The sequence below is a fragment of the Triturus cristatus genome, chromosome 9 (genome assembly GCF_964204655.1).
Source record: "Triturus cristatus chromosome 9, aTriCri1.1, whole genome shotgun sequence".
NCBI classification, from domain to species: domain Eukaryota; kingdom Metazoa; phylum Chordata; class Amphibia; order Caudata; family Salamandridae; genus Triturus; species Triturus cristatus.
This window is the reverse complement of record NC_140592.1, coordinates 860,894,001-861,470,716: the sequence shown is the minus strand read 5'-3', so window position 1 is coordinate 861,470,716 and position 576,716 is coordinate 860,894,001. Positions and strand designations below refer to the sequence as shown.

At 48.2% G+C, this 576,716-nt stretch overlaps 1 protein-coding gene across 4 annotated transcripts; it reads right to left on the bottom strand.

The window, feature by feature from the left end:
• Positions 1–157,433: 157,433 nt before the first annotated feature.
• LOC146798974 (uncharacterized) lies at positions 157,434–541,986 on the bottom strand. 4 transcript variants are annotated; one of them, XM_085628024.1, is made up of 7 exons: positions 541,847–541,986; positions 541,560–541,624; positions 395,799–395,882; positions 390,084–390,137; positions 283,668–283,727; positions 235,941–236,510; positions 157,434–157,564 (listed from the first exon to the last, which is right to left on the bottom strand). In XM_085628024.1, exons 1-7 carry the CDS (start codon positions 541,914–541,916, stop codon positions 157,562–157,564), a joined length of 906 nt encoding a protein of 301 aa, XP_085484150.1. In that variant the 5' UTR covers positions 541,917–541,986; the 3' UTR covers positions 157,434–157,561. The 4 variants fall into 4 exon arrangements, with proteins under 4 accessions (XP_085484150.1, XP_085484151.1, XP_085484152.1 ...); XM_085628025.1 differs by lacking the exon at positions 541,847–541,986 and adding an exon at positions 541,765–541,801; XM_085628026.1 differs by lacking the exon at positions 395,799–395,882.
• Between the last annotated feature and the right edge of the window lie 34,730 nt (positions 541,987–576,716).

Sequence of the window (576,716 nt, the reverse complement as noted above, 5' to 3'; positions counted from 1 at the left end):
GCCCCTGGTAGGCCTAGGGTACACCTATGCCCTGGGTACCTAGGGTACACTGTACAGGGGCCAATAAGGTGATCCTATCCAAATGGGTTATGCACCTAAAGTACATAGTATTAATTTAGAGAGAGAACAGCAGGGCTGTGGGTCTGATTAGCAGGCCCACAGCCACATCTAAGTCGAAAACCAGTAAAGCAAAAGCAAAAAGTGGGGGTGAACATAGAAAGCAGACCCTACTCTCCTACAGTAACCCCCCCACTTTTTGCCTGATATCTGATGCACTTTGACTGTGCACTGGGTCCCTGCCAATCGGGGTCCCAGTGCCTGTGTTCTTCTCCAAAACTGTACCTTTGTTTCCACAATTGCACAACTCTAGCTCCCATGTAAGTCCCTTGTGAAAGGTACCAGTGGTACCAAAGGCCTTGTGACCAGAGAGGGTCTCTAGGGGCTGTAGCATGTATTGTGCCACCCTCAGAGGCCCCTCAGCAAACACATACACACTGCCATTGCAGGCTGTGTTCTGCTGCAGACAAAACCTAACAGAAACCATGGCACACATCTCTGTGTGCCAAACGCACCAACCACTGCCAGTGGCATAGGTAAGAAACCCCTCTAACAGGCCTTACAGCCCCAAGGCAGGGTGCACTATACCACAGGTGAGGGCACAGCTGCATGAGAAATGTGCCCCTACAGTGTCTGTACCATTCACAGGAATTGTAAGTGCAGTGGAGCCAAACTAAGTCCATGAGCTGGGGAGTTTGTCATTATGAACTCCAACACTCCATGATGGCTTTACCGAATGCTAAGTAGTGTGGTATCAAACTTCTCTGCATAATAAACCCACACTGATGCCAGTGTTGCATTTATTACAGAATGCACTCAGAGGGCATTTTAGAAAGGGCCCCTGAAAAACGAACAACTCCCTCATGTCCAGCTGACTGGTCTGTACCAGCCTGCCACACAGACCTGTTTCTGACCCCCTGAGGTGGAAACCCCGGCAAGGGCGAAGGCCGGGCCAAGAGCATTATGAAGAGGCTGGGTGGGCCACCCCCTTTGGCTCTTCCCTTAATGAGCAGTTTTGAGGTTATCGGCTATGCTGTGACACTCTACCCAGAATGAGGTCAAGATCAAGGTATTGCCATATTGATGTCCCTGCTTGGCTTAGTTCTTTTGCTACCCAGTTGGTGAAGTGGGCCAAATGATGTTGAAAGGTGTTGCAACAATGGGCAGAAAGTAATCCCCCTCCCCCCACCATCACCAAACCTCTGTCCACCGCTACCTGTGTGTCCGTCCATAGGTTTTCTTCAATCGGGCTTGGGGACCATGTCCAAGGAAATAGAACTTGAGAGGAGGCACTCAATGGACCGGGGAACCCCATATGCCCCCTTCCCTTGGGCCCCCCACCTGTAGTAGTTTGGTGGCGCCTCCCCAGGATAGGGGCCCTTGGGGGGGGGGAATCATGAGAAAGATCACAGGGGATTCACCCCAGGAACAGACAGACTTATAACCCTGACAACACCAGTCATCGGTCCAAGGCGCAAAGGGAAGGCCTGTGCATCTACCCTGCACCCTGTAGAGTCTTTGCCGGCGGCCCCTCTTATTCCTAATTCATATGGAGAGGAGACTGGCTCTCTACACAGGAATGTTTCAATTAGGGAACTCGAGGGGGACGCTAGAGGGCGCACGGCAAGATGGCTCACATTAGTGCAGCTCTGCCGGCCGATCCACAATCCTGAGAAACGAGGCGAATAACAGCCACATATAGCGAGGCATCATTACAGTAAGGGGCCCCGTACCCGAATAAAGTAGCTTGCGGTCCTGCAAAGGCTGTGACGCGCCGAGCATTGCTATGCAGCGGAGCGGCCTTAGAAAAAAACAACATGGTGGCTGCGGCTCAGGACTGCGTTCATTCCCGCTCGCTGTTGTAGCCTCGGCGCGGCTGAGCGGGCCGAGTGAACAGCAAAGAAGCTAACCGCCCGAAATACGTGGTCTGTGGTGGTGAAAAGCTGTGAGCAACTGGCGGTGGTGGCCCCCGGCAATACCACCTGCTGTGTTGGAGGGCTGTTGGGCCTAGACTCCCAACATTACACCGGAGGTGAGGCGAGCTGGTGGGGTGCCGCTGGGATTATGGACTGCACTTGTGGCGCCTCGGCTCCCGATAGACTGATATCTGACTTTGCGGGCCCAGCAGCACGCGATTGAGCGTGGGCGCTTCAGGTTAACACTTTCCTGCCAGGTACAAAGGGATTGTGGTGGTGTATGTCTCGTCCCATATTTGGGCGTGCTGACTGCTGCGGAGGCCGGTGGGGCCGGACAGTCGCTACTGGGCCAGTGGTGGTGTCCACATCGGAAGATAATGGATATTAGCGAAGCACATTTAACAACTTAGCGCCCCAAAGGTGTGCTGCACACTGTGGAGGCCTGACTGGGTTGTGGCGAGCGGGCGCTGCCTGTGCCACAGGGGTGCCAGCCACAGTGGGCAAAACTAATAAAACGCAGCCCAGCCTCACATTCGAGATGCGCGAGCCGGGAGGATCACAATCTAAGCACGCTTCGGGCTCTGAGGCAAACGCCCCATCAGAACCTGCCCCTATTCTGGACACCACGCTCCTGGCGATGCAGCATAGCCTTCAGTCGATCGACGAAAAGATTGACCCTTTAAATCTACAAATGGATGATATGGCAAACAGGGCACCAGGCTGGGTGAGGTTGAGCAAAGGGTCTCTACGGCTGAAGATGATCTGCATACTGTCTCCAATAAAACCCTGAATATGAAAAAAGTGCTGGCGGTTATTCAGGCGAAGAACGAGGATTTGGAGGCGAGATCTGATAGAGACATCTAGCCGCAGATTCCTTAACTTAAAATATCCCCAGGCGCGAGACTGGATCCGGAAAACCTTCTGAAGCAGCACCTCTGTCGCCGGGGGCGGCGCCGCACGGCTCCACCCTGACGTCGTCCACAGATGTGACGTCAGCAGAGCCATGTATGCCCCTCCCGGCACGCTGACGTTGGTTTTCTTCTTTTCCAAAGAGGATCCTGGGAAACCAGCGGTTCCTTGGCCTGTTTTTCAGGCATTTTAGATGTTGCGGGACAGTGTTCGATGCCTTTGGGCTTCAAGGCGTGTGAGACCTGCAAAACAGCAAATGTCTGTCACGGATCCGCACGCGATATGTATGTGGTGCCTGGAGGTGCACCACGACTCTGAAGAATGCGACGCCTGTTAACAGATGAAAGCAAAGTCCCTCTACGAGCGTCGTAGGAATCTGCTGGCCGCACGGATGTCTGGTCCTGCACCTTCATGCCGCCGCTCTCCCTCTCGGGATCGGGCCCGCTCACGGGGTCGTTCCCACGGATGTCGTTCGGTGACAGGTAAGCACCAGCGGAAGTCACGTAGGTCGTCCTCCTGTGAACGTGCCGCTTGGGCCTGCTGCTCTCTGTCTTTGCCGAGCACAGGCGCCTAGTCTTCCCTGGTGTCGGTGCTACTAGAACCCAAATGGAGGCCTATTCAAAGGATCTCCAGGCTTTCTTTGGGTCACCCCCTCTCCCTGGTACACCTTCGGGGCCCACGGAGGAGGAAGGCACTCATGTCGGATCATCGCCGGCAGATTGGTCCTCTGTGCCGGCTGCGTGCTTCGACTCCGGTTCTGGAGTTGATATGACATTGACGGGACACTTCCCGGAGGGGCATCCCAGTCCGTCCAGTCAAAGCATAGCCCGGTGCAGCTTCCTGTGCTGACGTTTGCTGCGGTGCAGAGTTCGACGCCCTGTCGATTTCCTTCCTCCCCGCAGGTGGAGGTCGAGTCGCCATCCATCTGCGCCCGGATCAACTCCCCTCTGCAGGTCGATGCCGGTCCCGGGTGCCTGCGGCTCCTCTGTTACAGGAGGATGAGCCCCTCTGGGCTCACCGTGCTCAGGGTCGTTTCAGAGCCCCTTGGTGCAGGTGCCTAGTGTTACTTGGCCTTTGGATCAACCCCAGGATGCTCCACCTTTATTCTCTAGTGAACGAGTTAGCCTCCAATCGTCCCCTACCAACTGTATGTTGTCGCCTCCCACAATGGTGACAGAGGCTAGCGTGGCCTTCGTGAGGGCTATTTGCAGGGCTGCGGGTATTCTCCGCTTGCAGCCCCCTGGGGTTTACCTTCCCGCTGATCGTTTGCTAGATCTCCTCCACATGGAGCCTGTGGATGTGGAGCCTTTGCTGCCCCTTGGTGGGTTGGAGCCTTTGCTGCCCCTTGGTGGGTCTTAGTTTGATATCATGCTTGGTACCTGGCACGGCCTTCCTCTGGTGACCCTGTTGATCGAGCCATTGCTCGCCGGCATCGCCCGGCCCAAGGCGATCCAGTCTGCTTGTCCCTTCACCCTTGAGCTCAGGGTCTGGTTCCCTCCCACTAGGGAGTCTCGGTGGCTGGCAACATGTGGGCGCCACATTTTTGCCTCTGCCAGTGCGGACATCCGTGCCTTAAACACATGATTCCTCTGCCCTTTCGGACTTGGTTTAGCTCCTTCTTCCTTCTTTCCCAGAAAGGCCCGAGCTGACTTGCATCGTCTTATTCTTGATGGCCGGGGACTGGCGCAATTTTCCATTCGATCGGCTCTGGACGCTACCGACTTTGTTGGTAGAGCAATGGCTCGGTCAGTTGCTTTGCGCTGCCATGCATGGCTGCGAGATTGTCGTTTTTTCGACAACGTTCGGGTCGCTCTTCAAGATCTGTCATTCAATGGTGTGGACCTTTTTGACTGTCACGCTGTTTCAGCGGTCTCCTGCATCATGTCTGGTCACCCTTGATTTGCTGGCTCTTACGGTCTGGCTTTTTCGCTCTTGTGGCCTGTCTTTGTCACATGTTGTGTGACTTTATGTTGTGTGACTTTATGTTGCTTTTACTTGATAGGCAGAGTTGCCTTCTTTATTTGGACCCTGGGTTCATGACGTAATTCCCAGATGGTCTGGGCGGTGCTCCGCCATGTTTGCCTTTGGTCGGTACAGCTGATCAGCTGGTTCTGCCTTCTTTTCAGCCCCCTGTCTGTGAGCCTGGCTCCAGAGGAAGCTCCCTTGCCGGTTTTAAGACTTACCCTATGTGGGGTATTTGCTAGCTGTTGTGTAGCTACTTCCTCCAAGGAAGGCTTGGTACGCTCCTGTGCAGTATTCCTAACAGAGGTTTGTGAGAAGTTGGCCTGATGTATGATGTCACTAGTTCTAGTGTACACCTTATATCAGTCCAAACAACCCTTATGGTGATTGGTTGTAAAGTCAACCTTATAGACCAGCTATCCTAGTGGTAGCATGGACAAGAGCAGTCTTAGGCTAAACTCTGAATGGCATGTGAAGCCAGCTGTTATACCATATATAATCCCTTGAATACCAAATGAAAGGACACCACAACAGATATATATATAAAATAGTGTATTTATTCTAGTCAAACCCTCAGCACTCTTTATGAGATTCGAGGTAAGTACAACACAGTCTTATTCAAGCATACATTCAGTCACACAGGTAAGTAATACAGTTAGGCCCTAGGGGACACGCAAACCATATACTAAAGAAGTGGTATAAGGACCACTGTCATGGAAATAGAATAGGCCTAGGCTAAGGGAATCGCTGGGGCTACACTACCCTACCAACAGTTCGGAAGTGGGAGGCCCACGGGATTCAGGTGCAGTGTGGAAACACTCACGCGTAATGCGTAAAAGTCGATAGAATCACTAGCAGTTAGAAATAAGCAGTTTTAGTACACTTCTGGTATAGCTAGAAAGTCGAGACTCGGAAATTAGACCCTAGGATAGTCAGTACCCTTGTGAGCACCGAAGTACCCAAGTTACCTAGCCCACGGGTTGCGGGTGCATAGGTGTGAACTTGCGTCGGGTTTCGTCGTGGACTTCTATGGATGCCTGAAGGTAAGTTGCTGACAGGCAGTCAGTGAAGAGTGTCCGGTGGATCCCAAGGCCGGGATCAAGAAGGAAGGATACCTGCAAGCAGAAGGGACAGAGTCTGGGTCACTAGCCAGCGACCACGTGGAACCAGGAAGGAACCAGGCGATGTCGTGAGGAGGTGAAGCTTGTCGCAGCAGCCACGGGTACTAGGAGACGTCGAGGACGACCAGGACCAGGAGGCGAGCTGTCCCACGAAGGCTCTTGCTGTCGGCAGCGTCGAAGTCGAACTAGGACTCACCAAGCCTTGGCAAGAGGAACCCACGAAGAATGGAGGACTTGCTTCTGGTGCAGACCAGGAAGGTCTGGGGTGGTTCTCTTTTGCAGAGGAGCAGGAGCCAGTCTGGAGGAGCCAAACCAGCAGTGGAAATTCAAAGGTGTGTCGTCGCAAAGGCCGCTAGCCAACGGGCAAGCAACCGGACAGACGCGGCAAGCAGGAAAATGCAGAAGGGCCCCACGCAGGACTCGTGGAGTGTGGGGGGCTGATCTTCGGTGCAGATGGTGCTTGGGGTTGGGGCTTCTCAATCCCCGGTGCACAACTTCGAGGGTGCCTCAGAAGCTGCGCTGGAAGATACTCGCCACTTTCCCCAGGTAGCCGGTCCCACGTCTCTCGTCGCCTCCACGGATCTCAGCTCGGCTGTGGATGTGGATCAGGGTCGGAGAAGTCTGGAAGTCAAGGCTCTGGTCGGGCGCTGCAGTCGGTCCCTCGTAGAACTTCAGCACAGCAAAGGGTAAGTCTCTTGATGGTGCCTGTTTGCACAGGGTAGCCACTCCTTGGCCACAAGGGAGATTCTTCAGTCTTCTTCTTTCGTCGAATGTCGAAGGTCCAGAGTTTCTGTTCAAGTTGCAGGTTCAGGATAATCTAATCTCCTGGGGCCCAGCTACCACACTTACACTAATCTGGGGGGCTGGGTTGCCTGCTAGGTCACGCCTTATGGGTGGGACCTGGGAGGGGGGTGGTTACACCCCCTTCCCTTTGTCCAGTTTCGCGCCAGGACTGGGGCTGGAGTGCCCCAGCACCGGTTTGAACTGGACTATGCATGGGACACCGTGTGTGCCCCAGGCAGTGTCTCGTTTCTTTCATCCCTCCCTGCCCCAATACACTAAGGCCTGTCTGGGGTGGTGCTCGCACCTCCCAAGGCAGGAAACCTATTGTCCAAGCCTCCTGTGCCGGGATCACTCCCAGCAGCAGGAGGTCAGACTTTTTGTCGTGGCAGCAGCATCCATTTTGTGATGCTGGGGCTCTGGTTAACTTAAACCGGGTAAGTCTGTTTCAACATGTCTTCTCCCTCTAGAAGGGAGGGATAATATCCTCATGTCCAGAAATGGCATGGGGGGGTATTATTCCACAGTGTTAGACACCTTACACGACATGTTTTGATAAAGCCAAACCATAGTTACCATAACCGTCTAAGATTTTAAGGCACTTTAAGAGTATATGGTAGGCTATATCATAGAACAGCTATAAGGACATGGTTCCGAAAGCTGCAGCCAGGCTCAGCTCATGCTAGAGCACTATCTCGCATGTTACCAAGCACTCTGCCTCCAGGATTGTTAAGGCCTGCTATAGGAGTGGCTGATAGGTACACATGTGTCTATATATAAGGTAGGTATAGGAATACTACACCTAAGCAAGGGGTGATTACACGACCTTGCCCCAGCTGAGTGATCAGCCAGTTGTGTCATAATGGAAGGCCAGGCCAGGGGTGGCATAATACATGCTGCAGCCCCTGGTAGGCCTAGGGTACACCTATGCCGTGGGTACCTAAGGTACACTATACAGGGGCCAATAAGGTGATGCTATCCAAATGGGTTATGCACCTAAAGTACATAGTATTAATTTAGAGAGAGAACAGCAGGGCTGTGGGTCTGATTAGCAGGCCCACAGCCACATCTAAGTCGAAAACCAGTAAAGCAAAAGCAAAAAGTGGGGGTGAACATAGAAAGCAGACCCTACTCTCCTACACAACCCCCCCCCCCCCCCCCCAAACTTAGGGACATTAAATTAACCTTGACCAGTTGAGTCTTCATGTTCTAAGTGGAAATATCTGGAGAGTCCATCTGCATTGGCATGGTCAGTCCCAGGTCTATGTACCACTGTGAAGTCCATCCCCTGTAGGGAAATGGACCACCTAAGAAGTTTGGGATTTTCACCCTTCATCTGATTTAGCCACAAGAGGGGCTTATGGTCTGTCTGAATCTTGAAGTGAGTGCCAAACAAGTATGGCCTCAGCTTCTTCAGGGCCCAAACCACAGCAAAGGCCTCCCTCTCAATAACTGACCAACGTTTCTCTCTAGGGGTCAGCCTTCTACTTATAAAAGCAATGGGCTGGTCTTGACCATCTATATTAAGTTGTGAAAGAACAGCTCCCACACCCAACTCAGAAGCATCTGTCTGGACAATAAACTCTTTGGAGTAGTCTGGACTTTTCAGAATAGGTGCACTGCACATGGGCTGCTTCAGGTCATCAAATGCTTTTTGACAGCTTACTGTCCACTGAACTTTCTTTGGCATCTTCTTGGAGGTCAAGTCATTAAGTGGTGTCACTATGGACCCATAGTTCTTAACAAACTTTCTGTAGTACCCAGTCAGGCCCAAGAAAGCTCTGACCTGAGTCTGGGTAGTTGGAGGAGTCCAGTCCTTTATGGTCTGGATCTTGCTCTCCAATGGTTGAACCTGACCCCCACCAACTAGGTGGCCCAGGTATACAACCTTGCTCTGCCCTATCTGGCACTTAGTGGCCTTGATAGTGAGGCCTGCCTTTTGCAGGGCCTCTAAAACATTCCTCAGGTGGACCAGGTGATCCTCCCAGGTGGAGCTAAAGACAGCAATATCATCAAGATGAGCTGCACAGTAGTCATCCAACCCAGTAAGGACTTGATTCACCAACCTTTGGAAAGTGGCAGGTGCATTCTTCAAAACAAAGGGCATTACCACAAATTGATAATGTCCTCCTGTGGTCGAGAAAGCAGTTTTGGCCTTTGCATTCTCAGCTAGTCTGATTTGCCAGTAGCCTGCTGTCAGGTCAAATGTGCTCAAAAACTTAGCAGCTGCCAGTCTGTCAATGAGCTCATCTGCCCTAGGTATTGGGTGGGCATCTGTCCCAGTGACAGCATTGAGACCTCTGTAGTCCACGCAAAACCTCATCTCTCTCTTACCATCTTGGGTGTGAGGTTTTGGCACAAGAACTACAGGACTAGCCCAAGGGCTCTCTGAAGGTTCAATGACTCCCAGCTCCAACATCTTTTGTACCTCAACTTTTATGCAGTCCCTGACATGGTCAGGTTGCCTGTAGATTTTACTCTTCACAGGCAGACTGTCACCAGTGTCCACCTCATGGGTGCACCAGTTTGTCTGACTTGGGGTCAGAGAGAACATATGTCTGCAGGATTGCAGAACTTGCCTGCAGTCCTGTTGCTGATGGACAGTGAGGCTGTCAGAAAAGACCACACCATCAACTGAGCCATCATCAGGGTTCCGAGTCAACCGGTCTGGGAGAGGGTCACTCTCTTCCTCCTGCCCCTCATCTGTAGCCATGAGTAAGCCCATGTCTGCCCTGTCAACATATGCCTTCAATCTGTTGACATGAAGCACCCTGTGGGGGCTTCTGGGAGTCCCAAGGTCCACCAAGTAGGTGACTTCTCCCTTTTTCTCAACAATAGTGTGGGGTCCAGACCATTTGTCTTGGAGTGCTGCTGGGGCCACTGGCTCCAACACCCACACTTTCTGCCCTGGCTGGTAAACAGTCAGCACAGCCTTTTGGTCATGCCAAGCTTTTTGGAGTTCTTGGCTTGCCTCAAGGTTTTTAGAAGCCTTCTTCATATACTCTGCCATCCTGGAGCGGAGACCAAGTACATAGTCCACTATATCAAGTTTGGGTTGTCTGAGAGGTCTCTCCCATCCTTCCCTTACTAAACATAGGGGTCCTCTTACAGGATGCCCAAACAAAAGCTTAAAAGGGCTGTAGCCAACCCCCTTTTGTGGGACCTCTCTGTAAGCAAACAGAAGGCAGGGTAAAAGGATGTCCCATCTTCGCCTAAGCTTGTCTGGTAACCCTTTTATCATTCCCTTTAGGGTCTTGTTGAATCTCTCAACAAGCCCATTGCACTGTGGGTGATAGGGTGTGGTGAACTTGTAGTTCACACCACACTCCTTCCACATTGCAGTCAAATATCCTGACATGAAGTTGGCACCTCTGTCGGAAATGACCTCCTTTGGAAAGCCCACTCTGGAGAATACTCCAAGTAGGGCCCTTGCCACAACAGGAGCTGTTGTGGTCCTCAGGGGAATAGCTTCTGGATACCTGGTGGCATGGTCCACTATCACCAGTATGAATCTGTGCCCAGATGCTGTTTGTGGGTCCATTGGTCCTACAATATCTATGCCCACTCTTTCAAAGGGAACCCCCACCACAGGTAGTGGTATGAGGGGGGCCTTTGTGGTGCCACCTGATTTGCCACTGGCATGGCAGGTGACACAGGAGCGACAAAACTCCTTGGTATCTTCTGACATATGAGGCCAGTGAAAGTGAGGGACAAGCCTGTCCCAAGTCTTGTTCTGGCCTAAGTGTCCTACAAGGGAATATCATGGGCCAAGGTAAGAAGAAAGCCTCTGAACTTCAGTGGTATGACCAACCTCCTGGATGCACCAGGCTTGGGGTCTCTAGCCTCTGAAAACAGCAGCCCTTCATCCCAATACACTCTATGGGTACCTTGAGCATTCCCTGCAGCCTCAGCAGCAGCCTGCTGTCTGAGGGGTTCAAGAGAGGGGCAGTCTAATTGTGCCTGCCTCAGATCTGCCTTGGAAGGTCCCCCTGTCCCAAGAAACTCAACCTGATCAGGTTCAAGTTCTTCTAGGACAGTTCCTCCAGGGCTCTCAGAATCATCCTCCAGTGAGGGCTGATCCAGTGCCTGAGGCAGGGGGGAAGGCACAGCCTTTACCCTACTGCTCTTTCTCTTGGTTTGTGACTGGTCCATAGTTCCAGGATCCAGCACTTGTTCAGTGGTGCACTTTTTGGCCTGTGACCTGGTCACAGCAAGGACATGTGCATCGATCCCCAGCATTTCTGCATGGGTCCTATACTCCACTTCAGACCAAACTGAAGTTTCAAGATCATTGCCCAGTCTGAACTAACAACAACTTTCTTGAGGCCAGTTACCCCTCCCCAGGAGAAGTTAACAATTGCCACACTATGGGAGGTAGTGGCATTGCTAGCGTTGGTCACTAGGTAGTTCTCACCTAGTATGATCTGTCCAGGGTCCACAAAGGCAGGTGTCACCATTGTGACACTAGTCCCTGTAGGCCTGAGCCATCCTATCATTGATAAAAGGAGTCTGTCTGTACTTGCCCAGGTTACTGGGGCTTACAGTAGAGGACAAGGCTATGTCCCCATCACAGATCAGAACAGCCTGAGTAGGTATCCTGACTAGGCCAGAATCCTCCTCAGTTCCCAGGGTTAACCCTACTACACCCTTTTGCTGGGAACCACCACTTACAGCTGAACTAGGGGGTACAGTTGCCTTAGGGGCAATGGTGGCTGGGGGCTTATCCTTTTTGGTGCACTCACTAAACCAATGTGAGTTGGACTTACAATAGTTGCACCATGGTTTCTTTTGGCCATCTTTCTTTTTATCCAGTCAGTCAAAAAGTCTTTATTCGGTTTAAGTGCAAACCATAAAAGCATACTACTATAAAAACACTTAAAAGGATACAAATTTCAATTTAAATAATTACTAAGGCTAAAAACACATTAAATCCAAAAAAGAAAAGCAATAATTCCATTTAAAAAGCATTTAAAAGAGGATACAGTTCATTTCCTCAAAAATCTAATTACAGCAGATAAAAAATTAGCAATGTTGTAGGTTTCCCAAACATCATTTAACATTTGAAGGTAAAGAAGAGCAGGTCTCACCTGCACAAAGCCTTTGTTTTTTAATATAGGGAGTAAAAAGCGTTTCCTGATATCAATAAAGTGCTCACAGAAGAAAAGAAAGTGTGTCATGTCCTGTAATGAAAAATTATCACAAGAACAAGGGCCAAGATCCTCAACCCTTTTCCAACCTTTCTTTTCTCCAAACAGTAGGTGTAATTGATTTAATCTGAATCTAGTCAATAAGAAACGGTGATTTACATTTGTGACGTATCCTAGGTATAATTCCATGGATGGTGTTTTACATAGCTGGTGAGCCCTAACTGTGCCCTTTACCAGCTCATTCCCTTCCCTATCCATGGTAACTATATGCATAAAGGTTTCTTTACACCATTTTAAATCTCCCTTTACTAGTGCTTCTGGTGACTGATATAATTCAGGTCTACCAAGCTTTATTGCCAGGTTCTGAATATATTTCAGCCAGGGTATGCGTGACCCATAATCCAGTGATGTACAATCTTTCATGATCGTGCGATTGAGCTGTAAGTCCGGGTTTAACCAAATGCTGATCCACTTCAGTAATGGGGCCAGGGCAATGGAGTCCTCTACAAAGCCAATACCAAGCTCCTGATGGACATTATAATTGGCAGTCGAGATCGGGACTGAAAGGAGGTTTTTTAAAAACCTATCCTCAACAATCTGTATGCTTTTGACATTTTTAATACCCCATACCTCAGCTCCATACATTGCCAAAGAGAAGCACTTGGCTCTATAGACTTGAATAAGGGCCTTCATTGGCCTGGCACCTAACTTTCTAGCAAAACCTAGAACAGCCACAGTCGCTCTAGATAAAACAATCTCTTTTGCTGTTATTTGGGTTACCCAAGAACCTTGATCATCAAAAAGAACGCCCAAGTAAGGGAATGATGATACCCTGGATAATGGGTGGCCCCCACATTTAAAAGTTTTAATCTTTGTAGATTTCGGACCAATAGCCATAACATGCGATTTTGCAAAATTAACAGTTAAATCCAACGCCTTCATAAAACCCGCAAATGAATCTAGCAGTAACTGAAGTCCCACTCCCGTTCTTGCGAGTAGGGCGGCATCATCGGCGTATAAGAGTGCGGGAATTAAACATTTCCCTGCACGGGGGATGTCATTACAAGAGGTGATTAAAGCATTATCTAATTCATTTATATAAAGCGTAAAGAGCAGGGGAGCCAAAATGCACCCCTGTCTAACTCCATTGGATATGGGTATGTCTTTTGTACAATTGCCCAATTGGTCATACCGTACCGTAGCCGTTAAATCCCTGTGTAGGTCGGCTAAGAAGTAGACTATGTTATTGTCTACTCCATGGGATATAAGCAAGGACCACAATTTTGACCTATTTACACGGTCAAACGCCGATGACAGGTCCATAAAGGCTACCAGTAAGACTCCTTTCTTGGCCACCGTATATTTGCCTATTAATAGTTGTAAATTTAGGCATTGATCTATGGTGCCCATCCCTTTTCTGAATCCGTACTGGGCCTTAGAGAGTGTTCCTGTCTCCTCTAACCAACCAGTCAGTTGTGCAAGGACCACCCTCCCCAGTACTTTCACAGAGGAATCTATTAAAGATATTGGGCGATAACAGCTCGGATCACCTCTATCGCCTTTTTTATATATAGGTATTATGACAGATTTCGCCCAGGTCGGGGGCAGACCCAGTTGACATGCATTAACAAAAACGTTGAATAAAATTTTAGACCAAGTTTTAATGTCTGATTTAAAAAGGTCTGCCGGGACTCAATCAGGTCCCGGAGCCTTATTACTAGTCATTTGCATGATGGCATGTGTGACCTCTAATTCAGTAAAAGACAGGGTATAATTCTCCAGATTTAATGTGGGTGCCACCCTGGGACCGTCTCCATCATAGACCTGTTTAAAGTGACTAAACCATTTTTCTTCTTGAATACCGCAGTCAAGCTCATTATTACTTTTACCATTAAAAAAGGGCTTGTTTACCACGGACCAGAATTTAGCACTATTTTTAATGACATCTATAGATAAAAGTTCATTCCAAGCTTCTTCCCTAATTTCATTTTTACGCTTACTCTGGGCCTTTTTATATGCTTTCCTGAGTACAGCGATTTCAGCTTTGTCAGGGGGGACAACTTTCAAAGCTCTCATTAACTTCCGTTGGGCTAATGAGCAACTGTGATCAAACCATTTCTCCCCATCCATGGGTTTGGCCTTATATGCTGTTTTAAGGTCACTATTGACCTGTGAACAAATTTTGCTATAAGCTGTCAGGACCACTTCACCAATGATTCCATCTTGCAAACACGTAAACATTTCATCCCCAACCTTTCCCAACAAGTTATCATTAAAGTCCTTTGGTACTACTCGGCACCATTTCAAACGACGTGTTTGGTCAGTTGGCCTTATATCCAGAGTTCCAACAGTAGGATTACCTGAATCTCTTTTCCTTAAGTCGTCAGACAAGGTCAACTGGACAGAGTTATGGTCACCATGAATAGACCAGTTGACCTTGTACTGACTTACATTATCTACTAGGGTTGTGCTTACAAAAATATAATCAATGGTGGAGCCCAGGCCACTTCCTTTATAAGTTGGAGTATCATCCAAATAGTTAATGGGATGAACCAAAGCGTTTCCAGCGAGGAGCTCATCTAGGAGCGTACCCTGCGGCGTATGTTCAAAGTGAATATTTCCTTGGTTTGAAGGACCTAGACTGTCCAATACAAAACAGTTGCTTGAACAACGATGAACATTAAAATCACCAAGCACTATAACCGAATAAGGATTCATATTATTATCATCATACATTTGCAAGAAATCATATAGACTGACTAAATGTTCGTTTGGCGTACTCTTAGTAAAAGAATTATAAACATTGACAATAAGCCATTTCCCGTTTAAATTGGTTTGGATTTCCACTGCAAGGCAATAAGGCGAACCAGTCTCCACTTTACTATAAAAACCCTCGATTGTCAATGAAATGAGGGTTAAAAGTCCACCTTTTGCCCTCCCCCTGCAGGAGACCACCGCGGGTGACCAGAAAGCAGAATACCCATCCAGCAAAAAGGTACTTTCCGTAACCCAGGTCTCTTGTAGCCCAATGATTTCACAGCCTAATAAACAATCCCTCCACAAGGGATCGTGCACTTTACTGTTAAGGCCGGCTATGTTCCAGCTAAGGACCCTTGTACCTGCAAGCTGGAGTGGGACATTAGCTGGGTTATCCACATTTCCATCTTTAACATTCCTCTTTATCGTCGTATCGTTAGGGATGGCCTCCACCCCCTTGTTTAACTGAATTTCTGCTATCCCCTGATCCTCCTCCATGGTCGATGTAGAGACTTCCCTGATGGATATAGGAGGAACACAATCACGATGAAGTCAATCATTTAAGTCTAAATCACTCAAAGGTTGGAAGCGGTTAGATGTGACAACACCGTGAATAAACTGTCCTTCATGGCTAAGTGCTCTACTCTTCAACAGGTCACTATTGGATTGATTTGTGTGATACCTATAGAAATATCCCAGTGGGCGGAGAGTGATACCCTGATCATTATGAGGGAGCAGAGTGGCTTTTAACAGGGCATTATTAACTAGAGAAGGATTACTAAAATGTATTATAACGCAGTCCCCCTTTGTGTTCTTACGAGAATGCCCTATCCACGAAACTCTTCTAGTAGTTATCTGGTGTGATAAATGCACAGGAAACCCACACTGTTTATTTAACCACGAAACAGATTTATTTTTAACAGATTCGTGGGATTCTGATTTATTAATCTGATCACCATCCATCAGGGGTGGAACATTTGTCAACACTGCCACAAAAGGGGCACATTCAGGGGGTAAGTCTGGTCGTGCTCCTGCTGTACGTGTGATCCTGGTTTCCCTCTTGCTCTTTGGACAACTGTCTGGGAATGTGGTTTTATTCACTGCTATCATAGATGCAGCATCTGAGGGTTCAACAGGATTTAAAACTTCCTTAGGGGACTTATGTGGCTCAACAAGTCCGCGTGAACCCCCAGCTACAATACTAGCTTTCACAGGTGGGTTACTACGAGGGCCTAAAAGGTTTCGTAAGCTTGCAATTTCCGCCGATAGTCCACCAATTTTAGTTACTAACGGTTCAACTATCTTTAAAATTTTAGCCTCCAAAATGCCTACCAGACAATCTAATTGATCAGAATCTATCTTTGTCTTTAGGTTGTTAGATGGGTCTTCCCTCAGGGTGTCCCCAGTTAAAGGCACAGAACCTGTTTTTTTATTACTACTACGAGCACCTCCCCGTTTGAATTGGGTATGTTTACGAGGTCTTAAGACTCTGTGTTACCGGATCTGGAGACTCCTCTGTTGGAGCCTCATTTATATCTTTTAAGACGTCCCTATTAATTTCAACCAATTCTATGTCAGAAGAAATAGGGACTAGATCACCCGAAGTTACCAGATCCTGGTTTTCAAAACTACAATTCACACCATGAGTAGGCGGAGATAACAAGGTGGGTGTACTAATCAATAGGGGGGAGATGGTGGTCGGGGTAGAGCCTTGACCTAGTGATTTGCGTCTTTCACTATTAATTTTAGTAACGACTTTTACTAAATAGTTGTCTAGTGTTGTAGCAGTGGTAGGTTTAGTTCCTGACGTTTTCGACATTTTCGTGGATACCTCGGGATTGATTAAGATTTAAATTAAACAGTTGCGGGCTGTAAAAAGAAGATAAAACGCCTACGCAAATATAAGAGTTTAGCCAAACTGAATTAATTATAACACATGAGACACTTTCTTAGCCTACACACTAGCGCCTCTTAGTTCATGGAGTTAAACAAGTCACCAAGTCCAGTTAATATCAGATATGTACCTGGCAGCCAAATAACATGGCCCGTCCCGGCCTCATTCGGTCCTCTGAGGGCCACAGAGGGCCCGCCCTTTGCCCGGGCTTCGCCCGGCGCGTCCCACGCAGCGGGCCTCCGCGATGTTTGTAGGCGCCACCTGGCGCGTTCACCGCGTCACCTCAACGCGCCGCCGCTGGGGCTGCCGGGAGTTTGAGTCCCGGGGCGGCGACGCGGTAGATTGCACCCGCTGCTGCTGTGGACAGTTTTGGCCCCCTTGTGACTCCTGGCGGTGGCGGCAGTATAGATATCGGCGTGGACCAGAGAAGGTAAGTTTTTGCTGCTTTCTTTTTATCCTTTTTGGGACCACCCTCCCCCTGAGCCTTTTTGAGGCCTGGTGAAGACTTCTGGTCTTTTGTTTCTGATCATTACCCTTCTGGTCTGCCTTTTTCTGATCACCGCCGTGGTTCTGGTTTTTCTGCTTAACTCTAGTCCTGACCCATCTATCTGCCTTCTTTCCCAATTCTTGGGGAGAAGTCAGATCAGAATCAATCAAGTGTTGATGCAGCAGCTGGTTTTGACAGTTGTTAAGGATTTATTCTCTCATGATCAAATTATACAATCCTGTATAGTCCTTAACCTTACTTCCCACTAGTCAGCCTTCCAGAGCCTTAGTGGCACAATCTACAAAGTCAGTCCAGTCCTGAGTCTGTGTCTTCTGGGTATCCCTGAACCTGTATTGTTCAGTGGTTAGGCCAAACCCATCAATTAGAGCACTCTTGAGGACAGTGTAATTGTCAGCATCCTCATCACTAACTGTGAGGAGCTTGTCTCTACCTTTCTCAGAGAAGGAGAGCCACAAGATAGCTGCCCACTGACTTTGGGGTACCTGCTGTACTTTGCAAGCCCTCTCCAAAGCAGTTTTCCATTTGTGGATGTCATCCCCACACTTGTAGGGAGGGACAATCTTGCTCAGGTTTCTATTATCATAGGCCCTGTCTCTATCCTTAGGGATATTGCTGCCACTAGTGGGTTCTAACCCACTTAACTTTTGCTCTCTAGCCAGAGCAAGCTTCTCCTTGGCAAGGGCAAGTTCTTCCCTCTCAATCCTTAGATTAGCTTCCCTCATTCTGGCTTCATGCTCTTTTCTCTGGGGGGGAAGTCATTCCCCTGTGAGAAGAGGCATTAGAGATGCTAGAGACATGGGAGTGGATGGATTCCCTTGAAGGGGACCTGTCTCTCCTGCTTCTCTGGTTAAGCCCACTTGGGGGTCTGTATGGGGGAAGCCCATGCAGACTCCCATGTAAGCTTAAGTTTGCCTGGCTAAGTCTTCCTACTTGGCCCTGGCTGTCTACCGCCTCATCTGAAGTCCCATCTGACTCATCTGTAGTGGGTAGACCCTCCCCTGTACCTAGGGTACCAGCTTGGGAGGCCCTAAGAGCATCCTATTCCTCTAGGATCTCTACTTGCTGAAGGAGGGTAGGGTTTGCACCCTGTTTTAACTTTCTGGAGGTACACAATTGTCTCATCTCCTGAAAAGTTAGGGTATCATATCTAGAGGGGATCTTTCTCAAACCTACCCCTCCTGAGAGAGAATCTCCTTGATCTCCTCCCAGAGACATGATCTAGTGAGGGTGTGTTAGGTCCTTCAACCTACAACAACAAAGTCCAGTAGGACTTAAGTATTATAATCTATGTTATATGTATCTATGTTATATGTACCTAAACAATATCTGTGTGATCTTTCAATTTAGTATCTCAAGATTACAATGGTATTACAACAGCAAGCTCAGATCCCAACCGCTGCTCACCAATGTGAGAAGTTGGCCTGATGTATGATGTCACTAGTTCTAGTGTACACCTTATATCAGTCCAAACAACCCTTATGGTGATTGGTTGTAAAGTCAACCTTATAGACCAGCTATCCTAGTGGTAGCATGGACAAGAGCAGTCTTAGGCTAAACTCTGAATGGCATGTGAAGCCAGCTGTTATACCATATATAATCCCTTGAATACCAAATGAAAGGACACCACAACAGATATATATATAAAATAGTGTATTTATTCTAGTCAAACCCTCAGCACTCTTTATGAGATTCGAGGTAAGTACAACACAGTCTTATTCAAGCATACATTAAGTCACACAGGTAAGTAATACAGTTAGGCCCTAGGGGCCACGCAAACCATATACTAAAGAAGTGGTATAAGGACCACTGTCACGGAAATAGAATAGGCCTAGGCCTAGGGAATCGTTGGGGCTACAATACCCTACCAACAGTTAGGAAGTGGGAGGCCCACGGGATTCAGGTGCAGAGTGGAAACACTCACGCGTAATGGGTAAAAGTCGATAGAATCACTAGCAGTTAAAAATAAGCAGTTTTAGGACACTTCTGGTATAGCTAGAAAGTCGAGACTCGGAAACTAGACCCTAGGATAGTCAGTACCCTTGTGAGCACCGAAGTACCCAAGTTACCTAGCCCACGGGCTGCGGGTGCATAGGTGTGAACTTGCGTCTGGTTTCGTCGTGTACTTCTATGGATGCCTGAAGGAAAGTTGCTGACAGGCAGTCAGTGAAGAGTGTCCGGTGGATCCCAAGGCCGGGATCAAGAAGGAAGGGTACCTGCAAGCAGAAGGGACAGAGTCTGGGTCACTAGCCAGTGACCACGTGGAACCAGGAAGGAACCAGGCGATGTCGTGAAGATGCAGGTGAAGAGGTGAAGCTTGTCGCAGCAGCCACGGGTACCAGGAGACGTCGAGGACGACCAGGACCAGGAGGCGAGCTGTCCCACGAAGGCTCTTGCTGTCGGCGGCGTCGAAGTCGAACTAGGACTCACCAAGCCTTGGCAAGCGGAACCCACGAAGAATGGAGGACTTGCTTCTGGTGCAGACCAGGAAGGTCTGGGGTGCTTCTCTTTTGCAGAGGAGCAGGAGCAAGTCTGGAGGAGCCAAACCAGCAGTGGAAATTCAAAGGTGTGTCGTCGCAAAGGCCGCTAGCCAACGGGCAAGCAACCGGACAGACGCGGCAAGCAGGAAAATGCAGAAGGGCCCCACGCAGGACTCGTGGAGTGTGGGGGGCTGATCTTCGGTGCAGATGGTGCTTGGGGTTGGGGCTTCTCAATCCCCGGTGCACAACTTCGAGGGTGCCTCAGAAGCTGCGCTGGAAGATACTCACCACTTTTCCCACGTCTCTCGTCGCCTCCACGGATTTCAGCTCGGCTGTGGATGTGGATCAGGGTCGGAGAAGTCTGGAAGTCAAGGCTCTGGTCGGGCTCTGCAGTCGGTCCCTCGTAGAACTTAAGCAAAGCAAAGGGTAAGTCTCTTGATGGTGCCTGTTTGCACAGGGTAGCCACTCCTTGACCACAAGGGAGATTCTTCAGTCTTCTTCTTTCGTCGAATGTCGAAGGTCCAGAGTTTCTGTTCAAGTTGCAGGTTCAGGATAATCTAATTTAGCAGGGCCCAACTAGCTACTAATATACTGGGCTAGTGGGCTGGGCTACCTGCAAGGTCCCTCCTATGGGTGGGACCAGGAAGGGGAGTGGCTACACCCCCTTTCCTTTGTCCAGTTTCGCGTCAGAGCTGGGGCTGGAGTGCCCCAGCACCGGTTTGAACTGGACTATGCATGGAGCACCTTGTGTGCCCCAGGCATGTTTCATTCCTTTCAGCCCTCCCTGCCCCAATACACTAAAGTCTGTCTGGGGAGGTGCTAGCACCTCCCCAAGCAGGAAACCTATTGTCCGGGCCTCCCTGGCTGGGAGGGCTCCCAGCAGCAGGAGGTCAGACTTGTGTCTGTGGCAGCAGCATCCATTTTGTGATGCTGAGGCTTTGGTTAGAGTTAAACAGCAAAGTAGGATTTTAACATGTCTCTCCCTCTAGAAGGGAGGAATAATATCCTCGTCACCAGAAATGGTATGGGGGTATTATTCCAAAGTGTTAGACACCTTACACGACATGTTTTGATAAAGCAAACCATAGTTACCATAACCGTTTAAGATTATAAGGCACTTTAAGAGTATATGGTAGGCTATATCATAGAACAGCTATAAGGACATGGTTCCGAAAGCTGCAGACAGGCTCAGCTCATGCTAGAGCACCATCTCACATGTTACCAAGCACTCTGCCTCCAGGATTGTTAAGGCCTGCCATAGGAGTGACTGATAGGTACACATGTGTCTATATATAAGGGTAGATATAGGTATACAACATGCTGCAGCCCCTGGGAGGCCTAGGGTACACCTATGCCCTGGGTACCTAGGGTACACTGTACAGGGTCCAATAAGGTGATCCTTACCAATTGGGTATGTACCTAGGGTACATGGAGTCAATTTTAAAGAGAGAGCAGACGGCCTGAGACCCTGAATGGCAGGATCTCAGGCCAACTAAGTCGAAAAACCAGCTAGACACTAGGCAAAAAGTTGGGGGTAACCATAGTCAGATATTCACCTTCCTACACAACCCCCCCCCCCCTCCCCAATGAAAGGAGATAAGGCTGGCCTTGACAAGGTAAGCCTATATTGCCTAAGTGGCCATATAAGGAAGAACCAGCACTGGCATGGTTACCCCCTGTCTCATGGTCCACTAAGCAATCCCTCACCCTAAAGGTGTCATAGGGTCTCCACCATAGGGAATCTCTACCTTTGGTGTGTCTTTGCAAAGTAAAAGGCTGGGGTTGAGATGGAGTACTGAAGTGAGTGTCCTCAAAGTGAGGCCTCAGCTTCCTCCAATCATCCTCCACCATGGATGCCTTTCTTTCTTTAACTGAGTTGCACTGTGCTCTCAGGGGCAGCCTCTGGCTACCTAAAGCTGGAGGCTGGGTCCCTTTTGTGGGCTTACTGGAGGGACAGGTCAGGTTTGGGGCCCTAAAGTCCCATGTTTGCCTGTGCCCAACAGAATCCCTCTGGGGGAGGTCCCTAACTACCTGTAAAGGAGATCCCTCAGGAATGTTTTTAACCATCACCTGGCTAGGGCTACTAGCCAGGCAATCCTCATTCTTTTGATGGGGGGGTTCTTATGGACAGGGGCCCTCTTGGGGTCCACTGGCCTCCCTGACCTCTGCAGCCCTGGGCTGACTGAGGCAGGGTAGAGAGAGGCAGGCTACCTGCACCAGACTGGGTCCCACCTTGGAAGGGGCCACTGACATCAGAGGCTCTGCCAGGCCAGGCCTGGCGACCTCTGGGGCAGTTCTTTCACAAGGGGTGAGGTCAGATCCCTGAGGAGGCTGACCTTTTCCTAATGTCTGGGGAGAGGGAGACTTTTCTTCCTCCCCACTACTCTGTTTGTGTGGAGTGATCCATAGTTTCAGGCTTCACTACACCTATGTCAGTCTGAGTATGGACTGAGACCATTACAGTCCTGCCAACCTTTTCAGGGAGGCACTCAGTTTGGGTTTGAGCTGTGACTGTCACAGCTCTGCCAATCTCTACAGGGAAGTCTGTCTCTGCCTGGGCTGTGGCTACCACTGCCCTTCCAACCTTTTCAGGGAGGAAATCTACTTGTACAGGGGATCTGAAAGAAACACGTTAGTTAGATTCCTCACCTTAGAATATCCCCAGGCGTCAGACTGGATCCGGAAGATTTTTCGTCAGCAATACCCCTTGCGCGTCGCTAGGCGTCGTCTGCGGCTCCGCGTCCGTCGTCGGCGTCGTGCGCCGGGATGACGTCGTCGGAGTACTTAGACGCCGCCCTCGCGCGCTGACGTCAGTTCTTCTTTTTTCCGCGCCAGTAAGCGCAGATCCGGGAGAGCTACCCCTTTTAGTCTTTTTTGACTAACTCTTTTTGATCATTTTTGATCCCTGTCTGTCGACATCTGGTGCCGGTAGGATGCCTGGGTTCAAGGCTTGTGAAGACTGTCATCGACTGATGTCGGTGACCGATCACCACCGCCGGTGCCTCTATTGCTTAGGCCTCGACCACGACGCGGAGTCGTGCAACGACTGCCAGGCCCTGACTTCGAAGGCTAGGCGGGAGCGGTCCCGCAAGCTTCTCGAGCTTCGCCACTCGGCTCCGCGTCGTGCGCGATCCCGGTCCAGGAGGAGGTCCAAGGATCGCTCGCGGAGCCCTAGCCGACGCCACCATCGATCGTCGGGCTCCAAGTCGTCGGGTAAGTCCAAGCACTCAAAGAAGTCCAAGAGGCGACATCGCTCTTCGGACTCCCCTCGCCGGTCGCGCGACTCGGCCGAGGGTCCAAGTGGTTCCACCCCCGCGGCTCCGGCGGAGCCGCAGGTGCCGCGTCCGCCCCCATACCTTCCGGTCCCTGGGGCTGACGCGGCGCCGGCGGAGATCAGCGCCTTCCTCTCGGCCATGAGGAGCCTGGCCCCGCCGTCGACGCCCGCTGGCGCGCCTTCGGGCCCCGCGGGCTCGACTGGGCGACCTCGCGTGCCGGCGGCTCCGGCCCCGGCGCCGTCGACGACTCCGGTCTCGACGCCGCAGGTCCCCGCGGGGCCCATGCCTGGGCCCCAGTCGACGCCGGTTGACCTTGTCACTCCTCCACCGGCGCCGACGCCTGAACCACCGACGCCGTCACCGGCGCCGCCGACGCCGACGCCTGTGACGCCGACGCCCCAGTTTAGCCCTCATCCGGACCCGACGCCGGCACGGCGTCCGCCGACGCCGCATCCGACGCCGCTAGAGACCTACCATCTCTACAGTCCGGTTCCGATCATTCCTCCTGTTTATCAGGAATCGGAAGAAGGGGGCGACTGGGAGGGGTTCGAGGACCCTCTGGCTGTTCAGTCACAGCTTTCTCAGGACTGGGCAGATGAACTGGGGGAGGCCAGCGGGCTGGACACCTCGCCAGACGCTGGATTCACTTCTCCTCCGACCGTGGCTTCGGAGGAGGGTGCAGCATTTTCTGTGGTGCTGCGCAAGGCGGCTGAGGCCCTTGGGCTCGAGTTGCCTGCCGTGGCTGTGAGGACCAACATCCTCACTGAGGTGCTTCAAACCTCAGCAAGCTCCACTGAGCCTCTGCTGCCGTTTAACGAGGCCCTCACTGACGTTCTGCAGGGCACCTGGTCCAAGCCCTCCACAGTTCCTCCTGTGGATAGGAACGTTGCCAGGCGCCACCGCCCTGCTCCGGGCGACCCCAGCTTCCTGTCCCAACACCCCACCCCCGAGAGTCTGGTTATCCAGGCCTCTACTTCCCAATCCTCCTTCCCGACCGCTCCGCCGGACCGGGATTCCAAGAGACTCGAGCAGTTTGGCAAGAAACTGTTCTCGTCCCTTAGTTTGGGCCTGCGGTCCTTAAATACCGCCTGTCTCTTGGACCGTTATTCCCATTCCCTGTGGGATACGGTGGAGGACGTGCTGCCCCTGTGTCCGGAGGAGGTCCGGCCACGTCTTTCCCAGGCTCTGGCCGATGGGAGGGATGCAGCACGGCACGCCATAAGATGTGGGCTTGACACCACGGACTCGCTAGGTCGGGCGATTTCCACCACGGTGGCGCTCCGCCGCCACGCCTGGATGCGGTCCACGTCATTTTCCGGGGATGTCCAGAACACCCTCATGGACATGCCCTTTGATGGCACTCGCCTGTTTGGTGAGAAGGCGGACAGTGCGCTGAACCGCTTTAAGGACTCCCGGGCTACGGCCAAGTCCTTGGGCCTCTCGGCTCCGCGGGCGCACACCTCCGCTTTTCGCCCCTTTCGTGGCCAAGGAAGGGGCGCCTCCTCACGTCCGCAGAGCCACCAGCCGCAGAACCAACCTGCGCGCGGTCGCGGACGTGGCTTCCGCCGTGGCGGAAATGGAGGCCGACGTGGTCAGCCCACATCCACCCCGGCAGCATCCGCCTCAAAGCCTTCCTAGTCCGAGCTTTCAGGCCCATACCACGCCAGTGGGCGGCAGAGTTCGCCATCACCTGCTCCACTGGCGGTCCATAACATCGGACAGGTGGGTGCTGCAAATCGTCCGAAGGGGCTACTCCCTCCCCTTCGAGACGACCCCTCCAGCCATGCCACCACAGCACCACCGTATCTCGGGGGATCATTTGGATCTTCTCCGCGAGGAAGTTTCGGCTCTCTTGGCCAAGGGGGCCGTCGAGCGCGTTCCGAGTCCAGAAGTAGGTCGTGGTTGTTATTCCCACTACTTTCTGGTTCCCAAGAAGGGCAAGGGGGGCCTGCGCCCTATCTTGGACCTCCGGAACGTCAATGCCTTCCTCCGAAAGGAAAGGTTCAAGATGCTAACGTTGGCTCAGGTTTTAGCTGCCCTAGACCCTGGAGACTGGATGGTAGCGTTGGACTTGCAGGACGCATATTTCCATATCCCCGTCCTGCCGGCCCACCGGCGTTACCTGCGGTTCACGGTGGGCCAAGAGCACTTTCAGTTTACCGTGCTCCCCTTCGGCCTCACCAGTGCCCCTCGGGTGTTCACGAAAGTGATGGCGGTGGTCGCAGCTCATCTGCGCAGATCAGGGGTCCCAGTCTTCCCCTATCTCGACGACTGGTTGTTGAAGGCGGGCTCGCCCCAGGCAGTCGTCTCCCACCTCCAGACTACGGCGGATCTCCTGCATTTGCTGGGGTTTTCCATCAACGTGCCGAAGTCACACTTGAGTCCCTCTCAGAAGCTCCTCTTCATCGGAGCGGTTCTCGATTCGGCGCAGTTCCGGGTCCATCCACCGGAACAGCGGGTCCGGGATATACAGGCCCTGATTCCCATCTTTCGGCCTCTATCCCGGGTTTCGGTCAGGCTAGTGTTGCGGCTTCTGGGGCTGATGGCCTCCTGCATCCTACTAGTGCATCACGCCAGGCGGCGCATGCGGGCTCTGCAGTGGGACCTGAAGTTTCAGTGGGCCCAGCATCACGGCAACCTGTCCGACCATGTCTTGATCTCGGAGGGCACTGCACAGCAGTTGCAGTGGTGGCTCACGGACCGCGAGTGGGTCAAGGGCAAGAGCCTCTCCCTTCCCCAACCGGAGCATGTCGTAGTGACGGATGCGTCCCTCCTGGGTTGGGGTGGCCATATGGGAGAGGCGGAGATCAGAGGCCTCTGGTCTCCGGCGGAGTCTCGTCTCCACATCAACCTGTTGGAGTTGAGAGCGATCCGGCTTGCACTGAAAGCCTTCCTTCCCTCTGTCAGGGGAAGTGTCGTGCAGGTGTTCACGGACAACACCACCGCCATGTGGTACTGCAACAAACAGGGCGGGGTGGGGTCGTGGACCCTTTGTCAGGAGGCTCTGCGCCTCTGGACATGGCTGGAACACCAGGGCGTCACCCTGGTGGTTCAACATCTGGCGGGCTCTCTGAACGCCAGAGCAGACGAACTCAGCCGCCGGTGCATGATGGATCACGAATGGCGTCTGAACTCCGAAGTGGTGCAAGGCCTCTTTCAGCAGTGGGGAGAGCCTTGGTTAGATCTATTCGCCACCGACGAGAACGCGCAATGTCAGCAGTTCTGCGCGTTGGAATTTCCAAGGCGGCACTCGCTCGGCGACGCTTTTCGTCACGAGTGGAGTTGCGGTCTGTTGTACGCCTTTCCGCCTATACCACTTCTGCCCAGAGTGCTGAAGAAGATCAGGCGCGACCGGGCCCAAGTCATCTTGGTGGCTCCGGATTGGGCACGAAGATACTGGTATCCCGAGCTACTCAGTCTGTTGACCGATCCCCCGATACGTCTGCCCCTTCGGGAGGATCTTCTGTCGCAGCAGCAGGGGACGGTCCTCCACCCGAACCTGTCCAGCCTCCACCTCCATGCGTGGAGATTGAGCGGCGGCAGTTGATGCCATTTGACTTGCCTCCTGAAGTCTGTGATATCATTCTGGCAGCCAGGCGTCCCTCCACAAAGTCGGTATACGCCTGCCGGTGGAACAAATTTGTGGCATGGTGCACAGCAAAGGCTGTGGATCCCCTTTCCGCCCCTCTTTCTGAGGTTCTCCTCTTCCTTCTTTCTCTGGCCCGGCAGGGCTCTGCCCTGGGCACCCTGAAAGGTTATCTTGCTGCCATCTCCGCCTTCTTGCGGCTTCCTGATCAGCCTTCTCTTTTCAAGTCCCCTGTGGTTACACGCTTTCTCAAAGGCATTACACACACGTTCCCTCCTGTCCCTTTTGTAATGCCTCAGTGGGACTTGAATCTGGTTTTGACATTCCTGATGTGCGCTCCCTTCGAGCCTCTTCACAATTGCCCTCTTCGTCTTCTAACTCTAAAGACTGCTTTTCTGGTAGCCATCACCTCGGCTAGACGGGTGAGTGAGCTCCAGGCTTTATCTTCAAAGCCTCCTTTTCTGTCTGTTCATCCGGACAAGGTTGTCCTTCGGCCTCGTCCCTCTTTTCTTCCTAAAGTGGTGACTCCATTTCACCTTGGGCAGTCTGTCACCTTGCCCACCTTCTTTCCGCCTCCGCATCCTTCCAAAGAGGAAGAGAGGCTCCACCGTCTGGACCCAAAACGTGCGCTCTCCTTCTATCTGGACCGCACAAAACAGTTCCGGGTGGACGACCAGCTTTTTGTTGGGTACGTGGGCGCTAAGAAGGGGAAAGCTGTGCACAAACGAACCATCTCTCGGTGGGTCGTTTTGTGTATAAAAATCTGCTATTCCTTGGCTAAAAAGGACCCTCCTGTTGGGCTGCGCGCCCATTCTACTCGGGCCACGGCGGCTACTACTGCCTTGGGACGGGGAGTCCCTTTGCAGGACATCTGTCAGGCGGCGACGTGGGCTTCTCTACACACGTTTGCCAGGCATTATTGCCTTGACAGCCAAGTCCGGAGGGATGGCTTCTTTGGCCGTTCTGTCCTCCAGGACTTTCTGGTGTGATCTTGGTTCGCAGACCCACCACCGGGGATGGTATTGCTTGGGTATCTATTCTAAGGTGAGGAATCTAACTAACGTGTTTCTTTCAGATGAACAAGTTACTAACCTTCGGTAACGATGTATCTGTAAGAAACATTAGTTAGTTAGATTCCTCACCGACCCTCCCATCCTCCCCGTTCTGCGAACTGACATCTAGGGTTAAGGTTGTCCTTTCAGGCCCCTAGATTTTATTTTTGGCACCAGTGTCGGTCTTTGCATGGCTCTGCGTTCCTGGCGCGGAAGGCTATGTACAAGAACTGACGTCAGCGCGCGAGGGCGGCGTCTAAGTACTCCGACGACGTCATCCCGGCGCACGACGCCGACGACGGACGCGGAGCCGCAGACGACGCCTAGCGACGCGCAAGGGGTATTGCTGACGAAAAATCTTCCGGATCCAGTCTGACGCCTGGGGATATTCTAAGGTGAGGAATCTAACTAACTAATGTTTCTTACAGATACATCGTTACCGAAGGTTAGTAACTTGTTCTTGTGGCTGGCACAACCCCACTACCCTTTTGTGAAAGGCCTACCATTTTAGAATGGGTGTCTTGTTCAACTCCAGCCCAAGCTGAGAGTTCTAAGTCATTCCCCAGTAAGCAGTCTACAGGCAAGGTTGGGGACACTGCCACCCTTTTAGGGCCAGTGACACCTCCCCAGCTGAGACATACCTCTGCCATGGGATGACTGTTCTGTTTGCCATCAATGTTAGTTACCTGGTATGAGAAACCAGGCAAAAGCTGCTCAGAGGGAACTAGCTTATGGGCCACCATAGTGATGCTAGCTCCAGTGTCTCTGTAGGCCTCAGCTTTTCTACCATTGATGTAGGGCTCCTGTCTGTACCTACCCAAAGTGTTGGGACATGCAGTGAAGTTGGCAAACCCCATGCCACTATCACAGACTAGAGTAGCTGCTGTAGGGGAATTGGCTAAGCCAGGGTCCCCCTGTGTTCCCCAAGAAAACCCGACCAAATTTTTGGGGGCACTCCCACCACCTGGGGGATTACTGCTGACAGTAATAGGTGGTGTTACAGGAGTAATTGGAGGACAAGTTTTGTTTTTAGCCTTTGGGCAACTGCTGTCAGTTTTCCAATGCCCAGGAGTTTTACACTCATGGCAGTAAGGCTTTTTAACTGTGGTAGAGGAGGGAGCTTGGGACCCACCACCCTGTGTGGAGTTTTGGGGCCCTGAGGAAGTTTTCTCTTTTGTTTTATCCCCACCCTTCTCTTGAGGCTTGGTGGTATCTTTCTTTTGGTCACCACCCTGATTTTTAGGCCTAATCCTGGTCCTGACCCATTTATCTGCCCTCTTTCCCAATTCTTGGGGAGAGGTCAAATCTGAGTCTACCAGGTGTTGATGGAGAAGCTGGTTTTGACAATTATTAAGGATCTGCTCCCTCATAATCAAGTTGTACAATCCTGTATAGTCCTGCACCTTGCTGCCAGTCAACCAACCTTCCAAAGCCTTAGTGGCACAATTCACAATATCATACCAGTCCTGTGTCTGTGTCTTCTGGGTGTCTCTGAACAACAACCTATATTGCTCAGTGGTTAAGCCAAACCCATCTATCAGAGCACTCTTCAGGACTTTGTAGTTGTCAGCATCCTCATCACTAACTGTGAGGAGCTTTGTCAGAAAAGGAGAGCCACAAGATAGCTGCCCACTGACTCTGGGGTACCTGCTGTACTTTGCAGGCCCTCTCCAAAGCAGTCATCCACTTGTGGATGTCATCCCCATTCTTGTATGGGGGGGGACTATCTTGCTTAGGTTTCTATGGTCGTAAGACCTATCCCTATCTCTAGGAATGTTGCTGCCACCAGTGGGTTCTGACCCACACAATTTTTGCTCTCTGGCCAGAGCAAGCTTCTCTTTGGCAAGGGCAAGTTCTTCCCTTTCAATCCTCAGATTGGCTTCCCTCATTCTGGCCTGATGCTCTCTCCTCTGGGGGGAAGTCATCCCCCTGTGGGATGAAGCATTGGAGCTTCTTGAGTGATAGGAGTGGAGAGAGTCCCCTGAGGGAGATCTACCCCTTCTATCTCTCTTTTTAAGATTACTTGGGGGCCTGTAAGGGAAGCTCCCATGCAAGCTCCCATGCAAGCTTAAGTTAGCCTGACTAAGTCTTCTGACTGGGGTCTTGCTACCTCCCTCTTCCTCTGAGGTCTCTTCTAACTCATCTGTATCAGTTAAGTCAGGGGTCTCTTCTGTGGAGGGGAGGCCCTTATCTACAGCTATGGCACCATACTTGGCAGCTCTTTCAGCATCATAGGCCTCCAGAAGCTCCACTAGCTGTCTAAGGGTAGGGTTGGAACCCTGTTTTAATCTCCTGGAGGTACACAGTTGTCTCATCTCCTGGAAAGTGAATGCATCATATCTAGAGGGAATCTGTCTAGGATTCGCCTCTCCTGAGGGAGTATCAGTGTGATCTCCATTCAGGGACATGATTCTAGTGAGGGTGTGGTGTGTGCACCTACCTACACTAGTTGTATCTACTAAACCTCTCTAGTAGTTGTAGTCAGGGTGTGCTAGGCCCTTCAGCCTACAACAACTAAGTCCAGTAGGACTTAAGTATTTATAATCCATGTTATATGTACCTAAACAATATCTTATGTGATCCTTCAATTTAGTATCTCAAGATTACAATGGTATTACAACAGCAAGCTCAGATCCCAACCGCTGCTCAGCAATGTGAGAAGTTGGCCTGATGTATGATGTCACTAGTTCTAGTGTACACCTTATATCAGTCCAAACAACCCTTATGGTGATTGGTTGTAAAGTCAACCTTATAGACCAGCTATCCTAGTGGTAGCATGGACAAGAGCAGTCTTAGGCTAAACTCTGAATGGCATGTAAAGCCAGCTGTTATACCATATATAATCCCTTGAATACCAAATGAAAGGACACCACAACAGATATATATATAAAATAAAGTGTATTTATTCTAGTCAAACCCTCAGCACTCTTTATGAGATTCGAGGTAAGTACAACACAGTCTTATTCAAGCATACATTAAGTCACACAGGTAAGTAATACAGTTAGGCCCTAGGGGCCACGCAAACCATATACTAAAGAAGTGGTATAAGGACCACTGTCACGGAAATAGAATAGGCCCAGGCCTAGGGAATCGCTGGGGCTACACTACCCTACCAACAGTTAGGAAGTGGGAGGCCCACGGGATTCAGGTGCAGAGTGGAAACACTCACGCGTAATGCGTAAAAGTCGATAGAATCTCTAGCAGTTAAAAATAAGCAGTTTTAGGACACTTCTGGTATAGCTAGAAAGTCGAGACTCGGAAACTAGACCCTAGGATAGTCAGTACCCTTGTGAGCACCGAAGTACCCAAGTTACCTAGCCCACGGGCTGCGGGTGCATAGGTGTGAACTTGCGTCGGGTTTCGTCGTGGACTTCTATGGATGCCTGAAGGAAAGTTGCTGACAGGCAGTCAGTGAAGAGTGTCCGGGGGATCCCAAGGCCGGGATCAAGAAGGAAGGATACCTGCAAGCAGAAGGGACAGAGTCTGGGTCACTAGCAAGTGACCACGTGGATCCAGGAAGGAACCAGGCGATGTCGTGAAGATGCAGGTGAAGAGGTGAAGCTTGTCGCAGCAGCCACGGGTACCAGGAGACGTCGAGGACGACCAGGACCAGGAGGCGAGCTGTCCCACGAAGGCTCTTGCTGTCGGCGGCGTCGAAGTCGAACTAGGACTCACCAAGCCTTGGCAAGCGGAACTCACGAAGAATGGAGGACTTGCTTCTGGTGCAGACCAGGAAGGTCTGGAGTGCTTCTCTTTTGCAGAGGAGCAGGAGCCAGTCTGGAGGAGCCAAACCAGCAGTGGAAAGTCAAAGGTGTGTTGTCGCAAAGGCCGCTAGCCAACGGGCAAGCAACCGGACAGACGCGGCAAGCAGGAAAATGCAGAAGGGCCCCACGCAGAACTCGTGGAGTGTGGGGGGCTGATCTTCGGTGCAGATGGTGCTTGGGGTTGGGGCTTCTCAATCCCCGGTGCACAACTTCGAGGGTGCCTCAGAAGCTGCGCTGGAAGATACTCGCCACTTTTCCCAGGTAGCCGGTCCCACGTCTCTCGTCGCCTCCACGGATCTCAGCTCGGCTGTGGATGTGGATCAGGGTCGGAGAAGTCTGGAAGTCAAGGCTCTGGTCGGGCTCTGTAGTCGGTCCCTCGTAGAACTTCAGCAAAGCAAAGGGTAAGTCTCTTGATGGTGCCTGTTTGCACAGGGTAGCCACTCCTTGGCCACAAGGGAGATTCTTCAGTCTTCTTCTTTCGTCGAAGATCCAGAGTTTCAGTTCAAGTTGCAGGTTCAGGATAATCTAATTTAGCAGGGCCCAACTAGCTACTAATATACTGGGCTAGTGGGCTGGGCTACCTGCAAGGTCCCTCCTATGGGTGGGACCAGGAAGGGGAGTGGCTACACCCCCTTTCCTTTGTCAAGTTTCGTGCCAGAGCTGGGGCTGGAGTGCCCCAGCACCGGTTTGAACTGGACTATGCATGGAGCACCTTGTGTGCCCCAGGCATGTCTCATTCCTTTCAGCCCTCCCTGCCCCAATACACTAAAGTCTGTCTGGGGAGGTGCTAGCACCTCCCCAAGCAGGAAACCTATTGTCCGGGCCTCCCTAGCTGGGAGGGCTCCCAGCAGCAGGAGGTCAGACTAGTGTCTGTGGCAGCAGCATCCATTTTGTGATGCTGAGGCTTTGGTGAGAGTTAAACAGCAAAGTAGGATTTTAACATGTCTCTCCCTCTAGAAGGGAGGAATAATATCCTCATCACCAGAAATGGTATGGGGGTATTATTCCAAAGTGTTAGACACCTTACACGACATGTTTTGATAAAGCCAAACCATAGTTACCATAACAGTTTAAGATTATAAGGCACTTTAAGAGTATATGGTAGGCTATATCATAGAACAGCTATAAGGACATGGTTCCGAAAGCTGCAGACAGGCTCAGCTCATGCTAGAGCACCATCTCACATGTTACCAAGCACTCTGCCTCCATGATTGTTAAGGCCTGCCATAGGAGTGACTGATAGGTACACATGTGTCTATATATAAGGGTAGATATAGGTATACTATATCTAAGCAAGGGGTGATTACACGACCTTGCCCCAGCTGAGTGATCAGCCAGTTGTGTCTGATTGGAAGGCCAGACCAGGGGTGGCATAATACATGCTGCAGCCCCTGGGAGGCCTAGGGTACACCTATGCCCTGGGTACCTAGGGTACACTGTACATGGTCCAATAAGGTGATCCTTACCAATTGGGTATGTACCTAGGGTACATGGAGTCCATTTTAAAGAGAGCGCAGACAGCCTGAGACCCTGAATGGCAGGATCTCAGGCCAACTGAGTCGAAAAACCAGCTAGACACTAGGCAAAAAGTTGGGGGTAACCATAGTCCGATATTAACCTTCCTACAGCCACTGTCCCTTGGGCCCCTTGTTCTGTTCCGTTCAGGCACAGTTCTTCCATGGCTGACGCCCTGCCATCTTATAGTGCCAGGGCACAGCCGCTGTGCGGCATGCTTCTTTAGTGTTTGCGCGTACCTGTAGTGCACCCTGGTTGTTTCACTATCATAGGGTGTTTGAGTTCTTTTTCCTGCTTCTGCAGTGCTAGTTCTACCCTCCCCTCTTCAGGATGGGTAATGATTTTCATAATTCAGCCCTGTCTGAACTTGTCTTTAGGCGGTGGCGTCTTCGCAATGTAAGTCTATGCTGTGCATTGCCTGGTGCCCTCGATTTCTGGGCACTTTTTCCAACAGGAGTTTATTCCTCTTTCCCTGCTGCTACCGCTCAGGTTTGTCTACTCTTCTGTATTGGGTTCCTGCTGTAATACTTTCAGGAGGAGTGTTCTCTAAGGATACTCGCTCCTTGGGTCCCTAGACTATTAGGTTGGTCCGGCCTGTTTCCATTTTCGTGTCAACCGTGGGTCCTCCCGGGCGGGTGGCTGATGTCGCTTACGGAGCTGGACATTGTACTGTCCGATCCTACTTTAACATGACGGTTGGTGCTTCTGGCGTACCCTAGTCTTGTATTATGCAACACATAATTTCTAGATGTTTCTTTCTTTATATATATATATATATATATATATATATATATATATATATATCGATCTGCTCTGTGCTCTTCCCACAGAGGGGTCGCGCAGGCAACGTTCCTTCCTGCGCTGTCCATGGTCTTCGCCCCGGTCTGCTCATGGTACTAGTTCTTGTGTATGTGTCTGGCTTGCCGGATACCCTTTTTTTACCGGTTGCCTACCTGGTGATGCGTCCTTCACATCTGGGCTGCTCACGCTACCCTACATGGGGATTTCCCTATACTTAGTGTAGTTTTGTCGTCCACACTGTGGGCTTGTGTATTCCTGTCTTCCACATAATTGACATTCTTACTGTGGTCCTGTTCTGGGTGCTTCTACTTTTTGCCGTCCACCCTCTCACATGTCTTCTGAAGGGGCAACTGCGTGCTGCAGTGTCTTGTGTTTCTGGTAATGCCGGAACTTTCTGGCCATGCGTCGGTATCCTGCCACTGCTGCAACACGTATCTTAGCTGGTGCAGGTTCAACAGTGCTTTTTCCACTGTTGGGCATACTTGATCGGTATGCGCTGACTTTCATACCGTTTTGTCCTCTCTCTGGGTCTTGTTTCCGGTCGACACATCAGATCCTGCGGATCCATCGGACCCTAGGCTCAGTTCCTCTTCCTTTGCGAAGCCATAAACCCTCACATCTGATAGACTACTAGCTGCAGATTCTTTAACGTAGAATTATCCCCAGGTGTGAGATTGGACCCGGAAAACTTTCTTGCCCAGCATCTCTGCGCGCCGGGGGGCGGTACCAAGTGACTCCGCCCAACGTCCCCCGGGAGCGTGACGTCCGCGAGGTCACATTAAGCCCCACCCTGGTGCGCTGATGTCAGTTTTCTTCTTTTCCGCGTAAAACGCGGATCCGGATCGTGTTCCTGGCCTGTTTTGGGCCTTCTTTTTCCGCTTTTGAGCGTTTTTCTTGGGAACAGTGTGCGAATGCCTTTGGGCTTCAAGACGTGCTAGTCTTACGCGCGCCGAATGTCGGCAACGGATCCTCACCCCATCTGCATCTTCTGTTTCGGGGAGCACCACGACTCCACAGACTGTGAGGCGTGTCAGCAAATGAAGCCGAAGTCCCGGCGGGAGCGCCGGATGAAACTCCTTTCGGCACGCATGTCCAGGTCGGCGTCATCGCAGTGTCCGTCCCCCGCGGATGGCTTCAAGAACCTCCGTCTCCGACATCGTCCTTCTCCCAGGCCGCAAGGGCGTCGCTCACCTGTTGGTAAGTGTTGCCGGTTGTCCCCGAGGCCCGGTCCCCGGCTTGTTATGGGTGTGGGTTCTCTGCGGGTGGTGCGGCCCCATGCATCGCCACCCTATCCGCCGTTCCCCGGCGCGGGGGTGACCAGGGCCCAGATGGAGGCCTATGCGGCGGCCTTACAGGCCTCGTTGGCTCTTCCTTCTCCTCCTTCTCTTCCTGGGACGTCTATGGATCCCTTGCCGCGTGCGGGGACTTCTGTGGTGTCGCCGACGGCTCCGGCAGGTTCGGATCCAGGTTCCGAGGATGTGGTGTCGTCGGGGTTCCCTCCTTCGGACCACGGCGCCTCTGCCTCCCCTGTGGTCGGGAGGTTGCAGAGGCTCGGGGCGTGTCCTCGAGTCCCACTCGGTCCTCGGGGCAGGTGGCGCCTTTGTCCGAGGCCAAGGTGACGCCGCTCAGGCGCTGGTGGCCCTGGTGGCGCCGCAGGGGCTGGCTAGGGGTAGGGGCGTGTCCCGGGCCCCCCTCGTCCCTCAACGCAGGCAGCTGCCTCGTCGGAGGTCGAGTCGACGCCTTTTCGGCGCCGTTCCTTAGCCGCCCCGGCTCCGAACCAGCCTCTGTCTCCTGCGCCGCGCGTTGTGGCGGAGGTTGTTTCGGCGTCTCCTTCGGCGCCGGTCGACCTTGACCTGATGCCGGTCGCGGACTCTACGGCGCCAGGCCGGCATCAGGTCGTTGATTCGTCTTCAGACGCCCCCTCTTCTCCAGCGGTTCGGCAGTTGTTGGTATCTGAAAGAAACACGTTAGTTAGATTCCTTACCTTAGAATATCCCCAGGCGTTAGGCTGGTTCCGGAAAGATTTTTCGTCAGCAATACCCCTTGCGCGTCGCTAGGTGTCGTCTGTGGCTCCACGTCCGTCGTCTGCGTCGTGATCGCCGGGATGACATCGTCTGAGAACTTAGACGCCGCCCTCACGCGCTGATGTCAGTTGTTCTTTTGTCCACGCCAGCAAGCGCAGATTTGGGAAGAGCGTACCATTAGTCATTTTTTGACTAACTTTTTGGACATATTGTCTATCTTTTCCGAGTCGACTTCGACTCCTGGTGCCGGTAGGGATGCTCGGGTTCCAGACGTGTGACGTCTGTCACCGACTGATGTCGGCTACCGACCCCCACCATCGGTGTCTCTACTGTCTTGGGGCCGACCATGATGACAAGTCGTGCTCCGTGCCGCTCGAGGTCCCGGTCGAGGAGGAAGTCGAGGGGCTGGTCGCGGAGCCGCACTCATCACCGCTCGTCGGGATCCAAGTCCTCGCACACAGGTAGGTCGCGGCATGGCAAATAGAAGTCGAAGAAGCGACATCGCTCTTCTGACTCCCCTCGCCGGGCGTGCGACTCGGCCGAGGGTTCGGGGAGCCTCATCTGGCCCCACACCCTCCAGTCCCTGGGCTTCATGCAACTCCGGGCGAGATTTGAGACTTCCTCGTGGCCATGAGGACTCTCTTCCTGCCGTCGAGGCCTGCCGGCACGCCTCTGGGCCCCGCAGGTCCGACTGGGGGTCCTAGCGAGCTGGCGGCTTCGGCACCGTCATGGATCCCGGTCAACGCCAGTTGACCTCACAACTCCTCCGCTGGCGCCGACCCCCATGGTGTCGATCCCAGCGCCGTCCTCGGACGACGCCGTCCCTGGTTTGAGTCCGGGTCCGGCACCGTCTCCGGCGTCGATGGGCGAGCCTTTCGCCTATGACCCGGCTCCGTCATTTCTGCCTGATTCCCAGGACACGGATGAAGGGGAGGACTGGGAGGGGTCTGAGGACCCTCTGGTACTGCAGTGCCAGTTAAGTCAGGACTGGGCAGATGAGCTGGGGGAGGCCAGTGGTCTAGACACTTCGCCTGACACTGGTTTCATCTCTCCTCCTCCTGTGGCTACGGTGGAGGGTCCTACTTATGCTGTGGTGCTGCGCAAGGCGGCCAAGGCCTTGCGCCTGTGGCTCCCTGCAGCGGCCGTGAGGCCTAAACTCCTTACTGAGGTGCTTCAACCACCAGTAAGCTCTTTGGAGCCTCTGCTGCAGTTTAATGAGGCCCTCACCGACGTTCTGATGGGCACTTGGTCCAAGCCCTCCACAGTCTCTCCTGTGGATCGGAACGTGGCCCGGCGCCACCTCCCAGCTCCAGGCGACCCCTGCTTTCTGTCCGTACACCCCACCCCTGAGAGTCTGGTTATCCAGGCCTCCACGTCCCAAACCGCCTTCCCGTCCACACCTTCCGGACCGGGAATCCAAAAGGATGGAATAGTTTGGCAAGAAACTGTTTTCCTCACTCAGTCTTGGGTTGCGGTCCATTAATACTGCATGCCTTTTGGACCGTAACACCCACTCTCTGTGGGATACGGTGATGGACGTGCTGCCCCAGTGTCCAGAGGAGGTCAGGACACAGCTCGCCTAGGCTCTTGCTGAGGGGCGTGATGTAGCACGGTATTCCATTAGATGTGGACTTGACACCACGGACTTGCTGGGCAGAGCGATTGCAACAACGGTGGCGATTCGTCGTCACGCCTGGCTGAGGTCCACGAACTTTTCAGGGGATGTCCAGAACACACTCATGGACATGCCCTTTGATGGCCGTCGCCTTTTTGGCGACAAAGCAGATAGCGCACTGGATCGCTTTAAGGACTCCAGGGCTACGGCCAAGTCCTTGGGTCTGTCGGCCCAGCGCCAGCAAACTTCTGCTTTTCGCCCCTTTCGTGGCCAAGGAAGGGGCGCCCCTGCACGTTCGTCCAGCCACTGGCCACAGAAACAGCCTCAACGCGGTCGCGGACATGGATTCCGCTGTGGCGGAGCAGGGGGACAGAGCTGGTCAGTCCACATCTGCTCCCGCAGCATCTGCCTCAAAGCCTTCCTAGTCCGAGCTTTTCAGGCCCATTCCACGCCAGTGGGAGGCAGAGTTCACCATCCCCTGCTCCACTGGCGTACCATCACTTCGGACAGGTGGGTGCTGCAAATCGTCCGAAGGGGCTACTCCCTCCCCTTCGAGGCAACCCCTCAAGCCATGCCACCGCAGTACCACCGCATGTCGGGGGATCACTTGCAACTTCTGCAGGAAGAAGTTACGGCCCTCTTGGCCACGAGGGCCATCAAGCACGTTCCTGGCCCAGAAGTAGGACGGGGTTGTTACTCCCACTACTTTTTGGTTCCCAAGAAGGACAAAGGGGGCCTACGCCCAATCTTGGACCTCAGGAGCGTCAACGCTTTCCTCCGGAAGGAGAAGTTCAAGATGCTGACATTAGCTCAGGTTCTGGCTGCCCTAGGCCCTGGAGACTGGATGGTAGCGTTGGACTTGCAGGATGCTTATTTTCACATCCCCGTCCTGCCGGCCCACCGACGTTACCTGCGGTTAACGGTAGGCCATGAGCACTTTCAGTATACCGTACTCCCCTTCGGCCTCACCAGTGCCCCTCGGGTGTTCACGAAAGTGATGGCGGTGGTCGCAGCTCATCTGCGCAGATTAGGGGTTCCAGTCTTCCCCTATCTCGACGACTGGTTGTTGAAGGTGGGCTCGCCCCGAACAGTCGTCTCCCACCTCCAGACTAAGGCCGACCTCCTGCATTCGCTGGGGTTCTCCATCAACGTGCCAAAGTCACATCTGAGTCCCTCCCAGAAGCTTCTCTTCATTGGAGCTGCTCTGGGCTCTATCCTTCCGAACAGCGGGTTCGGGATATTCAGGCTCTGATTCGGATCTTTCAGCCTTTATCCCGAGTTTCGGTCAGGATGGCCCTACGGCTGCTGGGTCTGATGGCCTCCTGCATCCTGCTGGTACATCTCGCCAGGTGGTGGATGCGGGCTCTGCAGTGGGATCTGAAGTTCCAGCCGGCTCAACATCAGGGCAACCTGTCCGACCACTTTCTGCTCTCGGAGGGCACTGCAAGACAGTTGCAGTGGTGGCTCACGGACCGCGATTGGGTCAGTGGCAGATCCCTCTCCCTACCCCAACCGGAGCACGTAGTGGTGACTGCTGCGTCACTCCTGGGATGGGGGGGCCACATGGTTGAGGCGGAGATCAGAGGCCTCTGGTCTCCGGCGGAGTCCCGGCTCCATACTAAACCTATTGAAGCTGCGGGCGATCCGGCTTGCACTGAAGGCATTCCTTCCGTCTGTTCAGGGAAGTGTAGTGCAGGTGTTCATGGACAACACCACGCCATGTGGTATTGCAACAAACAGGGTGGGGTGGGGTCGTGGACCCTTTGTCAGGAGGCTCTGTGCCTCTGGACATGGCTGGAACATCAGGGCATAACCCTGGTGGTTCAACACCTGGCGGGCTCTCTGAACGCCAGGGCAGACAAACTCGGCCACCTGTGCATGATGGATCGCAAGGTCTGTTTCGGCAGTGGGGGAGCCTTGGTTAGATCTATTCGCCACCGAAGAGAACGCGCAATGTCATCAGTTCTGCGCGTTGGAATTTCCAAGGCAGCACTCGCGTGGAGTGGAGTTGCGGTCTGTTATACGCCTTTCCGCCTATACCACTTCCGCCCAGAGTGCTGAAGAAGATTAGGCGCGACCGGGCCAAAGTCATCCTTGTAGCTCCGGATTAGGCACGAAGATAGTGGTATCTCGAGCTACTCAGTTTGTCAATCGATCCCCCGATTCGATTGCGTCTTCAGGAGGACCTTCTGCCGCAGCAGCAGGGGACGGTCCTCCACCAGAACCTGTCCAGCCTCCACCTCCATGCGTGGAGATTGAGCGGCGGCAGTTGATGCCATTTGACTTGCCTCCTGAAGTCTGTGATGTCATTTTGGCAGCCAGGCGTCCCTCCACTAAAACGTTATACGCCTGCAGGTGGAACAAATTTGTGGCATGGTGCAAAGCAGAGGCTGTGGATCCCCTTTCCGCCCCTCTTTCTGAGGTTCTCCTCGTTCTTCTTTCCCTGGCCGAGCAGGGCTCTGCTCTGGGCACCATCAAGGGATATATTTCAGCTGTTTCAGCCTTCTTGAGGCTTCCTGATCAGCCTTCTCTTTTCAAGTCCCCTGTTGTCAATAGATTCTTGAAAGGCATTACTCACATGTTTCCTCCTGTTCCCTTTGTAATGCCTCAGTGGGACTTAAATCAGGTGTTAACTTACCTGATGTGCGCTCCCTTTGAGCCAGTTCATAACTGTCCTCTTCATCTTCTAACTCTCAAGACTGCTTTCCTGGTTGCCATCACCTCTGCCAGAAGAGTGAGTGAGCTCCAGGCTCTTTCTTATAAACCTCCTTTCCTCTCTGTCCATCAGGACAAGGTTGTTCTGAGGACTCGCCCTTCTTTTCTTCCCAAGGTGGCTACTGCCTTTCACATCGGGCAGTCCATTACCGTACCCACCTTCTTTCTGCCTCCGCATGCCTCGAAAGACGAAGAGGGGCTCCACCGTCTGGACCCAAAACGTGCGCTCTCCTTTTATCTGGATCGCACAAAACAGTTCAGGGTGGACGACCAACTCTTCGTTGGCTACGTGGGCGCTAACAAGGGGCGGGCAGTGCACAAGCGAACCATCTCTCGGTGGGTCGTTTTGTGCATGGTCAGTTATTTCTTGGCAAAGAAGGATCCTCCTGTGGGGTTGAGGGCCCATTCCACTCGGGCCACAGCGACTACTATTGCCTTGGGACGGGGAGTACCTCTGTAGGACATTTGTCAGGCAGCTACGTGGGCCTCGCTTCACACGTTTGCCAAGCATTACTGCCTTGACAGCCAAGTTTGGAGAGACGGCTTCTTTGGCCGTTCCGTTCTCCAGTACTTCCTGGTGTGATCTTGGTTCGCAGACCCACCACCGGGGTTGGTATTGCTGGGGTATCTATTCTAAGGTAAGGAATCTAACTAACGTGTTTCTTTCAGATGCACAAGTTACTTGCCTTCGGTAACGATATATCTCTAAGAAACATTAGTTAGTTAGATTCCTTACCGCCCCACCCATCCTGCGAACCGATATCTAGAGTTAAGGTCATCCCTTTCAGGGCCTTGTTTCATGGCACCAGTGTCGGTTTCTTGCATGGCTCTGCGTTCCTGGCACGGAAAGCTATGTACAGAACTGATGAGGGCGGAGTCTAAATACCGGCGATCACGACGCAGGACGCGGAGCCGCAGGCGACGCCTACCGACGCGCAGGGGTACTGCTGACGAAAAATATTCCCGGATCCAGCCTGACGCCTGGGGATATTCTAAGGTAAGGAATCTAACTAACTAATGTTTTTTACAGATGTATCGTTACCGAAGGTAAGTAACTTGTGCTTCATCTTCTCCGGAGACGGGTCGCCGCTGTGAGAAGTTGGCCTGATATATGATGTCACTAGTTCTAGTGTACACCTTGTATCAGTCCAAACAACCCTTATGGTGATTGTGAGAAGTTGGACCGATATATGATGTCACTAGTTCTAGTGTACACCTTGTATCAGTCCATTTATCTGCCCTCTTTCCCAATGCTTGGGGAGAGGTCAAATCCGAGTCTACCAGGTGTTGATGGAGAAGCTGGTTTTGACAATTATTAAGGATCTGCTCCCTCATAATCAAGTTGTACAATCCTGTATAGTCCTGCACCTTGCTGCCAGTCAACCAACCTTCCAAAGCCTTAGTGGCACAATCCACAATATCATACCAGTCCTGTGTCTGTGTCTTCTGGGTGTCTCTGAACAACAACCTATATTGCTCAGTGGTTAAGCCAAACCCATCTATCAGAGCACTCTTCAGGACTTTGTAGTTGTCAGCATCCTCATCACTAACTGTGAGGAGCTTGTCTCTACCTTTGTCAGAAAAGGAGAGCCACAAGATAGCTGCCCACTGACTCTGGGGTACCTGCTGTACTTTGCAGGCCCTCTCCAAAGCAGTCATCCACTTGTGGATGTCATCCCCATTCTTGTATGGGGGGGACTATCTTGCTTAGGTTTCTATGGTCATAAGACCTATCCCTATCTCTAGGAATGTTGCTGCCACCAGTGGGTTCTGACCCACACAATTTTTGCTCTCTGGCCAGAGCAAGCTTCTCTTTGGCAAGGGCAAGTTCTTCCCTTTCAATCCTCAGATTGGCTTCCCTCATTCTGGCCTGATGCTCTCTCCTCTGGGGGGAAGTCATCCCCCTGTGGGATGAAGCATTGGAGCTTCTTGAGTGATAGGAGTGGAGAGAGTCCCCTGAGGGAGATCTACCCCTTCTATCTCTCTTTTTAAGATTACTTGGGGGCCTGTAAGGGAAGCTCCCATGCAAGCTCCCATGCAAGCTTAAGTTAGCCTGACTAAGTCTTCTGACTGGGGTCTTGCTACCTCCCTCTTCCTCTGAGGTCTCTTCTAACTCATCTGTATCAGTTAAGTCAGGGGTCTCTTCTGTGGAGGGGAGGCCCTTATCTACAGCTATGGCACCATACTTGGCAGCTCTTTCAGCATCATAGGCCTCCAGAAGCTCCACTAGCTGTCTAAGGGTAGGGTTGGAACCCTGTTTTAATCTCCTGGAGGTACACAGTTGTCTCATCTCCTGGAAAGTGAATGCATCATATCTAGAGGGAATCTGTCTAGGATTCGCCTCTCCTGAGGGAGTATCAGTGTGATCTCCATTCAGGGACATGATTCTAGTGAGTGTGTGGTGTGTGCACCTACCTACACTAGTTGTATCTACTAAACCTCTCTAGTAGTTGTAGTCAGGGTGTGCTAGGCCCTTCAACCTACAAGAACTAAGTCCAGTAGGACTTAAGTATTTATAATCCATGTTATATGTACCTAAACAATATCTTATGTGATCCTTCAATTTAGTATCTCAAGATTACAATGGTATTACAACAGCAAGCTCAGATCCCAACCGCTGCTCAGCAATGTGAGAAGTTGGCCTGATGTATGATGTCACTAGTTCTAGTGTACACCTTATATCAGTCCAAACAACCCTTATGGTGATTGGTTGTAAAGTCAACCTTATAGACCAGCTATCCTAGTGGTAGCATGGACAAGAGCAGTCTTAGGCTAAACTCTGAATGGCATGTGAAGCCAGCTGTTATACCATATGTAATCCCTTGAATACCAAATGAAAGGACACCACAACAGATATATATAAAAATAGAATGTATTTATTCTGGTCAAACCCTCAGCACTCTTTATGAGATTCGAGGTAAGTACAACACAGTCTTATTTAAGCATACATTAAGTCACACAGGTAAGTAATACAGTTAGGCCCTAGGGGCCACGCAAACCATATACTAAGTAAGTGGTATAAGGACCACTGTCACGAACACAGGATAGGCCTAGGCCTAGGGAATCGCTGGGGCTACACTATACTACCAACAGTTAGGAAGTGGGAGGCCCACGGGATTCAGGTGCAGAGTGGAAACACTCACGCATAATGTGTAAAAGTCGATAGAATTACTAGTAGTTAGAAATTAAGAGTTTTAGGACACTTCTGGAGTAACTAGGAGGTCGAGACTTGGAAACTAGACCCTAGGATAGTCAATACCCTTGTGAGCACCAGAGTACTCAAGTTACCTAGCCCACGGGCTGCGGGTGCATAGGTGTGTACTTGCGTCGGGTTTCGTCGTGGACTTCTATGGATGCCTGAAGGAAAGTTGCTGACAGGCAGTCAGTGAAGAGTGTCCGGTGGATCCCAAGGATGGAATCAAGAAGGAAGGTACCTGCAAGCAGAAGGGACAGAGTCTAGGTCACCAGCCAGGAGCCAGGAAGGAACCAGGAAGGAACCAGGCGATGTTGTGAAGAGGTGAAGCTTGTCGCAGCAGCCACGGGTACCAGGAGGCGTCGAGGACGACCAGGACCAGGAGATGAGCTGTCCCACGAAGGCTCTTGCTGTCGGCGGCGGCGATGCCGAGCTAGGACCCAACAAGCCTTGGCAAGCTGAACCCACGCAGAATGGAGGACTTGCTTCTGGTGCAGACCAGGAAGGTCTGGGGTGCTTCTCTTTCACAGAGGAGCGAGTGCCAGTCTGGAGGAGCCGGACCAGCAAGATAAAGTCAAAGGTTCGTCGTCGCAGAGGTCACTAGCCAACGGGCCAGCAACCGGACAACACGTCGAACAACTCAAGTGCAGAAGGGCCCCACGCAGAACACGTGAAGTGTGGGGAGCTGATCTTCTTTGCAGATGGTGCTCGGGATTGGGGCTTCTCAATTCCCCAAGCACAGCCTCGAGGAAGCCTCAGAAGTCGCGCTAGTCAGTTACTAGCCACTTTTCCCAAGTCGCCGGTCCCACGTCCCTCGTCGCCTCCACGGATCTCAGCTTTGCTGTCGATGTGGATCTGGTTCAGAGGTGTCTGGAAGTCACGGCGCTGGTCAGTCTCTGCAGTCGTCCCTCGTAGGATCAGTCGCAAAGCAAGCAGCGGTCGCTGGATGGTGCCTGGTTGCCCAGGGTGGTCACTCCTTAGCCACAAGGGAGATTCTTCAGTCTTCTTCCTGAGGTCGAATGTCGAAGGTCCAGAGTTTCTGTTCAAGTTGCAGATTCAGGATAATCTAATTCTGCAGGGCTCAGCTACCTACTGATATACTGGGCTAGTGGGCTGGGCTACCTGCAAGGATCCTCCTATGGGTGGGACCAGGAAGGGGAGTGGTTACACCCCCTTTCCTTTGTCCAGTTTCGCGCCAGAGCTGGGGCTGGAGTGCCCCAGCGCCGGTTTGAACTGGACTATGCATGGGACACCTTGTGTGCCCCAGGCAGTGTCTAGTTTCTTTCATCCCTCCCTGCCCCAATACACTAAGGCCTGTCTGGGGTGGTGTTAGCACCTCCCAAGGCAGGAAACCTATTGTCCAAGCCTCCCTCGCTGGAAGGACTCCCAGCAGCAGGAGGTCAGACTTGTGTCTGTGGCAGCAGCATCCATTTTGTGATGCTGGGGCTCTGGTTAACTTTAACCGGGTAAGTAGGTTTCAACATGTCTTCTCCCTCTAGAAGGGAGGGATAGTATCCTCATCACCAGAAATGGGATGGGGGGATTATTCCAAAGTGTTAGACACCTTACACGCCATGTTTTGATAAAGCCAAACCATAGTTACCATAACCGTTTAAGATTATAAGGTACTTTAAGAGTATATGGTAGGCTAGATCATAGAACAGCTATAAGGACATGGTTCCGAAAGCTGCAGACAGGCTCAACTCACGCTAGAGCACCATCTCACATGTTACCAAGCACTCTACCTCCAGGATTGTTAAGGCCTGCCATAGGAGTGGCTGATAGGTACACATGTGTCTATATATAAGGTAGGTATAGGAATACTACACCTAAGCAAGGGGTGATTACACGACCTTGCCCCAGCTGAGGGATCAGCCAGTTGTGTCATAATGGAAGGCCAGGGGTGGCATAATACATGCTGCAGCCCCTGGTAGGCCTAGGGTACACCTATGCCCTGGGTACCTAGGGTACACTATACAGGGGCCAACAAGGTGACCCTTACCAATTGGGTTATGCACCTAAAGTACATAGTAGGAATTTAGAGAGAGAACAGCTGGGCTGTGGGTCTGATTAGCAGGCCCACAGCCACCTCGAAGTCGAAAACCAGTGAAGCAAAAGCAAAAAGTGGGGGTGAACATATAAAGCAGACCCTACTCTCCTACAGCCGCGTCGTGGCTTTTTCCCCGGCGTCTTGTAAGGACGGCTCTTCGCCGTCGCTGCGCCCGCAGTTTTCACCGGCAGCGCCTCAGGTTCCCCATTCCTCGGTCCCCATTCCCCCATTCCAGGCTTGGCCTTTCCTTCCTCCAGTTGGACTGGGGGACGGCTGCCTTAGCTTGCAGCCATCGCCCATAGAGGAACTGCTTTCCCCGCCACGGGGCCCTACAGAGGCGAGTGCTGCCTTCGCTCGGGCTGTTTCCACAGCTGCGGGAATCTTGCGCATTGGCTATCCAGCTGCCCATTTCCCCACGGATCATCTTCTGGAGGTCCTCCATCAGGGTTCTGGTGGTCGGGAGCTGCTTCTTCCCTTCGAGGCTTCGCTCCACACTTCTCTTTTGGGGGCGGCCCGCCACGAGGGACCCGGTGCCCCAGCAACTTCTGCACAGCCACCATCCTGCTAGGCATTGATCCTGTCTGTCTTTTCCTCCACCCCTCTACCAGGGGCCCTCATTTACAGACTGCCTTTACCTCCCTGCCATCGGTGTTGTCTCCCCCATCGCGGGAGGCCCGCTGGTTATATTCATGGGGGCCCAATATCTTCGCCTCCACCAATGCAGCTTTGCGGGCCCATAACACTCTTTGTGTTTTGGCTAGGGCCACTTCTTGCTTGTGGGATTCGGCGGAGTCCCTTATGTCTGCCGCTTCTCAGGAGGGTGCCTCTGTTGATCTGATGCACCATGTCTTGGATGGCCGGGAGCTGGCGGCATTTATTCTTCACTCGGCTCTGGATATTTCAGAGGTGCTTGGTCGTACCATGGCTTCTTCGGTGGCCCTTCGTCGACATGCCTGGCTACGGGATAGTGTGTTCCCGGAGAACGTTTGGGAAAGGCTGGTGGGTCTTCCCTTTGATGGCATTCCTTTGTTCCACGCCCCTGCGGATTCTGCCATTCAGAGGTTTCTTGCGGGGCTTCGTCTTCCCCCCTCCTCCTCCTCCTCAGTGACCTGTAAGTCGGTCTGTGTTTTGTGAGGTGTTCTTCCGTTGTTTTCCTCGGGTCTTGTAGCGAGTAGCCCCGGTTGTGTGTTCTGTGTGGTTGTGCCTTCAGGTCCTTTTGTTAGGACTTTGCTGCTGCTGGTCCAGCCCTTTTTTGACTTGTGGTTTTGGCTGTTGGTAAGCTGTGTAGGCCCTGAGATTAGGCCTTCTGTGTATTCTTTATTGGCTGATTGGCAAGCCGTCTGTGGTTTTCTCCGCAGGTCTTTCTGTTGTCCTCTGCTGCGGAAACTTTTTCCTAAGATGGTTCACATGCCCTATTTGGGGTAATGGTAGCTATTATATGGCTTTATCATGTGCTGGAGAGATGTGGTCGTCCTTCGGGCTTCTGCTCTCCGAGGTGTCCCAGTATGTCGCTGGTGTGGTCTTCTTGCTGATGGTTTTGGAGTGGCTTGCGTTGTGCCCCAGTCCGTCCTTCTCCTGGATTGCTGCGTCGCTGGCCTAGTCCGGCCTGCTGTCTGCGGCATTGCGTTGTAGCGGTTTTGCGCTTCTGTCCACCTTGGTCCTGTGTCTGGTTTCCCCGGTTTTTGTGTTCGGCTGGACGGCTTGGTCCGTTCCCGTCTTTCTTTCTTTTTTCTGCCTGGTTCCTCTTCATTCGTTGGTCAGTGTGTGCTGGCCCCTCCCTTGGGGCTTGTCCGGGCTCTTCTTAGCCCTTCTTGGCCTCTGCCTTCGGCCGGCGTCTAGCTTGTCCTGGGTGCACCGTTCTGTGGTGTTGTCTGCTGCTGGCTGTGCATGTCAGTGCGGGCCTGTTTGTTCTGCTACGCCGTTGTGGCTGTTGCTGTGTACTCTTGTGCCTTTCTTCTTCCGTCTGCACTTTTGGCGGTGCAGCTGTCCCTGCCTTGTCCGCTGTTTGCGGCTGGGGGTGTGTGCTGCTCTTCTGTCACTGTGTATGTGTTTCTTCAGGTGGGCCCTGCCTCCTGTTCCTTGAGGCTTTCGGGTGCAGTCTGCCCCTATGGGGTGTTGGGTAGTTCTCCCTTGGTTCGGCTTAGGTTTTCCTGGCCTGTCCCTTCTTGTCCCTGTGACCTGTCCCCTGCTGGGGCCCTGTGTCTCTCCTGGTGGGGAAGCTCTCTTGCAGGCCCTCCTCCCTTCTGGGTATGGCTAGGGTATCTATTCTATGTTAAGGAATCTGCGGCTAGTAGTCTCTATCAGATGTACAAGTTACTTACCTTCGGTAACGATGTATCTGGTAGAGACGATTCTAGCTGCAGATTCCTTCACGCCCCGCCCTTCCTCTCCTGTTCTGCGAGGACCCTTGCTTTGGTCTTCGGTACTCGCCTCCCGGTGGGGGGCTGTGTCTCCTGTGAGTGCCTTCCTTGTTCTTGACGGGTGGCTCCGTTTGGGGGCGGTTCATTCCTCCCTTGGTTCTTTGGAGGATGGGGTTTGTGCACTGGTGCCCTGCTGCTCTGGCTACTCCAGGTTTGGGGGTGGATTGCTTCTATCCTTGCCCTCCCTTCCTTCCATTGCTGTCCTCTGGTTTGAGGGTCCTCTGGCCATGTCTTGCCCTTGTCCTTGTGGGTGGTTGCCCTCTAGGTTGGGGTGGCTTTGTGGTTTGTTGTCCCTCTCTGTCTTGGGACTGGTCCCCCTTCCTTGCTCAGGATGAGGGGGGTGGGCTTCCTACGTGTGCCATGTTTTTTATGCCTGTTCTTCCCTTCGGGGCACAGGGGTGGGAAGTTGTCTATGTACAGGCAGGATGGCTGCGCAGGTTTCTGCTTGTTCTTCTACTTTCTTCTTTCCCTGCCCTTGGGGTCTGCGGTGTTGGCACTACCCTGGTGATGTTGTTAGTCACCGTTTCTTTCCAATTTTTCTGCTCTAAGGACACTGTTCCCATGCTCCCAGTTTTTTATCTGGTGGTTCTGCTTTGTGGTGCAGAAAAGTTTTCCGAAGAAAACTGATGTGGGCACGCCGGGACGGGTCTTATGTGACCTCGCTGAAGTCACGTACGCGGACGACGCCTAGGCAGAGTCGAGTGATGTCGTCCCGCCCCTGGCACGCAGAGATGCTGTGGCAAAAAGTTTCCGGATCCAGTCTCACGCCTGGGGATAATTCTACGTGAAGGAATCTGAGGCTAGAATAGTCTCTACCACATACATCGCTACCGAAGGTAAGTAACTCGTACTTCGATGGCGCTCTTTTGTTTCACGCCCCTGCGGATTCTGCCATTCAGCGGTTCCTTGCGGGGCTTCGTCCTCCTCCTCCTCCTCCTCCTCCTCAGTGAACCTGGTTATAGGTCCTCTGCTGTGTTATGGGAGGTGTTCTCCCATTGTTCTCTGGGGTCTAGTGTTCAGTAACCCCGGTTGTGTGTTCTGTGTGGTTGGTGTGCCTTCAGGGTCCTTCGGTTGGCCCTTCGGTGCTGTTGGCTGCTGGTTCAGTCCTTTTTTTTTTTTTTGCCTTGTGGTTTGGGCTGTTGGTAAGCCCGTGTAGGTCCTGGTATTGGACCTTTTGTGTATTCTTTATTGGCTATTTGGCAAGCCGTCTGCGGTTTTACCGGCAGGCCTTTCTGTTTGTCCTCTGCTGTGGAATTTTTCCTAAGAGGTGTTCCCATGTTTTTCTTGGGACGTAGCATACCCTATGTGGGGTACTTGTTGCTTTTACATAGCTCTGTCATGTGCTGGGGGGGTGTGGTCACCCTTTTCAGGTTCCTTGCTCTCCTTGGCGTCACGGTATATCGCTGGTGCGGTCTCTTTGCAATGGTCTTGGCGCAGCTTGCGTTGCGTCCAGGTCTGTCCTTCTCCAGGTTCGCTACGTCGCTTGACCAGTCTGGCCTGCTGTCTGCGGCTTGGTGTTGTGGCGAATCTGCCCTTCTGTCCAGCGATTCAGCCTGGTTCTCTAGCTGGTGTTCCAGAGGGACTGGATTTCTTTGGCTTTCTGTGATCTGGTTGACGGTCTGGGGCCGTCCTCCGTCTCTCTCTCTCTCTCTCTCTCTTTCCTTTTCTTCTGCCTGGTCCCACTTCTATCGTGGGTCAGTGTGTGTTTCGGGACCGGCCCCTCCCTTAGGGTGTGTCCTGGCCCTCCCTGACCTCTGTCTTCGGCTTGCACCTGGCTTGTTCTGGTGTGCTGCTCCGTGGTGTTGCCTGCTGCTGGCTGCGCATGCCTGCGCCTGCCTGCTTGTTCTGGTCCATCGTCGTGGCCCTTCATGTGTTCCCTTGTGCACCTGCCTCTGGTTCCGCTGGGGCTTTGTGCATCTGATAGAGACTACTAGCTGCAGATTCCTTGACGTAGAATTATCCCCAGGCGTGAGACTGGACCCGGAAAACTTTCTTGTCCAGCATCCCTGCGCGCCAGGGGGACGACATCACGCGACTCAGCCCAGGCGTCGTGCACACGTGACGTCAGCGAGGTCACATAAGTCCCACCCCGGCGCGCCTACGTCAGTTTTTTCCTTTTCCGCGTGCAACGCAGATCCGGTTTGTGCTCTGGGCCTGTTAAGGCCTTTCCCTTACGCTATTGCTGCGTGTGTAGGAACAGTGTGCGAATGCCTTCGGGCTTTAAAACTTGCACGTCGTGTAGCCGCCTCAAGTCGGCGACGGATCCTCACCCCATCTGTATGTGGTGTTTGGGGGAACACCACGACTCACTGATTGTGAGGCGTGCCAGCAGATGAAGCCGAAGTCCCGGCGGGAGCGCCGGATGAAACTTCTTTCTGCTCGTGTGTCCAGGTTGGCGTCGGCACCTCGTCCGGCCCCTGCGGAGGGTTCTCGTGGCCACGGCTTCCCTCGCCAACTTCGATCCTAGAGGACGCAAGAGCTCCGCTCACCTATCGATAAGTGTCGCAGTTTGTCCCCGAGGGTCGGGTTCCGGCCTGTCAGGGGCGTGGGCTCTCCGTGGGTGGTGCAGCCCTGCGTGTCGTCCCCTTATCCACCGTTTCCCGGCGTCCAGAGCCCAGATGGAGACATATGCGGCGGCTTTACAGGCCTTGCTGGCTTCTCCTCCTTCTCCTTCCTCACCCTGGGATGTCAGCGGATCCCTTGCAGTGTGCGGGGCCATCTGCGGCATCGCCGGTGGCTCCGGCCTTGGCGCCGAATGGTTCAGATCCAGGCTCGGCGGATGTGGTGCCGTTGAGGTGCGGCCCTTCGGGGTTCCTCCTTCGGACCACGGCACCTCTGCTTCGCCGCAAACTCCTGTGCGAGTCCCTGTGGTGGTGCGGGAGGTCGCCGGGTCTCGAGTCTCACACCCGAGCCCCTCTCGGTACTCGGGACAGGCGGCGTCCTTGTCCAAGGCCGAGGTGATGCCACTGCGGCGCCGGCGGCTACTGGCCATGGGGGAGGCGGAGGGCCCATCTTGCCCTGTCAAGAGTGGCAGCTGGCGGGGGACTCCTCGTCCTTCCCCGGGGCCTTCTCGTCCCTCCACGCAGGCGGCTGCCTTGTCGGAGGTCGAACGACGCCGCCCCTTCGCCACCCCGGCTTCGGCCCAGCTCCGTTCTCCTGCCCCATGTGCTGTGTCAGAGGTCGCCTCGGCATCTCCTCCGGCGCCGTTTGCAGACGGTGGCCTGCCTCAGGATGCGGACTCTACGGCGCCAGGCCAACTTCGGGTCGTTGACTCGTCTTCGGACGCCTCCTCTTCTCCAAAGGTTCGGCGGTTGCTGGTGTCATCCTCGCCGGAGACGGGCCGCCGTGTTGTGGCTTTCTCTCCGACGTCATCAAAAGGTGGCTCTTCGCTGTCTCCACGACTGCGGTCTTCGGTTGCTCTTCGTTGCTATGCCTGGCTTCGAGACAGTGTGTTCCCGGAGAATGTTTGAGAACGGCTGGTGGACCTTCCCTTTGATGGTGCTCTTTTGTTCCATGCCCCTGCGGACTCAGCCATCCAGAGGTTCTTGGCGGGGCTTCGTCCTCTTCCTCCTCCTCCTCCTCCTCCTCCTCCCCCTCCTTCTTCTCCTCCTGAGTGACCTGCGTGTTGCTCTGGTTCTTGGAGCTGTTCTTCCGTTGGAGCGAGTCGCCCCGGTTGTCTGGCTGAGGTTGTGGTTATGTTGGCTGCTGGCCAGCCCTTTTTGACTGTGTTTTTCCTTTGGGTTTTTCACACCATGCTGGGCCTGAGATTGGGCCTTCTGCGTTCCTCTCAGGCTGCTTGATAGGTCTCCTGCGGGGTTATCTTGCAGCGGGTCTTTTTGTTGTCCTCTGCTGCGGAAGTTTCTTCCTAAGAGGTTCCCAGGTCTTGGGATGTGACATGCCCCATGTGGGGCAGGGTTGGCTGTTATATAGCCCTGGTATGTGCTGGGGAGTTGTGGTCGCCTGTGGGCTTCTGCTCTTCGTGGCGTTATGGTATGTTGCGGCTGCAACCTTCTTCGCCTTTTTGCTTGAGTATTGGTTCTGGGGTGTTCCTTGTAGGAGAGTAGGGTCTGCTTCCTATGGTCACCCCCACTTTTTGCTTTTGCTTCACTGGTTTTCGACTTAGATGTGGCTGTGGGCCTGCTAATCAGACCCACAGCCCAGCTGTTCTCTCTCTAAATTCATACTATGTACTTTAGGTGCATAACCCAATTGGTAAGGATCACCTTATAGGGCCCTGTACAGTGTACCTTAGGTACCCAGGGCATAGGTGTACCCTAGGCCTACCAGGGGCTGCAGCATGTATTATGCCACCCCTGGCTGGCCTCCCATCATGACACAACTGGCTGATCACTCAGCTGGGGCAAGGTCGTGTAATCACCCCTTGCTTAGGTGTAGTATTCCTATACCTACCTTATATATAGACACATGGGTAACCTTTCAGTCACTCCTATGGCAGGCCTTAACAATCCTGGAGACAGAGTGCTTGGTAACATGTGAGATGGTGCTCTAGCATGAGCTGAGCCTGACTGCAGCTTTCGGAACAATGTCCTTATAGCTGTTCTATGATATCGCCTACCATATACTCTTAAATAGCCTTATAATCCTCGCGGTTATGGTAACTATGGTTTGGCTTTATCAAAACATGTTGTGTAAGGTGTCTAACACTTTGGAATACTACCCCCACACCATTTCTGGCGATGAGGATAGTATTCCCCCTTCTAGAGGGAGAAGACATGTTGAAGACTTACTACCCGGTTAAAGTTAACCAGAGCCCCAGCATCACAAAATGGATGCTGCTGCCACAGACACAAATCTGACCTCCTGCTGCTGGGAGTCATTCCAGGGAGGGAGGCTTGGACAATAGGTTTCCTGCCTTGGGAGGTGCTAGCACCACCCTATGAAGAACCAGAACCTTTTGGGCCTGGCGGCGCAGGGTACGCCCAATGTCTCCGGAGTTCACCTGCTTCGCTACACAGAGACACGGGACACTCTGTCGGTGTTAGAAGTTCAGATTTATTTAGCTGCAGCTAGTACAGTTATCCTAGAAGTACACAAAGTAGGTTCTCAGGAGACTGCCACTTCACTCTGTGGCGCATCAAGTTAAATACCAAACAATTTATGAAATGTGAAAATGGCAATAAAAATAAGTTAAAAAAAAAAAAAGTGCTAAAAAAAAAAAAAGTTAAATACCAAACAATGATACAATTATTAATAAAAATGCCCTCCCAGAGCATACAAGAAAGAACCAATAAGGAAAGTTGGAAAACAAGGTGGAACCAATAAGAAAGGTTCGAAAACAGAAGTGTCAGATAACTCGAAGAGACCTCTCCTCCAACTGTGTTTGTCATCCCACCCTCGAGCTAATATATTAACAGATTCATAACTAACTTGCAGGTGGCGAGATACGTTTTGTGTGTTGGAGGACAGTTGTGAAACAAGAGAATGCTAGCAGGAGACAGTGAAGGCCAGTCGATAAGATAAGGTCAGGAAAGAATAGTGTGAGCCAACAGATAGTTGATGTAGGGTCTGCTTTCTATGTTCACCCCCACTTTTTGCTTTTGCTTTACTGGTTTTCGACTTGGATGTGGCTGTGGGCCTGCTAATCAGACCCACAGCCCTGCTGTTCTCTCTCTAAATTAATACTATGTACTTTAGGTGCATAACCCATTTGGATAGGATCACCTTATTGGCCCCTGTACAGTGTACCCTAGGTACCCAGGGCATAGGTGTACCCTAGGCCTACCAGGGGCTGCAGCATGTATTATGCCACCCCTGGCCTGGCCTTCCATTTTGACAGAACTGGCTGATCACTCAGCTGGGGCAAGGTCGTGTAATCACCCCTTGCTTAGGTGTAGTATTCCTATACCTAAGTTACATATAGACACATGTGTACCTATCAGTCACTCCTATGGCAGGCCTTAACAATCCTGGAGGCAGAGTGCTTGGTAACATGTGAGATGGTGCTCTAGCATGAGCTGAGCCTGTCTGCAGCTTTCGGAACCATGTCCTTATAGCTGTTCTATGATATAGCCTACCATATACTCTTAAAGTGCCTTATAATCTTAGACGGTTATGGTAACTATGGTTTGGCTTTATCGAAACATGTCGTGTAAGGTGTCTAACACTGTGGAATAATACCCCCCCATGCCATTTCTGGACATGAGGATATTATTCCCCCCTTCTAGAGGGAAAGACATGTTAAAATCATACTTCACTGTTAGCCTCTGACCAAAGCCTCAGCATCACAAAATGGATGCTGCTGCCACGACACAAGTCTGACCTCCTGCAGCTGGGAGTGATCCCAGCCAGGGAGGCCTGGACAATAGGTTTCCTGCTTGGGGAGGTGCTAGAACCTCCCCAGACAGCCTTTAGTGTATTGGGGCAGGGTGGGCTGAAAGGAATGAGACATGCCTGGGGCACACAAGGTGTTCCTTGCATAGTCCAGTTCAAACCGGCGCTGGGGCACTCCAGCCCCAGCTCTGGCGCGAAACTGGACAAAGGGAAGTGGGTGTAACCACCCCTCCCAGGTCCCACCCATAAGGCGTGACCTAGCAGGTATCCCAGCCCCCCAGATTAGTATAAGAGTGGTAGCTGGGCCCCAGGAGATTAGATTATCCTGAACCTGCAACTGGAACAGAAACTCTGGACCTTCGACATTCGACGAAAGAAGAAGACTGAAGAATCTCCCTTGTGGCCAAGGAGTGGCTACCCTGTGCAAACAGGCACCATCAAGAGACTACCCTTTGCTTTGCCCACGTTCTACGAGGAACCGACTGCAGAGCCCGACCAGAGCCTTGACTTCCAGACTTCTCCGACCCTGATCCACATCCACAGCAGAGCTGAGATCCGTGGAGGCGACGTGGGACCGGCTGCCTGGGAAAAGTGGCTAGTAACTTCAAGCGCAGCTTCTGAGGCACCCTCGAAGTTGTGCACCGGGGATTGAGAAGCCCCAACCCCAAGCATCATCTGCACCGAAGATCAGCCCCCCACACTCCACGAGTCCTGCGTGGGGCCCTTCTGCATTTTCCTGCTTTCCGCGTCTGTCCGGTTGCTTGCCCGCTGGCTAGTGGCCTTTGTGACGACGCATCCTGAAATCTTCTGCGCTGGTTTGGCTCCTCCAGGCTGGCTCCCGCTTCTCTGCAAAGAAGAAGCACCCCAGACCTTCCTGGTCTGCACCAGAAGCAAGTCCTCCGTTCTTCGTGGGTTCCGCTTGCCAAGGCTTGGTGAGTCCTAGTCCAACTTCGACGCCGCCGACAGCAAGAGCCTTCGTGGGACAGCTCGCCTCCTGGTCCTGGTCGTCCTCGACGCTTCCTGGTCCTCCTGGCTGCAGCGACAAGCTTCACCTTCACCTGCAATCTTCACGACATCGCCTGGTTCCTTCCTGGTTCCACGTGGTCACTGGCTAGTGACCTTGACTCTGTCCCTTCTGCTTGCAGGTCTCCTCTCTTCTTGATCCCAGCCTTGGGATCCACCGGACACTCTTCACTGACTGCCTGTCAGCATCTTTCTTCAGGCATCCATAGGAGTCGACGACGAAAACCGACGCAACTTCACCCCTATGCACCCGCAGCCTGTGGGCTAGGTAACTTGGGTACTCCGGTGCTCATCAGGATAGTGACTATCCTAGTGTCTAGTTTTCCAGTCTCGACTTCCTAGCTACTCCGGAAGTGTCCTAAATCTATCGTTTTCTAAACTGTACTATTGGTAGTGACTTTTACGCATTACGCGTGAGTGTTTCCACTCTGCACACGAATCCCGTGGGCCTCCCACTTCCTAACTAAAGCTAGTGTAGTGTAGCCCCAGCGATTCCCTAGGCCTAGGCCTATTCTATTTCCGTGACAGTGGTCCTTATACCACTTACTTAGTATATGGTTTGCGTGGCCCCTAGGACCTAACTGTATTACTTACCTGTGTGACTTAATGTATGCTTAAATAAGACTGTGTTGTACTCACCTCTAATCTCATAAAGAGTGCTGAGGGTTTGACTAGAATAAATACACTTTATTTTATATATATATCTGTTGTGGTGTCCTTTCATTTGGTATTCAAGGGATTATATATGGTATCACAGCTGGCTTCACATGCCATTCAGAGTTTAGCCTAAGACTGCTCTTGTCCATGCTACCACTAGGATAGCTGGTCTATAAGGTTGACTTTACAACCAATCACCATAAGGGTATTTGGACTGATATAAGGTGTACACTAGAACTAGTGACATCATACATCAGGCCAACTTCTCACAGTTGAGACGTGGATTAGAAAAGCCAGACAGGGATTAGTGTACTCGGCTAGTTCTAACACCAGCTTGCAAATAGAGGCCGAGGGCGTATTTCGACACCAGGCTACAGAAAAAGCAGAATAGACTTTGTTCGCCGTGCTGCCTGAGTGATGGCAACACAAAATGGCGGCGGGCCACAAAATGGCGGGTCAATACGATCGTGATCGAAAATCGAAGTTCCTCACCTAGACAGGGCTTAGTGTATTGGGGCAGGGAGGGATGAAAGAAACGAGACACTGCCTGGGGCACACAAGGTGTCCCATGCATAGTCCGGTTCAAACCGGTGCTGGGGCACTCCAGCCCCAGTCCTGGCGCGAAACTGGACAAAGGGAAGGGGGTGTAAGCACCCCCCTCCCTGGTCCCACCCATAGGAGGGACCTAGCAGGTCTCCCAGCCCCCCAGATTAGTATAAGAGTGGGAGCTGAGTCCCTAGGACTTTGGATTATCCTGAATTGAAACTAGACACACAAAACTCTGGACCTTCGACATTCGACAAGAAGACTAAAGGCTCTCAGGGAAGGAAGGGCCGCGTAATAGAGGCTGTCACCCCAAATAAACAAGGGCCTTTAAATGCAACCCCACAGCGTTCCCCCAAACAGATTGAGCTGGAAATGGAGGATCGCATTATTTTTAAAATAGAAGAAAAATTATTATCCATGCTTAATCCAATTCTTTCTAAACTAGGGGATTTAGATTGCAGATTGAGTAAAATGGAGAATCAATTATCTCTGTACCAACGCGTCCCAGTGGGGGGAGGGATAGAAGGACCCACTGACCGGCCCAGGGAAGCAGTCATGGCACAAAACATTCCTATCAAACGTGCCTCCTTTGTCACAAGGCACGGAGGAACACTGGACGTCCCTCAGAAATAAAGCCCTTCATCACCTAGACAATCTTACTGGGCTTGGCAGTTGTTTGTTTAGAGATTTTAAAATGACACGGAGAATACCGTGGATTGGTGATTCAGAGAAACAGAGCAATGGGGATTGCGTGGTATTAAATTTTGCCTCACCACATCTTGTTAATCTCATTCTTGAGAGAGCAGGGACAAGGAATCTAAGGGGTGTAGGCATTAATATCTTACCTCTAGGGTTCTTTTATCGAAATACTGCCCCAATAGAAAGACACAGGAAACAGTTGAATGGCAGAACTTCAATCCAGGGCCCAAATGAGTTCATTGTCCCTACATATAACCGATTTGAGACACTGAGCAACCTTGGGGAAATAGATTCACTGGGCTCCACTATATCTACAAAGGTAAATTTGGCTAATGGGTTACCCATTAACAACAAGCTCTCAGTAACAAGCACCCAGACAAGGAAGAATCATGTGGGGACAAGGATACTCTGTTGGAATATTGCGGGATTAAATAACAAGTCAGATGATGTTAAGTGGAAGGACTCCCTAAGGGAGTGTGATATTATCGGGCTGCAGGAAACCTGGGACACCAAAAACGTGTTTCATCTGGACGGCTATACAGCTTATTGGTCCCCAGCAATTCCCTCTCCTATGGGGCGGGCTAAGGGCGGGTTATTGACCCTGATCTCTTTAAAAATCGAGGGCACTCACACTAAAGTGGAGACCGGTACACCATATTGTCTGGCTGTCCAAATTCCAACTAGGGATGCAGGTGTTTGGCTTATTGTTAATTTTTATAATTCTTTTGAAAAATCCTTCACAAATGAACACTTAGTTAGCCTGCATGATTTTTTGGTGTCATATAGCAGAGAAAACCGAAATAGTTATTCTGTCCTTGTGCTAGGTGACTTCAATGTCCATTGTTGTAAAGAGAATTGCTACGTTTGGGATAGCCTGGGACCAATGAGTCCAGAGAACACACACTTTGAGCATTCTCTTCAAGGTCTTTATCTTGAGGAATTGGTGGTAGATCATGATTTGATTTACCCAGCGGGAGAATTGTCAGTCCCTACATTTAAAGGTAAGGGAACAGGATCTACGATCGATTTTATTTTTATTCGTGCTGTATTGGCTAACAGGGTAAGTGGGTATTGTGTTTCCTGGTCCATTTTTAGTGACCATAATCCCATCACACTTACTATGGTAGATGACTTAAAGAAAACGGATAAATCTAACAGAACAGTGGGTAACATAGAGATATGCCCCACGAACCAAGCTCGCCGCCTGAAATGGTGCCGGGTAGTACCAAGGGAGTTTTACGCTAACTTATGGGCCGAGGTTGGAGATGAACTGGCCATTTGTCTGGGAGAGGGCACTGTGGACAAGAAAGTCATGGGGCATTCTCCAAAATGTGTGCCCAAGTTGATAGGGATCTCAAACGACCATGTCAAGGTCAGGGTCAACATAGGGCAGGGGAAAGGTGGTTCGATCATAACTGCTCTGTAGCACATCGGAACCTGTTGGCCGCTTTGAAATCCACTCCATCAGATAAAATAGCCATAGCTGGATTAAGGAAAACATATAAATTGGCGTTGAAGAATCGAAAAAAGGAGATTAGGGAGGATGCCTGGGATGAGCTCCTCTCCGTTGATGTAGTTAATAATAGCGCAAAATTTTGGGCAGTAGTGAACAAGTCCTTTTTTCAGGAATCCAGTAATAGGGAACTTGACTGTGGTATCCAGGAACAGGCGTGGCTAAATCACTTTAAATCAGTCTATGAAAGGGTAGTCACTAGCATTAACCCTGACTTTAATGTGGAGAAATACGCCCTGTCTTTTACTGAGTCCGAGGTGGCTGTAGCAATAACTCAGATGACGAGCAACAAGGCCCCCAGGCCGGACGGCGTCCCGGCAGACCTGTTTAAAGCAGACATTAAGATCTGGTCAAAAATATTATATAATGTTTTTGTTAATGCCTTTCAGCTAGGTCTGCCAAGTACATGGTCGGAGTCCGTAATAATACCCATCTTCAAAAAGGGTAATAGAGGGGATCCTAGTTGTTATCGCCCGATATCCCTTATCGACTCTGCAGTTAAGGTGCTCGGTAGGGTCGTGTTAGGACAACTCACGGGATGGCTTGAGGAAACAGATACCCTTTCAGCCCTACAGTATGGCTTTAGAAAGGGTATGGGTACGATAGTTCAATGTTTAAATTTACATCTTTTGATCGGAAAATATACTACTGCCAAGAAGGGTGCACTTTACTTAGCATTCATGGACCTATCATCGGCCTTTGACCGAGTGAATAGGTCCAAACTCTGGACCATGCTCTTAAATCTAGGAGTTGATAAAAATATTGTATACTTCCTTGCAGATCTACATAGGGACTTATCAGCCACCGTGAGGTACGACCAGATGGGCAACTGTACTAAAGGCATTAACATTACCAATGGCGTTAGGTAGGGGTGCATTTTGGCCCCCCTACTTTTCACGCTCTATATCAACAACCTTGATTCCGCCTTAATTGCAGGTTGTAAAGATATTCCTCGAGCCGGGAAATGTTTAATCCCGGCACTTCTTTATGCGGATGACGCTGCCCTGCTAGCCAGAACTGCTGTTGGCCTTCAGTCACTCTTAAACCTGTTTGCAGCCTTCATGAGATCTTTGGACCTTACTGTAAATTTTTCAAAATCTCATGTAATGGTAACTGGCTGTAAGACTTCGAGGGTTAAAACCTTTTATTGTGAAGGGAACATAATAACTAGGGATTCCACGTTCCCGTATTTAGGAGTGTTATTCGATGACCAGGGCTCGTGGGGAACTCAAATTTTTGCTAAAAGGAATGTCTTAACTAGAGCCACATTGGCGGTCTTAGGCTTCGCACGCAAACTAGGAGCTAGACCCATGAAGGCCCTCCTAAAAATTTATAGAGCAAAATGTATCTCCCTTGCAATGTACGGGGCTGACCTGTGGGGCATTAGGAATGTGAAGGCAATCCAGGTGGTTGAAGATAAGTTCCTCAGGAACATATTATCTGTTCCGCAATCGACAGCCAGTTACATTGTTCATCAAGAATGTGGGGTTGGTTATGTCGAAGATTTAATTGCTATGGCCCCCCTGTTAAAATGGATTGTAACCTGGCTAAACCCTGATTTAGGGCTAAATCGCGCAATTCTGAAAGATTGCCTGGCCCTTGATTATGGGTCCCGTATTCCCTGGCTCAAATATGTCTATAATATGTCAATGAGATTGGGCAGACCCGACTTATACAACTTCCCCGAAAAATTGGTGAGGGGAGATGTTAAGTGGGTTAAAGAAACATGTTTGCGAATAGCCACTATGGCCAGAGAAGAGAGAGAGCTGGTAAAACCGACTGTAAGGGCAAATCAATTGCTGAAGACCACAGTGACCATGGAACCATACTTGGATTTGGCCACGAACCCAAACCACCGATTCCTACTGGTTAGATTTAGATTAAATCAATTCCACTTTTTTTGTGGAAAATCGCCAGGCTGGAAGAGAGTGGAAGACCTAGGCGCCTGCACATGTGATGATTTTTCAGGTCAGGATACCATGCACTTTATTTTCTTCTGCAAACACCTTACTGGTATCAGGAAGCGTTTTATCTTGCCAATCTTAGTTAATAAGGGCTTTGTGCAAGCCAAGCCAGCACTCCTGTACCTGCAGCTATTGTCGAATATGTGGGAAATTTTTAATGTTTCTAGTTTTCTCTCTGCGGCTGTAAAAATCTTAAGGAAAATTAGCAACACCTGAATTGCCTAAATGTTTTAGGAAAAATATATTTAATTGATTTTGTTGCTGTGGCTTTTGCTATGCTTTTAATGTTTTTATATGTTAATCAAGGTTTTAAATTTTTATTGGCATACATGTCTTTTTTTAGTATGCTTTTATGGTTTGTTTATAAACCGAAAAAAGTAAATTTGATGATGATGATGACTGAAGAATCTCCCTTGTGGCCAAGGAGTGGCCACCCTGTGAAAACAGGCACCAACAAGCGACCTGCCGTTTGATTTGCCTAAGTTCTACGAGGATCCGACTGCAGAGCCCGACCAGCGCCTTGACCTCCAGACTTCTCTGACCCTGATCCACATCCACAGCCAAGCTGAGATCCGTGGAGGCGACGAGAGACGTGGGACCGGCTACCTGGGAAAATTGGCGAGTAGCTTCCAGTGCAGCATCTGAGGCATTCTCGAAGTTGTGCTCTGGGGATTGAGAAGCTCCAACCCAGAGCACCATCTGCACCGAAGATCAGCCCTCCACACTCCACGAGTTCTGCGTGGGGCTCTTCTGCATTTTCCTGCTCGACGCGTCTGTCTGGTTGCTTGCCCGTTGGCTAGTAGCCTCAGTGACGACGAACCCTTAACTTTTCACCGCTGGTTTGGCTCCTCCAGACTGGCCCTTGCTTCCCTGTGAAAGAGAAGTGCCTCAGACCTTCCTGGTCTGCACCTGAAGCGAATTTCCATTTCCGCGTGGGTTGCCTTTGCCAAGGCTTGTTGACTCCAATCGGGACGTCGACTCCGCCAGCAGCAGGATCCTTCGTGGGACAGCTCGTACCCTGGTTCTGGTCGTCCTCGACACCTCCTGGTCCACGCAGCTGCAGAGACAAGCTTCAAGACATCACCTGTGTTCTGCACGACATCGCCTGGTTCCTTCCTGGTTCCACACGGTCACTGGCTAGTGACCCAGACTTTGTCCCCTCTGCTTGCAGGTGTTCTTCCTTCAAGATCCACCCTTGGATCCACCGGACATCTTCCTCCTGGCCGCCTGCCAGCATCTGTTCTTCAGGCATCCATAGGATCCAGCGACGACACCCGACACATCTTCACACCTATGCACCCGTCTCCTGTGGGTGAGGTAACGCGAGTACTCCGGTGCTCCAGTGGATATTGACTATCCAAGTGTCTAAGTCTTTAGTTGCTTCCTCCTAGTTACTTAGGAAGTGTCCTTATTCTTCCTATTTCTAATTGCTACATTCCCATTGACTTTAATGTAACCCGTGTGTGTGTTTCCACACTGCACACGCTTCCCGTGGGCCTCCCACTTCCTAACAATTGGTAGGGTAGTGTAGCCCCAGCGATTCCCTAGGCCGACTCCCTGTTCGTGACGTGGTACTTATACCACTTTCTTAGTATATGGTTTGCGTGGCCCCTGGGCCTAACTGTATTTTTCCTGTGTAATTTAACGTATGCTACTTAAGAAATTGTTGTGTTTAGACCTCTGAACTCATAAAGAGTGCTGAGGGTATATGTTAGAATAAATACATTCTAATTTTATATATATATCTGGTGTGGTGTCCTTTCATTTGGTATTCAAGGGATTATAATGGTATAACAGCTGGCTTCACATGCCATACAGAGTTTAGCCTAAGACTGCTCTTGTCCATGCTACCACTAGGATAGCTGGTCTATAATGTTGACTTTACAACCAATCACCATAAGGGTTGTTTGGCCTGATACAAGGTGTACACTAGAACTAGTGACATCATATATCAGGCCAACTTCTCACACAGAGTCCCTCAGCCGAACAGTGGCTCAGAGATCTAACGTATTGTAGAGATAATTTAGTTCTCTATGCAGAGGAGCTACCGACTACGTCCAAACCAAATGACATATGGGAGCCCCTCCTGCTATACTTAAGGTCCACTGTACAGTCGGATACCCATGACAATGCTTCAGTGTAAAACATTAATGCTATGCTTACCAGTAACGTGGACATGTGCAGATGTTTTTCCACTGTGATTGGAATCTATTCCTTCTAAGCATACATTGTAGCCACGAGTTGGTTGTTCTCCTTTGTTTTTTCCACTTCCGACTGCTGTACTCATGAATGTCATATCTATGCACTGTATGAGCCTTTATGAAAACTAATAATAATAAAAAAAGTATACTTTCCTGACTAATGTTTAAACAGCAAGAGTAAAACAGATTCAACTCTTTCATGTATTACACACACTCATTGGTACTGCTACTCAGTACTTTCCTACCTTGTGCAGTCCATCCCTAATCTTTCTTTTCCTTGGACTCGGTATTCCTCAGCCGAGGACGTAGGTCTTACCTTGCAGTTCCAGGCACTGGGTGATCCCTGAACAGAGGCTCCGGGATAGCTCGTATTATTGGGGGGGTAGCCTAATTTAAAACATTGTCTTTCTCTTTGTCGGTTTGTGTGAGAAAGTGCCATCTTTCTTGCATGGTATGCCCCCACTTTTTGCTGAATTGCTGAATGTACTTTGACTGAGTGTGCCCTGGACTCCTGCCAATCAGGTGCCCAGGGCCTCTGTTCCTTCCCTAAAAACCACAAACCCAAATTGGCAAACCCTGGCCACATGTCAGCCCCTAGTAAATTGTACCCTAGGTACCCAGGGCCTTGTGACCAGGGAAGGCCTCAAAGGGCTGCAGCAGTCATTGTGCCGACCTTAGAGGCCCTGTACCCTAACACACACACACTGCCCTTGCAGGCTGAGTGTCTGGGTGCAAGACAAAACAAAGAGTCGACATGGCACACATCCTTGTGTGCCATGCCCTCCACCTACACTGCCCTGGCATACATCAGCAATCCCTCTAGCTGGGTGCCCTATGCCAGTGGTGTGGGCACAGGAGCATGAGCCCTGTGCCACTACAGTACCCAGGTCCATTCCTGGGCACTGTAAGTGCAGTGCTGCCATTTAAGAGTACATGGTGCTGAGAGCTAGTCAAACACGAACTCCACAGCACCATAATGGCAACACTGAAGACTGAGACGTTTGGTATCAAACTTCTCAGCACATTAAACCCGCACTGATGCCAGTGTCGGATTTAATGTACCAAGCACCCCAGAGGGCATCTTAGAGATGCCCCCTGAAACCTAACCTACAATCCACGTCTGGTCTGGGAGGCTGCCTAGGCTGCCACACAGCAGACATGTTGCTGGACCCATGGGTTGAAGCTTCAAAGGCATGCCGCCTCTGTGAGCTTCCCCAGGCCACTTGCTGCCCCCACTCTGGCCGGAAACCCCAAATAAGGACAGGGGATGTGTCAGCCTGCCAACCCCACCCCTCAGGTGGGAGAGGCGAGGTGAAGCACATCTTCGGGCGCTCGCCATCTTGAAGATGGGAGGCCCTGTCCAATCAGGACTAGGCTACTGCCCCCCTCCCACAGGAGAGTGGCAGAATAGGGGGTGTACCTACCTGTAACGCCCCTAAATCTAGTATTTAGGGGCACCCTGAACCTTCCTTCCTTAGATTCCAGATTCCAAAAAACAAAGAAGCAAGAAGACCTGCTGTGCAGCTGCTAAGAAGAGGAAGACACCAACTGCTTTGGTCCCAGCCCTACCGGCCCGTCGACCCTTGAACCTGCTCCTGCTACATCCCGGCACCTCTTGTGGCCAGCAACCTCACAAACCCCGGAGGACCTGGCTACCTTTTGGCTCTAAGCACCTGGGACTCCCATGAGCAGAGGCTCTGCTCAAAACCAGCTTTTAACCCCTGGCATCAGCCCGGAACCGCGAACCCTGCACACTCTGCACCCGCCAAGCCTGGCCTGTGCCGGAGTGAACAAAGACCCCGAGGACGTCCCCCCGGCGACTGGGAACCCGAATCCGGCACCCAAGGACTCACCTCGACGCTCCTGACGACGCCTGCAGCCTCAGAACCAGGTACCCCTCCCAACCGCGATCAACAGAGGGTAAGATTTCCCGACACCAAAAGGCACCCCTGCACCCGGCGCCCTGCGGCCCCCTGTGCCCAACTCCTGGGTACCTACCTATCCTCCAACTACCCAACTTACCTCTCGAAGTGGTGGTGGCACCTGAAGAATCTTCGTCCCCGAGCTTGCAGCCTTTGTTCAACCAGGAGCTTTCCCATTGAAATCCATTGTGCGCCCGAAGGCTCAAAAGCACCCTGCACCCAGCCGCCCGAGTTGCCCTGGCAGTGCAACCTCTACACCTATCTACTTCCCCATTTGCCCTGAGTAAGTGACCAGGAGCCCAGCTCCCACAGGCGCATGGCCTGCTAGTCAGCAGCCACCAACCAAGGCCCCCCTGCCTCCCATAGGATAACATTGGGCCTAACTCTCTCTGCACCCGGCTGCCCCTGTGCCGCTGAGGGTGTAACAACTGTACATACCGGACCCTGGGAGACCCCTGAGTCTGTGCCCAGAACCTTAACTCTGCCAGTCAAGTACTTACCCAAAAGCCGATAACTCAATTTTCCTCCATAGGGTAACATTGACTGAGTTTGGAGTTTCTAAAACTTAAAATATTCCCCAAAAATTCAACCGAGTAACGAAAATGAAAATACTCACCTGCTATTAGGAGAGATCCCAGTGCTGGATCTTAGTGCCCAGCACTGACCCTGAAAAATATTCACAACCGTACTTACCATTAACCCAATTTTCTTCCATTGGAAATCATTGACTGTTTTTCTGTGAAATTTCTTCTAAGTGTCGATTTTTGCAAACTACAAATATTCTTTAAAAATAGTACCAACTGTGAAAACGTAATTACTTACCTGTTTTAGATAGAGGTCCCAGTACTGAGTCTAGGAACCCAGTACTGGATTACAAGAGTAACGAGAACATACTATACCTGCAACTTAAATTTTCTCCCATAGGGAATCATTGACTGTTTTCTATGAAATTTCTTCTGTCAACTTTTAAAATAGCAAAATATTGCCTAAAAATCATAACAGTAACTAAGTCGACTTTTATCACTTGTTTCTAAGAACTGTCCCAGGACTGAATCTAGGATCCAGGACTGGAGTTACAAAAGTAATCCTGAAAGTAATCTATTGCAAATAACTTAAAACTTCCATTGAGCTCGATGCATTATTGTGTTTGAAATTGTGTTGCCTATTGCAACAACCTGTAACTATCTACAAAAGTCAATTGCATATTGCAAAAGTATTTAATTAAAGCATCTCATTCTGAGAAAGTATATTTTAATACCTATTGTTGGTTCTAAAATAAAACAAACATATATTTTTTATATAAACCATTGGCCTAGAGTTCAGTTATTGAGTTTGTGAGACCATTTGCTGCCTGAGTGTGTACAACAAATGCTTTACACTGTCCTCTGATACTGCCTTACTGCTCGACCAAGCTACCACTTTAGAGAGAAAGGTTATATCTAACTTTAACCTCTACCAAACCTCTGGGGACTGTGGACTCTGTACACACTGTACCTATTTGGGAACAGTATATACAGAGCCACTTTCTCACATTTTGCATTCAAACCAGCTTTGCATCACTAAAGGGGACGAATATGGGCACCTGTTCACATTCAACGTCTCCTATGGCCTCCTTGACCCACTGATTGTAAGGCAACGGCAAAAGTATTCTTTTGCAGTGGGTCGCGTGGACCCAATTCTTTCGACCAGCAACCTTTACAGCCGTCTGTGTAGCCAGAAGAACTTGCTCAGGACCTTTCCATCTGGGCTCCAGACAATTCTTTCTCTGAAAATTCTTGATCAAGATAAACTCCCCAGGTTGGATGATGTGGCCATCTCGCACCTGTTGGTGAATAGAACGCAAACTTTCTGTCAGATAATCAAGCAATACAGGATATTCAATTTCCAAATATTTTTTCATCCTCTGGACACCCCAGACATTTGCTGGGTGGCTGAAAACTACTTCGTAGGGTGATAAGCCAGTTCTAGAACGTCCTGTAGTCCTGCTTGACAAAAGAGCCAACGGAAGAGCATCTGGCCATCTCAACCCTGTCATCTCTTGAATTTTTGGTAATTTCAGTTTTAATGTTCCATTGTACTTTTCGACAAGACACTCTGACTGTGGGTGCTTGGCGGCATGGAACTTCTGCTTAATATGCAAGCCTTCACATATTAGCCTAATCACTTTCCCAAATAATAGGAGATCCGTTATCACTCCAGTTAACTCTAGGCATTCCGAATTGTGGAAAGTACTCTTTAATTAGCACCTTCGCAGTTGTGGTGGCTGTATTGTCTTTAGTGGGGTAAGCCTCAACCCATTTACTGAACGTGCATATACCCACTAGGGCATACTTGAGATTGTTACAACTCAATTAAGCTCAATGAAATCCATTTGAGGGACTTCAAAAGGGAATGTAGGTGGTGCAAAGTTTCCAGATGGTGTGTGGATGCCCTTTTGTGGATTATGCATCAAACAAATCATACATTTTTTCACTAAGTGTGTAGCAATCTCGGAAATATCATTACACCACACTGGGGCCAATAATTTACAAATACCTTTTGCAGTGATATGAGCCGGACCATGAGCCATAATTACTACAGGGAGTACGTATGTATCGGGTAACATCCATTTCTGCTTTCCGGACGAATCAATCCAACACCCTTCTTCATCTAAACATGCTGTACTCTCTTGCCACACAGCTAATTCTTCAATTGTAGCCTCGCTTTGTATCTCTTTTGAACTCTCAACTGTGAGAAGTTGGCCTGATATATGAGGTCACTAATTCTAGTGTACACCTTGTATCAGTCCAAACAACCCTTATGGTGATTGGTTGTAAAGTCAACCTTATAGACCAGCTATCCTAGTGGTAGCATGGACAAGAGCAGTCTTAGGCTAAACTCTGAATGGCATGTGAAGCCAGCTGTTATACCATATGTAACCCCTTGAATACCAAATGAAAGGACACCACAACAGATATATATATATATATATATATATATATTTTTTTTTTTTTTTTTTTTTACCGTCTTTAGGAAGCTAAAGAATTTGGTTTTGGATATATATATATATATATATATATATATATATATATATATATATATATATATATATAATAAAGTGCATTTATTCTAGTCAAACCCTCAGCACTCTTTATGAGATTCGAGGTAAGTACAACACAGTCTTATTCAAGCATACATTAAGTCACACAGGTAAGTAATACAGTTAGGCCCTAGGGGCCACGCAAACCATATACTAAGTAAGTGGTATAAGAACCACTGTCACGGAAATAAGATAGGCCTAGGCCTAGGGAATCGCTGGGGCTACACTATACTACCCAAGGTTAGGAAGTGGGAGGCCCACGGGATTCAGGTGCAGAGTGGAAACACTCACGCGTAATGCGTATAATCGATAGAAATAGTACAGTTCAGAAATAAGCAGTTTTAGGACACTTCTGGTATAGCTAGAAAGTCGAGACTCGGAAACTAGACCCTAGGATAGTCAATACCCTTGTGAGCACCGAAGTACTCAAGTTACCTAGCCCACGGGCTGCGGGTGCATAGGTGTGAACTTGCGTCGGGTTTCGTCGTGGACTTCTATGGATGCCTGAAGGAAAGTTGCTGACAGGCAGTCAGTGAAGAGTGTCCGGTGGATCCCAAGGCCGGGATCAAGAAGGAAGGATACCTGCAAGCAGAAGGGACAGAGCCTGGGTCACTAGCCAGTGACCACGTGGAACCAGGAAGGAACCAGGCGATGTCGGGAGATTGCAGGTGAAGAGGTGAAGCTTGTCGCAGCAGCCACGGGTACCAGGAGACGTCGAGGACGACCAGGACCAGGAGGCGAGCTGTCCCACGAAGCCTCGTGCTGTCGGCGACGTCGAAGTCGAACTAGGACTCACCAAGCCGTGGCAAGCGGAACCCACGAAGAATGGAGGACTTGCTTCTGGTGCAGACCAGGAAGGTCTGGGGTGCTTCTCTTTTACAGAGGAGCAGGAGCAGTCTGGAGGAGCCAAACCAGCAGTGGAAAATCGAAGGTGTGTCGTCGCAAAGGTTACTAGCCAACGGGCAAGCAACCGGACAGACGCGGCAAGCAGGAAAATGCAGAAGGGGCCCCACGCAGGACTCTTGGAGTGTGGGGGGCTGATCTTCGGTGCAGAGGGTGCTTGGGGTTGGGGCTTCTCAATCCCCGGTGCACAACTTCGAGGGTGCCTCGCCACTTTTCTCAGGTAGCCGGTCCCACGTCTCTCGTCGCCACCACGGATCTCAGCTCGGCTGTGGATGTGGATCAGGGTCGGAGAAGTCTGGAAGTCAAGGCTCTGGTCAGGCTCTGCAGTCGGTCCCTCGTAGAACTTCAGCAAAGCCAAGGGTTAGTCTCTTGATGGTGCCTGTTCGCACAGGGTGACCACTCCTTGGCCACAAGGGAGATTCTTCAGTCTTCTTCTTTCGTCGAATGTCGAAGGTCCAGAGTTTCTGTTCAAGTTGCAGGTTCAGGATAATCTAATTTCCTGGGGCCTAGCTACCACACTTATACTAATCTGGGGGCCTGGGTTGCCTGCTAGGTCACGCCTTATGGGTGGGACCTGGGAGGGGGGTGGTTACACCCCCTTCCCTTTGTCCAGTTTCGCGCCAGGACTGGGGCTGGAGTGCCCCAGCACCGGTTTGAACTGGACTATGCATGGGACACCTTGTGAGCCCCAGGCAGTGTCTCGTTTCTTTCATCCCTCCCTGCCCCAATACACTAAGGCCTGTCTGGGGTGGTGCTCGCACCTCCCAAGGCAGGAAACCTATTGTCCAAGCCTCCTGTGCCGGGATCACTCCCAGCAGCAGGTCAGACTTGTGTCGTGGCAGCAGCATCCATTTTGTGATGCTGGGGCTCTGGTTAACTTTAACCGGGTAAGTAGGTTTCAACATGTCTTCTCCCTCTAGAAGGAAGGGATAATATCCTCATCCCTAGAAATGGGATGGGGGTATTATTCCAAAGTGTTAGACACCTTACACGACATGTTTTGATAAAGCCAAACCATAGTTACCATAACCGTTTAAGATTATAAGGTACTTTAAGAGTATATGGTAGGCTATATCATAGAACAGCTATGAGGACATGGTTCCGAAAGCTGCAGACAGGCTCAGCTGATGCTAGAGCACTATCTCACATGTTACCAAGCACTCTGCCTCCAGGATTGTTAAGGCCTCCCGTAGGAGTGGCTGATAGGTACACATGTGTCTATATATAAGGTATGTATAGGAATACTACACCTAAGCAAGGGGTGATTACACAACCTTGCTCCAGCTGAGTGATCAGCCAGTTGTGTCATACTGGAAGGCCAGGCCAGGGGTGGCATAATACATGCTGCAGCCCCTGGTAGGCCTAGGGTACACCTATGCCCTGGGTACCTAAGGAACACTGTACAGGGGCCAATAAGGTGATCCTATCCAATTGGGTTATGCACCTAAAGTACATAGTATTAATTTAGAGAGAGAACAGCAGGGCTGTGGGTCTGATTAGCAGGCCCACAGCCACATCTAAGTCGAAAACCAGTAAAGCAAAAGCAAAAAGTGGGGGTGAACATAGAAAGCAGACCCTACACTCCTACATCAACCGTCTTTTCGAGCATAGCATTCACGGGAACCCATCTAGCTGGACCTGCAACCAACATTCTCATCCTCTTGCTCTGAGCCATCTCTTTGGCTGTCTGATCAGCAAACATATTCCCCCTACCCACATCATCTGTCACTTTCTTATTGGCACTCCACTTCACAACTGCTACTTTCTAAGGAAGTGTTAGTGCAGACAATAATTGTACAATCAACTGTCATTACTGTATCTTAGTACCATGCGATGTAAGAAATTCTCTCTCTGCCCAGAGGCGCCCAAAATTATGAGCAACCCAAAATGCGTACTGACTGTAAATATTAACAGCTAACCCTTCACTTAATTCACAAGCTCGTATAAGGTCAACAAGAACTGCTGCCTGGGCGGATTGGTAGGGGACCCTTGATGTCTCTACCACTGTACGCAATATAGTGATAGCATAAGCTGCGGTGTGGTGCCATCTGGTCATTTAATACAGGAAACATCGACATATAGTTCTCCTTGGGAATCCGATAAGGGAACATCAGTCAAGTCTAGCCGTCCTTTCGTCTCTTCCTCTGTTCGGAAAATGCAATCACGTTTGTCAACTGCATCACTCTCGGAGGGGAGGGGTAGTAACGTGGCTGGGTTCAGAGTGGCACATCTTTTAATTGTAATATGTTTGGCAAACAATGTCAATTCATAGCCAGTAAGACGTGCACTGATGAGGTGCTGTATCCTTGTCTTATTCAAAAGTGTGTCCACAGCATGGGGTACCATGACTGTGAGGTCAGTATCGAGTGCGAGTCCAGACGATTATCTGATCGAAGTGACCACGGCCGTGACCGCTCGCAGACAACTCTGGAGGGCCTTTGCTTCAGGTTCAAGCAAAGCAGAAAAATAAGCACAAGTTCGCTGACTATCGCCAAATTTTTGTGTTAGAACAGATAAAGCACAGCCAGACATCTCGTGGACATATAGCACAAAAGGCTTATTATAATCGGGTGTGCCTAATACTAGAGCAGAGCAAAGCGCAGTTTTTAATTCTTCTCAGGATATCTGACAATCAGGCATCTAAGGCAAAGGCGAATGGACCTCTTTGGTTGTTAATGCAAACAGGGGCTTGATTAGTAAGGAATAGTTTGGAATCCACTGGCGGCAGTAGGAAGTGATGCTTATAAAAGCACGCACGTCCTTTTGAGTCTCCAGACGGGGCATTTTATTAATGGTACTGATGCATTCTGGCGTCAACTTTATACCCTCCTTCAACAGGAGGAGACCTAAATTGGTGACCTCCTGTTGACAATACTGAAACTTCGAAAGAGAAACTTTGTGATCATGACGTACCAGATGCAACAATAATTTTACTGTACTATCTCTTCAACCTTTTTAGTATCCGAGGCAATTAACAAATCGTTGACATACTGTACCAATGCATTGCCTGGAGAAATTAAGAGTGAATCCAACTGACCCTTTAATGCTTGACTATAAATGCTAGGACTTTCAGTATACCCTTGAGGAGCTCTCCAGAATCGGAAGCTTTTGCCAGCCAGTGAAAATCCAAACAAATACCTACTGTCTGGGTGTATGGGAATGCTATAAAACGCATTTTTCAGATCAATGACAGAGAAAAACTTAGCAGGAGATGGAATCATTGTTACGAGTGTGGTGATATCAGGAACCACTGGGAATTGCGGGACCACTATTTTATGAACCTCGCGTAAATCAATCACAAAATGATATACATCATCAGCACTGGTGGAGGAATCTGGGCTTGCCCTCTTTAGGACCAGAACAATAGGACTATTACATATATTTCCAGTGGTCTCTTCGACAACTCCCGAACGTATAAGGTCCTGAACAATGTTTAGGAGAGCTTGTTCTCCTGCCTCCTGTATTTTATACTGGGGAGTGCGTGGAAATGTAACATTATCCTTCACTCGTATAGAAACTGGGGGTATGTGCAATAAGCCTATATCGCCAGTGGCCCATAATGTGGGTGGTACTTGATCTAATTCAGGTAGAAGGAGAGCATCTTTGGATAGACATTTTCTTGTACTCACGTCAGGACTCATGGTAAGATAAACACAATCTGGCGAACAATATATGGTAGCATACAGCTTCTTTAGTAAGTCCAGGCTCATTAAGTTTTCACCACAATCAGATGTTAAAAGGAATGGGGAATCCACAGTAAAAGGACCAACCGTAAGAGCAAGCGGACGCAAGATGGGGCTTACAACCGCTACTCCTGAAAAACCCACAGAAACATTGTTATGGCCAGACAGGGCCACCCCAGGGGCCAGATGTCGGGAAACAGAGCTTTTTGTGACACCTGTATCAACCAAAAAGTCATTATTAGACCCTTGCAGATCCACTCTGACATAAGGGTCATGCTGATCTACAAGTATGTGAACTGGTCCCCTACCCTGTCCCTGGCTGTCCTAGCTGAAAGACATCCCTGTCGCATCATCAACGTCATTATCGTCGTTATAATACTGTCCTTCCTTGGTGTCATCAAAATAAGTGTCGGGACGGCCTACAGTGGCAGTAGTGTGTTGTCTATTGGGCCCATGGCCTCTGGTACCAGGACCCTTTCCTCTAGTGGATGAAGCATTGTACAAAAGTACAGGGTACTGGCTACGCCAGTGACCTTCCTCCTTGCTGTAATCACACTAATTCTGTCCCAAAGGTGTCATAAGTGGCTGCCTCCTTGCAGCCCGCACGTTGATGCTTAGCCGGATCCTCGCAAGCTCCTCAGGTGAGACACACTCGCTCGTTTCCTTCCCCTTCCCTTAGATTACTCGCCCATCCTTACTCTATTCCCTCCCTCCACCCCACAGGTTTATCGCGGTTCCATATGGGTTGCAACGGAACTATCGGCTATCTTCCATGCTTTCATTATCTGGGCTCCCGCCCCACGGTGAGTTTAATTCCTCGTGTCCCGCTACCATCACCCCACCCCCCACCCCCTCCTTGCTCACTATCCCTCCCTTCTCCCCACAGGCTGTAATTTTCCGAACGCTTCTACACGCACGGTCCGGCTACCTCGGTACTCCCATCGTAATCAAGCATAGACCTGGCTCGCATCTGACGGACCAATTTTACTTCTCCCATTGGTCCACCGTTACCTTGGTAAGCCTTAGCCCGCCGATTTCCCCTTTTACTATGCATTAAGGCACTTCCTTACCTCCTCCTCACCCTCCCTTTCCCCTGCAGGCTCACTTCTCCGCCCACACGGATTTTCAACATCCTTCGAGTCCCGGTCTGAAACATTTTCTGACGGGCCAGTTTTTCTATTCAAGTGTCTCACCGCAATTCTGGTAAGCCTCAGCCCGACTTACTTCCACTTGCACCTTGTGCTCTCGCACTCCTCGAACAAACCAACCCCCCCCCCCCTTGACTCTCCCTCTCTCCTACAGGCTCAATTTCCCGCCTACACGTAATTCTACGAATTCCGGACTTCAACACTAACATTCTCTAGTGTTGGTTGAGACGCACTTGCGCATCACACACCACCAATTGTGGATCATCCTCTTCCCGTTCCGGGCACTGTAAGTCCCCTCCACCTTGATGAATTAATTCTCTGCACCACCCTTTTGACACTCCTCTCTTCCCGCATATTACTAATTTTAATCCACTCTCCCTTCGCCTTCTTTTACTCTTCCTAACCTCCCTTCCTAACTTTGCATATTGTTATTTTTCTCCCCCTCCCTACTAGGCTACCTCCCAGGCAATTAATTGTCATTCTCTTGTCCTGAAGAGATCCCACCACTCGTTAAGGGATCGAAACGTCGTCGACAACCATTTCTAAACTCCATTGTATTGCAAATTGAAATGTCGGATAATGAAATGTTTTACTGACTTTTTGTTAACAATTACCTTTGAGCACCAAAAAGTCACTTCTTAAATCACTTGCCTGGGTACCGGAAATCGGCTGATTTCCTATTACCCTGCCACCAACTCACTCACTGTTTTACTTTTCTCATTATTTACTGTAATTTACTAGTTATTTCTGCATTGTCTTCCAACATAAAACCCAATTTTTCATTGTACTAATTGTGGCACCTTAATTTACTAGAATTGAATGGGACCACTGTTCCTTTATAATAATGCCTCCTTACAGTAAGCACACTAATTCTGTCCCAAAGGTGTCATAAATGGGTGTGTAGTGCGTATGTGTTGTTGCTGGGGTCCCTGTCCTCTAGAGTTACCTCGATATACCTTTTGCAATAATACTTTTGACTTCAAATGCACAAGTTACTTACCTTCGGTAACTAAATATCTGTAAGAAACATTAGTTCGTTAGATTCCTTACCTTAGAATATCCCCAGGCGTCAGGCTGGATCCGGATCGATTTTTTTTTCGTCAGCAGTACCCTTGCGCATCGGTAGGCGTCATCTGCGCGTCCGGCGTCCTGATCGCCGGGATGATGTCGTCTGAGTACTTAGACGCCGCCCTCGCGCGCTGACATCAGTTCTGTACATAGCTTTCCGCGCCAGGAATGCAGAGCCATGTAGGAAACGGACACTGGTGCCATGAAACTAGGACCCTGAAGGGGATGACCTTAACCCTAGATATCGGTTCGCAGAACAGGGAGGATGGGTGGGGCGGTAAGGAATCTAACTAACTAATGTTGCTTACAGATATATCGTTACCGAAGTTAAGTAACTTGTGCATCTGAAAGAAACACGTTAGTTAGATTCCATACCTTAGAATAGATACCCCAGCAATACCAACCACGGTGGTGGGTCTGCGAACCAAGATCACACCAGGAAGTCCTGGAGAACGGAACGGCCAAAGAAGCCGTCTCCGGACTTCGCTGTCCAGGCCTGACAAATGTCCTGCAGAGGGACTCCCCATCCCAAGGCAGTAGTAGCCGCTGTGGCCCAAGTGGAATGGGCCCTCAGCCCCACAGGAGGATCCTTTTTAGCCAAGGAATAACAGACCTTAATGCACAAAACGACCCACTGAGAGATGGTTCGCTTGTGCACTGCCTGCCCCTTCTTAGCGCCCACGTAGCCAACGAAGAGTAGGTCGTCCACCTGGAGCTGTTTTGTGCGATCCAGATAGAAGGAGAGCGCACGTTTTGCGTCCAGATGGTGGAGCCTCTCTTCCTCTTTCGAGGGATGTGGAGGCGGAAAGAAGGTGGTTAAGGTAACGGACTGCCCGATGTGAAAGGCAGTAACCACCTTAGGAAGAAAAGAAGGGCGAGTCCTCCGAACAACCTTGTCCTGATGGACAGAGTGGAAAGGAGGCTTAGAAGAAAGAGCCTGTAGCTCACTCACTCTTCTGGCAGAGGTGATGGCAACCAGGAAAGCAGTCTTGAGAGTCAGAAGACGAAGAGGACAGTTATGAAGTGGCTCAAAGGGAGCGCACATCAGATAGGTTAACACCAGATTCAAGTCCCACTGAGGCATTACAAAGGGGACAGGAGGAAACATGTGAGTAATGCCTTTTAAGAATCTATTCACAACAGGGGACTTGAAAAGAGAAGGCTGATCAGGAAGCCTTAAGAAGGCTGAAACAGCTGAAATATATCCCTTGATGGTGCCCAGAGCAGAGCCCTGCTCGGCCAGGGAAAGAAGAACGAGGAGAACCTCAGAAAGAGGGGCGGAAAGGGGATCCACAGCCTCTGCTTTGCACCATGCCACAAATTTGTTCCACCTGCAGGCGTATAACGTTTTAGTGGAGGGACGCCTGGCTGCCAAAATGACATCACAGACTTCAGGAGGCAAGTCAAATGGCATCAACTGCCGCCGCTCAATCTCCACGCATGGAGGTGGAGGCTGGACAGGTTCTGGTGGAGGACCGTCCCCTGCTGCTGCGACAGAAGGTCCTCCTGAAGAGGCAGTCGAATCTGGGGATCGATTGGCAGACTGAGTAGCTCGGGATACCAGTATCTTCGTGCCCAATCCAGAGCCACAAGGATGACTTGGGCCCGGTCGCGCCTGATCTTCTTCAGCACTCTGGGCAGAAGTGGTATAGGCGGCAAGGTGTATAACAGACCGCAACTCCACTCGCGACGAAAAGCGTCTCCGAGCGAGTGCCGTCTTGGAAATTCCAACGTGCAGAACTGATGACATTGCGTGTTCTCTTCGGTGGCGAATAGATCTAACCAAGGCTCTCCCTACTGCCGAAAGAGGCCTTGCGCCACGTCCGAGTTCAGACGCCATTCGTGATCCATCATGCACCGGCGGCTGAGTTCATCCGCCCTGGCGTTCAGAGAGCCCGCCAGGTGTTGAACCACCAGGGTGATGCCCTGATGTTCCAGCCATGTCCAGCGGCATAGAGCCTCTTGACAAAGGGTCCAGGACCCCACTCCGCCCTGTTTGTTGCAATACCACATGGCGGTGGTGTTGTCTGTGAACACCTGCACTACATTTCCACGAACAGAGGGAAGGAACGCCTTTAGTGCAAGCCGGATCGCCCTCAGCTCCAATAGGTTGATTTGGAGCCGGGACTCCGCCGGAGACCAGAGTCCTCTGATCTCCGCCTCTCCCAAGTGGCCACCCCATCCCAGAAGGGACGCATCTGTCACCACCACGTGCTCTGGTTGGGGTAGGGAGAGGGATCTGCCACTGACCCAATCGCGGTCCGTGAGCCACCATTGCAACTGTCTTGCAGTGCCCTCCGAGATCAGGACGTGGTCGGACAGGTTGCCCTGATGTTGAGGCCACTGGAACTTCAGGTCCCACTGCAGAGCCCGCATCCGCCACCTGGCGTGATGTACCAGCAGGATGCAGGAGGCCATCAGACCCAGCAGCCATAGGGCCATCCTGAGCGAAACTCGGGATAAAGGCTGAAAGATCGGAATCAGAGCCTGAATATCCCGAACCCGCTGTTCGGGAGGATAGACCCGAAACTGCGCCAAGTCCAGCACCGCTCCGATGAAGAGGAGCTTCTGGGAGGGACTCAGATGTGACTTCGGCATGTTGATGGAGAACCGTAGTCGGCCGTAGTCTGGAGGTGAGAGACGACTGTTCGGGGCGAGCCCACCTTCAACAACCAGTCGTCGAGATGGGGGAAAACTGGAACCCCTAATATGCGCAGATGAGCTGCGACCACCGCCATCACTTTCGTGAACACCCAAGGGGCACCAGTGAGGCCGAAGGGGAGCACGGTAAACTGAAAGTGCTCGTGGCCTACCGTGAACCACAGGTAACGCCGGTGGGCCGGCAGGACAGGGAGGTGGAAATAAGCGTCCTGCAAGTCCAACGCTACCATCCAGTCTCCAGGGTCTAGGGCAGCCAGAACCTGAGCTAAAGTCAGCATCTTGAACTTCTCCTTCCGGAGAAAGGCATTGACGCTCCTGAGGTCCAAGATAGGGCGTAGGCCCCCTTTGCCCTACTTGGGAACCAGAAAGTAGTGGGAGTAACAACCCCGTCCTACTTCTGGGCCAGGAACTTCGCTCGATGGCCCCCTTGGCCAAGAGGGCCGTAACTTCCTCCTGCAGAAGTTGCAAGTGATCCCCCGACATGCGGTGGTACTGTGGCGGCATGGCTGGAGGGGTCGCCTCGAAGGGGAGGGAGTAGCCCCTTCGGACGATTTGCAGCACCCACCTGTCCGAAGTGATGGTACGCCAGTGGAGCAGGTGATGGCGAACTCTGCCTCCCACTGGCGTGGAATGGGCCTGAACGCTCAGACTAGGAAGGCTTTGAGGCAGATGCTGCGGGAGCAGATGTGGACTGACTGGCTCTCTGTCCCACTGCTCCGCCACGCGGAAACCACGTCCGCGACCGCGTTGAGGCTGGTTCTGTGGCCTGTGGCTGGACGAACGTGCGGGTGCGCCCCTTCCTTGGCCACGAAATGGGCAAAAAGCAGAAGTTTGCTGGCGCTGGACCGAGAGGCCCAAGGACTTGGCCGTAGCCCTGGAGTCCTTAAAGCTCTCCAGCGCGCTTTCCGCTTTGTCGCCAAAAAGGCGACGGCCATCAAAGGGCATGTCCATGAGGGTGCTCTGGACATCCCCAGAAAAGTTTGTGGACCTCAGGCAGGCGTGACGACGATTTGCCACTGTTGTTGCAATCACTCTACCCAGCGAGTCTGTGATGTCAAGTCCACATCGGATGGAATACCGTGCTGCATCACGCCCCTCAGCAAGAGCTTGGGCGAGCCGTGTCCTGGCCTCCTCTGGACACTGGGGAAGCACGTCCGCCACCGTATCCCACAAAGAGTGGGTGTAACGGTCCAAAAGGCACGCAGTATTAATGGACCGCAACCCCAGACTGAGGGAGGAAAACAGTTTCTTGCCAAACTGCTCCAACATTTTGGATTCCCGATCCGGAGGTGTGGACGGGAAGGCGGTTTGGGACGTCGAGGCCTGGATAACCAGACTCTCAGGGGTGGGGTGTACGGACAGAAAACTGGGGTCGCCCGGAGCTGCGCGGTGGCACCGGGCCACGTTTAGATCCACAGGAGAGACTGTGGAGGGCTTGGACCAAGTGTCCAGAACATCGGTGAGGGCCTCATTAAACTGCAGCAGAGGCTCCGAAGAGCTTACTGGTGGTTGAAGCACCTCAGTGAGGAGGTTAGTCCACACGGCCGCTGCAGGGAGCTCCAGGTGTAAGGCCTGGGCCACCCTGAGCAGCACCACAGAATAAGTCGCACCCTCCTCCGTAGCCACGGAAGGAGGAGAGATGAAACCAGTGTCAGGCGAAGTGTCGACCACTGGGAATCCCCCAGCTAGTCTGCCCAGTCCTGACTTAACTCGCACTGCTGTGCCAGAGGGTCCTCAGACCCCTCCCAGTCCTCCCGTCCATCTGTCTCCTGGTAAAAAGGCAAAAAGGACGGAGCCGGGTCATAGATGAAATGCTCACCCATCGATGCCGGAGACGGTGCCCAGCGGCGCCGCTCCGACGCCGGACCGGGGCTGAAACTAGGGACGACGTCGTCTGAGGACGGCGCCGGGAGCGACACCATGGGGGTCGCCGCCAGCGGAGGAGTCGTGAGGTCAACTGGCGTCGACCGGGTTCTAGGCCTGGATCCCACGGGGACCTGCGGCGTCGGGACCGAAGTTGACGACGGGGCCGAAGCCGCCGGCTCGCTAGGACCCCCAGTCGGACCTGCGGTGCCCGAAGGTGCGCCAGCAGGCCTCAACAGCGGAAAGAGACTCCTCATGGCCACGAGAAAGTCTTGAATCTTGCCCAGAGTCGCAGGGACCGGAGGGTGTGGGGCCGGATGCGACTCCTACGGAGCCGCGCGGGTGGTGCCAACCGAACCCTCGGCCGAGTCGCACGACCGGGGAGGGCAGTCAGAAGAGCGACCTCAACTTACCTGAGTGCGAGGACTTGGATCTCGAGAAGCGGAGCTGACTGCCAGATCTCGAGGAGCTTGCGGGACCGCTCCCGCCTAGCCTTTGAGGTCGAGGCCCGGCAGTCGGGGCACGACTCGGCATCATGTTCGGCCCCAAGGCAGTAGAGACAACGACGGTGGTGATCCGTAACCGACATTAGTCGGTGACAGATGTCACACGGCTTAAACCTGGGCATCCCTACCGGCACCAGGAGTCTAACTCGACTCGAAAAAGATAGACAAAAAATATCAAAAAAATGACTAAGGGTACGCTCTTCCCGGATCTGCGCTTGCTGGCACGGAAAAAAGAAGAACTGACGTCAGTGCGCGAGGGCGGCGTCTAAGTACTCCAAAGTCATCCTGGCGATCACGATGCCGACGACGGACGCGGAGTCGCAGACGACGCCTACTGACGTGCATGGGTACTGCTGACGAAAAAAAAGTATTTACGGATCCAGCCTGACGCCTGGGGATATTCTAAGGTAAGGAATCTAACTAACGTGTTTCTTTCAGATCTTTATTTCTTTGATCTGTTTTGTCTTTCTCTTCATTATCCCTATGCTTGTAATATTAGGCCATATTTAAAATCACAGAAGGGGAAGACGTAGACCAGGTACTTTCAGCTGCTTGAAGTCTAGCCATTATTTAGGGAAGGAGATTAGTGACAAACCTGTCAACAAATAAACAGAATCCCCCTTCTGTAGACATGTCCTTCCCACTATATTCCAAAAACGTCTCTTCAAAACTAGTGAAAAAAATCTAAAACACTTTCGTCTTTCTTCTGCCGGGAGGCAGTCAGTCTGTTCCAACTAACCTTCTTGGGAGGCATGAGTGCCTGCATGTATGTTGTTATGCGACCGGGCAAGGCAAGTAATTCAGCATTTGGCTTTTCACCTGGCTTCCTTTCCAGGTCCAAACCTTTGATCGCATCCCATGTGCCGCTCAATTCAGCAACATGGTCTTGGGTATGTACCTATTGCCAAACATCAACCGGAACTAATAAACCAAAAAACATTTCAATATCTGCAAGTGTCATTACTCAAGAAGAGGCTGCTTCCCGTAAATTCTTTATAGTAAGCGGCAGGATTTTTTTTAGGATCGGGCAATGTAGCCTTCAGGGCCGGAGCTTTGCTTCTTTTCCATGGAGTATACACCAACTGTTCCTGAAAGCGGGCTGCTACACCCGGTCTGATAACCACCCCACGTTGATTTGTCACTTCAGGGATTTCCCGATGGTAAATAGGGTGAGCTTCTCGCATTGGGAACTGTGTTATTTGAGTGGGACTTTTATCATGTAGTCCCCCCCTATAAGTAATTAGAGTCGAAATGTTCCTGAACACTTGGGCCGGCTCCATGTTATTTGCATAAGCGCCTTCACTAATATCAAATAGTATTTGGGGTGCTTTCCGTCTTGATGTGTGTGCGCCAGAGGTCAATTAGTGCAGTGGACATATGTTTGAGGGCATGTTATAGTATGAAAGGGTCGAGGTCTCGCATTAGTATCCATATGTCCTCAACACTGTAAATTGGGTTACGGGCCCACCGTACTGCCTGTCCCCCTATTACCTTTTTCTCTTCCTCCCCCACATCGGACCGCATTGATGGACCTATCCGCTCCATGAATCTCATCAAATCTCTATCGTCCGGACTGCGCACTGGTGTGTCAGTAACTAGTGTTGATGAAGGATAGGTGACTGTAATTAGGGTAGTTGCCGTAGTCGTATGCTGTGACGGAGGGGAAGGAGTAGGGGTACGTTAACTGGGGCGGTAGGTGTAACATCCTCAGAGACTGATGCACCTGGTGTGGGTTGGTTGTTGCTGACAGGGAGCAACAGGATATATCCGTTCTGGGGCATAGGGTGGCAGAGGTCGGGCATATAATAATTTCTCCATAAAAGGATCACCATCTTCCTGAACCATATAAGACGGATCAATTTGCAACCCAAATCTTCTATCTTCACATTCTATTCCTTTCTCCTGCTTGTCCCTATCGTAAGCAACAGCCTTTTGTGTAATTGTCTGCATATTTATTTTTCTAGCATCCATCACCATTTTTAATCTCCTCTGTTTGGCCTCCTCCTGCCAGGTACGAAGAGAGTCAAATCTTGGCTGCCTACTGCGTCTTTTGAATAACTGTTCCTGAAGAAACCCTATCTTTTGTTCATCAGAGGAGCCTGTCAAAAGGCCACTGTAACTCTGCATTGTCCCATGTATGTTTGTGCCACAAAGAACTAAACTTATTAGTCCAAGGCCATGCTTTACGTACATATCAAAATTAGGACTGCCCTCAGGAAGGTGCGGGCTGGGACTCTTCCAACCGTGCATCTTTAGAACAACGGCAGCACAAACTCCAGATCTTACTGAAACCAGGCATTGCAAGAAAAGAGAGAACAAAGCCCTTATTTTACCTGGCAAAGTATTTGCATACACTTTTTTATCAAAACAGTCCTTATACTGAAACAAAACCCATTGACAGCGGTACCACTACAAACTGAAACAGACTCACCTGATGTCAGGCGCATCAATATATCAGTTCTCCACTGCCGACTCTTCAGACCAAACAGTCAGATCACGGGTTTCGCCGTTCAGGACCCCAGTCGGGATCACTACTGGACGAGGCCACCCTCCGGTGGGACAGAGGCAGCAGCTGCGAGAAACAAATCTCCTCGTGCAGGGATCCCTGAGCTGTCAGTCCGACCTGATGATGTCCCTGTCCTCCCCTCCTTCTATGGAAAAGGGATGGGTCACTATCCCGATGGAGTCCCTGTTCAGGCACCAACTGAAGGAAGTGACCCACTTAGGGCCACCCGGATCACCTGAGCCCACCTCACAGCCTTCCATACTAAATGAAGAGCCGGAGAGACAGTGGAGAATATACACCAATATTTATGTATGATATGTGAGCAGTGAGCATAAAGAAATATGCATTGCATGGTTAAATAGTACGCACCCACAGTAGAATGTTCCCAACAGATGTGGGTGAAGAACGTAGAGACGGAACAAGCATTTGCAATGCAATAGGTCTCGCATTTACGCAAATTTGACCTATTGGGATTGTAAATGACAATGGCTTTTATTTATGTTTCAAAAACCAAAACATAAATAAAAGGCAATGTCATTTACAATAAAAATAGCTCAAACTCTCGCAAATGCGAGACCTATTGCATTGTAAATCTTTTTTCCATGTGGTTTTCCTTCATTAGAGCTAAATTGTGAAAGACTGGCTCTCCCCAGCTGCCGCCCGTCCTTCCTCTTTCCTCCCAGCGCTGACCCTGTCAAGACCGCTGACCACACTCCCTTCGGCTGGACCCGTGCCCGTGACAGGCCTGCAGAATCCAGGGCCTGCGCCGCTGCGGCCTGTCAATCCCGCAGCACAAGTTACCGCCCAGAGAGGAGGGGACTTAAGAGGAGCTCTGCCTATGGCTGAAATAAACAGGAACTGTGGCTCTGGGGGTGGGGGCTCTGCCTGTGGCTGAAATAAAGAGGAACTGTGGCTGAAGGGGCGGGTGCTCTGTATGTGACTGAGGGGGCAGGAGGTCTGCCTGTGGCTGAAATAAACAGGAACTATGGCTGAGGGGATAGGAGCTCTTGCCTGTGGCTGAGGGGCAGGCTAGCAGCCTGCTGCTGCGGGAGCGGGAGCTCTGCCTGTGGCTGAATGAAACAGGAACTGTGGCTGAAGGGGCGGGCGCTCTGCCTGTGGCTGATGGGCAGCTTCTCTGCCTGTGGCTGGAGGGGCGGGAGCTCTGCCTGTGGATGAAGGGGCTCAAGCTCTGCCTGTGGATGAAGGGGCTCAAGCTCTGCCTGTGGCTGAGGGGGCAGAAACTCTGCCTGCGAGTGAGGGGGCATGAACTGTGCTTGTGGCTGAAGGGCTGCGAGCTGTGGCTGAGGGGGCAGAAACTCTGCCTGCGATTGAGGGGGTGGGAACCCTGCCTGTGGTTGAAGTGGTGGGAGCTCTATCTTGAGAGGAAGAGGTAGCACTGCTGTCTATGTGCATTATGGGCAGGAGCGCTATGTATGACATGAAAGGGTCAGATGACGTTAACTCCGAACATTCCCCCCCCCCCCCCCCCCCCCCACCGGCTTTCTGGGTGCAGTTGTACTCACCGTTAACTGTATGTGGTGCACTGGTGCAGTCCGCCGCCACTGCAGAGGAAAGAGAAACCAGGGAGAGCAACTGCGGGGACGAGGTGCGGAGAGGTGGGCATCGGGAGGCGCAGGGAAATCCGGGGCGATCCTGGGAAGCTGGCGGCTAGACTGACGCAGAACGAATCGTAAGTTGTGTTGCGCGCACACCACAGAGGAGCGGGGGAAGGGAGCGCGGCAGCGAGGCGAACGGGCGCTGCTGCGCGTGCTGGCCACTGGTGGGAATGGGCGGACCAAAGGCGGGACATGCGCCCGCCTTTGCCCAATCGTGTGCCGTGTTAAAAAAAAAAAAGCATGCGAAAGCCAATGGAAGACGGGGAAAGCAAACCCACACACACGAGCGTGTGGGTAGTTTCTGACGCCCGTACAAGAGGTCTCGCGCTGCGCGAGCAGTGCTGCGCACTGCAACGCTAGGCGCGAGACCTAAAAACGCCCCCACTCTCGTATCTTGCACAGCTCAGAAAATGTTCAAGGCCGTTCCACCCTGGGCTGCGATCACACTACCAGACAGGTGGGAGAGACTCTCTAACGAGGAGAAAGCTATGCACTGGCACAAACAGTTCTTAATTACAGAAACAAAACTTAAGAAAGGGCATTTCTCAGAAGCAGATGGGATTAGTTTCGAACAGTATACAAAAGGGCACCTAAAAGAGAAAATGGGGTTGCAAATGCTAACTTATACATGGCATAAAAGAGAGCATCTACAAGTATGACCTAACAGTTTTACTCAGACACTCGTGCTTACTTTCTCTCAGAAAATACACAGGATGGAGATTAGGACATTTCAATAAGTATTTGTTGGTCCAGCGACAGCCTAGTGTAAAACATATGTGCTGCGACAATCGGGAGACATAAGCATACAAAAGAGATTGCTAGTACCAATATAGTAAATAGTAGATACATTTCTACCATAGTGCTAGTAAGCTGAACATAAGCAGTTCAGATAAAAACAGTTGCACTTGCATATTCCTAAATGCGCGCCCCAAGTAATTCACCTAAGTGTACCTAGCCTAACCTGGATGTGTAGGTGTATATGCGTATAGTTATGTGTATCTGTAGCTAAGAAAAGCCTAGGGATGAACCAGCCCCCTCACCTGATGGTTGGGAATGAAGCACCCCATCTCTGGTTCGAGGATAACAGCCCGCAAGGGATGTCAGACGCTGTGTGCCGAAGATTCAGCATGCAGGACCCGTCTCAGCTTGGAAGGAATTCTCCTCTAATTTGTAGGGGGGAGTGAGGGTCTTTTATCCTAAAGTGGTCACTCCAGGGTTTTTTCTAGAATCAATATGTTTTGAAAACAATCATGGATATTTTGAAAACAGTCAAATGTTCTGAAAACAATCAAGAATGCTTTTCTTTTCTGACAAAAAAAAAAGAATGCTTTTCTAAACAAGTGCGATCATGCACAGCTGGCAGTTGGACAAGGATGAAAAAAAGACAGACTAATTCTGCCATGCCGGAGGACATGTTTATGTACGTCAGGTACAGGGATTATGATAGAGTACCGAGAGCCTGGTGTCCAAGAGACAGGAGCAAGCTACTAGGTAAAAGGTCAGGAGACCACCATCCTAAGGGACATGACACCCACTCCTCATCAAAAGGTCAACAAGGTCAGCTTGGTAATGATAAAGCTAACCCTATTGAAAAATCATAAAAATAATTTACAATAAAATGCACTAAAAGCACTTTAAAATCCTGATAAAGTTTTCATAAAAGTAAAGTCACTCTTTTCCTAAAAAGAGTTCAAAAAGGTCCTCTAAACTTGTATAGGTTGGTAATATTACATTGAGCACCTTCAAAGCCGTTATGATCAGTTCGAGCAGAGAAGATAAAATAAAACAAAGTCACTTTTGACCTTCAATTTAGTAAATGTGTAAAAAGTTGTCAAGCAGTTCCCAGCACAGGAGAGGCCAAATTGTTTCAAGAATCCTGCGCTGACCGGTTGCTACATTGCTGATTACTGGAGACAATCGGGAGGCAAGAACTTTTGAGTATATTTTAGAGTCCCCATTATTCAAAGTAATCGGTCTATAGGACCCGAGTTCAATTGCTATTTTTTGTTTTTTTAAGGAAAACCACAATCTTTGCTTGCGACCACGAGGGTGGGAGGTGGTTTCCGTTAAAAATATGTATTAATCGACTGGTTAGGCAGTCCCTCAATTCAGGCTCAAATACCCTGTAGAATTCTGCCAGGATACATTGACCCCAGCAGCCAGAGAGAAGATAGCGGTTGAGATCTCTTCCCATAAGGGACTCCCCTCTAGACCCTGCTGCTCTTCTTCACCAAATTTTGGGAGTTGTAGCTGAAAGAAACACGTTAGTTATAGATTCCTTAGCTTAGAATTACCCCCAGGCGTCAGACTGGATCCGGAAAGTTTTTTCGTCAGCAGTACCTCTGCGTGTAGGAAGGTGGCATCCGTCAGCTCCGCGTCTGTCGTCGGCATCGTGATCGCCGGAATGATGTCGCAGCAGCTACTTAGATACCGCCCTAACACGCTGACGTCAGTTCTTTCATTTTCCGCACCAGCAAGCGCAGATCCGGGAAGAGCAGTACCTCCAGTCATTTTTTATGTTTAAAAACGTTTTTATTGAAACAAAACAAACCATGGGGGAGGGGGGTAGGAGGTTAGGGTACATTTAATACAATCAAAGAAAAAAGGTGCCACTCAAGAGGGTTGGCGATGGATAGCTCGATGGGCCAGGGGAAAAGCACAGTAAATGAAAGGCTAGAAATGCAAACTGTGGAATCCCTGCGTGCATATCCAACACCCCAAATCTGAGCAATGAAAACCAGCAGCAACTCGACAAAGCACAATCCACCCCCCCCCCCATCCCCCATCCCCCCAGTAAAGAAAGGAAGGAAGAAAAAACAATACCCCACCCCCCCCGTCCTATGGTCCCGCGTCAGATTAGTCCTCACCAAGAAGCCCCCCCCCCCCCGAGGCCTCTATCTCACATGTGATCTAGTCCGCCGGGATCACCGGCGGCGTCAGCCTGAGAAGCCTAAGATACCTCGGACAGGTGAGCTCCCGGAATTCGGTGGACAGCAGCGCTAGAAAGGGTTGCCACAGCTCTTCAAATTGGTCTATTTCCCCCGCCACCGTGAGCGACAACTTCTCCATTCCCAGCACATGCCAAAGCCTATGCAACCAACCCGTGATGGAGGGGACAGTGTTGGTGCGCCAGTGGATAAGGATGTTCTGGACCGCAGACCCCAGCGCAATCGCGATCTGCCTGCCCCTGCGGGACTTCAGTGGGTACATTAGGTCATTGGGGAGGCCCAGCAGGACATACGCCGGGAAGCGCGGCAGCTCTATCTCAAAGTGCTTATCCACCTCGTCCAAAACTTCCTTCCAGTAAGCGGTCAGCACGGGGCAATCCCAAAGAATGTGTGAGAGGGTACCCTCCTGCCCGCAGCCCCGCCAGCACCCCTTGTCAGTGTATTTATGCATTTCATACAGTCGCTCCGGGGTGTAATACCAATAAGTGGACACCTTAGTGAAGGTCTCCGTAAGGCCCGTGTGATATGCAGAGTGCCGCGCCCGATACGCAATTTTGTCCCATTCCTTGTGGCTGAGTGTCCTACCCAATTCCCTGTGCCAGCGCTCCCTCCCCGGGTTGTAATAGTGAAACGGCGGGGGTTGTAGGTACTTGTACAGATCGGTAATTAGCTTAGCGTCGGAGGTCCGGGTAGCCAGCCACCTCTCATACGGTGTAATTTGACGAGCAGCGGTGTCACGCACCTGGGGCTGGAGGGCCCAATGCCGAACCTGCATGTAGCGCAATCTGTCCAGCTCCGTCAGGCCGAACTCCTGGCGGAGTTGCTGAAACGGAATCACTCCCTCCGGGCCATAGATCTGGAAGAGCGCCCTGCAGCCCGCCTGCACCCAGTGGGAGAAAACTCCCGGCTCCATCCCTGGGGAGAAGTCCGGGTTGCCCGCTATGGGTGTGAACGGCGAAGGGAAGGTGGTGAGGCCCCGAGCCTCACAGACTGCGTCCCACACCCGCAGGGGGACCCGCGTAATAAAAGAAGCGTAAAGGTTAGGGGGGCGGTGCGCGCGGCGCAAGAATGGAACCTCTTGTAAAGTGCGGCCCGCCACTGCCTGGTCTTGAAAGAGCCAGTGTTTGTCGGACTCCCACCTGCTCCACTCCACCAAATATCGCAGCTGTGCCGCCTGAAAGTACTTACGGAGATCCGGAATACCGAGGCCCCCCGCCTCCGGAGCAAGCGTGGAGAGGACCCTCTTCATTCGTGGCTTGCGGCCCTGCCAGACAAAGCGGGAGATGTCAGCCTGCATTTGTCGTATCCAGCCCACCGGGGGCTGGAGAGGGAGGGCCCGGAAAAGATACAGTATCTGGGGCAACACCGTCATCTTAACCGCCGCGATTCACCCCAGCCAGGACAGTAGGCCTTTGCTCCAGCGACCAAGCTCCTCCTTGATCTTCCTGCTGAGGGAGGCATAGTTAGCCGTGACCATCTCCGGTAATGTGGGCGCCAGCAGAATCCCCAGGTATGGCACCGTGGAGGAGGACCACTGCATGGGGAAGAGTCGCTGAAGGTCCCTCCTGGTGTCCGCAGCCAGGGACACGTCTAACGCCACCGACTTGCTCATATTCATTTTGAAGCCGGCCACACAGGCAAAGGCGTCTAGTTCCTGGAGGCAAGCAGGCAGCGACCTCCTAGGGTCATCCAAGGTCAGCAGGACATCGTCCGCGTAGAGACTGACCGTGTGGACATACTGGCCCATCCGGACCCCAACCGCCTCCGGGTTATCGCGAATCCTCTGAGCAAACGGCTCCATGTAGAGGGCAAACAAGAGCGGCGAGAGGGGGCAGCCCTGCCTTGTGCCGCGTTCGATGGCAAATCCACCGGAGCTACATCCGTTGACCCGCACCGACGCTGAAGGATGCTTATAACAGTTGAATACCATGGTGCGGAACTTATCCCCGATTCCCAATTTCTTGAGAACCAGCTCGAGATACGGCCAGTGAACTCTGTCGAAGGCCTTCTCCGCGTCGACGGACAGCAACATCCGCTCCCCCGGGATCCGCGAGGCCTTCTCCAGAACATGCGCCACCCGCTTGGTATTGTCAACCGTCTGTCTGCCGGGTACAAAGCCAGCCTGGTCCGCCTCCACCAATCCGGGGAGGTGTGGACCCAGCCTGGACGCTAGAATCCCTGTATACAACTTGAGGTCGACATTTAAGAGCGAGATGGGTCGATACGAACCGCAGAGGGCCCGGTCCTTCCCAGATTTCGGAATTACCGCGACCGTCGCCCTCAGGAGATCCGGTGGGATGGCTCCCGGTTCGGAAAAGGAATTAAATAGCCGAGTAAGGACAGGGGCCACAGCCGTGCAAAAAGTCTTGTAAAACAAAGACGTGTACCCGTCCGGGCCCGGGGCCTTACCATGCTTCAGCCGCGCGATAGCGGAAATCACCTCCTCAACGTGGATATCCCGCTCCAGGTGGACCGCCCAAGCCGGATCCAGCACCGGAAGGGTCACCGACTCCAAATAGCCTTCGGCGTCCTGTGGCGAGGAGGGTTCCTCCGCATACAGCACCTCGTAGAAGCCGCGGAAAGATTCCGCTACCTCTGCGTCCCCGGAGACGACCACCCCGTCCGTGCCCACCAGTTCCCTCACGACGCCACGCTGCTGCGTGACCCGGAGCCAGTGTGCTAGGAGCTTGCCACATTTGACCCCCCCAGTGTAGAAGGCGTGTTTCAAGCGCAAGGCGGCATACTCCGCCCTATCAAGATCCAATGCCGACAGGAGCTTCCTCGCAGCCTTCAACTGCCTCCACACCCTTGGCGCCCCCGTACGGCGGTGGACCTGCTCAAGCTCCCAGACCTGAACGGTCAGCTCGTCCCTCTTCCGTTGCCGCTCCCTATTTTCGGCTGCGGAGATAGAGATAAATTCCCCCCGGAGGACTGCCTTCAATGCCGCCCACTGTGTCGCCTGCGAAGTGTCGGTGTTGCTAATGTGATTTAGGTAGTCCTGTATGACCTCCCCAATGCGCTGCACTACAGACTTTTTGTGTAGAAGGGTATCCCGGAGGCGCCACACCCCCCGAGAGGGGGAGGCCGCCGGCCACTGGAAAACGCCGGTGACTGGTGAATGGTCAGACAAGGTCAGGACCACGATGTCCGCCGCCGTGGCAGCGGCATGCATCGGTCCACTCACCAGAAGGTAGTCCAGCCGTGAGTAGGTTCGATGTGCATGTGAAAAGTAAGAGTAGTCCCTATCCGTGGGGTGCATGGAGCGCCAAAGGTCGTGTAAGTCCATTTCCGCAATCCGGGCCTTCACAGCCTGGGACAGTTCCCCCGTCTGCGGGAAGCGCTGCGCCGATCTGTCCATCACAGAATCAAAGACAATATTAAGGTCTCCCCCCAGAATGACGTGGCGGTCGGGGGAAGCAGTGACATCCACCAACACGGAGTCTAGGAAACGCTCTTGGTGGTCGTTTGGGCTATAAACGGAGCCAACCGTAAACGCTATGCCTCCTAAGCGCATGCGATACGCAAGAAGCCTCCCCTTCTGTTCAGCACACTTATACAAAACCTCCCCCCTAAAGGAGCTCACTAGAAGAATGGCTACCCCCGCCGTCTTGTTCGCTGCCGAGGAGAAGAACTGGGTAGGGAACTTAGCAGAGCGCAGCCTATGGCAATCCCGGGACAATAAGTGGGTCTCCTGTAAAAGGCAAATGTCCGCCTGCGTCCCCTCCAGCAAAGATAAGATCGCTCTGCGCTTCACGGGGTTGTTCAGACCCTGAACATTAAGGGTCACTACCTTTAGGGCCGACATTCCTCTCGGGGATCGGGAGCGCCGTGCAATGGGCAGGGGATCAGCGGGTGGGGCGCGCGGGGCAGCCGCGCAGGACAAGCCATAACAGACCAAGCGTGGGCATGGACAACGGCGGACGGGACCTTCCCAACCCCAGAACAACCCCTATACCCACCCAAAACACAACCCTGGCAACTAGCCAAACGCAAACTCAAACACCCCATTGTCCCAGTCAAGCCCCAAAACGGGCAAGTCCGTAGAAAGGAACGAAGTGGACGTCCAGCCACTCACCTCCAGCCGCTCCCCCCCGACCCCCCCGCCCCGAACCCAGCAGTTAAAGAAGCTAAAGGCATCTCCCCCCGGAGTGAGTGTTAGGCCGTCAAGGCCACGCCGGTGGAGCCGGCCGAGTCCCTGGCCGCCGCCCTCAAAGCGTCGGCCATGTCCGCCCTGATGGTAGGGGAATCAGGACGCCCTGCGCTGGCCGCTGATCGTCGCCTCGCCGACCTCCGCCGGCTCCGTCTCTCCGAGGCCCTCCACGACGGTGTAGCTCCTTCCTCCTCCGCCGCCGTAAGCCCCAGGACTCCGCAACTGTCCTGCAAGGAGCGTAGCTGGTGTAGCACCCCGTTCCAACGGAAGATCAGGCGGAAGGGATGACCCCAAGAGTACGGCGTCTCGTGCTCGCGCAAAAAGTCAGTGGCAATCCTGAAGGACCTGCGTTTCTGCAGCGTGATGGCGGAGAGGTCCTGGTAAAGCGCCACCGGCCGCTCCCGGAAAGTCAGGGGCTGTTTCCTGCGGGCCTCAGTCATGATGCGTTCCTTCAGCGGGAAATCGGGCAGGAAGGCCAGAATGTCCGGTGGAGGTGCCGATGATTGGCGCTGCCTGCCAACCCTATGTGCCCTATCAATGCTAATGGGGAAGTCTGCAGATTCCCCCAGGATCTCTCGGAACAGGTCCCGCAGGTAGCTCCCCAGATCGGACCCCTCATCTGCAGTCGGCACACCACGCACTCGAATGTTGTTCCTCCGTGATCTGTTCTCAAGGTCCTCAGAGTGGGCCTGGAGCTCAACACACTGCTCCCGGAGGCGGAGAACGTCCTGTTGAAGATGGCCTATCTCCTCCTCCCGGCGTTGGGCCTCCGTCTCCACCGTTTCAACGCGCTCGCCAAGGCCCTCCACTTCCATGCGCACTTCCCGGACCTCGCTGGCCACCTCCCGCTTCAGTGTCTGGAAGTCCTCCCTGAGGGAGCTAAACAGTTCCTCCATAAAGGTCCTCGTGACGGGTGGCTCCCCCCCAGTCACGTCCGCCGAGGCCCGGGAGGTCCCCGGCGAAGGCTGTGTTCTGTCCCTCAGTTGCTGGGCCCTGCCAAGCATGTCCGGCAGGGTGCGGTCCCCCTTCTTCGAGCCTCCTCTTCCAGACATCGCAAGCACTGCGGTCGGGCCCTGGTCCAGCCGCCCCAGGGATGCCCAGCTGCTGGCAAGCACTCGACGTGGGTGTCCCCCCACAAGCAGGGTCGCTGCGTCACAGGTGACAAGATGGCGGTCCAGTCCGGTCACCGCCAGCCGCGGGTGCCCATCCGAGACAGGAATGGAAGCTACAGTGAGGGGCTCCTCGTCAGCACATCCCCCAAAAAGTCAGCCCGGCAGCCGCGGCGGTCACATACATCCACCAGCAAGGGCTCCGGTGAAGGCCAACACCACTGATCCCACGGGGACAAGATGGCGGCAGGGCGAGGCAGGGCAGAGCGACCAGGCCCGGCGACACCACCGGGGCCCCCAAAACGCACAGCAATCAAATAGGTTCCACCGCCGGTGTCAGTCTGTCACACGCAGGGGCCCAGATGGTCCGACCCCAACAGAGAGTCCGCCGTACTTCGGCCAAGGGACAGGGGCCTACACAGTGCGAAGTGTCGCCGACACAGGTCTGAGTGCCAAAGCACCCGTCCGAAGTCTTCCGCACCGTCGGGTCCCCTCCCGCAGGGCTCCTTCACCCTCCGTCGAGCGACGGGCCAGATTCCTTCCAGATCGCAACTTTCAGCACCAGGCCCAGCCGAGGCGCCCGGACAGCACTCCGATGCGCTCCGCCTCTCAGGCCCTCCTTCGCTCCTCGAGCTCGATCGGACTTTTTGGGGGCTTCCCCCGAGGCGATCAGAACCAAAACGGCAACAACGTGCGCACCAGGTGCTCCGCCACGCTCCTCTTCCACGCTGAGCCTCAGCGGGGGGAGAAAAGCATAAGAAAAGGGCTCAAGCTTGGCCGGGCCGGAGGAGCTACGGGAGGAAGCGTCCGCTCACCCCGCCATCTTGGCCACGCCCCCTCCAGTCATTTTTTGACTGACTTTTTCTCGATTTTTGTCGACTTCTTTTTCGAGTCTTCGACTCAAAAAGGTGCACAAGGGATGCCCAGTTTCAAGGCCAGCGGTTCCTGTCATCGCATGATGTCAGTGACGGATCCGCACCGCGTGTGTCTTTTTTGCGTGGAGTGCGACCACAACCCCAAGTCTTGCGGGAGCGGTCCCAAAAGCTGCTTGAGCACCGGCAGTCAGCTCTGTACCGTTCAAGGTCCCGGTCGTGAGGGAGGTCGAGGGACCGGTCGTGGAGCCACCACCATTCCAGTTCCAAATCTTCGAAGTCTTCACACTCGGGGTCGGGTAAGTCGAAGCATAAGAAGAAGCCATAGAAGCATCGTCACTCTCACTTCTCCTCGTCGGTCGGCCGACCCGACGAGGCACGCGGGTGGTGCCCTACACACGGCTCCGCACGCGGAGCCCAGAGAGTCGACTCCAAATTTCCCTCACTTTGCGGGACCCGGAGCGACTGCTGCCCCGCTTCGTACGTTCTACGAGGTGATGCATGCCATCTTTGGGCGGACCGACCCCGCCGGCGCGCCTTCGGGCCCAGCGGACTCGGTTGGGGGGCCTAGCTCTTCACTGCCGGCGGCTCCGGTACTGGCGCCGCAGGCCCCCCTTGGATCCAGGCCTGGATCCGGATCGGCGGCGAGAGGGGTTTTAGTGCCCCTGTTCACTCCTGGAGCCTCTTTTCAACCTGAGTGGCAGCCAGACAATGAGGAGGACTGGGAGGGGTCAGGTGACCCTTTAACTGATCAGCTAGGTTCTGACCAGGACTAGAGAGAGGAACTGGGGAATGCCAGTGGTCTTGACACTTCCCCTGCCCTTGGCATGTTGTCTCCTCCTACCGTGGCTATGGAGGAGGGAGCGTCATACGCAGTGTTGTTGTGTAGGGCAACCGAGGCTCTCAACCTCGAGCGTCTTACGGTGGCGGTCAGGATTAACCTCCTGACAGAGGTGCTTCAACCGACTGCGACCTCTTCGGAGCCCCTGCTGCCGTTTAATGAGGCCCTCACCGACTTCCTTTTGGGCACGTGGTCCAGGCCCAACATGGGGGCTCCTGTGGACAGGATGATTGCCCGACGCCACCGCCCGGGCTCCGGGCAACCCCACTTTCCTCTCCCAACACCCTATCCCAGAGAGCTTGGTAGTCCAAACCTCCACTTCGAAAAGCGCCTTCCCTACCGCTACACAGGAAAGGGAATCCAATAAGCTGGACAACCTTGGTAAGAAATTTTCTCTTCCGACAGCTCAGGTCTGCGGTCCGTAAACACCGCATGTCTCTTGGGCCGTTATTCCCACTTGGTGTGGGATACGGTGGCGCAGGTGCTGCCTCAGTGCCGGAGGAGGCCCGAGCAATGCTCTCCCAGGCTGTTGCCGCCGGGAGGGATGCAGCAAAGTTTACAATACGTTTTGGACTGGACACCGCCGGCTCTCTGGGAAGAACTATTTCCACGTCGGTAGCGCTTTGTTGCTATGCTCGGATGAAGTCCACTGGCTTTTCAGGGGATATCCAGAACACCTTGATGGACATGCCCTTTGATGGCCGTCGCCTTTTTGGCGACAAAGCAGACAACGCTCTAGAGTGTTTCAAGGACTCACGGGCTACGGCCAAGCCCTTGGGCCTCTCCACTCGCCCTGCGCAGTCTGCTTTTCTCCCCTTTCGTGGCTACGGAAGGGGTGCCCGGCTACGTCCCGCCCAGAGCCACAGGCCGCAGCAAGTTACCCAGCCTTCGTGGGGACGTGGGAACAACCGTTGTGGTTCCGGGGGCCAGCGGGCAGGCCAGTCCACTAACCCCCGCTCTGAAGCATCCTCCAAACCCTCCTAGTCTGATCTTTCAGGCCCATCAAACGCCAGTGGGCGGCAGATTTTGCCATCACCTCCCCCACTGGCGCACCATCATGTCTGACAGGTGGGTTTTGCAAATAGTCCGAAGGGACTACTTCCTCCCCTTCGAGACCACCCCTCCAGCCATGCCACCGAGATACCACCGCATGTCGGAGGATCATCTAGCCCTTCTCCAAAAGGAAGTTACAGCTCTCTTGGCCAAGGGAGCCATCGAGCGCGTTCCTGTCCCAGAAGTAGGCCTTGGTTGTTACTCCCACTACTTTCTGGTCCCCAAAAAGGACAAGGGCCTGCGTCCTATCTTGGACCTCCGGGACGTCAATCGCTTCCTCCGGAAGGAGAAATTCAAGATGTTGACGCTTGCTCAGGTCTTGTCTGCCCTCGACCCGGAAGACTGGATTGCAGCGTTATTTTCACATCCCCGTCCTGCCGGCTCACCGGCGTTACCTACGGTTCACGGTAGGCCACGAGCATTTTCAATTTACCGTGCTGCCCTTTGACCTTACCAGCGCCCCTCGGGTGTTCATGAAAGTGATGGCGGTGGTCGCAGCTCATCTGCGCAGATCAGGGGTTTCAGTCTTCCCTATCTCAACGACAGGCAGTCGTCTCCCACCTCCAGACTACGGCCGGCCGACCTGCATTCGCTGGGGTTCTCTATCAACATGCCAAAGGTGCACCTGACTCCCTCTCAGAAGCTCCTCTTCATCAGAGCGGTTCTGGACATGACACGGTTTCGGGTCTATCCTCCCGAACGACAAGTTTGGGATATTCAGGCTATGATTCCGATCTTTCAGCCTTTATCCCGGGTTTCGGTCAGAATGACTTTGAGGCTGCTGGGCCTCATGGCATCCTGCTGGTCGATCATGCCAGGTGGCATATGCAGGCTCTGCAGTGGGACCTGAAGTTCCAGTGGGCTCAGCATAAGGGGAATCTGTCTGATTGCGTCCAGATCTTGGAGGGCACTGCACGACAACTGCAGTGGTGGCTCACAAACAGGATTGGGTCAATGGCAGATCCCTCTCCCTTCCCCAACCAGACCACACTGTGGTGACAGACGCATCCCTTCTGGGATGGGGCGGCCCCATGAGAGATGCGGAGATCAGAGGCCTCTGCTCTCCGGCGGAGTCCGGGCTTCACATCAACCTTCTGGAGCTCCGGGCGATTCGTCTTGCACTGAAAGCATTCCTTCCCTCTGTCCATGGAAGAGTAGTGCAGGTGTTCACGGACAACACCACTGCCATGTGGTACTGCAACCAACAGGGCGGGGTGGGGTCGTGGACCCTATGTCAAGAGGCCCTTCGCCTCTGGACATGGCTGGAACATCAGGGCATATCCCTGGTGGTTCGACACCTGGCAGGTTCCCTGAATGCCAGGGCGGATGAACTCAGCCGTAGCTGCATGATGGATCAAGAATGGCGTCTTCACTCGGAGGTGGTGCAAGGTCTCTTTCAGCAGTGGGGATAGCCTTGGTTAGATGTATTCGCCACCGAAGAGAACGAGCAATGTCATCAGTTCGGCGCGTTGGAATTTCCAAGGCGGCACTCGCTCGGCGACGCTTTTCGTCGCGAGTGGAGTTGCGGTCTGTTGTACGCCTTTCCGCCTATACCACTTCTGCCCAGAGTGCTGAAGAAGATCAGGCGCGACCGGGCACAAGTCATCCTTGTGGCCCCGGAATGGGCTTGAAGAGTATGGTATCCCGAGTTACTCAGTATGAGCATCAATCCCCCGATCCAACTGCCTCTTCGGGAGGATCTTCTGTCACATCAGCAGGGGACGGTCCTCCACCCGAACCTGTACAGCCTCCACCTCTTTGCGAGGAGATTGAGCGGCGGCAGTTGATTTCTTTCGACTTGCCTCCTGAAGTTTGTGATGTCATTCTGGCAGCCAGGCGTCCCTCCACTAAAGTGGTATACGCCTGCAGGTGGAACAAGTTTGTGGCATGGTGCACAGCAAAGGCTGTGGATCCTCTTTCTGCCCCTCTTTGAGGTCCTTTTGTTCCTTCTTTCTTTGGCCCGGCAGGGCTCTGCTCTGGGCACTATCAAAGGTTATCTTTCTGCCATATTGACCTTTCTCAGGCTCCCTGATCAGCCCTCTCTTTTCAAGTCCCCGCTTGTAAATAGATTTCTCAAAGGCATTACATACCTTTTCCCTCCTATTCCATTTGTGATACCACAGTGGGACTTGAATCTGGTTCTTACTTATCTTATGTGTGCTCCTTTCGAGCCCCTTCACAACTGTTCTCTTCGTCTCTTGACCTTGAAGACTGCCTTCCTGGTTGCCATCACCTCCGCTAGGCGAGTGAGTGAGCTCAAGGCTCTTTCTTGTAAACCTCCTTTTCTGTCGGTCCATCTGGACAAGATTGTGCTCAGGCCCCGCCCTTCCTTTTGCCAAAAGTTGTTCCGGCCTTTCACATTGGGCAGACCATTACCTTGCCCACCTTCTTTCCGCCTCCTTCCAGAGAGGATGAGAGGCTCCACCATTTGGACCTGAAACGTGCGCTCTCATTTTACCTCAACCGCACACAACAGTTCCGGGTGGATGAACAACTCTTTGCTGGCTACGTTGGCACCAAGAAAGGTCAAGCGGTACACAAGAGGACTATCTCCTACTGGGTCGTCATGTGTATCAAAGCCTGTTACTCTTTGGCTAAAAAAGAGCCTCCGGTGGGGCTGCGTTCTAATTCCACTAGAGCGGCTGCAGCCACTACTGCATTGGGACGTGGTGTCCCCCTGCAAGACATCTGTCAGGCAGCCACGTGGGCCTCGATGCACACGTTTACTAAGCATTATTGCCTGGAAAGCCAAGTCAGGAGAGACGGCTTCTTTGGCTGTTCTGTTCTCTGGGACTTCCTGGTGTGATCTTGGTTCGCAGACCCACCACCGGGATTGGTATTGCTGGGGTATCTATTCTAAGGTAAGGAATCTATCACTATGTGTTTCTTTTAGATGAACAAGTTACTTACCTTCGGTAACGATATATCTGTAAGAAACATTAGTAGTAATAGATTCCTTACCACCCCACCCATCCTCCCCGTTCTGCAAACTGATTTCTAGGGTTAAGGTCATCCCTTTCTGATGGATACATTTGCCTGTGGATTCCTCACCTTATGAATATCCCCTGCGCCAGCATTCTGCGGAAATCTTTTGTAGCTCTCCACGCCGACGAGGTTGTCACAATACTATGGCTCCGCATGCTGCTCTGCATGTCGTCACTGGAGCCATAAGAGGGCCACGTCAGCGTGATGACGTCAGTTCCCTTTTTTCTGCGCTGTCGACGCTAACGGTTTTTCTGGGACTCTTCATACTTTCTGCTAGATACTTTGTATTTTGGCTTATTTCCTTCTGTGGTTTTGCCATGTCTGCTCCAAGGAAGTAGGGTTTCAAGCCCTGTAAAGAGTGCGGGGGTCATATGTCGATCACTGACCCCCATGAGGACTGTCTGTGGTGTCTATCATCAGATCACAAACAACAAAAGATCTCAACCGGTCTCATTCAGAGGCAATTATATATGCATGTCTATAACATTGCAAGCAAAGAAAAGGAAGACTCTCAAGCTGTAAAAGTTGTTTTAGCAAAAAACATCATGTATTAAATACGATTCATACAAAAAGAGAGGGTTAAGGATTTTAACCAATCATCAAAGGAAGAAAGTTACAGTTATATCAGCACTGCAAGCAGGATCAATTAGCATAAAACAACCCGAAATTGTACTTGGTGCTGGGAAGTGTACGTGACACAAAAAGACAGCGACACAAGTGACAAAGTGAAGTCAGCAAGGGGACGGCGCAATGTGAAGTGAAGGTGAATATATACAATATAATACACTCAAACCATTCATACTACTAACCCAACCCCCTTGGACCCTCTTACAATACCGATCTTTAATCTTTCAAACCATATTCTCACCCATGATGAAACCCGGATTCTCAGCAGAGGACTCAGTTTTGTCCCCACGGAACGTACTAATTTTCTAGATCTACAATCTAGCCTACTAGCCTACTAACCTTTTTTCGACGGATTAGACTCAAACAGTTCTTCTCCAAGAAACCATCCGACTTTACCTCTTCTCCACCTCGTTTCCATCCCCCCTCTAACTTCAACCCTCCATCTTCTTCCATGCCAGCGGAAGTACTAGCTTTTGAACATTTAGTTCTACAAGAAATAACTGACTTAGGCACACGTTTTGAGTATGTTCCATATAACATATCTCTATCAGTAAAACAAGCTTTGACAAATCTGGCCAATAACCTTGACCTTACCATAAAACCAGCGGATAAAGGTGGGGGTATAGTATTGATGGATAACGAGAAATATGATCAGGAGATAAAAAGACAGTTATCCAATAAGACTCACTATCAACTTCTTACCAAGGACCCCTACCTTCTCTTAGAGACAAAATACTAATGACGACAGGGAAAGCAAAAACCCTTAACATAATTTCTTCCAAAGAATTCAACTTTCTCAATAACAAATTTCCCCGAACACTTGTCATTTACACACTTCTGAAAATTCATAAAGATTGTTACAACCCTCCTGGGCGTCCAATCGTATCAGGTTGTGGCTCTATATTGGAACCTCTTGGTAAATATATAGATGCCATTCTCAAAGAATTTGTACCCATGACTGACACCTATATTAAGGATACTATGGATCTTATTTTGACCATTGAGGATAGACCTTTTGATAATAACTCCGAGCTTATGGCTGGGTTGGACATTGAGTCCCTTTATACGAACATCCCTCATTCAGAGGGCCTTCAAGTTATTAGAGATCTACTTGACACCAGACCACGCCCCGCCCTGATCCCCACAGATTTTGTTATGGATCTTCTTCAAATAGCTTTGGAGAATAATTATTTTATTATCCTTCTATTTACAAATTAAAGGCGTTTCTATGGGCGCGTGTTTTGCTCCAAATTTTGCCATTCTCTATGTTTATAACTTGGAGAAAACCCATATTCTCACTAACAACAATCCATTTCTAAATTGTATCTCCCTTTGGCGTCGCTATATTGACGATATTTTGGTCTTTTGGAAAGGCACAACAGAGAACCTCGACCAATTCATGTTGTGGTTAAATCAATCTCAACAACATCTTAATTTTACCTGCGAGGTAAAAAACAATGACCTCCCCTTTTTGGATGTTACTATTCATGCTGAGGATGGCAAGATTGGGACCCGCCTTTACCGTAAGCCCACCAAACGCAACACTCTTCTTCAATATTCTAGTTATCCTCCCCGTGCACTCCGTGATGGTCTTCCATACGGACAGTTCTTACGCATTCGCAGGAACTGTAAGTGGCGTAAGGATTATTTCTTCGAATCGGATGTCTTAATAAAAAAACTCATAGATAGAGGATATCCCAAACGCCTATTGAATAGAGCTCGAAAAAGAGCTTGGTATTGTCCACGTGAAACACTACTCACTCCACATCCCACCAAAACGATGTCCAGAATTCCATTTGTCTCTAAGTTTAGTCCATGTAGCCACTTGGTTTCTAAAATCATCAAACGAAATTGGTCCTTACTCAGACATCTAGACATTATTAAGGAACCACCCATGTTCTCATATCAGCGGGGCAAGAATTTGGCCACACACTTGGTACACGCCATTACTTGGCCTACCAAAATGAATGTGACCAATACCCTCACTGCATCGTGGGGTCTTCCCCCGACCATTGGACACTACAAATGCCAAAATTGTTCAGTTTGTGATCTGACACAAAATACCAAGGAGTTTAAAAGTATTAACAAAACTTATACACTCAAAACCTTTACCAACTGTAGGTCCCAGAATGTGATCTATGCAATTAAGTGTCCATGTAACCTCATATACATTGGCCAAACGACTCAGATGATCAAACAAAGGATTATTCAAGATAAGAGTCGTATACATTGCAAAACACAGACTGCTCCCCTCGTAACTCATTTTCTTGAAAAAGACCACAGCGCGACTGACTTTGTTTGGCAAGTGATAGATCAGCCTACACTTCCCCGTCGTGGTGGCAATATCAGAACACTATTAAACAAAAGTGAATGCAAGTGGATGACCATTTGAAACTCGGTTTACTCAGGACTAAATACAATCGATGAATGGAATAGTACCATCTTACTTTAATCCATTTGCAAGTGTGTTTGAAAAACTTAAATCCTGCTCTGAATATGTCCTACACCTTCTGCCCCTTTTGATGATAATTTAATGGGTTTTTTCAATAATGTCCCTTTATCCATTTTTATTCCCCTTTAATTTTTGTACATGAAAATGTCAGTGTCCATTCAAATGGTCATTTATGTACTACTGTGCCCAATGTTCTGCATCACTTCACAGTGACTTTTACTACTCATATGATTGTTTAGTGTTTTGAACTATGATGACCTATGTTAACTTTATCATTTATTAACTGGCTGTCAGGTCAATTTGTTGCTTATCGTGACTGTAATTATTCTGTCTGTAATACATCCCCTTCTACCCCCTTTTTCTCCCCTCCCACTCATGTCATTCCATTCCTTCCTTCCTCTTCCCGCTCTTTTGGCCATACTTATATTTGATTTCATGCATTTGTGCCCTTTAAAATGTATATGCTCTTATTACACCTCTTTTTCACGAATGTAACCTAATGATGTGGGTTCACATGGTGTCATTGTGGCCTATTGCTATTGTTATTACTTTTTTCCTCCTTTTTATACAATTTGTATGGCGATGAGCCGTTTCCATGGATTGTTCTTTTTGTAACTCCAAGTTCAATACTAAGAACACTGTTCGATTGTTTATAGCGTAATGTGGTATATTGAATTCTCCTCTTTCCTTTTCCTATGGTTCTTTCCTTGTCCCTTTTCAGTGTTTCCTATCCCTTGCCTGCATGCGCACGCCCCCTCACGTCATTACCTAGCCCCTTGCTCGTCTCCCTCACTCCTTCAGACTCCGGCTGATTCAGACGCCCTTTCGATTCAATAGGTAGGTCCTTTGCAATTTCATTCCCTCTACCCCCCTCCCTTATGCTGACCTTGGATTCGAGTGGTCCCCTTAACCCCCCCTTCGTTTTCTTCATTTTAGAATTTCCAAAGTTCTGCGTTTCGCTCGCACTTGGAACACGCATTGATTCAGGTAGACCTCAGTTATATTGTCTCCTTTTTTCCCTCCTTGCCTTGTACATCCTTGCTTACCCCCCCTCCATTTCCTTTAGAATTCCCCCCGTCTGGATTCATTCCTGCAATTACGCTTCCAGGAGCTCATTTATACCGGTTAATTTCCTTCAGGTAAATATCAGCCTAGTGCATATCCCGCCCTCTCCTCTCAAACATGCACCAACTGTGTTCCTCTGACACCGGGTGTTGACACTTTCTCTGATCTGCCTAAATTCAATTTATCACTTATCCCTAAGCAGCCTCCTCCTTCTCACTCCCCTTGGCTCAATCATTCTGGTTTATGCCTGTCCCATTGCTTTCCCTTTCTGTATCTTAACCTCCCCCTCCCGGTTCTTTTTATACAGCACCACCTGAATTTCACAACCCGGTCCTGATGATGATCCTAAATCACGTGGATCGAAACGCCGTCGACTTGTCAGCTTAATTGATGGCACTACCTTGTCATATGGTTCTATGAAAAATGAAACATATTCAACTTCATGGTTTAAACTGAGACTAGAACCATTGAGTGTATTATATTGTATATATTCACCTTCACTTCACCTTGCGCCGTCCCCTTGCTGACTTCACTGTGTCGCTATCTTTTTGTGTCACGTACACTTCCCAGCACCAAGTACAATTTTGGGTTGTTTTATGCTAATTGATCCTGCTTGCAGTGCTGATATAACTGTAACTTTCTTCCTTTGATGATTGGTTCAAATCCTTAACCCTCTCTTTTTGTATGAATCGTATTTAATACATGATGTTTTTTGCTAAAACAACTTTTACAGCTTGAGAGTCTTCCTTTTCTTTGCTTGCAATGTTATAGACATGCATATATAATTGCCTCTGAATGAGACCGGTTGAGATCTTTTGTTGTTTTTTACTCACTTACCCTAATCTCAACAAGGTTTATTGGTTTACGCTCCTGTTGTTTGTTACAATATCATCAGATCACGACGTCGAGGGCTCTTCTTGATGCAGAAAGATGAACCCGGAAGCCTTGAAGGAACGGGAAGCCAAACTGTACATGGTTAAAGTGAGAAAAGAAAAGAGGGGTCAAAAACGTTTGAAGTCGAGGTGAGGTCTTCGACTTCACATGACTCGAAGAGGAAGCACAAGAAGAAGAAGAGGCATGGATCTCGGCGCCGTTCTCTGAAGCCTGTGGTTTCGAGGTCACCTTCTCTGGCTCCTCGACGTCGTGTTAAGGACTCTGTCACTCCTTCACCATAAGTGTCTCCTCAAGTGACTCCAACCCATTCTCCTTCGTACAAGCGAACTCCGGCTTAGTCACTGACGCCGAGATTTTTTCCGTCTCGGATCCGGCTGATGCTGAGGCTCCTTCAGCTCCTGTGGCTCCGCCTGTGGCCCCGGCGGTTCCGACTCCGGAGGTGCCTCGATTGGATCTCGAACCGGCTAAGTATCCTCAATTTTCAGCACTGGGTTCGGATCCCTTGCATTTTTTAAGTGCGATGTATGGTGTGCTTACCAGGGCCTCATACCCTTCTGGTGCACCTTCGTGTCCCGTGGATCCTCTGGCATTTAATTTGGGTGTGCCTCACCATTATCGTCAGGCCCCCTTCGTGCCATTCATGCCATCGACGCCGTCCTGGAATTTTCCAGCTCTGAGGATGTCAACGCCGTATGTGCAGTCCTCTGCTCCATCCGGCGAACCTTCTTCTCTGATTCGTTCGGCGCCTGTTGCTGCTGCGGATCCTCCTTCGACGCCACTCCCGGAGCCATCGACGCTACGGGTGGTGCCGCCGATGCCGCAACCGAAGATGAGCTCGAGGAGAGAAGCGCAGAGGTTGTTAGAAGAGGAACAGTACCAGGCTAAAGAAATGGAGGAAGGTGAAATTTATGAGTCTGAGGATATGTTCGAGGGTCTGTGTGAGGCAAGTGGACTTGACACCTCTCCGGAGTGGGACTTTGCTTCTCAGAAATCTTCCCCCTCGAAGGAAGTTGCACCTTATCATACTGTGATAAGGACGGCTGCGGAGCTCTTGGATCTGCAGCTCCCTATGGCTGAGTATAAGCCTAATCTGCTCACAGAGGTGCTTCATTCTCCGTCCTCTGTGGTTGAGCCACTTTTGCCGTTCAATGATGCCTTGACAGAGCCAATCCTTGAGGTGTGGCCCAATCCTCTTTCTGCTCCTGCAGTTTCAAGGTTGGTGTCCAGAAGGTACAGGCCTGCTCAAGGGGATCCTGTGTTCCTTTCGTCTCATCCTTCGCCTGGGAGTTTGTTGGTGCAGGCTTCATGTTCAAAGCAGTCCACGGGCGCCTTTTCTGCAGGTTCCTGCTTACAGGGATTCCAAGAAACTTGAGCAATCTGCAAAGAAGGTATTCTCTTCAGCGAGTATGGCTTTGAAGTCCACCAACGCTACCTGTTTGTTGGCTAGATACATTCATGCCCTTATGGACTCTGCCAAACGGCTTCTTTCAAAATTATCTGAGGAAGATCAGGGAAATTTCAGTGAGGTTCTGGCAGACTCACAGGCTGCGGCTTGCCAAGTCATCCAGTCTGGCCTGGACACGGCCGATTCGGCTGCCAGGGTGATGGGCTCATCCATTGCTACGAGAAGGCAGGCATGGCTAAGGTCTTCTGGGTTCTCTCCTGATGTACAAGCTGCCCTTCTCGATCTTCCTTTTGACGGATTTAGGCTTTTTGGAGAAAAAGCGGACTCTGCTTTGCAAAGGTTCAAAGACAGTAAGGCCACAGCGTAATCCTTGGGTTTACAGTCTCAGGCAAAGGGTTATGGCTATAGAAAATACTGCGACTTTGGGAAGTCTTCCTTTCGTGGTTCCCGTCAGCCACAGCAACAGCAACAAAACCCCTTGTACAAGTCCTACAGGGGTAAGGGCAGAGGTCGCCTTCGTGAAGCGGGTCGTCAGCCCTCTTCTTCCTCCTCCTCTACCTCCCCAGCCCCTCCTGGTAATGCAGGAAAGCAGCCCTAGATCTGCCATCCTGGATCATGCAGGTCCTGTGGGGGGCCGGCTTACCCATTTTCTACAGGATTGGAAATTGGTCATTTCGGACCTTTGGGTTTTAGATCTGGTAGAAAATGGGTACGCCCTTCCCTTCAGGGAATTCCCTCCTCCTTACCCTCCTTGCCAAGGATTTTGCACAGAGGATCATTTACCACTTCTTTAGAAGGAGGTGCTTGTCCCGTTACAAAAAGGTGCGATAAAGGTGGTTCCGGAGCAGGAGAGGGGTGCTACTCCCAGTATTTCCTGATTCCCAAGAAGGATGGCAGGTTATGACCCATCCTGGATCTCAGAATCTTGAATCTGTTTCTCAAGCAGAAGAGGTTCAAGATGCTCACCCTAGTGCAGGTTCTTCAAGCACTGCAACAAGAAGACTGGATGGTGTCCATCGACTTACAGGATGCGTATTTTCACATCCCAATCCTGAAGTCGCACAGTAAGTATCTCCGGTTTACGGTTGGTTAGCCACATTACCAGTTTACGGTCCTTCCGTTTGGTCTTACTACTGCACCGCAAATCTTCACCAAGGTGATGGCGGTGGTGGCTGCCCATCTCAGGAGGTTGGGGATTCCGGCTTTCCCCTACCTGGACGACTGACTTCTGAAGGCAGAGTCGCCAGAGATGGTGCGCCGTCATCTGCAGGCTCAGATTGGGTTTTTTGATAAATGTGCCCAAATCTCACCTGGTGCCCTCTCAGCGCAACCTGTTCATAGGGGCAGTACTGGATACCACTGTGTGTCGAGCTTTTCCTCCTCCGCAAAGGATTCTCAACATTCAGGAAATTATCCCTTTGTTTCACAATGGAGTGGTTGTTCCAGTTCTTAAGGTCCTACACCTGCTCGGTCTGTTCGCCTCCTGCATTCTGTTGGTCAACCATGCATGCTGGCACATGAGGGCTTTCCAGTGGTGTCTCCGCAGGCAGTGGTATCAGCACAACGGGGATCTCAGGGAGTCAGTCAGGATCTCCAGAGAAGCTGCAGCAGATCTGTCTTGGTTGAGCGTGGAGGGCAATCTGTCTCAAGGAAAGCTCTTTCATCTTCCTCCATCTGTGGCCACAGTGATAACAGATGCCTCTACCCTAGTGTGGGGTGCTTATCTGGGGGATCTGGAGATCAAAGGTCTTTGGTCTCCAGAGGAAAGATTGCTTCATATCAATCTTCTGGAATTGCGGGAAATAAGTTTGGCGCTCAATGCCTTTCTCCCTTCCCTTTGCGGTTGGTTCAAGTACTGACAGACAACACTGCCGCGATGTGGTACGTCAACAAGCAGGGAGGAGTAGGGTCGTACCGTCTCTGTAGGGAGGCGTTGTGGCCTTGGTCCTGGGCTTGGGACCATCAGATTTGTTTGATGGCAAATCATCTGGCCGGGGTGCTGAACGTGCGTGTGGACAGTCTCAGTCGGCAGTTCTCCGCCGATCACGAGTGGAGGCTTCATCCGGATGTAATTCGACACATCTTCCGTACGTGGGGTGACTCCTCGGTGGATCTGTTTGCCACTCTCGAGAACGCGCACTGCCCGTCATTCTGCAGTCTCCAGTTTCCGATGCAGGGGGCGTTGGGGGACGCGTTTCAGTTGAGTTGGAGCTCACAACTCCTTTATGCGTTTCCTCCCATACCCTTGATTCCTCAGGTTCTGAGGAAGATTTGCCAAGACCGGGCCCAAGTTAATTTGATCGCCCCGGATTGGCCAAGAAGGGTGTGGTACACGGACCTTCTTCACCTCTCGTTGCACCCTCCGTTCCGTCTCCCTCTTAGGGTAGACCTCCTCTCGCAGTCAAAGGGGCTGGTTCTACACCTCCACCTCCAGAGCGTGCACCTTCATGCCTGGAGATTGAACAGGGCAACCTGAACTCTTTCTCTCTTCCGCCTGACGTGGTGGATGTTATTTTATCAGCCAGGTGACACTCCACCATGTCCATTTACTCCTACATGTAGTCAATATTTGTTAAATGGTGTAGAGTGAGGTCTATTGATCCCTTAAAAGCCCATCTTTCTGATGTTCTTTGTTTTTCGCTGCATTTGGCCCAGCAGGGTTGTGCTGTGGCTACTGTTAAAGGTTATTTGTCGGCTTTATCGGCATTTCTTTGTTTGCCTGATCAGCCGTCTCTTTTTAAATCTCCGATTGTTTTAAGGTTTATTAAGGGCCTTCCTAATATGTTCCCGCCTACTTCCTTCATTATGCCCCAGTGGGATTTATATCTAGTTTTAACTTTCTTAATGGGTTCTCTATTTGAACCTATGCATAGTTGTCCTTTAAGACTGCTGTCATTCAAAACGGTCTTCCTTGTGGCTATCACCTCAGGCAGGAGGGTAAGTGAGCTTCAGGCTTTGAGTTCTAAGCCTCCGTTTCTGACTATTCATGCTGAAAGGATGGTTCTCAGGACCAGGACTGTTTTTCTGCCTAAGGTGGTAACTCCCTTCCATCTAGGGCAGTTCATTACCCTCCCTACTTTCTATTAACCCCCCTCACCCTTCCAAGGAGGAAGAGAGGCTTCACCGCTTGGATCCTAAGAGGGCGGTTAGTTTCTATCTGGATAGATTGAAGGACCTGCGATTGGACAATCAGCTCTTTGTGGGCTACGTTGGACGCATGAAGGGCAAGGCGGTGCACAAGTGCACTCCATCCAGGTGGATCATCTTGTGCATCAAGATCTGCTACGCTCTGGCTGGTAAGGAGCCTCCTGAAGGCATTAGAGCTCATTCCACCAGGGCTAAATCATCTACTTCTGCCTTGTCCAGAGGTGTTCCTGTGTTGGACATCTGTAAGGACGCAACTTGGGCCTCCCTCCACACTTTCGCGAAGCATTACTGCTTAGATTCCGAGGTGAGCAGGGACGGCCATTTTGCGCGCTCTGTTTTGCAGGACTTTTTGGTATAGAAGGGTGGACACCCTCCTCCGGGGGTTGGACTGCTGTGGGATTCTATTCATAAGGTGAGGAATCCACAGGCAGATGTATCCATCAGAAGAACAAGTTACTTACCTTCGGTAACGCTTTTTCTGGTGGATACAGTATCTGCCTGTGGATTCCTCACTGACCCAGCCTCCCCGTTGTCCACCCTTTTATACCATAAAAGAGGTATTGGTTAATATGGTCGGTCCCCCCCATTCGCCTCGGAGGCACGTAAAAAATGGGTGGAACTGACGTCATCACGCCGACGTGGCCCTCTTATGGCTCCAGTGACGTCATGCGGAGCCGTGTGCGGAGCCATAGTATTGTGACAACCTCGTCGGCGTGGAGAGCTAGGAAAAATTTCCGCAGAATACTGGCGCAGAGGATATTCATAAGGTGTGGAATCCACAGGCAGATACTGTATCCACCAGTAAAAGCGTTACCAAAGTCAAGTAACCTGTTCTTCAGGGCCCTAGTTTCAATGCACCAGTGGTCAGTATCTTGCATGGCTCTGCGTTCCTGGCGCGGAAAGTCGTGTACAGAACTGACGTCACCACACGTGGGCGGAGTCTAAAGTTGCAACCGCGACGTCATCTTGGCGACCACAATGCCAACGACAGACGCGGAGCTGCACGACGCCACCTACCGACGTGCAGGGGTACTGCCGACGCAAACTTTCCAGATCCAGTCTGACGCCTTGGGGTCATTCTAAGGTAAGGAATCTATCAGTACTACTGTTTCTTGCAGATAGATCGTTACCGAAGGTAAGTAAGTTTTTCATTAATCTTTACTACACACCTAGTAGGATTATTAAATGGGGGGGCTGTAAAGGCTCACAATGCCACAAATGTCAACGAAGGGGGGCTGATATTGTACATATTTTTGCTACCTGTCTGGCCGTTCACATCTATTAAAATCCAGATTGCAAAATCTTTTAACACAAAATTAAATATTCAAGTATCCCTGACCCCTGCTGTGATACTTTTAGGAGTATCAGATGGAGAAAGGTTGTCAAAGGCAGGGAATTGGTTTTTATCGCCATGACCATTTTACGACTATGTATAGCTTCGGCATGGCTAGATAATAACCCATCAGTTCTTCAACAATGGTTAACCCGGGTGCTGGCAACATGTAATCTGGGAAAAGCAATCTTTTCAAGGACGGGGATCTGTTGTAAAAGGAAGGGTCTTAGGAGGTGGGGTCTGCTAACTGATTGGATAGAATCAAGGAGTTGAGAAAGTTATGCTCAATGCACTTTAGATAAGTCTTTATTTATGTATATCGGTCCTGAGGTTTTTATTCTCCCCCTTGTGTGTAATCAAATAAGAAAGATGATCTGTACTACTGTTATGAAATTACTTTGCTTAAATGTGTAGCAGGGGGTGGGTGGGGATTATTTTTTTTAACATTGGGGTAAAATGATGGTCTTTTCTCCTTGTATTATGAATTATGGAAATGATATTGTCAATAAAATATATATTTTTTTAAAAAGAATCCTGCGCTAAAGACTCATCTCTGAACATCATATCAGCAGGTGCAGTCCCTCCAGAACTTCCAGTGTCATGTCACAAGCATCCCGTGGAGGCTCCAAGAATGCCGTCATCAATATGGGAATACGCTGGGGACAACTGCACTCGTGGGCCTGCAAAGGCACCAGTAGCGCTTCTATGTACGGCGGCACAACCAATGGAAGTGTCAGACACAGGTCCAACACGCAGCCAAATACATAGAAGAGGCAACGGAACACAGGGAGAACACAATCTAGCCAGACCGGTCTTAAAGACAGGAACCAGTGCTCACTCAGCTCTTGAAGCCAAGGCGCCCTCAGGTAGAACACCATGCGCTCACGACAACGTCTTTCCAGCAGTGTTCTCTCCATTTCTTGAGGGATTGCGACATCCATTGTGAAGCAAGGGTATTAAAATCAGGATGCCCACTACCAAAAGCAGGACCAAAGGAAGCCCTCCAAAAACGCTTCCAAGTACGGAGTGTATGAAGGCTGGAATTAGTCCGAAGATGGTCTGAAAGGTGGTTAAGAGACCTGATTCAAGTCATTTAAATAAGTGTATAATCCCACTCGTATCAGACATGTTAAAGATACGATGAACCATTTCTCCGAAATGGATCGGGAAGTTCGTACAGACCAGGGCCTGCATCTCTGCTGAAGACCTTGCAATCTAGAGATCAAAAGTCTCTTGGGCTGATGTTAAGGCCACATTTTGTTGAAACAACATGGCTTTTGGTCGGCTCAGCAAATCAAACCTTATACTGGAAACATGCAATGAAGGCCACAGTGGTGCCTCCCTAACTGTGCGAGCTGGGGAAAACAATACTTGCTTACAGCAAACAACCCTGAAGTTTACTGTGACTATATATGCGATGCCTGGCGCCATTCCACAACAGCCTTGATCATTCAGCACTAAATAACTTCTATTTGGAAGTAATTAAAAAAACGGATGAATCATGGCAGCTAGGGGAGCCCATCAAGTAGCAAGATAAGTACGCTTTTGACACATCACACATTCCATGAAGCGACAGTTCTTTGCACACTAAAGACCCACTTAAAGCCTTCCCGCAGTCAGTACCACTTAAGAAACCTTCAGTGTTCTTATTTCTGCACCTATATCTATACGGTAATCCCAGATTTCCTGTATGTACCCTTCACCTAATGCTTCATACCTGCCCACTTAGATGTATCTAGGGCAGTATTGGAACTGAAATGTCGTGATTAGCAGTGTGATATAGCCATGATATAGTCATGAATTAGCCATTCAGTAGACAGTGACTCAGCTACTGTGAAAGGTAACTTCTCTAATTCAATGAGCAGCATGGTTTACTTGGAGTCTCTGCATGCCATAGTCAACTGTCTGTCGGTCAGATTGTAAACCGAGAACAAACTTGTGCTGTTAATGTATCGCCATGGTACGTGGCCTGAACGCAATGATTGTAGCGTCCAGCTTAAAAGCATAATGGAGCGCAATTGAGATTGCCCATGTTGTAGAACAGACAAATCGTGTTCCATATGTCGATTGCCAAGGACACAATGTTGCCCAGTGAATAAATACGTGAAGAAAGTGTAGTCATACTATTGTCTACCACAACGGGGGCCTTTTCTAGGTTAATCTTATCGATTTTGTGTTATCTGTCAGCAGCATCCTGTTGGGAGACTTTCCACAGTTCATTGTAGATGGCATTCAAGAAGCGTTTCTTACGCGGTTTCTTGGGACCTAACGAGAAATCCCTAAGATCCAGGTTGTCAGAAGGGACAAGTGCTGTTTCACCTGTTGTAGTGTTGAGGTTTTTAGCCATTCTAGGCACAACTTCCCAACACTATAGGAAATCACTACCCTTGGGTCGTCTGTGTGTACATAGCGTGGGTCAGGCCTGTGGATACTAAACCCTCTGGTGGTACCCTTGAATCTTGCGTGATACCTATTTGTGTCGTAGCTCAAACCAACCATCCCTTCCAATCGGGAGCTGATGAATTGTATATACCATTCTGTATCATTATACCCAGTACCTCCTCACTAATCAGTGTGTCATTTGATATACCTACAATAGGTATGGGTAAAGGGATGTATGGTGTTTTCAGGTCTTTAATTTTTGTAAACCCGTACCAGGTATTTTGTTGCACTGTTCTGTTCAGGAAAAACATCTGTAATGGTATGAGACAAGCTCTAAATAAAGACTCTGTTCCCTGAACCTGCCAATTTTTCATCCCCCAGATGGATTTTGTATCTATCGTGTCCCTTCAATAGTCGAAACCTTGTACAGACAGTTGGGAGATAAAAGGTGCGAGCTTGGTGTTTGTCAGCATCATTTTCTTCGCAGTTGCATTAGTCTGAACTAGTTTATAGTAATATGACATTGGGTCTACCTTTCGGTGGTGTCGGGCAATGTTCCCATTGATGGTAAGTATTTACAGTGTGCAGAACACTAGCTCTGTACAAAAAGTGATGACAATAGTGCTGGTAACAATACATTCTGTCGAAGTTAGGTATATCTTCATACAATTCCCTGTAAGAAAATGCAGCAGATTGTTCTAAATCTAAGAGCATAGTATTTACAGTCTCAATGTCCCAATCATCAGAGAGTGTACTCGGGGTAATGAAATCATTTATTAAAATGTTAAATACGTGTGGAATTTCAAAATGTTCAGTAGGACCAAAATACATCAAATGAAACCCTATCCCAAACTATACTATCCGGTACTGGAACTGCTGAAATGTTCACTAGGCACAAGTCTCTTTGTTCTCGGTGTGATGATATATGTGGTTTCAGGACCAAGTTCACAGGTTGCACTGCAGAGCGTTGTGGGAGGTAATGTCCATTTAGTAGTAGGAAAAAGACTTACTATCCCAATCCAAATTAACAGGAACATGATCCCTAATGCAAGACAAAGATGTAGCCAAGGGGGCACAAAGTAAGTCTTTTTCAGACAGAAATAGAATTGTCAAAATTGTTGTTTCTTGGAAATGGGTGGTGTTTGCTCAGGTTCACTTGGATCTAAAGAAAAGTCATTGAAGTTGATGAAGTAGCCAGATGCAGTTCGATCTATCTTGAGGAGCTTAGAAGTGTTTGTAGAACTGGCAGTTGCTTCTTGTGAAGACACATTGATTTAAAGTTCATTTTTGGGCCGAATTGCAATTCGCGTTTCATTTGGATATTGTTCAATTTCAACAGGTGTAATTTGTACTCCGTTATAGGCTACTCCGGCATCTTGTGCAGAGAAGTCTTGGAACGTTAGTCTTTCCATCTCAACTTCCTGTATAGTAGCGAGAGGAGATCGACAGCGACTCAGGACTCCATGCGGTCTGCTGTTGAGAATCAGCCACATAGTGTGGTTTGATCAGATCAATGGAGACCATCTTTTTTCTTTTTTACCAGCAGGAGAAGTACTGTTCTTGTTCCTTGAACCACCAGGACAGGTACAGGTGTTCTATAGGATGGCCCAAACTCCTTCTTGTCCACAAACTTTCTCTGACCAGGTCCCAAACCTTTGGGACCCAGACAGGTCTTGCCGGAAACATTTTCACTTCACCAGTGGCCGTGCGTTTTACTTGGACGTTGCTTTGTAATGCCCGGAATTCATTGAGTTCTTGTAAAACAGCCAAACGATCATTCAATTCAAATGGTTTTGTATCCGCCACTGTGCTGGCACAATCGAGGTCAGGTACCCACATTCTTGTCCCAAACAGAATCTCATAGGGGGTATGTCCTCCCAAGGATTGTTTTAGCATATTAATCAGTGCCTTCTGGACCCCGTATAGGTGATTGACCCAAGTACCACCTGCACCTAATACCCTTGCTGTTAAGGATTACTTCAGGCCTCTCCACCACCAAATTTCCCTCTGCATGGTAGGGGGAGGAGTACCGCAAGGCCATGCCCATACTTGCCATGATGAATACAGGCCCCAGCTAGGCCCGCAGAGTACAAGGGTTCGCTCTCCTGTAACAAGAAGCTAGAAGGAAGTTGGCACGGAAACTGCAAAGTACAAAGACAGAGTTTATTAATCCTTAAGGGTGGTCCTACAACCTATACAACACTCTTCAGTATTGCATAGAGTAGCACACAGAACTTGCATACACAGTCCCCTTTTATACACAACAGAGGGGCTCATAAGTGGGTGGATACAGCATGAAGCAGAGTTCATTACCTTTAATGGTCATTTTCGATACAGAACCAATATGTGGGCAGAGTTAACACACTCCTTAAGCCCGCGAAAACATGGTCAAGCAAGGACTAACTGATAACAGATGTGGTCAAGTCTGGGCATGCGCCAGACGGACAAAGGAGCTATTTATAGACTGTTACTAGGCAAATAAAGAGCAACTAGCGAAAAGGTAGGACTCTTCTCGTGCTGAGCACGTGGAGACACAACAATACAAAATGGAGTCCGGATATTAGTCAACATAAGACAAGAAACATGTTTTAACTGGAAAGAATTCATGTCTTTAGTGAATGCTTAATCATATCGCTGTTTTAGTTTTCAACAGACGACCCTTTCAGCATTTACTGAAGACATTCAGCTTATTAGGATAATCATCATATATGTCAATTTTCATCATCTCTTCTACCTCTTTAGTTAAATGTTTCTGATAGGTGACATTGGCAATAGCTTTCTTATCAGGAATACAGAATGACACACATAGGGAACAAAGTAAAGGACCACATTGGACACAAATGCAACAAGAAAACAGAATTGCTACAATAATACAAAGACCAGTCAAAACCTTCCACCCCCATGTGGTGATCATTGCCCAAAACCATCCAGACAACGTCCAAGTGCCATTTTCTGTATGGATTTCAGCTGCAATTTTATGTAGTTTATTGATAGCATTATAAACTGATGGCGTATGGTCAGGAATAAACACACAACAACTACTTCCGATAATTTTACATGCTCCACCTCGGTCAGCTAACATAACATCTAATACCATACGATTCTGTAATGCAACAATTCTGGTAATTTGTAATTCTTCCGTAAGATTCCCAAGAGCAGCAGCGGTTGGATTTGTCACAGCCTCTACAACTCTTGTTAATCTTCGAACTTTCCTACTATTTAGGGCAGCTTCAACAAAGAAAAACAATCCTAAATTAAAATCAATATACTGCTGCAAACTAGTATCAGTTTGGTCAACATCATCAATAGATAGAGTACGTTTATACCTATTTACAGTCACATTGTTCAACAACTTCAAATCTTTATGATAAGATGCAGGTGCCAAAAATACAGGAGGTAATAGGAATGCTACATAGCATACTCCGGACCAACCGGCTGGCAAACGATAATAACCCTTATTCCCACATACGAAGTATGCGTTATGGGAAGCTAAGAAAGTACTATTATTCAACCCGTCAATGTTCAGGATAATGATACAGTCACTAACACCAACAGGAATATAACCCACACTCTGGACACACAGGTCCGCTTGAGCTTGTGCCACTTGAATCACAAACCGTTCTCTCCCTACAGTGTCTCTAGTGTTTGTAAAAATGTAGGGGATCGATTCATTGTCTGGTCGATATTCCTCCCATTCCCATATTGTCCCATTCGCTTGTGGATAACCATCTTTTTCTTGATGACATTCCTTATTAAGTCTAAAGAGTAATCGTCCCACTGTAGGCTTCCGTGTGGCAAAAAGCAAAGTGTACCATGCTCTACAAGAGCCATTATGAGAAAAGGGAAGAGGTATGAATGGCGTTCCTCCTTTCTTCTGATGAGCTGGCATCATACCACATATCCAACAGTTCGTAGCATTAGTAGCAACATGGGTGTGATGCAACATCTGGATGAAAGTGTTATTCAAATAAGACTGACGATGCTTCAATTCTTGATACGGAAGGGTATAAAAGTAGTGTTCCTCAGGCACTGGGGTGGTCAAAACAAGCAACTCACGGGCAGGAGTCACATCCTCAACAAACCATGTGGTTATACCAACAATAGCCACAATGATAATAAAGCTTGTCGCACAAAGAATCTTCTTCTTCTCCATCTTGTAGTAAGAAGTCAATATCTTCCTGAAACTAAAAAGGTTGTCAGAACTCTTCCCCTTAGGCAGCCGTTGATTTCTTCACCAGCGGGCCAAGACGGGTGTCGCTACACTAATGCAGGGCTGATCCCCCCCCTTGCCACATTGGCTCTCCGTTTCACTAACCTAAGGGCCGTTCTGACAACTTTGGATACAGCAATCACTTTCTTGGTCGGAGGTGATATCTTCCTCCTCCAGAAATCGTTTGGTTCGGGAAGAGCTCCTCAGTGTCGCTCGGTTCCACAGCACGGCCTTTCTCCGCAGTCAGGATTTCTCGATGGTCGGTCAACACAGCAGGCTCCACCAATCCAGGCGGCACTTTACGACAGTGCAAGGAGTGGATCCAGTTCTTCCGATTAGAAACCCGCACAGCTGTCCTCGTTGCGAGCAAGACTTGCTCAGGACCAACCCATCTCGGCTCCAGACTGTTCGTCCTTTCGAAAACCTTCAGCATCACCTGGTCCCCAGGTCGGAGATTATGACCCTCACCTGTGGACCGATCAGGGAGCGCTTCTCGAACCTGTTGATGAATAGAAACCAAATTATCCGTTAACTGTGCCAGATAATCATTCATCATTACACAAGGTACATCATGCAGTGACTTAGGTTTTGGTGGACCCCAAATATTCATTGGGCGTCCAAAGACGATCTCATAAGGTGTGAGACCGGTCCGAGAATGCGGTATCGATCTAATTGACAATAATGCCAGCGGTAAAGCGTCTGGCCAAGTCAAAGAAGTCGAAGCTTGGATCTTAGCGATCTTAAGCTTCAGAGTACCGTTATACTTCTCTACCAATCCCGCAGACTGAGGGTGAAATACTGCATGGAACTTCTGGGTAATGCCTAGACCCTTCAGGATATACTTTATAACGTCTGCTATAAAATGAGGTCCGTTATCACTCCATAACAATCTGCAAACACCGTATCGAGGGAAGAACTCCTTCAATAGCATCTTGGCTGTAGTCATTGCAGTATTGTCTTTCGTAGGGTATGCCTCAACCCATTTGCTGAAGGCACAAACCACTACTAGAACATACTTCAGATTGTTACAGCGCTCAAGCTGAATGTAATCCATCTGCAAAACCTCAAAGGGTGCAGTAGGTGTTGCAAATCCTCCTGCTGGAGTTCGTGTACCCTTTCCTGGGTTATACCTCAGGCAAATCATGCAAGTCTGCACTACCCTCTTTGCCGTACTAGCGATCTCCGGATGCTCCCAAACTCGTGTGAGTAATTTAACAATTGCGGAAGCTCCGACATGCGCTAGTCCATGTGCCATCTGAACCATAGGTTGTACGAAGGCTGTGGGTAACTTCCATTTATCCATCTGCTTATTTCTCCAACACCCTTCGTCATCTAATTTTCCATCATTGGACCATTGCTCCCGTTCTTTATCAGAAGCGGTCCTCTGTATTTCCAACACTTCTCTCCTAGCATCGTGCCATCTTTCTGCCTGTGACTTCACAACATACATTGCAGTAGCACCAGGCTGCATCGCAGTCTCTCGTGCCACCCGGTCTGCCAGAGCATTCCCTTCTCCAACTTTATCAACCACTTTCTTATGGGCACTACATTTAATTATAGCAATCTTCTTTGGATATGTTAATGCAGTCAAAAGGTTGTGAACTAACTCCCCATACATTATCTGTGCTCCATGGGACGTTAGAAAGCCTCTCTCCTTCCAGAGTAGGCCGAAATCGTGCGCTACTCCGAAGGCATAGCGGCTATCTGTATAAACATTCACACACAATCCTGTACTGAGCTCACATGCTCGTGTTAATGCTATCAGTTCCGCTGCTTGAGCTGATTTCTGCGGTATGCGTGCAGTCTCCACTATTGTTTGTAATGTGGTAATTGTATACGCTGCTGAAGTCGTACCATCTGGTAGCTTCAGGCATGATCCGTCCACCCACAGTTCTCCATCTACATCTGTAAAGGGCGTATCCTGGAGATCAATACGACCCTTTGTCTGTTCCTCTGTCACAAGAATACAATCATGTGCTTTTCGTGCTTCAGACTGAGTTTCCGGGAACGGCAACAATGTGGCTGGATTTAACGTTGCACACCTCTTTAACGTAATATGAGGAGCCAAAAGCGTCAACTCATATCCCGTTAAACGGGCACTGGTCAAATGCTGCGTCTTTGTCTGATTAAGCAGGGCATCAACAGCATGGGGAACTAATACCAACAGCTTATGGGATAACACAATTCCCTCGCTTTGGCGTATTGACACAGCTGTCGCCGCAACCGAGCGAAAACAACCAGGCAATGCTCGGGCAACAGGATCAAGTACGGCCGAAAAATATGCACAAAGGCGCTGCTTGTCGCCGTGCATCTGTACTAAAACTGATAATGCACATCCATCATTCTCATGCACATACAGTGAAAAGAGCTTCGTATAATCAGGGGTCCCTAACACTGGTGCTGAACAAAGGGCTTGTCGTAATTGCTGAAAGGCAATTTCACACTCATTTGACCAGGGAAGAGGAATTGGTGTGTCTTTTGTCAAAAGTGCTAACAATGGCTTAGCTTTGTGTGAAAACCCCAATATCCATTGCCTACAAAAAGAAGCAAGACCCAAAAATGCACGCACGTCCTTCTGTGTGGAAGGCACTGGCGTGTCCAAAATTGCTTCAATACGATCTGGTGTGAGTGCACGCCCCTCCTTAGACAAAAGGTGACCCAAATAAGTCACCTTTGGTCTACAGAATTGCAATTTCTTCTTTGACACTTTGTGATTGTGAGATGCCAAAAAGGAAAGCAAGGATAAAGTACTCTTCTCACACTGCTCAGGAGTGTCAGCCGCCAACAAGATGTCATCGACATATTGTATAAGGGCGACACCCTCGGGCAGAACAAAGGAATCCAATTGCCGTTTCAATGCTTGACTGTAAATGCTAGGGCTTTCCGTATAGCCCTGGGGGACTCTACAAAATCTATAAGACCTATTATTCAGAGTAAAACCGAAAAGGTATCGGCTATCAGGGTGAATAGGGATCGAAAAGAAGGCATTTTTCAAATCAATAACTGAAAACGTGGTCGCCGTTGGCGGGACCAAAGTGAGTAACGTCGTGATGTCAGAAACCACTGGATACTGAGGTATCACAATCTTGTTCACTTCCCTTAAATCAATGATAAACCGATAAACCCTAGTATCCGTATCTTTCTTCAAAATGGGTAAGATAGGGCTGTTGCAAACATTATAGGGAACTTCTTCCACTACTCCCACCTTAATCAAATCCTGCACAATCTGTATGAGTGCCTCCTCCCCCTCCTGGGAAATACGATACTGAGGGAGGCGTGGTAACACCGCACCCTCCTGGACACTAATGTGGACAGGCGGAATCACCATCTGTCCCACATCAGTATCCGAAGTGGCCCACAAAGAACGAGGGAGGGAAGCTAATGCAGTATCCTCCGCAACCACACACATCCGGTCTGTCATCGGGTGATTATCGTTTAAAATCACCCGTACTCCAGCGGGGGAACAGCGGATCGTAGCTCTGAAATGCTTGAGCATATCAAGACCCATAATGTTGTCAGGCGTGTTCGGGGCAAGCAGAAATGGACCGGGTGCAGAAAAGGGAGCAACATGGAATGCAAGGGGTCGGGAAAGAGGGCTTAGAGAGAGTGTACCATCAAACCCTACCGATGTAACCATTAAGCCAGATGGGGGAGCCCTCGGAACCAATTGCTTGGACAGCGCACTGCGGGTAGCTCCTGTATCAACTAGGAACCGATCAGTAGAATCCAAAACATTTGCTGAAACATAAGGACGCTTTTGATCAACCGGCACTTCAACTGATTCTAACCCCCATCCAACGCAATCCTATGCATGCTGTGAGTCATGATACCCAGAACGGTCGTTCCCAGACATTTGATACTGATGTTGCCTATCAAACACATTAGGCCTATCCCGTTGCTGTACGCTAGGCTCAAATCGAGTACGATCATTAGAGTTCCCTCTATAATTCGAAAAGCCCCCTCTACCTCTCGGTGGTCCCTGACCACGTCCCGGACGAGATGCATACAACACCGGACAATCTCTGGCCCAATCACCCGACTGTTTACAATACGCACATTGATTTCTATTTACATCTGACCGACCCGAAGGGGGACCATAGAATCCTCCCCTACCTCTATCGACACCCCGACGAGGCGGACCATACACTTGCGCTAACATCACCTTTGTTTTCAAATCTTTCGATTTCTTCTCCTCCTGCCCCTTCGCTTCTTGCTCCTGACGCTCATAATACTGAACCATAGTCAGGAGGGATGCCGGAGACGAAGTGGACCAAGAACTTTCACTCGCTTTTAAACGAGCTGCTATTCCCGGTAATAAGTTCGCCACATATTTATCCACAAAAAGATGGCGACCCGTATCATCCGTAAGTGACTGACGACTGAAATCATGAAATGTCTCCTCAAAGCACGTAAAGAAATCTGAGACTGATTCATCAACCTTCTGTTTACACGATGCTAACATATTCCAGTCAATCTTTTTAGGGGGAATAATCGTTTTCAGCTTAGTCAAAATAGCAGCAGGAAGATCTAAAATAATCCGCGGTGGTTTTTGCGCGGGTTTTCTCTCCTTATCCTCATCCTCAATCTCGGACCACCTAGCCTTAAAAGCGGGAACATCATCCACCTTCCGCACAGATCTCCACATATCCGGTGGTAATATGAGCCCAAAAAACAAGTCTATATCTGCTAAAGTCATGGTACAAGAATTCAAGGCCCCCTCGACCTCTTCATAAAAGGCCGCTGGATTCTTGCGGGGGTCAGGCAATGCATTCTTTAATGCCATAACATCAGCCCTATGCCAGGGAGTATAGACCCAATTATACACAAAATATCCCTTGGCATCGGCGGAAGTAGTATCTGAACTAGTTCCCGCTCCTTTAGGAGGAACATACAAAGGTGCCGCCTCTCGCATCGGTTTAGCATGCACTAGTTCGCTCTTATCTGAGTGGGAGGTAGATGGTTGGTCATCGCTGATACGTGGATCCGACTGCTCCTGCTCCCCTGCCTTTAGGCGCGCTCTCTCTTTAAGGTCACTCGCCGCGTCCCGCAATGCAAACAGTCGCCGGACCGCATCAGATGCCTTAGAGGGAGAAAAAACACCGTTACGCAATGCTTTAGCATCTAATACTACATCCTCAGGCTCAAAAACTTCTGAATATTTCCGAAAGGCAGTAATCACTTCATCAGAAAAGGTTTCAAGAAAATACAACTTCTCTCTATCCCGCCACTTTTCCAAAGAGTCCAACAATTCAGCAAGGGATAACTTGCCCTTAAGTGCACGAAGAGAAATTTTCCGAAGCTCACTCATACACTCGACTGACAACATAGACCGCGTGTCTACCTTATCCGAAACCAATCCAGACTCCTGTGATCTCGGGACGGAAGCGCCAACATAAGGGGGCGGAGAACGATCTAATAAATAAAAATCATCTTCAAGATTAGTAAGGACAGGATAAAGTGGCTGGCGGACAGCATATTGACCCGAGACTTGCAACCTACGCTCTTTCTCTTGTCTCTCCGCCAGTTCTCTTCCCTCCCGACGCTTCGCTTCCTGTGCTCGCACATGATCATTTTTCCGTTGCTCTTTATCAAACAGCGCTTTCTCACGTTTCTCTCGCTCACGCACTTCCTTCACCCATAACCGTACACATTCAAACATGTCTTGCCGAGCACGCCGTTTACACATACACTGTTCCACATACTCAATCTTACGCATATCAAATGATCCATACAAAGGCCATCGTAACTCAGGATCCTTTTTGGTGTATTTCCTCCACACTGTGCTGTACATTATAGAGGAAAGACCATGCTTCACATACATATCCCTATTAGGAGTCCCCTCTGGGGGGGCTGGAGCAGATTCCTCAAGATTTAACCGGTTTCCAAAGCAGCAGCACCACTTACGGAGTGCGCTAAAAGCAGGCATGCTCAAAAATAATGCAAAATATGCAGTATTATCAAAAAAATGGCACTTAAACTTTGCGCCGTTCAGATTTATACAAATCCGGAGAAATATCTCCACATTACCTGCCTATATGTGTTGCAACGCATATATTCTCACAGTAATCAATACAAAATATGACCGGTCATCACAAATCAAACTCAAATAGCCAACCCAGGCATCAAAACTCGGAGCAAGTACCGTACAACGGTTCTTACCAATCAAGAGTGTCCAGGTTCCAACTGCCACGTTCCAAAATTTGCCCAAACGGCTGTCACGGCAAACCGACAGAAGAGGTCTCAGTCGAGGACCGGCGCCACCCAGAAGGTCAGCTCGGAAGGGAAGGAAGAAAACCTCGGGATGCCAGGACTAAAACGCCACTGGCAGTGATCACATCCCCGGTAAAATTCCTCACCTTCGTCACGACCAGTCCTTCGAGCATCCGAGTCGCCGATGAGCCCCACGTGACGGGCGCCAATTGATGAATACAGGCCCCAGCTAGGCCCGCAGAGTACAAGGGTTCGCTCTCCTGTAACAAGAAGCTAGAAGGAAGTTGGCACGGAAACTGCAAAGTACAAAGACAGAGTTTATTAACCCTTAAGGGTGGTCCTACAACCTATACAACACTCTTCAGTATTGCATAGAGTAGCACACAGAACTTGCATACACAGTCCCCTTTTATACACAACAGAGGGGCTCATAAGTGGGTGGATACAGCATGAAGCAGAGTTCATTACCTTTTATGGTCATTTTCGATACAGAACCAATATGTGGGCGGAGTTAACACACTCCTTAAGCCCGCGAAAACATGGTCAAGCAAGGACTAACTGATAACAGATGTGGTCAAGTCTGGGCATGCGCCAGACGGACAAAGGAGCTATTTATAGACTGTTACTAGGCAAATAAAGAGCAACTAGCGAAAAGGTAGGACTCTTCTCGTGCTGAGCACGTGGAGACACAACAATACAAAATGGAGTCCGGACATTAGTCAACATAAGACAAGAAACATGTTTTAACTGGAAAGAATTCATGTCTTTAGTGAATGCTTAATCATATCGCTGTTTTAGTTTTCAACAGCCATGGCTTCCTTGTAAGCCAGAGAGCTAAACGTAGGACCACGGTCGGAATGTAACGTGCCAATTGCGTATGTCCCGATGAAGACTCACAAATCCTTTAGAACAGTTCGAGCGTCAGCCGAGCACTAAGCCCAAACCCATAGAAATCTAGAGCATGAATCCACTGCCCCCAAAATGTACTTGTAATCTCCGTCTGAATTTAAGGGGCCGCAGTGAGCTAAATAGACACATGCAAGAGGTCGGTCTGAAATGAGTAGTGGTGCTTGTGGTGGCCGTGCTACGGTGGAACCTTTCATCTTCTGACAGAAGTCACACTTTAAGACATAAGCCTTTGTTTGCTTAGACAAACTTGGTCACCAGAATCGCTGCTTCACTAATGAAACTGTAGCACTGACTCCTGGGTGTGCAGAGCCCAGACCCTCGTCTGCAGCTAATATTAAACCTACCTATAACTCTATCCCCCACTCCTGGAATTTGAGCATACGGTGTGTTTTGCGCATCTAATTTATAGGAATATTTGAGTCCCGTTCTTTGAGGCGTTGACAGCTATCGGTATGTCTCCGTATAGCCTTGTGCTAGAATGAGTGATTGCAGCAGCGGCAGCAGTTCGCACTGTCGCCTTGGCGGCTTCATCAGCCAGTTAATTCCCTTCAGTGTATGCCAACACCTTGATGACTCAATGAGTGAATAACTTGGGCCAGTGGCAGGCATGCTTTCAGTTTTGCCACTTGTTCCCATAACAATTTATGTTTAATTGTGAAATCCTTGGAATCTCTAAACCCATTCTGGCTCCAGTAATTAAGATATTCAATGAAGATAGCCAAGAGATAGGCTTTTTTAGGGCTGGGGATGAAGGGTTACACAGTAAAATGAATCGCACACTATCAGTGTGGGGAATTCCTGATCCGTATACAGTAGTACTAGTATCAGGGCTTTTAGCTCTCCTAATTGTGCTGTCCAATCTCCTAGCGATTGCATAATCATATTGCTGGGATGGAACTTACCGTCCCACATACGTCCCTTCAATATCACACATGCTGCGCTATATTACTGTTTACTTCCTACGGCAGGCTGAGCAGATCAATAAGTGTAAATGATGTCATCATATTTTTCTAGAGGCAAGATTTAATCCGGGAGAGGGTACTCTTGTTCATACTGCAGGAATACCTGCGTTTGTAATGTAGAATCATATCTGTAATCTACATCTGTTGCAGTGACAGAATTAGCCTATTGTATCCAACGCGGATGTGGTGGTTTCGCATTTGAAATGCTTGTTTTGGTAACAGCTTCTAAAGTTGGTTCCGGGGTAACAACGATTATGCTTTTCCCCTGTGCTAGTGCTCTTTCTCTCACTACAGCAGTCTGTACCGAGGTCAATATATTTTCTGTTGCCGCACGTCGCATTTCAGCATTTGTGTATAAATGTGATTTGTATGCAATTGGAACTGTCTCACCTTCATTGAAAGTGAGGTAAGTATATCCTGATAATCTGGGGACGACCCGGATCACCAAGCTAGTGGTATTTACACATGTGTGCAAATGTTTAGATGCGATCATGTCATCCTGAACTGAACAGAGAGTATCTGTGTGTTGCTGTGTCCACTGACGTGCTGTGAAATCAGGTCTGATTAAATCGGATCCCAAAAATAGGACATTGAGATGGACAATTTTAGATTTCTTAAAATTAAATTTGTAGCCCAAATTTGGCGAATTCTACAATTATGTTGTTCACCCTGCTCAAGTGTTCAAGTAACTCACTGTCAGTCAGATAGATATTATCTACATAGGACACTGCCTCCTCAACACATTTGTAATATTTCTGACACTCTTGGAGAGAATAGCCCCTCAAATATCGGCTGTCTGGAACTATATTTTGTCAGAAGAATCCATTTGAGATATCTAATGTAGTTTTGTATTTCTTCCGCACAATGTTATTCATTTATGCTGCACAGTGTGCGCTTTGAACTGCAAATGTTCGTGTGCTTAAATGTAAGTAATCTAAAACTAGACAATATGTGTTGTCAGGTTTCCTGGAAACAAAGGATTATTCATCAGAGAGGTGCAAGTCTCAATTACACCCTGGTATTCAAGTTGGTCTAGAATTTCTTTCACCTGTCTTTTTGCATCGTTTTTTATAGGGTACTGTCTCTGTGGATTTAGAGTAGATTTTAATGGGATTTTGTGGTGGGTAGATTCCACATCCCACCCTTCTGGAATTAGTGCTAGACCACACTCCTACACGTATGAATGTTTTGAAGATTCTGGAATGAGGTCGGAGAAAGCAGGCAAAATGACACTTTCCCCCTTTTGGGCAATGTTCTTCTGCTAGCAGTATGTCATATCCAAATGTCAAATTCTCCCAAAAGAGACCTTTAACATTTCTTGGGATGTCCCCTCTATTTGAAGTGTAATTTCATACAGTCTATGTGGGACACTAACTCTGGTATTAGGTGTTTCCACCGTGATGTGTTCATTCAATACTGCTGTCACCAAAAAATCCTTCAGGTTCTGGCGAGCTATTGTTACTTCTGCCACACTGTCTGGCAACGCCAGAGCCCATTCCCTGTTCAGAAGTTGAGTCCTCAGTAACCTGGAAATGTCTCATTTGTTAAAGCCAGCTACTTTCTTCTTTTTGAATTGAGGTTTTGTTTTAGGTTGCTCTTTCTGTTTGATAATGTAATCTGAAGTGCGTTGTGTTTCCCTTTTTGTCTTTGGTCGATCTTCCTGCTGTGGTTCTGATCGCCCGCCCCTCTTTGAGTTTTTTTGTTGAACCCTGCAAGGAACGAAAAGGAACATGTATCAGTATCCTGATACCTATCAGGTGTCCTAATGCTCCTAAGGTTGTACCTCTTTTCAGAGGACTCCCGTTGGAGAGACCCAACCCTACATTGTGAATACTTTTCTGAATGATTAATTTTTAGAATTTTTGTTTTCCAATTAATTTTTTTAGAAGAAGTGGGTGCTTGCTTCGAGTTGTCCTTGTCGGGAGTACCCGCGATCTGTGGTTTTCCTGCTTTTGTTCCCAAATTATCTCTACCGAATGCAGCATAGGTTTATTCAATAATTTTTGGTAATTCTCGCTCCCTATTGATTGGAGTTGTTTCCCTTAGGCGGCTGTGTGTGGCCTCTGCTGCTGCCTCCCCCTTTATGTTGCTCAGCATTATTGCTGAGACTTTGGCAAAATTACCCATCAGATTGATTCCCAAGACCAGGGCAGGTCCTGCCCCGTACTCGTTCTGTATTTGTTTCAATACATCTGGAACAACTGCTAAGGACGGGGTACCATGTACTTTGACGTAAACCGCAGCAAAGATTGTTCCGCAAGTGGTACAATCCTCAATCGAGGGAACCATCCCCACTGGCAAGCTAATGTTTAGCATTCTATGTTTTTCCTGCAGACCCTTATGGGGAAATACTGCTTCCAGCTGTGCAATATTTTGTGCTATCCAGAACGGAATTTGCTCCCGTTTGGAAGGAATTTCTCGCAGGTTGAATTGTTAATGTTCACATGACGAACTGGACAATGTGTCTGTATAGCCTGACTATGTCTTTGTATATTGCACGGATTTCATCCACTGATAGTGTACCTATCTGTGGATGTGGAGTATATGTCACTAAGACCGGCCAGGTCACTCCTTTTATGCTGAGCGGACCAAGTCTCACGACAGATGTGTGTAGGAGGGTACCTTTAAACCAGTTTCTGTGTTGCTGGCATGTGAACGGGACTTCAATGTCTTCGTATAGAATGTATTCTTCCGGTGGTTCAGCTATAATGTATGTGTGGAACAATTTAGTCACTGGATCTGCAGGTGGGAACTGAATCCAAGATTAGAATACCTCTGATCCCAACACCTTGTGTGCCTCAATCACGAAGGTAACACAGCCACCTGTTAAGGGTACGTCGTGTTCTAATAATTTCCTAGTTACTGCATTTCTCTGTGATGGTGAGAGCGTTAGCCAATTCTTCTTCCCCCGAGCTACTCGCGTGGTCAGTCATTTTTGGAAGAGAAGTTAAGAGGTAGGGTTTTGCACAATGTGGGGAGCTATTTATCCTTACAAGCTTGCTAAACCTTCAGCCAATACACAGACATCTGCTCAGCTGAGGCGGAGTCCCCTTCCCACTTCAGACATCTCTGAAAAGGTGTGAGTAGGGCTTTCCTGAGAAAGCACGACTGACCTACTCAGATTTTCACTGTTAATATAAGAACCAAACCAACGTTGGTGGCGCCATGTAGTGTAGTTCCCAGGAGTCCCCCAGGACCTGCACATTTTGGATGATCTAAACTGAGGGCTTGGTGTCACAACCGCTTCCGGACACCCCCACAGTATATGTCACCCGTTAGAACAGCTAGCTCTACAGTGCCTCTACCATCCCCCTGTATTCTACAGTGGCGTAGGTAGTTTCTGGCAACCACAGAACATGACAACCCTGATTCCACAGGGATCGTGGAAAACAGTACAGTAAGTTTCGCTTAGACACTCGTGCTTACTTTCTCTCAGAAAATACACAGGATGGCGATTAGGACGTTTCAATAAGTATTTATTGGTCCAGGGACAGCCTTGTGTAAAACATATGTGCTGTGACAATCAGCAGACAGAAGCATAACAAAGATATTGCTAGAACCAATATAGTAAATACATTTCTACCATAGTGCTAATAAGATTAACATAAGCAGTTCAGATAAAAACCGTAGCACATGCATATTCCTAAATGCACACCCTAGGTAATTCGCTTAAATATACCTAGCCTAACCTGGGTGAGTAGGTGTATATGCGTATTGCTATGTATATCTGTAGCCAAGAAACCCCTAGGGATGAACCAGCCCCCTACCTGAAGGTTGGGAATGGAATACCCCATCTCTGCTTCGAGGATGACAGCCCGCAAGGGATGTCAGACCGCTGCGTGTTGACGATTCAACATGCCCTGTCTCAGCTTGGAAGGCATTCTCCTCTACTTTGTAGGGGGAGTGAGGGTCTTGTATACTAAAGTGGTCACTACAGGGTTTTTTCTAGAATCAATATGTTTTTAAAACAATCATGGATGTTTTGAAAACAATCATAAATGTTTTGAAAACAATCACCAATTTTTTTCTAAACAAGTGCGATAATGCACAGCTGGCTGTAGGCCAAGGATTACAAAAAGTGGTGACCCATATACAGAATAATTCTGCTGTGCTGGAGGACATGTTTATGTGCATCAGGTACAGGGATTATGATAGAGTACCGAGAGCCTGGTGTCAAAGAGTCAGGAGCAAGCTATTGGGTAAAAGGTCACCTGTTTAGAATCGGTATTGTATGTAAAATGGGGTATACAGGACCATCCTAAAGGACATGACAGTACACTGCCTTTTTAATTTTTCTGCACGACACAGGGAGTGTACTCTGCATTCTGAAATTGTTCTCTTATGGCCAATCAGATCACTTGGATCTGTGGTTTTAACCCTGGAACTGCAGTTCCGAAAGGGACAGTAGAAGAAAACGCTCCCTTGTCCAATGGATTCCATTAATCTTGGATTTTTTGGTTTCACAGAGGATTCGAGGATCAAGATATCCAAAAGTGTTAACCCCTTAAAGCCTGCTCAGCAACTTTTTGAAATGCTTACATCGCAAACATTAATAAGCCAATTTACAATAAACCACAAAAGAATTCTTTCTGAGTAAAGTTCTGCTTTCATGCCAGGTGTGGTGTAAATCCGTTAAGTAATTTAGGCTGTAAATGCAACCAAATTTTCCTATGGAACATGATATTAGTAAAAACATCATCACTTAGCCTTAACTTTTGTTCCACTGTGTGATTGTGATAGTATGTATATATTGAATATATATTCAGTATTTTAATCACCTGTGTATAACTTTGCTCAAGCTAAAAAAACACTCTACATGCCAACGATATTCTGCTAATTGTCACCAAACCCAAGACTACCATACCTACGATCCTTAAGACCTTTGAGTCCTTCGGGACTCATTCAGTCAGCCATATCAATTGTAATAAGTTGGAGCTCTGCCATTCCTCCACCCCTTTGCACCTCACCGGTCTTTCTCTGGTGCTAGAGGTAGCGACCAAGGGTTTTCAATAACTGGGCATATATGTGACGCCACACCTGGAACAATGTTTTGCCAGGAACTTTGGTGGAGTGATTTGCGCTTTCCAGGACATTGAGCGGTGGCACACTCTCCCCCTCATATTGTTGGGAAGACCTTCCATTTTTAAAATGATTACGCTCCCGAAACTACTATATGCCATGCAAAATATCTACTACCCGTTCCCGGGGGCAGTCTTTGTTGAATTGGAGAGTGAACTACGCTCCCTGCTCTGATGTGGTAAGCACCCTAGAAGAGTCCTTTCCACACTCCAATGTAACCCCTACAATGGGGGTATCGCACTCCCGGATGTCAGGGCTTACTACTGGGTAGTGCACCTTGTGGCAGTGAACGACTGGGCGTTTGCCTCTCAGGAACATTCCACTTATAGGCTGGAGCTCAACCAATCCACTAGCCGCTCCTACCTCCATTTCCTGTACAGAGAAGCAGGCCTTCGCTCATTGCTACCGGCCACCCTTAGGGCAATAGAGGCCTGGTGGAGGCCACCAGCTATATGGGTTAGGCAGTTAAGTTGACATGTGAGGCGCCGCTCCAGGAGGATGCGTGGTTGAAAGAGATCAGAAAACTGAGGGGGTTTGGGGCTTGGGATCTCATGAGTAGGGGATCTTCTTTAGGGTGGTGAGCTGATGTCATCTGCAAACTCCTGCAAGAGTTTGCTTTGCACAGTAATCAGACTTATCTGAATTCATCCAACTGGAGGGTCGGCTGCTGGAAGAAGAACTATCTTCCAACGTTATATCCCTCACATATAAAACAATCAACAATAATATGCCGGATAGGCTGACCAGATTGAGGGAATGGTGGTACCGAGGGAAGTGGCAATAAAATCTCACCTACAACCACTACAACTAAAAATACTTCACCAGGTTTATTGTGATAGGGACCCGCTACGCCAAAAGGGAAGGGTGGAGTCCCCGAACTGTCTTTGATGTGGGGATGAGCGGAGTTCCTACATACATAAGCTCTGGAGCTGCTATTCAGACATACTGGACATGCGTGAGGAGAGAACTGAGCAGGGTGGTGGGTGAAAACTATCCCTCTTGACCCAGAGTATATCCTACTAGGAATACCGGGAGATGTGGACATCCCAAGGGTACAACTCTTTTTTTTAAATGTAGGATTGGTAGTCGCCAAGCGTGATATGGCACGGCACGGGGGGCGCCTGCAGCCCCGACATTGCTGGAATGGAAGAGAGGAATGGACTTGTATATGGCGGCTGAAAAGGGTCACATACAAAAGCAGGGGTATCAGTGCAAATTTCACTAAGTGTGTGGAGGGAGGTTGAAACACTACAATCTTTTACCTGGAGTGGAGCATCTTTTGACATAATCGCACAATCGTGTTTTGTGTGGGTGCGCCGCTGTACTCCTCATTATGACTTTACTTTTTCTGTATATGGAAATGTCATGCAATTGCCCCTTGTGCGGGTGGGTGTGGATGTGCACGTGCCTCCTTTATTTTTCAGTATTTGTTTGGTGCACGTTCTGCCCACTAAAGCAAAGATTGCGGTTTCTTTTTATGAAACACTGAGAAAAAAAATAAAGATTTTTGGAAAAAACAAAAAACCCTTGCTCGAGTTCTGTGACCAGAAAGAGCACCTTTTAACTGGTTTGAAAAGTCAAACCTTTGGATATCAGCTTAATATTATTCCAAAACCTAAAGCCAAAAATTAAAAACTTGAAAACAAATCCTTTTTAATATAATTAGCCCATTTGGTTCTCCAGTCCTCTTATTGTACTAAGGGGGTGTCAAAGAGAACTGTCAACCCAAGACAAACCAGAACACATTGTACACATCTTTCTTTGGACTAAGTGAGGGAAAGAATCATCCTGATTGCAAGCATCAAAAGCAAATGATCAACCCCAGGCTGCTCAGCTAATCAAACCTCTTCTGCCTTCCTTCTGTATAAGCTGTATACTTAAAGGTATTGTTAAAATCTAAGTTTAAATGCAGAAAAATAGCTGTCTTGATTTAATCCATATAGCACAGTTGCCAGACATGCAAGATTAATCAATGGTGCCACACATTATTTGTCTAGTCTTTGTCTACTCTAGCTGTCTTGTCAGACTATTGTTTTACAAAACAATCATACATAATCTACATACATAGATGGGAAGAAGGAACTATCCATTGGTCTGTTGAATTGTTATTTACATTTTGCCTACTCCCACTATAGCATACAGTTTGGGGTAATTGGTTATCCGACTGTACCACTGGCTCCCTTTACTTTGAGTGACAGCACAAAGCATATGCACATTATTCACATCTGATAGTTCCCTTTTCTTCATTAACAAAACTATTGACATTTTATAAACTTTATTTTTGGGTTACTGTCTTTTGAAAAAGGGCTATTTATTTTGATTGCAATTTAGGTTCCCAGTTAGATTATGTTTTTATTTCTGGTCTCCTTTTTTAGAGCGTTACCAGACAACGCAGCTGCTCGGAATTTGAATGCTTTATTGGGTGATGATTTCTTCTTCTTACCTTCATACAAGGTAAGGTATAATGCATGGCACAACTGAAAGGCTTGTTGTTTAAATAAAAAAGAAATTACTAGCAAAACAGCCACTCAATGAAGTTTCTTATTATTTAACATTCTTAATGTATTTATGTGGTGTTCCATTTTCTTTTCTATGGCATATGCTTTCATTAGGAAATGTAAAATAATAAAAGGCCAAACCTGATGGCTTTGCCAATGCTTGTTTTAGTTTTGTCAGGGTATACTCTTTGCGGAGGACCTTTAGGTACCTGCTCTCTAATTTGAAATGTCATTTGAGCGAGAAAGTCTTGCAGGGTTTTCTATTTTCTCCTCTTTATTTTAACAACCTCCAATTGCACAGAGCCTCAGAATACTGGGCACAGGACCACATTCTACCCTGCTTATTACTGTACCACATGGAAGTGGTGATGGATGCCAGGAATTCCTTTAGAGCCAGATGGATGGTCCACTACTCCAGCAGACAGATATGAAGCTTGCTCTGCACTTGAGACCAGAGCACTCTATTCTCCACTCCTCCAGCTGCCCTCCCTCGGCCAGCAGGGTTGGTTCTGTCACCACCATCAGCTCTGGGTGGGGAAAGGGAGAGGGGCCAGATGTTGGATCAATTGCATTTGAGCAGTCACCACTGCAGATCTTGAGCCATCTCCGAGAACTAGGTGGCATCAATCAAATTACCTTTGTGATGAGCCCATTGGAATTTTAAATTCCACTGCAGAACCCACATGTCCCACCTGTCATATCAGATGAGGAGAATGCAGGAGGCAAAGAGACTACTCTCACCATGATCCAGTATCGAACCCTGAAACATCAGGATCATAGCTATCTCCTGGGCTTGTTGTGGTGGAGGGAAAATCCTAAATTCAACTGTAACCAGAATTGCTCCAATCAATGGAACTCTGTTTGAAGGCGTAGGGTGCGACTTGGCATGCCATAATCCAGAGGTTGTCCTTGACTGATTCCGGCAAGCCCACTTTAATACCCATTATCGATGTAGGGTAAAATTGGTACCACCACCATCAACTTTGTGTATACCCGAGTGACGCTGGTAAGGCCGAAAATGCTCCTGGCCTACCTTGAACAGCAGTTCACGTCTGTACGTCTGCAGGACGGGTACATGAAAACATGCGTCGTACAGGTCCAAGGACATGACTCAGTTGTCCGAACACAGCAGACAGAATCTGGGCCAGTATGAGCATTTTGAAATTGTTCTTTCGCAGAAAGGCATTCAAAAGTCAGAGATCCAAAATAGGCCTGAGGCCCCAGTCTTTATTTGAAACGAAGTACTATCAACCTCCTCTTTTTTCGACGTCTGGAAACCTCTCGGTGGCATTTTTGGAGAGCAATAACCACACCTTCTGGAACAGACTGGATTGGTTCTCCTCTGAGACTCACTTTAATGTGGGAGTTATATGGGCGGAGCAGAAAAAGAGGCAGGGCACAGACATTTTGAACAATTTGTAAGGCCTACTTCCCAGGCGTGATGGATCTCAAACCTGGAAGGAAATTTTAATCCTACTCGCACCTGTTGGACAAACTAAAGTGGTTGGTGGCTTTTGTAGCAGGGGACGAGGAGTTGGAAGATTAATGCTCCTGCTGTCTCGCATACAGCAAGATTCATTGCCTTGAAAGGACAGGGGTGACAACCCCTTAGAATAACCTTTAATCTTTCTCAACTGATGTGGAAACTGCTTGGCAGGTGTCAACAGCCTCAAAGAGTGTTCCGTAGCTCTACTATCCTTAAAGGAGCTCTATCGCAGCATTAGTCCTCTCACCAAAAATGCAAGACCCATCAAAGTGTATAGCCATGAGGGAAGACTATACATCTCCAGAAAATCCTGTGGAATGCAGCCACGCATGTTGACCAAGTACAACATTAGAACCAATTGCCCCCCGCAGGCTCTACAAAGTATCCAGACCTCCGCACATTACCTATTTGGCCACGTCCTGTTCACCATGAATTGTCCGGGCCAAAGAGGCCCCGCGATCCTATAGGACTGCCGGCAAGATCTTACTGGCTATGTGTAGTAATCTGTATTGTGATTCCCTCAATTAATGGTTTACTTAGTATCATTATATCTTTCTATATATTTGTTAGTCTGTTGTTGTAATGTTTTAGTTTCTTTTAGAATGTTCTCCTTCTGCTTAGTAACATTAGAATGTAAGACTGCTTTGGAACATGGACGCCTTAGATTGTTGCTGGCCACCCTACCTATTTTGTTAATATTTTATGACAATTCATTTCAGACAAGTATTGTACATCAACAATCATCTGTGCCATTGAAATTTTTCATTTTCCTAAGTGGAATACAATTGAATCTACATATACTTAACTTTGAGCCCTGAAGATGTCTCGATAGAGACGAAACGCGTTGGCTAAAAGATTCACTTTTATGGTCTTTGGATTTTAAGCATTTGAATACATTTGAATAAAAAACACTTATTTTTTACTACAAGCAAATTTTGGACCTGCGTCTTCTATTGGTCGCTATGGATGTTCCATGTCCTAACTAATTGCAATTAGACTTTTTTCAAATGATGGATGCTAACTCCGTTTTCTGTCTTTGATTCTATTTGGGTTTACCCAATAGGAAGTGGAAAGGGTGAACTTCCTGGTTTTTTTAAGCACCATCACAATATTATTAGACCACTATTAGTAATAGGTGCAGGATCTTTGCCTCAACCCTTTGTGTGTTTTGTTAAACATTAGAATGTATGTGATGTACTCTTGAGTTGGTTTCTGTTGGAGCTGGCTGCTTCCACGCTAGCTCCTCTTCCATGTAACCTTACAATAAATCTACTCAAGACAACTCATCTTTCCTGCTCCATTACTACATTTGATTGGCGACGAGGATGGGACTGTGTAATGACAAACTTATTCCTCCACATGTTTTCAGGAAAGAGATTATTGTTAGAGCTCATGAAGGACATTTAGGTTCCTCCTTTACTAAGTGTTGCATTTGAGATTGATGAGTTTGTTATGGATTGTTGTTTTTGCAGATCATCAGACAAAACCCTTAAAGTTTCTGTTCCCCCTCTTATACCTGTTGAGTGTCCAGACCGTCCTTGGGTAAAACTGGGTGTGGAAGTCATGGGACCTTATAATATGCTTTGTGGTAGTTCGAGATTTATTTTGGTTCTCGTTGACTATGCCTCTAAGTGGCCTGAGTATAAGCTTGTCAAGGAGGCGGACACTAAAAGTGTTATGGATTTTTGGAGCGATGCCTGATCTAGGGAAGGGTTTCCAGAAATTCTTGTTTCAGATAATGGAAAACAGTTCGTCAGTAAAGATTTTGAATCTTTCTCGTCTGTTTCTGGTGTAAGACATGTAAAAAGTTCCCTTTATCATCCTCAAGGGAATGGACTTGTGGAAAGGATGAATCGAGTGGTCAGAGACTGCGTAAAATGGGCTAAAGCCAGCAACCATGATATCGTTAAAGCTCTTAACAGCATGATATGGTTTTATAGAACCACCCGGCTATCATCCACCAAAGTGTCTCCTTTTGAATTGATGAGGGGAAGAAAGCCTAATACATCGCTTCGTCCAGGGTGGATGTCCAAGTGGATTAATGCAGAGTCAGATTTCTTGAAATTGATGTCTATTGTGAAAGGAAATGTTTCTTCCACTCAAGCTAAGCAAAAAGCTTGTTTTGACTCTAAGAGAGGCTCTAAGACTACAATCCTCAAGGTTGGGGATACTGTTAAAATCAAGAAGTCTTTTCATGTCAACCAAGGTGAAAGTAAATTTGGTCCACCGGTTAAGGTGATTAAGATGGTGGGTAATGCTGTTCAAGTTGAAGGGGGGTTTTGGTGGAACCTCAGCAAGGTTGCCAAAGTTCAATGTTCTGTTCCTCATTTATCCTCCATGCAAGACAGTTACTTTTCTGTCAAGACAGAATCAGTCCCAGGGAATGCGAGGGGGAGTTCCTGTGTCATTGTTAAACCTGCAAGGTATAGGATTTAATTTTTATTTTTCACTCTTGTTTTTAAAAAAATGTTTGTTAGAAGAAGGGAAGGTAATGTAGTAATCTATATTGTGATTCCCTCAATTAATGGTTTACTTAGTATCATTATATCTTTCTATATATTTGTTTTTGACATTTTATTTTTTATATAACTCTTTTTATTAACAACCATCTGCAAATTATACCATACAGAGGATCAGGTAAGTCAGCTGTCTCAATACACATGGGTGGAAGGGTATGGATACATTACAATAGAGCGGAATATTACGGGGAGACAAGGTCTTCTTGGTCATTGCTACAAGGCGGTGTACAGATCTCTCCCCTGTAGCTATTCCACGGGCCCCAGATGCGCGACCACTTCTTGGGGCACCCCCTTGCCAGATATACCGTTTTTTCTCTGAACATGCACCAATCGAGATTCCTTTCCCAGGCCTCCAGGGTGGGCAAAAGTACCGCTCTCCATTGTTGAGCGATATTTCTTTTAGCTAACATGAACCCCAAAGTGGCCCATTGAGTCTGCGAGGCGTTCAAATCCGTTGGTTCCCATATATTTAGAAGGCATCTCCTTGCCTCCGGACGGAGAGTGATGTGTAACACCCTGCTGATTAGGTCGTGTATTTGAAGCCAATAAGAGCTAATATGTGGACATTCCCAGATAATGTGTATGTATGTACCGGTAAGGCCACATTGCCTTTTACATACTCCCGTGTCGGCCCACCCCATGCTCACTAATCGGGGCCCCGTTATGTAAATTCTGTGAAGGATTTTCAATTGAACCAGCCTCAAACGTGCTGGGATAGTCACCACTCTGGGAGAGGACACCGCCAACTACCAGTCTTCGTCATCCAATCCTAACCCGTCTTGCACCCACTTGTCTCTCAGTAATTGAAGAGGGTCTGCCATGTGGTTGATCAACTTTTTATATATTAGTGAGATCGTTTTCTCAGGAAGGTAACCATCCAAAACCCTGTCCTCCAGCGGGGACGCCTCCGGGGGATCAGTCCCTTTGGTCAATGCGGACTGGAGCGAATGCCGAACCTGCATGTAGCAGAAATATTCCGCGTCTGCAAGCTCGTATTCAATTTGAAGCTCCTCGAAGGTCTTGACCTCTCCCTTCCCCCACATATCCTTGATCGCTGAAATTCCAATAAGATCCCACCTGTCGAAGCCCTTTGTTTTCCTGAGATCGCCCAGCTTCTCCGAGTCCCAAAGAGGGGTGGCTAAAGTTAGTTTGTTTCTCCATCCCAGGGAGCTAGTGGCATCATGCCATATTTGGACTGAGTGTTTTGTGGGGCCCGATAATGAAAATCGCTTGGGTCGGGAATAAAGAGCTCGATTGTAGTTCCCACCCGGTAGGAGCCACCTATCCATGGCGTAGCCCGGGTCGTCTGCACGACCGAACGTGCCATGGTTGATTGCCGCTAATTGGGAGGCCCAGTAGTACTTCCTGATATCTGGGAGACTAATGCCGCCATCGTACCAGTTTAACGTTAGCTTGTTTAATGCGATACGCGGCCTGCCATCCCATAATAGGTCTCTTTGTAGGTCCTCAAATTCCCTGAAGTAGGACGCTGGAACTATATCTAACGTATTTTGCAAGACATAAAGGAATCTTGAAAGGGACATCATTTTGAAGAGGGTGGCTCTGCCCAGGAGTGAGATGGGGAGCCTTCTCCAAGTGGCAATGTCACTTTTGAATTTTTGAAGGGGGGGAAGAAGGTTCTGAGTATACCTAACTGAAGGGTTGAGGGAAATAAAGATCCCCAAATACTTAAAACCAACGTTGTTAATTTGTATTTGACAGTTTCGGGGAAGAATTGGAGGGTTCCCACTCAGGACAAACAGCAGGGATTTCCCCCATTTAATGGAGAGGCCCGAGAACCTCCCAAAGATTGCCAAAATATCAAGAACAACAATAAGGGATTTTCGGGGGGAAGCCATATAAAATAAAATATCATCGGCGTACAAAGATATACGGTCCTCCCACCCGGGGGACCACTTCAGTCCTCGTATCATTGGATCCCGACGAATCCACACGGCAAGAGGTTCCAATGCCAGGGAAAAGAGAAGGGGGGATTGCGGGCAGCCTTGACGCGTTCCTCGACTAAGTGGGAATGAAGCTGACACTTTATTGTTTACCACCACTCGTGCCAGAGGTGCCGAATATAGCAGGCGTACCCACTGGATGAACTCTGGACCCAACACAAACTTGGCCAGGACTGCCCACAAATAGCGCCACTCCACCGTGTCAAAGGCCATAGTCGCGTCCAATGACACAATCACAGCTGGTTCTCAAAGAGTGTGGACTCTATCTATCACCCCATTTACTCTGCGTAGGTTGAGAGCTGTGTTTCTATGGGGCATAAAGCCAGATTGATCGGGATGTATTAGGTTGGCAATCACTTTTACCAATCGGTTAGCCAGTAGTTTAGCCAATATTTTGGGCTCTGCGTTCAAAAGAGAGATGGGCCTATACGAGGTACAATCCATCTTGACCTTTCCCTCTTTGTGTATGGTGACAATGGTAGCTATCCTCTGCTCCTGGGGCAACAACCCTGCCTCCCTAGACTCCTCAAACATTGATTTCAAGTAAGGGGCAAGTTTATCTGGCCTAAGCTTGTAGAGCTCAATGGGGAGCCCGTTTGGGCCCAGTGCTTTCCCTGATTTTAGTGAGCAAATTGCTCGGGTGATCTAGTCTGTTGTGAGGGGACTATCCACATACTTTCGGTCATCAGGGGAGAGACTAGGGAGGTTGATATCACGGAGCAGTTCCTGCGAATCTGCCTCCGAGTGGGGAGATATTGACGTGTAGACTGCTTGAAAGTGCTCGGCAAATCTGTCCACTATCTCTTGTGGCTCTGTGATTGGGACGTCTCCCTCTGTTCTAAGTTCCGGCACAAGGCGGCTCGCCCATTCCTTTCTGTCCAACCATGCGATAAGCTTCCCGGCTTTATCTCCCAGTTCATAAAGCCTATCCTGTTGCTCCCTACTAAGGGCCTTGGCCCTATCAGCGACCAGCGTTTTGTAGTCATGTTGCTTTAGATTTAGTAGATGAAGCTTATCTGGCGTCACCGCCAGCTCCAGGTCGCCCTCCAGCTTATAGATTTCTGCCTCAAGTTCAACAACTTCTTTCTGCTTATCTTTCTTAGAGCCAGATATTAGCAACAAAGCCTGTCCCCGGATTACCGTCTTAAACGCTTCCCACAGAGGCTGGGAGGAGGCCACTGATCCCACGTTATTAGCGAAATATTTGTCTATAGTCTTAAGAAGATCTTTACGGATCTTAGGGTTCCGCAGGTGCCAGGGGTTTATTGGGGCCAGTCTCCCCGTCGTTCCTGGGCCCAGAAGGAGTTGGATCAAAAGTGGAGAGTGATCAGAGATACCTCTGGCTAAGTGTTTAATGTTATTTATGTAGGTGGCTTGTGCCGCAGGTACAAGGCATAGTCTAGCCTGGAGAGACTGTGGTGAGCTCCAGAGTGAAAAGTGTATTGCATCTGATCTGGATGGTAGAGCCTCCAGCTGTCGACCAGGCCCATAGTTTCTAAGAAATTAGATAACCAACAGGCAGCCCGCCCCACCTCCCGGGGCGGAAACCTATCTAAGGTACCGGAGACAACTGCGTTAAAGTCGCCCCCGAGCATCAGAAGTCCCTCAGGAACCGTGAGTAGGACCACAACCAGATCGGCAAAGGTGGTACCCTGTAGGCCTGGGGGAACATAGATGGACACAAAAGTGATTAAGCGGCCCTCCCACATACCAGTGACTCCAGCATCATCCATCCATGTGGAACTCACTGCTAGAGTGAACATGCTTTTCATCATAATGCCCACGTCCCTGGACCCCGATGTGAATCCCGCATGTGCAATCATTTTATATCCCCCCCTGTGCATTGCCTTGCACATATTTCCAACTAAATGCGTCTCTTGCAATAGGACCACTTCCGGAGAGTGTCTTTTAATATGCTGGAGGACTATACTTCTTTTAATTTTGTCCCCTAACCCGTTAACATTCCAGCTCAGAACTTTAACATCCTTATCCCCCATCACTATTGATATAAAAATGGACATGCCAACAACCCTCCGCTTTCATGTTTCCAATAGTTCTGCTACAGATATAATTATATACTGTGCCGACTCTCCCCATAACTCCTCTGCAGGTGTACTCAGATATTGCACCGATGAAACAAACGTAACAATTAACAAATAAGCGAAATTCCCCAACCCAACAACCCTCCACCCCGCTGCCCTGTACTCTGGGCTTGGAACTGCCCATTGAAAAACTGCAGAGTGCCTGTCGCCCTAAAGAGAAGTTCAAAAAAAGAAAAGAAGGGGGAATAGTGTGCTCCGTGCCCCCGCCCCTGACCATGCAAAATGTGACACCCCATAGCTAAAATGACTTAAGGCATATGTAGCATCACTAGCTCCCTCAGTGTAGCGTAGATACCCCCCCACCCCGGCCCCCCCACATCAAAGACCCCATTACTCAGTTCAAGGCTGTCATCCCACGAGTTCTATTTCAATCAGGTCGGGGGTCCGCTTGTACTCCGGTACCTCGATCCGCCTGGTTCTTTGCTCCATGATATTCAATCTACTCTGCCACTGCTTCAGGCTGGTCAAAGAACCATGCTTTTCCATCCGCTTCTACCCGAAGACGTGCCGGGAACAACATTGAGTATTTCAGGCCCTTCTCTCTCAAGTCACGCTTCACAGATAGGAAGGACCTCCTTTGTTTCTGCACCCTCTGTGTGAAGTCCGGAAAGAAGGATATGTCAGCATTTTCATAGCAAAGAGGGGGCCCCGCTCTGGAGTTCTGGAGTATAACATCCCTGTCCCGATAGTTCAAGACCCGAGCCAGCATGGGCCGCGGGGGAGCGCCCGGCTTGGGACGGCCGCCCGGGACCCTATGGGCACGTTCGATCACAAAAAATTTGCTAAGGCATTTGGGCTGCAGGTGGTTAAGAGTTAAATCCTGAACGAACAGGTCCGGAGATTGCCCTTCCGATTTCTCCGGAACTCCTAGGATGCGGAGATTATTGCGCCGAAGCCGGCCTTCATAGTCATCCAGCTTGAGGTCCATGTACTTACGGGAGTCCTGGAGCTCATGCACATCCCTCTGCAGTTGCGTGACATCTCCAACAAGACTGGAGGTCGTGATTTCCACTTGTTTGACTTTTTCGTTGAGTTTTCCTAGGTTGGTCCTAATGAGGTTGATGTCGATCGCCATGGTATCCATTTTGTGTTCCAGTGAAGTTTTGACACCTGTGATAGCCTCCATTACATCCTTGAGTGATGGCTCCTGTTCCTCTTCCTCTGAGTTCCCCTGTGCTGCATCTTCGGACAGTCGGTTCCGCTGAGCGTCCTTAGTAACTGTGTACCGGTCCAGTTTGTTAGTCTTGACCAGCTTCGCCCCACGCGACCCGAGGCCCTTGGCGCGATCCATCCTGCTACCCGAAGTATACTTCCGATTGAACTGGGGTATTCGCGGCAGGCAAGCACCAACCCCGCCATGCCCACCAGAGAGGTCAGCCAGTCAGGCTACAGATAGCCAGGGTGCGGGCTCGTGAGGGCTAAGCTTAAGTCTTTATTTCCCCCGGGGGGGGGGGGGTCCCCTCAGTCAGTGTTGAGCAGCGAACGCCCTCAGGGCCCCACTTGTAGGTTTGACGCTGGCCCAAAAAGGGATTGTCTATCTTCTACTCAAGAGCTGATCCTCTTAGAAGACCTGCCGCAGCCCCCTCCGGGCATATGCCAGTATTTGCACTGACGAGGTGGGCAGCATCCCTCCATCTCACCGGACTCCAGGTTTGGGGGAGCTTCAACACCTCTGCAGCCGCGAGTCACCACAGCCTCTCCATTGTACCGCTATGTGCAAAATCTGTATCACCAAGAAACCGGGTCTCAATGTGCATTACCGGTGATTCCGACAGCGCCCTCCCCCGATGTCTCTCTCTCTCTCTCTCTCTCTCTCTCGAGGGGGGGGGGGGGCGGATGCGCCAATGGCCTTAGTTGTGGGGAAATGCGTGGCAGACAGCAACCCTCCGGGCTTCCCACTTACAGCCGCACCGAAGGAACAGGCAACCAGGAGGCTCTCACCATTAGGAGCGCACCACCGCCATTAACCAGCTCCTGGCGGGCGCGCTCCACGTCGTTACTGCTGATTCAGGCACATTAAATGGTCTCCGCAGCCGCCGCGGGACTTGAAAGTCTCCCCACAGTTCCGCCTTCAGTTAGGGCGGCAGCGCCTCCAAAGCACGGCGCCACCGCTCAACACCGTCGGACCCTTCGGAGCTCCGCCCCGGCACCTTTTACCACCATGGGTCCCGGCTCCCTTGCTTTCCACAGGCCCCGACACTCCGGGGCCGAGATCTCGCCCTTCTGAGCCGCGCAGCAGACCGGGGTAAGCGGGTAAGGAACCGCTACCGCTCCTGTGCCGGGAGCCTTAGATGGGTGTCACGGATGTAGCCACAGGATAGACGTGGGGCAGGGACAGTCACTGGAGCAAGTACACTACGCGGCCATTTTCGATCCGCGCTTGACCACGCCCCCTTTCTATATATTCATTAGTCTGTTATTGTAATGTTTTAGTTTCTTTTAGAATGTTCCACTGCTGCTTAGTAACATTAGAATGTATGTGATTTACTCTTGAGTTGGTTTCTGTTGGAGCTGGCTGCTTCCAAGCTAGCTCCATTTCCATGTAACCTTACAATAAATCTACTCAAGACAACTCCTGTTTCCTGCTCCATTACTACACTATGTTCCACATGGCCCGTGTGTAACAACCCAGCAAACAAACAGCTTTTATGGAGGGCAGTGCCAGACTGGCAGAAGAAAACACACGCTTGCCAAAAGCCTCAAATCTCATGGATTTTCAATACAGAGATGTAGTGGAAATGATATAGGATTCACCTTACTGGTCAAAGCCAGTATGATAAGGCTCTCTGGAGTAGGGTGCTTGAAGAAAAATCGGAGTCTCCAGGCACTAGCTTGTGCCACTTAGCCACCTGCCTATTCACAGACAGGCAAGAACAAGGCTTTGATCACTTGGCCAGTAAAATATCAGTGAGGGCACTGTTGGGAAGGAAAAGACATCTACACAGAAATATACGAGCACCCCTCTCCTGAGTGCCCAATTGTACTGATGTCTGGGCCATAATGCTAATTTTTGCTGTCATAGGCAAAGTAAGATCAGGCAATTGCGCTATGACACAGGCCTGTCTCATGTATTGCAGTATTGTTGGACCCGGAGGGGTGCCCAAAGCACTTCCCTCATAGTAGTGGAAGGCTAAATAATAATAATGATTGATTTGTAGAGCACCTGGTTACATCCCTCTGCAGTTGCGTGACATCTCCAACAAGACTGGAGGTCGTGATTTCCACTTGTTTGACTTTTTCGTTGAGTTTTCCTAGGTTGGTCCTAATGAGGTTGATGTCGATCGCCATGGTATCCATTTTGTGTTCCAGTGAAGTTTTGACACCTGTGATAGCCTCCATTACATCCTTGAGTGATGGCTCCTGTTCCTCTTCCTCTGAGTTCCCCTGTGCTGCATCTTCGGACAGTCGGTTCCGCTGAGCGTCCTTAGTAACTGTGTACCGGTCCAGTTTGTTAGTCTTGACCAGCTTCGCCCCACGCGACCCGAGGCCCTTGGCGCGATCCATCCTGCTACCCGAAGTATACTTCCGATTGAACTGGGGTATTCGCGGCAGGCAAGCACCAACCCCGCCATGCCCACCAGAGAGGTCAGCCAGTCAGGCTACAGATAGCCAGGGTGCGGGCTCGTGAGGGCTAAGCTTAAGTCTTTATTTCCCCCGGGGGGGGGGGGGTCCCCTCAGTCAGTGTTGAGCAGCGAACGCCCTCAGGGCCCCACTTGTAGGTTTGACGCTGGCCCAAAAAGGGATTGTCTATCTTCTACTCAAGAGCTGATCCTCTTAGAAGACCTGCCGCAGCCCCCTCCGGGCATATGCCAGTATTTGCACTGACGAGGTGGGCAGCATCCCTCCATCTCACCGGACTCCAGGTTTGGGGGAGCTTCAACACCTCTGCAGCCGCGAGTCACCACAGCCTCTCCATTGTACCGCTATGTGCAAAATCTGTATCACCAAGAAACCGGGTCTCAATGTGCATTACCGGTGATTCCGACAGCGCCCTCCCCCGATGTCTCTCTCTCTCTCTCTCTCTCTCTCTCGAGGGGGGGGGGGGGCGGATGCGCCAATGGCCTTAGTTGTGGGGAAATGCGTGGCAGACAGCAACCCTCCGGGCTTCCCACTTACAGCCGCACCGAAGGAACAGGCAACCAGGAGGCTCTCACCATTAGGAGCGCACCACCGCCATTAACCAGCTCCTGGCGGGCGCGCTCCACGTCGTTACTGCTGATTCAGGCACATTAAATGGTCTCCGCAGCCGCCGCGGGACTTGAAAGTCTCCCCACAGTTCCGCCTTCAGTTAGGGCGGCAGCGCCTCCAAAGCACGGCGCCACCGCTCAACACCGTCGGACCCTTCGGAGCTCCGCCCCGGCACCTTTTACCACCATGGGTCCCGGCTCCCTTGCTTTCCACAGGCCCCGACACTCCGGGGCCGAGATCTCGCCCTTCTGAGCCGCGCAGCAGACCGGGGTAAGCGGGTAAGGAACCGCTACCGCTCCTGTGCCGGGAGCCTTAGATGGGTGTCACGGATGTAGCCACAGGATAGACGTGGGGCAGGGACAGTCACTGGAGCAAGTACACTACGCGGCCATTTTCGATCCGCGCTTGACCACGCCCCCTTTCTATATATTCATTAGTCTGTTATTGTAATGTTTTAGTTTCTTTTAGAATGTTCCACTGCTGCTTAGTAACATTAGAATGTATGTGATTTACTCTTGAGTTGGTTTCTGTTGGAGCTGGCTGCTTCCAAGCTAGCTCCATTTCCATGTAACCTTACAATAAATCTACTCAAGACAACTCCTGTTTCCTGCTCCATTACTACACTATGTTCCACATGGCCCGTGTGTAACAACCCAGCAAACAAACAGCTTTTATGGAGGGCAGTGCCAGACTGGCAGAAGAAAACACACGCTTGCCAAAAGCCTCAAATCTCATGGATTTTCAATACAGAGATGTAGTGGAAATGATATAGGATTCACCTTACTGGTCAAAGCCAGTATGATAAGGCTCTCTGGAGTAGGGTGCTTGAAGAAAAATCGGAGTCTCCAGGCACTAGCTTGTGCCACTTAGCCACCTGCCTATTCACAGACAGGCAAGAACAAGGCTTTGATCACTTGGCCAGTAAAATATCAGTGAGGGCACTGTTGGGAAGGAAAAGACATCTACACAGAAATATACGAGCACCCCTCTCCTGAGTGCCCAATTGTACTGATGTCTGGGCCATAATGCTAATTTTTGCTGTCATAGGCAAAGTAAGATCAGGCAATTGCGCTATGACACAGGCCTGTCTCATGTATTGCAGTATTGTTGGACCCGGAGGGGTGCCCAAAGCACTTCCCTCATAGTAGTGGAAGGCTAAATAATAATAATGATTGATTTGTAGAGCACCTGGTTACACCATACGGTGTGTCCCTGTGCTGAGACCATGACCAATCTAAGCTACTGAAATAAAAGAATCTAGATTTAAAATAATAGCAAAGTCAGATACTAAGAGGAGCTAAACAACCAGGTTTTAAGTTCATTCCTAAACTTTGTTTAGGAAGATTCTGCGTTCAACTGTGCTCTTTGCGGAGGACCTTTAGGTACCTGCTCTCTGTTAGCGAATTCCAAGCTGAAGCGGGCATTAAAGGAGAAAGAGCAAGCGCCTAATCTGGCTGTAAAGACCCAGGGGACTAGTGCTAAATTGGCCTATGACGATCTCAGAGTGCGCGACGGTGAGTAAGGCTGTATCATAGTGTGCATATATTTGGGGCAATTCTGGGAGAGGAGTTGTGGCCGAATCGCATGGCTTTAAAACTGATAAGTTTCTCCAGTGGGAACCAGTGAAGGGTCGCAAGGGAAGCCGATGCCCTTCTGGGGAGAATAATGACCAGGCAGGCTGCAGCGTTTTGGACTCTTTGAAGGCTACAGCCTTCACCGGGAGCTAAGCAATAGAAATGTGGCAGTGGCAGCATACTGTGTAGCAATCAGTAGGAGTGAACAGGTCCTTTTTAAACTGTGTCACTGGACTAAGGCCTATGGACTCACTCACTTTTTTGTTTTTTTTTGAAAACCTTTATTAAAGAAAACTTCAACATACAAAAACGTCCAATACAATATGCAAATTAAATACGCAATAATAAGACGATTGACAACTCAATATAAATTATAAAAGTGCATAATACAACAAGGGGACAATATAAAATAGGGGGGAAGGGTGGGGGAGGCCTCCTGAAGGTTGTAGCATCCGCCGCAGCACATTTTTTATTATCCAGCTAAGGGTCATATATCTAACGACAGGTGTATTATGAAGATGCACAAATAGGATGGCTCTATCTAGGGCTGCTCCGTGTTTAGAGACTAGGGGTTGTCAGTCCCGTCCCCCTCCCGCTGTTCTTGCCCCACCTGGGATAATGTTTGGGAAGTGAGCTGGGTTTGCAGTAGATATGTGCGAAAGGCACACCATATGTCCTTTGGCCTAGAGGTTGGGGGCTGTAATATAGCATATCTGATAGAGACTACTAGCCACAGATTCCTCAACGTAGAATTATCCCCAGGCGTGAGACTGGACCCGGAAAACTTTCTTGCCCAGCATCTCTGCGTGCCGGGGGGTGGTACCTCGCGACTCCGCCTCAGCGTCGTCCGCGGGCGTGACATCAGCGAGGTCACATAAGCCCCACCCCGGCGCGCTGACGTCAGTTTTCTTCTTTTCCGCATGCAACGCGGACCCGGATCGTGTTCCTGGCCTGTTTCAGGCCTTCTTTTTACGCTTAGCATTTTCTTGGGTACAGTGTGCGAATGACTTCGGGCTTCAAGACGTGCTAGTCTTGCGCACGCCAGATGTCGGCGACGGATCCTCACCCCATCTGTTTGTGGTGATTGGGGAGCACCACGACTCAACGGACTGCGAGGTGTGTCAGCAAATGAAGCCAAAGTCCCAGCAGGAGCACCGGATGAAACTCCTTTCGGCACACGTCAAGGTCGGCGTCATCTCCGCGTCCGTCCCCCGCGGATGGCTTCAAGAACCGCCGCTTCCGTCTCCAACATCATCCTTCTCCCAGGCCGCAAGGGCGTCGCTCACCTGTTGGTAAGTGTTGCAGTTTGTCCCCGAGGCCCGGTCCCTGGCCTGTTGGGGGAGTGATCTCCACGGGTGGTGAAGCCCCGCGTGTCGCCACCCTATCTGCCGTTCCTCGGCACGGGGCAACCAGAGCCCAGATGGAGGCCTATGCGGCGGCCTTGCAGGCCTCTTTGGCTCTTCCTTCTTCTCCTCCTCTTTCTGGGATGTCTGCAGAGCCCTTGCCACGTGCGGGGACTCCTGCGGTGTCGCCGGCGGCTCCGGCCCCAGCGCCGACAGGTTCGGATCCAGGTTAGGAGGATGTGGTGCCGTCGGGGTGTGGCCCATCGGGGTTCCCTCCTTCGGACCACTGCGCCTCTGACTCACCGCGAACCCCCGTGGGGGTCCCTGTGGTGTCGCGGGAGGTTGCCGGGGCTCGACCATGTCCTCGAGTCCCCCTCTGTCCTCTGGGCGGGCGGCGGCCTTGTCCGAGGCTGAGGTGTCGCCCTTCAGGCGCCGGCAGCTGCTGGGCCTGGCAGCACCGCAGGATCCGGCTAGGGGTCTGGGCGTATCCCCAGGCCCCCCTCGTCCCTCCACACAGGCGGCTGCCTTGTCAGAGGATGAGTCGCTGCCTTTTTCCTTAGCCGCCCCGGCTCCGACTCAGCCCCGGTCTTCCGTGCCGCGCATTGTGGCAGAGGTCGTTCCGGCATCCCCTTCGGCACCGGTCGACCTTGTCCTGACACCAGTTGCGGACTCTATGGCGCCGGGCCGACGTCTGGTCGTTGTTTTGTCTTCGGACGCCCCCTCTTCTCTGGAGGTTCAGCAGCTGTTTGTTTCGTCTTCTTCTCCAGGGTTGCACTCTCTATCTCTCTCTCTTTCTCTTACAGCGCTTTCCACTGCTTGTGCCTCCAGCCTGGCTCTCGCCTTGGCTTGCACGGTGGTTCCGCAGAGGGGTGCTTTACACTTTCCCTGCTGTGGCTTTACTGATGTGGCCTTCTGGTACTTTTGTGCTGCCTGGTGCTGCCACCTGGTTTGCACAGTTGTTCCTCAGAGGTGGTCTGCTCTCTTCCTGCTTTGGCTTTCCTGTTATAGCCTCCTGGCGACTCAGTGCCACCTGGTGCTGTTCCTCACCTTTTGTCTCTCTCTTTTTGTTTCTCTGGTTTTTTCGCACACTGTTCCCATGCTCTCCTCAGTTTTGTTGTGATGGCTCTGCGTTGTGGCGCGAAAAAGTTCTCCGAAGCAAACTGACGTCAGCGCGCCGGCGTGGGGCTTATGTGACCTCGCCGACGTCACGCCCACAGAGGACGTCGGGGCGGTGTCGCAAGGTACCGCCCCCGGCGCGCAGAGATGCTGGGCAAGAAAGCTTTCCGGGTCCAGTCTCACACCTGGGGATAATTCTACGTTAAGGAATCTGTGGCTATAATCATCTCTACCAGATACATCGTTACCGAAGGTAAGTAACTTGTACATATGTCCGTCTGCAGGTTACAGTGAGACATGCTACGCATCCATTCTACCGTAGTGGGGCAATGCTTAGCCCTCCCAGTGAATCGCTACCTCTCTCTTCGCCAGCATCAGTGCTACGGCAGCATGGTTTATTATGATTGACTAGACCCAGCAGGCCCATTCGTGGTGAGGACTTGAGAGGCCGGCAATTATTTTGGCTATTGTTTGGAATACAGCTACCCAGTAGGTCATGAGATGAGGACATGTCCAGGTCATGTGGGCAAAATCGGCATCTATTGCTCTGCATTTAGGGCAGCTTGATGATTTGGAAGGGTCAAATTTGGCTAATTGGCGCGGTGTAATGTAGATTCTATGGATACATTTAAAATTAAGACGTTTGTGCCTGTATTCGGAGAATTTGTTTTAGTTTGGTAAAGGCAAAACACCCATTGTTTGTCTGTCAGTGGGTGTCCCAGATCTTCCTCCCAGTGTTGCTTGATCCTCGTATCTCGGAGTTGCCTGAGTGCCAAACAAGCCTTATAAAGCTTGGTAACCAGGTGCGTTCCTTCCTTGTCGGATATGAGCAGAGTAAGTGAGGTGAAGTCAGGTGGCAGGGATGGGAAAGAGGAGATCGTTGAACGTAGTGTGCCCGGCAGTCTGGTGACTTTGAACTTGTCCATATATGTCACCTCGGGGTACGTAGATAGTTCTGTAAGTGTGTGTGCTTGTCCGTCCGGGAATAGAGGTCCAAGGGTGTCCAGGCCTAATTTAGTAAGGGTATTTTGCACCACCTTTTTGGAGGCAAGAGGAAGGAAAGGGTTATTGGGTAGGGGAATAGCAGGTGATTAAAGGGGGGCCATCACCCAGCTTGTTATCAAGTTTACGCCATGCCCAACAGGTGGTTGATAATGGCTGTATATCATGGGAGTCCAGAGGAATCCCTTTTGGAAGTAGGGCCTCCAGTGGGGTAGGTGCTGCCAATTTGCGTTCCGGTTTTGAATACGGTATGCGTGCATCTGGGTGAAACCAGTGGTGCACAAATTGTGCCTGGGGGGTGAGAAAATATAGTTGTGGATCGGGGACAGCGAAACCACCCCGGTTGTTTGGGAGCGTCAGTGTATCCCATGAGACTCTAGGTCAGCAGCCCGCCCATATCAGCCGAATAAGTATTCCTTGTAGCTGACGGAAGAAGGCGTTGGTAAGTGGGATGGGATCGTGCTAAATAAATATAAGAACCTGGGCAGCACTTTCATTTTGATAAGGGTGATGCGACCTGCCATGGACAAAGGCAGCTGGGTCCAGCTTTCAACCTGTGCAGTAATCTGGACAATTGCCAGACCGTAATTTAAACGGATGACCTGCTCTTTATCCATGTGTAGGTGGACACCAAGATACTTGGTGGTGTCGCCAGCCTTACGCAAGGGAAGCTCGGTCTCATCCGCCAGAGCTGCAGCCATAATGGGAAAGAGTACAGACTTATCCCAATTTATCTTCAGTCCGGACACGGATCCATATCGTGACGACCCCACGGCAACTGTGACCCCGAGTCCGGCACCCAAGGACTTCCCTTGACGCTCCTGACAACGCCCGCAGCCTCAGAACCAGGTACCCCCCCAACCGCAATCAACAGAGGGTAAGATTTCCCGACACCAAAAGGCACCCCTGCACCCGGCGCCCTACGGCCCCCTGTGCCCAACTCTGGGGTACCTATCTATCCTCCAACTACCCAACTTACCTCTCGAAGTGGTGGTGGCATCTGAAGAATCTTCGTCCCCGAGCTTGCAGTCTTTTTCTAAACCGGAGCTTTCCCATTGAAACCAATTGAGCGCCCAAAGGCTCAAAAGCACCCTGCACCCACCCGCCCGAGTGGCCCTGGCAGTGTAACCTTTGCACCTATCTACTTCCCCATTTGCCCTGAGCAAGTGACCAGGAGCCCAGCTCCCACAGCCGCGTGACCTGCTAGTCAGCAGCCACCAACCAAGGCCCCCCTGCCTCCCATAGGATAACATTGGGCCTAACTCTCTCTGCACCCGGCTGCCCCTGTGCCGCTGAGGGTGTAACTACTGTACCTACCTGACCCTGGGAGGCCCCTGAGTATGTGACCAGTACCTTAACTTTGCCAGTCGAGTACTTACCTTAAAGTCGATAACTCAATTTTCTCCATAGGGTAACATTGACTGGTTTCTTCTGAAATTTCTTCTAAGTGTGGAGTTTTCAAAACTTAAAATATTCACCAAAAATCAGCCGAGTAACGAAAACGAAAATACTCACCTGCTATTAGGTGAGCTCCCAGTGCTGGATCTTGGTGCCCAGCACTGACCCTGACAAATATTCATAACCGTACTTACCAGTAACCCAATTTTCTTCCATGGGAAATCATTGACTGTTTTTCTGTGAAATTTCTTGTCGATTTTTGCAAACTTTAAATATTTCTTAAAAATCGTATATATTTGTAAAAACGTAATTACTTAACTGTTTTGGATAAAGGCTTCAGTACTGAGTCCAGACACCCAGTACTGGATTACAAAAGTAACGAGAACATACTATACCTGCACCTTGCATTTTCTTCCATATGGAATCATTGACTGTTTTCTATGAAATATTTTCTAAGTGTCAACTTTTAAAATAGCAAAATATTGTCTAAAATTCATAGCAGCAACTAAGTCGACTTTTATCACTTGTTTCTGAGAACTGACCCAGGACTCAATCTAGGATCCAGTCCTGGAATTACAAAAGTAATCCTGAGAGTAATCTATTGCAAATAACCTGAAATATCCATTGAGCTCAATGCATTATTGTGTTTAAACTGTGTTGCCTATTGCAACAACTTGTAAATGTCTACAAAAGCCAATTGCATATTGCAAAAGTATTTACCTAAAGCATCTCATTCTGAGAAAGTATATTTTAATACCTGTTGTTGGTTCTAAAATAAAACAAGCATATATTTTTTTTATATATAAACCATTGGCCTAGAGTTCAGTTATTGAGTGTGTGACTGAGTGTGTACAACAAAATGCTTTACACTGTCCTCTGATACTGCCTTACTGCTCGACCAAGCTACCACTTTAGAGAGTAAGGTTATATCTAACTTTAGCCTCTGCCAAACCTCTGGGGACTGGGGACTCTGTACACCCTATACCTATTTGGGAACAATATATACAGAGCCACTTTCTCACATGTCCCACATGTGATTGAGATGGGACAGGATAAAGAGCCATTTATCCGAAGCCGGGCATGTGGGGACGAGTACAAAACGCGATCAGGGCAATGAAATTACCCAGGATGCCTAATTTATGCAACGTAGCGATGAGGAAGGGCCACTCGAGAGAATCGAAGGCATTCTCTGCGTCCAATAGTGCTACTGCTGCCTGAGTGGTTGGTTTGATGCGATATATGACTGAAAAAACTGTCCTTCGGTTTAGAGCCGTAGATCTATGCGGTATGAAGCCAGATTATACTGGAGAAATTATCTGTCTCATTAACAGAGATAGCCGGGAGGACAGCAATTTAGCCAAGATTTTATTGTCAAAATTGATCAAGGATATCGGGCGAGCAAGAAGGAACACACGTTTGATACAAGAACTCTACTGACTTGTGGTGAAAACGTATTAAGGCTTGTGGTTGAAAACTTATCAAGGTTTTAAATCATTGGGAGTGTGCCTTCCGGTCAATTCACGGGAGAATCCACGTCTACCCGATTGGTGGGTTCGGTCCTAAGGGTGTCTTACAAATAAAGGAATCGTGTTCGATAAGGAGTTGGAAGACTTGCACGCTTGTTAGTGCTTATTCCCTAAACATTAGCACAACGAAGGGAAGCCTATCAGCAACCTTCGGTTTGGTGCACAACATTGGAGCTGTAACTGCTTTATCACAACAGATGGGGTCTATGTACAGAACATATTTCAAGCTGTAATAGATACGCTGGCCATAAAGACATAGGAATCCCTGGATAGAGGAATACACTTTACGGATGGAACTGTGGAAGAATTACCAACAGCAATACCCTGATGTTTCCTGAACTCGCACCAGAGTTTCTTCAAATCTCCTTTTGGATATCTAATGGTTCTGATAACTAACAGGACAGTGCCGCACGGAATTTTACTCCGGAATACATCGTTAATATGCTACATTTATCGCCTTGAAAAAGTCTATGATAGACGAAACACGTGTTGGCTGATTTCTTGCTGGGAGAACTTTATAAGAATAAAGCCAACTAACTGAATCTTTGGACGTCTTGGGAATTTTTGTATACTTTGTGGACAGTGTTATTGGTTTTCCCTGTTAATTCTGCTTTAATAATTTAGTTATAACATACAACCATAGGTTGATGACATTATCCAGTACATTTTGGAGTAGTAGAATTACAAAGGGGAGTGCTGAATATAGCTCTATGTTTGTTTTCGGGGACGAGCACAATAACCCGATCAGGGCAATGAAGTTACACGGGATGCCTAATTTACGCAACGTAGCGATGAAGAAGGGCCACTAGAGAGAATTGAAGGCCTTCTCTGCGTCCAATACTGCTACTGCTGCCCGAGTAGTTGGTTTGATGTGATTTATTACCGAAAAAACTGTCCTTAGGTTTAGAGCCGTAGATCTATGCGGTACGAAGCCAGATTGTACTGGAGAAATTATCTGTTCCATTAACAGCGATAGCCAGGATGACAGCTTCTTAGCCAAGATGTTATTGTCAAAATTGATAAAGGATATTGGGCGATAGGAGGCACAATTAGTTGGTTCCTTGCCCGGTTTTAATAACAAGGAGATGGGCGCCTCTATCACGGTGGGGGGCAAGTGTCCCCTTCTCTAGTGCCTCCGCATAAACCTCTAAAAGCTGTGGTGCTAGGCCGTCTTTGAATGCCTTATAGAACAGCCCCGAAAGCCCATCAAGCCCTGGGGCATTAGAGCCGGTCAGTGCCGAGTGGGGTATGGGTACGTGTCTGATTACCGGCGCGTGATCCGATAAGGTATGTGGCAATGTATCCACACCCCTGGTCCATTGGCATCCCAGTGTGTCCGTCAGCAGGTAGTCTATGCGTCTGTGTGTGTGGTGCAGAGTGTAACTTGTAACCAGGGGGTCGTGGGATGGTGTACTCGCCAGAGGTCTCGTAAGCAGAGGGAGTGTATAATGTCCTTCATCATTTTAAGGGAATGTGGTTTGGTAGTAACCAGAGGGCTGGAAGAATCTTGTGTATGATCAATCCAGAGATTCAGGTTCCCCCCCAACAAAGATAGTGTTGTAGTCGTACCGGTGCAGTAAAACGTGAATGTTTTCAAATAACTCGGGGTCATCTGTGTTAGGTGCGGTTGATGTTGAGCACCGTCTTGCCTAATAAAGTGCCCAGTACCAGCAGGACTCACCCCTGAGCATCTGCCACAGTCTCTTTGTGTGTAAACGGAAGTGTGTGGTGGATTAAAAGGCAGACTCCTCGAGAGTAGGTACTATAACTTGCAAACAAATCTCTGGGGGCCCCAGGAGGATGTGAACGGGGGAGTGCCCTGCACAGGGAGGTGTGTCTCCTGGGACTCACTCACTTTTAAAGTTCAACTCCTATTTGCTTTATTCACCCATGGCCTACACAGATTTGGTGTGAAGTGCTGCCCAGCACAGAGGAGGTGTATCCGCAACTGTATACCTGAAAAGTGTACAATACAGGGATAATGCAGTACTTTGAAGTGCATGCATTGTGAATGCATGTGCTGAATGTATTTGTGCCAGTGAACGGTGCAATACCTGAAGCTTTTAGTGCTGTGCAGTGCCTGCAGATTAAATGAATGTGCTGGTTGTATGTGTGCCTGTGAGTGGTACAATACAAGAAGGGTGCAGTGGTTGCATGTTAAATAAATGTGCTGGATGTATATGTGCCTATGAGTGGTACAGTACAAGGAGGATACAGTACTGTGCAGTGCATGTGTGCTGTATATATGCACTAGGTGTATGTGTGACTCTGGATGGTACAATACATGGAGGGCCTTGAGTTCAATTTTGGGAGACCCAGGCCTGCATGGTGAAATATGGAGGAGGAAGAGAGATCATTCTAAGGCTTGGGGGAGCCAAGTAGATGAATGACAGGATGACTTCCCTTGAACAATGTGGGACTACAGGGATCGCCCTCCCCTGTTGCCTTATTGAGCTAAAATAATCAACGCAGAGTATAATACAGAGGAAAAAGTCTGCAATAGTCTGTATTAGTGTGCATGCTTCATATTTGTATGTGTGATATGTCACACCATCAAGGTAATTGGTAATACCAAGTGATATATTGTAGGGATAAGATTCACATAGGTCCTGAAGAAAGCCCTTCGATGCATATAAAGAGAGCATGAAACATGTCGACTCACAGATGTTTTGGGCTACTATGCCCAGTTAATTTACTCTGTTTTTAACCTTGCCAAGGGACCTCAGATTAAAAGACGAGAGGATCCAGAAGTCAATTTTAATTTTACCATTAACTTGATCCCTTCCTCTTAGAAAAGTGCTCCACTAACCAATTGCATTGAGCCCACCCATGCACACTAGGTGCAGTGGGTGAGGATCCGATGATGAAGCATGCCACAGGGGGTACCTTTGGGTGAGGATCCTACTAAAATATCTAAGATACGCCAGGATCCCACTAACCATCTTTTGTAGCAGAGGGATCATAAAAGATATGGTTAACGCTCCTTGATTGTGTAGATGCAACTTTATTGATGCCTTTCTGTCTTGCTGTAATGTTCTATATTGAGGTTGCTTTATAAGTAGGAGCACCTGCCTACACTCTTTGCTCCTTTTTTTTGTAAAACTGCCAGCGGTCAGTTTCATTATCTCCTCACTTGTGAGTTTTTTAGGTCTCGCTGAGTCAGCGCATGCACTGCTCTTCGAGAAATGTAGTGTGTGAGTTTTCAAAGTGCTGCCACAGGCTTTTGGTGGCCTAGCACTTGCATTCACGCGAGCATGCACGCGCGCAGCCGCCATGTGGGTTTCCGTCAAGGCTCATTAAGCCATGCGTGCCTCAATGAGCTTTCACTTTCGTTCTTGTTTTCCATCTAATTGTTTTGGATTTGATTAAATTCAAGTCCTAGAGCTGCGATTAAACTCTTTGTTGCCTTTTCCCCTGTCCGTCTCTGTCAACAGCGGCGCTGATTATTGAAGGCTGCTCAAATAATGTAATTTACACCTTTATAATCAGTTTACGCTTCACAGGCTCAGAACGATGTCGCTTTTTGATTAGTGAAAGATGCGGCCCCATTCCTCATAACCACTTCAAAAGCCAATGCATTTGTAAATAGCCATTTGTTCGTGATTGCAACCTGCAAACTTGTCTTTTTTCCATTAATCCAGCCGCGTCGTTAAGTCAGGGATGCGGGCTGAATCCGGTATCGGGGAGCGAATGTTGGTGTCCTTCTAAATAATTCCGTGCAACGGCAGGGCACGCGCTGGGATGTAAATCCTGCAGCTGTCTCTCTGTCAACAGCGGCGCTGATTGTTGAAGGCTGCTGATTGTTCTGGACAATTGAGGTAGGACGTGATAAATGCACTCTTTTTAAAACCCAAAGTCGCCTTCCTGCTTCATCTTGCATCGACGATGTCTCTCGTGTTCCATTTTCCAAGACTCCAGCCAGCTGTTTACGTAAACATCCAAGCATCATTGCTGCACTACACATCAATAGCCAGTAACCAACCAAATGTTTTTGTTTGCCAACTCCTGTGCTTGACATCGCGTGCCACATCATGGCTAGTGTTCATGTGTCTCTATCTGTGTTAGTGCAGCCAAATACATCACACAACACCAAACCCATGCTTCAAATAAAGCCATACCGATTGGCTTTACGAATGCTTGGTAACACTGATTTTTTTCAACATTAAATCAGTAAGTAATCTCTTCCATTCTTCCTTTCACATTACTTTCCTCTAGTCTACAATCTCTCTGTTACGCCCTTTCCGTCACACATCTCATTCTAAGTCCCTCAACTGCATGCCTCACACGTCATTTCCTTCCTCTCCTGCGCTGCTGTTTCACTTTCTCCTTCTGCATGTGCATTCCTTTCATCTCCTACACTTCTCCATGCCCTCTCACTATCTCTTACACACACACACACACACACACACACACACACACACACACACACACACACGCACACGCACACACACACACACACACTCGTGCGCTGCATTGTATTTTCTAAGGTGCTGTCAATATTTCAACAGTTGTGTACCACCTTCATTCACTTCTTCATAGAATGCAATTGACGCATATGTGGCCATACCCCTGTGCGCTCTGCAGAGAGGCCAAAGATTGGATGAGCATATAGTTTTAACACTTCTATTACACAGTAACAGACACTGTGGGAAATCAACTGTCTTTAGCCTTGGCAGCTGAGTCCACAATCATGTCCTGTCATGAACGTTTGTTCAAACCATATACACACCAAGACACCTAGATGTGACTCAGTTTGCTGTACCGTCCATTGTAAGCTCACCTGCTACATGAAAACAAGCATTGGCATAGCCAATAGGTCTCGCTTTTGGGACCTTATAAGTATTTAGTTATGCAGCACCATATCCTTGGTGCAACAACATCAACTGTTGCAGGGCTAAACACTTATAAGGTCTCAAAGGCGAGACCTATTGGCTATGCCAATGCTTGTTATTCCAGTCTGGGCTGTCCTGCGGAAGACAGAAGCCTCATCTGCAGGAGACTCCAAGCCTTATGGAATCCAGATGCAGAGTAATTAGCCAGTCTTCTAGCCAGGGCAGTGCCATGCTCTCACAGAGCCTCCTTCCTGTTTGGAAGGATGAGGGTGGACATGAAAACCAGATTGGGGAACACAGGCTGAACGCAGTCTGGAGCCTCAGTAATTTAGGATTAAATATAGTGAACGTCATGCCCTTATGCACAAGAAAGTCTTTACATGCTTCAAATGAGCCAGTAGTATGTGTACAGCGGGAGGGGTCAGGGCTTAGAATAATATAGGCGGAGGACAAAGTGTGGGTGGGCTTGGTAGCTTCATATGTAGCAGGTTCCGTACAATAGAAAACAATGTGAAAATCAGTATACAATTTCAGAAAAGTAAAGAATTATATAGTTAGTGTACTTGTTACTGAGGAAAAATACCAAATGGATAGATCCCTTGCAATTTGTTTTACAAATCAGTGCTTTCAGAAATGTTTGTTCAATTGGATCAACTGACATTGATTCAAGACTACCTCTTCCAGGTTGTTACACAAAACGAGGAGCTGGAACACTGCATCCTAAATCAGATAGAATAATCTGGTAAACTTACTTCCAGGTTTGGACTCTTTGCACAGCCGAGTTCAGGGTTTTCTAGTTTATTCCTCTTTTGTATGTCGGTTCCACAGTAAATGGATCCCTTTTCATTCTGATATTTGTAGTTGTGTTCCTTTTCTTTGTAAAGGCAGGGCTTTGAATACCAGAATGAGCACGTAAAGGATTACTGAATGACTCCAATAACATGAGGCATGTCAAGAGCTTGGTTTTATCCAGGCATCCATCTTTCCATGCAATGCATGATTAGCTCTTCCAAGGAAGGATTATAGATGTCGCCTACCAGATAGCACACACGCTGTCTGTTGCAAGACCTGTTGTTAGTTTGCAGTGGGCTTAGATCCTACTTACTGCTTACCATTGGTTGGCTCTATTGTCACTCATTTGCTTGCTTCTTATTAGACAACGTGTGTCTTTGTCCCATCAAGGAATATGGATGCATTACTGACTCCTTACACTGCTTGCCTTTTCAGACGCTTTTTTCTTTTTGTTTAAGCACTTATTAAGACTGCATGTTTTCGAGCCGAGTGAGCTTCTCATCCCCTTTCCGTGCCATCTGTTGCCACAGCTCTGTGTTACGCTCAGCTCTCTCGCCCGTTTGCTTTTCCCTCCCACCCTCTGCGCTCTACTGTACTCTCCTTTTTGTCGTTTTCTCAACCCCCCCCCCCACACTCCATGTTGCTTCCCCCCTCCACTCCCTCCCTGTTGCTTTTGGTCCCTCCGTTTGACTTCCACTCCCCATCACGCATGTTGATTCCCCCACCCAATTAGAAAAAAAAAATTGACCATTTTTTTTGCCAATGGCTTCGATTGGCGAATATAACCAATTTGTTTTCAAGTGAGTCATTTTATAAGCACGAGCAGGCATGGTGCACGTGCCTATGCAATGACACAATATGCATTTTTTTGGTCTTATTTTGACATACTGCACAGCATCAGGGATGCATGGGTAAAAAATATTGCAAAGCCAATAGGAGAGATCTATTGGCTTTCCCAATGTTTGTTGTTTTAATCTATGTAGGCAGTTAAAGAGCACAAGTAATCATCGTTATCCATACCTCAGAGTAACAAGCTCTCCATTAATTGCAGCAACCCATTTCATTCATGAATGTCAAATCAGAATGCACTTTAATTCATTCAATGTGTGGCAGTGGTTCATTGACCTTGTTTTACAGTGATCCACCATTCAATCAGTGAAGAGTCCTGAATCTCATGGTTCCAACAAGTAATGAGTATCCGTCACTGCAGAAAAACATTAAGAAAAATACATATTGCCATTTTGTAAAATCTTAAAACAATCATTACCAAAACTCTAATCCTGCTTTGTTTATTTTTATTGGGGAATTTTATATAGACACACAGTGTAGCAGAATATGGTATTAGAGACTGATGCCAAAACGATTTTAAATACAAAGATAAAGATTGTACAGAGCTAAGTAATAAGTAAAATGATTTTAAGAATAATGCACCAGAAGCACTAAAGGGTAAGGGGGATGCCAATAAAGACAGATGTTGTATGCGGCAATCACGTTAATGACAACAAAATTCAAGAAAGTTCGGGAAAAGGGGTAGAAAGAACAGATAAGGCAAACAAGGGCTGTGGGAGTTGAGGGGAGGAAGAGGCTATTCATGAGAATGTGCCCATAAATCTAGGTATTAGTGATGATCTGCCCATAAAGCTTTTGCCATATTAACCATGTAACTCAGTAATCCAACACATATATCTCCATTATCTACAATGTGCCATTTCCAGACCCAATAAAAGCCATCTAACTAGTCAGAGGGCTTCTTGGTCGGCTTCCTTAGTGCTAAAAAATCTCCAATTTAGTGCACCTGACATAAATCCAAACCAATATTTTAAATAGAACATATTATATTAAAGCATGAATCAATTTTAAAATCCCGCCCACTGGTTAACCAAACATTTTGGCACATCTTCCTCCACAATTTTCAGACTCAGGCAAAAAGAGTTAGAGTCCAGACATTCTTACCGCAGTTTCAAACTGGAATGTGATTTTTCAATTCAACTTTGAGAATATTTCTATGTCAAAACAAGTCTTGTAAGACATTCTCCATCGACACAATTTGTACACATTTAGAATATCTTAAGTTATTACTAATATTTTATTTATCTTCAGCTCAAAACATATTACATTTCAAGGGTCTGACTAAAACAATCATGTTTTTACTTTGGAGGCTGCTTTGTCCAGTTAATAATTATTATTTTGTTAATTACGACTTCTGTTCTAGTGTCCTTATGTTTTTATTTGTATAGGTCGGTCCATTCTATACATAATAAGGTACCTCATTGTTAGGTTACAGAGTGCTTAGTTCACCTGGAGTAACCAACCACTGTGTAGATAGTGTAGTATTATTCTTGGTCCTGAAAAATCACCATATGATTTCCTACACTTATGGCGAGAAACATGTCGACCATTCATATTTAGCCTCTGACCATTATATCAGTGGTGACACCTCAGATGATTTTAATTGAGACCAGTGGGCTCGCAGATTGAGTTCATTTTGGAGTACCACTGTGCCTCATTTTATCTCACTACTTCACCACACACTATATCCACATCTACACTACGAAGCCCCCGCACCCGTACTTCATATAACAGCTTGGGAAAAAGAACTCTGTCAAAGAGCCCCTCATAGGGTGCTCGTCAGGCATTGCAGTGCTGGCCTGATGAGGAGCAAGCCCTATGATGAAGCATGACCCCCAACCGGGTGTGTGCGGGCCCCACTTCCCAAATTGGGAGACACACCATCTCCACCTTAGGGTAGGGCTGATGACCGACCCAGTCTCCTTTTCCCTCCTCAACAGGAACTGTATACCTCCTCTTCACATGTTAATGAAACAATCACAATAATTGATAATAAACCACTGTCTATTTTGTAATATTGGCCGAGCCTGAACTTGTTAGAAAGGTCCCATAATTACTCGACTGGGGTCAAAATACCCATGAGTGAAGTAATTCAGAATGTGTTGATAAGCCCAGTTGTTTTTTGTGGAAGACAATCATCCCTTTCATTATCACTGGTTATACCATAAAGATAAATATTCTGTTCTGCATGCTATTCATCCCCTTTTTCTCAGGAAGTTGAAATTTGGTTTGCATTTCCCCAAAAAGTTCAAACCCTCCAAGGACTAATGTTCACATAAAATAAAGAGCTTGGGTGACGATTAAGCATCCATTACTTAAGCCTATTTGCAAGCTTGAAATATGAATTACCATAAATCAGAATATTTTCATGCCAATCTAGCATACTGAACAGACAGAAGAAGTTTCTCACAGGTGGGAGGCACCTTAATTAAAACACTAGATACATATTTTTCACCATCTCTCTCTCTGGTTCTAATCAGAAGGGCGTATCTTTAATTCTTACGAGTACCAATTTAACAGTCTACCATAAATCGTTAATCTCATTATATAGTTTTAGTTTGGAAGACTGAACTCACAAGAGTAGCAGGCATGAATAGCATACTCAGAAAGTGTAAATGTTTTTATCTTTACCCTCAGATTTTTTAAAAAAAAGCTGTTTAATCTGTTTCCAATATGAATATGCATCAACAAAGGGATGAACTTAGTGTCTGTGTGGTTAAAGCGGGTGATTAGTAATTCCAGGGCCAGGACATACCATAGGCAAAGGAACCATGCCGAGATTGGGGGAGGCGAGGGCTTTTTCCTGTATAGGGCTAAAGATCGTCTTGCTGCCCCCAGCATCTGTGTGACGAGGCGCCAGTCTGAACGAGTCATGGCTACCAACTGAGAGGGTCTAATGCCTTATAGAGTCACCGTAGGAGAGCTTGATATGGGGAATCCCACTGTGTCCTTAATATGACTGATTAATTCTTTCCAGAAGAGCGTCAAGCTGGGACAGGACCACCAGATGTGGATAAAGTCACCAATCCCCCCATGACACCTCCAACATGTCGGCGAGAAGCTTGGCACCATCCTCTGATGGCAAGCAGGAGTAAAGTACCACCGTGTCATCAGTTTGTAGGCCAATTCATGTAGGGGAATGCTTTGATCGATTTTGGGCATATCATGCCAGAGCCTATCCCAACTTTCTGGAGAGACCTCCTTGCCAACATTTATGTTCCATTGTCTTTGATATGTGTGGGGCTGGAGCTGACACGAGCATTGTAAAACTTTATATGTGCGAGAGATTGGACCCCGTGAACCCTCAAAGGCCTGGACAAGGGTTTCAAAAGGGGTAAGTGACCTGCTCGCTCCTTGTACATAAGCGGGGGAGAGCAACCAGTGGCGAAGTTGATTGTATTGCATCCTTGAAGTGTCCGCAACGTGAAATGATTTTTTACATTGTTCAAAAGTTATGAATGTGTCCCCATGAAATATGTCCTGAATTTTGCGACACTCTCCGTCCAGGATACGAAGGCGTGCGGATGCAATGCAGGTGGGAAGATGGGATTGTGTGCTATAGGGTTGTTGGGAGTTGGGAATGAGTTCAGGCCCCCAGATACCGCGAGTTTGTCCCATATGTCAAGGACCGTTTCGTGGGAGTGGCCGTATATGCACTACAGGGACAGGCCGCTCTGGGGAGCCAAGCTAGGTCCCATAGAGGCCTAAATGAAACAGCTCGGTCCATATGGAACCAATGTTTTTTGTTCTCGCGAACAACCCATTCCGAGATATAATAACGAAGATGGCGAGACTAGTAGTACTCAAGAAGGTTAGGATATGCCAGTCCTCCCCGATCGCGGGGTAGCATCGGAAGTTTGTTTGAAAAGCGTGGGCGACTCTTGCCCCATATGAAGGTGTTAGAACTCGTTTGAGGGCTTGCATATCCGATTGGGGTGGGAGGGTTTGAAATAGATAGTGCACTTTTGGAAGGAGGGACATTTTAATTGCGTTGATTCGCCCCAACCAAGAGAGGGAGATTCTTCCACCGGCGTATGTCTTCCTTTATGGCACGTCTATAAATCGGCTAGTTAGCCAGGGCCCAGGAGGGGGTCAGATCCAGTCCTAGATATCTTATCGATCTCTCAGTCCAGAGGGAGCAGGGGCTGTAGTCCCTGAATCACCAAGGGTGAGAGAGTAAGGTTTAGGGCGTGGGACTTGATTAAGTTAATTCTAAAGCCCGAGGCCTCTTCGAAGGGGTGGAGAAGCGAGGCCAAAGCCGGGAGCGAGTAGGTCGGAGCAGTAAGACAGAGAAGAAGATCATCTGCGAATAGAGATATCTTGTGCTTATAACCTCCAAAGGGGATACCCAAAATGGTGGGCGATTGGCGTATTGCAATTGCCAGAGGCTGCACTACAAAAGCAAACCGGAGCGGAGAGAGCGGGCAGCCTTGCCTGGTTCCCCTGTGAATGGAAAAAAGGGAAGTGAGGCAGCCATTGACAAGGATACACGTGCACGGTCGAGTGTAAGGGGCCATCAGTCTTGAGATCATGGCCGGGCCCAGTCTAATTTGATGCAGGACCTCGCGAAGAAAGCGCCAGTCCACTCGATCGAATGCCTTCTCCGCGTCCAGTGACACCAGCCAGGCGGGGATATTTCTATGCTGTACCTTTTCAATGAGATGAGCTATGCTATGCGGTGAATGTTATCTGCCCCTTGATGGTGGTGCATAAATCAAACATGGGCCGGCTCGATAATGCCGGGTAAATAGGGCTCAAGGCGGTTTGCAAGGATCTTTATAAAGATCTTCGCATCAGTGTTCAGAAGGGCAATGGATCGGTATGATGTGCAGAGTTACAGCTACCACTAGGATAGCTTTCTTTAAAAGGTTGTCTTAAACCTATCTACCATAAGAGTCGAATTGGACTGGTGCAAGGTGGCCACTATAACTAGTGACCAGCATATGCCAGGTCAACTTCTCACATTGGTGGGCAGCGTGTGGGATTCCAGCTTGCCATTGTTTTACCAGAAAATCTCTATTTGAATTACCAACTGAAAACCACTAAAGGTACTCAAGGTACATATAAAAGTCAAGCTTAGTATCAATAAGTTCTACTGAACTTAGAGCTGTTTGTGAAGGGATAGCACACCCTTGCTACAGCTCAAGCTAGGATCAGTAGGCCACAAACTAGTGTAGGTAGTACAAAACTGCACAACACTAGAATGTCCTCAAAGGGTGGAGCCAGTGGGTCCACTCAGCCTCAGTATAAGGACATGCCCGTCTTTGAAGCTAGGACAGAGTCCCTCCACACTAGGCCTGATAGATCTGCTAACAGATGATCTGAGGTTGGCTCTAGGAGCTAACAGATCTGAATCAGGGAGTGGGTCAATTACAGTGTCTGGGTCAGATGATGAAAATCATGATGACCAGGACTCTGAGGGCCAGAACCAGAAGGATCTGAACAGGACAGATGAATTCTCCCTAAGAGAACTGACAGAGTAGAAGAGAGGGTTAGGTCCCCTTCAAGGGAATCTGACCACTCATATCACTCTGGAAGAGAATCTGTTCATCAGAGGAGCTCATACTTTAATAGAAGAGAGACCTTCACTGAAAGAATGTACAAACTGCTACAGTATGAGGAAGCAAGATTTGCCCTTAAGGCCAAGCAGTTGGCATTAGATAAAGAAGCATTTGAGCTCCTAGAAATGCTTCTAGAAATGAGGGGTTAGAACCCCCTGGTGGCAGCAACAGTGTCCCTAGAATCAGAGATTATATCCCAGACCATAGGAACCTGTCCAAGGTTGTTCCTCCCTACCAGAGTGGGGATGATATCTACAAGTGGATAACTGCTATGGAGAGGGCCTGTAAAGTACAACAGGTCTCCCAGAAACAGTGGGCAGCATTCTTGTGGCTCTCCTTTTCAGATAAAGGTAGAGACAAGCTCCTCGCTGTTAGAGAAGTGGATGCTGATGATTATGATGTCCTGAAAAGTGCATTAATAGATGGGTTTGGCTTAACCACTGAACAGTACAGGTTTGAGTTCAGAGATACCCAGAAAGCACAGAATCAGGACTGGACTGACTTTGTTGATTGTGCAACCAAGGCTCTGGAGGGTTGGTTGGCTGGTTGGTAGTAGAGTTACTGATTTTAAGGGATTGTATAATCTTATGATGAGAGAACAGATCCTTAATAATTGCCAAAACCAGTTGTTGCATCAATACTTGGTGGACTCTGATCTGACCTCTCCCCAAGAATTGGGAAAGAAGGCAGACAAATGGGTCAGAACCAGGGTGAGGCAGAAAACCCAGACCCAAGGGGGTGACACTAAAGCAGGATCCTAAAGGCTCTGAGAAAGGTGGGGATAAGTCAAAAAACCAGAAGTCTTCACAAGGGCCCCAAAAATCTGCATCTGGTGGGGATTCACAGCCTACAAAGGAAAAAGGGCAAAAGAAGCCCTGGTACAAATTCGGTAAACAGAAAGGGCACTGGACTTCTGATTGTACTAAGTCCAAAGACCAAACCACCACCACTCCTGCCCCTAAGGCAACTGTTCCCCCTAGTGCAGCTACTGCTGGAGGTGGTAATCAGAATAAGGGTGTAGTAGGGTTGGCCCTGGGTTCTGAAGTGAACTCTGGCCTAGTCAGAGTAACCACTCAGGCATTGCTGGTTTGTGAGGGAGACATTGATATGTCCTTCCTAGTGAGCCCCAGTAATCTGGGCAAATACAAACAGCAGCCTGTAATAAATGGCAAAAAGGCTTTGGCATTCAGGGACACAGGGGCTAGTTTCACCATGGTGGCAGAGGATCTGGTGGACCCTGAGCAGATCATCCTGGGTGAAATGTACCAGGTTACCAATGCAAGCAATGTCAGGACCAACCATAGTCTGGCAGTTGTGAATTTCTCCTGGGGAGGGGTAACTGGCCTCAAGAAGGTAGTAGTCAGTGCAGACCTCCCTGTCGAAGGTCTATTGGGCAAAGATCTAGAGACTTCAGCCTTGTCTGAAGTAGAGTTATGGATTCATGCTGAGATGTTGGGCATACCTGCAGAGGTATTTGCTGTGACCAGGTCACAGGCCAAAATGCATAAAGCTGAACCAGCTCTGGATCCTGAAACTATGGACCAGATGCTACCCAAGAGGAGGAGCAGTAGGGTTAAGGCAGTGCCTTCCCCTCTGTCTCAGATTCCCCTCTTGAGGGAGGAAAAGCAGATCCTGATGAAGGAACTGCCCCAGAGGGACTTGAGCCTGATCAGGTTGAGTTCTTGGGGGCAGGGGGACCTTCCAGGGAAGATCTGAGTAAGGAGCAACAGTGCTGCCCCTCTCTTGAACCCCTCAGACAGCAGGCTGCTGCTGAGGCTGCTGGGAGTGCTAGTGGGTCCCATAAAGCTTATTGGGATGAGGGACTACTATATTCGGAGGCTAGAGATCCTACCCCTGGAGCCACCAGGAGGTTGGTAATACCTCAGAAGTTTAGGGGGTTCCTCTTGACCCTAGCACATGATATCCCATTGGCAGGACACTTGGGCCAAAACAAGACCTGGGATAGGCTTGTTCCACATTTTCATTTGCCACACATGTCAGAGGGCACAAAGGAGTTTTGTCGCTCCTGTGTCACTTGCCAAGCCAGTGGCAAGTCAGGTGGCACAACAAAGCCCCCCTGATACCATGATACCACTACCTGTGGTGGGGGTTCCCTTTGAAAGGGTAGGGATTGACATTGTTGGTCCCCTTGACCCTCCAACACCATCTGGGCACAGGTTTATCCTGGTGGTAGTGGTTCATGCCACCAGGTACCCAGAAGCAATTCCCCCTCAGGACCACCACAGCCCCTGTGGTGGCAAGAGCCCTCATTGGAGTTTTCTCCAGAGTGGGTTTCCCTAAGGAGGTTATATCTGACAGAGGTACCAACTTCATGTCAGGGTATCTAAAAGCAATGTGGAAGGAGTGTGGTGTAAACTACAAGTTCACTACTCCCTATCACCCACAATGCAATGGGTTAGTTGAAAGGTTCAACAAAACCCTAAAGGGAATGATTAAACGCCTCCCAGAAAAGCTTAGTCAAAAATGGGACCTTTTACTTCCCTGCCTTCTGTTTGCATACAGGGAGGTCCCACAGAAGGGGGTTGGCTACAGCCCTTTTGAACTTCTGTTTGGGCACCCTGTACGAGGTCCATTGTGTTTGGTGAAGGAGGGCTGGGAGTTACCTCTCAAACCTCCCAAACAGGATGTGATGGACTATGTACTTGGTCTCCACTCCCGTATGGCTGAATACATGAAGAAGGCAACCAAAAACCTGGAGGCTAGCCAAGAACTACAAAAAGCTTGGCATGACCAAAAGGCTGTACTGACTGTCTATCAGCCAGGATAGAAAGTGTGGGTGTTGGAGCCTGTGGCCCCAGCAGCTCTCCAAGACAAGTGGAGTGGCCCCCATACAATTGTTGAGAAAAAGGGAGAAGTCAACTACTTGGTGAATCTTGGAACTCCCAGGAGCCCCCTTAGGGTGCTCCATGTCAACAGATTAAAGCCATATGTTGACAACGCTGACATGGGCTTGCTCATGGCAACTGATGAGGAACAGGAGGAGGAGAGTGACCCTCTCCCTGGCCTGCTCTCACAGAACCCTGATGATGGGTCAGTAGATGGTGTTGCTTTGGCAAGCAGCCTCACTGACCATCAGCAAACTGAATGCAGACAAGTTCTGCAGCAGTTCAGACATATGTTTAGCCTGACCCCTAGTCAGACTTCCTGGTGCCCCCATGAGGTGGACACTGGAGACCGTCTGCCTGTCAAGAGTAAAATCTACAGGCAACCTGACCATGGCAGGGACTGTATCAGGACTGAAGTCCAGAAAATGTTGGAACTAGGTGTGATTGAGCCTTCAGATAGCCCTTGGGCTAGTCCAGTAGTCCTTGTGCCAAAACCTCATACCCAGGGTGGTAAGAAAGAAATGAGGTTTTGTGTAGACTACAGAGGCCTCAATGCAGTCACCAGGACTGATGCCTATCCAATTCCCAGGGCAGATGAGCTCATTGATACTTTGGCCTCAGCCAAATATCTGAGTACATTTGACCTAACAGCTGGCAAATCAAGTTAGCTGATGATGCCAAGGCGAAAACCACATTTTCAACCCCTGGTGGGCACTACCACTTTATGGTGATGCCCTTTGGTTTGAAAAATGCACCTGCCACTTTTCAGAGGTTGGTGAACAAAGTTCTGACAGGTATGGAAACTTATTGCTCAGTTTTTCTAGATGATATTGCTGTCTTTAGTTCCACCTGGTAGGATCACCTGGTCCACCTCAGAAATGTTTTGGAGGCCCTGCAAAAAAAGGCCTCACTATCAAGGCCACTAAGTGCCAGATAGGGCAGAGTCAGGTTGTGTACCTGGGCCACCTTGTAGGTGGAGGCCAGGTTCAACCATTGCAGAGCAAAATCCAAACCATAATGGAATGGGTAGCTCCAACCACCCAGACACGGGTGAGAGCCTTTTTTAAGCCTGACTGGGTACTATAGGAGGTTTGTTAAGGGATATGATTAAATGATCTTACCTCAAAGAAAATGCCAAAAAAGGTTCAGTGGACAGCTAGCTGACAAAAGGCATTTGATGACCTAAAGCAGGCCATGTGCACTGCCCCCATCTTACAGAGTTCAGACTACACAAAAAAGTTCATTGTCCAAACAGATGCTTCTGAGCTGGGTGTGGGAGCTGTACTGTCTCAACTGAATGATGAAGCTCAAGACCAGCCAGTAGCTTTTATAAGCAGAAGGCTGACCCCTAGAGAGAAACGTTGGTCAGCTATAGAGAGGGAGGACTTTGCTGTGGTGTGGGCCCTGAAGAAGCTGAGGCCATACTTGTTTGGCACTTACTTCATAGTTCAGACTGACCACAAGCCCCTCCTATGGCTCAAACAGATGAAAGGTGAAAATCCTAACCTGCTAAGGTGGTCCATTTCCCTACAGGGGATGGACTATACAGTGGAACATAGACCTGGGACCCAACATGCCAAAGCAGATGGGCTCTCAAGGTATTTCCACTTAGAACACGAAGACTCAACTGGTCAAGGCTAGTTTAGTGTCCCTGCGTTTGGGGGGGGGGGGTTGTGTAGGAGAGTAGGATCTGCACTTATGTTGCCCCCACTTTTTTCCTGATGTTAACACTGGTTTCTGGCTATAGTCTGGCTGGGTCCCTGCTAATCAGGGCCCCAGTCTCTCTGTTCTCTCTAAACAACTTGGAGTGCATATTAGATGCACTAGTGATTGGATACTGTGGTACCTTATGAGCCCCTAGTATATGGTACCTTAGGTACCAAGGGCATAGGTACTTCACAGGCCTACCAGGGGCTGCAGCATGTATTATGCCACCCCTGGGAAGCAGACTAAATCTGACACCACAGGCCTGCTACTGCAGCCTGAGTGAGGTAGTGTTAGCACTCCTCACTGAGGTATAGGTTTCCTATATCTCACCATACACACACATATAAACCTATCAGTCACCCCTAAGGCAGGCCCTATCAATCCTGAGGGCAGAGTGCTTGGTTTACAATGTGAAGGGGTGCCTCTGCATGAGCAGGGCCCCTCTGCAGCTGGCAGAGTCTATTCTCTGTGGCGGTTTGTGGATGCGGTTAAACCATATACTCTTAAGTGCATTATAATTCACCGGTAAATGCTAACTTTGGAATGACTGCATCAAAACATGTCGTGTTTGGTGTCAAACAACTTGGAATCATACCCCCACACCAGTAACTGGTGTGGGAGTATGATCCCACCCTTCTAGAGGGGCCGACATGTACCCACTGTGGAAACACGGTAGAAATCTGAAAGAGCCCGGGCATCACAGAATGGATGCCACCAGCAAGAGGCCCAACAATAGGCATCCTGTCACAGGGAGGTGTCACCACCTTCCAGACAGGATTTAGTGTATTGGGGCTGGGTGGGTGCACTGCTAGAGTGCTTTGAAGTCCTGCACTGGGGGATCAGTAGGCTCCTCTGTGCATGTGCCAGCTCAAACCGGTTCAGGGGCTACCTGTCCCTGCTCTGGCACGAAACTGGACAAAGGGAAGTGGGTGTAACCACCCCCTACCCTGACCCTCCCAGAGGAGTGGTCATAAAGCTAGTCCCTCCCTTTCTTTTAGTATAAGATAGGGAACCCTTGCCATTGCAAACTAGATATCCCTGGACGACGCTTTACAAGAAGAATCCTGGCCCTTTGACGTTCCACTACCTTTGGAAGACAGAAGAATCTCCCTTGGAGTCAAGGAGTGACTCCCCTGCTTGGCAGGCACCAAAAACTCTAATCAACGGTCGCAAACGTTCCCGCTCCCGCCGGAGTACGAAGTCCCTGCAGCCTCGGAAGTGGATTTCCTGACTTCTCGACGGCCATTGTGAGTCCCCAGCAGAGCTGAGGTGAGTGCACCCCACGAGTGACGAGGAACAGCAATACCCGGGTACCGTGCACTATTGTCCAGTGCAACCCCTTCACGATGTTCTACGAACTTGTGCATTCGACCACGTGTGGCCCAAGCCTCCAGCAGGATTTCCCTTGAAAATCAGAGGCCTACCTCGTCCCGAGTGACCGTGGGTTCCTGTGAAGTGAATCCTCACGAGGCGTCCTCGCGATCCCTTGCCTGTTGGCTGGTGGGTCCCCTGAAGACTTTCTCATCAAACCAAAGGGCTCCCCTGGTTGCTCTAGGCCTGCCCTCACTTACCCTCACTGGGTGAGTCCCTCAGACCTTGCTGGTCTGCACCGCTGACTTTCTTCAATTTCCACGAGACTTGCTGTTGCCAAGGCTTGTTGGCTCCAATCCGGTTGCCGACACCTCACTAAGCTGCAGACTTTGTGGGACACGCCAAATCCAGCTCCTGGTTGTCCTCGATGCCTCCTGGACCTCGTGGCTGAAGAGTCAAAACACCCTTGATCACCTGAAATCACCCGACTTCCGAGGGCATCCATCTTCCTAGCCCCGGGTCACTGGCAAGTGACTGTGAACACTGTCCCTTCTGCTTTCAGGTCTTCTTCATCTTGAATCCAGCCTTGGATTCCACCGGACACTTCTTCAGTCTTCACAAGCAGCAAAACTTCTTCGGCTTCCATTGAAAACGACGACGCGACCCGACACCAAAAGACACCTATGCACCCGGCTTCCCTGGGTGAGGTAACTCGTGCACTCTGGTGCTCCAGTGGGTGTTGGCCCTTGAACTACTTACCTTGTAAGTGACTTGCTTGTAGACTTCCTAGAAGTACCCTTAAACTTTAAAAATCCAACCGCGACTTGCTCCATTAAAATCAATAGGGAACCCGCGGCTGTGTTCTCACACTGCACGCGTCTCCCGTGGGTCTTTTACTTACCTGCCTTGGGTGGATTAGTGAAGCCCCAGTGATTCTACAGCCCCTAGGCCTTGTCCCCTTGCAAGTAGACATTCCTAAACCTCTTTTTTAGTATATGGTCTGGTACGCCCCTAGGGCCCCAGCCATATTTGTGCTTAACTTATTGTGAAACGTTGATATTTGCATATGTTCCTGACTTCTAATCTCATAAAGAGATTAGTAGAGTGTGTCTAGTAATAAATACATATATATTTGATATATATACCTGTTTGGTGTCCTTTCCTTTGGTAATTCAAGAGATTATAAGTTAAAACAAGCTGCTTTACTTTCCTCTGAGACTTAGCCTGAAGGCTGCTCTCCACATCTACCACTAGGATAGCTTTCCTTAAAAGGTTGTCTTAAACCTATCTACCATAAGAGTCGAATTGGACTGGTGCAAGGTGGCCACTATAACTAGTGACCAGCATATGCCAGGCCAACTTCTCACAAAAAGTGAAAAGCTTCTATTATCCAGTAGGCTCGTGAACCTTTTAAATCTAGGTAATTAATACCGTCGGGCCCCACCATTGATGGCAAACGTTGAGACACTGTGTTTATATGCATAAATACATAGATAATATATCTTACCCCTTAGTAGGTAGGGTAAGATCCCATGAGATCAGTGAGGGTCACTTGAGAGCTGTAATAAAAGAGAAAACAGAAAACCACATGTGACATTTTGGAGGGCTTCCTAAGGCTCTAAGGTATAACACACAGCTGATTTTTCAAATAAAGGGAGGGGATGCAGCCATGTGCAGGATCTGTCCTGGACCGATCTTACATCTTAGTTACTCATGGTTCTCTCGGTGCATCGGGCTGTATCACCTGTGTGCCTCTCGCTGTCTCCGCCAGTGGAGAAGTGAAAGCCTGGTCTCCTTTTATAGGAGTAGCCTGCTTCCGGGTGGGGCGTTAATTGTTTAATTACTGGATTGATTGGCAAGTTTTTGTTGTTACTATGGGTGCCATCTCAAAGTGGTAAACTCTAAATTAAGCTCGTATGAGGAATTATTTACCTAAATTTAAAAGGTTCACGAGCCTACTGGAAAATAGAACCTTTTCACTTTTGAATTGTGATTTTACAAATAAAAATACTGATACAGAGAACAACCCTGACAATTCTCTCAGCACTAATCATTGATCTTATGTGTCTGTCTGTCTGTCTGTCACTTAGCTATAACTTCCCTTTTAATAATTTCTAGAATGATCACAGCACCTTTAGCTCACATATATATAACGCGACCGTTAGCAGTAATGATCACGCTACAAACTACAAGCACCTGGCTCTCCAATGGAGAACCAAGACCTTAGCAAAACTTCCATTGGTATAGATACCCTAATGGTAAACTGTTTCTTTGTTTCTTGACTCTTGTCGTTTCAGAAGTTCTACTCCCTTCATTTATCCAGGGGCACCGAAATGTTCGGGCCACTGTAGATACAACTTTCACACTCGGTCCTGACGAAGCACGCTGGATCTCCCGCTGAGACCATTAAAGCGCGAAACATGTTGACCAGAACATATGCTCACTAGGGACATACAGTTACCCAACTACCAAGGGACATAATACCCCTTAAAACAGCACCATACACTTTGTTTTAATAATGACTGAGGGATCACCTTAATAAAAATTAATCACTCTCCCGCCAGCCATTTTTTAATACACCTACTAGGACTTCACTGCCACTTGCACCCACACACCCATACAGCTTCATCAAAAGATCTCTGAAAAAGAGACCCTTCGGGGGACCCGTAGGGCATTGCAGCCCCAGCCCGACGAGGAGCAAAAGCCCAATGATGAAGCATGACATCCTTCGGGGTGTGAGAGGGCATCAAGATGAGGCACACTGCCCCCCACAATTAGAGTAGCACACGACAAGAGTACCTCTTACTTCCCTTCTTTTTTTCTCTCTCTACTTAGGAACGGTGACTCCTTTTTGGTATAAGTTTAACCCCCTGACACGTTGACAGTCCTTTAGCCACCACATGCGCAGTGAACGCCCCGTCACCAGTTCACCTGCACAGCCTCCTCCCATTGCTCAGACAATACCTGAATGTACAAGATGGACAGCTACTGGCGACAGGCTTTCTTGATGACTTTAGGATCCCTTATGTAGGCCCGCTGGTAAGCAGAGAGGTTGACAATCTCAGGACGGTAAAAGAGCTACCAGTGGTGGTACAGGCCAAAGTAGCGAAAGAATTGGCAGAAGGGAGAGTGGCTGGGCCTTTCCCCTACCCGCCGCTCGACAACTTTGTTGTTTCCCCATTGGGGTTGGTCCAGAAGAAGGAGCCTGGAAGCTTTAGGCTGATCCACCACCTGTCGTACCCAGAGGGAAACTCAGTGAATCATGGGCTGGAGGAGGCAACTTTTTCTGTGTCTTCTTACAATTTTGACATAGCAGTGGACCTGGTCAGGAGGGCGGGTAAAGGGGCCTGGTTAGCAAAAGCGGATATTGAATCGGCCTTCTGTCTGTTGCCAGTCCACCCGGAGAGCCAACATCTGCTGGGTTTCAAGCTGGATGGCCATTACTACTATGATAGATGCATGCCTATGGGTTGCGCAGTCTCCAGTGCCTTCTTTGAGGCATTCAGTTGCTTCGTGCAATGTCATTACAAGTGACTTATGGCATAAAGGGGGTGACTCACTACCTCGATGATTTCCTGTTCATTGGGGAGGAGGGAACGCAGGATTGAGAGGTGGCACTCTAGAATTTTGAAAGGTTAGCGGACCATGTAGGGAGGGCCCAGTGCAGGTCCTGACATTCTTAGGTATTGAGCTGGACACAGTGGAGGTAGTTTCCAGACTACCAGCGGGCAAGGTACAGGCCCTGATTCAGGACATTCAGGAGACCCTGGCAAAAGAAAAGGCTACCTTAGGCATACTTCAAAGCCTCCTGGGTAAATTCAATTTTTGCGGCTAAAGGTATTCCAGCGCTGAGGGTCTTTGCTAGATGGTTGGCCCGGGTGACGGCCAGTGTAAGGAATAAACATCACCTGGTGAGATTGAGCAAGATAATGAAGTAGGACCTCAGGATGTGGGCTGATTTCTTGGCCAACTTCAATGGCTCTCTTATCTGGAGAGCACCCTGGGCAGGCATCCCGAGCTGTGCCTGTTCACGGATGCATCGGGTAGGGAAGGCTTTGGAGCAATCATGGCGGAGCGAGTGGTGTGCAGGGAGATGGCCAAATGCATAGCATAAGAGGAAGATCACGCCAGCGTCACCGTTCTGGAGTTATTCCCAATAGTGCAGCCCTCCATCTTTGGCCAGAAGCTCTGGCATCCAGAAGGGTTCTTTTCTGGTCAGACAATATGGCAGTGGTCCAGGCCATAAATTCACCAACAGCAAATTGTCCTTTGGTTCTTTGCTTACTGAGGGAATTGGTGCAGGCTTGCTTACTCAGCAACGTGGAGTCTAGGGCTAGGCACATACAAGGGGTAAAGAACGTAGAAGGTGACGCTCTCTCTTGTTTTCAGTGGCTCTGTTTCCGGGAGGCATGGCCGAGAGCGAGACAGAAGATGATGACCCCTTTCCCACCCCACCTCTGGCTCCTGCTACAGTGGAACAACGATTAAGGGAACTAGGTGAGCTTTTCCAGGCACCAGGGACCAGGAGGCGGTACAAGGCCTGCGTAACTAATTTCTGCAAAGTGGTAGCGGCTTGTGGAGATGACATTGAAACATAAGGTCCAAATCTTTCTCCTGTGGGCCATGGACCAGGGCAAGGGCCACTCCTGGATCATGGGGCACTTAGCTGCTGTGAGCCATAGCACTAATATCAGTGGCCAACAGGACCCTACGAGGGCTTTCCCCATCAGGGCAGCGCTGAAGGGATGGGCGAGAGAGGAAACACAGGCTCCTGATTCTAGGTCACCCATCGAATTACGAACATTGCAGGGCCACTCATTCACACTATTAAGCCACCCTCTTCATGGCGGCTTTCAGCTTGGCATTTTTTGGGGCCTTTAGAATAAGTGAATTGGTGGCTAGGTCATAGAAAGACGGGTCCAGGGACGCCATAGGGAGACAGGAAACACAGCTCAAAGGAGAATCCCAAGAGTGCAGATAAAGAGATCTAAAACGGCCCAGGTTGGACTGGGGAAGGTAATCTGACTACAACCTCTGGGGGATAAAAGGTATTGCCCGGTTTTCTTGGTCTCTGATTATTTAGCCCTCCGCCCAGTCATGGGAGTCTACTTGCTAATACACGCTGACTGTACGCCCCTCACCAAGTTTCAGGTGCAGCAAGTAATGAAGTCATGCCTCGACTTGTCAGGAAACTCTGGGCCTGGAAAGTGTTTTTGCAGCCATTCCCTTAGGATAGGAGTGGCTACTTCAGCATTTAAGGTTGGCCTACCGTCGGAGCACACCAAACAGGTGGGGCGGTGGGAGTTTCAGTACTACAAGTGCTACATCTGCCCTTAAAGGTTCAGAAGAAAGTAGGTGCGCATTTGGGCACCAATATGGCTATAGATGTGTTTGAGTTTGCGGTGTTCATTTTATAGCATATTGTTTCAGTTGTGCGTGTTCATTGAGTTTTCAATCGTGTATTGTGTGGATAATTAAATGGTATTTCCAACCTTGCATTTCTTTATTTTGCCAGGGTCAAAGGTGTGGGTGATCAGCCATTCAGGCATCGCTAGGGTGGCGCTATGGGCAGAAAGTAGGAGTTGAAGGCATGGGTTTTCCCTTACTGAGATTGGGTGGGATTCCCAAGCATATGATGGCACAGCTTGCTCAACAAGCTGCGGCACAGGAGGCGGACCTCCCCACGAAATTTTGGTCATCCACCTTGGGGACAATGACTTGACATTCATGGGTAGAAAGGCGCTTCTACAGGCTATGAAAGCAACGACGGTGGAGATAAGTGATCAGATGGGGCAATGTGAGTTATGGTGGTCCAAGATCACTCAATGGAAGGTATGGCACGGGTCCAGGTCAGGAGAGGCTATTGAAATTTCCCCTAGAAGGGTAAACAGCGCAATGCACAAGTTCACGGATCAGAGGGGTCTTGGCTTTATCAGACATGGACTTTTACATGCCAAAGCCACTGGGTATTTGGACGAGGACGGGGTTCAACTGTCTAGGGTGGGCATGGATCTGTTCCTGTTGGTCCTGGGCGACACCCTAGAGCCAGTGAGTTGTAAGAAAGTAAGTTGCCTGCCCTGGTGTGGGGCCTTGGATGTGACAGCTGCCACGTCCAGAGCTATAGCGAAGTTACTGGGCAATCCAGAGGCTGAATGGTACCTAGGGGTATCCTCTCCAGGAGCACAAGAAGGGTGTAAATGCCAAACAACCCCAGGAGTCTTTACGGCAGTACCTTAGTGGAAACAACGGCGCCCTGCTAGTCCTTCAGGCAGTTGTAAGCCTGAGAAACTGGGGGCTTGCCTGGACACACTCCGCCCGTAAAAGGGCATGAGTAAAGGGGTGGACTGGTGGTCCACGGTATTAAAGGGGGAGATTCCCCAAAAAGGGTAGCACCGATTGGGTTGGCCACAGTGCAGTTGGTTCATCAGGTGGGCAGGGCAGCTTAGGTGAGTCACCGCTGCCTGCCCTTAGATCGCCCGTAAGTTGACCCACCACATTGGCATATTTCTTGTATAAAATAAACCTGCAGCAATATTTTCTCCAGCAAAATGAGTCTTGTATGTTTTTTTATTATGGGGATGTTATGGTTTGTCGGTTGGGTGAGTTGCCAATATTGGCACTATGAGGCTGCCCGCAGTGCCCGCAGGGGGCCCACTTAGAAGGGCAGCCACCTTAGTGACACATTAGGCACCCCAAACTGTTCTAGTAGTTGGAACCCTCAGTGGGCCACCGAGGTTCGGCGCAATGCATGTCACGGCGCACTGAGTAGGGCAGGGGAGAAGGTACTTATACCTGCCCCGCCCATCCGGCGTTCCTTTTGCACCAACGTTTCAACCGTCACCCTGCCTACCGCATACCCAGCGTGCAGCTAGGGGGGAATGACATTAACTTGTAATTTGTGTTGCAGGCGGAGCTACAGGGCGCACCAGAGTCTGAATGGTACCTAAGGGTATCCTCTTCGGGAGCACAAGAAGGGTGCAAATGCCAAACAACTCCAGGAGTCTTTACAGCATGACCCTGGAGGAAACAGTGGCGCCCGCTAGTCCTTCGGGCGGTTGTATGCCTGAGCAACCTGGGGCTTGCCTGGACATGCTCTACTCCTAAACGGACGTGATTAAAGGGGTGGACTGGTGGTCCACAGTATTGAAGTGGGAGATTCCCTAAAAAGGGTAGCACAGATTGGGTTGGCCACGGTGCAGTTGGCTCATCAGGTGGGCAGGGCAGCTTAGGTGAGTCACCGCTGCCTGCCCTTGGATCGCCCATAAGTTGACCCACCACGTTGGCATATTTCTTGTATGAAATAAACCTGCAGCAATATTTTCTCCAACAAAGAGAGTCTTGAGTGTTTATTTATTATGGGGATGTTATGGTTTGCAGGTTGGGTGAGTTGCCGATATTGCCACTATGGTGACTGCAGCTGCCTGGGAGACCCTGTTTCAATTTTAGACAAAATACCAAAGGACGACGATGGGGTTCAAACCCTGTGTGCACTGGAGAGTCTATCATCGGAACAATTATGAATGTGTACGCTCAACTCCTTGTGGCTCACCGTCAAAGCCACAATAACAAACAAAAATGTCAATATTCCAGAAGGCGCGTCCCATATATATTTAAATTTAACAATCAAATACTAGAGTCCCAAAGAAAATTGAAGAAGATCCTTAAAATGATTGCTTCATGTTCTGATCTTTATTTTGGATAGGAATTGTGCCATCAAAAATCATCCAACTTCACAAACATTAGTATTTTTACAGCCAACGCGTTTCGTCCTCCTTTAGGACAACATCAGGGCTCTGATTATTGAAATCCTTATATCATCATCCTATTCTTTGGTTAGACAACCAGTCTTTTAAAAAAAACTTATCTGCCCAAGTCAACTCAATTTGAAATAACAGTTTCCTCCAAATATAATCCTCTGTCCTTAGCCGTTGTGATCTTAGGAGAGTTGTACACAACACAGATGTCTTCCCAATATGCTCAGGCATCCACAGTCCGGTCCGATAAATCCGAGCCCTGATGATGTCCTTAAGGAGGACGAAACGCATTGGCTGTTTCCATTTTACCTTGAATAATAAATACTACTTTACTTACATGTTAAGAGCATGGTGAAAGTCTTCTTTCATGATCGCTCTCCGTCGTCGCTATCAAGGCCAGTCCACTACACTATTTTAAACAGGTGAAAGCCAAGATGTATCCCATTCTTACCTCCTTCTCAAGGCTGCCATCACACCTAAGAGATGAACAGATCTTTCCCCTCTTACATTGGTTCTGCTCGTTAGTGCCTAATACTCGTTCTATTCTTTTCTAACCTTCTCAAGTGCTACATTTCTATTCTTCGTAACTCTCCTAAATTGGTTGTTTACATTTCTCTGCAGTTAGTGCCATGCCACACTTATGCCACTGACAATTTTCTGCACCAGTCACATTTGGCTCCCCATACAACTTTTACACAATTTGACCATTTAGTCATTGCGTGCACCCCCTCTCTCCCCTAAGACCGGCACTCTTTCACATTGCAGCGTTCACCAAGGTAAGGCTGCACTTAGAATGCCCATCTTCCTTGACTATCTTCCTGTCACTCATTACGAGGTTTGAAAACAGTCACCATGGTAACTGTTCAAAAGAACAGTTAGGATGTTCACAGCAGATGTCTTAATGAGTTCAATGAAAAAACGCTGAAGAATTAAGAAACTGCAAAAAAGGAAGGGAGGTGGGTGAGTAAAAATAGAATTTCTCTGAAGAAATTAACATCTACTGAAAGCCCAAAATGCTCTTGGATCTATCAGGACCGTAGGGGCTGTTTCTCTGTTTGACTTTTGTCAGATACATGAAAGCATAACATTGATAATCGCCATTATAGCGTTCTAATTGATCATCGCCATCCCCTGCCTTCTGAAATGCAGATCCCGACTCATGATTAGAATATGTATTGAATGAACTTGCATGCTACACATACTGTTTATTTTCCAATCACAGTGGTTCACGTTGCAACTACATTGGTTTAAATATGAAACCTATTAGGTTCCTATTTGTGTTTACTGCACTGGTCCACACAACTTTTGTTTGTTTGCATGTCCTATACCGGTTGGTATATACTAACAATGGTTTGCAGGATCAATATGTAGGTTAATGCAAAGGTAAACATTTTGAACACAAATAAAATAAACTGGTTTACGTGAGAAAGCATACAGGTTAAAAGTGTGTAGTTTTTAAACACAACCTATTGGTTTATATTTCAGTATACTAGTTTATATCAACAGGATATTGCTGTCTCTGTTAACTGGATTATGTAGAGTAAATGCTGGCTTTTCTATACCACAGTTGTGTGCTTGCATAATGTACATAATGTATTGGTTTGTAGGTATACCCTATTAGTAGGCTCTCATTAAAGAATTGGTTCTTATGCATAATGGTGTGGTTTGCATGCACACCTTACTCCTGTGCATGCATAACACAACCGTCAAGATATATAACATTTTGGTTGAGCTGCATAATTTATTGGTTTGCCCTTATAATGTACTGATTGTATGCAAAGCACACTGATTCACATGCATATAATTCTGCTTTATTAGAGAAATTCATGGGTTCATATGTTTAACATACTGATTCATATACATATTATATTGGCTCACTCTTGAAACATACTGGTATGTGTGCAATAAATTGGTGGAAATGTGCAACCTATAGGTTTGAGTATATTCCTATGTGCATCCATAATGTACTGGTAGAAATGCATCATTGCCTTGTTTGGATACATAATGTGTTTGATTCACTCTTGTAATGTACTGGTTTGGATGTGTAATATATTGGTTGTAACATCCAGTCTATTGGTATGAAAGCATTACATGCTGCTTTGCATGTTTGATACACAGGTTCACATGCATACCCTAATCGTTTGCCAGAATACCACACTCATTTGTATGCATACTGTACTGGTTAAAATACATAATTGTATGTTTCAAGAACATGTAGAATGGCTTCATTTTTATAATGTACTTGTCTGTATATGTATTGGTTTAACTGTACGACCCATTGGCTTGAAAGCATTATTTGCTGATTTGAATACAACATGTACTGGTTCACACTCATCATCGCCTGCGGCCGGGTTTGCACAAACTGATCTACATACAAAATATACTGGTAAAAATGATCAATTGTATGATCCCATGAAAAACAATGGTTTACACAGACACAATATGTGTTTGTATGTAAACATTTGGTTTTGTAAACATCAATTACTGATTTGTGTGCATGATATAGAGCAGTGGCGGGGTGAACAGGCAGTTATAGTGTCAAATTAATATACAGAAATCAAATTGCATGAAACTGTCCCTGACTGTCTGAAAAGGCCTGGGTAACACACATCAATGTTAGTTTGATTTTAGAAAAAAAGCAACTATTTACAGTTCACCTGCGGCTATATTACATAAAGTCCCCTGGGAGAAGCAGACGTGGGTCAGCTTGTCGCAACGTGGGGGCGCTCTGCTATTACAGAAGGGGGCGCAGGTGGTTTCCGGGTCCATTCTGTTAAACAGATTGTGCAGGCATTAAACACATGTCAACACAATCTCAACTGTGCATTCCCTCATTTGCATGGGGTGTGGTTTTTGGCAGACAGGGAAATCCGTCGCCATTCCACCAGACCCAGCTCATATTGCATTTCTGGCTCAGCGGCTAAGTGGACCCTGGGAAGCGGGCACTAAAGTCGCAGAGATCATCCCTGGATGCCCGTTTGAAATGCAGGCCAGGTTGTCGTCTTCTGTAAAGATCCTGACAAATGGCTTCAAATATCTGGTCTGCATTTCACTAATGCGCAGTTCCCAGTTCTGGCGCAAGTTCATGCATACATTGTAAACAAGCCTTTGTTGTATTCTGACACAGTCCAAATCTGCTGCTGTCACACATACTTACAGGTGTGTAGAGTCTTGGGTGACAGGGCCTGGTGGACACTGATTGCACACGGGCACACAGGTATATCGTTAGTAGTCCGCCACAAAACTGCCACGCCCAGCGCTCTGGGCCTTTTATTCTTTTACATCACGTGGTCTCGACCTCCGTCGAGCCCACTGTGTTATTCGCGATCGAGGGGGTGGCTTATCTAAGTTGCCTCCCCTGATATCGTTAGAGTTGTGGACTGTTCCACCGTCTCTCGCGATATTACATTCCTCCTATGCCAGGAGATGAAAACAGAATGAAACACAAACTTAAACATAAATATACACTGTCAGTCCTGGCCGTTGGCTGCTGGCCACAATACAACAAAATGAAACAGTCTTACTTGGGAGCTTGTGGCGCCTGCTCACCCTGGCTGAGACCCGATCGCCGATTAGCCACTGGTCACAAAGTCTTTATACTTCTGGGACGGCTTGGGGCAGGGTCGGAGGTGATACCTCCCGTGGCTGTTCCGCATATGCGAGTCCGGAGACTGGTCCACCGAATCGAAGGTGTGTGTTGGGCCTTGGTTTCCACCGGATTCTTGACCTGGTGGCGGTGGAGACTGTCGGTTGGTGGGGCAGTCCAGGGAGCCTGAACGTCCTCGTCCTGTAAGCCTGCTGCTAGGATCTGCAGGTCTACTCCGGGGCATCTCATCCTGTTCGGGAGATTCGGGGCCGTCGCTTCCATCAGCGGGTGGGACTCTCTTCAAGAACGACACGTAGCGGGTGACTGTGAGAAGTTGGCCTGATGTATGATGTCACTAGTTCTAGTGTACACCTTATATCAGTCCAAATACCCTTATGGTGATTGGTTGTAAAGTCAACCTTATAGACCAGCTATCCTAGTGGTAGCATGGACAAGAGCAGTCTTAGGCTAAACTCTGAATGGCATGTGAAGCCAGCTGTGATACCATATATAATCCCTTGAATACCAAATGAAAGGACACCACAACAGATATATATATAAAATAAAGTGTATTTATTCTAGCCAAACCCTCAGCACTCTTTATGAGATTAGAGGTAAGTACAACACAGTCTTATTTAAGCATACATTAAGTCATACAAGTAAGTAATACAGTTAGGCCCTAGGGGCCACGCAAACCATATACTAAAGAAGTGGTATAAGGACCACTGTCACGGAAATAGGATAGGCCTAGGCCTAGGGAATCGCTGGGGCTACACTACACTACCAACAGTTAGGAAGTGGGAGGCCCACGGGATTCAGGTGCAGAGTGGAAACACTCACGCGTAATGTGTATAGTCGATAGAAATAGTACAGTTTTGAAATAAGCAGTTTAAGGACACTTCTGAAGCAACTAGAGAGTCGAGACTCGGAAACTAGACCCTAGGATAGTCACTACCCTTGTGAGCACCGAAGTACCCAAGTTACCTAGCCCACGAGCTGTGGGTGCATAGGTGTGAACTTGCGTCGGGTTTCGTCGTGGACTTCTATGGATGCCTGAAGGAAAGTTGCTGACAGGCAGTCAGTGCAGAGTGTCCGGTGGATCCCAAGGCCGGGATCAAGAAGGAAGGGTACCTGCAAGCAGAAGGGACAGAGTCAAGGTCACTAGCCAGTGACCACGTGGAACCAGGAAGGAACCAGGCGATGTCGTGAAGATTGCAGGTGAAGGGTGAAGCTTGTCGCTGCAGCCACGGGTACCAGGAGACGTCGAGGACGACCAGGACCAGGAGGCGAGCTGTCCTACGAAGGCTCTTGCTGTCGGCGGCGTCAAAGTCGAACTAGGACTCACCAAGCCTTGGCAAGCGGAACCCATGAAGAACGGAGGACTTGCTTCTGGTGCAGACCAGGAAGGTCTGGGGTGCTTCTCTTTTGCAAAGAAGTGGGAGCCAGTCTGGAGGAGCCAAACCAGCGGTGAAGATTTCAAGGTGTGTCGTCACAAAGGCCGCTAGCCAACGGGCAAGCAACCGGACAGACGCGGCAAGCAGGAAAATGAAGAAGGGCCCCACGCAGGACTCGTGGAGTGTGGGGGGCTGATCTTCGGTGCAGATGGTGCTTGGGGTTGGGGCTTCTCAATCCCCGGTGCACAACTTCGAGGGTACCTCAGAAGCTGCGCTGGAAGATACTCGCCACTTATCCCAGGTAGCCGGTCCCACGTCTCTCGTCGCCTCCACGGATCTCAGCTCGGCTGTGGATGTGGATCAGGGTCGGAGAAGTCTGGAAGTCAAGGCTCTGGTCGGGCTCTGCAGTCGGTCCCTCGTAGAACTTCAGCAAAGCAAAGGGTAGTCTCTTGATGGTGCCTGTTTGCACAGGGTAGCCACTCCTTGGCCACAAGGGAGATTCTTCAGTCTTCTTCTTTCGTCGAATGTCGAAGGTCCAGAGTTTCTGTTCCAGTTGCAGGTTCAGGATAATCTAATCTCCTGGGGCCCAGCTACCACTCTTATACTAATCTGGGGGGCTGGGTTGCCTGCTAGGTCACGCCTTATGGGTGGGACCTGGGAGGGGGGTGGTTACACCCCCTTCCCTTTGTCCAGTTTCGCGCCAGGACTGGGGCTGGTGTGCCCCAGCACCGGTTTGAACTGGACTATGCATGGGACACCTTGTGTGCCCCAGGCTGTGTCTCGTTTCATTCATCCCTCCCTGCCCCAATACACTAAGGCCTGTCTGGGGTGGTGCTCGCACCTCCCAAGGCAGGAAACCTATTGTCCAAGCCTCCCTTGCCGGCATCACTCCCAGCAGCAGGAGGTCAGACTTGTGTCGTGGCAGCAGCATCCATTTTGTGATGCTGGGGCTCTGGTTAACTTTAACCGGGTAAGTAGGTTACAACATGTCTTCTCCCTCTAGAAGGGAGGGATAATATCCTCATCCCCAGAAATGGGATGGGGGTATTATTCCAAAGTGTTAGACACCTTACACGACATGGTTTGATAAAGCCAAACCATAACCATAACCGTTTAAGATTATAAGGCACTTTAAGAGTATATGGTAGGCTATATCATAGAACAGCTATAAGGACATGGTTACGAAAGCTGCAGACAGGCTCAGCTCATGCTAGAGCACCATCTCACATGTTACCAAGCACTCTGCCTCCAGGATTGTTAAGGCCTGCCATAGGAGTGGCTGATAGGTACACATGTGTCTATATATGTTAGGTATAGGAATACTACACCTAAGCAAGGGGTGATTACACGACATTGCCCCAGCTGAGTGATCAGCCAGTTGTGTCATAATGGAAGGCCAGGCCAGGGGTGGCATAATACATGCTGCAGCCCCTGGTAGGCCTAGGGTACACCTATGCCCTGGGTACCTAAGGTACACTGTACAGGGGTCAATAAGGTGATCCTATCCAAATGGGTTATGCACCTAAAGTACATAGTATCAATTTAGAGAGAGAACAGCAGGGCTGTGGGTCTGATTAGCAGGCCCACAGCCACATCTAAGTCGAAAACCAGTAAAGCAAAAGCAAAAAGTGGGGGTGAACATAGAAAGCAGACCCTACTCTCCTACAGTGACTGTCTCGGATCCTCGCTTGGCAGTAACCATGGTGCCTTTTATGGTGGTGACAATCCAGGGGTGCAGCTCGAAGGGTGTAGGGAACTTCCCTCCTGGGTGTCGATCTTGCACGAGCACTCGGTCACCAACGGCGATAGGTCTTTCTTTGGCATGTCTTTTCTGGGAGGCTGTTTCGTTGGTTCTTTGTCGCCTGAGGTCTGATAGATTCGGGGGACTAGCTGCTTCCACCCAAGTGGAGTGATGGGGGATGGTGTCTGTAATCGCTCGGCCAAAACACAGTCGGCTCGGAGATATGCCAGTGGTGCAATAGGGGGTGAGCCAGTATTCTCAGAGAAATTGGTACACAGCTCGCTCTAAGTTGAATCCTTCTGCCAGCGCAATCTGGATAGTCTTATTCAGAGTTCGCATCAACCTCTCAACTTCACCATTGACCTGGGGCCACCATGGCGTTATCTTCCGGTGCTTTATCCGGTGGGAGGCCAGGTACTCGGTTACTTCAGCGCTGGTGAATGGTGGCCCGTTGTCAGTCCGGAGCTCACCAAAGAGCCCATGAGTGGCTATTACTTTTTCTAGCTTGGGAATGACTTCGGTTGCCGAGACCAGCTCTACTTCCGGGTACCTGGAAAAGTCATCAACAATCACTAACATGTATCTTCCTTCTGGGAGGCTGCCGAAATCAGCACTGACTCTGTCCCATGGGCCACGAGGGCCCGCTTCGGTGATTATGGGTGCTGGTTTACATGGTAGGCTTGTGGCGAGGCACACAGGGCAGTGTTGTATAACGGATTCCACTTGGTGGTCCAGGCCGGGAAACCAGACCTTACTCCGAAGCCGGTTCTTGGACTTGACGATTCCTTGATGTGCTCCATGGGCAAGGAGAGCGGCTTGTCTGGTAAGGCTTGCCTGGTAAGGCTTGCCGTAAGACCAGGTGCGGGCCACGCAGAAGACAACCGTCTGCTGACACTGACAGCTCTTGGCAGACGTGGTACAGTGATTTCAGCGTTGCTTGGGCCGCCCCAGTTCGCAGAGGTGATGGATTTTGTAGGGGCCGCCAGTCTCCGGAAGAAACTGCTTGTATTGCCATTTGGAGGCAATCGTCGTCTTGAGTGGCAGCAATGACCTCTTGCAGCGATATCGGGAGGGGTCGGGACCGCTCGACTATCATCCGCACGTAATCCTCCGTAGCGGCCGCCTCTGCCGCTTCGGGAGGGGTGGCTGGCCGAGCATGCCGTGACAAGAAGTCGGCCGGGTTCCGGGTGCCTGGTCTATTCTCCACTAGCAGCTAGAACTCTTGTAGCTGCAGTATCCACTTCTCGATCCGTGGGGGAGGGCGAGACGAGGAGCCTTGGAAAAGTGGAATTAGTGGTTTGTGGTCAGTTATAACAGTGAATGGATGGCCGTATAGATAGATGTGGAAATGTCGGCATCCCCAGAGGATGGGTATGGCCTCACGCTCGATTTGCGAGTAACTCTGTTCAGTAGGCGTAAGTGTTCTGCTCGCATAGGCAACGGGTGCCCACACTCCACAGCTCTGACGCTGTGCTAGGACGGCACCGAGACCGGTGGGGCTGGCGTCTACCACTAGTTGGGAGTCGTGGCGCGGATCGAAGTATACGAGGGTAGTATCCGCCGACAGGGCCGCCTTCGTCTGCTGGAACGCCTGTTCTTGTGCTGGGCCCCAGGTCCAGTGGGCAGTGGTTTTCGTGAGCTTCCGCAGTGGGCCTGTCAGTTCCGACAGGTTTTTGATGAATCGGCCGCAATATGTAACCATTCCCAAGGAACTGCGGACTCCAGTTACCGACGTAGGGGCTGGCGCCTCCTGGACGTCTTTCACTTTGGAGGGGGTCGGGCCCGATGCCTCTGTCCGAGAAACGATACCCAAAAAAACTGATGTCTCGGCGTAGGAATTCGCATTTCTCTCTGTGGAGAGTCAAACCGCAGTCTTTGAGGCGTGTGAACACTGTGTTGAGACGGAGGATGTGTTCCCCTAGAGAGGGGGCATGAACTAAAATGTCATCGCTCACGTTGAGCACGCCTTCTAACCTCTGCAAGACGGTCTTGATGATATTTTGGAACACCTCTGCTGCGCTGGAGATTCCAAAGTTGAGGCGCTTGTACCGCCAGAGACCTGCATGTGTGGAGAAGGTCGTGATCAGGCGGGAATCCGGGTGTAGAGGGATTTGATGGTACCCTTAGTGGAGGTCCATTTTTGAAAACCACTTTGACCCTGCGAGCTCGCCTATGATGTCATCAACGGTGGGTGTCAGGTGGCGCTCCCGTTTGATGGCGAGGTTCGGGATCCGCATGTCGATGCATATGCGGACGGCGTCTGGCTGCTTCGGCTTCTTCGCTACGACGATGGGAGACACCCACGGGGTGGGACCTGTTTCTCGTTCAATGATGCCGGCCGCTTCCAGCATGCGGAGCTCAGTCTCCACTTTTGGGCGGAGGTGGAAGGCAATCCTCCTGTGCCTGAGGGCCACGGGGGCTACCGACTTGTCAATGTGTAGCCGGACGGCCGGGCCCTTAAGGCAACCGATCCCATCAAAGAGAGGTGCGAACTCCGATATTAAACGGTCCAGATCGTGTGCTCCTACTGCAAAGGCAAAGTGGATGAGGCGTAGTCCCTGTGCGGTGCGGCAGCCGAGTAGGAACCCGGATCCTTCACGGGAGACATAGACTTTGGCCGACTGACAGACATCGTTGTGCGAGATTTCCGCTTGAAACACCCTGCACATTTGGGGCGGGGTGTGAGTCCCAAAGGCGAACACCTGAACGTTGGTGCTGCGGAGCGCAGGTGGATTGGGTAGCCGCCTGTAAGCAACGACGGCCATGAGGTTGATTGTTGCTCCTGTGTTGATAAGCGTCGCCACCGGATGGCCTTGCACGTTGACGGTGCACATGGGAGCCGCTTGCGGGGACGCGGACAGGGCGTGTAGCATGTGCACCACGTGCACCGTAGCGGCTTCATCTTCGTCCATGTCGCCACTCGAGGAGTCACCTGGGACAGGCTCAAGGGCCCTCACTTGACGAGTTGGGCCTTGTGATTGCCGTGACGATCTTGAGCGACAGACTTTCGAGAAGTGATTAACTTTCCCGCATGCGCTGCACGTTTTCCCTTGGGCTGGGCATGCGCCGTCGTGAGGGAGCGGGCCGCCACACCACCCGCCGAGGCGGACCTTGGGGGTTTGTCCAGAGTCTTGGGCTGAGGGTCTTTGCCGCGGGCCTCACGAGGTGGGGCGAATAGCGCAGACCGGCTCTTCTTTGATAGCTGTCGTAGCTTTGAGCTCCATATGGGCCGCCCTGGCCTTGAACAATTCTTTGGATCGCCCTAAGGTTAATATGTCTTTCATTGCCATGTTGTGTTCCTCGAGAACACGCTCGTGGAGCTCTGAGGAAGCGCACCCTTGAATGAATTGTGCTCGCACCTCATCATCTTCATTGGGTAAGGTGCACGTGCTTGCTAGTTCTTTGAGGCGAGCGTAGAACACGTCGACAGATTCCTCCGGGAGTTGTTTCGCCTGGCAGAGGAGAAACTGTTCGTAGTCTGGGTTAGCATATGGCTCGAAATGCGCAGTGATGGTGTCGTGCAGCATGGCATAGGTCTTCGGGGGCCCAGCTTCATGGACCGTTTTTGCGATTTTGTGGATGTCGGCACCGCCTAGGTGGATGAGCATAGACCGTTGTCGTGGGTCTGCGATTTCAGCCGCTTCGAAGAACGTCTCCAGCCGCTCTACCCACTCCTTCCACCGTGCGGCTTGGGAAGGTGGCGGACCGGTCACAGCGAAGGGTTCCAAGGGCGGGACGGTGGTCATGATGGCACTGCGCCGGGCGAAAAATTGGGGCACCTGACGGCTATTCCGCTGCGTGGACGGGGTGTTGGAGCGCTGACAGCAGGAGGCGTTAGTGTTGTGGGGCTGCGTGGTGGCGCGTCGACTGGTAGCAGAAACGCAGGAGGGGGCTGCTGGGGGGCCCGGATGAGGCATGCGTACGACCGTCACAGGGAACCCTTCCACAGCCGGGGGTCACACAGTTATGGCTCAGTGCGGGGAGTGACACCCTGACGTGATGTAGCAGGGCGCTGTGGGGGACTGTGTATGCAGTTGCTTGCTCCTTTGTTTTTTTTTTTTCTGAGGGGCAGGTTCACCTGGTTCTGCAGTTATTTACCCCTTTCATACACTGTCCTGCGTTCCAGTGCACTCTCACTTCAGGCTGGTGGGTTGAGGCATGCAGGATGATGGCACTGGCCCTGCAGCGGCAGCGTGCAGCTCCGGGGGCTGGATCATGCACTGATAGACATGCAGGTGCGGTTGCTTCGAGCGGCCAGAGGGGGCAGCAGAGAGTCCGCGAGCGCTTACAGCATCGATGCGCTCCCAGCGGTGAACCAGCCCACGCGCTCCAGCGCTCATGTGCTCAACGTGCTCCCGACGAGCACCGACGCCTGGCAGATCGCCAGCAGGGACACAGACGATGCCCGCGCCGAGCGAGGCACAACGGCGGGGAAGGCAGTGCAGCTGCAGGCGAGTGCACAATGACGGCGGGCACCAGCACGGCGGGTCTCAGGTAGGACAGCGGCTTGCTGACACCACCTCGTCGCCAGTGTAGTCTTGGGTGACTGGGCCTGGTGGACACTGATTGCACACGGGCACACAGGTATATCGTTAGTGGTCAGCCACAAAACTGCCACGCCCAGCGCTCTGGGCCTTTTATTCTTTTACATCACGTGGTCTCGACCTCCGTCGAGCCCACTGTGTTATTCGTCGATCGAGGGGGTGGCTTATCTAAGTTGCCTCCCCTGATATCGTGAGAGACGTGGTCTGTTCCACCATCTCTCGCGATATTACAGGGTGCACCACGGTGCAGAGTGGGACAATGCGACACTGCAGTAATATGGCCACTTGTTTCCTTAGGACATGTGCTGGGCAATATCACCTGTCATATCTTGAAAACCCAGAAACAGAAAATGCTAATGCGCTTTTCATATGTATTACTCTGCCACACACCTCATCAATGCCTTTCAATTTGTGAATTAAACTATGTTTCACTTTCACATCCAAAATAACCCTTTTCAACATTTCAATACTGAGATATTCATGTTTTAAAAATACATTACACTTTTTTTATGTGTTCTGACTACATTGTTCACTTTATAAATCAACTTTCTCTTCCTTTTCTGTTTTCAAATGCCAGAAGCTCAGATTTTCTATTCCATTGCGGCACAAAAGGCTGCATCAAACTTTTGTGTTTAAAATATATTTTGTGTTAAATGCCCTTGTTAATATACTTAAAGGAGGCACTAAGGTGGCAGAACCGTGCAAACACCCACAGGCGTTGATACAAAGCAAGATCATTTAAACTAGCAATGGCAGAGAAGCGTCGCGCCACTGGCTCAGAGCCAGCGTGTGCAGGAAGGAGCGGACCGGGCCGTGGGAGGGGGAGGAAGAGTGGTAGGTGCACTTTTAAGAGCACATGTCAGTTTGGACGGCCGTCTTAGGCGCAGCCGGATTGAGCAACAGCACAGACCCTGTGCCTGAGCTAAGGATACGCCAGCTAGCTCAGGCCAATCCCCACACTGCTCTCATGCTTGAGAGTAGTGCGGGGATTGGATGGGGAGTCCGTGATGCCAGAAACTGGAAGCAGAGGAGCGCAAGGTGACCAGCAGCACCAGGTAAGTCTTTTATTATTATTTTTTTTTATTATTAACACCCCCACATGCTACCCTCGCGCACACTCACCCCGCCCTTTATCTGCTACCACTGACCTTACCTAGCTTTCTGTCAAATCCTGGAGCCAAGTAAAATTAAGCACACTCAAGGAGGCCACCGGAATTATAACAAGCAATAACATGATTTATGTTATATTTATGTGAAATCAGAGATCGTACACGACAAAATATTCACATCCTCAGCACTACCTTTCAAGTTCAGAGCATGTCGATGTCTTGTCTTCCCACTAATAGGAGAAAAATCCCCTGGTGCTTTTATCAGAGGTATTTGCTTTCATAGCCTAAGCTCAGGCTGCTAAATAATTATCAGAGTGTATCGCAGGAAAAACATCGTACAAAATGTCTCTTATTCTGGAAAATTCACCTTCTATTGTGTTTTTACAAGACACATGGTCCTTGACGAGGTTTTCCCAAAAAGATTACTTTGTGTTTGTTAAAGTAGCAGAGGCCGCAAGACGAGGACACTCAAAAGGAGGCCTAGCAATCCTCCTAAGAGAAGAATTAGACTGGGACCCGGAAGAAATTGAGCTATCTGATCCAAACGTGCAATGCATTAGTATCAGGTGTCAGAAAGATAGAATGGAGCCGTCCACAAACCTGCTACTTTTTAACATTTATCTTCCACCAGGAACTTCAAAAGATCATCTCTTGACAAAAGCATTTAAGAAAATTGAACTAATGCTAGAAGCAAGGGGATATCCCACGATCATAATGGCTGGGGATTTTAATGGAATAATTTCCAATGCCCTAGTCAACAATAGGGGGAAATCTCCTCAAGAAGTAGCATGTTCAATACAAACTCCTGTTTTTCCTGAAAAGATAAAAGCAGACAAAAGAGGGAAAATGCTGCTGTCATCTATCGAAGCAATCAATGGCGATCTCGACATCTCCTCTGACCCGGGGTTTGCCTCTCCCCCTCCTACCATAGAGGAGGGCGCCTCTTATACAATGGTGCTCTGTCGGGCAGCTGAGGTCCTCAACCTTCATCTCCCTACGGTGGCCCTCAAAACTAATCTCCTCACTGACGTCTTGCTGGGCACTTGGTCGCGGCCAGCCACAGGGGCCCCTGTGGATAAGAATGTCGCCAGGCGTCACCGCCCGGCACCTGGGACCCCGCTTTTCTGACCACCACATCACAGAGTGCCTTTCCCACGGCTCCGCCGGATAAGGACTCTAAGAAGCTGGAGCAGTTCGGTAAGCGGTTGCTCTCTTCGGCCAGCTTGGGGCTGCGGTCGGTGAACACCGCATGCCTATTGGGTCGCTATTCCCACGCGGTGTGGGATACGGTTACACAGTTGTTGACTCAGTGTCCTGAAGAGACCCAGGCTGTGCTGTCCCAAGCTGTTGCAAAGGGCAAGGATGCGGCTAAGTTCACCATTCGGTGTGGTTTGGACACCGCGGACTCACTGGGTAGGGAGATTTTTACAACTGTGGCACTTCGTTGCCACGCCTGGTTGAGATCTACCGGGTTCTCGCCAGATGACCAAAAGCTCACTCATGGACATGCCCTTTGATGGCACTCGCGTGTTTGGCTATAAGGCCGACAGTGCACTGGAGCGTTTTAAGGACTCGCGGGCCATGGCCAAGTCCTTGGGTCTTTCCGCAAACAGCCCAGCCACTCCTGGTTTTAGTTTCTTTCGTGGCCATGGCAGAGGCGTCCAGGCCCGTTCCTTCAGCAAGCCTGTGCAGAACCAGCCTCAGCGTTGCCACGGACGCGGCTTCCGCAGGGGCGGGGAAGGGAATCAGTGTGGGGGTCAGTCCACCTGTGCCCCTGCTGTTTCTACCTCCAAACCTTCCTAATCTGAGCTTTGTGGAGCACCCCACACCAGTGGGTGGCAGGATCCGCCATCACCTCCCCCACTGGCACGCTATTACATCGGGCAAGTGGGTGTTGCAGATCCTCCGCAAGGGTTACTCCCTTCCCTTTTAGTCCACCCCTCCAGTCATGCCACCTCGGTACCACCGCATGTCAGGGGACCACTTGGCAACTCTCCAGCAGGAGGTTACGGCCCTCTTAGCCACAGGGGCCATCGAGTGCGTTCCTGGGCCGGAAGTCGGGAGTGGTTGTTATTCCCACTACTTTCTGGTCCCCAAGAAGGACAAAGGGGGTCTGCGTCCCATCTTGGATCTCCGGAGCATCAACCGCTTCCTCCAGAAGGAGAAGTTCAAAATACTGACTCTAGCTCAGGTCTTGGCTGCCCTCGACCCTGGAGACTGGATGGGTGCGTTGGACTTGCAGGACGCATATATTCACATCCCCCTCCTGCCGGCCCACCAGCGTTACCTGCGGTTTACGGTAGGCCAGGAGCATTTTCAGTTTGCCGTGCTCCCTTTCGACCTTACCAGCGCCCCTCGGGTGTTCACGAAGGTGATGGCGGTGGTCGCAGCTCACCTGCGCAGGTCGGGGGGTATCAGTCTTGGCAGATCCCTCTCCCTTCCCCAACCGGAGCACTCAGTGGTGATGGATGCGTCCCTCCTGGGATGGGGTGGCCACATGGGAGAGGCGGAGATCAGAGGCCTCTGGTCTCCGGCGGAGTCCCGACTCCATATCAACCTTTTGGAGCTTTGGGCGATCCGTCTTCCACTGAAGGCATTCCTTCCCTCTGTCCGGGGAAGTGTAGTGCAGGTGTTCACGGACAACACCACCGCCATGTGGTATTGCAACAAACAAGGTGGGGTGGGGTCCTGGACCCTATGTCAGGAGGCTCTGCGCCTCTGGACATGGCTGAGACATCAAGGCATTACCTTGGTGGTTCAACACCTGGCAGGATCTCTGAACGCCAGGGCGGACAAACTCAGCCGCAAGTGCTCGATGGCTCACGAATGGCGTCTGAACTCGGACGTGGCGCAAGGTCTCTTTCAGTAGTAGGGAGAGCCTTGGTTAGATCTATTCGCCACCAAAGGGAATGCGCAATGTCATCAGTTCTGCGCATTGGCATTTCCAAGGCGGTGCTCGCTCGGCTACGCTTTTCGTCATGAATGGAGTTGCGGTCTATTATACGCCTTTCCACCTATACCACTTCTGCCCAGAGTGCTGAAGAAGATTCGGCGCGACCGGGCCCAAGTCATCCTTGTGGTTCCGGATTGGGCACGAAGATACTGGTATCCCGAGCTACTCAGCATGGCGATTGATCCCCTGATCCAACTGCCTCTTCGGGAGGATCTTCTGTCGCAGCAGCAGGGGACGGTCCTCCACCTGAACCTGTCCAGCCTCCACCTCCATGCGTGGAGATTGAGCGGCGACAGTTGACAGCTTTTGATCTTCCTCCCGAAGTCTGTGATGTCATTCTGGCAGCTAGGCGTCCCTCCACTAAAACAGTATACGCCTGCAGATGGAACACGTTTGTGGCATGGTGCACAGCTAAGGTTGTGGATCCCCTTTCTGACCCTCTTTCCGAAGTCCTTCTGTTCCTTCTTTCTTTGGCCCAGCAGGGCTCTGCTCTGGGCACTATTAAAGGTTATCTTTTGGCCATCTCCGCCTGTTTACGGCTTTCAGGTCAGCCTTCTCTTTAAGTTCCCGGCTGTTACCCATTTCCTAAAAGGCATTACGTACACGTTTCCTCCCGTGCCGTTCATAATGCCTCAATGGGACTTAAACCTTGTCTTGACATATCTGATGTGCGCTCCCTTCGAGCCCCTTCATAATGTCCTTTGCGTCTTCTCACTCTCAAGACGGCTTTCCTGGTAGCCATAACCTCTGCCAGAAGAGTGAGTGAGCTCCAGGCTCTTTCTTCCAAACCTCCTTTCCTTTCTGTTCATCCGGACAAGGTGGTGTTGAGGACTCATCCTTCTTTCTTGCCAAAGGTTGTCACGCCCTTCCACATCGGGCAGACCATCACTTTGTCCACCTTCTTTCCGCCTCCGCACCCTTGAAAAGAGGAAGAGAGGCCCCACGGTCTGGACCCAAAATGTGCGCTCTCGTTCTACCTGAAGCACACACGACAGTTACGGGTGGATGACCAGCTCTTTGTTGGCTACGTGGGCGCCAAAAAAAGTCAGGCTGTGCACAAACGGACCATCTCTCGGTGGGTCGTTCTCTGCATCAAGGTCTGTCTCACGTTGGCTAAGAAGGAGCCTTCTGTGAGGCTGCATGCCCATTCTACCAGGGCAAGGGCAGCCACTACTGCCTTGGGATGCGGCGTCCCCTTGCAGGACATTTGTCAGGCAGCTACGTGGGCCTGGCTGCACACATTTACCAAGCATTACTGCCTTGACAGTCCGGTCCGGAGAGACGGCTTCTTTGGCTGTTCTGTTCTCTGTGACATTCTGGTGTAATCTATTCGCAGACCCACCACCGGTGTTGGTATTGCTGGGGTATCTATTCTAAGGTAAGGAATCGATCACGAACGTGTCTCTTTCAGAGGCACAAGTTACTACTTGTGTAATGATATATCTGTAAGAGACATTAGTTAGTGATAGATTCCTTACCGCCCCACCCATCCTCCTCGTTCTGCGAACTGATTTCTAGGGTTAAGGTCATCCCCCTTTCAGGGCCCTAGTTTCATGGCACCAGTGGTCAGTTTCTTGCATGGCTCTGCTTTCCTGGCTTGGAAAGTCGTGAACAGAACTGGCGTCAGCACGCATGGGTGGCGCCTAAGTAGTCTCCGTGACATCATCTCGGCGCATACGATGCCAGCGACAGACGCTGCGCTGCACGACGCCACCTACTGATGCGCAGAGGTACTGCTAGCAAAACTTTCCAGATCCAGTCTGACGCCTGGGGATATTCTAAGGTAAGGAATCTATAACTAACTAATGTCTCTTACAGATATATCGTTACACAAGTAGTAACTTGTGCAACAGGAAGGATACACTGGAACTCTAAAGAAATTAGTAAATTAAATCACACAATATCCCAAGTATTGTCCTCATCTGCAAATAGAGAAGGCAATCCTATAAACAGATATGAAGCTATCATACAGTCTGTAGTTGCCTCTCTTCAAGTGAATCCAACAAGGCGAGAGAACATTAAAAAGCTCCAAAAAGTAAAACAAGCAGATAATAACTCTCGACAACTAAACAAATCGATTATAACTCAATTTCGTTCCTTTTGTGTCGTAAGACAAGAATAAATAAAGCTGAAAAAAATCCGTCAATGGAAAAAAGAGAGGGGCAAGCTTTAAGAGACCATGTTTGAGTCGCTATCCAACTGGCAGTAAAATACAGAAATAATAAATCTTTTTGGAACATAATTTCTGCACAAATGGGAATACGAAAATCCATTCAAGCCACACCAGTCTCGTCATCTGACTGGGAAAAACACATCCTTGGGCTCTGTAAACCTAAGCATCAAAATCAGAACCTTCCTAGACAGTATTATGGGCAGAAGAGTGAATGCGAGCAGGAATCAATGAAAATTTTAGCGGCACAAATATCAGCTTTTATAACCTCGGCCAGAGCATCAGCGGCGATGGGCCCGGATAGAATTCTAATTAAAGTCATACCAAAAAAAGCCAATGATCGGAATACATTTTTTGGGGGAAATACCAGAATCATGGCGTGGAAGTGTAGTGGTTCCTCTCCTGAAAAAATGCTCAAGAATGAATCCAGTCAACTATAGACAAATAGCCCTACTTGATGTCACCGGCAAAATTTTTGCAGCTTGTGTCTTGGAACATTTAAAAGACTGGGCTTTCTCGAATAAAGTGATTCCTATGTTCCAGGCTGGGTTTCGATCAAAGCACTCTACACTGGATAACATTGCTGTGTTTCAAACAGTCCTTGACAAATATGTTACGTCAAATGCTCATATTTATCGATTTTTCAACTGCTTTTGACAGTGTAGATAGACTGATTTTATGCAGAAAATTTGAGAATTTGGGGATTCCTACAGATCTCTTAATTATAATCTCCCTTCATACGGCAACATGGTGTAGAGTCCAAATGGGGGGTGAAAAGGGTCTAAGTGAATCATTCCCCATGAAGAATGGGTTGAAACAGGGATGCTTACTAGCTCCCTTATTATTCTCTATCTACATAAGTGATCTACCAGGGCGTTTCTCCCGAATCAAAAACTACCCTCCGAAATTGGCCCAAGTTTACTTACATTGTTTAATGTATGCCGATGATATAGTTATATTTGATCATACCCCAATAGGACTGCAAAGAAACCTGAATTAACTAAATCAATATGCAACTGAAAATGTTCTGTGGCCAAATATTACTAAAACAAAAGCTCTTCCTTTCAGTGGTAGAAGGAAACCCTTATCTTTTATATGGTCATTAGGAGGTAAACCAATTGAGACAGTAAAAGAGTATGTGTATCTGGGCCGTATTTTCACAAATAACCTACAAGATACAGCCCACCTTCAACATTTAAGTTATAAGGCAGAATCTCATGTAGGGGCTTTACAGAGACTGTATCGCACTACGGGTAACACACTTTAAAGCTATGTTGGAGGTTTATAGTATGAAAATCCCACCGATTCTATCATATGCTATGGAATTCTCACAAATTAAAACATGGCAATCTATAAAGGTAAAGGAGGGAATCATACTTCGAAAATTAGTAAAGGTGTCTCAGTCGGTACCGGTTCAAGCTCTTCATCTGGAATTATCTCTAACAGGAATCTTTGCTCGAATAATTTCTATCATCATAAGGTGGGCGTATAATCTATTACATGCAGCACCAGACACATTGAGGTATCTCTTAAAATTGGAGACTTTCAGAGAGGAAGCATCTCGGTATACTTTTAATAGGAATTTGTCAAAGGCTGTTGAGGTTTCTCAATGCACTGTAGCACTTTTACAGGAGTGGTCCCCAGTGCATTTGAAGCTCTTTTTAAAACGTCTGACTCCTAGAATCAGTTACGAAAATGACAAAGAATATTGCATTCAGCTAAAGCAGTATAAAGCTTTCGCTGAAGGCATAGATTTTAAAACCCATGCGCCCTATTTACAATTTCAATTAGAACACGGGGTAAGACGTTGTATTCTTCTTTTACGTATGAGAACACTCCCATTAGCAACATACCTAGCCAGTTGGGACGGTATAAATAACAATAAAGGCATATGTGAATTGTGTAAAGGGGGACGACAAGATTTAGTTCATGTTTTACTAATTTGTCCAAACCCGAGAACGGTAGAGGCTCGACGACGATATATAAAACCTATCCAATTAAAGCATAAAGCGACTCTAGTTCATGACCTAATTATGCTGTGTAACTCTCCAGCCAATTAATTAGTTTGTCATAACTTGTTTAAATTTAAAGTTTTTTTTAATTGTTTTAAAGTAGAGCACATAATCGTAACATTTTGTTGCACAGGTGGATTTTTAAAGCATTTATATTGATCTATTTTATAAGAATTTTAAAAGTTTTGTGATTGTATTTTAATAAGGATGAGTTCATGTGTATGTATTTGTTGATCTCAGTAGAGATCTGAATCGAATAAAATATTGTATTGTTGTATTGCATAGCACACTGATGCCAACAATGTACAAAATGAAAGTAAAGAGCAGTCTAGTGCCTTTTGCTTTTGCTGGGATCAGGGCTTGGGGTTGCAGCACTCATCACAACGGGACAGTATCGTTGGATACATTCACATTTTACATCTCCCTAGTGGACCTTGCTCGTAAAGCAAAAAGCAGGGCAGTGCCTGAGCAGGAATCAACCCACAGGCCACCAGGATAGCATCAAAGGAGGTGGAAGAGGCCCCCCTCAGGCACAGCTAAATTGCTTTACCCCCCCACCCCCCTCCCCATTGAGTGACAGTACACTCTCTCTTCTGGAGGGCAACTGGGGGAATTTACATCCAAACTGGCTTACCCAGTGTGGGGAGTGGGGATAGAAAGCTCAATAGATGCCAGGGTCCTTCAATAAAAAGAATGGGGTGGTGTTCGCCATCACATAGGGCAGCATCTCCCACCCCAGTACCCAGACAGACTTTCTGACCCCTGTGGACTAGATTGTGGGATATGCCCCCAATCTGCCCTCTCAAGGGGGTAGAAAGCCCACTAGAAACCATGGATAGATTTACTTTTAGAGAAAAGAAAAGGGTGGAGGCTGTCCCACAACTGCATTGGGCCACGCCACCACCTCTAAAGCCCAACAGTCTGTCTGTATCTGACTGGGGAGGGCAGGAGGGAAGAAGATAAGAAGATTTATCCCCAATCTGAACTCCAAGGCTGTAGAAAGCACATATAAAGAAAAAGGGGTGTGTGGATGGTTTACCTGCCTTGACATTTGGCCTCACTCCCCATTCCTAGACGACAACTGTCATGTCTCTATGGGGTAGGCAGATTGGGTAATTTACCCCCAATTAGTCTTTTGGGGTGGAGGGGGGAGAGGCATATTACAGAAAGTGCCACAGGGGGAGCAATGGGAGTTGTGCCCACTCTTTACACCCTTGGGGCACTCTGCATTTGCATACACTCTATATTAAAGATGTGGGCCCAGGGCAAATAATCTGTTAGGAGGCACTCTCACTTATGCCATGCATAGGTGGTTCACAGTCTGGGCTTTCCCGAGGGTTCCTCTTGGGAAGGGGGCATGAGGGTCCTAGGGCCCCCATGCATCTCCCCTCTTCTCAGAGAGGCCGGTCTACTTCCAGTGAAAGATGGAGCCCCAATTTCAAATTGAGGCCCAGTCTTTCATTACTTTAAAAAATGCAGCCTTGCAGTTGTCAACACATAACATGATTAAAAGATCCATGTAATTTCCCTCACCAGCATGTGCTTCTCAACTTCACAGGAAGAGGCTTCACAAGTACTTAAGAAAACTGGGACTTCAGCTCCCAGCGACCTTACAACCCCGGTTATTATCCTTGTCCCTTCAAATCTGCTAAATCAAACCATTGTATAGTACCCGAGAACCAATATATGAAGCATAGGCTTCAGTGTAAACCCCATTCAAATCAAGGTATTTACTGATCATTTAGCAGTGCGATGGGGAAACACCAAACCGGGCATATGGAAATTATGTACTTGTATATTGTTCACACAAATCTGTGATGTAGAAAACTGAATATTTTAAATACAAACACATGTAGTGTTGTTGCAAACCAAAGTGTTATTCATGAGATTCATACAATTGTGCATGCCTAACAGTACTTTATGCATGCACATCAGTATGGTAAACATGCAAACCAGAAGGTTATGCATGAGAACCAGTACAACGATTTGTCCCGTAGCCCAACAATCTGAAAACCCATGGAGAAGAAACCGTGGTCTGGGAGGTCGGCACCGCCTCTCAGTTTGATGTAAAGTCAGTGAGCTTACGCAGGGGAATTGGGGTGTAGGCAAGTGCCTCTCGTGGCCACCGCGGGTGGAGACCCCGCCCGCGCTCTGAAGCTCTGCGCCCTGGTACATCACCTGCACCCCGCAATGATCCATTTCTTTAAGCCGCTGAAACATGGCCTTCCTAAAGACATGTCCGGCGGCGCCCTGCCGAACTTGGGCTTCCACAGCCCCATCCAGGGACGTGTCCTCACCGACCTAGTGGCAAGGCGCCACGGCAGAGTTATTGCTCCACTCCGTTTGTTTATCTGCCGAGATACTGTACATCCGTCTACAAGGAGGGATCCTCCACATAACCCACCCGAGTGTTTTAGTTTGGTTCCTATTTTGCTGCAGTTGGGACGACAAATGCTTCTGTTCTCGAAGTATAGGGCGGGGGAAGGGGGTAGGGAAAGGGGTTGGGACCGTTGTCCCATAGTTGACGTTATTTTGATGTATTGCTTCACCAGCCTTATTGACACACACTACGATATTCCCACGTACCACCTGCAAAGCGCAGTCATACGTGTTATCTCGCGCATTCCTTGAATCAAGGAGCCGTCACCCGACACGAGGCCAGAACGCTCGTAGCACAGCAACTAAAGAACTGCCTAAAACAAGCAAAGGCATAGCCAATAGGTCTTGCCTTTGGGACCTTATAAGTGTTTAGCCATGCAACACTTGATGTTGCACCAAGGATATTGTGCTGGATAACTAAACACTTATAAGGTCCCAAAGGCGAGACCTATTGGCTATGCCAATGCTTGTTTCTGTGATATTATTTATTCATATCGCAAGAAATATTCCAATGGATATTCACAGTATCAATCAATTATTTGGGTGGACGTTGCCCAATGCATTTCGGTCCATCACAGACCTTCATCAAGGGGCATAATCTAGAACAAATGTAAAGCAATAAATCAGGGAGGAACCAGGACAACACAAAATGTTCAGACAATTATAAGTCTTTTAAATGACAAATGAATCCAAGATAGGAAGACGTACGGAAGAAAAGTGGGTGCCTTGAAGTTACATGCGTATGTAAATCACACATCGTGACTGTATAAGTGTATCCGGTATATCTGACCTTGAAGGCGATCAAAAGCGATGGGTGCCAAGAGCCAAGAAAACTGTGCTTAAAGAAAAAAGTGACGTAGTGATGCCATAAACGGGGACTCATGCAAATGGAAATCAAGAGCCTTAAAACAGACGACAGTAATTGAAAACATAAACGCGGATAGAATGAAATGATGGATGCCATCAGTCATATAAAATATGCCCTCGGTGAGAAAGTGGCTTCATGCCGTAACAAATAAATTAGCCGACTTGCGTGCATATCAAGATAGTGACTATCAAGTGAGCGTGATCTAGTGATTGAGCATACGTTGGAGGGTGGAAAAAGTGTCCACAATTGCACTGTACTCACATGCAGAAAACACGCAGCTCATTACCGAGTTCACCAGATTTCCGAACGGTGACGGAAAACGCCTTCATTTAGATGAAGTGTCATTGTCAATGAAAGAGGACAAGGTAAAACAGAGACGGCGAGCGACATTTTGAGCTGGTGTGTGTAAACGGGGCAATCATGTGAGAACAGTGTGATATATCCAGGTTTACCTCAGTATACAGACACGTTTAGATGCTATTGTGGAACAGAGTAACCGAAGAAGAACACAAGAGTAAAAATACCAATATGAGGTAGTTGCATGGACGATAAAGAACAGATGAATCATTGGAGGTGAGGTTAATATATAGGTGACTTTGAAGTGTAAAAGTTAAACAAGCATTGGCCGCGCGGCCGTAAAAGTAACGCGCGCGGCCGTGAAAGCGAAAGTAATCGCGATCACAGCGAAAGCGGTCGCGAGGACGGGACGCGCTGTGTGTCAAGCATGCGAGTGGTGCGCGCGCAGCCGGCAATCACTGCTGCGCGCGCACCACTCGCATGCTCGCGTGAACGCAAGCGCTAGGCCAACGAGGTCTGGCAGGTAGCACTTTGGAAACCCGTATACTAAATGTCGAGCAACAGCGCATGCGCTGTTCTAGGCTCGACCTAAAAAGGGCTAAAAAACGGACACATAACGTATGGACTGAGGAATATTACTTTAAGAAGCTCTTTGCTCAATTGAATTAAAAAGATCTATATATCTTCCATAACCCTGTCCTAGACGTATCAGGATTGTTGGTTGGCAGATTGATTGGCCAGTTTATGAACACGGCCCTTGGAAGTGACTTCCGTCCTTTGACACGACCGTGCAAGGGTCTCTACCTGCTATATATCTGGATGTGTTCCGCATCACCAATACAGATTGAAAATACGTTATATGGGAGATGTTAACTCTTGTCCTGAGGAAGGTGGTCTTTAATTATTGATATCCACCGAAACGCGTCGACGCAAGACTAAGAAGGAAGACTGTAGATTATGGGGACATTTGTTATCCTAACAAATCAAGTACTTAGAATAACAACTCTATGGAGAACGTATGATCTGGATCTAATGTCCCTTTGTCTTCATTGTTGATAAGAAAGTATCTTTCTTGCAGGTTCTCCCCAGCATGTAATTTGTGTATAAAATGTTTGTTTGTTTTTAACTTTCTGATTAATGTTTTTATCTTTTGAAAAATTATGAGATCATTTACTGTAGTTGATGAATTGTGATGGAAATCTTTTTTAACTAAAATAAATATCTTTTCCTGTGAACACTTGGCCTAGTGAAGGTGTTGGTGTCTTGCTCTGGTGATTGACTGGTTTTGATGTGAGTTATTGTGTGGTACTAAATATTCGCCCAAAGGGGGAATCCTTCTTTTTGACTATTATCTTGCGCATGCGCCAGACCCCATGCGTACCCACTGCTATCAAAGGTGCGGCGGACCATCACTCCAGCCAGCGGCCACCATGACCGACACAACCATTCTGGGAGCTGCCCTCCGCACACTGTCCTGGAATGTTAATGGGCTCCTAGATAGAGTCAAACGAACGGCTGTCCTGCGCTATGCCCAACGCCTGTGTGTTGACGTACTCCTGCTCAAGGAGACTCACCTGGTGGGGAACCACTGCCCCTTCCTGTCATGCTACGGGTACAATAGAGTATGGCATTCAGGGTTTGCCCGGGGCTCCCAGGGGGTGGCCATCCTTCTGAGGCGTACTCTTCCCTTTGTGCCCACACAGGCCACTCATGACCCCCAGGGAGGATACGTGGCTCTCTGCGGAATGTTGGGCGAAAATCCCTGCAACCTTGTGTCCATCTGCTCACCCCCATCGATACTCACAATGACCTTAGAGCGCACAACCGACCTCCTCACCTCCCTGCCCCTGGGCGCCTCAATAGTCGGGGGGAGATTTTAAAGCAGTTCCTAACCCACACCTCGACAATACAGGCCCACCATCTGCCTCTAGAATTGCTCACGCCAAACAATTAACGAACTGGGCTGACTCCCTGGGCCTGTGTGATGCGTAGAGAGTTTAGCACCCTCAAACCAGACAGTTTACTCACACATCCGCGGGACACCACACTCAGGCGCGCATAGACACTATATTCGTCCCCTCCACTGACTGCCAGACTATCCAAGACATCTGTATACTTCCTAGAGGTATCTCCGACCACTCACCACTGCTTCTCAGTGTCAGGGCCCCTCCCCCCTCGCCGCGCCCACCTGGAGGATGAACACCTGGTTCCTCCAAGAGAAAGAATTTAGAAAGGCGGTGGGGATAGAACTCCAACAGTACTTCCTTGCAAACACCAGCTCTGTTCCTTCCCCAGGTTCCCTCTGGGAAGCAGGAAAAGCCACCATCCGAGGCTTCGCCAAGGGCCAACTCAAACATTGAGAACAAGCCCAGGCACACCAGATTACCCTGTGAGAGGCGCAAGCGCTGCTCCTTGAGCAATCCCCTTCCGATGACTGCGATGCCACCCAAGAGAGACAACTTGCACGCCTTCGGGCCGAAATCAAGCAACTCTCCCTGGATGCTGCCAAGCTCCTCTGGAGATCATCCATGGCTAGGGTGTATGGATGGGGCAACAAGTATGGGAAGATCCTCCATAGATTAGCTACATACCCAAGGGTCAACCGAATTATCCTAGAAATTGTGGACCTGGATGGTCTAGCGCACCGATCCCCTTTGGCAGTGGCCCGAACCTTTGTCTCCTATCGCACGCTCTACTCGGTTCCTTACTGACCTGCTGGGCACTGGCCGTACCCACGTCCCTTGCCAAGAATCTGCCGAGTCAGCTGACTTGGACCTCCCCATCTCCTGTGAGGAAATTAATAAAGCGATAGCACATACCTTGTCGAGCAAAACCCCAGGCCCGGATGGACTTCCGCAAGAATACTACGCAGCATACCGGGAGACTCTTGTCCCGCACCTCGCAGATCTCTTCGACGAGGCCCTAGAGTAGGGTTCCTTTCTACATGGCCACCATTGTTGTTCTCCTAAAACACAACCCCCGTTTCCCCGCTGCGCGGACTATTGCCCAATTTCTCTCATAAATACGGAGGTTAAAATATTCGCTACAATTCTAGCCCAACGGCTGAGGCCCCACCTCACCAAGCTAGTTCACCCGGACTAGTGTGGGTTTATGCCCATGCGAGGGACTAGACATTGCCTCCATCTGGCCTTGGCACACCGCCACTTGCTCACCCCCTACTTGGCACTTCTTGTTGATTTTGAGATGGCCTTTGATTCTGTGGTCTGGCAATACACGGGCGACATGCTGGACGAGATGGGTTTCGGACCACGCTTTTGCAACCTGGTGAAAGTTCTTTATTGCCCAGCCCCAGGAACGGGTGCAAGTCAACGGGGCACTATCAGAGGCCTTCCCCATCCGTAGAGGGCCCTCTCTTCCCTCCTCTTCGCCTTGGCGAAGGAGCCCCTGGCGAGCCTGATTCGGTCAGTACCCCGCATCCAGGGATGGGAGTGGCCCAACTCAGAGGTCGACAAAATTGCCCTTTATACAGACAATTTCTTAAATTTCCATGCGGAACCAGCTCTGTCCAGCCCTCATTGTCTCTGGTTCTTACACTCCTTCGGGCAGGCCTCCGGCCTATGACATAACCCCAGTAAGTCAGTCCTGTTCCCCCTACAAATGGCGAGGGACTGCTACAATTGGCAATCCACAATACCACTCAGGCGGCAATCATTCAAATACTTAGGGATCTGGGTCGCCCTGCTCCCTGACCTTGCCTCGTCCCTCAACATCACCCCGCTGGTGAAAAAGGCAAAGAAAGACCTCCAAAAGTGGCAGATGCTCCCCCTAAATCCCCTGGGGAGGGTCGCTCTGTTTAAAATGATGATTCTCCCCAGATTCCTCTATGTCCTCCAAAACCCCCTTCTGCTTCCCGTGGGCTTGGCTTCGGGAACTAGACAGTACAGCTAACAAATTCCTCTGGGGGGGTCGGAGGCCCTGTATAGCTCTGACCCACTGCCGAATCCCGCCCTTGGACGGGGGCATGGGGATGACCAACTTGCACTTATATTACTTGACGACCCGCCTCCTCACAATACACGAGTGGTTCAATGGGGGATGGTCCGATCCGGCCTACAGGCTCAAGCTGAGCGAGCTGGGCTTGCCTAGAATTCAATCAATGATGTATGGAGCGTCCATACCGAACACCTTGCCAGAAGTGACACGTACCGTACTTTTGGCCTGGCGGGCATCCCTGCGTCACACCCAATGTGCACATAAACTAACTCAATATACGCCTCTCTGGCCTGGTACTTGGCTCCGGGAGATTAGTGGGCTGAGGGGATTTCGATCTTGAGACCTCATAGGGATCTCCCAACTCGGGGATGTGTGGGCTAGCGGCCACATGAGCTCCTTCCAAGACCTTCAGTCCAGGTATTCCCTACACCCATTACAATTTTACAAGTACCTGCAGCTGCGTCACGCCCTCCATTCGCATATACCAGACGGCACAGCGGTTCCAGAATACAACCCTCCCGAGGCACAGATTAAGATGGGCAATTTGGGGAAGGGGGCATCTCCCGCATCTACCGTACACTAATCAACAACACCCCAACTACACTATACCGGCTCAGAAGCCAGTCGGAGGAATGGGTGGGTCCACTGGAGGAGGAGGACTGGAGGGATGCACTCATGGCGCCTAAGATGGTCACGGCATCGGCTAGACACCGCCTGATCCAACGGTACTACTTGCATGCCATCTACTTAACCCCCGCATGCCTTCATAGGGCCTGCTTGTACCCAACTGCCTCCTGTACACGCAGCGGCCAGGACCAGGCGGATTTCTTCCATATGGCCTGGGCTTGTCCCCAACTGGCACGATTCTGAGGGGCATTGAGGAGGAACTCACAGAAGTCTTGGGGTGGGAAGTTCCCCATGACCCACGACACATGCTCCTGGGGATCACGGATGGGCTGGATGGGTCCAGAAACGAGAAGCTGTTTTAGAACGCGGCTATGATTGTAGCAAAGCAAGACATAGCTGCCAACCTAAAACGTCCCGCTCCACCTAGTCTCAAGAAATGGCAGGAGGGGGTGGACTGGTGTGCTACCCAAGAAAAACCTATGTATGAAGCACGGGGATGCCCGAAGAAATACCACAGGGTGTGGGGCAAATGGCTGGGTATTATGGCTTAATTCTGGGTCGCCTGCTAAATGCCTGTATCATGTTGGATTTCATGGGGTCTTGCGGTACAAGATTCATCATCCAACTGATTGAGAATTGTCGTTCCTACTGTAATGTGCTGAACTGCTGGTTTTTGTTCTCATGTCCAAAATCAATAAAATTGTTTATAAAAAAAAAGAACCAGTACAACATGCATGAAAATCAGTTAGGAAGACTTTCAAACCAATGGGTTGTACATTTATACCAATATCTTACATGCACAAACCATTACATTAGAAGAATGAAGCACTATTTAGGTGTAAAAACCACATAGTTGTGCATGGCAACCAGAACAGTATGCATGTAAATCAATGTGGTATACATGCAAACATATAGGATATGCATGTGAATCAGTGAATCATGCATGTAAACCAGTGTGTAATGCTTTTAATCCAATAGGTTCCACAATACAAAGCAGTATATTACACATGTGAACAGTAGGAAGCTGGCTCTCTATATAGTGCACTAAAAAGAAGTACACTGTGTAGATAGTCTAGTGGGTCCCTGATTGGTTTACAGAGGCTAAAGTATATAATACGAACACTCTCTTTTGTGGTAGAGTGGGCGAGCAGTTGGGCTAATCCAAGGGTTGTGCTGAGCATTTGTTGTACTAACAGAGGCAATAAATGATACACACACTCAAAGAATAAATCTGAGATCAAATTAGAAAAATAACAATTCTTTTTATATAGGTTTCCAAACCAAGAACTTTAATTCAAAGGTAAGTACTGTTTTTGTTAATAATTTTCACAGGTAAGTAAAACGTTCAAACCGGTGCATTATTACACACATGGCAATCCTATGGGAGGAAAAGTCTGAGATGCATAAAGGTAGTACAGTCGGTTTCAAGGGTACACCTACAGGGTTCAGAGTTGTAGTGGCCCATGGTTTGAAGTACTACCAGCAGTTGTTCAGGAACAGCCCATGTTTCATTGGGAGCACAGTGCTGGCGAGGTTGTATCTGGGTGTGCTATGGTGTAAGAGGGGGCAACTAGAAACAAGCTGCACAAGGGGGCTTTGGGTCAAGTCCGAGAGCTCCCAAACAGGGGCTTAGGTTGCAAGGGGTCTTGGAGCAAGATGGTACTGTTGGTTCTTCGGTACCCGGGACAGGCAGCTCGGGTGCAGGGTGGTTAGGGCGGTTGGACTGATGCACAAAGATGCACATTGCAGTTCGAGGCAAACTGCTGGCAGGTCCAAAATCAGAACAGCTGGGCCACTCACGAAGTGAGTCTCAGTGATGCTGATGTCCCTCGACAGCTGCTCGGTCGTGGTGCAGAGGGAATCAGGGCTGGACTCTCACGGTTGGCGTTTGGTGTAGGGCGTCTGTTATTCGCGGGGTTGGTGATGCACGGCTCCGATTGATCCTGGTGTCTTAACACTTGGCGGGGAGACGCATCTGACCTTCCAGGGCATTAGTACATTCTCCTTCTCGTCGTCGGTCGGGCCAGGGAGCTGCATGGTGGTGGTCTGGACTCTGCTTGTTGATGCCCGTGGACTGCAGGGGAGTAGCTCCCTCACTCCAAGGGAGACTGTAGGCGATTTTCAAAGTTCTTGCAGGATGATTCACTCTGTTGCGAGAATTGAAAGCAGGCAGGGTTTCACGCCAATCGTTCTCAGCTCTTCTGCTGTACTCACCAGGCAGTGACTCTTCTTCATTCTTCTTCTCTTGATCCATCAAATCTGAGATCTTGGGTTCAGGGGTGCCACCTAAATACTCAATTTTGGGGCGTTTAAGGGGAATGACAGACAGTAGCCAACGGGCTGCCTACCTTTAGGGTGTCTACACCCTATATATGACCCCTTCCTGTGGGAAGTGGGCATAACCCTGACACTAGAATGCTAATTCTATCTAAAACAAGTTAGAGCATTCTGAAAAGTGGGGTCCACATTAGCTAGTCCACGTTAGAGGTAGGTGCTGGCTTGATGTGGGCACACCTCCTAATCTTACTAATTTTTCTGCTTATCTTGCCTCCAAAAAGTGGGGCCAGGAGAGGGGGATGGCCATCTCCACTATCTAGAGAAACCTGGGTACAATAAAGGCAGCGAGACCTTTGAGGCTGCCCATCTTGGAACACACATCCTGCGTTGAGGAGGTGTAAACACCTCTGCCAATTGCAGGCTTTGTTCCTTGCCTTCGAGTGTGTAGGCTCTTACCTCAGGTGGTCAGAAACTGGTCTCGGGTGGCTGGCTGGTTGAGACCAGTCAGTCAACACACTAGCAGTCGTTAGGTTTTCAGAGGGCATCTCTAAGGTGCCTGCTGTGTGCAATATTTAATGAATCCAACACTGGCCTTAGTGTGGGGTTATTAAGATGATATGTTTGGTACCCAACATCTGTGGGTACAGTGCAGCCATCAATGAGCTGGGGAACTCGTAATCACGTGCGTCCAGCCCTTGCACTCATCATGGCGTCCCTGTGCACTTGTGGTATCTAAGAATTGACTTAGATATCACAGGGACATATCTACTCACACAGTTATGCCCACACATACAGTGTTGTGCACCCTGCCTAAGGGCTGTAAGGCCTGCTGTAAAGGTGACTTAACTATACCTCATGCAGTACTGGTTAGGCATGGTACACAGGAATGTATGCCATGTCGACTCCTCGTTTTTCTCTACACCAAGACATGCAGACTGCAGCCCTAGAAACCCTTTTTAGTTCCAATGCCCTAGGTACTAGGGGTACCACTTACTAGTGACTTACATGAAGCCTAAAGGGGTGCCAATTGTGGAACAATGGTACAGTTTTAGGGAAAGAACACTTGTGCTGGGGACCTACACACTTTCGATCGAAGTTGCATTAGATAACAGGCAAAAAGTGTGTGGGGGGGGTAACCATATCAAATGGGACACTTTCCTACACAAACCAATGTATTACAGGACTGAACCAGCACATGATGTATCCAAACCGAATAACTATTATTGCCAATTAGTACATTGTGAATGCAAAAAGGCATGGGGGTGTGGCTAGCCAGCCAAGATGGCAGACGCACTCTAAAGAGGCTCCATCTCATGGCCCGATAATTTATCAATTATCCTGCGCAAAACGATGCCATCGGAACGCCGAAGCCGACCTGCTGAGATGCAGTTATCAGCATGAGCAGGCACAGCGAGTTTGGAGGCACTGAACGGCGCTCCGACCGAGAAGCAGCCATCCACGTAGCAGCGGCAAAGGAGGGGAGAGCCGATGCCATGCAGCAGCGCAGAGACCGTCCGCTGAGGCGAGACCCTCATCACCGCGATCACGCATTGTCACGTACTGCGGAGGCGCGGTGACTCACCACAGTGCGGAACGGCCTGATGACTCTGCTGCTGTGACTGACGCGAACCGAAGCAACGAGACGGAAAGCGCCGCCTACCCAAGTAAAGAACGGCGCGTGCAATAAGCTGAACGCAGGGCAGCCCCGGGTCTATTTTGCGCGCCACTGCAGGAGATGCCTAGACAAGACCGACGAGGGGCCTGCAGTCAGCCACGTAAATTAGAGGAAAGAGACTGGACCGCTCTCCCCAAGGCCGGGGGTACGCTGCAGCCACCTACTACCCATTGACGTGGTCTGGGAGCCCAAAACCCAGCCCCAGCTGCCGCCGGCCGTGAACCGGAGCAGTAGGGGATATCGCAGCCCAACTCTAGGGCCGCTCCGCATCGGAGCTTTAAGCGCTGCCGGAAAAGTGACACTCTGTCGCGAGGCCCACGAAGGCATGAACAGCCGCCAACGCAGCCCGAGGGGAGCCCGTAGGGAAAGACTCGGTAAGCGAGCATGGCGCACACGCAGGAATAGCAAGGCCTGTGAAGAAGGCCTGCGGCCCAAAGAAGGTGACAGGCACAATTGTGACTCGAGCAGGGCCTAGGATCACAAGCGGGAGACCCCGCTGGACACAGATTGCGAAAATCCTGGAACACACTAGCAGGTCCCCGAAGTGAAAATCAGTAAGGAGTGAAACAAAGATGAAGGCAATCCAGCACGGTGACTTACGCCAGTGACAGGGGAGAGACTGCTGGAGCGGAGAGGCACGGAAACATTCAAAGATGCGCCATTAGTGAACGACAGGTATCTATAAGAGATCGGACCGGAACCCAAACCACCCGCACCCTGCGAACAGACCGCAGAGGCCCCAGTCTCAGACAACAATCCAAGACTTGGTGCACAAACTCTTACTGGGCCGCACGTGAGGAGCCTCTTTGAAGCGCTAGCAAGAACTGAGAGGCGCTGCAAATCACCCCACCACTAAACATGACAGCTAAACCACCTAAACGAGATATGCAGGCAGCACGCAGGCAAAGGCGCAACGGCCACACAACCAGCACTAGGCCCAACACAGTCGGACCAAGAACCTGAAGCGTCAGGCGCCTCCAGAACTTTCACTTTGTAGACAAAAATAGACTTTGTGCTTCAAGCAGTGACACAAATAAGCGAAACATCGTCGCAGACCTGTGCGTCTCTTGAAGGCCGTATAAAGTCACATCTGACTTTACGCTCCTGCATGCAGACCACGGAAAACTCGCTGGGAGGGTCAACGACCTAGCAGCAGAAGTTGAAGAGGTCGCCCCAGCAGCTAAACAATGACCGCGGAAATAAGGGATCTCACATCCAGGCTGAACTTGCTGGAGCGCAGAGTGGACGATGCTGAAGGCCAGTCCCGCAGGAACAATATCAGTGTGGTGGGACTACTGGAAGGCACAGAAGGCAGAAAGGCAGTATCGTACACCGAGACCTGGTTGCGGTCCCTAATGCCAGCAGGCACGCTTTCCACATTCTTTGCAGTGGAACGGGCACACAGGGTGCCATCGGGCCGAACACCACCAGGCGCTGGACCCCGACCCTACCTGTTCCGACTCTTAAATTTCAAAGACAGGGATGCAATACTCTGCGAAGCCAGAACAATGAAAACTAGACTACGCCCTGGGGGTGCAGAGACAGCGGAGTATGTTCCTCACAGTCAAGAGGCGAATGCAGGACCTGAACATGAAATACTCCCTCATATTCCCGGCTCGTCTGCATGTGGTCGCAGATTGGTCTACACACTTCTTCAACAAAGCGGTTGATGCGTGGGACTGGCTCAAAGCCACGGGCCATTACACCTCGCTAAGCCAGAAATGCAGCAACACAGATTCGAACACAGGAGCCCGAAGGGGCCACCGCAGAAGAAACAGACTGCGAGCCATGGAATCACCGAGACAATCACAGGCTGTCCCCTGCTTAGAACAAGTACTGCAGGAGAGACGGGACGCCCTGTATGCGGTGGCGGATCTGAGAAAATGACAGCAAAGCAGGGACACAGATGCCTCATCAGAACGATCGCTGAGCGAGGACAGTTCGCTAGCCGTGTGGCCCGTCAACGAGGACTCGCAGTCACTCCCAGTTGTAACAACCCAGACTGCAGATGACTTAATGTAGCGGATCACCACAGTCCGTGGACAAGCAAGTATACACTCATAGAAGTGCATACGTGGGGTTTTGCAAGATCTGTGCGCACTCCACACGAGACGTCATAAGGCAGCAGGCAGAGCATGCTCATTGAGGCCAACACCAATTCTCTCACCCCAGACAATAGGCTGGTGGCGGGCTGCACAGGCTATGGTACAGTGTGCACATACACACACGTAAAGCGGGCCCAAACAAAGCCAACTCGCCCACTGCAAGCTTTACCCCACCCCCTAACAGGACCGACACAGCGAACGTAGTCGTAAGTTGCCACATGGCAGTGTTCTCTGTTTGGGCAGACACATGTTGTCCCTCTGCTCTATCCCAGTTAAACCCCGCATGGTTCCCTTCCTCTGCAGCTGCCCAAGATGGCATGACCATGCACCTGAAGGTACCACAGAAGCACTCCATACCCACTGGGCGCTCGCCATATCGTCACCCAACCTTCAGCGCACCGAGCCACGCACAACACTAACCTATGACCCTGTCACGTGCTGCCAACAAACAAGGTCACCTGAAATGTTAAGGGGATCCACACGCCAGCCCGTATATACAAAATATATGCACCTTAAGCGGCATGTGGCCCATGTGGCACTCCTACAAGAAACGCACATAGCGCAACTAGAGATTCGCAGATTGCAGCAGAAGTGGAAAGGTCAAATACTAGCCACAGGCTACTCGTCCTATGCCAGGGGGCCTCAATTTGGATCAGGCCAGAGACCCTGTTCACGCCAGAGGAGACTGAAATAAATGTACATGGCAGATATGTACTAGTAAAAGGCCGCCTCAATGGCAAACTAATAGTGTTAGGGTCCATCTACAATCCAAACACGGACCAGAATACATTCTGGCATACACTAACAGGCCTACTCTCACACTGGTGCGACATTTCCTGGTTGTTGGGAGGGGACTTTAATTCGGTCCTCGACACCACACTTGACAGACCTTTCCCTCCACTGCCACAAACAGTTGCAACATCTAACGCCAGGGGTCTGGGAGAGTGGCTGCACCACTGGGACTTGACAGATGTATGGAGAGCCCTCAACCCGCAGGCGGGCTTGTACTCTCATTACTCACATCCACATGGTTTACATGTTCACATTGACCAATTTGTCGCAAGCCCGTCGATACTAGTGCAATGCCCTAGCAAATCCTACCTCGGCAGAACACACTCAGACCCCAACCCCAACATCATGAGGCTGTAGGGGAATGATGGGGGACACACCACCCACCTATGGAGGCTACAGCCCCTACCATTAGAAGACCCTCCATTCAGAGATGCAGTAGGCGTAGCAATAGAGGCGTACTTTGAACGGAACACAGGATCAGTCACTGATGCAGGCATGTTGTGGGATGCAAGCAAAGCAGTGGTCAGAGGGCAATGCATGGGATTGAGCAAGAAACAGCTGGACCGTGAAGTAAAACATATCGAAGATACTCTGACCAAATTGGAAGCCGAGCTGGTGCAGGGCAGTGCCACGCAGCAAGCCTTAGACACACAAACACAAAAGCCCACAGAGGTGCTGGAGAGGTTGCGCTGCTTAAATTATGCGTCGCACGTAGCGCGCACGCAAGCGGAAGCGGACAGAGCGGGTAGACAGCTTGCGAGAATAATTCGACAAGAACATGCACAGATGCTTGTACTGTGGCTACAATCTGTTACTGGGCAAGTAGTCACTAAACAGCATGATATCAACTGTGAGTTTACTACACACTACACCAAAAAATTTAAGTCATTGACCCATACAGAATCAACGGAGCTAGAATCCTTTTTCTCTCCCCTAACCTTGCAACAAGTCACAGTGGAACAGAGAGATGAGTTAAGTGAGCTAATAACACTGCTGGAGGTACAAGACGCAATACGGTTACTAGCCACGGGTAAAGTGCCAGGGCCAGACTGGTTCCCAGCTGAATATTATAAAGCCTACCAGCAGGCCTTAGAGCCGCAGCTCCTCTCAATGTACCTGAGTGTGCAGGGATCAGGGATACTGCCAAGCACACTTTGCAAGTCCTTATTAGTGTCCTTGCCCAAGCCAAACGGGAATGCAGAACTGCTAGGCTCATATCGCCCGCTAGCACTCCTCAATACAGACAAAAAAGTGCTAGCCAAAATATTGGCTTGCAGATTGGCCCTGCTAGCACCGCAACTAATACACGCAGACCAAAATGGGTTTGTGCCTGCTCGCAGCACGTCGTTAAACTTAAGACGCTTCTTCTGGGTGACGCACTACTCCAGGGACAACTGGGCACATGCTGGGTGCCTGGTTTTAGACCTGGAAAAAGCGTTTGACACCCTGGAATGGAGATTTTTATTTGCCACACTGCGTAAATATGGCCTAGGAGCCGAATTTCTAGGCCTCGTTAAACTACACTACACACTGCCAATGGCCAGGATCAAGACAGGTCCATATATATCGCAGCAGGTCCCAATTGAGCGAGGCAGGGCTGCCCGCTCTCCCAGATACTATTCGCGCTAGCCATCGAGCCACTAGCTGAGGAACTGCGCAGAACAGAGGACGAATGGGAAATCCCCTCATGTAACGGTATACACGCAGTCTCATTATATGCAGATGATCTGTTAATATACCTCAGGGACGCCAGGCTACCCTGCGAGGCAATAGAAAAAATACTGCTTGAATTTGCCTCCGTGTCAGGGCTCCGAGTGAACTGGGAGAAATCATGTCTGTATCCCTTCGTGGAGTCCACTCCAGACCCGCAATTAGTCATCAATGACAGACCAGTAAACTGGCAACTAACAGCGTTCCGATGCCTCGGGATACTTATATACAGGGACCCAGCAGACCTACTTGAGGGCAAACTGGGCAGGCCATCACAGCAGTGAGGGCGTAAATGACCTTCTGGAGCACCTGCCCCTAACAGTTATGGGTCGTACCGCATTGCTAAAGATGGTGGTAATCCCGCGCCGCCTCTATAACTTCACAAACTTACCACTACACCTTAGGCCGCCATTATTTTGTCATGTAGTTCCTATAAAAACGTATACAGGATCTGCACTCGGACAACATACACTGTAGGACTGCTGTCATACTGATTCTAAACACCCCCACTGGGAATGTTGGCCTATTCTGTATTAGCTAGCTCACAGTGCCACTAGAATCTCCTCTTACCAAGGAGAGAATAGTTCATGGCATCCTTCGAACATGACATCCCCGATCCCTCAGGACCGTGGAAACAGTGTACTACTTTTCGCTCAGTTACTCGTGCTTACTTAGTCTCAGAGAGATACACAGAATAAACGGTCTGGATGTTTTTCAGAAGGTGTATATCGAACAGTCGTTATTCTAGTGTAAAATAGATGAGCTGCAACAACCACTAGACAGTAACAGACATAAATGATTAGAAGCACTATGAAAGTAAAAGGATGATAGAGTTCTACCATCTTGCAAGAAACATGAATACATACGAGTATATAAAATACATGACAAAAAAAATGCTTACTACTACGATGCCTCCCTAACTATATGTACCTAAGTGTACCTAACATGTGTGTAGGTGTTAAGCCAAGAATCCCTCTAGGATAAAGTCAACCCCTATTACCTGGATTGAGAGACTGTGGGACCCTGTCCTGGTCTCAGGTTGGACACCCCGCAAGGGATGTTACACCACTGCGAGCTGGAATATGTGCATGCAGGAACCTCAGCGTCTATGGTCAGTGTGTCGGCTGGGAAGTCCGTTCTCCTCTGCCTCTCTCAGCAAGATGTGATGTATATATACCCATAAGTCTCCCCAGGGGTTCTACCTCACTGTATTACTTTGTCTGACTTAGGATGACGCCAGGAATTAACTTTGTACATAGATATTATACAGGAGATGGTAGTCCTGCTGTGCTTCCAAGAATCCTCATGCATAATGTATGAGGGTCTTACCAGGGAATATCCTGTGTTCTGTGCGCAGTGTTGCATCTAGGTGAAAAGGTCAGTCCCTAAGAATCATTATGTATGTAATGTAGGGGAGAATATAGGTGAAAGGTTACGACGTAACCTGAGCCTATATTTGGGTACCTATATGGAATAAAACAAAGGTCTTGAATAGGATCTGCGGCAATTTATCTTGCATGGGTCGTGAAGCAGAGTAGCACTGGCCAGAATGTATCCCCATACTGCCCAAGGGGGCCTCTCCCTGCCCAATAAGGAACAATATTATTTAGAGGTGCAGCTCCAATGGGTGGTGAGGTGGCTAAGCGCGCATAAATTAGAGGACACCACAATGCAGGCGCCAGGACTCACTCACTCCCAGATAGTGGCGCTGTTCCACCCAAGCAGAAAGGGCAATGCACCTACCCAGTTGCTGGTAAAGGTGGTGTACCACTGTTTCCGCCACAGCCTACGCATTACACATCGGGTAACCCCGTATACACCATCTCTCCCCATACTCGGTACACCCCAGCAACATCAGGCAATCACTAACACAGAATTTTCCCAATGGGAGGAAGTGGGCATACAAACACCAGGGGACCTATACAATGATCAATCAATCAATCAGGTGTTTGTTAAGCACGACTACTCACCCGTGAGGGTCTCAAGGTGCTGGGGGAGGGGGGGGGGGTTCGCAGGTTCCAGTCCATCAAGGAGGGAGTGTCTGTTGAAGAGCCAGGTTTTGAGGTTTCTTGTGAAGATAGGAAGAGATGTTGTCTGTCTGAGGTGGCGAGGGAGGGCGTTCCAGGCTCTGGCCGTGAGGAAGGAGAAGGAACGGCTGCCTGATCTGGTCTTTCTGGTGCAGGGAACCACAGAGTAGGAGAGCTGGGCTGATCGTAGGGTCCTTTGGGCTGCGTGGCTGTTCAGGTATGCTGGTCCGGTGTCGTGGAGGGCCTTGTGAGCGTGGGTGAGCATCTTGAAGGTGACTAGCTTCGATGGGGAGCCAGTGGAGTGTGCGCAGGTGCTGAGAGATGTGGCAATGTCTTGGCAGGTTGAGGACCAGTCTTGCGGCGGCGTTTTGGATGTTCTGTCGCTTGCGGGTGAGGTTTTTGTTTATTCTGGCATAGAGTGCATTGCTGTAGTTGAGCCTGCTGGTGACCAGGGCGTGAGTGACGGTCTTTCTGTGTTCAAATGGATCCCCCTTGAAGGTTTTACGTAGGAGGCAGAGGGTGTGGAAGCAGGAGGACGAGACGGAGTTGATCTGACGGTCCGTTTTGAGCTCTGAGTCCAGGATGATTCCCAGGTTGCTTGCGTGATCCGTGGGGGTGGGCGGGCTTCTGAGGGTGGGGGGCCACCAGGTGTCGTTCCAGGCGTCCGGGTTTGGGCCCATGATGAGTACTTCCGTTTTGTTGGTGTTTAGTTGTAGGCAGCTGTTTTTCATCCATTTGGCGATGGCTTCCATGCCTTCTCAAAATTTGTGTCTGGCGGAGTTGGGTTCGTTGGATAGGGAGAGGATGAGTTTGGTGTCGTCTGCGTATGACACAAAGTTGAGTCTGTAGGTTCTGGCGATGGGGGCGAGTGGAGCCATGTAGACGTTGAAGAGCGTAGGGCTGAGGGAGGACCCCTGGGGGACTCCGCAGGTGGTAAGTATAGGGTCCGAGAGGAAAGGGGGGAGTCTGACCCGCTGCGTTCTGCCACAGAGGAAGGAGTGGATCCAATTGAGGGCCTTGTCTTGGATCCCTGCGTCCTGGAGTCTGCGTATTAGGGTGCGGTGAGAGACTGTCAAAGACCGCTGAGAGGTCGAGGAGGATGAGAGCTGCTGTTTCTCCTTTGTCCAGTAAGGTGCGGATGTCGTCTGTTGCGGGGAGGAGGGCGGTTTCCGTACTGTGTTTTTTTTTTAAGCCGGTTTGGGAGGAGTCGAGGGTGTTGTGCTCTTCGATGAATGTGGCGAGTTGGCTGTTGATGGCTTTCTCAATGACTTTAGCTGGGAACAGGAGCAGGGAGATGGGTCTGTAGTTTTTGACGTCGGTGGGGTCCGCCAAGGGTTTCCTCAGGAGGGGGTTGATCTCAGCGTGTTTCCAGTGGTCGGGGAACGAGGCGGTTGCAGGGAGCGGTTAATGGTGTGGCAGAGCATGGGTGCGATGAGGTCAGCGGCTCTGTTGAAAATGTGACGGGGCGAGGGTCCGTGGGAGCCCCGGAGTGGATTGACTTCCTCGTCTTCATTGTGTTTTCGGTGGCGAGGGCTGTCCAGTTGTCAATCGCTGGCTTCAGGGTATCGGGGGTGGTTGGTGAGGGTTCAGTGTGTTGGTTGTCTTGGTCGAAGTTGTCGTAGATGCTCTCCATTTTGTGGTGGTTTGAAAAGGTGCTGAGTTTGTCGCAGAGGTCTTGTGAGGGAGGGATGTCGGTGGACTCGCTGGTGGGTTGGGCGAACTCCTTGATGATGGTGAAGAGTTCTTTGCTGTTGTGTGCATGAGTGGAGATTCTGTCTTCAATCGCTTTTTTCCTCGTTTTTCTGATGAGTTGGTGGTGGGCGTTGGTGGCAGCTCTGAAGTTGTTGTGGGCTTCTGTGGATTTGGTGTTTCTCCAGGCCTTTTCGAGGCGGCGGCAAGTGCATCTGGACTCTCGAAGTTCGGTGGTGAACCAACTAGCTTTCTTGGTGTGGGTGTTGTTTTTCATGAGGGGAGCTATGGTGTTGGCGCTGTCGGAGATCCATCTGTGTAGCGTTTGGGCTGCGGTGTTGGGTCGTCGTTTTCCGCGATGGTTGGGGTGGAGTTGCTGACTGATGAGGTTAGCTGGTCGTCGGTGATTCTGGTCCAGTTTCTTCGTGGGAGCAGGTGCTGGTGTCTGTGGATGGTGGGTGTTCTGAAGGTGAAGTGGACGAATCGATGGTCAGTCCATAGGAGTTCGGTGGTGTGGCTGAAGGTGATGGAGTTTCCTGTTGTGAAGAGAAGGTCGAGGGTGTGTCCTGCTGAGTGCGTGGGTTCGGTCACGATCTGGCGTAGTCCAATGTTGTGGAGGTTGTCCAGGAGGGATGTGGTGCTGGGGTCCAGTTGGTTGTCATGGTGGAAGTTGAGGTCTCCCAGTAGGGTGTAGTTGGTGGACGCGATGGCATGCGGGGAGAAGATGTCCGTGATGGAGTTGGTGAAAAGTCTGCGGGGTCCAGGGGGTCGGTAGAGGAGGGTTCCTCGGAGGGTGGAGGTAGGGTTGGCCAGTATTTTGTGAAGGTGTTCCATCAGGTCTGTGGGATCGTCGGGGAGTGTGGATTTGTGAACGATAGCGATTCCTCCTCCTGTGCGGGTGGGGCGGTCCATCCTGGAGATCTTGTATCATTGGGGAATGGCGATGTCCAGTCCCGAGGTGGTGTTGGTCCAGGTTTCGGTAAAGAATGCTATGTCCGGGGTGCTGCTGTCGAGGAGGTCCTAGATTTCTGTGGCGTGTTTGTGGAGGGATCTGACGTTGAGGAGGTTGCATTGCAGTCTCTTCGGTTTGGTTGTGTTCTTGTGGGCGGGTTGCGCTGGGTCCGTGGTCTTCGCGGTGCTGCAGGTGTGCTGGCAGCGGTAACAGCTGAAGGGTCCGTGGGTGTCGGCTGGTGATGCTAGCTTGCAGTTGTTGTTGCGGCTTGGGTTGAGAGCATGGAGTGCCGCTGGGTCGTAGCATTGGCGGTGCGGATATCCAGGGTTCCTGGCGCTGGTTGCAGTCGGGTTCTGGACGGGCGCAGACCGGCTTGCCTTTGGCGTGCCATTAAGTAGGGTCAGTGAGGGCTGGACAGTTGGGAGGCTGTGTGTGGAAGGGAGCTGGTTGGGCCGGTCGCACTGGTTTGTGCTGGGGGAGAGGGGCTGCGGGGGCAGCAGCGGTGGGGAAAAACGGGCTGAAAAAGGCAAAAAGAGAGATAAAAGTGCAAAGAAGGCAGCAAAAGTGCAAGAGTGGAGGAAAGACACAGAGGACTCAGAAGGAGAGTGAAAGGGGGAGATTGAGATTAGGGTACAAAACAAGTGAAAAACGGAGGAAAGACCCAAAAGGAGAGTGAAGGGGGGAGCATGAAATGAGGGGAAAATGAAAGAAAACGGAGCAAAGACCCAGAAGGAGAGTGAAGGGGGGAGATAGAAGTGAGGGGAAAAAACGAGTGAAAAAGGAGAGAAAAAGCGGAGCGAGAGAATGGAGACAAAGGTCCACTGGACCACCAGGGATGAGGCGCAGGTGAAACCTGCGTGTGGAGGAGGGCCTCGAACACCAACACTCGAGAGTGCAGGGGCTCATAGGAAGGCCTCACTTACTGGTGAAGCTGCGAGGGAGGGAGAGCAATTTCACCGACGATGAGTCAGTGGTCTTGCTCCTGGGCAACTCATTCCGTTTGAGGAACTTGCAGAAGACTCGGGCTTGCCACAGGGCCAGTTTCTGCTTTATGCCGCGGTGACACACACACTGCGCCCGACATGGGGAAACATGACACAAGAACCTACCACCCATTTAACTATACAGTACCTACATGAGTTGGGCATGGGCTGCCATCTCACCAGATGGTTTGCGTGCTCCCTCAGAGTGCACACAGCACCACAATTTCTCACCCTTCGCGCCCACTGGGATGTGGACCTGCAGAGACCTAGCACGGAGCAGGAATGGGAAGACATACTAGGAAGCCCTACACATATCCCCCACAATGTCAGATTATGACTTATCCAATACTATATAATGCATAGAGCCTATCTGACGCCAGCCAAAATAAACCAATATTTTGATCGCAATGACGCCAAATGTCCAAGGTGCGATGCGTTTGGCGGAGATTTACTACACATGTTGTGGTCCGGCACAGCTATCCAGTCATACTGGGGAATGGTCATCAGATGTCTAACCCTGTGTACAGAACGTGCCCTGGACTGGACATGGTAGACATGCATATTGGGACTGTACCAAAGACCCAAATAAAACAAGGTGACGTCCCGCTACATAGACTTGGGACTTACAGTGGCCAAGCGATTGTTCACTTGATGCTGGAAATCCCCTCACCCCCCAGCAGCGAAGGCCTGGTTTCAATCACTTCTATGCTGTGCACAGGCAGAAAGTATAGCGCACAAGAAACAGGGCGAGGTAAGTGATACCCTTCGGGCGACGCACGTACAGTGTTGTAGGCGAGGCACACCCCCTGACAATCAACCGGGATTGAAATTCATTGATTAAGCAATATGGGCACTGGCAGAAACACGCATTTAGGTTCACTTACAATAATGTGATGTGGGTGGGAGCGGCTGTACGGCGATGCACAACAATAATATGCATGATGGCTGAAGTGGTGCACTAATATAATGATCTAGACCTGAGAGGAAGGGTAAATGTACTGATTTCGTTTTCCCCCCTGTTATACCAATGTTAGGCTGAAACGTTTTTTAGATTTGACCACAACGACATCGCACCTGATGTTAACGCACTGGACACGACTCTGACACGAACAGTTGAGAGATATTATGCAGCAAATGTACTCAGAACAGTTTTAATGTATACACTGCACTGTGCTGCAGTTGTACAAACTGCTGTGGAAATAAATCATTTTCTTTTTAATTTAATAAAACAAATGTAAACAAAAAAATGAATGCAAAAAGGTATATAATGATTCCAAACTAATAGGTTGCACATTTCAACCAATATATTACACACAACACAGTACATTACAAGAGTGAGCCAACATAGCATGCATATTAATCAGTACATCAAATATCAGGACCAATGGGTTACTCTTGCAGAGCAGGCATGTGGATTAGTCTTCTATGCATACAACCTGTACATTATGAGGGCAAACCAATACATTACATATCTAAAAATAACTTACACAAATGGACCAGTGTGTTATGCATGCACAGCAGTAGGCTATGCATGCAAACCACAACGTTATGCATAAACCAATTCTTTAGGAGGATAAACCTATGGAATACGACTACAAATCAATACATTCTGAAAGCACACCAGTGTTTTACACACAGCAGTATTTAATTTGCACAGCAGTAATCTGTTGATACAAACCAGTATATTGGGAACAAAAAAAGATTTATTTTGTTTAAAAACTACTTTGAATCGTACACTTTATATGCTTTATTGTTGCTCCAACAGTTTACCTTTACATTAACCAACATTTTGATCCCTCGAAGCAACCCGAAATTGAGTTTAGGAAAGGTCTATTAACTCCATACGAAAGTGTTCTTGGGATGGCGTATGTGAAACTGTATTATTGGGCTACTTAAGTAGTACCCATCAACTACTGGCTATTTGCTGATCGTGGCAACTTATGTATCTGCTCCGAATTAACAGTGTATAGATGCCCACGGCATGCTTAACCTGCTACATAACCCAGCTAAATGTCAGGACCTTCCTCCCGCACAAAAACAGCACTATCTTGCTGGTGCTCTGCCCTTAGATGAATTAACTGGGGAGGGGTCCTAACAGCTGAATCCCTGTTATGGTATGGTACCAGACTTAAGTATACTGTGGGATTGCAGGGATTGTATCACTGGGATCTAATTGGGATATCCAAATTAGGAGATTGGAGGAAGACCACATTCAATCATTTGCATACCCGACAAACACATACAGCATGCATACGACACAATCTTATCATTATTTGCAACTGTGTCACACCCTTGAAGCTCACGCACCTTATCTTGCCGACCTACCCAAATGTAACCCATTAGAATACAAGATTATAGTAGCATATCCGGGTGGACAGGGCATCTCCAAACTATATTGTACATTGGTAAATAACACCCCAGATACGTTCTCACAATTCTGAAATATATGGGCAGAAGAGGTCAGTCCACTAGACAATGCCAGTTGGATCATAGGAAAGATAGCCCTTTAGGGTCCTTGCAGCTTCCTCATGGTTAAGACTTGCTCAATTGAAATGTATGCACTGGGTACACTACTACTCAACCTGGCTGAGTAGAAGAATGAAGGTATGGATCCCCACTGTTTGAGATGTGGCGTGAAACTGGGCACACTTTTATCTTGTTGCAGGGATTTTGCTCATGCACAGAACTATGGTCAGGAAACCAGGACCTCAGTGAATTGTGGTGTACCAAAAAACTCACTTCAGTACCCAGAACTCCTATCCGACTAGCATCAGTGTCTCATTCGTTCTCCGTATCATCTCGAAGCTACCAATGATTAGACAACCCAGAACAAGCGACTTGGAGTACTCTCAGGAATGGTGGGAATTAGAAACACCTTTTCATTATTATTCTCATATCAGTCCACAACAAGAGTAATCAGAGACACAATATAGTTTAAAATGTTTATTTTTAACTAAGTGCCCTAAGATGCAGTATTTTGGCTAACCTAAGCAGACAAATGATTAAAAATAAAACCATCAGCATTGTTACAATACCATATAAAATGAAGGGAGAAATCATGTTATAAATGATAGTGTATTATAGTCACCCTCCCTTCATAAGAAAGCTAGTATTATTAAACTATTAGAAGGTCTCTAGGTTTGAATGGGGAACCCCATACCGTAAAGATCAGCTTAGGTGAATCACATCACAGGATCAGCTCTGCTCTGTGTCTGGAAAAGGTCTTCTCCAAAGTGTCTGAATCCTGTATGCAAAATGCAATATTAAAGGCTCTCGAGTTTCAGATATTTGCAGCTGTGTGCATGTTATGGCTAGAGCGTAGGCCGATCAACATGAATTCAAAAGCATACATTGTTATTTGGCCCCGACTGCTTCTGCACACAGTGTTCAGACTAGGCCTGGGCGGTAAATGCGTGTTCGCGAGATATTTCTCCCCGAGCACGCAAACAGCAGTTGTGGACAGGAAAAAGCATCGCGAACAAGCAATTCCGCGTGTTTGCGGAATTTCTGCGTGTTCGCGGAGATTTTTTACCGTTTCGCGGAGATTTGCGTAACGCAATTACGCAAATTCCGCCCACCCCTAGTTCAGACCATGGTCGCGGTGCACGTCTAGGGATGTGAACAACAGACCGTTCTCATGTGAAGAAAAAGCAAGCAAGCAGTTTTTTTTATAATAACAGCTACCTGCAGTGTCGTGTGCAAAAGCAGCAAAAGTGGCAAGATGACGTTTTAATTCTAAGATGCTTATGCTAACATAGCAATGTGTGTACCTGGAGCTCCGTCTCCACGACACCCTCCCTTGATCGGACCACGAACAAATAGGGATGCAAATTATGAATGCAGAGTTCAAGTTCGACAGAGACAGAACCAAGTTCATTTATGGTCCATCCATATAATTGGTAGTGAAAGTTCGAAAAACCCGCTTGAAAATGGAAAAAATAAAATATATAACATCTCGCAAAGGCTCGACAGAGCCTAGATGTGGAGTTAAAAAAATTTGAAAAAACTCAAAAATTTGTGGTATGACTACTGGAAGATGGACAACCTCCAAGTTAATCCATCAACGTGTAAGCACAATAAGTAGCAACAGCCTCCAAAAGGAAGTCATTATAATGTTCTGTAAAAAATTCCGCCATCCAGTCTAACAAAGTAAATGAACACACATGTTCGTTGATAACTGGAGCCTCTAGCACAATCAGAGGACTACTTGCGTTTTCTTCAAGATAACTTCTTGCCAAGAAGTCATACGCTGCCGTATAGATATCCCAATTCCCTAGGACTCCATGTGCCGCTCTACAGGCCATAATCCCGATACCAGAACAGTCCAACTCATGAGCCACTAAGGGACTCATCAGTCGATCATAATCCGGGGCAGGAGACACAGAGTTTGACAGGCACAAATCCAGAGCCCATTCGAAAAGGACAATCTAGGCAATGAAAAACAGGTTGCACGCAAGTAAAGTAGGAAAACCGGAAGGACAATCCATAGGCTACGCTTAAAGTGGCCAGTGGTAATGTTCCATAATATTCAAGCATCCGGTTACGAAGTTGGAGCAGCCGGGGTAGGCTGTCTTGTGATACAAATTGTGCAGCCATTGCGCAGCAAGCAGACCAACAGGAGCACACCAGCCGTGAGGGCGAGAATCAACGGGAGCCCACCAAAGACGCTGGAAAAATAGAATGAAAAAAATGCCGGTATCACACCAAAGATTGTCTGGAAGGAGGTCACGAGGCCGGAGCCTACAACTTTGAAAAAATGCGCTAAACCAGTTGTTGACGAGTCATTGAACATAGTATGAATCAGAGCACCAAAATGAAGGGATCAGTATTTAAAAGCGCATGCACCTCGGTGCGGGTGTTAGCTACGTGAGGGACAAATGTTTCATGGGAGGAAGTCAGTGCGACTTCTTTTTGAGACAATAGAGCCCTTATTCTGCTCATCTTGTTGAACTCTGCTTTCAAGGTTGGGATGGAAGGCCAGATGGATACATCCAGTCTCCCATGCAGGGGCGGAAAAAGGACATTTTTACAGCATTCTACGAATTGTGAGACAGTTACAATGTACGGGATTCCCATTAGCATCCAGCAGCATGCCTCATTATTTAAAACCAAATAACTACCATTAGCTAATAATGTAAAAGTGGGCGTAATCGCTGGCACAGGATTACCCTTTAGAATGCAAGCTAAATTCGGTGCCTGAACGTTGCATGCGCCATGCAATTGGATATGCCTACAGACTACTGAGTGATCAGGTGTGAAAGTGCATTCCTCTCCTTTCAAATAAACTTCTTTGCCCTCTCTCATGAATCTGTATGTAAATGAGAGTGACCAAACTTCATGCAGGAAAGCAGTACCCAATGGTTCATATCTGCCTAGGGCATAATGTTTCATACACAAACTGAACTTAAACAATGGAAACGGCAAGGTGATCAAACCGTGGATAAGCCACACAGCTGAGTTCGATTCGGCCACAGAGAAAGGTACTTCTCAATATGCAGTAATGAGTATGTTGCATCTTTCATGGACATGAATTGTTGTTTTGTAGTTAGATTAAACGGCAGGAATAAAGAAGATGTATTCATGTAATCCCAAGGAACTTTCCCAGCCTTCAATGTTTGCAAAGTCCATGCAAACTGCATAACAGAACACAATTGATTTTGACCATGGTATAAAACAGACATATCATCTTGTACAATATCCACAACAGATGAAACAATACTATCTAATGTATAAATTCTAGAAGAAAGGGTGTTAATGCTATTATCAATTACAGCTAGCACTTTCTACAGACTTGCCTTATCAATAGCTCTTAATCTGGAAGCAGCCTCAATTTGAGATAATTTCCACACTTCGTTATAAATAGCATACACGCATCTTTTGGACCTGCCACCCACAGGACCCTTAACAAAATCATTCAAATCGATATTGTCATCCAATTTTGATAAATGAATTTTAACAGATGCTAAAGTGGAATGTTGCAGCCAATTCTGACATAACTTCCCGACAGAATAGGTAGTAACAGAATGAGGAGAAGCAAACCTGGGGTCAACCCTAACCTGTGTATAGCCAGGATATAGACCCAGAAAACGACGCTGACAGGAATCTGAGCTCGTCTGCCATATCAACCATCCTTCAGGATCTAAGTTGGAAATGTTGAAGGATGTATTAGAAATAAAGGACTGCAACGCATCGATGGACAGATCTGTGTGATTATTCCATTGTGGATAAGCACCCAGATCAGGAACAGAGGGTGAATTCAACTTTTTAGAAGTAGCCAATCCAAAGCAGGTGGTTTGAAAAATGGTAGAATTCAAAAACAAAATGTGGTTTGGTATAAGGCAAGCACGATGCAGAGCCTCGGTACCTTGTACCTGCCACCTTTTAGAACCCCAAAGTGATTTAAGATCAATGGTATCTTTCCACAGCTCATAGCCCCCTATGGCCAAATCATCCATAAAGGATTTGGAATATAATAATATAGTGTGGGTCAGCCTAACCTTAGAAGCTGGCTCCGCAGCCATTTTAAAAAAAAATGCTTCAGGTTCAGATACACTGAAATCCGTAAAATATGTAAATTTGTTCACTAAAGTTTTAGAGCTGCCTTCAATGGGTGCAGGGTAATGCTCCCATTGTGTGTAATTAACAACATTTCTAAATGTATTCACCTTATGCAGGAAATGATTGCCATAGTGTTGGTAGCAAAACTCCTTCCCATAGTTAGCCGTGTCTAAATACAAATATTCAGCATCAAAAGCATAATATTTCAAATCAGAAAAAAGTGCCTCTATGGCCTGGACTTCCCAATCATCAGAGCGGATGTTTTGTTTCACAACATCCCCCATAGAAACACAAAGTACATTGGGGACATTAATCACCTCTGTGGGACCATGAATTTGAAATTTAACAGCATCCCACACAATCCCATCCAACACAGGCCAGGCAGTAATATTCACAAAAGTCTGGTCCCTTTTCATGATGTGCGAGGAGGAGTGGGGGGCCAAGGTTTCATCAATTAATCTAATTGCAAATCTTTCGGTGAGATAGTGTCCATTTACCAGACGAAAAAATACCACCATGAATCCAATGGACATAAACAAGAAAATACTTATGAGCAGCAGCCAAATGCAAGTCCAGGAGGGGGGATTAAACATTTTTTTTTAAACCAAGCAGCAAAAAGAGAAATTTTCGATGGGGGATTGGAAGTCATAGAGTTAGTGTCAAATGAAAAATGTGACTGGTCAACTACAGTTGATTGTAAACCAGGCAACGACACATCTGTGGGATAAGTATACTCAGTATCTTCAGGTGGACCACCAGCCGGTGGTGGCAACAAAGGATTAGTAACTGTATGCATCTCGATGGCAATGTCAGGCCCGGTGGTAGACGCCAGAACCAAAAGAGAATTTCTCAGCATCGCTGGACAAGAGACCACTAGAGTCATACTAAGAAGAATCGGCCACTCGCTGTAGTTTGACATTGTCAATGGAGATGTACCTGTTATCCTTGCGACCAGGAAGTGGAGGTCAAATGACTCTTCTTGTACCCTGCACGCCAAGCACTGGTACTGGTGCACAATAAGAGGGGCCGAACTCCTTGTTCTCCACCTTCTCACGGACCAGGTCACCAACTCGAGGTAGCCAGCAGACTACCGGAATCTGAAGCGCAGCATCAGACGTGGAGGGCAAGTGTTACTTTGCAAGACCGTCTCTGGTCTCTTGTAGATTCTGTAATACAGCACAGTGATCATCTACGTCAAAGGGTGCGGCTGCCGCCGCCATGTCTAGACCATCAAGGTCCGGAACAAACATCTTTATGCCAAAGAGCATTTCGTATGGGGTCCGCCCACCCAGAGACCTTCTAGGGAGATTATTAAGTGCACGTTGAACGTTATACAGATGGGCTAACCAGTTCCTGCCAGTGCCTAAAACCCTAGCTGTCAGGGACTGCTTTAAGTCACGGTTCATTCGCTCCACAACACTACTGCCCTCAGACCGGTATGGAGACTTAAATTTGACTTGGAACCCCAAAGATCTCATGGCTTCTTTGTACGCCTTTGAGGCGAACGCAGGACCTTGGTCAGAATGAAGGGTACCACATGCGAAAACTCCCACAAAAACACGCAAGTCCCTGATGACAGTTCGAGCATCAGCACTCCGTTGTGGCCATACCCAAAGAAAACGTGTGCACGAATCCACTGCAACTAAGATGTATTTGTACGCAGTATCAGAGGAGAAAGGACCGTAGTGATCTAAATAAACACACCCAAGTGGTTTATTAGATATGTACAACTGTGTTTTCTGGTGGGCGCGCAGCAGTCGAAGGTTTAATCTGCTGGCATATGTCACAATTAAGAACATAAGCTCTAGTCTGTTTATACAACCCGCGCCACCAGTAACGTTGTTGTAAGAGAGTAACAGTTGCTGAAACGCCGGCATGCGCAGAAGCCATGCCTTCGTGAGCCGCTATTATCAAGGAAAGTCTGCAGTCCGCGTTGGGAATCAATCTGTCACCAACGTCGTTAATTCTCACATAAGGAACTTTATCAGGCCTTGTATGATAAGAGTATTTAGAAGGGAAACCTCTCGGGTAATTACTTCCCTTCTCGGTTGCAGCAATAGCTGCCAAGATGTCATCATCAATCTTACTTTTGGATCTCGTAACTGCTGCTACCAAATATGTTACCACTGCTGTTTTCACTGCCTCGTCAGCTAAGCTGTTTCCGACAGCGTGGACACCAACTCGCTGGTGCCCAAGAGTATGAATTACACTCACGAGAGGCAGATTCTGTTTAAGTTCTGCTACTCGATCCCAAAGCATTTTATGCTTGATTGTGCTACCCTTGGAATCACGATATTCATTTTGAGACCAAAAGAATAAATTGTTGTTAAAAGACTGAACACAGTAAAATGAGTCACTCACTATAAGAGTTGTAACTCGAGGATCAGCAAACTCTAGTGCGAGCACCAGAGCACGTAGCTCTGCCAACTGGGTAGTACAATCACCCAATGACTGCGTATGCAAGACATCAGACTTGAATTCACCATTCACGAAAGTATCAGCCACAATTGCACAGGCCGCTGAATATGCATGCTTTGATCCCGTCGCCGGTTGCGCTGAACCGTCGGTGTAAATGACACAATGGTAATCCTCAAGCGGGCGCAAAGACAGAGAGGCTGGATGAACAAATTCATACTGCAAATACTCCTGAGTCTGCAATGAGGCATCAAAGATGTAGGTGACATCCGGCGATGTCAAGGAAGTGGCCCATTGTATCCAACGTGGATGCAAAGCTTTAGAATTAGGTACACTGGCTTTCGTCACTGCCTCTAGAGCAGGATACGGTGTGACAACCAACATGCGTTTCCCTTGCGACAGCACTCTCTCTTTCAGAATCGCCATCTGCACTGCGGTCAAAACTTTCTCGACAGTGGAAAAGCGCATTTCAGCCGAAGTGTACAAGTGAGATTTGTAAGCAATGGGGACTGTGTCGCCCACCTTGAACGTTAAGTACATGAAACCTACTGCACCAGGCACAATTCTTATCACCAAGTTAGTGTGGTTATCACGTGTAAGTAAGTACTTTGAAGCAAGAAGATCAGCCTGCAAAGATTGCAAGATACCCGAATGCTCTGGCAGCCAGCTCGATTTGGAAAAAGTAGGTTGTACCAAGGCATATAGCGGCTTGATACCCTGGGTATAATCGGGAATGTAAGTACGCCCGAAATTTAGAAAACCCAGCAAAGATTGTAGTTTTTTAAGTGTTGTCGGAGCACGCAAACATGCGCACTTCTCCAGGAAGTGAGGGGCTAATCCTCGGCCTTCGTTGTTGAGTTCATAGCCCAAAAACAACACTGTATACTCTGCAATGTGTGACTTTGCAAAGTTGAATTTGTAACCGAAGTCCGCAAACATGACAATGATGCGGTCAACGCGACACAGATGCGGCCATAATTTGTCTGTGAGATAGATAACATCAACATACGAGTACGCATCAGGGTCAATGCTTTCTAACAGAGACTACGTGTGCGGCAAAGACGCCTGGACTGTTTTTATAGCCCATGGCTAATCTTTTAAACTGTTTCTGTTTGCCGCCTGAAGTAAAGGCTGTCCATTGACTACTGATAGAGGACAGATTATGGCATAAAAGCCATTGGATATGTCAAGTGTGGTCTTAAACCTCTTTCTCACGAGACTGTCCACGAGGCAAGTACTGTGGGTATTCTGTACAGCACAGGTACGACAATGAGAGTTCAAATGCCGATAATCCAAAACCAGGTGATGCGACCCATCAGGTTTAGTTACAGTGAATAGAGGATTATTCATCGGTGACACACGTTTCAATAACACCTTGATATTCCAATTGTTCAAAGATGTCTGCGACGTGAGATCTAGCTTTATGGCGCATGGGATATTGGGGTTGCGGCTGGGGCATAGACCGTAAAGGGATCTCGTGGCTTGGTGACAAATTATCCCACCCAACCTGAGTGCGGTACAAAGCCGGAGCAAGCACCTGAGCCCATTCTTCTGCCAAGTTCTGAGCCTGATCCTTCAGCACTGTGTGCGCGAAGGATGGGAGGATTACCTCCTCCCCTCTAGGAGCGGCCAAAACGAAAGCTGGGGGCCAGTCTGCCTCTGCCAATAGAATGTCATATGTAGAGGTCAGATTCTCCCAAAGAATCCCGCTTATGGTACGTTGTATGTCACCTTCTATTAAAAGGACTATTTCATATAGTCTGTCAGGGGGAGCCACTCTAGTATCCGCAGTTTCTACAGTAATGAACGTGTCAATTGCTGTCGCCTCCAGATATGGACGCAGTGCTTGCCGCACTACTGTAACCTCCGCTGCGCTGTCGAGCAGCGTAAGTGCCCATGTCAGGTTCCAAAGCTGCGTTCTCACTATCTGTGGCATACCTCGCTATTAGTGCAGCAACTTTCTTCTTCTGAAACGGGGGACGTTGACGTGCAAACTCGTCCTGCTTGCCTTTACCGTCAGGCTGACGGGGTTGCTCACATCCTTGTTGGGCACCCCGACCTTTGCCACGTTCTCCTCCACCGAACTGTGAGACCGATGTTTCTTGTGAAGAACGAGGATAACGTTGTTCAGTAACCTGAAATCTATCAGGAGACCTAATCCTAGTGCGATCGCGCAAGTCATATGTGCGCTCACCAGTCGGCAGTACAGGCGACGCTGGACGAGACCCCTGTTTCTGTTGCTGCTTACCTTGTTTCTTAGCTCTCCAATTTTGTTTAGGAAAAGCTGGACGATCGTCTTTGAAAGACAAACCCATCTTAGTTTGCTGTTGAACAACTGTGGTCTGAACAGAAGGCTTAACCCCTAAACTACTGCGGCCTATGGTCCTATACGCCTCCGCAATAATTTTGGGCAACTCTCGGGGTTTATCGACGTCGTCTACCAGGGCTAAACCATTAGACACTTGAAAGTGAACCGCATCTCCCTTGAGGTTACCAAGGATAAGAGTGGCAACCACGTCAAACACATGACAAGCCTCATTCCCAACTCGACCGCCGCCTCCGGACCGTGTTGATCTTGAACACGATTGATCACGGAGGGCAGTACGGCCATAGACGGGGTGCCAAAGCACTTCTAGTAGCCTTCGGCTGCAAAAACCTTACCCCAGTTCTCACAATCGGCCACTTCTGGGACTAAGTCTTTTTGCAAACTGATGGTGAGTATCCTGTGCTTCTCCACAGGAGTAGAGTTCGGAAATACTGCTTCCAGCTGGTCAAATTTCTCAGCAAGCAAATAAGGCAAATCGTCCTTATTCTGGGGGTGCTTGCCTATTACCGAATTAACCATGACGGGACTAATAATAATCCTGGCCAGGCCAGCTGGTTGCCCCGCAACCACAGGTGCCCCTGCCTGCAAATTGCCTGAAACATATTGTACCAAAGCCCGATGAACAGTAATCAGGGCTGTATGGAGTTGACGTAACTCATCCACCGTGGTACGTAAATAACGAGGATGAGGTGTAAATCCGGCCAACACCAGCCAAGTGGCCCCTGGAATGGACAAAAGGCCCATTCGAACCGGTGTAACTGTGTGGGGGAGTGCGCCATTAAACCAAATACGATGCTGCCAAGCTGAAACAGGAATCTCCTGCATCCGATATGGAGTATAATCCGCTAGGACTGCTGTAGGAGTGTAAGAGTGAAACGTATTATCGTCCGCACTCACCGCCGGCAAAGTAACCCAAGAGTAAAACAACTCATAGGGATATGATGCATCGGCACTCACTACAAATATAATAGACATCCCGTCGTCAGGCACCCCGAACTGCGTCAAATGACGCCGGAGAGGTGCGCAGCTATGCGCCACAATAGCGACCTCAGTCATAAGGACACAGGGAAGAAAGACAATCTATATATACAGTAGCACAAAAAGGAGATAAAGTAAAAACCTTTTTAATTGACAAGCTTGATAGAACCTATATATGCACTATTAGGTAGGTTAAAAGCCGTCACTCCTGTTATCCGGAAACAAGAGAGAGGGCGTTGTGGACCTGATGAAAGCATTACTAAGGCGTCTCGAATCATAAGACCGAACGTTAGGTGCGCCATGTTTCAGGGATTCTGCTCATACACAGAACTATGCGCAGGAAACCAGGACCTCAGTGAATTGTGGTGTACCAAAAAACTCACTTCAGTACCCAGAACCCCTATCCGACTAGCATCAGTGTCTCATTCGTTCTCCGTATCATCTCGAAGCTACCAATGATTAGACAACCCAGAACAAGCGACTTACAGTACTCTCAGGAATGGGGGGAATTAGAAACACCTTTTCATTATTATTCTCATATCAGTCCACAACAAGAGTAATCAGAGACACCATATAGTTTAAAATGTTTATTTTTAACTACGTGCACTAAGATGCAGTATTTTGGCTAACATGAGCAGACAAATGATTACAAATAAAACCATCAGCATTGTTACAATACCATATAAAATGAAGGGAGAAATCATGTTATAAATGATAGTGTATTATTGTCACTCTCCCTTCATAAGAAAGCTAGTATTATTAAACTATTAGAAGGTCTCTAGGTTTGAATGGGGAGCCCCATACCGTAAAGATCAGCTTAGGTGAATCACATCACAGGTTCAGCTCTGCCCTGTGTCTGGAAAAGGTCTTCTCCAAAGTGTCTGAATCATGTATGCAAAATGCAATATTAAAGGCACTCGAGTTTCATATATTTGCAGCTGTGTGCGTGTTATGGCTAGAGTGTGGTCCGATCAACATGAATTCAAAAGCATACATTGTTATTTGGCCCCGACTGTTTCTGCACACAGTGTTCAGACCAAGGTCACGGTGCACGTCTAGGGATGTGAACAACAGACCGGTCTCATGTGAAGAAAAAGCGAGCAAGCAGTTTTTCTCATAATAACAGCTACCTGCAGTGTTGTGTGCAAAAGCAACAAAAGTGGCAAGATGGGGTTTTAAATCTTAAGATGCTTATGCTAACATAGCAATGTGTGTACCTGGAGCTTCGTCTCCACTACAATCTTATGGTTTGAGACTGCTCAGTTGTATAATGATGCTGGTTCCTGCATACATGACAGACTGACTCAGATCGCAGGTAAGCATGGTGTACCTGATTCCAGGATGGTGCTCTTAGGCTTGGTGGATTATTGGGGAGGCTGCCGAGCCACAAGACTGGGACTTGGGACTGCTAGTAGCTAAATGAGATGTAGGCCTCCCCACTGGCGGCTGAAACATGGCCCCATCCATCAAGGTATGGACCCAAGGTATGGACTATTGTGCTAAATAGAAAGAATATGTGAATAAATCAAGGTGTGTTTCCAGGAGTACCATAATGTGTGGGGCAAATAGTGGGATTGTTTCCAATGATTGACATAAACGTAATTGATCATTTATTGGCAAACACAATGTGATTTCATTTGATTTGAATCGGGCACCTGACCTGTTGTAACTGCTACACACACTTTCAAATTGTTAAAATAAAACACTTTGAGGGAACAAAACATTTTGATCCCTCAAACCAATGTTACTTTATACCAACTGTTGGTACTGAAAAGACCTCTGCATGGTAAAATATATGTACCCCTGCCCTGAATGCCCAACTGTATACTGTTGTCTGGATCCATAATGCTGATTTTTGTTGTCACGGTCAAACATTGAGTATGCATGTGTTCCATGGCATAATCCTATCTCACGGACTGAAATCTTGTTGGACCAGGATGGGGTTCCACAGATCTACCCTCTAAGTGGTGGAAGGCTACTGCTTTCACCAAGAGTTAAGCAGCACGAGTGCGGGGGTAGCAGCATACCGTGTAGTGATCAGTAGAAGGGAACAGGCCCTTTTTACCCTGTGTCACTGGAGTGTAGGCTAAAGGCTCACTCACCTTTTAAAGGTTCCACTGCTGTATGCTTAACTCACCCTCGTCCTACATCAGGTAGATGTAGAGTGCTGTGTGGCAAATGAGTGATGACTCCACGCTGGATGTATGTGTGCCTGGGAAGTGTACAATACAGGCATAGAGCAGTGCTGTGCAGTAAATTCATGGTTAGTGCATGTACTGAGTTTATGTATGCCTGCGAAGAATACAGTACATGAGAGATGTAGTGCTGTGCAGTGCATGCGCGATGAAAGCAGGTAGTGGGTGTATGTGTGCTTGCGAGAAGTACCATACATGAAGGCTAAAGTGTTGATCAGCGCGGCCATGGCGAGTGTGTGTACTGGCAATGTGTAGGTTTGCAAATAGCACACCATGGCACAGTACAGAAAGGATACTGTACAGAGCAGGGAGCACAGAGTGATTGTGTGTGCTGAATGTATGTGCGTTTGGGACGGCACAATGCATAGATGTGAGAATACAGGACAGTATGTGTGCTGTGTATGTACACTGAGTGCAAGTGTGCCTGCAATGATACATTACATGAAGGGCCTTTGGTTCCATTTTTGGTAACCCAGGCCTGCCTGGTGAAGACCTGAGGAGGCACACGGAAGGAAGGAAGGAAAGAAGGAGAGAGCGGGAAAGAGAGAGCGAGAAAGAGAGAGAGTGAAAGAGAGCGAGCGAGAAAGAGAAAGAGAGAGAGTGAGAGAGAGAGAAAGAAAGAGAGAGAGAGTAAGAGAGAGAGTGAGAGTGAGCGAGTGAGAGAGAGAAAGAAAGAGAGAGAGAGAGAGAGTAAGAGAGAATAAGAGAGAATAAGAGAGAGTAAGAGAGAGAGAGAGTGAGAGTGAGAGTGAATAAGAGAGTGAGAGTGAGTGAGTGAGTGAGAGAGAGAGTGTGAGTGAGTGAGTGTGAGAGATAAAGAGATATATATATATATATATATATATATATATATATCCATCCTGTATACTTTAAAAAGGTGCTCTTTGATTCAGTGATAGGTCGCAAAGGAAGGGGCCAGGAAACATCTAAGGAAGGAGATTGAGCCGATAAGGGAGTCGTAAAGAGTAGGGCTGGGAGCACGGGATTTACCTTTTGATGCACACATCACTGTGGCAGACATCCCAGTGTGAAGGTTAGTCACGCCCATGGCCTGTGTTGTGGGACTATCAGTTTCGGAGACTCTACCACTGTGATAGCATTTCAAGAGGAAGAAGAGAGAGACAAAAGTATAAACTTCAAAAGAAGCAGAACCCTAACATGAAACTTCAAAGATCCAGACTCTAAATCACATTTGATGTCAGGGAATGGACTATAAAAAGGGGAGACTGAGACCCCAAAGTCCGTCATCTGCCAATCAACTAGACGGGCTGTGTGAGAAATGGAAGCTCTGCAAGACTTCTGCCTGTGAGAGTGGAGGCCAATGCCTGCCAGTCTCCCTGCTGGGTGAGGGCTACATCACCCAGGGAAACCAAGACCACCTGCCCTGGATTCTGGAGCACCAGCACCTGCCTGCTAGCCAAGAATAGTGTGCCCTGTGAGGAAGAAAAGAGTGGTGGAGTGAGCAAGGTCCAGTTGGGAGCTGTATCGAGAGAACGGCTGTGCTCTAATTTGGTTGCTGCCCATGTGAAAGAGTAATTCACTAAGTCCTGTATGCCAGGAGAGGGTCCCCGTGGACTGAGCCATTCAGGGAAGTACCAAGCCCAGAACCGCCTGTTTGCAGTGACCCTGTATGCCAGAGGGGACCATCTTAAAAGTGACTGTGGCGACAAAATGGCAACAATTGTGTGAGCCTTAATGGCGACCGCATAGGTCAGAAAGGGCCGTCGTGGTATCTGTGATTGCACAGGAGAAGTCTACACCTTGCCAGCAGGTACTGCAGCAACCCATATGCCAGGCTGCCGGTTCTGGGTTTTACCCAACTCATGGATTCCAAGGGATGCAGAGAGGACTGCGCTCCGTTGCTGGGAACCGGACTGGAGCACAAAGATAAACACCTTAGCCTCATGTGGGGAAAAACTTAACTTACCGTGCCAAAAGAAGCTGGCAGCACCTCCAATTGCCATTTGGGCTGGCAGCGCCGCACTGGAGAGAGCCTGTGAGTGCCACGAGCAGCTGGACTCCTATGAATAGAACCAGAGCTGACAAGTGCCTGTGGTCAGAGCAACCGCAGAAATGCTGAACACTGGAACAGGTTAGACTTGACATGGATCTGAAGGGCCCAGGGGGACTCGCTGCTGAAGATTCTGTGGCACCATAGACACTTATTTCCTAACATTCAAAGTGGACTATTGAGTAAGGCCTACAACTGCGAGTTCTCTTGATGTGGTGACCTGTAAATAGGGAATAACCCAGACGACATTGCAAGGAGGAGTTTGGGACAGGGATTTGCCAGATAAGTACTAGAACCCCGACCTCAAGGGGATTGTGTTGTTGCTTATAAATGTTATTTCTTTGAATGAGTAGAGTTAGAAACAAAATTCTTATTTTTCATATAAAAGCAAGTAAGTATTTGACTGGACAATGATTTATTAACATGAAGCAGTGCACTTTAAGTTCTAAGTCCTGTTCACTGATCAGTGTCTACTCTCCAAGAGGGAGCCTTTCACTGCTTGCCCACAGCTGCCACTGAGAGTCAAGTGCAGAAGGGGTACTTGTCACAATTGCTCAGGATCCATAGTAGATGCAGCCCAAGGGCATCAGGAGTAAATGGCCTCAACCACCACAGTTGGGGTATGCTGGGGCTACTGGGGCCCGTGTCCCTCTGAAAGGAATTCTGACACCAACACTTACAATTCATGCAAACCGATTAAACTTGTGCAAACCAGCACAGTACATAGACACATCCAAAATGTTTGCATATTTAAACCAATGAAGTTGCTATGTGAACCACTATGATTGATATAACCTAATATTTGTCACATCTGAAGTAACTGAATTTGACCAGTTTAGGTCTTCAAAGTAAAGCCAGGGGCTTTCCCACAAACCTTTGGCCGTGTTTTACCTTTTAACGACCAAATGCCTCAATGCCGTTTTCAGAGTGCTGAGTCAGCCTCAATTTACATATTCATTGGATATCAGCTTAATTTGCTTTAATAGGATCCATTTCTGCAAAATGCATGAGCATTTGGGATGCTCAGTGTTTTATAGGTGAACCAAATATCAACAGCAAATATACACAACGTAACATGTAAAACATAAAACGAAGCACACAGAAGACAAGAATTTACATTCAAATACCAAAATTAACACCATCTTAAGCCCAAATCATTTCACAAAAAATGAGAAACATCCAAATTATATACTCCAAAAAAATACATCTTGAAACTAACGTGTACCTTCATTTCTGCAACTCGTTGCTTTTTTCTTTTTATTTTTTCTCCTGCACACTCCAGAGCAGTGAATCCTTGCTTTCTTTTCTCTGTAGGTGGCTTGGACACTCTACTTTCACAGCTGCTTCCAGATGTCAGGTGAGGCTGATGCAAAGCTGCCTTCACTATACCTCCAAGGAGGTCGGTGGATCTTTCAGGATGTATTCCTATCAACACAAACTGTCCTGAAGGAAAGCGGGCCGCATCACTGATGACCCCTGAGTCCATGGACTGTTCAGAGGGTTGGACAACCCCAGTTGAGCAGCTCCAAACTTCCTCACTTGGGTTTGCTAAAGGCATTTCTAAATCCAGAGGCTGCATAAACACATCATTAGCTACAAGTACTGTGGACACAGTGTGACTGAGACAGCATTGTGGATGTTCCATGGAAGAGAGTTCTGCTAATGCAGAGCACATCTGTGTTTTGTAAGCCCAAGAACGAACCTCACTGTATGTTTGTTGTGGCTTTATACCATTCAAACTACAATCTGAGTGTGTTGACGTTTCCTCCGAGTCTCCATCATAGGGATCTAGAAACTGAGAAAACAAATCTGTGAAAAGTACTGCTGCATTGGATGCATTGTCTAAGAACCACAAACCACACCACAGAAAAATACATTTCATTAAACGCAACCATCAAACTGCAAAACATCCACAATGGTGCTTTGGTAAGAGTGATGTGAACGTTCATAACAAAATGTGCATCCACCTATCAATAAAGTTAGTTTTAAAGAAAATAATCCCATCATCACTAGAACCACAAGGAAAACGAGTTTGAATCAAACAAAAAAATAGAATATTAAAGTAAGAAAGCGGGGTGTCTTTGAAAGGTGGTACTAGACATGCTGCCTCAGGTGGAAATGGGGCAAATCAACACTTGTCACAGTCCTAAACAAAAAATGATCAGCACCCACTATTTTCTGATTATCTCCAATAATACATCAGGATTGAGGCAGATTAATTTAATATTGATTTTTATAAAAGTAAATGGTGTCTCAAAAGGTTTTCAAATCCACATTAGGTAAATCTCTATCAAATATATAGAGACGCTTTAGTTGATTATGAAATCCTCTATTCTTGTTACTACAAAAATTGATCCTCCAAAAGTAGCTAACACGTTTCGCCCCGTCTTGGGACTTCTTCAGGGCTTCAAGACACAGATAATATATACATATTTAAAAACAATATATTTACAAAACACCATTAAAATACACAAACAAATGTGCAAACATCTAAGTGCATAACTAAGCATGTGCAAAAAATCAGAACGTCAGGGGTACAATCCTTTTTCAAATCCGCTGAAACAATTATACTGTCTCAATCTCTTTAAATAACAATTGATTGATTAATGCCATGCTCTTTTACTAAGCAAAAAATAAATCATATAAGTTATTTACTTATACACACATCGTATTTACTAAAGAGAGAAAGATCATGTAGATTTGTATCCGTACACACTTAGGACAACATTTTTAAATGAGGCCCCCTTCCTCTTCCGACATTCTCTAATCAGTGAAAGAGTTTGTGAAGGAAGTAGGAATGAAAGAAGAGGGAATAACAGAAGAATTTATATAAGACATCACATTAGGCGAGAATGTGATCTCTAATACGGTTTGTCATTTTCTTGCTAAAGAGAGGGACAAGCAAAGTAAATCGCGTTTTCCAAGTATTTGTATTACTATGGGGATACTGAGAACACGTTATATCACAGGTATCAGAGTATTGTTTACCTTAACTCTAGTTTACTAGTTTTCTCATTTCAGACACATATTTTTCTAGGGTTCTAATAATAGATGTTGATCTGTAATAAAAGGGCCATATCTAATCAGTTTATTGAGACTGTTCCAAGGATACCCCTAAATGACTAAGTATATTCAAACATACCTTTATAATTTAAATGTTAATCACCGGTCCTGGGTTGCAATCAAGTTAATCAGAAGTAGGTTCTGGCCCATGTCGGCCACCGCATCTAGTTAGCCATAACCAAACGGTGAATATATCTTCTTTTACAATTATATATTTTTTTAAACAATGTATAAGTTTGTCTGATTAAGCCTACTTAGTTGTATATGGAACGCATATATTGTTTCCAAAACAGTCCTTACTAGGGCACAATAGTTATGCCTGAGACATGATGGAAACAGTCTTATTTTAAAAAAACGACACAAGGTGTATATATATATATATATATATATATATATATATATATATATATTCACTGAAAAAACCATAGGTTTCACACATGTTATAGTTAGCGGAAATTTTACTGATAAAAAACCAGTGAAATTCCCCCGTTATAGTTAGTGCAGGCAACTATAATTCACGCGACCGCAATCCTCTGCTGATGCTAATACTGTATTTAGACACTTATTTGCCCATGTCTTCTTCCATACATTTTTAGCTATACATATATTACAAATATTTTTTTTTCATAAAGACACATATGTCATCAGCAGAAGATTGCGGTCGCGTGAGTTATAGTTGCCTGCACTAACTATAACGGGGGAATTTCACTGGTTTTTTATCAGTAAAATTTCCGCTAACTATAACATGTGTGAAACCTATGGTTTTTTCAGTGAATTTGCAAGGTTTTTTAAATGCTAATTCCTAACTATAACGTGTGTGAAACCTATGGTTTTTTCAGTGAATTTGTACGGTTTTTTAAATGCTAAGTTACTTTACGCCATTCGTGGCGTGCGCGCCCACTTAACGCAGTTCGTTCCGTGCGCGCACGGTGCGCTTCGCGCACCGTGCGCGCACAGTAAGCACGCGGTGCGCTTCGCGCACCGCGCGCCCACTTTACGCAGTTTTTAGAGCTCCCTAATATCTAAACTCTTAAATCTGCTTTTCATTTATTTATTTTTATTTTTTTACCGTACGCTTACCGTAAGCTTACCGTACGCGTACCCCGTGATTTTTTAAAAAATCAATAAATGTTTTTTTTGTACTTTTCTGTCCTTCTTTGACCCCCTTACAAATGTTAGGGGGTCTGTAACTCTCCTCATTGCCCCCTTTTCTTGTTTTCACTCTTTTTTTTTAGAGTGAAATACACAAAATGGCGGCCGCCGCTTCCTGGTTTCGGCCGATTCGAATGTTTACTAAGATCTAAGAGCCAATCAGAATCGCGCTCGCGCACGCCACCGTACGCTTACGGTAAGCGTACGGTAAGCGTACGGTAAGCGGGCTCAGATATATATATTGATTTAAAGGCTATTTTCTCAGAATCTACTGAACAGATTTACACCAAACCTACAAAAGGCACTTCCTTGACCTAGGGACTACCTCTCTGCCAAATTTCGAGTAATTCTGTTCAGCCGTTCGGGCTGTAGCTCGTTCTAAAGGTCCTATGGAAAAATGCATGGGAAAAACGCGTTTTGGGACCCCCCTTTTATCTCAGCCCCCGCTTGACGGATCCCCCCGAGACTTTCAGGGAAGGAGCGGAGCGTAGCGCCCCACCTATTTTGAGAAATTCGCGAGGATTCATCGACCGGCGCCAAAGTTATTCAAAATAGAATGTTGAGGTTTTCCTATGGAAAAGGGGTCCTAACTATAACTACCTACTGGCGACCGCCAGTAGGTAATATATCCGAGAGAAGCCTATTAGGAGACATGAGCAATGTTTTTATTTATTATTTGATACAATCCGAAAACGGACCGAATAAGCTCGAATAAGCTTTAAACGGCACAGAGAACTTATAGAGTGAAGTGCTGGGTGGGAATTTAGGTGAGCCAATGGGAGGAAGGGGAAAGGAACACATGGACCATGTAATTAGCATGCATGTGCTTGAGAGAGACAGCAATATTTAGAGGCGGCGAAATGGGAGTATACCGCCGTTCTTCCACCTCCCACATACATGCAATTTGGATCAGGGTGTTAAATAAGAAAAGTATCAATTCAAGCATTTCCTTACATTCAGCTTGTCTGTGACTATTTGGAGAAGCAAAGTGTGTCCGTGTCTTTACTTCTGCAGACAGTTATTGCATCAGGATACTGGGCTTCCAGAAAACAATATCAAAATGCAAGACGAACAGACAGAATAAATGTCAGGTTGTCAATAATAAAAAGAAAGGCATTTTCCAGGACAACCTAAACAAATGGCTAGCTATAGCAGAAACCTCACTGCATTGACCACTTTACCATGTTTTGGAAAGAGGGGAACTCCTACAATAGACATGCAAACTTGCAAGCTGTAGGGAAAGTTACATTGGGGGGGAATAACCGTGCTAGATACAAGTTATTTAGTGTTTATCGGTTATAAATATCAGGCTACACAGCAGTAATAGTACATCAAACAAAGTGCATTAGAACAAATCTACACATATGACCAGGTTGTTGTATTATATAGGGTTATCAAAACCTCTTTATTCAAAAGTTCTAAAATGCTTTGGTCTGATTCACATTATATATTTTTGTTGTTTCATACACTTTCTTATTAAATGTTAATACATAAAACAGACTGCAACACGGTCACATATCCATGAAAATCATGTATACAAACATAGAAAATACAGAAACTACACAGACATGATAAAATGGCTTCATATGTTAAACATTCAAATGTGAAAAAGAGGTCCATGAACTTTGAACAATTCGAAGGCTGGCGGTAGATGGAACTACACGTGTTTCGGCTATGGAGCTTTTATCAGGGAAACTGTCTCAACTTTCTCTATTTATATATATATTGAATGTAGATATGGGTATTAAGATCGAGATAGACGGTTTCTTGTAGTTCTAAACCATCCGGAAGAACCTGTCCGAAAGATAGGAGGAATGTGCTTGCCGATAGATATGCTTTATTTATTGTCTGCTTCTTTCTGGATGTCCACTAGTGGCCACAGGGTGGACACCAACATCAATATGATGACCAATGATGTTCTGGGGATCCTTAGATGGACTACTTCAGTGTTGGTTCTATGTGACGTTATTGGACAGATTTTGTTATTTGGTGGGTGCTCCTGCCCAAGTAAGATTCGAGATCCCAGCTTGAGGGATTTATTCAGTAGGTATCTTGCTTTCACACACAGTAAATAACTTGTATCTAGCACTGCTTATCCCCCCAATGTAAACTGACCACTGTACCAACAACTGAATACAAATATGTTAATAATATGGCGATGCACCTCCAAAAGAATTTTCTAAAATGAACAAAAATAACAAACAAATCTCACCCTCCAACTGCTTATCCTGTCAGAGTGAACATTCCTCGTAAGCAGCATGAACTAAACAACTTCTCAAATCTAAGAGCTCTAGTCCACACAAAGTCAATTCATTCAACAAATACACTCACACCCCGCTAGAGCAATACCATTTACTATTTGCACAAACAACCTGATCACTATCCTCACCATAATTGCCCCATTTTGGATAGACTACATCAACGTCATTCAACATCCTTCATTTCGATTACAAATTAAAAATGCCAGCTACCGACTACATCAGAAGGAGGAGCATTCAGAAACCTGAAATCAATCTGACTTGGGATATTTGTTCCAAAATGTGTCCAAAGAGAAGAAACCCTTTTCCCTAACAAATACAACAGACAGGCAGAACCCCAGTCATCAAGCAACTCGTCAGACATGGAGAAAAAAGAACCTTGGAAAACAACATTGAATAAACTGAAGAAAAACTATGGCAGTTTAAAAAATTATATCTAAAACTTAGGTACATGGAAAATGAGAGAAAAAAAAGTTATTTGCCTGTGTTAACAATATTGCTGGTGGAGACAGATCTTCCCACAGATTCCTCACCTGATGAATCATCCTTTCAGACTTCACACTGGTCCAGTAAACGTTTCAGCAGCAATAGATCTCCAGCACTGCCAGGTGGCACAATGTGGCTCCAATTGTGACTCCACCTCCAGGCATAACAAGTTATGCTCCAACCAGGACAATGGCATCTGCATATAAACTTTATTCATACCCCACCAAAGCATGGGAAGAGGAACCAAAAGTGCAAAGATAGAGACAAATGCAGCATATAACATATCTGCATAGCTTGAGATCTTATTTGCCTGGCCTAGCAGTTCGGGCTGGACTGTTCCAATTGGGCACAGGGTCAAGACTGTTTTGCAAATGGCTGGGTTCAAACTGGAATGGCATGGTGAGCAAACAAATGATGGATTTAGGCCCAGATCTCTGTACTGTGGTGAATGTATGACATTGTTCTGCAAACTGTCCATCAATTGTTGTTTTAGCTTTTGTCACCCGAGTGGGAAGGGTATGCCCAGACGTGGGTACCGTGCTCTCCATGCCACTGGAGTCAAGCTATCCTGGCTGATGAGGGGTGAAACCCTGAAACCGGCCCTAGGATGCTTGTTTCCAGTCCAGGGAGGACCTGGCCTGGCAGCTCGGGCTGGACTGTTCCCATTGGGCACAGGGTCAAGACTGATTTGCATATGGCTGGGTTCAAACTGGAATGGCATGGTGAGCAACAAAACAATGGATTTAGGCCCAGATCTCTGTACTGGGGTGAATGTATGACATTGTTCTGCATTCTGTCCATCAATTGTTTTTGCATTTGAGATCTTGTTAGTCATGGCACTAACTACTCAGGAAGGGATGGAGGGCAGCGAGGAATGTGCTGGAAGATTATGTATTAACCAGAAATATTGTTACCAACGGTAACTAACTTCTTCTTCTGTTGATACACCTTCCTGCAGATTCCTCACCTTATGAATGAGCTCCAAGGCAACACCACCCTTTGAGGTGGGATAGAGTACTGCTTGTCAACCAAGATTCTTGCAACATTCATAAGGAAAAGTACCTGTACTCTGTACACCTAAGTTGCGAGGCAGTAGTGCCTGGTATAAGCATGCAAAGTTGACCTCCCAGCATCCAGGTTCAGTATAAGGAGGCAGCCTGGATGCCTCTGGAGAAAGGTATTGCGGCAGCTATGAATGCCCTTTGGAGGGTCTTTCTTGGCCAAGGAGCAGCAGATCTTGATACAGAGAATGACCAAGTGCAAAATGGAGCACTTGTTCAACGAATTGTACTTCTTAGTTCCCGCAAAGCCCACAAAGAGCTGCTTATCCACTCACTGTAGGACTGGCCTTTTAGATAGTCGGGCATTGCCAGATGGGGCAGCTTGAAAGGGCCATAGTATGGATTTTTTTTTTAATCCCATCAGGCCACACACTGACCCATCTGGCAGTGCCACGTTTCCAGACTGCCTGAAAGGCCAGTCCAACATTGTATCAATTATGTCCTGATAGGTGTGATTGATCTAGCAAGATACCAAACATATGGAGTCCAGTCTACACAGTCGCTCCTTGTCCTTGATTGAGTGTGGAGGAGGAAGGAAGGAAGTGTAATAGACTGTGCCGTACAAAATACAGAGACCACCATGGGTAAAAAGGATGGGCAGATGCGAAGAACTAACTTATCCAGGTAGAAAATAGTGAATGATTAACAAAGTGATAGGGTTTGAAGTTCGCTGACCCTATGAGCTGAAGTTATTAACACAAAATTGCATTCTGGGTTGAAGTCACAATGGACAACTGTAAATCAGCTCAAAGGGGGTGCCATCAAGATTAAAATCTCATTAGGAAACAACAAAGTGGGAGGAAACAAGTAAAGCAAGCCTCACCACTAAACCGTGATGGTTAATCACGCAGACACAAAGACAGACCAAGCCGACAGCCATCAAATGTAGCAACCATCATACCCTATTATGTGAGGTACTAGGACAGACTGTTCGCTGTTCTCTGGAAAGTTCTGATGGAGCGCAGAAACCCTGGTAACGGGGAAAGCAAACCCGTACCGGTATCCTCCCTTCGTCACAGACCCGACGTCACACTAACTCATTCACTCATGCAGTCATTGGTGGGGTCCATAACACCAACAATCACACTGACCATTCATTGGTCTGCACACAGTTGGAGGGATGAGCGGTTCAAGCGCTCGACATGTGAGGGGAGTACCTTATAACCTATAGGGAAAGAAAAGTTAATTTACCAAATATACATCAATATCCCTTCCACCTACAGATCTCAATCCTAAACATCAAGGCACTCTTCCCACGTGGTCAATGGACCAAATAGTTGGATTGGTTGATGGTGATCTAGAATCAGCTAAAACACATTTTAAGATTTAGATCTTACCCTTCTCAATAAACCACAAACTCATTCTTTGCTAATCAATATCTGTTTATCTAAAATTTCTTTGAAGAGTTACATTTCCATTTGGAAAGTTTATATCAAATTTCAAGTAAATCGCAGAACATTATATTTACCTAATCTGGCTATCTGAAGTCCTCTAAATCATTGGGTCTGCATATTCAAATCTGTTGTCATTCGTCTAAAAGTTCGAGGTTCTTTGCTCAGCACGCTACAGTCTCGAAAGATCGGTAAAGACCAGAGAATTAGGAAACGTTCGCAGTCATCAGGTAATTGGGCAGCATCCGGACCATTTAGGATTCAGGAACGCAGCAGTCACCCTAAGTAGTAGAGTTCGCGTAGCGTCACCGTCGTCGTCATCGGAAAGAGTGATTGAGACCCTCTCTATTCTACCGTGTATTTTTATAATAAAATCAAAAGTAAGAAGATACATTTTGTTATTTTACTACGGTCGTGATTAGTTGGTTGAGATCGTTCGATTGAGCCTTTTTGGGATTTTGCTACAGTTCAAGGGGTGATGTCACAAGTCGGTCCATTCTGGTTTTCTGTGATAGTCTATTGTCTTTCGTCTTGGCCGTCATCCCACGGTGTCCTTGTTCTAGTACACAGAGATCAGGGTTCACGACGAGGTCTGGAAGACTTTGTCGCTTTTTAGAATTTAGGCCCAAACGCCAACTTAAGCGAAACAAACACAAAAGAGTAATTTTTTTTTTTTTTTTTTTAAAACCTTTATTACAATTTCGAAAAGATACAAGTATGGGCCTACAACCAACAGGCCGGCCGCTAAACGCAGTGTAAACCTAGGCACGACTTAACATGCACATCAATGAAGCAGCAAAAGAGTTACTAAAGTGCTAAATATCGCAGTCAGCCACAGCCGCAGTCCCTAAACAAACAGGAAAGGTTTCATATTTTTGAAAAACATAAAACATCAAACTCACAAGGCAGAGGAGGTTAATGGCAGAAACATGTGCTCCTCGTATCGAGGGAGTAAACCAACCCGGGTAGACAGAGGGGGGCAAGGCAGAAGCGACAAAGTCGCATGTCGCAGGAGCATACAGGAATGCGGGGGCTAGGGAGACAGAGCGGCGTCCATCTCACGCGTCTGGGGCGGGCGCAAATACCTCCACGATAGGAGTTCCAGGGACCCCACACCTTAATCCACTTCCCAGGCTTGCCTCTCGCCACATACACCGTTTTCTCTCTAAACATACACCAGTCCATGTGTTCCTTCCACTCGGAGACCGTTGGCGGCCTCTGGGAGCCCCACAATTGTGCGATGTCACGCTTCGCTATCATATAGCCTAGAGTCACCCATTGCGTCTGCGTCACATTGTAATCAGTCGGCTCCCAGACATTCAGCAAGCATCTACGTGCCTCCGGCAACAAGGCAACATGCGTGACTTCTTCTAACACCGCATGCACTCTGCACCAAAACCGAGTCACCTCCGGACACTCCCACAAGATACGGAGAAAAGTCCCCAGTAGCCCACAGCCTCGCTTACACAAACCATCCACCGAATACCCCATACGCAGCAGGCCAGGCCCCGTGATGTACACTCTATGCAGTATCTTAAGCTGGACGAACCGCAATCGGGCCGGGATAGCCACCTCTTTCGGGGAGGCCACCGCTGACACCCAATCCTCGTCGTCCAGTTCTATACCGTCTGCAATCCATGTCTCCCGCAATGAGGCCAGCAAACCCATTCGATCATGGATAAGCTTTTTATAAATCAACGAAATGGTGCTATCCGGTACATAGCCATCCAATACTCTGTCTTCCAACGGGGAATGCTCCGGAATAGCCGCCACGTCTGAAAACACGGAACACAAGGCATGATGAACTTGAACATACCGATAGTATTCCCGATCATTCAACTGGTATTCCGTTTTCAGCATGTCGAACGTCTTATATTTCCCTTTGGTCCAGAGATCCCCTACCGTGCTGATACCAATCGTATCCCACTTCTCGAAGCCTTTCGTAGTATACAGACAACCCAAACGCTGGGACGCGTACAATGGCGTAGCCCGAGTCAAGCGATCCCTCCACCCCATCGCCGCATTTGCTGCATGCCACACCTGCACCGCGACCCGCGTCGGGCCCGTCAACCGCGCATCAAGGGACCCCGAGTATAGTGCTCGATTATAGTCTCCGCCTGGCAGTAGCAATTTGTCCATCTCAAAAGCCGGGTTCAAAGCAGGGCCATACATCCCGTGATTGACGGCAGCCAACTGGGAGGCCCAGTAATATCGCTTAATGTCAGGGAGGGCGACCCCCCCGTCATACCACGGTAGGGTCAGTTTAGCAAGAGCAATCCGCGGCCGCCCATCCCAAAACAATCGACGCTGGAGACACTCCACCTCCCGAAAATAACGGGCCGGCACTACGTCCATAGTATTCTGCAGGGCGTACAAAAAGCGTGGTAGCGACATCATTTTGAACAATGCTGCCCGGCCGAGCGGCGAGAGCGGCAGCCGCCGCCAACCCGCCACATCCGCCCTTAGGCGCTGAAGGGGGGGGAGAAGATTCCGTTCATACCGGGCCACCGGATCCAGGGTTATAAAGATACCCAAATACGTGAACCCCGACTCCGCAATCTGGATAGGGCACCCCCGCGGAAGGGGGGGGGCCTCCCCGGAGAGAACGTATACACAAGACTTAGCCCAGTTAATTACCAATCCGGAGTTGCGACCAAAGGAGCTCAACACATCCACCAATACAATGAGCGATTTACGCGGAGATGCAAGATACAAGACGATATCGTCCGCATATAGGGAAACACGATCCTCGTATTCCGGCGTCCATCTAAGGCCACGTATCGAGGGGTGCCACCGCAACCATTCCGCAAGGGGCGCAAAGAGAAGAGGCGACAGTGGACATCCCTGTCGGGTGCCCCTACCCAAAACAAAGGGAGCCGACACCCGTCCGTTGACCACTACCTGTGCCAGTGGGTTGTCATAAAGCAATTTCACCCAACCGATAAACCCCGGGCCAAACCCAAACTTCGCCAACGCCGCCCAGATGTATGGCCATTCCAAGGTGTCGAACGCCATGGTAGCGTCCAAGGACGCCAAGATGGCCGGCTCACGAATGAATGGGGCGCGAGCAAGGACGCCATGCAGTCGCCGCAGGTTCAAAGCGGTATTGCGATGGGGTATAAAACCGGATTGATCCTGATGAATCAGGTCGCCCACAACCTGGATCAGACGATTGGCCAGTACCTTGGCGAGGATTTTGGGCTCCGCGTTTAACAAAGAGATAGGCCTGTAAGAAGTACACCGATCCCGCGGCTTCCCTTCCTTATGGATAACAACAATAGTAGCAAGACGTTGGTCAGAAGGGAGGGAGCCCGCCGCCTGAGCCTCAAGGAACATGTCCCGGAGATACGGGGCAATCGCATCTGGGCGCAGCTTATACAATTCGATGGGAAGTCCATTAGGACCCATGGCCTTACCCGAGGCAATGGAGCGAATGGCCAAAGCAATCTCATCTGGCGATAGGGCCGCATCCATCAATACTTTATCCTCATCAGATAGGGAAGGCAGAGTAATATCTCGAAGCAGCAGTCGAGAGTCTTCCTCCGATCGCTCTGAGACCGGAGAGTAGACCCCGTGAAAATACTCCGCAAAGCAATCAACAATGTCACCGGGGTCCGTCACACGCACACCATCCACCCTCTCAATCTCCGGCACCACTCGGCTCTCTCCTTCTTATCCAACCAGGCAATCAACTTCCCTGCCTTATCACCCATATCGTACAATCGCCCCTGTTGCTCCCTGCCCATACTCCTAGCAGATTCAGTAACCAGCGCCTTATAGTCGGCCTGCTTAAGCTCCAGCACATGCAATCTGTCATCCGTAACACCTTGCTCCAAATCACTCTCCAACTCGGTGATCTCATTTTCTAGCCGAACAACCTCCTGCGCCTCGCATTTTTTGGTGTGGGAAATGAGAGATAGGGCCTGGCCCCGGAGCACCGTCTTAAAGGCCACCCAAAGGAGACGGCGGAAGACACCGACCCCACGTTATCATTAAAATAGTGTTCCAAAGACTTAACCAGGTCTGCACGGATCGTGGGGTTTCGTAGGTACCAGGGGTTGATCGGCGCCACCCTCCCCTCCGCCCCCAAGGCGATATCTAGGTGTAGCAAAAGAGGGGAGTGATCAGATATACCGCGTGCCAAGTGTCGCACTTCCCCGATCATCCCAGCTTGGGCCGCAGGCACTAGCATATAGTCAAGCCTTGAAAGACTACCGTGGGCCCCAGAGTGGAAGGTATATTGCGCCTGTCCAGGGTGTTTCAACCGCCAGCAGTCTATCAATCCCAGGGTATCCAGAAAGCCCCCCAGCCAGTTCTGGGCCCGAGGGAGGTCCCTAGGGGGGTGTCGATCTTCAACTCCGGAAACCACTGCGTTAAAATCCCCCCCAAAGACCAAACCCCCCCCCGGAAGCCCAAGTAGCAGGCGCCCCAAATCAGCAAAGGTGGCCGTCTGCAGGCCCGGCTGCACGTAGACCGTGACCAGCGAAATCAATCTACCCTCCCACCTCCCCACCAGCGCAGTGTAGCGCCCTCTGTCGTCGTGGAGCACCTCATCCACCACCAGCTGGAGAGAGGTCCTGACTAAGATGCCCACTCCCCTCGAGCCAGAGGTGAAACCAGAATGGGCCAGGAGGCGATATCCTCGTCTGTTCATGGCATGAAAAGAGTTCCCTATGAGGTGCGTTTCCTGCAAGAACACAATGTCAGGCGAAATACGTTTCAAGAACTGCAGGACTACCCCCCGCTTTATCCTGTACCCCAGCCCATTCACATTCCAGGAAAGAAGTCTCAGTCCCCTACCCCCCATCCCTCCCAGCACAAAATATCCCCCTCCCGGGGAGCACAATCATAATAGCACAGCAAAAAATATTACCCCGCCTTGTGAAACAAACAAACAAACCCCAACCCCCCCCCATCAACCCCCAACAAAACTCCTGCACCCCTGCGTGAGCCCGAACAGCCCCCCCAACATGCAGTGTGCCTGTCGCCCCAATATGAAGAAAGGACAAGAAAAAACCCCAGAAGGAGGAAAGGGCCCCAGCAAGCCCCCCGCAACCTCCAAATACCACGGGGCAAATCGTTACAAACTGGAGTCCAGTGCAGCCACAGGTGCAAAACGTTACCAATACAGTCCATCACCAGGATCACAGTTCCATTCCTACTCCGTCAAATCCTCTCCGCCATCCGACCCTCCGGATCCCGACTCTTGGGCAGGGCATCCAGCCACTCTCCCACCGCCTCCGGCCGGTCGAAGAAGTGGGAGCGACCATCCAACTCGACCCGCAGCCTAGCCGGGAACAGCATCGCATACTTGAACTCCATGTCTCTCAAGCGCCGTTTGATGGCCGAGAATCCCATCCGTTGCTTTTGAACCGCTTGTGTAAAGTCTGGGTAAAAGCTAACATTAGAGTTCTCAAATCGTAATGGCCCAGCCACCCTCGACGCCTGCAGGATAGCGTCTCTATCCCGAAAATTAAAAAGCCGGGCAATGATAGGCCGCGGGGGGGGCACCCACCTTGGGCGCACCCCCCGGGATCCTGTGGGCCCGTTCCACAGCGAAGAACTTGCTCAGCCCTTTGGGTGCTAGATGAGTCACCACTAGATCCTCCACAAAAAGATCCACAGCAGACTCCTCCGACCGTTCGGGCACGCCGATAATGCGGACGTTGTTCCGTCTGGCCCTGCCTTCGGAGTCCTCAAGGCGACGCTCGGTCAGGTCACTGGCGAGCTGCAACCTCCGCACCGTCGTCTGCAAGGCGGCCACGTCTACCGTTAGGCTCGACGCTGCTTGGGTCAATGAGTCGACCCGGTCATTGGTTTTCGACAGGTCCGCTCTGACCAAGGTGACATCAATCAGCACCGAGTCCAATTTGTTAGCCAGAGTATCCAATTGCTGGTTCACAGTCACCTTCATCTCCTCAATGGCCCCCATGACATCCAACAGGGTCAATTCGGATGATGCGCCCGAGGCCTCCTTGGGCGGCTCAGGCGATTTACGCGATCCACTAGGGGATCCCTTTGGCTGTGCATAGCGGTCCATATTGCTGGCCTGGGAATAAGCTCCCCTCCGGGTAGATTTGGGTTTCAGTTTGTCGCCGTCCACTCTCGTCGTCATCGTCAGCGATCAGCAAGGTCAGCACCCTCCAGCACCCGGAGGAAGGCCAGGAGATCCGAGCCGCCAACTGAAAGAGGCCTGTTTACCGTTCAAGACTAGGCCTTGCACTCCGTACTCTGCGCAGCTCTCCCAATGTCCCACGCATCAGTCTCGGTAGCTCAACTCGAAACCGAAAGTGAAAGCACGGGGTCCGGGGCAGGCCCAGCCTGGCATGCCGCTGTTGTTCAATTCGCAGCCGGGCACCTCACCAACCCGAGTTCGGCACCAAGGCCGGAGAAGGCCGCAAACTTCAGATCACCAAAAAACACGTTCCCGGAGTCCAATTTCGATTTGGAAAACGAGTGGCACCTTAGCGCAAGATCATAAACAAAAGCCCATCGAAAAAATCAGGATTATAACAGGATAGATGTGGGAGGTTGCGGAGGCCCCCGGGAGCCACAAGCCTATGCGGCCATCTTGGTTGCGCGCTAGGCTCCTCCTCCCACAAAAGAGTAATTAATGCATAGAAATAATAAATCTGATGTTAACCCCTTACTAATCCCTCCATGTGCTTGTATTTATCTAGCGTATAGCAACATTTAAAGCATTTATATTCACCCTTTTGGTCCTCCTCTCGAGCAACATTACAGAGACATCACAAAAGTAACATGTATCATGCAGTATTCTATTTATTGCATATACTACTGTTAATATGCATACAGATTTTAGTTATAAAGGTTATTTAGCCATGCAAAATGCAAATCCCACGTATATTTTGTATATTAATAATGTTGATTAAAAAAACATGCAAACTCATTTAGTAAAATATTATAATTAATAGATTATTCAATTAGTGATCTCATGCAGAATAGGGGGGGGGGTATACAAAATTTTGTACTACCCACTCCATCAGTACAAAGCAAATCAAGGTCCTCGGAAAGGCGAGATTTAACAGTGTTGATGTCTTCCAACTCACTCCACTGAATAAGTCCAGCAACCTGAGTATATGGATTTGGTCTCTTGACTATCAAAATGACACTGACAAGCTCATCACGGGGGCAGAGGTACTCTAATTAGCACCTCTCAAACTCAACCTGAGCAGCCACAGCATTTAAAGATTGGCGGGGAGGACCTGCGCATCCTCCTGTAACACCAGCTGTGCTTTGCACAAGAGAGGATGGTGTGGTTGAGCTTTAGATGTCAACAGATTGGTGTATCAGATCCCCAACACCCAAGTCTGGGTGATCAGAATCATCTGTGTCGATGCCCTTAAACAGCACTTTTTACAGATGCAGATTTGGCAGATATGTTTATAGCATGTCCAGTTAAACCAGAAGGTATTTGCTAAGGAACCACTGAGATGTAACTATATGACACAAAACTGAGGACACTTCCGTTTCCGGGCCAAGATGAAGAGCTCCACAGATGGAAACACCAATGTGGAGATGACCACACCAATGTAAACTTGGAGGTGTAGCTTCCAGTCATGATCCTCTAATGAGAGGAGACTGAGCGTCCGCCTTCAAAACGAGGAAGCCTGCTGGGTGAGCCACTAACAAAGCACCCCCAGCCCCACACCGTCACTGCTCCTATTTCTAAGGGGAAATCGGCTCCCAACATAGGGTCTATGACCACACAGTGTGCAGTCTGTTAATATAATAGATGATGGTAGTATTGCCCGGCAAATACCTGAATGTTGCTTCCAGAGATGGAATTTGTCAGCCTCTCATAATGCTTGAGTATCTGGGACCTTAGACTCCACTGAAGAGCCATCACCTTCATCTGGCGGGTGGCACCAACAGGATGAGTCTTCTTGGCCTCCTATTCTTATGCAAGACCTGCAGAACCAGCATCTTAGCTAGCATCGAAAACCTTGAAATCATCTGAAAATCAACGGTTCTCTGAAGAGAAAGAAAGATCTTCATGTAGGTTGTGTCCAGAACCTCCCCTATGAAGATCAACCTGTGAGTAGGATCTCGGTGGGAATATGAATGTTGATGCTAAAGCCAAAATCATGGAGAAAAGTAAACAAATGCAGGAACTCCACTTTCATAAGCCAGTCTTCCAAGTATCGAAATACATGGATTTCAGACAACTGTAATGAAGCCTCCACCACTGCCAGCACTTTTGTAAAGACACGTGGAAAAGTTGGGTCTAATGTTAGAACTGGAAACTGATACCATCATGAAACTCAAGTAATGTCTTTGGGCAGAAGGAATTGGAAGATGGAAATAAGCATTTGGAAGATCCAGAAATGTCAATCAGACTCCTTCATTCATGGCAAGTAAGACTTGGCTCAGGAACAGCATTGTGACCTTGTCTTGCCAAATGAATAAATTCAGAAGACCAAACTCATGGATGGTCTCAGCCCTCCGTCCTTCTTCGAAACTTAAAAGTTAAGAGAAAAGAAACCTGTCCCTGTTCTTTCCTATGGTATCTCATCTATGACCTCTTTATACAGCAGAGCTAGGACTTCCACTGCCGCCAAAATAGAGGGATTTGGTGGAGAGCACCTCCTGTTGGAAGGAAAATGAGCTAGAGGAATAAACCGAATGGGACATGGCGTAGACTTTACAGATTAGCTGGATGTCTCAGAGATCCATCAAGATTACCTGTCAATTGGTAAATAAACATGAACCCCACCACCCTATGTTAGTCAGAGAGGTGTAGTGGCACAGAGCTGGAGTGAATGGCAGGACTGTATCTGCAGCTGTTGGTGTTGCTCCCTAGGTCTATCCCAGACTTAAAAGGAGGTAAAAAGGGGTGCTTTAGCTACTGAGGTGTCTGGACAAGCTAGGAAGTTTGTCTCTGCTGGTACCGTCCTCCCCTTGAGTAGTCACGTAACTTTCTATACTGTTAGTGGAACTGTTGCACTGGGAAGGCTAGTCCAAACATGCAAGCTATAGCCCTACTGTTTTTGAAGCACTCAAAAAATTGTCTGATTTTTCCCTGTGCAGCCACTTACCATCAATGGGCATGTCCATGAGCATCGCTTGGACAACTCCAAAGAAGCCAGTGATCGAGACACAGTGTCCACAGAGTCCAGTCTGCACTTCAAGATCTGTTTAGCTTATCCATACAGTTATTGAACAGGTACATAAATGTTTTTTCATGTAGTTTGGCAAGCTGATCACTGTAAGTGTCCAATTCTCACAAGGCATTAACATATCCACTAAGGAGGCAGGTGACATCAGCAGTACTGATCACCTTGTGGAGAAGTGTAGCTCACTGGTTAGAGGAGGCATACCCTGAAGCAGAGGTCAGACCCGGGACCAGGGTTCGATTCCCGACGCGGCAGGGTCTGGAACCCAATTGTCCACGGACTCGATAATTCTCGCTTCGGTGCCTACTCTAAGCACGAGTTCACACTATGCAGCTCTGGGCAACAAGCTTGCTTAATCTCCACTTCGGCCCCCCGCGGCGGGATGCCTGGCTTTCACCTTGGGGATGCCCAGTACGGCTTATCTCACAGGGAAAAACCAGGACGGGTTCCCAATGCAAGCGCCGAGATGCCCAAGGGTAATTTGAGCGCTATATAAGACTGCACATACATACATACATACATACATACAGACATACATCACCAGGCTGCCAGAACCATGCACTTTTTAGCCCACAGAGTCTGCCTATATCAGGAGATGAAAGAGGGAAGGCATTTGGGTTCCAGACTTTCAACTGACAAGTGATAGGACAAATACACAAGCAGCTCAAACTTCAATTTGAACCCAACCGGGGCTATCCCTAGGCCCCACTGGGTTCAAATTGAAGTTAGAGCTGCTTATGGTCCCTTTTTCCCCATAGAATCTGCAGAGGACAGTAGCAGCAGCGATAGGAGGGCCACTAATGGGAGATTTATAACCGCAGGAAACCCACAAGCCTCCAGGCCTCACGCAGAAGTGATCATCAAGAGCCAGAGGTCACCGAGGACGGAGACGAGCGGCCCAAAGTGGCCTGAAGCCGGCTAGTGTAGGCATAGAGAGTGTAACCCAGCCATCGAGACCTGGTTAAGTTGAGCAGGAGGAGTAGAATGACTGGGTGGGAAGTGTTGTGACCTGACGCAGCCCGCGAGCCGCTGACAGACGAGATGAGAGTCGAATGGCCTGCAAAGTCTCAGCGCCCAAAGGCTGTGGGGAGCTAAGCCCAGCCCTGCCTGAGCTGCAAGGCGGAGGAGCAAGCGGACAGCTAGAGCTCCGGGCCTCAAGGCTGGGAGCGGCTGGTGTCAGCTAAGCCGTGCCGCTGCCAGTAACGCGGGTGCCTGGAGTGCTCTGTGGCGCGTGGGAAGCACCCTCTTGTATCAGTGTTGAGTTTTGCTGAAGCAGATCGGTTGGTAGGAGGTGCAAGAAGGTGTCAGAGGTGCTTCCATCTTCAGCAGCTGCTCTGACCAAGCTCTGCAAGGGATTGCCCGATTAGAGAGCTGCGGCTTAGCGTCCATAGCGTTTTACGGTCTCTTGTATCCACTGAAGTGGCCATGCTAGGGCTGGGTGCGGCTTGCGGTGCCGGTATGCCAGCACACTCCCAGTTCATTTAGATTTTTTTCTCTCGTGGAAGTTTTGCAGTGGGCGCCAGCGGCTCTTTGCAGTCCTCAGCCCCGATTGTTTGCTTGGATTGGTTTCCTCCCTCTGTTGCATTGGGCGTCTTCGCCTCCAGTGCATCAGAGTTACTGTGCTGAGAGTTGTCCGCATCCGTGTGAACATTTAGCATTTGACAGCCGCAGGGGTGGTGGGCCTTGGAGTCCTCCAGTGGGGATGACACTTAAGAAGTTATGCTCTGGATGTGTAATCTCCTCTAATTTAACTCTAAAAAAAAGGATAACCACCAGCAGAAACAGAGGGTCTCAGCAGCAAATTTTTAAATCTCATTCATCTAGTTCCATTTCTATTTTAGAAAAATAGATATAGTTACGTCCACTAAGCAGTGGTGGTTTCTAGCTCTTTTTTTGGTTGCATTTTCCTTGTCTTTGGCTCAATTAAGTACAAATGATTGTAAACATATGTTTTCCTCTTCATCTGTAAACGAGTTTCTAGGACTAGCTAAAAGGAGTGAAGAAGATTATTAAACCCCTTGTCTATCGATGGAGGCTGGCGTACCCGAGGGCCTGGACAACAAGCCTTTGGAGGAGATGTCTACGTCTGCTCCTTCAATTCAGTCATCTGGGGATCAAATCTCTGATAAGGGGAATGGAGATTGTTTTATTTCATCCCCCATCACGTCAGGAGGGGGGTTTACTTGTAGATTGGGAAGTCATCCCCGTAAGAGCTGATTGTGTTAAGGACGAGGAGTAGGTCCTTTTGTGGAGGATTTTACCCTGCCAGACATTGAGCTTGACTTTCAAGTGGGGGCAGGGAGCTGTGACTTCTGCATGCTGCTCCCCAGTGAATGCTCAAGGGGTAATCTAATATAAATCATCTACCCGCCCTTCTCACCAGTCTCTACCGACACCATATTGCAGTTCGTCAACCCTAGGGGTGTTGTCCCCCACCGAACCAGAACACATTCCTTTTTTCCTAATACCAAGAACACAGTGGAATATAAACCAATCCAATAATGGAGGTGCAGGCGGATGTGGCATTTCATCATATATTTTGTTTTGAAAATATTTTATATTCTATATTGTACTTAATACAGAAATCTGTGTCAAGTTCTGAGCATGTATTGGACACACCGTCATTAATTTTGCTAGAGGTACAGAATATTACTAAGTGTGCTTTTATTAATACTAATGCAAATTTTATTAATGATAATGTAAAGTCTTTGTCCAAGTCATCAACAGCTGAGCGACCTGGAGGGGTTAGGAACACTTTTGCCCAAGTAGGTAAACCAATGCCGTGCCCCTAAAAAATTGTTGTACACATGTTGAAGAGGACCTTGATGAGGGCCTTTGCTTAAGTTTGTTGTTTGGGGACCATAGTCAAAAATTCCCCTGTATGTATCTATGGGTGACATTTTCTCCATGTTTATAAAAGGTTCCAAAAAAGGCGGCAAGAAATCCGGTGAGGAGAATGGGTGAGTGTCACAGATAGGTGCGGGGGCTAATGTTCCTGTTACAAGTTGTTCAAAGAGGGAGTCCAAAACAGAGCCCTTTTCGATGGTTCAGATGGGCACTATAAAGCAACGTAAAAATGAAAAGACTAGGATAATTACAAAACGTAAAAATAAAAAATTGAGTTTCCCCAGCTGTCCTGAAATGAAGGACTCTGATGAGGTGATGTTAATGACCCCGGGGGGGTAGTGCTTTGTCTCTTCCTCTAATTAATACTCATTCGGACCATTGCAATCCCAAAATGGAAGAGAGTTGGGGAAAATGTAGTCAAACCTCACATCCTTCCCATGGTGTTCCCACGACATCAGTGTGTTCCAAATATCATACTGAGTTCGTCATACGATCAGTCAGGGTGGCAGGGGGTAACAAAGTACAGCCCCTCCACTCTTGATGATGAGGAGCTGAAGTATACTGTGGCCCATACTAATTCTGTTGAATTGCATAAAGAGATTGTACTCTAGTAGTAAAGGGAAACCCGGGTAGCCATGTTAATCAACAATTGAGTATCCGAAATGAAGTACAAGGAACCATAACAGCTCCTGATAATAAATTCCGGCTTGTGCTCATTCATAGTGTAAGAGGTTTTGTTCCGTGGACCATGGAGCCTGTAATGGCCTGTAATGGAGAGCATGGTTGGTTACTCTCAAGGGAAGTCACTGGAGCAGAACTTCGAGTCAACCTACAGAGATAGTTTTCTCTTATTTTTTGATGAGTCTCTTACTGTGAATAGAAGTTCTGTTCTAAATTCATGTTCAGAGATAGAAGCACTAAGGTTGGTAAAAAGTAGTAACAGGAAAAATGTGTTTATTCACTCAACTGTGCTGACTCCAAACTCTAAAATCACTTTTGGTTCATTGGTTATTGCAAATCTGGTCTTGCATAAATAATTATTTTCTAGAAAGGGGGATTGATGTTGTGCCTAGAGACTGCGATACAACAAAAGAATACATTAAAAGTAAAAAAATCAATAGTGGCAGCTGCAGTGGAGCCTGATATACAACAGGATAATCATAAGGATAAAGAGTCTCACTTTGGCAATCTATGTCTTTCTTTGAAATTGGTATTCCAAGATGTGAAAGGCTGTGCTTTTTTTTCCTTTTTAGTAAATATGTATATTTCTCCAGGGAAATCTTCTGACAACTTGTTGAGTTAATTTTTAGCTTTTTTCCACGATATTAGTAGGGCTGAAGAATGTTCCTTGGTAAAAATCATGGGCGATATAAAATCAAAGGTTCTTAATCCTGCTTCCTCAATCTTTGCTAATGTTATAAAAGAAGAAGTGTGGTCTGTTGGAGATTTCTTTACCGGAAAACATTTGAACAGATAAGCGCGGATTTCTTTTGTTGGAAACCCTTAGGAAGTATGATTTGGTCATTTTGAATGGAACCATCCATTCAACTTCCACGCGGAGCTTACTTGATTATGTGATAGTATCCTTTCAAATGTTTGAGGCATGTGAGAAATTGACTGTGTCTGCAACTAAGATGAGTGATCACAGCTTAGTAGGTACAACTGTGGCCTTTATCCTCCAGGAATTTGTACCTGGGAATCTATCAATTGGCAAGGTCAGCTTTAATAAGTCGAATGGGTATACCACATGGACAGCTAGGAATACTGAGTTCTTAAGTTGCAAAATCAATGGTGTTTGTATCAGTTCTAATGAGTCTTCGTGGAACAGCCCTCTATCCCTTTATGAATCCCACATGGATGAGTTTCGTAAACTAGGTTCTATGTATGAAGGTCCTCGGCAGCCAGAAAAAGTATCATCCAAAGCTGAAGGTGTTAAACCAGGAAATAAACTACCTGATAAGGAGATAGAGTTAGAAATGGGATTTCTGGTTGGCTAAGACTTGCGCCAAAGCTAGGCAGAAACCACCACTCTAGTCAGGGCAAGGAAGTTACATGCTGAAGATAACCCCTGCTCACCCCCTTGGTAGCTTGGCACGAGCAGTCAGGCTTATCCCAGAGGCAATGTGTTAAGTGTTTGCGCAACACACACACACAGCAGCAACACACTAAGTACACCACAAAAGAAACTCCACACAATGTTATACATAAAAATAGCCTTTGTATTATCCAAAACACATGAGAATAGTAATCACACAATATACACTGTGCCAACTGGCACTAGGCAATATTTACAGGGGATTATATACACATGACAGGGCCAATTGGGCCACTGTCAGAACCATCACAAAGCACAAATAGTAAATGTAGAACACAACCAGTAATTACTGGCAAAATACTGTACTCAGCATTATATTCTGCAACATAAATCATATTATGCAATCAGCATCACATTAGGCGTAAAACACATTACGCGTCAATCTCATAAGTATAAACCACATTAGGCAATAAGCATCGCCAGCATAAACACAGTATGCAATAACCTCATAAGCATAAACCTCAGATTAGTGAATAACCTCCTAAACATAAACATCAGAGGCATAAATCATGGTGCATAATTCACATTTATCCTAGGCACCACATAAATCACACTAGGGCCTGGCGCCCTACCAACCTAACACTGACCCCCTGGCCAACTGGCCTTCTCTCTGGGGCTCAAATGCCTTATGTCCAAATTGTCAGGGCTGGCTGCCAATGAAGCACCATCAAAGTGCGCAATTGCGCTGGGGCAGGGCAGGAGTGTATCTACCTCCTTCCTCAGCAAAGGAATCAAAAATGCCCCCAAAGAAATAATGGCGCTGGCACTGCTGTGCCTCTTGGGTCCCCACTGGGACTTTTCACAAATGATCTGGCCTAAACGTTGCAGCTACCGCTAACTGCGGTGCAGCTGTGAAACAAAAGAGGCACTGGCACTTCTGTGCCCTCTGGACCCCCACTGGGGCCCTACAAACAATGTGCCCCCAAACGTTGCAGCTGCACACTGTCAGCTGGGGCAGCTGTGACAATAAGCACCAACAATGTTCCTCGATTGGCACCACCAATGCGCCATCGCAACGCCCCACTCACTGGAGCTCTCGGGGACCCTGCTCCTCTCTGTGCCGGTCGCGGCAGCCAGAGGAGCCCGCGAGGCTCCCACTTCACTGGCCATCACCCGGTCCCTCTCTTGGGACATGGGACTTCGGATGGGAGCCCGCGAGGTTCCGGACAGCTTCTGCGGCGGGCGGGACTTCCTCTCCCTGCTCCTCCAGCGGCTCCTGAGCCCTGCCCACAGTCAGGCGAACTCTGCCTGGCTTCCGGGTCGGCGGCTTTTCTTGATCGGCCGCAATGCGGGGTGGGCACCTGCTAGGAAACAAATGCGGGGTGGGCACCTACATTAAAAATATGCATAAAGCAGGGTAGGCTTCCGCTGATTAGATCCACAGAAACGCGAGGTAGGCACCCGCTTCTCCAAAGATGCAAAAACGCAGGGTGGGCACCCACGGCAATAAAGCAAAAATTTGGGGTGGGCTCCCGCTCCACAAGCTGTGTGGTGGAATCTCCAGGTCGCAGCCCAGTGCTGCAAATAACACAGAAGCGCTCCACAAGGCGCTAGGTCCTTGGAAGTCCTTAGAGGTTAAGGGAGCAAAGCTGGGCCCAGGCAGGCCAGCACACAGGGCCCTCCAGCAGGGAGACAGTCCCTCTAATGGCGGTTCCTCCTGTGGCCCAGCAGTAGCAAGCCCCCCAAGCACAGGAACAACAACACATTCATGGGGTCACAGCCCCTATAGTTATATGGCATCTTGGCTTTGTCTGCCCTGGCACAGGGCTTGGGGGAACCACCCAAAACTGGTTCAGGGGGGAATTGGAGCACTTGGTTTACAAGGCTCCTCTTCCCCTTTGTCAGGTGGGGGCTCGTCAACAGACACACCACGGGGGGTGGAGCCAGCATTGTACAGGCTAGGCACAGACCTATTCAGGGACCAGGGACTTCTCCTCCCACTACCCCAAATGCAGATGTCCCATTCAGCCTAGTGCTGACACACCCTGCCCCTCCTGGAGCTACACACACCTCACCAGCCCCTGTCACTCAAAAGCCAGACATGCAATTCACATCAGGCAGGCAGACTCATAGCACACAGAAATGCCAACTTCTAAAAGTGGCATTTCTAAAATAGTTATAATAAATCTGTGCACACCATTGCACAGCATTTATTATTACCATTCCTAATATACTAAACTTGACCACACTGCTCCTCTCATATCAGGAATTACCACTGAAACACTTATCAGGGAATCCCCAGTGCATTCCTATGGGAGGGCAGCCTCACAGTAGTGAGAGAACAAATGGCTGTTTGTCACTACCAGGACATGTCACACACTTAAGGTACATGTCCCACCTTTTACCTACAATGCACCCTGCCCATAGGGCTAGGTAGGGCCTACCTTAGGGGTGACTGACATGCAGTAAAAGGCGGGTCACAGACATGGCACACACTTTAGGTGCCACGTCACAGTGGCAGTAAAACTGCACGCACAGGCCCTGCAATGGCAGAGACCTGCAATAGGTTTGAAAGGCTACTTTGGTGGGTGGTGCAATCTGCGCTGCAAGCCCACCAGTAGCATTTAAGTTACCAGTCCTAGGTATATGAGATACCGCTTTACAAGGGACTGTCAGGTAAATTAAATAGGCCAAACAGGTGTAGACCAATCTTACCATATGTAACACAGAGAGCTCACGCACTTTACACTGGACAGCAGTGCTAAAGTGCCCAGAGTCCTGGAATCACCACACCATGTCAGAAAAAAGGCTAGGAGAAAGGCAAAAAAGTTTAGGGTTGACCCTGCAAAAAGGGCCAAGTCCAACAGATAGCATATAAGTTGTTTTCAAGACCACATGAAATTATTGTCTCAAATGTATCAGATCTAGATTAAAAATCCAAGAGCGTAGGAGGGAAAGTGATGCCGAGTTGATTAATCTAAGGGAGGGCATGAACTCTAGGGACTCTAGGAAATATTGGCGTTTGGTTGCTGAATATTAGGAAATATTGGCATTTGGCTGCTGAATATTGTGATTCAAAGGTGACAGCGCTATCAATTCCTACCCCTGAAAATGTCTGGGTGGATAATAGTTCTAAACTGTATTTTAGCAGTGCTGAAGAAACTGATCCTGTTGCACTCAGTAATGATGAAGATATGTTTGTAGCGTATGGTGCTCCTTTCGTAAGCAAGATTGTCGGTTTTATAAAAAATGCAAGAACATCTGGAGCTATGGAGTCCGGTGTGATTACTTTTGCAGCAAGTAAAAAGGAGGCAGAAGCTTGGGGTACCTTTCTCAGACCGCTTTTTGAATATTGTTAGCAAACTGGAAAAATCCCTTCATCTTGGAAGGGTAGTGTCATCGTACCACTGTATAAAAGGGCCAAAAATCCCCTCCTGCAAGTTTTAAACAGATAGCACTGCTGGAGGCAACTGGCAAACTCTTAGCTAGGAGTCTACTTTCCCACTTACAACAATGGGCTCAAGTACATAACATTCCCCCCAAACAGGCTGGTTTTAAGAGGAATCATAGTACTATCGATAACACTGCTGTCGTCCAAGCAATTTCTTTCCGGGGTATGCCAGTGTATAAGGCCTTCATTAACTTCTCCGCTTGTGCACTGCATTTGATAGACTAGATCGTCAAAAGCTGTGGAGAAGGTTTCTTTGTTTGAATGTGCCTCACCTTCTTCTAATACTCATTACTGAATTTTACTCCGATACCAGTTGTCAAATTCTTATGGGAGGGACGCAGGGTCTATCCCGAAATGTTACAACTCAAAATGACTTAAAACAAGGCTGCTTGTTGGCTCCCCTGTTGTTTTCTCTCTCTCTATATGATCCAGCTATCCTAAGTCAGGTGCAGGGAGCCCTTTAATAATTGGTAATATGACTATTAACACCCTGATGACATCGCTATAATGGATATAACCCCATTGGTTTATAACGTTGCCTCACTGAACTGATGAAGTATACAGAAGCCCACTTTCTGAAAATAAACATCTCTAAAAGTGAAATTTCGACTTTCCATAAGAAAGGTACAAGAAAAAGGGGGAAGTTCAATTGGTATCTAGGGGAAGATAAAATAGAAAAAGCGGACTTGTATCTTTATCTGGGTAAGATTTCCTCCACTAGTGGATAATGAATCATGTAAATCTTTGTTCTGATAGGGCTCTTTCTCAGGCAAATACCCTTAACAGTTTATATAAAATGCGTGGGAGACGTCATTTTGGTCAAGATGTGTCAGTCTACAGGGTTAGAATACCTCTATCACTATGTTATGCCTGTGCAGTGTGGGACATGAGTCTTTGGCACTACTTTGAGGGAATAGAAGGACGGATTTTCTGCCAGATTTGTGTTTTAAATACTTTAGCAGCCCCTAATGTTCTTTGGCTGGAAATTGGTTTATTGTCATCTTTCACCTTTGATTTGGCCGCTGTTTTCAGATGGGAAAACTTGCTTTTGGGCAGAGAGGAGAGAACACTTCGTGGAGCTCTGAAGTGTGGCATTTTTCTCCTTCAAAAAGATACGAGTGCCTTTTACAGGTCTTTTGAGTTGGCTAAAGAAACTTTTGGACTTGACCTCACGTAGGCTCTTTTATGCCTAAATCCCTTCTAAAGAGTCATATAAAAAATACTCTCTATAAAATAAGTCAAGATATAGACCTTGTTTTGTGCCAGTTAAATCAGGTGGCACAGGAGAACAATCATGGGAATAAAACTCAGCCTTATTTAACCTGGAATCTTCGTCATGGGATATGAACGTTGATCCTATTGATGAGAAAGAATTTGCTCCCCCTATGCGTTATCACTGCATTTGGGATAAAGTCCCCCAAAAGGCGAGAATCTGAGAGGTATGCCAGTTGCATATTAAAGATCTTAATCATATAATATTTGCATGTCCTGTTGTACAATGCATGTCGACACTTTCTAGGGCTACTGTTCTTTAAATATAATATCCATTCTGTATCGAAGGCCCGCAAGTGCTTAATGTTTCCACCTAATAAAATAGCTTGTGATAAGATTTTTCAATTTTTTAAAAATTATATTAACGAATCAGGTTTCTCATACATACAAAATACATACAAAATGTCAATCATACAACAGCTGCTGTATATTATTTATTTAAAGTTTTCATTCTATTGATGAGTTGTATCTAATTATGTTGTACATTATAATGTGTTTAGTATTGTTGCATTTTGTATTTTTGATAATGCATTATGTGAACCTCCATTGCGGTTCCATATCATAATAAAAATGTAATTGACACTGAACGCTGGGAACACAGTGTCAAACAGGCAGATCCAAACGATAACAAAAGCGCTGCTCCATCAACTGCACAACAGCGCCAATAGTCCCCCTACCATTCCCATATCAAGGCCAACTGGGGTGGGCACAAGCAGAACTGGAGTGCACAGTTCAAAGTTAATGTGCAAACCCTGTTGTTTCAGTTCAGGGGAGGTACGGCGCTTAGTCCATCCTGGGCATGCAGTCTACAATTGAGGAAGGCAGGTAGTCACACCTGCCCCTGGTGGACGCATTGACCCTCAGAGCCCAAGGGGAGGACACATGGCCCCAACGAGTCCTCCCGCGACCTCAACCGTGAGAGCTAGTACAACAGAGGGCCTCATGACTGAGGAACTGTCTGAGTGAGCATCGGCACACCACACAATGTAGTCATCAGGTGCAGGGCTCATGGCAGCCAAGCCAAAAAGAATCAGCTCGAGGGAGGGGAGGGGGGTAAGAGTGTAGCCCCCAAAAGCATCTTCCTTTCCCAGGGCTGGAGCAGTGATCCCATCTCCAGGCTGCCTCGCCTGGCGTGGAGACCCAATCTGCTGCTGTGCCAGCAGCAGTCCCCACAATCTCTGAGGTTCCAGTCCCCAGACCACGGTCACCCAGGCCACCAGCACAACCGTCCAAAGGTCTGGCTCACGAGCCGATTTAGGCCCCGCGGGCACAATGCTGATCCAGCTGTGATGACTGGCAATACAGTTTCAGCAGCATCCTGGGTTCAAAAGGTCCAGTGCCCCATATCATCCAATGGGGGAGGGGCAATCATTACAATTTTGGTATGATGAGACATACTAGAGCAGAGGATTCTGGCGGCAGATGCCCTCCAAAACGTGAGCCTCACAAAGGTGCAGGCATGTCGGTAGCCAGACCTTTAGCACCCCCCTTGCAAATTGAATTCTTAATGCTTCTTGCACTAACATCTCCTTAGCTTATGTCTCTTTGGAAAGTGAAATAGCATTTGACAGAATTCGTCATTTTTATTTAAACATTTATTTGGTTTTGTTTTGGACATAAATTCCTTAACTAGTTACCATCTTATGTTCTACCTGAAATTTTAGTGTTTTTACTAATAGTCCTTGCTACCTTTATTTAATTTACAGCTTATAAATTAGAAGTTATACAATTGCATTTGATATGCTCAATAAAATATCATTACCAGAACATCCTGACTCCAGACTCCCAACTCTCCACCTTCATGGAGGGGTTACAGCTTTATTCTAATTTCTCTAAATACAAGTTAATTTCTAATACAATTGTGGTATTACCCCCAATGCCCCATGTATGAAACACGTTTGAAGATCAGATTTTCAAAAGACTTTCAATAGAGCTCAAGAAACAAATATATATTTAGGTATATGATTTTCCGAAAATATGAACAGTTAATCTTCAACTAATATCTATCTCTATCACAGTGAGGAAGACTCTAGGTGATCAACATAAAACATCTGAAATTAGCTTTATTTTAGAGTGTCACACTTCAAAATTCCTAAATATGCGTTCAAACACGATAGAGAGTATTTGAATTACTTTTTGTGGAATAAAAAATGCCCTTAGTTAGTTTTATCCAATTTAAAGAGACATGAGTTGTCGGAGGGCTAATATTTTAGATTTAATTTAATTATTTTGGAATATATTATTATAATTTCTCTTTTAGACACAGTTGTTCCCTCTTAAGGAATTACAAATGAAATATTCCTTCTAGACAGGTAGGCATGCAAAATCTCATTCAAAAATTTCTTTCAAAGATGTGTTATATGTGTACAGTTGGTATGCTCTCAAAATTCTAATTAATTTGATGCTCAAAACATGCTAAACAAAGTACTAATTTGCAAGTAATACCCTATTGATCTTTCTTATTTTTCAGTTACTTGGTTTAATAATTATATTATAATTATTATAATTAATTCTAGTTAACAAAGGTTTGCAAAAATAATCTATCTTTGGAACGAAGGTCATGAGAAATAAAACATTTGGATTGCTAAATCAATGAATGATTCCGTTATAGACTTTAATACATTAGTGATTACATACAAATTACCAACGAGTTTGTCTTAAGGAAATTACAAGGTAAATCCATAGTTCAGGAGCCCTAAAATGGAATAACGGCCCTTCAATACTAGCTCTGTTTATTCCCAAATCGTGTAAAAGAGATTGTTCAGAGGATCACAGGGATCAGTGTGGACAATAGTGCTTCAGATGCTTACCTATGTTATGAGGGTTAAAGTGTAAAAACATTTGTGAGTCACGCACAGGGTTTTAAAACTAGTCCTGTTCCATAGACAACCAATGAAGATTCCTAGAAGATAACATCTCACAACATAGTTTTGAATGTGATGTAGCCTATCTGTTTAGCCTGCCGGAACTGATGGGTTGCCATGGTAGGAAGGTAGCATACTGTTGTCCAGCGATGCTTCTCCCTTTCCAGTAACAGCTTCGTATTTTATCAGCATTATGCTTTAATTATGGGCGGCCCATCCGTTGATGGAAGGCATCCACAAAATCACGCAAATTGGAAGCAGAACCCAGCAAGCTCTTATAGGGGCAACTGGAGCACAATCTGTGTATCATTAAAATGAGCAGATGAGGTTCAGCAAGGGCTGAACATATAGGTTAAACAACACCAGGGACAAGGGGAAACACTGAGGCACCCTGCAATCACTAGGACAGTTATCACCCAAAAAGCTGTTTATCTAAATGCCTGAGCGAGCTTTTTCAAAATGAAATGGAACTAGTTCCACATCATACTATTAAACACCAAGTCCGCAGGCAAAGAACCTGAGGCAAGAAGCAGAGATGTTTTGATATTCTGCACAGACGACCACGTAACAGCCGAACAGATGCTAGCAAATGAGACTCAGTCATGGTCCCAGTAAAGTGAGCACCAATGCCCTACAGAGGATCTTTTTTCGACAGGGCATAGCAGATCATGATATAGAGGATGGTCCACTGCGAACTGGCACAAATGGTAACTGCATTGCCCTTTTTAGCTTAAGCAAAATGCACAAAGAGCTGGTCATCAACTTTCTCCTGTTTTGTGTGATCTATGATGTACCAGAGAGCCCACCTGGGCACCAGTTTGTGCAGATATTCCTCCTCCTTTGTTGGAGGCACAGGGAGAAAGAAAGACTTACCCGTATGGGATGAAGAAACTACCTTAGGTAAAATGGGATAGACCAGTGCAAAGGAACAATTTAACCTGCCAAAAATATGAAGGGTATTTGAACTGAAAGGGTTCTAGTAGGCACAACTCAATCTTCATTTGTCCAGTAGCAGTCTTGGAAATGGGGTGGAAGCCCTGACCATCCTGCTGCAAGACCAAGTCTGATGTGTGGGAAGGGAAGAGATGGCTGAATGCAGAGTGTGAACAGATCAGAGTATCAGGTCCTTCACACTCCATTTAGAACGATCAAAACCACCTACGTCTGATCCTCCCACAATTTGAGTACATTGGACAGAACAGTTATTGGCAGGAACATGTATAGTAGACCCAAGACCAGTTGAACCTGTAGGCATGTGTGTACCAAAAGTGAGGACACGTACTGTTCCAAGTCATGGGAAAGAGATTAACTAAAATGAAACCTTGATTGTACAAATGATCACCTGCATTACTGTGTAGGTCCCACTTATGGTCTTCCAGTAAGAAATGACTAAGGCCATACGCTTTCAGAGTTAGGTAGCCTGCAAGTGGGCCATTGATAGCAGCCCCTCCCTCGCCGTTGCTGTGCCCATGTCCACAGGAGAATCATCTTCCAATATAGGGGCTGTGACTCCAACTGCCCCGTTTGTCAAATATAATGGACTGTAGTGGTGTTGTGTGACAGAATCTGGATGTTCCCCCATGCCAAGGAAGGAAGAAAGGCCTTTCGAGCAAGACGAATCACCCACCATTTATTTGCAGGTGCTGTTCCAACCCAGACCAAAGACCCCACAGCATCAAGTTCCCCAGAGGAACACCAAGAACATATCCACCATCATAGTAGCCTGATCCTGCAGGGGGAGAATAAGCCACGTTTGTAATTGTTGGACGGGTCCATCCACCAGTGCATATTCCGGTGCTTCAGCCAGAAGATCTGCACTCAAGCAGAGAGCCTGCACCTGTGTTGCAGCCAACTCCTCCTCATACCGCTTTGGAAGGCTCTCACCCAGCACCTGGGATAAAGCACCAGTGGGATGCATAGGCTTTATTTAGCAGTTGCAAAAACTGCAGGTCCTGGATCCAAGCTTGAATAAGACATCAGAATCATCCCGAGGAAATCCCCAATCCCCTGAGAAGTAAAAATGCTTTCATAAGGACTGTGTTGAGCACCGCCCCAATAAAATCTCTGTTCTCAAGGGAGGAGAGACTCCTTCACAATTATAGTAAAGCCCAGAATCATCGTATGCTGGAGATGTTCCAGCACCAGTCTATGGCACTCCATCTCAACCAGTGAGTCATCCAAGCACAATAAGTGTACTCTCAACCACTGCAGCGAGGCTGCCAATACTGCCTCCACCCTTCCTCCAGACTCTTGAGACTATCATCAGATCTGAAAGCGAGGGCCACCAACTGACAGTTTTTGGCCCCCATCTTGAACCTCAATTAGGGCCTGTTGGTGAGAAAAATCGGAAGTTAAATGTAGGAGTCCTGGAGGTTCAGGGATGCTAACTGATTTCCCAGAAACAAAAGGACCTGGCTCAGGAACAGCATCTAGAATTTGTCCTGCCAGATGACTAGGTTTAGAAGGCAGAGATCTGAGCTAGGGATTCTAGGGGACCACAAAGTAAAAGGAGTAAAATCCAGATATACCCCCTCCACGACACCCTTGTCCAGCAAGGCAAAGACTCCTGCCTCTAGGGTCGGGGTGTGAGTCTATGAGCAGGGACGGCATGGTCTCGAAAGGAGAATAGGAATGGAAGGGCATAGCCCTGGCCAATCTGCTGAGCAACCAAGCAGTCAGCTGCGATTTCCTCCCAAATAGTGTCAAAATGGGAGACCCTTCCTCCCATCAGAAGGTGATGTAGCAGGGTCAAAAGTCAGATGGGTTTGAAGTGGCAGAGCCTGCACAGGATAGTAGGGACTGGATCTGCTGCTATTGCTCGGCAACACACATACATCCAACCATGCCATGAAAAGAGCTATACAGTGGTGTTTGAAGGGGTTAAGATGGCTGCCTTTGTGAAGGCTGCACAACCTGAGAATAACCACATAACGTCCACTACTGCTGGTGGAATTGCCATGCATGGGAGACCAGAGTTCTAGCGTGACCCACAACCCTACTATTCTTAAAGCATTCCAAGGAGTAATCAGCCTTCTGAATAGCTGTTCTCCGTCATGTCGCTAATAATCACCCGAACACCTCGCAATAATCTAGTGGAATGCATCCAGGCATGCAAATGCAGCAAGACACCCATAGACCGAGCAACAATGTCTGCAGAATCAACGCCATGCTTTAGGATCAGTTTAGATGCAGGTCATCATTCACCAAGTCAGAACATGTTTTGTTCCTGTAGTCTGGCAAGTTGATAACTAAAGGATGCCAGTTCTCATAAAGATTAAGGTATTGTAGGAAGCTGGCCCTTTATGTAGTGTACCAAAAAGGGGTTCACTATGTAGAAAGTCCAGCCGACCCTTATTGACTTACAGGGTTTAAGGTAATAATCCCAAATACTCTCTTTTGTGGAAATGTGGGCTTGCGGTTTAGGCTTATCAGAGGGTAATGTTAAGCAATTGTTGGACACAGAGTCAATAAATGAGACACACACTCGAGAAGAAACTTGAAACCAATTAAGGGTATTTTTTTTTTTTTAAAATAAAAAATGTATTGAAGGTTTTAGCGCCCCTCGCATAAATTCATATGCATAAATGAAACAAGTCTCGATACTAGTATGACATAATCAAACAAAACAAGCACAGACATGACACTACCCCTCAGAACCCTTACTGTGACTTCCCACCACAACAGGACTAATCACCAAACGGTGTATTCTCCGTTGGACACAGGAAGGGGTCTCTACAGTTGGGGCTTTGTTCGTAAATGGCGACCTGATGGACTATGAGAATTTCGCTAGGGAACAAGGAGTTCCGTGCTACCCTTTTATGTTACACGCAGCTATCATCCGCTACGTAAAGAAGCACTGGTCGCCAAATGGCATAGAGCCCCCTACACACGAGCTCACACACGCTGTGTGTCTGATGGGTGAGGGGCGCCACCTAATCAGATGGCCAGATGCAAAGGGTTTTGGTCGGCTGGGCCCATGAGTCAAAGGCACTCACGGTTCTCTGTTAGATCTGCAGAGAGCAAAACAAGACAGCTGGCCCACTCTCACTGCTGGCCTCTGCGATGCTGATGTCCTTTATCGGCTGGTCGGTCGTTTCGGTGTTGGAGTCTGGATTGGACTCAAACAAGCTTTTGTTGCTGCAAGGGGTCCGGTACCCCGGGTATTGGCATAGGGCAGCTCCGTTTGGTTCCGGCAATTTCACACTTGGTGAGGAGACTGATCAGACCTCCTGGAGCATGGTGACCCTCTCCTAGTCGGCTGCTGTGTCAGTGGACGCGGTGAACAGCAGAAGAGTGAACCAGACGCTGTGGTTGGTACCTGCAGGCAAGTAGATTCTCAACTTCAAGGGAAATGCTGATGGCTTGGTGAAGTGCTAGAGCTCCTCCGAGGGTTTTTGAGGATGCTCAGCTGCAGGACGAGTTGGGTTGTTGTGATTGTCGGGACAGGAGCAGGCAGAGTTTGGTGCCAAGTACACCAGAAGTCCGCAGTTCTTGCATCTTCGGCTCTTCTTTATTCTCTTTTCAGACAGATGAATCTGTGTTCCTGGTCTCAGGAGGCTACCTAAATACTGAATTTAGGGGTGTTAAGGGGAGAAGGGTTGTAGTCAATAGGCTACTTACCCTTGGGGTCCCTATGCCCCATATATGACCACTTCCAGTGGGGAGTGGGCATAACCCTATCCCAGAGTTTCTAATTCCACCAAAATCAAAATGGTGGATGTGAGAAAGTGCCATCTTTCTTGCATGGTATGCCCCCACTTTTTGCTGAATTGCTGATGTACTTTGACTGAGTGTGCCCTGGGCTCCTGCCAATCAGGTGCCCAGGGCCTGTGTTCCTTCCCAAAAACTGCATTGAAGCCTAAACCCAATTGGCATCTCTGGCCACGTCAGCCCCTGGTAAATGGTACCATAGGTACCCAGGGCACAGTGACCAGAGAAGGCCCCAAAGGGCTGCAGCACTTATTGTGCCACCCTTAAAGACCCTGTACCCTGACACACACACACACTGCCTTTGCTGGCTGAGTGTCTGGGTGCAGAACAAAACAAAGAGACGACATGGCACACATCCCTGTGTGCCATGCCCACAAACCACTTCCCTGGCATACATCAGTCACCCCTCTAGCTGGGTGTCCTATGCCAGTGGTGAGGGTACAGGTGCATGAGCCCTGTACCCCTACAGTGCCCAGGTCCACTCCTGAGCCCTGTAAGTGCAGTGTTGCCATTAAGAGTATATGGTGCTGGGAGGTCGACATTACGAACTCCACAGCACCATGATGATGATGGGATAGATCCCAGTGCTAGATCTTGGTGCCCAGCACTGACCCTTAAAAGTAATTACAACTGTGATTTTCAGATAACCTGATTTTCTCCCATAGGATAACATTGCCTGGCTTTCACCAGAAATTCTTCTAAGTGTCGATTTTTGCAACTTACAAATATTCCTTAAAAATCGCCTGTTTACTATAAACAATTTCTTTCAACTGTGTACAGGAGATGCTCCAGGGCTAAATCCAGGATCCAGCCCTGAGTAAGAAAAACATACGCAAAGTAATTGTTATTGCAGTTTGCTTAAAATTGCCATTGAGCTCAATGTTATTATTGTGTTAGGATTGTGTTGCATATTGCAACAATTGTATCTATTGCACTGAAAAGTCTATTGCTTATTGAAAGTATACCACTAGAGCATCTCATTCTGAGAAGGTATTTTTATACCTACTTGTGGTTCTAAAATAAAACAACAATATATTTTTACCTACAAACCAATTGGCCTAGCGTTCAGTTCTTGAGTGTGTGAGACCATTTGCTGACAGTGTGTACATCAAATGCTTTACACTGTGCTCTGATACTGCCTTACTGCTCGACCAAGCTACCACTTTAGAGAGTAAGGTTGTATCTAACTTGAACCTCTGCCAAACCTCTGGGGACTGTTGAACTCTACACACTGAACCTTACTTTGGTGCAGTATATACAGAACCACTTTCTTACAGCGGAACCTTCTTTCATGGAGCAAATCAGGCAGCCCACCTTAGGGGTTTGACTGGCCTGGTAGTGCACAACGCCTCCTTGCATAGTTAATTTCCCATCTGTCCTAGTGGCAAATGGGTCTCAGGGCAGGGGGTGGCATCTCCCAGGTCTGGGGGGAAGCCGGGGGTCATATATCAAGGGCAGCAGGGGCTTTGAAGCTCCTGACCTTGATAAGTTAAATCCCTAGCCAGCCTGCTGGAGGAGGTGTGAACACCTTCCTCTGGAGCAGCAATTGTTTCTGGCCTCGGAGATCGTGGGCTCTCAACTGCAGGGGGACAGAAATGCATCTGTGGTGGCAGTCAGGCAGGAAGGATCCAGTCAGCCAGCACACCAGAAGACTAGTAAGGTTTCAGGGGGCACCTCTGAAGTGCCCTCTGGGTGGATGTAAATCTAGTACTGGCATCAGTACAGATTTATTAAGACAAGTTGTTTGATACCAAACACCAGTATTTTCAGTGAAGTCATCCTGTAGCTGGGGAACTCGTAATGACCAGGGCCCAGTACATATACTTAAGATGGCTACCCTGTTCACTTGTACCAACTAGTAATTGAGCTAGACAGCACAAGGGCATATTTGCTCCTGCAGATATGTTCTCACATGTGCTATAATGCACCCTGCCTTAGGGCTCTTAGGGCTTGCTGGAGAGGTGACTTACATATAGTACCTGCAGTGTATTTTGGCACTGCACACAGGCATTGTGCAATGTTGTGTTTTCAGAACAGCTTGCACCCTTTCACGCATCCTAAATTGGCAGTTTGCATGTAATTTCTGTGGGGGTCCCTTTGGGTAGCATAAGACATGCTGCATAGGGTGACCAACCGGCATGGGTGCAAATTCAGGACGGTGAGTGTAAACATTCAGGGCAAAGGGTAAAAATTCACGACAAAAATTTGGGACAAAAGGTAAGTTTTACAGACACATCAGAGGAAGTCACGCATTAGTATATAATTAAGCCCATCCATATCCAAACATATTCAACCATTTGCAAACCTATCCATCATGTATCCTTCAATCCATCATTTCACTCATCCATCCCTCCTTTCATTCATTCATCCGTTATCCATCCATCCACCCTTTCACGCTATCCATCGGTACACTCATCCACCCACTCTTCCACCCATCCATTCATTCACTCATCCATACAGCCTTTTAGCCTTTCACCCATCCAGCCATCCTTTCACTTGCTCATCATCCAGCCTTTTAGCTTTTCACCCATCCAGCCATCCTTTAACTTGCTCATCCACCCGCACAGTCACTCATCCTTCCACCCATTCACCCTTTCAGTCATCCATCCTCCCTTTCACTTACCCATCCTTCCTTCCACCCATCCATCTACTCATCCACACATGAATCCATCCATTGACCCTATCACTCATCCATCCACCCTTTCACTACTTCACTCATCTATCTATCCTTTTATCCATCTACCCTCCCTTTCACTCACTCATCCATCCTTACATCCACCCTTTCACTAATTTGTCCATCCATTCACCCTTTCACTTATCAATTCATCAATCCATCCATCCATCATTTCACTTATCCATCCACCCATTCACTCGCCCATCATCCACTCTTTCACTCATCCATCCATCCATCCATCATTTCACTCATCCATCCACCCTTTTACCCATCCATCTACCCATCCACCCATACATCTATTTACCTTTTCTCTCATCCATCCTTCCACGCACTCATCATCCATCCTTGCTCTCATTATCCATCCATTCACCCTTTCAGTCATCCATTCACCCTTTCACTAATCTATCCAGCCATCCACGCATCCCTTCACTTACTCACTCGCCCAAACCCTTTCACTAATCTATCCAGCCATCCAGCCATCCCTTCACTTCACTTCACTTACTCACTCGCCCACCTTTTCATAATAATTATGAGCTGAGCTTTTGTCTGCAGAGGTGCAGAGAGAAGAGGCCCATCAAGAATTTCACCCTTGCTGTAGTTCCTAAAGCAAGGGGTGGGGTGTGGGGTATGGTTCACTATGCCCTTGCACATAGGCAATCTGAAAAAGTGGAAGTCATGCATGATGCACAGTGCCAGGCCATGAAGTGACTGACATGGTGTTGTTTCCAGGGCTGTAAGAGGGATAAAAAAAACCTGGGGGGTCTCTCCAAAGGGGGTGTTCGATGTAATTAAGGGCGTGGCTTAAAACACCTAAGCTAGAAATCTGTGCTAAGTATAGTGTACCGCCCAACTAGTATTTTGCCTCTTCTGTCATTGTATCCAGATAAATAACACAACAAGTAACGTGACACCTGCAGCAAACAAAAACTATTGGCTTTATAAAAAAGCAGAAATCATGGCTTCCTTGAATATAATATTGAAAATGCATCAGTTCTAAAATGACGAGACTGTGAAAGAACTCTAGCCCATTCTTTTTAACTTCTTTCACCAGCTTCTTTTCTTTAATTGGATTCTCATGTAGCAGCATTGGCGTTTTTGCACATTTCTTCTGTGTGATAGAATGCCCTGCCCTAGACAGAGGATGGAGGAGGCCCATCACATGCTTTGCAGCCCAGACTGGCCCATTGTCATTCTGTATGTGGTAATCAGCCGCATACAGAATGACAAAGGGCAGGGTGGGGCTGCTCTTGTGCTCTGAGGAGGAGTGCGAGGCGGCCCCATCAGGTAGTTGAGGCTTCATTCAGGGGAACAGTGCTGTTCCCTGCAATGCCCAAAATTACGGACAAAAGGCGTCCGTAAAAGGGATCCTCATGGACAATGGACGTGAGGTCCAAATTACAGATGGTCCATGAAATTTACGAACGGTTGGTCACCCTAAGGCTGCAGGGTCCCTCTTTAGTACCCATGCTCTGGGTACCATAGGTACCATTTACCAGGGAACTACAAGGATGCTAAAGTACTTGCCAATTGGGTTACAATTAGACATTTCATTGTTAAGGGAGAGAACACTGGCACTGGAGCCTGGTTAGCAGGCTTCAGTGTACTATCAGAGTCGAAAAACAAGCATCTAGCAGTTCAAATGAGGGCAAAAGATGGGGGGAAATCTGCAAAGAAGTCCAGCTTCCTACAGGTATCATTCTAAAAGACAAGGGACATTAGCATTGAAAAGGGACAAACAGTTGGGGAGAATTGTTTTATTACCCAAGGAGTCATGCTTCTTGAATTTCCTTGTCAAGGAAAGCCACATAAAAGGCTCTGGCATTCTGGTTTCATGATGATGTTTCAACAACCAGACACTCAGGTGACAGCTCAAGAAGTACAGGTCACCCGTAGCAGGACTATGTCACTTCGCAACCTGATTGTGGACTGTCCTATGCAACCATGACTCTTGTAGCCATGAAAGGATCCAAGAAGACCTAATTAAATGGAAGCAAGGGTTATGCCACTGACAATGGTGCAAGATTTCAATCATAATGTTAGATTCAAGTTCAGCAGAGCATAAAATAAATGTCATGGCTTCTTCCGTCTTTCAAACAACTGTAGTTATAGATAAAACCTTCTCCGAAGTACCTTAGCAACTGGCAATTCGGTAAGTTCAGGTAGAGATCAGTATCAATAGTGGAAGGTGGCAGGAGTTGATCAGCTTCTGCACCATCCTCCTTCATCCAGCCATTGTCATTGTCCTCCCAAGCTAATGTATCTGAATTTGAACCAAAAATCTTTGAGTGGGCAAACCTTTGGGCCCAGGGAAGATGCTCACAATAGGGTTATTTTTCAAATTAACTCAGTTTTTCTCCTTTGTCACTCAGATAATAAGCTCCCCTATTGGCTCTTTGGCAAGAGCTGGAGTCAACTCTTTGGGCCGAGCTGTTACCGTCTTCAAAAGCGGCACTGTAAAGGACCGAAATAAACAGGGGATAGTATTTAAGCTATTTTCAACTTTTTCTTAGGTGCTGGGTAGTGTTGGTATTGGGACCAGTAGAGTAGCCAAGCCCACAGGAACAGACTGACCATCCAGAGTGGTCCAGAGGGTTGCGGAGCAGTCCTAAAAAGATCCAGCATCTTTATCTAGAAAGACCTGATCTTTGCCAGGTTAGCTGAAGAACCAGGTAACTCTAGTTTTATACTTTTGGAAACTAGGTCACCTGACATGGAGAAAGAGTCTGTAATCAGAGAGCGCCATCAAAATGTTGAACAGTCTCAGGAACTAGACTGCTTCTTTGGGAAAAGATGATTTCTTCTTTCATCAGCATTTTTGTGTTTCTGACAATCTCTTAAGAGAATGTTCCCCAAAGTGGCTAACCACCGAACATGACGGCTGTAATCTAGCAGAGCTCTGCGTCAGGACCCAATAATCAAGGGGATTTGACGGTGGCGGTGCGACAGACCCCGAAGCCACAAAATCCGCAAGTGAGCATGGAAGCTAGCTACGCACGCTCTGTGCCTGGCGCACTGAGCAGGTGACCAGCACTGCTCTCGGGGGACGAAGGCTCCTGTACTGGCAGCCAGGGGGTGGCGCCGATGGCCTGGACTGTCCGGCGACAAGTTTATCTACGTGAGGTGGACTGAGTCCTGAACCGGCAGTGAAGATAGCACCCGGACCTGAGGGGGCCCCTTCGCCCTTCCCCCTCATAGCGGCCGCACTGCAGAAACTGAGGCCTCCTGAGCCGTGAGCCAACTGAGCACTGAACCTCCCACACCGCGGGCCTCCCCGGGTGCCTGAAGCATCAACAGTGAGGCAAACACCCAACCAGTGGGCCCAGAGTCCACAACACACTGGCCTGTTGAGGGCCTAATCCTGCCAGCTGAGGCTCTCTCTTCCACAAGCCGACCTATTGCACCACCCTGATCTATTGACAGACTGAGGCCTGGGGCCCCTTCGCTGTAAGCCCCTGTTTTGGTTGCCTTTTGCGGACTGCCTCCTGGTCCCCCCCGGCACTGGAATAGACCAACACGCAGGGCAGTTTGAAGCAACCGGCCCGCCGCCAAACTTGCCAGACTGGTGACATCTTTTCCCCGCGCCTGTGGCTGACCTGGGCTTCCTTCCTGGGACCACAAGTGTGACCCAGATGGGGACGGTCATGCAGGTCAGATCGCACTGGCCGGCCACTCCCATTGCCCACTCACCTGCTGGCACAGCATCCCTGGACGCAACTCACCGGATATTCCGTCATGGGACGTACAAAGGGAAAAGCACCAGAGTCGACATCAGTGGGCTCTCAGACGCTAGATGACTCGGACACCACCACCCAAACACCCTCAATAAACTGCATCCCACCGACCAATATGGACTCATACTGCAGGAGGTATGGCAGTCGCAGAAATCCATAGGGCAACAAATAGGCTCCCTTACCACTGGTTTCACGCTCCTTAAAGTGGATCACGATAAACTATCCTCTTTGGTGAAAAACAATAAGCAGACTCGGTCGGACTTATGCCACAGCACAAGGTGCTCTTGGGACAATTATCACAAATGCAACAGCAATTGGCAGGCCTCCCGGGAAGGGCTGGACGCAGAGGGCAGGGCACGGCGGAATAATGTTCGCATAATAGGCCTGCTGGAACATTCAGAAGGACCCAATGCCACACGCTTTTGTAGAACAATGGCTGCTAGACCACGTAGCCCAGGAGGGTTTATCTGACTTCATTTGCGTGGAGAGGGCGCATAGAATCCCCACTGGAAGACCGACAACTGGGGCCCCTCCGCGCCCAATGATAGCCCGCATACTCAATTACAGGACCGAGACACCCTGCTTCAAAAGGCCAGGGAGAAAGCCCCAATACAGTGCGAAAATCACCAAATATCACTCTAACCGGACTACACAGTTCTGGTCCAATGGCAAAGAGTCTCATATCAATCCCTGAAAAAGAAACTCATAGCCCCGAATCTTAAATACGCTCTACTGTTCCTGGCCCGCATGAAGATCATTCATGACCAGAAGGCTTGCTTCTTCGACAGCCAGGAGGCTGCAAATGACTGGCTGGAGATCACCTTTCCCTCCCAAACACTGGAGGGCTTATCGCAGAGACCAAGCCACGAACCACGGATGACAACAGGATAAAAAACATGCTGCAACAGATCGACCCATAAACACAAAGCCAAAAGCCCCTCACCAGAACAGGCTTTACAGAGTAAAGAGTTGGCGCCGCCGCCATCAGAAACCACGATCCCTCTTTATCATCAGAGCACTCAGACGACAACATCGTGAATTCAGACTTAGAGAGCAGCGTTGCTCTGTTTCGTTCGATTACTCCACAGACAGTAAAAGACCTGTTTGGTTGACAACGATCCTGGGCGGGGATATCCCTTGAAAAGAATGTCGTACTACTTCACTGTGAAGAAATAATGTATGGATTATGTTCAAGTTTCTCTCCCTCCCCCCAGCTTCTCCCAAACACTTATGAATAATTCAGGGTCCTGTCAACCAGGTAGCACCACATCACCTAATGCACAATGCAGGACATAGGAACCACCCCCCCTGCAGCGAATGCATATCAAAACCGAAAGAAAGTTCACAAAGTTGTGTATAATGTATGGACCAGCATAGTTTGTGAGCTAGTCCTAGTATTGGGAATTACTGTTACTCACCACGCATCACGCCTCATACTCCACCCGTTACATGACCCCGAGTAGACCATAGAACCGAACAAACACACACATGGCCACACTGGGTAAATATACCATAATCACCTGGAACATCAGGGGGATGGGATCGGTGCATAGGCGTCACAGGATTCATGCCCAATTGAACAGGCCGAAAGCACAGATTGCCCTGATACAGGAGTCGCACCTCACAGACTCTGAGGCAGTTAAACTCCGCAAAAAATGGAGAGGCCAAGTATTCACCACATCATTCTCCACCTATGCAAGGGGAACAGTCATATAGGTAAGACACAGGGTTCCGATTGTGGCCCTTGACCAGCGCAGAGACACCCAGGGCAGGTATGTTATGGCCCTTGGCATACTAGATGGCAGACAGTCATCAGCAGCATATATGCTCTAAATTACGAGCACAACAAATCTTTAACAGACATCAACGCGGTGTTGGCGGACTGGGTGGGCTACCCATGGGTGTTGGGAGGAGATTATAATGCTATCCTGGACGTCCACCTGGACCGCTCCCATCCCCCCATTCAGGGAGCCACCTCAATCGAACAAGCAGAACATTTACGGACAAGGGCGGCGGGCTGGTCGCTTGGTGTTGTATGGCGCCTCAAAAACCAGTATATTTGTGAATACTCCTATTCCCCGCCCCACCAGCTGCATACCCGGCTCGATACAGTATTCTGCTCCCTCTCCATCACATCTCAAGTGTTACACACCACATACCTGGTTATGACCCTCTCAGATCATAACCTGCTGGAGGTCACTTTATCATGGGGATGAACCCCTACTCCTGTTCCCACTTGGAGGCTGTGGCCACAGATGTTGGAGGACGCAGTCTTCCGAGACACTATGGCGTCGACAATCATGAATTATTTCATGGAGAACACCAATTCAGCCTCCTCACGCCTTATAGAGAGTTTAAGATCGTGATCAGAGGCGCTGCTATCGGCGCCACTGCGGAAGCCAGACAAGAGATCCACAATTACCTAAAAGAATTGGAAGCCACTCTAAACACACTAGACTAAGAAGCGAGCAATAACCTCTCGAAAAAAGAGGCTCTGCAGACAGAGCGTATATGACATGCTGAACTCTTGGAGCGGCTCCGAGTGATAGATTACCAGTCATTCTCCCAACACAAAAATGCGGATGCAGATGCATCTGGAGCACTGCTCGCACGATTGATACGAGAGGCGCATCCCCCCACCCCGATACACGACGTGGCCCTCCCGGACGGCACCATAGTAAACACACAACACGAAATAAATCTGGCCTTCTGAGAATATTACGAGATACTAAACCATGCCCCTAATAACATAATAACAGAACCCATAGCTACCTTCCTAGATAACCTACCCTACCCCAAACTCACGGAGGCTGCCCAGGAGGACTTATCCGGCCCCATCACCAGAAATCAAAGAGGCCATCCAATAACTTCCCCGCAATCAGACCTTGGGCCTGGATGGACTACCGGCGGAGTTCTTCGATACCTTCTCAGATAAATGAATGCCACATCTGGAATGCTTATACCAAACAGCCCACGATACCGGTAACCTCCCTCTCTCCACCATGCAGGCACTGGTTACCTCCATCCCCAAACTAGGCAGAAACCCACGGGATATGTCGGGCTACCGCCTGCTGTCTCTCTTAGCCACGGAATACAAAATCCTTAGCAAGATCCTAGCCCGCCGACTGCTTCCTTACATACCAAAGCTGATTTATTCCGATCAGTGCGGTTTTGTCCCTGCCCGTAGCACTTTTCTGAACATCAGATGACTACATTACGTCATGAAAGCTGCCCCCAATGGCTTCCGAGAGGCTGGGTGTATCTCCTTTGATCTGCGCCAAGCCTTAAACACTCTAGTACATGACAGTGGCTATGGACAAATTCGGCATCCCACCGGGATACATGGGCTGGGTCAAGCTCCTATACATGGCACCCACAGCACGTGTCCGTACGGATTCCCATATTTCACGACCCTATCCAGTGGGCAGAGGCAGGAGGCAAGGCTGCCTCCTGTCGCCACTACTATTCGTGCTGGCTCTAGAACCCTCGCAATCAAACTCCGGAGGCAGGCAGAGGCAAAGGGAATCCAGCTGGGAGGCTCAGCGCATGTACTATCAGCATACGCCAACAACCTTATTTTATACACCCATGACCTGACAGAGGACCTAGAACCTATTCCGAGCATTTTCCAGCAATTTGAACATATATCAGGGCTTGCCAATAATGAGAAGAAATCACACGCATTCTTTTTTCACCCGGGAGAGCGCCCTGAAACTATTAACTTCGGACGGTTCACCCTAGCAGTCGCCCTACATACCTTCAAATACCTGGGTATATCCAAATATATAGAACCCCACAAGATTTGATAGAGGGCAATTTAATGAGAGCGGTCAGAGCGCTATGCGCTCAGGTTTCCTTCTTGGTATCTCTGCCCCTCTCAGTGATGGGCAGAATAGCCATCTCGAAGATGGTGGTTCTCCCGCAACGTTTATATTTTTTTTACAAACCTGCCGGTTCTGTTCCCCGCCTCTATTTTTAAGGTACTGGATTCCCTATTATCGGGCCTCATTTGGGGGAAAGGACACCGAAGAATGGGGCTGGCCAAGCAACAGCTGCGGCCAGACGAAGGAGGCCTAGGAGTGCCGGATTTCCGCGCTTACTGCCTGGCTAGCCAACTAAAATGGCCATCGTACTGGCTTTCAGGCCACAACTTGCACGTAATCGGCTACATGCCACAATCCCTGAGCCGGGGCACCCTGCATACCCTGCTATTGCCACGGAACAAGATACCCCCTGACACCCCCCCTGCTGCTGCGATTAGCGTTCTCCTACAGGAAAAGGGCCTTACAATATACTAGGCAATGCCTCCTCTACGCCTCTAACATTCACTTACTCGGACTTCCCACCACAACAGGACTAATCACCAGACGGAGTATTCTCCGTTGGACATAGGAAGGGGTCTCTACAGTTGGGGCTTTATTTGTAAATGGCGCCCTGATGGATCACATGACACGTATGTCAGCAAAAGGTATAGCTCCAGGTCATAATCTTACTATCATGGGGTGAGCCAGACAAGTGGGTGGGGGGTGGGTAGTTAAGAAAAGTTATGTTTCACATTCGACTTACTGGACACTGGACAATGTATGATTGTAACAGCCAGAGCGAAGGATTGATTCTCGAAATGCTAATGCTCATAAAGGGTTATCATTTGTATGTTTTCGTCAACAGGTGTTATGTCACCGTTGTCACCATCTGTGGACGAAATATGAGAATCATGTATCAATGTACTAATTGTTGCGGCGTCACAACAACGCACCATGCTTTATAAAACCAATAAAAATATGTTTTTCTTTAAAAAAGAGAATGTTCCCCGAAGATGACTTGCCTTTTGAAGAGGGAGTCAACTTGTGAATCTCCCTGTGGGTGTTAGTAAAAAATAACTTGGACTCCTGCTCCCTGAAGGCCTTCAGTTGAACAGAGGTGCAAGAGTCATAGGCCTTGGTGTCAAGTCCCCCCCAGACACCACATACAGTCATCCCTTTTGGACCCCCTTTGACAAACTCCTCTGGCACGGCCTGCAAGGGTTAAAACCGTAGGCCCTTTGGGGGGAGACATCTGACCTAGTCACATTCTAACAAAAGAGAGCTCCAAACTACGTTGAGGAGGTACAAAAAACTAGAACTGACATCAAAGCACCTATAGGACTCTGGTGGCTTCGGGTCTAAAGTACGAATTGTGACTGGAGCGGAATGGTGCCATTGGGTGGCTCTGAAAACTCATTGTTTGGGGAAAAAGTTTTTCGGACTGCTCTAAAGCCGGGAAGAAGCATTCATAAAGTGAGGATCAGTGGAAGATGTATCCAATAGAAAATCCACTTAAAGGAATTGAGTCCTCCTAAATGTTGTACCTTGAGTTATGGGACTCAAAGCATCACCCTCATCATCGGGCTCATGTACTCAAGCCTTAGTTTAAGAACATATGCAAACCATTTGCCCACTAATATCCAACATTATGTTGTGATCAGTTAAGTTATAGTCCCCATAAAACTAAAAGAAGCACTGCTCCAATCTATCCTCTTTTGAAAATTCAACCAGAGATTAAAGGAAATTTCCAAATATGTGGTGTCACAACATTAGGAATCCCCAAACAGATATCCTGGATCAGCACAAAACTCGACACGTGCTTCCCAGTGTATATTGCTAGATTTGGTACATGTTCTGCATATACACTGAAGACGGCCACGAAATGTTAACTATTGGGAAATCCAAATGAAAAATAAGGTTCGTAATTCACAGCCCAATTATGGTAAGCACAGATAACCACAAAATGAAATACTTTGGGAGAGTACAAAAGGCAACAAACAAAAGGTGGTCAAGTGCACTGGTGTGTTGTAAATTGCCTGGAATTGCCCTGTAAATATCACGGTTTAATCATTTTGCCATTCAACAATTAGTCTCAAAAAGTACTTCTTTCCAAAAACGTTAATGAACGATCAATATTGTCAGATGAGGGGCCATGGGTTTCAGGAATCTACAGACGCCACAAGTATTTTACTTTGAAAGCAAGCACGATTTCTTACTAGTAAATTATAAAGTTAAGGTTTCAAAATAAGACACGACTTACGACTTTTAGCACAACACATAAGAACTAAAATGGATGCAATATAAATTGCGTATGCCTGTAGAGTAGAAAAGAGGAGGATATGGCTGTTCCCCAAAGATCAGAATTAGTCAACATTGATCGATACACAGGTTATTACTCAATTATTTTTGGCTTCCTTTATCCTGTTGCTAAAAACGTGTGCAATATTGTGTTTGGTTATATTTGTTTACGAAAAGTGTGCAGATATATACAAGGTGTTACAAGATCTCAGATTCCTGTGCGGTATCATGTGCATTGTCAATTTTAAAACAAATTGATTTCTAGGAGTTCACAGTCGTCTGTCTCCTGTTTGAAAATCATGTGCAAAATACATACGTGTTGGCTCTATGTGTTTGATTTAGACAATAAAGAGCTGACTTTCTGCAAAAATGTGGTTGCCCTGCAAGTGGTCTGAAGCGAATTGCAGTTCAATAGTTGCATGATGGCCGGTCGACAAGATCTTATTTGTGAAACGCGAAGTGCATGGAGTACATATTGCCGTCTCAGCGTATTCACAACTGAGCAAACGCACACTAGATGGATGAGGGACAGAACATGTTCAATAAACTGCATAACATAGACGAATATAAAATGCATTCAACAGAGAGTAAATGAAAATGCAGAAACCTTTCCACTGCCCCCGTAAATAAAACTTGCTAATACACTGCAGCAGAACTTAGATATTGACAATGTAAATTGAAAACCTTGACAAAGACATGCCATGAGAAGGCTACCCTACCTGAGCTTTCAGGTCATTCACATTCCTCGAAAATGTTGTGGTTGGCAGACAAGTGGAACTCTAGAAAAAATAATAAAGAACTTGAATAGGAGAACATATCTACACAGAAATCGGCCTGTAAGAAACAAGGCCATCCTTTTCAAGTCACAGAGCAGCTTGAGTACATACTTGTAAAAAAGAATACAAAATAAATAATTCAAGTAAGGCTACTCATTCAAGGTATTACTTTTCCAGAAATACTTACACTCATGAAAGAATATTGCAAATTGAAGCTTGCAATGCTCTCTGGGGCACTGTAGCAAAACAAGAAGACTGAAAATGCACAGCTAAATCTTCTGGAAGTCACTGAAATACGCACCAATTAAGGAACATCTTAGCTGTATTCACTATCAGTCTTGAGAGTGTTGTATTAAGGGGAACGTGGTAGAAGAAGCAAATAATTAATACCATATCATATTCAGGGCTTAAAGTTCAGCAAACTGCCCAGGTCCACAGATCGTGTAAATAAATGTAGCACATGAGATCTCCACTTAATGTTTTGTTAAGAGTAGGAGCAAACTATATTTTAGGCACTTCGTACATTTGTTATTTCTAAACATGGTGGTTTTCATTTGTTAAGATTAGTGCACAGTTAGTGTTCAACATACAATGCAGTGTGGCTGAAGAAGGGTCTGTCGCATGCTAGGACGTCCTAGATGTGAAACCGGGTCCCATCCTTACTGGCCTTTCAAAAGCTCCAGGCTGTATGCAGTAATAGAACAAGCATTGGCAATGCAAAAGGTCTAGCATTTAAGAGAGTTTGAGGTGTTGGTATTGTAAAGGACAATGTCATTTATTTATGTGTTGTTTTCAAAACAGATAAAAGGCATTGTCATTTACAATGCTAATAGGTTAAACTCCTCGCAAATGCAAGACCTATTGCATTGCAAATGTGTGCTATAATCCTTTTTTTAAAGCATTAGGAGAGAACGTTTCCAGCGGGCAGGGCAACGCTATTTGAGAAAAGAGTACTCAGAGGCTGTAATTAAAGCCTACCGAGTAACAACACACGTAACAGGAGGTGTCGCCATGGGAGGTTACAAATGAGACAAGGTGGTACTAAGTAGGGACGACTTCGCTTTTTGACCAATGAACAGCCACAGCTTACAGTGGACAAAACCACAAGCCAAATAAAAATGTAGGCGGAGAGTGGGCGGGGCTTCAAGTCCCTACCTCAATACAGCATGCCTCGCAGAGCCGCCCATGCGCTGCCATGGCTCGACCTAAAAAAATAAACATTGACCACCTCGGCAAACTAGACGTGAACTGTCAGAGTAAATATATGGAATATACATTTTTTTTAAAATTAGATATGTTGCAGTTTCAAGATATGTCCGTGGCAACTATATATTTTGATTAGCAGTATTCCTTCTTAGCAAAGGAAAAATTAACAAGTGACAGCTGCAGCAAGCTCTTATCAAGATGAGGGTAGCTGAAATATCAATAAAAGAAAAGTGTCTCATGGTATTATTTCAAGCCAGACTCACGTTAGGGGCTCTAAAGTAGTGGATTTTCTTGAATATGCTTGACTACATAGAGGGGGCGCTAGGTGGCGCAAGTGCGGAATGGCTGCCTTGCGGTGAAGCTCCCGCAGTCCGGTGTTTAAAATCCAATAAATAATCCTTCTTACATGCCAACTTTGGAGTGCAATCGTGCAGAAACGATGGCTGTGGCGTTGCTGCTCCGCCAGGGCGAGTTTTAGTGGTGGCGGAGCAGTGGGAAGCCGGAAAGCGGCGACTGAGAATTTCACCGACAGCGAGATATCTCCGGCCGGAGGCCGGACCTGGGAAGAAGCGATCTACGTGAGACCGCGGCACCCACGTGGCGCATGGGCCTCGCTCGTCAGGTGATTGCAGAGGAGAGGAAATCTGTACATCCTCGGCTGGAGCACCTCAATCGGATGACGGATCGGTCATCGCGAGGTGTAGAGAGACCCTGCAAGACGGTAAAAGTCGCGGCTGCGGGCTTGGAGTCCCCCATTGACTGACGGGCTTGAGACAGCAAGGTACGAGCGTGGACTGACCCAGCGGAGCTGAAGGCGCCGCAAGAGCTGATGGGGGAGGCTGAAAACTATGGCAAACGACAGCGGCGGCGGGGGAGCTCCGCTGCCAGCGCGGTCAAGCTCCGACCTAATGCAAGCCCCGAGCGGGGAGATATAACCTGAACACGGCACTACGAAGCCAGGATAGACGCGCAGGAGCGCCGTCGCGATCTGAGGTAGAGAGGCGGGCGCGAAATGGACGCCTTTGCCGCTGTGAGGCAGCAGAAACTGCGGTTGCTGGTAGCGGCGGCTCTCCTGGGTGCATTCATCGGAGACGACTGGGCCTGAGGGAAGGCGGCTCGCTGCGGGCGAAGTAAGGAACTGGTTATTGGCGCCCGACATGCTGACCGAGGCGAGCATGAAATGGCGCGCTGAGCTGTGACGACCGGCTTATGTCTAAGTGAATGGCATGGTGCAGTTCTAGAAACAGCTTCTGACAGTGAGGTTCGCATGCCATAGACTCTGTGATAGACATCATTCTTCACTGGTGCCTGACATCCTGCCCGGGCTATGCACACTGCTGGATGGGTGTGCGGCGGCTGCCCTGAGATGCTGGCGATATGCGGGGCCTGAAATGTGTCTCCTATGAACGTGCTCTGCACCACTGAGAAGGGGGATCACGCTTAAGAAGCCTGCAAGTGCCAGATGCTGTGCTAAAGAGACCTGCAGCGAGCTACTGCTGACGGCGTAGAACGACTACTGTGAGAGGCGACGCTGGAGAGGAGACTGGGCCCTATCCGGGTGGGCGGCACGGCGGAACCTACTGCTGCCGCTGCATATCGGTGTGGCCCACGGGGGGCAGAGCGGTGGAGAGAGCGCGTTCTCCTCCTAGGGCCTGATTGAACAATCGGGGGAACGCTTCATGCAGTCAGGTGGACAACGGGGCGGTAGTGTGTACTGTACTACGCTGTCGTTTAGAGGAGGCCCATTGGCAATAGATAACATGGGGAAGCCGGATACGAGACATGATTTGCTGTATATTTGCCCACATGATCTCTGTGCATGCTGATCTGTATGTTCATTGACCGAGATGTTTTTCAATTGAAAATTATAAAGGTTTAAAAAAACAATATATATATATATATATATCCTTGACTACATAAAAACTTCATGAAAGGTGCATACTTTTAGAAAGAGATTAAAAAAATTATTTTGAAGGCTTTTGTTAGGTTAAAAACATGGACACTTTTCCGATGTCATATAATCAGGGTAATAACGTACCTCAATTAATTCCCCTTCTGTCCGACCCTTTAGTATTTCTGCTGTGGGAAACAGTTACAGTTTCCAGTCAAACTGAGATTTACGAGGAATGTAGGAATACTACATTCTCAGTCAACCCTCCTCGCTTTGCCACACACACACATTTGACCAGCTATACGCTGGTGAAATCTTCAGGTCAGCATGCCCTGAAGAACTGGCAATTACTGTGGCAATTGGGCACGATTTTCCCAATTACTATTTATCGGGTACAGGCTTTTTTACCTGTATCACAGTGCTAAAACAATCTCCCATTGAAGCCAGAGTGGACATCACAATTTTGACACCCTATAATTTACCTCAAAAGAACGCCAACAATTTGATAAGACTGTGTTAAACCTCAAATTTTATGAGGCAACATGTCCCTAAAGTAAGGAACTTCCCAACATATCTAAATTTAGAATCACAGTAGATTAAGTAAAAAGGACTCACTCAATAACTGAGTTATAGATCAGCAAAACTGTTAAAGGGTTTTATTACAAAATTAAAAATGAAGGTGATACAGAGTCAATGCCATGAAGACTCTCAGCAAACAGGGCATTGCAGAAAAGTGCAAAATCAAAAATATTCTAAGTCCCAAGTGGGGAGCAAAATCAAGAGACAATTTGACAGCATCCCTAGCAGCATAAGAAAGATATCTGACTCACCACTAAAATATAGGGGTTTTATACATTATTTTCACATATGAAATTACCAAAACTGTAGCATCCTCGTGGTATGATCAAATATGTTATATTCATAGCAAATCAGAGCACCATTCTATTCAGTGTCATATTGTCTTAGCACATAAGCACTAGCCCACTACATGAATAAGTATTCTGCCCACTCTATACTGATGCCACCCAGAGATGGTGGAACAAACTAGATACATGAACAATAGTGAACTATTACGAATGAATAGTAAACTAAAGCAAGGACCTTGGACAAGGATACAGTTTGGTGACTGAGCTGGGGAAGAATCATTGAGAAAAGAATGAACAATGAAAATGAAAATAAATATGATTCTACTTGGCTGTGAGCTACAGAAATAAACAGTGAAATGTGCAGGGAGAAAGCAAGAGTGACATCCATTTTTAAAAAATATGGGAGATAGGCCCAAATTGAGGCCCAGTTAACAAGGGTCAGGAAAATACTTCCATGCATCATAGAAACCGTGTTTAAAGAAGAACAGTACTATAATAGTGCGTACTCCAGTGTAATACCACATTCTGCACATTCAAAAATGCATAAAAATAGTAATGAATAAAAAATCCTTAACACAGCTTTATCCTGTGTAAATCCTGTGGGGCGTTAGGTCTGAGCCCCATGCTTCGCCTTGACTGTGTGTGGTGTGCATAAGAGTTCTTCAGTACAAGAGGCTGGTACCCTTGTTGCCCTCCCCCTCCACTACCACTCTATCGCAGTTTGTGTGCAGCCACTAGAGTTGTGGTGTGGTTTATAAGGTTTAGCAAGAGCTCCAGGCCCAGCAGGATCCCAATGATCTATATAGGGAACATCCAGAAGTGTGGGGTGTGTATATTATCATCCTGTCTAATGCCATCACTTCGGGTATGGAGATTCCCTCTTTCTGAAAGCTACTGGAGACTATACCAATTTTCAAAAAGGGGAACATGGCCATCCCTGGTAGTTATCGGCTTGATAGATTCTCTCTAGAAGATATTCTGTAAACAAATATTGGCGTGCCTCCAGGAGTGGATCACAGAAGGAAATATTTTGTCTGATTTTCAGGCGGGGTTTCATGCTAATATTAGTAAACTGGACCAGGTTTTCCATTTTATCGGCATTTTTGGGAGAAAAGTGGCAATAAACGGGGCAAACAGTAGCATTTGTGGATCTGCGGACATCCTTTGACCTGGTACCATGGGGCAAACTTTAGAAGGTGCTGGCTGTGATAGGGATCCCCGATGATCTACTGGATATTCTGAGAAGACTACATGTAGATAATATGGCCCAGGTCAGGTGGAGGGATGAGGGGCAGCTGACAGAGCCCTTCAAGATCAGGTGTGGAGTCGGGCAGGGGTGCATTTTTGGCACTCACTCTGTTTTCGCTATTCATTAACCTAGTAGTGGGTTATCTTGACAGAGAGGGGTGCAACGCCCCAAAGGTCAGGGGGAGAAGTGTTACCGTCCTTCTCTTCGCCTACGACACTCTATTGATATCAAAGTCTCCCCAAAGGCTCCAACAGCTACTGAATGATTTTAACTCCTTTTGTGAAGAGTGAGGGCTGGATCTAAATGATACAAAGACAAAGTATATGGTTTTTTCCAATGGTGTTCTGAACTCATTCAAGAAGTGTACAGTAGTTTGGGGCTGCCCCATTGAATTGATCCCCACATTTGGTTGTTTAGGTATCCGGCTCACCCCAAATTATGTTGCGCTCCCCTCCTTGAGAAAGCACACCTTTCACTCACTCAGCAAACTTCACACATAACCAAGGTACACAGAAGAACTGTGTCAAAGAAAAGTGGCCCCAAGCACTCGAAATTTACAACCCCAAGGCCCTAGGCTCAGTCTTGTACAGAGCAGAATTGTGGGAATACTGACAGCCACCATATTATGTGCCTTTTCCGCCTGGTAGGCAATCGTGACGATTGCCTACCGGCGGAAAAGCAGCAGACGGTCTCTCCGTCTGCCGCGGTACCCCCCGCCATGCTAATGTGGCGGGGGGTAAAAGGTCATCCGGTGGGGTGTTTTGGCGTGCGGATCACCACCGCCGGTAGGGCAGTGGCGATCCGCATGCCATCCCAATTAGACCCCTTAATGTCTTGGCATCTGGTATGGTCTACTGAAGCACTCGATTCCTATAGTTTCTGCCTCATGGATCTCATCCAGTCCCCATATGTTAGCAACATTTCCTGATTATGTTCTCTTAGGGTACTTCTGAGAAAATTAGGTTGGGAAATATATTGGACAGACCCGGAGAATATGGTCCAGATTTCCGGAGAAATATACTGGAAAGTGTGACCAAAGCTGTGGCACAGTATACTATAGCATTCATAGATTTTAAACCCTATCCCCAAAAGGAACACACTATTGATGAGACTGTCCCAGCTATGGCGTGGAAATTGTTCCTCTAATTTAGATAGAAGATACTCCCTACCAGGGTGTTCTGCAGCAGATGGCGATCCCAAGCAACAATTGGTGATCAGTGTCCAGCATGCAAAGGAGGACCCGAATCCATGGTTCATTTTTTTTTTTGCCCTTCTACAAAAACATGAGTGGATTGTCCCCCTATGCAGGTGTATTGGTTCAGGACACCACCTTGAGGTGCTCTGAATTCCTAGCACTGACTGTTTCAGAGTTGCAGTATTCAGCTTAGCTAAATTTCTGATGGCCCTATGGATTAGACACTCAAATTGTATTGTGTGACTTTTTTTCATTCTGTACAATACTGTATGATGGATTTTGTATTATTTTATTCTCTGAGATGTATGTTTTTAGGCATGAAGCCCTTTGTTTCAATATCTATGTATGGACTGGGTCACCGACTTTGTTTTAAAATGTTATAATTCAAAAACAAATGGTATGTGTGTTGTTTCAGGAACCACTGTGCACATACGGGTCTACATACGTTCAGAAGGGGCAACATCCCATATAGCAATGTTCTTGTTAAGTAGGCTATTTGCCGTGATACAATGGGGCAGTGCCGAAAGTACGGCAATTAGAAGGGAAGAGGAAAGGACTTTACGGAAACACCCTATTTCCATGGACTGGGACATCATGATGGAAAAATTTAAACAGCTAGACTTCATACCTGCACTTAACAGCCCCACACAATAGTCACGATTCCACTATACAGAGGCGGTATAGAGCAAACACGATATGTAGATAATACTAACAGGCCCAAAAAACATACTAGAAATGGCAGACCAGGAAGGTGGGTAGAGGGTGGTGGGCTGTTCTACAAGTTAAAATGTTAAGGTTTATAATTGAAACATACTACATGTAGCTACTCTGGGTGTACACACGCAATTCTAGTTTATGAACAAACAAGTTATGGTCACAGGGGCAGATTTATGTCCACCAATTAACTGCAATTGAATTTTTTGATCAACATGCTGTTATGTCATGTATACAATGAGAAGGACATAAAAAAGGAAAAAAGTCGTGTATATTACAGTTATTACAGTGCAATGTCATTTTAGCTACCAATAAAGTGTGTTTAAAAACAAAACAAAAAGTAGGCTATTTGCCCCCATTCTTTTTAAGGAAGCATTGCTGTGTTTTACTGTACTTTTTTCTTTTTTAACCTTTTTTTAAATCATGATTGCTAGGTTTGTAATAATCCTGTGAGAGGCACTATATAAAATCCAGATAATTGAAAATAAAGATCACGATGATGATGATAACGTTTAATGGTAATCTGAGCTGCTTTCGCTTCTCCTCTCTTCCATTCTCTTTTCCCACCTTTCTTTAAAATTCATTTTATAGCAAAGCGTATGTGCCTGGTTTTTCTATTCAAATCTTTTGAATGCGATAGAAAGGATTCTTGGTGCTACTTGACTTGGACAAAGCAGTCCCAGCAACCTTGGGTTTGAGGAAGGAAACATTTAAACAAAGGCAGTAACCAAGGGCATGGCCAAGACTGTGCATCTACGACAAAGATATGGGCTGTTTGCCCATACCCTTGATCCTGGAACTTGTCCTGCAGATGCTGCATACATTCTACAAACATTGTATTCTCCCAACCCATGCATAGAGTTCTCGGTATTAGTGAATGACAGAGTATTTTTCTGAGTAGGGGTTATGCCACAAGACTTCCCAAAGTGACTAGGGATATTTACTTAAAGTTTCTTCAATTAACTTATTCTTCAGTTCATTCTTCTCTTTCTTTTTCTAGATTTTGCTGTGGGAGTCAGGAGCACTTTAACTCCCAAATGAGGTAAGTCACAATCCTACTTCCTTGAATTCTTCTGAGGAAGAAATTGTGATTGAAATCTGTGTGTAACTAGAAATTTAAAGGGTTGTTGTTACAAAAATTATCTTAAAATTACAGAGTTTTTACTTTTATTATGAGAAAGCCAGGTCAATGGTGCATGATCAGTGTATAATATAATTTATCTCCTTACTACATACCCCCTGATAGTTTCTATATCCCACTTTATTGTTAGACATTCTTTCTCAAAGGTCAAGTAATTTCCCTCCTTAGGAAATATCCTCTGACTGAGATTAAGAGTAGGTTTCTCTTCTCCATTAGCAAAGTCATCTGACTGATTGGCCTGAGGGTTACCCCAGAAGCATCATTTTGCAACAAAAAAACTTTTGTGAAGTCTGGGGGCTGCAAAAGTGGTTGAGAGGAAATCATTTCTTTGAACTGTTTGAATGCTAATATAGCAACCTTCCTAGATTTCTAGAAGTTTATTGTTTTTCTCTCTTTAGCAAGGCGGTTAAGGAGGGAGCAGCTATAGGAGAAAGACGTTTGGAATAAACCTTCTATAGTACTCTATGAGGCCTAAGAAATCTCCTAAAGTTTTCTTAGTTTCTGGGAAATGTATTTCTTTAATATCGGTTACCTGATCTTCTGGTTGTATCTCTATCCCACTCCCCAAAAATAAAATTTCTGACCCAAGCAGTAGCTAATTTACTTTTCTTTGATTTTGATCTGCAAGTTTGCTTCTTTTGAAATAGAAATGACAGCCTTTAAATCCTCAAGGTGTTTTCCCAAAACTTTACTGTATAATATAATATGAAGGTAGGCACAGGCATAACTTTGATTAGATTGCAATAAAGAATTCATTAAACTCTAAAAAGGTCGCAGCAGCACCCTGTAAGCAGAAAGAGAAAGGGAATGGATATAAATCAAGGGCAGAAAAAGCAGTTTTTTCTTTTTCGTCTGAGTTAACAGAAATCTTCCAATTACCTTTGTTAAGGACTAGCTTTATTATGCTTTGAGCCTCACCCAACTGTTCAACCATTTAATCTATTTAGGGTAACGGATAAGTATTAAACTTTTTATTTTGAGTACAAGCCAAAAATAATGTATTCATCACCACCCCCTTTTCCCAAATCGATTTTATCCACACTCAGTGTGGGAGGGTATGCTCAGACGTGAGTCCCTTGCTCATTGCACCATCAGGATTCAGGCAAGCCGGGCCGACGAAGGCTGTGATGCCAGAAACCGGTCCCCGGAAGCTTGTTTCCTTCCCAGTATAAGAATTGGCTTGGTAGTTTGGTTTGCCCTGTTCCCATCATGAACTGGGACAGGTACAGACTAATTTGCATGAAGCAAGGTTCTGAGCTGGGATGGTGCAGTGAGCTAAAAAACGGTGGTGGATTAAAACCATGATCTCTTGACTTGGTAAGAGTATTCTGCATCATTCAGAAACTCTGTCCATCACCACCCCCTTTTCCCAAATCGATTTTATCCACACTCAGTGTGGGAGGGTATGCTCAGACGTGAGTCCCTTGCTCATTGCACCATCAGGATTCAGGCAAGCCAGGCCGACGAAGGCTGTGATGCCAGAAACCGGTCCCCGGAAGCTTGTTTCCTTCCCAGTATAAGAATTGGCTTGGTAGTTTGGTTTGCCCTGTTTCCATCATGAACTGGGACAGGTACAGACTAATTTGCATGTAGCCAGGTTCTGAGCTGGGATGGTGCAGTGAGCTAAAAAACGGTGGTGGATTAAAACCATGATCTCTTGACTTGGTAAGAGTATTCTGCATCATTCAGAAACTCTGTCCATCACCACCCCCTTTTCCCAAATAGATTTTATCCACACTCAGTGTGGGAGGGTATGCTCAGACGTGAGTCCCTTGCTCATTGCACCATCAGGATTCAGGCAAGCCGGGCCGACGAAGGCTGTGATGCCAGAAACCGGTCCCCGGAAGCTTGTTTCCTTCCCAGTATAAGAATTGGCTTGGTAGTTTGGTTTGCCCTGTTCCCATCATGAACTGGGACAGGTACAGACTAATTTGCATGTAGCCAGGTTCTGAGCTGGGATGGTGCAGTGAGCTAAAAAACGGTGGTGGATTAAAACCATGATCTCTTGACTTGGTAAGAGTATTCTGCATCATTCAGAAACTCTGTCCATCACCACCCCCTTTTCCCAAATCGATTTTATCCACACTCAGTGTGGGAGGGTATGCTCAGACGTGAGTCCCTTGCTCATTGCACCATCAGGATTCAGGCAAGCCGGGCCGACGAAGGCTGTGATGCCAGTAACCGGTCCCCGGAAGCTTGTTTCCTTCCCAGTATAAGAATTGGCTTGGTAGTTTGGTTTGCCCTGTTCCCATCATGAACTGGGACAGGTACAGACTAATTTGCATATAGCCAGGTTCTGAGCTGGGATGGTGCAGTGAGCTAAAAAACGGTGGTGGATTAAAACCATGATCTCTTGACTTGGTAAGAGTATTCTGCATCATTCAGAAACTCTGTCCATCACCACCCCCTTTTCCCAAATCGATTTTTATCCACACTCACACTCAGTGTGGGAGGGTATGCTCAGACGTGAGTCCCTTGCTCATTGCACCATCAGGATTCAGGCAAGCCGGGCCGACGAAGGCTGTGATGCCAGAAACCGGTCCCCGGAAGCTTGTTTCCTTCCCAGTATAAGAATTGGCTTGGTAGTTTGGTTTGCCCTGTTCCCATCATGAACTGGGACAGGTACAGACTAATTTGCATGTAGCCAGGTTCTGAGCTGGGATGGTGCAGTGAGCTAAAAAACGGTGGTGGATTAAAACCATGATCTCTTGACTTGGTAAGAGTATTCTGCATCATTCAGAAACTCTGTCCATCACCACCCCCTTTTCCCAAATCGATTTTATCCACACTCAGTGTGGGAGGGTATGCTCAGACGTGAGTCCCTTGCTCATTGCACCATCAGGATTCAGGCAAGCCAGGCCGACGAAGGCTGTGATGCCAGAAACCGGTCCCCGGAAGCTTGTTTCCTTCCCAGTATAAGAATTGGCTTGGTAGTTTGGTTTGCCCTGTTTCCATCATGAACTGGGACAGGTACAGACTAATTTGCATGTAGCCAGGTTCTGAGCTGGGATGGTGCAGTGAGCTAAAAAACGGTGGTGGATTAAAACCATGATCTCTTGACTTGGTAAGAGTATTCTGCATCATTCAGAAACTCTGTCCATCACCACCCCCTTTTCCCAAATAGATTTTATCCACACTCAGTGTGGGAGGGTATGCTCAGACGTGAGTCCCTTGCTCATTGCACCATCAGGATTCAGGCAAGCCGGGCCGACGAAGGCTGTGATGCCAGAAACCGGTCCCCGGAAGCTTGTTTCCTTCCCAGTATAAGAATTGGCTTGGTAGTTTGGTTTGCCCTGTTCCCATCATGAACTGGGACAGGTACAGACTAATTTGCATGTAGCCAGGTTCTGAGCTGGGATGGTGCAGTGAGCTAAAAAACGGTGGTGGATTAAAACCATGATCTCTTGACTTGGTAAGAGTATTCTGCATCATTCAGAAACTCTGTCCATCACCACCCCCTTTTCCCAAATCGATTTTATCCACACTCAGTGTGGGAGGGTATGCTCAGACGTGAGTCCCTTGCTCATTGCACCATCAGGATTCAGGCAAGCCGGGCCGACGAAGGCTGTGATGCCAGTAACCGGTCCCCGGAAGCTTGTTTCCTTCCCAGTATAAGAATTGGCTTGGTAGTTTGGTTTGCCCTGTTCCCATCATGAACTGGGACAGGTACAGACTAATTTGCATGTAGCCAGGTTCTGAGCTGGGATGGTGCAGTGAGCTAAAAAACGGTGGTGGATTAAAGAACAAGTTACTTACCTTCGGTAACGATGTATCTGTAAGAAACATTAGTTAGTTAGATTCCTCACCTTAGAATATCCCCAGGCGTCAGACTGGATCCGGAAGATTTTTCGTCAGCAATACCCCTTGCGCGTCGCTAGGCGTCGTCTGCGGCTCCGCGTCCGTCGTCGGCGTCGTGCGCCGGAATGACGTCGTCGGAGTACTTAGACGCCGCCCTCGCGCGCTGACGTCAGTTCTTGTACATAGCTTTCCGCGCCAGGAACGCAGAGCCATGCAAAGACCGACACTGGTGCCAAAAATAAAATCTAGGGGCCTGAAAAGGACAACCTTAACCCTAGAGGTCAGTTCGCAGAACGGGGAGGATGGGTGGGTCGGTGAGGAATCTAACTAACTAATGTTTCTTACAGATACATCGTTACCGAAGGTAAGTAACTTGTTCATCTGAAAGAAACACGTTAGTTAGATTCCTCACCTTAGAATAGATACCCAAGCAATACCATCCCCGGTAGTGGGTCTGCGAACCAAGATCACACCAGAAAGTCCTGGAGGACAGAACGGCCAAAGAAGCCATCCCTCCGGACTTGGCTGTCAAGGCAATAATGCCTGGCAAACGTGTGTAACGAAGCCCACGTCGCCGCCTGACAGATGTCCTGCAAAGGGACTCCCCGTCCCAAAGCAGTAGTAGCCGCTGTGGCCCGAGTAGAATGGGCGCGCAGCCCAACAGGAGGGTCCTTTTTTGCCAAAGAATAGCAAATTTTGACACAAAACAACCCACCGAGAGATGGTCCGTTTGTGCACAGCTTTCCCCTTCTTAGCGCCCACGTACCCAACAAAAAGCTGGTCGTCCACCCGGAACTGTTTTGTGCGGTCCAGATAAAAGGAGAGCGCACGTTTTGGGTCCAGACGGTGGAGCCTCTCTTCCTCTTTGGAAGGATGCGGAGGCGGAAAGAAGGTGGGCAAGGTGACAGACTGCCCAAGATGAAATGGAGTCACCACTTTCGGAAGAAAGTAAGGACGAGGCCGAAGGACAACCTTGTCCGGATGAACAGAGAGAAAAGGAGGCTTTGAAGATAAAGCCTGGAGCTCACTCACCCGTCTAGCCGAGGCGATGGCTACCAGAAAAGCAGTCTTAAGAGTCAGAAGACGAAGAGGACAATTGTGAAGAGGCTCGAAGGGAGCGCACATCAGGAATGTCAAGACCAGATTCAAGTCCCACTGAGGCATTACAAAAGGGACAGGAGGGAACGTGTGAGTAATGCCTTTTAGAAAGCGTGTAACCACAGGGGACTTGAAAAGAGAAGGCTGATCAGGAAGCCGCAAGAAGGCGGAGATGGCAGCAAGATAACCTTTCAGGGTGCCCAGGGCAGAGCCCTGCCGGGCCAGAGAAAGAAGAAAGAGGAGAACCTCAGAAAGAGGGGCGGAAAGGGGATCCACAGCCTTTGCTGTGCACCATGCCACAAATTTGTTCCACCGGCAGGCGTATACCGTCTTTGTGGAGGGATGCCTGGCTGCCAGAATTATATCACAGACTTCAGGAGGCAAGTCAAATGGCATCAACTGCCGCCGCTCAATCTCCACGCATGGAGGTGGAGGCTGGACAGGTTCGGGTGGAGGACCGTCCCCTGCTGCTGCGACAGAAGATCCTCCCGAAGGGGCAGACGTATCGGGGGATCGGTCAACATACTGAGTAGCTCGGGATACCAGTATCTTCGTGCCCAATCCGGAGCCACCAAGATGACTTGGGCCCGGTCGTGCCTGATCTTCTTCAGCACTCTGGGCAGAAGTGGTATAGGCGGAAAGGCGTACAACAGACCGCAACTCCACTCGTGACGAAAAGCGTCGCCGAGCGAGTGCCGCCTTGGAAATTCCAGCGCGCAGAACTGCTGACATTGCGCGTTCTCTTCGGTGGCGAATAGATCTAACCAAGGCTCTCCCCACTGCTGAAAGAGACCTTGCGCCACTTCGGAGTTCAGACGCCATTCGTGACCCATCATGCACCGGCGGCTGAGTTCGTCCGCTCTGGCGTTCAGAGAGCCCGCCAGATGTTGAACCACTAGGGTGACGCCCTGGTGTTCCAGCCACGTCCAGAGGCGCAGAGCCTCCTGACAAAGGGTCCACGACCCCACCCCGCCCTGTTTGTTGCAATACCACATGGCGGTGGTGTTGTCCGTGAACACCTGCACGACACTTCCCCTGACAGAGGGAAGGAAGGCTTTCAGTGCAAGTCGGATCGCTCTCAACTCCAACAGGTTGATGTGGAGACGAGACTCCGCCGGAGACCAGAGGCCTCTGATCTCCGCCTCTCCCATATGGCCACCCCAGCCCAGGAGGGACGCATCCGTCACTACGACATGCTCCGGTTGGGGAAGGGAGAGGCTCCTGCCCATGACCCAATCGCGGTCCGTGCGCCACCACTGCAACTGTTGTGCAGTGCCCTCCGAGATCAAGACATGGTCGGACAGGTTGCCGTGATGCTGGGCCCACTGAAACTTCAGGTGCCACTGCAGAGCCCGCATGCGCCGCCTGGCGTGATGCACTAGTAGGATGCAGGAGGCCATCAGCCCCAGAAGCCGCAACACTAGCCTGACCGAAACCCAGGATAGAGGCTGAAAGATGGGAATCAGGGCCTGTATATCCCGGACCCGCTGTTCCGGTGGATAGACCCGGAACTGCGCCGAATCGAGAACTGCTCCGATGAAGAGGAGCTTCTGAGAGGGACTCAGGTGTGACTTCGGCACGTTGATGGAAAATCCCAGCAAATGCAGGAGATCCGCCGTAGTCTGGAGGTGGGAGACGACTGCCTGGGGCGAGCCCGCCTTCAACAACCAGTCGTCGAGATAGGGGAAGACTGGAACCCCTGATCTGCGCAGATGAGCTGCGACCACCGCCATCACTTTCGTGAACACCCGAGGGGCACTGGTGAGGCCGAAGGGGAGCACGGTAAACTGAAAATGCTCTTGGCCCACCGTGAACCGCAGGGAACGCCGGTGGGCCGGCAGGACGGGGATATGGAAATATGCGTCCTGCAAGTCCAACGCTACCATCCAGTCTCCGGGGTCTAGGGCAGCTAGAACCTGAGCCAAGGTTAACATCTTGAACCTTTCCTTTCGGAGGAAGGCATTGACGTTCCGGAGGTCCAAGATGGGGCGTAGGCCCCCTTTGCCCTTCTTGGGAACCAGAAAGTAGTGGGAATAACAACCACGACCTACTTCTGGACTCGGAACGCGCTCGACGGCCCCCTTGGCCAAGAGGGCCGAAACTTCCTCGCGGAGAAGATTCAAATGATCCCCCGAGATACGGTGGTGCTGCGGTGGCATGGCTGGAGGGGTCGTCTCGAAGGGGAGGGAGTAGCCCCTTCGGACGATTTGCAGCACCCACCTGTCCGATGTAATGGACCGCCAGTGGAGCAGGTGATGGCGAACTCTGCCGCCCACTGGCGTGGAATGGGCCTGAAAGCTCGGACTAGGAAGGCTTTGAGGCGGATGCTGCCGGGGTGGATGTGGGCTGACCACGTCGTCCTCCAGATCCGCCACGGCGGAAACCACGTCCGCGACCGCGCGTAGGTTGGTTCTGCGGCTGGTGGCTTGGCGGACGTGAGGAGGCGCCCCTTCCTTGGCCACGAAAGGGGCGAAAAGCGGAGGTGTGCGCCCGCGGAGCCGAGAGGCCCAAGGACTTGGCCGTAGCCCGGGAGTCCTTAAAGCGGTTCAGCGCACTGTCCGCCTTCTCACCAAACAGGCGAGTGCCATCAAAGGGCATGTCCATGAGGGTGTTCTGGACATCCCCGGAAAATGACGTGGACCGCATCCAGGCGTGGCGGCGGAGCGCCACCGTGGTGGAAATCGCCCTACCCAGCGAGTCCGTGGTGTCAAGCCCACATCGTATGGCGTGCCGCGCTGCATCCCTCCCATTGGCCAAAGCCTGGGTAAGACGTGTCCGGACCTCCTCCGGACACAGGGGCAGCACGTCCTCCACCGTATCCCACAGAGAATGGGAATAACGGTCCAAGAGACAGGCGGTGTTCAAAGACCGCAGGCCCAAACTAAGGGACGAGAACAGTTTCTTGCCAAACTGCTCGAGTCTCTTGGAATCCCGGTCCGGCGGAGCGGTCGGGAAGGAGGATTGGGAGGTAGAGGCCTGGATAACCAGACTCTCGGGGGTGGGGTGTTGGGACAGGAAACTGGGGTCGCCCGGAGCAGGGCGGTGGCGCCTGGCAACGTTCCTATCCACAGGAGGAACTGTGGAGGGCTTGGACCAGGTGCCCTGCAGAACGTCAGTGAGGGCCTCATTGAACGGCAGCAGAGGCTCAGTGGAGCTTGCTGCGGTTTGAAGCACCTCAGTGAGGATGTTAGTCCTCACAGCCATGGCAGGCAGCTCGAGCCCAAGGGCTGCGGCCGCCTTGCGCAGCACCACAGAAAATGCTGCACCCTCCTCCGAAGCCACAGTCGGAGGAGAAGTGAATCCAGTGTCTGGCGAGGTATCCAGACCACTGGCCTCCCCCAGTTCATCTGCCCAGTCCTGTGAAAGCTGCGACTGAACAGCCATAGGGTCCTCGAACCCCTCCCAGTCGCCCCCGTCATCCGATTCCTGATAAACAGGAGAAATGATCGGAGCCGGACTGTAGAGAGGATAGGTCTCAAGCGGCGCCGGACGCGGCGTCGGTCGACGCCGTTGTGGCACCGGGTCCGGAATAGGGCTAAACTGGGGTTGGACGCCGTCCGGAGTCGGCACCGAAGGCGTCGGCGGCGCCGGAGGTCTAGGCGTCTGCGCCGGCGGCGGCGTCGGTGGTTCATTCGCCGGCGCCGGTGGAGGAGTGGTTAGGTCAACCGGCGTCGACGGGGGCCCAGGCATGGGCCCCGCGGGGACCTGCGGCGTCGAGACCGGAGTCGTCGACGGCGCTGGGGCCGAAGCCGCCGGCAGGCAAGGTCGCCCAGTCGAGTCCGCGGGGCCCGAAGGCGCGCCAGCGGGCGTCGACGGCGGGGCCAGGCTCCTCATGGCCGAGAGGAAGGCACTGACCTCCGCCGGCGTTGCGTTAGTCCCAGGGACCGGAGGGTATGGGGACGGGCGCGGCGCCTGCGGCTCCGCCGGAGCCGCGGGGGTGGAACCACCCGGACCCTCGGCCGAGTCGCGCGACCGGCGAGGGGAGTCCGAAGAGCGATGTCGCCTCTTGGACTTCTTAGAGCGTTTGGACTTACCCGACGACTTGGAGCCCGACGATCGATGGTGGTGTCGGCTAGGGCTCCGCGAGCGATCCTTGGACCTCCTCCTGGACCGGAATCGCGCACGACGCGGAGCCGAGTGGCGGAGCTCGAGAAGCTTGCGGGACCGCTCCCGCCGAGCCTTCGAAGTCAGGGCCTGGCAATCGGAGCACGACTCCGCGTCGTGGTCGGGGCGTAAACAGTAGAGGCACCGGCGATGGTGATCGGTCACCGACATCAGTCGATGGCAATCCTCGCAAGCCTTGAACCCAGGCATCCTACCGGCACCAGATGTCGACAGACAAGGATCAAAAGTGATCAAAAAAGATTTAGTCAAAAAAGACTAAAAGGGGTAGCTCTCCCGGATCTGCGCTTACTGGCGCGGAAAAAAGAAGAACTGACGTCAGCGCGCGAGGGCGGCGTCTAAGTACTCCGACGACATCATTCCGGCGCACGACGCCGACGACGGACGCGGAGCCGCAGACGACGCCTAGCGACGCGCAAGGGGTATTGCTGACGAAAAATCTTCCGGATCCAGTCTGACGCCTGGGGATATTCTAAGGTGAGGAATCTAACTAACGTGTTTCTTTCAGATACCATGATCTCTTGACTTGGTAAGAGTATTCTGCATCATTCAGAAACTCTGTCCATCACCACCCCCTTTTCCCAAATCGATTTTATCCACACTCAGTGTGGGAGGGTATGCTCAGACGTGAGTCCCTTGCTCATTGCACCATCAGGATTCAGGCAAGCCGGGCCGACGAAGGCTGTGATGCCAGAAACCGGTCCCCGGAAGCTTGTTTCCTTCCCAGTATAAGAATTGGCTTGGTAGTTTGGTTTGCCCTGTTCCCATCATGAACTGGGACAGGTACAGACTAATTTGCATGTAGCCAGGTTCTGAGCTGGGATGGTGCAGTGAGCTAAAAAACGGTGGTGGATTAAAACCATGATCTCTTGACTTGGTAAGAGTATTCTGCATCATTCAGAAACTCTGTCCATCACCACCCCCTTTTCCCAAATCGATTTTATCCCCACTCAGTGTGGGAGGGTATGCTCAGACGCGAGTCCCTTGCTCATTGCACCATCAGGATTCAGGCAAGCCGGGCCGACGAAGGCTGTGATGCCAGAAACCGGTCCCCGGAAGCTTGTTTCCTTCCCAGTATAAGAATTGGCTTGGTAGTTTGGTTTGCCCTGTTCCCATCATGAACTGGGACAGGTACAGACTAATTTGCATGTAGCCAGGTTCTGAGCTGGGATGGTGCAGTGAGCTAAAAAACGGTGGTGGATTAAAACCATGATCTCTTGACTTGGTAAGAGTATTCTGCATCATTCAGAAACTCTGTCCATCACCACCCCCTTTTCCCAAATCCATTCATGGGTAAGATACAGAGAGCGACTACGATGGTGGTATGATATACACAATCAAGAACACAAAAGCCCTGAACTTCTGAATGCTACAATTTTGCAGTATCTCTCAAAACATTCCTCCTGATCCACCCCACTTTCCACACCCACTCTCTCACAGTCATTCAGATAAGTATTAAACTTAGAAGTTTCATTTAGTTCTCTGAAGTTAATACAAGACTGGATGGAATGGTCAGGCTTAGGAACTACCACATTAGGTAAATTCTAGTTGCTTTTAACTCTCTATATTTCTTAGGTCTATCTCTAGCGCCATCATTTTTATTTCTTATTTCCTAGCTTTTATAGTTTTGTCCTGTCTTGATCTAATGTTTCATGACATGAGTTCTGCCCTTTTCAGTGGAAAATAGTCCTCAAAAGGATTCTACTACAATTTCAACACTTCCTTCTCTGACTTGTTTAACTCGGGTCCTACATAAAAAAAAATTTCCAGGTTGGCAACCCCCTCAACAAAATGAATAGGCTAAGGAGGCATAGGTTCTTCCCATTTGTTCAGAAGTTTAACATGAAATACTGGAGTTTCTTTTCTAAGACAACATGTCCTCGTGACAGCGCCCACTGCAACAGCTCTACTGCCCAGCCTGCCTGCAGCCCGCTACCCGCTGCTGCCTTTCTACCTGCTGCCTCTGTTTGTGCCCCCACTGCTCATTTCTTGCTCTGTTTTTCCATTGCTGCTCGTTTTTCTGCCCTGTTTTGCCTTTTCTGCTCGTTTTTCTGCCCCGTTATGCCTTTTCTGCCCCGTTATGCCTTTTCTGCCATACGTTTTGCCTTGTTGCTCATTTTTCTGCCCCCTGTTTTGCCCTCTTCAGCTCAGTTTTGCCTTTTCTGCTTTGTTTTTTCTGGGTTACTCCTCACATGTTTTTCTGGGCATTTCTAACTTATCCACAAGTGGCACATTGAATTTATTAATAAGACCCTGGTAAAGTGCACTACATGTGCCCTGGGCCTTTAAATTAAATGCTACTACTGGGCCTGCAGCACTGATTGTGCCACCCACTTCAGTAGCCCTTTAAACATGTCTCAGGCCTGCCATTGCAGAGCCTATGTGTGCAGTCTTAAACTGCCATGTTGATCTGGCAAGATAACCCACTTGCCAGGCCTAAATCTTCCTTTTTAATACATACAAGACACACCAAAGCTACGCCCTGGGCAGCCCCAAGGGTAGGGTCCAGTGTATTTAAAATGTTGGATTTGTCCTTTTAAAATGTATATGCCCAAGTAGCGAAAAACTCTTAAATTAGTTTTTCACTGCTGCAAGGCCTATCTTGACCATAGATTAACATTGGGATTACCTTATTCCATTTTATAATTGTAATTCCCAATTGGGACAAGATAGGAATTTTGAGTTTGGTGTCTCCTGACTCACAATTTAAAATTCCCAATTTATGGTGAAGTCGGATTTTAAATTGTAAGTCTGAAAATGCCACTTTTAGAAAGGTGTAATTTTCTTACTTTAACCATTCCGTGCCTCTGTCTGTCTCTGAATACACATCTAGGGTGGGTGACAGCTGGCTTTTGTGAATTCCCTCTAGACAGTCTAACACAAAAGGAGCAGAGGAGTGACATTCACACCCTGATGGCCCATCACCAGGGTAATCCTGGGCTAGGTGGGAGGGAGGATTTGACACTTGCACCTGAATAGGGCTGTGCCTGCCCCACACAAAGAGCTGCATACTCCCCTGTAGTGAGTATGGAGCCGGGGCAGGGACCTTGTGTACTTCTAAGGCCTCTTTGAAGTCTCTCCCACTTGAAAGGCACAACCAGGCATAAGTACTGGACCGCTGACACCACCTACTCAGTACACTCTGGACCTGAGGACACTCAGGATTTCCTTCTACAATGCTTCCTCTGCTGGACTTTGCCAACTGTGAACCCTGCCAAGAGGTGCTGCTTCGGAGACTCAATAGCGCTTACAGCGCAGCTCGACACGGACGCAGCATCTTCATCGTAATGGGGTTCAATGACAACGCGGGGCCTTACTATGAGGCTCCGCTACGACGCAGTGCCTGCATCGTAAAGTAGTTTAACAACGATGCAGGACCCAACTGCATGACTCGGAACCTACGCAGTTGCTCCTCAACATCAACACATCTTCTGGAAAGGTGCTGTTTTTAGCGGGCCTGCGTGGTTTCTGTATCAGGCCCATGCTCCATTGTGGTCGGCGTCACTTTTCAGATTTGACCCGGTCCAGCGCGACCAGATGTCCCCGGTTGGTGCCTTATACTTTTAAGCCCTATGTTTCAATTAAATCTTTAAAAATCCATAACTCCGGTTCTACTTATTGCATTTTTGTCGTTTTGTTCTGGTTTTATTCATTAAATTACGCTCTCTTTTTCTAACCTGGTGTGGATTATTTTTGTGTGGTGTTTTCACTGTTTTAAGTGTTGCACAAATACTTTACACATTGCCTCTGAAGTTAAACATGCCTGCTTTATGGCAAACAGCCAGAGGGAGAGCACAGGTTAATTTAGGGTGTGTGTATGACTTACACTGAGTAGACTGGTGCTCCCTACTTGGACAGGATGCATACCTCTGCCAACTAGAGACCCCATTTCTAACAGTGGTAAATTTTCTTTTCAACAAGCCTTTAAAAGTTGATGAAAAAAGCAGGTCCTTTCCAGATGTATAATATTGTAGCACAACAGAAGGAACATTAGGGCTTCCACATTATTGGGTCAATATATAGGCACGTTTCCGCAGGTTTGTGTCTTGAAAAACCAACACCAGAGCTATATGTTCAGGGTAGGCATGAAGAGTTCATTCCATACGGTCTCTCTCTTGTTGTGACAAGTGAATAGGAGGGAGTATACCTCTCTAAAGTCCATTCTAACTTTTTAAAGCCCTTTGCCAATTATTTTATCACGGCTTACTTTTTCCCAAAAGCAACAATCCCACTTCTGATACTACTTGTTACTGTGTGGGGTTCAAGTTACCATTACACTCAGTGGAGCTTTGCAGAATAAACTGAAATTGTATTTTTATCTGACTCTCAAAACCAAGCTTAGTTTTCATGGTGTGGCTCTTGTTCCAGTCTTGATCATTCAAAGAATAAAATGTTTCACAGAAATGTTTAAGTCCTATTTTCCTGGTCTCTTAAGGTCTTCTCAAGTAGTCCTATCTCCCACCAGCTTTGTGCTCAAAATAAAAGAACCATATGTAGAGGTAGGTATGAGAAAGGACAATGAAGGAAGACAAAAGAACAACATTTGTATGCCCTTCTTCTGCCTCCTATTCTAGCTGCTGCTTTGTTTTTTCATCTTGCATTCTTGTTCTAGGACCTTTCTCTTTCTGCATTATTTTCTTTTCTTTGTGACAGTCTTTCATTTTCCATTCGACTAACTAACTTTTGTACTTTCACTTCCTTACCATTGTCTGGCTTTCGCTCTACTCTCTCCTTTCTGTCCTTTTTTTCCAATCAGTTGATGTACAACTAACAGCAATAAAACACCTGCTCGAAGGGTTTTACTTTTCTGTGGTTCTTGCTAATAAAAATAGTACCTGGCTTTAACCTTTCTCCCTCATGACTTCCCTGTTTAGTCTACAGGCCTCTCCAACTTGTCTAGGCATGCCACATCCCATCCTCAGGTCAGGAGAGGCTGTAGCAGTTTAGCTGGTGGGAGACATATGGAACCACCACTCCACACTCCAGAACTCATCTGCCTCTTCCTCAGGTCCACAAGTCATCTGGATTCTTGGGGGTCTTGGCTATCCTCGCCTTGCTTCAGACTCAGTCTATTGTATGCAGCTTTACTGCATGGAGTCCAGTTGCAGTTTCCATGCCATGCTCTTCTCCCATCTCTGCGGACTCTCTGAAACCTTGGGGTGCTTAGTCCTGTCGAGAGCCAAGTCGGTCTTTACAGTCTTTTTCTTTCTTCTCCCTGTCTTCCTCCTTGTTGTTAAGTCTTTGTTTTCCTAGTCGTTTCTCATTCTGCATTAATCTATCCTTAAGTCATTCTTCTCTTGTTTTTTCTACTGCTGGGGCAGTAGGGAGTGCTGTGAATCCCAATAAGGTATGTATGTACTCGCACAAGCCCTATCTGCTGCATAATTTGCAGACAAACAATAAATATTGTTTCTATTTCAAGTGGATCAAAAGTTGGTAAAAATATTGTGCATGGAGCACAACACAGCTGCCAATTATTATTACCACTTATGGAGCGCACGGCTACCCCCAACAGGGGTGTCCCGGCGCTAGCAGCAGCAGGGATAGCGGTCACTATGCTTCAGGGGAGACTAAACATCCAAGTTTTCAGGGTTTTTCTGAACCGTCTTTCTGTCTTGGCTTTCCTGATGTGTATTGGCATGGTGTTCCATAATGCAGCCGTTTTTACTGAAAACGAACATCCACTGATTCTAGCTTTTTTGAATCGAGGGGTAACTAGCAGTTCCTGAAGGTTGGATCTTAGGGCCCTGGTCTGGGTGTATTTCTGTATTCTTTCTTCCAGATATTTAGTACCTTTCTCTCTCAGTGCCCTATATGCTAGGGTTAGAGCTTTAAACTCTATTCTTTTCTTCACTGGCAGCCAGTGCAGGCTGCGTATGTGGGGGGAGATATGGTGGCGGAGTGGGACGTTCCTGATCAACCTTGCAGCCAAGTTTTGGATGGTCTGTAGTTCCCTGATTAGATACGCGGGGAGGCCCAAGTATAGACTGTTGGCATAATCCAGTTGTGAGGTGATAAGTGCATGCACCACCGTTTTCCTACAGTCCATCGGGAGAAAATGGAGAAACCTACGTAGGGTTTTTAATTTCCAGAAGTACTTGGAGGAGACATGGCTGACCTGAGCTTTACCGGTAAGTGCAGAGTTGAATTTGAAACCTAGGTTTCTTGCAAATTCTACAGGTATAGGGGGTGTTTAAGCTCTACCGGCCACCATAGTTCTGACCTAGGGGGCTGCACCTGGTTGGAAAATAAAACCTCAGTTTTGTCAGTATTCAACTTCAGACAGTTGTCTGTCATCCTGGAAGAGATTTTGAGCAGACACTGCCTGAAGTTGAAAAAGGCTGTCTCCGTTTGTGTTCCTTAAAGGAAAACACCAGCTGGGTGTCATCAGCATAGGAGACAGCCATAACATTCCCATTGTTCAACTATAGAGGCCAGAGGGGCGAGGTAAACATTAAAAAGGGTCAGGCTCAAGGCTGATCCCTGTGGCACACCACAAGTAAGAGGTTTCTCTGATGAAATGTGGGGGTGGAGGGAAACCTGTTGATATCGGTCCTCAAGGAATGATTTAAACCAACCAAGTACGGTACCAGTCACTCCCATCATTTCAAGCCTTTTTAGCAGGATCCGGTGGGATACCGTGTTAAAGGCCGCGGAGAAGTCTAACAGCACCAGCATTGCACAGTTTCCCTGGTCAACTGAAGCGCGCACAGTCTCTGCCACCTCAAGCAGAGCTGTGCTATAGCCAGCCCTGAAGCCTAACTGAGAGTCATGAAGGAGGTTATTTGACTCCAGGTAGGCCGATAGCTGTTTCTGGACCTCTTTTTCCAAACTTTGAGGGTACAGGGAGTAAAGAAATCGGTCTATAGTTTTTGGGTATGGCTGGATCAGCATCCTTCTTCTTAAGAATAGGTCTAACATGTGCTGTTTTCCAAGAAGCAGGAAAAGAGACAGATCTCAAGGAGGAGTTCCAGATGGAATTCAAAATCGGGTTGAAGCACGCGGCAAGTAGCTTAAAAAACCTGGCAGGACATGGGTCGATTGGCGAGCCCGATCTTATGCTCTTTAATTCAGCCAGTGAGGCATCCACACTGAAAGGGCAGAATTCTGACCAATTCTTGAGTGATTGAGGACCAGGGGGCTTTTCTGCTGGCTCAGACTGAGGAAAGGAGATATAAATTGCCTGAATTTTCTCTTGGAAATAGTTGGTTAGGTCCTCACAGAGAGCGGCTGAGGGGGTATCAATCAATCAATCAGACTTGTAAAGCGCGCTACTTACCTGTGAGGGTCTCAAGGTGCTGGGGAGGTGGGGGGGGGGGGGGGGGGGAGGGTGGCTGCTGCTTGAAGAGCCAGGTCTTGAGAAGCTTCCTGAAGGTGAGCAGGTCCTGGGTCTGCCGCAGGTGGGTGGGGAGGGTGTTCCAGGTCTTGGCAGCGAGGAAGGAGAAGGATCTGCCTCCGGAGGTGGTACGCTGGATTCGTGGGACGTAGGCGAGGGCGAGGCTGGCGGAGCGGAGCTGGCGGGCGGGGGTGTAGAAGTTGAGCCTGTTGTTTAGGTAGGCTGGTCCGGAGTTGTGGAGTGCTTTGTGAGCGTGGGTGAGGAGCTTGAAGGTGATCCTCTTGTTGATGGGGAGCCAGTGAAGGTCTCTGAGGTGGGGGGTGATGAGGCTGCGTCGGGGGAGGTTGAGGATCAGACGGGCCGAGGCGTTCTGGATGCGTTATAGACGCTGTAGGTGTTTGGTCGGGATTCCCGCGTAGAGTGCGTTGCCGTAGTCCAGCCGGCTGCTGACAAGGACTTGGGTCACCATTCTTCTAGTTTCGATCGGGATCCACTTGTAGATCCTGCGAAGCACGCGGAGGGTGTTGTAGCAGGAGGAGGAGACGGCGCTGACCTGCTTGGACATGGAGAGGGAGGAGTCGAGGATTACTCCCAAGTTGCGTGCGTGGTCCGTGGGCGTCGGTGCTGTTCCTAGGGTTGTCGGCCACCAGGAGTCGTCCCAGGCAGACGGGGTGGGGCCGAGGATGAGGACTTCCGTCTTGTCTGAGTTCAGCTTCAGACGGCTGCTCCTCATCCACGTTCGTGGACCCAACCCATCCTGGGGGAGGAGGCATGACACCTCAGCCCATAATAGGCTTTGTCGCTGGACCCAGAGAGCAGAGGCTCTCTACCCAGGGGTTCAGAAACCTGTCTGGTGGTGGCAAATGGTGGGCAGCCATTCAGGAACCACACCAGGGCTGGTCGTTTTTCAGGGGGCATCACTAAGATGCCTTCCGAGTACATTTCACATTAAATCCCATACTGGCATCAGTGTGGGTTTTATGTGCTGAGAAGTTTGCTACCAAACTTCCCAGGTTTTAGTAAAGCCATTATGGAACTGTGGAATTCCTAATGACCAACTCCCAGACCATATACTCTTTATGGCTTTACTACACTTACAATGTCTAAGAAGGGGCTTAGACATTGAAAGGGTACAGGGCTCAGGCCACTGTATCCTCACCTGATGGCTAGTGCACCCTGCTAGAGGGGTGACTTACCTAGGCATCAGGCAGTGGGTTGTAGGCATGGCACATAGGGATATGTGCCATGTCGACTCTTCACTTTACTCCATAAAACGGAGCCTGCAATGGCAGTGGGTGGGTGTTGAGGTTCAGGGCCTCAATAGGTGCTGCAGCCCTTAGAGGCCTTCCCTGGTCACAGTGCCCTTGCTACTCATGGTACCTTTTAAAAGGGGCTTACTTGTGGTCAGAGATGTGCTAATTGTGGGTACAAAGGTACAGGTTTGGGAAAGAACACATGCCCTGGTAACCTGATTGGCAGGGACCCAGGGCACATCAATTCAGGTTGCATCAGATGTCAGGCAAAATGTGGGGGGTAACCATGCAAAAAGGGACACTTTCCTACAAACAGCAACTACAAGAGGACTATATAATCCCAACAAAAGGCAGAAGCCTCTTCCTGTGAATTGCATGTCATACAAAGTCACTGCAGGACTTGTGCCCTCTGGCATTGGTGAATATGGGGAAGACGGACAATAGACAGTCTCGGCTCATGTTTGAGTCCCAGTGGATGGCTAAGACACAGAGCCAGGAACTCAGTCAATAGGGCAGATAGCCCTACAGTTAGTAATGCCAACGGTGACTCGGAGATGAAAACAATCTTACAAGCTGTACAACAAAGCATGCACTCGATTGATTGGAAAAATGGATGCTTTAATCATTGCATTGACAATATGGCCACCAAATTAGATAAGAACTCGGGGGAGAGGCCGCGCTAGATGACAGACAGGTCGTGTGTTTAGGAGGCTCCCAATTATCCCCAGCTAACCCTGCTGCGTCCTCCCATTTGCGGGTGGTTTCCTACCGCTGGCATAAGTGCGGTCACCTGCTGCCTGTTGGGTGCCCTGGTGAGGCGCCGGGCCCCCTGTAAGAACAGTTGACCAGGAAAGGGGAACGTGGGCCTGATTGTGACTGGAGGCTACTGGTGAGATGGTTCAGAGGAAGCCGGCATCTGCTGGGCCCCTCCCCTGGATGAGTGACCCAACCGCAGCGAGGGAGCTGCGTCCCCTGGGAGCTGTGTGGCCCGCCAGCTCCATGGGGGCAGAGTGCAGCTGTGACCAGAGGAGGGCAGCTCGGTCGGAGCGGCGCTGCGGAGGCCTGTGATTGCTGTCCGCCATTCCCCCTTGACCAGAGGGCTTGAAGCCAGGTGGAAGATGATCGACCTGGTGAATGCTGTGGGCCACTGGTGCCGGAATTAGCGGCAAGGTGACGGCGCTGCCCAGACCTGCTTCTGGCTCCTGACGCCTGCAGGGCCCGGGTGGAGACCAGTGGTCTGGGTATAGTCGGTAGTGGGACGGGAGAGGCAATCGCGACAGTTCAGCGAGTGAGTCCCTAGCTTGGTGAGGCCTACCTGAATATACCCGGTCGTGCTTGGTTGGGTCCTAGTGCTGGGCTACTGGGGGATTGCTTGCTGTGGCACTGCCTGGATGGGTCTCCTGGGCCTGCTCCTGCTCTAATTTAATAGGCAGGATGCCTGGATCTGTGGGGCAAGACTGAGCGAGATGTGAGCACGGGAGGCCTCATAGTCCTGCAGGTGAACAGCACTGAAAGCCATGTGGCCCGAGGCATCGGCCGCCTTTGGGACCTGTCCTTGTGCCTCTTTCCAGGGTGCTTCCCCTCGGGTTCCCCCACCCATCTACTTGCTCAGTACCACTCCTCCTGCCCGAGGGACATCGCCTATAGTATTGGACTGAGGTTAAAGTTGCTCTCTCACAATTGAGTGGGCTGCACCAGGTGGTCCCTGCCTGGGATCCAGGGTATGGGGTAACACCTGGCCTCTCTAGGGGGGGGGCGTGTTGCTTGGTCTCTGTGGCGCGGCGCGGTTTCCTGAGGCCTGTAGAAACGCACAGGTTGCTGTCCCTCTCTGACCCCACATGGGGAATAATAAACAGTTGGGTGCCCTCTAGGGGAACACCATGGTTCACTACACAACCAGGGGGTCTACTTTGCAGCCAGCATGCACCATGCATATGGTCGAGATCAAGATCCGGAGCAGACTGAGGGGGAGCCCTCGAGTGCTGAGCTTCTGGCAGCCATTCAAGAATCTAGGGTGGCACAGGAAAGCAAAACTGAGTCGGTGACACTTGGGGTTAACTTGTTGCACACGGACCTCTGCAAGGTCTTGCAGAAAAAGTCTGAGCGGCCGAGGGTTCGATAGAAGAATTGCAGACAGAAGTAGCCACTTTACAGAAATAGGTAGCCGAGGCCACTTCTAGATCTGGGACTCTGGAGGCCAGAGTGGAGGATGCGGAGGGGAGATAACTATGCAATTATGTGTGCCTGCTGGGCCCTCAGGAGTGGGCTGATGGGTCAGCCACTGAGCAATTAGTGGAATCGTGATTCGCTGAAGCCACTCGGTTCATCCCTCAAGTTTATCATTAAGAGAGCACATTGTGCGTTGGTGCCACCACCTCGCCCCGGTGTCCTGCTGCAAGCTATTATTGCTTACATACTGAACTATAACCTGTATCCTTCAGCGACAGTGACACAGTGGGGGTGACCAACTGGCATGGGTGCAAAATCAGGGCAGTGAATGTCAAAATTCAGGACAAAGGGTCAAAATTCAGGACAAAAATTCATGACAGGAGTTCGAAATTCAGGACAAAAGGTAAGTTTTACAGACACATCAGAGGAGGTTGCGCAATAGTATATAAGTAGGTAAATAGACAATCATTTAAGTACAAGTGAAAATAAGTTTATATTAGGCTGAGCCAATTGTGCAATTCATGGTTTTTCAGTATGAGCGCAGCTTTGAGCATATGTCCAGGTCTTTTTGTGGTAACAAAACTGCCCCCACCCCACCTTTCCAGCCTCCCAGGGAAACGCACGATGTCCGGTCCGGCCTTGCAACCACTCTCCAATGGTGCCCCTCATCTTCACATAGAACCTTTCTCGTGTGTATTTAATTTCTTTTATAGTGCTACTCATCCCAAGTAAGTAGGACAGGGTGTCGGAGTGTGTTACATCACACACATTTTGTATAGAGACAATGACTCATAAATGTGAAAGTCAATATATAGGAAATGTTACTTAAGATAATGAGGGTTACAAGGTGTAATCATTCTTTCATCCATCATTCAATCATTCACCATTCATTCTGTCCTTCCATCTGTGTTCCCATCCATATCAATATTCAACCATTTGCAAACCTATCCATCATCTATCCTTCCATCTATCCATCCATCCATTATTCCACTCATCCATCCCTCCATTCATCCTTTCACCCTATACATTCATACACTCATCCATCCACTCTTCCACTCATCCATCTATTCACTCATCCATACAGCCATTTAACCTTTCACCCATCCTATCACTTACCCATTCACCCTTCCAGTAATCCAACCATCCTCCCTTTCTCCCTCCATCCCCCTTTCACTTAGTTATCCATCCTTCCATCCATCCACCCACCCATCCATCTACTCATCTATCTACTCATCCACTCATGAATCCATCCATTTACCCTATCACTCATCCATCCTTTCACTCATCCATCAATCCTTTCTCTCATCCAACCACCCTTTCACTCCGTCACTCATCCATTCATCCTTTCTCTCATCCATCCACCCGTTCACTCCACTCATCATCCATCCTTTCTGTCATCCATCCTCCCTTTTACTCCTTCACTCACCTATCTACCCATTTACCCTCCCTTTCACTCACTCATCCCACCTTACATCCACCCTTTCACTCATCCATCCATCCATTCATCCTTTCACTTATCAATTCATCAATCCTCCCATCATTTCACTCATCCATGCACTCATTCGCTCGCCTATCATCCACCCTTTCACTCATCCATCCATCCACTCATCCATCCATTTACCCGTCCAGCTACCCTCGCACCCATACATCTATGTATTTACCTTCTCTCATCCATCCTCCCACTCACTCATCGGTTCATCCTTTCTCTCGTTATCCATCCATTCACCCTTTCATTCATCCATCCAGTCATCCCTTCACTTACTCACTTTTTCACATTAATTATGAGCTGAGCCTTTGTCTGCAGAGTTGCTGACAGAGGAGGCCCATCAAGGACTACACCCCTGCTATAGTTCTTAAAGCAAGGGGTGTGGCGGGGGTGGGCTCACTATGCACCTGCACATAGGAAATCTGAAAAAGTGGAAGTCATAAGTCCTGAATGATGCACAGTGCCACTGTGACATGGTATTGTTTCCAGGGCTTTAAGTGGGATGAAAAAACTGGGGGTCTCTCCAAATGGGGTGTTCAATGTAATTAAGGGCATCGCTTAAAACACCTAAACTAAAAATCTGTGCTTAGCATAGTGTGCCGCCCAACTGGTAATTTGCTGCTTCTTTCATTGCATCCAGATATATAACACAAGTAGTTGTCAGTTGCATAAAATAAAAAAGCAGCAACCATGGCTTTGTTGAATAGAACACTGAAAATGTGTCTGTTTCAAAAGGATGAGACAGTATTTTTGTATTTTGTATTTAAATATATTTATAAAGCACATCAATCATCCCGAAGGACATCACGGCGCTAGGACGGAATTTTAGAGCAATTCAAGTTGTTCTTAATAGGATCAGTATCTAGGGAACAAAGTGGTTTTCAGTTTTTTTCTTAACAGGAGATGATCTTCTGTCAGGAGAAGATCAAGGGGTAGGTTGTTCCAAAGAACCGCAGCTGCTTTAGAAAAGGATCGGTCGCCCATCCTGACCTTGGATGTGCGTTTGACTGAAGCGAAGGCTAGGGGACACGATCTAAAACTGCGTGTAGGGACATGGAATTGTAACTTATCTTGCAGAATATGTGGTCCTTTTTTTTACAGTGTATTATGCGCAAAGCATAGGAGCTTGAAGCTAGCTCTCTGGCGTACAGGTAGCCAGTGTAATTCCTTCAGGCAGTGAGATGCTGAACAGTATTTTTTTGTTGTTACAAATTAATTTAGCAGCCGCATTCTGGACAGTGAAAGACCCAGAACCCCTTTTTTTTTAAACTTGTTTCACCGCCTTCTTTTCGTGAACTGGATTCTCCTGTAGCAGCATGGGCGTTTTTGTGCATCTCTTCCAACTGACTGAATGCCCTGCCTTAGACCGAGGCTGCAGGAGGCCCACCATATGCATTAAGAGTACAGACTGTCCCATTGTCATTCTGTATATGGCAATCAGCCCCATACAGAATGACAATGGGCGGATGGGGCTTGTCTTGCACTCAGAGGATGAGTGCATGGCAGCCCCATCAGAGACCTGAGGCTACTGGCAGGGGGACAGTGATGTTCCCCAATGCCTAAAATTACGGACAAAAGGCGTCCGTAAAAAGGATCCTCACGGACAACGGACGTGAGATCCAAATTACGGACGGTCCTTGAAATTTACGGATTGTTGGTCACCCTATGACACAGCCAGATTTGAAAATCAAAAGATATCCATTTATCCGGACTATACAAATAAAGTGTAAGGCGCTTATAAAACTTTCTTGGAAGTAAAGGCGAAACTATGTGCCATGGGCATACGCTATATGCTGTTGTATCAGTCCAGGCTGAGAGTCTGATGGAAAATCACACTTTTTTGACAGCAAAGATGATGTGTCGTGCTGGCTAGAGGTCTGGGACAGGGAACCCAGGCCCGGCTCTAGGATTCTTGATCAGGGAGGGCCATGAACAAGGATGGGTGGGCCATGGAGATGAATGGGCAGTGGTACATAGTATTGCAGAAATCTAATATTTTAGGTACTGAAATGGTCAACTTTTGACATTTTAACATCATAACCACCAACCATTGAGGTACCTACTTCACTTTCCCTGCTTCGCTTCTGGCTTTGTGGAAGGGGAGGGACGTAGCATACAGATTGACTGCAGCATGCTCCTGGTCATGTGCAGCAACAGAAACATTCCTGCTGCCACACATCTCTTTGCAGCTTTTCAAAATTGTTCTGATAGTGTTTACCTCTTTCTCCCTTTTCTTAACTTACTCACTTCAGCTGCACTCTCACGTTCTCTCCGACCACATCTATTAGGTTTTCTGTTTCTGTATGTCTATCCATATTTCATACCACTTTTCATTCTGTCTCCCTCCTTCTGTCTTCCTCTCAGTCTACAAACCCCTCTATCTACTGTCATACATGCCAACATTTTAGGACAGGGACATGGGACATGGGAGATTTAAAATTAAAAAAAAAATCGGGAGAATGAAAATTCCCCATAGACTTCTATTATAGAAAATGCAATTTCAGGCGGGAGACAGATAAAATAAAGCCATTTTTGGCTTGAAAAATCGGTAGTCTCCCTCCTGAATTGGGTCTATTGGCATGTATGTATTTTAATCCCCTTCTTTATCATTCTCCCTTCCGTTATTTTCTCTCGCTCTCTCTCCGTTGTTGCCCTGATTTTCCCCATTTGCATTGCCCCGTACTATTTCCCTCCCTCTCATTTAGTCTATAATTTCCGCCTCTGTCTCCCACATACAAGCTATAGTAGTTTCTTTTTCTACCTTCCATTTCCTTATTCCTCACTCTCTCAATTCCTATTGCCTCTTTGAGTTTTACTTCAGGTCTTTTCCGGTTTTGAAAATTCTCATTTTCTTCAATTGTTCTTCTAGCTCTTGAACTTGTGTCCTACATCTAATGTTGTATTTCATTGTGTCCTATTAACTGAGTTGCTGCTGTCAGTAGCTAACTGCTTTATTAGACATTGACATTTGCAGAAGACCATTCTCTGTAGACATCAGTGGCGGCTGTGGGGCTTGGGGTGGGAATGGATGATAATATATTTTAAAATGAAACTTACCTTTGTGCCGCCACACGCCTCTCCTCCATCCTCTTCCTCTGCTGGAGAGCACCGTAAGCACCCAGGCTCCCATTCTCTCCCAGCCAATCACAACGCTGCATGAGCAGCATCGTGACTGGTCTGAGAGGCCTGTTTGGCCGCTACGGCAGTGCCTGGGAGCCTGGCTGTTGGAAGTGGGGGTCCTTATCCCTCACCGCTGCCACAAATGTTGGAGGCGGGAGTCCTTGTCCCACACCGCTGTTGCCAGGTGCGAAATCCGGACCCCTCGTTTCAATGTTAGGCTAAGTAAGGACACCGTCTGAGATAGCCCTGCTCACCCCCTTAGTAGCTTGGCACGAGCAGCCAGGCTTATCTCCAAGGCACAAGTGTACAGTATGTGCCACCACACTCACAGCAACCCAATGATGTCACCACAAATAGACTCCACACAAGTTTTTATAAAACGAGTATAATCTTTATATAGGAAGATATACGATATGACCACACAATACTAAACCAACATATAATAATGTGTAGTATTCCTTCCGGTGGATTGGTAGGTTCTAATCCCAACCACCGCTTCTAACCAAGTTAAGCTTACTTCTAACCATTTCCAAAAGGTTAGGCAGGTCGTATTGCTAGAATCACACACGTTGCAAAAGAAACTAAATACTGCAATGCGTAACAATATACTCTTGTACTGTGCAATAGAGAAACAATGCCATACGTAGCGCCACAGTCATGTACTTTGCAATAGAAGGAATAATGCAATGTGTATCACTACCAGCATGCCCTGTGCAAGGAAGAAACAAGGCAATGCGTCACGCTACAATCATGTACTGTGCGATGAAGAAATAATGCAATGCGCCACGTTACACTCATGTACTTTGCAACGGAAAAATAACAGTCCGTACCGCACCCAGCATGTAGTTCCTCAGGCACAAATAAGGTCAGGCGTCATGCGCCAGTTCGATAAATCGTTAGCAGCAATAATGCAAAATGTAATACGACAGTCTAGGTGCTCCGTTAACAGCTGCCCCCAGCATAGATCAATGATGACACAAAAGTACCGCTTCTCACTCCGGACCCAGTACTACCCTCCTTGGGCCAGCACGGGCCTCGATCCGAGCCGAATCACAGGCTCGCACAGCTGACAGAAGCGAGAGGCCGAGAGAGTGTCCCTCCGAGCCCGCACCCCACCCCAAGTGGTGATCCACATTACCTGGGGGGGCGCGACCCCACTCTCCTCTCCTCCTTCAGCGACTTGGGCCTTGATCCAGAACTCTGTCAATGGGCATGGCGAGCTCAAGCCAGCGGCTCTGCTTCTCCGAGACTGGGCCACTACTCTGTCACTCCAAGGGCCCAATGACCTGGCCCTCCTTTCGGCGGTCTCAGTGGACACCGAGACCCGCACTCAGCACTGTGGAAACTTACTCCGATTTCGGTGCACACACTACCCAGGTACTCCTCACCACTGCCTCTGGTTGCACCGCGACACGCACTCTGCGCGTCTGAGACTCGCCTCTTCTCTGGTGCACACGACGACCAGGCGCTCTTCACCAACGCCTTGGCTTGCACCTCGACATCCACCCTGCGCGTCTGAGCCTCACCTCTTCTCCTGGTGCACACAATGACCAGGCACTCTTCACCAATGCCTCGGCTGCACCATGACACGCACCCTGCGCTTCCGAGTCTCACCTCTTCTCCCGGAGCACACAACGACCAGGCGCTCTTCACCAATGCCTCGGCTTGCACCACGACATGCACCCTGCGCGTCCGAGCCTCACCTCTTCTCCCGGTGCACACAACGACCAGGCGCTCTTCACCAACGCCTCGGCTGCCCCACGACACGCACCCTGCGCATCAGAGGCTCAGGTTAGTCCTTTGTGCCTACGATCACAAGGCACCACTTCTGAGGGTCTCAAGCTGCAAAAGCACGCACATACCGCATTGCTTGGGACTTCTACGGAAACTTTTATAATCCTGTGTTTCCAAACAGGGAGCCAGCTCACCTTGGGCCCTTGGGGTTCAGGACACAGCACAAAGCACAGTCCTGTTCAAGAAGGGGGGGGGGGGGGACACCACCCACTGCAATGTCCCTTCAGTCTCTTTCTTAGTAAAAGCTACAAACTGCAGGCCTGCCCCAGATCACGAAGCAAGGGTCGTCCTATCCAGCAGTCTCTTCAGCAACTTCTTCCTTGGCAGAGGTTCTTCTTGACCACGAAAAAGGTCAAAGCCTTTGCAGACTCGACCTGTCCATTTCGCCATTCAAAACTACACCAAATTCTAGGGGTTTCAGTTCTCTTATTTTATTTATTTATGTGCAAGTTTGTACCGCGCTAGAATCGACTCCCTAAGGAGTATCGCCGCGCCCTTTAGCATCATCAATGTCAAGACAAATACTGGCTGTGTACATTATAACTTTAAGGAAATATGTTAGTCTTGGAAGAGGAAAGTTTTTAATTGTTTCCTAAAAGGAAGATGTTCTCTATACGCTCTAATAGCTATGGGGAGGCTGTTCCACAACGTGGGACCTGCCACAGATAAAGCTCTGAACCCCTGTCTTACTTTCCTAGCTCTGGGGACACATAACAAAGCCCGTTCACCAGATCTAAGGGAGCGTGTGGGAACATATGGAATGAACTTGTTGGCCAGGTAAGCCGGGCCTGACCCCGTCAGGCATTTATGTATGATACAACATATTCTAAACTTCACCCTCTGTTTCACTGGTAACCAGTGAAGTTTAATCAGCAAAGGTTTTGAGGGTGTTCGAGGGGGTGCGTTTAGTACAAGGCGGGCCGCAGTGTTCTGCACCACCTGCAATCTTGAGATGACTCCTTCGTTAGCAGATAGTAGCAGGCCATTACAATAATCTAGTCTGCTTAACACTAACGCTTGCACCAAGGTCTTTCTTGTGGCGTCTGGGAGTAACGGAAACACCTTCCGAAGCAACCCAATGATATGAAAACATGAGACCACCACTTGATTAACATGTTGTTTTAAGGAAAGCTCCTGGTCCAACCTAACACCCAAATCTTTCACTACCAGTTTAGGCTCAGGGACTGGCCCAAGATCTTGAGGCCACCAGTCCGGGGTCCACAGGAGTTTAACCTCGCCAAATAGCATCACCTCCGTTTTAGCAACATTACATTGCAAATAGTTGGACGCCATCCAGTGTGCCACTGCTTTCATTCCCTAGGCGAAAGAGTTCCTAGTCTCTGTAGTGAGTGTTTTAAATGGAAAGAGGAGTTGGGTATCATCCGCGTAAGACACCGGGATGAACCCATGGGATCTCATGATGTTAGCCAAGGGGGCCACATAGATGTTAAAAAGCGTAGGGCTGGAGGAGCCTAGCGCGCAACCAAGATGGCCGCGTAGGTGCGAGGCTCCCGAGGACCTCCGCAACCTCCCACGACTATCCTGAATTTATCCTGTCTCGGATGAGGGGAATGTGTTGGTGAGCCTGAGCTGAGGCGGCACCCGTTTCCCGTTGTCAAATCGGACCTCGGACACCGGAGTGAGCACCGATTGAAGTCTGCGGCCTTCTCCTCGCCAGACCCCGGATTTGCGCTGAGGGGTGACCCAGTGACAAAGTGAACAACAGCGGCGGGCCGGGCCTGGCGAGTCGCGCACCCCGCGCTTTCGCTTTCGCACCCCCTTGCAATCACTGCAGGGTTGGGTCGCGGGGCTCTTTGTGTTGGTGTGGTCTCGCTGGGAGACTTGGCCTGCCCGCCGGCTGTGACCCACCCCGCCGATCGGGGGTGGCCCCCCCCGGAGCTTGTGGCCCTGATTGCCTGCCCTTCACGACGTGACTGGTGCGACCGGGAGACTAGTGGCCATGGCCACCAAACAAGATGGAGACCGGGCAAAGACCAAGCCGACCCGGCGTGGCACCACCCATCAGGCCAACAGTATGGACCGCTATACCCTCCAGAAGGGATCTCCCGGCGGACCGCACAAATCCCTTGAGGACCCTCCTGATGCCCCGGACCTGCCCACGGATCTGACTCTGCGGGATGTCATGGGCGCCATTGCCGAGATGAAGGCCTCGGTAGGCCAGCGGTTCGACACACTGGCACAGAAGATCGACTCGGTCCTCGTGGATGTTGGCCTGGTGAGGGCCGATCTTTCCAAGACCAACGACCGAGTTGATTCTTTGGCCCACACCGCATCGGGCCTTACTACTGATGTGGCGGCGCTACAAACAGAGGTGCGCCGGCTTAGTCAGGCGAGCGCGCTTATGGATCGGCGCCTGGAGGACTCCGAGAATCGGGCCCGGAGAAACAACATCCGCATCATCGGAGTACCCGAGGGACGGGAGGAAGCGGCGGCGGACCTATTTGTGGAGGACCTGATCGCTACCCATCTCCAGCCACGGGGGCTGAGTAAATTCTTCGGGGTGGAGCGGGCCCACAGGGTTCCCGGGGGAAGGCCGAAGGTCGGAGCCCCTCCGCGGCCCCTCATTGCCCGGATTTTCAACTTTCGGGACAGAGACGCTATCCTGCAAGCCTCCAGACTGTTGGTGCCGGTTAAGCTTGACAACATGGAGGTGAACTTTTATCCGGATTTCACCCCAGCGGTCCAGAAGCAGAGACTGAGCTTCCAAGGCGTCAAGCGCCGTCTTCGGGACTTGAACCTTAAATACGCAATGCTCTTCCCAGCCAAGCTGCGAGTGGAGGTAGAGGGTCGCACGCACTTTTTTGATCGCCCCGAAGCGGCCGGAGACTGGCTGGACACTCTGTCTGGGGATCGTGATCTGGTGGGTGGGGGGGGGGGGGGCGGCGGGGGGAGACGGCACACTGGATCCGGACTGAGGGGGTGATGTTGGGCTTCACTCTGGACAAAAATGTTGCCACTCTCGATTAAGCATCTGTCTGTATAATTTCCCCTCCTATGGAGGTTGTGTGGGGTCTCTTGGGGGTTCTCCCTCCTCCTCTAGGGGGCTTAGCTAGTTTTTATTATATATATGGGGCGACAGGCACACTGCACGTTGGGGGGGCTGTTCGGGCTCATGCAGGGAGGGGGGAGTTTTGTTGGGGTGGGTGGGTAGGGATGGGGGGGTGTTGTTCGTTTTCACCACAAGGCAAAGGTATCATTGTGCTAGCTCTATAGTGCTCTCGGGGGGACGAATGGTGGCTCTTGTCTATGATGGGGGGTAGGGAACTAACTCTTTTGTCCTGGAACGTGAATGGACTGGGGGACAGGATTAAACGTGGGGTGGTCCTGCAGTTCTTGAAGCGAATCTCGCCCGATGTAGTTTTTCTGCAGGAGACACACCTCATTGGCAACTCCTTCTGCGCCATGAATCGGCGTGGCTATCGCCTGGTGGCCCATTCGGGCTTTACGTCTGGCTCAAGGGGTGTGGGCATCATGGTTAAGAACTCGCTTCCGCTGGAGATTGATGAGGTGCTCCATGACGACAGGGGACGTTACGGGGTCTTGGTGGGAAGGATGGAGGGCAAAGTGGTGGTTTTTGTGTCAGTATACGTCCCACCGGGGCTGCAGTCGACTACCTTTGCGGACCTGGGGCGCCTCCTCCTTGGCCTTCCGGGGGGGATTCTGGTGGTGGGGGGGGATTTCAATGCGGTGGTTTCCGGGACTGTGGATCGTCACCCCCCTAGGGACCTCCCCCGGGCCCAAGCGTGGCTCTCTGGTCTATTGGACACTTTGGGATTGGTGGATTGCTGGCGTTTAAAACATCCCACGCAGTTACAGTATACCTTCCATTCGGGGGCCCATGGTAGTCTCTCACGACTAGATTATGTCCTGGTCCCGGCGGCCTATGTTGGGAGGGTGGGAGAGGTGCGCCATTTGGCACGGGGTATCTCGGACCATTCCCCGCTCCTGTTACACCTGGACCTTTTTCCGAGGGGTGAGGGTAGGGTGGTCCCGATCAATCCCTGGTACTTGCGCGACCCCACTATTCGCGCCGAATTGATTAAATCCCTCCAGCGCTACTTTGACGAGAATGTGGGGTCCGTGCCTTCGGCTGTCTCATTGTGGGAGGCATTCAAGACAGTACTACGAGGAGAGGCCCTATCCCTCATTTCCCACACCCGGAGGCGCGAGCGGGAGGAGGTGACCCGGGTGGAAGCTGAGATAGCCGAGTTGGAGGGTAATCTAGAAAGCGGGGTGACGGATGCCGTATTGCATGTCCTCCAACTCAAGCAAGCGGCCTATAGGGCCCTCGTCACGGAGGCAGCCAGGGGCCTCAGTAGAGAGCAACAGGGGAGATTGTATGATGTGGGTGACAAGGCTGGTAAATTGATTGCGTGGCTGGACAAAAAGGAGAGAGCGAGTCGTGTAGTCCCGCTGATTGAGAAAACAGACGGTGTGTGTGTTACTGAGCCGGACGAAATTGTCTCCTGCTTCGCGGACTATTTCCGTGGGGTGTATTCCCCGGTGTCTTCCTGCTCTGAAGAGGATTCCCGTACCCTGCTCAGGGATATCGCGCTGCCTTCCCTTTCGGAGGAGGACAGAGTGTCGTTGGACGCCGCTCCAACCTCCGACGAAATCGCCCTCGCCATACGTTCGGTCGCTTCCGGCAAGGCCATGGGTCCTAATGGTCTCCCCATCGAGTTGTACAAATTGAGACCGGATACACTGGCACCACATCTCCGATCGATGTTCCTGGAGGCCCATTCGGTGGGCTCCCTCCCGCTGGACCAGCGTCTGGCTACAATCGTGGTTATCCACAAGGAGGGGAGACCTCGGGACCGGGTTACATCCTATCGGCCCATTTCGCTACTGAACGCGGAGCCTAAAATTCTCGCCAAGGTCCTGGCCAATCGGCTGGTCGGCGTGGTGGGCGAACTGGTTCACCAGGATCAGTCCGGCTTTATTCCCCATCGTAACACAGCTCTTAACTTGCGGCGTTTGCATGGGGTGCTTGCACGTGTTCAGTACATACGGGAGCCGGCCATTTTGGCATCCCTGGACGCCACCATGGCGTTTGATACGCTTGAATGGCCATACATCTGGGCGATGCTTGCGAAGTTTGGCTTTGGCGCAGGGTTCATCAGTTGGGTCAAATTGCTGTATTCGGGCCCATTGGCGCAGGTGGTGGTGAACGGTAGAGTATCGGCTCCGTTCGAGCTGGGCCGGGGCACGCGGCAGGGCTGCCCCTTATCGCCGCTCCTTTTTGCGCTTGCCCTGGAGCCCCTGGCGGAGTGGCTGCGGTGGGAGCCTTCCATCCGTGGTCTCCGTTGGACCCCCGAGCATGAGGACCGCGTATCCCTATACGCTGATGACATCCTCTTGTACCTAGCTTCCCCACGTAACTCACTTATAGTACTGGTTGATGTTTTGCATTCATTTGGTCGTAACTCCGGCCTTGTCATCAACTGGGCTAAATCGTGCGTGTATGTTCTCTCTGGGGAGGCGCCCATTCTCCCGCGGGGCTGTCCGATCCGGATCGCCCCGCAGGGATTTCGGTACCTGGGTGTCTTCATTACTCTGGACCCGGAGGCCCGGTATGATCGGAACTTGCTTCCCCCCCTCCAGCGCCTGAAGGAAGATGTCACGCGCTGGCGGCGCTTGCCGCTCTCGCCGCTCGGCCGGGCGGCATTGTTTAAGATGATGTCTCTGCCGCGCTTCCTCTACGCTTTGCAGAATACTATGGACCCCGTCCCAGCGCGCTACTTCCGTGAGGTGGAGAGTTTGCAGCGCCGCCTGTTCTGGGACGGGAGGCCGCGTATCGCCCTGGCGAAGCTGACGCTCCCATGGTATGACGGCGGGATTGCCCTCCCGGATATCAAACGATACTATTGGGCCTCCCAGCTGGCTGCGATTAATCACGGCCTGTATGGGCCCGCTTTAAACCCGGCATTCGAAATGGATAAGATGCTACTCCCGGGTGGGGACTACAATCGAGCGCTCTACTCCAGCACGCCCGACGCTCGGCTGACCGGCCCCACGCGTGTCATGGTGCGAGTGTGGCACGCGGCTAATGTGGCGATGGGGTGGAAGGATCGTCTGACCCGGGCGTCACCACTATACGCGTCCGAGCAGTTGGGCTCCCTGTGGACCTCGAAGGGCTTCGAGAAGTGGGACATGATAGGCATTAGCAAGGTGGGGGATCTCTGGACGAGGGGAGGATTTAAAACATTCGAGATGCTGCAGACGGAGTTCCACTTGCATGGCAGGGAGTACTTTCGGTATTTGCAGATCCGTCATGCACTGGGCTCCGTCTTCCCGGACGTTGCATCCATCCCGGAGTGTTCCCCCCTTGAGGATAGAGTGCTGGATGGACACGTTCCGGACAGCACGATCTCACTGATCTACAAAAAACTGATCAATGACCGCACGGGATTGCTGATTGCCCTTCGTGAGGCTTGGGTTGCCGATGGACTGGAGCTGGACGACGAGGACTGGACCCTTGCGGTGGCCTCCCCGAAAGAGGTGGCCATACCGGCCCGCCTTCGCTTCGTCCAGCTCAAGATACTCCACAGAGTCTACATGACGGGGCCGAGGCTTCTGCGTATGGGCTATGCTGTGGACGAGTTGTGTAAGCGTGGGTGTGGCGCTTTGGGGACCTTTCTGCATATATCGTGGGAATGCCCGGAGGTGGAGCGATTCTGGCGTGGTGTGCATGAGGTCCTGCGTGTGGTTACGCATGTGGTGCTGCTACCCGAAGCGAGGAGATGCCTGTTGAATGTGTGGGAACCTACCGACTACTCGGCGCCACAGACGCGGTGGGTGACTCTGGGATATATGGTGGCCAAGCGTGATATTGCTCAACTGTGGGGATCTCAGAGGTCCCCGACTGTCTCGGCCTGGAAGGAACATATGGATTGGTGCATGTTTCGGGAAAAGGTGGTGTATGTTGCGAGAGGTAAGCCTGGGACATGGGTGAAAGTCTGGGGCCCCTGGAACGCCTACCGCGGGGGAATCTGTACTCCACCGTTATTGCCCGATCCGTCGCCTGCCCCATCCCCGTAGCCGACCCATCTTCCCTGTTCCGGGCATTGAGTTTTACCCAGCCCTAATCCTGATCTCTTCCCCTTCTTGATACTCCTATGGATCGGTAGGGTCCCCCTCTCAGGGGAGCACATGCTGCTATTTCTGATTGTAGATTGCCTTGTGGTTTTTGTTTTTTCTGGTTGTTATTTCAGTTTAAAATGAAACCGTACAGTGGGGTCCGGATGGTGTGGCTATCAACGCTGCTAACTCCTGTGCATCTTCCTTAGCCGCAACGCGCGCTCTACAATGTGTATCATATGCTCCTTTTGTTTACTAGCGGCCGGCCGTAAGGTTGTAGGCCCATCTTTGTATATTTTTTGAGTTTTGTAATAAACGGTTTCAAAAAAAATAAATAAATAAATAACAAAAAAAAAAAAAAGCGTAGGGCTCAAACAAGAGCCCTGTGGCACCCCTTTGGAGATCCTCAGCTCCTCTGACCGGAATGTACCCAAGATGACACTTTGGGTACGATCTGTTAGGAAACTCCTCAGCCAGGCCAGCGCCTTACCTCCCAGGCTACTGTTAACTAGCCTGGAAGTCAAGATGTTATGCGACACGGTGTCAAACGCCGCAGACAGATCCAGCAGCACCATGATGACGGAATAACCCTTGTCCTGGAACATATGTAGATCGTCTGCGACGGACAGCAAGGTGGCCTCAGTGCTGTGTCTAGGCATGAACCCTGACTGGGAAGGGTCCAGTCTCCCTGCTTTTTCGATGTATGGCGACAGGTGATGGTTTACAAACTTCTCTATTAATTTGCCCAAAAAGGGAAGAAGAGAGATCGGTCTCAAATTAGACAGTTCTGTCCATGGGATGGCATTGTTTTTCCTTAGAGGTCTTACCAGCGCCCGTTTCCAATCTAGGGGAACTTCCCCTGTCCTCAAGGACAGATTAACCAATTGCAGAATTCTCGGGCCTAATTCGTTAGCCAGTATAGGCATGATTCGTGCAGGGATGGTATCCAAAGGACAGCCACTCTTTATTTGCATAATTAGTGCAGTTACCTCATCTATAGATATGGGAGGGAATTCAGTGAGGCACAGGGTAGAGTGGAAATGGGCTTCAGCAGTCAGTGGAAAGATGTTATCAGTCAGAGCAATTTTGTTGGAATGCATTATTTTATCATAGATCCCATCTATCTTCTTTGTAAAGAATAGTGAGATCTCGTTGCAAAGTTCTTGGGATGCTAGTTCTGCCGTTTCACAGGCTGCTGGCTTAGTGAAAGTTTGTAAGATTAGATATAACATTTTCGAATTTTTACCCGCTACAGATAATTGTGTTGCAATATGACTTTTACGTGCAGTCCGAATGGCCTTGTCATATGTCTTAAGAGCGATCTTATGATGTTCCTTATCTTCGGTCCTCCGCGATGATCTCCATATCTTTTCTAGTCTCCTAGTCTTTAACTTAAGAGATCTTAATTCATCAGAAAACCAGACCTCTTGTTTATGTGCTACACAGGGTTTAAACACTCTTAAAGGGATGGTAGCGTTTATAGCCTTGGCGACCGCTTCCTCAAACATATTTAATTCGATTGTAATATCATCTATCGGGCTATTGGTTATGGATTCCTTGTATTTTTCCTTAAAATTCTCCGAAGTGAGTTTATGCCAGGGTCTCCTTGTGCTGGCTAGCGCAGTCTGTCCGGCTCGAGGCTTATGATTAGCAAAGGTGTAAAATTTAAGAATGAAGTGGTCCGTCCAGTCCACTTGCGTAGGAGGCATACATGTAATCATGGGCGAATTGGACATGAGTATGGCCGGCTTGATGGGTAGGGCCATGATTGTACTTTTTTAGTCCCAGTAGGTCTAAGTCCGCAAGTAAAGTATTTGCCTCTGGACAGTTACCCAGCTCACTGTGGACATTAAAGTCCCCTACAAGAAGAAAATCAGAATTCTCTTGTACATGAGGGGCTAAAGCCTCAATAAGAAGAACAGAAAAGTTCTCACATGGGCCAGGGGGGCGGTACACCACAGCTCCCTTCCTGTGTTCCTTAGAAACTAGATTTATTTTGAAAATCATTAATTCTATCTGAGGTGTACAAAGTTCTTCGATGATAGTGACGTTCATTTCTTGTTTAAATACGATAGCTACCCCCCCCCCTATTTTATTTGGGCGATCCAACCTGGTTATTTTGTATCCTATCGGTATGCCCAGGGTTATGGCCGGGACTGAGTGAGGTTTAAGCCATGTTTCAGTAAGGAAGCATAAATCTGGTTCTTCAGATGATATGAGGTCCCATACCTCAGTGGAGTGTTTGGCTAGTGAGCGAATGTTACACAGCAAGTGCTTACTCCCCAATGATAAATTGGCCATAGGATTGTTTGTCGATGTGATATATTGTACTTTTCTCGCCACTTCCTGGGGGCACTCCAAGTATTGTCCAAGTTCAGTGGTATTATAAAATTGCACATGACATCCCCGACAGGCAAATGGACCCTCATAGTTATACCCCTTCATGTCTTTGAAGTTCTTTGTGCTCAGGGGTCCCTGACCTCTGCCTAAATCAGTTCTGGGTGTCTCCCTCCCAGTGTTACCTTTTTCCCTTTGATACGGAGGGTCTGGATCCTTAATCACTCAGCAGGAGATGGATCAATTGATTTATAGCACCAGCCCAGGCCTTTTCACCTCTCGGGCTTCTCCTCCCCCTACTCTCCAGATGCAGGGCAGCCTGGTGCCATCTCAACCCCTCCCTTGGGTCAAGACATCCCCCAGCTCCTCTCACCTCTCAGATCCAGACAGTCAATCCACATTCAACAGAGACACACAGAAATGCTTAAAGCACAAAACTCAGCCACTTTCTAAGAGTGGTTTCTGAACACACAGTGACAAAACCACTTTCATAGAAAGATGTGTTATGACATAGGGAGTACATACATACTAAACTTCACCTCTCCATTTTAAACTTATAGGAAACTAGGCCAACAAACACAATACCCAGCCTCCCCCATTCTGTCTATGGGCAGAATGGCCTTCCAGTGAAAAACGAGATGGAGTGTTTTTCACTGGCAGGACATAACACACACCTCAGTATATGTCCTGCCTTTTACCTACACTGCACCCTGCCCAGGGGTTACCTAGGACCTACCACAGGGGTGTCCACTGTGTATGCAAAAGGGAAAGTAAGGCCTGACAAGTGGTTGTACTTGTCAGGACAACATGTTAACTTAGTACTCTGTGTGCAGGCCCTACACTGAAGGCCTGAGTTCCCTTCTCTGTGCGCCTTGGCATTACTAGCCCTTGCACACACAGTGCACATCACTAGGGACTTTTACTAGTAAGGCAAACATAACAATCATGGCCAACCAATTACCATTGTACTTTACATAGGGAACCCTTGTACTGTGACACTGATCAGCAGTGGCAAAGTACCAAAAGCATCTAAAACAAAGGAGATAGAGGCAAAAAGTCAGGGGTAATCATGCCAAGATATGCCAGGTCTAACACTGGGCATGTTCTCCACGGGGCTGTGCAACACAGCCCCGTGGAGAACATGCGAAGGGCCTCATTACGATGTTGGTCGGAAAGCCTCCGACCGACAGTTGGATTCCCCTAGACCGTGTCGTAACCCAACCGCCCGACTCAGTCGGAAACAATTCTCACCGACAGATTACGATGCACGCTGTCAGAAGGAGAAGTCCGAATCGGTTCCGACCAGCATTAGGATAATCCGAGTCGGTCACAGCGGATTCGTGCAGCTAAATGGCCAGCGTTTCCTCCTGACAGATTACGATGTCGGACTCCAACAGCCTTTCCAACCCGGTCTGTCCGATACAAAAAGGCTGTTGGAAACTGACTTTAGAGACCACTAGCAGGCCCCCCTTCAGCCGGAGTCCTCCGGTTTGGGGTCGAGGGGGGTACCCAAGGGACCCCCGTTAAAAACCATGTACATTGTTGCTGGCACCATGGCGTTCTTCCCACAGGGTGCAAGGATTTCCGCAGACACTCATTTTCCCCAAAGGAGCCTGTGCTGTCGGTCGGAAAATAGGCTCGCATTTAAGTCAACGGGAGGTCTTCCGAACAGTGTTTGGAAGCATTGTAATCGGTCAGGCAGAACCGTCGATCGCAAGTTGGTCGGAACTGAATTCGACAAGGAGTCGGGCGGTGTAGGTTCCGGCCGACATCGTAACGAGGCCCTAAGTGCACATTACGGTTTGGTTGGCCCATGAGGACCAGCCAAACCATCATGCACACTTAGAGGAGTGCAAACCATTCCTCGCTCTGCTCTGGTCACAGAGCCCAGCCCCGACTTGGCTCCTATTCCTGCATAGAAAAATAAAATGATAACGGCTCTGTTATTATTTTATCCACTGCTGAAACAGCAGTGGGTGATGCTACTCCGCCTTAGCAGAGGAGCCGCCACTGGTAGACATGAAATAGATTCCTGTCCTTGTGCTTTCAGTTCTGCATGCTTTCAACGGGTATTCAGGAACATGGAGGGACCTTGTTATACCTTTAGTAGAGATTAGACCAAAAGTATTGTTGAATGGTAAAGGAAAATCCACCTATTTCTGGAGGAATTGTTAAATACAGTGGAGAATCCACAAATGGCATTTCTTTTACCATGCTATCCCTTACTTGGAGGGATAGTATCAGATTAACCTTTCCTTGGGTTCTACTCCTTATTTGGCACTTCCTCTAGGTATTGGGAACCTCTAAATCAAGCTGTAGACTGATGGAACGTCAGCACTAAGAAGTGTGTGTGAGACCTTGATTCACCCATTCCTTATTATTACTGACTAGGAAACTTCTAACATCCTCTTCTGCATCCATCCTTCGCTTTGTCATCCTTTGCTATTCTTTTTCTCCATTTGCCCTCGCCCTTCTCTCCCCTTTTGTTTCCTACCCTACCTTTACCAATCTCTTGTTCTACCTTTCTCTCCACTTAAACTGTCCTCACGTCATCTCTTCCTTGGCTGTTTCCCTCTCTCCTTTCTCCCTCTCTCACTCCCTCATTGTGCCTATGTATGGTTATTTCCCACCCCTCTAGCCTCTTTTCCTCTCTTCTCTCGTCCATCATTTCTCCCTCTTTCCTTTCCGCCTCTCAGTTTGTCTCTATTCTCCACTCCGTCTCTTATTTCCTTTTGTCTCTCTCCTTATCCCTCCTCTGGTCTTACCTCTCCTTTTGCCTAAACACAGATAGTGAAATAATTTTTTCAGTGCAACATTGTCAACACCGAATTTTCCTTTTACCCATATTTAGTGATATTTTTCTTTAAATCTAAAGTTATTTCAGTCCTTTGTGTTTTTTGTGAAGTCCCATCACTCTTAGCTGTGTACATCACCCTCCCCAATCTATAAACAGATAGAATTTCATTAGAATAAAACTTCCAATCTCAATCTAGTATGTCACTGCACAGTTTGTAAACCAAGAATGCTGGCACTAGGCCCCTCCTACCTACCCTATCTCCCACCCCATGTAGCTTTTCTAGGTTGAGGTCTGCTGCGAGGGACTAAAGGTAACGTCCCCGCCTAAGACTTGCTAATTGTGCTGCTCCAAAGCATCAGCAGCTTCCCTAGGAATCAAAGTCACCTCCTGAGGCCTGGGATGGGCAGAGATGCACCATGCTGTGCCTCCTCTGCCGGCCCATTGTCATTTTGCCCATGACACTGGATCGGCTGACTCTGTGGCTTGCAGAGAGTCACACTCTAGCAGTACCAGCCTTTGGGGTTGTGCGTCAGCAGGAAAGCTGGGGAGAGGATGTGGTCTGACGGCTAGATTGCAGACTTTGGGGCTGTAAACCAAGGTTCGAGCCTCGGAGTCGCGTCCACATCCTGTGATTCTAGGCAAATCACTTAATCTCCCCGTGCCTGAATGAGCCCTTGTGTAAGGTAACCTGTGCTCATGCAAAGCGCTCCAATACCTTCGAGTCGAGTTCGAGCTATATAAATCTGCATTAAAAAAAAAGCTGGCCCAGATATCTGCACCTGGTTTTCCACTTCTGAATGGCCTTGGGTGGGCCAGGATCTTCCTTGGGTGGGCCTGGCCCACCCGGCCCAACCTCTAGAACCGGGCCTGAGGGTACCCAAAGACCGCACCGCTCTCTGGATGTTAAGGAGCTCACACTAATGAATTCATACACCCCTAATGTTGATGATCGGCACTTTTTTTTAAGGGGTACAGGACATGTTAGAGAGTAGCTTGGATGCCCCCACAATCTAAGCAGCTGACTTTAACTGTATATTGTACGGGGCACTAGATCACTATCCACCAAAGGAAGGCACTAAGCCGCTAATGGCAGCATGCTGCAGAGGATAATGAATAATTTAGGGCTGCTGGACGGATGGCATTCACTACACCCTGGGGAAAGAGAATATACTAGTCATTCTCAGACCCACAATTCTTCAAGCCTATTGGATAGCTTTTTCATAGGGGGACTGGATTATTCTTGACTGGCTTAAGTGACACATTTATAGAGGTTCTTATTGGATCATGCCCCAACACTGCTGTCCTTGGCATGGGGGGAAGAAACTGAGTGGGTGTAGGTCCTGGCTTATGCCGCTGAACCTTCTCATGGACCAGATATGCAGAGAGGACATATAGAGGGCTCCCGAGGACTAAATGGGGTCTATGGTTTCTAGGGCGATTGAATGAGAGACACACAAGGCAGTAGTCAGGAGGACTTGCATCAGGACTCTCAGCGGAGTTCGGAGGTGACCTATGACGGAGCTCAAAGCACAAGAGGGGCTCTTAGCAGAAACGAGAAATGTTTTCCGAAGCGTTGCGCACAACTCCTGGGGTACACAGAGAACTGCACACACTCAGGATTTCGTTAGATAGAACTACTCTGAGGTCCTATCGCCGGTTACAACATTGGGAGGGTAACAAGTCTGGCAAGCTTTTTGCAGGGATTCTGAGGGGAGAAACAGACATACCTCCCATTTTACATATTCGTTACTATCAGGGGCGATTCCAGACTAGGCAGAAGAACATTCTCTCGACTCTATTAGAGCATTTTAAGTTAGTGTACTGGGCTGGACTATTGGATTCTATCGGTGAGACAGATAGGTTCTTGGCCAGAGTGTGGCTTACTCAACTGCATGATGATTTGAAGGAAGAACTGGAGGGGATCTCTCCATGGAGGAGGTGGGTGCTGCTATAAAGGCACTCAACAGGTCCAAGTCTCCAGGTGGCGATGGGTTCCCGGCTGAATTTTACCAGACATACTCCGCTATTCTCAATGAGAAATTACTAGATGTCTTTCAGGAGGCAAGGAGAAAGTGACTTCTTGCACAGACCATGGGTGAGGGGATAGTGTGCTTGATTCTCAAACCTGGGGGTGACTAGGCAGACCCTTCCTCTTGTAGACCACTCACCATGCTCAATACTGATCTTAAACAATTATGTAAACTACTTGCAACCAGGTTGCAGAGGGTGATCCGGGAGTTGGTCCATGAGGACCAATGCGGTTTCATGCCTGCACGCAGCACCACTCACAACTTACGTAGGCTGACACATGAATGACATTCTTCTTTGGGCGGAGAGAGGAAGATGGCTCGGGTCTCTCTTGATCTCGAAAAAGCATTTGATGTGGGGCTAACTGATGTCAGTGTTGTGGGGCAGAGGGTTCGTACCCAATTTATGCTCATGGATTCGACTTCAAAATACTGAGCCCTCTATTCGTATAAGGGTAGAGAATGAGCTCTCCGAATCAGTGATGGTGGGCAGGAGAACAGGTCAGTGATGCCCCGTCACCCCTTCTCAGTGCACTGGCAATTGAGCTTCTTGTTCTACTGTTACGCAACGAGATAGAACCTTGGGAAATCAGGTTGGGCGCTGCTATCCATATAGTCTCATGATATGCTAATAATGCATTGGTGTATGTTACTCCCCCGGTGAGTTGGTCCCACTGTTGTTGGGGGGGGGTGTTGCTGAACGTAGGACTTCGGTGGGAATTGGAGGGGTTCCGAAACCTCAGGATATGGGGGACTCACACAGAACTCAGCACCAGCACCCCAATGTTGACAGGGCTTTAATGGGACTCGCCAACTCCATTTAATTCTGGAATAGGTTTTCTCTTTCAGTGATGGGGAGATCTGCCATAGCAAAAATGATCTTTCTTCCACACTGTTTATACCGCGTGTAGTGAATGAGCCACTTTTGTGGTCTGACACCCTATAATGACCCTCAACCACCACCATTTTAACTGATTTTAGTGTTTTATGTTAGCCTAGCCTTAATGTAGGATGGTCTTGCATATGTCTGCTTCTCTTCTGCCCTGTAATCTTGGTGTCTTTCAGTAGAATAGTCTTGCTAAGAATAGAAGGTATGGGATGTTGAGGTGCAGTGTTGTGGGTGGTGGTGCACACATGTGCTCAATGTTGTATACTGAGGGATAAAGTCTATAGTGTTATTTGGGTTATGTGAATTATGTGTTTAACTATTGCCTTTGACATGGCTTCATGTCATTCTGATTTCTGACTTTATCTTGCTTAACGGCAGTGCTTGCTATTGGCCTGATCTTATGTCATCTTGCATACTAATTTTGCTCTTTTGCGTGAATAGAGGCTTATGCTTGAGTGACTCCATTTTCTGAGCTGTCGCAATTTTCTGAGCTTCACTAGGTGAGAAGGGCATGTTTTCCTTTTCACTTGTTTTTTGCACTTTACTGACCAGAAAGAACTGGATCTTGTCAGAGGAATGTGCTCGCTCTGCTCTGAAGCCATAACAGATGCCTGGCCAGCTGAAGCTGTGGCCTTGGTGCTGAGTGGTACGGACTCTGATGGGAAAAGGGGGCGAGGCTCACCAAGAGCTTCGTCGTACGTCTCCACTTGTACTAAAGGAGGTGTCTAGGTTCTGTTCAGTGGAATTTCATCACAGGGCAGACATGCAGCTGTGGCAGTGGGGCGTTTAGTGTCACTACTGTCTCCTGTTTCGACCGAAGAACCGGACCCCCCTTTGGCTAAGTGGAAAAAGGATGGACAGACAGTTGGTGAGGTGTTCCACTAATTTCTAGTTTTCCTACTGTTTGCCTTGATTGTGTTTCAATCATACTATTGATATGTTAGAGTCTGCTATGATAGGTGCATTTGGCTTACCGTGTGGTGCTATTTACTAATAAATATATCCCAGATATACCAATTCATCTTTTCCTTGTCGCAGGAGGTGTGGACTCTTCTTGGCCAAATATTCTGTTGTAGAAGGATGGGTGAATTCCCTTCTAGCAGGTAATTGTGTTATGGGAAGTTGTTCTACTCCTGGCAAGTGATGTGCAAAGTATATCTCGCTCTAGAGAAGTGTTGTGTGTGTTACCTTGGTCTAGAGGAGACTCGTGATGTTGTTTTCTTGCCTTGCCTTTGGGGGAGTGTTGAAAGTTTGCCCACCTTAGGAAGTGCTGTGTATATGTTATATTCCATAAGTTTGGAACTGATATTCTCTCCCTGGGAAAGTGACGGTACATACCTTGGTCCAGGGGAGATCTGAGACCTTTCATTACACCGCGTCCAAAATTCGTTGTTCCCTCTTAGAGAGGGGTTCTTCTGCAGACTGGAAAGCCTATTAAGATCTCTCCTATGGGCCGGGAGGCGAATCAGGGTGTTGCTAGCGACTCTCAACAGGGACCTGGAGGAGGGTGGACTGGCTATCCTGGATATGCTGAGCTATTATTATGCTGCATACCTACAGCATGCTGACACAGATAACTGGGAAAAGGGACTGGTGGGGGCCGGGGAACAAGGTGGTTTGATGTGAAATGGCAGGTCAGAACATCCTGTTTTATACCCAATTTCAACCACGGCAGGGATCTGGGAGAGGGTGGTGCAAAAGGTTCTTTGGCGGACCCCCTTTAGTAGAGAGCTACAGTTGTGAGACTTAGTTCTATTTAGGAACATATATGGGGAAATGCCCATGGAGTAACGGAGAGTGGGAGGATGCCAGGTTGCAGGGTATGTTTACCTGGAACAAACATTTATTACTTTCCAAGAAGCGCAGGACACTTTGGAGATCCGTCCTGCACATTTTTTGCATTATGCTAAGTTGGAAAGATTCATGAGGGAGCTCTGGATGGAATTCCCAGTGGCGCTTTGGCCTTCTGGGGTACTGGACAGAGTAATTTGTTGGGGGATGTGCGACACTTGGTCACACTCTTCTATAAAGTGATCAGGGGTGACATGACACACAAACAGTATGTAGCTCGGGCGGCCTGGGAAAGGGACCTTGAAATGCCCATCTCTGATTCGGACTGGCAGAAGGTTGGAGAATTGGTGTGCACAGTGTCATGCAACAATAGACTCAAGCTGCTTCCTTTCCATTTTTTACACTGTACATATGTCAGGCCCTATAATGAATAAGATGGATCCAAACAGGGGGGGCTAAATGTGTGCGCTGAGGGTAGGAAGGGGCGTCCTTTTTGCATCTGGCTTAGGAGTGTGTTCAAGTCCAGGTTTATTGGGGTCAGGTGCTACCCTGTATAGAAAATGGTACTGGTCTAAAGATTTCCAGAACCCACCTGGTATGTCTGTTGGGTGTGCTGGCCAGGCCCAGGGGGTGAAAAATCCCATACAAGCTTGCTCAGCTGGCCCTCCTACTGGCAAAGTGCCGGGTGGCTATTGGATGGCTAGGCGCCAGGGCGCTGTCAGACCTTTTGAGTGAGGGACTTGATGAATTGGGGGGTGGCAGAGGAACTCCATATGAAAGTGTCACGTACTCAGGAAGGGACAGCTGATGAGTTATTATTGTGGGCCAAGTTGTTAGTTATGTTTCAAGAGGATAGTGACTGAGCTCTGACTCCAGCTATGACACAGTGAGTGATCTGTAAGAACTGATATCCATGTTGATGATTACTCTTGATGACCAAATGTCTATTTACAATGCCTTAGACTGTACCACTGGTATTCATGAATCGGTGGGTCTCTTGCAATGACCTGCAATCTATTTACATTTATGCAGCTCAATGGTGGCCGCTGCCTGGATTTGTATCACACGCCTGACTGTCATTGAGGTAACAAAATTAATTGATTAGAGTTTGTGTATGTAAAGGATCTTTAGCACTGTAGGAAACTTCTTATTAAGTTTCTTTAAATGTTTTATTGAGTGATAGGAATTTAAAATAGTGGAACACTTTTGTCCTGTCAACTACACATTCCTCTCCGAGATATTTGGGTATATATGCTGATCATGGACCGGTAATCATGTATCAATTGGTATATTATGTTGTCATATGGGCTCCCCATCTCCATGGGGTCTCCATGTGTGTACACTTTGTATAGCACTGTTATTAGTAGACCAGCGGGAAGGTCATGACAGTTTTTATGTTTTTGTCTTCATTATATGGAGTTGTAGTATTTGTGTGTCAATATGGTGTTATTTAGTGTATGTTGTGTGTCTTACATGTGTTTTTTATGTATTGCATACAGCCCTGCTGAAGTTCAGTTTTGTTGAACTAAACACATTGGCTGTAACCTTCACTGTTTTTATGAAAAGACATCAAAACCATTCTGTGTACAGTCTTTACGTATTTCTGCAGTGGTGTCAAGCAACAACTGATACCTTGGATGAAGTGCACCATTCTTCAATTGTAAGGAACTGTGTGGGAGGTGCAGTTTCAGAAGTCTGCTATACCAATTGATGATCATAAAGAACTTGTTCCTATTTTGCAAGCACCTCATCTTTTAATTTTTTCAAGGTAAATTCATATTTGAGCAACATTTTGGAGAGCCAGCCAGCAGAAATTGGTTTATCGAGCCAGACTGCTGACAAAGGAAAAGGACCTCTGCTCGAACGGATTCACATCTGTGCAAAAAGACCGGTGAGCAGATGCCATAATTGATTAGAAGTTCTGCTGAATCTGCGGAGTGGAAGTCCGTCCGGAACCTGCTGTCAGAGTGTAAGAGACTGCATCTGATCCTTAGTCCCAGCGTATGGCATGTGGCAAACTGGGGCAAGAGTGTAGATCACTTTTTCCCTAGTCAGCACGCTAGAGAAGGTGAAGGTAGTTTATGGTTTAGTGTGCTTGGACCGCTGGGCGTTACTCGATGGTACGCATAGACCCTAGGTGTGATATAGGGATGCTTTTTTCCTTTCTTCCCTTAGACCGCAGGGCTTGACACAGATAGTACGCATAGACCCTGGGTGTGATATAGGGTCTCCACCTTGATCTTATTTTTTATTATAAAGGAGTTTTCTTAGGGACTGTCAGTTTCTTAACACTGACAGTGCCTGAAAGAAGTGAAGAGGAGGGTATTTTTCGCTTGGACCGCTGGGCGTCACACACATGCTATGCATGACCTCTGGGTGTGATATAGGGTGTAATTTGGACGTTCTGGAAAAATTTGGACCTTGGTGAATAAGGTGAAGCCTGTGTCTAGCCAGGGAGGGCCGATAATGGTCAGGTTGTGCCTTCTCCACGCAAATTATTGCTATTTTTATCCCTGAGCCCATACTCAGTCAATCTATCAGGATTTGTAAAGCACAGCTGCTTTACCAGTGAGGGTCTCAAGGCACTGTAGGATCATGCTGCTGGATAATGCTACCTGTACCTATTGTTTGAACATCTTGAGGTCCTTCCTGAACTGCTTTAGCAATGGTGAGGCTCTGAAGTGCAGGTGACAGTGCTCCAGGTCTTAGTCCCAGGTGGGAAAAGGAGCAGCCTCCGCTGTTTGCTCGGTGGATACGCTGGGTGGCTTTCAGGGTGAGGGATCCGGAACAAAGTCCTCTGAGATCCGACATTTAGGGGGAGCTGTAGGATATGCTCCCCTAGTGTATGCTCAGGCTACAAAGGAAGCATTAAGGAGTGAGCTTGAGGTCAAAAGCTACCAAGGACAAATGCACACAGCACTGAGCGAAGGATGTAGTCCAGGTGGGAGTCAGAGGAGAGGCTCAAGTTGAGAATAGAGAGAGAAAGACCACTCACCTCGGAAGCCCAAAGGGAAGGAAGAATAACTCACCCTTCCCCGGAGGAAGCCAGAGCCAGGTTCTGGGACCCACATGAGGATGAGCCAGGGGAAGAGTCAGAAGAGAGGCCCCTAACAGACATCCGAATTCTACCTGGACGTCTGCGTAGGAGAGGAGCAACCAAGAAATTAGAAATCACGGTAACCTAACTGAAACACAATTAAGACACAGAAGAGACAGAATGGCACCTTTACGCAGGCATGAGAAAAGAAATGATGAAGACGTCTGCCCCTCCCCCCAAACGCGCTAGTCAGAAACTGATCCTTAGAGAGACAGTGTCCAGTAAAGAAGGTGTGGCTTTCACGTGACGATTTTGCCACCTGCTAGCCTGCTGGACCAAAAGAGAGGGCCAGTATGATAAACCCTGGCCAGAGGAGGGATCCTTCGAACCAGAAGACATTACCGTTGCAGAAGACTGCATCCTGAACGGTGGAGGAGATCCACTGTGGAACTTCCCCTACATGCAGGAATGTCTGAAAAGATGGGAGCGCTATGTTGGGAAGAAACCAAAGGAGCCGCTCCACGCCAAAATATGCTCGCTGCTACAGAAGGGTGCTTCAGGGACCATCTATGTACCATAGGCATAGATGAATAAAGAAGGGCTCAGGAATAAACTGCCCCCACTGATGGACGGGGCAGGAAATGGATCTCATGGTTTGAGAAAAAACACCACAGGAATTAACTTAGCTATATGTGACATCAAAAGTCTGCTCAGCAACCTCATCGGAGAGCAGCCCAACACAGTGTTTTCCTGAACCCGCATCCCTGCAGTCACGCTGACCAACACTGAGCATGACAGGGCCACATTTAACTCGTTTAGACACCAGATATGGACGGCCCTGAGGGAGATGTTCCTTGACCACCCAGAAGTAGGAGGATTGATGGCAGAGAGCATGAAGCCTGGGGAGACCGTGACTGATTTCCTAGATAGAATAAGGGAACGATGGAGACCAAAGACAGGACAGCCCTGGACAGACGGAGGTCCCCAGGTTGCATTCTTCTACAGCATCTTTAAAAAGGCACTGTCCACTGAGATCTGGGTCTTCTGGTCCAAGTCATATTCTCCCTTGCAATTTGCATTCCACTTTAGTATATGGTTTTGTCTCCCCCTGGAGACAACTGCATTTTGTGCTACTTACCTGACAGCATGTAAAGATTTCTTGTGTATGGTGTTTATATCTCCGGGTAGGACATATAACAATGCGTTAATAAGTGTTGTGTAATAAATAGAAGTATTTTTATATAAACACTAAGTGGTTCTTTTTTATTTAACTCTCACTATTAATTAAACTGGTCAAACAAGATGCTTAACACTTCTTCAAGATAAGCCTGAAGGCTGCTTTTCACAGCTACCCCTTTGAAAGCTTTCAATGGTTATCAAAGGCCACTAAAATCACCATAAGGGTTGCCTGGATTAGTGGAGGGTGCAGCACTTGTCTACAAGCTGACAAGAAGGAGGGAGGGGTGGCGTGGCCAAGCAGGCTACGATGGCAGACATGACCTGCTGAGGCTCCGCGATCGGGCTCGCATACTGCCCACTTCCTAGCGTCGCCTCGAACTGTCCAGACACCAGCCAGGTGACAGAACGCATGCTGCACCAAGCGGTACCGTGAATTTTCAACTGGGTGCACTCCCAACAGCAAAATGGGGAAATTCAGGACGCAGGCTCCCGGTGGCAAGATGGCACCCGCCAGTTTCTGATTGAGGGCTCAGAGAGTCCGGATCGGTGCCCCGAGACATACGCCAGAAGATGCACATGGACAAGTGAACACAGTCACAGCGGAGGCGAGGGGACACCCCCGACACTACTGTTACCTGATGCAAGCTCTGGGAAACATGCGAGGAGGCGGACGGCGGCGATAGGTGACAGCCCGCCATTTTAGCTATCACAGCCCTTCTCTCACTGCCTCACAGACCCGCAATCCCGCCGAGCGGGGCCGGAGCGCTAACCATTCTTAAGCAGTGATCCAGGAGCCAGGGGGACGATTGCTGCCCCCAGCCTAGCAGCGAAGCACAAGATAACCCCCAGTCGGTAAAAGTCGCCTGACCCTAAAATGGCATCCAGGGCCTGCAGCGGACGGCGGAACTGAATTTGAGTATTCCCCCTAGAGACCTTCTATTATTATATAAAACTAGCTTATTAGCCAGGGGAGGGTGATACACAAGGTATTATAGGACCTGATTCCACTATCATTATAATAGGATTTCTCCCTTTGTTTTCTATGGAATTGTAACAATGCTGATGGTTTTATTTCTGATCATTTGTTTGCTTATGTTAGCCAAAGTACTGCATCTTAGAGCACATAGTTAAAATAAATATTTTAAACTTTTCCGTGTCTCTGAATTACTCACCTTGTGGACTGATTTGAGAATAACAACGAAACGGTGTTCTTGATTCCCACCATTCCTGAGAGTATTCTAAGTCGCTTGTTCTGCGTTGTCTAATCATTGGTAGCTGCGATATGGTACGGAAAACGAATGAGACACTGATGCTAGTCAGATAGGGGTTCTGGGTACTGAGGTGAGTTTTTTGGTACACCACAATTCACTGATGTTCTGGTTTCCTGCGCATAGTTCTGTGCATGAGCAGAATCCCCGCAACATGGCGCACCTAACGTTTTGGTCTTATGATTGAGACGCCTTAGTAGTGCTTATATTTGTCCACAACATCCTCACTCTTGTTTACGGTTGATGGGAGTGACGGTTTAAACCTACCTATATAGTTGAAATATAGGTTCTTCAAGATTGATAATTAAAAAGGTTTCATTTTTTAATTACAGCCCCTTTTTGTGCTACTGTTTAATATAGATTGGTTTTCTTCTCTGCGTCCTTATGGCTGAGGTTGCTATTGCAGCGCATAGTCGCGCGCTTCTCTGGCGTCATTTGACGCAGTTCGGGGTGCCAGACGATGGAATGTCAGTTATCCTTGTAGTGAGTGCCGATGCATCATTCCCCTATGAGCTTTTTTACTCTTGGGTTACTTTTACGGGAGTGAATGCGGATGATAAGACGTTTCACTCTTACACTCCTACGGCGGTTCCAGCTAATTACACACCATATAGGACACAGGAAATTCCGAATTTCCGCTTGGCAGCATCGTATTTGGTTCAATGGCGCCCTCCCCCACACCGTAACTCCGGTTCGGTTAGGTCCCTTATCTATTCCTGGGGCCACTTGGCCAGTCTTGGCCGGGTTCACACCACATCCACGTTATTTGCAAGTCCCGGTGGATGACTTACGTCAACTACATACCGCCTTGATTGCGGTGCATAGGGCTTTGGTGCAATACGTCTCTCGCAATGTCCAGATGGGGGCACCTGGACCTGCGACGCAACCAGTTGGACCGGCCGGGATCACTATTAGTCCCGTCATGGTTAATTCGGTAATGGGCAAGCGCCCCCAGAATAAGGACGATATGCCTTATTGGCTTGCTGAGAAATTTGACCAGCGGGACGCAGTATTTCCTAATTCCACTCCTGTGGATAAACACAGGATCCTTATCATTAGTTTGCAGAAAGACTTTGTCCCAGAGGTAACAGATTGTGAGAACTGGGGTAAAGTGTTTGCAGCGGTCTACGCGAAGTGCTTCGGCACACCGTCTATGACTGTATTGCCCTCCGTGATTAAGCGTGTTCAGGATGAGCACGGTCCGGAGGTGGCGGTCGAGTTGGGTAAGAGGCCTGTCGGTGTATTCGACGTAGTTGCTGATCTCATCCTTGCTAAAGTCAAAGGAGATGCGGTTAATTTTCAGGTGTCAAATGCGCTGTGCCTCGTCGACAACGTCGATAAACCCCGACAGTTACCAAATATTATTGCGGAGGCTTATAAGACCATTGGCCACAATAGTTTGGGGGTTCAGTCTTTTGCTAAAACAACAGCGCAACCGCAAACTCAGACGGTTAAGTCTACTAAAGACAACCATCCAGCTTTTCCTAAACAAAATTGGAAAACTAAGAAACAGGGGAAGCAGCAACAGAAACAGGGGTCCCGTCCCGCATCACCAATACCAGTGACAACTGAACGCACATATGAATTGCGTGATCGCACAAGAATTAGGTCTCCTGATAGACTTCAGGTTCCTGAACAACGTTCTCCTTGTTCTTCACAGGAAACATTGGTCTCACATTCCGGTAGAGGAGAACGTGGCAGAGGTCGGGGTGCCCCTCAAGGACGTGAGCAGCCCCGCCCGGCTGATGGTAAAGGCAAGCAGGACGAATTCGCACGTCAACGACCTCCGTTTCAGAAATAGAAAGTTGCTGCACCAACAGCAAGGTATGCCACAGATAGCGAGAACACAGCTTCGGAACCGGACATGGGCACGAACGCTGCTAGACAGTGCAGCGGAGGTTACAATAGTGCGGCAAGCACTGCGTCCATATCTGAAGGCGACAGCAACCAACACATTTATTACTGTAGAAACTGCTGACACTAGAGTGGCTCCCCCTGACAGACCGTATGACATAGTCCTTTTAATTGAAGGTGACATACAACGTGCCATAAAAGGGATTTTTGGGGAAAATCTGACCTCTACATATGACATTTTGCTAGCAGAGGCGGACTGGCCCTCAGCTTTCGTTTTGGCCGCTCCTAGAGGGGAGGAGGTAATCCTCCCATCTTTCGCACACACAGTGCCGAAGGAGCAAGCTCAGAACTTTGCAGAAGAGTGGGCACGGGTGCTTGCTCCGGCGTTGTACCGTACTCAGGTTGGGTGGGATAAATTATCACCAAGCCATGAGATTCCGTTACGGTCTATGCCACAGCCACAACCCCAATATCCCATGTGCCGAGAAGCTAGATCTCACGTTGCATAAATCCTTGAACAATTGGAATATCAAGGTGTAATTGAAACATGTGTGTCACCCATGAATAATCCTCTTTTCACTGTAACCACACCTGATGGGTGGTACCGCCTAGATTTGGATTATCGGCATTTGAACTCTCATTGTCGAACGTACAAAAACAAAACACCCACAGTTCTGCCCTAGTTGATAGTCTCATGAGAAAAGGGTTTAAGAGCACACTTGACATCTCCAATGGCTTTTATAGCCATAACCTGTCCTCTATTAGCAGTCAATGGACAGCCTTTACTTCTGGCGGCAAACAAAAACAGTTTAGAAGATCAGCCATGGGTTACAAAAACAGTCCAGGAGTCTTTGCCGCACATGTAGTCTCTCTGTTAGAGAGCTTTGACCCAGATGCATACTTGTATGTTGATGACATTTATCTCGCAGACGATGAATTATGGCCGCATGTGTGTCGTGTTGACCGCATCATTGTCAAGTTTGCGGACTTCGGTTACAAATGTAACTTTGCAAAATCACACATTGCAGAGTATACAGTGGTGTTTTTGGGCTATGAACTCAACAACGAAGGACGAGGTTTAGCACCTCACTTCCTGGAGAAATGCGCATGTTTGCGAGATTTCCCTTCTAAATACTCTTATCATTTAAGTCCTGATAAAGTTCCCTGAGTGAGAATTAACGACGTTGGTGACAGGTTGATTCCCAACGCAGACCGCAGACTTGCCTTGATAACAGTCGCTCACGAATGTATGGCTTCAGCCCATGCAGGCGTTTCAGCGACTGTTACTATCTTACAACAACGTTACTGGTGGCGCGGATTGTATAAACAGACACGTGATTATGTCCTTACTTGTGACATTTGCCAGCAGATTAAACCTTCAACTGCTGCGCGTCCACCTCAAACACAGTTGTACATATCTAATAAACCATTTGGGTGTGTTTATTTGGATCACTGCGGCCCTTTCTCCTCAGATACTGCGTATAAATACATCTTAGTTGCAGTGGATTCGTGCACATGTTTTCTATGGGTCTGGCCACAAAGGAGTGCTGATGCTCGAACTGTCATCAGGGATCTGCGTGTCTTTGTGGAAATCTTTGCATTTGGTACCCTCCATTCGGACCAGGGTCTGGCGTTTGCCTCTAAGGTGTTCAAGGATGCCATGAGATCTTTGGGGGTCCAAGTCAAATTTTCGTCTCCATATAGGCCTGAGGGCAATTCTGTTGTGGAGCGAATGAACCGTGACTTAAAGCAATCCTTGACAGCTAGGGTTTTAGGTACTGGCAGGAACTGGTTGGCCTATTTGTATAGCGTTCAAAGTGCACTTAATAATCTCCCTAGAAGGTCTCTGGGTGGGCGGACCCCATACGAAATGCTCTTTGGCATAAAAATGTTTGTCCCAGACCTTGTTGTTCTAGACATGGCGGCGGAGGCCGCACCCTTTGATGTAGATTATCATTCTGCTGTGTTACAGAATCTACAAGATGCTCGAGACAGTCTTGCAAAGGAACACTTGTCCTCCACAACTGATGCTGCACTTCAGATTTCGGTAGTTGGCTGCCTACCTCGAGTCGGTGACCTGGTCCGTGAGAAGGTGGAGAACAAGAAGGAGTTTGGCTCCTCTTATCGTGCACCTGTTCCAGTGCTTGGCGTGCAGGGTACAAGAACAGTCATTTTACCTCCACTTCCTGGTCGCAAGGATAACAGGTACATCTCCATTGACAATGTCAAACTACAGTGAGTGGCCGATTCTTCTTAGTATGACTCCAGTGGTCTCTTGTCCAGCAATGCTGAGAAATTCTGTTTTGGCACCGACAAATACGAACAGGCCTGACATTGCCATCGAGATGCATACAGTTACTAATCCTTTATTGACTCCACCGGCTGGTGGTCCCCATGAAGATACTGAGTATACCTATCCCACAGATGTGTCGTTGCCTGGTTTGCAACCAAGTGGAGTTGACCAGTCACGTTTTTCATTTGACACTAACTGTACAATATCGAATGCCTCATCGAAAATTTCTATTTTTGCTGTTTGGTTTAAACGACATTTTTTTTAATTACCCCTTGGACATACATTTGGCTGGTGCTCATATCTATTTTTTTGTTCATGTCGATTGGATTTGTAATTGTCTTTTTTCACCTAGTGAATGGACATTATCTTACAGAAAGATTTGCAATTAGATTAATTGATGGAACTTTGGCACCCCACTCCTCATCACACACCATGAAGAGGGACTAGACTTTTGTTAATATTACTGCCTAGCCTGTGTTAGATGGGATTGTATGGGATGCTGTTAAATTTCAAATTCATGGCCCCACAGAGGTGATTAATGTCCCCAATGTACTTTGTGTTTCAATGGGGGATGTTGTAAAACAAAACTTACGCTATGATGATTGGGATGTCCAAGCCGTAGAAGCTCTTTTTTCTGATTTGAAATATTATGCTGCAGATTTGTATTTAGACTCAGCAAATTATGGAGAGTTGTTTTGCTACCAACACTATGGAAATCATTTCCTGCATAAAGCAAATACATTTAGAAATATTGTTAATTATACACAATGGGAACATTGTCTAGCTCCCATTGAAGGCAGTTTCAAAACTCTAGTGAAAAAATTTACATATTTTACCGATTTCAGAACCTGAAGCCTTCTATTTTAAAATGTCTGCTGAGTCAGCTTCCAAAGTTAGACTTACACATACAAAATTACTGTATTCAAAGTCCTTTATGGATGAGTTAGCTATAGGGGGCTATGAGCTGTGGAAATACACCATTGATCTTAAATCTGTTTGGGGTTCTAAAACCTTGAAAGTGCAAGGCTCTGAGGCTTTGGATTGTGCATGCCATATCCCGAACCATATGTTATTTTTGAATTCTACTATATTTCAGTCCACCTGCTTTGAATTGGCTACTTCTAAAAAGATGAATGGCCCTACTATTCCTGATCTGGGTGCTTATCCTTATTGTGATAATCACACAGATCTGTCCATGGATGAATTGCAGTCACTGATTACAAAGACATCCTTCAATATTTCCAGCTTAGATCCCCAAGGATGGTTGATATGGCAAAAAACTTCAGACTCATATCAACATCGTTTTCTGGGGCTGAGATCGGGCTATACACAGGTCAGGGTTGACCCCCGGTTTGAAAACTCCCATTCTGTTACTACCTATTCAGTAGGAAAATTATGTCAAAATTGGCATAAACATTCCACCTTGGCGTCAGTTAAACATCATTTGTCCAAATTAATTGACGGTGTAGATTTGAATGATTTTGTTAAGGGCCCTGTGGGTGGCAGGTCCAAAAGATGGGTGTATACTATTTACAACGAAGTTTGGAAATTATCTCAAATTGAAGCTGCTTCTAGATTAAGAGCAATTGATCAGGCAAATTTGGAAGAAGTGCTTGCTGTCATTGATAATAGCATTAACACTCTTTCTTCCAGAATTTCCACATTAGATAATATTGTTTCATCTGTTGTGGTAATTGTACAGGATGACATGTCTGTCATATACCATGGTCAAAATCAATTGCGTTCTATAATGCAGTTTGCGTGGACTTTACAAACATTGATGGCTGGGAAAGTTCCCTGGTACTACATGAATACATCATCCTTATTCCTACTGTTTAATCTGACTGATAAACAACAGTTCATGTCCATGAAGGATGCGACATATCCACTATTGCATATTGAAAAGTTGGAACCTTTACCATTCTCTGTGGCCGAATCGAACTCAGCTGTGTGGCTTATCAATGGGTTAATCACACTACCTTTTCCATTGTTTAAGTTCAGTGCATGTATGAAACACTATGCCTTAGGCAGATATGAACCACTAGGTACCGCTTTCCTACATGAAGTTTGGTCACTACCATTTACATACAGGTGCCTGAGAGAGGGTAAAGATGTTTATTTAAAAGGAGAGGAGTGCACTTCCACACCTGATCACTCAGTAGTTTGCTGGAACATTGCATGGCGCTTGCAATGTTCACGCCCCGAATTTGGCTGATTCACACTATATTTAATGCCTCATCAACAACTGGCTTGGCGCACTTTTTCAAAGTTGTGGGCTCCGGCCTTGTGACCTCGTTCCAAACAATATTTGGTGTGATACCGGCATTTTTTCATTCTATTTTTTCCAGCGTCTTCGGCCGGCTTCCGTTAATCCTCGCCTTGACTGCTGGTGTACTGCTGTTGATTTGTTTGCTCCGCAGTGGCTGCACGATCTGTGGCACACGACAGTCTGCCCCGGCTGCTTCAACTGCGCAACCGGATGCTTGAATACTATGGAACACTCTTGAGCGTAGCCTATGGATTGTCCTTCCGGTTCTCATACTTTACTTGCGTGCAACCTGTTTTCCATTGCCTATATTGTTCATTTGAATGGGCTCTGGATTTGTGCCTGTGGAACACGGCGTCTCCTGCCCCGGATTATGATCGACTAAAGAGTCCCTTAGTGGCTCATGAGTTAGACTGTTCTGGTATCGAGATTATGGCCTGTGCGGCTGCGCATGGAATCCTAGGAAATTGGGATATGTATGCAGCAGCCCATGACTTCCTGGCGCGAAGTTAACTCGAAGAACACGCAAGTTGTCCTCTGATGGTGCTAGAGGCTCCGGTTATCCAAGAACATGTATATTCCTTTACTTTATTAGATTGGATGGCTGAATCATTTACTGAAGATTACAATGACTTCCTCTTGGAGGCTGTTGTACATACTGTGCCTATACGTCTGCGTTCCTACATTACTTCCCTAGTCTGTTCGTGGTCCGATCAAGGGAGGGTGTAGTGAAGACAGGGTTTTGCCTGCACACATTGCTATGTTAGCATAAGCGTTTTAGAAGTTAAACGCCATCTTGCCACTTTGCTGCTTTTGCACACGACACTACAGGTAGCTGTTATTATAAGTAAAACTGCTTGCTTGCTTTTTCTTCACATGAGAACGGTCTGTTTTTCACATCCCTAGACGTGCACCGCGACCTTAGTCTGAACACTGTGTGCAGAAACAGTCAAGGTCAAATAACAATGTATGCTGTTAAATTCAGGATGATCGGCCCACGCTCTAGACACAACAAGCACACAGCTGCAAATATCTGAAACTCGGGTGCCTTTAATATTGCATTGCATGCATGATGCTGGCACTTTTGGAGAAAAACTTTCCAGACACAGAGAGCAGTGCTGATCCTGTGATGTGATTCACCTAAGCTCATCTTTGAGGTATGGGGTTCCCCATTCAAACCTAGAGACCTTCTATTATTATATAAAACTAGCTTATTAGCCAGGGGAGGGTGGTACACAAGGTATTATAGGACCTGATTTCACTGTCATTATAATATGATTTCTCCCTTTGTTTTCTATGGAATTGTAACAATGCTGATGGTTTTATTACTGATCATTGGTTGCTTATGTCAGTCAAAGTACTGCATCTTAGAGCACGTAGTTAAAATAAATATTTTAAACTTTTCCATGTCTCTGATTACTCACGCTGTGGACTGATATGAGAATAACAACAAACAGGTGTTCTTGATTCCCACCATTCCTGAGAGTATTCTAAGTCGCTTGTTCTGGGTTGTCTAATCATTGGTAGCTTCGATATGGTACGGAGAACAAATGAGACACTGATGCTAGTCAGATAGGAGTTCTGGGTACTGAGGTGAGTTTTTTGGTACACTCCAATTCACTGAGGTCCTGGTTTCCTGTGCATAGTTCTGTGCATGAGCAGAATCCCCGCAACAACTGCCCCAGAGAACATGCCAAATACCCGGACATGAGCCACAACTACAGCGCCTCAGTCCGACCTGTCTATTTTGGACAAACTGGATCAGGTCTTAACTGCCATCAAACTCTCCAGGATGTCCATGGAAGAGGGACTTGGCACCCTCGTGACAGACATCAGCCTTATCCGGGAGGACCATCGCAAATTGGCAGACAAAGTGAAGGAAGGGGAGAAAACATTGGCCGACCTGCAACCCACCGTCAAGGCGCATCAGAAGATGCTGCAAGTCGTCCTGAACCGCCTAACCACCATGGAGGAACATGCAAATGATTTAGATGGGCGCTCGAGGCGCTGCAACATCCGCGTGCTGGGTCTTCCGGAGGGAATTAAAGGCGCAAACCCGCTGGAATACCTAGAAGCATGGGTGAAAACCTTCACCTGCACGTCTGACCGAACAGCATTCTTCTCCATTGAACGTGCCCACAGAGTCCCAGCCCGCAAACCTCCACCAGGAGCAGCCCCCAGACCGATGCTGGCGAAATTCCTACACTTTCGAGACCGGGATGCGGTACTTCGAGCAGCCAGACAAGCAGGCCCCCTGCACGTGGAAAATAAACAGATAATGATATTCCCCGATTATGCACGAGCAGTGCAGCAACAAAGGTAATCATTTTTGGAGGTAAAACGTCGATTGCGAGCTAACAATATACAATACTCCCTGCTCTTTCCAGCCCGCCTCAAGGTTCTCTATAATGGCTCAGCTATCTATTTGCAAACGCCAACGAAGCGCACGAATGGGCGAATCAACACTGCACGCCGCAACCCAGAACTGAGCCAGCACAAGGCTCTCCATTCAAAACGCCACATACCAGGAGACGCAACCCGAAACAGCAATGCGGCGGGGCGAATAAAGTGACCGGGACTTGCACCCAAGACTTTCCAGACCTAGAAAAAATCATGAAGTAAAGACGGGAGGTATTACAAGCGGAGATTGACCTACAGACCTCCCCCCTTGCGGAAGACATTGATCGAACCCCACACATGTTTTCGTCGGAGGGAGAGAATGACAGCGACGGAACGTTGTCTGGAGCGGACTCAATTACACCTCCCCTGGTCACCCCTCAGACAGCGGATGCCATACTGGATGGACAATCGAAAACCCTCTCATCATGAGATGATCCCACGGAGAACGCAGTAAGGACTCGCACCACCCAGGCTCACCCATTGAGCGCACGCCACATAGACATGATCTGGCACGCCCCAGGCGACGCCCAATGATCCTACAAAGGCCCGATTAACGAAATGCCTCACACGCACGCACTGCCACCCCCACCACATATTGCTGTACTCTCCTCTTTCGAGAGAGTAGGTTTGGAGGCATCGTTACCAGCGATTAGTTCTCTGTATTGGGACTGTTTCCCGACCCAGTTTTACAGTTTATTACCCCTGTTCAGAAATGTCCCGTCCCTTGATTGATTGTGGGTTTTATATAGCGCTAGAATCGACTCCCGGAGGAGTATCTCCGCGCTTCGACCGCTGGGGAACCCGTCCTGGCTCACCCTGAGAGATGGTCCCTAATGGGTATCTCTAAGGTGCGACCAAGCATCCCCGGCGGTCTGGGGGGGCCGTTGTGAAGATGAGGCAAGCTAATGCCCAGAGTTGCCGAGTGTGGTCCCTGACTGGAGTAGGCACCGAGGCAAGAATTATCGAGCCCGCTGACCCTGGTCCACGACCCTGCCGCGTCGGGAATTGAACCCTGGTCCCGGGCCGTCCTCTGCTTACGGGTCTGCCGCCTCTAACCAGTGAGCCACATCTCTCCTTCATGGAACTTCACACAACAGGGTACTCGAAATGTATGTATGGGCGACATTATGTATCACATAGGTACCTCACTCTACTGGGGAGTCATTGGTCACTACGCCCTGGCTGATACTTGCCACTCTAGCGCACGTTAACAATCATACATGGCTATTACAACACAGAACACTGACATCAGCATCCTCACGCTCAACACCAGACGCTGTATACTCATATACAAAACGCCAGAATGCTCGGATCGCATTGTTTGCAGGAGACGCATCTCACCACTGCTGAGATAGGAAAACTACAGACCAAATGGCACGGAACCATATGTGCCAAGTCATACTCTGCATACGCACGCGGGGCACTGATTTGGGTTCGTCCAGGGACTCCATTCCAGGAAATCAAACGGGTGGTAGACAAAGAGGATAGATACGCCCTACTAGAGGGACTCCGAGATGGGCAGTCAGTACTACTGGGTAGTATATACGCCCGAATGCCGAGCAAGACAAATTCTGGGACCACCTCATAGGAGTTCTAGCCCAATCTGCCCCCATACCATGGATTTTAGGGGGAGATTACAACTGTACACTGGACCTCACCTTGGACCGATCCCACCCCCCACCCACGCACTCTTCCGCATATAAGCAAACTGAACGGTTTAAGGCTTGGGTCACACAATGGGCACTCACAGATGTATGGAGAATACGGCACCCACAGACTCGACTGTATTCGTTTCACTCCATCTCACATAACCTGCGGGTCCATCTAGACAGATTCCTATGCTCAGCTGCAGTTCTGCCCAAGGTCCAATACACGGACTACTTGGGTAGGATTATCTCTGACCGTGACGCCCATATCCTGCGACTAAACTGGAGGCCCCCACACCCCCCAGTCCCCACATGGCGACTACCACGGGACTGCCTAACAGATCACGCCTTCAAGCACTAACAGGGACAAAGTATCCAGGACTACTTCGCCAATAACACAGGGACGGCGTCCTCAACGTTAGTGGAGTGGGACACATTCAAAGTAGTGGCTCGGGGAGAATGTATTAAACAAATAGCTGGGGTAAAACGAACACTAGAACAGGCACTCACCAAGGCTGAAAAGCAACTCGCCACCGCTACTAAACGAGACGATGCTTCCGATGAAGCAGTGACACAGGTGGCCAAAGCCAAGATAGAATATCAGGCTGCCTGCGTCGACCTCCGTTGGTAAAAGTTTAGGGCATATGCAACCCGGATGCATAATGAGCGGGATAAAACAGGCACATTATTGGCATGGTTAGCCAAACAGGACACTGACGTGAGGCCCATAACAGACGTAATAGACCCCCTCGGAAACCTAGTACTGTCCCAAGATGAGATCCTCTCGGCGTTCCATCAATACTACTTGGAGGTTTACCGTAGCCCAGAACCGACCGACAGGGCATACTTGACCAATTTCTCAACCCCCTGACAATCCCCAAAATTACGAAAGCAGACAGAACAGCATTAGATACAGAGATACAATCCACCGACATTATTCAAACCCTACACGCCCTAGCTCATAACAAAGCACCGGGGCTGGACGGGCTCCCCCTAGAATATTACACCACCTTCTCCCCCTTATTGGTCCCCCGATTGGTGGCGATGTTTGCGATCGCATTGGAGAAAGGAGAATTGCCAAGATCCCTTCGAGAATCAGTTATCGTGACCGTCCTGAAAGCAAACGGCGATCCCCAACAGATGGCCTCCTATACGACCCCTGGTTCACCCAGACCAATGCGGCTTTGTCCCAGGCAGGAACACATCCCAGAATATACGCCGACTATTCCATGTTCAGGATCAAGTGGGCGATACGTATCCCCGGGCAGCCTGCCTTATCTTAGACCTTGAGAAGGCCTTCGATACCCTGACATGGCAGTTTCTTTTCTCGGTCCTACAACGAGCAGGACTCAGTCCCATCCTCGTGGCGTACACACAACTTTTATACACCAAACTCACCTCGCGTATTCGCATCGGGCGGTACATCTCATCGGAATTTGCGGTACAGAGAGGCACGAGACAGGACTGCCCGCTATCGCCTCTACTCTTTGCCTTCGGGGTAGAACCCCTAGCTATACGGTTGCGCTAAGTGGGGGAACACTGGGGCATTCCCATACCAGACACCATACACAGTGTCTCCATGTATGCCGATGACCTTCTCCTATATATTCAAGGCAATACTGCGAATCTCACACCCATTTGGGCAGCGCTAACAGAGTTTGCTGACGCCTCCGGGCTAAGAGTGAATTGGGATAAATCCACAGTGTACCCACTACATCCGAACCTCCCCCCCGGGACATTTGGCTGGGAGACCAGAGAGTGGCCTGGAATGCAGAGGCCCCTCAATACCTCGGGATCCGTCTCTACCATTCCCCAACCGACATATTTGAAGGCAATCACCCTAGGGCATTGGCCGGTATCAGGTTAGCGGTCAGATTCTGGCAGAACCTCCAGTTAGCCCCGATCGGCCGGGTGGCTCTAGCCAAAATGATAATAGTCCCGCAGTTGCTGTACCATTTCACGAATCCGCCGGTAATCCCGCCCAGAACTTTTTTCAGAGACTTAGACTCACTCCTCAGGTCTCTAATATGGGGAACAAGCAGACATAGGATAGCATTGGCGAAGCTAAAACTACCCACCACGCAAGGAGGACTAGGCGCCCCGTCCTTCGAATCCTATTTCCTAGCGGCACAACTGCAGTGGGTATCCTACTGGACGGCAGGCAGACACATAGGTGAGACATACACCACAACTGGTCGGGTGCCCATCCCAGAACTCCACCGCCTATTAGTACCAGGCACTAAACCGAGGCGTATATATCACCTACAAGTAGCAGTGGCGCGCAAGTGCATGCAAAGGATACACCGTATGTCACCAGGGAAACCCCTATACTCTCCTCTGTTACCGTTGGTTGGATGGTCCAAACACGAACACCATTACACACCTAACATGCTCCACAAATGGACGGACTGTGGTATTACCGAAGCAGAGTCGCTATTCGAGGACGGACAGCTTAGACAGCTCCAACGACTTATAGACAACTACGATCTCCCCCTGGACAGTTTCTACTTCATCGCCAACTACTCGAAAGTTACCGACCGTATCACGACCTTTCGACAGGAGAGCCCGCTACGCATCCGGTCATCCATACAATCTTATATATGGGAGTGGGGCGACATCTAACCACATGGCTTTATAAAGCCATACGGGAACTAACGAACAGACCCCTAGAGACCCTGCGGACCACTTGGGAGGAAGAATTAGGGTGAGCCTTACAGGAGAAAAAATGGGGGAGGGCTCTCGAGTACACCAAGAAGGTATCTAGAAACGCACGCTTTAAAAATATACAATTCTGTATACTACATAGGGCATATCTGACGCCAGCCCGCCTCCAAAGATTTTATCCTGACACCCAGTTCCTGTGCCCTAGATGCCACTCACAGGAAGCAGATTTGTATCATATGTTCTGGAGCTGCCCCACAATACAATCATACTGGCAAAATATTCACAAATCACTCCGAGAGCTCACCGGGCTTACACACCTGACCACCTGGGTAGCCTGTGCACTGGGTATCTTTCGGAAACAGAAGCAACACAAAGTGCCCATTACGTTTATCTCACTGGCCATTTTGCTAGCTAAAAGGAGCATAGCCATGCACTGGCGATCTCCCACAGGCCCTCCGATCGCGGCATGGGTGGGAGCAGTACACAAATGGGCAGCAGCAGAGGAAGAAACACTGCGAGAGGAAGAGGTGAAAGGGATACGTAAGCTTCCCATTTCCATGGAGTGGGCCCTATTACTGCACCAATTCAAACAGTCACTGCCCCGTGATAACTCAGATTGCGACACGCACGTATCGATGACCTCACAATCACCAGCTCACTCCGCAAATACACACCCAGGATCTCCTCCCGCAGCGCACACCTAGAGTCACTGGTGTTTAACACCATACAGCACACCACACCGAAGGCCAGATGTCGGAGCGTGACTGACTATATGTTCCCCCTTATCTCTAGTAGCGCACAGCTGTACCGACTAGTGTGGCATATATCGCCCTGATCCCTCATCTGACAACAGTACCCAGAATTCCATGAATACCCTCTAGTATCGCACCCCAGTTCTATATGGCAATCACTTAGCATCAAGACTTACTGTTGCCAGGATAACTGTCTAATTATTGTATGAATAGCACTGAACCACGATGTAAACTGAGAGAATTGCAATCCAACCTACTGTAGCCTAACGCAATTTGTTATTGTAAACTATAAATGCCAATAAAAACATGGTTTAAAAAAAAAAAAAAAAAGCAGGACTGGTTTCATAGTATTTATTCCTGGCTCTCCACTGTGGGTGACCAAACAGTGCACGTCATTGCTTCCAGTTCTCATTTTTTTACTACTTTTGTGTGGTTTCCTGCAAGTGGGGGTTTCCTGCTGTAAAAATGCAGTCCTCGAATTAGATAGTATTCAAATAGCTAGAAAACTGATAGCAGACACTACAGAAACACACACAGCCTAGAATAATGTGGCTGTCATGACATATGAGAAAAATTATGTCGCTGAAAATTCAACTAGAGGGGGGAATGTTAATATGGGTAAATGCGATGTTAGTGTATGTCATATAATATATGTACGCATAACAATGTCAATACTGATAAATACAATGTCGATCTACACCAGGAAAAATGTACTCATAATAATGTTAATATCCTAACCACGATATCGATGACTGCCATGTTATCTGTACACGTAATAACGAACCTGTATCATTGCTTTCGAATCCACCTAAGATGACCTCCCTCGTCAGAGATACGTGGTCAGACAGGCCCTGTGACCCACACCTAAGCCTACCGATTAATAGTTCACAGGTGGAGTTACACTTAGCCCGAAGCCAGACGCGTTAACAGGGAAAAACAATATCGATCCCACAGATAGGCAGCTACACCACAAAAGGTCCAAAGAGATTGGTGCTAATAAAACACATTTGGCAAAAGGCGCGTTTCCCTAATCCTCTCCTTAAGAGCCTTAAAGAGGAGACTGCAGGTTGGTCCCCTCTCCCGCTCTCATTATACGGGCGCTCGGCGATCTCTAAAATGGTCTCAATGCCCAGAATACTATACAGGCTGCAGAATTTCCCACATGCTATATACCATGGGTTTGGTTTGCACAAGTTAATGCCATACATAACAAATTCCTTTGGCAAGACGGGGAAGTGCGGGTTTCCTTAAATACATGTACGCAGTCAACTTATTGCGGCGGCATCGCAGCTGAAGACGTATATGCCTATTATGCGGCCTCCCACCAACTAATTATTAATGAGTGGTGGTACAATTCACCATCGGATCCGGCATTCGCGCTAGACCATATGGCAATAGAGAATGTTTCCCTTCTTCATCTCCTGTATAGTACGGAGAATCTAGATTTCTTACACCCTGCCAGCAGCACAGTGATTCGACTTTGGAGGGATGCGGTTAAGCAGATGGGGTGGCAGGGCCGCCTGACTCAGACGACCCCGCTGTGGCATGGTACACCTCTGCCTCCGGTGGTCGCACTGGTGGGATTCTGCGAGTGGAGCCATGTGGGAACTACACAAGACTCAATTCTATAAATATCTCCATCTCCGGCATGCTCTTACTCCCCTACTGCGACCACTTGATAATTTGCCTGAATTCCATCCTCTGGAAGGGCACTTATTGATGAGCCACTTGGGTACCCATAAGACCCGCCAGATTTATCAAACACTGATGACGTACTATATAAGACCAGAAAGGCATGGCTAGAAGACATTCCGGACATAACTGACGATGACTGGACTAAAGCTCTGGCTAGCCCTCGAGGTGCGGCGATCTCAACAGGCTACCGTCTCACACAATTTAAATACACACACCGCATATACTATACTCGATTCTGACTTTGGAGGATGGGCGCCATTCAGTCCCCCTTATGTTTGAGATGTGGGGTGGAAGATGGGACGTTTATACATACTGTCTGGGCTGTATGGCACTGCACCCTTTCAGTTGGAAAATAAAGACATGTCAGAGCGAGGTGCTGTCGTGGGATCTTCCACTTGAGCCGAAACTACTATTATTACATAGCACTGATGGTATAGGTGGGAACCGGTAAAAAAAGCACCTGTTGTTTTTAGCCATCACCATTGCTAAGCGGGATATTGCCCATCAATGGAAGAGTGTGCCCCTGCCGTCGATCGGCAGGTGGAAAAGGGCCATAGATGACTGTATGAATGCCGAGATCGCTGTATTTCAAGCTTGTGGCTGCCCCCAAAAGCATAGGAAAATATGGCTATGCTGGGCAGATTACCAGGGTATCGAGTTACCCACCCCCCTCTTACTCCAGACCCTTGATTGGTGATGTTCCCTGGAAGATATTGGTCACTGCACAACCAGGACTAGCATTTAAATCCTCCGGACTGTGTATCAAACTGGTCAATTATAGAACCGTGGGCCTTGAGATGACCTGCGCAATGTTTTTGTTGTTTTATATACTTGTTTTCTAAAAGATACGACTCGATGTATACATGGTCATGTATCGTCTTTCAAATGTATCCTCCTGGTATTTCACCATGTACACTCAATAAAAATATATTGTTAAAAAAAAAAAGATGCGTTTCCCAAAATACCACAAAGTCAGATGCTACATGTAGTTAGTAACACTCAGAACACGCAGGGATCAAGCATTCCGGAAGCAGGACATCTGAACACATACATACTGCCCACATTGGGTCTCAAAGTCGAGAACCACCTGTAACCCCTTATCAGATAGTTGAATTTATGGTTCATGACTAGGCCCAGATTTACGTGCCCTACAAGAATGTGTAATCAGTTTATTGTATTTCAAGAACTGTATACAATGCCGGCCAAAACCTCTATACATAGATACAGCCTTCAGACACAAATCTGTTGATGCTCTCCCGGCCACAGCGTTGAATTAAACCAACTTGTTCCTGGTTTGCCAAACGCCTCTTGTCTTTTAATTTTGTTAAGATAAATTCATATCCGAGCAACAGCCACTCCATGACCAACACAGAAAAAGTTCACAGGGGTAACTCCCCCCACCTTTGCACCAGTTCCTGTGTGCTCTACTGCAAACATTCCCACAGTGTAGCTCTACCTTAAACCAAGATGGCAGAACCTTTCTGACCATGTGCAGGTGCAGGTGCAGTGCTCCTGTGCCCACCACCAGAGGCACGGCCAGGGAAATGAGCAAAAAAACATCTAATCTGCATGAGCCATTTGAGAGTCCTGTGGTCAATTGGAACCCTAAGCTAAGTCCATAACAATTAGGATCTCAGCTTCTTCAATGACCAAACCACAGCAAAGGACTGCTCTCTATGACACTCCAACACTGCTGTCTGGGGAAAGTTAACTCCTTATAAAGGCAACTAACTCTCATCATTTAACTGCGATAACACTGCCCCAATTCCATGTTCAGAGGCATCTGTTTTGTATCACCAACTCCTTGCTCAAATCAGATGCATTTACTAAAGGTGTTGTACACAGCGCCTCCTTCAGGGTGTTAAAGGCCTTCTAACACACAGCAAAAAATTGCATATGGCTACTCAGGCACTTGGATGGAGAAAAACGAGAGCCAGAAGAAGCCCATTAAGGGTAGGAGAAATGTCGGGAAATATAGCAAACCTGAAAGTTTTCCAAAATTTGGTCTGTATTGCCATTTCAACATTGAGAAACATCTTGGGGACGGCGAAAGGCAGGGAATAGAAGATTATCCCCAAATGCTGGAGGAATACAAATTGCATTCCACAACACTTTAGGTATTTACTCCTTCAGCAAGCAATGAGAACCCTAGAGAAGGACTAAACTGCTCTACTGGAAGTCGTATACCTAGAAAGGAGCCTCATGGAAGAACTAAGAAAGGGGTGGTATATCTCATATATACAGAACCCTTAAACAATTCCTCCTAACACCTGCAGGGGCTCTTGAATAAATCACAATGGGAGGACACTACAACATTTTATGGAATGTGGTGATCTGGATTAGTTTCAGTCTGAAAGCTAAAACATTTTTTTTACCTACATATATCACAGCAGGAGACAACACAAGATGAGCGTAGCCCGAAGTGGGGCTGTCTCAAATGTAACACCGCAGATGGAACCTTCATAAACACTCTTTGGAGCTGTAGGGAGATATAGAACTTTTGGGGAGAAGAGGGAAAAAAACGATACAAGACCCTTGTGCGAGACGTACCTCTGACACCATGATTTGCCATATCTAAGACATAGGGACTGATTTAGAGTCTGGTGGAGAGGTACTCCATCACAAACATGACGGATATCCAGCCCACTTTATAACAGGTGCATTAGAATATAATGTTCTTGTAATAAGGCTAGCGGGATATTCGATGGGGAGTACCCATCCGTCAGACTCTAAATCAGGCTCACAGACTTGATGACACACCAGCTGACCTTCTACACACTGGGACTCATGACAGCAAAACAGGACACTATGAGAATGGGGAAATCAAAAGGCCACCAGAGCAAAATAGAGGAGTGGTAGGGACATCAGCATAGAAGCAGACAAGGTAACCTAGAAGAGTGGGGTACCCAAGGAAGTGGAGAAAGATCTGGGGACCATTGAAATAGCATCTGGGAACAACAGAGGGGGCTACTGCTAAGGTTGTGATGAACTAGGAAATGAAACTCAGACCCTCCCCCTTGAAAGAGGGGCATTGACCGCAAACACAGATGGACGTTCCAGGCACATCGAAATAGCAAAATAGAGACTGTAATAGTACCATAAAATGTGAATGATAATAGAACTTTGAATTCTCAGTGCCAACAATCATGCCTATAATGTTCTTCTGTTTTAGTTTTTCCATTGTTTTAAAATCACCAAAAATCTGTTAAAAAAAGGAATGGCTCTAGGCAGTTTTTCAAACCAAAAATAGAAACTGAAGCAAGGAGTGAAAATGGATTTGTATATTTTGACATGTATGTCTGACAATTAGAGGGCCCCCAATTAAGGTATAGATGGGTCCTAGAGGGCACACCAGGATAAGCTATTAACATGGTGAATTCTTGTGCCAAGGTATTAAAACTACCTGAGGGCACCAAGGCTTAGGTGAACTCTTAATATCCTGATTGGCTTGATACATCCCAGGATTACTAACTAGTCAATATCCACAGAATCTTAACAATATGCTTCAGAAAATACATTATATATGGGGAATTATTTTCATCGGAGGATGGACCACTCAAACAAGGGGTTCTTTTCTAGCCCCTTTACTAAGGAAATATTTGTTTGTTGGAATCTATCCTATACTTGATAAGGCCCAGAATTCCAAGAAGGTTTTATCCTCAAATGCTTTCTACTCAGGCCCAAATAGATTGGGGCTGCTACTGGCCACCTAGTTTTCTACTACCATAGGTTGCAAGAAGGATGTAGCATATATAAATCAGTAGTCTGCTCCTTTTCATCGAGAACCAGAAGTCACAGATCTAAGGCTGGTGAGCAACCTAGAGGTCACCTATACCCCACAAGTAAGCAATGTTTCCCATTGTCCTGGTGAGTTATTGGATACACCAATCTGTTCCAAACGGATCAATGGTACAGGGGAACGCTTAAAGATTACAAGCTTTTAGACCACTGCACTAGTATTCATTGAATCCTGATTCATCTTTTCCTCTTCCACAAGGTTCTAGAAGTCGGAATACATTCTCAGACAAAGAAGTAATTATGCTGACTGGCTCATAAAGTAGCAAAGGATTACGGCAACAGGGATCCAGGGTGTTAACAATACATTGGTGTTAAACCTGGCATCTTTGGTGTGTTTTTCCCCTGCCTTTTTTGCTTCTGATCTTCTGTTTAGACCGCGTGCTGCATTTAGTTTTTGCTGTTTTTTTTTTTTTTTTTTTTAACACTGCTGACCAGTGCAAACGTGCACGTGCTCCCTGTGTAAATTATGATTGTGATTGTTTATCCATGATTGGTATATTTAATTTAGTGGTAAGACACTGGAAAAGTGCACTGTGCGTGCCCAGGGCCTGTAATTCAAATGCAGGGCCTGTATATATTCAAATTGTGAGCCTGCAGCACCGATTGCACCACCCACATGAGTAGCCCTATAACCGTGTCTCAGACCGGCCACTGCAGTGTCTGTGTGTACAGTTTTAAACTGCCATGTCGACCTGGTAAGTGCACCCACATGCCAGGCCCAAGCCTTCCCTTTTTCTACATGTAAGGCACCCCTAAGGTAGGCCAAGGTATTGCCATGGGCAGGGTGCAGTGTATATGAAAGGTAGGACATGTACTGGTGTGTTGTACATGTCCTGGTAGAGAAATTCTGCCAGTTTTGTTTTTCACTATTGCAAGGGCTATCTCTCCCATAGGTTAATCATTGGAGCTGCTCTGTAACATCTTACAAGTGTAACTTTCAATTGGGAAGGGATAGAGATTTAGAGATTGGGCTCCCTGAAGTCAGAATTCAAAAATACATCTTCTAGTGAAGTTGTTTTTTAAATTGTGTGTTTGAAAATGCCACTTTTAGAAAGTGGGCATTTTCTTGCTTACCATTCTGTGCCTCCTGCTGGCTGTAGAATCCACGTTTGGTTTCTACTGATAGTTGGGCTGTTTGTGCATTCACTCTAGACAGTCATACAAAAGGAGCTGGGGTATACCCTGTATATCCTGATGGACCATCACCAGGCTGATGGGCTTTCCTGAGCTAGAGTGGTAGGAGGAACGGTCACCGACATCTGAATAGGGCTGTGCCTGTCCTCACACAAAGCTGTCTCCACCCCCCTGTAGTGTCTGGAGCAAGGTTAGAGAAAGGCAGGGTCTTGTGCACTACAGAGACTGTCCTTTGAAGGTTTCCGACTTCAAAGGCAGAAACTGGTATAAGTACTAGAGCTGTGACACCAGAACTTTAGAACACTTCTGAACTAAGAGGAGATTCTGCCAAGAAGAGCTGGAGAAGCTGTAGGAGAGTACCTGTCACTCTGCTTGTTGTTGTGTTGGGCTGGTCTGCTACTTCTGTCTTGGGCAGTGAAAGGACTGGACTTTGCTTTCTTCATCCTGCTTGCCAAATTTATCCAAGGACTTGTGTGTACTTGCCTCCTGTTAAGAAGTCTCAGGTCTATCAAAGACTTCAGCTGCAGCCCCTGAACTCCTCTACTGGGAGTTCTGACCTGCCAAGTGTTGCCAATTCCAGTTCTGGGCCCTTGGAGGTGGTTTCTGCTGCCAAAGAGAAGAAAATCCATGCACTGACCTTCAGCACCTGTTTTTCCCACCGCATTCTTGCTGTGAGGTTGAAAAAGCAAGGTCTCATCGTGGTGCAGCAGAAGAATTGACGCTTGCAGTGCGGCCAGAAAATTGCCTCAGCCCGAGACCTGAGCACTGTGTCTCCGACGTCCGAGGCACCTGCTCCAACGCAGGCCCTGCTGTGGGGCTGAAGTTTCGACTCATCGCCTGCATCGCGGCTGAGAAATCAACACAGCACTCGTCTTGCCACTGTTGCATCGATCCAACGTGATCGAATTGTCCACGCTTCGCACCGGTGTGCCAAATCTTCTGTATCGTTGCTTAACAGTAAGTAACCAAGGCCGCCTGTCTGAAATATGACGCATCACATCCACGCACAGAAGGGAATTGACGCATCACCTATAAGTGTTTAGCCATGCAGCACATTATCCTGGTTATAGCAGCATTGACGAAACACAAGACCATGAGCTAGAAAGAAGCTCCTGTGATACATTAGTAATTGGCTTGAGATCACATTGGTGGAATATGGCTTGTTGTGTCAGGTCTAATGCCTGCACTATATAATTTTGATTCTATATGAGTAACAACTAACCACTTTTTAAAATGATTTAAAATGATTTCTTGTGTATTGATGGCACTTCAGAGTTATTTCATCATCTGGTTCCGATGTGCCACTACCCTCCTTGCCGAGCTAAGGTTTAAACTTTAAGGCACGCCGGAGAACTGGTTATAAACCCCGAAGACGGGCTGCACACATCAGAGGCTGCTGCTGGTTTAGCCTTGGCCCCGTGCAGTATAGCACAAAATGTGCAACTACAACATGTAATACCAACCTTGCGAACACACGCTGTCCATGAGGCGATTCCGCTGAGCACACAAGAGGTACAGGATAGCGCTACTGAGCACACACGGGACTGCACATGAGACACAGGGCAATGCCGCTGAGAAGACACAGAGCCAGGACAGTACTGCTGAGCACACACAGGGCTGTTGGGCTGTGCACACTTAGAAACTGACAGTGCTGCTGAGAACCCACAGGGCAGTACTGCTAAGCATGCACAGGGCAGTTGGGGTGCTGAGCACATACAGAAACAGGCAGCACTGCTGAGCGCATAAGGGACAGGGGCAGTGCTGCTTATAACACAGGGTATGGGGCAGTGCTGTTGAGAAAACACAGGACACAGGCCAGTACTGCTGCACACACACCGAAATGGGCAGTGCCGCAGAGCACAAACATGACACGAGTCATCACTACTGAGCACAAACAATGCATGGAGCATTGCTACTGAGCACAGAGAGGGTGGTGGTGCTGAGCACATGCGAGGCATGTGGGAAGTTCTGCTGAGCATGCACTGGGTCGTGCTGGTGAACAAGCACATGTGGTAGTGTCGCAGAGCACGCAAAGAAATGTGGTGTCAAGCACACATATGACCCTAAGTAGTGCTGCTGAACACACACAAGGTGGTGGTACTGAGCACATACAGGGGCAGGGCGGTCGTGCTGAGCACAAACAGGTACACATGGTGGTGTTGCAGTGGACGGGCAGTGGTGCTGAAGACACACAGAGTAGTGCTCCTTAGCACTCGTGGGCATGGGGCGGGCTATGCTTCTCTGCACACACTGGGCAGAAGGCACTGCTGCTTGCACAGGACAGTGGACAAATGTGCATGTGTCAGAGGCACCAAACATGGATAGGGCAGGGAGCAGTATTGCAGGGCAGTAGTGCTGCGCACACACAGGGCTGTGGTGCTTAACAGGGTGGGGGACTATGGGTGACCCAGCCACTGGTCTTCAATATATACAAAATCCCCCCTGAACCACTCTACCGCCCCCCATAGCCAGTAGCCCAACCCACCCATGCGAAGTTTGAGTCAACCAGAGAACAGAGATTGTTAGAAAGTGTAATGACAGAATGATGGCAGTTGTGAAGAAGGGACCCTCCGATCCAACACCGCCAGTGCTGCTTCTGTGAGTTCTCCAGTGCGCTTGTGGGGTTCGGCGCCCATATTATGTGTAGAGACTGATAGCCTCGAACCATTGTTTGCTGGATGTTGGGAGCAGACAGAGCACACGTGTGGCAGACATGTTTAATGTAGAGAAACGGCAATCGTGTACTAAGAAAGAAGCTCCTTGATTGGGCATCGTCGGTGCTAGAAAACAGATTATGTATGCAAAGAGAAAACATTATGCAGTTATCAGGCAGTTTCTTCATTCTCTTAAAAGGACTATTACAATTACTAGCCATGCAAACATTCAAAGAAACTAACTCCTGCAAGCTTTAGTGTTTTTTCGAAGCCTTCGAATTTAAACATGGTGGCTTTTTGGTTGCAGCTCTTTGCCGGCCTGAGTTCTTCTCCCGTGCTCTGGGATTTGGATGCAGTGGCTTGCTGGTGGGATCGGAGGCCAGTGTAGCTTCCCTAGGCTCTTGTGGAAGATGTGTGTCAGAAATGAACCTTTACATGCAGGGAGGCTGCATGGCTTTCTGTGCCTGGGGCAGTCGGTGCGAGGTTTGCAAGGGTGAAACCTATTCACCCGTGGCCAGGAGTGGAAGAGCCGCAATTAAAACTGTACTGACCTATATTGCAGCAGCAGCATGGGCATGGTGGGGATGATTTACAAGGCGGTTGGAGCTCCACGTGACTGAAAACAGCAGCACTTGGGTTGTGTGAGAAGCCTCCCCGTCCGGAGTGCTTACTAAAAAAATAGTTAAAGTAGGGTTGGGGGGAGGAGGGGTTTTGCGTAGCAAGCAGCAACAGGCGGGTGGTGGGGGGACGGCACAGACGATTGCCGATTGCTGAAGCTGAACATGCACCAAAGACACAAGGAGGAAACAAGAAAAAATAAATAAAAGATTCCCCAAACGAACTGATAAAAAAAGCATAAATATACTGTACTTGGTCCCTTTTCCGTGGGAGGAAACAAAAGAGAAAAAGGAGGGAGGAAGAAGAAGGATTGACCACTAGCAAGCAAGGATTTTTAAAGGAAACAAACAAACAAACAAATGAAAAGCAGTGGGCGGGCTGTAATCCCAAAGAGTGAATACAACATGTCTCGAAGAGACAGCGCATTAGCAGTCTAGGCTCGACCTACAAAGGAAGCTAGTAACTCAGACCAGGGATAAACCTTAGACCTTTCAATGGATAACTGGTTTATTGCCCCCTCAAAATGTAGATCACACACTCATGCCCAGACAGTGGATGGAGTGCATGGGTTTGAAGGATGCCTATCTGACCATTCTTTTATAGTGCTGATTCCTTAACTTTCTGCAGGGGAAGCACAAGAATTCTTCAACCTGTCCTTCAAACTGTCATTAGTCGATTGGGTTTTCACTAACTACCTAAAATCAATAGCTGAGGTTCAGAGGTCGCAATGGATCAGAAGTAAACATCTGGATGACCCGCTTTTAGGCCTTAACCAAGAGAGACTTTGGTCCTACATGTATCGGAAGTGACAACTTAACTACAGACACGACATAAGTTTATCAATTGAGGAAATAAGACCTGTAGTCTTGTTGGTGAAAGACTTCTCGGGGTGTGTGTAGATACAATCAAAGAATCCCTAAGTCTTCCAATGTAGAAAACTTGCTACACAAAGAAACATCTGCCAGGCTTGACCAACACAGTATTTCTTTCTTCACAATCTGATCACCAAAAAGCATCTATTCTTTTCTATTCTATTCAACCCATCTTAATAGGCTCACTACCCTATGTGGCCTTCTAAATGGAGAAACATTGCAGGCATAGACTGTCTTACACTAGTCCCTTGATGTAGGAGGCAAGGAACGATATTAAGTGGCAGCAGGATCTTATGGATGCCTGGAGTTGTTTTGTCATTTTCAGTCAAGCATTAGATTTGCTGCTACAAATTAGGTACCATTTAATGCAGTTGGTGATCTCAGGGTTGCAAGAACTTAACTGGTGGTGAACGGCCCTCCAACTGACTAGACCATTAGATCAACAGCTTAGAACTAACCCTGGGCAGTAAATTCTGCACCGCTCGCAGAGTTTGCGGAATTCGGCACTCCGCGCTCGAAAGCAGAATTCCTGAACTTCACCATTCAGGAGCAAAGAGGAGTTTTTTTTCCTGTTCGCAAGCTCGAGTTTTATTTTGGCACTCAACCGTAAGCACCAAGACTCTCAGGCTGCCTGGGAGTGCATGCAAGACTTCTCACACAGCTAGAGAACTTCCACGAGACTTTGCGCTCACTCGCACGGCTTCCGGCTACGACGGCACCAATCTAGCATTTTTAGGAGCGGTTGAGCAGCTTTTCTGCTTGAGAATGCAGCCGAGAGGCATTTTGAGTGGATTTTCTTCTCATACTGACCATTGGAGTTATTGTTTTTGCACGAGAAGCCATTTTTTTTAACTTTGGTTTTTTCAAACCAGAAGGAAGTGCCCCAGAGACTCCAACTTCCTGTTGCTATCCAGCAGGTGCCTCCCAGCATGCTGTCCCTCTGGTGGTCACTTTTCAGTGGGATTTGGAGCTGAAGCATCACTCACCTCGTCTGCTGCATATATACCATTGGATTTAAGGACTTTGTTTTTGAACTAACACAAGTAAGTTTTAAAACTGGTGTATAAGGGTGTTGTTTGTTTGATTGGAGGCATGCACCTGGATTTATTTGTACTTTTAGTCGATTTTTAAAATTTATTGTGGCGGGTGGACTGCAGTGTTAGTAGGGGCCTAGTTTGTTTTGCGCATTAAATTTATCTTTTTTTGTAAAGGAAAAATGTTGCACGGTTCAGACATTTTCTTCTCCATGTTTTTTAATAAGTTTTCAATAGTGATTTAATTCACTATGTGGCCTAGTTTGCCAATGGGTCTTCCAGCCAGTAGGCTCTGTACTATTCATGGGTGCATGAAACAACTGTTTCTGTGGTGTCTGTAGAATTGAAACATCATTTAGGCAATGGATGGCATTGGATTAAAATACAAAATGTGGGATTTTTGTGGCTTTTCACGTTTTTCTCCTGCAAACAGTGTTTCGATGGGGTGATGCCTTTGGAGGGTGTGTGTTGTTGTGAACATGTTTTGCCCTGTTAATTTTCGTTTTTGGCATTGCTGAATTCTGTCTTCTCTGTGTTACCATGCCTCTTTTGTCTGGCCACTGTGTGTGTGTATGTGTGTTTGGCATAGGCCACCATTTGCCTTTGTTGTTCAAGAATCATTAGGCCATGTGACCAGGTGCCATTTTGTATAGTCGGTGTCCACCCTAGGGCTGCATGTGTTATTTGTTATCCAGACCTCCTCCTTGTTGCTGTATAGACCATGTGGCTTGCGGACATTTTGTGTAGCCAGCTAGTGTGCTTTCCCCGTAGGCCTGCATTTCTTCTTTGTTTGTGGCCATGCCCCCTTGCTGGTTGTTGTGACCATGTGGCTGGTGGCCATTTTGTGTAGCCAGCCAGTGTGCTTTCTCCATAGGCCTGCATTTCTTCTTTGTTTGTGGCCATGCCCTCTTGCTGGTTGTTGTGACCATGTGGCTGGTGGCCATTTTGTGCAGCCAGCCAATGTTCTTTTGCCATAGGCCTGCATGTCTACTCTGTGACCATGTCTTCTTGCTGGTTGTTGTTATCTGACCACATGGCTGGCGGCTATTTTGTGTAGCCAGCCAGTGTGCTTTCCCCATAGGCCTGCATGTCTACTCTGTGGCCATGCCTTCTTGCTGGTTGTTGTTGTTCTGAAGTTTAACCATGTGGCCGCGGCAATTTTGTGTAGCCAACCAGTGTGCTTTTGCCATAGTTGTCTCTAGTTCACCCCCTTAGCAGACCCTAGGGCTAAGTATGTGTAGATGTTTTTACCATAGGCCTGCATGTCTTCTCTGTATGTGGCCATGCCTCCTTGCAGGTTGTTGTTCTGCCATAAGGCTGGTCGCCATTTTGTGTAGACAGACAGTTTCCCCATAGGCCAGCATATCTTCTCTTTGCTCCCCATGACTCCTTGCTTGCTGTTTAACCATGTGGCTGGTGGCCATTTTGCGTAGGAAGGCATCCAGTGTGCTTTTGCCATAGGCTTGCATGTGGTGTTCTTCTATCATTATGTTGCGGCCATGCCACCTTGCTTGTTGGTTCACCATGTAGTCAGTCGGTGGCCATTTTGGGTAGGTAGTGAGTGTGCTTTTGCCTTTGTCCTGCAAGTCTTCTTCCCTTCCCAATGCCTATTTGCTCAGTGTTGTTGTTGATGACCATGTGGCAATAGCAGGCAGCCATTTTGTGTGTCCAGCCAGTGTGGCCCTTTGCCATATGCTTGTATGGATGGTTGAGCAATGAGATAGCAGTTTAGTAAATTAAAACAAAGTATATGCTTGAGGATATTGTCACTTATATATATATTTTTTCTTTTCAATTTTAGTTTTTTTTCTTTTTTCTTAACCATTTTTATAACAACTGGAATCATTGAATCAACCCCACGTCTGCTATAGGTGCACAACAGCAATCATTGTGTAAGGATTATTTGATTGTCAATGCATTTGTCAGTTGCACCTCCCTGCATGCCACACCCCACATGATGCATTGTACATAAAGCAAACAGTAAATGCTGTATTGTGTTGTTGCTCCTTCATGAGTGTACAGTCACCATGAAAGATTATGTTGGTGTAGTTTTCGGTTTTACGAATGAACACTGTATACTATTGGGAATTATTAACAATAACTTAAGTAACCACACTAAATGATATTGTATGTACTACTACTTGAACTACAACAATGCCAGATTCTACTGATGTTTGTCTTACTTTCAGGTTCACAAGAGAAGAGACATCACCCACGTCCTGCCAGACTGAAGGCCTGTACATGATGTGACGTGTGACTGACTATGCAACAAGGTGATCTCTTTATATTGTTGTGAAGCTAAGTGCCTCTGACAACTGACAGCTTCAAGATGGCGGCAAAGAAAGGTGCTGCCAAGAAAGTGGCTAGTGGGGAGCAGAAGAAGCAGATTTATACCACTTGGCTGCCGACTGCCACATTTTTCAGGAAAGTTGTGCCTGCCGCACCGGACTCCGGCGAGCAAGCTGAGAGCAGCACTCATGCATCAACAGCACCACCTCCCCAACCTAAGCCCAGGACCATGTCTGTCAGTGAGGCAACCAGTGCAATCATGTCGATGCCAACGAGTAGCAATGTTGAATTGGATTTGTCCCTTTCGCAAAGTATACACAATCGTTCCAGGAAACACAGCAAAGTGGGTAGCAGCCGCAGCCAGCAATGGATTTGTCTGATGTTGGAGCAGAACAGTAGTTTGAGGTTCCTTCAGAGCAAGAAGCTGAACCTCCTCTTTTAGAATCATTGGCTCCCACATCTCCAGCAAGGAAAAGGAAGGGTACTACTATAGCACCATCTTCTCCAAGCACCACTTCTGATGATGATGATGATAGGGACATGGAGTGGATCCCGACAGAGACCAGGAGACAACAGGAGAGGCAAGGGAAAAGAAAAGTTCCAGAAAGACTTAGACTTATGGAAGGGGATGAAGCGGAGGATGAGGAGGTAGTCATGGTGGAAGGTGACACAGAGGAATCTGACATTGCTATTCAACTAGCTCCGAGGGATGTGGCACTGTTAGCACCACCATATTTGTAAAGCCACATTTGAGACCTGCACCAACCCCTGCCTCAGGAGAAGCAAAGAGGCAATTGATGGCATGCCCACCTACCTCCAGTTCGTCTTCAGGCATTGGCAGTGGCCCGTTAAAATTGTACTCTTCGGGGGCCATTGCCAAGATGGCGACAGTGTAGGACGTGCCTACCCGTCGCTCCTGCTCCGGACCCAGGCCCGAGCCCTTCAGCCTCGTTGTAACTGCCCCAAAATCCCTGGGCGACACCCTTTCACTCACCCCATAGTGTCCGGAACCGCTGAGATCCCCGAGCGCACCTCTGAATAGCAGCGGAGGCTGGCGGTGCGGAGTGTCGCGTGGAGCGCAGGCCAGGGGCTGCAGCGAGCGGCGGCACCGCTGGTGAGCAGGGGCCTCCGCCTCTGCGCCCAGGGGGACAAGGGAAGCACCAGGCCGCTCCTGAAAGCGCTGCGGGAGCGCTGCAGAGCCCGAGATGCTGGGAGCTGAGCAGGAGAGCCTGCACCGATCAGGAGCTGCTGCGGGAAGCGGCGCGGTTGACTGAGAGACGTCCAGGCCGTCCCTGGGCCCGCTATACGCTATCACCCCCAGCTGAGATTTGTGTTGCGTGGGGGCCGGCCGGCCTTTGCGGCCCTGACTGGGTGATTGACGGACCGATGCCACCTTGGAGAAGCGTGCAAGGCCGGACTTCCCTTCCCCCACAGCAGAACGATTGGCGGCTGCTGGCCCAGTTGGTGCAGCGTTGGGCCCAAGTGTTGGAGGTCTCGGGGGTGCCCGCCTTCCACAGCTGCGGAAGCCCCGGGGTGAGTGGAGAATGACATGAGAGGCCCTAGCTGCGTCCGCCACGGCAGTGGCCACAAAAGGAGGTGAGCGGGGGCGGCACTGCGCTGCGACAGAGGGAGCCTTGTCTACCACGAGGTGGTGGGACCACCATAGCCTGAGCTACTGCGCACCCTTCAACCAGCGGAGGGCGGGGGCTGCTGCGTGCTTGAGTACCGGGGAGGCGGACTGCGAGGTGAATGCGCAGTCCCGCGAGCATACGGCTGCCACACTGACTTTGAAGGGCCCCATGGGCGGAGTGTGAGACCTCGACTGCGGAACGTGAATGCTCTCTGGCGCCCGGTGCAGATCCCGTCCCCACCGGTAGTCAAGAACTGTGAGCGATCACGACTGCATCGCCTGCTGTGCGGCGTGGGAGACCTCGGCTGGGGCGTGCGTACGCTCTCTGGTGCCCAGTGCGGACCCCGTTCCCTCCTGTGGTCAAGAACTGTGAGCGCCCATGATTGCATCGCCCGCTGTACAGTGCAGAGACTACTGACTCACGACACGATGGCGGCAGCCGCCAAAAACCGCAGGGAGAGATCGGTGAAGGAGCTTCTTCTTAAACCGGGGCCGGAGGCGCCCCGGATGAAGGGGGGCTCCCCACCGGCGAAGGGACAGACTGACATTGATGGCCCGGTCACACGGGGTATCCTCGAATCCTTGTTTGCCACTCTCACCGGAGAATTCCACACGATGAAAAAGGAACTGTTGGCAGAGCTTCGTGAGCTCTGAAGGGACATTGACTCAGTGGGGGAGCGCGCGGACGATCTGGAGACTAGTACTGCAGCTAGAGATGAGGAGGTGAACCACCTTCAACAAGAAGTTCTTCGCCTCCGAGAACAGCAACGGGACTTCCAGGCGCACGCGTAAGATTTGGAGAATCGCTCCAGGTAGAACAACATCAGAATCCAGGTGATTCCGCAGGGCTTGGAGGGAGAAGACATCGAGGGCTTTGTTGAAGGCCTCTTCCGGCAAATCCTGGGAGCCCCTGCAGACCAACAGATCAAGCTGGACCGGACACATCGAGTCGGGCCCAAAAGACCAGCCACGGCTCCGCCTCCAGATATTCTGACCTGTGTTCATAACTTTCAGCTGAAAGAGCGTATCCTGCGAGAGGCTCGATCTAACCATCCACTGGAGTATCGCTCCTGCCGGCCCCTCCTGTTCCAGGACTTGACAGCCTCGACATTGCAGAAAAGGCGGGAGTTCCGGCCCGTCGCTGAATTTCTCCGCTCTAGCATAGTCCCTTAGTCTTGGGGGCACCCATTCTGGATATGTATGGACGGCCCCCCCTCGGAGAAGAAAGCGTCTCCGGCCCACGCAACAATGCAGGGAGATGGTGGAGAGTGGGTGGGTCTCCCTCCCATGTCCGTCCAGATCCAGAGACCATGGTGGAGGAGCGCAGAGCTGTCCTGGACTCACTGACCAAGGATTCACAGGCGGCAGACTGAGATGCTGGGGCTTGATCTATATGTCTAGCTAGATGCCGGGATTCGTATCGCCTTACTTTCCTGGGTCTGGGGGGGGGGGAGGAGGGGGGGGGGGTTGGGGGCGGCGGGTGGTTCCTGCAGTCCGTCTTACGTTCCTCCATGGGGCTGAGAGCCCAGGACAACGGTAAACCTTAACAGTTTTCGTTCACTGTTCTAAGTTTGGGGTTGCTTTGTTGAGGTTCCCCTCCTTCCTCTTCTAGCCCCTGTGGTGGGCTCTCTGGCGACTTGGGTTCCATCCTCCAACTTTGGGCGTGGGTGAGGGGAGCACGGGTCTTATGGCAGTTTTATGATTTCCCTGGGGATGACTAATATCAAAGTAATATCTTTGAACGTCAAGGGACTCAACAATACCGTCAAACGCAGAGCCATCTTGTCATACTTGGAGGGATCGGATGCTCACATCTGTCTTTTACAGGAGACACATCTATTACTCACAGACACACACAGATTGCATTCTAGGGCCTTCCCCCATCAGGTTTTTTCCTCTCAAACAACAAAGACAGCGGGAGTGGCCATGCTGGTCTCCAGCTAATTCCCGGGCCGTATAGGTGACAAACAGGTGGAGATAAAGGGCAGGCTGCTGGCATACTCCTTCACACTTGGCACTACTAACTTCACAGTCGCCACTGTCTATGTTCCAAATGAGGGCCAGGAGGGGGTTCCTACGGGGCGCAATACATAATCTGGCCGGCTTACCGGAGAGGTTGCTTATATTGAGGGGGACTTTAATGTGGCCTTCGACGACTCACTTGATAGATCGGTACAGAGATGGGGCCAGACCGGGGCACTATCAGACTCCGGGGTGCGTTTGGTAGAAGAGGCGGGGCTCATGGACACCTGGCAACTTCGCCACCAACGATCCAGGGAATACACATTCTACTCGCACCCTCATAAGTCCTACGCCCGGATTGATTATACACTCACTTCTGACACATTGACCCAGCAATTGCAATCTGCCGACATATCCCCGTGCCCACTATTGGACCACTCTGCGGTACAGATCACGTTGACGTTTCGCACCGATCGTTCTTCCTGTAGATTCTGGCGACCGCGCGAAACCATGCTTCAGCGCCCTATTGTGGCCCAACAGGTAGAGTCTTGCCTTACTACTTACCTCACTCTGAATGACACCCCTGAAACCCAAGCGACGACCCTCTGGGAGGCTCTGAAGCCGGTTGTTCGGGGAGAATTTCTGGGTATCGCCGCCGCAGATAATAAAGCTTGGCGTGATAAGAGGGAACAGCTTACTAGGGAGGTGGCTGAGCTGGAGCGCATTCATCAGCGGACGGGGGCTCCTCGAGTTTGGAGGCAACTCAAGGCAGCCTGAGCTCAGTTGGCGGGCCTTGATGTAGATAGGGCAGAGTACGTGGCCCTTCGGTTAAAACACGCGTTTTATGTGGGTGGTGACAGAAGTGGTAGGCTCTTGGCCACTAAACTCCGGGCGCAGAGACGGCGGTCCCGAGTCTACGGGATTTTAGAACGGCAGGGACAGGTTCTTGACACCGACCGAGACATTGCAGAGACGCATATCGCTCCTTCTATGAGGGCCTGTATGCGGCGCAGTCGTTACCAGCCGATGGTCCAGCACCATACCTTGCGGAGGTTGCGACGGCACAACTCATGCAGCATCATGCTGACGAGCTTGGTGCCCCCAGAAGACTTGAAGAGGTCATCGCAGCTATCTCTCGCTTGCAGCTCCACAAATCTCCGGGGCCGGATGGCTTCTCCTCTGTCTTTTATAAGAAATTTTGCCCTGTCCTGGCTCCCATCTTGGTCCGGCTTTTCAATTGTTTTGGGCCGGAGGCGACACTACCTTCCACCATGCTGGAGGCCTTGATTACAGTCATCCCCAAGCCCGGTAATGATGGCCGTCTCTGCTCCTCATTCAGTCCCATTTTGCTCCTTAAGGTCGACCTCAAAATTTTCACTGGGATCCTGGCCCGGAGGCTCTCTTCTCATCTCCCTGGATTGATAGACTCTGATCAATCTGGAATTGTACCCGGCTGACAGTGCTCGGACAACACCAAACGGCTCCTCCATCTCGTGGATCGCTCTGAGCGATTTCCGGCAGAGCGTGTGATCTTCTCAGTCGATGCCGAGACAGCGTTCAACAGGGTCCACTGGCCCTATCTTCACACCACCCTATACCACTTTGGTCTCCGGGACCGGTTTATCCAATGGGTGTTCTGCAGCTACGAGAAACCTGTTGCTATGGTGCGTATGAACGGAACTATCTCGAATGCCTTTCCTATTCGCAGGGGGACGCGGCAGGGATGCCCCCTGTCGCCGCTCCTTTTCGCTCTTTATATGGAGCCTAGGGCCCAGAGGGTACGCTCGGACCCTCTCATTAGCGGCGCACAGTTTGGTGGGACGGTGCACAAGCTAAGCCTATACGCGGATAATGTGGTGGCCACTTTGGAGCAACCTCGGGAGTCCTTCCCGGCCTTGCTGGCAGAGCTCGACAGATTCGCCTCTTTGGGTTCAAGATAAACGTGCATAAATCCCAAGCACTGACCCTTGCACTAACACCTGATACGCTACAACTCCTGCAGCGCTCCTACCCAGTCCAATGGGCCCCGGAATCACTCCCTTACTTAGGGATGCACATTACAGCGACTATCGCCTCCACTAACTCACTGAACTACACAATCCTGCTCCTGCGTGTCCGGGAGTCCCTCCGGAAGTGGAGGCCACATGCACTGTCCTGGTTGGGCCACATAACGGCAGTGAAAATGGTGATCTTACCCCAAATTTTGTATGCATTCCACACACTGCCCTTGGTTCCGCCGACTGGGGTTCTCCACGCTTTGCAGCGGGACATAGAAAGCTTTATCTGGCAGGACCAACGTGCCCGCATGAGTAGAGATCTAGCCTGTCGCAGCTCCGCCGAGGTGGGCTTGGGGATACCAGACCTAGTTGCCTATTGGCGGGCACCCAACTGAGGGCGCTGGTTGAATGGCCCGCCCGGAGTCCGAAAAGCACTGGCTCTTTATGGACCGCTCGCTAGCTGGTAGATCTCTCTGGGGCGTCCCTCCCCTTTTTAAAGCGAAATGGGAGGGCTCGCAATCTGTACCTTTCGGAGGTGACCCGTCCTGCTCTCTTGGCTTGGGATAAAGTCGCTACTAGCCGGGACTTATCCTCCTTCCCCTCCCCACTCACGCCTATAGTACACATCCCAGATTTTATGCCGGGATTGGATGAGGCCGGGTTCCGATGCTGGACGGAGGAGGCTAGCCGGTCCATTGGCCATTTTTTGGATCTCGAGGGCCTCAGATCCTTTCCGAATATGCGCAGGGACCTGGGCTTACCCAAAACCGAGCAATATCGGTACCTGCAGATTCGGCATTGGGTTCTCCAGGATGAAGTGCGCGCGGGCGCGGAGAGATGCCTCACCCCCTTCAAGAAATGGCTCCTCACACGGCACACGGACGCTCGCCTCACCTCGGACTTATATAAATTTGCGTGTCCTACCCAGGGTGAGATGAAAGCTCCAGGACAGCTAAGGTGGGAGAGGGAGATAGGTAGAGAGTTGACACAGAAGGAATGGTCCACAATATATTATAGAGCCCGACACACGGCCCGCAACGTAGCTTCCAAGGAGACCGCCACTAAAGTGGCTTACTACTGGTATTTAACCCCTGAACCCTTACACCGCGGCAACCCCGCTCGCGATCCCCATTGCTGGAGAGCATGCGGCTCCGTGGGTACCCTCATCCACATTCTTTGGGCGTGTCCCTTGCTAGAAGACTTTAGACACCATCGATTCCCACTTCGACACTCAAATCCCATGCTTCCCAGCGTATGTACTCTTGGGCCTCCCAAACGCGCTCACATTCCCCCTTAAATCCAGACGGGGCAAACAAATGGCTTTAGCGTTAGGGGCGGCAGTCCAGAACATCCTCACACACTGGGGTACCACGACGCCACCAACACGACTAGGCTGGATTCACAGATTGTGGGGGATATTGGGGATGGAGAAATTCTCGCTCACATTAGCCTGCCCGACAGCGTCCTTCCATGATCTCTGGGAACCGTTCCTCACACTCCTCTCCTCCGAGTTCACGTAGCTCACATGCCCCAAATACCTCAGACTCCTAAGACTCACAGATCCACCATGCCCGCTGCCCGACGCCAACACCCAACAACCCATGCTACCACTACACCTCAGGCATGAACCTGAAACCCATTATATCGAGACTTAAATAGCTGAGAAGGGGGAGGGAAGGGAGGGAGGGAGGGGAGGGCGGTTCTCTCGGTGTTTCATTATTTGTTGTCTCTTTATGCCAGATATACAATTCTATTGCCGGATTGTAATCCGATGAATGTAAGGCACCCACTGACCTGTTGCATTTGATTTTGAAATACAATAAAAGAAAATTTAAACATAAAAATGTACTCTTCCTCATTTTGGGACTTTTTTACAGTTAGCAAAGTGGGGGGGCACATTGCAGAATGCACCATTTGCCACATACATGTTTGTTGAGGTAAGCCTGGTACACATTATGGCACTGGAGGCCAGACGACCCATATGAAAAAACACCACACAATCAAGTAGGAGGAGCACCTTTAAAAAATTGCTGAACATGGTGGTGGTGGTGGTGGTGGTGGTGGTGGTGGTGGGGGGGGAGCCAGGGAACATCAGCTACAAGTCCAATCACAGTGGAAGGTGATGATGAGGATGAAGAGGGTGATATCTTCACGCAAAGCAGCCCTGTCTACAGCAGTGCACCAGCAGAATCACCCACCTCAGCGACTACACAATGGCACAAGAAGAGTCAGAGTGAGATGAGGGAGACACCGCAGCATACAGCGACTGCTCCACCACCACTACGCACATTGAGTCTACTACTAGCATCTACTTCTCAAAAGAGGCCTGTGTCAGAACCCCAAGACAAAAAGAAAATCCAGGCTACTATTACGGGCATGTTTAGTCCGGAGGGGCCCTACGAGCGAAACCACCCAACCGCACGTTTGTACAATAGGAAGCTGGCAAAATAATTTATTCTGGACCTCCTCCCTTTTTCATTTGTGGAAGGAGTGGGATTTTTAGAATTTGTGGCAGCCATCTGCCCAAAACGGAAGGTATCAAGTAGGATCTATTTTGCCAGAGTGGCTGTTCCAGCGCTGCATCATAATGTACCGCAGTTGGTTGGACAATCTTTGCAGCAAAGTGTTGTTCACACCTTCCACCTGACGACAGACATGTGGACCAGTTGTCAGGCGACTGATTACATGTTCATCACTGCACACCGGATCTCTTTTGCAGGGGTAAAGCAAAATATATTTTCAGGTCTTGGCCTTGAAGAAAGTTTTAAGAGTGTTCGGCAGCATGCACCAGTGGCCATGTTCGCCATGGAGAAATCACATATACCTGTAAACATCTTGGAGGAATTTAACAGCATGTTGTATGAATGGCTGCGACCCAGAGGTCTTAGAATTGGATTTGTTGCCACGGACAATGGCAGTAACATAGTCAAGGCCATGTCAGACGGAGGCTATTTCAGGGCCCTGTGTTTGGCCCATTGCATCCAACTGGTGGTGCAAGACTTCCTCAAAAACGGACTACCTGCAGAACAATCTGCACCCATTTCAGCCATTCTTTTAAAGCCCGGAAGCAGCTGAGGATTATTCTGTGTAATAATAGAGCACCAGTTAAAGCCTTGATAAAGGAGGTGCCAACACATTGGAACACCACCTTTTACATGCTGCAATGTCTGTTTGAGCAGTACAAACCGATCAATGACTATACCATTCAAACAGGAGGGGATGCAGTTGAGAAAGCTAGGACTATGGATGCGGACAAATAGGGCCTAGTCAAATGCCTGACGCAGATACTACTCCCTTTTGAGGTTTTCACGCGGGAAGTTAGCAAGGAGGACAGTACGGTGGGCCAAGCTATCCCATTGCTGCATCTTCTACAAGACCAGGTAAAGAAGGCGTCTGAAAGGTTCGCCCCTGCAGGTGTAATGAAAACACAGAAGCACATGCCTTGGTTGACAGCTTAGTCCTGCACTTGGCTTCTAATATGAGGCTGCAACATGACATTGAGTCCAAAGAGTACATATGTGCCACACTACTTGATCCACGGTACAAAAATATTCTGGTATATTACGAGAGGGTAACTGTTCCTGAGGAATTATGGTTGTGTTTGTTCCCTCAAAGTGGTGTGGGGAATTTCTCCTTTTGTAAATAGTGCCCTCACACACCCTTTCGGGTGTCTTGCTTCATCATAGGGCGTTGCTCCTCGTGGGGGTGGCGCTGCAGTCCCCCACGGGCCCCGCAAGAGGGCTCTTTGGCGGAGATCTTTTGATGGAGACGCCGCAGTTGTGCATGGGTGTGTGTGGGCCTAATGGAAAACAAGTGGGTGGTGCGGTTTAAAAATTGCTGGGTAGAGTTTCAGACCTTTATTCACTGCCCTACCTGGCAAATAATTAAAACTGGTTATCCTGGAGCTACTCTTAATGAAAAAATAATAAAAGAGGGCAGATCCTGGAAAGTAACTGCTGCTCTCAGGAATGTGAGTGGGGAGCCTACTGGTGAGTGGTCAACATGTTTCGCGCTTACGAATGGGTCCTTAAGGGATCCCAGATGCGCTTCGTCAGGACCTAAGAAAATAATTAAATAGTGAGTGAAAGTGTTTGTGAGTGAAAATAGAATAACAGGTTTCAGTGAGGTGTGATACTGTAGACCTGTTCAACCTAAATATTAAGGTTAGTCCAGCGTCTTTGCGCTGAGAGGTTTACCTGTCTTTTCTGGAAACCTCTACCCAACCTGGATTGGTAGGGAAAAAAAGGGTGGGGGAGACAAACACAGGGACAGGGGAGTCTACTACTAGCATCTACTTCTCAAAAGAGGCCTGTGTCAGAACCCCAAGACAAAAAGAAAATCCAGGCTACTATTACGGGCATGTTTAGTCCGGAGGGGCCCTACGAGCGAAACCACCCAACCGCACGTTTGTACAATAGGAAGCTGGCAAAATAATTTATTCTGGACCTCCTCCCTTTTTCATTTGTGGAAGGAGTGGGATTTTTAGAATTTGTGGCAGCCATCTGCCCAAAACGGAAGGTATCAAGTAGGATCTATTTTGCCAGAGTGGCTGTTCCAGCGCTGCATCATAATGTACCGCAGTTGGTTGGACAATCTTTGCAGCAAAGTGTTGTTCACACCTTCCACCTGACGACAGACATGTGGACCAGTTGTCAGGCGACCGATTACATGTTCATCACTGCACACCGGATCTCTTTTGCAGGGGTAAAGCAAAATATATTTTCAGGTCTTGGCCTTGAAGAAAGTTTTAAGAGTGTTCGGCAGCATGCACCAGTGGCCATGTTCGCCATGGAGAAATCACATATACCTGTAAACATCTTGGAGGAATTTAACAGCATGTTGTATGAATGGCTGCGACCCAGAGGTCTTAGAATTGGATTTGTTGCCACGGACAATGGCAGTAACATAGTCAAGGCCATGTCAGACGGAGGCTATTTCAGGGCCCTGTGTTTGGCCCATTGCATCCAACTGGTGGTGCAAGACTTCCTCAAAAACGGACTTCCTGCAGAACAATCTGCACCCATTTCAGCCATTCTTTTAAAGCCCGGAAGCAGCTGAGGATTATTCTGTGTAATAATAGAGCACCAGTTAAAGCCTTGATAAAGGAGGTGCCAACACATTGGAACACCACCTTTTACATGCTGCAATGTCTGTTTGAGCAGTACAAACCGATCAATGACTATACCATTCAAACAGGAGGGGATGCAGTTGAGAAAGCTAGGACTATGGATGCGGACAAATAGGGCCTAGTCAAATGCCTGACGCAGATACTACTCCCTTTTGAGGTTTTCACGCGGGAAGTTAGCAAGGAGGACAGTACGGTGGGCCAAGCTATCCCATTGCTGCATCTTCTACAAGACCAGGTAAAGAAGGCGTCTGAAAGGTTCGCCCCTGCAGGTGTAATGAAAACACAGAAGCACATGCCTTGGTTGACAGCTTAGTCCTGCACTTGGCTTCTAATATGAGGCTGCAACATGACATTGAGTCCAAAGAGTACATATGTGCCACACTACTTGATCCACGGTACAAAAATATTCTGCCCACTTTCATCCTTTTTAGGTCTCGCCTGCGAACGCAGCGCGAAGCGCTGCTTTCGGCGAGATCTATTGTTGCTGACTTGCCTCGGAAGTGGGACAGGAGATGTGCACGCGCAGGCTTTTGGCGGATTTGAGTTGGTGTACGCGCTTACAGCCACGCGGCGTGCACATCTCCTGTCCCCCTTCCCTCGCAAGCCAGCAAGCAGTTTCACTTTCGTCCTCACCAGCCTCATGTAATTGTTTAGGTCTCGCTCTCGCTGTGAACGCGCTTGCGCGTTGAGTGCCTGCTGAGTTAATTAAAGGTCCGCAGCGTGGGGCGCCTGTCGGCATGCTGTGATAATGACCTTTGGTTTTTTAAAGCACGAAGGCTGTGTTTGCACTTTTTTTTTTTTTAAATAGGCGGACACGTGCAGAGAGACCACGACTGATAGAAGAACTTCCGGCAGCAAGGGGGACCAATAGTTAATTTCCCGTGATTTCGAAGATACCAAGTTTTGCCAAAGCGCAATAACTATGCGTCAAAATAAACTATTTTATGCACATCGCGTTACAGTTTTCAACCCGATAACTAAACAGTTGACAGGCTTATCTACCACCGCTTATCGCTGCTTAAAATCATCCCCCAGGGGCACAAAGAAAACAATATCCTGCGGAATACTGGGGGGGAGGCAGGGCTGACCCTGCTCCCTGAGGGCACAGTCCACAATGCCGCAGATCACAGGCAGTTATGGGGGAGGGACAAATGGTTGTAAGAAGGCTGAGGGACAATATGGCATGAAAAACGTTTGAGTTCCTACCCATACCAGGCGCACCCAACCCTCCCTCCCCAAGATGCCATGGCCAGCATCATCTCTTCCATCAACTCTTCTTCCTCCATAGCTGCTCCCACGGGTGCAGGCGCTCACACGCCCCGGCAGCAGGGATTCCGTGGGCGGGGCTTGAGGCGGGGAGGAGCGGCCACACGCCGGGACTCACGCGATTCTTGTGATGTGGCGGTTGGGGTCCAAGCGGCTGGAACGGTAGACAACGCGCACCCTCCCTACAATCCGCCACTTGCTGGGATGGGGGCGGAACCGCTGTACACTCACCCCCGGCCCGAGCGGTTGAAATCCCTGCCCGCAGTGCCGGATCCGCGGGAAAGCAGAGGGGGGTCTACTGCATCACAGCCAAACCAACTGCACAGTTTGCTGACACAGGGAGGAGGTAGCCCAACTAATGCCCGCGTAGAGCAACAGCATCGACGGGCTGGTAGACGGTTGGTGACCGGGGCTAGTTTCAAAGTAGCTCCTGATGTGCACCTTTTAAGATTATTTTAATGGCAGGTCTATTGTCGAAGTGTGCCCAGGGTTTTACGTGGGGTGCGTCCTTCCGCTTCTCAGACCTAGCAGTAATTAACAAGCATTTGCCATGCAATAGGTCTCGCATTGACGCGAGTTTGGGCTATTGACATTGTAAATAACAATGCCTTTTCTTTTCGTTTTCTTTTTCAAAACAAAAATAAAAGGCACTGTTATTTAAAATGCCAATAGCTCAAACTCGCGTCAATGCGAGACCTATTGCATTGCAAATGCTTGTTTCTGAAAGGGATGATTTAAAATATAAGAGGTGGATTGTAGAGCAAGCCTGAGACTTGGAAGAAGAACGGCTGGAACTTCAAGTCCCACCCGCAGTTCTGGAGTGCCGCCTTTAACTTCCAGAGAGGGCAGTCTTGTCTTGCAACAAACAACAACACCATCAACCAGAACACCGGCAACAACAGCAAAAGATGGACCGGACCCAATCTCTGATTTGTATTGGTTCAATTGGCAGGGCTCAAGTCCAGTGCAGAGGCAATGGCAAAACAGGTAGAGCAAGTGGCAGCACCAATGACCATCCACAGGATGGTCCAGGAGTATCTGGATGTTCAATCAAAATCCATAGATGTATTTCTATGGGAAGATGCAACAATGGCCAGAGCTCAGCAGGCTGGCAAGAAAGTATCTGGCTTGTAATGTCCCCAGTGCCTGCTGAACGTGTGTTCAGTGCAGCTGGTGTAGTTGTCACAGTGAGAAGGACCAGTCTCTCGCCTCAAAATGTGGAGAGATTGACTATGATCCAAATTAACCAACATTTTATACCATACAATTACACCGTTCCTGAAAAAGCAGCACAGGAGGAGGAGGGTGGTGATTGTTCCGAACTTGAATCAAATGTGTTAGCTGACCAACTTCTGGGTGAACCACCTGAGTTTGAGCACAAACTCTACTTCCCAGACTAAGTATGCCAGTGCCCCCATAGAACTTTTAAAATGTTCTCGTTGTACTTAGTTCTTTCTTTGCAAAACAGTTTTTAATTAGCTACAAGAACATTATTATTTTTGTGTCAGATTTATGCTGCCGCACATTTGTTTTTATTAGTCATGTATAAATTGCTTGATTGTAGTTGGACCAGTGTGCACTGAAGAAGCCTCCACAATTCCTTCAAGACATTGGGGCCTAAGCCTGCCCCCCTCGCATCCCTATTGCCTAATGCCTATCCCTTTTTGCATCACTTAGTACTCGAACGGCTGTCCCATAAAATCATTTATTATGTACAGGAGTGCCTGCCAATACCAAATCCCAATGTGTTCCCTGCGTCAAAGATAAATGAATACCCAATACCTGAACTACCCATGCTTGACTTGGATTGGATGAGGTAACTTCAACTATTACAATGGTGCGTGACTGATTGCGTGAGTGATTATTTAAGTTCATTGATGATTCATGTGGTGGCAGACACTCAGGGAGGGTGTGTGTTGAACTGCAATATGGGAAATTTCTTAAGACGATTATTGATTTGCATTGTTTGGGGCTTGAGTGATGGGTGCTCTTTTTTCCCCGGTAGGTGATGATCAACCCTTTCACACTTAGGCAGATTTAATTAATTGCAGGGGTGTTCTCCTTTTTTCTGGTTCTTCAGACACCAGAACAGTCACTTTAGTTATCAAGCAAAACCCTATGCAAAATACTGCAATTCAGTTTAATTCTCTACTTGTTCTTCAACAGCAGTGCACTGCACTCCATGTCTATCTTGCTCGGGTCCTTGCAATTCCTGATGATAAATGATGATGACTGGTCTGGTGCAGGGTTACTTGGAGTCAATCCAGACTGGAGAAGTATCATGGAAGAACTCAGGGTGGGACAGGGAGCTACAGGACTACCTCATCAACAGCAAGAAGCAAGACGTTATAGAGTATCGAGTTTAGTTCAAAGGTAAACCAAGAGTCTGAGGACTAGTACTACTCAACTATTTGGAATAGAGATAGGTGCGTTTGCGAAATGCTGCTCTGTGTGTGTTGGACTTGTGGCAAAAGTGAAACTCTGAGTCCCCCTCTTCATTTTTTTGCTCTGCCTCTGAGTCTTATCTTGACACACTCCTCTTGAAGCTTACCTTCCTTCTATCCTTCTCCTTGACTTTAAAATACTGTTTCTCTTTTTCAATCTGTAAGCCTTCTTCTAGTCACCTTCATGAACGAAAGGCGAAAGCTAGCTGATCTCAACAACACTCCTGCTTACCTACCAAACCAGTGCAGAGGCTGCAAAGAGTGGACATTACCGAGGTGAATGCAGACGCACAACCCAATTTTGCAATACCGTATCATTTTTCTTTTAACAATCATATACTAAGAAGTGGGTGGGTGGGTTCACTCCCTAACCTAGAAGACAGAACATTTAGATACATGGTAAATTGGGTCTTGGGAACAGAAGGACTGTTTGCAATGCATGTATCTGTACTCTAAAAACAAAAGGAGGGACACAGTCCTAATAAAGGTCCAGCACACATGCTCCTGGCTAAGACTGAAAAACAGAAAGGTGTGCAATTCCTAGTGTTGGTCGGTCGGTGAAGTCCTGAATGGATGGAGTCCTGGGGATCTGATCCTTCAGGAGCAAGAGCCCTCACACACCCCGAGGGGTGTCATGCTTCATCATTGGGCAGCTTCTCCTTGGGCCGGTGCTGCAATGCCCAACGGGCCCCATGGGGGGCTCTTTGCCGGAGGTTTTTTGAGCTGCCATATGTGAAGTGTAGGTGTTGTGGTGAGGGTCTAGTGTGTGAGTAAAGTGATGAGAATGTTTTAAAACTAACTCTGAGGGTACGCAAAGGAACTTTTATAAATTCTCCAGTACCATAGGTTATATTAAAAACAAGTGTGGGCTACAGTGGTTGTAATAGCCCACGTTAGCTCTAGGTATTCGGGCAGGTCAACATGTTTCTTGCTGCCAAGTCTAAAAAGATCAAGGCAATTCATCAGGATCGTGAAAAAAACATAAAAACTACTCCTAATTGGACAGTTGCATGCACAGTGATACTTGGTGCCTGGCTGTCCCAAGCGCAAAAAGGGTATTGTGTACCTTAAGGCGATTAAATGTACCGACCTAGAGGGGGGGAAGAGAAATGGGAGGGGGGAGAAAAACAGAGGGAGAATTAAAGCATAAGTAGAATTTACATCTTACATGATAGTAACTATGCTCATAGGTGTGCATGCCCAGTGATCGCATGCTCATGTAGTGCCTAAGTAAATCTGGTCATGTGGCCAGGTACTGTACCACAGTGTGCTTGTAGCGGTAGTTGTTCATAAAAATAAATGTGGGAATCGATAGCCTGGGGAGAGTGAAAGTGTCAGGCTATTAGTGTTAGGACTTATCAAATACATAAATCCTGTATGCGGTTCGGTGAACCAGTCCTGATCGAGATCACAGTGATACATATTATATACGTAAGGTGACGCTCATGGCCTACATAGGAACACCGGTGCCATTCATTATCATAAATAGAGCTCAGGTAACCTTTAATATGCACCGTATAGCAGTTCCCAATAAGTTAGAAGTAGGGAAGGTGTCGCTGTATGTTATACAATAGCGTGATACACGGCATCAGTGACCGTTTAAAAATAGCTTACCACTTGATGCGGAATCGGAGGCTTCAGTGAGCCGAAGCAGAGTCGCACTAATGCGTCCTCCCACCTAAAACAAAAGAAATGCTGGAAAAATGGTCATGGTCCAAAGTGCTCTCAAATCGGAAAGGGGTGGGGTTGGTGAGAGCGGCAAAGCCTCAGCACTGTACTCACAGTTAGTGATCGCCGCGGGATGCGTACGACCTACCCGTTCCTCAGCTCGGCTCGAGTGCTAGTGGTGCCGCAGTATGGGATACTAGTAGTCCCGAGCAAGAGGTGTTGACCCAGTCATAGAAGGTGTCGCAAGTGGTTGTGTCTCCCTTCCAGAGAATCAGATTGTCGTCTATATATCGACGCCATATGATGATGTTTGACAGGGATGGGTTCTGATCTCCTTGGAAGAAAACCTTCTCAAAATTGCCCGTAAACAGACAGGCCAGACTTGGAGCAAAGGTACTCCCCATGGAAGTACCTTGTGTTTGATGGTAAATCCTGTCTCTGAATTGGAAGAAATTCTGTTAAGTGCTATGCTCGTACGGTCCAAAAGAAAGCTGACAGGTGTGGGTGATGACCATGTTTCAGACAAAAGAAGGCGCTCTACTACCTCTAGGGTGGCATTCTGAGGGATATTGGTGTAGAGCGCTTCTACATCAAGAGTCGCTAAGAGATCTATCTGGACTTCTGATTCATTGACTTCCATGATTAGGTTCAGTACATCCCTTGTGTCCTTGAGAAAGGAGGGAGTCTTCTGGACAAGTGGTCTCAGAAAGTGGTCACAGAAGATGGAAAGTGGCTCTAGTAGGGACCCGATGCCTGACACAATCGGTCTCCCTGGTGGTGGTGGTAATCCCTTATGTATTTTAGGGAATGTATAGAAGTATGGTGCCTTAGGGTTTGTGTTAATCAGAAAGTCTGCCTCATTTTTGGTCAGCCAACCCTGAGCAGTTACCGAGTCAACCATCGAGTTGATTGTGGTAGTCAGTCTCTGGGATGGCTCTTGTGTCAAGGGAGTGTAAAAACGCTGGTCAGATAGTGGTCTCTGGCATTCAGCATTACAGTGTTTATGCCGTATGGTGATAGTAAGGCAACTGTAGAGTCGACAAGCAGGCTAGGAAAAGCACATCACAGAACAGGAAGGCTGAAGTAGTCACCCAAGGCCCCCCAAATTTGACAGTGCTTTACAGGGCATCCTTTGGCACAATATATGGCCTCCCCAACCTAAGAGCAGAGATACATACCTTCCATCAAGACCTTAAGCAGTAGGGGCTTGTCAGAACACCAGTAGCGAACAATGTCCTGCTTGGCCCAGGAGAAACCCAAAGCCCCCCCCCCCCAACGGAAACCGTGCACTACAGGACCCTCCCATTCCTCCAAGATGCCATGGAACAATAACTTTGGGGTGAGACAATAGGGTAATGCAAGACCCTCGTAAGGGTGGACGAACCCTCTGCCAGTATTCCTGGATTGTTAGGTAACTAGAGACAATATGAATGAAATCCCTCATATTGGAGCAGCATTTCTTGCAAGCCAGGTAACGTCCTACTCAGTCTAAATATGCTTTAGACTATAATACACCCCATGCAAGTATTTCAATTGGATAAAACATAAGCAAGCAAGGATTGCTAACACACAAATTGCCCATCTTCACTTCTCACCATTCCTCCCTTTTCTTATGGCCCCAAGTCGAGCACTCTAAGATTCTAAACCCAATGAATAGTATACTCATGAAATGCTTCACTTACCCATTGGGTCAAACATTGTTTTTGCTTCAGAGTGTTGAACACAGGCAGTACTGTCCAATCTGTTCAGCATTGCTCAAGAGCCTGTTTTTTTTTTTTGTAAACAAATTTTTATTTGTCGAATACACATGTCGCGAAGCTCTGTAGCCCAGAGACTTCCATCGTATCAAGAAACAACATATCAGCTCTGACAAGTTTCTCATAAAGTACCTAATAACAATTACAGAAGAGACGTGCAAAACAAGAACCGCCCCCTCGATTAAAAAACAGTGAACACTCCCTCCCCTCCCCCCCCCCCCCACCCATCGCACGGCCAAACCAATCCATACAGCAAGTCTGTGTGCGACTACGAGTCTGTCCTTACTACAAATCATGGCCATATAGCCCGGTAGCACCCAATAGATACGTGTTGCACGTCCCCAAAACGCATGTAAAAGAGCGCCGGACACCCAGGCAATCATCCCTCCGAAATGGGTTCCAATTCCAATCCCCTGTAATCCGCCCACCGCTTCCAAATTGTAAAGTGTTTTCGCGGGCAGCCCCGCGCTACATAGATGGGTGCCTCTAGTCCCATACAGAAATCCAGCCCAGCCTTCCAAGCCGATATTGGGGGGGCAGCCGCCGCCTTCCAGGCCCTTGCTATATCCCGTTTGGCAAGGGTAAAACCCAGAAGCATCAGATGGCGCTTATAAATATTGCCCCCTATATCGTCCATCACATGTAGGAGTACCAGTTTAGGGGACCGAGGAAGATCCCACCCCAGAACCTCTGAAAGACATGTCAGTACGCCCCGCCAGAACCTAGCCAGTGCAGTGCAGTCCCATACAGTGTGGAGCAACGTCCCTTCATCACACATGCAGCGAAGACAAATCGGGGATGCCACCAAGCCGGCCCTATGCAAACGAACCCTAGTGAAATACACTCTGTGGAGGTATTTGAACTGAATGAGTCGGAGACTCGCAGCGATAGCCGCCCCACGCGGAGAGGCCAGGGCCTCCGTCCAGTCCTCCTCCTCCAGGGGGCCTACATCTTCTTCCCACGCCCCTCGGAGACGCTGCAGTGACGGGGAGCAGTAAGTCACGAGGGACTGGTATATTCTCGAGATTTTGTGGTCTCGTAGGTCCCCCATGAACAGTTTGGCCTCTATGGGACTGAAATCAGCCAACTCCTCCAGGCCCACCAGACTGGGCGAAAGGGCATGCCGGAACTGCAGATATTTAAAGAATTGGGTGCGCGGCATTTGAAAGTCTGTCTGCAGCTCTTGGAAGGATTTCAGGATAGGACCCCGCATGACATCCCCCAGAGTGGAGATCCCTATCGCGTCCCAGTCCTGGAAGCCGGCCAAGGTAGCCAATTGTGGCAGGCCACCATTTCTCCAGAGTGGCGTTTCCCCGGTTAGGCGATTCCACCAACCCATCCCTCAAGAGCCTGTTTTAACTATAAAACAGCAATCTGTGAAGCTCATATTCTTTTCAGATACCCTTACCATCAAAGGACTTCATGTGGCTCTTATCCCACACATCTCCGAATTTTAAAATCACTATAAGGTCCCATGCTCTGAAACCTTCCAAATCAGCTTAGTGCCATAGGGGTGTCTCACGTGTCAGTGTGCCCTCCCACCCAAACCCAACAATTTTTTTTGGGTCAGAAATTGAGTGCTACTTGAGTTGCTAGAGGGAACGAGCCAGGTACTGGAGAGCCATACAAGAAGGGCAGAGCTTTCAAAGAAGTCCAGCTCTGGGGGAAGGGGGGCAGATGTCTCTAGAGTCAAAGAGTTAGTCACTTATGGCACAGAGCGAAGCTGCCCAGTAATAAACATGCTGTCTGCGACACCCAGTTCTCAATCAAACAAATTGGATACATTTGTCCGGGAAGACTCTAGGCTGCATAATTGCTTTAAGAAAGTGTATGAAGGAGTATCAAAGAACAATTCTGGGGTTTCATAAGTGTAGGTCTGAAGGATATAGAGAAGCCTTGGAAGAGCAACCATTTTAAACAGGGAAACTCTTCCAACAATAGCAAGAGGGAGGGTGTTGCAACCTCAAAGGAATTTTGTAGATTTTCCAACACAGGGCCAAATTGAATCTATAGCATAGGTCAGCCCAGCATACCACCAGCTCTCAAGTATAAAAGGACAATTCCTGATTTATCCCAGTTAACACTAAGACTAGATGCCTCCCAATTAAGGTCTTGTACAGCCTTCAGCCTCTGGTCTGTTCATCACGATTAAAGGAGAAACAGAAGCATGGCAATTGCTTAGGGAGATAGCTGGTCCTTAAAATCACCTTTACACTGAAACTTCTGGAGAAGGCCATCCTCCTGTTTCCAAGCCACAAAAAGTTATATTGTGATAAAGAGTCGGGGTGAGAGAAGGTAATCCTGCTAAGTAACTCTCTGTAGGGAATGGAGCAGACGGGGTGGTGTACACCCGAACACAGGCCCAGGCGCACATGGAGGACCTTTAACATATGCCATATACTTTGGGCCTAAGTTCGGCTTACCAAGAATCAAGAAGGAATCCCCAGTGCAGGGCATAAAAAGGTAGGGGAGAAGGAACGAGGAAACGAGGAGCAACACACAGGGGCAAGAAAGAGGTGCAGGGGGGAGGAACAAAAGTGTGGTGGGGCAAAGGGAGTAAGGAGCGACACAGTGAAAAACTACGGAAAAAGAGTGGGTACCTAGTGCGAGAAACGAGGAGCAAGACACATAAGAAAGAGGAGTGAGAGGGTGCCAGGAGAAGTGTACACAAGAGGGAAAAGTGATAGGCCACAAATGAGCATCAGGCAGCCGACACAAAGCCTGTAGAGCTAAAATAAACTCTAATGTAATTCAATGCAAGCACTCCGTTGGAAAAGATACTTTACATCCTAAAAGCATCAGGTGACAGAGACGTTCTCTGGGCTGTGCGCTATGTGACAGATATAGTCTCAAACCAATAGATGAAAGATTGGGTCACAAACCAGTAAATGATTGAATAGGAAGGACCCAAAGCCCACTCTAACAATATTAAAGACAACATATCTGGGTTTTGACAGCTCAGCTTCCAGTGGATCTAAAAAGACCATTTAAAATCAGATTTTTTTACAGCTCTAATAAGTTGCTGAAAGTTTGAGAGCTGCAGTCAAAATGATCAACAGCATGAGGAGAGTTGAATTGAAATGTGTCTTGACTTGGTATAGCATTGCTAAACGCCATAAAAAGGGAACAGACTGCTTCCCATACACCCTCAATTCCCCAAATCCAATTCACATACTCCGGACTACAGAAATGATTTGTAGGAGAATTCAGTGTAATTAAATTAGATTTTTATATATTGTGGATTGGGGACCTACCTCCAGAAGTTAGCAGAGTCTTTTAAAAGCACAAGGAATGTATCACAGGCTTCAAGGTAACAAGATAATGCTTAAGGTTTTGGATAGAAGTTCCAAAGCCTAGACGCATATACAGAGTAGTAACAGAGTAGTATTCTGGCATCCTGATTATCTATTTGAACATTTGCTAAATCACTGACCAGCTTATAATGATGACATTTTAGACTTTTATACTCTGGGTCAACATATCAGAGGCAGTATATGTCATCTATGGATAAACTGCAATAATCAGAGATTGACTTGTACATTCCTGTAATACCACAATTGACTACCATATGCAAGCTCATTCAACAAATAAAGGTCAAATGCACAGATGTGAGAATGTTCACTGCAAAGATGTTTCAGACAATACAGACTTAAATGATACAGAAATATAAATACCTCATTGTTGATATCGGATTCAGACTCTGTGCTGGAATCAACTGTGCATTTTCTCTTCAAAAGAAGAAAAAATATGCTTAATGTTAAAAACAAGGGAAGACAAGATCAATGAAGGAAAGAGAAGCCTGATAAAGAACCATATTATGGCAATAGAAAACATTTTATGAACAATTTTATTTTCAATTTTACTTATATTGTGATGTTTCAGAAATTACACAAACATGCATGCCACCACTCTGACCCATCCCAGGAGGCAAATTAACTCTCTTAGAAATCATTAACTTCTCTAATTTGATATAACACCAATCAAGGCAATTCAGTCATTACTCCCCTTGGATTAAAAGGACAATGACATTTCTGGCATTTCATTGTCAGGAGAAGGTGGACTTATAACATTCTACATTCAAACCTCCAGGATCTACCCATCGTATACAATCATCACAAATTACCAACAACACTACTAAGGCCAAGAAGAAGGTCAGTGACGGTGGTGGTGTGTCGTATTATCCAGTCTGAGCTTACAGAATCCAATGGGGTGTGGATATTAAGCTGTGATATTTATATATGGTCACCTGGTATTTCCCTACACCAATAAAGGAGCAGTACTCGTGTTCTAAGAATTTTGTGTAGAACTGATCCATTTTACATTTCGACTTCGATGTGACACTGCTGTAAAGAAATACATTAACCCTGAAGAAGTCCTCTCGGAGGACGAAACACATTGGCTGGGCTGTTTCTTTGATGTATTGAAAAATAACAAAGAATTGTTTTGAGACTTCATACCACAGCTCCCATGTTATTTTGAAATTGGAGAAGAGTACATTGATATAGACACCATTGAACTATGTGTATTTCATGAAAGGAGGAGAGAAGAAACAAAGAGAACAAACTCTACAATACAATTGTTGGATTCTTAAAGCACTCCCTTTTGTGTGTTTTTACCACTACTAAGGCATTGAGTCACACACTACCAACAAAAAGCCAATTTGTCGTTATCCTCACCACATCAACATGCCCTTCCTTTGATCAACACCCGCTCTTACTTTAGTTCTGCACCAATACATTGTGGTGAAAATTAAGTGTTTGCCGTTGAGTCAATAAACAAAAACTGATATAACTATACAATGTTTTAAAGACATTAAAATCAATGTTTTGCTTTAAAAGCAGCAGAAGTAGAAGCTTGAACTCAGTCAGCAATTCCCTATGTGTAGATCGATGTAACTACGGCCTTCCTCTTGAACCCTTTGTGTAGCCCTATGGAAAATGAAGATCTTATAAGGCAATAAGCTCCCAGCTAAAAAACAATTTTGTGTCGATGGTTTGGTGCCAATTCTGGAGTCTAGAGGAACTCTGGCATCTTCTCCATCCACAAATGTTACATTGAGCAGGATTGTGTACTTTGTTGGGATTCAGGGCAAACTGGCCCCTTATTTGCCGAGAGTCACAATAACGGATACAGAGAAGGCAGGTTTGTTTTACTGTGGCAATGAGTGAAACATGAGTAAAATGTGTTCTTTGGTATGGCAGTAGTAACTGGCATGGCAATAGAAGCTTCACTTCAGCAGCATGAAAATTGGCACTGCGAAGGCTGGATTCTTGTCTCTACCCAATTATCTACAAGAACCCACTTAGGTCGCCAGGATCTTTTTACTTGCCAAATAGCGTAGAGGGAAGGAACACAATTATCAGAACATATCTACCGCAATTTGACATTATTCACAAAAGAGGACTCAAATTCTGAGGTTTCGACCTTTTATTACCAACAAAAACATCTGGATATACAAGCACCTCAATACAAGGCACAAAAGATAAATGGGCACTAACACAAATGCTACTCTACGAAGTATCCACATTCGACTAAAAATAAAAAGGATTACAGCTTCTAAAAGCATCAGATACAAAATGGCTATTGTGAGGTAAAATTTCAGAGTCATTAACCAAAGCATCTCTATCCCTACACAACATTCCCTCCCAGGTAAGAAAAGCATAAAAGGTGTCAGCAGTGAAACTTCCTAAGAAGTCTTCACTTAGTGAGAGCTCGATCTATGGTGCTCCTTCTAGCCTCCCGCCTAAGTCTCGTCTGCTCAACCCACGGGGCACTGTCCCTAATACAAAAACCCCAAAATCTTTGCACCCGCCCTTTAACACACCCCTTCAGACAGGTCTTCCTTCTGTAAATTTCCATTCAGAGTTTTTCATCTTCCTTTGTTCATTAATTCGACCTTGGGTCCCAGGCTCCTTCCGTACTAGGAGTTGCGATTTCACATTCCAATTCACTCCCTTCCAGTCTGCTTCTAGTATCTCAACTCCTACTACAAAGACTTATTTTAACTAACAAGCTAAATGTCCTTGCACCTGCAACAAAACATGGGAACGGAAAAAAACCCTTGCATCATGAAGTTTTACATTTCTCTGCAATTTAAGCTTTACTAAAACCCTGTCAGCCTAATAAACATAGCTAAAATAAGAAACGACTAGGCCTTCTCTTTTACATGGATGATTAGGCCTTGCAAACTAAAAACACATTACAGTCAACATTTCAACAGGAGCTTCTTGTTACACGTAAGCAACCTACGTTCTAACTTTTTAACATAACCTACAGTTACTTAATACATCACATCATTACAGAACTAAACATTAAACATAATGCAAATACACTTCATAATAACTGATGGCCTTTATTTCTTTCAAGGCCTGATTACATTTCTTCATCTCTATGTCAACGAATATATTTCTATAAGATTCAAAACACTCTCGAATATATGTGGGTGCTGACTAACAGTGAATATGGTGCACCCCTACAAATCTTAACCCCGATGACGCTCCCTCAGTTCCCCCCTTTGATGACAACTGTCATCACATCATCTCACTCTCATTTCATCCTAAAGAGATCCAATTTTAAACCGAAGTGGTAGCCATCCTGCTCTGTCGGAAACCCTCCATTCTTTTAAGGTCCTGATATTGACTATCCTGTATATGCGCCATTCGTTTCTCGTGCGCTCTGAGAGTCCTCTCAGCCCTATTTCCTCTGTACCACTTAAAAGCTCTTACAAGTCCCCACAGACAAATCACGCAAACCACCACGATGATTATCGGCTTCAGCACATATCCAAGAACCCCCTTTCCCAAGTCTGCAAACCAATTCCCTACGTGACCAAAACCTTTTCCAATCTTTTCCCACACATTCTCTTCCGTTAGATCTACAATCTCTTGATGAATCGTAGTAATGTTGACTATATATTTCCTCAACTCCTTGCTATTGTCTGGAATATACGTGCAACATTCCTGAACCTTCAGCAATTTACAGACTCCGCCCTTTTTTGCCAATAATACATCTAATGCAAGACGATTTTGCAAAACCATAGTTCTTATCGATAACATCTCTCCATCCACCAACAGCAATGATTTCGCCGTGTTCATTGACAACTCATCAACCACGGTCGCTAACTTTCGTATTTTCACATCATTCAAGACCACGCCCAAACTGGGTATCATTGCTCCAAAAATATCACCAATCAATGCTCCTGCACTTGCAGCTCACCGCACTCTAGAATGGTGTCCAGTCTCCAGCAGATTCAAATCTTCTGCATGGTATATCTTCGGGAAAATAACAGCCAAAAAACAAGTACCATACCACTGCGCAGGCAACCTCACGTATGCATTCTTTCCGCATACATAATACACTGTGGGAATCACTTGTACCGGACCTTGCAAGAAATTCTTAGCAGAATCTTCCATAGTAAAGGTATGATCACACGTACTATGACCAACCCAGGATTTGTCACTACCAGTCTGAGGACGAGCAACACACAGGTTTCCCTTCTGCACGTGGTCTGAAGCTATAGGTCCATAGCTTCCCTTCGACTTATGTAGTTTTTCCTCATCGGTCCAGTCTACTGACTTCTTTCCTTCATCTTGGTTCTGGGTTAATTTTCTATACCCATCTTCAACTTGGCCAATACATTTCTTTTCAGTGTCTGATAGCAAACACGTCAAATTATGTCTATGCGCATATGCTGTATCTAAACTTGTAGTCAGTATGAAATAAGTCCGAAGTCTTTCTTCCGACTTATAATAATCATACTTATTCAGATGCTTAAATGCCGGAACGTCCGGAAGCACTGTGTCGTAATTAGAAAAATAATACTCAAACTGTTTCCTCTCATAAAACAAACTAAGCAATAAACTACAAGAGATCCCATATGTTAATGGAAGGTGATGGTATCTAATACCCTCGTCTACTGAAGCAGGCAGCTGCATACACACATAGCAATCCTTCGCATCCATCGCATCAACATACTCATACAATAGCTTCGCATAAGCATGAAGTTTGAAATCGCCTCTAGACAGATCTATATGAAACATACGACTTTCTTCTAGTGTCAACGCTCTTCGGTCTCCTATGGTAACCCCCTTTTTTACTGGAAGTGGTAGGTGTGGGTGTCCCCTGAACCTCCCCCTCCTGCTTGTGTGCCACTATATAAGACGCTATGACTATTGCAAATATAACAACTATCACTACCCCTAAAAGTGTACCTATCACTAATTTGGCTCTACGATGAGAATTTCCAGCTTCTTCCATCTTCGTAAAGTTCTCAAGATCCAATTCAACAGCAGCAGATAACAGCCTTTTCCTCATCCGAGTATTGCTTGTCAAATCAGTTCAATCACCACCTTGAAGCTGGAAAACCCCTAGCAGTTTCAGTTCCTTATTTACACGGTCCAGAAAAGACTTCCCTAACCCTCTTTCGCTTGTCTCTTAACGGAAAAGTCCCTAAATTTTTTCTTCTTCCTCTCTGGTCTAGGTTATCTTCTTTTCGAGCTTATATTCAACAAAGTGCACCATCAGTCCAAAATAACTGCCGGTCCCAACAGCTCTAGGACCCCCTGTAAGATTTCAAGCTTGAGGTTTTTCAATTCTTGGGGAGCGGGTATAAATGCAGAGGTCGGGAAAGCCAGTGTGTCCAGGATCAGATCACGGACGTTACTCAGAAGCGGTGGATCCGGAATATTGATGGTCAATATTCCCTCGATTTCCAGTCCTGGAATCTTCAGCAGCACTTCCACTTTCGGAGTCGGATAACTGCTGACCAGTGTGATTGATCTCAGCCTCCCCGTGCTCAGCAAACCTGGCATCTGTCACCACGTATGTCCACTCTGGCGAGGCGTACCTTTGACACGGCACTCTTGCTCTCCTCGATCTCCTCAGAGCCTCTGGGGGTTGATCTTCGTCACTCTGCTCTGATTCCGACACCTCAGTAACTGGGGCAAGATCTCTTCTAGGTGCCAATCTCAAGTTTACCCGTTTCTGTCTCACGGGCCAAACTCTTCTTCTGTGGCACCACATCTCTCCCTTCCGGTACCCTGTGCACGGTTCCCTTCTTTGGAAGAGTTTGACTCTATACTGCCCGCTGCAACTTCTCCTTCCTCCGAGTCCGATTCAGGGTTACTTTCACATTCCCCTTCGGTTCGGTCCAGTGCACAACCAGCTGCGTCAGCAACCCCTACAGCTTGACTTGCCCTCTCAGATGGCTCTGCCACCTCAGCTGGGTTTTCGTTCACGAGAGGGGCTGTATCTTCCTAGGGTGCTGGGACTCTACGGGTATGGGAGGCATGCACCCAGTTCGGCAATCCCCCACACTTCACTGCCGTATTCGTGACCAAGATGACTTGGTACGGCCCACGCCAACGAACATCCAAGCAACTCTTCCTCACCTGTTTGCGCACCAGTACCCAATCTCCTGGGCACAAGTCGTGGCACAGGTCACTCGCGGCTGGGACAGCTACCGCCTGCACCTGCTGGGAGACAGAACGGACCACATCAGTCAGGCCTTTAGAGTAGTCGAGAATTACATCATCAGTGATATTAATCAAAGCAGTGGCAGGTTTTGCTGGCACAGGCATCGCTCTCCCCATGAGGATCTCATGGGGTGACAATCCAGTTCTCCTATCAGGCACACTCCGGAGACTCATGAGAACCAAAGGCAATGCGTCTGGCCACTTCAGAGAAGTCGACGAGCACACTTTTGCCATCCGGGCCTTCAATGTTCCATTAACTTGTTCCACAATCCCAGAAGCCTCAGGTCGATAACTGCAGTGCAACCTTTGATCTATATTTAAGGCAGCACAAAGCAATTTCATGATTTCGCTGTGGAAATGCGTTCCTCTGTCTGATTCAAGAGAGGTCGGGAAACCGAACCTCTGAATAAGCTCCCTCAGCAGTAACTTGGCTACAGTTAGTGTGTCACATCTACGTGTTGGGTAAGCCTCCACCCATCTAGAAAAGACACAAACGATGACTAATATGTACCTCAACCCATTACACTTTGGCATCTCAATAAAATCCAACTGCATTCTGTTGAAAGGCCCACCTGACCTCCCTATATGACTCAATGTCACAGCTGTTCTCTTCCCTACGTTCATTTGTTGACACGTGACACACCTCTGGCACACAGCTTCGGCCACTGCCCGAAACTTCGTATTATACCATGTTTGGCGAAACACTCGTACCATTGCATCTCTACAGCACCATGTATTAATCTTGCCATTGGGTTCAACAGACATTCTGGTAACACAGCTCTCCCATCATTGGAAACCCACACATCCACGTCTCCTTTCTCACCACCCAGCTCGCACCCAACTGTCCTGTTCCTGGTCGGACACTTCGTCCTGCAGCTGTTTTAGCTCTTCCCATGTATCAGCCATGGCTAACATTACGCTGAAGTCAGTTCTCTCTTGGGTTCCCTCAACATGTCTTTCCGTAAAACTACATCCTTGTTCTGCACAAAATCGAGCAACCTCATCTGCGTAATTATTACCTAGGGACACAAAATCATTTCCCTTCGTGTGAGCAGAACACTTTACAACTGCAATTTCATCTGGACATTTCAATGCTCCCAACAATAGCCTCACATAATCCCCATTTCTAATGGGTGAACCAGATGATGTCATGAACCCTCTCTGGGACCATAGCTGTCCGAAGTCATGAACGACACCAAACCCATACTGGCTGTCCGTATAAATCGTTATACGGATCTTATCAGCAGCCAAACAGGCACGAGTCAAGGCAATAAGTTTAGCCACCTGTGCTGAATATACTCCTTCTAAACAAGCGGCTTCCACCACTCCAGTGATGGTACATACAGCAAACGCTGCTTTCAATTGACCAGCACTGTCTCTCAAACATGAACCGTCCACAAAGAATATTTCATCTGAATTTGGAAGTGGTTCATCGACAATATCAGGTCTAGGCTTGGTGCACAATTCAGTCACATCGAGACAGTCATGATCCTCACAATCTTCATCGTCTACATTTGGGGTAGGTAACAATGTGGCAGGATTCGAAACAGAGCACCTCTTCAAAGTCACATTCTCGGCCGCAAGGATGACTTGTTCATAACGTGTCAACCTATTGTTTGTGAGGTGCTGTGTTTTAGTCCTGGTCATCAATAGTTCAACAGAGTGTAGTACATGCACAGTAAGCGGGTGACCCATTACAATGCTCTCACACCTTTCGATACGGACACCTGTTGCAGCAACGGATCTGAGACATCCGGGCAACGCAGAGGCTACCGGATCTAAAGTAGCCGAAAAATAGGCAACTGGTCTACGGACATTCCCATGAACTTGAGTTAACACTGCCAATGCGCAACCTTCTTTTTCGCAACAGAATAGTGCGAACGCCTTGTTATAGTCTGGCATCCCCAAAGCTGGGGCACAACACAAGGCCTCTCTCAGTCTCAAAAATGACCTTAAACAGTCTTCATCCCATGGTACCGGATCACTCACATCTTTGCGCGTCAGCCGCTGTAAGGGCTTCTCTTCAAAGGAAAAGTTTGGGATCCATTTGCGACAATAACCAACCATTCCCAAAAACATTCGGACTGCCCTCTGGGTAGTTGGAACAGGCATTTTCAAAATGGCCTCAATATGATCTGGTGACACCTTCCTTTTACCTTTTTTGATCCGGTGACCCAGATACTGTACTTCACTCAGACAGTACTGTAGTTTATTCGGAGACACCTTATGCCCATTCTGTGCCAGGTAGTTCAACAGCGCTACCGTATCAATCCTGCAAGCGTCTTCAGTTTTTGACGCCACAAGCAGATCATCAATGTACTGCACAAGGACAAACTCCTGTGGAAGCACCAGACCTTCGAGGTTTCTTTTCAAAATCTGATTGAAAATAGACGGGCTCTCAGTATATCCCTGTGGGATACGACACCATGTTAACACACAATTTTCCTGCCGAAATGCAAAAAGAAATTGGCTCTCCTCATGCAGAGGGATCGAGAAAAAGGCTTGACACAGGTCGACCACTGTGAACCATTCCGCTTCACATGGGATTTGGAACAGTATCACGGATGGATTCGGTACCACGGGACAACATGGAACAACTATCTCATTGATTCTTCGCAAATCTTGCACTATCCTGAATTTCCCGCTCGGTTTCTGTAATCCCATAATGGGTGAATTACATGGGCTACCCATGATTTCCCTCAAAAGTCCCTGCTTAATCATAGATTCAATTACGGGTCTAATTCCCTCAATGGTTTCCGGTGATAACTTATACTGGGGAGTTCTCGGGTACTCTACGTTTGGTTTAACCTGGATTTTCACTGGGTCTACTCCTTTGACTAATCCAATCTCTTCCCCACTGAGGTCCCATACATCAACTGACACGGAGTCTCTCAGATCGAAGGGGAGTTCTTCCACCGTTAGTGCTGGATACATTTCCACACACCAACGCTGATTTGCAACCTTAAAAGTCGCATCATCGTCCCTCGTCTGCACTTCCACTCCCTTCGGGGTGCAATAGATAGTACAGTTAAGCTTGCACAATAGATCTCTTCCTAACAAGCAGACAGGACTAGAATCGCACACCACGAACTGGTGTCGGTCCCTGAAATTCCCTATCCTGATGGGTATGGGTTCCGTCAGTGGGCTAGTCAGTTTCTTATTCGCCACACCAATAACTTGGATCATTTGTCCAGAAAGGGGTAGATCCGGAACCACTGCAGACCTTACAGTTGATCGCATAGCACCCGTATCAACTAAAAAGGTCATATTCGGTATCCTGGGCGGTTGAGGAACCTGCACCTGCAGAGCACCCGTCCCCCCTTTGGCCATCCTAGGTCGCGTCACTGTAGGGACTGTGTCCGCTACAGGTGCCTGAGCTATCTCCCCTTCTTGCTGTATTTGGTTCAACGGGTTCAACGGACACTCGCGTCTCCAGTGTCCAATCTGATGACAAAGATGACAAGCTGTGGTCTTTTTCAATACCGCCACATCTATTCCTGTCCTAGGGTCTATTCCCCTTGGCATTCCTTGTCCCTGGGTATTCTGTGCTCCTCCCTGATAGTTTCCCTGCCTCCTTCCCAACGTTCCTCCGTTAGGCTGTCCCTGGGCTGTCTGCATCTGCACCAACAGTAAATTGTCTTTCAGTTTCCTGTGCTTAGATTCTATCTCATCACTACAGTATCTAGCATACCGTAGAATCTCATCCACAGGCTTGTTCTGCCAACAAATCAAATGCTGCTGTATCATGAGGCTATCCTCTGGCCTCAATCCCAACACAAATTTAGAAACAAACTGTCCCATGTCTTTGGTATCCAACGCATCTAGGCCACTGTACTGTTTAAAAGCTTGCAAAAGCCTCTCATAAAACTCCTTAGGCTCTTGCACTGTTCTATCTATGTTCACCCAGTCAATGTCCTGAGGTGAGATTTTCGACTTCAACCATGTAATTACCTGTTCGAAGTTTTTCATCACTATCGGCGACAGACCATTTGTAATCGGGTTCCTGTCTGGCTCCGAGGCCGGCCACTCAACAGCAATTTTACATGCCGACCACAGATCACCCGGAACCACTATGTCAAACAAAGTATTCAAATCAATCCACAGTACTTTCGAAATTTTGACAAAGCGATCAACTTGCTTGTACCACTCCACAGGCTTTTCCCTTAAACTGGGAAAATCATTTGTAAAAGCAGCCAAATCACCCCTACTCCAAGGTACATGGACGTATCCTCCATTCTGTACCTCCCGTAAAGGGAAATTCCCTACCTCCGTTATGCCTCCACCCGGAGGTGGCGTCTCTCCTACCACTCCCCTGGAGCTTTTCTTCTTTGACCACCTTTCTTCCCATTTATCAAGCATGATCCATGCCCGCATCGCTATGATTAGATCTTTGACATGTATTCTCAATCCCATGACTCTTTTCTCCTCTAGTTCCTGATCACTGTACTGCAACCTATGATTTCCTTGCAATGCTTTAGTTTTCGACAAATCCACCCCATATCTCTTGGCCAATTCTGACAATTTTGATGTGCTGTCCGCGCTTTGCAAGTTACATCCTTCGCTACAAAGAGTAATTCATCCTGTTCGTACACCAACATTCTCTCAAGAGCTAAATTTCCGCATATTATCTCATCCACTTCTGCCTTTAGTCTTACGACATCTAGCATTCTCCCGCTCAGGGCTCCCCTCAGTACTTCGACAACCTGCACCATCTCTCTCGTCGTACCCACATTCTCGTTCCCGTGGCCTACTCTCTTCTGACACGCCCATAGGAACAGAACGATTTACCATCGTCCCTCGTTCCCTCTCTGCTTCCAACACGCCCTGACTTTGGGTTCTCACTGGCGGTGTCCACATTCTCAAGTCTGATCTTGACTCAGCTAAAGACCTTGGTCTCCCAGGCCTCGACTCTCCTTGTCCTCTCGAGGAGTCTGCTGTGGCTGGCAGCGGCGTACTCCATTCTGTAGGTTTCAGAATCTGCTCCATTCTCCTCACCGACCCATTTCCTTCGACCACACTCCTCACCCCTACCTCTGACCGCTCTGAGCTTTCAGCCTTCTCTGACTCAAGTTCATACATTGACTCAATAGGTCCAATAATAACCGGTATTTTCAGAGCATCCGGTAATCTCACACCTCTCTCAACCTCTGAGCTAGTTGCAAGTTTATTCCTCTTATTCTCAGTTCCTATCGAGATCTTTCCTTCCACCCTCACCTCTGATCGGGGTAGTACTCCCCTAATCCCATCCACCTGAGCCTCTTTCTCCTCCGAGGCATCTGGGTTATATGGAGGTGGTCTCTCAGATAACAACCTTTCCAGTAGGCTGTCATCCGTATCACTGCCCGCTTCCTCGTCTTTTGACTTTTCTTTTATGTTGTCAGTTTGTACTAATAAGGGGTACAGTCTATGTCCTTCTATTGCCTGTACTCTCCATCTTTTCTCTTGCGCATCCCATCTAGCATCCTGAAATGCCTTAATCGACTTTTTCACTCTTTCTTGGTTTCTATCCCTGTTCCTATCATGCGCTGCTCTAATCCACGCATGTAATGCTTCAAATTGTGTTGGCCTCGGCAAAGGTCGCAAAGCAGCCATCACGGACTTCAACTGGTATAACACTTCCAGCCTAAATGAGCCATACCTCGGGAAAGCTAACTCCCCTTCTCCTTGGGTCAATTTGTGCCAATTCTCAAGCCAAATTATAGTGTGCAACCCCACATTTCTTGCCATGTAATGTGCTGGCGTGTCCTCGGGAGGGGCTTCTTCTCCCTCACGAGTAACCACATGTTTATCACCTCTACACAATTCTCGAAAAACTTTAAAACATTTTATAATGGCCAAATTCTGAACGCATACAATTTCCTGTTTACTTCCTGGTAACTGTCCACCAACGACAACGTCTCTCACACCAACCAACCTATCGCAGCGCGACACCTCTTGACGTCACTTCGCTCTCCACTCGCAGCCGTTCTCCCTATTCCCGACTCACTTCGTACTCTTACATTCGTCCCATTCGTACACTGAAATAACCGTTTGTCCCAAACAACTTACTCCTCTGGCTGTCCATCCACAGCCTCTGACTGTCCGTCCACAGTCTCTCGAAATTGTCGACCTCGGTTGACAACTGTCTGTTCCTGTCCGGGCAGACAGATCGCCTCCGATAGGTTACAAATACTCAAATCCACATACAGCAACCCACGACCAGCGTCAGGTTGTCATACACTCACACATTCGCTCCCCCTATCTCGGTCCAGGTGATCGATGGTACCTCACGATCCCCTTCGGGTGGTCAACAAAATCTACCACGGGTGTATTCTACACCCAATCGCTCAGGCTTCTCATCGCCTAAGACTTTCCCGGGCTGCGCGCGCTCACAGCCTGATCTCACAATCACTCAACATTTGCACCAACTCCGCAGAACATCACACACAAATCAACACCGCAATCTACAACATCGCATCCTATTCATACTCACTCCTTGAACCGCTGCTTTCTGCCGCACTGCTACTCGCCATCAATGTCCGTCCGCCGTCGTCGTCGTCTGCTGCCCACCTTCTGATGATTCAGCATCACTTAACCTTTATGGGCCTCGAAGATCACTTATCCTAATCTGAATCTTCCCTCGCTACCGGAAATAACCATCCGTTTCTGCTACCAACTGCGAAGGCTGGATTCTTGTCCCTACCCAATTATCTACAAGAACCCACTTAGGTCGCCAGGATCTTTTTACTTGCCAAATAGCGTAGAGGGAAGGAACACAATTATCAGAACATATCTACCGCAATTTGACATTATTCACAAGAGGACTCAAATTCTGAGGTTTCGACCTTTTATTACCAACAAAAACATCTGGATATACAAGCACCTCAATACAAGGCACAAAAGATAAATGGGAACTAACACAAATGCTACTCTACGAAGTATCCGCATTCGACTAAAAATAAAAAGGATTACAGCTTCTAAAAGCATCAGATACAAAATGGCTATCGTGAGGTCAAATTTCAGAGTCATTAATCAAAGCATCTCTATCCCTACCCTATTCTAAAGTGGCATCCCTACACAACATTCCCTCCCAGGTAAGAAAAGCATAAAAGGTGTCAGCAGTGAAACTTCCTAAGAAGTCTTCACTTAGTGAGAGCTCGATCTATGGTGCTCCTTCTAGCCTCCCGCCTAAGTCTCGTCTGCTCAACCCACGGGGCACTGTCCCTAATACAAAAACCCCAAAATCTTTGCACCCGCCCTTTAGCACACCCCTTCAGACAGGTCTTCCTTCTGTAAATTTCCATTCAGAGTTTTTCATCTTCCTTTGTTCATTAATTCGACCTTGGGTCCCAGGCTCCTTCCGTACTAGGAGTTGCGATTTCACATTCCAATTCACTCCCTTCCAGTCTGCTCCTCGTATCTCAACTCCTACTACAAAGACTTATTTTACTAACAAGCTAAATGTCCTTGCACCTGCAACAAAACATGGGAACGGAAAAAAACCCTTGCATCATGAAGTTTTACATTTCTCTGCAATTTAAGCTTTACTAAAACCCTGTCAGCCTAATAAACATAGCTAAAATAAGAAAAACGACTAGGCCTTCTCTTTTACATGGACGATTAGGCCTTGCAAACTAAAAACACATTACAGTCAACATTTCAACATGAGCTTCTTGTTACACGTAAGCAACCTACGTTCTAACTTTTTAACATAACCTACAGTTACTTAATACATCACATCATTACAGAACTAAACATTAAACATAATGCAAATACACTTCATAATAACTGATGGCCTTTATTTCGTTCAAGACCTGATTACATTTCTACATCTCTATGTCAACGAATATAGTTCAATAAGATTCTAAACACTCTCGAATATATGCGGGTGCTGACTAACAGGGAATATGGTGCACCCCTACAAATCTAAACCCCGATGACGCTCCCTCAGCATCATGGGGATATCTTTAAATTGCGTAATGGCGGTGCTGCCCGAGGCCTCCTCCATTAAGACTCACAACCAAAAGGGTTATCTGCATGTTGAATCAGGCTTTGCAACCTGAGAAGGCCTGTGGCACAACAGGTCTATTTGAGTAGCATCACAGGACTATTTAGGCAGCATCACAGGCATGAAGAACTATCAGGCCAATTCAGACAGAAACCCCAATTGGCTTGTACACTGAGCTGCACTCCAGTGATAAAAAAAGACCTCAATCCACTCAGTCAGTGTCAATGAAGCATTTCAACACATCCAAAATATCAGACAAAAGAAGGCACCGTAGGGCCAATTAATGTCAAACGTGCCAAAATGAGATTATCGGGCCCCTCCATACCCTTTCTATTGCTTATAGACTTCATTTCAGAAATTCTCTCCACAGGTACGAACAGCAAGTTTCAGGGGTTCCAGACTACTTTAGGACTGAATCACAGTTATTACCAACTGATACCTTGTGTATCTAAACGTCTGATGGCAAATTCCACACCAGGTAGGGGTTAGAGAGGCAAAGACAGAGGAAAACTTATTGCACTTTCTCTAGCTTTCAACAGGACCACCCTTGGGTGGCAGCAACACGTGTCTCTACTAGAAGAGCCAAAATGGGGATATAAGTTATACAATTTATTCTCTCAGGTTCGAGCAGAGTACCAAATTGCATTACTGCTAACTGCACATGTAGGATAATGATGTAAGACCATTTTACATTTAGGTCACTTGTTTCTTTTTCTGCCATTATTAATCATAAGAGTATCTGGTTAATGAGAAAATGTACTGTAAACAATTAGAGTATTAGTTGGTGGGGAGGGGGTGAGAAACCATCTCGAGTAATAATCATAATCCTCCCCAGGAAGAGCCACAAAATTCACTAATAAACCTGTGCTTAACACTTAGGTAGCTTGGTACAAAGATGTCAGGCTTAACCTAGAGGCAAGGTGTAAAGTTGTTATGCAATACTCCAACAGTACTAAAGTGAAAACAAACATTAAAAAAAATCACAAGCCAATTAAAATAAAACAATAGAGTAGGCTTTAATAAATAAAGTGACACCACAAATGACAAAATTCGAATAAGTAGAACTAGAGATATGAATTTGTAAAGTTTAATGTTCAAAATAGCGTCAAAATGCATTAAGCGCCAACTGCAGCCATCTGGTTGCGCTTGACCGGGACAAGGGTAAGGTTTAAGGCTGACCGCGAGGGAGAACTGGTTGGATGCAGGTATCAGGTATGTCCCAGTGAAAGTATTGCCTTCATACTTAGTCTCTGGAATGGAAGTCAAAAATCCTCAGTGGGGCAAGGCAGCAGGCCACTGCCAAGAGGGCTCCACATCCCTGGGTAGCTGCTGGACGAGGTCTCGGTGAAGCAGTTGACTTTTGGCGGTCAAGCTCCAAGCGGATGAAATTTGAATTTTGCACCTAGAAAAGGTCTCTTACCAGCCAGATACTTTCACTCCTTCGCCTGGTAAAGATTTCTACCTTCAAACAGTCACTCTTTTGGCACTTGAATTATTTCTGAGGGCCAAGGCTGCAGGATGTAGCCTAGGAGGGCTCCACAAGGCGAGACATCATCTCAGCGAATACTTGCTAGATCAGATTTGCTGCAGTGGAGAAGACCAACGTAGCAATGAGCAACCTGAATCTCTGGCCTAGTGGCGATGCACCTTAGTCTGACTGGCTTAGCAGATTTGTCCCAGATCTCAGAGCAAAAAGTTGGAAAACGGTTTCCAAGTCCCAGGTTTCAGAAAACATCAGGAGACATACACTTTGACAACAGCCAAGGGTCCAGGGCCTTGGAGAAAGCACTTGAGAGTCAAGACCCACTCCAGTAGAGGCCAGCAGCACAGTCCTGGAAGGTCCAGTTATTACAGGTCAGTTGGGAATGTATGAAAAATACCTCTCAGTGCTTGTTGTGCCCCTGTAGCTCAAACAGGAGGTCTACCCTATGACTCTTAAAGTTCATTTCTTTGTTCTGGGTACAAAAGGGAGAGCAGGTCCAATCTTTGAGGCTCTTCTCAGGTCACAAACAGCAGGTCCAGTCCTCATCTGTTCTTCCCCAGGTCAAGAAGGGATTTGAGGAGGGCACTAGGGTTGCCACATTTATGCCCAGTGCCAGCCTGTGGGTGGGGGGAAACTCCAGGCCATTCTCTGACCAATGAGGAAAAAAGTTCCCAGGGGTGACCCTGCCCACTTTTGTAGCACTTCCTGTGTGTTTTTACCGTAAACTATCCTACAGTACCTCTCTGTACCTAAAAGAAACATGGCAGAACCCTTCTTCCCCATGCCCACCCAGAGGTGTGGCTATGGAAATAGGCATACTCTCCTTTGTGGTCACTCCAACCCATTTGTGGGGCAGCTCCCCACCCCGCACCCTCTGTTTGAGGACAAGCTGACTAGGAAGACAAAGGGAGGCAGGCCTAGATGTGAGCTACATTCAGACCACATGGTCTTCCTGCTCAAAGAGAAAAAAACATCTTTCAAACCCCCAACCGTCTGTGCACTGCCTGGGAGCAATCCACTTGAACACTGACAAAGGCGTTTTTGACAAAAGGCAGAGAAATTACAACTTTATAAAAGCGCAAATTATAAAACAGTAATAATAAAATCTGACATGGCCATCAAGTTGGATTTTAACTTCCTATTAAAGTGAGCCCTTGAATCAGTTTTCTCACAAACTGAAACAAAGCATTATAAGTTGTAATAATGTGCCGCTATGTTTTCCTTTGTGAGAGCCAGCCTTGCTATGGTGAAAAACGACTTTGTTTTTTTTTCACAGCCAGGACATGTAAAACATTAACTATACATGTCCTACCTTTTAAATATCATAAGGCCTACCCTAGGAGTGGCTTGTAAGCATTAAAACTGAAGGCTTAGGCCTGGCAAAAGGTTTATTTTGCCAGGTCGAAATGGCCGTTCAAAACTTCATACGGAGGATGCAGGAGTAGGCCTGAAGACATATTTTATAGTGTTACTTTAGTGAGTGGCACAATAAATGCAGCAGTTCTAGTAGCATTTAAATTTGTAGGCCCTGGGTACCTATAATACCTTATACTAGCGATCCATAAGTATATTAAATGCGCACCTTAGGAATGTCAATTTGACCATGCTTAAAGGGAAAGCATTTTAGCACTGTTTAGCAGTGGTAAAGTGTGCAGGGTCCTATGGCAAACAAAAACAGGTTCAATCAAAGAAGGCAAAAATCTGGGAGAATGCCATATAAAAGATGGTCTTTCCCAGCAGATACTATTTGGGTACCCTGAAATTTGTAAAAGATATACGAGTAGTGTTCCTGAGCGGAGTTGTTGAATCCTTTCTTCCAGAGAAACATAAGGCATTTATGCCGAGGTGCAGCTCCCGTTCAGATGAAAAACATCCTAATTTGGTTGAATAAAGGTAGGAAACTTTGCTTCCCAAGCACTGGATGAATGGGTGGCCCTGCAAATAGACCCTGTCCACTGCCAAGGCAAGTGAGCGGATAAAGTCTGCAACAATTCTTTCCTCAAAAACAAAGAAATACTAGTCATATCATGTTCTACTGAGAATGAGTTCAACAACTAAGTACATATCCTTTTTAACTCACAAGTAAATTCACTACTCCCTTCTAGTAGGAGGATATTTTTTTACTCTGGAGGACAATTGCAAATGGTAAAGATACATTAAAAACAGATTTTTACTAGTCAATTCCATGCAGTTAAACCTAATTCCACTCCATTTGGTTGTAACACCTGCTCTAGGCTGTAGTTTTAAAAGCTTCTTTAACGGTTTTCCTTTCAGTCCTTCCCAGTTAGTTGAGGGAGCCACAGAATATAATTCTGCCCCACACAGGGACTGGGGATTCACTTTTAAGTGGATAGCTTTCAGTAGAGGGTCATCAGAGAGTCTGCCAATTTTTCAGTCAAAGAAGGGCTAAGTACTATATTGTAAAGTTAATTTTAAAGATGCCATGTGATATTTAAATAGCAAATTGGAAAAAAAACTACACAGATATTTAGAATAGAAGACCTGGTCCAGTTTTGACCAACAACGCCACGATTAGAGAGGGATACACTTTGGGCAAAAAACAGAATTTTGGTCTTATCAATGTGTAGCACCAATTTGCTTAAAGAACAATAAGTTCGCAGAGCCACTAGTTTGTGCTGGAGCCCAAGTAGAATGTAGTCCATGATAATACAGCCATCACTAAACAACAAACTTGCTATATGCATGACCCAATCTTTGGAGAGAAAAACTGTTTCACATGAACTGCTTGCAGGAAATCGTCCAGAAAGACAGCAAAAAGAGAGGGGGCACAACTGACCCCTGCCTTAAGCCACTGTTGATATGCTCAATGATTGACCAACTGCAATTTACACTTGAGCCCAATTATTAGTGTGAAGAACTTGCAGGATATTAAGCAGCCTGTGGGAGATTGCCCAACTGCTTACATTTGTCCTCAAATAGGCCATTCAACCGGCTTAGGAAGTCCATAAAGCAGCAGCATAGACATAGAGCTTATTCAATTGACTTCTGGACCATAATCCACAGGATGAAACACTAATCAATTGTCTAGTGGTTAGATTTTAATCTAGCCGGCTCCCATGGTATAATCGCAATTTCAGTTCCCCGTTCCATGAGTCTTTCTAACATAGTTTTTAATTGACCTTGGCAAGGATATCCAACAGAGAAATAAGCCTATAATTTTCAGAGGTGGAGCGATTCCGATGTTCAATGATAAGCTTTATAGTTGTGCGCTTTCATGAATCAGTAAAGGAGCCAGGCAAGGTGACCCATTGAAGGAAATAAAAAAAGGAGCTAAGATAGTTAGATTTTAGCTGGAATGTTATGCAGAATAGCAGCTGAAGATAATTTTATAGATTTAATATATTTTTCCAACTATTTCCATAATACTCAAAAACAGTGAGTCAGAACCAACTGCAAACTCTTGAAAAGAAGATCCCTCTTTATAATTCCCCAATGTCTGGACTATAATAGGTAGAGACAAAGTGAATTCAATCAAAAAAAGGCCTGATCTAATATGGGACAAACCTTATGAGCATACCACACGCCATATCTTGGCTCTGTTTAGTAACAGATTTTCTAATGCTGTCCAATCTAGGTGCTCCTGTCCCTATTCTTTAAAAGTTGTTCAGTGTCATTCCTCAGTATAAAACTAAACACGTGCACTTCACAACAAAAGAGATGTGCATATCACAACAAAGAAAAATGTGAAAAGGTTTGGAAGTGCCTCACGGAAACACCACCATGAGAGCTGCTGGTAGGTTCTCACCAGTGTGCTCCAGTTCTCATCACTGGCAACTTCCAAAACCACAACAAAATAGTGTGTAAATGTGCATAAATTATTTAAATGTGTGAAAAAGGGGGATCATACCTTGTACAGCAAACACCGCGCCACGCCAAAGCTCTTTCCTGGCTCCAGGGCTCCAGGGCTGGGGGACAGAGAGTCGCCAGTAGTCTCCCTCGCCGCCTCCCACTACATCGAGGCCGCTGTGGAGGAGGACTACAGTCCCCAGCAGCCCTCCAGTACCCGCCCACATCCGCCGGAAAGCGCGCCGGAGGCGCTACTTCAGCAGAGGTTCCCCCGGTGGAGCGGGGGGATCATACCTTGTACAGCAAACACCGCGCCACGCCAAAGCTCTTTCCTGGCTCCAGGGCTCCAGGGCTGGGGGACAGAGAGTCGCCAGTAGTCTCCCTCGCCGCCTCCCACTACATCGAGGCCGCTGTGGAGGAGGACTACAGTCCCCAGCAGCCCTCCAGTACCCGCCCACATCCGCCGGAAAGCGCGCCGGAGGCGCTACTTCAGCAGAGGTTCCCCCGGTGGAGCGGGGGGATCATACCTTGTACAGCAAACACCGCGCCACGCCAAAGCTCTTTCCTGGCTCCAGGGCTCCAGGGCTGGGGGACAGAGAGTCGCCAGTAGTCTCCCTCGCCGCCTCCCACTACATCGAGGCCGCTGTGGAGGAGGACTACAGTCCCCAGCAGCCCTCCAGTACCCGCCCACATCCGCCGGAAAGCGCGCCGGAGGCGCTACTTCAGCAGAGGTTCCCCCGGTGGAGCGGGGGGATCATACCTTGTACAGCAAACACCGCGCCACGCCAAAGCTCTTTCCTGGCTCCAGGGCTCCAGGGCTGGGGGACAGAGAGTCGCCAGTAGTCTCCCTCGCCGCCTCCCACTACATCGAGGCCGCTGTGGAGGAGGACTACAGTCCCCAGCAGCCCTCCAGTACCCGCCCACATCCGCCGGAAAGCGCGCCGGAGGCGCTACTTCAGCAGAGGTTCCCCCGGTGGAGCGGGGGGATCATACCTTATACAGCAAACACCGCGCCACGCCAAAGCTCTTTCCTGGCTCCAGGGCTCCAGGGCTGGGGGACAGAGAGTCGCCAGTAGTCTCCCTCGCCGCCTCCCACTACATCGAGGCCGCTGTGGAGGAGGACTACAGTCCCCAGCAGCCCTCCAGTACCCGCCCACATCCGCCGGAAAGCGCGCCGGAGGCGCTACTTCAGCAGAGGTTCCCCCGGTGGAGCGGGGGGATCATACCTTGTACAGCAAACACCGCGCCACGCCAAAGCTCTTTCCTGGCTCCAGGGCTCCAGGGCTGGGGGACAGAGAGTCGCCAGTAGTCTCCCTCGCCGCCTCCCACTACATCGAGGCCGCTGTGGAGGAGGACTACAGTCCCCAGCAGCCCTCCAGTACCCGCCCACATCCGCCGGAAAGCGCGCCGGAGGCGCTACTTCAGCAGAGGTTCCCCCGGTGGAGCGGGGGGATCATACCTTGTACAGCAAACACCGCGCCACACCAAAGCTCTTTCCTGGCTCCAGGGCTCCAGGGCTGGGGGACAGAGAGTCGCCAGTAGTCTCCCTCGCCGCCTCCCACTACATCGAGGCCGCTGTGGAGGAGGACTACAGTCCCCAGCAGCCCTCCAGTACCCGCCCACATCCGCCGGAAAGCGCGCCGGAGGCGCTACTTCAGCAGAGGTTCCCCCCGCGTCACGGGACGCGCGCGGGCGTCGCCGGGCTGAGCCCGGGCAGAGGGCGGGCCGTCTGTGGCCGTCCGGGGCAGGACGAGGCTGGGCTGGGCCCCCCCCCTTGCATCGCCAAGCCGTACAGGTATTTATACAAACTATGGGGAAACGCACGATGAAGCCCACACCTGCCATTACTGTTACCTCTATCGAACTGCCCTCATCGATTGATGCATTATTGGCTAATGCCCTTACCATGGTTACCAACGAGATTGCTGACACCGAACGCAGGATGTCCTTTGGACTTCCTACTACTACCTTGTCATGCTCCCAGTCCCTTAACGATTCTCCTACTTTGGGTCTCCCTCTCTCCCCTACAGTAACGGTTATTAAAACATCAGCCCAAACTGACACTGCAACTTCCACTACTGATACAACCAGTTTGGTGACTGTACCTGTAACTGACCAACTAGTGGAATCCGCACCAGATAAAACAACACGTCCCAACACAACAACAAGGGAGAAACGTAAGAGAGGCCCAGTGAAATGTACCATAAACAAAAGGAAACAACCAAGTCACTGCAGAAATCAACCTACCCCACAAAGTTTATGGAACAAAAATAAAGGAAATGACTGTGAAATAGTGTTATCAGGCACCACTGAGGACTTATCATCGCAACTTTCACCATCGGATGAAGGAGCGGGAAGACCCACCGTCTCTGTCTGTAGACTAGAGTCTCCTGCCCGGGATAAGGGTATTTGTGGGGTCCCTATATCATGTGATGAGACTATTGACAATTCGGTCAGTACCCAGACCGAGCACACTGACCGCAATATCCAACCCAAAGTCAATGGCAATCTGATTGAAACTATCGTTGATACCATTTTTAAGCAAGTCGAAATTCAAATAGCTAAGCAATTTAATCTTGTTTTTAAAAGATTGGACAAAATCGAAACCCTTGTAAAAAAAGAGGAAATTAAAAGGAAAGGTACTATGAGTGTGGATGTCGCCCGGGGTGAAAAAATTATGAACAAGTTAGAATCATTATGCAATGATCTGAGGGAAGGGGGTTCGGCCACTGCTGATGACTCCGGCCATAGTAACACTAAAAGCTTAACAGCGGTTAAAGCCGTCTCATCTAGCAGTATTTTAGCCAATATCCCACCCGCAATGACTAAGGGCCCAAATTATGATTCTTTTGGAGCAGCAGGAAGAGCCACTACTAATATCATGAGCTCGGACGCTAATCCTACTATTACTCCATCAGTAACCCGAAAAGATAGGACAGGCAATAAACCGGAGAGTGTAAGCACAAGCAGAGGTGCGTCAGTAAGAAATAGCACCACTAATAACTTAGGACCATCACTTCACTTACCCCCAGAAGCCTGCCCATATGTTCTTGTGCTAGCTGGTGTACCAGCCCTTAATGAAAACCAAAGCGAGTCATGGCCACAATTGCACAATAAATGCATTGATTGGCTGACTAAACATAAAGGGGCAAGATGGAACATATCTAATGAGATTATATCAACCCGCCGGGTAAGCTGGGTGGGCCCACAACACAAAAATATCAGTGGGGACTGCATAGTGATCAACTTCCGACACCCGAGCTCTGTAAGATTCTTTTTAGACACACACAACACCTATGCCAGTACATCGACTGCCATAACTCTTCACCCATTGGGCCACTTTTATAGGCCCCCACACAGAATATTTCAAACGGCCTCTAATACCATTCCTTTATCCAACAGATTCTCTGTTCTATCTGATTTAGGAAGCTTAGATTGACCACTATTAACTTCTATTATTACACCGGATAAGGTTATTAGTACAATGCCTTTGGAAATGGCAAAATCTATAAACACCCCTGAGTCCTGTCCAGATGGATTAATTCCACCCCATGTAGTACGCCCCGACTTTTCCATTGCCCACCCTCCTCGCACCACTATTCCACCAATTGATACTCTTAGTATCATCAGTTGGAATATTGCTGGGCTTTCAAGCAAGATGAAAATTAAAGAATGGGTTACATGGATAAGTCACTTTGATGTGGTAATGTTGCAGGAAACATGGTGCACATGTCCTCAATTACTGGAGGGTTTCTTCTGCCATAATCTTACTGCTTTGCCCTCCGTTTCGGGGCGACCAAGTGGTGGTCTATCCATCTGGGCAAAAGTTTCTAAAGACGTGAAAATTGAACCTTTACATGTGGTCAGTAAACATCTGATAGCTGTGAAATATGTCGCAAGGTTAAGAATTTGTCTTATAAACTTTTATAATAATGATTTTACTAACCATCCAAATCCTATTTTTTTGGAACTGTTTAATTTTATTGATGAAGTTGCAAATGGAGAAAAGTTTGGCCAATTCGATGGCATTTGTGTTGGTGGAGACTTTAATGCCCACATCCACCATATATCCCCGCCTTGCAGACGAGGTGCTGAATTATTGGATTTATTACATAGCAGGGATTTGGATGATGTAATGAGCCTATGTGGATCCCCTGAGGGAATTGAGCCGGCCCCTACTTACATTGGCCGTGGTAGTTCAACCACGATTGATTATATGTTTACCTCTTCCCTCCTTAGTGAAGTGTTATTTAGTTCTGAGGTTGTTAGTAGCCCATATAGCGATCATCTGCCCATAGTAATCCAACTTAAATCTATTAATAAACCTATAGGCCCATATGAGACAGGAGCCCAAAATATCACTGTCTCTACAGATGGGCTCAGGATTGTCTGGAGAGGGATCGATAACCAAGAGATCCTATCTACTGTGATCAGGAATAATCCTCTGTTGATCTCCAAATGTTTAGCATTCGGTGGCCCCGACATAATTAAGTCTTTTTGTAATTTATGCATAGTTATAAAAAGGGCAATATCCAGACCGTCAAAAGAACACAATGTAACCGATCAAAGATGGTTCGACACTAATTGCTCGAGGGCCAATAGAGAACTCAGAAAGGCCTTGGCAGTTAAACCCCGAGATGTGTCCCTTGTCAGTTCACTACGCTTTAAATATAAACACGCACTAAAAGTTAGAACTGAGGAGCTTTTAATAAGTCACTGGGATAATCTAACGAAATCTGCTGCCCTAAAAGACTCAACTGGGTTTTGGAGAGATGTAAAGAACTTGAGAGCCCTGGGAAGTAACATCACCCCGATCAATTGCAATATCACAGGAGACTCATGGGTCACCCACTTTTCGAAACTATATGCGGAAGTTGGAAATCATACCGAGGATAATTTCCCAGACAGTACCATAATCATAACACTAGAGGAGGTAGAGGAAGCTATTGGAAATAGTGCCGGTAACAAGGCACCTGGCCCGGATGGCCTGTCTATTGACCAGATTAAATCCAACACTAGCTTCTGGGCCCCCTTACTCTGTAATCTTTTTAACAACTTGAGTAAGAAATCTATCCCCTCGACATGGTCCAGTAGTACTATTGTACCTATTTTCAAAAAGGGAAATAGGCTGGACCCGGGGTGTTATCGACCAATATCATTGATCGATAATACCCTGAAGGTCCTTGGTAGGGTTTTATTTGATAGAATTAGCACATGGGCAGATGACAATTCTATCATCCACCGCTGCCAGTTAGGCTTTAGGAGCAAACTCGGCACGGTGGAACAATGTCTGAACCTCAACCTTATAATGGCTAAATACACAAGAGCTAAACAATCCCCTCTGTATTTTGGGTTCATGGACCTAAGCTCAGCATTTGATTTTGTAAACCGTTCCCGCTTATGGTCCATTCTTCTAAACTACGGCTTAGATGAACCACTAGTCCACTTTTTGGCCAACCTCCATTGCAACCTGAAGGCCCGCGTCCGAATAAATAATGAAGGCGAGGTCTCAAACGAAATTTTAATAGGCAAGGGGGTCAGACAGGGCTGCGTTCTGGCCCCCTTGCTTTTTATATTATACATCAATGAATTAACTCATTCTTTATGTAACCTGACAAAAGACGTCCCTATGATTAACAAGAAACCAATCCCGGCGTTACTCTACGCGGATGATGCGGTACTCATGGGCCGCACTCCGAACGCCTTGCGTATTTTAATATCGGGATTCGTCGACTACATGTCTGACTTAGGTTTGTGCACTAATTTCAGTAAATCTTTTATAATGACCTGTGGTCCTAAAAACTATAAAATCCCAAAGATTGTAATAGGTCAAAACTCCTTAAAAAGCACTTGCACTTTCCCATATTTGGGTCTGCTATTTTCTAATAGCGGCTCGTGGCAACCCCACGTTGCAATGGGGAGAAATAAACTCTCAAAATCGATTAACTCTGTTATCTCTCTCCGCCAACCGCGCCAGGCGGATGTGGTTTCCAGCTTATTACAAATTTATCGGAGCCAATTCCTCCCAACTGGCACATACGGGGCTGAAGTCTGGGGGTTTTCGAACTGTTCAGAACTACAGAGAGAAGAGAACAGATTTTGCCGGAAAATTTTGGGGGGAGTCATTAGTGCACCAACCACTGTATGCCATAATGAATTAAAACTACATTATGTTGAGGATTTTATAAGTAACAACAACAGTTCCAATACTGATGGACTTTTACTCCACTTTCTTATGTGGGAACATTTTGAAAGGAAACAAAATGAGCGAGGACCTTTTGTTTAGTCGATTTAATCAATCTATTTATACGTTTTGTTTTCAATTTACGGGAAACTTTTTTGTGTATTTCCACAATTTACATTAAACAAATAACAAAAAATTATTTCCTATACATAAATAGGCACATTCAACCGCAGTCATATCAACATTCACTCCCATACCACACTGGACAGTCCAGAAACAAACATATTCTCTAAAAAAGCAATCAAAATTCACTTTAAAGACACAGATTACACCATGGCCATAGGAAAATAGTATACTCTGTAGGAAACAGTGTAGAAAGTTCCAAGTAATTCTTTGAGTTCGTTAGGCCAAAAGATAAAGGTCGACGCGTTTCAAGCCCCTTCTAGTACTGGGGCTCTCATCAGGACCTGGGAGCTGAAAGGAGAACACAGGGGGAGTCTTACTAAACTGTCACCTCCTTTTACATGCAACAGCGTATTTCTTAATACAAATTATACCTGTGATTGATGTGTCCACCAGACCTCTTGCCGTATGAAATCTAAATGACAAATTAGACCAAAATTCAATCCAACTGTACCATCTTTGAAGCTACAGAAATTCGAAGACCACCAAACATGCAAGTGACATTTATACTGTTTAACTTACGTGTAGAGGTGTTTAGGGCAGAATTGATCTGAAAAATCAAATGAGGAAACGATGTCAGGTCGCTGTCTTATCGAGAACGGGTTGCTAGATTCAAGCATATGCGGTGTGTCAAATGCGCCTTGCGCGCCGCTCAGAGGCAGTTAGCCTACCTTGAATCTGGGAGCTGTTGAAGGACAAAATCTCTTCCTATATTCCGTTACGTTTTTCATTAAGTATTTTTCGTCGTGATTGAATCACTGAAAAAACGATCAAAGGGAAGTTTATCAACGGGGTTGGAGACCGTCGAAAAGGCAGATACGCTTTGAAGAATTTGTTGAATCGTCTTCATACCTGTATTCGTTACTTCTCACTCTTCAAACTCGGAGGGAATGAACTTCCGTGTTTGTTCTCTAAATCTCGTGTGGATATAATCTTGTCAACCACACCCAGTGTGTTCTGGGTAGTGTAGTTTATGATGGTTTATTCGCCAGACAGAATCAATTTAAAAAATGGTTGTTTTTCAATCTTTGACGCAACATGTAGATACACTTTTCTTCGCTCAGCGGATGTCCATTCATGTGGGGGACAGTTTTAAATGTCAAGCTTGTAAACTGGCTTAATAAGAAAAGGTAAACTTTATTGTTCAGTCGAAGATGAGCAAAGTAGACATTTGAGTGCGCTGTTTTGTTCACTCGAATGGGTCGGTGATGACTCGTCAGGATGAGAGTCTTGAGCAATAAGTGGCAGGCTCTTGAAGGGATAGTGTGAAGGGAAAAAGGGGGTCCCACTATCATCCACTATGTTTTATGATAATTCATTCCTGGCTGTATTTAGTCAAAGATTATAGATTTCCGATAATTCATTAAGACCGTTCATGGCTGTGTTGAATTTCACAATGAGCATTGCTTCGCGCCGCGAGAGTTGTCGTTCAAGGTCACCACCTCTTGAGTCAGGATCCACCTTGGAAATAACAGTCCATTTTAAATCAGTTATTAGATGGTTGTGAGTTTTCCAATGTTGGACCAGCGGGGCATTTTGGACATTTTTATTGATCCGTGATTTGTGTTGTGATAGTCTAACTCTGATTTCCTGGCTAGTTTTACCTATATACAATAGTCCACAAGGGCAACGGATCGCATAAATCACATTTTTACTTTTGCAATTAGTAAAACAGTCATGTTTCCAGTATATTGAATTATGTGCAAATAAATCCCCTTCTTCTGTTGACGAACAACAGGCACATGTTCCGCATTTATGATGGCCAGTTATTGGAGGGAGGCCTACATATTCTCTTAGGGGTTTTTTGGTTGTTGTTGGCATAGATGCTCGCACTATTTGATTGGAAATGCTGCGATCTTTTTTGAATGCGAACAGAGGATAGTCGCTTAAAGAGGGGTCAAGATTCTTGACTAAGTGCCAATTTTGGCAAATGATCCTCTTTAATGGATTAGAGTTTGGACAGAATGTTGAGACACATACAATCTTCTGAAGAGGGGATTTTTCTTTCTGTGTTAAGAGCTCCTCTCGTGGTGTCCACCACGCTCTTTTCATGGCTCTTTTCAATAGTTTCTTCGGATAACCTCTCATTTTTAAGTTGTCTAGCAGGTTAGTTGCATGGAGAAAATATTCATCCTTAAAGGAACAATTTCTTCTGATCCTGAGAAACTGCCCATAGGGCAAGTTCTCTCTTAAATTCCTCGGATGACTGCTGGTGAAGTGTAGTGCTTTATTCCGATCTGTTGGTTTTTTATACAGAGTTGTCACTAGTCCATTGTTTGCTGGATAAACCTCTACATCCAAAAAAGGTATCTTGGTCTTAGAATGATTCAGACTGAATTTGATGTCTTCCGTGCGGTTGTTGAGCCAGTCGTGGAACAGATCCAGGTTCTGTTCAGTGCAGCCGCGACTTGATGGTTCTAACAGTGGAAACAGCACAACGTCTGTCAAAACAACAACTAGAGGAAATTGAGACATTAGAATCAGAGATTAAAACAAACCAAATCATTACGGATTCTAAAGCATTACTGGACAAAGTAGAAAAGGAAATTGTAGAGTTTAGAGACTACACAGTCAATCAAAAAGGTAACAAATTCGACAAAGATAAAAGGAATTTTTCACTAGAAAAAGTATACCCCTATTTGCAGCCGGACTTCTATTCTCGAGTTGACTCACGCAGATATTTATCAGAATACCAAGGCAGGTCATCGAAGAACTTCATCACTTTTTCCAATACTTCATCCTCCTCAAGTGGCAGTGAAGGAGAGAATAGTGAAGAGTACAGAAATAACAACAGACGAGGAAACTTCGTACCACAACAACAACAACAACAAACGCCTTTTTTAGGCAGGGGCCAACAGAAGTCGCGAGGAAGGGTCAGATTCAACTCCCGACCATGGGAAATGTCCACCCGAAGGCAAAACTACAAAAACTAGAGCCATCATTAGTGTACAATTTATCCAAAAAAAATTTTGACCAAAGAAGAACAAAGCATTTTGGAAAAAGGGCTAACATTCGTACCCGCCAAGAACACAAATTTTGTACGACTAAAAATGGAAGTCATTGAATTTTGTCGTAAAATCAGGTTGAAAACCTTCTTTGCCCAGAACCCATGTATCGAACTGACGGAGAACACGGGTCTAAAGAAAAAATCTTCCTTTTGTCCTCCCACAAGCAAGATTCCAAAAGAAGTGGTGACGTTCGAAAAAACAATTTTATCAGCAATCACAGAAATGGAAAAGAAAAAAAGATGGGTGAAATTCAACACTTCGAAACCCCAGACACAAGCGCTTTCAAATCTTCAGAAAGATTCTTCCATTATAATAAAGCAGGCTGATAAAGGCGGGTCAATTGTAGTTTGGGACATCATAGACTACACAGACGAAGTGCTTAGACAACTTCAAGATATTAATTGTTACAGGAAAATTAAGAACGATCCGACAACTGAGCTCCAAAATCTACTTTTTCCGATAATCGAAGAAGGCTTCCAACAAGGTTTCCTGAACAAAAAAGAATTCGAGTTCTTAAAGAATAAGAATCCAAGGATCCCTCTCTTCTATGTACTTCCTAAAGTACATAAAAATGCCTCAAAACCACCTGGAAGACCGATAGTCTCCGGCTGCGATTCTCTCTTAGAACCGATATCCAAATTTGTTGACTTTTTCCTCAAACCATTTATTCAAGAAGTACCATCATACATACGTGACACGACCGATTTCATTAATCATCTAGAAGAATCGGTCTTTGAGCAAAACGAACATCATCTAGTCACACTAGATGTTGTTTCACTGTATACCCAAATACCCCAAGATGAAGGCTTGGCAGTGATTAAATTGTATTTGGAGAGTAGACCAAAACCAACGAGAGTTCCCACGGAATTCATTATGGACCTAGCTGGCTTTGCCCTGAAGAAGAACTATTTCAAGTTCAAAGGAGATTTTTATTACCAAATAAGAGGAGTAGCAATGGGTTGTCCATTTGCTCCTGAACTGGCAGTCCTCTTCATGGCCAAGTATGAAGAGAAATTCATCTATAATGGCAACCCATTCTCCCAACACATCGGAAAATGGGTACGCTATATAGATGATGTCTTTATGATCTGGACAAGCAATGAACAGAACCTGGATCTGTTCCACGACTGGCTCAACAACCGCACGGAAGACATCAAATTCAGTCTGAATCATTCTAAGACCAAGATACCTTTTTTGGATGTAGAGGTTTATCCAGCAAACAATGGACTAGTGACAACTCTGTATAAAAAACCAACAGATCGGAATAAAGCACTACACTTCACCAGCAGTCATCCGAGGAATTTAAGAGAGAACTTGCCCTATGGGCAGTTTCTCAGGATCAGAAGAAATTGTTCCTTTAAGGATGAATATTTTCTCCATGCAACTAACCTGCTAGACAACTTAAAAATGAGAGGTTATCCGAAGAAACTATTGAAAAGAGCCATGAAAAGAGCGTGGTGGACACCACGAGAGGAGCTCTTAACACAGAAAGAAAAATCCCCTCTTCAGAAGATTGTATGTGTCTCAACATTCTGTCCAAACTCTAATCCATTAAAGAGGATCATTTGCCAAAATTGGCACTTAGTCAAGAATCTTGACCCCTCTTTAAGCGACTATCCTCTGTTCGCATTCAAAAAAGATCGCAGCATTTCCAATCAAATAGTGCGAGCATCTATGCCAACAACAACCAAAAAACCCCTAAGAGAATATGTAGGCCTCCCTCCAATAACTGGCCATCATAAATGCGGAACATGTGCCTGTTGTTCGTCAACAGAAGAAGGGGATTTATTTGCACATAATTCAATATACTGGAAACATGACTGTTTTACTAATTGCAAAAGTAAAAATGTGATTTATGCGATCCGTTGCCCTTGTGGACTATTGTATATAGGTAAAACTAGCCAGGAAATCAGAGTTAGACTATCACAACACAAATCACGGATCAATAAAAATGTCCAAAATGCCCCGCTGGTCCAACATTGGAAAACTCACAACCATCTAATAACTGATTTAAAATGGACTGTTATTTCCAAGGTGGATCCTGACTCAAGAGGTGGTGACCTTGAACGACAACTCTCGCGGCGCGAAGCAATGCTCATTGTGAAATTCAACACAGCCATGAACGGTCTTAATGAATTATCGGAAATCTATAATCTTTGACTAAATACAGCCAGGAATGAATTATCATAAAACATAGTGGATGATAGTGGGACCCCCTTTTTCCCTTCACACTATCCCTTCAAGAGCCTGCCACTTATTGCTCAAGACTCTCATCCTGACGAGTCATCACCGACCCATTCGAGTGAACAAAACAGCGCACTCAAATGTCTACTTTGCTCATCTTCGACTGAACAATAAAGTTTACCTTTTCTTATTAAGCCAGTTTACAAGCTTGACATTTAAAACTGTCCCCCACATGAATGGACATCCGCTGAGCGAAGAAAAGTGTATCTACATGTTGCGTCAAAGATTGAAAAACAACCATTTTTTAAATTGATTCTGTCCGGCGAATAAACCATCATAAACTACACTACCCAGAACACACTGGGTGTGGTTGACAAGATTATATCCACACGAGATTTAGAGAACAAACACGGAAGTTCATTCCCTCCGAGTTTGAAGAGTGAGAAGTAACGAATACAGGTATGAAGACGATTCAACAAATTCTTCAAAGCGTATCTGCCTTTTCGACGGTCTCCAACCCCGTTGATAAACTTCCCTTTGATCGTTTTTTCAGTGATTCAATCACGACGAAAAATACTTAATGAAAAACGTAACGGAATATAGGAAGAGATTTTGTCCTTCAACAGCTCCCAGATTCAAGGTAGGCTAACTGCCTCTGAGCGGCGCGCAAGGCGCATTTGACACACCGCATATGCTTGAATCTAGCAACCCGTTCTCGATAAGACAGCGACCTGACATCGTTTCCTCATTTGATTTTTCAGATCAATTCTGCCCTAAACACCTCTACACGTAAGTTACAGTATAAATGTCACTTGCATGTTTGGTGGTCTTCGAATTTCTGTAGCTTCAAAGATGGTACAGTTGGATTGAATTTTGGTCTAATTTGTCATTTAGATTTCATACGGCAAGAGGTCTGGTGGACACATCAATCACAGGTATAATTTGTATTAAGAAATACGCTGTTGCATGTAAAAGGAGGTGACAGTTTAGTAAGACTCCCCCTGTGTTCTCCTTTCAGCTCCCAGGTCCTGATGAGAGCCCCAGTACTAGAAGGGGCTTGAAACGCGTCGACCTTTATCTTTTGGCCTAACGAACTCAAAGAATTACTTGGAACTTTCTACACTGTTTCCTACAGAGTATACTATTTTCCTATGGCCATGGTGTAATCTGTGTCTTTAAAGTGAATTTTGATTGCTTTTTTAGAGAATATGTTTGTTTCTGGACTGTCCAGTGTGGTATGGGAGTGAATGTTGATATGACTGCGGTTGAATGTGCCTATTTATGTATAGGAAATAATTTTTTGTTATTTGTTTAATGTAAATTGTGGAAATACACAAAAAAGTTTCCCGTAAATTGAAAACAAAACGTATAAATAGATTGATTAAAATCGACTAAACAAAAGGTCCTCGCTCATTTTGTTTCCTTTCAAAATGTTCCCACATAAGAAAGTGGAGTAAAAGTCCATCAGTATTGGAACTGTTGTTGTTACTTATGATATGAGGCACGGCCTTACTGATTGCAGCCTAAACCCTGTTTTTGTTCAATAGAGGATTTTATAAGAGCCAGACCCGCACTGTTTTGGTTAAGGGTCTGGAAAAACCCGGCAGCTTCCTTGTCCCGCGAGATTATTATGGACTGTCTGAATTGCGAGAATGTCGACTTAATTCCCTGGATTAATGCGGTAGAAAAGAGCCTCATGAGTGTTAACTATGGTCATCTCTTTACATACCCTGACCAGATCGATGGCTCCCACAAAAATTTAGTGAGAAGGGCACTCTATCAGCATTTCCATAAAGAGAGGGAAAGAGTAGATTCTGTGAAACAATCTACTATCAATTATTTACAAATCCAGGAATCATCCCTTGAATTCTCGATGTTACCACAGCCCTATTTACGTAAAAAACTGGGCAGATGGAAGAGGACCTTACTTTTCAGATTTAGGGACCGGAGTATTATTAATCTTATCTGCTTTCCATTGGGTTACATAAAAAATCTGGAAAAATTAAATTGCCCCTGTGACCATGGTGGAACCCAGAGTATGTTACACTTTATTTTTGGCTGTGGTTTTTACATGAAGTTTACAAGGCACTATTTAATCCCCTATTGTAGAAAACATGATTTGACCGACCTCAATCATGCTTATAGACATTTTCTAATGTTGGGATCTGATGAATTAATTTTTAGAGTTAGCAATTTTCTTAATGCTATTGTATGCTCACGCAGGTCCTTGAGAATTGATTAATTTTATACCAAGATACGCACTTTGCACTTTAAAACATGATTTGCACTAACCTAATGTGTTATAACGCATTTGTCTTGTCTTCATAATACCCATATTTATCCTTTTCTATACACTGCTATATATTGTATCTAAGGTGGTTTTATGCATTGTACAGTATAAAGGTCATTTGAGTTTTCATTGCTGTTTTTATAAATTATATTTGTAAATGATAAGTTGTGGCCCAAAATTGTAGTATCATATGTGTATTTTTAAAATTTATTTTGTGCTTTTATGGATGGTTTTTGAAATCCGAATAAAGTCTATTTGAATTGATTGAATTGTGTGAAAAAGGTAAAATACGCACTTGGAAAAACCTCTGCGTGCAACACTATTCTTACCCTTTTCTATAGAAGCAAAAATTCTGCTGCCTTTCGTTTCTCCAAACTAAAAATGAGCTAAACGACCACTGGCAAAACCATCAACTTTAATCACTGCTGTGCGTCTGCTCAATTTAAAACCAAGATCTGCTGTCGCACTCCATCAATTTTTATGGACGGCCTCAGGGCTATGGGTCAGTCAAAACTCACCCCCCCTCTAGGAGATTAGCGAAGGTACCAAGAGCCGATCGTGTTGTAGAAAATATGCCTTGGGGTGAGGAGGGTATGAGATATCTGGGAGTGTGGTTGGCACAGACCCCCACCAGAGTCCTGGATCTTAATATTGGCAGGGTAATAGAGGGGATAAAGAGATCATAAGGTTCTGGTGAGAGTTACCGCTGTCCCTCATGGGCCGAAACACGATTATAAAAAGGATTATAGTACTCAGATGCTTGTACGTGATGCAGCACCCCGGAGTTACTTCCGAATATTGGACCAACTCCTCATTTACCTTTTATGGGGTAATGGGCGAAGACGGGTAAGTGTACGAACACTTCAGAGACCGTTGGGGAAGGGGGGTCTAGAGGTTCCATGTCTGGAGATGTACCACATGGCATCTTAGCTTCAGCACGCAATGCATTGGTTTGACCTTGACAATACGTGGGAGGATGAACTCTTAGCGGGCACACATACTGGATATATGCTGCCGAAATTGTTAATGCTAATGTTTTGTTAATGTTAATGTATGGAGCCCAGGCTCCATACATAATACGATACGTGGCCGAGATATGGGAACGGGTGGTCCGTAGAGTGGTTCAACATGCTCCCTATGCCCCGGATTTGCCCCTGTGGTCAATGCGGCCATTTGCCAGCATAGCTTAGTCGATGTCTATACACAAGTGGAAGGAAGGAGGGTGCCAAACGATAGGAGACTTACACACTGAAGGGAGATGTATAACATGCAACGAAGCTACAGAGCGCTTCAACCTGGGGGCAGTACAATTCCTGCAATATGGGAAAATCTCCCAAGTGACCCGAGAAATCTGGCCAGACTTCGCAACAGAACCCCCCAGCACTAACATACTAAAGGTGATGCTGTATATGGCAGGGGGGAGGCAATTCATCTCTCACTTGTATCGAGCCCTGAGGGAGGACCTACCACGTGAAACCCTACCAGTAAAACATAAATAGGATGAAGTGATAGGGGAGCTGTTCTCAGATAGAGACTGGGAGAGGGTGCACGGGGGAGTGAGAATGGTCAGCTCTAACGCAATATTCAAACTCCTTCACAATAATATAACTCACCAAGTGTAACTTACCCAGAGCAGACTACACAGGATATACCAGACACGGGGGATGAATGCCCCAGATGTAGGTCACAAGCGGCGGGTTTCCTACATATGCTTTGGGCATGCCCCACACTGGATTCCTACTGGGACGTTGTGCTGACACACCTCCAGAGAGCTACAGGATGGGTAATCCCTAAAGAGATACGGCATGGTCTCCTGGGCTTGATACCTACCCCTAAAAACAAAAAATTGAGTAGGCGTTTCCTTTCCCTGGGATTGGTGGTAGCCAGTAGGCGAATTGTAATAGTATGGCTACGTTCGAGATCCCCAAGGGTGGAGGAATGGATCAGGGATATGTGTGAATGGGCAAATGCGGAATGAGTGCTGATGGTTCGGACGGATGAAAAACTTGAAGATGACCTCCAGGCATAGTATTAGATACAGGATCTTAAAGGGGAACAAGACACGGGGGACAGAAATCCACAAATGGAACAGGAGCCACACCACGCCGGGGACATCAGGAGGAGGGTACAGTAAGAGATACGCCTGAAATACAGGATTAGTGTCACCATACCAAAAATCAGTACAACCTGGACTATAGTTGGGAAGGGTCAGGGTGGGGAGGAGGAGGGGGGAGAATAGATAATCTAAGCGTGGCTTGATAGGTTCATTTTTCATATAAGAGGAACTAGCACAATGTGGATTTGATTGGACTGTTTTGATATCATGAGATATGTTGGGGAACAAAGCACGGCGTTGATGTTGCTATATATGATTATAACACTGTCTCTATGCAGTTTAAATGCCAATAAAAACAAACTTAAAAAAAACCTCGCAAATATACATTTGCACAGCTTCGTTTATTCTCAAAACACAAAATAAATATGTATAAACACCAATGAGTTGGCAAAAAAATAAATATGTATAAACTGAGGAAAAAAAATACCATAAAACCAGGAGCCTTATTTACAAGACAGTTTATGAACTACATTGCGAGTAAAAGGTATTTGTAAATGGGGCTATTTGCTAGAGGTTAACACTCTAAAATCTTGGGCGGAACTGAACACAAAGTCAGGGAGAAATCTGTTCATATTTAAATACCTACAATTATTACCATGGATAGCAGTGCCTAAAGACAAACTGCAAACTCCAGGTGATGTTGAGGCTTGTCTGCAGCTACCAATGCTTAAAAAGGAAATTGCGAAGTAGTATGTGTAATGGTTAGCATTCCTGTGTTTCCCTGTATTGACAGGAACTAGATCCTCGTCATCCGCAGGCCAGGCGTGGCCTACAAGGTTCAATAAAAGGGAAAGACTCGCACGTGGGTTATCTCCCGGCACTAGCAATCTGTGTAGCGGTCACATTATATGTATGTTCCATATTCCCCTTGTATGGGCCTCACCTCTGTGCCGATCCCAGAGGGCCACCACATTGGCTATGAGGAGGGCCGTGACCCTCGCTCCGCCCAACTGCCCCCTCGCCTGCAGTGCGTGAATACGGCAGCGCTGGGAGAGCCGCGACTGCCGCGTCACAAAGGACGTTGAGGGAACTGTGACCAGGCACGGCGGGTGAGTGCTGTCCTGCTGCGGAGCCCCGACGCGTCCTGCTGCTAGGGGGAGGTGCCCCGAGGACACCCCGTCAATATCTGAAGTGCCGCGGTGCTTCGTTGCTCCGCCCTGCTGCTGCTGCACGGCCCCTGCTCAAGCGCTTTTTCCGCGTGGGTGGAGCTTCTGAGCACAACGGCAGCCCCGCCTTGCACCTACAAGGAGAGAGCCCCTGCCGGGCAGGCACGCGCGAGGAGTGCGTTTGATGCCCCAGTGACGTTTGAAAATCCCACACTCTATCACCAGGAGCCACATCAGAAAGGGGACAGTACACTAGCAAGCCACAGTGAAGGAAGAGGGCAATAAATATCAGTCAACAGGAAAAGGAAGAGGAAAAAAAGAGGGGGTAACACACAAGAAAAGGGAGGAACCTGGTGCACACTTGCAGACACAGAGCTGTGAGTTTGAGGAAGCGCTACACACCAGTGAAGAACATCAGAACAAGAACAGAGGGGAGTAGGAATTCCAGCCGCCCACTGAGAACATGGGTGACCTAGCGCAGCCACCCCAAAGAATCCCAGTGCAGCATGCACTTACCGGGGTACTACCACCTTTCAGCGAACTAAAAGACCCAGCCACAGCATCCCCGTATCCAGAGGTGTAGAGACAAGACAATCAGAGGCCTCATCCTACGTCAGCCAAGAATCGCGCTGGAAGACATATTCATATTGGCCAGGTCCCATGACTTGTCGGCTGCTCGGGCCAAAGAAATGGACCAAGCCCTCACAAAGCCTCAGGGAAGACCGGAGACTATCAAAACGGAGCGGGCCGACGCCCTCTGAACCAGACCTCGAAGTGACGTACCCAGAAAAACAAGATCCCATGCACCCAAGACACGATGTGGGTACTGTGGACAAGAGCCACATGCGGCTGAAGACTGCCCAGCGCAAGGCACAACCTGCACTAATTGTGGTATCCCCAACCACTATGCAGCAGTGTGCCAGAGATGGAATCGAGGCCGTGACGCCCGAGGGCAAACCCCATCATCACGGGCAATACGACAACTGTCCCTTACTGACCCCGCACAGCAGGACGAGCCACAAAAGACGAGCCGAAGATATCAAAGACCTGAAGATTCGTCCACGAAGGAGGATGAGGCGGAAACATATCTAATCTCGTTCACCAGAGAACTCAAACGTCACAGGCGACCGCAACCTACCTGCTCAGTGAAAATCGCGGGGACGGTAGTAAAGGCAATCATCGATACAGGAGCGTCTGTAAACATGATGGGCCTCCAGCAATACCGGTGCCTCGGACCTCAAATCACCTCGTCCGAGTCAAAATATTTGCTTACGGGAGCCAAACGCCTCTCCCACTGAAAGGAAAAATATCTGTCCCAGTCAAGTCGAATGACTAGGAGGTCATGACCATCATCCACGTCATAGATCGGGAAGCGGATACACTAATCAGCAGTCACACGGCAGAAGACCTGGGCCTTGTGTCCTTTGCTCGGAGTGTCCAAGCACATCAAGTTGTCGAAATACTCAACCAATTCCCCAAAATTGTTCCAAGGGCTTGGCCGTATCAAATGTGATCCCATCAGGCTTCATATTGACAAGTCCGTCACCCCCATCGCGCTTCGACACCGGCGAGTCCCTTTTCATCTGAGGCCATTGGTGGAAAAAGAGTTGTAAAATCTGTGTGTAATTGAGAAGGTCTCAGGACCGAAGCCCTGGGTATCCCCGATGGGGATCGCGGAAAAGCCTAAGCAGGCTGGCGCCATACGCCTCTGTATTGATATGAGGCTGCCCAACTGAGCCATCAAAAGAGAGCGCCACATTACACCAACAATGGATGACATAATTGCAGATGTCAAGGTGGTTTTCAAAGATTGACCTGAATGCGGGGTACCACCAACTGCCACTAACTGAGGAAAGCCGCTACATTGCCACATTTAGTACCCACCTGGGCCTACGCCACTACAAACGATTGAACTTCGAGATGTCTTCCACCGCAGAGGTATTCCAAAACACAATCCACGAGATGCTGTCCGGGCTGCCAGGGGTGATAAACGTCAGCGATGACATCTTGATCCATTCTGCCACTGCTGCTGACCATCACCGACACCTGAGGAGCACTTTGCATCGCCTCAGTGAGCATGTTGCGACACTCCACCAGGAGAAGTGTCTCTTCTTCCAAACTTCTCTGATACCTTCCTGGCTAAACATGTATCCAAAGAATTCCAGAGTGGATCCGAAGAAATCGCAAACCATCCGAAATGCTCCAGCACAGACTACATCCACCAAAGTGAGGAGTTTCCTTGGTTTAGCCACTTACTGTGGAAGATTCATCCCCGATCTTGCAACCCGCCCGAGCCACTGAGGGCCCTCACAAAAGCAGATGCCAAGTGGCAGTGGGGACCATGGGAAGAGGAAGCTTTTCAGAGCATCAAGGGCATGCTACTGGGAGAATCCATCCTCGCCTACTTTGACCCGGAGAAGAGAACAGAGCTTCTGGTGGATGCCAATCCGGTGGGAATGGGAGCGGTATTGGAGCAGGAGCCAGGCCGATGGGCGGTCTTATCGTTTACCAGCAACTCGCTGACCCCCACCGAGTCAAGGTATGCCCAGATCGAGCGAGAGGTGCTTACCAAAAAATGGGCCTGCAACCATTTTCATCTGTACCCGACGGGCCAGCCATTTACCGTAGTAACCGACCACCAGCCTCTAGTCCCCCTCTTCAAGGGGTCCGCCCCTCATCCACCTCCCCGGATTGAGCGATGGGCTGTACAACTTCAGCCATACCAGATGGACGTAGTGTATAGACCAGGGGCAAAGAACCCCGCTGACTTTCTGTCTTGACACCCAGCACCAAAGAAGAAGCAGACGGTCCCGAAGGATCGGAGCAGTACATAAATATGATCTCAGCGGCGGCGTAACCCCAGGCGATGATGCTTGAAGAAATCAAGGAAGCCACGGAGCAAGACACCATATACACCCGGACTCAAGCAGTCCAAGAAGGGTCGTGGATAAACTACCTTCAACAGACCAACTCCTGGGCTCTGGAAGACCGAAACGAGTTGACCAAGATATGGAGAGTGAGAAGTGAGTTGAGTGCCACAGCAGATGGAATACTCCTGAGAGGCTCTAGGCTGGCAATACTGCGAGCTCTGAGGCACCATGCGACTCAACTGGCACATGGGGGCCACCAAGGCATGACCAAAATGAAGGCTGGGATGAGAGAAAAGGTCTGGTTTCCAGAACTTGAAGCAATGGTGAAAGACCTATTGCGCCGTTGTCAAGCCTGCCAGCTGACTAGAGCTCCCGAAAGACCGACCCCGGTGATCACTGAAGAGGCCTGCACTCTCCCCTGGTCGAAAGTGGGCATTGACTTTGGAAGTTTCCCTGGAGGGAGATACACGCTCGTTCTCATTGATGCATTCTCAAAATATCCCATAGTAGAGCTTGTCACATCGACCGCCTTCACACGTAGAGACCTGATCCCCATGTGCCTCGGGTGGACACCTCAGCCTCTGGACGTTCAAGAAACACAAGCAACGCGTGAACGACAAAACCACCGGGAAAGTGTTCGACACCATGCCGCACCTTGGTCACTCCGACCTGGTGCTACGGCCATATTCAAAGACCGCCGCCCTGGAGGCAAATTCCAGACCATCCATGAACCCGGCACCTGGACGGTCGTCACCAGCAATGGAACCATGGTGACCGCCCGGAAAGGGAGTGAGGAAATAGCGCGCATTATCTCCTGGTTCAGAGATGTCCAGAGAGAACCTTCCGGGTCAGGCCCTCAGCCCCCGTCGAGCTAGAGCCGAAACATCCAGGTCCGGGAAGAAGAAGACAGGGACAACTCACCGGAACCGGTCTCCCAAGGCGCACCGCCTCCCGGCTCACCTCCAAGCCAGCCAATGCCAAGTGAACCACCCCTCCGATGTCAACCTCATCGCTACAGTCTCCGACCCAATCCTCGCCCAAGCCAACAGTTCCCGGATTTAGCGTGTTAGGACTGATGAGACTGGTGTAACCAGGTGGTGCATATTTGCTGGACTGTCAGAAAAGTTATTTCAAGAACCAAGTTGGAAAGGGATGTAATGGTTAGCATTCCCGTGTTTCCCTGTATTGACAGGAACTAGAACCACGTCATCCGCAGGCCAGGCGTGGCCTGTGGGGTTCAATAAAGGGGGAGGACCCGCACATGGGTTATCTCCGGGTACTAGCAATCTGTGTAGCGGTCACATTATTTGTATATTTCTCATATTCCCCCGATATAGGTCTCACCTCTGTACCAAAACTCGAGGGCCACCAGTATACCACAGTATGCTGAAGATCAAGAGTTGTCCTTGCTGGGGTGTGGCCAAGATGGCACTCACATCTGACGCTCTTTGAGCGAGCTCCGTGCTGGCTCATTAGTAATCCTGTTCAGTCCTGGTCATCCAAATTGATGCCGAATTGCCTGACGCTGATCCCCGAATGCTGATACTCGTTTTGATTGCTACAGGGGGGCTCGATCTGAACCCTAGACGAGATGAAGAAACAATCTGCAGAGTACGGCCTGGCACGGGCCCTCCTGGAGGTCGGAGCAGCCGGGAAAGCGAAGCCTGCGTCGCTGGTGGGGCCGGCGAGGAGCGGCCGAATGTAGACTCCAGCACCGATTTACTGATCTTGCTGCCGGAGTTGTGACAACGGCACGCTGTCCCGGGGTGGAGACAGCGGACCTAGTGGTGCCATTGACAGGCCTGTGGCTCTCAGGTGGAGCTGCCCCGGAGGTAGAGGAGATACTTAAGCCCCCGGCATAGTATCGTCATTGACATCCTCTGTACACCCCTCCAACCATATATACATTTCCCAATAATAAACACACAACACGGATTGTTAGATTGGGTACAAATGCAGCAGGTTTATTACATACACCGTTATGTAATGGTGGGTTATCTTACGGGCGATCCAAGGGCAGGCAACCAACTGGGCCGCCTGCCAGCCTGATGAGCCGGGCAGCACTGGAGCGAACCCAGTCTTTGCTGCCCTACCAGTGATTCTCTTACAGGATCACGTGACCGTTGGTAACTTCTTGCTCATGCCTCTTCCGGAGCAGAGCGTCACATAGCAAACCCCCGGTTGTTCAGGCCCACAACTGCCCGAAGGACTAGCGGGGCGCCGACACGGCTTCCAGGACCCTCCCAGGAGGCTCCGCGGATTTGGCTCTGGCACCCCCTATGGTGCCGCGCAGAGGTATCCTTTGTACCGGCCTGCTTTCAGATCGCCCTGTAACTCCGCCACAGCTCTGGAGGTGGCCCCAGTCACCGCCAGGGCCCCGCATCACAGCTGTAGTCTACCTGCAACCTCCCATCTCTAGCACCTCACTCAGGTCTAAAAGAAAAAGGTCCATGCCTACTGGCGATAAGTGAACTCCATCTTTGTCAAAGTAACCCTTCACATTCTGTTTGATCATCTTGTGTCTGATGAAACCTAGGCCCCTCTGGTCAGCGAACTTGTGCATTGCCCCATTGAGACGCTTCCGGGAATGCTCCACCGCCTCAACAGATTTGGCCCCTCGCCACGTTCTGCGTGGAATCATCTCAGACCAGAGGACATCGCACTGCCCTACGCGCTTGCAGATCTCACCTAGGTCCCTTTTCATGGCCTGCAGGAGAAGCCTTCTACCCAGAGCAATGAGGTCATTCCCGCCCAGGTGAATCACTAAGATTTTGGGGGGACCGCCCTGCGCAACCAGTCTCTGCTCCAGTTTGTTTTGGAGCCAACTCCATCTCATGCCAGGGAAACCCATCCACTCAAACTGTGTCTGTGGGAAGTGCCGCATCCAGTTCCGGTGCGACGCCCATTGAGACAACCTGGAGATAAATGAATGCCCGATCACCCAAACCGGTAGCCCTAGTGAAACAAGAGACACAGTTTACACTCCTAATTATTTAATAACTTTGTCAAAACCCGCAAAATAAAACAATAACCACTACAATACACTGCACACAAGAAATGGTAAGGTACATTACGGGCGAACGTATCGTTTATAGCAGTCCGACTCCCACCGCCCCGCCTTCTTCACACTCCCGGGCTCCAAGCCTGCCTTGAAAGCAGCCGTGGTAGCCCTGATCCTGAATGAGTGGCTGGAGTATCTCTTCTCAGGCTGAGCCTACCCTGCCCTGGACACACTATCCCTGATGATTCATTCCATCTGATACCTGGTCAGGGGGCCCTGGTCCACATGCATCAGTAGATAGCCAGGGGCAAGGGGTCGGCACACCAGATATTCCCTGACCCAGTGGACCGGGCAAAACCTAGGGTCCCCGAGGGGCCTGAGGACCACGTCAATACCTTGCCCCGCCTGGTCAGTCTTTGATCTCCGGAGTCGTATCGACAGAGAATCAGTGAGGGACACATCTAGAATGCCTAAGGCATCCCCTGAACTGTCGGTCTTGGACCTGGCCACCAGCTCACTAATCCGGAAGGCGCCAAAGAAAGCCAAACAGAAAGCAGCCGCGAAGAGGGTAGCCTCATACTTGGAGTAGGTAACCCCCTCCAGGGCACCCAGCATGCCCATAATGATGTTGAAATCAATGGGGGACCTATTATTTGGAGCCCTGGGCTCATCCCTAGCCCACCCCTTGAGAGCTGCCCGTATGGCAAAAGATTTTGTTGGGTCTACCCCCCTGACAGCTTGGCCTCGTGTCTTACGGCCGCCAGGTGGCCACCCACCCAGGAGTGGCTCTTCCCATGCTCCCTGGCCCACACCACAAATGCCCTGACTCTACCCTTAATTGGTGCAGCTGAAATACCCAAGGAATGAGACACAGTCCTGAAGGTGTCCATGTGTGCGCCATATCGCTTCCTAGTACCTGGGGCCAATGATCTCTCCCCCATGGTTCTCAGTCGTTGGTCCACTGCAGGATCCTCCAAAGGTGCGCCGGGAAGGGGGTCATCTGTGCTCTCGCCCGCGGCCAGGCCTCCCTGAAGCGGAGCCACTGAAAACGAGAAAGACCATCAGCTGCCACATTCTTTACACCCTCAATGTGTCTCGCCCTGAATTCCACATTAACGCGCAGGCAATACCTAACAAGTTCCCTGAGCAGGCATAGGACCAAATGGCACTTGGCTGTCTGCCCATTGATGGTCTGGACTACAGCCATGTTGTCAGACCAGAATAGGACCTTTCTGTCCGACAGGGTCTCCGGCCAGAGGTGCAAAGCAATCACGATGGGGAACAGCTCAAGTACAATGATGTTCTTGGTGATATTGCCCCTTTCTCAGGCATTGGGCCACTCCTGGGCACACCAGTCCTCGCCCAGGATTGCCCCAAAGCCCTCCCTACCAGAGGCGTCCGTGAATAGGCATAGCTCCTGACTGTCCACCCAGGGTTTCCGCCAGATCACCGTCCCGTTGAACTGGGAGAGGAAGTCACCCCACATGGTGAGGTCCTGCTTCAAACCTGTCCCCAGTCTGACCCAGTGGTGCTTCTTTCTAACTTTTGATGTGGCCCTAGCTAGTCTCCGAGCAAACACCCTCCCAACGGGGATGACCCTGGCTGCCAAGTTAAGTTTTCCCCAAGAGGCATTGGATGTCACCCAGGGTAGCCTGGTCTTTCCCCAGCAATGCCTGAATGTCCTGACGCAGTGCCTGTACCTTGTCCACAGGGAGTCTGGACTCGCCCTTGACCGTGTCCAACTCGATGCCTAAAAATACCAGTACTTTCGCCGGACCCTCAGTCTTGCCAGGTGCTAACGGCACACCCAGGTGTTTGGCCAAGTCTTGAAAGCACTGCAGTGCTCTTGTGCACTCCTGCGTGTCAGCCCCCCCAATAAACAAGAAGTCATCAAGGTAGTGGGTCACTCCCTCCACCCCGAACTTATTCATTAGGACCCATTGAAGGAAAGAGCTGAACGCCTCGAAGTATGCACAAGACACTGAGCAGCCCATGGGCATGCACTTGTCATAGAAGACTTTGCCCTGCCACTTGAAACCCAGGAGGTGTTGGCTGTCAGGGTGGACCGGCAGTAGTCGGAAGGCCGACTCTATGTCCGATTTTGCCAACCACGCTCCCTTCCCTGCCCTCCTGATCATGTCCACCGCCAGGTCCAGGGAGCAGTAGGACACCGAACACCTCCCTTCCTCCAACCAAAAGTTCACTGAGTCTCCATCTGGATGCGACAGGTGCTGGATCAGCCTAAAGGACCCGGGCTCTTTCTTGGGCACGACCCCCAGGGGGGAGATTACAAAGTGCGGAAGAGGTGGAAGGTTGAAGGGGCCCGCCACCCTCCCCAGGGCCGCTTCCTTCTTTATTTTGGCCAGCACGATCTCAGAGCGGTCCCTAGCCGATTTGAGGTTCTCCGCGTCCCTGTTCACTAGGGGGCCTAGGTATGGAATCCAAAAACCTTCCACAAAGCCCTCCGCGAGGAGCGAGCCATCTTTGGTGTTGGGGTACCCACGGATCAGGGGAAGGAGGTTGGCGATACTGATGGAGGAGGGACCCTTAGCCAGGATGGGAGGAGCCGGTCCCCCACCGGGGAGCGCGGGGCAGCCTGCATTGCTGTTGGGAGGAGAATGGGAGCGGGATGGTGGGGTGGGGACTTGGGGAGGGCAGCGATTACTTGTCTGGTCAGGCCGGGGCCTGAGCCGAGCTGTCTCGCTTGGAACAGGAGGAGGCGGGGTGGGAGGCCCCACACTTACTGCAGTTGTGTGCGAACCTGCATGCTTTCCCCCAAGAACAAGAGCCTGCATTGAATAGCCTGCAGGTCCCATTGAACAGTGATCGGTTCCCCAGCTTCCAGCCCCCTCCACGACCCCCCCCCCCCCCCAAAGGATTTCCTTGTCTGGCCCTTCGCTTCCTTCTTTGTGTCCTTGGTCTTGTCACTGTTGGAGTTGCTGGGCTTAGCTGTCCCTTCCACTGCGCGCCCACCCATGTGCATGACCCAAAGCCTCAACTCTAGTTAGTCCCACTCTAATTCCGGGCACATGGCCCTAAAGTCACAGTCATAACGGTACCAACCCATTACTCCACTAGTCTCGGCCTCCTGAGTGATAATGCTTGCGTATTGGAATAGCCCTGGCCCTTACTCCGGGAATCTTTCCATTATCACCGCCGCCAAAATCGCGAAGGCTTTTAGAAGTTCAGTGGCCCAAGCCAATCCCTTGGTCTTGGCCAGTTCGAGAAAGGCTGCGATCCACGCATCTTCAGAGGTGCCAGTCTGGGTCTCCTCGACTTGGGACCTCATTGAAAAAAGCAGTGGGGATCCCTGACTATCCATCAAATCTTGTGCGTGTGCCTCCCAATCTGGAAGGATAAGGAAAAAAGTTTAGCCCACGGAGACCCACACTGCGGAACACCACTAGCCCAGGTCTTGGCCCGGGGGACACACTCTGGCCCCCTGAGGCTAAGTACTTACTTACAACCAGGGAACAAGGGCGGAACGTCGGGCTGGTCGGACGGGCGTTTTGGCGGCACTGTGAGAGGAGATGAAGGAGAGGTTAGACGGTAATCCCAAACCTCCCTGACCCCCCCCTCTGGCCGACCCCCACGGGCGCCGTGAAGACCCAGCTCGGCCCCCCTGGGCGGGGCCGGGCAGGGGGAATTCCCCGCTCACAGGCTGGGACACTGCTCTCGGGCTTGCAAGGTGACCCTCCTCAGTGCCCATACCTGCAACGCGCGTGTATCCCCTTTAGAATCCAGCGTCCACCGTGCTGTTCTTCACGCGCAGACCTGCCGAGAAACAAAACCAACTGTGAGGCATGAGACTGACGGTGCCGCACCTAACCTACTAGCGTGAACCAGTAACCACTCCCGTGGCCCACGGCCGGTGTGGAGCCTGATGCGCCCTACGTGGCACGCCTGAACACCCCCGGGGCCGGCAGGTTTTGGCCGCCCCAATAGGTTACCTTGCCTTGGCACCAACATACACTCCGGTGCTTCTCCTCTGGGCCTGGAGTGCCGCGGCAGCTGACAGACAAGATGGCGGGAGAAGCATGTTAGCTGCAGGGGTCGCCACATGACTGTCCCTTGTGGTCCCAGCTGATCACAGGAAGGCAAAAGAGTTATTTCTCTGGGGCGGCGCAAGAGCCATGGGCCAAGCTAAATCTTACCGCCAGGGGGCCCTCACAGCACGGATCACGCGTGGTAGGGCCGCCCCTGGCGCGCCAGGACCCCCCTGAGTCTTCTTCGCAACACCCCTGCCCTTCAACGAAAACGACGAGATCCCCTGCCTCCTTGCATAACAATGTATCGACTGTGCGGACTTGGCCCTCAGGGCCCCCCACCACCCCTTACATCCACGCCCAGACGCCCTCGCAGGGACCACGCCTCCATGATGTGCAAGGCACTGCATGTGGCCCCCACGCTTGTGAACTCTCCAGTTAATGGCCACTAGGACAGGTGAGGAAAGCACACAGCTCGGTAGACCGAGAGTCTACACTTTCATTCTATTTGTTGTGCAACCTTCCCCCTACTGGTCAGCGCAAGCCATGATGGCGTGTGCCTGGGGCACTGTGGGGCGAAAAGTGAGGCCCCATGAAATATTAATTCCCCCGGCGTCTTTCGGTGGTTTAATAAGGGTGAAGCTCTAGAGCAGATGCCGGGACCCGAACCGAAAGGTGAAGCCCAGTGAAATTTGTAAATACCCCCGGCATCTATATTGCTTTGCTGGGAATGCAGGCTGTTGAGCAGGAGCCGGGACCCGAACCCTTGTTCCCGGCTCGCAGCGCTGGCTGTTAACTCCCGCTCGCCAGCGCGAGCCTTGTGCCACGATGGGATATGGCCGCTCACCCCCCCAGCCCCGTGACCCTCACCGCAGGCAGCGGACGGTCAAAGTACGCAATTCATGGCCCGGGGGGGCCGCATGGGAGGGGACATGATTTTGCCAAAGCCCGTGCAGCATGCTGGGACGCATTACCCAGCCCGCCGAAGGCTGCCTGCGGCGTCCCTCGCCGGGGGGTGGTGAATGCTGTGCGCAGCTTCAATTTTGTCCGCTCTAGCGGCCCCGCTACAGCCTCTTGAAATTTTCTCCTCCCTCATAGCCTATGCCCCTGGGCGGTGGGGTGGGAGGGAGGGAGAGGGGGAAGCAGGTGAAACGAGCCCGACCACGGCGACCCCCATCCCCCCTACCCCTCCGATGGGGACAGACCTGACCAGCCCAGGGGTCGACCGCTACCACGGCGATCTCTCCAAGGAGCTATTCAACATAGCCCACGTCCCACCCGCATCGCCCCACATGTTGCGGATATTATCCCAACCGAATGCTCTGATCGCCAGCTGGGGCGGCCCGGGCAACCGGGCCCTGGAGCAGCGCGACCCCCAGGCCTAGCAGGGACAAACCAGAATCCCCCAGGCCCGCGGCAAGGATCGCCCACCCCCCCACCAAAAACATAACCCCATTACCCCATTTACAGTGAAGAGGGGGCCTGCGCTTGTACCACGCCTGTTATGTTGCGCAAGGGGGGCTACAAGCGGGCAGGAATGTCACGGTGCTCACGCCCCCCAACCCATGGCAGACGATGCCAAAGTGCCCCGTATGACAGGGCCGGGGCGTGGGGGGGTCGCGAGCGGCACTCACCGTTGGGACTTAATGGCACCGACGGACGAGTGGCGGATCCTCGGTGCAGCGAGCGATGCAACGAGCGTGGCGAAAAAAGGTCGCCCTCATGGTGGGGGAGGGCTATATAGCCTCCCCTCATGGCCACGATGCCCCCGGAAGTGACGCCCCTCGCGTCACGCCCGGGAAAGAAGAGGGGCGACTCTACCTGAGTCCCTGCCCCCAAGGGGGCTGGGAGGGGTCTCTGGTGCCCAGACAACACTAGAGCGCTGACCGCTCTAGTGGCTCCCTGTGGGTGCAGCGGTCAGCGGCATTTCCTGTACTTGGGCAGTGACATGGGGCCCGGGAAGTCTGCTGGGCAGCAGTGGGGACCGAGCGTATGTAGAGACTACAGGAGTGCGATGGTGGTCCTATACCTTGCATTCAGAGGACCTACTGCCGGGCGTGGCCTGAAGCGGTTGCTTTTAGGGGACGAGTGGCCATGGGATTGAAGCCTGGATTACCCCTACTGATAAGAGGGAGGTCGCAAGAATGCCCTGCCGAAGATAGATGGTGGCCAGTGCGGACCCTGTGAAATGGATGGCCCGGCTGAACACTGCAGTCGCCTCATGCTCCGTGTCTTGGGGAGTACTGCTATTAGGCCCTGAAGAGATTGGCTGGGGATGGACGAGACTGGAAGCTGGGACTGTGCCGGAGGATGGGGAAAGCGGCGACGGGCTGACAACCTGCCTGACTATGTGGCTGCACCACGACTGATTGCTCGGACCAGATTGAGGAGAGAGGCCCAGAGACTGTGCTGGGCGCCCATCTGTGTTATGTTATGTTAGTATAATTTATATAGTGTACAAATCATCCCAGGAGGGGTATCGGCGCAGAGCAAAAACATAGGCTAAGAGGTAACTGCATAGGATTAAAAGCAGCACTGTTTTAGATAATTTCCTAAACTTAGAGTGATCTGTGCACATTCCAATATGAAGGTGTAGCCTGTTCCAATACAGTGGGGCTAGGTAAGAAAAGGATCTACCCCCGTGTGGGTTTTTCTGACCTGTGGGACCATCAATAAAGCTTTCTCACAGGAACTAAGGGATCTAGCTAGACAATAGAAGGTAAGCTTAGAAGATAAGTAACTTCTAAAAGTGCATCCGCCCTTATGCTGAGGGGCGGGCCCCTCGGGCATGTACTGGGCTGGCTCTGGGGCAGGGTGCCTGTGCCTACCTCACGGGCGAGGTCACACTAGAAGGAGAGCGTGGTCCCGGTGGAGCCTACTCCTTTCACGTGCCTGCTGAGGCAGAACTGTGGGCCGCCTGATGAACTGAAGGCAGTGGCTACCCGCTACCATGACTTCTTAACGCACGCATGAACTATGAGTGATGTCATGGGTGTGACCTCTCCCACGTGTTCCATCTGGACTGCATTGGTGTGGAAACTGATGTGATGGATGCCCCTTGGAGCTCACTGCTGAGTCTGGGTCTGTGTTGAGGACGTTCGGACGCCCAGGGTGGGCAATATACCATTGCCCGACATTGGGGCGGGCCAGAGACGCCTCAGCCGCTTGGTCATCTGTGCAGCGAGGCACTGGCCCTGATAATTGAAGAGAATTGGTGAATATCACCTCACTCACTCAATGATTGAGACATTAACGAATTGGAGCTTGCGTCTTTACTGTTGAAAGGCCGCCCTGAGTGACAGATGGGAATGTTGGTGTTTGCATGAAATCAGGGTGACCCAAGGCAGGGATAGAGAGGGGACCTGACCTGGGGACTGTGACTTACACCCGGGGGTACCCAATACCTTGTTCATCTCTCTACTGAGTGTGAACAGTGTTCGAATCATGGCTGAAGACATAGATCCCAAACCCCCGAGAAAGGATAAAATGGACCGCACAAAGGTGATGGTCCCACAGGCGGAGATGTAATGTATACTAAGCCACTTGCCAGGGTCCAGGTAAACGGCAACAACTCCCGGGTGTTCAGGCTGGGAAGGGACACACGCCAGGGATGCCCCCTGTCACCTATGATATTTGCCCTGGCCCTGCAACCCCTTGCAACCTAGATACGAGGGGATCCCTTGATCAGGGGAATTATAAGAGGAGGAGAATGGGAGGACAAAATTCCTCTATACGCAGACAATATCCTGCTCTATGTGACCAGGCCCGTCACTTGATACTTAGAATTCCCCCATCTTCGACCTCTTTGGGACCTATTCGGGATATCAGATCAACTGGGACAAGTCACTAATTTATCCTCTCTTGAAGGGAGACTTGGACCTGCCCATCCGTTGTCTAGTAAGGGAGGGATTCTGTTACTTGGGGGTCCACATATGTAGAGGTGAGAAGGACTTGTTACACCACAATTTGTTCCCCCAAATAGACACCTCCAAACAGATGCTGCCAACACTGCCGCTCGCTACCCATTTTTCCTAATAGGAAAATGATGACCCTCCCATGCATGCTTTACGTGTTCAAAACTCCCCGTACAAGATCCCCGACATCTACTTTAATAAAGTCAACACGACACTGAGGGCACTGCTGTGGGATGGGGGAGCAGGGAGCATATCACTGCTATAACTACAGCGGGGAGTCTTCGATGGAGGTCTGGCGGTACTGAACCTCCATACCAATTACTGGGCGTCCCTATTAGTACTCCGGCCTACAGGATAGATCACTGGACCATGGGTGGTGGGGGGTACCCATCACTCCGCTATAAAGGGGCAAAGAAGGGTACGCTCCCATTTCATATGCAAGCAGTACTACAGGCATGGAAAGCTGCCAACCAGCACCTCGGATGGCACAACAAGCTTACAGCAGAAACCCCGTTAGGGGATGGTGATAGTTTAGGAGAAGTTAAGAAGTTGCCTAGCCAAGTACGGTGGCACATATTAGGCATAGACAAGCTGGGGGATGTCTGAAGAGGAGGCTCACTACTAACCTTTGGAGAATTACAAATGGAGTATGACCTAAAAAAGGGGAGATATTACAATATCTGCAGCTAAAGCATGCACTGCGCTTCCACTTACCTGAAGGCGAACAACTACCGGACTATTCCCCTATGGAAGCCCGATTGCTTTTTGACCCTATTCCCACTAAGGCAGTCTCTTTAATATATAAAAAAAATGATGAACAATTTACCAGACCCCCTCACCCTCGTGAGAAAGGCATAGTCAGAAAACTTGGGCCCACTAGACGACAAGGAGTGGGGAGAGGCTATTCAGAGGCCTAGGGAAATAGCCATTTAAGCCTGGTTCTTCCTGGTGCAGCTCAGCGTATTTCACAGATCGTATCTCTCCAGGTCCAGGGTGCACAGGATGGGCCGCTCTGAATCGGCTGAGTTTCCTAGAGGATATGGGGAGGTAGGCACCTTCTACCACATTCTGTTGGAGTGCACCTCAATGCAACGCTTTTGGAGCAGGTTTATAGAGGTAATGAAGGAAGTCACAGGGCTAAAAATCTAACTGGAAGCGAAATGGCTCCTCCTAGGCATTACAGGGGACAAGAAGTGGCCCAAATACCTCATAAAGGGATGACCACTGCGGCAAGGGTGGCTAAATGCAACTTGGAGAGGCTATGGGGGGCAACTAGATCCCAGACGGTTAAAGAGTGGGCAGACGACCTGGACTGGTGTCAGTTAGCAGAGCGAGAAACATACCAGGCCCAAGGTAGCCCCACTAATTCGAAAATATTTGGGGACCGTGGATGAGGCACAGGGGTTCTGGTGTGGTAGGATGAACATGGAGGGGAGGGGTAACTTGACCCAGCGAGGAGGCAGTTGTCCATCCCCCCCAAGAGGATAGCAGACTCCTCACAAGGGAGAAGGTAGGGGCAAAGGGTAATCAACGATGCATGTGGCTAATACTGCCTTTACAATATGTTGTTTATGATTTGTTGACTACAAACAACTGCTTAATAAAAAGAATTAAAAAAAAAAGATGCCACAGCCCAGTTCATTAGAAGCAATGACAGAGTGGGTCATATAACGTTGCACTAGTGTAAAATTATATTGCAGTATGTTCTATCTATGCTCATCTTTTTGTGACCCCACTGCCCTGCAGTCAGCAAACGATCAAATGCCAACCAACATCAATGAAAAGGAGCATGCAAATATGTAATCAATTCACCATATTTCAGAGAAAACATTTTTTATACGATTTTATCAGGCAATTTCATATCCCCATTCGTTAATTGTTAAGGTTCAGTCAAAGTCTTGAAAATCGGTTTTTATTCACTTTATTGAAGTTTATTCATTATCATAATTGCAATTTAGCCCAGCCAACACGTTTGATACTTATGGACTTCTTCAGGGTTAGGTGTAGTCGTGTAGTTGCACTAAATGAAGTATAAATCCGATAAAACTTCAAGACAAAATAATGGGCGGTGTAGTACCCCCTGGCCAACCTCCTTCATCCGATCCCCAGTTAAGAGTCACGAGCAAAACAGCTATCATCCTTTTAACTGGAACTCGGACAAAGGAGATTGAACAGGTAGTACTACATCGCTCTTATACAAAAAAAGTCCTTGAAATATGGTGAACTGAACTGTAGTGATTACATATTTGCATGCTACTTTTCATTAATGTTGATTGGCAGTTCGTTACAAGACTCACCCCTTACGGTACTTACCTGGAATGTCAACGGTTTGGGGGAAACAATCAAACAGAGCTTAGTGGCGCAGTACATTAAACAGCTGCAGCCGGATGTTGATAGGGGACACACTGCATATTTTTAGGGAGGAGAGCATATGCAACACTGGCGCACATGGAATTCACTAGCAGGGTTAGGGGGGGTTGCCATACTAGGGCAGACCCCCCCCCCCCCCCCACTCCTTTCCGGGTGACTAGAATCTGGATTGATCGCAATGGCAGCTAAGTAGGAAGGTAAGGCCACCGGAGACGAACTGAGATGACCCTATTGAGCGTATACGCTCCTCCCCAATCACAAGCACCTACCCTGGCCAAAGTTACAGATTTTCTCCTTGGGTCTACCTCCACACTTCATATCATGGGTGGGGATTTTAACAGCGTAATGGCTGTCAACCTCACCCTTACTGGGACTCATGCGGCACGCCTCCCCGCCCATGCCAATCAACAGCACTGGCTCAGTTCACTGACAGGGTGGGCTTGACTGCCCTTTAACGGAGTTTGCATCCTTCGGACAGGAAGTATTCATATTTTTCCAAGACCTACTGGGTTTACTCGCGTCTCGATGACATATTTGTGCCCAAGGGACTGATCAGAGAACTAGCGCAGGTGGAATATATGGCAAGGAGCCTATCAACACATCTCCCATTTTATCCACTTCAGATTTCAGTGATAGAGGTCGGTGAAAACCGTAAGTTACAATCTACCATACTTTTGCTTCATGGCTTAGTGTACATGCTTACATTACACCAGGCGGGTTCCTAGTACACCTGGTCCTGAAGAAAGCCGTTGTGACTTTATACTGCACTTAATTGGCTAAAACATGTAGACCATACACCTTGATGTGTGAGACCATTATTCTCTCACTTGACATCAGTTGTTTTTACTTCCCTACCCCATTAATAAAGATTTCGATTAGAAAGGACAACCTTGAGGCAGTTTTAACACCTCTCACAAATTCACAACCACATCAAACTAAATCCAGCTCCACTGTAATCAGGCATCGCAGCACATCCAGGATGCGCTAGGCATCTTCGGTGGGAACCCAATGATGGAGCATGCCAACAACTAGGTTGGTGGGTGAGGGTTCTTTTAAAAAACCTAATGGTTTCCCGGATACATGAGTGAAGAACACTCATGACAACAGAGCCTCTGTACTCTCAACATATAATCATGAACAATGGTGCATGTTGCGTGTGAGTGTATTCCTTTTCTTTGGTCTACATATGAAAAAAAAAAATTAAAATTGTCAGTGCCTCATAGAATATGGCATGAATGCTTGCTGAGCAACCAGTCGGGGATATTATGGCAAGTATGTTCTTGCACTTTATACAATGTTTCTTTTAAGCGCAGCAGATCTGACAACAATCTGTTTACATTACACAGAGCTTACTGGACCCTACATAAACTTTTGAAGATTTCTGGTAGGATTGAAAGGTGTCAAGGAAGTGCAAACTTCACAGAGCGGATGATCTCCATCTGTTCCTGGAGTGACCCAGACTGGAAATATTCTGGGTTCTGGGAGAATGTAAGTTCAGCCATTTCGGGAATAGCCAGGAAAGAAACTAGGGTAAGCCCCCACTTGGTCTTGTTTGGAATATCGTAGGAGACTGAAAAAGAGTCTACTAAATCAAAAGGGAAGAAACTGAACTTTCTATCTGGTACTGATAACGAAACATGTCATCTGTAGGAAATGGACTGACGCCGAACCTCCTAAGCTGAAGGACTGGTTAGCGCAAATAAAAAATGTTTGCTCTATGGATTTAAGGAAGCAAAAGCAAAAGAGCAAATATGGCTGAGTGTTAGGAATGAATGGGAGTTGTCGTTAATAACACCATGGGTGGTCTTTTTCTTTATAAACTAGAACAATGGCCTAAGACCCGTTATGAAAGGGATAGCCCCAGGTCTCAGAAAGGGCGGAAACGCCTAAACGCTACTGGTGATGATTGAGTCAAGTTAGTATGGTGAGGAGGGCAAAAATAAATAATTAAATAAATTAACACAAATTGTTACACACACTAACATGTGTCATGATGGTTTCAAACAAACAGAGGGTGAAAGCACACTGCCTCACATCCCAGCACTCAGTTCGCTCCAATGCATCATGGAAAATGCAGGGACACTTACTTCAGTAACAGTCTTTTTTCTTTCACCCTCATTGGTGGAGCCAGTCCTGTGTTTCTCTAGACATGTGTTTCAGGATAGTTGTCCTTTTTCAGTAGAGAACAACAAATTCTTTTGGGGGTGCTGGAAATGCTGCTTTAAGTCTTCTCAGGTCTCTGTACATCTCACTGGATGCAGGAACATCAGCCAGAGCTCGTCAGCTCAAGGGAGTTTTTCAAACAAAAAGAGGGTGGGAGGACACTGCTTCATATCCCAACACTCAGTTCTCATGATGCATCATGGTAAGTGTAGTGCATCTGCGCCCACTTTGTACAGAAACCTGAGAAGACTTTGAGAAGCATTTCCAGCATCCCAAAAACAACTTGTTGCTGCTCTATACTGATGAACGAATTAATCCAGAAAAACATGTCTAGAGTTGCATAGCACAGGCTACACCAACAAGTTTGAAAAATTAAAGACTACTCCTGAAATAATTGTGATCAGGGACTGCATTTACCATGATGCATTGGGGCAAACTGAGTGCTGGGAGTGTGAGGCAGCATGTTCCCATCTCTTGCTGTTTGAAAAGGCTCCCTTGAGCTACTGAGCCTACAAGCTTGTGTTGATGCAAATGCACCCATTGAGCGGTACAGAGACCGGAGATGGTTTGGGCAGCATTTCCAGCACTCCCAAAATGACTTGTTGCTCTCTACTGGTGAAGGAATGAATCCAGAAACTCGTGTCTAGAGTTACACAGCACAGGCTGCATCACCAAGGACGAAAAATGAAAAAGACTACTGCTGAAGTGTTAACATGCACTGCATTTACCATGATGCATTGGGGCAAATTGAGTGTTGGGAGTGAGAGGCAGTTTGCTCCCACTCTCCTTTCTGTGGTGTAGTTCCTATTTCCCTAATAGGCTCTGCGCATTGGAATAATTTACCCTATAGATTTGACATAGGACTGAGGTTAGTATGCCCCTATCGAGTATATTAAACTTAATAAATTGGCAACAGCTAACTTAGAGGCCACTAGAAACTCCTTGTAAACAAGAAGGGATTTGTTTCTGGCAACCGCATAAACATGATAACTATGTTTCCCTTTAGAATCGGAACACTCACAGAATTGTGGAAACAACAGATAACAGTTTCACTCAGCTAATCGTGCATGCTTATTTTCTTCAGAGTTAAACAGAAAGAATAGATGGGCGTTTCAATAAAAGTATTTATTGAACAGTCTTGTTTCTCATGTAAGAGATATGAGCTGTTACAATCACAAGACAGTATGCGAGATATATTATGTACAGCGTAAGCAGTAGAAAGAAATAATACTGCGCTAGCATTATCTTTTAGCTATGACACATATATTCATATACATAAGTAACATAAGCTAAAAATGCGAGTACTCATAAGATGCTTCTCTAACTAGTTCTACCCCAGTGTACCTAACCGAAGTGTAGTACAAGGTAAGAAGTAGGTGATGTATTCTATAGTATGGTAGGCTATAGTATGGTATGCTAAGTTTAGTATGCCAAGAGTCCCTCTAGGTTCTAGTCTGCTCCATACCTTGAGAATGAGAGAGGTGGAAATCTCTTTCCGGGTCTTGAACTTTTAACACCCCGTGAAGGGAGTCAGAAACTGGAAGCTGGATTCTCTGCGAGCAGGGATGACAGCGTCTCTTGTCTGTGCATCATGCTGGGACACTGGCTCCTCTAAAGTCGAGGTCTCCTCCTACTTGTTTGGGCATAGGAAGGTATATTTATACCCGGTAGATGCCTTGGAATGTTAGCATTGACACAAAGTCGGGCAGAGGAAGACATCAGCAATGAACCCTTAAGGAATAGCGGTTCGTGCATAATAAATGAGTTCTTGGAGAAATCAATATTCCTGTGCTAGGGGAACTCTGTAAAGATTAAGGATCTGGTTTCTAAGAACTCGTTGTGACGTTGGGGGTGGACGGACGTAGGTGACCATGCCTGTAATTGGATAGCATGGCTAATGCCTAAATAAGGACTGGGATCTTATGCCTATATAAGGGCAATGCGAATTGTGCCTATATAAGGACATGTATCATGAAAACCTATATATGGACACCTAAAGCAGAATACAACACCCACTCCACTTTCGAATGAACGATAATACTAAATGCTAAACATAAAAATGCTAAACTTTAAACTGAGTACCACATGTTGCTAAAAACATTTGTAAAAGCATACTAAAAAAAGTTTTTAAAAAAACTGTAGCTAAACATGTAATGAAAAGGTACTGTACACTTTAAAGCAGTTTTTCATTCTAAGCATATATCGGAAAGAAATGCAATAGGAATGAATAGAAATATATACATATGACGAAATGGTCGACAAGTATTAAAAAAAAAAATCAAAGCCATTTCATAACATTGTACTGAATGAAGCTGTGGTAAATAAGGTGACAATGTGTCCCTGGAAGTATTCAAAGAAGTCTGTTGGTCCATCTCGTACCTCAGCAGTAGCAGTAAGCGCCTGTGAGGTCTCAACAAATGCCGTCATCAGGATTGGTAGACTCTGGGGACAACATAGAGCATGGGCGGTTATCGGGTCCAGCAGAGTATCGATATCCGTTGGCATGACTGATGGGAGTGTTAGACATATGTCTAGCACGCATTCTTCACCACAAAGCAGGCAGCGTAGAACAGGTAAGATGCAATCTTGCCAGATTGGTCTAAATGACAGAACCCATGTTGTATTAAGTTCCCGTAGACGAGGTATGCCCAAAAGTTGCACTATGCGCTCATGGCAATTCGGTTCTAGGAGAGCTTTCTCCAAGTTGCTGGGAGTGACGCCGGTGGATAGGCTTGCCATAGCGTAACAGTAGGAATAGAAACAGGATTCCTGCAATGAGTGCAAGAACTAATGGCAGACCACCAAACACCGAATGCACGAAGTTTAGAATGATTCCGAGGACTGCCAGAACAGGTGTTAACAGTCCTGAACATATGGTCTTAAATACATGTACAATCCCGCTCGTATCAGACATGTTTAAGATACGCCCATAATTTCTACGAAATGTATAGGGCAGTTTGTACGTATTAGAGCCTGTATCTCAGCCGAAATCCTTGTAATTTGTAGATCATAGGTTTCTTTGGCCGAGGTCAAAGGCACGGTCTGTTGCAAAAGCATGGCTTTCATTCTGCTTAAAGTATCAAAACGTATAAAAGAAACATTCAATGAAGGCCATTGAGGCGACTCCCTGACTGTGTCTATTCGGGGGAAAAATACTTGCATACAACAAGTAACCCTGGAGCTAACCGTTACCAGATATGGGATTCCTGGCAACATGTCACAGCAACTTTGATCATTTAACATGAGGTAACTCCCGTTAGAAAGTTGGATTAATCACAGCAGCTGGTGTACCCTGCAGGTGGCAGGACAAGTTTGCCACAGAACCATTACAAGCCCTGTGTAAAGAAATGTCCTGACATATGAGAGATCCGCTCAGTGCATTTTCACAGTGTGTACCGCTTAGAAACACTTCACGACCCCCACTCCAACATCTGTATTCGTAAGGTAAAACCCAGGATGTCTTAATGTATTCTTTACCCAACCTTTCATATTTGCCTGCTTGCATTTGTTTGAGGCAATACTGAAAATGAAAAGTAGTGACAGGCAGAGTTATTTTGCCATGGATAAGCCATTCTGTAGCTGTTTTTTCTGCTACCGTAAATGGTAATTTTTCCAGTTTTTTAATGCTCAGCCCTGTATACTTTGCTCCCCTTTGTGCCAGCTCGATCTGTTTATCGCTGAGATTGTATTCTGACAACAGAGATGACATGTTGATAAAACGCCAAGGCACATTGCCTGCATGCAAGGATCGCAGCGCCCAGCATAATAACATAATAGAACGTAACTGAGATTGGCCTGGTTGTAACATGGATAAATCTTCTTTTAGTATGTCAATAGCAGAGGATACAATGTTGTCCAGTGAATATATTCTGGATGACAAAGTTGGTAACCCATTGTCGACCACAGAGAGAGATTTTTCTAAGTTAATACGATCAAGCTCATGTATTCTTTCTGCAGCCTCCGCCTGTGAAACCTTCCATATTTCATTATAAGCAGCATAAATGCCGGCATATATGAAACGTTTTTGACGCGGTTTTTCTCGGTCCCAACAAGACATCCCTAAGGTCTGCGTCTTCTTTAAGTAAAGAGAAGTGTTGTTTCACATCCTCGAGTGTAGATGTTTGTAACCAGTCATGGCACAATTTTTCTACACTGTATGTTGTTACTACCCCCGCATGCTGTCGTTGAACATAACGTGGGTCTGGCCTATGGATAGTAAAGCCCTGTATTCTATTCAGAAATCTTTCTTGACAGATGTTTGTGTCTGTGGGCCAGAGCAACCATTTTTCCCCAATCAGGATCTGATCTGTTTTGTAGTATTGTGTCTACTGTGACCGCTCCCTGTGTAGTGCTATTACTTGCAGGTGTTGGTACAGAAGAACAAGTTATTTACCTTTGGTAACGCTTTTTCTGGTGGATACAGTATCTGCCTGTAGATTCCTCACCTTATGAATATCCCCTGCGCCAGCATTCCGCTGAATTTTTTCCTAGCTCTCCATGCTGATGAGGACGTCGGCTCCGCTCGCGACTCAGCATGACGTCACCGGAGCCATAAGAGAGCCTCGTCGGCGTGATGTCAGTTACACCCATTTTTTCCGTGCCTCCGAGGGGAACAGGTGAACCGACAACAGATTCAAAGTATACACAGTACACAAAATTTGAACCAATATACACAGTACAAAAACAAAAAGGAAAGCTAAATAAATTCAGCATTTCCTATAAATGTACCAGATTGAAAGAAGATACAATGTAAAACAACAAGCCAAATAAGGCATCCTTTTAGGTATACAAAGGTGGACAACGGGGAGGAGGGTGGGTCAGTGAGGAATCCAAAGGCAGACACTGTATCCGCCAGACAAAGTGTTACCGAAGGTAAGTAACTTGTTCTTCTGATGGATACAACTGCCTGTGGATTGCTCACCTTATGAATAGATTCCCACAGCAGTCCCACTCCCGGAGGAGGGTGTCCACCTTTCCTATACCAAAAAGTCCTGCAAGAGAGAGCGCGCAAAATGGCCCTCCCTCCTCATTTCGTAATCCAAGTAATAATGCTTCGCGAAAGTGTTGAGGGAGGCCCAGTCGCAGCCTTACAAATGCCCACTACAGGAACACCTCTGGCCAAAGCAGAGGTGGAAGACTTAGCCCTAGTAGTATGAGCCCTAATACCCTCAGGTGGTTCCTTACCAGCAAGGGAGTAGAAGATATTGATGCACAAGATGATCCACCTGGATAGAGTGTGCTTGTGCACAGCTTTGCCTTTTGAGTGTCCAACATAGCCCACGAAGAGCTGATCTTCCAAACGTAAGTCCTTTGTCCTGTCCAAATAAAAGCTCCCTGCTCTTTTAGGGTCCAGGCGGTGAAATCTCTCCTCCTCCTTGGAAGGGTGAGGGAGAGGAAAAAACACAGGGAGAGTTATGGACTGCCCCAGATGAAAAGGAGTAACTACCTAAGACAGAAAAGCAGCCCTGGTCCTGAGGACCATCCTTTCAGCATGTATGGGCAAAACGGGGGTTTTGAACTGAGAGCTTGAAGCTCACTCACCCTCCTTGCTGAGGTAATGGCTACCAGAAAGACTGTTTTAACGGACAAAAGCCTCAAAGGACAGCTATGAAGGGGTTTAAAAGGGGAACCCATCAAAAAAGTCAAAACAAGATTAAGATCCCATTGGGGCATAACAAAGGGAGTAGGCAGAAACCTATTGGTAAGGCCTTTGATGAATTTCAAAACGATAGTAGGAGACTTAAATAAAGACGGCTGATCAGGTAGACAAAGAAAAGCTGATAAGGCCGACAAATAGCCCTTAACCGTGGCCACAGCACAACCCTGCTGAGCCAAGGAAAGAGCAAACTGAAGAACATTGGACAAGTGGGCCCTTAAAGGGTCAATGGATCCCTCTCCACACCATTTAACGAATCTTGACCATCTGTAGGAGTAAATGGACTTGGTGGAGTGTCACCTGGCCGATAAAATAACATCCACCACATCAGGCGAGAGAGAGAAGGAACTTAGGTTGCCCCGTTCAATCTCCAGGCATGAAGATGCAGGCTCTGGAGGTGGGGGTGTAGAACCTGCCCCTGTTACTGTGAGAGGAGGTCTGCCCTGCGAGGGAGACGGAGCGGAGGGTGCGATGAGAGGTGAAGTAGATCTATGTACCACACCTTTCTTGGCAAATCCGGGGCGATCAATATGACTTGGGCCCGGTCTTGTCGAATCTTCCTCAGAACCTGAGGAATCAAGGGTATGGGAGGAAACACGTAAAGGAGTTGAGAGCTCCAACTCAACTGAAGCACGTCCCCAACGCCCCCTGCAATGAAAACTGGAGACCGCAGAGTGACGGACAAGGCGCGTTCGTGAAAGTGGCAAACAGGTCCACCCGAGGAGTCCCCCACGTCCGGAAGACGTGTTGAACTACCTCCGGATGAAGCCTCCACTCGGAGAACTGCCGACTGACACTGTCCGCACGCACGTTCAGCACCCTGCCAAATGATTCGCCATCAAGCAAATCCGATGGTCCTGAGCCCAGGACCAAAGCCGCAACGCCTCTCTGCAGAGACAGTATGACCCTACTCCTCCTTGCTTGTTGACATACCACATCGCGGTAGTGTTGTCCATCAGGACTTGAACCGACTGACCGCAAAGGGAAGGGAGAAAGGCCTTGAGTGCCAAACGTATTGCCCGCAATTCCAGAAGATTGATATGGGACAATCTTTCCTCTGGAGTCCAAAGACCCTTGATCTCCTGATCCCCCAGATGAGCACCCCACCCTAGGATAGAGGCATCCGTTATCACTGTGGCCACCGATGAAAGGGCTTTCCTTGAGACAGATTCCCCTCCACGGTCCACCAAGGCAGATCCACCGCAGCGTCTCTGGAGATCCTGACTGACTCCCTGAGATCTCTGTTGTGCTGATACCACTGCCTGCGGAGACACCACTGGAGCGTCCTTATGTGCCAGCGTGCATGGTTCACCAACAGAATGCAGGAGGCGAACAGACCGAGCAGGCGAAGGACCTTCAGAACTGGAACAACTGCTCCATTGTGGAATAAAGGGATCATCTCCTGAATGTTGAGAATTCTTTGTGGAGGAGGAAATGCTCCACACACAGTAGTGTCCAGTACCGCCCCTATGAACAGGTTGCGCTGAGAGGGCACCAGGTGAGATTTGGGCACATTGATTGAAAAACCCAAGTTGAACAACAGTTGAGATGTTACCCGCAGATGATGAAGCACCATCTCTGGCGACTCCGCTTTGAGCAGCCAGTCGTCCAGATAGGGGAAAACAGGAATCCCTGACCCCTGACCTTCTGAGATGAGCTGCCACCACCGCCATCACCTTTGTGAAGACTCGAGGTGCAGTAGTAAGACCAAACGGGAGAACCGCAAACTGGTAGTGTTGCGACCCAACCGTAAAACAGAGATACTTACGGTGAGACTTCAGAATGGGGATGTGAAAATACACTTCCTGCAAGTCGATCGACACTATCCAGTCCTCTTGCTGCAGCGCCAGAAGAACCTGAGCAAGGGTCAGCATCTTGAATTTCTCCTGTTTCAGGTAAAAATTCAAGACCCTGAGGTCCAGGATCGGACGTAACCTGTCGCCCTTTTTGGGGATCAGGAAATACCGGGAGTAGCATCCCTGACCCCTTTCCTGCTCTTGAACCACTTCTATCTCACCTTTTTGTAGTAATGCAAGAACCTCCTTCTGAAGAAGAAGCAAATGGTCCTCTGAGCTAAAACCTTGGCAAGCAGGGTAAGGAGGAAGAAATTCCCGAAAGGCAAGGGCGTACCCATTCTCCACAAGGTTTAAAACGGGCAGAACCACGTTGGCGACCTTTGGCTCTTCCTCTATAAGATTTATAGAGCGGATTTTGCTGCTGCTGAGGTTGACGGAAGTTGCGAAAGGAAGACCTTCCAAAATCTCAATATTTCTTGTAGCCGAAACCTCTCGACTGGGTCTGCAACCCCAAGGATTTCGCAGTGGCTCTGCAGTCTTTAAACCTTTGTAAGGCCGAATCTGCTTTTCCCCCAAAGAGCTGCGGCCCGTCAAAGGGCTAATCAACAAGAGTGGCCTGGACATTAGGGGAAAATCCAGAAGAAAGAAGTCAAGCCTGCCTTCTTGTTGCTATGGAGGATCCCATAACTCTGGCTACTGAATCTGCCGTATCCAGGTCTGATTGAATAACCTGTCTAGCCGCAGCCTGAGCGTCTGACAGAACCTCCATAAAGTTTCCCCTCTCTTCATCAGGCAACTTGGGGGCCAATTGCTTTGCCGAGTCCATCAAAGCATGTATGTAGCGACCCAACAGACAAGTGGCATTGGTTGATTTCAGTGCCATGCTAGAAGAGGAGAAAACCTTTTTAGCTGACTGTTCCATTTTCTTTGAGTCCCTGTCAGCTGGGGCCTGTAGAAAAGCACCTGATGATTGCTTGGAGCAGGATGCTTGTACCACCAAACTCTCTGGAGACGGGTGAGAAGAGAGAAAATCTGGATCCCCTGGAGCAGTGCTATACCTTATAGCCACAGCCTTGGAAACAGCAGGCGAAGAAAGTGGTTTGCGCCAAACCTCGATGATAGGATCCAAAAGGGCTTCATTAAAAGGTAACAGAGGCGCAACTATGGAGGAAGGTGAATGCAAAACCTCCATCAACAGTTTATATTCAGCAGTAGGTAACTGCAAATCTAAAAGCTCCGCAGCTTTCCTTATCACCAAATGGTAGGGAGCTACCTCTTGTGGAGGTGAAGCCCTTGTAGAAGAGAGCTCCCACTCAGGGGAGGTGTCCAATCCACCCGCCTCCTGGATTCCCTCGAATTCATCCAGAGACTCTTCCAACTCGCCCTCCTCTACTTCCTCTCTACGATACTGCTCCTCTTCTAAAAGCCTCTGAGCCTCTCTCAGTTAACGAATCCATGGACGCGGCGTTGGTGGCGCCGTACCCGGCGCCGACTGCTTTGGAGCCGGCGTCGAGGGAAGCTCCGATGGAGGCACAAGATCCACACGAGGCCGAGAGGAAGGCTCTCCAGGCGGCGCCGAAGATTCTATCAACAGCGTCGAGACTCTTGGTGCCGGAAATTGCCATGATGGCACCATCGGCATGAAGGGTGCCTGGGCATAAATGTAAATTGATATGTAAATGTAAATTGATACTTGTATAGCGCACTACTCACCTGCAAGGGTCTCAAGGCGATTGTACGAATACCGCTGTGGAACCCATCCTGGCTTTCCCTGTGAGGCGTCCACTCCTGGGCACCCCCAAGGTGGAGGCCAGGCATCCTTAGCGTTGTGGGGGCCGTTGTGGAGATTAAGCAAGCTATTGCCCAGAGTTGCAGAGTGGGACTCCATGATTGGAATAGGCACCGAGGTGAGAATTATCAGGTCCGTGGAATTTTTGAGCCCAAGACCCGCCGAGGCGGGGAATTGAACCCTGGTCCCGGGCTAGACCTCTGCATCAGGGTCTGCCGCTCTAATCATTGAGCCACACTTCTCTATAGTGTTTTGGCACGCCCAAGTTGAATGCCAGCGGACCCACGGGACCAGAAGGTGCTCCGTATGGGAAATCCGCCCTTTGAAAAACTCTGTACATAGCATTTAATAAATGCAACGGATCCGCCCCTGGAGCCGGGATTTGTGGATATGGATTCAAACCAGTATCCAAACGGGGAATGTCCGACGTCGGAACGATCGGATCCACTGCCGAATCCACCAGTTCAATCTCAGGCACAGGAGAAGATGGAACATCCTGAGCCAGCTCGGTGTCGGAAGCTGGTGAATTTCTTGGCGCCGGAGACTGCGCCGTAGTGCCTCTAGGCGAAGGAGAGTTCTCTGGAGTCGCACGAGGAAAAGGAGAGGGCGAAGGAGAAACAAAGTCCTTACGACGACGTCGAGGGGCAGGCGAAGGCGATCTCGAAGTCTTAACCTCCGTCGAGTGGCGCCGATATCCATGTCTTCTCTTTTTCTTGTGCTTTCTCAACTTTGACGTATGCAAAGTCAACGACTTCGACTCATCATGCTTGCGCCCTCTACCTTCTTTCTTCGACTTGGCCAGAAATAACTTCGCTTCCCGTTCCTTCAGTGCCTTAGGATTCATCTTCCTGCAACAGGAACAGTCCTCCACGTCGTGATCCGTTGATAAGCACATTAAACAATCTTCATGGGGGGTCAGTGATGGACATGTGACCCCCACATTCCCTACAGGGCTTAAAACCAGACTTCCTCGAAGAAGACATCACTTCTAGCAACAGTTAAAGCTGAAGAACCAACAAAGTAACTCCACAAATATGGAGAGTGCTAGAAAACCGTTACACGTCAACGGCGCGGAAAAAAGGGAACTGACATCAGCACGCCGACTAGGCTCTCTTATGGCTCCGGTGACGTCATGCGGAGTCGCGAGCAGAGCTGACATCCTTGTCGGCCTGGAGAGCTAGGAAACAATTCCGCGTAATACTGGCGCAGGGGATATTCATAAGGTGAGGAATCCACAGGCAGATGTATCCATCAGAAGGTGTGTTCATGTCTTTGATCTTGGCTAATCCAAGGCAAGACGTTTGTTACACAGTGTCATTCAAAAACATTATTTGCTGAGGGATGATACAGGCTCTAAACAAAGCTTCTATCCCCTGCACTTGCCAATCTTTAGAACCCCAGACAGATTTTGTGTCGATTGTGTTTTTACAAAAGTCAAATCCTTGTCTAGACAGTTGGGCAATAAAAGCTTCAGAATAAATCTGTTTTGTAGTAGTTAACATATTTTTCTGTCCTGTTGTGTTCACATTTCTATAGAAAAATGTTTCTGGATCAGATGTATTGTACCTTGAAAAATATGGAAACTTATTTGCAAACGTTTTTACCCTTTGGTGGTGTAGGACAATGTTCTCATTGTTTAAACATAAATACATTTCTAGGTGTTGCAGATCTATGCAAGAAATGATGACCATAGTGGGTGTAACAATAAAGCTGTTCGTAGCCTGATGAACCCTCTAAGTTCTCATTGTTAGAGAACGCAGCAGACCTTTCTAGACCAGACATCATGTTATTAACAGTCTCAAAGTCCCAATCATCAGAATAGGTACTGGAGGTAATTAAGTCACTTAATGAAATTTTAAATAAATGTGGAATCTTCAAAAGTTCCGTCGGGCCGAATATGTCAAAATCGGTTTTGTCCCAAACTATCCCATCCTGTATAGGAACAGTGGTGAGGTTCACTGCTGACAAATCTCTTGCTTCACGATGGAAAGATTGGTATAGTTTTAAAAGTAAGTTCACATTTTTACTTTCAGTGTCCAAACGAATCTATCTGCCATTCATATTTATTTATTTATGGGTTTTTATAGCGCTGGAATCGACTCCAACTGGAGTATCTCTGCGCTTTTGGGCCGGTTTGTCCTTCATTCATTGCGGAAAGAGAGAGGGCTGAGACTAGATCTCATTTTTAAACAGCAGGGTTTTGAGTTGTTTTCTGAATTTCAGGTGTTCAGAACATAATCGAAGAGTTAAAGGGAGACTATTCCACAATGTGGGTCCCACCACTGATAGAGCTTTGCCTCCGTGCCTAGCCTTCTTGGCGCGTGGCACTACCAGCAGATGCCCATTACTGGATCTGAGCGACCTGGAAGGAATGTAAGGAGTGAATTTCTTTTCCAGGCAAGAGGGACCTTGTCCATTTATGCTCTTGTGGATCAGACAGCATATTTTAAAATTTGTCCTTTGACGGATTGACAGCCAATGTAGTTTTTCTAGGAGTGGCTTTGATACTGTTCATAAGCACGCTAAGAGTCATTACCAAAGCTAGCCAAAGCAGAAAGAAAAATATTCCAGAAATAATCCATAGTTCAATCCATAGTGAAACCAGATAAGTGGCTTTCAGAAAACGAAAAAATTCATGTACTTGTTGTTTTAAAGTTTTTAGGGCTGTGGTCGTTTTAGGCTCACTTGGATCCTCAGAAAACGTATCAAAGTTAATGAAGTAGCTAGAAGCAGTTCGGTCAATTGTTGGAATTGCATCAGGATTTGTTGAAATCGCTGGAACCAGTTGATCACGTGTTACGTTTGTGTAGACAGGTGTATCTGGACGAACTGTTACTTGAGTTTCAAGAGGGATGAGTTCCATAGCATTGTTACTTAGTCCTTCATCTCTTACTGCTGAATTCTCGATGGTTATGAGTCTTTCAGTCTGAACCTCTTGGATAGTAGCGAGAGGAGGGCGTCTGCTACTAGGTCGGAGTCCACTAGGCCTACTATTTAGTATCGGCCACATAGTGTGGTTTGATGAGGTCGATTGACACAAATCTTTTCTCCTTTCTTCCAGCAAGGGGCGGCAGAAGTACTGTTCTTGTTCCGTGGACGGCTAGAACAGGAACTGGTTGTCTGTAAGAAGGTCCAAATTCCTTCTTGTCCGCAATCTTCTCTCTGACTAGATCCCCAAATGTTGGGATCCAGACAGGCCTTGCTGGGACTGCCGGTTATTCCCCAGTGGTGGTTGGCTTCAGGAACACGTTGCTTTGTTTTGATATTAGTTCATTTAGATCCTGTAAAACAGCCAAACGATCTTTGATATCAAAGGGTTTATTTTCCACCACTGTGCCTTCACATTCGAGATCAGAAACCCACATTCTTGTCCCAAATAGGACCTCATATGGAGTGACCCCCCACTACAGAACTACTTGGCAAATTATTTAATGAGCGTTGGACCCCATAAAGATGTTTGACCCACCCATCACCCGAACCTAATACTCTAGCTGTTATAGACTGCTTTATGTCCTGGTTTTTCCTTTCCACAACAGAATTTCCCTCAGGATGAAACAGAGAGGAATACCGCAATGCTACGCCCAAACTGGCTATGGCTTCTTTGTAAGCCTGAGAGCTAAATGCAGGGCCCTGGTCAGAATGTAGTGTGCCAATTGCTTATGTGCCGATAAAGACTCGCAAATCTTTTATAACAGTTCGAGCGCCAGCCGAGCGCTGAGGCCACATCCATAGAAACCTTGAGCACGAATCCACCGCAACCATTATATATTTATAGTAACCCTCCCTTTGCAAGGGACCGCAGTGGTCCAGGTAAACACAAGCTAATGGTTTGGCTGAAATCAACAGAGGTGTCTGCGCAGGACATTTCACTGTGGAGACTTTCATCTGTTGGCATATTTCACATTCCAAAACATAGTTTTTGGTCTGTTTCCTAATGCCAGGCCACCAATATCTTTGTTTTAGCAAAGATACTGTTGCAGAAACACCTGCATGGGTAGAGGGTATCCCTTTATGAGCTGCTAGGATCAGTCCTAATCTACGTTCCATGTTTGGAATCACCCTATCCCCCACTCCAGGGATTCGAGCAAAAGGAACGTTGTTTGCATCAATTACATATGAGTACTTGAGTGGAAATTTCTTTGGTAACGCTGCACCACTGCCTTTGCTTGAAGCATTGACAGCCAACAATATCTCACTGTCTTTTCTCGTTTTTGAATGAGTCATAGCAGCTACGGAAGCCGTCTGAACAGCCCCCTTTGCGGCTTCATCAGCCAATGAATTCCCTGCAATGTGAACGCCATCACGTTGATGACTCAACGTGTGTATCATGCGAGCTTTTGGTAGTTCGTTTCTCAACTGAACTACTTGTTCCCAAAGCGTTTTATGCTTTATTGTGCCACCTTTTGCATCTTTGAATCAATTTTGAAGCCAATTCTTTTAATATTCATTATATGACTGGAAACAGTAAAAGGAATTGCACACTATAAGTGTGGGGAATTTGCAATCTGTATTCTCAAGTGCCAGTTTGAATGCTTGTAGTTCAGCTCGCTGAGCTGTATAATCTCCTAGAGATTGAGTTTTAGTGACCATTGGTTGGAAATTACCATCGCGCATGCAACCTTTAATGATTGCGCACGCTGCACTGTAAGCTTGCTTACTCCCTGTAGCAGGTTGTGCTGATCCGTCAGTTTAAATTATAAATTCGTACTGATCGGGAGGCAGAATTTTAGTGGGCAGAGGACATTCATGTTCATATTGCAGGAACACTTGTGTTTTTAAATCAGGATCAAAAACATATTCAACATCTGTTGCAGCAAGAGAATTAACCCATCGTATCCATCTAGGATGTAAAGCTTTTGCATTTGGAATGCTCGCTTTTGTAACCGCCTCTAAGGCTGGTACTGGAGTCATGACAATAATGCGTTTCCCCTAGGCTAGAGCGCTTTCTTGTGCTACAGCGGTTTGAACTGCTGTCAGTATCTTTTCTGTTGTGAAGCGCATTTCTGCTTGTGTATACAAATGTGATTTGTATGCTATTGGTACTTTTTCACCCTCATTAAATGTTAAATAGGTGAATCCGCATTGACCCGAAATTATTCAGATCACTAAATTGCGTTTATTTACGTGCGTTTGTAAGTGATTTGTTGCTAACATGTTAGCTTGGAGTGAACACAGGATATCGGTGTGTTCCTGTGTCCAATGTTTTATTGAAAAATCAGGTTTGATTAATTTGTAGAGAGGTTTAACTCTTTCTGCGTAATTTAGAATGTAAGTTCTTCCAAAATTTAAGAAACCCAAGATGGATTGTAAGTTTTTCAGTGTTTTTGGAGGTTGGAGCAGCGCACACTTTTCTTGCCTTCACTTGAAAGCTCATATCCTAGGAAAAGGACATTGAGATGGGCAATTCTGGATTTTTTAAAGTTGAATTTATAGCCATCAGAGGCGAAGCCCAGTATAATGGTATTCACCCTGTTCAAGTGCCTATCTAGGTCATCGCCTATCAGTTAGACGTCATCGACGTATGACAATGCCTCGTTATCATAAATTTGTAGTAACTCTGTTACCCTTGCTGAGAATAACCCTGGGCTGTTTTTGAACGCTTGTGGGAGTCTACAAAAATGACGTGGGGTCCCCATTATTGAGAAAGCTGTTAAGCACCTGCTTTCAGGTGCTATGTTTTGACAAAAGAAACCATTTGAAATGTCCAATGTGGTTTTATATTTTTTACGCGCAATGTTATTCATTAATGCTGTACTATGTGCATTTTGCACTGCAAATGTTTTGGAACAAGTGTTCAAGTGTCTGTAATGCAAAACTAGACGATATTTATTGTCTGGTTTGGATAGAGGAAACAAAGGATTGTTCATTGAGGAGGTGCATGTTTCACTCACCTCTTGGTATTCAAGTTGATCTAAGATCTCCCTGACCTGTTTTTTAGCTTCTTGCTTTATTGGGTACTGCCTTTGTGCAGTAGGTTGATTTTTTAGCCGTATTTTGTGGTGAGGTGAGTCCTCATCCCATCCTACATGAGTTTTGTATAATGCTGGGGCCTGGGCTACTGCCCATTTCCTGGCATAAGTATATTTTAGGTGAATTGGAATATGGTTGGCATAATGATGTCCTTGCCATGTGGGCACTCCCTGACAAATGTTGGTGGCCAGTCCTGTTCTGCTAAAAGTATATCATAACCCCTTGAAGGTTTTTCCCAAAAGAATGCTTTCACTTTTCTTGGTATGTCTCCCTCCATTCGGAGTGTTATTTCATATAACTTTTATGGAGTACTAACCCTGGTGTCTACAGTCTCTACTGTGATGTACTCATTGAGGTCTGCTGCACTGTCCAGCATTGTCTGAGCCCATTCTCTGTTCTTGAGCTGTGTTCTCAGTATTCTCGGGATGTCTGATCCTCAGACCTGCTACCTTCTTTTTGGTGAATTGAGGCTTTGATTTATGTTTCTTAACGTGTAGATCGTATTTTGACTTCACGCGTTCTTCTTTGTGATCTGACCGTCCTCTTCTTTCTGATGTCTGTGACGATATCTGAAAGGTACGAGAGGATTGTGTATCAGTATCTTGATAGCTGTCAGGTTTTCTTAAAGTATCTCTATTCATGAGGTTATACCTCCTTTCAGAGGGCTCCTTTTGAGGAGACCTACCTCGGGATTGAGAATGTCTCTTTTGGATTTTTTTTATTAGTTTCCCACTTCTTTTAAGAAGATGTAGGAGTTTGAATATTAGCGTCCTTCTCAGGACCTTCTGACAGTTTTGGCTTCAAAGGTTTTCCACCCAAACTGTCTCTGCCTAATTCTGCATAAGATTTTTCTATTATTCTGGGTAGTTCACGTTGATGTTCTGTTGCATCAAATTCCCTTAAGCGTTGGCGGATCGCCACTGATTCTGCCCCCCCTTTAATATTAGATAATATTATTGTTAAGACCCGGTCAAAGTTTTTCAGTAATTTCATACCTAAATTCAGAGCAGGCTCTGCCCCGTATTCATTTTGAATTTGTTTCAGGACATCTGGTATTACTGCAATTGACGGAACACCATATGTTTTAGTATTGATGGCAGCAAAGACTGTGCCCCAAGTGGTGCAGTCTTCCAGTTGTGGTGTGATCCCCATTTGCTAACAGATTGTTAGGATTCTGTGTTTCTCATAAGGGCTAGTATTTGGAAATACTGCTTCAATTTGAGTAATTTTTTTAGCTATCCAGAACGGAATTTGTTCACGTTTTGTGGGCATTTTACCCATGACTGCATGTAAAGTCTGTGGAGTAATTTTTAGTGTATACCCTTGTTGAGGGGTTTGCTTTGGAATGGATATTGGTGGTTGAACTGTGAAAGTCCGCATGACATATTGGACCAATTCTCTGTAAATTTTTATTAACTCTTGTAGTTGAGTAAATAATTCTTCGTCTGACATTTCTTCAATGTCAGGATGAGGTTTGTAGCCTGCTAGAATCGGCCATGTTGCTCCTGGTCTACCTAGTGGACCGAGCCTGGTAATGTTTTTGTGATGTTTTAGGGTGCCTTTAAACCAGAGATTATGCTCCTGGTATGTGAGTGGAATTTCAATATTCAATATATTCCTTAGGTGGTTCATCTTCTTTAAAGAAGTGAAATACTTTTGTTACTGGATTTGATTCTGGGAATACAATCCATGAATAGAATACCTCTGTCTGAAAGGATTCGTGTGCCTCTATCACGAAAACCGCTCTACCACCGCTGGGTGTTAGGCCGTGTTTTATATGTTTTAGAGTGATGACTCTCCTTAAGTTTGGAGGGATGTTTATAACACCCTCATCTGTTTCATTGAAACCTGTAAAATTAAAAAGCCGTTACGACTGGGTCAGCCGTAGCTACACCGTTCTCGGTGTTAGTATTCCCATTCAGGGACATTGTTTTTGAAAAATGTAGAACAAGTTTCAAAGGAAACAAAGATAAGGTGCACAATATTTTTGGAACACTGTATCCTTCAAAGTTGAACAAACCAAACAGCTAATATATAGGATTTTTGTCCTGTTCAGCTTTGGTGGATACTTAACCCTACCCACTCCAGACATCTTATGGAGTATGTGAGTAAGGATCTCTGAGAAAAGCATGACTGAGTTACTCAGTATATAGCATTATATTAGTGCCTTACCAAACGTTGGGCGCCATGTAGTGTAGTTCCTATTTCCCTAATAGGCTCTGCGCATTGGAATAATATACCCTATAGATTTGGCATAGGACTGAGTTCAGTATGCCCCTATCAGGTATATTAAACTTAATTAATTTGTACCAGCTAACTCAGAGGCCACTAGAAGCTCCTTGTAAACAAGAAGGGATTCGTTTCTGGCAACCGCATAAACATGACAACTTTGTTTCCCTTTAGAATCGGAACACTCTCAGAATCGTGGAAACAACAGATAACAGTTTCACTCAGCTAATCGTGCATGCTTAGTTTCTTCAGAGTTACACAGAAAGAATAGACGGGCATTTCAATAAAAAGATTTATTGAACAGCCTTGTTTCTCGTGTAAGAGATATGAGCTGTTACAATCACAAGACAGTATGAAAGATATATTATGTACAGTGTAAGCAGTAGAAAGAAATAATACTGCGCTAGCATTATCTTTTAGCTATGACACATATATTCATATACATAAATAACATAAGCTAAAAATGCAAGTACTCATAAGATGCTTCTCTAACTAGTTCTACCCCAGTGTACCTAACCTAAGTGTAGTACAAGGTAAGAAGTAGGTGATGTATTCTATAGTATGGTATGCCAAGTTTAGTATGCCAAGAGTCCCTCTAGGTTCTAGTAAGCTCCATACCTTGAGAATGAGAGAGGTGCAGAGGAAGACGTCAGGAATGAACCCTTAAGGAAAAGCGGTTCATGCATAATAAATGAGTTCTTGGAGAAATCAATAATCCTGTGCTAGGGGAACTTCCAAGAGCTTAAGGGTCTGGTTTCTAAGAACTCGTTGTGACGTTGGGGTGGACGGATGTAGGTGACCATGCCTGTATTTGGATAGCATGGCTAATGCCTAAATAAGGACTGGGATCTTATGACTATATCAGGGCAATGCAAATTGTGCATATATAAGGACATGTATCATGAAAACCTATATACGGACACCTAAAGCGGAATACAACACCCCGGATTGCCCATTTGTGGTCTGTCCGGTTGCATGGGCCTGGGAACGTGCGGTCACCCTTGTACTGCGAAGGGCCCCATACGCCAGATCACTTCCCTTAAAATGGCTCCACAGTTTCCGTCACATATAAGCGGTGATGGACCGGACTGGATGGTTTGACGGTGGATGTGTGGCAGCAGGTGACCTAAATCTCAACAGGCCTTTCCTCTCCCTAGTTGACACGAGCAAATGTTAAAGTCCCTGAGGGCCATTTTCTACAACACGCAAACATATCACACTGAATCCCAGTTGAGGCATCGATCAAACATTGTCTTTTAGGGGTTTTACCGTCCCCCAAACCGCGGACCCGTATGCAGTATAAATTTGGCCTATTGGGGCTAGTATTGGCGAAGCGATGTATTGCTATGTACTGGACGCATTCTATGACCCTTCGCCTGGCTAAATGGAAGGTGGAAATGTGTGAATGGGGGGGTGGCTGAGGAGCGCAGATTGCGTTCAACTCGCACAGATGAAAATGCTGACCGCGACTTGGAGATATGGGGTAACATGCTGGAGAGGTTGGTTGCATGCAGCTGACCAGCCAGATGGGGACAATCGGAACCCAACTCAGACAGAGACCCCCTTCCTTGCGGGTGCAGACACAGGAGGCTGACCCACTGTTTGAATGATGGCCACTGACAGAGGAGGAGTGGTTTGAATGTCAGCGCAAAGGGCAGTAACCTCGGTGCTGTGAACCATGCCGAAACTGCCTACCACCCCCGCGGGTTTACAGGGAGAAAGAGTTGGAGTTTCCTCTAATGGTACATCTAGCGGTTTGTGATAATTAGGATCTATGTAACCCTGTAGCTATTGTCTACTTAAGCCCCCATATAATTTCCCCACTGCTCAGGAATTCATTGAGTCGTAACTCCATCTTAGGAGGAGATGGATTCGAACATGTGCAATGGGTCCGTCTATATGCCTGGAGAGATGTTGCATTACCACTGCCAATTGCTGCCAGAGTTTTTCTATGGTTTTGTAATTTGTTTTTCTCCTTTTTGCTTTGGTCACATTTTTCGAGCCATGGGATAGCACAGTAAGTTTGACATGGGGTATTGATTTTTTTACATTTTTATTTGTAACCCAATTAAGCGAACCCAAGATTTATGTGGTTCACTCTAGCCAAGTGTTCTATTAATTCATCGTCCGCAAGATAAATATCATCCAACGTAGGACAATGCCCCCTCATCAAAATTTTGAAGTCACTAACTCTTGATGAAAACAGCCTGGGGCTATTCTTATACTCCTGTGGTAAATGTCAAAACTGTTGCTGAGACCGTAGTGCTGAGAATGTTGTCAAGTATCTGCTTCCAGGCGCTATATTTTGGCAAAAGAATCCATTTAAGATATCTAGTGTTGTTTTGTATTTCTTCTGCACAATGTTAAACATTAGTGCAGCACTATGCTTATTTTGTACTGCAAATCTGCTTGTGGAAGTGTTCCATGCCTGTAGTCTAAGACTAGATGGTATGAATTGTCCAATTTCATTACGGGAAACAGGATTATTCATGGGCGAGGTCCAATTTTCCTGGTACTCAAGTTGTTCTAGTATTTCCCTAACTTGTTTTTTAGATTCCTTTTTTATTGGGTATTGTCTATGGGGTTGAGGGACTCATTTTAATGGAATTTCGTGATGATGCGACTCATCATCCCACCCAATATGGTTTCGGTAAAGTGCAGGAGCTATCGCTAAAGCCCACTCCTGCGCTTATGAATGTTTAACTGTGCCACCATAAACTCCCTAACCTAATCAGGGAGCGAATGCTTTCTGGCAACCACTGAACAGGACAACTGTGACCCCTCAGAGATGATGGAAACAGATCAGAACCTTTCGCTCAGTCACTCGTGCTCGAAGAAATATACAGAATACACAGTGGGACGTTTTCAATATATTTATTGAACCAATGTTATTCTCATAAAGAAGACATGTGCTACGATAATCAGTAGACAGAAGCAGATGAATGTGATTAGACGTACCAACAGTGTAAATGGTAGATGCAGTTCTACCATGGTGCTAAAACAGTGTATATATGCAGGCACATAAACTAGGCAGTAATCTGGTGTACTCCTACCATGCAAAATCATACCCCAAGTGTACCTAGAGGGAGTGTGGGTGTAAAGCCAAGAATCCCCCCTAGGGACGAGCCAACCCCATTACCTGGTGAGAGAGAATGTAGGAGCCCGTCTTGGTCACCAACTGGATACCCCCTCCTGGAGATGTCAGACCGCTGCGTGATGGAGTCTCAGCACGTAGGGACCCTCGTTGTCAGCTGAAGTGCCTCCTCTGCTTATCGATAGGATGCTCATTATTTATAATAGAAAGCAGCCATTATGTACGTTGTAGATTAGCAATGTTATGGATATTTAGATAGATATGCCGCCCCGGGGATGAAGATAGAACAACATTTGTACATAGTGAGTAAAGAGGCTTTGTACATGATGCTCGAGGCATCATTATAATGTTGTGCGAAGCTAGATGTGTAAACAAAGTAGTTTCAGAGAAACAAATCCAAATTTTTCGTGTATGCAAATACGTGCGAAGATTCACTGCAGAAATGTTATTGTGAAAAGATAGGGACAATGTAAGAAATGAGCAGCTTTGCTACATGGGGATAACCCGGTAACATAACAGTGTTAGGACAGTTGTTCATTACAATATGCTATGTTTTGTAGCCAGTACGTGCTCTTTAGAGCCAATACTCTCCACCATCTCATGGCCACCCAACGCTGTGCGAGAACCAGCAACAGTGAAACCAATTTTCTGCTCACAGTGGAAAAGTCTTTGACATGGCAAGGAGCGTCAAAAGTTGGGTTAGCGCAATTGGTTCTCCAATTATATCAGAAATAGTCCCACCACCTTCCCTCTAAAATAAAGCCGACTATTGACATAGCCATGCCAAGTGCAAAAAATCCCCAAATTTAGCTCTGCATCAATCACAGTTCGGTGTGTCTTAGGGGCCTACAGCATGTAGTCTGTGTAGCGTATGATAAATTCAATGCAAGAACTTAAAATGCATAAGCCGGAGTTTATAATTCGGGGACAGTTCCCCAGTCTGAGTGCAACAATACTCCCATTGGGGTTTGTCAAACTTGCAGATCTTCCTCCCATGTCTGCCAAGCCAGGAGTTATGGCATCGGGGCCTCGTCCTGGCTCAAGCAATATGTACGAGAGGCCAGTCTTAAGGGGAAAGGCGAAGCCAGAACCTGTTCCAGTGTAAAAGTAGGCAGTGAGGGAGAGAAGTTGCAGCCAAAACCACGGCGCACTGCCCTGCCTCTGTAATATAGAAATGTGTCTTAAGGCATGCGGTTGGCCCTATGGTAAAATGCCTCGAGCCACAAGAACGCATTTTCTGGGTACAAGTTGCCTAGGAAGATGAGATGCAATGTTTCAAGTTGCCTGAACACCACTCCATCACAAGTAAGATGCAGCCTGGGTTGAAAACCAGACTCAAACTAGTGTCAATCTAAGTCTCCAGCCATGCACGCATCAGTAGCTTGCACCAGGCCTAAGCCATGCAGTTCACTTTATTAATTTCAGATGATGACCTTTTACTGTCAGCCTATAGAGCAGTGCTCAGCCACTGTGGTGCAGTAGCATTAGCTTAAATCACTATGTGTGGTTGGAACAAGGGTGGGTATACCAAATAATGCACTGGATCCGTACTGCAGGAGACCTTGGTTTTCAGTGGTGTCCATGATACCGGATACTCGCTGAAGGTGCAGGCGCTGTGGTAAGTGCCAGCAAGGACCCCCTGTGTACACCGTAGACTCGTTTTATAGGCAAGCGCTGTGGTGAAGTGCCAGCATGAACCCTCTGTGTGTTATGCCTCACAACTTGCTAACTGCGTCGGATTCTTCTGTGTGTGCCACCACATTTATATTTAATGGTCATTTGCATTCAAGTTGTGCTTGTTAGCAGAAATTTCATGTTCACAGTAAACATCGTGGCACAGATACATGTATTGTGGTTCGGATTACTTTAGTTGAGGTTTGTGCTCAGGAGCACCTATTTGCCTTATATTGGTCTCATGTTGGAAATTGGCCATGACTTTTAAAACAACAAGTATAGCTATTTTACATGTGAGAGGGTCTCACAGCTGTGGGGTGCACATCATCAATCTGTGTCCACTGTAGTACTACTCGGTGAGAGGTCACTCACTGCCGAGTGACTACAGGTTTAATTACAGGTTTAATTACAGGTTTAATTTACATGAGAATGGAAAATGATTTTGCATGACTGGAAGTTTGAGTTGTGGTAACGTTTTGTGAAGTCTTAGTTTATGCCTATTTACACTTGGATGGCATTTGAATTAGTGTGTGGTAGTCACAGTTGTCTCCCTTTCTTGAAGGATGGGTTTGGGTAATAGTCCCACTTCTACATTTTACGTTAAGTGACCTCTACATGGGGGTAGGCTTATGGGTTGGTTCCCATTTACACGTGTATATGATGGTAACCTTACACAGGGTTGGGTTATGGGTGTTAGCCCCATTTACATGTACAAGGGTACATCCCTACATAGGGTGTGTGGTTATGGGTGTTAGGTCTATTTTCTCTTTGTGTGTATGCAGTCTTGCGCTGCACGTTTGGTCTGCTCATTGGGTGTCAATGTGTTTGTAAGTCTCCTTACGCTGCACGTCTTGTCATGTTGTGTGTAAGTCACCCTGCGCCTGACGTTGTGTCTTGTGTGTAAGTCGCCCTGCACCTCACGTGGTGTTCTGTGTAAGTCGCCCTGCGCCTCACGTGGTGTTGTTGTGTGTAAGTCACCTTGCGCCTCACTGTGTGTACCCTCTGTGTTGTTCACTCTGTGATACACGTGTATTCTTTTGTGTAGGTTTCACCCTTGTTACCGGTTTGTGCCTTGGATGTTTGTCATGGGGTGTGGTCCACCCTTCACTACATTTTTAAATTTGTTTATTGGGAAGGATGGGAATATTGCTTGCTTTTGTTTCTATCTTACTTGTCAATATTTTTCCTTCCTTCAGATTACGTAGTGTTCCTCCTCGTGTGAAGTAATATTTAGCTCTGCTTCCCACAGTTAAAACTTTTCTTCTTTTGTACATGTTTTTATTTATAGTTATTCCCATGTTTTCGCACACTTTCTTTTTTCTTTTAAAAGGAAGGGGATAATGTTATATCCTCTTAAATGTCATTGAATGTAATCCAGCCTAGCTATCTCCTAGCTGCTCAGCCAGAGTGAGAGATGGTGACGGAATGTTGGTGTGACTGATGAATGGAATGCCTGGGTGCCTGTGTGGATGAGTGGTGTCAGTTGGAGATGGGCTGAGCAGCAGTGAGGCTGCTCCTGGTGGGGCTGGTGGAACAGCTGGAAACAGGGATGGAGAGATGGCTGGCAACACGAATAAGGACTGATGTACTTATTTACATGGAACCGATAAAGAAGTCTACTAACTCTACCTGGCTACCTTTGTCAACCTGTGTGTAAGGGGACAACAAATTCCTTATAAAATGGAGTGGGCAGCCCGTCTGGGCCAGGGGCCTTGCCGCTTGGCATGGCCAGTATAGTCACTGTGATTTCCTCCAGTGTTATAGTCAAAATACAGTCTACCAACCATGGCAACACAATTGAGTCATAGTATTGGCGTAACATTGTTTGATCAGGTTGGTACCTGGGTGTATATAAATAGTAATAGTATTGGTGAAAGGATGTCAGGATTGTATTATTCCTGTTGGCGCTATGCTCCTCTTGCATGGAGAGTTCCATGATAACCCAGCTAGCCCTATTTTGATAAATCACAGGCGCTAAAGTATGGCTTGGCCTGTCGCCATCTCCATACGTGCCAGCCTCGGTCTCCCTCTCTAGGTAGTTAAGTTCAGCTTGGACTCTCCTGGTGGTCATCCAGCATGGCTTAACAGCAACAAGCTAGTCATTGGTTACTTGGGTATTCAGCACAATTTCCAGCTCCTTAAGGGTTTATTCTAACCTATGTAACCTCTGTCAGATGTCCTTGAAGATCCCGCTAGCTTCGCTACACAGGCTGCCTGGATGATCGATCACCTTATAGGATTCCCACAGGATGGCTGTGTTGTCCACAGATTGCTCATTTAACTTAAAGAACTCCTCCGTATCCACTTTACTCTCCTCTTTGAATACCTTATCCCGGAGTGTCCTAGCAGGCAGTCTCCAGAAGAACACCCTAAGCGCCAGTTCTGGAACTTCCAGTTCCAGCAGGTTAGCAGCATGGTAAAGACCGTATTCTACCAGGTGCCCAACAGGAAATGTCCAAGTACAAATTCAGACTGACACTAATCCGTAGTTCAATATGGACCACGAGTTATGTAAAGTAGAACAGCATGTTCTACACAACTGGCTTGTAGTCTGGTGTCCATCCTCTGGTCAGGTGTGTCTCTTGTAACAGGCACACATCTATACTGTGTCTCTTAGCTTATGCGATCACCTGCCTGGTTTTCCTAGAGTTGTTGAGACCACAGACATTGCACAACAAGAATTTAATGGTCCTCATGTTGTTTCGGCTGAGGACAATTCATTGTCTGCTTGAGTGCATTAGTCTGATGTGAAAGGTGTGTGTCTCTGTTCCCATCTGTTGTATGTGTTGATCTTCCCTATGTTACAGTCATATAGTGTAGAACGAAAAACTTCCTGCTGCCTCCCCCAGCAAACGGGGGCGTGCTCCACCTAGAATAGCGGAGTAAAAAACGTTTAACCGTAGATGTTTCTCAGCATTTTTCTACATACTTCCATGCTGCCATAATTTGTTGTTTCTGCTATGCCAAGAATTCTTAGGTTGTTCCGTCAAGAAGGAGCTTCAAGATCATTGTTTTCGGCTTGAAATAATGAACTTACTTTTTCCATCTAAAGAAGTTTCTCTTTATGAGTATGTATAGTGTCCTCCGTGTCTAATGCTCGTTGCTCTAAGTGTAGTGCTTGGCAAAGGTATGAATGGACTTCCAAGGGGCTGTCCTACTAATGTTCAGAATAGGGGCATTCCTCATTAGTGCAGCAATAGCCAATTTTCTCTGGTACAGAGTGCCTTAGGTTTTCCTGGTAAAAGGTCTATTCACCTTCGGGTAGCAGGTTATAATTTTATAGATTTTCGGTAGATGAATAGATTATTCATCTACTTATAGCCATTTTAAGAACAGGAGTCAAATTGTGAGATCGGATTACGCTTATCACTGGAAAGATAATAGGTCTCCCCAAAGCTTGTGAGAAGGGTAAAGTAGAGGGAAGTGCTACCTTATCGACGAATGGAATAATTCTGTGGAAGGGCAGAGGTAAGCGCTGCTCTCGAGAAATCCAGAATTCTTGTGCGAATGGACTACATTTTCTGTATGAATGTGTGTAAGTGAAATAGCACTCTGTTTTCTCGTGAAACTCTGGCCTTAATTCTCAGGAGTATTGTAGTCTCCACATGTGTTTCATCCCCAGAGAAACGGTTAGACTTTGCTTGTTAGAAGGGTAAAGTAGAGGGAAGTACTACTTTACCGCCGAATGGAAAAATTCTGTGGAAGGGCAAAGCTAAGCGCTGCTCTCGAGAAATACGGAATTTTTGGGTAAAAGGTCAAAACTATTTCTTTGATTTAGCGAAGCGGACAATGGTGGTGTTTTTATGTTGTTATTAACAGATGTTTGATTGAAGAGAACGTAAGAGAAATTTTTACCGATATATTTAGTAAAGGAGGGGTCAGCAGAAGCAGGAGTAGCCAGACAAGCTGACGTCAGAAAGACCGCGCTGGGATTGGCCAGGCATAGAAAGACGAAGGGTTCACGCATTGGTGCGTCAGTGTGAGCCGTGCTAGGATTGTAAAATTACAGTGTGACGTAAATGCGCCGGATTGGTGCGTTAGTGTGAGTCGCGCTATGATTGGATAAGACCACAGAATAGTCGTAGAGGAATGTTAGAGATACAGGATAAGGAAAATGATGTATTACGATCCGCCAGAGAAAGAGAAAAAATCATGATTTGGAAAAGTCAAGAACTTATTTAAAAAGGATAAGCCAATTGTGACTAGGGAAGAACAGATACTTCCCCCACCAAAATCGCCCGCATCCTTTATGGCGGCGAAATCTGGGTATCATACGTGTATTTGGTTAGATAATTGGGCGAAGTATACCAAAGAGGATGGAGTATTAGCATTCCCAGAAAATGGCTCTTTTAGTTTAGCGGTATTAAGGAATTTGAGAGGAAAGATGATGAGACTAGAACCGAAACCTAGACCTACTCAGTTTGAAGCTTTGACAGAATCGGAAGATGAGATGTATGAAAGGGAGCGACAGCGGAGTGGCGGAATGTATAAATACATGTTTGGGAGACCGTGTGGACAAGAGAGTCATGATAACAGGATGAGGAGATGACGGAGTGCAAATATGGCTGATGGGATGTTCCCTATGAGAAATGCTGAAGAGACTAATAGTAGAAAGTGTAGAGAAAAGAGAAATAATACAGGGCCAGAAGACTACAAATATGGTGTGAATGAGTCGGAGGATGATGTACTCGAGGACATGTTTTATAAAAATCCTCCCCCGTACCAACCAATTCCACTTTGCTAACGCCAAGTGCGCCAGTAAAAGAAGCACCACGAAATAAGAATTTTGAGCCAACACCACCTGATTTAGGGTAAATAATCCCTTTAGGGAAACTGAAAATATACAGCCTGTTAGGATGACAAATGAAAACTCAGCTGAATTAGCTAGAACTACCTTGGAGTTAACTGAAAAAATTAGGGAATTGACCAAAAATATGGAAGCTGTATCTGTTCCTGTAACAATAGGACCAGTGATGCCTGTCTTTGATAAGCAGAAGGATAGTGAGCATTGTCTGACGATCCCTTACAATAGTAATAAACAAACTGAAACGGGAAAAAGGGATTCAGGAGAAAATCCATGGGGAAAATTGGTGGGAACTTCTGGGTTAAGTACTCCTAAATATTTGACAGTAAATCAAAGTCCAGCAAGTAAAGCATGGATGACAACAGAATCAGCACCATAATCCCCAGAGAGGAGTCTAGAACGAGTAAGAAATGAAACAATCCATATAGGTCCTACTTCTGATGAACTAAGCCAGTGGTTAAGGAGCCTACAGCGAAAAGATGCCGAACCTCGACCTTTAGATGTAGCAAAATTAAAAATAATTTTGGAGGAATTGATAGTAGGGACTATTCCCACAGAAAAGTTAAAAGCATATCAGGATGAAGAGCTAATGTTTCTATGTAAAAGTATAACATGGAGGGCAAGAAATTTGCATGAGAAATTGGAAGAAGTGGCGAGGGAGATGGGTATTGATTTTGAGAAAATAAAATCGTTACAGAAACCATACAGAGTAGACTTTGCTGAAAAGGACATTGAGAATTTGAAAACAGCAGGAAGATTAACTCAAATTAAAGAACTGATTGTTCTGCTAAGGAAATGGGGTGATGTAGATAAATGGAAGAGCAGGGGGTTTCGGAAACGAGACGATGCAACATACAAGGTTTTTTCAGCTTTCCCAGTAAGAGAAAAAGAGACAGTGGTAACTGAATGTCCCATGAGGGAAATCCCAGGAGGGGGCTACGTGCATGTTCCCTGGACTAGGCAGGACATTTTATCATTTACAAATGACTTTCCCTGCCTTCGCGAGTGGTACAGGTTTGTCAAATTATCAAAGGTACTGTGGATAGATTTGAATAGTCTATTTGACATAATTGTGCCAGCAGATCTATGGGCAGAATGTAAAATTACAATAGGTTGGCCTACTCAGGAATACCCTAGAGATCCTAAAACAGGTGCCCCTGATCCAGAGGTAATGAGAAAATACGAACAGGTAGTTACCTTCTTGAAAAATAAAGTACCTCCAAAAGAAACTGATTGGGTAAAAATTGATAGAACTCATCAAGAAGTAAAATAATCTGTACATGCCTATTATGAGAAATTGTTATTGGCTTTTAAACAATACAGTGGTGATGAAAATTTGAGTGAGAAAGATTTAAGTCATTTTGTAGATCGATTTGTGTACGGGTTGCAACCTGAAGTAAGCGAAATGATAGAACAGCATACTGTAGATTGGCAAAATAAAAAGATAGACGAAGTATTGAGGCATGCAAAATATTTCAGTGACGAGATTGAAGCCAAACAACGTAAGCTAAAAGAAAAAGCCATGTTGGCTCAGTTTAAGGTGGCGGAAAGACAGGAAGCCCAACTGATTGAACAGGCAAATGGCATGAGCCATATGAAACAAAAACCCAATATTGGGAAGGGAAAAGGACAGATTAGTCTAGAAGAAGCTAAAAAGAAGTGGCCATGTCATAATTGCGGAAAGATAGGGCATTGGAAATCCGAGTGTAAATCACCCCCAAGTGCTAATGGCGATAATGCATCATTAAATCCACAGGTGCAGAATGAGGTGAGTTGTCAACCTCAGCGACAGCAGTAGGTTGTTGTCCAACAGTGTCAGGTGTCAAAACCACCTTTTCCACAGAGCGTAAACCCACAGAGATACAGTAATGAGACAGGATTCTACATCGAGGAACAGGTAACTAAGCTGCCGTGCGCTAGTGCTGTTTCGCAGTATTGGCTAGAAGAGAGTTATTGACGGTGCCGAGGAGAGGAAGAAGAGTGCGTACTTGGCGCAACTCTGGAAGTAGACCAGACAGGCCCTTTTTTGATGCAAAGATAAATGATGAAAACATTACTTTCCTAGTAGATACTGGTGCTACTCGCTCAACTGTTAGACTAGCTGACGTTAAAAATCTTCCTCTCTCGGATGACACAATCCAAGTAGTTGGAGTCTCAAACAGACAGATAAAAACGTATCTTACTGAACCAGTTAAGGTTAAAATAGGGAAATTTTCCGACATGCACCGCTTTGTCGTATGCGACACCAGCCCTGTAAATTTGTTAGGGTGGGATTTCTTGTGTAAGATGAACTGTACGATCTTCTGTACTCCTGATGGCATAGCTTTTGAGACTCCTGACGAGGATGTACTGTACAAAATGACCATGGCCAATATGGAACCTGAGATTACTGAGGCATTTGCTGTATTTGACCCAGAAGAATTGCCTCAGGAATTAACGAAAACAGTGAAAACGGAGGTATGGGATTTTACGGGAGAAGACATGGGACTATTGAGAAATGTAGATCCCGTAACAATTACTGTAAAAGAAGGAGTAAGTTACCCAAATATTCCACAGTATAAATTGACACCAGATAATTGCAAGAGTTACTCCTATAATAGACAAAATGATTAAACAAGGTATTTTGAGAGAAATATTGAGCAGCCCATGTAATTCACCGATTATGGGTTTGAAAAAGCCTAACGGAACTTTTAGGATAGTACAAGATCTGAGAAAAGTGAAAACAATTGTTGGATCATGTTGTCCCATCGTACCAAACCCCTCTGTGATTCTATACCAGATTCCTCATGATGCAGAATGGTACACAGTCATTGACCTGTGTCATGCTTTCTTTTCCATTCCATTGTACCCTGACAGCCAACAGATTTTTGCGTTCCGGTTTGGCGAACATACTTTGGCATGGTGCCGAATCCCACAGGGGTATACAGAAAGTCCATCGATAGTCAATCCAATTCTGATGAAGTCCCTAGAAGATTTAAAAATGCCCGAAAGTTCAGTACTAGTCCAATATATCGATGACCTACTGGTGGCATCGAGAACTCGAGAGGCCTGTGTAGTGGATACTGTTGCGTTGCTGAATCTTTTAGCGGATGGAGGGCTTAAGGTAGCCCCATCAAAATTACAGTTTTGCCAAAAAGAAGTGCAGTACTTAGGCCATAAAATTGAAAAAGGGCTGAGAAAGGTGACTGCAGATAGGATCAGGATAATTAAAGGAATGAGAGCACCAATGACTCAGAGAGGTGAGAATGTCTCATGGAATGGTTGGGTATTGCCGTCAGTGGATCAGCAACTTCTCACTGATTGCAAAACCTCTGGTACGTTTGACAAAGAGTGATGTGAAAGACCCCATTGAATTGAATAAGGAGGAATTGAAGGCTTTCAAACAATTAAGAAACGGTTTGTGTGAAGCCCCAGCTCTTGGCATGCCTGACTATGAAAAAGAGTTTGAGCTCTATTGCAGCGAGAAACATGGATGTGCACTTTCTGTACTGGTACAGAAACATGGAAAATTGAGGCGACCAATTGCATATTTTAGCAGCTACCTGTAAGAGCCTTGAACAGAGTGAAGGAATTGTGATGGGATATCCTGTGAGAGTGTTTGTGCCTCATGACGTGGCAATCCTTTTGACTAGGAGTCGCACTCAGTTTATGACGCATAGTCGTCTAACTAAGTATGAGAAGGTCATTTTAGGTGCAACAAATGTGAGCCTTGTGAGATGTCTAAATGTGAACCCATCGACATTGTTGCCTGATGCTGAGAATGTGGAATTAAGGGATGATGTGGATCATGATTGTTTGGAAGTGCTTGTCTATTGCACTAAACCACGCCCTGATATAAACGATGTGATATTTGTGGATGGATCATGTTTGAGAACAGATGAGGGAATTCTGAGTGCAGCGTATGCGGTATGTACTGTAGCGGCTATATTGGAAGCGTCTTGTCTGAAAGGAGTGAGATCAGCCCAGGTTGCTGAATTGTTTGCATTAACAAGAGCGTGCAAATTGGGAAAGAATTTGAGAGTCACTGTAATTACCAATAGTCAGTATGGTTTTGGTGTGGTGCATGACTTTGGGCAGCTGTGGTCCCGAAGAGGGTTTTCGACATCGAGTGGAACTCCTATAAGGAATGCTGAAGTGGTTGGGAAATTGCTTGAGGCGATACAGCTGCCGAAGCAATTGGCAGTAGTAAAATGTGCTGCCCATTCGAAAACCACTGACTATGTGTCGGCGGGGAATGAGTTTGCAAATGACATGGCGCAATATTGTGCGCGCAATCAGAATTCAGTTAATCGAGGCAGGGAAAAAGAAATTAATTCATGTCCCTTACTTTTTACTAACACTTTGAATACGTGGGAGGAGGTGAGACAGTTACAAGAAGAGGCAGGAGATGTGGAAAGGAAATAGTGGATAAAATCAGGAAGCGCACCACGAGAGACAGACCATGTTTGGGTTTATCGGGATGGAAGGCCAGTCATGCCTGATAGCATGGTCTCTGCCATGGCACGGATTTATCATGGACAGGCACATGTAGGAAGGGATGCTATGATTAGGCTTTTCAAACAGACATGGTATAATGCCAAATTTAGACTTGTAGCAGAGAGCCTGTGTCAGAGATGCCTTATATGTCAGCAATACAATCCTGGAAGAAAAACAGTGGTGAGCCTAGGAACGATAGGACGGGAAGGAGGGCCTTTCCCCAGAATGCAAATTGACTTCATTGAAATGACCCCCTGCAATAGGCTGAGGTATGTTCTAGTAGTAGTTTGCTTATTCTCACGATGGGTGGAAGCGTACCCGACAAGAAGGAGTGATGGAATTACAGTAGCAAAACTCCTATTGAGAGAATTCATTCCCAGATTTGGTTTTCCAGTCACGATCGAATCGGATAGAGGGAAACATTTTCATAATGAAATCATGAAACTGATTTGTGAAGCATTGAATGTACAACAAAAACTGCATTGTGCTTATCGCCCAGAGGCTTCTGGAGTGGTAGAACAAGTGAATGGCACCATTAAAAATAGATTGGGGAAAATGCGTTTGGCCACAGGTCTGAAATGGCCTGATGTCTTGCCTCTAGTGCTCATGACTATTAGATCTATCCCAGATAGGAATACTGGACTGAGTCCCCACGAAATTGTAATGGGGAGGTCAATGAAACAGGTTTTCATTCCTGTCAACAAACTACTGCCTATTTCTGATGACTTGGTGTTGGATTATTGCAAGGGGTTGGCTGATTCCGTTCATTCTGTGTTTCATCAGGTTGGATCGGATGCAACCACTCTTGAAAAGAAGCCAACTCATGATCTAAGTCCAGGAGACTGGGTAAGGATTAAAGTGCATAGGAGAAGAAATTGTCTGGTCCCACGGTGGGGAAAACCACGTCAGGTAATCTTGACCACAACGACAGCTGTGAAATGTGCCAGAGTAAAGATTTGGATTCATGCAAGTCATACTTTGCGAATCCCTAATCCAGTGAATAACCCTGAAGAGGAATACTGGGAAGAATCTGATACCAGTTTCGAGTCGGAGTCAGAAAAAGCAAGAACAAGACCGACTTCTGGAAGGGGGGAGTTGGAATCAAGTCCAGTTATAGCACCAGAGAATTTGCCGTTAAGAAGGAGATTGGAGATTTCTGACGCCAGCTCAGAATCATAAACAGAACAAGTGCAAGTACATGAGAATGTAAAGGAAAACACTGAGGAAACTGTCAAGGAAATCCTTGATAAAGAAGCTCCACATGTAAGTACGAGAGAAATTCCACCTGAAGTCACAGAAGTAGATGTGAGGTACTAGATACAGAGAGTAAGGGAAAGATTGTTAAGGAAGACCGCCGAGGAGGTGTAGGGAAACCTCACATCCAGGTAGAAGAAGGGACAGTTAGTCAGCAGGAAGATTGCGTGGAAGAAACACGAGGCGGGACAGAATTAGGTAAGGAACAGGAAATTGTGGTAAGAAAAACTACCAAAAATAAGGGTCAAGGTGGAACAGAATCTGAAGACAGTGAAGAAGTACAAGAAGGCCGAGTCCTGAGAAAAAGAGTATGGAAGACTAAAAGAAGTGAAAAGGGAAGTAAGTTGAAAAGGCCAGCGAAGGAGGAAGTTTGGCCAAACAAGGTAAAGAGATTAAGATATCGGTTGACACGAGTAAAGTCATCTAGAGCAGAACAAGTGAATGAGGTGTCTAGCCAAGAGAAATCAAAAGACATTGATCAGACACCCTTGGAGAAGGGAAAACGGACTAAGAAACCCAACCAGAAGTATAAGTCACCAGAATGGACATACGTGGCACTTCCTGAAGTACAAGAGGAAGCAGACAGCCAAGGGAGTCTAGATGGGACTATACCAGAAGTGGTTGAGGAAGACAAAGAATCGGAAGTCCTGAGAGTTATCTTGTCCGACATCGGAGAAGAGACGGATGTTCAGGAAATTCTGAACCAAGACTGTGAGAGTAAAGTGAAGAACGATCAAATGCCAGATTGAAGAAACGAAGGTGTTTCAGAGAAAGATTGAAAATACTGAATAAGACAAATATCCGAAAGGAACCAAGTAGGCGCTCAGAGATTAGTTGTGAGTAGACGAGGCTAAGTCAAAAGACACTGATCATTTCCGAAATGGCAAACACAGAAGGTAGAAAATCTACATGCGTGTTCCTTCGAAGATGGTGCAAGGTGTGTTGTTGTTGTACAGGATTACTAATGCTTCTGTGGAGTGTATTAGCTTTAATGGTCTCATTTAAAGTCACATTTGAAACGATAGAGGGTCATAGTGAGAATAAGACTAAAATAGAAAATAGTCAGGATACTCATACAACTGGAGTTATAGATAGAACTGATTTACATAAGGATAGGTCAGAGTTTTCTAACAACGTTTTCTTGAAGTTATTATATGAATACGTAAAAACTATGAATGTGAGAGATTGTTACGTATGCATGCAATTACCTGCATCAGTGTCTGAAGGTGTCACATACCACCACCTTCCTGTAACCTATGGAATAACATGTAGTGTATTAGCAAGTTTGTTTTATAAAACAGCAAAACTAGAATATTATTTCTCAGATGTAGATAACATTTTATCACACGTACCTGTAGTTCCGGAATTAAATAAGATAAAACCTGGTAAAGTTTTAGGTGAATATTTCTTAGAAACTAGAGAATTAACTTTAGAAGCAGCATGTAGGAATAATCTTACTTGTAGTCTGAAGAGGGAAGAAAAGACCTTTTTGGATATGGTGGAAGAGAGGAGAATCAAGATGCAAAGAAAGATACCTGAGGGAAAGGGAGAAAAGACGGTCTGGGACGTTGAAAGAGAAAAACATTTGAAAGGAGAAACTAGTCCAGCTATGGCTTTAGATTGGCCTCAGAAAGGGAAATTGTGTATTAGAAGAAATGAAACTGTGTATGATAACTATTTTATAGGTGCGAGTGAATGCCATGATATGTATAGAACCATGGGAGGATGGGGATTTAAAGGAGGAAATGATCCGGTATTCCCTGGATTATATTTCATCTGTGGGAACAAAGCTTATTATCGATTACCAGACCATTGGTATGGCACATGTTACCTAGGCCTGGTCTTCCCAAAGATATTTAATGTGGGAAGGGGAAAAAATGGTGCGCATGAGATAGGCAGTCAACTAACACGTAGAAGGAGGGACAGTTGGTCAGAAATTGTAGGGGATATTTTTGGAGCACTAATACCAGCTGAATGCACACACAATTAGAAAATTGTCTACAGTAGTGGATCGCTTATCGACAAGCACTGCTGGAGGGTTCTTACTGGTAAATACCAAAATGGTTGCCTTGAGAGCCATGGTTATGCAGAATCGACTTACCCTTGATATTATTTTGGCAAAAGAGGGAGGAGTCTGTGGAATGCTGAAAGTAGAACATTGTTGTACTTATATTCCTGACGAAAGTCAAGATTTAAAGACATATTAAGAATATAACTGACTTGCACGAGGAGATTGTTCCATTGGAGGTTGAAAATTGGGAAAGGGTTTTCTACAATTAAGAACTTCTTAGTTAAGTTGGGAAGTACATTTATAGGCAAGTTTCTAATTCCAGTAGCTTGTGTGATAATATTAGTATTAAGTTTGAGGTTAGGATGTGTGTGTATAAAAAGAAGAAAAATACAAAATAAAATAAAAAGAGAAGTCGCTAAGAAAAGAGAGACAGGAAAGAGAAATAGGGGACATAGAACTGGAAGAATGGAAAGAAAACATATATAAGAAAACAGGAGAGGATGAGACGGGTGAAACTATAATGTGACGTAATAAACTTAAGAGAACTGAATTCATTTCCATAAAAATGTTATCCAAATTTTGTGGAATTTATGGTGATATTAAAAATCACCAAAGGGGGGGATTGATGGAGCAGGTAAAACAAAATTTTGTATACCTTCTCTATTTTGCTTGAAAATACTAATGACATAATCCGTTTATATATTAACCTGTATTAACTATATTATTCAACAAAATGCACCTTTGTTAAACACGAATTACACGCTGGACTAATTGCTATTTGCATGGCAGAATAACTTTAATGACTAATTGTGGTACGCCTATTAACAATAGAGGGTGTGGTAATAGAAAATTGCATGATTTATGTTGCTTTGGTGACGTTTGCGTTCCTGTTGGGACCAAATGGTGAGCTTTAAATGTCGCTATAAGCTAGGAAAATATTAATAAGTAATGGGATTAGTGTGGGTTTAAACATTAGAATCTTCATTTCCATATATTAATTATGTTTTATGTTTGTTTTGCTTAAGTTGGCATTCGGGCCTACCAAGCCATGACATTCAAAATGGAGTTCGGAAGTGGCCACCGTCTTGTGAGCGCGATGTCTACTGCGCCGACTTGGATGGCTCCGAAGATCTCCAGGCATCCTCAATTCAGAGCACAGTGTTCCTGGTCAAGGATAGGAACGTGGAGGACTGCCAGATTTCAGTCAGTGTAAATTACCCGAAGAAACAATAGTCACTTATAACGAAAGAATCAACATTGTTGATACATTGGACATTTTCGCATGAGAACTGTATGAGCTCAGTGAATGACATAGAAAATCTTATGAGAACCCCGGATTATGTGAAAGGAAGAGTTAGATTGCAACTTTAAGGGGTCCAGCCAATCCCAAAGCGTTCCTAATTCGGTAAATGTTACATGATCCCCAGAATTTATTATAAAAAGATAGTAGAAAAAGGGAGGAGTTAGTGGGTCCCGGAGGAGAGAGTGCGTTCCAGAGGGGCGTCCCGAATTTGTGTGATCGATTTGCTTGCATGATTGCTTGGTCCTTTGGATAGATTTGGGACTATGCCATGCTGAGCGAAGGAACTTTTCGGACTCATTGAGTTTTGGCCTGCATTCGATTGGGACGATTTTTCAAAAGGATTTGGGTTAAGCAGAGCTAACTGAATTAGAAAAGACCACCGATAGCAAGAATAGGTAAATATAAATGTCATGCTAAATTGTGTTGATTAAATTCAAACTTGGTTAACCAAAATGCTAATTATACAATTGCAAGCAAGAAATTAGATAAACTAAACATTGATTAACAAAGAATGAGTTTGTGGTTCTTCCAGTAGAACACTAAATAAGGATTCCGAAGCTTTAATGTTTTTTAGCTGGTTCTAGATCACCATCAACCAGTCCAACTAATTGGTCCATCGACCAAGTGGTGGAGTGCCTTGATGTTAGGGTTAGGATCCTATAGGTATTGATGTAAATATGTATATTTTGTAACAAATTTCCTTCCCTATAGGTAATAAGGTACCCCCACATGTCCAGCGGATTCCTCATTCCTTCTGTGTGCAGACTTGTAAGAGAAACGTATGAGTGTTGGTGTTATGGGCCCCACCAATGAATGCGTGTGTGAATGAGTTAGCATGACAACGGGTCTGTGGCGCAAGGAGGATATGTACATTTGCCCCTTTCCACTGGAGCAGATGCCACACCCACATAGGCAGACCCATAATTAACAAATAGCTGTTTAGCTTGCTTCAAATCATTTGTTTTTGCCAAGAGATCTCTGAATTATTTTAACATCTCATGTATGAAAAGCCCTTTCTGCTAGAAGAAGAGTCCTAAAGAAAAGCTCAAAGGGAAATCATGTCATTGGGATTGAAATATGAGATCACTGTATGTAGCAAACAAGAGGAATATTTTAAAGATACCAGTCTGCTAAGAAGAAGTTTATAATACTCTAACACGCAGTTGATAAAAGAATATTTTATGCTGGATTTGGCCAAATGGAGAATATAAACACATTATCAGCATTTCTTTTCAAGCTCCCAGATCCACTTGTTTCTTTATGCACCAAATGCAGAATCTTTTTTTTTTTTTTTTTTTACAGAGTTTAATGTAGCGCGAACTTGACCCGAAGGTATCGGGTATCAGAGCGTGTTACACAAGCACCAGTTGTGTTACATGAGGACACATTCATTTTTTGTTAGACATGGGGAGATTAAGTGATTTGCCCAGAATCACAGGATGTTGCGTGTCCTTGCTGATACCCGAATCCGGTTCCCCAGGTTTGAGGTCAACCACCCTAGCTGTTAGGCCAACTCCTCTCCCCATCTTTCACTTGTAGGTTCGGGTTACCCTAGAGCAGGGGTACTCATAGTACGGGCCGCGGGCCGCCAGCGGCCCGGCAAGCCTTTCTTGGTGGCCCGCGGACCTTGCAGACATCGTACCGGTGTTTGTTTTTTTTAACGGGGATTCAAGCGATAGTCCGAGTGGAGCTGCTGGGGCGCTAAGAGGTGAAATACAACAAAGCCTCGTTATCATGCAAATGGTCTCTTAAAGACGACCTGTGAAGTCTCTTCCTCCATCTAGTTTACCATCCACTCTGCGGTGGAGAATTCTAAAAGCATCACAGAAAGAATGCAATCCCCAGGGATTGTAAATATGTCTGTGGGCGCCTTTGTCTTCTTATCTGCAAATCCGAGTCACACAATAAGAAAAGTTTATAAGGTAAAGTAAATAAATCGCCTGTTTGGGGTGAACGTTGTGATATAGTGACAAAAAGGTGTAAAATGAAATCAAGAGATAGGCGTTCCAATGCCGATCCTAGGAAACAGTGTGATCTTGGACAAATCTCACACTCTCCCGCAGCACTGCAATCTCATGTTAGGAACCGGTGGAATTTGCCCAAACGCAGTTTTAAGAATATTTTTTTAAAAACACAATGAGATCGGGGGGGGGGGGGGGGGAGAGGTGACAAAGAATGACAAGAGAACAGCAGGGTGTGAGAGTCGGGTAAGGGGACAGAGGGCAGTAGAGAGAGACAGAGACAGATAGATAGAGATAGAGACTAACAGACACAGGGACAGACAGATAGGCAGAGACAGAGACAGGGACAGACAGATAGAGGCAGAGGCAGACAGAGGCAAAGAGACAGACAGAGAGGGAGGGAGACAGAGAGGGAGGGAGACAGAGAGGGAGGGAGACAGAGAGGGAGGGAGACAGAGAGGGAGGGAGACGGGGAGAGGGAGGGAGACGGGGAGAGGGAGGGAGACGGGGAGAGGGAGGGAGACGGGGAGAGGGAGGGAGACGGGGAGAGGGAGGGAGACGGGGAGAGGGAGGGAGAGGGAGGGAGACGGGGAGAGGGAGGGAGACGGGGAGCGGGAGGGAGACGGGGAGCGGGAGGGAGACGGGAGAGGGAGGGAGACGGGGAGAGGGAGGGAGACGGGAGAGGGAGGGAGACGGGAGAGGGAGGGAGACGGGGAGAGGGAGGGAGACGGGGAGAGGGAGGGAGACGGGGAGAGGGAGGGAGACGGGGAGAGGGAGGGAGACGGGGAGAGGGAGGGAGACGGGGAGAGGGAGGGAGACGGGGAGAGGGAGGGAGACGGGGAGAGGGAGGGAGACGGGGAGAGGGAGGGAGACGGGGAGGGAGGGAGATGGAAAGGGAGGGAGGGGGAGAGAGAGGTAGAGAGAGAGAGAGAGAGAGAGAGAGGGAGGGAGAGGGGGAGGGGGACAGAGAGGGAGGGAGGGAGACAGAGAGAGAGAGAGAGACGGAGAGAGAGAGAGAGAGACGGAGAGACAGAGGGAGACGGAGAGACAGAGAGACAGAGGGAGACGGAGAGACAGAGGGAGACGGAGAGACAGAGGGAGACGGAGAGACAGAGGGAGACGGAGAGAGAGGGAGAGGGGGAGAGAGGGAGAGGGGGAGAGAGGGAGAGGGGGAGAGAGGGAGAGGGGGAGAGAGGGAGAGGGGGAGAGAGGGAGAGGGGGAAGGAGGGAGAGGGAGAGGATGGGGAGGGGGAGAAAGAGGGAGGGAGAGAGAGGGAGGGAGAGAGGGGGAGGGAGACCGAGAGGGAGGGAGACAGAGAGAGGGAGACCGATGTTTTGAAAGGTTTTTTTTTTACTCTAGCTCCGCCCCCCACTGATCCCGCCCAACTGACTCCACCCCTACCAGTGTGGCCCTCGGCCACTAACCACACTGTAATTTTGGCCCCCGACAGAAAGTTTGTGAGTACCCCTGACCTAGAGGAAGGACGTTTGGATTCTTCCAGGAGGTTTATGCAGTGATCTGGGCATACTGCAAGCACTCAGGAGACAGGTGGTCAAGCTCAATGACAAAAAAGCATAGATGAAAGCCCTCGGTCATTCTATACAGGAATCAATCCATCCGTCTGGATTGCCTTTTCCCATGTCTGCTGAACCATGCTTCGTTTTAAGGAGGAATGGCACTACTGATTGGAGTCTCAATACACTGTTCCCCAGGAGAAGACCACAGTTGGCACTCTGGGTAAGTGGTGTGAGATGTAAGTGAACTGCATAAGTGGATTTCTTGGGAAGGATGACAAGTGCCAGCCAATGAGGCATTATGAGGCCTTAACTTGGGGTGATGGGGCAGTTAGTGTTTTCTGGGTAGTATCCTGGGTGGGTATTGTCATTTAGAAAATGCCCCAGGTACTCAATCCTGGTACTCTTGTTTTGAATAGCCACGTTACTACTCTATTAGACACCCGACTAGGTCAGATTGGCAAAGATGAGCAGTCAAAGCTTACTCCAAGAGCTGGAGGGAGTACAAACTCAGATTCAGTACTACTCCGTAAATAACACTCAATAGGATCAATTTACTCCCAAGGCTTTACTTTGAAAGAATAATCCTACTTCAATAACAGTCAAGTGATATAGAACATTTACAACTAGAATATCCACAAAAATCAAAGTGTTAGCACATTTTGGAGGAGAGATACAATCCCAAACAGTATTATAGTTAATAAGTACACAGCTTTAGATATCTGTAACCCTGAACCTATGTTATACCATAGGGCTTGATTCAGGGCAACACGGGGACCTTCAAATGTGCTCTGAGTTCTACTTATTAGTGCAAACTAACCACTCACAAAAGGCTTTTAAAATAAGAAAGGGACAAAGAAGTGGGGCCTGAGGCCAAACCTTGGTCCTTTGGTACCAAGTGTCACCCATAAAACAGTCCATGCAAGAATAAAACTCCCACCACGAAATAAGTTAAGTAATCCAATTCCACCACCCAAACAACAAGGAACCAACTCAGCAAGCCTCCGATGCATCCAATGCACCTAGAGGTGAAGTCAAGGTTAGCCAATTCTGGTCACCAGCATCTAGTTACAGATATTTTCTATGTTAACTGGAGTCCAGGGACCAGATAAGGGCCTGATTTATCCTACTACTTTTTAAGTATACTGATTGAAGTAATGGTTGTGGTCTCACTATCAAGAGCCTTAAATGCTTTAAGGGCCTTGATCTTAGAATTGACTAGTTGCTGGCACAACCACCTATGGTACAAGGGCACCCACTGGCACCTAACTGGTCTTTTAGGGTCAGACAGTTACTAACTTTACCTAGTGATATCTCTGGAACAATAAGGCATACAAAGAGGATTTAAGCGATTCTAGAAACAAGATGACCGCCAGCATAGAGTGTAAACAGACCCTAGGCCCAGGCATGTAAAGATTGGCTGCCCTCTTGGTCCATCTGTGCTGCGGAATCGGTATAAAGACTTCCTAAAAGCTCGGCACTGCTTAGGGAAAGGTGAAAGTGTAGTCCCTGTCTACAACAGATGAGGTGATGAAGCATATCCACAACCCAGATGAGGCACTTGGTTTTCCCTGGGTAGCTACACTTTGGGGACCTCATAGCTCTTGGGCTGCCTCGAGCCATTAAGCTTTCCCCATGCAGGTCTCTTTCTCAGTGGCACTTGTGTTGATCTTCCCAGGGATCAAGTTAACTCCTCCAAAAGATACAATTAAACTCTGTGTTAGGCTTGCATGCCCTTCTCCTCTCCTGAGATCACAGTTGTAAATGGACCCTACAGGCCTTCCCAGATGTAGGTCCTGTCTCGAAAGAGAGTAATAATAAAGAATAGATTTTATACTGGACTGATCTGGTATCTTCTCTCCTGCAATGGCATGAAGGCCTACTCAGTGATAAGATGGCAAAGGTGAAGTACTGGTTGAAGGGCCATGTACTTATGCTCCACTAGTGATATAGGCAGGATCCCAAAGCCAAAAAGAGGGCTTGCAACATTCAAAAGTTGGTAGTCTCCTCCGTTCTGGAAGGAGTATTTGGTCCCTGTTAATCTCTAGAATATGTGGCTTGTAAGGCAAATGTCCACAGGCTAATCAGTTCTGACCGACCCACATGGTAGGAACTGAGGCCTCACATGCTCCAGTTACCAAAGGAGATACGCACAAGAGAAACTGGTAACAAAGTGAATCTCATCAAATGCAGAGGAAACTTATACAGTGAATGGTATGGAAATATCACCTCAACCACCATACACACAGATTTTGGAAAGGGGGGGAAGGAAAGGTTTATGTGATTGCTAGGCTGGAATTTTCATAATAAACACCACCAGCTCAGCACAAAGGAGACCAACATTTTGTGCAGCACATACAAACATGGTCCAGATTGACCTCATTATTCACCAGTCTTATTTTGAGACCCCCCCCACCCACACACACACACCTTCATACACAACCAAGTTAGAGTTATTGCAAAAGACACCAGTGATGGGGACGGCATAGAGAGCTGGTAAGCAGTCTCCTCATTGGAGTAAATTCATATAGTCTGTGGCCACAACACTTTAAACTTGTTAGCATCATTATCAGTCACCAAATAGTCTGGGCTCATAGAGAAATATCTACTCCCTCCAAAGGGGATACACTTTGGGTGCCCACCTGTGACTCAAAACACAGCTAGGTTGACAAAAACCATGGGCTCACATATTTGTCTCGTTCTTTGAATTTTGTAAAGCCCTGTATTTTCCTCGAAATGCAGGGTGGCACAGCTTTTCAAAATCATGCAGGAAACCTGTAACCCAATAAAGCAGGTTGTAAACTATTTTAATTTATTCCCATTAAGGATGTTAAGAAGCATGAACAACCCATTTGCTCAAGTAAGGCTAGATGGAAATTCCCTCTGGATGAACAGAGGCTACCATAGGTATCGGAGTCTCTATGAAAAGACTAAAGTGCCTTCTTAAATACAAATGGAATGCAAACTAGTATGATTCTTTGCATTAGCTCTCTAGCACCTGCCCAGCCTGTACTTGGCCTGAATTAGGAGTGAAAGGGATTTAAAAACTACTCCCACAGCACAGACAGTGGGGAAGTATTTTCTTCACCTGGCAGAAAGACCAGTGTGGTAGGCCCAGGAACCTAATTAACTTCAAAGTGGCCTGCCCTGAAATAGTAGGATTTTAGGGGACACTTGGAAAGATTCAGCCTTCATCACCATAGTCCATCTAGCACCAACCCAATGGGAGGGAAGCTAACCCCAGAACCGGTTTTAGATTGAGGAGGGAACTGCTCATTACTCTGGCCACATCTAGGAGTGGGCGCATAAGCTCTACACAAAGGGAGACACGTTTTCCTACAGGGGATTGTTTGCAGTAGGGTAATCAGGGAATTATGAAAATTGAATTGGATTGGACTTGCTGTTTGTGACCTGAGAGGAGCCTGGAAGGTCTGAACCTGCTCACTCTTCTACCCAGGAAAAAGTGGACTCCAAGGGTCAGAGGCTGACTTTCTGTGTGGCTAAAGGGATATAACAAGCTGCAAGAGGCATTTTCCCCAAAGTGCCCATCACACCAAGGGCTACTAGATACGGACTGAACTTTACTGTTGTCCTCTGCTAGAAACCCTGAGAATTTCTACATGCTCTCCCCTGTGTCTGGGGGTAATCGAAGTGTACCGCAGTGGTTGTTTGGGCACCAGAAGGTTTGAAACTTTTGAAAACTTTTCTTCCAGGGCTTCATAAGGACATATCGGAAAAAGTATCTGATTGGCAGTTGCAGCACACTGGATTGAATGTCAGCTTTTTCCCGCTCAAAGACCCCAGCACTTCCAAAAAAAACAACGAAGTCCCATTCTGTGGTGGGACTTAAAACAAATTCAGCTAGAAATCTCCAAAACTCCAGAGGGACCAACTGTTTAAAGTATCAGGTCTTCAATTCCATGGTGGCAGCTACAATTTCAGTGGTGGCCCACTCAGGGAGGATTTTTCTTCTCAAAAAGTGAGTGAGTCCCTTTCCGTAGTGTACCTTAGAAACATTTTCAAACTTATTGATTTACAGACTTTCACCTGGACCAGTCCACTTGTTGTATCCAACCAGTGCTCCATCATGGTCAGCCTCAAATCGTGCCTAGGTCAGGTCTATAGCTTCCACAGACTATCATTCAGACCCCCCAGGATTTCGCGATTTGCAAAAAAATTGCGAAATCTGGACTTTTGTAAAAATGCTGCGATTTTTACAAAAGTGCCAGCAAAATATGTTTTAAAAAAATGGCATTTACCCTCTCTTTACTAGCTCTGTGCTGCCACGGAGCCATTAAAGGGGGGTGAGCAACAGGCAGGCAGCAGAGGTGATACAATCCTCTGTTGCCTGCCTTTGAAATTCACCTAGCCCCCTCCTGAGAAATTAGCCTGCAGGCTGCCTCACACCTTTGTGTGCCCCCTGTGGACCCTGCAGGCCATTTGAAAGCACAAGTCTACGGTATTTTTGTGGCGGGCACGTATTTTTCCCCACCGCAAAAATATTATGAATTTCGAGGTTTGGGACGCAAATGTTGCGTTATTTTGGCCGCAAAATTTGCCAGCCAAAGCCTTAAAATCCTGAGGGGCGGGGGGGGGGTCTTATCATTCCCACTTTCTGGTGCTATTTTCACATACATCTTTAAAAATTCAAATCTCTGAGTTCCCTTATTGGATTTTTGTCATTTTGGACTTTAATTACTAATATTGTTTTTCTCTTTTTTCAAAAATTGGTTGTGGAGTTTCATTGTGCTTTGTGTGACTTTTTCTACTCTGTATGCACTGCTTAAATACTTTACACATTGCCTTTGAGTTAAGCCTGACGGTTTGTGTCACGTTATCAGGGATTGATGCACGTTAAGTCTACCCACCTCCACCAGCAACACCCAGGATCCATCCTACTAAGTGGCCAGACTCCCAAGGTACATATTACCTACGCATCCTCTTCCTTGTACCAGTCCTTACTTATCTTTCCCATTTTTAGTACCCATTGTTTAAGAAAAGAGCTTGGTATGGCTCCATGACTGCACCTTGTTACAATGGTCAACAATCCTTCAAGACACTCTTTGTCGATAGTAGAGTATCTTAGTCCCAGTGAATAATTGCGGTGGAATCTTCCTTGAATTGTACATACTCCAGCCTGGCTCTAGTCAGGAAGGTAGGAGTTTACGACTAAGAGATTTGATCTCTACTCAAAACTCCAGGTTTGGGAGTAGGGGGACAGAGGGGAGGGAAATATGTACAGAACTGTTATAGGATAGGGTGACGGAAGCTAACATCTTTCTCAGATATCACCTTCAAGAAAATTCAGGCTTTTGCATAGGAGATGTTGGTAGTGCCCTTTCGGGGTTAGAAGCTTTTGTGATGATGTGGTGGGCCTTGTGTGTGAATCATTTAGATCACATAAAAATGCTCGCTCTTTCAAGGCGAAGTTTAAGGCTTCTAGGAGGAAACACTTTTTTCCAGTGTGTAGGCCAGGAGAAACTCCTCTACACCAATAAGCCCAAGTTTCAACCAAACTCCTGTTAAAGCAGCTCGTGCAAATGCCTCCACTCCCCCCCCCCCCCTTTGCCCCCCTGAGTTAGACTCTGAAAATAGCTAAAGAATCAAATTTTACAAGAGATCCTTCTAAGATCTTCAGGTTTGCAGGGAAACCTTTATTTTTTCTTGCGCTTTGCAAATGTCAAGATTGGATGCCTGCATCCTGGACATGGTCATCAAATTCACAACCATGCTGCCAGATTTCAGCTTTGCTCAGAGGTCATAACCTTGATGTTGAGAGAGATGTCTGGCATTGATCCAGCAAATCCAGGTGATGGTGGTAATAAAGGGGGTAGTTGTGCCTGTGCCTCCCCTGGAACAGAACCAAGGGACCTCATGCCAGAGTATTCCTGACGTCATCTGGAAAATTGGATCTGGTGATCGTCCTAGAGTCAGCATGTTTGTAGCATCTTGAAATGCCAAGTACAAACAAAGGTCCCTGCTGTTGATTGACCCAGCAGAGCTCGGGACACTTCCTGACCTCAGAATGCAGGCTTTCATTTCTCAACTTCATCACACCATCAGAGGCTCCTTTACATTTGCACGCCTCAAGGGACACACTGAAAGCTTCTAGTGCCTCTCTTAACTCAAATGTCTTTGCCTCAGGTATACACACACTAGCGCTAGCTCCCCTGTTAAGGGAAACTCTACAACAGATACATAGCTGTCCATTTATGCCTGGGCAAACAGTCATTTCAGACTCTTTCCAAAGAACAGATTTGTAGGGACACAAGCTGTCAGACAGATATTGAGGAACCACAGATTCCTCTTGACAAGTTGCATCTATTACCAACTAAGGACCAGTACATTGTGTCCCACTTTAAGAGTTGCCAGGGGAAAAGGCTGCTTTCTCAATTGTGCGCATTGGTTAGATTCTGTTTGGAGGGCCATTGAAAAGACAAGCGCTACTGGGCCCCAACCGAAGTGTATATGATCACTTACCACTGTTTTCCTGGGGTCTGAAAACTGAGACAAGTACACCCTTTCCACATTTGGCTTTAAGTTTAGTGAGGGCAACATCTCAATATAGGCAGTGAGCAAGTAAGTGATGCAAGTGAACCCTGAACTCATTTTGGCATGCCATGCTTCCTTTCTTCCTTAGTTACAATCTTAATTGTTTCTCCCTTTTTCTACCGGTCTGTCCCTCCATCCTACTTACTATCTATCCTCAACCATCCTGTCTTTTCCTTCCTTCAGTCTCGCCATCATACCATTCAACCATCATCCATAATTCCTTCCTCTCCCATCCATCCATATTCTCTTTTTCCATTCATCCTTCTCCCCATCCATCAATCTCCCCACCCTTCATCCCTATGATTTGTGCTCCATTTCATTTGTTCCCTGGCAACAGTGCTCTGCCACTTTTGCCATTTATGAGCTTCTATTTGAAGCCCTGAACCTCGCTTAAAGTTGTAAGAACAATAAACATCAACTTAAATGCTTTACATTGCACAGAACTACCCAGCAACACCCACCTCCGCTCAAGGTGTCAAAGTGGGGGTTCATGACACCCCTGGTGCACTTGGGATTTCCATGTGACAGCGGGCAGGGGAGATGAACTGTTGCACTCACCGGGCATCTTCAGGCAACCCAGCCTCTTCTCTGCAGCCAGCCGGCTGGCCCAGCAGCATCTCCAGGAAGACATCTCCAGTGGTCTGCTCAACCTGTTGCGGTGGAAGGATCTTCCTCCTTCGGTCCTGGGTACTACTGTGATTGGTAAGGTGCAACAAAGCATAGAACGTCTGCGTCTTTCTCTAAGGTGGTCGCCGAATTGGACACTTTATTTTTCAGTTGGCAAGTCAAACACCAACTCTCCTCAGTTGGACTTTGCTCAATAGTAGGGCAGGAAGACCAGGAGACCCTGTGCAAGTCACAATATACTCGACCCTCTCTTACATTTTGTATGCGCCGCTGCTCACACGGGGCACAACAAATTGGTGCTTCTTCCCAGGAAGGCATTTCGAACAAGGTACTCTCCAGGTAGGAAGCTCTCAGGGTCACATAGCTTCTTCCAGAAAGGCTTGCAGAAACCTGGTGCTGTCACTCGCCCTTACAGAGACTGCCCATTGAGGATACCAGCTATGGAACAACGCAGCTATTGTACTCGTGCAGGGAAGCAGCTGGAAATGGAACAAAGTGGGGAAAACTTGGGACCCACTTTTAAACAGTATTTTCAGACGGAAGATGTGGATCCACTGTCTGGGTTTAGAAACTGGCTTGGCCTGTTTTCTTTTTATGTTTTATATTTCCCCTACAGTGTAGACAGGTTCTTTATGCAAAGTGACCACTCCTCACAGCAGGTAAGGGCGATCGATGCACTCTTCAAGCAGAGGAATCCACACCATGAGCACAATAAGTGTGAAGTTTTAAACCTGGCTCTCAGCCTCCTAGCATGGGCCATACAAAGGACCCTGTCTTTCCCAAATTACTTCTCTACTCCCTAGCAATTGTCTTTGCTGACTCACTCCTTTTGCCCACCAATAACCAAATAGTAGTACTCGGGAAAAACCTTTTTAGCAATCCCTTACTAAACAAGCATTGTGAAAGCCAATAGGTATATATTTTTATTTGTTTAAGCTATGTTGTAGAGTAGCATGGCTGAAAGTAAAAAAAATACAAATATATATATTTTTTTAAATCAGAATACGATGCAGTCAGTGCTGGCCGCATCACAGCTTTTTATTTTTACTTTCAGCCATGCACCACAGCAACTGTGCTGCTGTACAATATGGATAAAGACACATTGATAAAGGCAAATAACTCTGTGGTGGGAGGAGTACAGATGTGATAGGGCAAGCAACAACAGGTGAGAGGTGGAGGGCGTGGTTGGGGCGGGGATAGCAACAGCGGGTGGGAGGGAGTGGTGATGGGTGTCACGGGGCAAGCACAATAGTTAACAGGAGATGTGGAGCAGGTGAAGCAACAAGAATGGAGCAAGCAACAACTGGCAAGCAATAAAGGGGTAAGCAACTATTTTGGAAATGGTACAGGGAAAGCAAAAACAGGCAAGCAATGACCCGGATGGGGGAAGCAATGACAACGGAGCAAACAACACTGCGTGAGGGGGTCAAGTAACAACAGGTAAACAATCATGCAGGATGCAGGAGAATAAGCAATGAGAGGAGGAAGAAGAAAAATAAAGCAACTCAGCCAAAGCACAAACAGCAGGACACTAACTAAACAAGCATTGGCATAGCCAATAGGTCTCGCCTTTGGGACCTTATAAGTGTTTAGCCATGCAACAGTTGCATAACTAAATACTTATAAGGTCTCAAAAGCGAGACCTATTGGCTATGCAAAGCGGCAGTGCGGCCGCGAAAATGAAAGTGATCGCAATCAAACATCAAAGCGGCCGCGAAAGTGAAAGTAATCGCGGTCAAGCGCGGCGCGCGCGCCCGCGCACATGCACTGTAGCTCTAGGCTGGCCTGGTAGCACTTTTTGGAGCCCTCTCAATAAGTCTCGCCAGACCAGCGCATGCGCTGGGTCAGGCGAGACCTAAAAACATAAAGCTAACTGTTACTCAGTTCCATGGATCATCGGCCAAGTAAAAATGAAGAGAAAGTGAAACCAGTACACACTGACCACTCAGGAGCCAGCAACTAAGAGAGACAAAGGAAACATCGAATGGTAAGCAATGGGCCAGCTCCAAAGTGTCTTGCAAGCAACAGCACATGAGCAGGTGCGACCTAAAAATGTCACATAAAATCTGTAATGTCAGTCCCGTCTCCTAACTTCGGTTTCTACAGTTACACCTTATTCAGGCATGCAGGCAATACAGTTCCACTGTCTGAGGGGCTGTTTCACAACCTCCACCTTGTGCCATATCAGGCGTGGGGCAATCCAATATGGATTCAAATGGTAACATGCTCACAAACAACATAGTCTTGTGACCGCACATGCACACACACTTGACATCCACACGTCACACATTTTCTTGGGCTTCAGCCGAGTTGGGACATACTAATGTCTGCTGGTGAATCCATAGACACACTTTCACGCCGACCATGCGGGCAATATCTATCCACCTAGAAAGTCTCTTGATGCAGTCTAAAAGATGGAATACGGAAAGGGAGGTGATCAAGCCTTAAAAGGTTGAGGAAAAGTAAGGTCTCAATTATTTTTTTCTGATCGGCTTATAGTTTTTATTCAGACTTTAACTGAATAGTGACAGAGGTACAGAGTTTGAAGCCTTGTGTTCAGAAAGTTTTTACCACTTGACCTAGCAACCTAACTACAGGTACAGAGAAATAAAGGTTCTCGGCTCAGCATAGACAGCATTGTGGCAGGTGACACTGCATCCTGGTGCCCAAAACAACTGTCCCTGGCCGACCAATAAACAGTGCATGATACAGTATTTATTCAATATTATTCTCCTCCAAGGAAGTAGTAAATCTGACTCATGATTAGTAATCAAGTGTTTTGGATATGCTGAAGTCTGGTAAGAGACATACTGAGCATCCCTACACCGATTTTAGTTTTTCACAACCAGCACAACCAATAGAGGCAGAGATTGTCAGTGAAAAGAGTACAGCTGGGTGAGATTGATGTCAGAACTCGAGATCATAACACAGTATATGATTATAATCAACTTTACCAGTCATTAGACAGCATTGGCTTGACCACGAGAATATTGAAGCCTCAGCAGGCATCCTCCTCGGTTGTACATCCGCCAGGGTCCGAGTCATGCTGATCACTCAAGTGCCCCACAGAGTTCAGAGACACATGGCACAACTCCCTCCATGACGAGAGGTCCTCCTCCAGCTTCTCATCCCTTCTACTAACCTTCATGTGCATCTCCTCAGCCAAGGCCCACTCACGCACATCCCTAATCCAGGCATCCAGGGAGGGGAAGCACGTCCCCATCCAGGTTATCGCCACCCTGTGCTTAACCAGAACCAGGAGGAGTTACATCTCACAATTAAAAAAAGGAGGGCAGAAATTCAGGATGGTTAGCGGGTAATAAAGATATAAATAATATAAAAGGGTATAGCAATTTAGGGCAGGGATGAGAGGATGATATGTAAAGAGGGAGAGTGAAGAGAGGGTCAGAAAAAAAACTGGAGTTAACCAATGCAGGGTAAGGCATGACACAGACAGTGTGGGAAAACGGAGGGCTATACAAGTTATTGCTCCTCTGTGATAGGCTCTCTCAGTCAACACCTCCATTGTTAAAGGTGGCTATGTTGTACTGGAAAAAGGCTATCCGTTACATGAAAGGGCTACACCCGTATGCCCCTAATATCCCTTTGTTGGGGATCCCCACGCCGACCGGTGCGATCTCTTCTAGGCAACAGACTAAATGGACTGAGGAAGGAGCAGGGCTCGACAAATCTAAAAAATCTTACTTGACCTGCAGGTCGAGTGAGTAGACTTTTGTACTCGACCTAACATCAATGCACTCGACCCACAAATTGATCGCATATGAATTTTTTTCATAACATTTGCAGCGCCAACAATGTTGGCCAACCAAATTAACAGCAAATTTTGGGGTCTACCCTGTGGATTCTAGCAGCGCAGCTGAGGCTGTTCCCTGCAATTTACTCACCACAGACACATGGGATCACCAGCGGGCCAGCTGCAACACTGCTTAAGCCAGGCAGGCACGCACATAGCAGTTAATACATCTCCGGTCAGGCACACTTACTGTCACATATTAGAAAATCCTGCTCCCTAATAACCAGCACGCAGCAAAAATAAAAGCGGTCTCTCTGATCTGGACACAACCTTAATCATTCCAAAAAGTACTCCTGGCAGAGGCACTGACAAAACCAATAGTCTAGTTTTAATGTGACATTGGGGTCTGCCCTGTGGATTTTAGCAGCTGAGGCTGTTCCCTACGATTGCGCCATCTTTTTACTGAAACAACATCTACGATAGTGAAGCTCACTCCCCTCTCCCAAAGCCTAACTCTAGGCCTAAACGTACTTTTTGGGGGGAAACTTTTTTGGGGGAAACTGGGGGTGTCGTAATTAGCGGTCACACAATCTGCACAATCCGCACCTTAGAGGTGATGAGTGACACTTTCTTGCAAGCAAAATCAAGCACTGAAGGTGAGGGAAACATACAAATATTCACAAATTACACCCACTTGAGCAACGAGATACAGTGTGAGCATAGTACATTCACCACACAATGTTCTAATGCAACTTGCATAAGCAGGATTATTATAAGCTCTGGGAAGACATTTAATTTAATTTCCTTTGTATCTTCAGATAACCCGTTCTCCTGTCCAGATTCAAGTAAAAGGGGCTCTCTTTAAGGTCCCAGAATTAGCTACGGCCAGTGAGTGGTGATGATGGTTGTGCATATGAAAAAATATATGTGTGGAGCAGCATTAGATGTTTAAAATCATGAATCCCCTCCCCCCTCCACAAGCGTCTCGGCCCCGTCCCTGGACCTCAGTCCCCCAAAGCGCGACCGTGTGACGAGGGGGGCCGTGTGCGCAGGATAGAAGGTGAAATACTCCAGTTCTGCGATGAGTGCACTAACTTCCACGAACCTGCCTGGCTTCTATTACAGCTGTGAGGGCTAGTTATTACATCAAACAGACACACAACTATACAAAGCCCAGACCCACCTCAATGTTTCTCTTCGATTCATGTCCGACTTTTGAACATCGCTGAGAGAGCTCTATCGCTGTCTGTCAGACTGCCTTCAAATCATCAGACGTTTTGCTTGGAATTGCTAAGGTGAAAAAAACGGTCTACACTATTTCAGCAGAAGAGGTGCAATGTAAAAGGCTGCATTTTTATGTAGGTAAAAAGAGAAGTAAAGGCACCTTGTATTTTGCATCTTTGCTGCACAGATTGACAGAACACTCCTCTTCCGACTTCTTGTCCGTCATAGATGAAATTCAATTGCCTGCCTTTTGGTCTGTAAACTAATAATTTAGTCTGTAAACTAATAACTAAAAGGAAGTTTGGCGCAGCCAGAGTGCTATGGGCCCTCTGCGAGCAAAGAAAATGGCACCTCATCATCTGGTTTGGTAGTTAAAAAAACGGCTGTAATAGATACACAACCATCTACATACTGTGAAACAAGTATTACAATTTACAAACTATTCAATTGTATATTCCCTAGTTGTGTTGTACTTAAATTTGGTGTTTCTTTTGTACCCCAGATGACGGATGGAGCATATTCTACACATGTAGAAGCCTTTGGGCTTCGTAGGTATCCAAACTTTAGAAAAATCAGTTTCCACTGTGCCCTTCACATAGCTGGTACAAAGTATTTGTTTTAGGGTAGACTCGAGATGCTGGTTTCAGACCTCTAATTTCACATCTTCCTGAACATTCAATTCCTATGCTATCTGCGTTATATCCCCCAACTACACCATAATTATATATACATAATGGAAAAACTGCGACTCACCTCTCCTAGACTGCAAGTCAATCGCCCTGCACTCCCGGCTCCACTGAAGAGAACGCGTGGTGGCGTGCTGCGTCACTGCTGCACTTTAAGCAGCACAGCGCAGGGGCAGGCCAAAATGAAGACTAGGGCCGTCATTGGTAGCGCCTTCGCGCGCTACACGATTGACCGCCCTGGGACCCACAAAACGATAGGCAGCGCACCACACCACCACCACCACTATGTTAGGTGGTGCGTGCACTTGATTGGCGTCGTACCCTGCTGCCCCCTAGAGCCTTCACCGCACACCGCACCACCACTTGATTGGCGTCGTACCCTGCTGCCCCCTAGAGCCTTCACCGCACACCGCACCACCACCACTATGCTAGGTGGTGCGTGCTGCCCCCGAGAGCCTTCACCTGCTACTGCAGTGGCAGATAGCACTCGCCAGGCCGGTCAAGTAGGCCTGAAAACTGGCTCGCCCTTCAAAAAAAATCACTTTCATTTGCGAGCGGTCGATTACATTTTTCGAGCCCTGCAGGAGTGACTACAGTGGGTATGCGGTTTGTTGATAAAATGCTTCTGGACCACAACGCATTCGTAAGAGAGCAGGGAGTACCTAACTCGCTTTATGTACTACATGCTAAGATAAGCAGATATGTTAGAAGCACCTGGGCACCGGATAGTACAGAGCCCAAAATACCTGAGCTAATATACATGATGTATCTCATGGGGAACGGGAGACACTTAACCAGATGGCTATATAGCAGCATCCGTATGCACGCAAAAATCTCACTCCAAGAACTCAGGGATAAATGGGTGACGGATATGGGTCATGCTCTGACAGACAAGGGGTGGGAGAAGGTGCTGGAATACCCCAAAAAAGTGTCACCTAACCCTAAGTTCAAGTTAATTCAATTCATGTTGAATACACAGAGCCTACTTGACCCCACACAAATTGAGTAAAATGTTCCCGGGGGTGGTAGACGCCTGTCCTAGGTGTCATACTCAGCCGGCAGGACTGCTCCACGTGTTCGACGTATGTATAATTGGCACTCTTCTGGGAGATGGTTTATGAAATCCTTAAGGAGATAACACCCCCAAAATAGGTAAAAACGAAGCAAAATTTGGTATACTAGGGCTTTGTAAGAAACGCAAATCGCAGGGAACGCAGCTCAGGTTTGCCAACTTAATTCTTATTTCGGCGAAACGTTCCATCACTATGAGATGGAAATCTCCACATCCTCCGTCAATACTAACATGGCATACCGAAGGGGTAAGATGGGGGAGGGCCGAAAGTATGGTGTTACGTAGAGAGGAGAACAGAGGCTTTAGGAAAGAGCCGATAGCCATGGAATGGGATGTGACGATGGAACAATTTGTGTTTGCTGAAACCTCGCTGCATTGAAGAGCATGGTTGTGCCCTTTCTAAATAATAATAGATGTGTAATCATAATGATTGTGCGACAGACCCCATTAGGACCCCATGCGTATATACTTTGTAGGACTACCAACTTCGGGCTAATGGCTCACTCTGTTTTAAGTTTCAGTGGATATGTATATGTAGTGATTTAAATACAATGAGTCTTTTGGGTTCAGACAGTGAACTAATGTTCAGGAGGGGGGAGGAACTGGAGTTTGTTAAGTATGTTTATTTGCTATACGGAATTATTAATGTCAATTGTTAAATAAATATTCCAAGCAAAGTCATTTTGTACGCTTACGACACCATACACACTTTGGTCAATTACAATGGTACTGGTATGTAATAACTGTGGTTTCTCTTGTTTTAAAAACAAAGTATTTTTAAAAAAAAAACAATGCAGGGTACACAGAAAGCAAGGTCAAAGGAGATATCATGGACCCCAATATATGTTGAGAAGGTGATTTTTTAGGTCTTTTTTAAAGCTGAGGTATGAGGGGTTACAGCGCAGGTCTTGCGGGAGGGATCCCAGATGTTCGGGGCGTTACCGGAGAAGGAGCGAGATTGAGTGCATTTCTTTTTTTTAAAGCGGGGGGACAAGAAGGAGCATATTAATGCTTCTCATCAGTCTGGTACAGCCCGCTTTATTGAGTTTGTTTGTTAGGTACAACAGGGTTTGTTGGTGAAGAGCTTTGTGCGTGATGCATGCAGTCTTATAAAAGCATCTTCCTTCAACGGGTAGCCAATTTATGGCTTTAAGGGCCAGGGAGATGTAGTCAAATAGTTTGCAGTCAGTGATAAGTCTGGCCGCCAAGTTGAGCACAGCTATAAGGGGGGCTAGGTGTACTTTGGGGGTACCGGTGAGGATAAAGTTTCCATAGTCAAGTTTAGATAAGAATAGTGATTGGACAAACCATTTGACATTATCTAAAGGAATGAAGGGTTTGATTTTCTTGAGGTGTCGGAGAGTGAAATTGTCAGAGAAACTGTTCTCCCACCCTCGCAGCTCCACCATTGAGTTAGGCCCTCCTGAGCCCCTGCACTCCCGTAGTGTTGGTGTTCGAGGACCTCCTCCACCCGCAGGTTATACCTGCGCCTCATCCCTGGTGGTCCAGTGGACATCTGACTCCTTCTCTCGCTCTGCTTTCTGTCCCCTTCATCCTCCTCTTTCTGGTCTGTTTTCCTCGTTTTGCACCCTTCATCTTTTTCACCCTTTTTCTCCTTCTATCACTGTTCTTCACTCTTTCTTTCTTGCTATCATCTTCCTTTTCCCCATTTTCCCACCGCTGCTGCCCCGTGGCCCCTCCCCCAGCCTGAGCCAGTTCCCCCTCCCCCGCTGTCCAGCCCTCCTCGACCCCTACTTAATGGCAGCTGCTGCAGGGACAGGCGAGCAAGACCACTGACTCACTGTCAGTGAAACTGCTCACCCACCCTCGCAGCTTCACCATTGAGTGAGGACCTCCTGAGCCCCTGCACTCCTGTAGTGTTGGTGTTCGAGGCCCTCCTCCAGCCGCAGGTTATACCTGCGCCTCATCCCTGGTAGTCCAGTGTACCTCTGACTCCCTCTCTTGCTCTGCTTTCTGCCCCCTTCATCCTCTTCTTTATGCTCAGTTTTCCTCGTTTTGCACCCTTCATCTTTTTCACCCTTTTTCTCTTTTTATCACTTTTCTTCACTTTTTCTTTCTTGCTATCATCTTCCTTTTCCCCGTTTTCCCGCCGCTGCTGCTCCCGCGGCCCCTCCCCCCCAGCGCGACCAGCCCGAGACAGTTCCCCTCCCTGCCTCCCAGCTGTCCAGCCCTCCCTAACCGCTACTTAATGGCGGCCGCCGCGCAGCTGGCGCGCCGCTGCGTGTCACAGGCAAGCCTGTCTGCGCCCTTCCACGACCAAACTGCATTCAGCGCCAGGAACCCTGGACCTCCGCACTGCCAACGCTACAACCCAGCGGCACTCCATGCACTCAACCCAGGCCGCAACAACAACTGCAAGCTAGCATCCCCAGCCGATACCCACGCACCCTTCAGCTGTCACCACTGCCAGCACACCTGCTACACCACCAGGACCACGGGTCCAGCACAACCCGCCCGCAAGGACACAACTGAACCACAGACCCTGCAATGCATCCTCCTCAACGTCCGATCCCTCCACAAACACGCCACCGAAATCTGGGACCTCCTCGACAGCACCACCCTAGACATGGCATTCTTCACCAAAACCTGGACCAACACCACCTCGGGACCAGACATCGCCATTCCACAAGGATACAAGATCTCCCAGAAGGACCGCCCCACCCGCCCTGGAAGAGGAATCACCATCGTCCACAAATCCACCCTCTGGCTGAGCACACTCCCCGACGAGCCCACTGACCTGATGGAACACCTACACTTCAAAATACAGGCCAGCCCTACCACCACCCTCCGAGGAACTCTCATCTACCGACCCCCCGGACCCTGCGGACCATTCACCAACTCCATCACGGACATCATCTCCCCGGAATCCATCGCATCCACCAACTACACCCTGCTGGGAGACATCAACTTCCACCTGGACAACCAACTAGACCCCAACACCACATCCCTCCTGGACAACCTCCACAACATTGGACTCCGCCAGATCGTGAGCGAACCCACGCACTCAGCAGAACACACCCTTGACCCCCTCTCCACAACAGGAAACTCCATCACTTTCAGCCACACCACCGAACTCCCGTGGACAGACCACCGATGTGTCCACTTCACCTTCAGAACACCCACCATCCACAGACACCAGCACCTGCTCCCACGAAGAAACTGCACCAAAATCACCGACGAACAGCTCACCTCCTCACTCAGCAACTCCACCCCAACCACCGTGGAAGACGACGACCCAAACACTGCAGCCCGGACTCTGCACAGATGGATCTCCGGCAGCGCCAACACCATAGCCCCCCTCAGGAAGAACAACAACACACGCCAAGAAAGCCAGATGGGGGGGGCGTGGCCGGGCAAGATGGCCGAGCGGACGTAGCTCGCTTCGGCTCCCAGTCCACGCGCTACTCTGGCACGGCTCCGAGCGGCTGCAGGGCTACATTTTGGGCGAGAATGCTCCCTACCTGAAGCAGAGAGATGGGGGCACCAGCGGAGAGATTCTGCTCATTCCTGAGTCCCCGGACGCGGCCGTCCTTCCTGGCGGCGAGGAGCAGCGGTGATGCACAAGATAGCGGCCAGCACTTTGCCGAGGACGCTGCCGGTTGGGGTCGCCTCCAGGAGGTAGGACTGCTGCTGGCACACTATCGCTCAGCGTAAACTCCCGCGGACTCTTTTGGGCCGGGGGGCGCATTGCTCGCCTCCAGTCGGGCGGCGGCACTGCCCCAGGACTTCCCGCCTGGCGCCTGTTGGTCCCTAAAATGGCGGTCGTCAGCACCCTGCAGATGAGGATCGAAGCCTTCCGTGGCTCCATTTAAGCCTCGCACCGGCTACTTGTCCAGCCTGCGGTCTCCTCCCACGTCATCAGCCTGCTTCTGACATAGCCAGGGGAAAGAGGATCCTGATGACGCCGGGTTGCTCCCACGTCACCAGCCTGCTTCTGACGTAGCCAGGGGAGAGAGGATCCCGATGATGCCGGGTTGCTCCAGGGCCTTACGGAGTGACCTCGACCTGCCTCTGGACCCGATCTGACCCTGATTTCGCAATAGTGACCGCGCCCTGGGGGATCTTGGTCTCCTCACGTCGCGCCAACTTACGCCAACGCCCCGCAGCGTGCTCCCGCTACACTCCAGCACAACCAGCGGGACTGCGGACTGCACCACCTCTCATCGGTCCCTGCCTGCCGGCCACCTGTCTACCTCGTTTCCTGGTACAGGCTGGCCACGATCCGTTTTCTGTGGGACGTGCCTACATAGGGGGTTATACATCGCTCGCGGACCTCGCATTTGAGAATCCAACAGCTCTATCTCTGCCTTCACCCCCCCTGTCTAGTAGCCTACGGCGGGGAGCGCTACAGCCTCATCCCCTCGGGTGGCTACTCAGGGGCCAGCTAGGTCCGCACAATATGCCGCCAAAGAAGACGTCGAGCAGGCAGGCGGCTAGGGTCTCGGATTTCTTTCTCCCCACAGACAAACGCCCGATGCTGCGGGGAGACACAGGAGCCACTGCAATGGCAATCACAAAAGCAGACTTGGCGGCAATGTTTAAAGATTTCAAATCGGAACTCCGCAAGGACATTCAGACCTTCATTGATCAACTACGGGCGGACCTAACGGGTCGCATGACCTCCCTCCAGCAAGATATAGACTCCGTGGGCACTAGGGTCCTTGACTTGGAGACGCATTCCCAGGAGCAGGAGCGACTGAACACAGAACTGCGGGAGGATGTCCGTCAGCTTCAGGAACAGCTCCACCTTGCTCTCCTCAAGACGGAGAACCTTGAAAATTGGTCACGGAGGGAGAATGTACGTATTCGAGACCTTGAGGAGGGTGCGGAAGGGCCCGACCTAGCGGCCTTCGTAGAGGGCCAGTTTGCCGAGATCCTGGCCCCCCAAACGCTTGAGATCAAACTGGACAGAGTACACCGCATGGGCTCCGTACAACCTGGTCAGAAGAAAAGACCCGCTATATCCTGGCTAAATTTCGCTCTTTCCAAGTGAAGGAGGCGGTCCTCCAAGCAGCCAGATCAAAGGGCTCTATTTAATTTCAAAACCATCCGTGTTCCATCTATCAAGACCTAGCACCGGCAACTCTGGCACGGAGACAACTGTTTAGAGGCATTACTACCAAACTTCGAGAGGACCACATCCGGTACAGATGGACGTATCCTTTTGGTTTAAGTTTCGACTTCAAGACCAAGCGCCGCCACATGACAGATCTGAAAGAGGGCCTGGAGCTCCTGGGCCTCACGGCAGACGACTTGGACGCCGCACCAGACAAACATGAAGACCAACCGCGGAGAACTCCAACGACCTCTGGCTGGTCGGTGGACACACGCAGGGGCCGACGATGACTAGTGGCACTTCTTCCCTGGGACGATGACCTAATGTTTCCCTGAACCTGGTGGGGGTTCTGGTTCTCTGTGGTTTCCATTTCAATGCTTGCTTGCTCTTGCCCCCCGACGATGGCCGGGGGTTGGGGCAGCCCCCATCTTCCAATGACGCCATTCGACCACAATTTGGGACTGTCCTCCCCATGATTTGCATGAGCCCGAACTTTTGGAACTCCGCTTACCCGGGGAAGGACATAAGCACTCACGACCTGTCCCCTTCTCGCAGTAAGAACAGTGCCCTTAATTTGGGGATTTTGTCATTGTTTTGTATACTTGGTCAGAGTAATATGTTGATACTTTTCAGATGTGTTTTCTCTTGCGAGCCTCGGGGTTGATGCCGCTGGGGTTGGCGGCGGGCGCGGACGTGCCTGGTCCTCCTTTATTGCCGCTCTTTAGGAACTTTCAGTATGGGAGGGGTCTTTTGCCTACCACTGTTTTGCAGCCATATCTAGAGACTGTACAGTCTTCTTTTTTCTCTTAACTTGGTAGCCGGGGTGGGCGTGGACGGGGACCTCGGACCCGATGCCCCCTTGGTTTCCACGGGGGCTTTTCCCCTCCGGTGGAACCATGTTCTCACTTTTCGGAATCATATTCTAATTTTTGTTTGTTTCCTGTTGTTGGGGTTTGGGGAGGGTTGGGAGGGAGACATGGTGGCGGCTTTTTATCATTCAGCCCTGGAGGACCTTTGGTTGTTCGTAGACCTTGAGATAAATAACCCACTTAACATCCTTAGGGGGCTGGCGCTGACGCGAGACACACTTAGGCTACAGGGGCTTCTACAAATACCCATACTTCTATCATTGACACTACGACCGTCACTATTGGAACCTGGAATGTCAAAGGCTTAAACTCCACTCAAAAACGCCAGAAAATCTGGAAATATATTATTGACCACCAGTTAGACGTGGTGGCGCTCCAGGAGACACCTCGCCAGAACTGATGCCACACGCTTTAAACACAAACAATACCCCTTGATCTATAGATCTACCGCCCTTACCAAACACAGGGGCGTGGCACTTCTGTTCCGCTTTTCCATCCGTTTCCAACCATTGGAGGTCCTTAGCGATAAAGAGGGACGATGGGTCATGGTAAAGGGCCGTCTGAGAGGGAAGGCCTGCACCGTTGTAGCACTATACACACCCAATTCTGGTCAGACTCAGTTCCTACACACGCTTTTGGGAAAATTGCTGGATTTTGCGGATGGACAGATAGTCCTCATGGGTGACTTTAACTTGACCCGGCATAAGGAATTGGACAGCACACACCCGCAGCGCTCCACACTGGGATCCTTTTCCGCTGACACCCAACAACGGATCCAAGACCTCGGCCTCCTTGACACTTGGCGTACCCTTTACCCCCAAACGCGGGACTTTACCTTTTACTCACATGTACACCGCACGTACTCTAGACTTGACTATATCTTCATCAGCCAGTCCCTAATGGGTTCTCTCCTGGACGCCAAGATTTTCCCTCTCTCGGTGTCCGACCATAGCTTGTTTTCCATTTGCCTGTCCTGGCGCGGGGACACGCCAGCTGCGCCCAGGTGGTACTTTCCGGCATCGTTAACGCGAGATAAAGAATCTTGCGCTAAACTTAGGGACACCATTACAGACTTCTTTGAGGTCAACAAACCAGAGGACACTTCGGAGTTTATCACCTGGGATGCATTCAAAGCAGTCTTCCGCGGGAAATGTATCGCACTTAATTCAGCATTAAACGCACAGCGTGCTAAGGAACGAACTCGACTAGAACAGGAACTGTCCTCTCTTGAGCACACCCATAAACTACACCCCACTCAGCAGACTCTCCGTCACTTGACTGCACTCCGCGGCAAACTCCATGCCATTTACGATAATAGAGCGGAGTTCACACTTCTCAAACTCAGCCATTTATCTTACTCACACGGCAACAAAATAGGTAAACATGTGGCTAGGCAACTACGAGATAAGCGGGAGAGGGAATACATATGTGGCATTGTGGGTCCCTCTGGGGAGATAACGCACAGGGATGAAGGCAAAGCTGAAATCTTTGGCTCATTTTATGACGCTTTATACTCCGGGGATGATCTAGATACTGACACCCAACAGGAATATCTTCGTGCATTGCCCCTACCTCAGGTTTCCAACGAATGGAACGAGCTGCTCTCCGCTCCCTTCACCCATGAGGATGTCAATTTGGCAATCAAAGCCCTTAAACCCCACAAGGCCCCAGGGCCAGACGGGTATACCGCCCTTTTCTACAAGACCTTTGCCCCCGACATTTGCCCCTACCTTACACGGCTTTTTAACAAGATGGCCGAGACCGGGGAACCTACTCCAGGCCATGATCTCAGTGATACCAAAACCCGGGAAAGACCCCCAACACTGTGCCTCATACCGACCTATTGCTCTCCTCAACCGCGATGCCAAATTATACTCTTCCATCATAGCCAAACGAATGAATGACCTCATGCCTGACCTCATACACCCAGACCAGTCCGGATTCATTAAGGGCCGCCAAACTCACGATAACAGTCGTAGAATTGTCCATTTCATTCAAAAGGCTAACCGACATCAGATCCCTGCGGTATTGGTTGGTCTGGATGCTGAGAAAGCTTTTGACCGCGTAAACTGGGTGTTCTTGTTCCACACCCTCAAGGCATTCGGCTTCTCAACACAATTCCTAACCATGATCCAAGCTAACTATCGACAACCTCGCTCCAGAGTGGTTGTCAACGGGGTTAACTCAGCCTCCTTCTTCCACTCTAGAGGCACTAGGCAGGGGTGTCCCCTCTCTCCCCCACTCTTCTCCCTTAGCATTGAGCCCCTCGCAATGGCAATTAGGGACAATCCCAATATCTGAGGTATTCCGTTCACAGGGGAATCACATAAAATGTCCTTATTCGCCGATGACGTGCTCTTATCCCTTTCGGACCCAGCCACATCTCTCCCAGCCCTACAGTCAGAACTCGCACGATACAAGCTGGTTGCTGGCTTAAGAATAAACTTTGGCAAATCATATGTCCTAAACCTCACATTGCCAGCGGCAGAGGTCCACAGACTCCAATCTCTCAACCCCCTCGCTTGGGCTTCCTCCTCTATACAATACCTAGGGGTTCAACTGACACCGAGGATTAACAGGCTGTATGCGGCTAATTTCCCGCCTATTCTCACTCGCATTCAAGGGGACCTTTCAAAGTGGCGGCCTCTCTTCCCATCCTGGTTGGGCCGGATACACGCAGTAAAAATGACTCTCCTCCCTAAGCTTCTTTATTTATTCCAGGCCCTGCCCATGGAGCTAGACAGAGATTTCTTCCGCCGAATTAAGACTATGATCCTACACTTCATATGGCAAGGGGGACGTGCCCGCTTCTCCTTGTCCATGTTGCGTCGCTCCTGATCAGAGGGGGGAGTGGGCCTCCCTGACATCCAGTTATACTACAAGGCAGCACAGCTTCGCGTTCTGGTCGAGGGGTCAAAAGGGGAATCAGACAAACATTGGCTGCACATGGATCGTAGCGTAACTGGCAGAACCATCTGGGATTTAATATGGCGCCCTAAAAAAGATAGACCTTTAAACACATACATCACAACACCCACGCCCACTACAGTAAAGGTGTGGGACACCGTGGCGGGAGACAAGAGGTGGACCTCATTTTCCTCTCCGTTCACCCCGCTCCACTTTAATCCAGAATTCCCACTGGGTATCCAAGAGGGGCCTTTTGACGCCTGGAGAGAGGGGGGCTGCCTTGCTCTGACCCACCTTTTTCATAACTAGGACCCTCTCACCTTTGACAGTTGTCAGGGGGACTATAACCTGGGACCCACAGAACGGTACCACTACACTCAATTCATGAACTGGGCCCTAACACCACCAATACGCGATGCAGCCACCCGGCCCCTTACACGCTTCGAATCCTTCCTCACCAAGACCACAAATATGAGAGGGACGATTTCCTTCCTATACCAATTGCTTCTCACCACTACGGTCTCTCCGAGACCGAGATACATGTCCGCTTGGGAAGACGTTTTACAACGTCCCATCTCGGATACTGAATGGGGACACCTATGGACAGACATTACACGCTTTAATCACTCTTCAGATCTAAGAGAAGCCCACCTAAAGACCATAATGGACTGGTACCTCCACCTCTCTAGGCTCAAACAGATCTTTCCCAACACTTCTGACAGATGCTGGAGAGGGTGTGGACTACTGGGAGACTTTAAACATATCTGGTGGGACTGCCCGACTATTCGCCCTTTCTGGGAGGAAATCATTAAAGATATACTGGGGTACCCCATTCCAACCACCATGGCGGGGGTCCTTTTGGGTCTCCGTGATTCTACACTTGAACATCAGACTCGGGCGGACAAAATGATTATGTGGCTGTGCATAGGCGCAACGAAAGTTACCCTGGCTGCCGCCTGGAAAAGGAAGGAGGCACCAGCGATCTCCCTGTGGCATTCTAGACTGTGGAATGTCAGCTGTCTTTCAAGACAACTTTAAGAACTTTGAATTCCGGTGGGGACCGCTGGTTGCCTTCCTTTCACGTGGTCTACCATCCGCTGTATGCCCTTCGTCTCTTAGTGCTCTTCATCTCTTCCAACTATAATCTGCCTCACACAGCCATAGCCAGCCCGCTGTGGATTAGCCACCGCCACCATTGTCGGGGAGGGGGGGTGGGAGGGAAGGGGGGATTGTTTTTTCATTCTTGATTTGTTGTTCCTGTTTTTCCCCAATTGGGGATTGTTATTGTATAACCATGAGCTGTTCCAATCACTCCCTCTGAAGAAGGCTTTTGGGCTATTCCCACTGCAAAAGAAAGATGGGACGCCTATTTTCACACTGGCTATCATCAATAGTTGTTTTGGATACGACCCATACCCGTCCATACAAAGTACTGTAATCCTCTTTAGCACTCCAATGTTACCGGGTTGGACTGATATGGAATGTTCAGTGTTAGCAGCCACTTACAGCCTCATTGCACCTAGTGCCCCCCTGTGAGGGATGCCTTGAAAATCCTGCTATCTAATGTATCTTGTGCATAAGAACAAATAAAATATGTTTGACAAAAAAAGAAAGCCAGATGGTTTACCAACTTCGAGAGTCCAGACGCACATGCCGCCGCCTTGAAAAGGCCTGGAGGAACTCCAAATCCACAGAAGCCCACAACAACTTCAGAGCCGCCACCAACACCCACCACCAACTCATCCGAAAAACGAAGAAAAAAGCGATCGAAGACAGAATCTCCACACACGCGCACAACAGCAAAGGACTCTTCAGCATCATCAAGGAGTTCGCCCAACCCACCAGCGAGTCTACTGACATTCATCCCTCACAAGACCTTTGCAACAAACTCAGCACCTTCTTCCACCACAAAATCAAGAACATTTACGACAATTTTGACAAAGACAACCAACACACTGAACCCTCACCAGCCACCCCGACACTCTGAAGCCAGCTATTGACAACTGGACAGCCCTCACCACCAAAGACACACTGAAGACAATGAAGTCAATCCACTCCGGCGCCCCCACGGACACCAGCCCCCACCACATCTTCAACAGAGCCTCCAACACCATTGCACCCATGCTCTGCCACACCATCAACCGCTCCCAGGCAAACGCCTCCTTCCCTGACGACTGGAAACACGCCGAGATCAACCCCCTCCTGAAGAAGCTCTCAGATGACCCCACCGACCTCAAAAAATGCAGACCCATCTCCCTGCTCCCGTTCCCAGTGAAATTCATCGAGAAAGCCATCAATAGTCAACTTGCCACCTTCATTGAAGAGCACAACATCCTCGAATCTCCCAATCCGGCTTCAGAAAAAACCACAGCACAGAAACCGCCCTCCTCGCCGCAACAGACGACATCCGCTCCCTACTGGACAGAGGAGGAACAGTAACCCTCGACCTCAGTGACCTTTGACACAGACTCCCATTCGCACCCTAACACGCAGACTCCACGACACAGGGATCCGGGACAAGGCCCTCGACTGGATCCACTGCTTCCTCTCTGGCAGAATGCAGCGGGTCAGACTCCCTCCTTTCCTCTTGGACCCTACACCAACCACCTACGGAGTCCCCCAGTGGTCCTCCCTCAGCCCCATGCTCTTCAACATCTACATGGCTCCGCTCGCCCCTATCGTCAGAACCAACGGACTCAACATGGTGTCATACACAGATGACACCCAACTCCTCCTCTCCCTATCCAACGAACCCAACACAGCCAAACACAACTTTCAAGAAGGCATGGAAGCTGTCGCCAAATGGATGAAAAGCAGCTGCCTACAACTCAACACCGACAAAACAGAAGTACTCATCATGGGCCCAAACCCCGATGCATGGAACGACACCTGGTGGCCCCCCACCCTCGGAAGCCCACCCACCCCCACTGACCACGCACGCAACCTTGGAATCATCCCGGACTTGGAGCTCAAAATAGACCGCCAGATCAACTCCGTCGCTTCCTCCTGCTTCCACACCCTCTGCCTCCTATGTAAGACCTTCAAATGGATCCCCCTCGAGCACAGAAAGATCATCACTCACTCCCTCGTCACCAGCAGACTCGACTACGGCAACGCACTCTACATCGGAATAAACAAAAACCTCACCCGCAAGCTACAAAACATCCAGAACGCCGCCGCAAGACTGGCCCTCAACCTGCCAAGACACTACCATATCTCCCAGCACCTGCGCACACTCCACTGGCTCCCCATCGAGGCTAGAATCACCTTCAAGATTCTCACCCACACACACATATCCTCTACAACACCGGACCAGCATACCTGAACAGCCGACTCAAATTCCACACACCCCAAAGGACCCTACGATCAGCCCAGCTCTTCTACGCCATGGTCCCCCGCACCAGAAAGACCAGATCAGGAGGCCGCTCCTTCTCCTTCCTCGCAGCCAGAGCTGGAACGCACTACCGCTCCACCTCAGATGGACAACATTGCTCCTCATCTTCATGAGAAACCTCAAAACTTGGCTCTTCGACAGGCCCCCTCCTTGATGGACTGGTACCTACACACCCCAGCGCCTTGAGACCCTTACGGGTGAGTAGTCGCACTTAACAAACATGTAAATGATTGATTGATTGAAAAGTGCTCCTTTAACTGAGTTTTTTATGTGGTCCTTAAGAGCCAGGTATTTGTCAAGAGTGAAACCTAGGGATTTTGCTGAATAAGACAAGGAGAGTGAGCAATTGAGGGCATTGAGATCTGTGATCCAGCCTTGGATGGGGAGCCGATTGGATTTTCGGAGAGAAGAGAATAATTTCAGTTTTTTTAGGGTTCAGTTTAAGATGGTTGGAGGAGAACAAGGACTGGATCTTAATCAGGCTATTGTTTAAATGAAGTATATATCAGAGTGGGATTTAATTTTATAGTAGAGTTGAGTGACGTTAGCATAGAGGTGATAGTTGATTATAGCTTGGTTCACATTCAGGGTAAGGGGTTCCATAAAGAGGTCGAAGAGAGAGGGTAGAGAATAGAGCCCTGGGGGACGCCCAGGGAGGCAGGTGTAGGATTAGAGAGGCAGGCGTTGATTTTGATTTGTTGTGTTCTGTGTTGGAGGAAAGAGGAGAACCATTTGAGGACCACATCATTAAGGCCAAAGCGAAGTTTAAGCAAATTAATTAAGGAAGAATGGTTAACGGTATCAAACGCTGCAGAGAGGTCAAGGAGTATAAGAAGGCAAGCCTCCCATTATCTAGGGAACTGTGGATGTCATCCACAATGTTCAGCATGGCGGTTTCTGTACTGCAGCCTTTCCTGAAACTGGATTGAAAGGAGTCAAGTAAGTTGAAATTGCCAAGTAATTCCCTTTGTGTTTATTCAGTTGAAGCAATGCACATTTTTCAAGGGCTTTAGCAAGAAGTGGGAGGTTAGAGATAGGGCGGTTATTGTTAGGATCACCGGGGTCAGCAGTGAGGTTTTTAAGAATGGGAGTGATTTGTCCCAGTTGGAGGGAGTCAGGGACACATCCAGTGGCAAGGGAGGTATTGATGATTTTAGTCCAGTACGGGGCAATGATGAGGTTAAGATTGTGAACTAGGGTGGAAGGGAGAGGGTTTTTGGTTTGTGAATTTGGCTTTAGTTTAGCAATGATATTAAAGACTTTGAGCTCAGTCATAGGACAGACATTATGCCAGGAGGCGTTATTTTTCAGTTGTAAGTTGGGAAGGATGTTATCGGGCGAAGTTGGAATGGGTAGGTGGTTGGTAGGATTAGATGGTAGGTGTGGTGCCAACCCAGGGGTTATGTCTATGGCAACGTCAAAGGCATATTGGGGGTAGGGCAGGTCCTGGATTAGAGGGAAGGATTGGTCAATTTTGGCAATTTTATCCTAGAGGAAGTTGGCAATTTCCTCACATCTCTCAATTGACGCCGACATCTCTGGCGGGGCAGATGAGGTTTGTTTTCCAACAATGTTAAACAGTTCTCTGGGCCTGTTTTTGGCACGATCAAGTTGAGCTCGAAAGAAGGATGCCTTTTCATTGAAAGTGTGTTTCTTATAAGTTGATCTAGCAGATCTGAGGAGGGCAAGATGAGAGGGTGAGGGGGGTAGTTTCCATGTTCTTTCTGCCAGTCTAAGTTGTTGTCTTTCGTTATGGAACCAAGATTTGGATTGAATTTTTCTTTGTTGTTTTAGTTTAAGAGGGGCAACTTGGTCCAGGATGTCACTAATGGTCTTATTGAAATGTTCGGTGAGCTCGTTAATATTTTGGGAGAGAGGGGTGAGATGAAGTTGAGCTTGGAGTTTAGACTCAAGTTCACCAGGGGGGGGGATTTGTTTAATGTTTCAGGTCCACTTCATGGGTTTGGTATTTGATATAGGGGGAGTAGGGCACTGGTTGCAATCTTAAACAGAATGAGGTGATGGTCAGACCAGTCAATCGGGATGATGTTGGGAAGGGATGCCAAGTCGGTATTGGAGATGATCGCATCATGTGGGGCCCCTTTGATATGGGTTGAATTGTGGCATAGTTGATTGAGGTAATTCATCTGTAGAAGGTTGGTGAGGCGCATGACAGTGGGATCAACTAAATTATTTCAGTGTATGTTAAAGTCTACTAAATAGAGATTTTTCGAGTCTGAAAGGGAGGAGTGTATGAGAAGATCGGATAGTTCATCTGCGCAGAGGAGAGGTTCACCCGGAGGGTGGTAGTTGGTATGTAGTCTAATCGGAGAGAAGCCCTTGACAGTGAGTTCAACGCCAAGATATTCAAATGTTAAGTGATCCATATTCTTTAAAAGGGAGAGTTGAAGTTCATTTTTATGGATTATAGCTAGTTCACCCCCTTTTCTGTCGGGTCGATCTTGCCTAATGATGGCGTAGCTGGTGTGGTGAGTAAGTCAAGAATAGCCGTTGAGTGGTCATTGAGACAGGTTTCTGTGAGGAAGGCAATATCAATAGCCTCGCTGAGGATGGTTTCTGATATTTCAGTCACATGTCGTACTGCAGATCTGCAATTAACAAGCATGCAAGAAAGGGGATTTGGGTTATCTTTGACAGGCTTAAGAGTGAGGCTGGTGGTGAGTTTTGTTGGAGGTCTGGGTGAGATGGGTGAGGACGGGACTCTGCTAATGCCCAAAATAACTGGGATGTTGGAGTAAGGGACGGGAGATTAGTTATCAGAGGCTTAGGTAGGTAGGAGTTACATAGGTTAATTAGGTCAGAGGTGGAGAGGTAGCTAACAGTGCGGAGTGGTCTATGTGTTCGACTGCAAAGGGGTGTAGTCAACCATTGGGTGTGTTGGGAAAAGTTATGTGAGCAAGAGCAAAAGGTAACAGTGTGATTGGGGAAGGTCCTAGTGTTGAGGGAGTTGATATCCCCTCTAAGTCGTGTTAGGTCAATAGTCATAGCTGAGAGTTTGGATTCTATGTTGATAAGTGTTTGTGCTATAAGATTGCGGGGGAAACCAGCTGAGGAGGGGGTGAGGTTGGGTTTGTGTTGACAGGGGAAGGCAATCCAATGAGCGGAGTTCCAGGGGGAGGTATAGGAGTATGGGCAGTGATTGTGGGAGATTCAGGGAATATGGAAAGGTCAGGGGGAAGTCGGTTGAAGAAAAGAGGAGAGATCGAGGTATAAGATATAGCGGAGAGTGAGGAGGACGTCCTCCGAGGAGGTAAGGCAATAGGTAGAGAGTTAAGGGGAGAGTCAGGGAAGGTGGTAGGGGCAGGAGGAGAAGGATCAATAGTAGGAGTAGGAGGTGAAGAAGAAGGATTAGACAAAGAGGAGAGTACCAGCAGATTCCCAGGCAAGGGCAGATGAGTCAGGAAAGAGTTAAGGGGAGAGTCGGGGAGGATGGAAGGGGCAGGAGGGTAGCACTCAATAGTATGAGTGGGGGAGAGATCCAGAGTTCTTTGGGGAGAAGGGGAGGGGTCCTACGAGGAGCATTGGGGCCTTGTCAGAGACGGTGAGAGAGGTTGTGATGGGTAGGAGAGGGAGGACTGAACCGGGATGGTGAGAGACGACCTATAGGTGTCTGGCAATTGGTTTAATGAAGGGTTAAGAACTAGTTGGGAGAGTGGATAGGACAAGGAACGGAAATGGTTATTTAAAATGTTGAGGTGGTATTCAGATGCTTGAATAAGAATGTTACCAGTTTTGAATATGGAAATGAATATCGCCTTCCACTTTGACTAAGGCAAGGGGTCTGATAGATCCCCAGCCCAGGCCGAGCAGGCCATAGGGGGAAGCCCCACCACATCCGATCTAATTGCTCTATAAAGGAGGGAAAGAAGCCGATGGCCTGAGCCGTAAGTAAGCATTAGGTCTAATGTTTGCGTTGTTGGCGGGATGTTTGGGTATGTGAGTCATGTCGCCCCAGCTTAATCAGAAAGGCCAGCATATTGAAGAAACTGGCCTCTGGCCAGCCCGAAACAGGTTTGAGCCTGCTCATATGAGATAAACGTTTCGTTTGGATACAGGTTCGCCAACACCAACAACCCCCCTCCCTCAATGCCTGAAACAACATCCCCTTCCATCAATATCCGCACTGGGGTGTGTATCCATATGGGGAGTTCCCTGTGGAATGGCGGGTATTTCAATACGCGTTCTACAAATGATTGCCACACTTTTGCAAGCTATTTGACCACATAGGGCATGCCGCCTACAACCCCATCACCCTCCATCAGAGCCGTTTGAAGTCTATCTGGCTGAAAACATTCCCTCAGGAGCCTTTTTTCCCAGTTAACTCCCTCATCCAACCATGCTGCAGCTGTGCTGCATAGTAGTAGAGGTCCAACCTGGGAGCTTCGAGTCCCCACTCCTCAGTGTCAAAACATGCAGAGCCACTCTGCTGCGATGACCCTCCCAGAGTAGGAAGACCATCACTGAGTTCAGTTGGTTAAAAACACAATGGAAGTGCTACACATCGAGTTCTTGAGCGCTTAGAGGCACCGCAACAACACCACCATCTTAGCGACCGCCATCCTGCCAATAAAGGAAGAGTGGCAGAGAGTTCCAAAATGCCACTGATTCCTTAAGTGCTTCCACTACCCTGGGCACGTTGAGTTGAAGGGACTGCAGGTCGTCATGAGTCACCTGCACCCCAAATATCTGAAGTGGCCAGTTTTCCAACTCAGCCCCGGATCCGGGAGCCGCTCCAGCAGCCAAGAAAATAAGCTAGCCAGGGGGAAGCGCAAAGATTTGTGCTTTTTAGCCGTAAGCCATAACACGCTCTGAAGTCTTCTAAGAGCTGAAGTAGGCTAGGTATCGCATCGCAGGGGTGGGAGATGTAGAACAGGGCGTCATCGGCATATAGTGAGACAACCCGAGGGCTCCCCCCGACCCATATGCCCCAGCACTCAAGGTCCCTGCGTGCACACAACGTGAGTGGTTCGATGGCCAGTGCAAAAAGTAGTGGGGATAGCAGGCAGCCCTGGCATGGTCCCCTCCCCAACCAGCATGGGCCCACCCGGGCGCACGGGTCTGTGTAGAGGAGTTTTACCCATCTGAAAAACCGCTGGCCAAACCCTGCTGATCTCAATACTTCCAGCAGGTACCCCCAGTCAACGGTATCAAACGCTTTCTCTAGGTCCACGGCTACTAGCGCTAGTTCGTGCGAGTCCCAAATCTCATGCATAAAATGCGTTAAATGTTGTATGTTCATGCCTGTGTTGCGGCCAGGGATTAAAGCACATTGATCTTCATGTATCGAGAGGGGCATGAATAGGGACAGATGTCTAACCAGTAGTTTACACAAGATTTTTACATCAGCATTGATCATATTTAGTGGGCGATACGCTGCTGGATCCCGTTTGTGGCTCCCCCTGTTTCAAAAGCATACAAATCTCCCCTTCCCGCTTGGTTGGGGGCAAAACTCCCTGCTCAAATGCCTCCTCGTATACCTGTAACAGAGGCTGGGTCAGCTTCTCAGAGAATTTCTGATAACATTTTGGAGGTAACCAGTCTCCCTCCGGGGCTTTTGCCCGAGGCAGCCTCCACAGTGCCTCTGGGATCTCATCTAACATCAACCGAGTGTCCAATTCCTTCATCCCCTCCGGAGGAAGGCGGGTCTGCGCCAGTCCTTGCAGGAAGAGGATATAACAGTCTGCACAAATAGTGGGATCCGCTGTGTAAACCCTCTGTAGGTGCGGTTTAAAGACTTCCGCTATGCCCACCCTGGTGTAAACCATGTCCCCAGTGGGGTTGCTCAGAAAGGTCAGTAATGGTGGAACCTACTCCCTCTTTAGTATCTAGGTCAGTAGGCAGCCGGATGTGTCCCCTTCGGCGTGAAACCGCTAACGATATCAGCTGAGCTTATATTTGTCCTGCCTGTCCCATGTGTCACTAATCTGTTTGCGCATCTCGCGCTCGCGAATATCAACAGTAGAGAACGCTGGGTCACCCGACTGGGTCTCTACTAGTTCATCTTCCCCTTCTCTTAATTCCTGTTGTAGCAGGCGGCTGATCCTACAAGTCAATCCCATAGCCTCTCCCCATAACACTGCTTTCTGTGCCTCCCATTCCATGGCTCTGTTAGAGGTCACCTCTAGTTGTGTGACATATATTCTGCTATTGCCCAGGAAAGCATCTCCCTCCCTTCCTGACCTTCCAATATGTCAGGCGTCATCCTCCATCTCTGGGGACCCGGAATAGGAATACGGGGGATTCCACCGAGCTACACAGCTAACCGGGGTGTGGTCTGACAGGAATCTGGCCAAGTGGGTCACCTTCAACTCCGGAAAGGCCGTCGTACCGGATACTAGTGCCCTATCTAATCTACTGTGAGTATTGCGTGTGGGCGAGTTACACATGAAAAACTCCTGGGCTGGGTGCCGTTCCCACCAGGCATCACGCAATCCCAATTTCCCAATTGCAGCGCGCAATTTCTTTGTTATTTATGGTTTTGTTCCGCTTCTGGGCTGATGTCTATCCAAGTCAGGGTCTAGGATGCAGGTGAAGTCCCCTAGCCAAAGAAGTGGCACATTCAGATCTGTGGCTTCCAGGTCTAGTATTGTCTGATAAAAGGCAGACTCATCTGTATTTGGTGCTTAAGTGTTTAGTATTGTGATTTCACGCCCATCAAGGACGCCTCGTAGTAATACATACAGGCCGTCCACATCGGCCTCCACATACTGCGGGATGAAAGGGATTCCAGGGTCCACCCACAGAATGCTCCCTCTAGCATATGTTGAGTAGGAGGAATGAAATAACTGACCCCGCCATTTTTCTGCCACTCTGGCAGCTCCAGTGTCATCCAAGTGAGTTTCCTGTAAGCAGGCGATCAAGATACAGTGACGTTTTAAGAAGGAGAGCACCCTGTGACACTTTGTGCAAGTACCTAGCCCCCGGACATTCCAACTGAGGAACCTAACCTCCGTTGTCATAATGTTTCATCTTGGAATTCGCACCGCACACTGACACCCCCGCCGCCATCAATGATCTCTGCCCAGACTACCCTCATCAACAATTAATAAACTGTATAACAAAACTCCTTGCCCCCCCACTCGCGGACAACATACGTGCGGATGCACTAGCCGTATTGCCTAACCAAAGCCCGTGCCAGGACGTCTATATGCCAAACTGGGGCTTGTAACTAAGCACTTCAGTGCAACGAGCCCAGTTCAAACTAGCAAACACTTGTAGATACATTATTAACTCACAGTAGTACTGTATTTTAAGGACCAATCAAAAGTGGCAGACACTCCTACACACTTCGCCTGGTCTCTTTGACTCTGCTACATCACTAGGGGGGCCCCCAGAACTCTCCCGCCCCCAACCAGATGAGCCCCCAGGAGCGAGCAAATGACAACGTACTCAGACAATTCATAAACCATTCAGTTGAGCCATCCTCTAGTCCGCGTGGGGCCTCCTCCATCAATGTCTCAGTAATAATGTCTACTGTGGGGCCCAGCACCTCCGACTCGTCATCAGGATCCAGCGTTGTGGATGCAGCAGGGGACCCCAGGCACTCCATCACAGACGTGCCCAGCTGGATGGTGCCGTCCACACCCACGATGACCTACGGCTGCACCTGTGCATCGCCATCCCGGCCAATGCCAGTCCAATTCTGCGGCATGATCCCCTGCTGGAGCAGGTGCCCCATATCCACCTCTGACCTTGCTGTTCCAACTGGGGTAGCGCCTAGACATGTACCTCCAGCCACTCCCAGACCTCATCCGGTGTCTCGAAGTGTGCTCTCCCCTGCAAAAGGACCATCAGCTTATATATTGCAACTGTAACTCCCATAGCTTACTCTTAACCCCCAAGAAAGACATTCTCAGTTCCTGGACCTGCCTGGTGTAGTCCAGGTAAATGGTGATTTTGTTTTTCCTGTAGCATAAATCTTTCTGCTCCCTGGCCGCTCGTAGTATATAGTCTCTATCCCGGTAATTCAACACTTTTGCTATGATGGCCCTCGGCTGTGCGCCAGGAGGGGAGGGCAACACCAGAGCCCTGTGCACTCTCCACAAAAAATACCTCTGAGAGTCCCCTTAGGCGCAGCTGAGTTTGAATCGACTGCCCCAGTAATTGTTCTGCCGATCCCTCTTCCACCCGCTCTGGAAAGCCCAGCACGTGGATGTTACTGCGTCTGAAGCGGCTCTCCACATCCTCGGTGTGGCACTCCAGGGCCCTTGTGGACATCAGGGCCACCTGTTGTTTAAGTGTCGCCACCTCCTCCTTCGATTCAACAATGTCGTCCTCTGCCGTGGTCACCTTATCTGAGGTTTGCCCTCAGTAAATTTATGTCAATAGAGACAGTCTCGATCTGATTCTCCAGTGCCTTTCTGGATCCCTAATGATGGCCAATAGCTCCGCATGGGAGGGCTCCCCCGCCCCTCACCCACATCCTCCTTGGCACCTCCAGTCTGCCTCATTATACGCCGTGGTGGGGTGCAGTATATTGGGTTATTGTATTAGACCCCAATGGTTTTGCAGCCCTGTCCTTTCCCATTGCGTAGGTCGCCAACACTGACCGCCGTGTGGCTCCACGGCAGCTCCCCACAGATCAGCCTCTGGGGGGGGGGGGGGGGGGGGGAATCCACAGGGACAACCAGCACTGGCCCTCCACCTTGGTCTCTGAGCGGCAGGAAGGCCCAGCAGCTCTGTCCCAAAAAGGCAAGACACTCTACGGAGAGGACCCTCCCCTTGTTCCGCAGTGTGCAAGCCTGGTGAGTAGCCCCACCAGGAAGTCCTCAGAGAAGCGCTCAGTCTGTGAATCACGATTGACATCTAGCTTGTCCTTTGAAGGTCAGGCTACCACTGGCTTTCAGCCCAATTTACGGGGGGGCAGTGTTATCCAAGCCGCTATCAAGATGGGGGGAGACTGCCCTAGGAGGCCGACCCCTTCGCCGTGGTTCTCAGTCACGGGGACTCCAATTCCTCCGCTGCCCATACCCTGTTTTATGTGGTGCTGGCATCTCCAGCCCCACCAGGATAGTGCAGTGGGACCACCAACAAGGACGCAGGCCCAGCATCAGAAAGCCCAACAGGGTGAGATGTGCAGTTCCGTGCCCCACCGCCCGACACCCGCAGGGAAAGCGCCGCGGCACAGTCCCAAGGAGCGGGCTTCCCACCAGGCTCATGTAGGTCCCAATCAGGCCTAGACAATCCCTCGCTGTAGTGCCCCTTGCCGTTGATGTGGACGTTGTCCAGGCTGGCACACGTTGCAGGCCCGCCCAGGTGGAGGCGCAGGCAGGGCACCAGAAGCCAAGGGCCCTACTCACTGCTGGGTCCGGGCAGCTGTGGCACCCCCCAGCCGCATCAGCACTGTTGCCAGGGCCGCGCCCTAGCCCAATTGCCGGGGTGCACGGTCGAGATAGGCTTTCACCGCCTCGGGTGAAGTCCGCGACACTCCCACCTCCCGCACAACAAGGGAGGCAAGGGGCCCAGATTCAGTTTCCCTAGCGGGAGTGTGATGGCGCTGCGGATCAGCAATGGCTCCCTCCAGCCGCAACTCCTCAGCACCAGGGGCCATGCCCCGACCGTGAATCAGGAAGGTGCAGCCGACTCAGCTCCTCTTCGCCACGACCACAGGTGTCCACACACAGCAACAGTCCGCGGCATCCACCTCTCCCATAATTAATGAAGATGAGGGACTCCAACAGCTTCCACTGTGGGGCAGAGGGCTCCGTGACACTCGAGCGCCCTATAAGCAGCCATTCATCAGACCAGCCCGGGCGCGGCCTAACCCGCCAAGGGACTACAGAACAGGCTCATGCACCAGGGGCCCCTGCCAGGGAAACCCACAGGTAACGGGGCGATTCACAGTGCCTCTGCAATAAAATTGCGCTGATTTCAGGAGAGATGAAGCAGGATGGCACAGGATTTCCTGGGCAGGCCGGCAGGGAACTCAGAGGCTCACGTCCTCTCGGCCATGTTTCTTGGCCACGGTTGAGGAAACTTCATTCAAAGAGTGCTTAGATTAAAGGCAATGGACCAGAGGAATTCATTCCATAGCTTAATCATGTTCTGAATGATCAGAATTTCTGACTTGAAAGGATATCATTTTAAAACAGATGTCATTCATTCACCAAGGTACACAGTCCAGTGCCAGGACTGGAGCTGCTCAGGGGCTATAATCTGCAACCTCCCGGTGGAAAGGGCTGACATTCATTTATGGGGGGCTCCTTTCCTTCACTCCAGCTTCACGGGGACCAGGCTGGTACAAATGAACAACATGGCAGCTCCGTCCTTTATTGGTTAGGTGATATCAGGTGCCTTCCTATTGCACCTCTAGTGGACCCTATTGCCTCCTGATAGAGACTTTGCTTTTTCTTCTCTGGGCAATTCACATTTGGGAGGATGGGCAAGCCAGTTCAGTTTTCTAAGGTGTTCCTGTCTACACAGGATATTTGTCGATCACCTCTTCTCTTCTGGTCTGTTGGGCAACCGTTTTGTGTGTGGATGGTGGACCACATCACTTAAACAACACTCTGCTTCCAGGGTAAGTGTCCCTTTGTTCTATTTTTCTTGTCTGGAAAATCTTGTCTTGGAGCCAACATCCAAGTCACATCAAGTCAGTATGGACAGGGACAAGATGGAAGAACACGAGAAATGGAGATTACCTCCTGTCCCTCCCTCGCCTTCCTTCTTAACACGTGAGGCCCTCCGCCACCGCCGCCACCCCCAGACTCACCACCACCCTATAAAAAAAAACACCGCCCGCCCCAACCTCCTCCTGTTCTTTTTTGTCTCACTGGGTGAGACTTACCTTTGGTCTTCTGCTTTGTGGCAGTGCAGGGAAGTCTTCTGTCTTGTTCTCTGCCTCGGTGGTGCTCTGGGCAGCGTTCCCCAGGTTGCGCGGTGTTCTCCGGAGTCTCCTCGTTTCCAAGAGGCGGGGCACTGGCTGCTGGATGCCTTGATGGAGTCCGGTGGTCTTCCTGCGGCTGGGTTGTGGTTCTGGGTCACGGTTGAGGTGCGGCCGCTGGATGTTCTTCAGTCTGCTCCAACCATCAGTCGCAAGAGGCTGTTCAAGAAGAACAACATGGTGTTCTCTTCCTCCTCTTTTTCTCAGGATGGGTCGCCGTTTCCCCTGAAATGGCCTAGAGTCCTGGGCCATGCTTGGGTGACGTGCTTCTCATGTCCAGGGAAGAGGTGCAGGGCACGAATGAGGCAGCTGTGACTAGAGCTTTGCAAGCTCGTTCTTTGCTATCTGGTCCTTCCTGTCCTCGTGCAGTGGATCCTGTGGCTGATTTGTCCCCGTCGGATTATATGTCTCCAGGGATGAGATGTGTGACATTCTGGCTCATGTGCGGGACAATTTAGGGTTTCCTCCTTTCAAGCTGGGAAAGGACGGTGGGACTCTTTTTCCTCAGTACATGAAGCCCTCCCTGTTGGGCATGCCTTTTCAGGGCCCAGTTAAAGAGATGGTGCTGAGGGAATGGCGCGAGGTAGACAAGGTGCAGATCCCTCGCTTCCTCCAGAAACTCTACTTGTTGGATGGGGATGACCCCTTGCCCAACAATATACTGGGACAATCTCTCCTGGTGGCCTTGCCATCTTCATCTTCAGGCCGGAATCTCCTGGTCTCCCCCGCCTCCACTTTTAGTGACTTAAGATGCCAGCCTATCCAGGTGGGGGCTTGGCTGGGGTCGGAGCAGATTCAGGGGTGCTGGTCCCTGCGGGACTCCCGGATGTCTTTGAACTGGAGAGAGTTGCGGGTGATTTGGCTGTCCCTGCTTCACTTTCAGGGCTCTCTGTGGGACCAGATGGTGTTTGTTCAGACAGACAATCTGGTGGCAAAGTCCTATGTCAACAGAAAGGGAGAGGGACCAGGTCCTTGAACTAGGTAGACCGTGACATTTTCCTGTGAGCTCAGGACTGGGTACTGGGTCTGTCTGCTCTCTACATCCGGGCAGTGAAGAATATTCGTGTCGATTGCTTACGCAGAGACATTCCTTCGTCCAAAGATTTCTCCCTCCTTCCTAGTTTGTTCGACCAATTGGTGAGTCGGTGGGGCCTCCCAGTAGTGGAACTGTTTGCGGACCCGTTGAATGCTAAGGTGGACCTGTTTTGCTCTCTGGGTCGGTATCCCAGGGCTCTGGGTGTCAACGGCTTGACTTGTCCTTGGCCTCGGGGTCTTCTGTATGCCTTCCCTCCTTTTCCACTGCTCCAGGCCTTTCTGGTTCAAGTCTAGAAGGATCAGGCACAGGTGGTGTTGATTGCGACCCGCTGGCCTTGGGCAAATTAGTTTCCTCTCCTGGCTTGGTTATGTTGCGACCAGGAGTGGGTCCTTCCTGTGACTCCATCTCCGTTGAATTTTCCGGCTCTTCCCCTGGGCACCTTGAGGAAGTTAAACTTGACGGCCTGGCGATTGAACTGCAGGGCTTAGCTGGGTTGGGTGTGCCTGACCATTTGGCTGTGACTTTGCAGGCTTCTCGTAGGTTGTCTACGCTTCTCTCTTATGCTAGGCATTGGCAGGCTTTTTCGGCCCGGTGTGCTGGTAAGGCGGTTGGTCCCACGGTGGCTGAACTCTTTTTAGTGATGCAGTTCCTGCAGGATGGTGCCCATTTGGGGTTGTTGGTGGCTTCTCTTCGGGAGCAGTGAGGGGCCATTCAGGCTTTTCTGGGGCTCCTGGCGTAATTTGCAGGTGAAGGGGGGCGGATGCCCCAATTTTTTCTGGGTCTGTTGAACCTGTTTCCTTGGTCTGTTCGTTCTTTTCCTTCTTGGAATTTGCAGCTTGTCTTGGATGTCCTTTCGGGCCCTCTTTTTGAGCCCCTCGATTTGAAACTCTTGACTTTTAAGGCATGTTTTTGATCGCCATCACTTCAGCTAGGCGCTTGGGTGAGTTGGGGGCTTTGTCCTGTAAGTATCCTTTCTGCAAGATCTTTTCAGGCCGGGTGGTTCTGGTGCCGGTGCCGTCTTTTGTCCCTAAGGTTAATTCTGCTTTTCATCTCAGTCACGAGGTGATTTTGCCTGAGATTTGTCCTGATGCTTCCTCGGTTGAGGATTGTCGTTTGCACTGTCTTGCTGTGCGGCGGACTTTGCTGTGGTGTTTGCAGGTGGTGGAGTCCTTCCGGAAGGGGTACGCTTTATTTGTGAACTTTGATCCTACGAAGAGGGGCGAGAAACCTTCCACGGCTACGTTGAGTCGTTGGATTTGGTCTACAGTCTTGTTGGCTTTCAAGGTTAAAGGGAAGTATCCTCTTATGGGAGTTCAGGGCTGTTCTACACGCAGTATGGCAGCTACAGTTGCTAAATTGCAGGGTACCTTGGTGGTGGAGATCTGTAGGGCTGCGACCTCGTCTTCCCCTGTCCAACACTATCGGATTGCTGGGCTTGAACGTTTGGATAATGTTCTGGGCCACAGGGTCTTGTCCTTTATGAGAGAATAGAGGTGTTTTTGTACTGTGATTGGGGCACATTATTAAAATTTGTGTTCTTTATCACTCAGTTTTCATTCTCTGTTTTTTTGCTTGCTATGTCCTCACGGGTTGAGAAGGAAGGCGAGAGAGGGACGAGAGGTAATACGTCCATTACTACTGATAATACTCCTAGTCCTACTCACTCGCCTTCCTTCTAGGTCCCTCCCGCCCTCCTGGTGCGATCCAACTAAGTGCTAGCTCTGCTTGTTTACATACAGGAGGAGGTGGGGGAAGGCAGAGTTTTTATAGGGTGGGGGTGAATCAATCAATCAGGGAATTGTGAAGTGCGCCACTCACCCACGAGGGTCTCAAGGCGCTGTGGGTAGAGGGGCGGGGGGGTGCAGCTCCGGTTCAACCGAAGAGCCAGGTCTTCAGACTCTTTCTGAAAGTGTGCAGAGTGGGGGAACATCTAATGTTGATCAAGAGCTCGTTCCAGGCATTTGCTGCAATGTAAGAGAAGGCTCTTCCACCCGCTCCGTTTCTGCGGATGTGTGGGGTTTCTGCGAGGGCGAGGTCAGCGGAGCGGAGGTTTATCCTGGGTTTGTGGAAGGACACTCTTTTGTTGAGGTTTTTGGGACCAGTGTTGTGGAGGGATTTGTAGGTGTGTGTGTATGTGTGAGTAGCTTGAAAGTTACTCTCTTCTCGACAGGGAGCCAGTGGAGATCTCGCAGGTGTTGGGTGATGTGTTCATGTCAGGGGATGCCGAGAACTAGTCTGGCCATGGTATTCTGGATGGTCTGGAGTTTGTGTAGCAGGATTTGTTGATTCCAGCATAGAGGGCGTTTCCGTAGCACAGTCTGCTTGTTATGAGTGTGTGGGTGACAGACTTTCTGGATTTGGGGGGGGGGGATTCATTTGAAGGTCTTGTGAAGGATGCGGAGGGTGTTGAAGCAGGTGGGGGCGGCGGCTTTGATTTGGTAGGTCACGATGATGGAGGAGTCGAGTATGATGTCGAGGTTGCTGGGCATGGTCCGTGGGGGTGGGGGGTTTGCCGAGGGCGGTGGGCCACCAGGTGTTGTCCCAAGCTGAGGGGGTGGATCCGAGGACGAGGACTTCTGCCTTCTCCGGGTTGAGCTTCAGACAGCTGCTACTCATCCCGGATTAATTTCTTCCTGGAAGCCGAGTCTGCTGGCATCGGGTTCCTTCGTGAGGGAGAGGATGAGCTGGGTTTCGTTGGCATAGGATACTATGCCGAGTCCATGCTATCTGACGATGGTGGCGAGAAGGGGGCCATGTAGATATTGAAGAGCATCGGACTGAGCGACGATCCTTGGGGTACTCTGGAGTTGATCTCTGTTGGTTCGGAGAGGAAGGCCAGGAGTCTGATTCTTTGGGTTCTGCCGGCAAGGAAGAAGCAGAGCCAGTTGAGGGTGGTTCTTTGTATGCCGGAGTGTGGTGGGAGACAGTGTCGAAGGCTATGGAGAGGTCTAGTAGGAGGAGGACTGCGGTGTGGCCTTGGTCGAGGAGCATGCGGATGTCGTCTGTGGTGGCAAGGAGGGCGGTCTCGGTGCTGGGGTTGCTGCGGAATCCAGATTGGGGAGGGTCGAGGATGGCGTTCTCCTCAATGAAGTTTGTCAGCTGGGCGTTGACGATCTTCTCTGTAAGTTTGGCCGCGAAGGGAAGAAGAGAGATGGGTCGGTCGTTTTTCAGGTTTGTCGGGTCTGCAGAGTGTGTCTTGAGGAAGGTCTTGACTTCTGCATGTTTCCAGTCGTCAGGAAATGTGCCGGATTCGAGGGTGGCATTGATGGTTCTATGGCGATGGCGGCTCTGTGGAAGATGTGCAGCTGGCAGGGGTCCGTGAGGGCTTCTGAGAGAATACTCTTCATGGTTCTTGTGGTATCTTCTGTGGTGACCGGGTCCAGGTGGCGATGGTAGGCTGGTTGTCGTCGCTGGAGGAAAGGGTGGTTTCTCGAGTCTGTTCGCTAAAGTTGTCATAGAGGGCCTCGATTTTCAAATGCAACTAGGAGCCGGGCTTGTTGCAGAGGTCCTGGGAGGTTGTGACATCCGTGGCTTCGCTGCGGGGTTTGGTGAATTCCTGGATGATGCGGAATAGTTCTTGTGAGTTGCTGGAGTTGGCGGGGATTTTGGTTTGGATGAAGGTCCTTTCGGTGGATCTAATGAGTTGGTGGTATTCTGTCATGGCGTTCTTGTAGGTGGTCTGGTTTTCAATGGTTTGGCTGTTCCTCCATCGCTTCTCGAGACGTCTGCAAGTGCGTCTGGATTCTTGGAGGCCGGTAGTGAACCAGGTGGCCTTCATAGGGCGCTGTCTGTCGGGGTTGCGTAGAGGGGGCGAGCTTGTCTGCGCAGTTGGTGATCCATCTGTGTAGTTCTTTGGCTGCAGAGTTGGCGTCGGTGGAGGCGGGAGGGGGATCATGGTTGAGGGTGGAGTTGAGGTGCCCCTCTGTGACCTTGCATCTGGGTCTGGGTGGAGGCAGAGGGCTTTATGGGTTAAGAAGGTAGGTGAGGGAGAAGGACTAGGAGTAATGCCATTATCAGTACTAATGGACGCATTATTTGAAGAGATGGCCCAAGTACAAGATTTACCTTTGCACAAGCTTAGGGTCACAAGACCCGACTGTAGGATCTGCTTCACATGGGTACCCCCTCTTTTTACTGGTGTTTCACTATTTTTCGACCTTAGTCTGGCTGTGGCCCTACTAATCAGGACCCCAGCCTAGCTGCTTCCTCTCTAAAATGGTTTCCATGTACATTAGGTACATTTCTAATTGGATTCTGGAGTGCCTTATAAGCCCCTAGTATATGGTATACTATGTACCTAGGGCATAGGTACCTCAGAGGCCTACCAGGGGCTGAAGCATGTATTATGCCACCCCTGGGAAGCACTCCAAAATGAAACCAAAGGTCTGCTACTGCAGTCTGGGTAGGGTGGTGCTTGCACCCCTTACTGTGGTATGGGCTACCTATATCACTACCATTGCATACACATATAAAACCTGTAAGTCACTCCTATGGCAGGCCTTAACAATCCTGAAGGCAGAGTGCTTGGTTTTTATGTGAGAGGGTGCCCCTGCATGAGCAGAGCCCCTCTGCAGCGTTCGGAGTACCTCCTCTGATGCGGTTTGTGGTGCCTGACCATATACTCTTATGTGCATTATAACCTCGCTGTAAATGCTAACTTTGGGATGGCTGCACGGAAACATGTCGTGTTTGGTGTCAAACGCTTTGGAATACTACCCCCCTCCCCGCCAGTTCTGGCGGTGGGTGGTAGCATTCCACCCTTCTAGAGGGAGAGACATGTTCACACTGGTCTAACCCGGTAGGACTTTCTACAGCCCTGGCATCTCAAAATGGATGCCTCTACCACAGACACGGGTCTGGCCTCCTGCTGCTGACCGAAACTCCGGCAGGGGAGGCCTGGACAATAGGTTTCCTGTCCCAGGGAGGTGTAACCACCTCCCCAAACAGGCAGATGTGCATTGGGGCTGGGCGGGAGCACTCTCTGGTGCTTTGAAGTCCTGTACTGGGGGCACACTTGCTGTCCCTGTGCATAGTCCAATTCAAACCGGTTGCAGGGGCTACCTGCCCCAGCTCTGGCGCAAAACTGGACAAAGGAAATGGTTGTAACCACCCCTCATTCCAAACCCTCCCATAGGTGGGTCCCTAGAGTATGTCCAACCCCCAAACTTTGTATAAGTATGGGAACCCAGTCCTTGCGACTTTAGATTACCCTGGATAAAACTCTGCAACATATATCCTGGACCTTCGACGTTTCTTCTTTGCTTAGAAGTCTGAAGAAATCTCCCTTGGGGTCAAGGAGTGACCCCCTGCTTGGCAGGCACCAAAGAAGCAACTGACCGGTCTGCATTGCTGAAGCTCCCGCCGGCCGCCGAAGTCTTTGCATCACCAGAGGTGGATTTCCGGACTTCCCCGAGGCTACCCCGTGGCTATCGTGGTGACGTGGAACCGTGACCCCTGGACACCGTGATCTTTTGCAGCACCATCATCTTCCAGATCTTCCTTGAAGTTGTGCTTTGGGCTCCGAGTAGCCCCAGCATTGAGCATCTCCTGCACCGAAGATTTCTGGCCTCCACTACACGAGTAACCCATGGGCCAGTTTCCAGTGCGACCGCTCGAGGCTCCTTCGCGATCGCTAGCCCGTTGGCTAGTGGGTCCCGACGAAGGCAACTCCTCTTCTGATTGGGCTTTCCTGGTTGCTCCAGACGTGCCCAGACTTACCCTCGCTGGGTAAGTCCCCCAGACCTTGCTGGTCTGCACCGCCATCCTTTCTCTGATTCCAAGTGACTTGCCGTTGCCAAGGCTTGTTGGGTCCAATCTGGTCGCCGACACCACAGCACTCGACAGACTTCGTGGGACAGCTCGACTCCAGCTCCTGGTCATCATCGGCACCTCCTGGACCTCGTGGCTGAAGAGTCAAGACACCCGTCAACTCATCTGAAGCACCTGACATCTGGGGAAATTGGTCTATCGTGCACTTGGTCACTGGTAAGTGACCCAGACTCTGTCCCCTCTGCTTTCAGGTTCCTTCCATCCTACAGCCAGGCTTGGATCGCTTCGAACACTTCTCCTCTTCACGACAGCAGCACTTCTTCGCCAGCTTCCATTAAAATCGACGACGCGACCCGACACCAAAAGACACCTATGAAGCCGGTTTTCCTGGGTGAGGTAACACGAGTACTCCGGTGCTCCCGTGGGTGCTAGCCCTAGAACTTCCTAAGTCCAAAAGGGTTTGGTCCTGACTCATTACTAAGTGTCCCTAATCTTTAAATTTCCAACCGCGACATTGACCATAGAAGCTAACGGGAACCCACGGCTGTGTTTACACACTGCACACGGCCCCCGTGGGTCCCCTGTGTCACTGCCTCGGGTGGTTCCTTGGGGTCTCAGTGATTCTACAGGCTCTAGGCCTTGTGTCTAGTTCAGTCGTGGTTCTCATACCAGTTTTTTGGTATATGGTTTGGTACGCCCCTAGGGCCCAAACGTGTATTTGTGCTATTACAGTTGATTGCTAACTTGTAAATTAAGTACTTCTAACTCCAGTCTCATAGAGACTAGAGGGGTGTGTTTTATCTTAAATACATATATTTTCAATATATACCTGGTATGGTTGTCCTTTCATTTGGTCATTCAAGAGATTATAGACTGGTAAAACAAGCTGCTTTACATTCATTCAAGACTTATCCTGAAGGCTGCTCTCCATAGCTACCACTAGGATAGCTTTCAATAAAGGTCGTCTTTAACCTATCACCATAAGTGGTAGTTTGAACTGATACAAGGTGCCCACTATAATTAGTGGACAGCATATATCAGGCCAACTTCTCACCCAGACAACAAAACACAAGTCTATTAAAGAGAGCAGGAAGAGTTAAGCCTTTCAAGACAATAGCTTCTAAACAGGAAGCATTCCGTTTCAAATAGGGAACTTCTTCACTAGTAAGGAAGAGAGATATATCAAAATGTGGTTTTGACACGCTAGAAGATTTTTTATTTTTAAATTAGGATCTGCTCATTACTATTGTAAAATTCCACTACTCATTTGTCTTAGTAAATTACCCTAAATTATTTCTCATTATGTTCCACATTTGTTAGTCAACAGGTCAAAATGTGGCTTTCATCCACATTGAATTTTGTTGACAATTAAGTGACACTATTGAAGTGCAATTGTGTTTTCTGATCAATAGCACATTCAAATGGGAACCTACACAACAAAACTAAAATTTCTGCAATATATGCTTTGTTCAAAAGTGTGGTACAAGAAACAACCGTTAGCTGATACAGCAATACATACATTCGTTTTTTTTAGCAAGCCTTCTTTTCACTCTGCAGCCCTATGAGCCATTGAGGAGAACACTTCCTGCTGTGACCCTCACCAATATTTACCAACAACAATCAGCCGTGTGCCTCAAAATAGCTATATAGAGATAGAACACAGTTTAGAGACTTTCCGATAGCTTCCTGTTGCGCTCATGAGGCAGAAGATGCAAGACCTTTGTGGAACCTGAACCTCTTCCAAAAGAATCTAAGATTTTGAACTGATCACATTCCTATCCTTACACCAATAGTCAAACCTTTTTTGAATGCTTAGTATAAGATGTAAGGATAGAAGGCTTTCTTGACTTTTGAATGCAAACAACTACATCTCAGAACAGCCTATGTTTTGAAGCACAACCTTCTCAACTTCCACGCCGTAAGATGAGCAGCTAGGGACCTCTGAGCTAACCGAGGATGACAGAGGAGGTGGGTGCAGAGGGAGATGAAGATATTGTTGGATTAATTGTTGAATTAAAGTCAGATGGCTTCTCCCTGGTCAATTTCTCCTGCACATGTCCCGAACAGGAGCACTCAGGCAAAGATGGGGAGATAGGACCTGCAAAGCTCCTATGTACCTAGCTATACAGTACCATCATATTATAGGTTAGGATAGGCATTTGGTGCACTGGCTAGCTGGGTCTTGGCTCACGCACCAACATATGCATCCCTTCAGGGGCAGCGGGAGGAGGCCCTCAATTGCCCCTAGACGGACAGGGAATGGTCCACCCTTTTAGAGGGTCCTGTTCACATACCCCGCAATGCCCGATTTTGTTTTGATTCAGCTATATATTGTGCACAGGGCCTACCTCACTCCTGCCAGCATAAATAGATATTTTTCACTGCACAGTTGATGCCTGCCCCCGCTGTGAGCTAATAAATGCGGATATTATACATATGCTTTGGGCTTGCCCTCTCTTACAAGGCTATTGACGAGGAGTAATGAGTCACCTAATACATTGTACTGAGAGTGCTCTCTCCAACACATGGGAGCTATGTGTGCTAGAACTATATTGTAGGAACAAGAAACACAAAGTCATGTTCTGATTTATTGACTTGGGTTTATTACTGGCCAAAAGACGGATCACTCGCAGATAGAAAAACCTGATCCTCCACACCTCACAGCCTGGATGTAGTCATTCACTAACTGGGTGCAAGCTGAGAGTGTGGTCTTACATAAGGAAGATCCCTTGTGTCTTTGCAGACACCCAATAGACAGCAGCTGGGATGCCATTATGGCTGACCTGCCCACTGATGTACCTGATGCTTCCCCATTGCCAGACGCCCTGTGATAGAGAAGTAGGAGATGGGATGCAAGACGCGCTGCCTCGGTCATAGACCCCCCCCCCCCGCCATGCCTGCTGCAGAGATCGCGCACCGCCACATGGCGTTACCTCCAGCGATAGGGTTTATGGTGAAGGACACATGAAATCAATATAGCAACTAGATGAGTGATGCTGCTTGATTGGGAAGTGGGTTGTGAAGTTAGTGCTAGCATAACAGATAATCTTAATATTTCTCTGTTTATGTAGGATGTAGATTGCTTTTAGGGAAATCAGGTGGGTTCTTGCCATTGAGCAAATGTTGCTTGCTACTTTTGCTAGTGTCTTTACCTTTATTACCCTATTGACTGACATTACTTGAGGTTACTTAGTAGTCTACGTGTAGTACTATTGCTTTCTCTTCTATAAAGGAAGTACATTTCTGAAGAGCTCTTAGGATTGCTAACAACTATCTCATGTTGAAAGACTAAAGAGAGTCTGACTGGGACCAACATCCCTGTATTTCCATCCCTTCCAAAGTTGCCCCCCATACCCACTGACTGGCAGCGGTTTTCAAGATTAGGGGAACTAATGAATCTACCTTTTGCAGACTTTCTGAGATTAGCCACCACTGAAAATTCTGCCGTCTGGACTTTTTAAACAAATATCATTGTTTCATAATCTTGAGAGTCTGAAAGACAATGGTTCACCAAATGGCAAAGACGTGGCTCTAGGCGATGTCCTGCCCACGGAACAACCAGCTTCATTGCTGACATCAGACATTGACCCCTCAAAAAACATTAGGTGGGAATTTGTGGAAGAGATGGGAGTTAATGTGTGTGTCCAGCAGCATCACTCTCCTTGATTCCACAGACTGGACCTCTCTCGGTTCTCAACATGGCACCTATAAACAGTGTTTCTTGAGCTAGTTGCAGTTCGATTTCTGGAGATTCCAAACAAATCCCAGGCTTTGAAGACAATCACAAACTCTTCTATTGTTTTCCACCTTAGAGAAAGGGGAGATACTAATCAGTCATCCAAGTATGGACACTAGATGTAGTAAGTCCACTACTGGGGCTAGTACCTTCATAAACACTGTTTGATGATCACGAAATACAAAATGGAAGGGCTTACAACTAGTAGTGCTGGTCACTTACTGCAAATTGATAGAACGACAGCCCCCTCCAACAGATTTTGAAGATAAGCATCTCGAAGTTCCAGAGTCATTAAAAAAAAATCTCAATTCGATATTTGCTGGATCATTCACTGTTGTGGTCATCTTGAATGGAGTGTACCAGACAAACTGATTCACAACCTTTAAATCCAGCACCAGGTGAAATCTTCCATCCAGCGTTGGTACCAAATACAAGATAAAGATGGCGTCTCCGAGGAGAATGAACTCTGGTTATTGCACATTTTTGATGAGATACAATATTCCTTTCAGCTGGGATTTTTATGTGATACTAGAAGTTAGTTCTCTAGAAGTAGAACTTAACTCAATAGAATAACCACTTTGGGCGATGGACACAATCCATCATGTCCTTTATCAGCTGTTTCCATTTGCTCAAAAAAAGGTACAGTGGGCTTCTTGCAACCACTGCACTGCACATTTCTGGTGGAATGATTTCCCTGCAGGAGTTGACCTGAATGGTTGCAACATTTTCTTCCCTTATGCGGTTTTCTGCATTAGGTCATTCAATTCTGGCTTTAAATGTTTTTTATTAAAAAGTTGAAGTTGCTAGGTCATTGATCTTTGTCCAGCATTGAGCTTCCATTATTTAAGCCAAAGTAAACGTCTACATGCCATGGAGGCACGGTTAGAAGTAACAGAGGACTATCATGAATCAACGTTGCAGCTAGAAGGATCTTTGTTAGTAATTCCATGTTCCACAGGATTGTTAGGTCAGCACTCTACCGAAGACAGTCAAATACATTGAAAATCTTTAATAATGTTTGAGCTGCATAAAAAATTATTCTGGTAACGTTGGAAGCAGCATGTGCACATCTAGGAGAACTCTCAACATTTGTATCAACTGGATCTGTCAGCAATGACACTTGATGCCAAACAGACGGTTGATTTTCATGCTTGAGAGAACAGAATTTACCTTTGGCTCTGGAGGAAATTATTCCTGAAATCTTTGTAATAGATACCGTTTGGTAAAACTCTGTGGAAACGTAGGATTTATTCATGTCCTTTTATTCCTTCCATAATATATCTGCAAGATTGATAGAAGACAAAAGACTGAAGTTGAGATTATGATTGCTGAGCCTACCTACTGTACCACTCTCCTGCTTGCTGTTTCACAGAAGACCCTAGTATGTTTGCCCTTATTTAGCCCGGTCATTAGTTACATTCCTTCTGCAAAAACCTTTGTACCACTACTGAGCATTAATCTTTGCACATTTAATTTGGTTTTATTTCTTTATGGAAAAAACATAAACCACTCGGAGTTTTTACAAAGAGCAGGGTGAGGACTAGCTTCTACGTCATATAAACAGAAAATGTATGTTTGTATTCTGAAAGGCCAGATGAGTTCTGATTTGTCATAATGAAACTGGAAGGTCATTCTAAGGTTTAGGGGCCTGAAAGCAGAATGACCATCCCCCACTGAATGCTTTATGTATCCTGGGAATCTGAAGAAGAGAATGACATCAAGAAATCCGCAATCTCTGTGGATAGTAGTGTTTGGATGGTTATCAGAATCAGATGGGGTTTTACTGTCATTGATTTTATGAATCAAGCAGAGGGTCCTAAAACCGATTCTTTGGTCCAAGGCCAGCCAGTGAAGAACACACCTTGCCGCTGTCATGGAATTATATTGCTTTACTTTACAGACTACTATTACTGCATAATTATTAATTTTCTGGACCCTAGTAATTTGGGCTATCTGCAAGCCTGAATTCAGAGCATTAGAGTATCAAACCTAGCCAAAATGAAAGCGCATACCACTATGGCATTGAAAATATATGGAAAGAATCTTAGAATGCTCCATGCACATTCAGTAACCCAAATCAAGGGTCAACAAATGATGAAAATAGGCCACGGCCATGACGGCCAAGGCGGCAGACGCAGTCTGAGACCGCTCCTGATCTCCTACCGTAGCTGTCAGCATCCTGCCAGGGCATCTCCCAGGACACCACTCTACAGCCTTCAACATGTTGCCTTCTGTCTGTGGAGGCGTTGCAGGTACAGGGTGGTGGAGCCAATCGGTCTGTTTGCACCGCACCACCAAGATAGCGACCGATGCCCATCGCAAGTGACGGAGGCTGCTGGAGGATCAACGGGGAATCAGAGGGCCGGCGGTTGTACAAGCGGGGTGTGCCGCAGAGAGAAGAATGAGGTGGTGACTAACCCATGGTGCCAGACAGTGAGAAACCTGTGCGGCGTGTGCATCCAGAGAGGGAGCAACAGCCGCTGAAGTGGGTGCTGTTTCCCGCTCCTCTGCTGCTGATTTGGCACGGACCAGAGCCAAGAGATTGGAACACGAAGCTGGCATAGAGACCCCCCCTTTGAGGAAGACGTGGACGGTGTGGGGACTGCTGATCGCAGATCATCCCCCCCTCCAGTGCAAGTTGGCGGCGACGCCTGCGGGTGACTGCCTCCCCATGGACATGGTGGGGGGTTAGTGGCCCAAGAATCACTTTCCTGGGGGTCATGGCCCTCCAGTCTCCTGATGTCGTGGAGACTGGGCCCTGACTTGATTACTTTGTAGAACCAGCTTAACCTCCCCCACCCAGAGAAGCTGCCCCTGTCGATCTGCGCTCAAGGGACTATGGCACAACGCACCATCGAAGCCGCCCTGGCTGCTCAAGCTGCCTGTGGGTAAGTAAGCCGGGGTGCATCAGACAACTCATGGAGAAACCTCGAGCAGTGTGGATCCACACTTCCTGAGGGCCAATTGGCATGAGAGACTAGTGCTGGTGGTGCTCTCCATGACCCATCCCAGTGGCCTAGATCCTGGCTGCTCGTGCTACCGTGGGCAAGTGGGCTGGGGGAGGCCTGGACTTCAACAGTTGACAATGGGGTAGGTTTACGGCATACGCCATGGGCAAGGACAAATCCCAGTCACTTGCGCAGGCCCAAACCAAAATAGACCATAATACAGTTGCAACCTCCAGCTGTGGAGACCGCCTCTCCTCTCAACCGGTGTTACAGCAATCGCTTGAGTCTACTGCAAGCAATTAAGAGTAGAGAACGGCAGAGGAATCCAAAGTGAGCAAAGTCAAAGTGAATGACTCACTCTTCCGTCAGGACTTCCAGAATGTTGCTGCCTGTTTCACTGAGGCCGAGCAGCAGGTATCCTCAGCAGAGGAAAACATGGGAATCCTTAAGAAACAAATGTATAGGTTGCTCTCCACCACGGCTGCCCTGGAGGAGTGTGCTCAAGATGCTAAAAATCGATCGTGTAGAGACAACCTTAGATTTGTTGAGTTCCCGAAGGACTCAAAAGCTCTGAATGCCGAGGGCTTTATGGAAGAGCGGCTGTGATCCTGGATCCCAGATGGCGTACCTTCGTGGGGGATGGGTGCACAGATCCCCGACCTAGTGGCCTCTGCCCGGGGTGCCAGCAGGCCCATGGATAGCTTGCATACTCAACTTCCTCTACAGGGATACCATCCTCCCGGAAAAGCAGAAACACCCAGATCTCCGCTTTAAGAACTTCTGTATTATGATTTTCCCGGATTACACCAAAGCGTTTCAGCAATGCAGGTGTTCCTTCGTTTACTTAAAACCTCAGACAACCTTCAATATATGCTTCTTTAACCAGCAAGATTGAAAGTGATCTTTAACTCTAAAACATACTTTTTTTAAACACCTGAGCAGGCCTGGGAGTGGGCGGTGGAATGGAAGGACCTCCGTGGCCCCCCTGAGTCTAGAGCAGAGGGGGGGGGGGGGGGGGGGGGGGGGAAGGATCGCAGTGGGGTTGCGGCCAGGCCTGAAGCTGATTGGGAGGCGACACACTGGATCTCGTCAATACCGAGCCCACACCCATGGCAGCCAGGGGTTTTCGGGTCATAACAAGTAGACAAGGGATGAGGGGGAGGAGAAGACCACGGCTCATGCACAACAGACTCAGTGGGCCCACCGGACTGAGAATCCGGCATGGCTCTGGAGGATCGACCAGATTCCATGGGTGAGCGGCACTAACTGAAACACACTACGAGACAGCAGATGGTTAGGCATGATAAACTGTTATGGAGGAGAGCCCCAATGTTTACCCCTTTTCTTTTGTTTCTTGATGGATTATGTTAGGGTTAGGTTCAGGGTAACATGCTTCGGGGTTAGAAGTATAGGGTGGGTGAATTGGTGGAGGGAATGTTTGTTGAATCTAGTTCTTATGACACACACAGTTGACAGAGGCCGCAACCAGACCCAGTATTGTGCTAAACATAGGGTACCTAATGGGGACTAACAGCTGTGCAACACCACCGCCCCATCCTAACCAATGTCACATCTCACCCAATGTCACATACGGACTGCCCAGAACTCATTTCAAACCCATCTCCTGGAATGTTAATGGATGACTGGACCACATTAAGTGTTCATCCGACCTCAGACATGCCAAACTTCACCAACTCGCTATCTTGTTGTTCCCAATAAAACACTTTCTGTGCGCTCACTGTCCTTTTCTCAAGACTGAGTTTACCACTCGGGGTTTGTCAGGGGCTCAAGGGGACTGGCTATTCTGGTCCATAGGAATTTTCCACTGGCGATCAACACTACTCATACAGACCCGGACCGCAGATATATCGGGGTCGAGGGCTCCCTGAAGGACAAACTCTATAATTATGTATAAGTATACATCCCAAACCAGGCCTAGGATGGACATAGCCTGCGAGAAAGCCCATGTGGTGCCTCAACGCTTGGCACAATACTGACCCCCACTGTTCTGAATAGCTGGAGCTCTTATCTCACTTTGAAATAAACAAGGGTATGGTTGACTCGGCGGGTAACCTCTGTGCGGCGGGGAAATCCACTATCAGAGGCCTCGCAAAGGGATTTATCCATAGCAAAGAAAAGGAGAAAGTAGCGCAATTAACAATCCTTGAGGCCCAGGCCCTGTCCTTAGAGTAGCAGACTCAGATTCTCCCTTGGCCGGCATTACCCACAGACTCGAGGTTGTGAGGCCCTCCATCAGACAGACCTTGCTTGAAGAGGCCAGATAGTTTTGGAGGGCGGCAACCCAATGGATAAATGAAGATGGCGATAAATCCGGTAAACTCCTGTACTGGTTGGACACCAGAGAGCTTGCTTCTAAAATAATCACCCCAAATCAGAGACACAAAAAAGTAATCTATTAATGCATACTCCCAACATACTACAAGTGTTCAAAACATTTTACCAAGACTTATATGCCCCCAAACAAAGGCACCAGCGGGAAGCTGAACCCCCTTGATAGCCAAGATCCTGTTGCCTTTCCTTCCCAGGCGTTTGCCCGTGACCTAGATCAACCACTCTCGGCTGATGAGATAAAAGCTGCACTTTCGGATATGGCCGGAGTTAAGACACCCGGCCCAGATGGGTTCCCCATCAAGGGCTATCAGACATTTCGCACCATACTGGTCCCCCACCTGTTGGCCCTCTATAATAAGGTGATTGCCATAAGAATTTTCCCACAGGAACTTGATGGGGCCTGGACTATGGTAATTTCGAAACCAAGAGTGTGCCTCTTACAGACACATTTCATTAATTAACTCCGAAATGAAGATATTTGCGAGGGTTCTGGCTAACCCAGTATGGCAAACGTTGCCATACTTGATCTACTCGAATCAATGCAGTTTTATGCCGAGCCGGAGTACCCAGCACTGCATTTTATAGGTGGAACTCTCCCAGGCGCGTAAACTTCAAAGACCCACAGGTCTCCTTTTAATAGATTTTCGAGAAGGCATTTGACACAGTTGATAGTTCCTTATTAATTAGCGTCCTGGAAAATGCTGGCCTAGGGCCTTACTTTCGCAAACTCATTCAACTTCTTTACCCTCACCCAGCAGCACAAGTTCAAACCAATGGATTCCTTTCTCTCCCATTCCCCATACAGAGAGGGATCCGTCAGGGCTGTCCCCGTCTCCCCTTATCTTTGCCCTGGTGATTGAGCCGCTGACGACACTCATACAATGTGATGCACAAGTTAGTGAGTGGGCCTGGGACGATGGAACCGAGGAGAAGATAGCACGATAAGCCAACGACGTTCTGCTGTTCCTTACAAACCCACATACCTCGGGCCCTCGCTGGCAGACCCTGCTCGAGCTATTCGGTGAGGCCTCTGGACTCCAGGTGAATAAAACAAAATCCTTGATGGTCCCAGTTAGGGAGACACCAGCGTCTGCTCACAGTAATCTGGCATCCTGGCACGTCGCCTATCCATCAAATACTTAGGGACTTACATGGAGAATCAACCTACCTCACATGTGTCAGCTTTGAAGGTGGACCTCCAGAATTGAAGGTGCCTTGAATGAAAGCCATTAACAATTGCTCCAGTGATCTTCCTATACCCAGAAGTAAGAACTCTGCCTTGTTGTTGTTAGACTCTAGGAATGTGTGGACCATCCATTCCTGGAGAGTGTCCAGACAATCCTACATGTTTTCTCACTCCAGTGCTTCTTGGTTCAGATAGGCCATGATCTGGGTGTCATCCACACATAAAATATCTGGGATCCAAACAAGCGGTAAGGCGCAACTGAGGTTAAACAGAGATTAAATGGCATTTGGGACAAGGAGGAGCCTCGCAGCACACTGCAATTAATCAGGTCACTTGATGACTGAAAAGTAGCCAACCTTAACTGAGAGAGCCCTTTCAGCTAAGATCTAAACCAATTCCACACCATGCCTTTGAACCCAGGGACTGCATAAAGTTGTTTAACGACTAGCTTTCAAATGATTTTATCTAGGTCTACTAGAAATGTTTTATAAAGCTGATATGTAGTGAGCAAGGCGGTCCGCCACCGAAACGCGTCTAGGTCATCATCTTGGATTACATACTATTCTTTGTCAAAATTTTCCACGGAGTCAGTGCCTGCTTTGTATTGTTATCAGGACTGGTACAATATATATATATATATATATATATAATTTTTTTTTTTTGAAGCAGGGTGATCACATCTTGCTTTAATTGGGTCTGCACCATACCTGATAGATGAGGTTAAACAATTGAGGAGCAGATTACGATGTTGGGTGGAAACTTTCTTCTCGACTACCTCTTGGAATCGGTTTCGACTGATCGCGATAGGCGGTTCCGACTGACTGATTACGATGTTTCCGAACACCGTTCGGTGGGACTCCCATGGTAGCCCGTGCTCTGCCCAACAACACAGGCTCCTATGGGAAAAATGAGTGCCTATCACGGGCACCCCATGGTGCCGGCTATACAGTGCATGGTTTTACAGGGTGGTCCTTTGGGTACCCCCGCAGGCCTCAGGATGAAGGGGGGCTTTCTACGGGCCTCTATTGTCAGTTTCCGACAGCCATTTCGTGTCGGACAGTCCGACTCGGAAAGGCTGTTAGAATCCGACATCGTAATCAGTCGGTCGGAAACGCTGTCCATATAGCTGTACGATTCGGCTCAGACTGACACAGATTCTCCGACAGCCGGTCAGAACCGATTTGGAATGACTGAATGGTTTCCCTTTCCGACCGCGAACATCGTAATCGGTAGGACGGATTGGATTCAGACCAAGTCGGGCGGATGGGCTCTGACACGGCCTAGAAGAATCTAACTGTCGGTCGGAGGCTTTCCGCATAATATCATAATCGGTCCAGAAGTGTTCTCCCCGTCAGTACAGAAGCTACAGCTTTGAGCACAAGAGGGGGACAGGGATTATGAGGGGAACCAAACCTAATAGAGGATAAGAGTACATCCATTGCTTTCTCTAATGGTAAGCTGAAGTTGGACCACTTTAATTAACACCGCCTTGAGACCCTCACAGGTCAGTAGTGCGCTCAATAAACCCTGGTTTTGATTTATTGAACCTCCAGCATAAGGATTTCCACCTTGCCGAAGAATTCTAATGCAGTACACTAACAATAAAACATATGTAAACATTTCAAATAGTTTAATTGTAGAGGCATAATCCTTCATGCACAGTGGGGAAGGGGGTACTCGAACTGTCCTATATGCTGCAGCTACCACCATTCATAAGCAGGTTTGGCCACCTATTCTTTGCTCTGGTGGCAGCACTATACTCACACACTGTGTTCTGTTTCTGTGCTTCGTGTTGCTTTACAGCCAGCATATTTCCAAACGTATAATGCGTTTATGGTTTATGGAAAGCATATTAAAATTAAAATCAAGAATATTTGATGGGAACTGAAACTTACGGGTACCATGTGGCGCCAGGGGTGCAGTTCCTACATCCTACGTGTTTGAGAGCCTGGGCAGGGGGCATATTGCCCACAACAGCAAAACTGTGGTCTTGTGTTCTAACATCTACGAATCTACAGAACTACGAATACTGTAAAATATTATATGCTCCTACGAAATGTGGAGGAGCGTCACCCCACTCATCAGTCACAGAAAAATAAAATGTATTTTTTTAAAAAAAAATCTGTGACTACCTTATGCATGCGTGTAGTGCAGGGCTAGGCCGGAAGGAAGGGTTGGGCACTCAGAAGTGCACGTGTAAGTTTGGCCGGCCATCCTACGTTGGCCAAAGAGACATGCGCATTTTCATTTCTCCAACTTAGCTGTGTTCACAGCCAGGTGGAGAAAAGCCGCAGGCTCCCAGGGGCTGTCTGAGCAGCAGAGCAGGCCGCTCAGACCAATCCAGGCGCTGCTCTCATGGCATGAGAGCAGCCTCCAGCATCTGGATTGGGTAGGGAGACTGCTTTCCCAGAGACTGCTGGGAGACCACCAAGGCGGGTGTCGGAGACAGTGGTAGCGAAAGGAAAGGTACTTTTTTTTTTAAGAGCATTACTCCTCCCTCGCCCCGTCCCCCTTTCGTTTTATAGCAGCCACTAATGTGAATGCTGATAAACAGAATAACCATAGAAAGTAACTGAAAATGTGTGCCTAAATGTCATTGCTGCCCACTCATTTTCAAAAACATCGGTTGGGGGGCGGGGGTTTGCACAATTTACAAGTGCTTGTCTCACAAACAAAACAAAAAAATTCTATATCCCTACGAGGAGTAAAAATCAAAAATGTATCTGTAAATGAAGCCCACCAAGAGTGATTGCGACTCGTACTTTGAAAATGTCCCTCCTCGCCGCCCCCCCTGAAAAAAAGCTTTGGGTCTAGATGCGCCCCCGAGCTAGGCCACCTCATGTCGTAAGGGACTGGGAGGGTAGATGCAGCTGTAATGCTCTGTACAGCTAAAAAGGATTTCGCTTCATGACAACCTCTAGACAACAGTGTAATTGTAATCTGCATATCAGGTGCGAGAAGGGTTGTATCAAACGAAATCGAAGCGGATAGGACAGCCAAGGTAAATACCTGAGGAGGGACGCACGCACACTCCTTCCAGCAGTCTAAAAGGAAAGAAATACGACTCTGCTTTATGCAAAAGAAAGTCCCCCAAGACAGTCAAATATAATTTGGCCAGTTCGTGTCGTCAGAACGTAACGTTTTGAGTCCTAAACGTCAATTTCACAACAAAGTGCATTCTGGTCGTTTGTAGTCTTGATTTCCATCTGTTGGGCTGAAGCGCACTTGTTGCAAATTATTCTTGACAGAAAAGATGAAGACCGAAAAAAGAACATTTCCTAAAAGCATGGAGCAAAGGTAACAAGTTTGTTGTCAAGAAGCATTAAACAGTATCCCATTTGTTTCTGCATTTGCGTCGCAGAGGCGCAATGAACGCTTCACGCAGCGCTAAAAGTTGTTACCATGTATTTCCGCGCCAGCCGGTCTACAGGGTCCACGCCAGTTTCACACTCCATGTCACAGGGGTCTAAAGAGCAAAAAAGATAAAAGCCAAAATAAATTCCACTATTGGGTACATGATGGGCTTTCTTGGCACACATAGACGCTTCAAAGTCGGCTTACTATTTAAAAAAATCTGTTGAAAATAAAACTACCAAAAATCCTTACTTTCCCGTGCTAATTAAGTTAAATGAATTTCTGACCCGCGACAAGTAGGTTTTACTCAGATGGTGTGGTGGTTTCTAGGCACCTTCGTTAGTAAGCGATCTGCTGAGACAGGACTCCCGCTTACGCCGCCGTCTCCTCCCCCCTGCGGACATCCTCCTCCTCGGCGGAGGGCTGCCCCACAGTTCTCTGCTTTATCAGGAGCACGCCCCCTGGCGCCCCTGCCACTTCTTCACATCGGAAATGGACCCGGAAGATTGCTGTGGTATATGCTTCCCAGACGACAGCAAGCAGCTTGCTACGTGAGAGTCCAGTGCTAGCGATTCAGTCGTGCGTAACCTTTACAGTTTGGCATACTTTTTTTTGGCATTGTCATGCATTTAGCAATATGCGATTTGTACGCCTTTATTGTCCAATTCTTTATCTAAAGGAATGGTGGTAAAATTGTGTGTGTTGGGTTATCGAGATGTTTCGCACCATAAGGAATTGTGCCATTTTATTGTTTTGTATAAGATCGGTATTTATACAGCGTTTCTGTTCTTGAGGAGGTGCTTATTACTCCATGGGATACATCAGCGATATTTGTCATGCAAATTGCGTTACAATGTGTTATGCTTTTTGTCACACGGCTTGTAAGTGGTTTGCCATGGAATCCTCTGTTGCATAAAGCCGTCCATGTTTCATACCATATCTCATTAAGAAGTTATGCAGATTGTCAGGTAGGTGCTCATGGTTTATGGTGATTCTCCTCGGTTGAGCAATCCCAATTCAAAACTAGAGTCCAAGAATTGCCGGACCACAACCATTAAAAGTCCAGAACAATAAAAAGTCTATCATTTATGTGGCCCTGAAGCCTTTAAGGTAAGGAAACATAAGTACCATTTTAGCCAAATTTGAACTTATTTAAATGGATTCTATGATGCAACTCTATTACCATGGGCCTGATCTTAATCTTAAAAAGCTGGACTCTAAATGGAAAAAATGACTTTTCATTGTTGTTGTCTTTCAAACAATGTTGCATTTCTTTGACTTCTGTTTTGGATTTTTTGGTTTATAACTGCCAACCAAGCTTTCACTGGCCACAATATGTGCTAAGAAGGAAGCAAACATACATGTGTCAAATCAAATCAACCTTTATTGTTAAATTAATTACGACTACAGCAACACCATAGACCATCAATTAGCTTATAAAACAATAAAGTGAACATCTATTAATAAACTTATGGAAATACAAGTTGAAATGGTATCAAACAGAAAGGTAAGGGGTATGTAATCCATTTGCTTTGTACTTACTATGAAAAGTTTTCTAGAGAAATAATTGTGCAGTCTCAAATTGATATAAATGAGTACTGCTCAAATGCAATTTGCAAAAAGCTGGATTTCATGCTTTCCAATAAGCTGGAGGAACCTTTTACAAACCTCTCCACCATGCCCCTCCCCAATCCCACCCATACACCACGCCCCTCTCAAGCTCTAACTGAAAAGCTCCCTGCACTCTCCAAACTTGGCCCCAACTCTTGGACAATTCCATACCCTACCAACCTTTCAAAAAATGCCAAATAGAACCTCAAACATAAACTCCTAATCCGAAATCCTGAAACCCTTATAGAAGACAACTACCACAGCCTCACTTCCCCCCATTAAAACCAACTATATTTTCTACACCAAACGCCCCTCCAAATGGAAGAGTACCTTTTTACAACACCTCCCAGTATCTAGCTCGATTAAAATCCCCCATGGTCACAAACTCGCCACTTTCCCGACCTCTCTTTTCCCTGGTGAACTAACCATTTACATCTACAAAACTGGAAACATCCTGATTCAAGCCTCCGGACAGCACCTCGCAATTTTTGAACTCATCTTTAACACTCTTACAGACCAGCTGTTACTAGCTACCCCCCAAACCGCCCCTACTCCCAACCCTCTCCCCAATGACAGTCCTTGTTCAACAACTCCTACTCAGTCACCCTCTCTTGAACCATCCCCGTCACAATCCGATCCCCCATCACCTCACCAACCCCCTTCCAGACCCCCTCTCAACTCCCCTCTGCCCCCCTGAGACCACCCCCCACCCCCACGCTACTCCCAACCTTAATGACACAGCCCTCGCACTAACTCCTATTCTACCCTCCTCTCTGGATCCAACCCCCTCTCACCCCCACAATACACTCCCCCTAATCCCCTTGCCTCCCAATGACCGACCTAATCTAACACCCTGCAACCTTCCCTGTACCGCTCTATCCAGTCCCTTAACAACCATAACTCCTCAGATCATCACCCCTTCCCTCACAAACTTCACTTCCACCCTTTTTACCGCTACCACATCCCCTCTCACCCCCCATACTCTCCCCCTCCTCTCCCCCCACCCTCCACCAAGCCTTCACAGGTAATTCCCAGCCCTCCATGTCAACACCGGCAGATACACTCCTCCTTTCCCCTAACCTTTCCCAACCCCCCTCCTAACACGAAACCACCTGCTGTATCAACCCCTAGCAATACGACCACTCCAAACTGCCAACATCCCCTCCCTACCCCTCACTACATCCCTAACCCCTCCTCCTACCCAGTCACCTCCACTTCCTTCCTACCCGACCTCTGTCAGACACTTCGTAATTTAAACCACAATTTCTCTACCCTAACTACTGAACTCCCCCTTCTCAGAAAGGATCTCAATGGGATCAACTACCACAAACCCATTTCCCGCCCCTCTTGGCCCTATGCACCTAATACTAGCCACAGAAAACACCCATATCCGAAACATTGGATAACATCGCCTCTCCTCACCCGCTCTAACAGACCCCTTCGAACCTTGAATCCCTACTCCGCCCACAACATCTCTGCCCTCTGCAACGCCTACCGTAACCATCTCCCTCCTATTGACCCCTCCCCCACTCACTCCAAGATCCCAGTTATCCTGGGGACTATCAGAATCCCTGAGGCTCCGAGCGCCCCTAGACCCCCCCCCAACTCACCAACATTCAACTTCTCCCCGCCCCTAATACAAATTCTAAACCCCTTTCCTGCATGCTCGTTAATTGCTGCTCGGCTGTCCGACATGCGTCCGAAATCTCTGAAACCATCCTCAACGAGAATGCTGATATTGCCTTTCTTACTGAAACCTGGCTCAACGACCACTCCACACCCATCCTTGACCTCCTGGCCCCCACTGGCTACTCTATTCTCAGAAAAGACAGAACTGAAAAAATAGGGGGAGGTTTAGCAATTATTTATAAAGAAGAACTTCAACTCTCCTCTAAATTTCTAACACTGACTACACAACCTTTGAATACCTAGGAGCCGAACTTAAAATTAAAAACTCCCCCCCCCAATCCGACTCCATAACATATACCACCCTCCTGGTGAATCCCTTCCATTTGCCGAAGAACTATCCAACCTTCTTACTAAATCGCTACTCTCCAACCCCAATGATCTGTTCCTTGGAGATCTTAACCTCCACTGGAATGAGCCTGATGACCCTGCAATTGTCCTTCTCAGCAACCTTCTTGAGATCAGCGACCTCAAACAGTTCTGCCACTCCCCCACCCACGCCAAAGGAGCTACGCTTGACGCCCTCATCTCCAACCCTGATCTGACATCCTTATCCAACATCATGCCGATCAATTGGTCTGACCACCATCTTATCTTGTTCTCGATCTTCCCTCCAGCCCCTCCGGCCCGATACAAAAAAATAAGACTACAACTGTGACCAGAAATCTTAGGCAAATCCCCCCCGGCACTCTGGAATTTAAACTCCAATCCCAACTCAGTATCACTGCCCCCTCCTCTAATGCTAACAAACTCACTGAGCACTTTAACAAAACTGTCACTGAGGTTCTTGACCAACTTGCCCCCCTGAAAACGAAAACACAAAAAAATGTCCCCTCTAAATCTTGGTTCACCCTTGACCTTAATAAAGAAAGACGCTCACTGAGACTAGCTGAAAGAACATGGAGACAACACCCCTCCCCATCCCATCTTGCCCTCCTCAGAAATGCAAGATCCTCCTACAAGAGACACATCTTTTTTGAAAAAGCATCTTTCTTTCGTCATCAACTCTCCCGTTCCAAAAACAGACCGAGAGAACTGTTCAACATTATTAGAAGGCAAACCTCACCTGCACTCCCTAACCCTATGGCCTCCACTAACACATGGGAAGAAATCGCGAACTTTTTCAGTGAAAAAATCGCTAAAATTGACCGTGCTTTCTTCCACCCCCAACCCTCGTCCACCCCTCATCACCCCCTGGATACTACACCCTATTCACCTCTCCCCTTGAACACACCATTGACTCACTCCTCATCCCATCGGACATCCCTCCTGAAATCCTGCCCAATATCCTACCGCTCAAAAATAACGCCACATGGCATAACTTCCACCCCGTCTCTGAACAGGAAGTCTTCAACATCCTAACGAAACTCAAACCCTCCTCCCACACTAAAGACCCTCTCCCCTCCGCACTCGTCCAAGATCTCAAACACGTCATCGTTCCCTACTGGACCAACATCATTAACACCTTCTCTACAGGAAATGTCCCCATTTCCCTACAACTCGGACAAATCACCCCATCCCCAAAAATCCAAAAGCCGACCCCAGTGACCCTACCAATCTCCGCCCCATCTCCAACCTCCCCCTCCTCTCCAAAGCCCTTGAAAAATGCGCCCTCCGCCAACTGGACAAACACATTGACACATTTAACCTCCTCGACCCCCTTCAATCGGGCTTCCGCAAAGGTTGCAGCACTGAAACAGCACAGCTCAACATAGTCGACGATATGCACTTAGCCCTGGACAAGGGCGAGAGCTACCTACTCATTCTCCTTGACCTCACCGCGGCATTTGACACAGTCTACCACCCAACCCTACTCAATGCACTCAAAGAACGTTTTGGCATTAATAGCACGGTCCTTTCCTGGTTCACATCCTACTTCCAACACAGAACCCAACAAATCAAAATTGAAAACAGCCTCTCCAGGCCAACCCCTGTCTCCCTATGTGTTCCTCAAGGATCCATCCTCTCCCCCGCCCTTTTCAACCTCTTTATGGAACCCCTGACCATCCTACTCAAACAAGCAAATATCAACTATCACCTATACGCTGACGACACACAACTGTACTATAAAATAAAGTCCCATGCCGATATCCTTCACCTTAACACTACACTTACCGAGATCCAATCCTGGTTCCATAATAACCATCTTAAACTAAATCCTAACAAAACTGAGATCATCCTCTTCTCCCCCAAAAACAACCCTCTCCCCATCCAAACTTGGATCGCTGACCTCAATGCCCTAAACTGTTCTTTCTCCCTTGCCGAATCTGTCAAATCACTGGGCATCACCATCACCAATAAACTCACACTCAACTCCCATATAAAGAACTCAGCAAAAAGTGCACTTTTCACACTCCGACATCTCAAAAAAATCAAACCCTTCATACCAACTGACGACTTCAAACTAATTGTCCAATCTCTGGTCCTAACCAAAATTGATTACGGGAATGCCCTTCTCTCCGGTACTCCCAGAATCCACCTTGCCCCCATCAAAGCCGTCCTCAACCTTGCAGTAAGACTGACCACCAACTGCAACCGCCTCGACCGCATCGCCCCTGCCCTCAAGGCCCTCAAATGGCTCCCCATCAAAGGCAGATCCTCCTACAAAATTGCATGTATCACGCACAAAACCCTCTACCAGAATGCTCCAACCTACCTCTCAACCAAACTCAAAAGAGCTGGCAGTGCCCGTACGCTGAGAAGCTCCAACACTCTTCTGCTCATACCCCCTCTTCTAAAAAAAAAACGCCTCGAAATCCAGCTCCTTCTCCGGCAAGGCCCCAACCATTTGGAACGCCCTTCCCAAAGACCTCCGCTGCAACCCCTCCTACGACAGCTTCAAAAGAAACCTTAAAATTCACCTTCTCAATAAATTATTGGGGTAATCACTCCCCTGATTTCCGCTCACCATACCCTCCCTCCTTACTATGTGCAATAAGTCCCCCCAGGCATACTGTTATATCACTACCTATAACTTCATTCTGGTCCTCTCATTTTGTTTTCTGTTTACAATTTACGCAATCTGCCAAATATGTAATATTAATTTTTCCTTTATTTTTATATATCATTGTGTTTAATTGCTTTAACTATTGCTATTGTTGTGTCCAATTTTATTTCTCATTGTTATTGTAAAGCGCTCTGATACCCTCGGGTGTAGCTAGCGCTATATAAAACCTTTCAAATAAATAAATAAATTTGAACTACAGTGCCATCACAAAGCTACTTAGCGGAAAGGCTGCAGGAGATGATGTCTTGCCTATAGAAATTTGTAAGAGATGTGATAGTGTGCTGGTTCCTATATTATATAAGCTGCACATGAGTATCTGTGTAGCAGTATGCCAGCACTGGCATCTTGGGATACAATAAAGATAGTGTCTTTTCAAAAGGAAAAAAAATAAGACAAGCTAGGAGAAGAGATGGCTTCATAAAGACCTATCTCTCTTCAATCAATTTGTATGCAAAAATATATTCCAAAATATTGGCAACACCATTAGCCATAGTAATTGATCAACTTGTATCTCAATAGTATGTGTTTGTATCTGTTCATGATACCACAACACATATTAATATACCTATAACTTTATCCGATTTTGCACAAACTGTGCACAAAGAGATTGCCATGATATTATTAGCTGCTGCAAAGGTATTTGATCTGGTTTCAAGGCCTAATTGATGGTCTGGTATGTGAGGGTTGGGGTTCGGAATACAATATTTATTAAATTGTTAAAAGTACTCAATCACAATCCAGGACTGTATAAAGGCTAGAATGATAACAGTAGGAATGCATGCACGACCTTCAAGATTAGTAGAGGGACAAGGAAAAGGTGCCGGTTCCCCATTACTCTTTACCATATACCCAGAACACTACCTAAAACATATATTGAATAATGTTGATATCACACTAGCCGAAATTATTGGACATTTAACAAAAGTCTCTGCCTGTTCAGATGATATGGCCATGTATGCAACTAAGATAGATAGTGCAATGTCTGGAACATGAGGCCTCGCAGTTCAGAAAGGCATCTCTTTACCATCTTAAGCCTAAAAAGACACTGAAACTTTCCAAATTATAGCAGCATTCTATGTGTTGAAAAGGTCTGCCAAATTCCCTAGCACACATGAATTTCAAGTTAATCACAATGTATTAACAGCAACAAAGTAAATCCAAAAGAACATGTATCCACAACACAGCGTAGGTTTCTTAGAATCTTCAGTCTTTATTTCTTAGATGATTTTTCATATTGTGTCAATCATGTGACTGGTCGAAAGCCCAAAGCCAACACGTGTTTCGTCGCAGTTTCGTGTGCCGAGTACGATAACAGTGTTATCGTACTCGGCTACACACGAGTGGCGGCGTCCAGGGTGAAAAAATTGCAGCATTAGTTTTTGGGTATTTGAGACGCATCAGGATCCCTGGATATACAGTTACCGCATTTAAGGACGCTGCTAAAGACAGGCACCCTTTGTGGGTTGGAAGTATCACCACAAATACAAGTTATACCACAGAAAAGCAATAGCCTTGAAAAAGTCGCGGGTTTACTCCCCATGTATGGGACGAAACACGTGTTGGCTTTCGACCAGTCACATGATTGACACAATATGAAGAATCATCTAAGAAATAAAGACTGAAGGGTCTAAGAAACCTATACTGTGTTGTGGATACATGTTGTTTTGGATTTACTTTGTTACTGTTATTACATTGTGATTAACTTGAAATTCACGTGTGCTAGGGAATTTGGCAAATGTTTTGTGTTGCAGCTTAGGCCGCAGTTTTAGGAGAGGTGGGTGGTTCTCTCCTCCCTGTAGCACCATATAATACTTTGTTTCATATCAGGATAAGTCAGTGAATTTTTCCAGCAGCGCCTTCCCTATGCCCTATACCACTATTCTCCTGTGCTTTAACTTATGGTGAAAAGGTCATCAGTGAAGCTATATATTTAGGTATAACAATCATCAGCGAAGCTGAACAATATTTAAATTCGCCCAGGTCTAGGAACAGTAGAACAGTCCCTCAATCTCTCCTTAATAGTTCACAAATATACAAAGTCACAACAAGTCTGTATCCATCTAGCCTTTTTGGCTTTAACATGTGCCTTTGATATGGTGGACCGTTCACAATTATGGGCACTTATGGCACAGCTAGGGATTGAAGGAGCGATCATTACATTGCTCTACTAGACTTCATGAGCAAACATCAGCAAGAGTCCGTTATAGTAAGAATGGTGACCTAACAGAATTTCCCTCCAGTGTTGGTGTTAGACAAAGATGCGTGTGGGCACCATTCCTCTTTTTACCTCATATTAACGGGCTGGGGAAGCATCTGTGTTAGGCGGGAAGGACATCTCGACGGCCAGTTCACGTCAAATTCCTTTGTTGCTATATGCAGACGATGCTGTTCTCCTAGCTAGAACAGCAAATGGCCTCCAAATCTTGCTTGATGCCTTTAATTCATTTATGAATGATTTAGGACTTAAAACTAATTGCACCAAATCGTTTGTTAGAAATGGAGGTCTCTAGTTAGCAGAGGTAGGTACCTTTGACCAAGTTGGGGCCCTTGCTTCTAGACAGGGTAAGGGAGCTACACTCCTAAAATTGCCCCTGATCACCCCCTTGGTAGCTTGGCACGAGCAGGCAGGCTTATCTCGGAGGCAGTGTGTAAAGCATTTGTTAACCCATACAGTAATACAGTGAAAACTCTACAAATGGACACCATACCAGTTGAGAAAAATAAGTAATCTTTATCTAGACTTAACACAAGACCAAACAACAAAAATCCACAATACAGTAATAAGAATATGGATTTCATATGGTAGAAATAGCTTAGTTCAATGTAGATGGTAAATGCAACACTTTACTCTCAAAGTACCTTGGATGCGTCACACAATACAAACAAAAGGGTCGCAGGGAAGGCGATGCGTCAGTTCCTTGCTTCGGGGGAGGCGGCGCACCTGTTCCTTACTGCAGCGCAGGTGCGGCGATGCGTCTGTTCCTTACCGGAGAGGAGGCGAAGCGTCTGTTTCTTACTGTGGTCCGGTGCGATGCAACAAGATGGCACCTCGATGCGATGATCCGGTGCCATGCGACGAAATGGCGTCTTTGATGCGCAAATGACAACGTGGATATGATGCGTGCATGCCCGACGGCCGTGCGGCGAAATCGATGGTTTCTTGTGCCACGACAGGCCCTGCGACATGCTTCTCCGGCGATGCAACGGCAACCTCTGCGGCGGCGACACGCTTCTCCGGTGATGCGACACGCTTCTTTGGCGATGCGACGGCGAACAGCTGCGGTGGCAACACGCTTCCTTGGCGATGCGACGGCAACTGCTGCGGTGGCGACACGCTTCTTCCTCGTTGCGTCGCGCTCCCAGCGACAAGCAGTCTCCAGAGGGCCCAAAACAACAGCAGGCACCTCTCTGCAGGTAGAATTCCCAGCAAGGTTATTCAGGGGATGCTGGTGGTGAAGTCTTTATGTCCCTGAGATGTCAGAACAGGAGGCAAGCTCAACTTCAACCCCTTGGAGATCTTCCTCAAGATAGTTAAAGTACACACAAAGTTCCTTTTCTCCTTTCCTTGGAAATGAGTAACCACAGCAGGCCAACCCCAAACAGCAAACAGCACAGGGGCAGTCTCCTCCTTCAGCTTCCTTGGTTTCTCTCCTTGGCAAAGGTTTGTCTTGATTCCCAGAAGTGATCTAAAGTTCTGGGGTCTGAGCCCCAATATTTATACTGAAAAACCCTTTGTCATCTGAAGGCAGAGAGTGTCTGTGCCCAGCCAAAACCAGTTCAGTCCTCCCTGGTGCAGCTGTATGGCAGGAGGTGGAGACAGCATTGTTGAAAGCAGACCTGGCCCAGGTAGCTGAAAGGAAATCTCCCCCCCCTTACTCTCTATTCTATGAAGGCTTAGGCAAGTCAAAGGAAATCTCCTCCCCCCTACTCTCTATTCAATGCAGGACCTATTCAGCCAAGCCCTGACCCATCAGACTGCTGGAGCCAAAGCCCTCTCCAGCCCCCTGTCACTCACAAACCAGACATGGAATACACACACCTAGCAGAGGCATACTGGATGGTTAGGCAAGAAAATACCTACTTTCTAAAAGTGTATTTTCAAACACAGAATGTAAAAATCACCCACACTAAAATATGTATTTTAGCATTCTGAGTTCAGGCATACCAAACTTTATTTTCTTATATTGTTCCCTGGGTCAGTTATGATTATAAGATGTTATAATCAAACTGCCAATTCTGGCCTATGGGAACAGATAGCCTTGCAATAGTGAAAAACGAAATTGGCTGTAATTCACTATCGGGACATGCCACACACATCAGGGCATTGCCTACCTTTCACATACAATGCACCCTGGCCACAGGTGTACCTTGGGCCTACCTTAGGGGTGACTAACATGTAGAAAAGGGAAGGTTTGGGGACTGGCAAGTGTGTACACTTGCCAAGTTGACATGGCAGTCCCAGACTGCACACAGGCTCTGCAATGGCGGGTCTGAGCCACACTTTACAAGCTGCTTCTGTGGGTGGCACAACCAGTGCTTCAAGTCCATCAGCAGCATTTGATTTACAGGCCCTTGGCACACACGGTGCACTGTACTAGGGTCTGACAAGTGAATCATATAAGCAAATCATGGAGTCACTAATCTATTACAACAATTTACAGTAGGGAGCACTTGCACTTTGGCACTGATTAGCAAAAACATAGCAAAAACACAGGAAGCAACAGCAAAAAAAATGGACGGGAGACCCACGCCAATGGTGCCAGGTCTAACAGCGTTCATAATGAATTGTGGCCCCCCCCAAAAAAATAAGAGGACATTTTTGCTGGGAGGGGAAGAAGTTAGGAAAAAGCCCTATTTTTTGTGTCTGAGCGTGCCTTTTAAAGTGGATTTTAATTAGAAGTTTTTTATTAAATGTTAGAACACTGCAATTTCAAAGGTCAATTGATGCAGTTTTTAGATTTTCTAAAAGATTAGGACACAAGCCAATCAAAGAATTGCTCTATGTTTTTAAATGTAAATGGCTGTCTGTTGTCTCTTTTGGTGCAGGTGTCTGGGGATATATTCATTGTAATCTGTTGCAAGTAATAGAAAACATAATTATAAGGAGACTGCTAGAAGTGCCTCAAAGTACCTCTGTATCTTTTTGTCATGAGGAAGTTGGGTTGGATTTTCTAGAAGAACATGCCCCGTTACTTACTGGTAATCTTCATTACTTCGAGCATTGTCTTCCTGCCACATGAGTTACATAGTGAGCTTTAGCTCCACACTAGAACCCTCCAAAGTAAATTAGCATCCCATTCCTCCCATCCCTCTCCAACATGGCTGACCACCGTCACCCATGACCCAGTATAAGGGGAGGGTCGACCCATCCCACTTCCTGTAGAACTACCAAGCCCCAAGAACCACATGAAACCGAAAGCCAAAGAGGGAGGGAGGGATGGGAATTCATGTGGCGAGGACGACCATACTCGGAGTAATGAAGATTACCGGTAATTAACCAGGGCATTACCTCCTTGCAAGTCTTCCTTGCCACCAGAGTTACATAGTGAGCACATACCCATGCCAATCGGCTTTGTGGAAACTCACAAGAAACCAAAGACAACGGGATAAGGCAAAACAAGTAGGCACCATTCAAAAACTAAATAGACAGACAGCAACCAAAAGGAAGCACAGAAGGCGAGATCCACAAGTGCTGGAAGACCCAGCCCAGAGAACTGCCCAGCAAAGCCTCCCGCAGAAGAAACACCCAACACCACCCGGCAGAGATCCAAGAACAGGTGTGGGGAAGACCAAATAGCGGCTCCACCGACACCAGCAGTGGAGACCCCCTCAAAAGAGGCCAGAGAGACAGACAGACCCCCGGGAGACTGACCCACACTGAACCCTGCGCAACCTATGCCAGCAAGAGAGGCCTCATAACCCACCAACACAGGGAGGAGAGAGAAGGCAAACTACCAGAACAAACAGGACCAAAAGTGACAAACCAGTCAACACAGCAGCAAAAAGACACAGTCCGCTCCAAACACAGAAACACCGCTCCATGGACATCCAACAGCAAGAGCAGAAACTACCCCAGACCGAAAGACCGGAGGGAAAGTAGGCAACACAACCTCACGGGTAAGGCAACAACCGAGGGGACCCTGGGCAGAAATGCAGGACCCCAGCGCAACACAATACAGACTGACAGGACCTGCAACAACGGAGGAGAGCGCAGAAGGAACCCAGCTCCCCAAGTCGACCAACCGAGACGAAGGCCACGAAAAACACCACCAGCAAGGTGGGGAACACGATGGTCCCGGACCCCAGAGGCACACACGGACCCTCCCGAAGGGCCCGCAATACCAACGGAAGAATCCAGGAAGGCGGAAGGCAAATGCCCTAGGACGTGGCAGGAAACAACATCGAGGCAACCAGGCCACCAAGGACCCAAACCCCCAACAGAGGACAGCGGTATGCCGCAAGGCCGTCCACTGAGCCCGCAGAGCAGAATGCGCCAGGCCCAATGCCAAGCCATCATAAAGTAAATCAAATACCCATAAGTTGAATCTCGTAGAAATACACCAACGATAAAAAGACCCCCAAAGGTGAGAAAACAAGACAGAAGAGCCGCTGGGAAACGGGAGCCAAGAAGCAACTCCACTACCCACATGGAGTATCCCCGAGACAGCAGGCCCAACCATACAAACCAGTAGACGATGCAGAACCCCCACTGGAAGCGGAGGGCCCTGCAATGGGTAATGAAGAACCAGGAACTCCCAGATGGACACCCTCGGCAGCAGAAGAAACCAAGGCCGGCTCCCACAGCCGGGGAACCACCAACAGAACCAAAACCCTGTCCTGGTGAATCGTGCACAGAACTAGTGGAAACAAAGGAATCGAAGAAAAAAGCAGAAGCAGGGAGCCCGGCCAACGTAATGACGGTGCACCCAGGCAGCATGCCCCCGCCGTATGGGAGGAGAGCTCTTAAGTGAGGCAGGTGAGCAATGACTTGTCTGCAAACAGAACCACCGTTGGGCACCCAAACCAGTCCGGCAACAGACGGAACACTGCCCCCGTCAAGGAGATGTAAGCCATGGGGAAAAAAACCTACAGGGTAATCTGCAATGCAGCTCTCCTACCCCGGGACATAAACCACCCTGAGTGACAACACCGTCACCCCTGGCACAGACAGAGTCACCTGTGCAAGGAGCCAAAGGGAGCAAACCCAGAAACGCCCTCGGAAAGGGAGGTAGCCCAACACCAAAAGCCGACAACACCATTGAATCACAGGCGGACCCTAATCCAGGTACCCTCGAGGTCCAACACCACTGAACTGCAGAGGGCAGACAAGAGCAGGTGCTGTCAGGGTGGGATGGAAGTAGGCCCAGAACGTCCGACCAGACCAGAACATGATGAACCAGAAGAGCGGGGCAAAATCCTAGATGAGCCGAACAACGGCCCACAATACCTGGAAATCCAGTAGCCCGTGTGCCGGCGACACCACTGACCCAGCAAAGAACGGGAATCCAATGTCACTGCCCCAGCGCCAGAGGCCGGCATCCAAAGAAACCACCCATGAAGGAGACACTAGAAAAGGAAGAGCCATGGAGAGAAAGGACTCCACCAACCAAGCCAGAGCGGACCAAATCACAGAGACATCACCTCCGGCAAAACGTAATCCATGGACCAGGAGCCCACGGGGACAAGAGAAGGTACACCAAAGGCCACAGACGAAGACGAGCCCAGGGAAGAACAATGAAAGTTGCAGACCACAACTCCTACACCCCCAACCTCTGAAGCACTGAGGCAAGAAAAACAGCAGCAGAAAATGTGCACCCAGTGCCACATAGGCAGCACACAAGAGTCGTCCTCAACCCAGACCCACGGAACAACCACAAAACACAGAACAACACACCCGGCCATTCCGTGGTACGGAAACACCATCAGGGATGAAAGGGTCACTTACGCCTCGGGGCCAATGAGTCCATGAACATGTCGCACAGTAGAGAGCCACTCCCCTGAGTCGACAAATTCCAATGAAACAGACGAGGAAAGAAGGCAACATCCCAGTCCGCCTATGCACCCGAGCACCTGGCACTTTCGGAATACAAACACCAAAAGAATGCTGGGAAAGAAAGGATATGAGGCGGTACCCCAGAAGAGACATGCACCCACAACCCAGACTGAGGATGCCAGAGCCAAACACAAGGCCACGGAGGCCAACAGAGCCAAGAAAAGCACATGCTCGGAGGCCTCGGTATGCCGGAGACAAGGCTCGGATTATAGCGAAAGAACGCACTTGCCCACCCAAAACGCAGACTAACAAATATCACTCAGTCATGCACAGGTGAATGGAAACGTAAAGGGCAAACACAAAAACCGTACAGCCTTACAGTCCAGAAGAAAACCAATTCCAGTAACCTGGACCGTGGGCAAAAAAGCTACGACAGGCACCTGAAAACCGAAAAGCAACCAGAAGGTGCATCTGGCAGGCGAGAATGTGAGGAAACCACAGGCATGCGAAAAACAAAGAGCGGACAACCACAGCCACAAACGGCCAAAACCACACACCAGACATCTGAGAACACATATGTCAACCATTGAAACACCAGGATTTGAACATAGAACCCTTGGCGGAAGAGTCAGAGACCGTAATCGGGGGGATGTATGACGTTACAACGAAACTGTTACAACGCAAGTGGATTTACAACGCATGCCATTACAACGCAAGTCTTTACATCGACTTGCGCTAGATGGCGTGCTAACATTGGAAAAGTGTAATTTACTATTCCAACTCCAGTCCACTTAACAGTAGGGAAGGTGTTGGGATAGTAAACTACACTATTTGTAATGTTAGCACGCCATCTAGCGCAAGTCGATGTAAAGACTTGCGTTGTAATGGCATGCGTTGTAAATCCACTTGCGTTGTAACAGTTTCGTTGTAATGGTAGTGCGTTGTAAAAGTTGCGTTGTAAAGGTTGTTCCCCAATCGGGGCAGACACCACCACTAGGCCACAGGGACTCCTCCACATCCCTCGACCTGACGCGCACACACACACGCACAAATGGAGAGTATTATACTGTCTGCTGTCCAGCCTGATTGTAAGCAACCCCACAAGAGTGGGTAGCCCATAGTCCAGTCGAAATAAAAAAGGGCACAGCAACCTCATGGTAGCCAAGACTCGGGTGCGCAGTCACGTAGGGTGATCCAGAAATGAGAAACTGTGCTGCAATGTCCGATGTCTCCCCCTCCCAACCTGCCACCAGAAGCCCATAGTGCACCGGGTGGCCATGGGCAGAACCGTATGCACCCACCAGACTCGCACCAAGGACGGAGGAGCAGGTGTAGGGTGCAGTACTCACGGCTTCAGTGAGGGAAAGGAGGGCACCTTCGGCATCACAGACGTGTGACGGGGAGAACATTCAACAGAAGGGAAACGAAAAACATGCGCCAAGTCAGTCTGCACGCGCCAACGGGAAGCTACACTGTGTGTGCGCACCTGCCATTCCCGAGCCAGCACCGCGACCCGGGGCTAAAGGCCGGCTTAGAAACTTCCCCATGGCCAGTCAGCGGCCTCTGAGCGGGGTGGAGGGAATCCTGATCACTGATCCTCCAGCTACCAATCCCTGGCAGAGAAGTGGGAGGAGGGAGGGGCTGGTGCAGGATGTGGAAGCGAATCGGCACCTAAGGGAAAGGGGAAGCAACTGAGCCACCGCAACACCGGCCGGCCCCAAACAGGGAGGCTGGCCGGCATAGCATACACAGCAAAGGTTAACATGATAGGGGCGACATACAACTTGTGCCTGGCCTGCCTGCCGCCACCTGTAGCATAGCTCCCAGCCCTCCTGCTGCCTCTGCACAGAAAAGAGCCTGGATCACCGTACGCCAGTCACCCCCTAACTGGCACGAGAGCCAGGCAGCTGCTGCTTCCCGACCTGTGCACAGGCCCGCAACACCCCCTATGGTGCAGGCTCAGGTGCCAGGAGGCCATAGAAAAGCCCGTACCAGCGCCCGCACTGATAGAGGAGCCCCGACACAGCCACAGGTACCTCCTGAGCATCGGGAAGAAGCCCGTGGAACCAAGTGCCAGAAGGGAGCAGGGAGATAAACAGCGAAAGCCCAATTCGCCAGGCAACCCCAAACCAAGCGGGAAGCCGGTCAAGTGAGGTGCCGCCCACTGGGAGGGTAGGACAGGCACAATGACCGGAGGACAAAAACCTCTGATCAAATCGGAAAAAGAGATGCGTGGGAGAGCATTTGCGCCCCACCTCTCTAACAGCGCAGAGCATAAACACTGCCGCAGTCCGGGTCCCGACATCGGAGTGGAAATAAAAAAGGTGAGCAGCCAGTGCAGGGCTGAACCAACACCAAAGAGCCCACTACCACCAAAGCCCGCTAGTGCAGGGGGGCAAAAATAAACTAGCGTGAGGGCCGCTATCCACAAGGTGGGGAAAAACCTAGTGAATGAGCCCGCTCATGCAGGGCCTCCTCCCTGGGGTCGTGGGACCTCCTGGAGCGGGACCTCGCCCCCACTTACCTGAAACACGCTCTGGAGAATCTGCAGCGCAGAACAAAAGAAACAGGAAGTGGGATGGGTCGACCCTCCTCTTATACTGGGTCAAGGGTGACAGTGGTCGGCCATGTTGGGGAGGGGTGGGAGGCATGGGATGCTAATGTGCTTTGGAGGGTTCTGGTGTGGAGCTAAAGCTCACTATGTATTTCTGGTGGTGAGGAAGACTGACGAGGAGGTAATATAAATTTACAACCCTAGTTGTTATGGGTAAGAATTTGGAACGACCCAGAAGTCAATTTTTGCGGAGTAGTACTGGGAGACTGTATGAATTTAGATAACTCCCTAGAGAGATCTTGGCTTTGATTTATAAATTCTAGCTTTGAAAGGATGGGCACTCAGGAGTATTCGCCAACCCAGATACATTTATAAATGTTTCTCCTAATAGAATTAAAGCACTTTTTTACCAACATTCCCAGATGTTTAGTTTTGGAGAAACTTTTCTGAGAGGATGGAGTTATATCGTCAACCCCAAGTACAGCCTGCACTTTCTTTGCAGGTAAGTCTAAATGAGAGGCAAACGTTTTTGCAGACCAGATTTCGTCTCAAAACAATACATTTTCGGGCAGCCTTTCCAACTCAAGACACATGGTTTTCCGTACTACCCCCCTGCCCCTGTGAAGGCCTTACACATCAAAGCACCAAGCACTTTTATTTTGTAAACTCTATACCCCCTAGAGAAGGCAATTTCTTTGTCCGCTTTTATAAGTACAGGAAACTAAGTCCCATGAGATAGCCTTGGCCTATTTATTATCCTTAGATAATGTAGATACTGAATACGCTATCTTAAATTATATTTTTAACTGCATTTAGGATATGCAGTAAATATTGGATTTTTGTTAAGTTTTTCCTTTTAAATGGCTGTATTTTAAACTTGTATATATTTATTTATGATTTTATATGGAAATGTATTGGATTTTGTGCAAACTTGTATGGCTCAAACAGAGCCGAATAAAGTATTTTGACTGACTGTCTGAATATTTAAAGTCAACTATGAGACTTTTTTTTACAAAGACTCTTGTACTAAAGCAGAACTGGCATAGATTATCCATTAGATTGATTGGCTTTGCAATCTGGTAAAAATGACAATCCTTCCTAAATTCCAGTATCTGTTTAGCTAAACACCATTGCTCATCAACAATATCTTTTTTAGGAAATTGGGTTCTCAAATAAATAGTTTTTTATGGGGTTATCAGAAAACCAGAAGGATAATTCTGATTATCAAAATACCCATTTAAAATTGAGGATAGGCTTTACGTAATTAGGTCTCGCCTGTCCCAGCGCATGCGCTGGTCTGGCGAGACTTTTTGTGAGGGCTCAAAAAAGGCTACCATGGCCAGCCTAGAGCTACAGTGAGTGTGCGCAGGCGCGCACTTAGGACCAGAGGCTGGCAAACCTCGTCATGCTCATTAAGCCCCCGGGATCACTTTCGCCCGCGATCACTTTCGCGGCGCCCCTTTGATGTTCTCGTTCAAAGAACATCAAACATCAAAGAACATGTTGTGTTAATGCTTTGCTGCGCCCGTTTCACTTACAATGTGCTTTCTCTTTCCACAAACTCGATGTTTGTGTTACTTAATTTTGAGATGCTTTTAGTATTACTGTTTTGTGACTTAAAGAACATTAAGGAAATGTTACTGTGAAACTGGACAACGTTCACAGTGTTTATTTCTGATCGCAGTGGCTGCTTCATGTCCGTTGCACCATTCAGGGAGTCCTTTTGTTGGCGCTTTCATGAGGACATGATGAGGAAGCTGGAAACTTTTAGCATATTCTCTTTAAAAGCACAGCATGTCGGCGACTGGTTAATCGATTAGACCTATGTAGCGCTTTAGATCTCAAAGCGCTATGGTGGGAGCAGCAGTTACAACTCATGAAATATGGGGTGCAACTCACAAGGAGGGGGCAGGTTTGAGTGCACATTGGCTGCAATCAAACTCTTAAGATGATGGGCTGTGTGTATCCATTATCAGCACTCAGTCTTCGCTAAGTGATCTTTTTTTTTTTTTCTTTTTTGCCTTTCAAAGTAACTTTATTGAGGTTCTGCACTGTACATCAGCGTAATGACAATCAACCAAGGCATTGCTGATTATACCCAATAGTAACGTACACCTTCCAGTGCAGATGTCCCTCCAACAAACAACCCCCCCCCCCCTCATCCCCACTAAAATAACATCACACCCAGTGGCCCAAGGGTAATATCAGAATACAGTGCCCAGAGCGTTCCCCAGTTTCCACATCCCTTGAGGCATCTAAGAATCACACAGTGCAGGCCGTATTAGTAAAGACAGCAGCTTACAAATATATGTGGCGCTCTGTAACAAGTTGAGGACCTAGGTATATCCCCCCGCACTCTTCATGGGCCTCGCCAGCCCTGTACCATGTCAGCAACACATTTACCCAGGCCTTCAGCACTTGTCCAGGGTGAATCTCAATGGAGTTCCTGCGGCCCCCTCTCCCACAGACCCCACCTACGCTCTCGCCTCTGCTGCTCCATGAGTTGCATCCAAGTTCGACAGGTAAACAGTTAATGGATCCCAGATATCCTTTGGGCGAGAATTCATGGGTAACAGTTCCGCATAATCATGTAAGTGTCCTTGCCACGTAGTCATCTCATTTATCCAATCTTTAAATTTGGGGGCTCGGCCCCGGCCCCACCGACAACCCACCTGCCGTTTTGCCAGAAACAGAGCTATAGCTAAGTATTTCTTATGCACTGTTTTGATGCCCTGAATAAGGCCCAATAAAGCTACAAGCAGGTCCGGGACCATATGTACCCCGATCATAATGGAGAGTCCTTCAAATACTTGTACCCAGTATTTGGCCACTGTAGAACAACCCCAAGCTAAGTTCAGAAAGTCTGCCCCCTGCATTCCATATCTTGCACAACAATCATGTTCCCTCAATCCCAATTTGTGTAATTTAACCGGGGTATGGTATAGTCGATGCAAAAACTTAAAATGTATGAGGCGAAGCCTACTATTACCTGTGACCTCCTCTGTCTGCCTGCAGCCCAGTTCCCATTGCTCGTCCGTCAGTGGAGCATTCAGGTTCTCCTCCCACTGTCGTCTAGCCCTTGGATAATAGGAGGAAGATCCCTTACGGACGTGTTTATACAGGGTTGACACGACATGCCGTGGATTGTCCACCCGTAGTAAGTCATGGAGGGGAGCGAATGTTTTGGGTTCAGCCGGGAACGCGGGGGTAGCCGCCCTCACACTCTGTCGGAGTCTGATATACATGAACCGATCCATAGTGGAAGGCTCCCTGCCATCGAAAAATTGTATCTGGGAGCGGAATTGCCCCCTGACATAAAGATCTCCCCAGGTTGTGTAATGCAGACTGTCCAGCAATTTGCGACATAGCCCTTCATAGGTAACCTGTTGTAGGAGAGTAGGGTCTGCAATCCTATGATCACCCAGATTTTTTGCTTTTGCTTCATTGGTTTACGACTTTCCCCGGCTGTGGGCCTGCCAATCAGACCCACAGCCTAGCTGTTCTCTCTCGAAATTAACACACATGTACATTAGGTGCATCCACTAATTGAAACTGGGCCGCCTTATCAGTCCCTGTATCAGCATACCACAGGTATCCAGGGCATCGGTGTACCCAGGGCCTACCAGGGGCTGCAGCATGTATTATGCCACCCCTGGATGGCCGCCCAAATCTGACACAACTGGCTGCACGACAGCTGGGGCAAGGTGGTGTAATCACCCGTTGCTGTAGGTGTAGTATTCCTATACCTAACCCTAAAATGGACGCATGGATTCCTGTCAGTCACTCCTATGGCAGGCCTTATCAATCCTGAAGGCAGAGTGCTGGGAATCATGTGAGATGGTGCTCTGGCGCGAGCTGAGCCCGTCGACGGCTTGCGGAACCAAATCCTAATAGCCGTTCCATGGTGACGCGGGCCAACTACCGTAAAGTGCATTATAATCCTCGCGGTTATTTGCTAGCTTTGGCATCGCATCACCCAAACATGTCGAGTAAGGTGTCATACGAATTGGAATACAAACCCCTCGCCAGTTCTGGCGACGGGGTTAGCATTCCCCCCTTCTAGAGGGACACGACATAGAAGTAACCTTGAACCCCGGTTAAAGTTGACTCAAGCCTCAGCATCACAAAATGGATGCTGCCACCAGACACAAGTCTGACCTCCTGCTGCTGGGAGACCTTCCAGCGAGGGGAGCTTGGACAAAGGGTTTCCTGTCGAGGGCGGTGTTAGCACCATCCCAGACAGGGTTTGTATATCCCAGGTAGGCAGGGCTGAAAGGAAGGTGATTGCAAGTGGCACCCCGGTGCTCACTGTGCATAGCCCGGTTCAAACCAGTTTCGGGGGCACACCAGCCCCTGAGCTGGGGCGAAGCCGGACAAAGGATAGGGGTGTAACCACCCCCCTCCTGGTCCCACCCATAGGTAGGACCTAGTCATGGGCCAGCCCCTTTTCCTAGAATAAAGGTGGGAGCGGGTCCCCTTCCCAAATTGGATAATTCTGAATCTTGAACTACTTTCCACGAAAGGAACTCTTGACTATTTCTGAAGACTCTCCCTTGTGGCTAAGGAGTAGCCACCCTGCACCAGCAGGCACCACCTAAGCGCTTGCGGTTTGCTGTACGTCTCTCCCACGGATCAAGACTGCCCAGCTCGACGAGACCTGGGTTCCCTGCCATCTCTGACCTCTACCTACATCGTCAGCCCAGCTGAGATTCGTAGGTGTGACGAGACCTGCGGGACCGGCCATCTTCAGAACCTGCACGACGCTTATCTAGCACACCCACCGAGGGACCCTCGAGTGAGTGCACCTAGGGTTTGAGAAGCCCTAAACCTGAGCGGCTCCAGCACCGAAGTCTGCCTCCCCAGCATCCACGAGATCTGCGTGGGGGCCCTTCTGCTCCTTGTTGCTCACCGCGTTGTCCGACCACTCGCCGACCGGCTTGTGGCCCTCCTCACGACGCACCACGAAAGACTTTCATCACTGGTCTGGTTGCTCCAGACTGGCTCTTGCTCCCCTTCAACAGAGGAGTACCTCGGACCCTCCTGGTCCACTCCCGACGCCATCTTGACTCCACCGCGTGGGTTTGCCACTGCCAAGACCTGCTGCCCCATTCCTGGGCCCAGCATCATCGACAGCAGACACCTTCGTGGGACAGCTCGCCCTCCATCCTGGTCGCCGCCGCGCCTCCTGGTCCGAGGAACAGCCGAGTCCGACGTCATCCACTCACCTGGTCGAGGTGACTTCAGCCGGTACCTTCCTGGTACCCACATGATCGCTGGCTAGCAGTTGAGAACTGAGTCCCCTCTGCTTTCAGGTTTTCTTCATCACCGATCCAGGCTTGGATCTCTTTGAACATCAACACTGGTCGCCTGCCAGCAACTTCTTCTTTCAGGCTCCTGAGACTACAACGAGGACTCCCGACATCTTGCTGAACCCCACGCAGCCGCAGCCTCTGGGCTAGGTAACTCGAGCATCTTGGTGCTCCATCGTAGGTTCACTCTACAAGTGTCCAGTTCCTTTTTCGTTTAGTCCCACTGATCGGATTCCTCCGGAATCAGTAACTTTAAACGTTCTAACCTCTCCCATTCCACTTGCAGTGTAAATGGTTTCGTGCCCTTCGGGCATTTGTGTAAATTGTGCAACCAGAGGTATTTTCATAAGAGTTTTGTAGTGTGCTTAGCTCCCTGACTCATAAAGAGCCAGGGTAGTCTTGTTATAAATAAATATCCTTTATTTTCATAACAACTTGTGTGGTGTCCTTTCACTTGGTGTTCAAGGGGTATATGTGATGGTAAACGGCTGGCTTAACACGCCCTCTAGAGTTTAGCCTGAAGACTGCTCTTGTCCACGCTACTAGGATAGCTGGTCTATAAGGTTGACTTACAACCAATCATCAATGAGGGTCGTTTGGAATGATACACAGTGATCACTAGAATAATGAGCACTACATATCAGGCCAACTTCTCACACCTGCAACAAGGTGCTACGCAGCAGACGTAGTTTAGGGGAATACAGCATGGGGGCTCCCAGTCTGTGCACTATCCGACCCCACGCAGCCACCGTACAGTCCACCGTGGAGGGGTCTCGCTCTCGCCCCGTCATTTTAGTGAAGAGGTACCATCCGGGGAGGTCGGTGACATGTAACCATCTTCCACCGCTAAGTGTGGCATAAAGGGAGGTGGATGGAACCAGTAAACTGCAAAATGGGCCTGCGCGCAATAGTAATAGTATTCAAAATTGGGAACATCATATCCCTCCTGTTGATATGGTAACATCAGCCTGGCTAGGCTAAGTCTCGCCTGCTTCCCCCCCATATAAGTCGTATAAGTTGTGAATTTAACTCCTTAAAAAAATAGCGCCCCGGATTATAAGGCATATTAACAAAGAGATAGAGAAGTTTAGGGAGGAGCACCATCTTTATAAGGGAAATCCTCCCGTCATCGACAGCGGAAGGCGGATCCACCTGGCGATCTTAGTAGCAACCCCTTCCATTGCCACCCCATAATTGGCGCGCAGCCAAGCGTCCCTATCCCTTGTGATCTGCACCCCCAAGTATTTGACCTCATCCTGCTCCCAGATTAACGGATAGTCCATTGGGAGCTGTTGAGTATTAGTCGTAAGGGGGAGCACTGCCTATTTAGCCCAATTTATTTGGTTGCCCGATATAGCGCCAAATCTGGTGATCTCTTGCAACACTGCATTGAGATTCTCCTGAGGCTTTTTAATATACAAAGTCATATCGTCGGCATTTAATGAGATGAGCAACTGCCTGGCAGGATAGACCAAAGAGTGCTCCTTGTGGTGCTGCCGAAGCTTCGCAGCTAGAGGTTCAATGGCTAGAGCAAATAGGATAGGCGAGAGCGGGCAGCCCTGCCTCGTGCCTCTGGATACCTGAAATGGAGTGGAGCGTGCACCATTCAACAGTACTGTCACCAACGGCTGCGTATACAACAACTTGACCCAGTTCAGGAGTGAGAACGGCATCCCCATATATTGCAGAGTACCTAGCAAATAATCCCACTCCACCGAATCAAATGCTTTAGTGGCATCAAGAAAGACCGCCACTGCTGAGCACTTGAGGTCTATGTCTTGCAGGACTGCGAATAGTGTACGAAGATTATGGGCCGTAGCTCGATTTGGAACAAAGCCCGCCTGATCTGGTAACACCAGGCGCTCCATCAGAAGACTGAGACGGATTGCTAAGACTTTTGCGAGAATTTTAGTATCACAATTTAGGAGGGATAACGAGCGGTATGACTCACATTGGGTCGGGGCTTACCGGGCTTCAGCAGCGAGATAATTTGGGCCTCCCTCATAGTGGTAGGCAGCTTCCCTGCCTCCAGTGCCGCATAGAACACATCTTTCAATATCGGCGCTACAATTGGCGCATATGCTTTGTAAAATTCTATTGATAGGCTGTCAGTGCCCGGCGCCTTCCCCGATTTCATAGTCATTATGGCCTCCATGATCTCGTCCACTTCCAATTCCAAATGTAAGAATTTTTGTTGTGTGGGTCCCAACCATGCCAGAACCGTGTCCTCAAAATATGACGGCAGGTCTAACGGGTCCCCCCTGTGCGAAGTATAGAGTGCACTATATTAACTGCGAAACACCTCCAATTGGTCAGAGAGGTTACGATGCACCTGCCCCTGTGAATGAATAACTTTATTCGATATAAAATATCACAAAAGTATGCACATGGCAAAACATCATTCACAATACAGCATAAAAAGTTAAAAGGACAATATAAAACAAATATATACAAGGTAAAAGGCCCTAGAGACACGTCTTCATGACATAAAACAAATACATCTAGATCTCAGGGGCCAGACTCTGAATTTTTGATCAGTTTAATGCATATATTTAAATTTAGCTACCCCACAAACCATTGCCAGGGAGGAAGTGTCGGATAAAAAGGAGCGGAGCGCTACCCTGAAGTTTGCAAAGCCCATATTCCTACAGATAGGACTGAGCCACTTCCTCCTAGCCGCCCTATAAGCAGGGCAAACAAAGAGGAAATGAGGGACAGATTCAGTAGGGGCGGAACAGCCCGGGTATTTACCCGAAGTAGGAAACTGGCGGTTCCAGCGTAGCCTCCAGTATTTTAAGTTCGCCCTCTAGCTTAGTTAAGTCCCTCCGTAATGCTTTGAGTACCCCCCCACCTTTGGAGATGCACCAGCCCCGGGCCGTAACTTTAAATGCCTCCCAAACCGTAGTGAGACACGAGACAGAGTGCACATTACGCTCAAAGAATTCTTTTATATCCTGCTCCAGGTCATTACGGAATACTGGGTCATGAAGGTGCGCGGCGTTAAGACGCCAAGTGCGGTGCAGACTATGTGGAGCCGGGGGCCGCATGGTCATCACCACAGGGGAGTGATCAGAGAAAGTGCGCGCTAAGTGGACTACATCTGAGACCCAGTGCGCCATCCCCACCGACACCAGAATGTGATCTAATCGGGCCCAAGACGCATGTACCGCCGAGTAATGTGTGCCCTCTCTCTGTGTCGGGTGCGTGTATCGCCACGCATCCAACAGAGCGCTATCATCCAGCGCGTCCTTAAATGCCCGCTGCGTGTGTATGTAATGTGCAGATACGGCACAAGAGCGATCCATCTGGGGCTGCACCACCGTGTTGAAATCCCCTCCCCAAACAACATATGTAGTGCCAAGCACCTGGATTTTGTCCCATAAGGATTGTAAGGGTCGTGGGTCATCCACGTTAGGGCCATAGAGGGTGGCGAAAGTCACCTCGTGTGAATTGAGTTTTCCCCACACCAGACAGAACCTCCCCTCACTATCCATTTCCGACCCATCAGGTACAAACCCCACCCCCCGTTTAATAAGTATGGCCACCCCTCTGGAGTATCCCGAATAGGACGCAAAATAGCGATAGGAGGCCTATTTCGCTGCAAAGGGGGGGTCAGCACCAGCGTGCAAATGCGTTTCCTGTAACATAGCAATGGCCACCTGGTGCCTATCGAGATAATTAAGTATCTGCCGGTTTTTCCGGGGGTTATTCAGGCCTCGCACGTTCCAAGATAAAACTTTCAGGCTGCTAATGTCCTGTGTGCCCTCCACCATCTATACAGCTATGACATGTGGGCTGAAAGACTATCCGCTCCCTATTGACCAGCTGGGTAAATAACAAAATCGCATACAAAGAACCTCTCCCCCCCCCCACTCCGGCACCCCCAACCTGCCGAGCACTAGCACCCTCCCCCCCGGAAGAAACATCAATCTGTCTAACCCCACTCCCCCCAGCAACAAATTTGGGGGAACGCCCATGTGGGAAAAAACACTAGAGGCGCGCACCTTACCCACTCTCCTCCATTACTGCACCCACCCACTGCCCCGATATACTCGCGGGCAGCTGCTGCGGGAAGGAGGAGAGAGTCCAGACGAGTACAGTATGTATGCTATGAAAATTGAAAATACATCACCATAGTCCAACCGCTCCGTGCGGCCCCGCCCTCAAATGTCTATGTTCGTGTGTCCACAGGCATGCAGTTCAGTCCGGATTGGACATAGGAGATCTCGATCCTGACTGCGAACGTTCTCCCTCTTTCGATGACGTGGTAGCACGATTTTTCCTGAGGAAGTCTTCCACATGTTGAGGGTTCTGAAAAAAGTGTTGCTGCCCCCGGTGCGTGACTTTCAATTTGGCTGGGTACAACATAGCGTATGGAATCAATTGCACCTGCAGCTTCTTCTTTACGGGCATAAATTTGCGCCTCACCTCCTGCACTGATTGTGTAAAATCCGGAAAGAAGGATAACGTGGTGTTTTCATAGTGCACCTGCTTCTTCTCTCGAGCTAGGCGTAGTACCGTGTCCCTATCACGGTAATTAAGGAAGCGTGCAATCACTGGGCGCGGCACTGCCCCTGGAGGCGGGCGGGCCGTCAAGGATCGGTGCGCACGTTCCACCGTTAGGTGAGCTGAGAAGAACTCGCGGCCAAATAACTCCACCACCAGCTTTTCGACAAAGTCCTCCATGCTCCCTGTATTGGCCGACTCCGCCAAACCCAAAATGCGCACATTGTTCTGCCGAGAGCTCGCTTCCAGCTCCTCGTTTTTGTCTGCAATTACCTTGAGTAGCCGTTCCATCTGCGAGAGCTGTGCCTTATTTGCTGCAGCGCCGTCCTCCAGATCAGACACCCTAGTTTCTGCCTCCGTAATCCGTTGTTCGTGATGGTCCAGCTTGTTAACCACAGAGTCCATGTGGGTATTCATAGTATCTATCTTCTCTGCTATGGTGTTAAGACTCTGTTTCATACCCAGCAGCAGTGACTTCCAGTCCTCCTCCTGGTTGTCCATAACAGCCATATCTACTTGGTCGGCTGAGGTGGATTTGATAGGTTTACGCGGCTCAAAGGGCAGTTTCGCCTGCTTGGCGTCAGTGCGGCCCATACTGGAGTCGCCACGCGCCTACCCCGGTAGAGGTTCAGCCGGATTCCGTACGCAGCACTCCCCGGGTCTCACTATGCACACTCTCCAGGCTCCGTAACTGCACAGCCGATGTCCCAGGACTTCACAACAATAGCTCTCAGCAGGGTGACACTCCCGCCGCAGCTCTGCCTCAAAGCCACAGCTCCCCGGAGACTTCGCACGATGTAGACTGTGTATTGCTTCTCACCCCAGGCAGCCGATGGGTACCAGGACATGCAGGGCCCCGGAAAAAGTCAAGCACACCATCCAATGCTCTTCTTGGCTCCGCAAAATGGCCGCCGCTCCACGCGCTTGTCAGAGGGTACGGTTAATATGCAGCGAGGTCCCTCTCAGTGAGCTACTAGGAGAGTGGTCTCTGCACAGTCCTCAATCCCCCTATCAGCTTTCAAATGCGCAGCAGATGAGCTTCAGAAAAGTCCCGACACAGCTTAACAAAATGGCAGCAATTGCTAGCAGCACTGTACCTCCAATGGTGCCCGTATCAGGGCTGTCCCGCCAGTATAAGGAGCTCCTGCTCCAGATAGTAGAGCCAATCGGTAGCAGGGGGGCCCACCGCTTATCACTGCTGCAGATGCCCCCGGGCCGCGCTTCCGAGCGACCACTGGTACACGGACCCCCCGCCAGCCGCACACAGGGCAAGCCGGCCGGGGGCTCCAGCCAAAGAAGATCCCCGTCTCCGCAGCTCTCCGTCGGGTCCCACGGCCGTGCCCGCACCGCGAGTGCACCAGCCAGGCCAACTCTGCCCCCAGCAAGGCCGCACAGCACCGGGCTCGCATAGCCGCAACAGCCGCCGTCCTCTCCGGAGTTAAGGGGACGTCTTGCCGGGCAACCTTGTTCCCCGGCACCAGGAGCGGCCCGGTCAGCAGGAAATCCGCAGGAGGGGGTCCACCTCGGTCCACGCGGCCTCCGACACCACCCTGTGCAGGTCTCAGAGCAGAATAGCCTCCAGGGATGTATTTGCAGGATAATTACTCATCCGGCCGGGTTAGAGCCTTACTGGTGTGCGGCCATCTTGGTCGCGCGCCACCTAGCGCCCCCCTTCACTAAGTGATCTTGTTTGTTTTGTTGTTGTGTTAATGCTTTGCTGCGCCCTTTTGACTTACAACGTGCTTTCTCTTTCCACAAACTCGATGCTTGTGTTCCTTTTTTTTAGATGCTTTTAGAATTACTGTCACACACACAACTACAACCACACACACCACACACACAACCACACGCACAACCACACACAACCACACACACACACACAACCACACACACACAACCACACACACAACCACACATACAACCACACACACACACAACCACACACACAACCACACACATACACACAACCACACACACACACAACCACACCCAAAACCACACACACAACCACACACACAACCACACACACGTACAACCACACAACCACAACCACACACCCACAAAACCACACACACAACCACACCCAACCACACAACCACACACACAACCACACACACAACCACACACAACCACTCACACAACCACTCACACAACCACACACACAACCACGCACACAACCACACACACAACCACACAACCACAACCACATACACACACACAACCACACACACACAACCACACACACAACCACACCAAGCATTGGCATATCCAATAGGTCTCGCCTTTGGGACCTTATAAGTGTTTAGCCATGCAACAGTTGATGTGGTTGCACCAAGGATATTGTGCTGCATAACTAAATACTTAGAAGGTCCCAAAAGCGAGACCTATTGGCTATGCCAATGCTTGTTTTTCTTTTTGCTACTTGGCATCTGTGGGCAGATGAATTCTATCACTAGTAGTAACATTTGGAAACCATCCTTCATTACAACATCTTTTTCTGGGCAAGGAAGTTAGTGGATAGTTTTTCAGAATTGGCAAAGCTAACTACCAGTAGAGTGTTAAATTCTAAATTATGAGAACAGGCATTGAAATGTGTAAATATAACACATGGAGGGGGCGCTAGGTGGTGCACGAGCGGAATGGCCGCACTTGAGTGAGGCTCCCGCAGGCTGGTTTGAAAATCCGTCATTTATCCTGCTCCACTCGGGGTATAATGTTTGAAAAGGCGTGAGGAAAGACCTTTGTATAGTTAGAGACTCAGCGGTGTGCAGCGATGGGCAGCTCGTAGTGACTGGCGCCAGACAGCAGCAGCCGATCTTACCGACCAGAGGCAGCAATTACTGTCCTAGAGCCGCGGGGCGGCAGTACCGATCACGAGAGCGGCGTGGTCCCCACGAGGTGGAAAGGCCGGAGTACTACAGCGGCGAAGAAAACATTGCACTGAGCACCTCTCCGGTAAAGCTACTCCTTTTCGGAGGCTGCCGGAAAAACATCTGCAGACACAGGCAAGAAAGGTAGGCGGAGTGCAACTTATAGCTGAAATGGGAGGGGAGGAAAACATTGCACCGGAGCACTGAGGCGCCGAGGCGGCCTTTGGAGGGACCCATATTGCGGACGGATACAGGGAGGCGCAGGCCCGTTTTGCTTGCACAAAGAGAGAGGCCCCATGGGGTAACATGCGCTGAGCCTGCCACACGTACACGCAGTGGAGGTTGATCTTGAGGCACACCTGTACTCTTCATAACGGACCGCTGCGGAGCTGTTGTGGTGCAAGGATTTCTGCTGGAAACCTGAAGGCGGGAAGCGCGTAGCAGAGGCGCGCATTCAGAGACATTGCCTCATAAGACAGCGGAGGTCTTGAAACACGCAACAGGGTGCTATAACTGTCCCTTTTTCAACTGACGCCTGCAACTGATTCCCCCAGACAGAGGGTGAGGAAGCAGAGGTGGCCCCTTTTAGCGGCGGATTAAACACACTACGATAGGACACAAAAGGAATGGGCTTGATCCTTGTACACTAAGCTGGGTGCAGCGCGCAGGAGGTGTCCATACCTGTAAGAAATACTGGTCAGTAGAAGAGTGCGCCGGGACACGCTTGTATCCTGAGTGCCAGATACGCAGGGAGGAGGATGGCGAGTGTTGTTCCCACTGCACAACGGAGAAAACAGGCAACTCACCACGAGCAGATGCTGCGGGGCGTGAAGTGTAAGTAGTGACTGTATTGGACACCGCGCCCAAGCTGTGTAGCCGCCTTTATCTTTGCAGGATTGAGTGCGGGATGTCTTCACAACAGGGGCAACGGCACGAAAGATAGTCCTGCCGAATGACAGAAAAACAGTCATATACTGTTCAAACTGAGACAGGCAGCATAGTGTGTCACGAAGCCCGTTGCAAGCTAAAGAACAGCACTGGTGCACAACTCTAGCCCAGTCAAGTTTGATCACTCGTCAGAAACACCAGAACCAAGATGGGGAAGATGGATACTCGTCAACCAAGGTTGACGTCTGACACCAAAAAACCCACAAGGCAACAACAAGCGGAAGTGGACCCAGGAGCAGAATCCTCGCAGCAAGAACAAGAACCCACGACAGGGGAAGACTTGAAAACAATCCTGCTGAAGATGCGGCAAGGCTTTGCGGTCATCGCAGTTAAAATGGACACGATGACAACGCGTATGGACGCGATAGCCCGGAAACTCGAGGGTCATGAGACATGATTAAAGGAAGCAGAGCAACGTATCTCTACTGTCGAGGACACCAATGATCATGTGCAAAAAACGATGGCGCAGCTTGAGAAGTTGCTTAAAGTCATAGCAGCTAAAAATGAGGACATAGAGGCGCGTAGTCGGAGAAACAACATACGTGTTTTGGGAATACCGGAGAGTACAAATACGTGCAGGCTGGAAGAGTATATTGAGAAGCTCTTGATAGCTGTGGTGGGCACGGAATTACTCTCCCCTCATTTTATAGTGGAACAAGCTCATCGATCCCTTGGGCCGCGACCACCTCCTGGAAGCACCCCCAGGCCTATCATCGCTCGCCTGTTAAACTACAGGGACAGGGATGTTGCATTGTGAGTGGCCAGGGAGAAAAAACAATTGAATTACGAGGGAATACCTTTCACCATGTACGTGGATTTTACACTACAGGTACAGGAGGAACGACGTTGATTCCTGGCAGTGAAACAAAAATTAAGACAGGCTGGGATTGACTACGCCCTTTTATACCCGGCTCGTCTCCGAGTTACCCATCAAGGAACACAAACGTTATTCACCAAACCCCAACAGGTGGAAGATTTTCTAAAGCAACTTCGCAGGCAGAAAAGATCGACACCACAGCCGGAGGGATCACCGCGATCTCATTCACCAGAAATGGACTAAACGCAGCTGGAGATGCTGATTGATAGAGACAGTGACCTGCATTGAGGCGCGTGGGAATAGCTGCGTTTGGCGTGCAGTACACGAGAATGGGACAAAAATCACTGCGAACAAGGAATGAGGCCTGACCAAGGCAGGACACCGAGCAAGGAGTATAAAATGACGATGCAGCCAGCCACCCTCGAAAACTACCTAGGGACTAGCGGAGAGGGTTGCTTTACCTGGACTGACTAGAGGTATTCGTGAGCCACCCAGATGCATTACCCCACCGGGGAATACCCCATTATTGTTTTCAATTTTCTTAGGCTTTTCCGTATTCACTTCTCGAGTTTGAAATGGGAAGAAGTTGATCTAACAGTTAGACTGGAGAAGCTGATGGGTGTTGGGGAGGGGGAGGGTCATCTAACTCTGGCATGATTGGGATGCTTCAGTGGGTGGGGGAGGCAAAGGGGTGGGAGTTTCAAAGGTACAGTGAACCACAGGCACATGATGTTTTACGCATGAGAGGTTTTCTGAGTATGCACATTCCGGAGCGTACAAGCTCGCAGAACACAGCTTAGTTGGGGACGAAAGGATATAATGACACAGGAGGATAGAAATACGCTAAAAGTGCTGTCTTATGTCAGGGGCCTTGGGATTGCAAACTGTTATGGTCCTAACACGGATAGCCCGGAATTCTTCACTGACCTGTGGAGCAAAATACTGACAGTTGGTTCCACCCACATAATATGTGTGGGGGATTTTAATGTCGGTTTGCAACCTCACCAGGACAGATCTAACGCAGCTACACACCACTATACCAATGCACAGGAGGCATTGCAGGGCATAATCGAGGAAGGTGGACTGATCGATAGCTGGAGACACATGCATCCACAAGTACGGGTTGGTACGCACTTCACATCGCAAAGAGGAACTTGGGCAAGGATAGACTATTGTTTGCTGTCGAGGGGGTTGGGGTCCGATATACGCAATGTGTTGCATTTGGCTAGAACATTCTCGGACCATTGTCCGGTAAAGGTATCACTCACCCCACCAGGATATGACATCCCTAGGCCGAGTTGGAAGCTGCAACCCACGGCTTTGTTAGATGCGGTTTTCCACGCAGAATTAGGGGAAGAGATCCAGGATTTCTTTGCTAGGAATAAGGGATCAGTTGATAGTGTAGAGGTGATATAGGAGGCTTTTAAAGTGACAATAAGAGGATTCTGCCTCTCAAAGAGTTTTGGGGTGCTACAGGACATACGGCGCACGTTACAACACCTAGAGCGGGAATTAAGGGGGGTTGGAGAGCCAAATGGGAAGGGGAATGGTGGGACAAGTACACATCAAATTCCGAGGAAAAATTAACAGAATATGAAGAAACTGCACAGAGAGAGTTGAAATTTCGGGGGCGCTACTGGGTAGCTCGTAGATATGGGGAAGGGGAGAGACCGGGGAAGGCATTGGCAGAAGGGGATTCATTAGACATATTGGACACGTTTAGCACACACCACAGCACGTTATACAATTCTCAGAGACATGGATCGCTTGATCTGGATGACTTCATGGGGGAGGTGGCGCTTGGCTGGCTCAGCGATACGCAGCGAGAATTCCTTTGTCATCCATTTGAGCTAGACGAAATTAGGGAAGCAATAATGCAGTTAAAAAATGGGAATGCTCCTGGGTTAGACAGTTTACCGGCTGAATTTTATAAAAGCTACATTGACATCATGGCGCCAGTGCTAAAAGAGATGTACGAGGAATCCCTAGAGGAAGGAATATTTCCCCCCTCGATGAGAGAAGCCATAGTTACATCTCTGCTGAAGCCGGGGAAACCCCCTGAATCTTGTGACTCATATCGGCCATTGTCACTGATGAATTGTGACACAAAGATTCTAGCAAAAGTGCTGGCTAACCGTCTGTCCCTTCTAATGGACAAATTTATACTTCCAGATCAATCAGGGTTTGTACCGGGCAGGGCGATGTCACATAACCTCAGGACCCTGTTCTCATTGATCCAGACAGTAGCACCCGAATTCCCACTTGCCGCAGTGTTCCTAGATGCCACCAAGGCGTTTGATTCAGTGGAATGGGACTACTTATTTGGGGTTCTACAGAGGATGGGGTTCCCACGTTTATACTTATCGTGGCTCAAATTACTGTGCCACCAGCCCACGGCTAGAATATTGATTAATGGTCACTTGTCTCGCAGCTAACAATCTCTAGAGGCACCCGTCAGGGGTGTCTGCTTTCCCCACTCTTATTTGCCATTGCGGTAGAACCGTTGGCTTCCAGACTGCGACAGGTTCACCGATATAAAGCGTTCAGCTGCTGCCTATGACAAATATTAATATCACTTTATGCGGATGATATAACGCTATACGTAAGAGATCCGCAAAACAATTTAAATCCCCTATTACGAGAATTCATAAGATTTGGTAGACTTTCTGGTGTTAGTACTAACTAGGGGAAATCTCAGGTGTTTCCTCTTACGACAGCAGTGGTTCCATTCCAACTCGACTTTCCACTAGAATGGTGCCATACAGACTTAAGGAATCTTGGGGTTCAGATAACCAGAGACAGGGACGAAACCATAAGAGTGAATTACGGCACAGCCATTGCGCGATTAACTACTAACATCACACGTTGGATATCACTACCCCTCTCGCTGGCAGGCTGGGCGTCTCTCATAAAAATGATAATATTACCGCAATTTCTTTATTTATTCTTCAACATTCCCTACCATCCTGGGCGGCATTTTTTCAACACATTACGCTCCGAACCTATTATATTGCTCTGGGGAGGGAAGCAACCACAACTTAAATGGTCAATACCAACCAGACCATATGATCAGGGGGGCTTGGATGTCCCTGATTTTGAGATATATTTTTTAAGTGTTCAGGCGCATTATGCCTACTACTGGGTGTACCCCCCTCGCTATATGCCCCAAGTGGCGGTAGAAGACTGGCTCGCGGATCCAGTACCGCTAAATGGACTGATACATGGACCTGCGCGCACACGTGCGACACCACCCACTGCTGTCACTGGCATGGTTGATGCATGGCACCAGATAACAGCACTCCTGGGCGTACCTCTTCTTAACTCCCCTAGACTGCCACTATCTCATCACCCTAGTCTCTCCCTATTGCAGGAAAAGGGATTCCTCGACCTATGTAAGTGTGCTCATATTAACACATGGGGAGATCTATTTCATGAAGTAACATTCCGCACACTAGAGCATTTTATGCAGGACATAAGACGCACACCTCTGGATGTATTTTTATATGTAAGGCTGCGGCAGGGAATGCGGTCGATCCTCCTCAACTCCCCCGGGAGCCGGAATGCCTCAAGCCTTTGCACCAAATGTTGGGATCTGCTGATGGAAAGCATCTGGTGTCTGGTTTATACAACGCAATACGCATGCGCAGAATGGGAATTGTTAGCCCATCCAGGCTACATTGGGGAGAGAAGTTGGGGCGGGACATTACTGAGGACCAGTGGCAATATTGCTGCCTCCAGACAGCGCATATTTCGGCTAGCAGTAGGTTACAAGTGATACACTATAAGTATCTACATCGCCTATATTATACACCGATAAAGAAGCTACGATTTAAATGAACTGATAATGACAGATGTGAAAGATGCAGACAGACAGGGGCGGGTTTCCTGCACTTAGCATGGGAA

What these genes read in the sequence shown, in the direction of transcription:
- LOC146798974 (XM_085628024.1), bottom strand. Translation starts at nt 541,916, where the DNA reads ATGTCCGCAGGGGGGAGGAGACGGCGGCGTAAGCGGGAGTCCTGTCTC. An exon ending in CAGATCGCTTACTAACGAAG is followed by an intron (nt 541,625 to 541,846) that starts GTGCCTAGAAAC and finishes TTTGCTCTTTAG; the next exon opens with ACCCCTGTGACATGGAGTGT. An exon ending in AATCCGATATCAACAATGAG is followed by an intron (nt 283,728 to 390,083) that starts GTATTTATATTT and finishes TATTTTTTCTAG; the next exon opens with AGTTCCACTTGTCTGCCAAC.